Source organism: Anomaloglossus baeobatrachus, chromosome 4 (genome assembly GCF_048569485.1).
Source record: "Anomaloglossus baeobatrachus isolate aAnoBae1 chromosome 4, aAnoBae1.hap1, whole genome shotgun sequence".
Taxonomy (NCBI): Eukaryota; Metazoa; Chordata; class Amphibia; order Anura; family Aromobatidae; genus Anomaloglossus; species Anomaloglossus baeobatrachus.
In genome coordinates, this window is record NC_134356.1 from 705,079,024 (window position 1) to 705,601,523 (window position 522,500).

The following is a 522,500-nucleotide window of genomic DNA, read 5'->3' on the forward strand; positions in this document are numbered from 1 at the left end:
CCCCTAACCCTAACCCTAACCCTAACCCTAACCCTAACCCTAACCCTAACCCTAACCCTAACCCTAACCCTAACCCTAACCCTAACCCTAACCCTAACCCTAACCCTAACCCTAACCCTAACCCTAACCCTAACCCTAACCCTAACCCTAACCCTAACCCTAACCCTAACCCTAACCCTAACCCCTAACCCTAACCCTAACCCTAACCCTAACCCTAACCCTAACCCTAACCCTAACCCTAACCCTAACCCTAACCCTAACCCTAACCCTAACCCTAACCCTAACCCTAACCCTAACCCTAACCCTAACCCTAACCCTAACCCTAACCCTAACCCTAACCCTAACCCTAACCCTAACCCTAACCCTAACCCTAACCCTAACCCTAACCCTAACCCTAACCCTAACCCTAACCCTAACCCTAACCCTAACCCTAACCCTAACCCTAACCCTAACCCTAACCCTAACCCTAACCCTAACCCTAACCCTAACCCTAACCCTAACCCTAACCCTAACCCTAACCCTAACCCTAACCCTAACCCTAACCCTAACCCTAACCCTAACCCTAACCCTAACCCTAACCCTAACCCTAACCCTAACCCTAACCCTAACCCTAACCCTAACCCTAACCCTAACCCTAACCCTAACCCTAACCCTAACCCTAACCCTAACCCTAACCCTAACCCTAACCCTAACCCTAACCCTAACCCTAACCCTAACCCTAACCCTAACCCTAACCCTAACCCTAACCCTAACCCTAACCCTAACCCTAACCCTAACCCTAACCCTAACCCTAACCCTAACCCTAACCCTAACCCTAACCCTAACCCTAACCCTAACCCTAACCCTAACCCTAACCCTAACCCTAACCCTAACCCTAACCCTAACCCTAACCCTAACCCTAACCCTAACCCTAACCCTAACCCTAACCCTAACCCTAACCCTAACCCTAACCCTAACCCTAACCCTAACCCTAACCCTAACCCTAACCCTAACCCTAACCCTAACCCTAACCCTAACCCTAACCCTAACCCTAACCCTAACCCTAACCCTAACCCTAACCCTAACCCTAACCCTAACCCTAACCCTAACCCTAACCCTAACCCTAACCCTAACCCTAACCCTAACCCTAACCCTAACCCTAACCCTAACCCTAACCCTAACCCTAACCCTAACCCTAACCCTAACCCTAACCCTAACCCTAACCCTAACCCTAACCCTAACCCTAACCCTAACCCTAACCCTAACCCTAACCCTAACCCTAACCCTAACCCTAACCCTAACCCTAACCCTAACCCTAACCCTAACCCTAACCCTAACCCTAACCCTAACCCTAACCCTAACCCTAACCCTAACCCTAACCCTAACCCTAACCCTAACCCTAACCCTAACCCTAACCCTAACCCTAACCCTAACCCTAACCCTAACCCTAACCCTAACCCTAACCCTAACCCTAACCCTAACCCTAACCCTAACCCTAACCCTAACCCTAACCCTAACCCTAACCCTAACCCTAACCCTAACCCTAACCCTAACCCTAACCCTAACCCTAACCCTAACCCTAACCCTAACCCTAACCCTAACCCTAACCCTAACCCTAACCCTAACCCTAACCCTAACCCTAACCCTAACCCTAACCCTAACCCTAACCCTAACCCTAACCCTAACCCTAACCCTAACCCTAACCCTAACCCTAACCCTAACCCTAACCCTAACCCTAACCCTAACCCTAACCCTAACCCTAACCCTAACCCTAACCCTAACCCTAACCCTAACCCTAACCCTAACCCTAACCCTAACCCTAACCCTAACCCTAACCCTAACCCTAACCCTAACCCTAACCCTAACCCTAACCCTAACCTAACCCTAACCCTAACCCTAACCCTAACCCTAACCCTAACCCTAACCCTAACCCTAACCCTAACCCTAACCCTAACCCTAACCCTAACCCTAACCCTAACCCTAACCCTAACCCTAACCCTAACCCTAACCCTAACCCTAACCCTAACCCTAACCCTAACCCTAACCCTAACCCTAACCCTAACCCTAACCCTAACCCTAACCCTAACCCTAACCCTAACCCTAACCCTAACCCTAACCCTAACCCTAACCCTAACCCTAACCCTAACCCTAACCCTAACCCTAACCCTAACCCTAACCCTAACCCTAACCCTAACCCTAACCCTAACCCTAACCCTAACCCTAACCCTAACCCTAACCCTAACCCTAACCCTAACCCTAACCCTAACCCTAACCCTAACCCTAACCCTAACCCTAACCCTAACCCTAACCCTAACCCTAACCCTAACCCTAACCCTAACCCTAACCCTAACCCTAACCCTAACCCTAACCCTAACCCTAACCCTAACCCTAACCCTAACCCTAACCCTAACCCTAACCCTAACCCTAACCCTAACCCTAACCCTAACCCTAACCCTAACCCTAACCCTAACCCTAACCCTAACCCTAACCCTAACCCTAACCCTAACCCTAACCCTAACCCTAACCCTAACCCTAACCCTAACCCTAACCCTAACCCTAACCCTAACCCTAACCCTAACCCTAACCCTAACCCTAACCCTAACCCTAACCCTAACCCTAACCCTAACCCTAACCCTAACCCTAACCCTAACCCTAACCCTAACCCTAACCCTAACCCTAACCCTAACCCTAACCCTAACCCTAACCCTAACCCTAACCCTAACCCTAACCCTAACCCTAACCCTAACCCTAACCCTAACCCTAACCCCAACCCCAACCCTAACCCTAACCCTAACCCTAACCCTAACCCTAACCCTAACCCTAACCCTAACCCTCACCCTAACCCCTAACCCCTAACCCCAACCCCAACCCCAACCCCAACCCCAACCCCAACCCCAACCCCAACCCCAACCCCAACCCCAACCCCAACCCCAACCCCAACCCTAACCCTAACCCTAACCCCTAACCCCTAACCTTAATCCTAACCCCTAACCCCAACCCCTAACCCTAACCCTAACCCCTAACCCTAACCCCTAACCTTAACCCTAACCCCTAACCCCAACCCCTAACCCTAACCCTCTAACCCTCTAACCCTCTAACCCTAACCCTAACCCTAACCCTAATGTCCTTCAAGCCCCAAGCCCCAAAATCTTCGTCCATCCTAATAACCCTAACCCTAAACCTAACCTTAACCCTAAACCCTAACCCTAACCCTCACCCTCACCCTAACCCCTAAACCCAACCCTATCCCTAACCCTCACTCTCACCCTAACCCTAACCCTAATCTTCGTCTGTCCTAATAACCCTAACCCTAATCTTCGTCTATCCTAATAACCCTAACCCTAACCATAACTCTAACCCTAACCCTAAACACTAACCCTAACCCTAAGCCTGTAGTTTTCCTAATCTGGCTAAAAGAACATAATTTACAACCCTAACCCTAATGACGTTAGCCAGTTTCCTAGTCTCATCTCACTTTCTGATGTGTATGTCGAAATCTGGCTATGAGAATATTACTTACTACCCGAGCCGTAATCCCTCAAGCCCCAAACCCCAAAATCTTGTCTGTCCTAATAACCATATTCCTAACCCTGTAGTTTTCCTAATCTGGCTAAAAGAACATTATTTACAGAATGTCGTTAGCCAGTTTCCCAGTATCATCTCACTTTCTAATGTGTATCTCCAAATCTGGCTATTGGAATATTACTACCCGAATCAAAATCCCTCAAGCCCCAAACCCCAAAATCTTCGTCTGTCCTAATAACCCCAACCCTAACCCCCTAACCCTAACCCTAACCCTAGCCCTAGCCCTAACCCTAACCCTAACACCCTAACCCTAACCCCTTAACCCTAACTCTAAGCCCCTAACCCTAACCCCCTAACCCTAACCCCCTAACCCTACCCCTACCCCTAACCCCTAACCCTAACCCCTAACCCTCTAACCCTAACCCCCTAACACTAACCCTCTAACCCTAACCCTAACCCTCTAACCCTAACCCTCTAACCCTAACCCTCTAACCCTAACCCTAACCCCCTAACCTGTAATAAATTACATCTCTTCATACTACACCTGTAATAAATTACATTACTATATACTACACCTCTAACAAATTACATCACTATATACTACACCTGTAATAAATTACATTACAATATACTGCACGTGTAATAAATACATCACTATATACTGCACCTGTAATAAATTACATCACTATATACTACTCCTGTAATAAATTACATCACTATATACTACTCCTGTGATAAATTACATCACTGTATACTACACTTATAATAAATTACATCACTATATACTGCACCTGTAATATATTACATAACTATATACTGCACCTGTAATAAATTACATCACTATATAATACACCTGTAATAAATTACAGCACTATATACTACACCTCCAATAATTTACATCACTATATACTACACCTGTAATAAATTACATCTCTATATACTACACCTCAAATAAATTACATTACTATATACTGCACGTGTATTAAATAAATCACTATATACTGCACCTGTAATAAATTACATCACTATTTGCTACTTCTGTAATTAATTACTTCACTATATACTGCACCTGTAATAAATTTCATCACTACATATTGCAACTGTAATAAGTTACATCACTATATACTGCACCTTTAATAAATTTCATCACTATATACTACACCTGTAATAAATTGCATCACAATATACTGCAAATGTAATAAATTGCATCACTATATACTGCACCTGTAATAAATTACATCACTATATATTACACCTGTAATAAATTACATCACTATATACTGCACCTGTAATAAATTACATCACTATATACGACACCTGTAATAAATTACATTACTATAAACTACACCTCTAACAAATTACATCACTATATACTACACCTGTAATACATTACATCACTATATACTGCACGTGTAATAAATACGTCACTATATACTGCACCTGTAATAAATGACATCTCTATATACTACTCCTGTAATAAATTACATCACTATATACTACTCCTGTGATAATTTACATTATTATATACAGCACCTGTAATATATTATATCACTATATACTACTCCTGTAATAAATTACATCACTATATACTACTCCTGTGATAATTTACATTATTATATACAGCACCTGTAATATATTATATCACTATATACTATACCTGTAATAAATTTCATCACTATATACTACACCTCCAATAAATTACATCACTATATACTACACCTGTAATAAATTACATTACTATATACTGCACGTGTAATAAATTACATCACTATATACAACTCCTGTGATAAATTACATCACTGGATACTACAGTTATAATAAATTACATCACTGTATACTGCACCTGTAATAAATTACATCACTACATATTGCAACTGTAATAAATTACATAACTATAAAATTCACCTGTAATAAATTACAACATTCTATACTGCTCCTGTAATAAATTACAACATTATATACTAAACTAGTAATAAATTGCATCACTATATATTACACCTGTAATAAATTACATCACTATATACTTCACCTGTAATAAAATACATCACTATATACTACACCTGTAATACATTACATCACTATATACTGCACGTGTAATAAATACATCACTATATACTGCACCTGTAATAAATGACATCTCTATATACTACTCCTGTAATAAATTACATCACTATATACTACTCCTGTGATAATTTACATTATTATATACAGCACCTGTAATATATTATATCACTATATACTACACCTCCAATAAATTACATCACTATATACTACACCTGTAATAAATTACATCACTATATACTACACCTCCAATAAATTACATCACTATATACTACACCTGTAATAAATTACATTACTATATACTGCACGTGTAATAAATTACATCACTATATACAACTCCTGTGATAAATTACATCACTGGATACTACAGTTATAATAAATTGCATCACTATATACTGCACCTGTAATAAATTACATCACTACATATTGCAACTGTAATAAATTACATAACTATAAAATTCACCTGTAATAAATTACAACATTCTATACTGCTCCTGTAATAAATTACAACATTATATACTAAACTAGTAATAAATTGCATCACTATATACTACACCTGTAATAAATTGCATCACTATATTCTGCACCTGTAATAAATTACATCACTATATGCTAACCCTAACCCTAACCCTCTAACCCTAACCCCCTAACACTAACCCTCTAACCCTAACCCTAACCCTCTAACCCTAACCCTCTAACCCTAACCCTAAGCCTAACCCTCTAACCCTAACCTGTAATAAATTACATCTCTACATACTACACCTGTAATAAATTACATTACTATATACTACACCTCTAACAAATTACATCACTATATACTACACCTGTAATAAATTACATTACAATATACTGCACGTGTAATAAATACATCACTATATACTGCACCTGTAATAAATTACATCACTATATACTACTCCTGTAATAAATTACATCACTATATACTACTCCTGTGATAAATTACATCACTGTATACTACACTTATAATAAATTACATCACTATATACTGCACCTGTAATATATTACATAACTATATACTGCACCTGTAATAAATTACATCACTATATACAGCACCTGTAATAAATTACATCATTATATATTACACCTGTAATAAATTACATCACTATATACTACACCTGTAAAAAATACATCACTTTATACTACACCTGTAATAAATTACTTTACTATATACTGCACCTGTAATAAATTACATCCCTATATACTGCACCTATAATAAACTACGTCTTTATATACTGCACGTGTAAAAAATTACATCACTATATACTGCACCTGTAATAAACTACATCACTATATACTACACCTGTAATAAATTACATCTCTATATACTACACCTGTAGTACATTACATCACTATATACTACACCTGTAATAAACTACATCATTATATTCTGCACCAGTAATAAACTACAACACTATATACTACACCTGTAATAAATTACATCACTATATACTGCACCTGTAATAAGGTACATCACTATATACTACTCCTGTAAAAAATTACATCACTATATACTGTACCTGCAATAAATGACATCACTATATACTGCACCTGTAAAAAATTACATCACTATATACTGCACCTGTAATAAGTTACATCACTATATACTACACCTGTAATAAACTAGATCATTATATACTGCACCTGTAATAAGGTACATCACTATATACTACCCCGGTAATAAATTACATCACTATATACTACACCTGTAATAAACTACATCATTATATTCTGCACCTGTAATAAACTACAACACTATATACTACACCTGTAATAAATTACATCACTATATACTGTACCTGCAATAAATGACATCACTATATACTGCACCTGTAATAAATACATCACTATATACTACACCTGTAATAAGTTACATCACTATATACTACACCTGTAATAAACTACATCATTATATACTGCACATGTAATAAATTACATCACTATATACTGCACCTGTGAAAAATTACATCACTATATTCTGCACCTGTAAAAAATTACATCATTATATACTACACCTGTAATAAGGTACATCACTATATACTACAACGGTAATAAATTACATCACTATATACTACACCTGTAATAAACTACATCATTATATACTGCACATGTAATAAATTACATCACTATATACTGCACCTGTGAAAAATTACATCACTATATTCTGCACCTGTAAAAAATTACATCACTATATACTACACCTGTAATAAGGTGCATCACTATATACTACAACGGTAATAAATTACATCACTATATACTACACCTGTAATAAACTACATCATTATATACTGCACTTGTAATAAATTACATCACTATATACTGCACCTGTAATAAGGTACATCACTATGTTGAGGAGAGCCATAACATGAAATACTTAATTAACCTCTTGACAAGGCATTGTGGGAAATATGTCGATTTGCCTTACATAATTCAGGTTTCAGATCATATACATGACACAGATATAAAGGTGGCTGTCATTGCCTGTTCACCACACCTTGCCTGGAATGCAAGGAATGTCCAGGTGTAAGAAGATACCATATAAGAGAAGACCAACCCAAAGATCAGATGACATTACAGACCAGACCATCCAGCATGGATCCACCAGATGACGTCCCTCCCATCACCATCACCATGGATCCACCAATGATGTCATAGACCCGCCTACAATGATGCCTACCAATCAGCTCATGGACTAATACATTGTTCGACCCACTGACCAATGAACACATCCGGACATGCCCCTTTGCAAGGTTATATCAGAGCAAGCTCAGTTGTAATAAAGCAGAGCATGGGCTGACTTCTGTCGAGGAAAGATGAATATCCGACTGTGTCTGATCTCATTTTTCAAGCATGCACTCGACCCACACCAATTAGACCAGGCAGTAGGCAACTAGTGATCTCTGGTTAAGAGTTCACCTTAACAACTATATACTACACCTGTAATCAATTACATCACTATATACTGCACCTGTAATAAACGACATCACTATATACTACTCCTGCAATAAATGACATCACTATATACTGCACCTGTAAAAAATTACATCACTATATACTACACCTGTAATAAGTTACATCACTGTATACTACAACTGTAATAAATTACATCACTATATACTACACCTGTTATAAATTACATCACTGCATACTACACCTGTAATAAATTACATCGCTATATACTACACCTGTTATAAATTATATCTCTATATACTGCACCTGTAATAAGGTACATCACTATATACTACACCGGTAATAAATTACATCACTGTATACTACTCCTGTAATAAACTACATCATTATATTCTGAACCTGTAATAAACTACAACACTATATACTACACCTGTAATAAATTACATCACTATATACTACACCTGTAATAAATTAAATCACTATATATTACACCTGTAATAAATTACATCACTATATACTATACCTATAATAAATTAAATCACTATATATTACACCTGTAATAAATTACATCACTATATTCTACAACCTGTAATAAATTACATCACTATATACTGCACCTGTAATAAACTACATCATTATATACTGCACCTGTAATAAATTACATCGCTATATACTACACCTGTTATAAATTATATCCCTATATACTGCACCTGTAATAAACTACATCACGATATACTACTCCTGTAATAAATTACATCACTATATACTGCACCTGTAATAAGTTACATCACTATATACTACACCTGTAATAAACTACATCATTATATTCTGCACATGTAATAAATTACATCACTATATACTGCACCTGTAATAAACTACATCACTATATACTACTCCTGTAATAAATTACATCACTATATACTGTACCTGCAATAAATGACATCACTATATACTGCACCTGTAATAAGTTACATCACTATATACTACACCTGTAATAAACATCATTATATTCTGCACATGTAATAAATTACATCACTATATACTGCACCTGTAATAAACTACATCACTATATACTACTCCTGTAATAAATTACATCACTATATACTGTACCTGCAATAAATGACATCACTATATACTACACCTGTAATAAGTTACATCACTATATACTACACCTGTAATAAACATCATTATATACTGCACATGTAATAAATTACATCACTATATACTGCACCTGTAATAAACTACATCATTATATACTGCACATGTAATAAATTACATCACTATATACTGCACCTGTGAAAAATTACATCACTATATTCTGCACCTGTAAAAAATTACATCACTATATACTACACCTGTAATAAGGTACATCACTATATACTACAACGGTAATAAATTACATCACTATATACTACACCTGTAATAGACTACATCATTATATACTGCACCTGTAATAAATTACATCACTATATACTACAACGGTAATAAATTACATCACTATATACTACACCTGTAATAAACTACATTATTATATACTGCACCTGTAATAAGGTACATCACTATATACTACAACGGTAATAAATTACATCACTATATACTACACCTGTAATAAGGTACATCACTATATACTACAACGGTAATAAATTACATCACTATATACTACACCTGTAATAAACTACATCATTATATTCTGCACCTGTAATAAACTACAACACTATATACTACACCTGTAATAAATTACATTACTATATACTACACCTGTAATCAATTACATCACTATATACTGCACCTGTAATAAACAACATCGCTATATACTACTCCTGTAATAAATGACATCACTATATACTGCACCTGTAAAAAATTACATCACTATATACTACACCTGTAATAAGTTACATCACTGTATACTACAACTGTAATAAATTACATTACTATATACTACACCTGTTATAAATTACATCACTGCATACTACACCTGTAATAAATTACATCGCTATATACTACACCTGTTATAAATTATATCTCTATATACTGCACCTGTAATAAGGTACATCACTATATACTACACCGGTAATAAATTACATCACTGTATACTACTCCTGTAATAAACTACATCATTATATTCTGAACCTGTAATAAACTACAACACTATATACTACACCTGTAATAAATTAAATCACTATATATTACACCTGTAATAAATTACATCACTATATACTATACCTATAATAAATTAAATCACTATATATTACACCTGTAATAAATTACATCACTATATTCTACAACCTGTAATAAATTACATCACTATATACTGCACCTGTAATAAACTACATCATTATATACTGCACCTGTAATAAATTACATCGCTATATACTACACCTGTTATAAATTATATCCCTATATACTGCACCTGTAATAAATTACATTACTATACACTGCACCTGTTATAATATACATCACTATATACTATACCTGCAATAAATGACATCACTATATACTGCACCTGTAAAAAATTACATCACTATATACTACACCTGTAATAAGTTACATCACTATATACTACACCTGTAATAAATTACATCGCTATATACTACACCTGTTATAAATTATATCCCTATATACTGCACCTGTAATAAACTACATCACTATATACTACTCCTGTAATAAATTACATCACTATATACTGCACCTGTAATAAATTACATTACTATATACTGCACCTGTTATAAATTACATCAGTATATACTGTACCTGCAATAAATGACATCATTATATACTGTACCTGTAAAAAATTACATCACTATATACTACACCTGTAATAAGTTACATCACTATATACTACACCTGTAATAAACTACATCATTATATTCTGCACATCTAATAAATTACATCACTATATACTACACCTGTAATAAATTAGATCACTATATACTACACCTGTAATAAATTACATCACTATATACTACACCTTTAATAAATTACATCACTATATACTACTCCTGTAATAAATTACATCACAATATACTGCACCTGTAATAAATAACATTATTATGTATTTCACCTGTAATAAACTACATCACTATATACTACACCTGTAATAAATTACATCACTATATACTTCTCCTTTAATAAATTACAACACTATATACTACTCCTGTAATAAATTACATCACTATATACTGCACATGTAATAAACTACATCATCATATACTGCACCCGTAATAAATTACATCACTCTATAGTGCACCTGTAATTAATTACAACATTATATACTACTCCTGTAATAAATTATATTACTATATACTGCACCTATAATAAATTACATCACTATATACTGCACCTGTAATAAATTACATCACTATATACTACTCCTGTAATAAATTATATTACTATATACTGCATCTCTAATAAATTACATCACTTTATACTACTCCTGTAATAAATTATATCACAATATACTGCACCTATAATAAATTATATCAGAATATACTGCACCTATAATAAATTACATCACTATATACTGCACCTATAATAAATTACATCACTTTATACTACTTCTGTAATAAATTACATCTCTATATTGCACCTGTAGTAAATTACATCACTATATACTACTCCTGTGATAAATTACATCAATTCATACTACTCCTGTGATAGATTATATCACTATATACTGCACCTGTAATAAATTTCATTACTATATACTGCACCTGTAATAAATTACATCACTTTATACTACTCCTGTAATAAACTACATCATTATTAGAGATGAGCGAACCAGTCGCGGTTTGGCTCGAGCTTGGTTCGCCAAATGGAGGTCGCGCTCGAGTTCGGTTCGGTGAACTGATTCGGCAAACCGCTCGAACCCCATAGGAATCAATGGGAGGCAATCACAAACACATAAAAACACCTAGAAAACACCCTCAAAGGTGTCCAAAAGGTGACAAACAACTAACCACACAACAGTAACACATGGGAAAGTGACAAGAACAAATTCTCTTGCGAAAACAAAACAGCGTCATGAGGAAAAAGAGGACAAGACACAGATATAGACATGGCCTGCCCTTCTAAATTTATGTAAAACACCGCAAGGTGACTCCAAGCGGAGTCTCCCTTTTTTCCAAAAATTGGGCCACACAAACACCTCTTTCAGTGGCAGCACTTGTGCCCTTGTTGTACACTTCACAGGTAGATTTGCATCAAGCACATTCAAAAATACGCCATCCTTAACCGTCCCCAGGATGGCACCGGGGTAGTTAGCAAAGTCTTTGCTGATCCCAGATCTGTTCATCTTGGATCATTTTTAGAAACACTGCAAGCAAGGGTTACTCCAAGCGGAGTCTCCCTTTTTTCCAAAAATTGGGCCACACAGATATCCCTTCAGTGGCAGCACTTGTGCCCCAGTTGTACACTTCAGAGTTAGATTTGCATCAAGCACATTCAAAAATACAAAAGCATTTACTCTCCCCAGAATGACACCGGGGTAGTAAATTCCTTGCGGATCCATGACTTGTTCATTTTGATGAACGTCAGTCTGTCCACATTGTCACTGGACAGACGCGTGCGCTTATCTGTCAGCACACACCCAGCAGCACTGAAGACACATTCAGAGACAACGCTGGCAGCTGGACACAACAAGATCTCCAAGGCGTAATTGGAGAGCTCTGGCTATTTTTCAAGATTTGAAGCCCAAAATGAGCAAGGCTCCATTTGCAAAGTCATGGCATCGATGTTCATTTGGAGATACTCCTGTATCATCCTCTCCAACTGTTGACTATGTTTCAGACTTGTTGTCTCTGGTGGCCTTGCAAAGGATGGTCTAGAAAAATTATGAAACGATTCAATAAAATTGCTGTTACCAGCACCAGATATGATCTGCTGGTATGGTTAGACTGTTGATGATGACGAGACCGTCCCATGTTTGTCAAGTTACAACTGGGAGATTCACTCCGTGCACCACGGTTGTTTGGTGGAAAAGCCGAGCTAAGATCGAGTAACAGCTTCTGCTGATACTCCTGCATACGTGCGTCCCTTTCTATGGCTGGAATTATGTCACAAAATTTGGACTTGTACCAGGGATTTAATAGTGTCGCAAGCCAGTAGTCATCATCACTTCTAATTTTGACAATACGAGAGTCATGTTGGAGGTAGTGCAGCAAGAAGGCGCTCATGTGTCTTGCGTAGCCATGTGGATCAAGTCCACGCTGTGTTTGTGGCATAGAGGTGCTAACTGTTCTTTCTTCCTGACATCTCCCCCCAACATCTTTCAACTGAAACTTGACCAAGGTCTCCCTCATCCGCTGAGTCTTCCATGTCCATGGACAGTTCGTCCCATGCCTGCCGCCTTGGTGATAATGAACGTCTGGACCTTGGTGATGTTGTTGTCTCTTGCGCATATGAATCCTCCTGTAGTTCCTCTGTCGCAGGCAGAGGAGGGGACGCCGTGCTCTCCCACTGCTCGGGTCCGGCTGCCGCTGCGGCTGCTGCGGCCTGCTGCTGCTGCTCGGTGGCTCGAGCGATGGGCCGGATCCCGGGGACTCGAGCGGCGCTCCTGGCCCGTGAGTGAAAGGGGATTGGGTTTTGGGATAGTTTATTGTCCGTGACGCCACCCACGGTTGTGGTGATTTGTTGACACCACCGCTGCTCTGTATGAGGATCCCGGGAGTGATGGTATGGAGCAGCTAGATGTTAGTCCTCCCCTCCGTGGGTAGGGGGTTGATTGTCCCGGGGCCCAGTGAAGAGAAGGGTGATGCAGGGCTTGGTGGGGTGCAGGGACGTGGGGGCAGCGCTGTGCCGCACGGCACTGTGGTACTCACTCAGCCTGAGACGATGACACAGTTCTCGGTAAAACACACGGCTGGAAAGACAGTTCCCACGGACGGCTGCACTTGCTTTTCCCCAGTAGTTGACGGTGACGGTCCCTTTTCCTGCACCTAAGATGATGGTTTCGATGGGTTCCCACCGGTAACCCGCTCCCCGGCTTGGATATGGGCCGGAGGAGCCCTACTTTGCCCGCAGGTGCTGGCCCTGAGAAACTGGTGCCCTGGCGGTGGCGGTGTCTCTCTGTAACGGTTGGACTGTTGCCTTCAATCGGGACTTGGTTGTTGGGAGACCCAGAGGTCCCCTTCACTAATGGATTTGGCAAATTCACGGCGATTCCTAGCCTTGCCGGGATCCGAAAGGCCCCTGCCACTGGTGCTGACTGTTCTTCGTATACCGCTCCGATACCGCCGGGCCACCACCCGTCCGCGGTCCTTTCGGCAACCTCCAAACAGCCACCCCTGCAGACAGTCACCACCGTCTGCCGACCTTGCTGTCTCAGTCCGGGGCACACACCCGGACCAGCTTCAGGCTTTACAAACTGTTCCTTTGCACTGTCTCTACTCTTACTCCTCCTTTACCACCTCCTTCTACTTCCTCCTCCAAACTCTATCTTGCTTCCTCTCACTTTCACTTCCCTCACTTCACTGCCTGGTTTTCCCACCTCCAGGGCTGTGAACTCCTCGGTAGGCGGAGCCAACCGCCTGGCCCACCCCCTGGTGTGGACATCAGCCCCTGGAGGAAGGCAACAAGGATTTTAGATTAGCCTTGGTGTTCCTAACTGGGGTGTAGGGTGTGGTGGTGTTATGACCTGTGACCCCTGGCTTGCCCAGGGCGTCACATTCCCCCTTAGCAAAATGCAGACCGTCCGCGGGCTGCCCGTCCAACACCGGTTTTATTTTCTGAAAATATATAAAAAAGGTAAATATAATACAACTTATGACATCATCCCACATCGGGAGGTTCAGTTCTTAAACGTTGCAAACGGTAACATTAAAACGGTTGCGGCTGCCGCTCTCTCCCACCCAAGTAACCTGGCCCTGATGCTGCCCCTAAAACCCAGGCAGCACCCCTTGACCCCAGTCCAGCACAAGTTACCCGAGCGGGATCTGTCCTTCCCCTCCAGAGGGTAGCCACCGGTTCCTGTGGTGGCTGGGCCCCAGCCTGCTCTACTGTGAGCCCTCCCTCCAACCTGCCTCTCCGGAGGCGGTTACAGTAGCTGCAGCAACAGATTTATATTTACAAGCCACTTAACGTTTGTGGTTGCCCTGCAAGTTCACGGGCTTGTCCATAGATGTTTCTATGCAAACAACTTTTTGAAGGGTCCCCACGGGGACAACGGTGCCGGCAACGGTCGGGTTCCAATCACGGTAGACAATCAGGTAAATCTTCGGTTATCATTCTCATTTTTTCGCAAAACTTTTTCAAACACACTTTAAACACACATGTTTTCTTCCCCCTCCCTCCCCCTTTTAAAGAACGGTTTCCCTGTACCTAAGTGGGGGCCTACCTAGTTTGGGACGGGTGGACCTCCGGGGTCTGGTGTCAGTGGGGCTAGGCAGTGGGGCAGAGGGAACAATCGGTTCCTCCTCCCTGCTATTGTGTGGGGCAGGCGGAGGCATAGGGGAGCTGGGCACAGGTTCATCCCTGGGCACTGGCACTGGTTCTGGCTCACGGTTGACCGCTTCCCCCACTTCTTCATCCACAGGTTGTGGGAACAGTATCACTGGAAGAATCACCGCGCCGTTCTGTGTAGGCCAGTCTGCTGGGAAGTCACCCATCACAGTGTGGATCACCTCTTTTGCCTTCTCTGCTGGTGGAGGAACTGGTACTTCAGCCGTCGCCCTCAATGCTGGTGGGCACCTTTTCAGATGGTCCCGGGAAACCGTGGCCAAAGTGCCCCCTTGGTCACGACTGATCTGGTAGGCCTTTCCATCTTCCCATCCTGTGGGTTGTATGACATATGGGATTTGTTCCCATTGATCATCCAGCTTGTGGGTCTTCCTCTTCCGCTTTAACACCACATCTCCAGGCTGGAAAGGGCCTGCGGACGCCGTCTGGTTGAAGCGCCGCTCCTGTTGTTCTCGACTCCGACTTAAATTCTTCTCCACATACTCCTGAATCTGTCGGTACTGCACTCTGGGTTTCAGTAAGTGACACTTAGAGGGCTTCAACTTTATCCTGTATTTGGCAAGGGACGCGAACACCTCGGCTAGGTGCTCCAGATGGGCTTCATACGTCTGAGAGTACACAATCACATCATCCAGGTATAACAGGACGGTCTCGAAGTTTAGATGTCCCAGACAGCACTCCATCAGCCGTTGGAAGGTTCCAGGGGCATTGCACAGCCCAAACGGCATAATATTGAATTCACAGAGCCCCATTGGGGTGGTGAAGGCGGTTTTCTCCCGGTCCTCCGGGGCCACTGCCACCTGCCAGTACCCACTGGTGAGGTCAAGGGTAGAGAAGTAATTTGCGGCTCTCAGTGCGGCCAAAGACTCTTCAATACGGGGCAGTGGATAGGCATCTTTATGCGTTATCTGATTAATCTTCCGGTAGTCCACACACATCCGCATGGTACCATCCTTCTTCTTGACCAGTACCAACGGAGCGGCCCAGGGACTACAGCTGTCCCGAATAACCCCTGCCTCTTTCATGTTCCTCAACATATCTTTGGCACACTGGTAATGTGCAGGGGGAATGGGCCTGTACCTCTCTTTGATAGGGGGGTGTTCACCGGTGGGGATGTGGTGTTGGACCCCTTTGATCTGCCCAAAGTCTAGTGGATGTTTGCTGAAAACTTGTTCATACTCCCGCACCACCCTGTATACCCCTGCTTTGTGATGTGTAGGGGTATCATCAGTGCCCACGTGTAGCTGTTGGTGCCACTCATTTACCTCCCCTTGAGGCGGGGGAGTGCTGGTAGTAGGTGGGGAAACTGAGGGAGTGGCCTCGTGGATGGTGTGGGGATCCAGGGCGAGCAGCTTGGCAATGGTGGCATACCGGGGAAGCCTGACCTCCTCCCCACAGTTCAGCACCCTCACGGGCACTCTCCCCTTCTTTACGTCTACCACCCCTCGGGCGGCCATTACAGTGGGCCAGTGCTCGGAGGGTATGGGCTCCATCATGGCAGGGTAGTCACGCCCCTGAGGCCCTACTGCTGCCCTACACCAAATCATCATCTCACTCCTAGGGGGCACAACCAACGGAGCAACATCCATCACTCTCACTCCACCAATCTCTCCTCCCGTGGAGTTTACATGCTGGCGGTACATCAAGACTCGGATCTCACGCTGCACAGCTCTCTGTTGGCTCCCTGCCGCCGTGGCGGCCAGCTGTTGCAGTAGGGCCAACACATCACCCATACAGTGCTCCATCACATTGGTTCCTAGCACTATCTTCGGGTTATGATCACTGGGTTCATTCATGATCACAATCATACCCTGGTGTTGCAGTTCAGCTTGCCCCACTGTCATAGCCACCTGTTTATACCCCACTTGGGTCAATGGGGGTCCATTAGCAGCAATTAGTGTTATACTAGTATCTGGGGGTGCCAACTCGTCTATCCCCCAATACCGCTGGTACAATGTGTATGGTATGGTGGTTACCTGTGATCCAGTGTCCAAGGGAGCCATCACCGGTATGCCGTCCACAGCCACGGGGATGATGGGCCGGGCCCCGATATACCGGTCCCGCCAGTCTGGGGGGCCACGGGGTTCTACTCCTGAGGATTGGCCCGGGGCCCCAGGGGTTGCTCGTTTTACAGGCACTGTCGGAAGTAATGTCCAGGCTTACGGCACTTGTAGCGGGTTGGAGGTCTGCTCCGCGGGTTGTTAGCACTTCTCCGCTGCATCCAGGGAACATCCTCAGGGCTGTCGGCAAGCTGTATCTGTGCTGGAGGCTGGGATCTGGTCAAAGGTTGGAGTGCAGCGAGGATCTTGGCGAGGTCTCCGTACATGCGACGGACCTGGGCTGCCAGCTCCTCCATCGTGCTGCTTGGGGCTGTAGGTATTGGAGAGGTTGGTAGGGCAGGGGCCACCACAACGGGGGCCGTCTCAATGGGCCACGGGGCTGGCTCCAAGATTTCTGAAGCTGGGGGCTGCAGTGCTTTAATGGCCCGTTCCTTTAACACGGCAAAGTCCCCATCAGGGTGTTCTAGGGCCCACAGCCAGAGTTGTTTGCGATCCTCAGGGGACCTCATCCCCTGCACAAATTGCTCTACTAACATCTTGTTGCTGTCCGCCTCATTGATAGAATTCACCCGCTTTAGCGTGCGGAGGGCGGTTTGCAGATGTAAAGCATAGTCCCGAATGCTATCCACAGACCATTGCCGGCACTGGTAAAACTGCATCCTCAGCTCAGCTTCAGTACGGGTCTCAAAGGCAGTCTGTAGCTTCTCAAAGATGGTGGCTACAGAGAACCGGTCCCCCTCGGCCCAGGTCTCTGCCTCCTGCTCAGCCGCGCCGGTTAATTGGCCCAGCACTACCGCTGCACGTTGCTTATCGGTCAGGGGGTACAGTTCTAGCAACGGGTTAAGCTTTTTCCGGAAGACCTGTAAAGCATCAGGTTTCCCGTCATACTGCGGTAGCCAGGTAGCTCCGGGCGCATAGGGCAAGGAGAACGGCATCACCTGAGCGAGCGCAGGGGCCGCGGCACCTCCCGCCAGCGCGGCCGGGACCTGGGCAGGCCCATTCCCATCCACGGGTGCCACTGCGGCTGCGACCACCGCTCCTCCAGCGGCTCCGTCAGATGCAGACATCTTGTTTCCGTCCCCCTTAGCTTCTTTCCGGCCCCTCCTCTATCGGGGAGGGGTTTTGGCCTTCGCGCCTCTACTACTTGAGAAGACGCTCGAGCGGGAACTTTTCGTGCCAAAGATGGCGACTTCTGAAATTTTCCGGCCGGATACCTCTGGCGGTCACAAGGCGCACCTCTACCCAACGGCAGAGCGGTAAGATCCTGGTCGTGACGCCAAGTTGTCGTGGGCGGAGGAGGGGACGCCGCGCTCTCCCACTGCTGCGGCTGCTGCGGCCTGCTGCTGCTGCTCGGTGGCTCGAGCGATGGGCCGGATCCCGGGGACTCGAGCGGTGCTCCTCGCCCATGAGTGAAAGGGGATTGGGTTTTGGGATAGTTTATTGTCCGTGATGCCACCCACAGTTGTGGTGATTTGTTGACACCACCGCTGCTCTGTATGGGGATCCCAGGAGTGATGGTATGGAGCAGCTAGATGTTAGTCCTCCCCTCCGTGGGTAGGGGGTTGGTTGTCCCGGGGCCCAGTGAAGAGGAGGGTGATGCAGGGCTTGGTGGGGTGCAGGGACGCGGGGGCAGCGCTGTGCCGCACGGCACTGTGGTACTCACTCAGCCTGAGATGATGACACAGTTCTCGGTAAAACACACGGCTAGAAAGACGGTTCCCACGGACGGCTGCACTTGCTTTTCCTCAGTAGTTGACGGTGACGGTCCCTTTTCCTGCACCTAAGATGATGGTTTCGATGGGTTCCCACCGGTAACCCGCTCCCCGGCTTGGATATGGGCCGGAGGAGCCCTACTTTGCCCGCAGGCGCTGGCCCTGAGAAACTGGTGCCCTGGCGGTGGCGGTGTCTCTCTGTAACGGTTGGACTGTTGCCTTCAATCGGGACTTGGTTGTTGGGAGACCAAGAGGTCCCATTCACTAACGGATTTGGCAAATTCACGGCGACTCCTAGCCTTGCCGGGGTCCGAAAGGCCCCTGCTACTGGTGCTGACTGTTCTTTGTATACCGCTCCGGTACCGCCGGGCCACCACCCGTCCGCGGTCCTTTCGGCAACCTCCAAACAGCCACCCCTGCAGACAGTCACCGCCATCTGCCGACCTTGCTGTCTCAGTCCGGGGCACACACCCGGACCAGCTTCAGGCTTTACAAACTGTTCCTTTGCACTGTCTCTACTCATACTCCTCCTTTACCACCTCCTTCTACTTCCTCCTCCAAACTCTATCTTGCTTCCTCTCACTTTCACTTCCCTCACTTCACTGCCTGGTTTTCCCGCCTCCAGGGCTGTGAACTCCTCGGTGGGCGGAGCCAACCGCCTGGCCCACCCCCTGGTGTGGACATCAGCCCCTGGAGGAAGGCAACAAGGATTTTAGGTTAGCCTTGGTGTTCCTAACTGGGGTGTAGGGTGTGGTGGTGTTATGACCTGTGACCCCTGGCTTGCCCAGGGCGTCACATTCCCCCTTAGCAAAATGCAGACCGTCCGCGGGCTGCCCGTCCAACACCGGTTTTAATTTCTGAAAATATATAAAAAAGGTAAACATAATACAACTTATGACATCATCCCACATCGGGAGGTTCAGTTCTTAAACGTTGCAAACGGTAACATTAAACCGGTTGCGGCTGCCGCTCTCTCCCACCCAAGTAACCTGGCCCTGATGCTGCCCCTAAAACCCAGGCAGCACCCCTTGACCCCAGTCCAGCACAAGTTACCCGAGCGGGATCTGTCCTTCCCCTCCAGAGGGTAGCCACCGGTTCCTGTGGTGGCTGGACCCCAGCCTGCTCTACTGCGGGCCCTCCCTCCAACCTGCCTCTCCGGAGGCGGTTACAGTAGCTGCAACAACAGATTTATATTTACAAGCCACTTAACGTTTGTGGTTGCCCTGCAAGTTCACGGGCTTGTCCATAGAAGTTTCTCTGCAAACAACTTTTTGAAGGGTCCCCACGGGGACAACGGTGCCGGCAACGGCCGGGTTCCAATCACGGTAGACAATCAGGTAAATCTTCGGTTATCATTCTCATTTTTTCGCAAAACTTTTTCAAACACACTTTAAACACACATGTTTTCTTCCCCCTCCCTCCCCCTTTTAAAGAACGGTTTCCCTGTACCTAAGTGGGGGCCTACCTAGTTTGGGACGGGTGGACCTCCGGGGTCTGGTGTCAGTGGGGCTAGGCAGTGGGGCAGAGGGAACAATCGGTTCCTCATCCCTGCTATCGTGTGGGGCAGGCGGAGGCATAGGGGAGCTGGGCACAGGTTCATCCCTGGGCACTGGCACTGGTTCTGGCTCACGGTTGACCGCTTCCCCCACTTCTTCATCCACAGGTTGTGGGAACAGAATCACTGGAAGAATCACCGCGCCGTTCTGTGTAGGTCAGTCTGCTGGGAAGTCACCCATCACAGTGTGGATCACCTCTTTTGCCTTCTCTGCTGGTGGAGGAACTGGTACTTCAGCCGTCGCCCTCAATGCTGGTGGGCACCTTTTCAGATGGTCCCGGGAAACCGTGGCCAAAGTGCCCCCTTGGTCACGACTGATCTGGTAGGCCTTTCCATCTTCCCATCCTGTGGGTTGTATGACGTATGGGATTTGTTCCCATTGATCATCCAGCTTGTGGGTCTTCCTCTTCCGCTTTAACACCATATCTCCAGGCTGGAAAGGGCCTGCGGATGCCGTCTGGTTGAAGCGCCGCTCCTGTTGTTCTCGACTCCGACTTAAATTCTTCTCCACATACTCCTGAATCTGTCGGTACTGCACTCTGGGTTTCAGCAGGTGACACTTAGAAGTCTTCAACTTTATCCCATATTAGGCAAGGGACGCGAACACCTCGGCTAGGTGCTCCAGATGGGCTTCATACGTCTGAGAGTACACAATCACATCATCCAGGTATAACAGGACGGTCTCGAAGTTTAGATGTCCCAGACAGCACTCCATCAGCCGTTGGAAGGTTCCAGGGGCATTGCACAGCCCAAACGGCATAATATTGAATTCACAGAGCCCCATTGGGGTGGTGAAGGCGGTTTTCTCCCGGTCCTCCGGGGCCACTGCCACTTGCCAGTACCCACTGGTGAGGTCAAGGGTAGAGAAGTAATTTGCGGTTCTCAGTGCGGCCAAATACTCTTCAATACGGGGCAGTGGGTAGGCATCTTTATGCGTTATCTGATTAATCTTCCGGTAGTCCACACACATCCGCATGGTACCATCCTTCTTCTTGACCAGTACCAACGGAGCGGCCCAGGGACTACAGCTGTCCCGAATAACCCCTGCCTCTTTCATGTTCCTCAACATATCTTTGGCACACTGGTAATGTGCAGGGGGAATGGGCCTGTACCTCTCTTTGATAGGGGGGTGTTCACCGGTGGGGATGTGGTGTTGGACCCCTTTGATCTGCCCAAAGTCTAGTGGATGTTTGCTGAAAACTTGTTCATACTCCCGCACCACCCTGTATACCCCTGCTTTGTGATGTGTAGGGGTATCATCAGTGCCCACGTGTAGCTGTTGGTGCCACTCATTTACCTCCCCTTGAGGCGGGGGAGTGCTGGTAGTAGGTGGGGAAACTGAGGGAGTGGCCTCGTGGATGGTGTGGGGATCCAGAGTGAGCAGCTTGGCAATGGTGGCATACCGGGGAAGCCTGACCTCCTCCTCCCCACAGTTCAGCACCCTCACGGGCACTCTCCCCTTCTTTACGTCTACCACCCCTTGGGCGGCCATTACAGTGGGCCAGTGCTCGGAGGGTATGGGCTCCATCATGGCAGGGTAGTCACGCCCCTGAGGCCCTACTGCTGCCCTACACCAAATCATCATCTCACTCCTAGGGGGCACAACCAACGGAGCAACATCCATCACTCTCACTCCACCAATCTCTCCTCCCGTGGAGTTTACTTGCTGGCGGTACATCAAGGCTCGGATCTCACGCTGCACAGCTCTCTGTCGGCTCCCCGCCACCGTGGCGGCCAGCTGTTGCAGTAGGGCCAACACATCACCCATACAGTGCTCCATCACATTGGTTCCTAGCACTATCTTCGGGTTATGATCACTGGGTTCATTCATGATCACAATCATACCCTGGTGTTGCAGTTCAGCTTGCCCCACTGTCATAGCCACCTGTTTATACCCCACTTGGGTCAATGGGAGTCCATTAGCAGCAATTAGTGTTATACTAGTATCTGGGGGTGCCAGCTTGTCTATCCCCCAATACCGCTGGTACAATGTGTATGGTATGGTGGTTACCTGTGATCCAGTGTCCAAGGGAGCCATCACCGGTATGCCATCCACAGCCACGGGGATGATGGGCCGGGCCCCGATATACCGGTCCCGCCAGTCTGGGGGGCCACGGGGTTCTACTCCTGAGGATTGGTCCGGGGCCCCAGGGGTTGCTCGTTTAACAGGCACTGTCGGAAGTAATGTCCAGGCTTACGGCACTTGTAGCAGGTTGGAGGTCTGCTCCGCGGGTTGTTAGCACTTCTCCGCTGCATCCAGGGAACATCCTCAGGGCTGTCGGCAAGCTGTATCTGTGCTGGAGGCTGGGATATGGTCAAAGGTTGGAATGCAGCGAGGATCTTGGCGAGGTCTCCGTCCATGCGACGGACCTGGGCTGCCAGCTCCTCCATCGTGCTACTTGGGGCTGTAGGTATTGGAGAGGTTGGTAGGGCAGGGGCCACCACAACGGGGGCCGTCTCAATGGGCCACGGGGCTGGCTCCAAGATTTCTGAAGCTGGGGGCTGCAGTGCTTTAATGGCCCGTTCCTTTAACACGGCAAAGTCCACATCAGGGTGTTCTAGGGCCCACAGCCGGAGTTGTTTGCGATCCTCAGGGGACCTCATCCCCTGCACAAATTGCTCTACTAACATCTTGTTGCTGTCCGCCTCATTGATAGAATTCACCCGCTTTAGCGTGCGGAGGGCGGTTTGCAGATGTAAAGCATAGTCCCGAATGCTATCCACAGACCGTTGCCGGCACTGGTAAAACTGCATCCTCAGCTCAGCTTCAGTACGGGTCTTAAAGGCAGTCTGTAGCTTCTCAAAGATGGTGGCTACAGAGAACCGGTCCCCCTCGGCCCAGGTCTTCGCCTCCTGCTCAGCCGTGCCGGTTAATTGGCCCAGCACTACCGCTGCACGTTGCTTATCGGTCAGGGGGTACAGTTCTAGCAACGGGTTAAGCTTTTTCCGGAAGACCTGTAAAGCATCAGGTTTCCCGTCATACTGCGGTAGCCAGGTAGCTCCGGGCGCATAGGGCAAGGAGAACGGCATCACCTGAGCGAGTGCGGGGGCCGCGGCACCTCCCGCCAGCGCGGCCGGGACCTGGGCAGGCCCATTCCCATCCACGGGTGCCACTGCGGCTGCGACCACCGCTCCTCCAGCGGCTCCGTCGGGCGCAGACATCTTGTTTCCGTCCCCCTTAGCTTCTTTCCGGCCCCTCCTCTATCGGGGCGGGGTTTTGGCCTTCGTGCCTCTACTACTCGAGAAGACGCTCGAGCGGGAACTTTTCGTGCCAAACATGGCGACTTCTGAAATTTTCCGGCCGGATACCTCCGGCGGTCACAAGGCGCACCTCTACCCAACGGCAGAGCGGTAAGATCCTGTTCGTGATGCCAAGTTGTCGCGGGCGGAGGAGGGGACGCCGCGCTCTCCCACTGCTCGGGTCCGGCTGCCGCTGCGGCTGCTGCGGCCTGCTGCTGCTCGCTGGCTCGAGCGATGGGCCGGATCCCGGGGACTCGAGCGGTGCTCCTCGCCCGTGAGTGAAAGGGGATTGGGTTTTGGGATAGTTTATTGTCCGTGACGCCACCCACGGTTGTGGTGATTTGTTGACACCACCGCTGCTCTGTATGGGGATCCCAGGAGTGATGGTATGGAGCAGCTAGATGTTAGTCCTCCCCTCCGTGGGTAGGGGGTTGGTTGTCCCGGGGCCCAGTGAAGAGGAGGGTGATGCAGGGCTTGGTGGGGTGCAGGGACGTGGGGGCAGCGCTGTGCCGCACGGCACTGTGGTACTCACTCAGCCTGAGACGATGACACAGTTCTCGGTAAAACACACGGCTGGAAAGACGGTTCCCACGGATGGCTGCACTTGCTTTTCCCCAGTAGTTGACGGTGACGGTCCCTTTTCCTGCACCTAAGATGATGATGGTTTCGATGGGTTCCCACCGGTAACAAGCTCCCCGGCTTGGATATGGGCCGGAGGAGCCCTACTTTGCCCGCAGGCGCTGGCCCTGAGAAACTGGTGCCCTGGCGGTGGCGGTGTCTCTCTGTAACGGTTGGACTGTTGCCTTCAATCGGGACTTGGTTGTTGGGAGACCCAGAGGTCCCATTCACTAACGGATTTGGCAAATTCACGGCGACTCCTAGCCTTGCCGGGATCCGAAAGGCCCCTGCCACTGGTGCTGACTGTTCTTCGTATACCGCTCCGGTACCGCCGGGCCACCACCCGTCCGCGGTCCTTTCGGCAACCTCCAAACAGCCACCCCTGCAGACAGTCACCGCCATCTGCCGACCTTGCTGTCTCAGTCCGGGGCACACACCCGAACCAGCTTCAGGCTTTACAAACTGTTCCTTTGCACTGTCTCTACTCTTACTCCTCCTTTACCACCTCCTTCTACTTCCTCCTCCAAACTCTATCTTGCTTCCTCTCACTTTCACTTCCCTCACTTCACTGCCTGGTTTTCCCGCCTCCAGGGCTGTGAACACCTCGGTGGGCAGAGCCAACCGCCTGGCCCACCCCCTGGAGTGGACATCAGCCCCTGGAGGAAGGCAACAAGGATTTTAGGTTAGCCTTGGTGTTCCTAACTGGGGTGTAGGGTGTGGTGGTGTTATGACCTGTGACCCCTGGCTTGCCCAGGGCGTCACACCTCCCCTTCCTGTTGTCCCACCGCCTGACTCCGAATAGTGTTTAGCATGTGCTCCAGTATGTAAATGACTGGAATTGTCATGCTGATAATGGCATTGTCAGCGCTAAACCTATTCATCGCCATGTCGAAACTGTGCAGAAGGGTGCATAGGCCCTTGATCTGAGACCACTCCATCAGGGTGATCTGCCCCACCTTTGCATCTCGTTGGCCCAGGCTATACGTCATGACGTATTGCACCAGGGCTCGGCGGTGCTGCCACAGTCGCTGTAACATGTGGAGAGTCGAATTCCAGTGTGTCGGCACATCGCATTTCAGGCGATGAACCGGCAAGCCGAAAGACTTCTAGAGCGATGCAAGTCGCTCAGCTGCGGCGGTTGAATGGTGGAAGTGAGCAGACAGTTTTCGCGCCCTGTTCAGAAGGCCATCTAGGCCAGGATAGTGTGTTAAAAATTGCTGGACAACAAGGTTCAACACGTGAGCCATACAAGGCACGTGTGTCACCTTGCCCAGGCGAAGGGCCGCACCCAGGTTTGCAGCATTGTTGCACACGGCCTTACCAGGCTTCAGGTTCAGTGGAGACAACCATTTACCAAACTCAGTCTTCAGAGCTGCCCACAACTCAGCCACTGTGTGACTCTTATTTCCAATACATTTCATGATAAAGACCGCCTGATGCCATTGCGCTCTGCTGCCATCATAGTAATGAGGGTTGCGTGATTCCTTCTACGCAGTTACAACGCTGGTGGCCTGACCAGGCAGGCTTGGGGCGGAGGTGGAGGACCCAGACGAGGTTGAGGAGGCAGAAGCAGTGGAGGTACTTGGACAGAGTATTGACTCACAAGTCGTGGGGACGGCAAGACTTGTGCAGCAGACCCTTCACCATCTATCACCATAGTTACCCAGTGCCCAGTCAGCGACATGTAACGTCCCTGTCCATGCTTACTGGTCCAAGTATCGGTGGTGAAATGCACCTGTTCACACACAGAGTTTCTCAAGGAAGCGGTGATATTGTGTGCGACATGCTGGTGTAGCGCAGGCACACCTTTCTTAGAGAAGTAGTGGCGACTGGTCATCTGGTACTGGGGCACAGCGACAGACATAAGGTCTCTAAAATCCTGTGTGTCCACCAGGTGGAAAGGCAGCATTTCGGTAGCCAAGAGCTTACAGAGGGATAAAGTCAACCTCTTAGCTTTGTCATGGGTCGCAGGAAATGGCCTTTTATTTGTTCACATCTGAGGGACAGAGATCTGGCTGCTGTGTGTAGACGGTGGTGAGTAGCGTGTCTCTGGAAAAATCCAGGTTTGTGAGGAAAGTGCAGGTGTAGACATGATGTTGCCTTCATCCAACATTGATGCTATCGATGTCTGACAGAGCTGTACACACACACTTGTTTCCCCTTCCAAACCAACTGACGACCTACCAAGTAAACTGCCTGTTGCAGTTACAGTAGTGGAAGGTGTGCGTGGAAAACCAGGTGTGACAGCTGTCCCCACAGTTCTAGAAGATGAAGAGCACGCGGATGCACTGGAAGGGGCAGGCGGAGGATGGTCCGCTCCGCTAGGCCGCATTGCAGCACGGAGAGCTTGAAATTGATTGGCACCAGTGGGACATTAATGGAGTCCAACAGCCACTTTTAGGATGCTACTAAGTTTCCTCAGTGTTTGCTATTATAATAGCTTAGTATAAATGAGCTTGAGGGTGCAATGCAGAGGTGCTGGAAATTGCTTGGCACCAGTGGGACACTAATGGAGTCCAACAGCCACTTTTTGGATGCCACTAAGTTTCCTCAGTGTTTGCTATTATAATAGCTTAGTAAAAATGAGCTTGAGGGTGTAATGCAGAGGTGCTGGAAATTGCTTGGCACCAGTAGACCACTAATGGAGTCCAACAGCCACTTTTAGGATGCCACTAAGTTTCCTCAGTGTTTGCTATTATAATAGCTTAGTAAAAATGAGCTTTTGGGTGCAAGGCAGAGGTGCTGGAAATTGCTTGGCACCAGTGGGACACTAATGGAGTCCAACAGCCACTTTTAGGATGCCACTTAGTTTCCTCAGTGTTTGCTATTATAATAGCTTAGTAAAAATGAGCTTGAGGGTGCAATGCAGAGGTGCTGGAAATTGCTTGGCACCAGTGGGACACTAATGGAGTCCAACAGCCACTTTTAGGATGCCACTAAGTTTCCTCAGTGTTTGCTTTTATAATAGCTTAGTAAAAATGAGCTTGAGGGTGCAATTCAGAGGTTCTGGAAATTGCTTGGCACCAGTGGGACACTAATGGAGTCCAACAGCCACTTTTTGGATGCCACTAAGTTTCCTCAGTGTTTGCTATTATACTAACTTAGTAAAAATGAGCTTGAGGGTGCAATGCAGAGGTGCTGGAAAGTGCTTGCCACCAGTGGGACACTAATGGAGTCCAACAGCCATTTTTTGGATGCCACTAACTGGCAGCACTCTTCTCAATTAAAATGGCTTTGCAAAAATGTGCAGGAGGGGAGAATGCAGAGGTGGTGTGACTTGCTTGGCACAAGTGGCACAATAATGGAGTATAGCAGCCACTCTTTGGATGGCACTAACTAGCAGCACTCTGCAATTAAAATGGCTTTGCAAAAAAGGGGCAGGAGGGTACAGTGGCTGGGTTGTGGGTCAGTGTAGAGGAAAGGAAGCCTCACTTTCTATCCCTCCTAATGGTGAAATGCAGCAAGGAATTCCCTGAGCTTAGCTACACAGACGCTGTTATCTGAAGCTGTAAAAAGCGTTTCCACGGACCTGACTGTCACCTATGGCTCTGAGCCAGCTGTAATTAGCCTTTAAAAGGGCTGAAATAAACTTCTGTCCCTAATGAGTAGAGCGCTGTGTGTATAGCGTACACAGCAGGACCGGCGACAGGAACTGCGTGAGAGGTGACTGACACCCAGACGCAGAAGGCAGATAATGGCGTGCGGGAGGAAAATGTCCATTTTTATAATGCAAGGACATGTGACATGGACAGCCTATGACAAATGCCCTTGCTTCTCTGGCAAAAAGTCCACTTAGCCATGTGTGTGTCTGGGATTGGCTGACATGCTGGCCCGCCCCACTACACGCGCGCTTAGGGAAGGAAAAAAAAAATGGCGATCGCCAGCAGCAGTGATCTAAACGCGCCGCCCCCGCACACTATACACTGAAATTTCATAATAGTGTGAATCACAGAGTGACTCACACTATTACAGTGAAAAGCCAGCTAGTAATTAGCTAGGCTTTTTGCTGATAGAACCGTTCTCTAACGTAACTCGAGCTAACAAACTTTTAGCAAAAAGCTCGAGTTCTAGTTCGATCTAGAACAGCCCCCAAAATCACTGGAACCGCAAACTGGAGAACCACGAACAACGAACCGAGCTCAACTCTAGTCCTCTCCCCTTGATCGTCAAGCTTATGGCTTCTCCGTTTGCGCTTCAGCACCACATCTTCAGGCCCAAAGGGAACAGCCTGAGCCCACTTGTTGAAGCGCCGCTCCTGCTTTTCTCAACTTTGACGCAGATTCCTTTCCACATATTCTTGGATTCGTCGGTACTGCGTCTGCCGCTTGGCATCCCAATTACCAGTGGGAGGGAGAGTTTCGGGCACTTCTACATCCATTTCCAGATCTACTGGTAGCCGTTCCGGCCGGGCCCTCATCAGGTACGCGGGGGTGCACTTAGTGGAGCTGCAGGGTATGTTATTGTACATGTCCACTAGATCAGGTAGCTTCTCCGGCCACAGATTCCGTTCTTCCAGTAGTAATGTCTTAAAGAGGACCAGATGGTTCATCTTCTCACACATCTAATTGGTTTGGCCATGGTAAGGCGTGGTCCGGATCTTCTTGCACCCGTACAAGTGGCAGACCTCCTGGAACACCTCCGCTTCAAAGGCTGGTCCCAAATCCGTGAGCACCTTTTCGGGATAGCCATGTGGCCGGCAGAAGTAGGCCTGGAAAGTTCTAGCTGCATTGCGGCCTGTCAAGTCCTTAACGGGGACAACCACCATAAATCTGGAGTAGTGGTCGACAATGGTCAGGGCATAAGTGTACCCGTTTCAGCTGGGCGTGAGCTTGACGTGGTCCAAGGCGACCAATTCCAGCAGCTGGCGGGTGACAATCGGTTGTAGCGGAGCCTTCTGACTGGTTTTGTCCCGCCTCCTCAGTGTACAGGGGCCACACTCTCGGCACCAGGCTTCCACGGACTCTTGCATCCCGCTACAGTAAAACCGCTCTTTCAACAGCATTTCCAGCTTCTTCCAGCTGAAGTGTCCTGCGCCATCATGGTAGGCCTGCAGGACCTTGGGTACGCACGCCTGGGGCACCACCAGCTGGCGAACCTTCTCGTGGGTCTTCGGGTTGATCGATCCCCTATAAAGCTTCCCTTGATACAGGTACAGCCGGTCTCTCTCTTTCCACAACCGCTGGGCTTCGGAGGGAGCTGCGGGGTTCATCCGGGAAGAACCCTGGGCAATCATTGTCTTGACTAGTTGAACTGCATGCTCCTGATCCTGGGCTTCCTGCCACCCCTGGCTGGGCAGCGGGTCAAGGTTCGCCTGCTGCTGGTGAACGCAGGGCTTCTCACCTCAGGGCCGATGGAATGCGGGCAGCTCGATTTCCTCCAAGGTATCTTCCTCCATCCCTTCATTAGGTAGGTGGGGCATCCGGGACAGTGCATCCGCGTTCGTGTTTTTGCGGCCAGCCCGGTATTTGATGGTGAAGTCGTAATTGGACATCCGCGCCATCCACCGCTGTTCCAAGGCGCCCAGCTTGGCCGTATCCAGGTGCGTCAACGGGTTGTTGTCCGTATAGGCCGTAAACTTTGCCGCCACGAGTTAGTGTTTAAACCTCTCCGTTATGGCCCACACAAGGGCCAGGAACTCGAGCTTGAAGGAACTGTAATTCTCGGGGTTCCTCTCTGTTAGACGGAGCTTCCGACTGGCGTAGGCGATCACCTTCTCTTTTCCATCCTGTATTTGGGACAGGACCGCACCCAGGCCCACATTGCTGGCGTCGGTATAGAGGACGAACGGTAGGCTGCAGTAAGGATAGGCCAAGCGGGGGCTATTCTTACTGCTGAAAAGATTCTTCGTGTCCCTCACCCCAGACAAACAGGGGTCTGGAGGATCTACCATTCTTGGTCTGTCCCACAAGGAGGTCTTGCATGGGCGCGGCCATCTTTGTGTACCCTTTGATGAAACGGCGGTAGTAGCCCACCAGGCCCAAAAACTGCCTCACCTCTTTCACTGTGGTTGGTCGCGGCCAGCCCTGGACGGCAGTAATCTTCTCAGAATCTGGGGCTACGCCTTCTGCGCTCATCACATGCCCGAGGTACTGCCCCTTGGGCTTCAGCAGATGACACTTAGAGGGTTTCAGCTTCATCCCGTACTTGTCGAGGGCTGCAACCACTTCTGCCAGGTGCTCCAGGTGAGCTTCATTCATCTTGGAGTACACAATCACATCGTCCAAGTACAGCAGCACCGTCTCGAAGTTGAGATGTCTCAAGCAGCACTCCATGAGCCTCTGGAAGGTTCCCGGGGCATTGCATAGCCCGAATGGCATACTGTTAAACTCACAGAGTCTCATGGGGGTAGCAAATGCAGTCTTCTCGCGGTATTCCTGTGCAACCGCCACCTGCCAGTAGCCACTAGTGAGGTCTAGGGTAGAGAAATAATTAGCAGTCTTTAGTGCAGCGAGCGATTCTTCAATATGGGGCAGATGGTATGCATCTTTATGCGTTATCTGGTTGATCTTCTGGTAGTCCACACACATTCTCATGGTACCATCCTTCTTCCTCACCAGCACCAATGGAGCTACCCAGGGACTACAACTATCCCGGATGACCCTTGCCTCCTTCATGTTCCTCAATATGTCTTTGGCGCACTGGTAGTGTGCAGGTGGGATTGGCCTGTACCTTTCTTTAATGGGTGGATTCATACCTGTGGGGATATGATGTTGGACCCCCTTAATTCTCCCAAAATCTAGCGGGTGCTTGCTGAAGACCTGCCCGTACTCCTGCACTACCCTGTATACCCCCTCCTTATGGTGCATGGGGGCAGCCTTGGTGCCGACACGCAATTTTTGGCACCATTCCTCTAAATGCCCGGTGGGAGTTCATTGCCTGAGTGTCGTGTAGTAGCTGCGGGGGTAATGTCATGGATAGCATGTGCGTCTATGGTGAACAACTTGGCTATGGTGGCATAGCAGGGAAGCCTGACCTCTTCCTCTCCACAGTTCAGCACTCTCACAGGCACTCTCCCCTTTTTGACATCAATCACCGCCCTGGCTGCCATTACCGTGGGCCAATGCTCCGAAGGCAAAGGCTCTACCATTGCCGGGTAACCCTGCCCTCGGGATCCTACTGCTGCCCTGCACCACATCATCATTTCACTCCGGGGCGGCACCACTAGGAGTGCGGCATCCATCACCCACACACCACCAATCTCTCCACCTGTCATGTTCACCTGCTGTCGATGCAGGAGGGCCCGGATTTCACGCTGCAAAGCCCTCTGTCGGCCCCATCCCACAGTGGCAGACAACTGTTGCAACAGACTCAACACCTTCCCCATGCAGTGCTCAATCACATTGGTCCCAAGGACCACCTTTGGGTTACGGTCACTAGAGTCATTCAACACCACAATCATCCCTTGACGTCTCAGCTCTGTTCGTCCCACAGTCAGGGTCACCTCCTTGAATCCCACCTGGATCATAGGAAGCCCATTGGCTGGAGGGGTACGTTCACTATCAGCCCAATATCGCTGGTACAATGAATAAGGCATAGTCGTTACCTGTGATCCAGTGTCAAGCAGGGCCATTGTCGGGACACCATCCACCGCCAGGGAGATGATGGGGCGGTCTCCAACGTACCGATCCCGCCAATCAGCTGGGCCTTGGGGGTCTACTCCTGAGGATTGGCCTTTGGCCTCAGGGGTTGCTCGTTTAACGGGCACCGTCGGGAGTAATGGCCGGTCTTGTTACACTTGTAGCAGATGGGCGGTTCATACCGTGGGTAGTTGTTCCTCCTCCGGTGCATCTAAGGTACGTCCTCCGGGCTGTCGGCGAGCTGGATCTTCTTCAAGGGCTTGACTCTCGTCGGTAGCTGGAGAGCGGCAAGGATCCGGATGACGTCCTCATTCAGGCGCCGGACTTGCGATGTCAGTTCTCCCAGCGATCCGGTGGCTGCAGCATGGGCCGGCAGGGCCAACAGGGTGGGCGCTACCGAGACAAGGGCGGTATCCACTGGCCAAGATGGCGGGTCGGGGGTACCGGCTTCTGATGTTTGTAGAGCCTTGATGGCCCGTTCTTTCAGCACAGCAAAGTCTAGGTCAGCATTCTCCAACGACCACAGCCGCAGTTGTTTGCGATCTTCGGCGGACCCCAGCCCCTGCAGGAACTGCTCCACTAGCATCTTATTGCCATCCGCCTCGTTGATGGGATCCACCCGCTTTAGCGTGCGCAGGGCTGTTTCCAGCCGCAAGGCATAGTCTCTTATACTGTCCTTTGGCCGCTGTCGGCAATGGTAAAACTGCATCCACAACTCTGCTTCTGTGCAGGTTTCAAAGGCGACCTGAATCAAAAATGGCGGCTACTGAGGCCAGGTCCGCATCTGCCCGGTTTCCACCTCCTGCTCAGGATCGCCGGTCAGCTGCCCCAGGACTACCGCTGCACGCTGCTTGCCGGTCATAGCATACAAATCTAGGATCATGCATATTTTCTTCCGGAACACCTGCAAAGCATCAGGCTTGCCATCGTACTGGGGTAACCAGACAGCACCGGGCACATAGGGCAAGGAGATTGGCATTACCTGGGCAACTGACGGAACCGTGGCCTCCCCCGCTCCTGCGACTGGAGCGAGCGCCGCCGTATTCCCATCACCGGGCACATCCACAGGCGCCGCCACTCCAGCAGTCGGCGCCCCTCCGCCATCGAGATTGGGCGCGGACATCTTCCCGCTTCCCCCTCTTGGTCTTTCGGGGCACTCCGCTTTTTTTCTGTTCAGCTTCACTTTTCAGCCGCACAAACTTCTGCATCGCTCTGTTCCCAGGGGGCGGGGCTTCCACTCTCACGCTCTTTTCGCGAGTTAGATAGGCCTGGCGGGAAACTTCGCGCCAAGGAATAATGACAAGATGGCGGATTCTGAAATTTTTCAACGTGTCACCGCTGACTTCTGCTTCAAGGCGCACTTCCACCGGTAAGTGGATGGGTTCAATCCCGTTCATGACGCCAGAAGAGTCGATGTGTACCGCCCCGCGCTCGGCCTCAGCCGAGTCGCTCGGATCCGGGCTCGTTTGGTGGGTGGCTAGAGCGCCTCCGGACCCGGGGGTCACGTCACTCTGAAAGGGAGTTGGCGCTACGTGTAGGGATTTCGGTGGGGAATTTTCACGGCCGAGGCCGTGGAATTTAAGGGTGTAAGTTCATGACGCCACCCACGGGTTGTGGTGAATGTGGACACCACCGCTGCCGTTAACTAGGCTCTCGGGGACTGTGTTATGCAGCCTGGTGTTGACCCCTCCGTGGGCAGGGGGGTGATGGTCCCAGGGCCCGGTGGTCGTGAAGTGCGGGTGTGACGCCCTGGACTAGCCAGGTAGTCACATAAATAACAACATACACACCGCTCACCCTAGACAGTTACAACAGTCAGACGAAAACTCTTGTTGCCTCCCTCCAGGATCTGATGTCCACACCAGGTGGGGCGGAGCCAGGTGGTTGGCCCCACCCACCGAGGAGTTCACAGGCCTGGAGGCGGGAAAGATGGTAGATGAGTTTTGGAGGTGAAAGTGAGAGGTCACAAACTGCAAGTGTCTGGGTTGGAGCCCAGGCACTGACAGCAAGGTGGGCAGACTGTGATGGCCGTCTGCAGGAGTTAATTGATCTCTGCGGAACCATAGGACCGGGGTTGGGCGGTGGCCCACCGGTACCGAATCGGGGACCGGAGTGAAGTTCAGCACACAGGCAGGGCCATCGGATCCCGACCAGGCTTGGAGCTGCCGACAATAGTCAAATCCGAGTGTGACAGGAACCCCAGGGGTTTCCTAACAACCAAGTCCCGACAGAATGCAACAGTCCACACCATGAGGATATACAGCTACCGCCACAGGCTAGAGATCCAAGGGCCAGCGCCTGCGGGCAAAACGGGCTCCTATGACACCTATACGCCGGGGAGCGGACTACCGGTGGGCAACCACAGGAGTCAGAACATTCTAACAGGTGCAGGGAAAGACAGCCACCATCAGCCGTCCGGGGAGAGCACAACAACACTGCAGCTGGAACACCAAAAATCAGCCTTGAACAAATCATGAATATTGTGGGAATAAAATCATAAAGTGGACTCCTATCATAAGAGAAAATCCCACCACCCACTATTCATGAAAAATTAAATGGGATTAACTGATCCTCAAAAGCATCAAAACCAAAACACACAAAGGATCAGGAAACAGGAAAATATATACAATATATATCTTTATTGAAAATAATACATATTAAAAAAGGAAGAAAAAATTGATGTAATAACAGGAAAGGTGAACTAGATGGCATACCAAACCAGTGAAAAAGCAGTGCATGTGTTCAGTTATAAGAAAGTTTATGTGTCAAGCCTCATGAATCACAGATTATATCAGAATAAAGCACCGTGCATATAATATAACTCAATAGCATAAAATGCATAGATGAGGCAAAGACATCATGGGTAACACAAGTAATGACACCTACTTAAGAGCTGGAATGGCGCCAAGTCCCATCCTGGACTTATTGAGTTATATTATATGCACGGTGCTTTATTCTGATATAATCTGTGATTCATGAGGCTTGACACATGAACTTTCTTATAACTGAACACATGCACTGCTTTTTCGCTGGTTTGGTATGCCATCTAGTGCACCTTTCCTGTTATTACATCCATTTTTTCTTCCTTTTTTAATATGTATTATTTTCAATAAAGATATATATTGTATATATTTTCCTGTTTCCTGATCCTTTGTGTGTTTTGGTTTTAACACTGCAGCTGGCTGCGGGACCCGTCCATCCGGCCGTTTGGTTTACCAGAGACTCTGTCATTGATTGTCTGAGTGAGTACACCAGTGCCGTCCGGCACCGTGCCGCACTGTCCCTGCAACCCTGCACCCCGGCCATCCAGCCTCCCTGTTACATCACCGGGCCCCGGGAGCACCAACCCCCCTACCCACGGAGGGGACAACATCCTAGCTGCTCCCTACCATCTCTCCCGGGATCCCCGTCACCAGCAGCATGGGTGGCGTCACGAACTCTCTCCCCAAACCAACCATCCCCTTTTCACTCACGGGTGAGGAGCGCTACTCGAGTCCCCGGGTCCGGCCCACCACTCGAGCCACCGAGCAGCAGCAGCAGAAGCCCCGGACCCGAGCGTGGCGAGCGCGTCCCCTCCGCCCGTGACACGGGCAAGATGGTGTGGTGCGGTGCGCAGCCCAAGGACACTGTTGTACTCACTATGACAGATACACCGGAGTCTCTGGTAAACCAAAAAGGATGGTGGTCGGTGCCCGCAGCCGGCTGCGCTTTACCCCTTTCTCAGGTTGGTGGTTGCCGCCTTTCTCCTGCACCTCTTTAGTAGAACTTGACTGCCTATGCTTCAGCAACGGTAGTCCGCTCCCCGGCTTGATGTGTGTCGGGGAACCCGTTTGCCCACAGGCGCAGGCCCGTGGGATCTCTCTGCCTGTGCGATTGCTTTCTATCCCCGGTGGGCTGTTGCCGTCTTTCAGGTCTTGGGACGGGAAAGGACCTAAGGTCCAGACCTCAATCAGTGAATTCGACGTGGTCCAGTGGCTTCTAGACCTTATTCTGGGTCTGAGTACCCCTCCTGGTGCTCCGGTTTCCAGTTGGTTCCCCAGTTCGGTACCGGCAGGCCACTACCCTGTCCCGGTCCCTTACGGTTCCACCAGCCATCTTCCCGGCTCCTGCAGGCGGCAACCACCGTCTGCCTGCTTGCCATGGTACCAGGGCTACGACCCCGGCACCGGTCAGTGTTGTCGCTGCAGACCTGACACCACAGGCCTGCTGCACTTGAACTCCACTCAACTGTACTGAACTCCTCCACTCAACTGACTTAACTGACTGTGTCCTGTCTCAGGCCCTCTGGACTCCTCGGTGGGTGTGGCCAACCACCTGGCTCCACCCCCTAGTGTGACCATTGAACACTGAGAGAGGTGACAAGAGTTTTGTAGGTTGGCTGCTGTCACCTTATTAGGGGCTGGTGTTTGTGCAGGGGGGGTCTACCTGTGACTACCTGGCTAGTCCAGGGCATCACAAGTCTACAGAGGGTACATTCCATGGCCTTCCCAGGGAAACTCATGTCCCAATCCACACAGAACCTTGGTGCGCCAGGTGTCTTCCTGGGCATCCTGTGTCTGCACTGGCTCCGCAAGGGACTGTACCATCTTGTCCAGTGCCCAAACAGCAAAAATCCAGCGTCCATGGAGCACAGGGATATGATGGTGGAATATGGTGTACTGTGTGTCATGTTGTGTAGGTTCATATTTTACACTTCACTGTCCATTATTTGTATTGCTTGTGTGTACATTGTATTGTCTGTAGGTAATCACCCCCTGTAGTGTTCCTGTCCCTATGTGTGGGGGGCGGTGGGCCTGGAATCCACCTAACTTCTTTGCTTACCTGGGGGGATGAGTCTGTGTGTTTGAGAAATTGAAGAGAGAAGGACAAAGGTTTATCCCTGTGCTGAAGCTGCGGCTCCTCAGAGAGACCTGGACATTTATCGCTAACTACATTATATTCGTATTTCTTGACTAATTTTACCCTCTGTGTGGTGGATTATGTTATGGACCATTTGATTTGCTTGGAATAAATGGTTTTTGGATTGTACAGCAATCTCTCGCTCTGTTGATTGTGTGATATGGAAGAAGAACCCCGTCACAAGGGAGTATTAAAAAAGCAGAAATTTTGTATAAACTTTTCTAGTGCCACCATGTCCAGATGCTCTGCCAGCGACTCTCGTCGCTGCACCTTCCGGCTGCCTATCCCCTGCAGTCGCTGTTCACTGACCCGCACCAGGTACTTTAACAATATCTCATCCTCACACGCTGCTCCATTCATGGCCGCTCAGCTCCGGTCCATAGTCTTCATGGACCTGGCGATCTACAGCAACAGATGCTCTGCAGTGTCCAGCAAACTTTATGGACCCAGCTGATCCACAGAAACAACACCTCTGCAGCATCCAGCAAACCCCGCTCTGCAGCTGCTAGATGTGCTTCCTGGATTGCTGCCCGCAGTCTAGCACCATATGTGAGATTGCACCCAGTTCATATGTGGCACCCTGGACAAGCCAGGTCGTCACAGAACTACACCAACACACCCCACACCCCGGCTAGGTACACCGAAGCCAAACACAAAATCCTTGTTGCCTTCCTCCAGGGGCTGATGTCCACACCAGGTGGTGGGCCAGGCGGTTGGTCCCGCCCACCGAGGAGTTCACAATCCTGGAGGCGGGAAAAGGAAGGAGGGCAGATAGAGTTTGAGGTGGAAGTGAGAGGAAGTAGAGTGGTAGAGGAGCAGTTTGAAGGTGGTCCGGGTGTGTGGCCCGGACGGAACAGCAAGGTTGGCAGACGGTGGTGACTGTCTGCAGGAGAGGCTTATTGGAGCAAACCGTAAGGACTGTGGATGGGCGGTGGCCCGGCGGTACCGGATCGGCGAGCAAAGAGAAGCCAGCACCATCCGGCAGGGCTTACGGACCCCGACAAGGCTAGGAGTCGCCACTGAATTTGTCAAATCCGTTAGCGAAGGGAACCTCCGGGGTTTCCCAGCAGTCAAGACCCGATTGAAGGCGACAGCTCAAACCGTAAAGGGAAACACAGTCACCGCCAAGTCTACAGTTCCCAGGGCCAGAGCCTGCGGGCAAAAGGGGCTCCTTCAGCACCCATCCAAGCTGGGGAGCGGGTTACCGGTGGGAACCCATTGGACCGTACACAGTACACAGGTGCAGGGAAAGGCAGTCACCATCAACCTGACCTGTTATCGCTCCCGGGATCCCCGTCCAGAGCAGCGGTGGTGTCACCAATCTCACCACAACCGTGGGTGGCGTCACGGACAATATCTCTAAACCCAAACCACCCCCTTTCACTCACGGGCGAGGAGCGCCGCTCGAGTCCCCGGGATCCGGCCCACCGCTCGAGCCACCACCGAGCAGCAGCAGCCACAGCAGCCTGACCCGAACAGAGGGTGAGCGCAGCGCCCTCCCCGCCCGCGACACATACACCACAACATGGGAGTTTCTACTCGCTTTTGCATTTTGTATCGATGTGAGGTAGTATAGGAGAACACACAGTTCAAATAAAGGCCAGCAGTTTATTAAACAAGACATAAACTGCACTCCGGGTACATAAACAAAAATCTGTTTCTTCAGCTTACTGGCCGTCACACTCATGGTTTTCCTGTCCGTTAATTCAGTGGTTCACCCAGACAGGTTTGGATTCACTTTCCCCAGTGATTTCAAGAGAGGCCTCAATACCTCCGTGCATTGGAGCAGCCTCTCCACACAGGTTGCTTTTCACACACACTCTGCCTCCTGGCAGTCTCTAAGGCTACTTTCACACATCCGTTTTTTTGCTCTGCGGCACAATACGGCGTTCTGCAGAAAAACCGCAAACGTTTTTTTTTTACGCCGGTTGCGGTTTTTTTTGCATAGACTTACATTAGTGCCGTATTGTGCCGCATGGGCTTGCGTTCGGTCCGGTTTTTGCCGCATGCGGCAGATTTAGCCGATGCCGCGGCCGCTGCGGCGCATTTTTCAATGCATACCTATGGAGGCCGGATGCATCGCGATGCGGAAAAAACCGCATACGGTCGCCACATGCGGTTTTTTTCCACTGCGCATGCTCAGTAGCATGCCACAACCGGAAAAAAATGGACAGGCCGCATGTAAAAACTTATGCAAACGATGCGGTGTTTTCGCCGCATCCGTTGCATAGTTTTCACAGCCGGATTGAGCCGCACTGCTCAAACCGGATGTGTGAAAGTAGCCTAAGTCTGGCTCCTGCCAACCTCTCAACACAGGCTGACGTCCCTCAGCTGTGATCCATCCAGAGGCTCCTACCTCTTGGAGATTAGCAACCTCTCTCCTCTCAGAGGCTGCTTCTCCTACAGTGCCTCCTCAGACTTCATCCAATCTGCCATGTGTCAAACAACAGACTCCATTAAAAAATCTTGTGGCCTGTCAGACACATGTCAAACACACCCATGGGCATGGTATGTAGGTGTCCAGAACCACCCATCTTCTGAGCCACCTGTGAACCTTCCCTGAGAATACTTTAGCAGAAACATGTGGCACTACAAGTACCAGCATGGATCTCCAGGTTCGTACCACTTACAGTTAGGTCCAGAAATATTTGGACAGTGACACAAGTTTTGTTATTTTAGCTGTTTACAAAAACATGTTCAGAAATACAATTATATATATATATATATAATATGGGCTGAAAGTGCACACTCCCAGCTGCAATATGAGAGTTTTCACATCCAAATCGGAGAAAGGGTTTAGGAATCATAGCTCTGTAATGCATAGCCTCCTCTTTTTCAAGGGACCAAAAGTAATTGGACAAGGGACTCTAAGGGCTGCAATTAACTCTCAAGGCGTCTCCCTCGTTAACCTGTAATCAATGAAGTAGTTTAAAGGTCTGGGGTTGATTACAGGTGTGTGGTTTTGCATTTGGAAGCTGTTGCTGTGACCAGACAACATGCGGTCTAAGGAACTCTCAATTGAGGTGAAGCAGAACATCCTGAGGCTGAAAAAAAAGAAAAAAATCCATCAGAGAGATAGCAGACATGCTTGGAGTAGCAAAATCAACAGTCGGGTACATTCTGAGAAAAAAGGAATTGACTGGTGAGCTTGGGAACTCAAAAAGGCCTGGGCGTCCACGGATGACAACAGTGGTGGATGATCGCCGCATACTTTCTTTGGTGAAGAAGAACCCGTTCACAACATCAACTGAAGTCCAGAACACTCTCAGTGAAGTAGGTGTATCTGTCTCTAAGTCAACAGTAAAGAGAAGACTCCATGAAAGTAAATACAAAGGGTAAACATCTAGATGCAAACCATTCATCAATTCCAAAAATAGACAGGCCAGAGTTAAATTTGCTGAAAAACACCTCATGAAGCCAGCTCAGTTCTGGAAAAGTATTCTATGGACAGATGAGACAAAGATCAACCTGTACCAGAATGATGGGAAGAAAAAAGTTTGGAGAAGAAAGGGAACGGCACATGATCCAAGGCACACCACATCCTCTGTAAAACATGGTGGAGGCAACGTGATGGCATGGGCATGCATGGCTTTCAATGGCACTGGGTCACTTGTGTTTATTGATGACATAACAGCAGACAAGAGTAGCCGGATGAATTCTGAAGTGTACCGGGATATACTTTCAGCCCAGATTCAGCCAAATGCCGCAAAGTTGATCGGACGGCGCTTCATAGTACAGATGGACAATGACCCCAAGCATACAGCCAAAGCTACCCAGGAGTTCATGAGTGCAAAAAAGTGGAACATTCTGCAATGGCCAAGTCAATCACCAGATCTTAACCCAATTGAGCATGCATTTCACTTGCTCAAATCCAGACTTAAGACGGAAAGACCCACAAACAAGCAAGACCTGAAGGCTGCGGCTGTAAAGGCCTGGCAAAGCATTAAGAAGCAGGAAACCCAGCGTTTGGTGATGTCCATGGGTTCCAGACTTAAGGCAGTGATTGCCTCCAAAGGATTCGCAACAAAATATTGAAAATAAAAAATTTTTTTTGGGTTTGGTTTATTTGTCCAATTACTTTTGACCTCCTAAAATGTAGAGTGTTTGTAAAGAAATGTGCACAATTCCTACAATTTCTATCAGATATTTTTGTTCAAACCTTCAAATTAAACGTTACAATCTGCACTTGAATTCTGTTGTAGAGATTTCATTTCAAATCCAATGTGGTGGCATGCAGAGCCCAACTCGCGAAAATTGTGTCACTGCCCAAATATTTCTGGACCTAACTGTATATGGTACATACTGGCAGGGCCGGGCTGGGACTCGCATTCTGCCCTGGCATTTGGGGGTGCACAGGCCACTTTTCGCGTGGTGAATGTGTAATATCTTTGTGCACTTGTAGATTGTGTAACACGACCATATAACATGTAGTCACGGTTGCGTCCAGTATTACAGCTCAGGCCTATTTATTGCTCTTAGTAGCAGGACCTGGTGAAGCTGCTATTTATTGCTCTTAGTAGCAGGACCTGGTGAAGCCGCTATTTATTGCTCTTAGTAGCAGGACCTGGTGAAGCTGCTATTTTCCTACAGAGCTGGGTCTCACAGATAATGAAGAGGATGCTGCTCTCCATATAATGCTGCGGTCACATAGCTGATGGGCAGGGATACAAAATCACATCCCCCTGAACTAATATTGATGACCTATTCTACAGATAGGGGATCAGGGAAGCTGTCGTTGTCACTGGTGATAATTTTGGACACATACCACTTAGGGAATGTGCAATGACATTTTTGGGGGCAGATCCCACCATGGAAACCACTATGAAGAATCCTGGAATGACCATCTGCATCTCCTCGCTGTGCACAGGTTCAGGATTTTGAGCATCTTTTACCCACTTCAGGTTTCTAAAACTACCAAGTGATTAAAAGAAGTGACCGCTCCATTCTTCTGGTGTTTTCCACTCGGAAAACGCTCTGTATTTTACAATGCAGATCAATGTGAAGGCTCGGAAGATGCCGGAATCTACAACTCCTAGCTTGTCCTTAACAATGGTGAGAAGATGCTGGAAGTTGTTGTTATCAGACTGCGGACCATACAGGAACCACAATACTGATAAGACGCAGGCAATATCACAAATAATCATTTACATCCAGGTACCTTTATACAGTGCCTATAAGTAGTATTCAACCCCCTGCAGATTTAGCAGGTTTACACATTCGGAATTAACTTGGCATTGTGACATTTGGACTGTAGATCAGCCTGGAAGTGTGAAATGCAGCAAAAAAGAATGTTATTTCTTTTTTTATTTTTTTTTTTTTTAAATTGTGAAAAGTTTATTCAGAGGGTCATTTATTATTCAACCCCTCAAACCACAAGAATACTGTTTGGTTCCCCTAAAGTATTAAGAAGTATTTCAGGCACAAAGAACAATGAGCTTCACATGTTTAGATTAATTATCTCTTTTTCCAGCCTTTTCTGACTAATTAAGACCCTCCCCAAACTTGTGAACAGCACTCATACTTGGTCAACATGGGAAAGACAAAGGAGCATTCCAAGGCCATCAGAGACAAGATCGTGGAGGGTCACAAGGCTGGCAAGGGGTACAAAACCCTTTCCAAGGAGTTGGGCCTACCTGTCTCCACTGTTGGGAGCATCATCCGGAAGTGGAAGGCTTATGGAACTGTTAGTGTGTCGCCCTGGGCAAACCAGGGGACACAGGTCATCACACCACCACACCCTACATCCCAGTTAGGAACACCAAAGCTAACCAAAAATCCTTGTTGCCTTCCTCCAGAGGCTGATGATTCACACCAGGGGGTGGGCCAGGCGGTTGGCTCCGCCCACCGAGGAGTTCAGAGCTCTGGAGGCGGGAGAAACCAGGCAGATAGAGTTTGGAGGAGGAAGTGAAAGGAGTAAACAAGTAGTGAAAGTAGAAAGAAGTAAAGTGGTAAAGGAGGAAAGCAAGAGTGGTGACAGAAAGAAAGCCTGAAGTAGTCCAGCTGTGTGCAGGACAGGTCAGCAAGGTCAGCAACGGCGGTGACTATCTGGAGGGGGACCATGTGGAAGTTCCTGGAAGGACCGCGGACGGGTAGTGGCCCGGCGGTCTGGAGCAGTGTACCGAAGGACAGTCAGCACCAGGGCAGGGGCCTCTCGGACCCTGGCAAGGCTAGGAGTCGCCATAATTTGCTAAATCCGTCAGTGAAGGGGACGTAGATCCCCCAACAACCAAGTCCCGATTGAAGGCAACAGCCCAACCAGAGTTGGAGGGACACCGCCACCGCCAAGGCACCAGTCTCTCAGGGCCAGCGCCTGCGGGCAAAGAGTAGAGCTCCTCCGGTCCAGCTTGAAGCCGGGGAGCGGGTTACCGGTGACAATCCATCGCTACCAACACAGAAACAAAGGTGCAAGGAAAAGGGACGTCACCGTCACCTACTGGGAGAGCAAGTGCAGCCGTCCATGGGAACCGTCTTTCCAGCCGTGTGGTTTACCGTAAAACTGTGTCAACGTCTCAGGCTGAGTGAGTACCACAGTGCCGCAAGGCACAGCGCTGCCCCCGCGTCCCTGCGCACACCAGGCCCTGCACCTCCCTCACCATCACCGGGCCCCGGGGTCACCAACCCCTACCCACGGAGGGGCAACACAACACCTGGCTGCTCCGCATCACCATCCCCGGGATCCCCATATTGAGCAGCGGTGGTGAAATCACCACAACCGTGGGTGGCGTCACGGACAATAAACTATTCCCACACCCAACAACCCCCATTTCACTCACGGGCGAGGAGCGCCGCTCGAGAACCCCCGGGATCCGGCCCACAGCTCGAGCCAACACTGAGCAGCAGCCGCCGGACCCGAGCAGAAGGGGTGAGCGTAGTGTGCTGACACCCTCCTCCCCGCCCGCGACAACTTGGCGTCACGAACAGGATCTTACCGCTCTGCCGTTTGGTAGAGGTGCGCCTTGTTACCGCCGGAGGTATCCGGCAGGAAAATTTCAGAAGCCGCCATCTTTGGCGCGAAAAGTTCCCGCTCGAGCGTCTTCTCGAGTAGAAGAGGCGCGAAGGCCGAAACCCCGCCCCGAGAGAGGAGGGGCCGGAAAGAACTAAGGGGGACGGAAACAAGATGTCTGCGCCCGACGGAGCCGCTGGAGGAGCGGTGGTCGCAGCCGCAGCGGCACCCGCGGATGGGAATGGGCCTGCCCAGGTCCCGGCCGTACCGGCGGGAGGTGCCGCGGCCCCTGCGCTCGCTCAGGTCATGCCGTTCTCCTTGTCCTATGCGCCCGGAGCTGCCTGGCTACCGCAGTATGACGGGAAACCGGATGCTCTACAGGCCTTCCGGAAAAAGCTTAACCCGTTGCTAGAGCAACCCTGACCGATAAGCAACGTGCAGCGATAGTGCTAGGCCAGTTAACCGGCGCGGCTGAGCAGGAAGCGGAGACCTGGGCCGAGGGGGACCGGCTCTCTGTAGCCACCATCTTTGAGAAGCTACAGACTGCCTTCGAGACCCGGACTGAAGCTGAGCTGAGGATGCAGTTTTACCAGTGCCGACAACGGGCTGGGGATAGCATTCAGGACTATGCTTTACGTCTGCAAACTGCCCTCCGCACGCTGAAGCGGGTGAACCCTATTAATGAGGCGGATAGCAACAAGATGTTGGTGGAGCAATTTGCGCAGGGGATGAGGTCTCCTGAGGATCGTAAACAACTCCGGCTGTGGGCCCTGGAACACCCTTACATAGTTACATAGTTACTTAGGTTGAAAAAAGACCTAGGTCCATCTAGTTCAACCTTCCTCCACCAGTTCTACATTTAGTCACTAAGTCATTTATAACCAACAATGTTTTGTGTACTGAGGAAATCATCCAGCCCTTTTTTAAAAGCTGTTATAGTATCTGCCATTACTACCTCTTGTGGTAGTGTATTCCACAGTCTGACCGCTCTAACTGTAAAGAACCCTTTCCTATTTAGGTGTCGGAATCGCTTTTCTTCCACTCGCAGTGAGTGCCCCCTGGTCCTTAGTATTGTTTTTGGAAGAAATAAGTCATGTGCCAGTCCTTTATATTGACCACACATGTATTTATACATATAAATGAGATCTCCTCTGAGACGTCTTTTTTCTAAGCTAAACATATCTAACTTTTTCAACCTGCCATCATATGGGAGGCCTTCCATTCCTTGTAATAGTCTAGTTGCCCGCCTTTGAACTGACTCTAACTTCTGAATGTCCTTTTAAAAATGTGGAGCCCAAAACTGGATCCTGTATTCCAGATGTGGTCTTACAAGTGATTTATAGAGGGGTAACAATGCGTTGGGATCACGGGATCTAATCTCTCTTTTTATACACCCTAAAATCTTGTTTGCTTTAGCAGCTGCTGCTTGACATTGAGTGCTGCTGCTCAGCTTATTTGTAATGAGAATACCCAAGTCCTTCTCCTGTTCTGTAGTCCCGAGTTTACTTCCATTTAATGTATACGCAGCTATAGGATTACTCCGTCCTAGGTGCATTACTTTACATTTATCAACATTAAATCTCATTTGCCAAGTATCTGCCCATTCTGACATCTTCTGACATCTCCACCCTGATGTGGACTTTGCTGTGTTAAAGGAACGGGCTATTAAAGCACTACAGCCCCCAGCTGCAGAAGTTCGGGAACCTGCCCCGTGGCCCGTCGAGACGGCCCCCGTTGTGGCGGCCTCTGCCCTACCAACCTCTCCAATACCTACAGCCCCAAGCAGCACCGTGGAAGAACTGGCAGCCCAGGTCCGTCGCATGGACGGAGACCTCGCCAAGATCCTTGCTGCACTACAACCTCTGACCAGATCTCAGCCTCCAGCACAGATACAGCTCGCTGACAGCCCTGAGGATGTTCCCTGGATGCAGCGGAGAAGTGCCAATAACCCGCGGAGCAGACCTCCAATCTGCTACAAGTGCCGTAAGCCTGGTCACTACTTCCGACAGTGCCCGTTAAACGAGCAACCCCTGGGGCCCCGGGCCAATCCTCAGGAGTAGAACATCGTGGCCCCCCGGACTGGCGAGATCGATATATCGGGGCCCGACCCATCATTCCCGTGGCTGTGTACGGTATACCGGTGATGGCTCTCTTGGACACTGGATCACAGGTAACCACCATACCGTACACGTTGTATCAGCAGTATTGGGGAATGGACGAACTGGCACCCCCAGACACTAGTATAACACTGATTGCTGCCAATGGACTTCCATTGACCCAAGTGGGGTATAAACAAGTGGCTATGACTGTGGGGCAAGCTGAACTACAACATCAGGGTATGATTGTGATCATGAATGAACCCAGTGATCATAACCCGAAGATAGTGCTAGGAACCAACGTGATGGAGCACTGTATGACTGATGTGTTGACCCTATTACAACAGCTGGCCGCCACAGCAGCAGGAAGCCGGCAGAGAGCTGTGCAGCGTGAGATCCGGGCTCTGATGTACTGCCAGCATGTCAGCTCAACAGGAGGGGAGATTGGGGGAGTGAGAGTAATGGATGTGGCTCCGTTGACTGTGCCCCCTAGGAGTGAGATGATGATTTGGTGTAGGGCAGCAGTAGGGCCACAGGGGCGTGATTACCCAGCCATGATGGAGCCCATACCCTCTGATCATTGGCCCACTGTAATGGCCGCCCGAGGGGTGGTGGATGTGAAGAAAGGGAGAGTGCCTGTGAGGGTGTTGAACTGTGGAGAGGAAGAAGTCAGGCTTCCCCGGTATGCCACCATTGCCAATCTGCTCACCCTGGACCCTCACACTATCCAGGAAGCCAGTCCATCCACACTCACACCCACCACTAGCACTTCCCCACCCCAGGGGGAGACAAAGGAGTGGCACCAACAGTTACATGTAGGCACCGATGATACCCCTACACACCACAGGGCAGGGGTATACAGGGTGGTGCAGGAGTACGAACAGGTTTTCAGTAAGCACCCCCTAGACTTTGGGCAGATCAAGGGGGTCCAACACCACATCCCCACCGGTGAACACCCCCCTATCAAAGAGAGGTATAGACCTATTCCCCCTGCACATTACCAGTGTGCCAAAGATATGTTGAGGAATATGAAGGAGGCAGGGGTTATTCGGGACAGCTGTAGTCCCTGGGCCGCTCCGTTGGTACTGGTCAAGAAGAAGGATGGTACCATGCGGATGTGCGTGGACTACAGGAAGATCAATCAGATAACCCATAAAGATGCCTATCCATTACCTCGTATCGAAGAGTCTTTAGCTGAACTGAGGACTGCAAACTACTTCTCGACCCTTGATCTCACCAGCGGGTACTGGCAAGTGGCCGTGGCCCCAGAGGACCGGGAGAAGACCGCCTTCACCACCCCGATGGGGCTCTGCAAATTCAATAGCATGCCGTTTGGGCTGTGCAATGCCCCCGGAACCTTCCAACGGCTGATGGAGTGCTGTCTGGGACATCTAAACTTCGAGACCGTCCTGTTGTACTTGGATGATGTGATTGTTTATTCCCAGACGTATGAAGCCCATCTGGAGCACCTGGCCGAGGTGTTCGCGTCCCTTGCCAAGTACGGGATGAAATTGAAGCCCTCTAAGTGTCACCTGCTGAAACCCAGGGTGCAGTACCTAGGGCACGTGGTGAGTGCGGACGGTGTTGCCCCTGACACTGAGAAGATTACTGCCATCCAGAGCTGGCCGAGACCAACTACGGTGAGAGAAGTAAGGCAGTTTCTGGGTCTGGTGGGGTACTACCGGCGCTTTATAAAGGGGTACACGAAGATGGCTGCCCCCATGCAGGACCTCCTCGTGGGACAGACCAAAGGTGGTAGACCCATTGGAGCCCCACTGTCGTGGGAAGACCAGCATGAGGAGTCCTTTTGCCAGTTGAAGGCGGCCTTGACCGGAGAAGAGGTCCTGGCGTATCCTGATTATGGGCGCCCGTTCATCCGCCACACAGACGCCAGTAACGTGGGACTAGGAGCGGTCCTATCCCAGGTCCAGGATGGAAAGGAGAAGGTGATTGCCTATGCCAGCCGAAAACTCCGGCCGACCGAAAGGAACCCTGAGAACTACAGCTCCTTCAAGCTCGAGCTATTGGCGTTGGTATGGGCTATCACGGAGCGGTTCCGCCATTACTTGGCGGCAGCAACATTCACCGCGTTTACGGACAACAATCCACTGACTCACCTGAATACGGCCAAGTTGGGCGAGCTGGAGCAGCGGTGGGTAGCCCGGCTAGCCAACTATGATTTCACCATAAAGTACCGAGCCGGTCGTGTCAACATAAATGCTGATGCACTCTCCCGAATGCCCCATTTGTCAGAAGAGGGGTGCGAGGATGACGACCTCGAGGAGATCGAGTTGCCTGCGTTTCACCAGCCGCCTACTGAGAGGGTACAAGTACATCAGCAACGGGTGGATCTGGACCCACGGCCCAGTCAAGAGTGGCAGGAAGCTCAGAACCAAGCCCTGGCTGTTCGCCTTGTCAAGACTCTGGTGGAACAAGGTGCTATGGGAAAAGACCCTGCCGCTCCAGCCGAAGCCCAACGCTTGTGGAAAGAACGGAAACGGCTTTACCTACACCAAGGGAGGCTGTACCGCGAACTGATCAACGCGAAGACCCATGAGAAAATATGCCAGTTGGTCGTTCCTCAAGCTGACGTGGCTACTGTCCTGCGGGCATACCATGATGGTGCTGGCCACTTCGGGTGGAAGAAGCTGGAGATGCTGTTGAGGGAGCGGTTCTATTGGAGTGGGATGCGTGAATCGGTGGAAGCCTGGTGCCGAGAGTGTGGTCCTTGTACGCTGAGGAGAAAGGACGAGACTAGCCAGAGGGCACCCTTACATCCAATAGTCACCCATCAGCCGCTGGAGCTGGTCGCCCTAGACCATGTCAAGCTCACCCCTAGCCGAAGTGGGTACACCTACGCATTGACCATTGTAGACCACTACTCAAGATTTATGGTGGTAGTCCCCGTTAAGGACCTAACTGGTCGAACTGCTGCTCGAGCGTTCCAGGCTTATTTTTGCCGACCCCATGGGTACCCAGAGAAGGTGCTGACTGACCAAGGTCCGGCCTTTGAAGCAGAGGTGTTCCACGAATTCTGCCAGTTGTACGGCTGCAAGAAGATCCGGACCACTCCTTACCACGCCCAGACCAACGGCATGTGTGAGAAAATGAATCACTTGGTTCTGGGGCTCCTCAAGACGCTACCACTGGAAGAACGGAACCTGTGGCCAGAAAAGTTACCCGACTTGGTCGACATGTACAATAATATTCCGTCTAGCTCGACGAAATGCACCCCAGCGTATCTGATGAGGGCCAGGCCTGGCCACCTGCCGGTGGATCTGGAGATGGGGTTGGAAGCCCCAGAAGCACTCCCTTCGACGGCGGAGTGGGAAAGTCGGAGGAGAGCACAATACCGGCAAATCCAGCGGTATGTGGAGAAAAACCTCAGTCGAAGTCGAGAACAGCAGGAGCACCGGTTCAATCAGAAGGCATCCGCGGGTCCTTTCCAGCCAGGAGATGTAGTGTTGAAACGGAAGAGGAAGGCCCACAAGCTGGATAATCAGTGGGAGCAAGTCCCTTACGTCATACAACCCACAGAATGGGGAGATGGGAAGGCCTACCAGATCAGTCGTGACCAAGGGGGCACCCTGGCCACAGTTTCCCGGGACCATCTAAAAAGGTGCCCACCAGCGTTGAAGGCAGAGGCTGAAGTACCAGTCCCTCCACCAGCAGAGAAGGCAGCAGAGGTAATCCACACTGTAATGGGTGACTTCCCAGCAAACTGGCCTACACAGAACGGAGCGGTGATTCTTCCAGTGATACTGTTCCCACAACCCGTGGATGAAGAAGTAGTGGAAGCGGTTAACCGTGAGCCAGAACCAGTGCCAGGGCCCAGGGATGAACCCGTACCCAGATCCCCTATACCTCCGCCTGCTCCACACTATAGCGGGAAGGAGGAACCGATTGTTCCCTCTACCCCACTGTCTAGCATCACTGACACCGGGCCCCGAAGGTCCACCCGTCCCAACCTAGGTAGACCCCCACTTAGGTACAGGGAGACCGTTCTGTGAGTAAAAGGGGTCAGGGAATGTAAAGAGTAGTTGTTTGTTTGTTTGAAGTTGAAAAGTTTGAAAAAGTTCTACTAATGATGAAAATGATACCGAGTACCTAACATGATTATCTGTGTGATTTGCAACCGGCCGGAGCCGGCACCGTTGTCCCCGTGGGGACCGTTTAAAAAGTAGTTTTGCATGGAGGACTATCCATGGACAAGCCCGTGAACTTGCAGGGCAACCACAAACGTTAAGTGGCTTGTAAATAAGTTGTTTGCCGTTACCGTTTTCCGCAATACCGCCTCCGGAGAGGCAGGTTGGAGGGAGGGCCCTCAGCAGAGCAGGCTGGGGCCCAGCCACCAAAGGAACCGGTGGCTACCCTCTGGAGGGAAAGGACAGATCCCGCTCGGGTAATTTGTGCTGGACTGTGGGTCAAGGGGTGCTGCCTAGGCTTTAGGGAAAAAAAGGGAACCAGCACGATCTGAAATTGGCATGTATCATATAAAAAGTGAAAATTCACAAATTTATTCCAACTGTACTATAATAAAAAAATGAGATTTTTAGCAAATAATTGATCAATTTTTTGAGCCACCCCTGCCAACGTCACGGCAAATCTCAATAGGGGGGTCCTACTCTACATTCTGTATTTCATGTGCCATGCGGCCTCCTAGATAAAGTTAAAAGCAGAACCATAATGGAGCACACATACCTGCAACCTGTATATAGCCGCTTCCATGTTGCAAAAAAGGCACTTGTGGATAGAGACCAGCCCAGGTCCCAGCATGTGGAGCAAGCCCTACACATACCAGGACTATATCAGAACTGATCCTCCCAGTGTCAAAAAGCAACCATTGATAAAGGCGGACCAGATCCAAGAATGGTGCTTAATTAGCATTGCCTGTGGAAAGGGGTGAGGTAACTGAGTCTGAACAGCTACCAACAGGAGGAATATATTGCAAGCCAAAATCAGGCGTGCATGGTATGGTGTTGGTCAGACACCAGATTTGTAGCATAACTACGGTCAAAACAGAGAAAAAAAGGGAACCAGCACGATCTGAAATTGGCATGTATCATATAAAAAGTGAAAATTCACAAATTTATTCCAACTGTACTATAATAAAAAAAATGAGATTTTTAGCAAATAATTGATCAATTTTTTGAGCCACCCCTGCCAACGTCACGGCAAATCTCAATAGGGGGGTCCTACTCTACATTCTGTATTTCATGTGCCATGCGGCCTCCTAGATAAAGTTAAAAGCAGAACCATAATGGAGCACACATACCTGCAACCTGTATATAGCCGCTTCCATGTTGCAAAAAAGGCACTTGTGGATAGAGACCAGCCCAGGTCCCAGCATGTGGAGCAAGCCCTACACATACCAGGACTATATCAGAACTGATCCTCCCAGTGTCAAAAAGCAACCATTGATAAAGGCGGCAGGGGCAGCATCAGGGCCAGGTTGCTTGGGTGGGAGAGAGCGGAAACCGTAACCGTAATCCGTTTGCAACGTTTAAGAAATGTGCCTCCCGTTATGGGAAGATTCATTAAAAATGTAAATATGTTATTTTACCCTGTTATCTTTTACAGAAAAATAAAACCGGTGTTGGACGGCAGCCTGCGGACGGTCTGCATTTTGCTAAGGGGGAATGTGTCGCCCTGGGCAAACCAGGGGACACAGGTCATCACACCACCACACCCTACATCCCAGTTAGGAACACCGAAGCTAACCAAAAATCCTTGTTGCCTTCCTCCAGAGGCTGATGATTCACACCAGGGGGTGGGCCAGGCGGTTGGCTCCGCCCACCGAGGAGTTCACAGCTCTGGAGGCGGGAGAAACCAGGCAGATAGAGTTTGGAGGAGGAAGTGAAAGGAATAAACAAGTAGTGAAAGTAGAAAGAAGTAAAGTGGTAAAGGAGGAAAGCAAGAGTGGTGACAGAAAGAAAGCCTGAAGTAGTCCAGCTGTGTGCAGGACAGGTCAGCAAGGTCAGCAACGGCGGTGACTGTCTGGAGGGGGACCATGTGGAAGTTCCTGGAAGGACCGCGGACAGGTAGTGGCCCGGCGGTCTGGAGCAGTGTACCGAAGGACAGTCAGCACCAGGGCAAGGGCCTCTCGGACCCTGGCAAGGCTAGGAGTCGCCATAATTTGCTAAATCCGTCAGTGAAGGGGACGTAGAGCCCCCAACAACCAAGTCCCGATTGAAGGCAACAGCCCAACCAGAGTAGGAGGGACACCGCCACCGCCAAGGCACCAGTCTCTCAGGGCCAGCGCCTGCGGGCAAAGAGTAGAGCTCCTCCGGTCCAGCTTGAAGCCGGGGAGCGGGTTACCGGTGGGAATCCATCGCTACCAACACAGAAACAAAGGTGCAAGGAAAAGGGACGTCACCGTCACCTACTGGGAGAGCAAGTGCAGCCGTCCGTGGGAACCGTCTTTCCAGCCGTGTGGTTTACCGTAAAACTGTGTCAACGTCTCAGGCTGAGTGAGTACCACAGTGCCGTAAGGCACAGCGCTGCCCCCGCGTCCCTGCGCGCACCAGGCCCTGCACCTCCCTCACCATCACCGGGCCCCGGGGTCACCAACCCCTACCCACAGAGGGGCAACACAACACCTGGCTGCTCCGCATCACCATCCCCGGGATCCCCATATTGAGCAGCGGTGGTGAAATCACCACAACCGTGGGTGGCGTCACGGACAATAAACTATTCCCACACCCAACAACCCCCCTTTCACTCACGGGCGAGGAGCGCCGCTCAAGAACCCCCGGGATCCGGCCCACAGCTCGAGCCACCACTGAGCAGCAGCCGCCGGACCCGAGCAGAAGGGGTGAGCGTAGTGTGCTGACACCCTCCTCCCCGCCCGCGACATTAGCCTTCCACGGCCTGGACAGCCTTTGAAAGTTTCCACCTGTGCCGAGGCCAGGCTTGTCCGAAGAGTCAAGGCTAACCCAAGGACAACAAGGAAGGAGCTCCGGGAAGATCTCATGGCAGTGGGGACATAGGTTTCAGTCAATACCATAAGTAACGTACTCCAACGCAATGGTCTCCATTCCAGACGAGCCCGTAAGGTACCTTTACTTTCAAAGCGTCATGTCAAGGCTCGTCTACAGTTTGCTCATGATCACTTGGAGGACTCTCTGGTCTGATGAGACCAAGATCGAGATCTTTGGTGCCAACCACACAGGTGACGTTTGGAGACTGGATGGCACTGCATACGACCCCAATAATACCATCCCTACAGTCAAGCATGGTGGTGGCAGCATCATGCTGTGGGGCTGTTTCTCAGCCAAGGGGCCTGGCCATCTGGTCCGCATCCATGGGAAGATGGATAGCTCGGCCTACCTGGAGATTTTGGCCAAGAACCTCCGCTCCTCCATCAAGGATCTTAAGATGGGTCGTCATTTCATCTTCCAACAAGACAACAACCCAAAGCACACAGCCAAGAAAACCAAGGCCTGGTTCAAGAGGGTGTCGTGGAAACCCCTTTCCTGGGAGAGCTAATTTAGGGTGAGATGCAAGGGATCTCCAGATCTGCCAATGTTGGTCCAATTAATAGCGATGCATCGGAGACAAACACAAGAACACACAGTCAATGTCCATGTACCAGGCTTTGTCTGAATCTCAGATGCCCAAACAGTAGTTTATTAAAACCACAAAAGAAAAGGGGACGGCTTAGTACATGACCAAAAATGGAATGAAAGTTGAAAATAACAAAATCGTAAATTATGGATCCTGCTGAATTCCTTAAAACCAGATCTGTCCAGTTTTCTGGACCTTCAGTAACAAAGAAACTTTAGACAAAGGCCTCTTTAAAGCGACTACACCCAGTGCTATTGCTTTTATGAATAACACTTATAAAGCTAATACAAAAATACAAAATTATTAAACATATATAAATTGCTTAAATGATAATCAAAACTTAATATAAAATATTAACCATAACAATTCCTCCCTTTTTATTATTTACAGACAATTTATCCATCAGCTATATCCCCATGCTATGACAGCATGGAGGGGCCAACCCCGTTCACCGATAGATATCTTGTTTGTAAATTTCATCATATATATTTACTAAGGGAGCACTGAGGTATTTTTCACATGTTGTAACTGACGGCCTGTGATACTTGATCTTACATGTCTCTGTTCATAGTGTTGTCATTACAAATATACCAATTCTAGCAGCTCCATACACTAATAGATAGTACCAACATTCCCATCTGTAGAATGCCCATCAGCCACCCAGTGATACCTGAGAACCAAATTGTCGGATACATTTGTCTGCAGCTCGGTTATATAAGGAATGTTTGGGTAAAGCACTTATATCTAGAACACCATGAGGAAATATGAAGGTAGCGGCATAAGGCGTGCAGAGGTGTCGATCCCCTCTGCGCCCCGGGGAAGTCATTTATAGGCCTGGTGACCACATACTAGATATAAATCCTTAGGAATTATGCAGTGTATTATGTCAGTGGTTCTCCCAACACAACACATATAAGTCAAACGTCCTTTGCTTCGAAGGTTTGGCACACAAATTTCAGCAGTTTTTGAGACAGACCTCATTCCTTCAGAATGTCTTAGTCTCAAAATGTTAGTTAAATTGGTAAAGTTGTTCACAAGTCTACACAGAATGTGTAAACCACAGTTCACTATTGCTCCAAACATCCATGGTCACTTTTCTGGAAACAACTATCATTACAAATAATCATGAGTAATTGAAGTACTCTCACAGTTTTTCCAGTCCTAAGAGTGTGAGCATCACAGGCGTAACTTATAGTCCTCATATAGGGTCAGGGGATCTGCAAGATATGGCATAGAATTAAAAGATATTGGGCTCGGAGTGCATATCCAACAGTTCTTAGTGCTTTAGAGTCCATATCTTGGAACAGAACTTGGTGATGCTTTATCAGTTTGTTATCACAGTCCTCTTTTAGTGCCTCATTGATAGGACAAGAGGTACAGTTGCCATCAGCATAATCCAAAAGGCAGAGTGGTTATCTTTGTATCTTTGCCTTGGATCTTGACAGAAGTGGCAGTGGTTAGCATCACTTAGAATGGCTCCCTGGATCTAGGCTTCAATGGTCTCCTTATGTGTCTCTTGACCACGACCCAGTCGCCTGGTGCCGGTGTGTGTGTGCCGCTTATAAACTTGGGGTCTGGGATGGAGGAAAGAACACAGTTATGAGTAACAGTCAGATGTTTGTGCAACTCAGGGACATATTCAGTGAGAAAAGCATACGAGGCCTGCAATTTCTGTGGGAAATATAATTCTGTCTCAGGAATACTACCAAACATTAATTCATATGGGGACAGCTTCTTTATACCTCTTCGGGCAGTTCTCACTGAAAGCAATGTGGTGGGCAAGCAATCTACCCAGGACAAGTGTGTTTCCTCCATGCACTTTAATTTAAGAGTACCGTTAAAGCGTTCCACCTTCCCACTACTTTGTGGGTCATAGGGAACGTGGAAAGCATGTTCTATTCCCAAAGTAGCCATGATCTGTTTCATTTAATTCTCCATTGAAGTAAGCACCTCTGTTACTTTCTATAGTTTTGGGAAACCCATATCTGCAAACCACCTTACTTATTACTTTCTTGATGGTAATTGTGGTCTTTGTATTATCTTGCATCACGGTCTAAGCTTCAGAAATACCAGGACATATTCATAAGTACCCACCTTAGGCAGCAGTATGTAGTCCACCTGCAGTCTCTGAAATGAGTAATCTGGTTTTGGTGCTGAATTTCTGCGGAACTCAAATAGGCCTACCGGGGCTGTGTTTTGCACAAACAAGACATACTTTGCAGCCATATTCGGGAACCCTGGGGCACATCAGTTTTGCAGCACTACCGCACACGTCACACCTTTGCACCGGGGAATGTGCCAGGGCAGCCTTCATGGGGAACAGGCAGCGAGGGAGGCAAATCCGGGTGTTTACCTGCCATACCACTGACTCTGACCGTACAGCGCATTGCATTCTGTTCATTTGAGGGGGCCTGGGTCTGGAAGACCTGAAACAGTTCACGATCAACGGCTACTGGGGCCGGTACGGTGCCAGCCTCCTTTGCTGAAAGGTGGCGCCCTGCACTCTCGGTCACTAAGCTCCCTTAGAGGGCTATGTCTGTTATGGCCAGTATTCCTGTCAGAGGTAGTCTTGCTGCTTCTTTAGCCGGCTTGTTGGCCAGTGCATTCCCTACTGCAAGGGGAGTTTGTTCCCGTGCGTGTGCCGATACTTTGACTATGGCTGCCCTTTGGGGAATGGTGAGTGCTGCGAGTAGCTGCTCTACCGCCTGCGCATACTTTATGGGTTTGCCAACAGAGGTCAGGAAATTACGGCTCCGCCAAATGACGCCAAAGTTGTGTGCTACCCCAAAAGCGTATTGTGAGTCAGAAAATACATTACTCTTCTTACCTTTTCCCAGACTGCACATTACAGCGAATGCCTTCAGCTCAACCTCTTGCGCAGAGTAGCTCAAAGGGAATGGTTCTTACTGCCTTACCATTGTGGACTACTGCATACCCGGTGATGAACAGTCCTTGATCATTGTCCAAAGCTATGGAACCATCTATAAAATTCTCAGCAGAGGGGTTAGTGAGTGGTACATCAGTGATATTTGCCAAGTCCTCTGTTTCTGCCTCCACCAATGCCTTTCAGTCATGTGTCATATCAAACTGAACTTCTTCATCTGCTAGTTTGAAAAACAGGGGCAAGTCTTGTCTCACGGTCTCTCCCACAGGGACATGTCTTGTCTCATGGTCCCTCCCTCAGGGGTAGGTCTTGGCTCATGGTCTCTCCCACAGGGACATGTCTTGTCTCATGGTCCCTCCCTCAGGGGCAGGTCTTGGCTCATGGTCCCTCCCACTTCCCCATCCAAATATTCTCCTCCCTTTTCTACAATCCACTGTTAATCATGCAGCTGGATTTAGACCATTACAGTTTGAGAGCATTATGGGGGAATGTAAAGAGGGAAAAGCTTAATATTTGTTCGGCCTTTATACTGAAAGATGGTGGGTCTGAGCCTGTTAGAGTCTTTCAGATACAGCATGAGGAGATTGGAGTGAGGGGGCAGCTTAACACTATGTCCTCTGTCTTTCTAGAGTCCTGAGATAGCTGCCCAGCTCTTACACAAGCAGGGGTCACTGTAATAACTGAATGTAGTATCCCAGAGTAATACTCTGGAGGGTGCTGTCTGCCACCATGTTCTTGGGTGAGGACACCGGCTATATGTCCAACCTGCTTGTGGCGGTAAAGGGTTGAAGGTTTTTCCCACGTCTATCTTGCTTATGTGACCACAACTGTCTGGATTTATTCTCGAGTCAAACAACTAGCTTTGGGAATTGTCAGTCAGGATTCGGAGACTATACAGGGCGCCTTCTTTTAAGGGGGGTGGTCACCTTGGGCCCAATTAGGGTAAATTCTATGCAGGTCCCAATTTTCTGCAACACGTCTGTCCTTAAATTAATAAGTGAATATGAGAAAACTAAAACCTGGGTCACAAAATAGGAACAGTGAATGTAGTCCCCGGGGGATGACAATGGAGTTGTGGGAGACATCTGAATTGTCAGTTTCCTATGGTGGTGGGGGTCACGATAGTAGTTGTTGCCTTTTTGGGACATTTGTCCCCTCAATAAAACAAACAAAAAAACCCTTTTTGCCCACAAGCCCAACCTTTTACATTGCTGTAATCTAAGCCTTTAAAACCTCTAGGGCTGCGACAACCCCAAACCCTGATGAAGGTGACACTAATCACAAAACCACACATTGGTTCTGGACATCAGACACCAACAAGATGTCCGTAGCGAGGTACCATCCTCTCACTGTGACGGGGGTGTACAAGAGAGCAAAGGATGGACGAGGCCGAGGAACGATCCAACAGGTTTATTAACAGGAATACAGGAACAGCACACGATTAGTCCACATAAAACAGATTCGGGGGCCCTTCCCGACAATCCTCGGACCGGATAACAAAGCAATCGTCCTTACAGTAGTCCAAAGAGTTCCACACAATCCCACGGGCCGCCACACAGGCCTAGCTCCGTCCGTGTCCACAGCCACCCAGGCTGGGGCTCCTGCTCTCTTCAAGTTTCAGCTCACTCTGAAGTTACAAAAAGGGAAATGCATTGTCTGGGCTGCTTGACCAGCCCACCATGTTTGTTCAGGGGGTAGGGGTCACACATCCTATCATCAATGGTTTGGTCCATCACAGGGCTCCAATATGTCTGCCAGCCACAGTAGATGAAGGGATCCCCTGCTGTAAAGAACAATGACTATTCCTTCACTGGCCAATGCAATTACAGATTAGATACACAACTCTGGAAAGAAGAGGACAGGCTATTTACATAATCACATTAGATGCCAAGACTACAATTGTATGAGAGAGACACATTGAGACCAGTAGCTCCCCCAAGAAAATACATGAATTACAACTAATACAACCAGGGAAATATACATATCATGACATAGCATCACAGCATATACAGTGAGAGGGTAAATTACATCTTCACACTCACACATTGTGCTATCTTCCTATGCAGCATGGCTGACATACCTTCAGTCTTTTTAGCTGACACATTTACCATTGCTACTGCTTGCACATTTTCTCATTATATTTTGGTGTTTTGTTTTTTTTAGCACCTTACATTTACACCATGTACTTTTGTATGGTTCTTCATACATTGCTGCTGTAATATACTTCACCATCATTCCATTCTGTTCTATAAATGCATTGCATTACATACACACGCAGCATGTTACTTTTTATAACTCATGCTGCTTTTTGTATCATTATAGGTCAATACGGGTCTATTCACATTGCTGCTTGTGGTCATAATTATAAACATTCCTTTATAATACAACATTATAAATATTCCTTTTACATATTTTGATTGTTGTGATGCTGCCCTTTCTTGGTTGTACCCACTGCACCATTTTACTTGTTATCAATAAACATTATTGTGTTATTTCTCCTCTATAATGGTTACATATAGGCTATTTTTTTTCTCCTCACTCTTTTGTGTATTCCTGTAGTTTAGTCTCTTATCTCCTTCTTGTGGTGGATTCCCCCTCTACCCCTCCCTTTTCTTCTACTTGGCTGCAGGGGGGCCAAATTAACGCTTTCCTTTCTAGTTCAGCTCCCCAGGGGATATTTCCCTCAAATACATCCATTTCATATTGCTCCACTTTGGGAGACTGGTACAGCGCCCTGGACTGTAGGTCTATGGGCATTTAGAACACACCGCAGCAATAGTCCATGAATCTTATCATTATGTTCATACCCAAAACTGAGTATGGTCCTATGCTACAATCTGCAACAGATCTTGTCGCTTATTCTGCCTAAAACCAGTGTCTAATCCTCTGTTAAACTCCATTCTCTGGAAAGTTACCAAGATTAGGTTTTCCTATGTGGCCAGATATACCTTCTGAATACCCTGGAGATATGGTCTAAATGTAAGGGTAATTTTACAGGAGATTCAGGATCTAGGTAGCAAGGGCAATATGCCGGGCATAGGGAAACACAGGACATGCAATATTAGCTCCAGAGGGACTGTGTTGGCCACAGTGTCTGCAGGTCTATCCCAATGATCCTGCATATGGCAGGGGTGCTGAAGGGGGAGGCAGCGCAGGGTTTACAGCAGTTATAGAGACTGCAGGGTTCCCTGGGCCTTTATACTATCACAGATTACATATACACCACCATGAATGGTTTAATCTGATTTATGGTCACTCAGTGAGAGACGCTTGGCTACTTTACCACATTCTAAAGTGTTTGTTTTTATCTTTCAAACAGTCTTCACATTTGCAGAAAAACGTCTCCCAAAACAAAAAAAATTCCAATAACATGTTGCATCAATCCATTGCTTCATTCCCTTTTCGTCTTTCTTCTATATCCTTTGTAGGGACATGGGTGGTACCTCTGAGGCTAATTACTTCCTATAGCTGCCAGCCCTCTGACTGCAACTTCAATGCCCGCAGTTAACCGTAGAACTGAAATAGGCCATAGAGTCTTAACCGCAGAAGACTCTACTCTTCTCCCAGCACCAATTTGCTCGCAAGAGAAGGATTTCTACTCCCAGAACCACTGTTCTCACAAGAGAAGAATTTCTAGGAAGCATCAGGTTACCAGCCCTCTGTACCCGTACAATTCTGATACAGAACCAAACAAATAACAATTCATAAACTCTACTACCAACAGTTATTGGGATTATGTTACGCTCACCGAGGAGCGGCGAACGTCCGGAGGTGGACCCACTGGACCGTGCACCGGACTCCCCTGAGAAGACGGCCAGCAGCGAACCCCTATACAGGGACTGTGCGGCGTCTCCCCAGAAGGCCTAAATGCACGGCAGCCAGGGACCGGAGGTAGGAGTCTCTGTACGGCCAGGCGTGACTCGGGTACGATGTCCGCGGCAGGCGGAACACGGAAGTGGCACCGGAGATGTTTCACAGCAGGTGACGTCCACAGCCGGTACGGTACAGATAGTGTCCACGGCAGGTATGGCACGGTGACGTCCACGGTAGGAATGGGTGGTGACGTCCACAGCCGGTACGGTACAGATAGTGTCCACGGCAGGTATGGCACGGTGACGTCCACGGTAGGAATAGGTGGTGACGTCCACAGCCGGTATGGTATAGATGGCACTACGGTGAGACACAGGATTAGAATCAGGTAACAAATGTACGGATCATAAACAATAGCATAGACAGATTAGGACACTGGCAATGCACTAATAGAGGCGTTGCTCGGGCGCCTGCTGCCGGGGGAAGTGAACTTAAATACCTATTAGGCAGCAGGTGACCTCTGAGATCACTTCCAGGATTTGGGGCATGCCACTTTAAGAAAGGGGGCGTGGCCTCGCACGCAGCCTAGAATCACCTACAGCAATTCTGTGTGAGGAGGAAACTGCAGCAGGCCTAGGAGTGGGAGCAACGTCTGCAGAGCCCTGGGGCCGGTAAGTGGAAGGCCTTCTCTGCCTGGGAGTGGGGGCAGGAATGCATGTGGGAGCCATGCTGGGACTGGGCAGATGTGAGGGAGAGCTCCCCCCCGGGGTCTGGTGGGACCAGGCGTTACAGTACCCCCCCCCTGAAGCCCCCTCCTCCTCAGGAAGCTCCGGAGGAGACGAGGAGCATCCACGTCCTCCGCAGGTACCCACATCCTCTCCTCAGGACCGAACCCCTTCCAGTCCACCAGATAATAGGTTTTACCTCGGACCTCCTTAGCCGCAAGGATGGCTTTTACCTCATAGACGTCATCATCACCAACAGGAGGAGGCGAGACCCCAGGATCACCATGGAAACGACTCAGGACCACCGGCTTGAGGAGGGACACATGGAAGGAGTTCGGGATGCGAAGTGTCGACGGCAGCTTCAACTTGTAGGACACCTCATTGATCCGTCGGAGCACTTCAAAGGGACCAATGAAGCGGGGACCCAGCTTGTAAGACGGCTGTTTCAGGCGGACATACTTGGACGAGAGCCAGACTTTATCTCCGGGTCGGAAGAAAGGAACATCCAGACGTTTCTTGTCAGCGTGTTTCTTCATGCGGACAGAGGACCGTTCCAGAGCCGACTTGGTCTCAGCCCAGACGGCGGAGAAGGACCTCACGAGGTCATCAGCTGCAGGGTTGCCTGAGGAACTTGTCACAGGACACGGCACTTTGGGTCGCTGTCCATACACCACCTGGAACGGAGATTTAGCAGAGGACTCACTGTCATGGTTGTTATAGGAGAACTCGGCCCACGGAAGCAGTTTGACCCAGTCGCTGTGGTGTTCGTCCACGAAGTGGCGGAGATAGTTAGTCAGGATTTGGTTAATGCGCTCCACTTGCCCATTGGACTGAGGGTGGTAGGCAGAGGAAAAGTCCAATTCCACATCCATCATCTTGCAGACTGCTCTCCAGAACCGAGCGGTGAACTGGACCCCTCTGTCGGACACGATATGGAGAGGCAAGCCATGAAGCCGGAAGATGTGTTGGATGAAGAGGTCAGCAAGAACCGGAGCGGACGGTAGCCCGGAGAGTGGTGTGAAGTGGGCCATCTTGGAGAACCGGTCCACTACCACCCAGATGACTGTGCAGCCAGACGATTTTGGCAGGTCCGTGATGAAATCCATGCCGATATGTTGCCATGGAGAGGATGGTACAGGTAAAGGAAGCAAAGGGCCCGCCGGAAGGGTCTTCGGGACCTTGTTCCGGGCACAGGAGGAACAGGATGAACAAAAGTCCTGGACGTCTTGACGTAACCCTGGCCACCAGTAATATCGGGATATCAATCGCAGAGATTTCTTTTGACCCACATGACCTGCTATTCTGGAAGAGTGTCCCCACCGGAGTACACGTTCTCTATCGACCTCAGCAACAAACGTCTTACCGGGAGGAAGGTGATGCATGCCGACTGGAGCCGCCATTAGTTTGGAAGGGTCAATGATGTGCCGAGGTTCATCCTCCTGGTCCTCTGACAGGAATGATCGAGACAGCGCATCGGCTTTCAGGTTCTTCTCGGCTGGACGGAAATGCAGAACGAAATCAAAGCGGGCAAAGAATAATGACCATCGGGCCTGTCGGGGGTTTAGCCTGCGGGCTGTCTGAAGATATGCCAGATTCTTGTGGTCAGTATAGATGGTAACTGGATGCAATGACCCTTCCAGCAGGTATCGCCATTCCTCCAGAGCCAGCTTGACTGCCAGCAACTCACGGTCTCCGATTGAGTAGTTTCGTTCTGCTGGGGAGAAAGCCTTAGAAAAGAAGCCGCAGGTTACTGTCTTACCCTCTGACGTTTTCTGTGTAAGGACCGCACCGGCTCCGGATGAGGAGGCGTCTACCTCAAGGATAAACGGCTTGTTTGTGTCAGGTCTGTGTAAGGCTGGAGCAGAAGCAAAGGCACGTTTAAGGGACAGGAACGATTCTTCAGCTTCCGGTGTCCATTTCTTCGGGTTCTCCCCTTTGCGAGTGAGAGAGGATATGGGGCGCACCAGAGATGAGAAATGTGGAATGAATTGCCGGTAATAGTTGGCGAATCCCAGGAATCGCTGGATAGCCTTCAACCCTTCCGGACGGGGCCATTTCAGTACGGCTGAAACCTTGTCAGGATCCATCTTCAGGCCGGTATCCGAGACTATGTGGCCAAGGAAGGGTAACGAGGTCTGCTCAAACAGGCGTTTCTCGAGTTTGGCGTAAAGGCGATTCTCTCTCAATCTCCGCAGGACCAGACGGACATGTCTTCGATGGGTATGCAAGTCCGGAGAGAAGATAAGGATGTCATCTAAATACACAACTACGCAGGTGTAGAGAAGATCACGGAAGACGTCGTTCACAAACTCCTGGAAGACCGCCGGTGCGTTACTGAGCCCGAAGGGCATCACTCGGTATTCATAGTGCCCATCACGAGTGTTGAACGCGGTCTTCCATTCGTCTCCCGACCGAATGCGAACCAGATTGTACGCACCCCGGAGATCTAGTTTGGAAAAGATCTTGGCACCTCAGAAACGGTCAAACAGTTCCGGTATAAGGGGTAGCGGATACCTGTTTTTCACCGTGATCTTATTCAATCCGCGGTAGTCAATGCAGGGCCGTAGACCCCCATCCTTTTTTCCCACAAAGAAGAATCCCGCTCCGGCGGGAGAGGAGGATTTTCGGATGAAGCCTCGTGCTAAATTCTCCTTTATATAGTCAGACATGGCTTGGGTCTCTTCTCGCGACAGTGGGTAGATGCGCCCACGAGGAGGGGTTGTACCTGGGAGCAGGTCGATGGGACAATCGTAGGGTCTGTGTGGTGGCAACGTCTGAGCTTCCTTTTTGTCAAAGACATCGGAAAAGGACCAGTAGGCGGGAGGTAACCCGGGAAGGTTGACCGGTTTGACTGGTGGGTGCGGAGGATGCACTGGTGTCAGGCAGTGATTGTGGCAAGAAGCACCCCATTGCAGGATGTCTCCGGAATCCCAGTCGAGCACAGGCTTGTGTGACCGAAGCCAGGGTATTCCCAGAAGAAGAGCATGTGCCATGCCAGGGAGCACATGGAAGGCGATTGTCTCAGAGTGTAGCAACCCCACTTGCATTGTACAGTTCTCTGTGATGAACCGGATGGGTTCGGAAAGCGGTTTTCCATCCACGGAAGACAGACTGATGGGGGTAGCAAGACATCGGACGGGAATCTGGTGTAGATCCACCACGGACTGCTGGATAAAGTTCCCGGCGGAGCCAGAATCCAGGAACGCATGTACTGACAACCGGATGGAGCCGCAGGACAGGGATATGGGCACCTGGAGAAAAGGAGAGGACTTGGCGTGACCTAGGGTGGCCTCTCCGATGGACCCTAGGCTCTGTAGTTTCCCGGCTTTACTGGACAGTCCTGAATCAGATGTTTGGCACTTCCGCAGTAAAAGCACTCTCCTGCCATTCTTCGATTCCTCTGTCGCAGTCTGGACTCAGTGACGCGGTCGACCTCCATGGGCTCGTGCGGAGCAGTAGGCCTGGTGGAGGGAAGTGACATCGGCCTTTGGAAGGTGGGCGCAAGGCGCGGGGTTCTTCTTGCCCGGGTGACCTCTCTGGCACGCTCTTGGAAGTGGAGATCAATACGGGTAGCCAGAGAGATCAGCTCTTCCAGGGTGGTAGGTACATCCCGGCCGGCCAGTTCATCCTTGATTTTTCCGGATAACCCTTCCCAAAAGGCAGCTACCAAGGCGTCATTGTTCCACTTGAGCTCGGAGGACAGAGTGCGGAACTCGATTGCATACTGTCCCACGGTGAGATTCCCCTGGTGGATTCTCATGAGTGAAGAGGCAGTAGATGAGAGACGGCCTGGCTCATCGAACACCTTACGGAAGGTGGTCAGAAAGACGGACAGGACTTGGACGGTCGGGTCGTTCTTTTCCCAGAGCGGATTCATCCAAGCCAGAGCCTGACCAGTCAGATGAGACATGATAAATGCGATTTTCGAGCGATCGGTCGCTTGCTGCAGCGGCGACAGCTCAAAGTGCAGGGAGCACTGGTTTAGGAAACCGCGACACAAACGGGGATCCCCTCCATACATGGGTGGGGAGGCCAGGCGAGAAGGAGACATGTATGTCGATAATCCTGCAGAGTCGGGAGTTGTAGAGGAGGCCGGATTCTGCAGGGCATTTAGACGGGAATCCACGGCCGCCATATCTTCAGCCATGCGTCTCTGGGCCTCATGTTGGCGGGACAGTTCCTGCAGTAGTTCACTCAACTGGGAGCTGTCGGAGGATACGGAGGTTTGCATGGATGCCAGACGGGATTCCACAGACTTTATGTAAGCCACGAACCTTGCTTGGGTCTCACGTTGGCGGGAGAGCTCCTGTTGCAGGTCATTCAGCGGGTTAACCGTGATCCCGGCGGAGTCCATGGCCCGAGCAAACTGTTACGCTCACCGAGGAGCGGCGAACGTCCGGAGGTGGACCCACTGGACCGTGCACCGGACTCCCCTGAGAAGACGGCCAGCAGCGAACCCCTATACAGGGACTGTGCGGCGTCTCCCCAGAAGGCCTAAATGCACGGCAGCCAGGGACCGGAGGTAGGAGTCTCTGTACGGCCAGGCGTGACTCGGGTACGATGTCCGCGGCAGGCGGAACACGGAAGTGGCACCGGAGATGTTTCACAGCAGGTGACATCCACAGCCGGTACGGTACAGATAGTGTCCACGGCAGGTATGGCACGGTGACGTCCACGGTAGGAATGGGTGGTGACGTCCACAGCCGGTACGGTACAGATAGTGTCCACGGCAGGTATGGCACGGTGACGTCCACGGTAGGAATAGGTGGTGACGTCCACAGCCGGTATGGTATAGATGGCACTACGGTGAGACACAGGATTAGAATCAGGTAACAAATGTACGGATCATAAACAATAGCATAGACAGATTAGGACACTGGCAATGCACTAATAGAGGCGTTGCTCGGGCGCCTGCTGCCGGGGGAAGTGAACTTAAATACCTATTAGGCAGCAGGTGACCTCTGAGATCACTTCCAGGATTTGGGGCATGCCACTTTAAGAAAGGGGGCGTGGCCTCGCACGCAGCCTAGAATCACCTACAGCAATTCTGTGTGAGGAGGAAACTGCAGCAGGCCTAGGAGTGGGAGCAACGTCTGCAGAGCCCTGGGGCCGGTAAGTGGAAGGCCTTCTCTGCCTGGGAGTGGGGGCAGGAATGCATGTGGGAGCCATGCTGGGACTGGGCAGATGTGAGGGAGAGCTCCCCCCCCGGGGTCTGGTGGGACCAGGCGTTACAGATTACTTCTACGTTTCAATATAACATATCATGGGAGAATAAGCTAATTTCCTACAAAATCTCCATCTACCTCTGACTCAAACAGATTACATCAAACACAAAAGAGACAGTGTATCCAGACCAGAGCATATCAGATTTCAACTACTCAAACAAGTTCCCTTTCTTGTCCTGTAGAGGGCGCAGCTCCAAAAATAAAATCTTCAATAAGTTTTCCCTCTCTGGCTATATGTTTCTTTGTCTGGATAAACTGGACGATTAAAAACTACAACTCCTATTAAGCCAATTCCTATCTTAAATGCAAATGCAAGAGAATATAAACACCAGCACAATGGTTTATCAGATTTTTACAATACATCCGTCACTCAAAGATCAATCAGTCCCACATTAAAGGATCCTCATAGCTTAAAATATAATTCCAGACATAACAGTCATATAGAAAACACAGGACAACATATAATCTTTCAACTGCTGAGATGAAATACTCTTCATTCAATTTCCTTCAACAATCATTCGCACATTTAAAACACATTGATACATATAACAGATCACAGATGGAATATCTCTATTATTTCAATCATACACACAAAATCCGAACACTGGCAGAGGTTTGATAAGAATGGTCTTGTTGGACCACTACGTACCCGTCTCGGACCTCCAGAAAGCACTGAAACATTTGTAACACAATGGGTTACTCACCGCGGATTTTGTTCAGTGGTTCCTGGGAAGGTCTTTGTAGTCGGGTCACAGAGAGGTCCAGTAACCATCCTGGGTTTCAGCACCATGTTCTGTTGTGGAAACCCCTTTCCTGGGAGAGCTAATTTAGGGTGAGATGCAAGGGATCTCCAGATCTGCCAATGTTGGTCCAATTAATAGCGATGCATCGGAGACAAACACAAGAACACACAGTCAATGTCCATGTACCAGGCTTTGTCTGAATCTCAGATGCCCAAACAGTAGTTTATTAAAACCACAAAAGAAAAGGGGACGGCTTAGTACATGACCAAAAATGGAATGAAAGTTGAAAATAACAAAATCGTAAATTATGGATCCTGCTGAATTCCTTAAAACCAGATCTGTCAAGTTTTCTGGACCTTCAGTAACAAAGAAACTTTAGACAAAGGCCTCTTTAAAGCGACTACACCCAGTGCTATTGCTTTTATGAATAACACTTATAAAGCTAATACAAAAATACAAAATTATTAAACATATATAAATTGCTTAAATGATAATCAAAACTTAATATAAAATATTAACCATAACAAGGGAAAAAATCAAGGTGTTGCAGTGGCCTAGTCAGTCTTCTGACCTTAACCCAATTGAAAACTTGTGGAAGGAGCTCAAGATTAAAGTCCACATGAGACACCCAAAGAACCTAGATAACTTGGAGAAGATCTGCATGGAGGAGTGGGCCAAGATAACTCCAGAGACCTGTGCCGGCCTGATCAGGTCTTATAAAAGACGATTATTAGCTGTAATTGCAAACAAGGGTTATTCCACAAAATATTAAACCTAGGGGTTGAATAATAATTGACCCACACTTTTATGTTGAAAATGTATTAAAATTTAACTGAGCAACATAACTTGTTGGTTTGTAAGATTTATACATCTGTTAATAAATCCTGCTCTTGTTTGAAGTTTGCAGGCTCTAACTTATTTGCATCTTATCAAACCTGCTAAATCTGCAGGGGGTTGAATACTACTTGTGGGCACTGTAGGTGACATCTAATGAGTCGTGCCCATTGCTCGTCTCTGCAGACCTCCCTCTTTATTCTTCAGCAGCACTTACCCACACAGCACTTTTACCAATAAAACTATCAATATACTGCCCCATAAATATAAATATCTCCCATACTGTGCCCCTGAATAAATAACTGCTGCTTCACAAAATATCCCCCCCACACTGCTCTTATAATAATAATAATAATAATCATTTTTATTTCTATAGCGCCAACATATTCCGCAGCGCTTTACAATTAAGAGGTGACATGTACAGACAATATGAGACAATACAAAATAACAAAATTAAGATCCCAGGAGGAGTGAGGGCCCTGCTCGTAAGCTTACTTTCTATGAGGAAATAGGGGAGACACAAAAGGTGAATGGGGAGGAGAAAAGCTTGTCATATATGGTCCAGCCATCGATTTAATAGGATATTCAAAACCAGCTGCATGAACCCGTCGGTGACAATTTATACAGGTACAGGGGACGAGAACTGGAAGTAAATTTTTTGAAGGGCAGAAAGGGACTAGATTAGATCAGGGCAGTGAGGTGATAGGCTAGTCTAAAGAAATGCATTTTTAGGGCCCGCTTAAAGGTGTGGATGTTGGGAATTAATCTGATTGCTCTTGGTAGTGTGTTCCAGAGCATAGGCACAGCTCGTAAGAAATCTTGAAGACGGGAGTGGGAGGTTCAAATTGTTGAGGATGTCAGTCTTAGGTCATTAGTAGAGTTGAGCGCGGTTCGTGGTTCGTGGTTCTCCAGTTCTAGGCTCGAGTGATTTTGGGGCATGTTCTAGATCGAACTAGAACTCGAGCTTTTTGCAAAAGCTCGATAGTTCTAGAAACGTTCGAGAACGGTTCTAGCAGCCAAAAAACAGCTAAATCTTAGCTTGGTTTCTGCTGTAATAGTGTAAGTCACTCTGTGAATCAAACTATTATCACATTTCAGTGTATAGTGTGCGTGAACAGCGCCTTCAGATCACTGCTGTTTCTATAATGGCGATCGCCATTTTTTTTTTTTTTTTCTTGTCTTCCTTCCCTAAGCGCGCGCGTCTTGTGGGGCTGGCCAGCATGTCAGCCAATCACAGACACACACACACCTAAGTGGACTTTGAGGCAGAGAAGCAACGGCATGTGTGATAGGATCTGCATGTCACATGTCCCTGCATTATAAAACCGGACATTTTCTTCACGATCGCCATTATCTGCCTTCTGCGTCTTTGGTGTCAGACATCACTGTCGCAGTTCCGTCCTTTGTCCTATCGCCGATACAGCTGTATGCGCTGCATACACAGCGTTAGACAGCTTAGGGAGAGCACATTCTAGCAGTCCTTTTAAGGGCTCGTACCGGCAGGGTCAGAGAGCCATAGGTGACAGGTCCTGCAAACAGCAACAGCGTCTGTGTAGCCCAGGTCAGGGATTTCCTCCCTGCATTTCACCATTAGGAGGGAATAGAAAGGCAGGCTTCCATTCCTCTACCCAGAGCACCACAATCCTGCCACTGTACCCTCTTGTCCTCTGCACACTCCAACTCATTCTAACTAAGCCATTATACTAGCAAACACTCAGTGTACCTAGTGGCATCCTATCTGTGGCTATTGGACTTTGCTATAGTCCCACTAGTGCAAAGACATTTGCAGAGCACATCTGCCTGCATTGCACACTCCAAGTTTTTTAAACTCAGCCATTATACTAGCAAACACTCAGTGTACCTAGTGGCATCCTATACGTGGCTATTGGACTTTGCTATAGTCCCACTAGTGCAAAGACATTAGCAGAGCACATCTGCCTGCATTGCACACTCCAAGTTTTTTAAACTCAGCCATTATACTAGCAAACACTCAGTGTACCTAGTGGCATCCTATACGTGGCTATTGGACTTTGCTATAGTCCCACTAGTGCCAAGACATTTGCAGAGCGCATCTGCCTGCGTTGCACACTCCAACTAATTATAACGAAGCCATTATACTAGCAAACACTCAGTGTACCTAGTGGCATCCTATACGTGGCTATTGGACTTTGCTATAGTCCCACTAGTGCCAAGACATTTGCAGAGCGCATCTGCCTGCGTTGCACACTCCAACTAATTATAACGAAGCCATTATACTAGCACACACTCAGTGTACCTAGTGGCATCCTATACGTGGCTATTGGACTTTGCTATAGTCCCTCTAGTGCCAAGACATTTGCAGAGCGCATCTGCCTGCGTTGCACACTCCAACTAATTATAACGAAGCCATTATACTAGCACACACTCAGTGTACCTAGTGGCATCCTATACGTGGCTATTGGACTTTGCTATAGTCCCTCTAGTGCCAAGACATTTGCAGAGCGCATCTGCCTGCGTTGCACACTCCAACTAATTATAACGAAGCCATTATACTAGCACACACTCAGTGTACCTAGTGGCATCCTATACGTGGCTATTGGACTTTGCTATAGTCCCTCTAGTGCCAAGACATTTGCAGAGCGCATCTGCCTGCGTTGCACACTCCAACTAATTATAACGAAGCCATTATACTAGCAAACACTCAGTGTACCTAGTGGCATCCTATACGTGGCTATTGGACTTTGCTATAGTCCCTCTAGTGCCAAGACATTTGCAGAGCGCATCTGCCTGCGTTGCACACTCCAACTAATTATAACGAAGCCATTATACTAGCAAACACTCAGTGTACCTAGTGGCATCCTATACGTGGCTATTGGACTTTGCTATAGTCCCACTAGTGCAAAGACATTAGCAGAGCACATCTGCCTGCATTGCACACTCCAAGTTTTTTAAACTCAGCCATTATACTAGCAAACACACAGTGTACCTAGTGGCATCCTATACGTGGCTATTGGACTTTGCTATAGTCCCACTAGTGCCAAGACATTTGCAGAGCGCATCTGCCTGCGTTGCACACTCCAACTAATTATAACGAAGCCATTATACTAGCACACACTCAGTGTACCTAGTGGCATCCTATACGTGGCTATTGGACTTTGCTATAGTCCCACTAGTGCCAAGACATTTGCAGAGCACATCTGCCTGCATTGCACACTCCAAGTTTTTTAAACTAAGCAATTTTACTAGCAAACACTCAGTGTACCTAGTGGCATCCTATACGTGGCTATTGGACTTTGCTATAGTCCCACTAGTGCAAAGACATTAGCAGAGCACATCTGCCTGCATTGCACACTCCAAGTTTTTTAAACTCAGCCATTATACTAGCAAACACTCAGTGTACCTAGTGGCATCCTATACGTGGCTATTGGACTTTGCTATAGTCCCACTAGTGCCAAGACATTTGCAGAGCGCATCTGCCTGCGTTGCACACTCCAACTAATTATAACGAAGCCATTATACTAGCAAACACTCAGTGTACCTAGTGGCATCCTATACGTGGCTATTGGACTTTGCTATAGTCCCACTAGTGCCAAGACATTTGCAGAGCGCATCTGCCTGCGTTGCACACTCCAACTAATTATAACGAAGCCATTATACTAGCAAACACTCAGTGTACCTAGTGGCATCCTATACGTGGCTATTGGACTTTGCTATAGTCCCACTAGTGCCAAGACATTTGCAGAGCGCATCTGCCTGCGTTGCACACTCCAACTAATTATAACGAAGCCATTATACTAGCACACACTCAGTGTACCTAGTGGCATCCTATACGTGGCTATTGGACTTTGCTATAGTCCCTCTAGTGCCAAGACATTTGCAGAGCGCATCTGCCTGCGTTGCACACTCCAACTAATTATAACGAAGCCATTATACTAGCACACACTCAGTGTACCTAGTGGCATCCTATACGTGGCTATTGGACTTTGCTATAGTCCCTCTAGTGCCAAGACATTTGCAGAGCGCATCTGCCTGCGTTGCACACTCCAACTAATTATAACGAAGCCATTATACTAGCACACACTCAGTGTACCTAGTGGCATCCTATACGTGGCTATTGGACTTTGCTATAGTCCCTCTAGTGCCAAGACATTTGCAGAGCGCATCTGCCTGCGTTGCACACTCCAACTAATTATAACGAAGCCATTATACTAGCAAACACTCAGTGTACCTAGTGGCATCCTATACGTGGCTATTGGACTTTGCTATAGTCCCTCTAGTGCCAAGACATTTGCAGAGCGCATCTGCCTGCGTTGCACACTCCAACTAATTATAACGAAGCCATTATACTAGCAAACACTCAGTGTACCTAGTGGCATCCTATACGTGGCTATTGGACTTTGCTATAGTCCCACTAGTGCAAAGACATTAGCAGAGCACATCTGCCTGCATTGCACACTCCAAGTTTTTTAAACTCAGCCATTATACTAGCAAACACACAGTGTACCTAGTGGCATCCTATACGTGGCTATTGGACTTTGCTATAGTCCCACTAGTGCCAAGACATTTGCAGAGCGCATCTGCCTGCGTTGCACACTCCAACTAATTATAACGAAGCCATTATACTAGCACACACTCAGTGTACCTAGTGGCATCCTATACGTGGCTATTGGACTTTGCTATAGTCCCACTAGTGCCAAGACATTTGCAGAGCACATCTGCCTGCATTGCACACTCCAAGTTTTTTAAACTAAGCAATTTTACTAGCAAACACTCAGTGTACCTAGTGGCATCCTATACGTGGCTATTGGACTTTGCTATAGTCCCACTAGTGCAAAGACATTAGCAGAGCACATCTGCCTGCATTGCACACTCCAAGTTTTTTAAACTCAGCCATTATACTAGCAAACACACAGTGTACCTAGTGGCATCCTATACGTGGCTATTGGACTTTGCTATAGTCCCACTAGTGCCAAGACATTTGCAGAGCGCATCTGCCTGCGTTGCACACTCCAACTAATTATAACGAAGCCATTATACTAGCAAACACTCAGTGTACCTAGTGGCATCCTATACGTGGCTATTGGACTTTGCTATAGTCCCACTAGTGCCAAGACATTTGCAGAGCGCATCTGCCTGCGTTGCACACTCCAACTAATTATAACGAAGCCATTATACTAGCACACACTCAGTGTACCTAGTGGCATCCTATACGTGGCTATTGGACTTTGCTATAGTCCCACTAGTGCCAAGACATTTGCAGAGCGCATCTGCCTGCGTTGCACACTACAACAAATTATAACGAAGCCATTATACTAGCAAACACTCAGTGTACCTAGTGGCATCCTATACGTGGCTATTGGACTTTGCTATAGTCCCACTAGTGCCAAGACATTTGCAGCACGTCTGCCTGCGTTGCACACTCCAACGAATTATAACTAAGTTACATTGTCAGGGATATTTATTCTTTATTATTCTGCTGTTAATAAAGCTAGACCACCACTGCAATCTTCACCACCTCTCAATTTTTACTACCACATTTTCAGTCCACAATCTTGTCGCAATCAACATGAGTGGCAAAATGACAGATGCTGGTGGAAAGGGGAAGAGGCGTGGTGGAAAAGGCAAAAAATGTTTTGTCAGTGGGGAAGGTGGCAAAGCTCCATTATCATCTGCTGAAGATAGACCATCTACTAGCAAAAGTAAGATGTCTACTACTTATTGTGGACAATCCGATGTGCTCCCTTTTTTACGGACACGAACAAGAGGAACAAAGGTAGATGATGGGCAAAAAAGGAAAATGCTTGAATGGATCTCAAGTGGTCCAACAAGTGCCCTCTCAGCCACTTCAAGTACCGCATCCAAAAAACACCATTCCTCTGAGTTGTCATCCCAATCACACTTGATTTCTCCCAGCTCTGAAGTCTCCATCAGCCCTGCACAGTATGGTGGAACTGAGATGGCTGAGTCTGCAGAGCTGTTCAGTCACACTATAGCCTGGGAATCAGAGGTCTGCTCCCAAGCTACAGTGAGTACAGAACAGGAAATGGTCTGCAGTGATGCCCAGAACCTTTGTGACTCAGATTCAGGCCGTGAGGACCAAGTTTCTGAGCATAATGTTGACCCTTTGTCACAAACTGTAACACCTGTGGTTATAGACAATGAGGAACATACTGATGAAGATGAGACGCAGATACCCGATTGGGATGACAACTTAAATATTCGGTCAGGGCAAGAAGAGGCTCGGTCTGAGGGGGAGGGGAGTGCAAACACAACAAGTGATGATGACGTTCTAGATCCCACCTACTGTCAACCCCCAGTCAGGCACTCGAGGAGGTCAACAGAGGCGGTGGAGGAGGATGCAACCGACGACGAAGTTACCTTGCGCCTTCCTGGATAGAGTCGGAGCACTGGTAGCACGTCTACAACTGCATCCTCAGCCACCACTCTGCCTATGAGCATTATTCGGGGTGGATCAACAGGTCGCATGGCCTCTAAGCCTTGCCTAGCCTGGGCCTTTTTTCACATCGAAAAAGATCGCCCAACTCATGTGATATGTAACATTTGTCATGATTCTGTTAGTAGAGGTCAAAACCTCAGCAGTTTGACAACTTCTTCCATGAATCGTCACATGAATAAATATCATAAGTCCCGGTGGGAAGCTCACCGTGCTGCAATGCCGGCTAGCGGAGCGAACCATCCACCGCCCGCCCCTTCCAGTGCATCCGCGCGCTCTTCATCTTCTAGGACTGTGGGGACAGCTGTCACACCTGTTTTTCCACGCAAAACTTCCACCACTGTAACCGCAACAGGCAGTTTGCTTGTAAGGTCGTCAGTTGGTTTGGAAGGGGAAACAAGTGAGTGTGTACAGCTCTCTCAGACATCGATAGCACCAACGTTGGATGAAGGCAACATCATGTCTCCGCCTGCACTTTCCTCACAAACCTGCATTTTTCCAGGGACACCCTACTCAACACCGTCTACACACAGCAGCCAGATCTCTGTCCCTCAGATGTGGTCAAATAAAAGGCCACTTCCTCCAACCCATGACAAAGCTAAGAGGTTGACTCTATCCCTCTGTAAGCTGTTGGCTACCGAAATGCTGCCTTTCCGCCTAGTGGACACACAGGATTTTAGAGACCTTATGTCTGTCGCTGTGCCCCAGTACCAGATGCCTAGTCGCCACTACTTCTCTAAGAAAGGTGTGCCCGCGCTACACCAGCATGTCGCACACAACATCACCGCTTCCTTGAGAAACTCTGTGTGTGAACGGGTGCATTTCACCACCGATACTTGGACCAGTAAGCATGGACAGGGACGTTACATGTCGCTGACTGGGCACTGGGTAACTATGGTGATAGATGGTGAAGGGTCTGCTGCACAAGTCTTGCCGTCCCCACGACTTGTGTGTCAATCCTCTGTCTGTCCAAGTTCCGCCACAGCTTCTGCATCCTCCACCTCATCTGGGTCCTCCACCTCCGCCCCAAGCCTGCCTGGTCAGGCCACCAGCGTTCTCACTGCGCAGAAGGAATCACGCACGCCTCATTACTATGCTGGCAGCCGAGCGCAACGGCATCAGGCGGTCTTTAGCTTGACATGTCTTGGTAATAAGAGTCACACAGCTGAGGAGTTGTGGTCAGCTCTGCGGTCCGAGTTTAATAAATGGTTGTCTCCACTCAACCTGCAGCCTGGTAAGGCCGTGTGCGACAATGCTGCAAACCTGGGTGCGGCCCTTCGCCTGGGCAAGGTGACACACGTACCTTGTATGGCTCACGTGTTGAACCTTGTCGTGCAGCAATTTTTAACACACTATCCCGGCCTAGATGGCCTTCTGAACAGGGCACGAAAACTGTCTGCTCACTTCCGGCGTTCAAGCGCCGCAGCTGAGCGACTTGCATCGCTCCAGAAGTCTTTCGGCCTGCCGGTTCATCGCCTGAAATGCGATGTGGCGACACGCTGGAATTCAACTCTACACATGTTACAGCGACTGTGGCAGCACCGCAGAGCCCTGGTGCAATACGTCATGACGTATAGCCTGGGCCAACGAGATGCAGAGGTGGGGCAGATCACCCTGATGGAGTGGTCTCAGATCAAGGACCTATGCACCCTTCTGCACAGTTTCGACATGGCGACGAATATGTTTAGCTCTGACAATGCCATTATCAGCATGACGATTCCAGTCATTTACATGCTGGAGCACACGCTAAACACTATTCGGAGTCAGGGGGTGGGACAACATGAAGGGGAGGAACTACAGGAGGATTCATATGTGCAAGGGACAACAACATCACCAAGATCCAGACGTTCATCATCACCAACGCAGCAGGCATGGGACCATGGGGAACAGGGATCGACAAGGGCGCATAGTAGCAGGCGAAATGTTGAGCAAGGTGCAGGAGAACATGAAGAAATGGAGGACGAACTGTCCATGGACATGGAAGACTCAGCGGATGAGGGAGACCTTGGTCAAATTTCAGTTGAAAGAGGTTGGGGGGAGATGTCAGAGGAAGAAAGAACGGTTAGCACCTCTATGCCACAAACACAGCGTGGACTTGGTCCGCATGGCTGCGCAAGACACATGAGTGCCTTCTTGTTGCACTACCTCCAACATGACAGTCGTATTGTCAAAATTAGAAGTGATGATGACTACTGGATTGCCACACTATTAGATCCCCGGTACAAGTCCAAATTTTGTGACATAATTCCAGCCATAGAAAGGGACGCACGTATGCAGGAGTATCAGCAGAAGCTGTTACTCGATCTTAGCTCGGCTTTTCCACCAAACAACCGTGCAGGTGCAGGGAGGGAATCTCCCAGTTGTAACTTGACAAACATGGGACGGTCTCGTCATCTTCACCAGTCTACCCGTACCAGTAGGACCGTATCTGGTGCCGGTAACAGCAATTTTATGGAATCTTTTCATAATTTTTTTAGACCCTCTTTTGCAAGGCCACCAGAGACAACAAGTCTGACACATACTCAACGGCTGGAGAGGATGATACAGGAGTATCTCCAAATGAACATCGATGCCATGACTGTGCAACTGGAGCCTTGCTCCTTTTGGGCTTCAAACATAGAAAAATGGCCAGAGCTCTCCAGTTACGCCTTGGAGATTTTGTCGTGTCCAGCTGCCAGCGTTGTCTCTGAACGTGTATTCAGTGCTGCTGGGTGTGTGCTGACAGATAAGCGCACGCGTCTGTCCAGTGACAATGTGGACAGACTGACGTTCATCAAAATGAACAAGTCATGGATCCAGAAGGAATTTACTACCCCTGTGTCATCCTGGGGAGAGTAAATGCTTGTGGATTTGGAATGTGCTTGATGCAAATCAAAACATCCTGTTTGCAACTAGGGCCCAAGTGCTGCCACTGATGGGGTGGGTGTCTGTGTGGCCCAATTTTTGGAAAAAAGGGAGACTCCGCTTGGAGTAACCCTTGCTTGCTGTGTTTTTAAAAGAAGCCAAGATGAACAGAGCTGGGATCAGGAAAGACTTTGCTACCTACCCCGGTGTCATCCTGGGGACGGATAAGAATGGCGTATTTTTGAATGTGCTTGATGCAAATCTAGCTGTGAAGTGTACAACTGGGGCACAACTGCTGCCACTGAAGGGGTGGGTGTGTGTGGGCCCAATTTTTGGAAAAAAGGGAGACTCCGCTTGGAGTAACCCTTGCTTGCTGTGTTTTTAAAAGAAGCCAAGATGAACAGAGCTGGGATCAGGAAAGACTTTGCTACCTACCCCGGTGTCATCCTGGGGACGGATAAGAATGGCGTATTTTTGAATGTGCTTGATGCAAATCAAAACATCCTGTTTGCAACTAGGGCCCAAGTGCTGCCACTGATGGGGTGGGTGTCTGTGTGGCCCAATTTTTGGAAAAAAAGGGAGACTCCGCTTGGAGTAACCCTTGCTTACATTGTTTTTAAAAGAAGCCAAGATGAACAAGTCATGGATCAGCAAAGACTTTATCTACGTACCCCGGTGTCATCCTGGGGACGGATAAGAATGGCGTATTTTTGAATGTGCTTGATGCAAATCAAAACATCCTGTTTGCAACTAGGGCCCAAGTGCTGCCACTGATGGGGTGGGTGTCTGTGTGGCCCAATTTTTGGAAAAAAGGGAGACTCCGCTTGGAGTAACCCTTGCTTGCTGTGTTTTTAAAAGAAGCCAAGATGAACAGAGCTGGGATCAGGAAAGACTTTGCTACCTACCCCGGTGTCATCCTGGGGACGGATAAGAATGGCGTATTTTTGAATGTGCTTGATGCAAATCTAGCTGTGAAGTGTACAACTGGGGCACAACTGCTGCCACTGAAGGGGTGGGTGTGTGTGGGCCCAATTTTTGGAAAAAAGGGAGACTCCGCTTGGAGTAACCCTTGCTTGCTGTGTTTTTAAAAGAAGCCAAGATGAACAGAGCTGGGATCAGGAAAGACTTTGCTACCTACCCCGGTGTCATCCTGGGGACGGATAAGAATGGCGTATTTTTGAATGTGCTTGATGCAAATCAAAACATCCTGTTTGCAACTAGGGCCCAAGTGCTGCCACTGATGGGGTGGGTGTCTGTGTGGCCCAATTTTTGGAAAAAAAGGGAGACTCCGCTTGGAGTAACCCTTGCTTACATTGTTTTTAAAAGAAGCCAAGATGAACAAGTCATGGATCAGCAAAGACTTTATCTACGTACCCCGGTGTCATCCTGGGGACGGATAAGAATGGCGTATTTTTGAATGTGCTTGATGCAAATCAAAACATCCTGTTTGCAACTAGGGCCCAAGTGCTGCCACTGATGGGGTGGGTGTCTGTGTGGCCCAATTTTTGGAAAAAAAGGGAGACTCCGCTTGGAGTAACCCTTGCTTACATTGTTTTTAAAAGAAGCCAAGATGAACAAGTCATGGATCAGCAAAGACTTTATCTACGTACCCCGGTGTCATCCTGGGGACGGATAAGAATGGCGTATTTTTGAATGTGCTTGATGCAAATCAAAACATCCTGTTTGCAACTAGGGCCCAAGTGCTGCCACTGATGGGGTGGGTGTCTGTGTGGCCCAATTTTTGGAAAAAAGGGAGACTCCGCTTGGAGTAACCCTTGCTTGCTGTGTTTTTAAAAGAAGCCAAGATGAACGGAGCTGGGATCAGGAAAGACTTTGCTACCTACCCCGGTGTCATCCTGGGGACGGATAAGAATGGCGTATTTTTGAATGTGCTTGATGCAAATCTAGCTGTGAAGTGTACAACTGGGGCACAACTGCTGCCACTGAAGGGGTGGGTGTGTGTGGGCCCAATTTTTGGAAAAAAGGGAGACTCCGCTTGGAGTAACCCTTGCTTGCTGTGTTTTTAAAAGAAGCCAAGATGAACAGAGCTGGGATCAGGAAAGACTTTGCTACCTACCCCGGTGTCATCCTGGGGACGGATAAGAATGGCGTATTTTTGAATGGGCTTGATGCAAATCAAAACATCCTGTTTGCAACTAGGGCCCAAGTGCTGCCACTGATGGGGTGGGTGTCTGTGTGGCCCAATTTTTGGAAAAAAAGGGAGACTCCGCTTGGAGTAACCCTTGCTTACATTGTTTTTAAAAGAAGCCAAGATGAACAAGTCATGGATCAGCAAAGACTTTATCTACGTACCCCGGTGTCATCCTGGGGACGGATAAGAATGGCGTATTTTTGAATGTGCTTGATGCAAATCAAAACATCCTGTTTGCAACTAGGGCCCAAGTGCTGCCACTGATGGGGTGGGTGTCTGTGTGGCCCAATTTTTGGAAAAAAGGGAGACTCCGCTTGGAGTAACCCTTGCTTGCTATGTTTTTAAAAGAAGCCAAGATGAACAGAGCTGGGATCAGGAAAGACTTTGCTACCTACCCCGGTGTCATCCTGGGGACGGATAAGAATGGCGTATTTTTGAATGTGCTTGATGCAAATGTAGCTGTGAAGTGTACAACTGGGGCACAAGTGCTGCCACTGAAGGGGTGGGTGTGTGTGTGGCCCAATTTTTGGAAAAAAGGGAGACTCCGCTTGGAGTCACCTTGCGGTGTTTTACATGATTTTAGAAGGGCGTGCCATGCCTATATCTGTGTGTCCTCCTCTTTTTCCTTGTCCAGCTGTTTTGTTTTCGCATGAGTATATGTCCTTGTCACTTTCCAATGTGTTTGAGTTGTTTGTCACCTTTAGGACACCTTTGAGGGTGTTTTCTAGGTGTTTTTCTGTGTTTGTGATTGCCTGCCATTGTTTCCTATGCAGTTCGAGTTCGGTTCGTCGAACGTTCGACGAACCGAACTCGAACGGGAGGTCCGTTCGGCGAACCAACCTCGAGCCGAACCGCGACCGGTTCGCTCATCTCTAGTCATTAGCAGAGCGGACGGCATGGGTGGGGTGATAGACAGAGATGAGGGAGGAGATGTAGGGTGGTGTGGAACCGTGGAGAGCTTTGTGAGTGAGAGTGATAAGTTTGTATTGTACTCTGTAGGGGATAGGCAACCAGTGCAATGACTGGCAAAGAGCAGAAGCATCAGTGAAGCGGTTGCAGAGGAAAATGATCCTGGCTGCGGAATTCAGAATGGATTGGAGAGGGGAGAGTTTAGTAACAGGGAAACCAATTAGTAAAGAGTTACAATAATCCAGGCGAGAATGAATGAGAGCGACAGGAAGAGTTTCTACAGAGTCAACGATAAGAAAAGGTCGAATTCTTAAGATGTTTTTGAGGTGGAATTGACAAGAATGAGCAAGTGAACGAATGTGGGGAGTGAAGGAGTGTTCGGAGTCAAATATAACCCCAAGACAGTGGCGTGCTGCTGGGGGTAATGGTAGAGCCACACACAGAAATGGTAATATTGGATTTCGGAAAGTTAGGACAGGGAGGAAACAGGAGAAGTTCAGTTTTTGACAGGTTCAGTTTTAGATAGAGGGAGGACATGATGTTGGAGACAGCGGACAGACAATCGGTAGTATTTTGTAATAGTGCAGGGGTGTTGTCAGGAGATGTGTACAGTTGAGTGTCATCAGCATAGAGATGGTACTGGAAACCAAATCTGCTGATGGCTTGTCCAATAGGGGCTGTTTATAGAGAGAACAGGAGGGGGCCTAGGACTGAACCCTGAGGAACCCCGACCGTAAGGGGAAGAGGAAAGGAAGAGGAGCTGACAAAAGATACAGTGAATGAGCGGTTAGAGAGGTAAGAGGAGAACCAGGAAAGAATGGTGTGCTTGAGCCGGATAGAGTGGAGCATAGGGAGTAGGAGCTGGCGATCCACAGTGTCGAATGCAGCAGAGAGATCCAGGAGCATCAGCAGGGAGTAGTGACCATTAGATTTAGCTGTTAGTAAATCATTAGAGACTTTAGTAAGAGCAGTTTCAGTAGAATGTAAGCAGCGGAAACCGGATTGTAGAGGGTTAAGGAGAGAATTATCTGACAGATAGCGGATTAAACACGAGTGGACGAGACGTTCCAGGAGTTTGGAGATGAATGGGAGATTAGAGACAGGCCTGTAGTTAGCGGCACAATTTTGGTCCAGGGATGGTTTTTTTAAGTAATGGGTATATGCTGACGTGTTTGAAGGAGGAGGGAAAGACACCAGAGGAGAGAGAGAGATTGAATATTTTAGTTAGGTGAGTGGTGACAGCTGGGGTGACAGATTTAGGGAGATGTGAGGGAATAGGGTCACTGGTGCAGGTAGTAGGGCGAGGAGATACGAGGAGCCTGGTGACTTCTTCTGTGACTGGATCAAAGAGTGAAAGTGAGCTAGATGAAGTGTAGGAGGGCAGACAATGTGTGGTGTTATGAGCTTGGGAGGAAATTTCCTAATTTCCTGGCGTATATGGTCAATTTTTTTTCTTTAAAATAATTGGCCAGGTCATCTGCACTGAGGTTGGTGGTTGGGGCCAGAACTCTTCGTCCTAGGAGGGAATGGAAAATATGAAAGAGTCGTTTAGGATTGTTGGCTAGAGAGGTGATAAGGGTGTTAAAATATGCTTGTTTGGAGAGGTGAAGGGCAGCATTGTATGTTTTGAGCATAAACTTATAATGGATGAAATCTTCGGCTAGATTGGATTTTCTCCACAAACGTTCAGCGCACCTGGAACACCGCTGGAAAAAGCGTGTTTGCAACGTGTGCCAGGGCTGCTGACATCTGCGCCGAGTTGATCTGTGTGTAGCAGGTGCAGCTTCATCAAGGGCGCTCTGTAGGGTGTCATTATAATGTTTTACAGCAGAGTCAGGACATGAGAGGGAGGATATTGGGGCCAGTGATGACTGCAACTTCTTCAGAAATTTCTGGTTGTTAATGGCATGTATATTCCTATATGGGAGGTAAGTGGGGGCGTCCTGAGTGGGTTGAAAGCTCTTGACCAAGAATAAAAGAAGGTTGTGGTCAGAGAGTGGGAGAGGGGAGTTAGTGAAGTCATGCACTGAGCAGAGACAGGAGAAGACCAGGTCCAGCATATTCCCACCTTCATTTGTAGGAGAGTTAGTTAGTTGTGAAAGGCCAAGAGAGGAGATTAGAGATAAAAGATGAGTGGCAGCTGGGGAGAGGGGATCATCAATAGGGATGTTAAAGTCCCCCATGACAAAAGTGGGGAGGTCACAGGCTAGGAAATGTGGAAGCCAGGTGGCGAAATGATCCAAGAACTGACTGGTTGGGCCTGGAGGGCGATTTCACAACTGCTACTTACAGGGAGAAGGGTCTGTAAAGCCTGACAGTGTGGACCTCAAAAGAAGGGAAGATAAGGGAGGGAACAGGAGGGAAGACCTGAAAAGTGTAGTTTGGGGAAAGCAGCAGACCAACATATCCACCTGATCTGTTCTCAAGTCTAGGGGTGTAAGAAAATATTCAAAATACCTCCCACACTGCCTCTTTCCATAATGCTCCCATACACAGCTTCTCCACACTGCTCTCTTTATAATATCCCCTATATTGCCTCATTACTATTATTATTATTTATTTATTCCCCCCAAACTGCTCTTATGTAATCCCCACCCCCCCACACACACACACACAATACAATGCACCCTCCATTACCCCTCCCCACACACACGCACAATACAGTGCACACCCATTACCTCCACACACACACACACACAATACAATGCACCCCCCATTACCCCCTCCCCTCCCACACACACAATACAATGCACCCCCCATTACCCCTCCCCCATACACAATACAATCCACCCCTATCACCCCCTACACACACAAATTACACTACCCCATCACTACACACTCCTGCCTCCCCCCTGCCTGTCAAAAAGCTGTGTTCCTTCACAAATGTTCTCCATTATGTGTCCTAGGCACCTCCCCACTCATCCCCATTAATTACACCTGTCTCTTCGGCTCCTCCATGGAGTGCTTACCGCTGCCTGATGCATCCAGCGTGGCGCCCGCAGCACTGTGATGTCAGCAAGGTGCTGATCTCATCACACTGCTGCACGTCGGGGGCGGGGTTTAGTCCTGGCGCATTGTTCAATTGTATTTACGTGTGAAAGACGCAAATACATTTGAATAGGAAGGAGGAAGCTGCGGTCACCGGCACCGCCACGCTCCTCAGCAGTGTGTGCATGCCGGGCACACTGTCACACAGCAGAGCCGGCACAGCACGCTGCCTCCTGGTCCTGCTGCAGCTAGTGTGCCTGGCATGCACACACTGCTGAGGAGCACGGCGGTGACTGCAGATACAGCGGCCCACTACAGGGACCGGCCCATTTGGCATTTGCCAGAATTGCCCTATGGTCAGTCCGGGCCTGCATACCGGCCATTAGCGATGTAGCCAGTCGCCATCTCACAGTACTCTTCCGCTTGCAAACAGACGTTTTGCAAACTTACACTTACACCTGTCAGACACTTGACACAAAAGATAAATTGTTTATTGTTTATTCATTTCACTGTGTAATTTGGAGCAGACACGGAAAAGTGTCAAAAAGACCTTTCTGGCTTGTTCAATAGCAAATTTTCAGCAGGCACTAATCAGAATACCTATAAATGCGTTTCACTGTATAATTTTGAGCAGGCAATTAAAATTACCAAAAACAACTTTTTAGGTAATTGCCTAAAAAATAAACAGCAGTCCAGGTACAGCTAACAAGCCATAACTATACATGTGTTTGTGTAATTTTCAGCGGCAATTAAAATCGACTAGAACCACTATTTACATACTTCCGTAGAAACATTTTTAGGCCACACACGGCTAACTACCAATACCTATAGATGTATTTGCATACTTTTGAGCAGGCAGGAATATGTAGCAATACTTATTTACATGCTCCACTGGTAGCTGTTTAGCAGGCACTACAAGTACCAGTCCCTATTTCTATCATGAAATGCTGATTTGAGGCACGCAGCTTTCCCTACACTGCACGTCCCTATTCTACACTATAGCTCTCCTATCTATCTCATCTACCTATCATTAAACCCCTAGCTAAGCTCACTGTCTAGCAGCAGCACCTTGCCTAACATTTCACATTCACAAAATGGCGCTGACGAAACACGTCCACGATTTATATGTACACGGACATGTGGCTTAGGCAGCCAATCACAGAAGCCCTTCTGACTGAACCTTGTGAATGTTTCCTCTGCCGTGATTCAACAGCAACATTCATAAATAAGGTTAAGAGAAAAAAAAATGGCTCAGCGCACTAAAAGCCTGCTCCCATTCCTCCACTGATTTTACACATTCCATATCAAACAGCACCACAATCCTATCCAAAAGCAGAAAATGCTTTTAAAGGATTTTCGGAAATGTGGCCAGTGTTCAGGGGCAGAAAACAAACATTACCGACTTTTAGGTAAAGTGCTCGTGGTTGCTGAGTCCAAACGAACAAGCTAAGGCTCATACCGAATTTGAAATTTTGGCGAACCTTTATTGAACAGGATCGCTTATCTCTAGAGGTCACCAAGACAGGATAGAAATCCAGTATCAAGATCTGGGAACCAAAAAGTTAATTAGAGCAAGGAAACAGCCCTAACCAGAGCAGACCCCTGGTGACAGAAGCAATTTAGCTAGGGAAGTGGGCAGGCAAGTGCTGGTTATAGAGGAGATTCAAGGGGGATTTTCCAGTCAGCCTGGCTCCAGAGTTAAAATGATAAAAATTAGGTTGTGTGTAGCTCCCACAAATATGGCAGGCATATTTTTGACCCCAGGACGAAAAGACGCACATCACACATTTTGCCTTAATTGTGGGACGTGCGTATGAGCCCATAATTAATAACTAGCCAAGGGAAGACCAGAGACCCATCATCTTTATTAGCTATGAATAGATATCATAAGGAGGAATATGATGGCAATATCTTCTGCGTGGGACACTCAGGGGCAGAGATATGAGGAAAGCTGCAATTGTAACGCCCCGTGCTCGGCGGCAGACGAGCCGCTCGGATCCGGACCTTCTGTGGGTGGCTCGAGGGTCTCCGGACCCGGGGGTCCTGCTGTCGCTCCGACTGAAAAAGGGGAATTTGTGGTATGGGGACGTAGGTGTACGGCCAGAGCCGTGTTTTAAGTTCGTGACGCCACCCACAGGATGTGCTGAAGGTGGACAAAACCGCTGCAGTTACGGGGCACCCGGGGGAGATGGTATGCAGCAAGTTGTTAAACCCTCCGTGGGCAGGGATGATGGCCCTGGGACCCGTTGGGGGGAGTTTTGGCGGTGCAGGGAGATGGGCGGCCGGAGGGCACTGGTGTACTCTATTATAATGAAACACTCGAGTCTCTGGTAAACCAAGATGATGGTAGTCGGTGGCTGCAGTCGGGTTCCCCCACCCGGTTGGTGGTCTCTGCCTTTCTCCTGCACCTGTTTGAAATGTTGGACTACCTGCGCTTGCAGCGTCAGGAGTCCGCTCCCCGGCTTGTGGATGTCGGAAGAGCCCGTTTGCCTGCAGACGTTGGCCCGTGGATCTCTGAGCAGTGGCGGTGGCTGCTTACCCCCCTGGTTGGGCTGTTGTCTTCTATGAGGGACTTTGGGTGGGAAAGGACCTCAAGCTCAGACTGCAATCCGTTAATTAACTCCAGTAGTTTCTAGACCTCGTTTCAGCGTCTGAGTACCCCCTCTTGTGCTCCGGTTTCCGAGTCGGTACCGGCGGGCCACTACCCTGTCCCGGTCCACCACGGTTTCACCGAGCCGTCTTCCTGGCTCCTGCAGGCAGAGGCCTCCGTATGCCTCCTAGCCAGAGGTACCAGGGCTCCTACCCTGGCACCTGTCAGACAGTTGCAGACCTGATACACAGGTCTGCCTCCACTTGACTTCACCTCCACTAACAGACTGACTACTTTTCCTGCCTTAGGCTCTCTGAACTCCTCAGTGGGCATGGCCAACCACCTGGCTCCGCCCCCTGGTGTGTCCATCCAGAACTGAGGGAGGTGACTAGGGTTTTATGTGGTTGGCTGGTGTTACCTAGTGAGGGGCTGGTGTTGTGCGGGGCCTTATCTGTGACTACCTGGCTTGCCCAGGGCGTCACACAATCTTATTTTCTGGAACCTGAAGGTACATCCCATGTGCAGCCCTGTCATAGGTCACCAGGTGGATGGATCATGAGTTCATCAAAACCCAAGTGGACATTTTAGAAGGGGTTCTCCCAGGGAGGTCACTCCCAGTAACATGTGGAGTTCCAAGGAAACCAGTGGCTCCACAGTGCCTCTCTGTGCCGAGCCAGTACCAGGCTTAAATCGTAAAGAATAAAAAGGTAACTGTTAGATATACAGATCTACTTGCAACTCTTGCTAACTCATATCCACATTTCTAACCATAAAATTTGTGAATTCTTCTTGTATATTTTGTATTATCTAGTGTTCCCCTAAGGCGATTAATTATATCATTTAATCGTTGGCTGCTCTTTTTGTCTCAATCCATGAATCCTATGTCTGTGCGCTCAGTTTAGAATTACGTTACAAGGGCTAGTTTCTGGCCCGATATAATCCTGCTAACGGCTTATATCTAAACTGGTCGCAGACTACCGAAGCGACAAATCCTGTTTCACTGGAGCTTAGTAATAAGGGTCTGTTGGTGTTGTGAGAGTGGGTTGTCGCGGCGGAGATTGTGCGACCCACTCTACATCCTGTGACTCATTGTGCCCACAGGGTGTCATTGTAACACTGCGTCTAGTGCACCTTATGTACCCCTTGGGGGCACGGAACGTCACGTGTTGGCACTAGTGACGAGGACGTACAGTGAAGCGCCAACATATTAGACATCGGGGTGGGAGGGAAATTCATCACAGATCGGACAGCGGGTGGGAGTCTGTGTGCTCTCCCATCCGCTAGGTTTGTGACAGACCCGTATTGTGCATGCTATTTTGCATGTACATTGGTTTCCCTTTGCTTTGTGAAGTCTTGTGTCATTTGTGTGCTTGTAACCCATATCCCCCATCCTGTAATAATATCCCCCATCCTGTAATAATGTCCCCCATCCTGTAATAATGTCCCCCATCCTGTAATAATGTCCCCCATCCTGTAATAATATCCCCCATCCTGTAATAATGTCCCTCATTGTGACCTCTTTCTGTAGTGACATTCACCGTCCAGGCTTCCCTCATATGTGGAAGCTGCACAGTCAAACTGATAAGTCAGACCTGAAAAACTTGGCCTGGTCAGAAAGGTGAAAGCCAGCTTCTACTGGAAGGGCTTAAAAGCGTAACCGTCTGTTTAATTATTTCATAACGCAATAGTACACATTACAATAAGCAACTCTGTAATAAATGTTAAAACAAACTTGTTTCATTTTCTGCCAGAATTGGTCACTCAAAATTCTTAATTCTGGAGGTAAAATCTGTTCTAATCTGTGAAGACTTTTTCCATTACTGAGATAGATGGCAGCTACTGATGAGGGAGGGGCGGAGTTCTGCCTCTAGCTCCTCCCTCTTCCTGTCAGCATAGAATCTCATGCGCACCAGCTGCCACCTCCTCTCAGTAATGGGAAAGTCTTCACTGACTACAGATTTTACCTCAGAATGGAGATGACTGATCAGTTCTGGCAGAGAAACAAGCAGATGTGTCTGGTAAGATTATTACTAAGCTGCTCATTTTCATGTGGACTATTTCTGAAATGAACACGAGTGTTACGCGCCAAGGCTTTCCAAACCATGGACATCCCAGGTTACTCTCAGACAGGCACAGTGAACCATTACCTGGGGCATCGCATTACTATCAGCCCAGTCCCAAATATCCCCCAATGTGTGATCAAGAACCAAACCGAGCTTTGGAAGTTTACAACAATTTTTTATTTTTTTTTTATTTACACATACAGAATGTCACTATCTCAAACATTTTAACATTTTCAAAGAAATATAGAGAAAGGGACTGCCGACAAATCCAGCAGCCCGAGAATAATCACAACTAAAACTCTGAAGTCTCTTATACTGAGCTATAAATAATGCGCGGCGGCGATCAGATTATATTGATGAATTCCCAACTTATGAACACAGCGTGGCCTCCTGACATCGCCAACCCTGATCCGCACAAGATGAAAGCGGCAATGCACTTGGAACAGACTGATCGCGGTGAGAATTTCTTACACAAGCGAAGCTCCCAATCACGGAGAGAATCAGAGGAAACTGCCTCAGTTTTCTTCATCACTGTCATCTGGACTAATCGCTGGGCTTGTAAGACTGTAGGTTGGCGATGTGGGACTGTATCCTGGGGATGTAGGAGAATAAGTGGAGCCTTTTGGACTGGTTGGCGAGTAGGTGGGTGAAGTTGGTGAATACTTAGGAGAGGTCGGTGAGTATGTTGGGGACGTAGGCGAGTATTTGGGGGACGTAGGCGTATACACTGGCGATGTGGGAGAATATGTTGGAGATGTAGGCGAGTATTTGGGAGTTGTTGGAGAATAAGTAGGGGATGTAGGCGAGTACTTGGGAGAAGTTGGCGAGTACTTGGGTGAAGTAGGAGAATACTTAGGGGAAGTCGGTGTGTACTCCGGAGAGCTTGGGCTATAGGATGGGCTTGTTGGTGTATATTTGGGGCTTGTTGGGGAATAGCTGGGTGAACTGGGGCTGTAGCTGGGGGAGCTGGGAGTATAGCTCGGAGACTGCGGGGTGTAACGTGGACTTGAAGGAGAGTAACTGGGTGATGTTGGAGAATAACTTGGGCTTGTAGGACTATAGTTAGGAGAGGTGGGGCTGTAACTGGGTGAAGTGGGACTGTAACTGGGAGAGGTGGGTGTATAGTTAGGAGAAGTTGGTGAGTAGTTGGGAGAGGTAGGAGAATAGGAGGGCGATGTTGGGCTATATGATGGGGATGTAGGTGAATAGGATGGTGAAGTTGGGCTGTACGACGGTGATGTAGGAGAATAGCTGGGAGAAGTGGGCGAATAACTGGGACTTGTGGGAGAATAACTGGGGGAAGTAGGGGAGTAACTTGGAGAAGTGGGGGAGTAACTGGGAGAAGTAGGACTGTAGCTGGGAGAAGTAGGACTGTAGCTCGGTGAGGTTGGCGAATAGCTTGGGGATGTAGGACTGTAGCTGGGGCTGGTTGGGCTATAACTCGGAGAGGTTGGCGAGTAGCTCGGACTAGTCGGTGAGTAGCTTGGGGAAGTGGGAGAGTAGCTGGGGGAAGTGGGACTATAGTTCGGGCTTGTGGGAGAATATGAAGGAGAGGTTGGACTGTACGAGGGCGACGTTGGAGAGTAACTTGGACTTTGTGGAGTATAGCCGCCAGGACTCCTTGGTTCATAGGCTGGAGATGTGGGGGAATAGCTGGGAGACATTGCTCCACCTGTAGGGGTGATAGAAAACAAAATAGGTCAACGAAATATGGCTCAGTACTTGTCCAGGCAAAATGGATACTGACTGCAATACATTAACAATCATGTAAGACCTAAAGCTGAGTGTGGGTGAACAAGCTGAAGAAAGCCATTGGGCTGTACCTGCAATAGAGAAGGTAAAGTGGTTGTCTGGCTGTGAGCAAAAACTGCCTGAGCTCCAGACTAATCACGCAACACAGATGCATGGGCACATCACTGCCAGATGTATTCTATGTCATTAGTAAGGAACACATAGAAGTGATGAGACATGCCTCGGAGCATCAATCCAAGTAAAGCCTTGCTTGCTCCGAGAGGTCATCATATTCACACTTTATATCTGGACTCTGGGGAAACCTGGTAACCAGCAAAAAGAGGGCCCTTACCTGGAGAAGGAATGTATGGACTTGAGGGGCCTGGAGAACCAGGAGAACCTGGAGTGGGAGACCAAGCTGGGGAATAGCCAGGACTGAAGCCACTAGCATCCGAGGCTGCGCTGGGAGAGAAGCCGGCCGCGCCAGGAGTCATGCCACTGCCTGTAAAATAAAACAGTTATCACCATTAATGTACAGGACTGCTCCCACTGCTCCCTGCTACATGTGTATGTGGGACCTGAAAACCACATGAAGCCATCCCATCAAGAGAAGCCATTGACATAAGACGAGCAATGTACACTAAGATCTGAAAATTATTACAGATCACATTTTCTTGTGGAACAACTGGTTCCTCGCTAAACTAGAGGGATCGCACACTTCTCACCGATGGATGCAAGCGGAGATGGACAGAATGCTTGAAATGTGATTGGCTTATCGCTACGACAAATCGCAACATGTGCAGGCCGAGAAAAGCACTGATCAACAATGCATGTCCCAGGTGTTGAACAAGAGGCATAAACAATCTGCACGGACAGATCATCAGATTTGAAATATGGCGTACTAAGGCATCAGAGTCTTCAACAAAGCATCTGCAGGCGTCTGCACGAGATTAGACTCAGCCAGACGTTATGAAGGAATCACAAGGTCCTTCATACTCCAGGGATTATGGTGTGGTATAATGGACAAATCCTTAGACCTCGCTAGTCTCCATTCTAGGTGCACTAACAGCTCGGCACCACAATGATTTGGTGGTATAACCAGTGGTTAGGCAATTTCTCCAGAGTTTCTCAGATGATTTTTTTCTTTTTAAACCCGAGAACACTGGGCTACAAATTGCTGGTGCTAATGTGAGCAGCCTGGGTGGCCTAAACGTGCTATAATGGCTGCAGCATCGTCACATTCCTCTCCACATCGGGACGTCTTTGGATGATAATTACACACGAGCCACCCGCGGGGAATATGGAGAATTCACAATCAGGGCAGAACCTTCCTCAGGCTCCTCTCCACATCGGGACGTCTTTGTAAGGTAATTACACACGAGCCGGCTGCAGGGAATATGGAGGATTTACATATGGGGCAGAACCTTCCTCAGGCTCCTCTCCACATCGGGACGTCTTTGTAAGGTAATTACACACGAGCCGGCTGCAGGGAATATGGAGGATTTACATATGGGGCAGAACCTTCCTCAGGCTCCTCTCCACATCGGGACGTCTTTGTAAGGTAATTACACACGAGCCGGCTGCAGGGGATATGGAGGATTTACATATGGGGCAGAACCTTCCTCAGGCTCCTCTCCACATCGGGACGTCTTTGTAAGGTAATTACACACGAGCCGGCTGCAGGGAATATGGAGGATTTACATATGGGGCAGAACCTTCCTCAGGCTCCTCTCCACATCGGGACGTCTTTGGATGATAATTACACACGAGCCGGCTGCAGGGGATATGGAGGATTTACCAATGGGGCAGAACCTTCCTCAGGCTCCTCTCCACATCGGGACGTCTTTGTAAGGTAATTACACACGAGCCGGCTGCAGGGGATATGGAGGATTTACATATGGGGCAGAACCTTCCTCAGGCTCCTCTCCACATCGGGACGTCTTTGTAAGGTAATTACACACGAGCCGCCCACGGGAAATAAGGTCTGCTGTAAACTAAAGACTTGTTTTTTTAAATATCTCTTGGATGGTGATCCAGCACCATCACCACCAACCATACAAGCAGTGCAGGTGACCACATAATACAAGACTTCAGGGCACTGTGGTTTTCCCTCACATACCTAGACTTGGAGACCATGCGCCGTAGGCCGGGGTAGCACCTTGGTTCCACGGAGTCATCGCAGGAGACATTCCGCCCATTGGGCTCGGGGCAGTTCCAAAAAACATTCCAGTTGCTAAATAAAACAGACCAAATATTAGATACATTCATAAGGGGATCAGATGTAATAGTTATATAAATAGACCCCATCGCTACTCACGTCCTGCGGCTCCAAGTCCTGGGATATTTGTAGGAATCTCCATTCCAAATTTACATTTTTCGGCATCCAATAATAAATCAAAACAACCAGTGCCAGCGGGCGCCAACTGCCCCAACATGATGTTCTCAGACACCCCCTTCATGGGATCGGTTTCACCATGCGCTGCCGCCTCCATGAGGACATCCACCTGAAGGAATAAGAGCAGGTAAACCCAAGCCTGTCACCACAAACAGCAGTCAGTCATCTGAGTGGATGAGCAACACCAACCGTTTCTTCAAAGGAACATTTCATGAGAGGTCCCGTGTCCTGTCTGTTAACACCGTGACGAGTGATTGCCATCAAGTGGCCTCTACAGGTCATCGTGTCGCACAGAAGGGCCAAGTGGCGATAGTTCACGTAAGAACCATCAAACGAAATGACGTGATACAATTCTCTCTCCAGCGCTTTTCTGACAGCCTCGATTCCAAGAACCTGGAAGAGCGAGATGTCAAGACGATGCCCAAATTTACAGAAAAAAAAAAAAAAAAAAAAGACAAAACAGACAGGACTCACAGTGAAGATCTCCACAATGTCGTTTGAGGTTGTCCTCACAGGATCCACATCTTTCTCACTCAGAACCCTCATCAGGCTGACGCCGTCCGTCTCCAAGATCCATTCCTGCAGTGCCTTGAACTCTCCATCCTCTGTCAGAATGATCTTTTTTTTGTTGTCTGTCTGTGGTAAGTGCATATAAACCTGAAGAGACAAAAAACAAAAGCTCAGTCAAAAACCCCAACAAGTGAATCTACTACAAAAACGTCCTTAAGAGCCATCAGGACCCGCCTTGACCAAAAAGGATCTAGGCTTGCAGCAGTAGTCCCAACTTCTCTTCACAGCAGACTTCCCAGAACCACCTACCTTACTGATCTGCTCAATCCCCTGCAGAGTCATGTCTGTCAACATATTGGACTCAATGCAACGCAGGAAGACATCGTCGTCCATCTTGTCCACCACCTCTTCTTCCTGGGAGCAGAAAGTAATAAGGTGAGTAACACTCCAGGGTTGCGACTCCTATTGCTTCAGAGGCTTCTTCTCACCTCTTGCATCTTGTTCTCCTCACTGTTCATGATCCGTATCCTCAGAACCAGCTTCTCCGCATTATCGTCATTAAATATACAGTTGAGATCATCGCCAAAGCCTGGAAAGAGAGCACGTGGCATGAGGGGGGAATGAGCACACTGCATGGAGGGGGGGGGGGGGGGTGACAACAATCAAGGCATGAGGGGGCTGGGCTGCCGACGACCACAAGGCATGAGGGGGGAGCGACGAGTACACTGCATGAGGGGGCTGGGGGTGACGAGCACACGGCATGATGGGGGGCGCCGACAATCACAAGGCATGAGGGGGGCTGGGGTGCCGACGAGCACACGGCATGAGATGGGGGGGGGGGGGCGATGACCACAAGGCTTGAGGGGGCGCCAACAATCACAAGGCATGAGGGGGCGACAAGCGCACGGCATGAAAGGAGCGGGGGAGGCGACGACCATACGGCATGAGGTTTGGGGGGGGGGGGGGTGGGCGCACGACCACAAGGCATGTAAGGGGGCGCCAACAATCACAAGGTATGAGGGGGCTGGGGGTGACGAGCACAAGGCATGAAGGGAAAGGGGGGGGGGGCCACGACAATCACAAGGCATGAGGGGGCTGGGGTGCCGACGAGCACGCAGCATGAGGGGGGGGGGCGCGATGAGCACACGGCATGAGGTGGGGGGGGGGGGCGCGATGAGCACACGGCATGAGTTGGGGGCGGGCGCGATGAGCACACGGCATGAGGGGGCTCGGGGTGACAAGCACACGGCAACCCTTGAGAACTCACCAGCATTGATCTTCTCAGCGATCTGCTCCATAGTCAGTTTACGGTCAGTCATGTGTTTGCGGTCCAGTTCCACACGAAGCAGCCATGGGGAAATTCTGTTGACATCAAAGTCTGGCATCTCATAGTAGACATTCACCCACTCCTGGTCTTCTGCCACCACAGTATTTTGTGGGTTTGGATCATAGTAAATGGCAGTATTGGCTGTAACTTTCCGCAGAGTTGTGTGTTCCAAGCGGCACAAAATGTCCTGAATGAAACGACAAGTGTGAGCGTCGCCCGGCAGGAGGTGAACCCCAGAAGATGCCATGCTAGGAGACTAACCTTGGCACGCTCAGCATCTCGAGCAGACTGGCCCAGCAGAAAGACGGTGAGGGAAGGAGTCTTGGGTTTCTTTGAAATATTTATTAACTCTTTCAGACGAGGCACTCCCAGAGTGACATTTTTAGCAGAGACACCAGCATAGTGGAAAGTGTTCAAAGTCATCTGAGTGGCTGGCTCACCTAGAGACTGAGCAGCTAGTGCTCCGACCATCTCTCCCGGATGAGCCTGTAAAAAAAAAAAAAAAAAAAAAAAAAGGGGTCATTAACACTCCAAAGTAATGTGTGCAGTAAGACTAACAGCAGCTGCAAAACACTTACAATGGCCTGGTTGAATTTAGACTCTATTTCTCCCAGCAGCCAGTCGAAGGCCTCACCGCTGAGCCTGAACTCCTCCACCATCCGGCGGCTGCACAGTGTGGAGCGCAGGTGGATGTTGAACAGGAGAGTGGCGTTCTCCTGCGCCTGGCGACTCAAAGGATCATCTCCATTTACAATCACCAGCTTCTTACTCAAGTCTTTCACACCTTACAGGAGAAAGAAAAGCTTAACTATCGAAGGCAAGAGGATTATATTGGCCAGCGACAGATACTGTATGATGCCTACCATCCACCACTTTAATGGGGTGCAGGTCTGAGGGCATGCGGGTGTTTATGTGGAATATCTTTTGGGCGTTCCAGATCATCCTGAGAAGATTACACGGTAGAACCACCTTAAGGAGACAAGACTGTGGTCAACACCAAAGCTGCCACACAATATACAGCGGCCACTACCCGACTGTCACTTACCTTGCTGTCACCAGTAGGAAAAATAACCCGAAGGACCTCTCTGTCTTCCTTCATCTTGTCAAACTCCTTCTCCAGCTCATTCTGAATGTGCGCATTGCTGAGGATATCCTTCACCACGTCTTCCTGCAATGTCCTCCTCAGAGCTCGCTCATTTGTGTAGTCAAACTTAAATCTAAGACGCAAAGGCAGACGTCAACACGAGCCAACCCAGAAGGCACCCAGGCCCACCGCCGGCCCACCCAGGACGAACCCAAGGCCCAGCGCCGGCCCACCCAGGACGAGCCCAAGGCCCAGCGCCGGCCCACCCAGGACGAGCCCAAGGCCCAGCGCCGGCCCACCCAGGACGAGCCCAAGGCCCAGCGCCGGCCCACCCAGGACGAGCCCAAGGCCCAGCGCCGGCCCACCCAGGACGAGCCCAAGGCCCAGCGCCGGCCCACCCAGGACGAGCCCAAGGCCCAGCGCCGGCCCACCCAGGCCATGGACAGACGATCAGTACATACACTTCCCAATTTCCTGTGCTCAGTCCCACAGACAGGCATAAGCACAAGACCCCATCGAGTGATAAACAGGCTGGCATCAGGGAGAGACCCTCAAAGACAGGCGTCAGCACCAGAACCTTACCATTTCCCTCAGCAACACTCCGGCCCCTCCCCTGAGTAACAACGGCACAAACCCCACCCCTGAGCAACACAGGTCAGCATCAGCGTAACCTACATTTATGGCATTGCGCTCCCACCCATATAAAGCCAATACTCACTTTTTCTCAAAGGCTTTGTTAGACGGTTTCAGAGTGGCAAGATTCTGGAACTCCACGCCTTCTCCGGCCAGCCCATCCTCGCCGTACCGCAGCTGTACCACCTGATTGATGGAGTTACGTACTGTAGCATCGTACTTCACCATTACAGACTCCATAGACTTAATCAGACGTCTTTGGATGTAACCTGGTGAGAAGCAGAAGGGAGACTCATCAGCTTTACCCCTCCGGACTGTGGAGGCACATTCAGACATTGATCTGCCCATAATAAACCCTGACAACTACCCTCACCCCTGCACCCTTCTGCCTCCATATACAGCAGAGTGTAGAAAGATGGGGGCTACAATCGCACCTGTTTCTGCAGTCTTCACAGCTGTATCAATTAAACCCTCTCTTCCTCCCATAGCATGGAAAAAAAACTCTGTGGGAGTAAGGCCGGCAAGGTAGGAGTTCTCCACAAAGCCTCTGCTCTCAGGGCCATAATCATCTTTGATGAAGTGAGGCAGCGTCCTATGTTTGAAGCCAAAGGGGATGCGTTTACCCTCCACATTCTGCTGACCGACCACAGCAATGACCTAGAAAAAAAATAAAAACACCACAGGAATCAGGTCCACGCAGCACCCTTCATGCTGATCGCAGTCAGCACCTACTACCAAGCCGTCGCTCACCTGGGAGATGTTGATCTTGGATCCCTTGGCTCCTGACACCACCATGGACTTGAAGTTGTTATATTCTGATAAAGACTTCTGGGCAGACGAGCCAGTCTTATCTCTGGCATCATTGAGTATTCTGTTCACCTGATTCTCAAAGGTCTGACGTAAAGTGTTTCCAGGGGTGGGCTCCAGCTCATTGTTATGGGCCTTCTCGATGACCTGGACAGAAAACGATACTGAGTGCTCAATCACTGAAGGCAGCTCAGGCCTATGAGAACCAAGCTCCACCTGCCTCACCTCTATCACATCTTGCTTCGCTTTTTTGATGGTGTTCTGGATATCCTGGTAAGTCTTAGCATCAGCAATAGAGTCTCCGATCCCAATAGTGTGACCTGCATAAGAAAAAGCTGCAGCCATCAGAAGGGTCCACAGCAATGTACACAATAAATCGTAGCCCCCACTGTCCGTACACCCACCCTCAATGAGCAGCCAGTTATTGATGACAGTCTGGATATTGGAGTAGAAGAGACGAGTGACATCATGTCCCATCTCCAGATACGAGATATGGACCAGCGATCCCGCAGACGTCCCCAGTGACTTCTTGCACAATATCCCCATGATCAGCTCTCCATTCTCTACAATGACCTGAAGATTACAAATGAGATAAAGCGGTAGCTAGATCCAGAGCCGCCAGACTTCAGCCGGATAACACCTTCCATGGCTCACCTTTGTGTCTCCCGGGGAGATGTGTTTATAGGGACCACTATCCTCATCATCTGGGTGGGTGCTGTGAGTCCGGATAACATTGATGTGTCCTGGTACAATCAGAGAGAAAATCTGTTTCCCTGTCCAGAGAGGACGAGGCTTCAGGATGGCCGGCTGAGGAACCTTCCCATCCCATGTGGATAGAAACATCAGCAAATTCATCACCTCTCCCTGAAAGAAAGAAAAAAAAAAAAAAAATAATGAATTATTACAGAGGTCTGGCAAAGCCCAAGCACAACACGCAAGACCAGTGATGTCCAGAGAGGAGTCGCGGACTAAACACAACACACAGGACCAGTGATGTCCAGATATGAGCCCAGCCTAAGCACAACACACAGGACCAGTGATGTCCAGATATGAGCCCAGCCAAAAGCACAACACACAGGACCAGTGATGTCCAGATATGAGCCCAGCCAAAGCACAACACACAGGACCAGTGATGTCCAGATATGAGCCCAGCCAAAGCACAACACACAGGACCAGTGATGTCCAGATAGGAGCCCAGCCTAAGCACAACACACAGGACCAGTGATGTCCAGATATGAGCCCAGCCAAAAGCACAACACACAGGACCAGTGATGTCCAGATATGAGCCCAGCCAAAGCACAACACACAGGACCAGTGATGTCCAGATATGAGCCCAGCCAAAGCACAACACACAGGACCAGTGATGTCCAGATATGAGCCCAGCCAAAGCACAACACACAGGACCAGTGATGTCCAGATAGGAGCCCAGCCTAAGCACAACACACAGGACCAGTGATGTCCAGATATGAGCCCAGCCTAAGCACAACATGCAAGACCAGTGATGTCCAGAGAGGAGTCGCGGACTAAACACAACACACAGGACCAGAGATGTCCAGAGAGGAGTCCAGCCAAAGCACAACACACAGGACCAGAGATGTCCAGATATGAGCCCAGCCAAAGCACAACACACAGGACCAGTGCTGTCCAGAGAGGAGCCCAGCCAAAGCACAACACACAGGACCAGTGATGTCCAGATATGAGCCCAGCCAAAGCACAACACACAGGACCAGTGATGTCCAGAGAGGAGTCGCGGACTAAACACAACACACAGGACCAGAGATGTCCAGAGAGGAGTCCAGCCAAAGCACAACACACAGGACCAGAGATGTCCAGAGAGGAGTCCAGCCAAAGCACAACACACAGGACCAGAGATGTCCAGATATGAGCCCAGCCAAAAGCACAACACACAGGACCAGTGATGTCCAGATATGAGCCCAGCCAAAGCACAACACACAGGACCAGAGATGTCCAGATATGAGCCCAGCCAAAAGCACAACACACAGGACCAGTGATGTCCAGATATGAGCCCAGCCAAAGCACAACACACAGGACCAGTGATGTCCAGATATGAGCCCAGCCTAAGCACAACACACAGGACCAGAGATGTCCAGAGAGGAGTCCAGCCAAAGCACAACACACAGGACCAGAGATGTCCAGATATGAGCCCAGCCAAAGCACAACACAGAACCAGTGCTGTCCAGATATGAGCCCAGCCAAAGCACAACACACAGGACCAGTGATGTCCAGAGAGGAGCCCAGCCAAAGCACAACACAGGACCAGTGATGTCCAGATATGAGCCCAGCCAAAGCACAACACACAGGACCAGTGATGTCCAGATATGAGCCCAGCCTAAGCACAACACACAGGACCAGAGATGTCCAGAGAGGAGTCGCGGACTAAACACAACACGTAGGACCAGTGATGTCCAGAGAGGAGCCCAGCCAAAGCACAACACACAGGACCAGTGATGTCCAGATATGAGCCCAGCCAAAGCACAACACACAGGACCAGTGATGTCCACATATGAGCCCAGCCAAAGCACAACACACAGGACCAGTGATGTCCAGAGAGGAGCCCAGCCAAAGCACAACACACAAGACCAGTGATGTCCAGAGAGGAGCCCAGCCAAAGCACAACACACAGGACCAGTGATGTCCAGAGAGGAGCCCAGCCAAAGCACAACACACAGGACCAGTAACGTCCAGAGACAAGCCAGGGCTAAGAGCATCACACAAGATCAGTGATGATAAGATATGAGCTCGGCCTAAACCTAGTACACATCATACAGGACTAACGATGGTAGGATGAATGAGGCTGGCCTAAGCCCGATATACATCATAAAAGACTAATGATGGCTAGAAGAATGAGGCTGGCCTAACCCTTGTTTACATAACACTAGACTAGGACTAGCGCAGCCCAGTATTAGCCCAGCCTAATATACTGAACAATGTAATGTACTAGAAGACTAGAGATGAACAAAGGAGCCTGGCCTAAGTGCTACAGTAAACAAGGCTAACCATCTCTGCCGACGAGGCTGACCTAAGTGCTATTCGAACCTTTGTTTACACAGCATTTGGGAAATTAGAACCCCATTATCTGGAGCAAGAGTGACAATTATGACCTTCCCTGCAGCCTTTAGCAGCTCACATTTCAGGACACTTTGGAGTTACTCACCCTTTCCAGGAAAACGTCCCTTTTTGTGAATTTCCTAACTGCAGTCAGCGTGTCCTGCACAATTCCCATAACTGGTCGGTTGGACTGAGGAGTGACGATCATACGAGGTACCATGGCAAGCTCTTGGATCTCTGCCCGCGTCTCCAGAGACTGCGGAAGATGCAAATTCATCTCATCCCCATCAAAGTCCGCATTGTACGGAGTGGTGACACTGGAGAAATAAGACATTTTAAGCTCCCGAACTAAAATGGCATAAAGTGCAACATGTCAGACAGAGGACTCACCTGAGGTTCAGCCGGAAGGTGGACCAGGGCAGGATGCGGACTCGGTGCCCCATCATAGACATTTTGTGCAGCGTTGGCTGTCTGTTAAAGATGACTATATCACCATCGCACATATGTCGCTCAACCTGGTAGGAACCACAGAGTAAGAGTAGGTAGGGTGTCTAATGCCGGTGCTTTACCTTACTATGGGAGGCATCACAAAGCCACTCACCTTGTAGCCAATCTGTAAATGCAGGTCACTGGGCTTAGGGTGAAATCTGAGATCAATGCGATCCCCATTATCTCGAATGATGTATTTGGCTCCAGGATACTGACTGTTTCCCCGTCTTACCAGCTCTTGTAGCCTGAGGACAAGCAACAAAAAGCTGATGTTTTAGAGCTGCAGGATAAAGAAAGCCTTAACTACGGTTAGCAAATAGACTCCACTTCACCAATCCGGCTACGGACCCTGGATATAAAGAACAGGGGGGCCAATCCGGCTACGGACCCGGGATATAGAGAACGGGGGGGGCCAATCCAGCAACGAGGGGTGGGGGGGTGGATGGTGGGGGTAATCCAGCTATGGACGAAGGATATAGAGAACGTTGGGGGGGGGGGGGGTGGGGGGGGGGAGGTGGTTGTTGGGGGGGGGGCAATCCGGCAACAGTCCCTGGATATAGAGAACAGGTGGGCCAATCCGGCTACGGACCCGGGATATAGAGAACTTGGGGGGGGGGTGTCAATCCAGCTACGGACGCGGGATATAGAGAACGGGGGGGAGGCAATCCGGCAACAGGCCCTGGATATAGAGAACAGGGGGGGGCCAATCCGGCAACGAGGGGTGGGGGGGGGGGTGTTGGTGGGGGTAATCCAGCTATGGACCCAGGATATAGAGAACGGGGGGGGGGGGGGGGGGGGAAGGTGGTTGTTGGGGGGGGCAATCCGGCAACAGTCCCTGGATATAGAGAACAGGTGGGCCAATCCGGCTGCGGACCTGGGATATAAAGACCAGGTGGGCCATTCCAGCTATGGACCCGGGATATAAAGAACAGGGGGGCCAATCCAGCTATGGACCCGGGATATAAAGAACAGGGGGGCCAATCCAGCAACAGGCCCAGGATATAGAGAAGGGGGGGGGGGGGTCGGGACAATCCGGCAACAGGCCCAGGATATAGAGAACAGGGGGGCCAATCCGGCTACGGACCCGGGATATAGAGAACGGGGGGGGAGGGGGGTGTCAATCCAGCTATGGACCCGGGATATAAAGAACAGGGGGGCCAATCCAGCAACAGGCCCAGGATATAGAGAACAGTGGGGGGGGGGGGGCTAATCCGGCAACAGTCCCGGGATATAGAGAATGGGGAGGGGGGGTGGGGGAGGGCCAATCCGGCAACGGGCCCGGGATATAGAGAACTTGGGGCTCAATCCTGCAACGGGCCCTGGATATAGAGAACAGGTGGGGCCAATCCGGCTACGGACCCGGGATATAGAGAACAGGTGGGGCTCAATCCTGCAACGGGCCCTGGATATAGAGAACGGGGGGAACTTTGCTATGGAGCCAGGATATAGAACAGGGAGGCCACAAAGACAAGACATCTGGGATCTCACCGATCAATGTTGAAGGGAGTAACTATCTCTGGAAAAGTCATATTTGCAGCAATCGATCTCGGGACCCCAACTTGGTCGATGGAGAGGTTTGGATCAGGGGTGATAACTGTTCGAGCAGAAAAATCAACACGTTTTCCCATCAAGTTTCCACGGACTCTTCCTTCCTTTCCCTTCAATCGCTGCTTCACGGACTTCAGAGGACGGCCAGACTTTTGCATAGCCTGAGAATACAGCAGAGCATGTAAAAACACAGCATTCATGTCTGACGCATTTGCATCAATGCTTCAGGTGACAGCCAGGCCCTCAGATCTCCTCACTTACCCTAGGAAGCCCAGGTAGCTCATTGTCTATCATTGTGGCAACATGGAACTGCAGGAGCTTCACGTCATCCGCAATAACATGGGCTGCGGCGCCGTTCTGTTCATTCCGCCTCAGCTGGTTGTTAATTTTCACAATGTCAGCCAGTTTGTGTGTCAGATCATCCTGAGGAAAGAAGGATTAGGGTTTGCACATGCTTGTCACCACTTCCACCATTTCTACACAATAACCGCGACCAACCTGGTTCCTCGCTGACCCTTGCATGACAACTGCAGGCCGCACAGACAGCGGTGGTACTGGCAGAACTGTAACAATCAGCCACTCGGGCCGAGCGTATCGCGGCTCCATTCCCAGGATGAAGCACTCCTCGTCTGTGATGCGCTTGAATATTTCATGGACCCTCTCCGGACTCAGCAGAATCTTCTTCTCCTGCGAGTCCTCATTCACGTGCTTCCACTCTGCGTACAGCTCCAGGCCGGTACGTCTGATTCTCGGCTGGTAACGACCACAGCCACCATGGCCCTGAGAGAAGAATACATGGATACAGTGAGTACAGCAGACCAGGGCGATGTTCTGCCCACCCCAGACACTCGCCTGCCCCTACCTTCTCTTTCTGGATGTCCTCGTCTGCTTCATTCTGATCCATACCAAACTTATTGTCCATCTCCTCGCCTCCCTCACAGATGTTTTTGCCCTTACACAGCTCGTACACATGTGTCAGACGCTTCTTTGGCTGGCCTTTAGATTTTACCAAAATGTCTTTGATTTTTGGGTTGTTCTATAAAAAAAGAAAATAAAAAATAAATATAAAGTCTAAGGAGAGAGAAACTACAGGCGCCCACCATGGACACCCCAGCTTACCGCATCCACGAGTAACTTGGAGCAGAAGAAACAGACGCAGCGTAAAACCTTCATGGTCTTCACCAGAAATCCCACATGAAATACTGGCTTAGCTAGTTCAATGTGTCCAAAGTGGCCCGGACACTCCGTCATATTTCCTGTGAGAAGACCCCCAAAAACGTGCATGAGATGGCAGCAGACGGACAGCTGCTACATCAACAGCCAACTGCTCCAAGTAGCCCCCCCAGACCCCCACAAAGCTTACCTGCACATGTCTGGCAGCGACCAGTGCGCTCAACCACACCCTGCCGAGGGTCCATCAGACCACCTAGCTTAGGGCGACCGCCCTCTGTGGTCTCAGGATACTTAATCCCACCTTCTGTCACCGACATCCGTTTCTAAATACAAGGAAAAGTCATGAGATTAATTATTAAACAGACAAGACGGGAGACGCTTAAATTATTATAGCGCCATTTATTCCATAGCACTTTACATGAAAAAAGGGGTATACATAATAGGGTAAGGGCAATAATCAATACAAGGCACAGACTGGTACAGGGGGAGAGAGGACCCTGCCCGCGAGGGCTCACAGTCTACAGGGGGAGAGAGACGACCCTGCCCGCGAGGGCTCACAGTCTACCATGGGTAGGTGAGGATACAGTAGGTAAGGGTAGAGGTGGTCTTGTGGTGCTATGGAGGACTGAGTGTTACGGCAGGTTGTAGGATTGTCGGACGAGGTGGGTATTTAGTTTCCCTTTGAAGCTTTTCAAGGTAGGCGAGAGTGAGGTGTTGTGGCATGGCAGAGTATGGGGGATATACGGGAGAAGTCTTAAATGCAATTGTGCAAAGAGGAGATTAGAAGGGGGGGGGTAGAGAAGGAGATCTTGTGAGGATTGAAGGTTACATGCGGGTAAGTACCGGGAGACTAGGTCACAGATATAAGGAGACAGGTTGTGGATGGCTTTGTAGGTCACGGTTAGTGTTTTGAACTGGAGTCGTTGGGCAATGGGAAGCCAGTGAAGGGATTGGCAGAGAGGAGAGGTTGGGGAGTAGCGGGAGGACAGGTGGATTAGCCGGGCAGCATAGTTTAGAATAGATTGTAGGGGTGCGAGACTGTTAGAAGGTAGGCCACAGAGCAGGAGGTTGCAGTAGTCCAGGCGGGAGATAAGGGCATGCACTAGTGTTTCTGTAGCTTCATGGGAAGAGAATGTATGGATTCGGGAAATATTTTTGAGTTGGAGGCGGCAAGAGGTGAAGACTATTTGGATGTGTGGCTTGAAGGAGAGAGCAGAGTCTAGAGTTACCCCCAGGCAGCGAGCATGTGGCACTGGGGAAAGTGAGCAGCCATTGACTTTGATGGTTAGGTAGAGGTAGAGTGAGGATGAGGAGGAGGAAAGAGGAGTTCTGTTTCGTCCATGTTCAGTTTTAGAAATCGCGCAGATAAGGATGAAATAGGCAGACATTGTGGGATTCTGGTTAGTTGTCAAGTGATGTTAGGTCCAGAGAAGTAGATCTGTGTATCATCAGCGTAGAGGTGATACTGAAAGCTGTGGGCCTCTATGAGATGTCCCAGGCCGAAGGTGTAGATGGAGAACAGCAGGGGTCCAAGAACTGAACCTTGGAGGACACCATCGGATAGAGGGTGAGATGAGGAAGTGGTGTGAGAGTGGGAGACTCTGAAAGTTCGGTCGGTTAGGTATGACGAGATCCAAGATAGCGCTAAGTCTGTGATGCCCAGAGATGAGAGAATCTGTAGAAGGAGGGAATGGTCCACTGTGTTGAAGGCAGGAAATAGGTCCAGGAGGAGGAGTACACTAGTTGTTGCTTGCCTTTGGCGGTTAATAGGTCATTGGCGACTTCAGTTTCAGTGGAATGATGAGGTCAGAAGCCAGATTGTAACCGGTCAAGAAGGAGCAGGAGGAGAGGTGGGAGGACAGTCAGACCAAATCTCTGACCCTGCAGATGACCTGAAACCTACTGCGGCATGTAACAGGTGTATGTACCTGATATTACACACATGGACTGGGGTCTCCCGGAAAATCTCCGGTTCTGAAGATCCACGACCGGGCAACTTACAACCAAGTCACATGATGGCAGCTCCAACAGGTTCTCGAGAGAGAAAGAAAGAGAAAGAAAGAAAGAGAGAAAGAAAGAAAGAGAGAAGAAAGAAGAAAGAGAGAAAGTAAGAGAGAAAGAAAGAGAGAAAGAAAGAAAGAGAGAAAGAAAGAGAGAAAGTAAGAGAGAAAGAAAGTAAGAGAGAAAGAAAGTAAGAGAGAAAGAAAGTAAGAGAGAAAGAAAGTAAGAGAGAAAGAAAGTAAGAGAAAAAGAAAGAGAAAGAGAGAAAGAGAGAGAATGTGTGTGTGTGTGTGTGTGTGTGTGTGTGTGTGTGTGTGTGTGTGTGTGTGTGTGTGTGTGTGTGTGTGTGTGTGTGTGTGTGTGTGTGTGTATGTGTGTGTGTGTGTGTGTGTGTGTGTGTGTGTGTGTATATATATATATGTGTGTGTGTGTGTGTGTGTGTGTGTGTGTGTGTGTGTGTGTGTGTGTGTGTGTGTGTGTGTGTGTGTGTATATATATGTGTATGTGTGTGTGTGTGTGTGTGTGTGTGTGTGTGTGTGTGTGTGTGTGTGTGTGTGTGTGTGTGTGTGTATATATATGTGTATGTGTGTGTGTATATATATGTGTATGTGTGTGTGTATGTGTGTGTGTGTGTGTGTCTGTGTCTGTGTCTGTGTCTGTGTCTGTGTCTGTGTCTGTGTCTGTGTCTGTGTCTGTGTCTGTGTCTGTGTCTGTGTCTGTGTCTGTGTCTGTGTCTGTGTCTGTGTCTGTGTCTGTCTGTGTCTGTGTCTGTCTCACACACGTACATATATATACACACACACACGTGCATATATACACGTACGTGTGTGTGCGTATATATACACACACGCGCGCGTGTATATACGCGCGCGTGTGTGTATATATACGTACGTACGTGTCTGTCTACATGTACGTGCGACACGCACGTACATGTAGACAGACACGTACGTACGTATATATACACACACGCGCGCGCGTATATACACGCGCGCGTGTGTGTATATATACGCACACACACGTACGTGTATATATGCACGCACGCACGTGTGTGTGTGTGTATATATATGTACGTGTGTGTGAGACAGACAGACACACTTTCTCACTTTCTTTCTCTCTTACTTTCTTTCTCTCTTACTTTCTTTCTCTCTTACTTTCTTTCTCTCTTACTACATGTCTACATGTACGTACGTGCGTGCGTGCGTGTTTCTGTCTACATGTACGTACGTACGTGCGTGTCTGTCTACATGTACGTGCGTGCGTCTACATGTACGTACGTACGTACGTGCGTGTCTGTCTACATGTATGCGATTGTGTGTATACACGCGTGCGTATACACGCGTACGTGCGCGCGTATACACGTGTGCGTGCGCGCGTATACACGCGTGCGCGCGTATACACGCGTGCGCGCGCATACACGCGTGCATACGTGCGTGCGCGCGCATACGTGCGTGCGCGCGCATACGTGCGTGCGCGCGCATACACGCGTGCGCGCACACGCGCACGTATACACGCGTACGTGCGCGCGTGTGTGTGTATACACGTACGTACGTGTGTATATATATATACGTACGTACGTGTATATATATGTATGTATATATGTGTGCGCACGTGTGTGTGTGTGTGTGTGTGTGTGTGTGTGTGTGTGTGTGTGTGTGTGTGTATATATATATATATATATATATATATATATATATATATATATATATATATATATATATATATATATATATATATATATATATATATATATATATATATATATATATATATATATATATATATATATATATATATATATATATATATATATACACACACACACACACACACACACACACATACATACATACACACATATATATACACACACATACATACACATATATATACATATACATACATACATACACACACATACATACATACACATACATACACATATACACATACATACACATATACACATATATACATACACACTCACATTTTTGTTGCATATTATACACAAACATAACCGCGTGGCTTCACACACACACACACACAGCTGACTATAAACATTATATCACACCAAGTTATAGAATCCCTCAATCACGACATTATACTAAAACAATGTAAAGAGCATCTTCATATACAGCGTATGTGTACATATACACATATATATATATACACGATATCGTGTCACGATAGAAGGCCTCGGTCACGACTGTAGTCGCGGGAGCTGCGCACACGCACCACGATCAGCATCAGCCGCCCCGCACTTCCGGGTCTAGCCCCGCCTCCCCCGCTCCCTTTCTCTTACCAGCTCGTCCGGGCCCAACACACCGAACTGAACCCGCTTAATGATCCGCAGCGGGCAGGCGCTGTCACCGGCCGGTGGACCGTGCATGGCGGCGATGTCTGCTGCCCACGGAAAACCAGTCTACTTTACACAGCAAGGGTCCCCGGGACCCACAGCAGCGATTCCCCTCTTTCAGGTCCTTCGCCGCTGGCGCACGGAGCGCATCTGAAAGGCAGAGGCGACCGTCTCCTATTTATATACTCTTGCAGGTTGTGCACGGGTTCGCCTTCCCCACATTCCAGGAGCTCCAGACAGTCTTCTCAAACATGATTGGAGGAAGGCGTCCAACCTGACGAGGATTTTGAGCACATGCGCACTAACACTGGAATTACGTAACACTTTCGGCTATTTACGTAAAAACCGCTGTGAATCATAATATAGTGAGAACAGGAGGGGGCGGGATCAAAATTTGATTGACATCACCCTAACCCACTCCGTGACTGCGTCGCCTTCTGCCAATTGCGCGTGCGCTTCGCCAAAACCTGGGAAATAACACTCGCATTGCGCCGCGGGTTCAGTGAAGTCTCGGCGATGTTTATTATGCAGCGGCTGAGATAGAAAGCGGCACCCGCGGAGGGAAAGCACGGTACCCGGTGCGCGGTGCAGACTAGGCCTCACATCCTCGGACTCAATTTATGAGGGATCCGCTAATATCGTCAGGAACGCGGGCAGCAGCTGAGCTGAGACCGCGGCTTCTGGGAAGGTTCTAGGCCTCACATGGATTTTATCACACAGCAATTCTCCTGGCAAAGCGTAAAAGAGCCGGTAAGAGAGATGTGCAGAGACAGGCAGAGACCCCCGGTGGGAGAGGCAGAGACCCCTGCGACCCCCGGAGAGAGGGAGAGACAGAGACCCCTGCGTCTGCGACCCCCGGAGAGAGGGAGAGGCAGAGACCCCTGCGACCCCCGGAGAGAGGGAGGGGCAGAGACCCCTGCGACCCCCGGAGAGAGGGAGAGGCAGAGACCCCTGCGACCCCCGGAGAGAGGGAGAGGCAGAGACCCCTGCGACCCCCGGAGAGAGGGAGAGGCAGAGACCCCTGCGACCCCCGGAGAGAGGGAGAGGCAGAGACCCCTGCGACCCCCGGAGAGAGGGAGAGGCAGAGACCCCTGCGACCCCCGGAGAGAGGGAGAGGCAGAGACCCCTGCGACCCCCGGAGAGAGGGAGAGGCAGAGACCCCTGCGACCCCCGGAGAGAGGGAGAGGCAGAGACCCCTGCGACCCCCGGAGAGAGGGAGAGGCAGAGACCCCTGCGACCCCCGGAGAGAGGGAGAGGCAGAGACCCCTGCGACCCCCGGAGAGAGGGAGAGGCAGAGACCCCTGCGACCCCCGGAGAGAGGGAGAGGCAGAGACCCCTGCGACCCCCGGAGAGACGGAGACCCCCTCCTCTTTGTTCTGGCGATGGAACCCCTAATACAAACAATTAGAAACTGTGATAGAATTCAAGGGTTTGAGATAGGGGAGACCACTCATAAAACTGCAGCATTTGCTGAAGACCTCTTGATAATCATGTCCCGACCGAGTACAGTAATAAGACCTTTCTCTTATGGCAGAAAAAATTTAACTTTTAATCCTCTAAAATTGTGATCAGTACTCAAACACACAAATTGACAAACACATAAAAGGTTTGGCCCCTCCTGTCTATTCAGAGGATATGTGCAAACCAAAACTATAGTTGGACTTGGTCACATATCCTCTGAATAGACAGGAGGGGCCAAACCTTTTATGTGTTTGTCAGTTTGTGTGTTTGAGTACTAATCACAATTTTAGAGGATCTATTAAAAGTTAAATTTTAAATTTTTTCTGCCATAAGAGAAAGGTTGGTATCTTATTATTTGAAACTTGCCCAGTGGCTATTTGTATCCGACAGAGTACAGGCCTTCCCGCTCTCATGTCCATTCTGGACAAATACATTACTTATTCGGGCTTCAAGATTGGAAGGAATCCGACAGAACCTTTTCAATTTAATTTCAAACCTCTCCTTCCCAAGATTTCTGAATGCACCAGGTCCTGGAGAGCACCATTTCTTGTCATGGATTGGGAGGAAAAACTTGGTAAAGAGAATAATCCTGCCGAAATCAACCTACTTGTTCCAGATGCTTCCCATCTTCGTCCCAAAATCCTTCTTACCCAGGGCTAACTCAGGGAACCTGTCATCAGAAATTTCGCCCAAAAGCTAAAAGATTCCCCCTCTGCAGCTCCTGGGCTGCATTCTAGGAAGGTCCCTGTTATTATTGTGCCCCATGTGAGACCAAAATAAAGCCTTTATAAAGTTCTACCTTTTTGTATGCAGCTTCTGTAAATCCGTCACGGGGGCGGGCTCTCTGCCGTCCGTTATTCTGCCTCCTGGTCCTGTATGCCGCCCCCATCGCTCCTTTCCATATCCGATGCACCGCCCACTGCTCCAGCCATCCCCGCGCATGCCCAGTGCCAGTCTCACAGGGCTGAGCAGTGTGACCGCTGGTGACGTGTGCGCAGGCAAGTGATTATGGACGGGACTGTGACTGTTATCAGCAAGTACCCGGCCATAATCTCTTGAGCGCGCAAACCTCTCCAGCATTCACACTGAGCTCAGTGTAGATGCTAGACTGTATGGGCTGCTTCCAGGGATGACGTCCCTTTGTCATGTGATAGTATTTCGAACACGCCCCTATCACATGACAAAGGGACGTCATCCCTGGAAGCAGCCCATACAGTCTAGCATCTACACTGAGCTCAGTGTGAATGCTGGAGAGGTTTGCGCGCTCAAGAGATTATGGCCGGGTACTTGCTGATAACAGTCACAGTCCCGTCCATAATCACTTGCCTGCGCACACGTCACCAGCGGTCAAACTGCTCAGTCCTGTGAGACTGGCACTGGGCATGCGCGGGGATGGCTGGAGCAGTGGGCGGTGCATCAGATATGGAAAGGAGCGATGGGGGCGGCATACAGGACCAGGAGGCAGAATAACGGACGGCAGAGAGCCCGCCCCCGTGACGGATTTACAGAAGCTGCATACAAAAAGGTAGAACTTTATAAAGGCTTTATTTTGGTCTCACATGGGGCACAATAATAACAGGGACCTTCCTAGAATGCAGCCCAGGAGCTGCAGAGGGGGAATCTTTTAGCTTTTGGGCGAAATTTCTGATGACAGGTTCCCTTTAATCTAGAACTATATTTGGAATAATAATAGGCCACGTATTGTCACACTCTCTACTTAAAAATAAAGAAGCCATGGGCGCTCCGAACCTACACAAATACTACCAGGCTGCCCTTGCTGCCAGAATCCTTGAATGGTTCCGGGAATCCAAAGGAAAGCAGTGGGTTGCCATTGAGGATTATATGGCCCCTACCCCCCTTTGCTCTATAGCATGTTCACCACCTGGCTACGGACCTAAAAGGAAAATAAACAACCACTTAACTAGAGCTGTGGTATCGGGCTGGAGAACTCTACCTATTACACTAGCACCTCCTCTGTTTCATGTCTCGGACATACTCTAATTACGCACTTTGAGCCCTAACACAAGGACCACAGGCCAATTTCCCTAATTTAGATATTACGGTTGACAGCTTGGTAATGGCGGGCTCTTTAATGACTTACCAAGAGATGAGAGAAATTCCCGCTTTCACAAATTTAACTTTCCTACATTATAAGAGGTTAAAAAATTTCATCCTTCACTCTCATTCCGGTGGTAGTCTGCTTATACCATCCACAAAATGAGTCCATGTGCTCTCAGTTGAATTCCCCCAGGAAGGTCCTCTCGCAAATTTACAACTTGCTTCTCACTCAGAATTCTACGGCGAGAAGAGCTTATGTGTCCTGCTGGGAGAAAGACCAAGGTACTACGTTTTCGGACTTCCAAACTAACCTCATATACAATCTTTCACATGGTCCCTTACACTGCATTAGGTTCCAAGAAAATCATACAAAATAATCTCCTGCTAGTACACAACCCCACTTCAATCACACCAATGGCACCCATCCTTCTCTCATGTGTTGGAGATTGTGGAACTGAGCTGGGAACTTATCTCCACTGTTGGTCTACATGCCCTTCCCTACGAAGCTTTTGGCGTGATATCTCATCACTAATCTTGAACCTTACTAATTTTCAAGTCCAGTTAACTCCAGAAGAGGCCCTACGCAACTTCCCCATCTGGCTGGCTAAGAAACCCTATCTAAGTTAGCTGCTTTTATTGTGGCAGCGGGAAAACTGCTGATTCCAACTCATTGGCTAGCGAACATCTCCTAAGTAAAATTGACCTCTTGTATCATACCGAGGAGCTGGCTTCACTTAATCAACACAATTTGACCTCATTTCAGAAGATCTGGAGCCCATGGATAACTTATTGATTGTCAACAGAATATATCTCTGAAATGGCATTAATGCCCGCAACGGATGCCTGTCCTGCTGACCAGTAAACCAAACTTCTGCACACTTACATCTGTTTCGAGCCATCTGAGCCTAACACCCACAATCTAATCCCCCAACCCTTCCCTCCTCTCCTACCTTGTCTCTCCTATGTCTTCCTTGTGTTCTTTGTTTTTTCGAATTGTCTTCAATATTGGTTATTATGCCCTGAGTGCTTTTATAAATCACCTCAGACTGCCGGTGACCTCTCGTCTCGCTTAGTCTTCTTTCCCAAAAGACATTTAATTATAGTTCTACTTTATATCGGCCAGGTTCTGTTAAATGGTTCAATGTAAGCAGTGAGGTTGGGTCACCACGTGGTTGAGGCTAAACTCTTACTTTTTGAGTGACACTGCTGTAGTAGCTACCTGTATTCACGATTTTGTTGTTCGTGGTATATGTTATATTTTGCAAAGTGCTCTAATGGGCTGTATGTTTATATGAAAATTTAAATAAAACATTGAAAAGTGAGACCTCTGGCCTACTGGAGAGAGACTGAGAGACCTCTGCCCACCCTCCTCCATCCCCCCAGAGAAAAAGATCCCTTTCTTCGGCGCTCCATTGGGAGACCCAGACGATTGGGTGTATAGCACTGCCCTCCGGAGGCCACACAAAGCATTACACTAAAAAGTGTAAGGCCCCTCCCCTTCTGGCTATACACCCCCAGTGGGATCACTGGCTCACCAGTTTTCTGCTTTGTGCGAAGGAGGTCAGACATCCACGCATAGCTCCACTGTTTAGTCAGCAGTAGCTGCTGACTATATCGGATGGAAGAAAAGAGAGCCCATATAGGGCCCCCAGCATGCTCCCTTCTCACCCCACTTGCGGTTTGTAAGGTTGAGGTACCCATTGCGGGTACGGAGGCGGGAGCCCACATGCTGTTTTCCTTCCCCATCCCCCGGAGGGGCTCTGAGGAAGTGGGATCTTACCGGCCTCCAAGCCCTGAGGCCGGGCTCCGTCCACAGACCCATTGAACCTGCTGGATAAGGAGCCGGGGGTACCGTTCAGGGACAAGGCCCTGCAACATTCAGGTACTCTGTGTCCCCCTATGGACTGGCCGCGCACACTCCAGACTTGCTGGGTGTGCTAGTGCGCCGGGGACAGTAGCGCTGCGCGCTGGGGTTTGAGTCACTGCAGCTTAGCTGAGTGACTTTATGTGTTGGGAACTACCGCGCCGGCCGCTCTGGGAGCGGCGGCGCGGCTGGGACTTGTAGTGCGCCGGGGACTTAGCGCCGACCGTGCTTTTACGACGGCGGCGCTTATAAATCTAGTCCCCGGCTTTTGCGGCCTAGCTCCGCTTCGTTCCCGCCCCCTCCCTGTCAATCAGGGAAGGGGACAGGCGTTGTGCAATCGTCAGCGCCGAGGGCTGGAGCCTTATTTACATGCTCCAGCCCTCTCACTGAGCACAGTGGGACGCAGGTTTCCCGCTTTTTGTCTGAGCACACCCAGGGCCCGCCCCCCCTCCACAGAGACGCCGGCAGCCATTCCTGCATGCAGTCTGGCTGGGGAACGGACACAGGCTCTGGGAGACCCAGACAAGGGATTTCTGGCGACCACACACCCGCGTTAAGCGGGCGGTAAGCAGCACATTCGTGCTGGCCCCACTAGTGCCACAGTGTTATTTAGTGTACTTTTTCCTGTACCAGATATATCTATATATATTGCACTGTAAAGTCGCTTCTTGGCTGTATACCCCTATTGCTCTGAGGAGACGACAACATGTCATCTGCAAAACGCAAGGGTGCCAAGACACAGGCTGTGAACGCTGCTTGTGCCGCTTGTGGGGCTAATCTACCGGCAGGTTACAATGACCCCCATTGTGTGCAATGTTCGGTCACGGTGCCACTTCGTCAGCCGGAGCCTATGGTGGTAGTGGCCCAGGCAGAGTCGCCGGTGAACCCTGTCCCGGTGACGGGGACAGAGTTTGCTGTTTTTGCTGACAGGATGTCTGTCACTATGACAAAAATCCTAGAGACCTTGCAGGCCAGGCCAGTTACTCAGTCCATGGACACTGCTGCGGCAATGTTCCCCGGTCCCCCTCAGTTGGAGTTAATCAGTGCTTCAAGGGGGTCCCAGGCATCTCAGCCTGACGGCTCTGATTCAGATGACAGTCCCAGGCAGCCTAAGCGTGCTCGCTGGGAGAGACCCCCCACGTCATCACGCGGATCAGGGTCTCAGCGAGAAGAGTCTCTACATGATGAGACAGAGGAGGGTGATCAGGAGTCTAATCCTGAAACCGCTCTCAATCTGGATACTCCTGATGGTGACGCCATGGTAAATGACCTTATAGCGGCCATCAATAGACTGTTGGATATTTCTCCCCCAGCCCCTTCTGCAGAGGAGGCAGCTGCACAGCAGGAGACGTTCCATTTCAGGTATCCCAAGCCTAAACTGAGTACTTTTCTGGACCACGCTGACTTCAGAGAATCAGTCCAGAAACACCATGCCTACCCAGATAAGCGTTTCTCCAAACGTCTTAAGGATACACGTTATCCCTTTCCCCCTGACGTGGTCAAACGCTGGACCCAGTGTCCAAAGGTGGATCCCCCAATCTCCAGGCTTGCAGCTAGATCCATAGTTGCAGTGGAAGATGGGGCTTCACTTAAAGATGCCAATGACAGACAGATGGACCTTTGGTTAAAGTCTGTCTATGAAGCTATTGGCGCGTCGTTTGCTCCAGCATTCGCGGCCGTGTGGGCACTCCAAGCTATTTCAGCTGGCCTGGCACAGGTGGACTCTATCATATGTCCAGCAGTGCCGCGAGTAGCGTTCCTAACCTCGCAAATGTCTGCGTTTGCGACTTACGCTATCAACGCTGTCCTGGACCCTACAAGCCGTACCTCAATTGCGTCTGCCAACTCTGTTGTCTTGCGCAGAGCCTTGTGGTTAAAGGAATGGAAAGCGGATTCTGCTTCCAAAAAATGTTTAACCAGCTTGCCGCTATCTGTAGATAGACTGTTTGGTGAACAATTGGCTGAAATCATTAAGCAATCCAAGGGTAAAGACTCCTCCTTACCCCAGCCCAGATCAAGCAAACCTCAACAGAGGAAGTGGCAGTCGAGGTTTCGGTCCTTTCGAGGCTCCAGCAAGACCCAATTCTCCTCGTCCAAAGGGACTCAGAAGGAGCAAAGGAGCTCAGATTCCTGGCGGGCTCAGTCACGCCCCAAGAAAGCAACCGGAGGAACCGCTTCCAAGGCGGCTGCCTCATGACTTTCGGCCTCATCCCTCCGCATCCTCGGTCGGTGGCAGGCTCTCCCGCTTTTGCGACATTTGGCTGCCACAGGTCAAAGACCGGTGGGTAGCAGACATTTTGTCTCACGGGTACAGGATAGAATTCAGTTCTCGTCCTCCGCCTCGGTTCTTCAGAACCTCCCCACATCCCGACCGAGCAGATGCCCTTCTGCAGGCGGTGTGCTCACTAAAAGCAGAAGGAGTGGTGATCCCTGTTCCTCTGCAGGAACAAGGGCAAGGTTTTTACTCCAATCTCTTCGTGGTTCCAAAAAAGGACGGCTCGTTCCGTCCTGTTCTGGACCTAAAGCTGCTCAACAAGCATGTGAACGCCAGGCGGTTCCGGATGGAATCCCTCCGATCCGTCATTGCCTCAATGTCTCAAGGAGATTTCCTTGCATCAATAGACATCAAAGATGCTTATCTCCACGTGCCGATTGCTACAGAGCACCAACGTTTTCTACGTTTCGTGATAGGAGACGACCATCTCCAGTTCGTAGCTCTGCCATTTGGTCTGGCGACAGCACCACTGGTTTTCACCAAGGTCATGGCGGCAGTGGTAGCAGTCTTGCATTCTCAGGGACACTCGGTGATCCCTTACTTGGACGATCTACTTGTCAAAGCACCCTCTCAAGAGGCATGCCAACACAGCCTGAATGTTGCGCTGGAGACTCTCCAGACTTTCGGGTGGATCATCAACTTTTCAAAGTCAAACCTGGCACCGACTCAATCACTAACGTATCTTGGCATGGAGTTTCATACTCTCTCAGCGATAGTGAAGCTTCCGCTGGACAAGCAGCGGTCTCTACAGACAGGGGTGCAGTCTCTCCTTCAGGGTCAGTCGCACCCCTTAAGGCGCCTCATGCACTTCCTAGGGAAGATGGTGGCAGCAATGGAGGCAGTCCCGTTCGCGCAGTTTCATCTGCGCCCACTTCAATGGGACATTCTCCGCCAATGGGACGGGAAGACGACTTCCCTAGACAGGAAAGTCTCCCTTTCTCAGACGGCCAAGGACTCTCTGCAATGGTGGCTTCTCCCCACCTCATTATCACAGGGAAGATCGTTCCTGCCCCCATCCTGGGCAGTGGTCACGACAGACGCGAGTCTGTCAGGGTGGGGAGCAGTTTTTCTCCACCACAGGGCTCAAGGGACGTGGACTCAGCAGGAGTCCACACTTCAGATCAATGTTCTGGAAATCAGGGCAGTGTATCTTGCCCTATTGGCCTTCCAGCAGTGGCTGGAAGGAAAGCAAATCCGAATTCAGTCGGACAACTCCACAGCGGTGGCATACATCAACCACCAAGGAGGGACACGCAGTCGGCAAGCCTTCCAGGAAGTCCGGCGGATTCTGATGTGGGTGGAGGAAAGAGCATCCACCATATCAGCAGTTCACATCCCGGGCGTAGAAAACTGGGAAGCAGACTTCCTCAGTCGCCAGGGCATGGACGCAGGGGAATGGTCCCTTCACCCGGACGTGTTTCAGGAAATCTGCCGCCGCTGGGGGGTGCCGGACGTCGACCTAATGGCGTCTCGGCACAACAACAAGGTCCCGACCTTCATAGCGCGGTCTCGCGATCAAAGAGCTCTGGCGGCAGACGCCTTAGGGCAAGATTGGTCGCAGTTCCGGCTCCCTTATGTGTTTCCACCTCTGGCACTCCTGCCCAGAGTGTTACGCAAGATCAGATCCGATTGCGGCCGCGTCATACTCGTCGCCCCAGACTGGCCGAGGAGGTCGTGGTACCCGGATCTGTGGCATCTCACGGTAGGCCAACCGTGGGCACTACCAGACCGTCCAGACTTACTGTCCCAAGGGCCGTTTTTCCATCGGAATTCTGCGGCCCTGAACCTGACTGTGTGGCCATTGAGTCCTGGATCCTAGCGTCTTCAGGATTACCCCAAGGGGTCGTGGCCACCATGAGACAGGCTAGGAAGTCCACTTCTGCTAAGATCTACCACAGAACGTGGAAGATTTTCTTATCCTGGTGCTCTGCACAAGGAGTATCCCCCTGGCCATTCGCGTTACCTGTCTTTCTTTCCTTCCTGCAATCTGGGTTGGAAAAGGGCTTGTCGCTCGGCTCCCTTAAAGGGCAAGTTTCAGCACTATCCGTGTTTTTTCAGAAGCGTCTAGCGCGACTTTCTAAGGTGCGCACGTTCTTGCAGGGGGTGTGTCATATCGTACCTCCGTACAGGCGGCCGTTAGATCCGTGGGATCTAAACAAGGTCCTTGTTGCTCTCCAGAAGCCGCCTTTCGAGCCCCTGAGGGATGTGTCACTTTCTCGACTCTCACAGAAAGTGGTTTTTCTGGTAGCGGTCACGTCTCTTCGGAGAGTGTCTGAACTAGCAGCGCTGTCATGCAAAGCTCCTTTCCTGGTGTTCCACCAGGACAAGGTCGTGCTTCGCCCCATTCAGGAGTTTCTCCCTAAGGTGGTATCCTCTTTTCACCTTAATCAGGATATCTCCTTGCCTTCCTTTTATCCGCATGCAGTTCATCGGTATGAAAAGGATCTACATTTGTTGGATCTGGTGAGAGCACTCAGAATCTACATTTCCCGCACAGCGCCCCTGCGCCGCTCGGATGCACTCTTTGTCCTTGTCGCTGGTAAGCGCAAAGGGTCGCAGGCTTCCAAGGCCACCCTGGCTCGATGGATCAAAGAACCAATTCTTGAAGCCTACCGTTCTGCTAGGCTTCCGGTTCCATCAGGGCTGAAAGCCCATTCTACCAGAGCCGTGGGTGCGTCCTGGGCATTACGACACCAGGCTACGGCTCAACAGGTGTGCCAGGCAGCTACCTGGTCGAGTCTGCACACTTTCACCAAACATTATCAGGTGCATACCTATGCTTCGGCGGACGCCAGCCTAGGTAGAAGAGTCCTGCAGGCGGCAGTTGCCTCCCCGTAGGGGAGGGCTGTCTTTGCAGCTCTAACATGAGGTATTTCTTTACCCACCCAGGGACAGCTTTTGGACGTCCCAATCGTCTGGGTCTCCCAATGGAGCGCCGAAGAAGGGAATTTTGTTACTTACCGTAAATTCCTTTTCTTCTAGCTCCTATTGGGAGACCCAGCACCCGCCCTGTTGTCCTTCGGGATTTTTGGTTGTTTTTCGGGTACACATGTTGTTCATGTTGAACGGTTTTCAGTTCTCCGACGTTACTTCGGAGTGAATTTGTTTAAACCAGTTATTGGCTTTCCTCCTTCTTGCTTTTGCACTAAAACTGGTGAGCCAGTGATCCCACTGGGGGTGTATAGCCAGAAGGGGAGGGGCCTTACACTTTTTAGTGTAATGCTTTGTGTGGCCTCCGGAGGGCAGTGCTATACACCCAATCGTCTGGGTCTCCCAATAGGAGCTAGAAGAAAAGGAATTTACGGTAAGTAACAAAATTCCCTTCTTCCCTTTTTTTTCACCCCCCCCCCCTCCCATGGAGAAATTGAGAGCGAGACCTCTTTCACTTCCCCCAGATATAGAGATTTCTTCCACTCCCACCCGGAGAGAGAGACCTCTTCCACCCCTCTCCCACCATGGATATTTGAGAGAGAGATTTTCCCCATCTGGGAGATACCTCTGCCCTGAAGATATATATTTTTTATGTCAGAACACTGGGTGTGAAGACTTTTTATCTACTGTTATGTATTGTATTAAATAACAGCATCTGAAGTCCAAGTCTCTGCTTCCTTAGAGATATATATTTGTTTAATAAATCAAATGCTTTTAAGAGTTTGTCTTTGTGTGAATTTATTCCTTAGCATTGTTTGAAAAGATTTGTGGGCTCTTCCCTAATGCGTGCTAAGGCCCCCTTCACACGTATACGTACTAAAATCACAGACATATGCGGACCCATTAAAATCAATGGGTCTGCGCAGATATCAGTGATTTTTCACTGACTGTCTCCATGCAGCGTGTCCGTAATTTCCACACGGAGACATAGCTGTTTTTTCCTTGCATCACCCACGGAATACACAGTGGTGTGATCCGTGAAACACTTGCTAGAAAAACACGTGCATTTACAATAAAAAGCTTTCTAAACTCACCCGTCTCCAGCGACGCTGTGTTCAGCAGCTGCTGCCTCCTGCTTCCAGGCCGGCTAATTATGCTCATACATATGCAGTTATGCACTGCACAGCTGACCCAGAAGTAGCAGCAGCAGGGAGACTTCAGCACCATGGACAGTGGGAGAGGGGACAGGTGAGTTTAGAGTGCCTGATCTCCATGTGCTATCACTGATCATGGATAGCACATAAAGAACACGTGTGCCGTGAAATAACGTCACATGGAGGGACATGTGGTTTTTAACTCATCTGTGAAAAACGCCTGTGTGATGGGGTCCTTCTCCCATATCGCACAATCAACAGAGCGAGAGATGAGTGAGCAATCCAAGAATATTTATTCTAAGCAAATGAAACGGTCTATAACATAATCCATTACACGGAGGGTAAAAATAGTCCAGAAATACAAATATAGTCCTGCAAGCGCATAAATGTCCCAAGGATCAGTCACAATCCTCCAGCAGTCCTTTTCCAGGGAAATCAGGGTTTCTCACAGTCTCTCTGGGGTGCTGGCCGCAGCCGAAGCGTCTTCCTCAGAGGTTCAATCTTGCTTCTGCTCTTTTGTAAGTCTCACCCAGAATGACAATCCCCCAGGTAAGCAGAGAGTTCAGGTGGATCCCAGGCCCCCTCCCCCAGACCTAGGGACAGAAACACTACAGGGGGTGATTACCTACAGACAATACAATGTACACACAAGGAATACAAATAATGGACAGTGAACCACACCTAAAATACAAACCTCCAAAACCTGATACACAACCCCCCATATTCCACCACCACAACCTCTCCCTCCTTCTTAATAAGGGAGTACGCCATGAGGTCTACACAGACCTCTGGCCACCTTACTTAAGACCATGTTGTTGAGCTGTGGATAGTTCCTTGTACATCGGTAGTGTTGTAAGGACAAGCTTCCCTTTATGTCCTCCTTTACTCAAAATGTGTTTCCTGCACCCACAAATTGGCATTGTAGATCTCCCACATAATTTCCAAGGAGAATATCTGCAGGTAGGCCGCTCATCACCCCAACCACACATTGCTTGACCCCAAAGCCAAAGTCCAGATCTACAGTCGCCTATGGGATATTCCTCCTTTGTCCTCCAGCCAATTCAATAACAATCCCTGGTCCATGATGTATCGCCTCTGGCCGAACCACCCTGGGATCAGCTATTGTGAGAAATGCCCCAGAGTTCCAAAATCCAATGACTCTCTGTCCATGCAGCACAACCTCCTGTAAGTGCTTACTTTGATGGTGAGAGGAACTTGGGGTTGTGGCTCGCACCCCATAAACCCCTAGTGGCCGGCTACGAGTGTCTGAGTCCTTAGCAAGTCAACTTCAAGGGGTGAGAACTCTTTTCCCCCCCTTGTATTTGGCTGTAGAGGAAGAACAAGTCGATTTGGTGCAAGATCATTCCTCAATCGACCAGCAGGGAAAGTGTTTTGTAAATGCCCAGGCTGCCCACATCGATAACATTTCTGCGTCGTACTCCTTTCAATGGGCATGCTGGAAAAGGCAGTAGGAGAACCTGGTGACAAAGGCCGGAGGCCATACACTCCAACAGGGGCATCTATGGTGCAGAGGTCAGCAGTACATTCCAGTGGAGGTGGTGGTAACTCTTCTTCAGGCAGTATGGAATGCACAAAATGCTTTGGACAAGATTGAGGAGTGTGAGGGTCCCTCCAAGTCCTTTCAGGACAACTGGATTGCAAGTTGCCGGAAACCCATAACATCTCTCTTGTGATTCTCACAGGGCGTGGTCAGAACTGTTGGGGCCCAGGATTGTGTTCTGTGGTTGTTATCGGCCTGCGGCTGGTTGGAGGGGCAGATATAACTGGAGAGGGCCGCGGCGGAGGAGCAGGCTGTGGTTTATTGTCCAGAAGGCTCCTCCATTGCAGTCAGATAGTAAGGGCCTCATCAGCCAGGTCTGCAGCTCTATCCAAGGTGTCCCTTTCCCGTATTTGTGAGGGACACTTATAAAGAAATTGTTCTATAAGAAATAACTGTATAACGTCTTCCACAATGAAGGCGTCTTCTGTTTCCAGCCATCTCCGACATGCCTGGGACATCTTATGGGCAAACATGCTAAACGATCCCCCCGTTATGCATGTTAGGTCTTGGAACTGTGCCCTATGTGAGTCTGGGGTGATGGCATGGTAATCCAGGATAGTACGCTTTACAATGTTGTAATCCCAGTTCTGTTGTGAGTCAGTGGTGCGATAAGTCTCTGCCAGGCTTCCGTTCAGGAGTCTCACTAACACATGCCAGAAAGGGGCACCTCCATCATGGCACACGGCTGCTCAAAATCCTTGAAGAATCCTTTCACATCTCCGAAAACCTCATCAAATGGCTTGAAGTCTGCCTGGGTGATCCGTACAGGCTCCCAGATGGCTGGGTTTACACTCCGACTCATATTACTCCCTCTGCCGGACTCCATTGCTTCTTGTCTCAGCGAGCAGCCTCCTCCTTGTACTCCTGATATACACCTGAGCCCAGAACCACCAGCTCTTCTTCAAACCACACCTACTGGCTTTTTGTGGCAAGGATCCTGGTCTCCAGTGCTTGTCCGCCATACATCTGGGAGTAGGTGGACTGGCTCGCACCCACCAGTAGGTCAATTAAAGGGAACCTGTCATCAGAAATTTAGCTATAAAGCTAAAAGTTCCCCCCTCTGCAGCTCCTGGGCTGCATTCTAGGAAGCTTCCTATAGTTTTTGTGGCACCTTTTATCCCAAAATAAACACTTTGTAAACTGGTACCTTTTCGTATGTAAATTTCTTAAATTTTCCATGTGGGCGGGCTGCCTGGGGTCCGTTGGTGTTCCTCCAGCATATTTATGCCGCCCCCGAACGCTGATTTTGAAAGCTCATGACACCGCCCCTGGGTGCCCGTGGTCCCGCGCATGCGCTGTTACACTGTAGCGGTGCCGTGCACTGTGTGCACGTGTGACCGCTGTGACGCTTTGCGCGGGCACGAGGTTATGGGCGGCGCTGTTAGTGTCATCAGTAAGTGCCGCCCATAACCTCGTGACCGCACTTTGCCCTATTCCTCCAGCGTTATGTGCAAGCGCTCGCTGGCCTGATGCCCGGACGTCCCCTCCTTCCCTTCCGGAGGGGACGTCCGGGCATCAGGCCAGCGAGCGCTTGCGCATAACGCTGGAGGAATAGGGCAAAGTGCGGTCACGAGGTTATGGGCGGCACTTACTGATGACACTAACAGCGCCGCCCACAACCTCGTGCCCGCGCAAAGCGTCACAGCGGTCACACGTGCACACAGTGCACGGCACCGCTACAGTGTAACAGCGCATGCGCGGGACCACGGGCACCCAGGGGCGGTGTCATGAGCTTTCAAAATCAGCGTTCGGGGGCGGCATAAATATGCTGGAGGAACAGCAACGGACCCCAGGCAGCCCGCCCACATGGAAAATTTAAGAAATTTACATACGAAAAGGTACCAGTTTACAAAGTGTTTATTTTGGGATAAAAGGTGCCACAAAAACTATAGGAAGCTTCCTAGAATGCAGCCCAGGAGCTGCAGAGGGTGGAACTTTTAGCTTTATAGCTAAATTTCTGATGACAGGTTCTCTTTAAGGCCTCTTTAGTCAGTCCCTGGTAGTTCAGGCCCAGATCTCTGGCTCTCTCCTGTAGCCTGGATGCGGTCCAGTTTCTGTACTCACTCTGTGGGTGGATATCCATTGGGCTGCTCTCTGTTGATCCCATTGCTGCTACCAATTGTGACGGGGTCTTTCTCCCATATCACACAATCAACAAAGCGAGAGATGAGTGAGCAATCCAAGAATATTTATTCCAAGCAAATCAAACGGTCCATACCATAATCCATCACATGGAGGGTAAAAATAGTCCAGAAACATGTTTTATAGTCCAGCAAGCGCATAAATGTCCCAAGGATTAGTCACAATCTTCCAGCAGTCCTTTTCCAGGGAAATCAGGGTTTTCTCACAGTCTGTCTGGGGTGTTGGCTGCAGCCTCAGCTTCTTCCTCTGAGGTTCAATCTTCTTCCTTGCCTCTTGAAGTTCTCCCACAGACTGACAAACCCCCAGGTAAGCAGAGAGTTAGGTGGATCCCAGGCCCCCCCTCCCCCCAGACCTAGGGACAGAAACACTACAGAACATTATAATGTACACACAAGGAATACAAATAATGGACAGTAAACCACGCCTAAAATACGCACCTACAAAACATGATACACAACCCCCCATATTGCACCATCACAGCCTCTGTTTTTCACTGACGTGTGAAAGAGGCCTAAAGTAGATGGGACATAAACAACCCTGACTTTCTCGGAGTCCTCCCTTTGGTGCCATCAGTCACAGCAGCCCTCCTTTTGTTGTACATATGACATTGTGCTTAGAGGTCGCCTCATATATTTTACAGCAGGATAAAAATACTCCTGATAATATTTGCCAAGAGTATTTAATGGGAACCTGTCGTCCTCAAACATTATAAACCTGCAGGTATTTCAAAGCGGGGAAATGGCGTTTAGTGCTGCTGGCAGCCTCCAGTTTTAGCCATAGAGGTGCGGCTGGAGCAGCTGCAGTCACCGCGCCCCGGTCCATTGACCGCTGTCGCTGCGGTGTGTGCTGAGCGGAGACTGAAGCCGCACCAAAACACCTTCATGGCTAAAAGCCAGAAGGAATAAAGTTCATTTCCTTGCTGTTGTCATAAAATTCATATTATAACGCAGCTTGCAGATTCACACCACATCTGAATGTTAATGGATGTGAAAATTCCGGGCTCCTAATGGCTGATATTTTTAGGCTGGGGGGCCCCCAATAACGTGGGTCTCCCCAACCTGAGTATACCACCCCTCAGCTGGGAGGCTTTATCTTGGCTGGGTACCCAAATTGGGGGGACCGGACATCATTTTTTTAAAATTATTTTACTGTACGATATAGACCCACCGGCTGCTGTGATTGGTTGCAGTTCGATAACTCACTCAGCGTGGGGGCAGATCTGACTGCTACCAACCAATCACGGCCACCGGTGTGCAGGAGAAGCGGTGAATATGTATGAGCCTAATGAACGGATGCAGTGAATATGTAATGAGGCTAATGAGTGGGTAGGGAAAAAGATGAGAGGCAGTGGGACAGCCACGCCGTGATCGATGAATATGAAGCACTTGGAGAGAGATGCTGGCATTCTAATGTGCCAAAATGGCTGCGGCCAGCCAATGACAGTAATGCCACAACCAAGATGGCTGCGGCATTAGTGTGTTTGGTTAAGAATCTCGTCATGTTTAGTGGCTGCAAATCAGACGCCAAACATGCTGGGTGAGACATCCTAATGTAGCGAGGGGAATACACCATTATTCGCTATATAACAAATAGCCCGAATACCGTACTATTCTGCGAATAGTAACGAATACATTCGCTCATCACTAGCCAAGATCCTTTTAGCTAGTTCATTAGCAAATTTACAGGAGGCAGTACTAACTAACAATACTTAGAAATGTGTTTGACTGTGGAATTTTAGAATTAAAATGAAAATCATGAAAACCGCAAAAAAGCAGGAAAGGGCATTATTATGCCCTTTCCTGCTTTTTTGCGGTTTTCATGATTTTAATACTCATGTTTCAATAAATTTTTGATTTATATTTATATTTTTTTATATATTTATATATATAATATATATATATATATATAGATATATAATATTATTTATTTATTTTTTTTGTTGGTGCTGGATTCCATCTCCCCTTCCTCTATTGACTCACCGTTGATTACAGATTTGGCTGCTCTGGAGGATCCGTGCACCTTTCATCCATCCGGGGACCTTATATCCTGGTAAGCTGAAAACGTTTTCGCTTTGTAATGCACAGTGTCTGAACAGTGACCTATAAATGACGCCAGAAACCCAGGTCAGGCGGGCTAATCAGCACTATACAGGTGTATCTCACACTGATAAGCGAGATGCACAGTGTCTGAATTGTGGCCTATAAATGACGCACACTAGGCCAGGCGGGTCAGTTAGCACTATATACATGCATCACACATGACAGGCTCACCAATATACAATTCTAAAACATTAATTTTCTTGAGACTATATGTGTTTTTGACTGATAGGGAGGGTTTGGCATCAATCATATGCATTCGCTACATGGTCATTGCTTACCATTCTAAAACATTAATTTTCTTCACCAATATACCACCTAGAATCAAAAGGTCCATACACATCCTGCAAAAATGGATTAAATGTGCCATACCTCAATTGTGATATTAGTTGATATTTTTGTCCAAAATATGGAAGCCCGCAATCCTCGTCACGGATTCTCACACTTGTGGGTCCCTACACTAATTTATCAAGAAAAAATACCATAGAACTGCATCAAAAAAGAAAAACCTACCAAAGATGCCAGACCAGATGATGTATGCACTAACAGAATGTGCTAGACCTTCCTCTTGAAGGCGGCTGCAGCCAATACTTCACTAGCAAATTGACAGCAGGCAGTACTAACAATACCTATAAATGTGATTGACTGTGCAATTTTGAGCAGCTGATGAAAACTACCAAGACCTTTTTACTAGTGTTGAGCCAGTAGTTGACTATTCATACACGCTATGCTGTTAGCGAGTACTTCCGCTACTCGTTACGAATAGCGGGCTCAATGTAAGTCAATGGGAAATACTTGCTAAGTAGTGTTGTAGCTGTTCTGTTTTGTCACAAGTCAGCTTATGGGATCACCAGTGAGGTTCTCTTGAGTTAGGCCTCTTCAGACCTAATCAAGATCGAGCGCTCGGAGAGAAAAGACCAGCATCCATGTGGGCATGATCAATTTCTTCTGTTTATTTCATCAAAGTACAGTTTATTTATACCATTTACAGATCAATGTGATATTGCAAAAGAAAAAGAAAAAAACTTCGAGCTGAACTTTACTAATTGTTCATATGACCTTTAAGTTTTAGCAAAACAAAAATGTAGAGTCATGCATATGAGATAAGAAGAACATTTAGAAACCATAATAATCCTTGAGTCTGTCTCTTATTCCGTAGGCTCCATAATGACTATGAACTACCATCAGATATACTTACTAATAACAATAAATCTTTAATAAAGAAAAAGAGAAACTATTAACCCTTCTATATCAATTTCCCCCTTTTGTAAATGGTATAACCTTCACTACACGGTCAGTAGGCGTCCAAACAGGAGCTGCTGGCTCATGGGCCTAGTACCCATGAGGGGTCTTCCTACCACTTCACCCATCCACCCTCAGTGTGGACACCTACTCCCGGTCAGCAGAGGCCATTTGGGGTCCGTAGTAAACTACAGAGGGTTCAATGCTGGGACTCTTAGAACATACATTATTCAATAGTTTAGGTAATGCATATATCAATGTTTTTACAGCTATATAAAGCAGTAGACAGAACAACAATATTTGCATACAGGTTTGTATAATGCCAGAAACCCAACCTGCTATGCCTTTAAACCAATTGGCTGGATTCATAAAAGAAAATGTATTTCCCCACCAGGAGTCCTTGTTGGCATCGTGCTCTTTTAACCATTTATCCCTAAGTTCACTTGTTTTCTGTATATCTGCTCTAACCTGGAGGTTGCCTGCAGGGTCAATGTAATGGCAACAGGCAGGACCAATTATTTGACACATTCCGCCGTCTTTTGCTGTCACAAAGTCTAGCACTATAGTATGCTGGTTAGTGACTACAATTAATTGTTTTTGTATAGCATTGGTAGCATTTAGAATCTCAAGAACCCGAAAAATTTGATCATCCAGGTAGTCAGTGGACTCTACTAGCTTGTCCCACATTTGCATTAAGAAAGGGTGTATGAAAATAGCACTAAATACCTTATTTGCTTTTCCCAATTCTACTACATGAGTCCTACCATTTGGCCGGGGTTTATTATCTGCTGCTCGTTTATACAAGGTATGAATTGGGACAGCTGCTACATCTACTTCACTATGAGGAACTATGAAAGTGGCTGGTGTAAGTCTGGCAAGTGTGCAAACCCCTCTCATGTCAGGGCTCACCCACTTGTGAGCACGATTCCCACAAACCAAAAACACTCCCTCTGGGAAAATACAAAAGTGAGTTTGACTTTGTACACAATAAAAAAGATTCAGAAGCCCCTTCATGACTTTATGAGCACACCACGTATTGTTCATTTGTTTTCCGGTCATACCCGAGATACAGCTACCCCGCTCCCTCCTAAAAGTCCGTCTAATAAATGATGATGTACAGCCCTCAATACCCTTCTGATATACTGTCTCATTGTCCTTGGTTGAGTCATGTGTATGTATATAGAAACAGTTATTGTCTTCTCCACAATTTCCAACACCATTGTATTGAAGACTGAACCATAATCCATCATGGGGAATGGGGCCCGAATGAGGAATCTTAGTCTTTATTTTGGCAATTATGCCCATGTCTGAATCGTATTCCATCCACCACGAGTATCCATCGGGTCGAGTGATATTTAGCTGGAACCAGGGTTTAGTGACCCATCCAACTATAGTCAATGTAGCAGATACATCACGAGGTACATCTTCTCCCAAAAATCTAGATTGAGTCCAGGTTTCATTGTGTATACAGTCTGGTACCAATACCTCCTGTGGTTCCAGAGGTAAGGCTAAATAAGGCATAGTCTTTGAAGAAATAGGACTGTGTGTGCAGATCCAACAGTCTTTTGGCTTTTCTCCCTCCATGTCCTCAGTAAGAGAAATATGGTGGCGAATGAGTTTATTATCCCAGTCCGTATTAAAAAGTTCGCTCAGTGTCTTTGTTTGTTGCAGCAACCCTGCTACACCTAGCAGGATAATTAGCAAGACTGTCATTCTGCCGGTGGAGTGACCTTTTTACAGTGACTGGCGTGGATCCAGGTGGGTTTTCCCTCAAGTTTCACTGAGGTGGATGTGGTCAGCTGGACTTGGAATGGGCCATCAAAGCGTGGATCTAGGCTCCTTCTCACGTGTCTGCGCACGACCACCCAATCACCTGGATTCAGCTGATGCACATCTGCACTTGCATTGGGATCTGGAATGGATGAAAAGACATGTTTATGCACCACATTAAGTCTTTCCTGTAAGGCCTGGACGTAGGCTGTCATAGTGCCGTGTTGCATCTGTAACACTTGTGGAAAGTAGAGACCTGTTTTTGGGGCACTACCAAAAAGGACTTCAAAAGGAGACAAGCCTGTCTTCCTATTTGGAGTGTGTCTGACTGAAAAGAGTGCCAGGGATAAGCACTCTACCCAATTCTTTCCTGTCTCTGCCATGGCCTTTTGAATTTTTAGTTTAAGTGTCCCGTTTAATCTCTCTACTTTTCCACTGCTCTGTGGATGATAAGGGGTATGGAATGCCTGCTCTATTCCCAGGGCCTGCATAATGTCCCTCATTATTTCTCCAGTGAAGTGTGTACCCCTGTCACTTTCTATGGCTTCTGGGATGCCATACCGACAGACTAGTTCCTTCATCAGTTTTTCTGCAGTTGTTTTAGCATTTGCACATTTTACTGGATAGGCCTCAACCCATCCTGAGAAGAGATCTACACATACCAGGACGTATTCATACACTCCTACCTTGGGTAGTTGTATGTAGTCTATCTGCAGTCGTTGAAACGGATAGAGCGGTTTGGGTGTTGCTTTCTTAGGGACTTTTACTGTTTTACCTGGGTTGTGTTGTGCGCAGATAATGCAGGATTGTACGTGTTTGGAGGCTACGTAACTGAAGCCAGGAGCGATCCAGAAGGCATTCACCTGGTTACACATGTGACTTTTTGAGGCGTGAGTGGGGCCATGTGTTGCTTGTGCCATCATAGGGAACAGGGACCTTGGTAAACACAACCTGTCCTTACTTTCCCATACTCCATTCGAGTTCAGCCCAGCTCCCATTTTCCCCCAGTGTTCCTTCTCTGTTTGGGCAGCCTGATGCTGGAGGGATTTCAGGACATCCAGACTCACTGTGGCTGGGACTTGCTGGCTCCCTGCCACTATCCTCTGATCCCTAGGCCTCTTTGCCGCTGCTTTCGCAGCCGCATCCGCCCTTCTATTGCCCGCTACCTCCAGTGAATCACCTTTTGTGTGTGCTTTCACCTTAATGATGCCAACCTGGACTGGTAACATTAGTGCCTCCATTAACTGTTTTACCAATTCTGCATTTTTAATAGGCTTACCAGCTGACGTAAGAAAAGCTCTACTTCTCCAGATAGGGCCAAAATCATGACAGATCCCAAATCCATACTTTGAGTCTGAATAAACATTAATTTTCCTACCTGACCCCGCTCTACACGCCTCAATGAGCGCTGTTAGCTCCGCCTCCTGCACGGACATGTGCGGCGGGAGTGGTTCAGCTCGGATTACCTCATGCGAGGATACTACTGCATATCCAGTGTAGAATCTCCCATCCAGGTGGTATCTGGAGCCATCTACAAAAAACTCAAAATCTGCATTAGTAATAGGTGTATCATAGACATGTGGAAAACCTGCTGTCTCCTGACTCATCAGCTCTATGCAGTCATGCTCGTGCGTCATGTCAAAGTATTCATCCTCACTTGCTACCATTGTCACCAATTCCCCCTTTTCTGAATCTACTGGCAAAAGGGTGGCTGGATTCAGAACATTACACCTCTTGAGGGTGACATACTCAGGAATCAGAAGGGCACATTCAAGTCTGAGCTGTCTGGCCATAGACAGGTGTTTTGGTTGGACTTGCACAAGTATAGCATGAATGTCATGCGGGGAGTAAATTGTTAAGGGAAATGTCAATGTGATCTCGCAAGCTTTCCCTAGCAGTACTGCAGCAGCCGCTACAGCACGGACACACGTGGGTGACCCTCTGACAACTGGGTCCAATCGCGCTGAGTAGTAAGCTATTGGTCTTTGTTTGTCACCATGTTGCTGTGTGAGGACGGCTGTCGCATGCCCTCCCTGTTCTGTGCAAAACAAGAAAAATGGTTGATCGTAATTTGGAATACCCAGGGCCGGGGCCGATACAATGAGTAGTTTAAGGGAATGAAAGGAATCAATAGCTTCCTGAGTGAGGTCAAAGGGGTCAGATGACAGACAATCATAGAGGGGTTGCATCATTTGCGAGGCAGACCTTATCCAAGGCCTGCAGTATGACACTAAGCCCAAAAAGGTGCGCAGTTGCCGGTGGGACCTGGGTAAGGAGAGATTTTGGACTGCTTGTTTTCTCTCCTCAGTCAGGTGTCTCGTACCTTCAGAGATACAGTGACCCAAAAATGTTACCTTTTGCTTACAGTACTGTAATTTTTCACGTGAAACTTTGCAACCATTCTCTGCCAGAAAACACAACAAAGAAATTGTGGCTTCCTTGCAGGACGTCTGGTCTGGACAGCAGAGCAAAAGGTCATCCACGTACTGCAATAGCGTAACCTGTGGATGAGGCGGTTGCCACTGCTCCAGAATTCCTGCCATAGCTGTAGAATAAATGGTAGGTGAATTCATTCCTCCTTGCGGGAGGACTGTCCACATGTACTGTTTCCCCTCATGTGTGAAGGCAAAAAGATACTGACAGTCAGGGTGTAGAGGCACTGAGAAAAAGGCATTTGCCAAATCAATTACTGTAAAACATTTGGAGGTCCCTGGGATTTGTGACAGTAAGGTATGTGGGTTTGGAACAATTGGTGTTACACTCTCAGTGACAGCATTGACAGCTCTCAAATCATGCACCATTCTGTACGTGTCAGGGGAACCTTTGGGCCCTTTTTTCTTGATTGGATACAAGGGAGTGTTACAGGGGGAGGACCTTTGTACTAGAGCCCCTGCTTCCACATATTCTCTTATATCTCTGGTCAGGGCCATTGATTTGGCTGGACTTAAGGGATACTGTTTTAAACAAGGAGGAGTGGAGCCTTCTTTTAATTTTATCATGACTGGGGGAATAGGAAGCCGACCAACATCAGTTTTTCCCTTTGCCCATACAATGTCTGGAACTTGTTGCATTGCTATGTCTTCACTAGTTCTGGTATCGGACACTCTCGCAGATTTGGACATGTACACCATTGCTGCAATCTTGCACAAGTGTTTGTCAGAGAGGGGACTTGTGACTGTAATACCTTCTGGGGTGTATTGTATGGTAGCCTGGATAGCACTTAACACATCAGCCCCCAGCAAATTCATAGGAGTGTTTTCACTAACAATAAGCTTTGTGAGAATTTCCTGGCTATCTTGTAATCTCAGCTTCATCTGTTTTGATATCAAGGTCGTTTCTTGCACTGTACCCCATGTCTGTCCACTTCAGCTGTAACCTCCCAAAGTACGTCTCTATACTCTCCCCTTTTTGCTGTGTCACGTCAGTCATCAGTACAGACTGCTCTGTTTGTTTCTTTGTAGCCCATCCTTTCAATGCCTCACAGTACGTCATTCCAGACCTCTCAGACTCAACGTCCATGACCCATGATTGCTCCTTCATCATATCAGTATGCGTCTTAATTATGTGTCCCAGCACGTCACCTGCTTTTGCAGTCACCAAACTCTCGAGGTCTGCCCAAGTGCATTTATAAGTCACCTGTATTGTCTGTATTTGCCTGTAAAATGGGAAAGGTTGGTTTTCAGGGTCAGGTAACTGTTTCAACATAGCTAGCTGGTCAGAGGGGCTCCAGGGGTAATATTCCTGTGTCTGTCTGATTCTTGTGACCTTCCTCGGTCGGGATGTATCTGATTTTTTTGTACTGGTCCCAGCGCGTTCTTTCCTTTCCTCACCGTCAGCTTCCTCCGCAAAACTCAATTCCTTCACTACCTCTGTCTCAGTGTCAGCGTCCTCTGTCATCACATGTGACCTGGTTCGAACAGGATTTAGTGCAATCCGCTTAGGGCGAGTAACATTACATGTAGCACAAGTACCTCTCCAGTCTGGGTTTTTCTGACTACAATGTTTACAAGTCCATTCATCTGGTCTGGGTTTCTGCTTATGAGAAGGGGGGGCGGTAGCAGTCACAATTCCTGCTTTTGGTGCATTAAAACATTCATAATACACCTTATCTCCCGCTGTGGTCTCTTTATATCCACAATGCTGCACCTCTTCAGCCACACGACACCATTTATTTACTTGTTGCTCTACCCTCTTGTCTTTTATCCAACCTCTCTTTTCTTCCCTGAATCTGTGCCATTTCTCAACATCCAAACATCCGTACTCTGGCATGTCTGCCTTTTTGAGTATCGGTCTGACATTTTTCACTGCTTCTTTGCCTTCTCTTTCTTGCACTATCTGTTTGGCTGTTTTGGATCCTGCTGGAGCCCCACGCTGCACACTGAACAAGTTGCCCATGGCTTCAACTTATTCCCACACAGCCCACCTTTCTGCAAATGCCCTCTCAGTGTCCCTGAACCTTGTTAACAGGCCACACGTCTCCTGGCAAGTCAGAATGGGCTCTCAAGTGGTAGCAAGAAGGCTCAATCAGCATTCACTCTCACCTGCTACACTTGTAGGGCGTATTGGGAAGGGTTAAAAAACACCTCTCACCCAATAGACCAGATGACTAAAGCAGGAAGGACCAGGTGTGATAGTCCTCTCACCTGCTAGACCACCTCCATGTAAGTGGGAAGGCCACACGGCTCTCTAACCCACTTGACCTGATGTGTGCAGTTTGGCTACTCCATGCTGGTCCTTTACAAAGTATTTCAGCAACAAACGTAAGAGTTAAACCAAAACAATTAACAGAGCTGACTTCTCACAGAGGGCAGAAAATCGCGCAGCTGTTCACTTGACCCCTCCCAAAAGAATGTCAGCCAGCGCACAGTTTGTTTAGCAAGAGTCTTATCTCGTTCAGATTCAGCTTCCAAAACACAATCCTAATACCCACTGGTATAATACACAATCCCTGCAGAAAATTGAGACCACTTATATACCTTCACAGCACTAATATTCTACTTTACTATAAAACCTTCATCCCCATTTTGAGGGGAAGAAACACACAATATCTCACTATAAGGACAGATCCCAGGACCACTTGTCTTACTCATTCATTGATTCCAGAAGCATAGGTAACAATACACCTTCCAAGGATCAGTTAACCTCACATGCAAATAAAATTATCTAAACCGCTCTTGATACTGATGGGAAAAAATACATATGTCAGGTATCCACTCAAATACTCTATATGGCTATGCCCTGTGACATTTCACAACCGGAACATCTTTTCACAGTCCACAGTATGACCTATAACCATTAGACTTATACATACATATTATTTCACCAAGTCTCTTATCACAATTACTTGTCACTTTGTTATTCAGAGGCTTCTCATCAATATACAACAACCTATTGCCTCCCTACTTTATCTAGGCATTAATATGAAACCACTTATGAACACATATCCCTAGACCAGAGTATTGCCACAAAAACACAAAACACAGCAACACAGCAAATGCAATTATACAGAGACTGTCCCAAATTCCGTGCTATGCACTCTATGCAATCAGTTAATGGACGGACAACAGATTATCTTATTACTCTATATTTCAACTCTCATTCAGACATGCATGAAAAAAACAATACTCACTGGTGATGCCAGAGTTCTTGAACCGTGTGTACAGCCTTACCCAGAATATTCGGGAAATCAGAGAGAGTGAAATGAAGTGTAAGAATAAAGCTTCTCACCTTGCTGCAGCTGAAATTTCACTGTCTCAAGAGTCCCCAAAACTTCTTCCGAATAGGCCGGTTGGCCACGGCTCCACGTTGGGCACCAAACTGTTGTAGCTGTTCTGTTTTGTCACAAGTCAGCTTATGGGATCACCAGTGAGGTTCTCTTGAGTTAGGCCTCTTCAGACCTAATCAAGATCGAGCGCTCGGAGAGAAAAGACCAGCATCCATGTGGGCATGATCAATTTCTTCTGTTTATTTCATCAAAGTACAGTTTATTTATACCATTTACAGATCAATGTGATATTGCAAAAGAAAAAGAAAAAAACTTCGAGCTGAACTTTACTAATTGTTCATATGACCTTTAAGTTTTAGCAAAACAAAAATGTAGAGTCATGCATATGAGATAAGAAGAACATTTAGAAACCATAATAATCCTTGAGTCTGTCTCTTATTCCGTAGGCTCCATAATGACTATGAACTACCATCAGATATACTTACTAATAACAATAAATCTTTAATAAAGAAAAAGAGAAACTATTAACCCTTCTATATCAGTAGCAAGTAACCCGAAAGCCGTACTTTTCATGCGAATAGTCAACTACCTGCTCACCACTACATTTTACCTAGTTCACTAGCAAATTTACAGCAGGCACTACCAACTAACAATACCTAGAAATTTCTCACGAAAAATGTAATACAAGGAGAGCTCAAAACTGGTTCACAGACTAAAACCTCCTTAATATAAAAAATATCAATTTTATTAACAAAAGCATTTAAAAACACTTCCACATTATATAGAAAATATTAATTGGTGCCATACAAAGATTCCAACATATATCCCCCTTATTATTCTAGTCCTATGTGTTACCCCAATTAAGGAGCAAGAACAAATGTCAGTAAGGCGCAGTATACAAGTATATCCCTAAACAGTCCAATAGTCAAGGGTCCTACAGTCAAGATCCCTAAAAGCAGCACTTTTTTTACCCTAAATTAGTCGGTTCTGCACTGAGATATAATTCTGTATATACTGCCACTTCCTATATTAGTGAGGAGGCTGTCAACCTTCTACCCCTAATCGACCCGACACGTTTCCCCTTCAAATAGAAGGTTCTTCTACAGAGAATTCCCGTTATAGAAATATTTTTCAAAGAATTTTGTGTCCCAAACAGTTCATATTTTCAGATGTAATTACCATCAGGAATCTCACAGTCAATAATCATGGCAGAAGGAGCCAATTGCAACCTGAGGGGTATGTTTTGACTTTGGAGATGTATGCAGCACCATATGGGGTGTTGCATAGACACTTGGTGATTGTATTGCTTTTTCCATAGGACTCTAGTCCATTTATCTACACGGACACTGAAAAGGAAAAAGCTTGCTGAAGGGGAATTATGAATGGGCATGTTTTTAATAGGTATTTTTGATTATATGGGCACATAGGTGTTTCTGGCTTTGAGGTGATGGACCTCTATGTGTTATTCTCCTCTTATACACCCTCTGGAGATCTGTATCTCCTTCTGCCATGATTATTGACTGTGAGATTCCTGATGGTAATTACATCTGAAAATATGAACTGTTTGGGACACAAAATTCTTTTAATTTTTCAGGTGACATCATCATTCACCTTGAAAATACAGCCTTGTCCCGAATGAGATGACAAAAATTTGAAAAATATTTCTATAACGGGAATTCTCTGTTTGGTAATATCCACGCTAATATTTTGTGGAACTCTGTGTTACCTGGCAATTCTTGGAGACTAAAGATACGACAGCACCAGAGGAGACTATAATAGTCATTTGTACAATCTGAAGATCATTTGTTTGATGTACTCTGTTTGGGGAGATTACAAAAACTATGTCTGTATTCACTGTATGATTGGAGGATAATGTATAAATTAATTGTATTTCTCTATACTACTTTTTGATGACCCCTGAAGAACCTTCTATTTGAAGGGGAAACGCGTCGGGTCGATTAGGGGTAGAAGGTTGACAGCCTCCTCACTAATATAGGAAGTGGCAGTATATACAGAATTATATCTCAGTGCAGAACCGACTAATTTAGGGTAAAAAAAGTGCTGCTTTTAGGGATCTTGACTGTAGGACCCTTGACTATTGGACTGTTTAGGGATATACTTGTATACTGCGCCTTACTGACATTTGTTCTTGCTCCTTAATTGGGGTAACACATAGGACTAGAATAATAAGGGGGATATATGTTGGAATCTTTGTATGGCACCAATTAATATTTTCTATATAATGTGGAAGTGTTTTTAAATGCTTTTGTTAATAAAATTGATATTTTTTATATTAAGGAGTTTTTAGTTTGTGAACCAATACCTAGAAATGTAATTGACTGCATAATTTTGTCGAGACAAAGAAAACTGCCAAGACCTTCTTACCTAATTCACTCGAAAATTTACAGTAGCCAGTACTATCTACCAATACCTAGAAATGTGATTGACTGTCTAATTGGGAGCAGGCTGATATAATTAGCAACAGCTATTTAGATCCTTCCCTGGCAACTCTACCAGTCACTGACAAGTACCTATCCCTATTTCTATTATTAAATGCCGATTTGAGGCACGCAGCTTTCCCTACACTGAACGTCCCTATTCTACACTTTGGCTCTCCTATCTATCTCATCTACCTATCATTAAACCTCTCGATAAGCTCACTGTCTAGCAGCAGTGGCAGCACTTTCCCTAATGTTTAACATTCACAAAATGGCGTCAACGCCACATGTCCACAATTTATATGAAGATGGACATGTGACTTAGGCAGCCAATTACACAAGCTCTTGTGTCTCAACCTTGTGGATGTTTGCTGCTCCGTGATTGGCTGCAGGAACATCTACAAATAAAGTTAAGGAGAAAGAAAATGGGGCCTCCCGTCTGGCTTCTCCCGAGTCCCCACCCCTTCCCCTCATTACACACATCCTCAGTTCAAAGGGGAGGGAAAGAGTATACCATACAGGGATCACCACCACTCAAATGTTTGAAATTCAGACAAGACCTTTATTGCAAAGGGAAAAAAACACATGTCTCCATAGCAACTATGGAGACGTGTTTTTTTCACTTTGCAATAAAGGTCTTGTCTGAATTTCAAACATTTGAGTGGTGGTGATCCCTGTATGGTATACTCTTTCCCTCCCCTTTAAATTGTGTTTAACTGTATACCAGGAGATCCCACAGGGTGGTGCCTTTCCCTTATATGTGTTGACACATCCTCCGTTCATCATACAGAATCACAATCCTATCCAAAAGCATAAGATGCTATTAGAAAAGCATTTTTTTAAAACGCGGTCAGTGTCGACCAAAACCGAACATCTTTTGGGGAAAGTGCTGGAGCAAGCTAAGGCTCACCGAATTTGAAATTGGCAAACCTTTCACTCATCTCTATTTTCACCCTGTTACGAATCGGCGCTGCCATAGCCTCAAGCAGCCTGCTGCGGTCTCTGTTGCGCCGGCTGCCGTTTTTGGCCGTGCCTTTGGTCGTCCAGGTAGTTGCTTCTTCCTTTACATCTAAGTGTGGAGAGGCGGCTAGTGCGCATGCGTGCGTCGATTTACCCCAGCCAGAGCCTAAGTCCGGTGTTTCGCCTAGTGAGCATGCTCAGCCTGATTGTGCCATTTCTGAGGCTAAGTCAGGCTACTGAGCATGCTCCTACACTTAGTGCGAAAATCCTCTTTGCACAGGTACTTGGACATCGTGCCGTGTCTAAGTCCTGTGTTGTGCCTTCTGAGCATGCTCAGGCAGATAGTCTGATTTCTGAGACTGTTGTTCAGGCTACTGAGCATGCTCAGGCACTTAGTGCATCAGAGGCTAGGTCTGGTAAGGACCTCATTGGACATGTCCATGAGGTGGCAGGCTCTGATAGGCCGACACATATCAGGTGTCCTGATGATGTGGCCACTCCGGATTGGCTCGCAGAGGCTCACCCCTCTGACACGGCACCTCACCATTGGTCATCAGACGACTAGTGAAGTGTTTGGGGCGTGGCTGCCATGAGGTCATCAATGACGTGGCGGTTCCGGATAGGCCGCTGGTGACGTCGCTGATGACATGGCACTCTGCTATTGGACCTTGGTGGTTCCACCCTTGGTTTGGGGCGTATAAAAAGGGTATAAAAGGGGCTGGAGACAACATGGAGGTGCGCAGTCTTCACATTTGCTCAGACAGAGCACACCTCCATTTAGAGCCTCATTGCGGCATAAGCCTTTGTTTGGAAGCGGTAGGTAGGGTTAGGCGTCCGGTGCTTGTCACGCCAAGACACCCGTGGCTCAGCACGTTAGGGTCAGGCGCCGGGCTTCCACCTACCGTCCAGTCCTGCTTGTGCAGCCCAGTGGAGTTAACTGGGCTGCGGCGCCTCCTGTCCGATTGTGCCCCCTACACACACGGACAGCATATCCCAGGACCCCTGTGGCGTTAACAGGGTGTTCCTGGATTGGGTGTGTGAACCCTATTTCCCTCCTCGGCTTCCCAGTCAAATGCTACTGGTGTGGCTACCTGGTGTGACGTGTCCTTCACACATGTGGCTAGTCGAGTGGTGACCAGAAACGCTAATCGGAGGACCGCTCGGCCTAACGTGTCTTACACACGTGGCCGACAGGGCGCTGTTGCAGCGGTCTTCTCTGTCAACGCTAACTGGTTACCATCCGGTCTGACGTGTTCCCTACAAACGTGGTCGGATTAGCGCCCGCTCCACCGAAACGCTAAATGGGTTGTCGTCTGGTTTGACGTGTCCCTACACACGTGACCGGTTCCCAGGTCTCCTGGGTTATCTCTGAGTCATCAGCTCTATAGTCTCCGCCTAACCCACAGGGGGCCAGCAGCTCCATTGCCATCTGGAGCACGATGGGCCCCAACTGGAGATTGGGATATATACCCCCTGGTCCTAATCTGCCGGTCCCCCGTAACACACCCTTTCATGTCTCTTCAGACTCTCTCTACAAAGTCTTTGCTGTCTTCTTGACCTCTGATATCTCATCACCCTCTCTTTGCCATCTTCTCACTGTCTTCTAGACCTCCAATATCTCATCACCCTCTCTTTGCCATCTTCTCATCTTTGCCATCTTCTCATCTTTGCCATCTTCTCATCTTTGCCATCTTCTCACTGTCTTCTATACCTCCGATATCTCATCACCCTCTCTTTGCCATCTTCTCACTGTCTTCTAGACCTCCGATATGTCATCACCCTCTTTTTGCCATCTTCTCACCATCTTCTAGATCTCCGATATCTCACAACCCTCTCTTTGCCATCTTCTCACTGTCTTCTAGACCTCCGATATGTCATCACCCTCTCTTTGCCATCTTCTCACTATTTTCTAGACCTCTGATATCTCATCACCCTCTCTTTGCCATCTTCTCATCTTTGCCATCTTCTCACTGTCTTCTATACCTCCGATATCTCATCACCCTCTCTTTGCCATCTTCTCACTGTCTTCTAGACCTCCGATATGTCATCACCCTCTTTTTGCCATCTTCTCACCATCTTCTAGATCTCCGATATCTCACAACCCTCTCTTTGCCATCTTCTCACTGTCTTCTAGACCTCTAATATGTCATCACCCTCTTTTTGCCATCTTCTCACCATCTTCTAGATCTCCGATATCTCTGCATCCTCTCTTTGCCATCCCCTCGATGTCTTTTCACTCTTTAATGTCTCTTCAGGCTCTCTCTACAATGTCCTTGCTGCCTTCTCGATCTCTGATGTCTGATCATCCTCTTTATGCTTTTTTAGTCCTGCCATGTGAGAACACAAGGATTTCTCCTAAGAGTCTGGAACATGTTTCTAGACTTCACAGTGCAATCTCCTTATCTTAAACACACTGGGGAAAGTTTCATAGAAGGCCAATAGCCCGATCATGATGCTATTAGAAAACCAGGGGAACATGGTGGAAGCCCCACGAAGACAGAGAGAACATACAAACTCCAGTGATAGCATGTTCTTATGTAGACAAACATGACATCAGAACCTTTAGGACCTTAGGACACCAGGGATGCTGTACAATGACCTCACAGAGCTGGGACTAGTTTTACAGGAGGTCATTACAGGAACTTATTCAGACATCAGTGATTTCTCTCACTGTTGTGTATATAGGTCAATATGGTGGCTCAATGGTTAGCACTGTACTACATATAGGGCAATATGCTGGCTCAAAGGGCATCAGGGTGGCTCAGTGGTTAGAAGTGTTCTAGTGATAGGGCAGCGAAGGGCTCAGTGGTTAGCACTGTACTATACATATGACATCTTTCTTTAAAAAAAAAAATATAAAGACCTATTTGTATACAAAAAAAAATATTTTTATTAGGAATCTAAAACAATAGATTAAACATGCACATTATAAATAATAGTGGTTGGTAGATGGTGAGGACACAAAATGAGACAACACCAAGGACAAAGGGATATAAATATATATTCGACAAGCGTGTGGGCAGCAATACATAAGACTACAAGTGTTTAAAAAATTGTTAATCTATGTATAACTCATGACACTACAATCATAAAAATGGGTTTCGTTTTAAACACAAATGGGTAGTAGTATATAATGACCACTAGGTGGCACCGCATGTACATCAAATTTCTGTAATTCTCACATGGCCAGAAATCACTGTGTGCCAATGTAACGAAGCTATAAATGATTAGTGGAGGTTAACGTGAAATCCAGAAATGAAAAAGAAATTACCATATTTCCAATGAAAGTGACGAGGGCGCTACACATATACGAGGGGCTGCTGATAAGTCTTTGGCTTTGGGATCTTTTTTGTTTCTGTGGTAACGAATGTTACATCACATGAAAGCCTGAAGTGTCTAATATATGTTTTCAAAATGTTGCATTTGTTGCTTATGGCAACAGTGTTCTACACATGTGGGAAAACAAAATGGCGGAGTCTAATGCGAAATTCACAGCAACTGAGAGTACAAGAGTGATAAAATTCATGTTTCGGCAAGGAAAGTCCGTGGCGGATATTCATGGTGATATGTCGCAGACATTGGGGGATCAATGCCCTTCATATTCCACAGGTAAGAACTGGGTTGCCAAATGTAAAACAGGCCACTCCAGCTCCAATGATGAGGAACGTCCTGGACGACCGAGAGGGGTTATTGTTCCGGAGAACGTCGATGCTGTGCACAACCTCATACTGGAGAATCCACGAATTGCAGTGCCTTGCGAAAGTATTCAGCCCCTTTAAATTTTTCAACCTTTTCCCACATTTCAGGCTTCAAACATAAAGATAAGAAATATTAATGTTCTGGTGAAGAATCAACAAGAGGGACACAATTGTGAAGTTGAACGATATTTATTGCTTATTTTAAACTTTTATAAAAAATAATAAACTGCAAATTGGGGTGTGCAATATTATCTAAGTAAGTTAATACTTTGTAGCGCCCCCTTTTGCTGCGATTACAGCACAAGTCTCTTGGGGTCTGTGTCTATCAGTTTTGCACATGGAGAGGCTGAAATTCTCGCCCATTCTTCCTTTGTAAACAGCTGGAGCTGAGTGAGGTTGGATGGAGGCGTTTGTGAACAAAAGTTTTCAGCTCTTTCCACAGATTCTCCATTGGGTTCAGGTCTGGACTGTGACTTGGCCATTCTAACACCTGGAAACGTTTATTTGTGAACCATTCCATTGTAGATTTTGCTTTATGTTTGGGATCATTGTCTTGTTGGAAGACAAATCTCCGTCCCAGTCTCAGGTCTTTTGCAGACTCCAACAGGTTTTTTTTCAAGAATGGTCCTGTATTTGGCTCCATCCATCTTCCCATCAATTTTAACCATCTTCCCTGTCCCTGCTGAAGAAACGTAGGCCCAAACCATGATGCTGCCACCACCATGTTTGATAGTGGGGATGGTGTGTTCAGGGTGATAAACTGTGTTGCTTATCGTTTGGCATTGTGCACAAATAGTGTGATTTTGGTTTCATCTGTGCAGAGCACCTTCTTCCACATGTTTGGTGTCTCCAGGCGGCTTGTGGCAAACTTTAAACCACACTTTTTATGGATATCTTTGAGAAATGGCTTTCTTCTTGCCACTCTTCCATAAATGCCAGATTTATGCAATGTACGGCTGATTGTTGTGCTATGGACAGACTCTCCAACCTCAGCTGTAGATCTCTGCAGTTCATCCAGAGGGATCATGGGCCTCTTGGCTGCATCTCTGATCAGTCTTCTCCTTGTTTGAGATGACAGTTTGGATGGACGGCTGGGTCTTGGTAGATTTGCAGTGGTATAATGCTCCTATTTCAATATGATCGCTTGCACAGGGCTCCTTGGGATGTTTAAGGTTGTGGAAATCTTTTTGCAACCAAATCCTGCTTTAAACTTCTCCACAACAGTATCCTGGACCTGCCTGTTGTGTTCCTTGGTCTTCATGATGCTCTCTGCGCTTTACACAGGACAGTGAGACTATCACAAAGCAGGGACATTTATACGGAGATTTGATTACACACAGGTGGATTATATTTATCATCATCAGTCATTTATGACAACATTGGATCATTCAGAGATCCTCAATGAACTCCTGGAGTGAGTTTGCTGCACTGAACGTAAAGGGGATGAATAATATTGCACGCTCCAATTTTTAGTTTATTCTTTAAAAAGGTTTAAAATAAGCAATACATTTTGTTCATCTTCACAATTGTGTCCACTTGTTGTTGATTCTTCACCAGAACATTAACATTTTTATCTTTAAGTTTGAAGCCTGAAATGTGAAAAGGTTGAAAAAATCAAGAAGGCTGAATACTTTCGCAAGGCACTGTAAAGCAATAGCAGACATCATGGGGATTTCCCGTGAACGTGTTTGTGTCATTATCCATGAACATTTGGACATGAGGAAGCTATCTGCAAAGTGGGTCTCCAAATGTTTGACAACAGATCAGAGAAGCATGCGAGTGACAACTTCCCGCTCCATTTGTCAGCGTTTCCGGACTGATAAGAACTTCCTGGATCAACTGGTCACTACGGATGAGACCTGGATAACTTTGTCTGACCCTGAAAACAAGGAGCTGTCAAAAGAGTGGAGGCACAGTGGTTCTCATCCAAGGAAGTTCAGGGTGCAAATATCAGCCACTAAAGTGATGGTATCTGTGTTCTGGGATAAGGAGGGCATGCTGCTAGTGAACTACCTTCAAAAGGGTTCCACCATCAATGCAAGGTATTATATTGAACTTTTGGACCAATTGAAGGCAACTCTGAAGGCCAAAAGGCGCAGCAAGCTGTCCAAAGGAATCTTGTTCCTGCAAGACAACGCCTCTGCTCACACTGCACAAGCGACCACGGCAAAATTGGCAGAGCTGGGCTTCCAGCTGGTGACCACCCACCTTATTCACCAGATCTAACTCCCTCCAACTATCATGTGTTTCCAAACCTGAAAAAACACCTCAAGGGTACCAAATTTCATACCATTTCTGATGCCATGGCTACTACGGATGCCTGGTTTGAGGCACAACCAAAATCCTTTTTTTTGCTAGGTTTACAGAACTTGGAATACCGATGTAAGTGTGGGGACATCAGTGGAGAGAATGTGGAAGAAATGTAAAGTTTCATCATCCTATCTCGTTTCTTTCTGAGTAAAGCCAAAGACTTAGCAGCAGCCCCTCGTAATGCTGTGTCCCTGTGTGTGGTTGACATGACCTTTCTCGGGGGACTGTGTGTGCATATGTGGAATAGCATCATATAAATGTATTTCCCATCAGGTGTGGGGAATTAAAGGACTAACACCGCGCCAAATGGGTGCATGAGAGATGGAGCTCCGGCAGCGTGTGCATTACATCCCGCAATCCTGGTGACAGTGTGGGTCAAGAAAAAAGTTCCTGTGAAGTCACAAATCCGCACTTCCCCGTGTGGATGCCTTAGGGGAAAAAGCAAACAGGAGAACCAGCTAGCATACGTAACCCGTGTTGGCCATATTAGAATTTGGAACAAGTGTGGGCAAAACATAATAATGTGAATAAGTGAGAAAAGAAAAAGAAAAAAGGATGAAGGCAGACAGAAGAGGAAAAAAGAAGAGAAGAGTGTTATATAAGGACTGTGTCAAAAATCATAATGAAACAGTTAATAAATGAATAATAGAAAAAAACTGAAGGAAATATATTAAAATTAAGAACCAGTAAGAGCCTCAATTAAGAAACAAAAAAGAAATGAATACCAAGGAAAGATGGTTTGTCCCTATAGATTGTAAGCAGCTCGCCGGGCCCTCATTTCTACTGTAGATGGTTTGTCCTTATAGACTGTAAGCAGCGGGCTATCCCTCATTCCTACTGTAGATTGTTTGTTCCCATAGAATGTAAGCAGCGGGCCGGGCCCTCATTTCTACTGTAGATGGTTTGTCCCTATAGATTGTAAGCAGCAGGCCGGGCCCTCATTTCTACTGTAGATGGTTTGTCCCTATAGAATGTAAGCAGCGGGCCGGGCCCTCATTTCTACTGTAGATGGTTTGTCCCTATAGAATGTAAGCAGCGGGCTGGGCCCTCATTGCTACTGTAGATTGTTCCCATAGATTGTAAGCAGCAGGCCGGGCCCTCATTGCTACTGTAGGTTGTTTGTTCCCATAGATTGTAAGCAATGGGCCGGGCCCTCATTCCTACTGTAGATAGTTTGTTCCTATAGATTGTAAGCAGTGGGCCGGGCCCTCATTCCTCCTGTAGATGGTTTGTCCCTATAGACTGTAAGCAGTGGACCGGGCCCTCATTCCTCCTGTAGATGGTTTGTCCCTATAGACTGTAAGCAGCGGGCTGTCCCTCATTCCTACTGTAGATGGTTTGTTCCCATAGATTGTAAGCAGCGGGCTGGGCCCTCATTCCTACTGTAGATGGTTTGTCCCTATAGATTGTAAGCAGCGGGCCAGGCCCTCATTGCTACTGTAGATGGTTTGTTCCCATAGATTGTAAGCAGCGGGCTGGGCCCTCATTGCTACTGTAGATGGTTTGTTCCCATAGATTGTAAGCAGCGGGCCGAGCCCTCATTCCTACTGTAGATGGTTTGTCCCTATAGATTGTAAGCAGCGGGCTGTGCCCTCATTCCTACTGTAGATGGTTTGTCCCTATAGATTGTAAGCAGCGGGCCGGGCCCTCATTGCTACTGTAGATGGTTTGTTCCCATAGATTGTAAGCAGCGGGCCGGGCCCTCATTCCTACTGTAGATGGTTTGTCCCTATAGATTGTAAGCAGCGGGCCAGGCCCTCATTGCTACTGTAGATGGTTTGTTCCCATAGATTGTAAGCAGCGGGCTGGGCCCTCATTGCTACTGTAGATGGTTTGTTCCCATAGATTGTAAGCAGCGGGCCGAGCCCTCATTCCTACTGTAGATGGTTTGTCCCTATAGATTGTAAGCAGCGGGCTGTGCCCTCATTCCTACTGTAGATGGTTTGTCCCTATAGATTGTAAGCAGCGGGCCGGGCCCTCATTGCTACTGTAGATGGTTTGTTCCCATAGATTGTAAGCAGCGGGCTGGGCCCTCATTGCTACTGTAGATGGTTTGTTCCCATAGATTGTAAGCAGCGGGCTGGACCCTCATTGCTACTGTAGATGGTTTGTTCCCATAGATTGTAAGCAGCGGGCCGGGCCCTCATTCCTACTGTAGATGGTTTGTTCCCATAGATTGTAAGCAGTGGGCCGGGCCCTCATTCCTACTGTAGATGGTTTGTTCCCATAGATTGTAAGCAGCAGGCCGGGCCCTCATTCCTACTGTAGATGGTTTATCCCTATAGATTGTAAGCAGCAGGCCGGGCCCTCATTCCTACTGTAGATGGTTTGTTCCCATAGATTGTAAGCAGCAGGCCGGGCCCTCATTGCTACTGTAAATGGTTTGTTCCCATAGATTGTAAGCAGCAGGTCGGGCCCTCATTGCTACTGTAGATGGTTTGTTCCCATAGATTGTAAGCAGTGGGCCGGGCCCTCATTGCTACTGTAGATTGTTTGTTCCCATAGATTGTAAGCAGCGGGCCGGGCCCTCATTGCTACTGTAGATGGTTTGTTCCCATAGATTGTAAGCAGCGGGCTGGGTCCTCATTGCTACTGTAGATTGTTCCCATAGATTGTAAGCAGCAGGCCGGGCCCTCATTGCTACTGTAGATTGTTCCCATAGATTGTAAGCAGCAGGCCGGGCCCTCATTGCTACTGTAGGTTGTTTGTTCCCATAGATTGTAAGCAATGGGCTGGGCCCTCATTCCTACTGTAGATGGTTTGTCCCTATAGATTGTAATCAGCGGGCCGGGCCCTCATTCCTACTGTAGATGGTTTGTCCCCATAGATTGTAAGCAGCGGGCCGGGCCCTCATTGCTCCTGTAGATGGTTTGTCCCTATAGACTGTAAGCAGCGGGCCGGGCCCTCATTCCTACTGTAGATAGTTTGTTCCTATAGATTGTAAGCAGCGGGCCGGGCCCTCATTGCTACTGTAGATGGTTTGTTCCCATAGATTGTAAGCAGCGGGCTGGGCCCTCATTGCTACTGTAGATGGTTTGTTCCCATAGATTGTAAGCAGCGGGCCGGGCCCTCATTCCTACTGTAGATGGTTTTTGTGACGGGGTATGCGACAGACAGTAAGGGACGCCAGGCCAAGGAACAATCCAAGAAGATTTAATGACGCAGGGAGCATAAAACATGCAATATGAAAATGGTTCTTTAGAGTCCACACAAAGGAAATAGGTCCGGGGGCGCCAAGGAGAATGCAAAAGTCCTCAAAGTCCAATCGTCCATGTACAGGCGATAAGGAGCTGGCCTTAGCACAGGTCCTCACCCTTCACTCAACAAAGCATAACTAAAAAACTAAAACATGGGGCTGAATCTCCCACCCCTCCTTAGATCCACCCCCTTAACATTTGCTACTTGTAGCTAGAAAAGGGTTCTTAGACACAGCCTCCAGAGATTGTGTACTAGGCAAGCCCCTTGCAGAGGAGAACAATATATATGCAACCCCCACCCCCCACCCCCAAATCAAGGACAATAGCTACGGCTGAAGCCTGATTGCAATATGATACAGGCTGGGGGGATATAATGTTACAACCCCTTCCCCCCTCAATTGGTGTACGGACTAGTGACCTCAACAGGTCGCTTGTCAAGTACACGTAAACATGGTGGACCTGACTCAGGGCTCTTCTTGCCTGGACAATCCGTCTGCATTTTGGTGTTGGCTGCCCCTTCTATATTGTATGGTAAAGTTATAGGGTTGAAGAGCCAGGCTCCATCGTAGTAATCGTCCATTGTCCACAGAGACTCTGTTCAGCCAGGAGAGGGGATTGTGATTAGTAACCACAGTGAATTCTCGTCCATACAGATACGGCCGTAGTTTCCTAAGGGCCCACACTACAGCCAGACATTCTTTTTCAACAGTTGCATAGGCCACTTCTCGGTCCAGCAGTTTCCTGCTGAGATAGGCGATGGGGTGCTCCTCCCCGGCTGCATTCACCTGGCTGAGGACAGCTCCCAGTCCATAAGAAGAGGCATCCGTCTGCACAATGAATCTCCTCTTGTAGTCTGGAGCAGCCAGAACAGGGTCGCAGACCAAGGCGTCCTTCAGCCGGTTAAAAGCCTCATCACAGGCTAGAGTCCAGATCACCATCCAGGGCATCGTTTTCTTCGTGAGGTCTGTAAGGGGCTTGGTCACACTGCTGAAATGAGAAACAAATTTTCGGTAATAACTGGCAGTGCCCAAAAAAGCCATAACTTGTTTCTTGGTTTGGGGTACAGGCCAGTCTCTAATAGCCTGGATTTTGGCAGGTTCAGGACGTAACTTCCCCCCTCCTACTCGATGCCCTAGATATTGGACTTCACCCATCCCCAATTGGCATTTATCAGGTCGAATAGTTAGGCCTGCTGTGAGAATCCGGTCAAGAACAACAGCTACTTGATTCAGATGTTCCTCCCATGTGTGGCTGAAGATGGCGATATCATCCAGGTAGGCACAAGCGAAGTCGCCACATCCCCGGAGGATCTGGTCCACCATTCTCTGAAAGGTTGCAGGGGCGTTTTTCATTCCGAAAGGCATGTTTAGAAATTCATACAGACCAAAGGGGGTTATAAAAGCCGACTTTTCTCTACCTTCCTCCGTCAGGGGAATTTGCCAGTATCCCTTACTGAGATCCAAGGTGGTGATGTATCGTGCCCCAGCTAGCCGGTCTAGAAGTTCATCAATGCGGGGCATTGGATAAGCATCACTGATGGTATGGTCATTTAGTCGTCTGTAGTCCACACAAAATCGAGTACTCCCATCTTTCTTGGGTACTAACACAACAGGAGAGGCCCAAGGACTATGGGAGGCCTGAATCACCCCAAGCTGTAACATCTCCTCCAGCTCATGCTGCATGGTGTTTCTAACTGATTCTGGTACCCGGTAGGGAGCCTGTTGTATGGGACGGATGCCCTGAGTGTCCACATGATGTTGGGTTACTGTGGTTCGACCTGGTCGGGATGAGAAAGCAGCCTGTCTCTGATGGTGCACTCCCAGCATTTGTTTTTTCTGTAAGGAATCTAAGTGATCTCTCAGAGGAACCTGTTCCACAGTGGATGGGGCTCTGGCTGCTTCAACAAGATCAGGTAATGGGTCCTCATCCTCCTGACCATCATCTGAAGCCAGCCGACAGCTTGCTATAATAGGTAATGTCCGGTCATGGTACTCCTTAATCATATTCACATGGACAGTCCTTTGTCTTAGTCCCTGATCATCTAGAGCAAGAAGGTATTTGGTGTCGTTTAGTTTTCTGAGAACCCGGAAGGGACCCTCCCATGTTGTCTGGAGTTTATTTTGCCGATGGGGAACAATCATTAAGACTTCTTGTCCCTCTACAAATTCTCGATAGCGTGCTTTGCGGTCATACCATGTCTTCTGTCTGGTTTGAGCCATCCGTACATGATCCTGAGCCAAACTAGCAAGTTGAGCCAGGGTTTCCCGAAGCTTGAGGACATATGGAACAACAGGGGTTCCTGTATCTTCAACTTGCCCCTCCCAGTATTCCTTGAGCAGGGTTAAGGGTCCTCGGACCTTTCTTCCATAGAGTAGTTCAAAGGGGGAAAACCCAGTGGACTCCTGGGGAACTTCCCGGTAGGCGAACAGGAGATGGGGTAGGTACTTCTCCCAGTCGGAATCACTGTCAGTGAAGGCCCTTAGCATATTTTTCAGTGTTTGATTAAACCGTTCACAAAGTCCATTGGTTTGAGGATGGTATGCTGTAGTTCGAATTGCCCGTACTCCACAGGTGCGCCACAGACACTGTACCAACTCTGACATAAACTGGGAGCCTTGGTCCGATAAGATTTCACTGGGGAATCCTACTCGGGTGAAAATGGTAACAAGGGCCTCAGCCACCTTGGCTGCAGAAATACTTGACAAGGCCACGGCTTCTGGATATCGGGTGGCATAGTCCACAACGGTGAGAATGTACTGCTTTCCAGATTTACTTGGTTTAGCCAGTGGTCCAATGAGATCGACAGCTACTCTTTGAAAAGGTTCTTCTATTATAGGGAGTGGTTGCAAGGGTGCCTTTGGGTGATCTCCGGGTTGCCCTCTACGCTGACATATGTCGCAGGTTCGGCAGAAATGCGCCACTGCTTGAGAAATTCCAGGCCAATAGAAAATTTGAGTCAATTGTCTCTCGGTGTGGGTTTTCCCTTGATGGCCAGCAGTAGGAATGTCATGAGCAAGGTGTAATAGGGAAATTCTGTATTTCTGAGGAACAATCAGCTGTTTGCTATAAGTCCAGGGCTTATCTAAGGAGTCAGCGTTGGTAACTCGATATAGGAGTCCATTTTCTCTGATAATTTTTTCCCCATTTTCTCCTAACTGCCCTACTTCAGCCCGAGCTCTAAAGCTAGCCAGGGTGGGGTCAGTCTCTACCTCTTGTCTAAACTGAACTTTATCCCAAGTGACATTCATATGAGACCCACAAGAAGAATCACTCACCGGCTGTGAAGGCAGTTTGGGTGGCCTCAGTTCCATTGATGGGTTGAACACGTCCACATCTGCTGCTCTCTTTGCTTGACTTCTGGTTATCGCACCGACAAAGTGGCATTGAAGATTCCCCACATCATTCCCTAGAAGAATGTCTGCAGGAAGGCCGCTCATCACACCAATCGTGCATTGTTTTGCTCCAAAGCCATAATCCAGGGTCACACTCGCTCTTGGAATATATCTCTGAGTACCTCCAGCCAATTCAATAGCAATTCCTGGTCCCTTTTGCATTGCTTCTGGTTGAATTACTGGGGGATCTGCGATGGTGAGAAAAGCCCCAGTGTCACGAAAGCCAACAACTTTTTGGCCATCCAGCACAACCTCCTGTAGATGTTTATGCTGAAGATCAGAAGAATGGGCGGCTGTGGCTCGCACCCCATAGACTCCTGGTAGGGAAGTCAACATATCAGAGTCACTTGGCAAATCATCAGGGAATGAATCCAGCTCTTTTCCTGTTGAGGGTGTCTGTAGATAATGAACAGGCAAAGGGGGTCTGTAACTGTTTTGCCTCTGAGCACCTGGACAGTGAGCTTGCAGATGACCAGGCTGCCCACATCCATAACATCTGCGTTCTATGAGTCTTTCTCCACGTCGTACTCCCAAAGAGGAGGCAGGAGTAGTAGGAGGCACATTCACACGGGGTCCGCCATGTGTTGGTAGTCTATTGGGACGGTGAACATTGGAGGCCAAAGGACAAGGGACCACTGGTGTTGGGGAGCTGGTAGTTTTTTTGTCACCGACTAGTAGCCTTTTCCATTGAGGCTTGATGGTGAGCACCTCATCAACTAGAGCGGCAGCTTATTCCACAGTTGACGGCTTTCTCTCACGCACCCATTCTCTGATTTCCGCAGGGCACCTGGCATAGAACTGCTCTTTCAGGATGACCTGGAGGAAGGTCTCCCAAGTTAAGGTTCCCTCTCCCTCCAGCCAGCGATGGCATACTTGTTTCAGTCTGTGGGCAAACATCTTGAAAGACACTTCTCCATCACAGGCTAATGTACGGAACTTAGTCCTATAAGTATCTGGGGTCACGGCATAATGTTCCAGAATGGTCTGTTTTATCTCCCCATACTCACTATTCCACTGAGGGTCCATAGCTCTATAGGCGTCGGCAGCTCCACCCTCCAAGAGGCCCACCAGGTGTCTGACTCGCTCTCTTTCTGGGACTTCCATTAATCGGCACTGATGCTCAAAGTCCTGAAAGAAGCCCTCAATGTCACCTGCAGCTTCATTAAATGGCTTAAAGTCCTTGCGGGACACTCTGGAGAATTCCCTCATAGTTGGTGCTGTGGTTAAAGTTTGTCTGGAGCCTCTAGCTGCTTCCACAGCAAATCTCCTCTCCAGCAATGCCCTCTCCTTAGCTCCGCGAATAGCCTTCCTCTTATCTTCTATGGTGGCCTCATCTCCAAGTAGTGCCATCTCCTCCTCATACCACACAATCCATTGACTTTTTTGGGTATTTACCTCCAGCTCCCGTCTTTCCTCCCTTTGCTGTGGAAATTGTTCCTCGGTGCCATCTTGCAGGCAAGCGTTTTCCAATGCCTCAATTAGTTGCTCCTTAGAGAGTCCTTTGTAACCGACTCCTAATTCACGGGCCATTGTTTGTAGGCTCACCACAGTCCAGTTCTTGTACTCTGAGGTTCTGATTCCAGATGTTAATGGGCCGTTATCCTCCATTCTTTCTGCTCTGATCCCGCCGCTGCCACCAGTTTGTGACGGGGTATGCGACAGAGCAGTAAGGGACGCCAGGCCAAGGAACAATCCAAGAAGATTTAATGAGGCAGGGAGCATAAAACATGCAATATTAAAATGGTTCTTTAGAGTCCACACAAAGGAAATAGGTCCGGGGGCGCCAAGGGGAATGCAAAAGTCCTCAAAGTCCAATCGTCCATGTACGGGCGATAAGGAGCTGGCCTTAGCACAGGTCCTCACCCTTCACTCAACAAAGCATAACTAAAAAACTAAAACATGGGGCTGAATCTCCCACCCCTCCTTAGATCTACCCCCTTAACATTTGCTACTTGTAGCTAGAAAAGGGTTCCTAGACACAGCCTCCTGAGATTGTGTACTAGGCAAGCCCCCTGCAGAGGAGAGCAATATATATGCAACCCCCCCCCAAATCAAGGACAAGAGCTACGGCTGAAGCCTGATTGCAATATGATACAGGCTGGGGGGATATAATGTTACAACCCCTTCCCCCCTCAATTGGTGTACGGACTAGTGACCTCAACAGGTCGCTTGTCAAGTACACGTAAACATGGTGGACCTGACTCAGGGCTCTTCTTGCCTGGACAATCTGTCCCTATAGATTGTAAGCAGCTGACTGGGCCCTCATTGCTACTGTAGATGGTTTGTTCCCATAGATTGTAAGCAGTGGGCCGGGCCCTCATTCCTACTGTAGATGGTTTGTCCCTATAGATTGTAAGCAGCGGGCCGAGCCCTCATTGCTACTGTAGATGGTTAGTTCCCATAGATTGTAAGCAGCGGGCCGGGCCCTCATTCCTACTGTAGATGGTTTGTTCCCATAGGTTGTTAGCAGCGAGCCGTGTCCTCATTGCTACTGTAGATGGTTTGTCCCTATAGACTGTAAGCATCGGGCCGGGCCCTCATTCCTACTGTAGATGGTTTGTCTCCATAGATTGTAAGCAGCGGGCTGGGCCCTCATTCCTACTGTAGATGGTTTGTCCCTATAGATTGTAAGCAGCGGGCGGAGCCTTCATTGCTACTGTAGATGGTTAGTTCCCATAGATTGTAAGCAGCGGGCCGGGCCCTCATTCCTACTGTAGATGGTTTGTTCCCATAGATTGTAAGCAGCGGGCTGGGCCCTCATTCCTACTGTAGATGGTTTGTTCCCATAGGTTGTTAGCAGCGGGCCGTGCCCTCATTTCTACTGTAGATGGTTTGTCCCTATAGACTGTAAGCATCGGGCCGGGCCCTCATTCTTACTGTAGATGGTTTGTCCCCATAGATTGTAAGCAGCGGGCCGGGCCCTCATTCCTACTGTAGATGGTTTGTCTCCATAGATTGTAAGCAGCGGGCCGGGCCCTCATTCCTACTGTAGATGGTTTGTCCCTTTAGGTTGTAAGCAGCGGGCTGGGCCCTCATTCCTACTGTAGATGGTTTGTTCCCATAGATTGTAAGCAGCGGGCCGGGCCCTCATTCCTACTGTAGATGGTTTGTTCCCATAGATTGTAAGCAGCGGGCTGGGCCCTCATTCCTACTGTAGATGGTTTGTCCCCATAGACTGTAAGCAGCAGGCCGGGCCCTCATTCCTACTGTAGATGGTTTGTCCCCATAGATTGCAAGCAGCGGGCCGAGCCCTCATTCCTACTGTAGATGGTTTGTCCCCATAGATTGTAAGCAGCGGGCTGGGCCCTCATTCCTACTGTAGATGGTTTGTTCCCATAGATTGTAACCAGCAGGCTGAGCCCTCATTGCTACTGTAGATGGTTTGTTCCCATAGATTGTAAGCAGCGGGCCGGGCCCTCATTGCTACTGTAGATGGTTTGTCTCCATAGATTGTAAGCAGCGGGCCGGGCCCTCATTCCTACTGTAGATGGTTTGTCCCCATAGACTGTAAGCAGCAGGCCGGGCCCTCATTCCTACTGTAGATGGTTTGTCCACATAGATTTTAAGCAGCCGGCTGGGCCCTCACTCCTACTGTAGATGGTTTGTCCCTATAGATTGTAAGCAGCGGGCTGGGCCCTCATTCCTACTGTAGATGGTTTGTCCCTATAGATTGTAAGCAGCAGGCCGGGCCCTCATTCCTACTGTAGATGGTTTGTCTCCATAGATTGTAAGCAGCGGGCTGGGCCCTCATTCCTACTGTAGATGGTTTGTCCCTATAGATTGTAAGCAGCGGGCTGGGCCCTCATTCCTACTGTAGATGGTTTGTCCCTATAGATTGTAAGCAGCGGGCCGGGCCCTCATTCCTACTGTAGATGGTTTGTCACCATAGATTGTAAGCAGCGGGCCGGGCCCTCATTCCTACTGTAGATGGTTTGTTCCCATAGATTGTAAGCAGCGGGCCGGGCCCTCATTCCTACTGTAGATGGTTTGTCCCTATAGACTGTAAGCAGCGGGCCGGGCCCTCATTCCTACTGTAGATGGTTTGTCCCCATAGATTGTAAGCAGTGGGCCGGGCCCTCATTCCTACTGTAATGGTTTGTCTCCATAGATTGTAAGCAGCGGGCCGGGCCCTCATTCCTACTGTAGATGGTTTGTCCCTATAGATTGTAAGCAGCGGGCCGGGCCCTCATTCCTACTGTAGATAGTTTGTTCCCATAGATTGTAAGCAGCGGGCTGGGCCCTCATTCCTACTGTAGATGGTTTGTTCCCATAGGTTGTTAGCAGCGGGCCGTGCCCTCATTCCTACTGTAGATGGTTTGTCCCTATAGACTGTAAGCATCAGGCCGGGCCCTCATTCTTACTGTAGATGGTTTGTCCCCATAGATTGTAAGTGTGGCGCCCCTGACCTGGTCAGGCACCACTGAGTACTGCACCCATGCTGGGGACAGTACAAAACAGGTAATCCAGAAGGCTGACCGAGGTGTGACTACACAGGCGCATAGTGATCAGGTCTCACACATGTACCTTTGGGAGGACCCCTGGGGATCCCAGGAGGGGGCGAGGCCTCCATCTCCACTCAAGGGGTGTGGTAGAGAGCCTGGTTGCTAGGTGACGTAGGCAAGAACAGGAGAGGAGGGAACAGTGAGCCAGGCAGTTGAGTGGTGGAGTGTGGGGAGGGCAGAAGCAGACCCTGCAGCTCTACACAATTCTGACAACGTACGCGCAGTGACTACTGACGGGGGAGAACGGTCACCTAGTGGTGCCGTCTGAAATCCACACAAGGCTAAAGAGAGAGCAACGGAGTGGAGAGTAAGAGGACTGCCAGGGAGGTACCAGGCCCGAAGGGGTAACAGGTCCCAGTGCAGAGATAGATCCAGCTTTCTTCTGCCAAACCTGCTTGAGGGGGCACTTCAAACCCCCAAGACAACACCACAGAGTCCGCAGCCACGTAGCAAAGTGAGGGCCCATAGTTCACAGGAGGCAAGCAGCCGGAGTGACCTGGTCCAGGCTACAAGCAAACGGGCCGAAACGAGGGGAGCAGCAACTTCCCTGGGTGACCCCCATAGGGACTACAAGTCGGGGTTACCACAAACAACAGAAGGGCTAAGGAAGGCGAGTCAGTAGCCACCCTCATAAGTCAGCCTGAAGGACGCCTGGTTCCAGCCTGGTTCATCCCAGCTACGCCCGGGTTACTCACCCTGCCATCAACAGTGAGTAAAACCCCTGAAAGACATTCTGCTTGTGTTGAGTTATTCTGCGCCTTGTGGTTCCACACACCTACACAGGGCCCTGGGGCTTGCCTCACTCTCAGGAGGCTATTACAACTGACTGCACCCACCATCAGCCCCAGGCCTCCCTTAATCTGCAGTGGCGGTCTCCACTGACCGCAATTCTGAGAGTGGCGTCACGACAATCCTAAAAGAAGGTTTCCTACCTGTGACCAGACTGTTCCATCCACGTGGAGTCCCTGAAGGTAATGCACCGACACAACACTTGTGGGGCTACACATCTGGCGTCACGAACAGGATAAGGACTAGACCTGTTCAGACAGGTGACCATGTGCCTGGGTGGTCCGCTTGAAAAATTGGAAGCGCCGCCATATTGCCACCATGAAAAGCGCGCTGAAAAACAACAGCAGCCCGCGCTGGGAGAAGTTACCGCCCACGAAGAGGTGTGGCTACCCAGAGATCCCCTGCAGAGTTCTGGTCTCGCAAGTGATGAGAGCGGAAGCGTTCAGAGACGTCGGGAAAGAAAGAGAGCCAGAAGCCTGCTACTAGGAGAAGGAGACGCAGAGGAAATGGCGTCTGAACGCAGAGACCCAGAGCCAGGCTCCGCTGCCTGGTGGTATCGGGAACTTGCCCAGTTTTGCGACCGACTGGAGGCCAGGGTCGTATGGCAGATCAGCGAGGGACGCACGGAGCTTCTGGAGATGGCTGCAGCGGTTCAGGCCTATGAGAGGGGAACCGCACGACGAGTGCCAGACCGAGCGGCGACGACTCAGACCCCGATGATGTTACCGATGGGTGAGTCCTGTGTTGCCACTGCCAGCGCGAGTGCCCCGACCCCTGCTTCCACGCCCGCGGCCCCTGGAGAGATGCCTGGCGCGGCGACGCTGAACCAGGCCGCAGCCACGCCAGGTGCGGCCCGCCAAGCCCAGGCCGCCGCAGCGATGCCCTGCCCGGCCCGCAAAGATCCGGCTGCCACCGCGACCCTCCTCCACGCCGCAGGTGTGACGCTGACCCAGGCCGCCGCAGCGATGCCCTGCCCGGCCCGCCAAGACCAGGCCGCAGCCACGCCAGGCTCGGCCCGCCAAGACAAGACTGTACCATTATTTACCCCGGCCTGCAAGGCCAGAGCAGACACCGCTCCCCAGCCCAAGGAAGTCCCTGCTAGGAAGTCCCTGCTGGGGGAGGACCCCGAATACTGGAAGCTGAAGGCTGATCTAGAGGCCCACTTCCCAAAGGAGATGGTGGACCGGTATCTGCTCCCCCCGCATACCCACAGGAAGACTCCTGCAACATCCACGCCAAAGAGTCCACCGCCCTGGCCTGCTGATGAACATCCATCCCTATCGCTGCCACAAGAGGAGTGCTCAGAAGAACTAAGGGGGAGGGGAGGCCAGGAAGCTGAGAAGCTGACCCCAGAGCCATCAGCAGTGGATGCAGCACCCGTCCAAGAGCCAGAGATGCTGCCGTACTCCCGCTGGGATGAAGAGGGCCCGACATCCTCCGCTGAGGAAGATCTGTCCAGATACATCACCTGGGAGCCTGCAAGCGGTGAGATAGCAGCCAAGCAGGACCCAGCCCGCAGGACACGGCGCCGCAGCAGGACAAGGGATCCACCTGCACAGCAGTCTCCCGAGAAGAAGGACGAGGTCACGGCCAGAGACTTAGAGGAAAAGCGGTTCTTGAGAAGAGCCAAATCCCAGGTCAGAGGCCCACTTTGTCGAGGAGTAGTAGAAGACTTCAGTTTGAAATCAGGGTATGGCTTCATAGTAGCACCTGGTGTAAAGGAGGGCATCTTTGTGAACAGAAGGGATGTTAGAGCCCATTTGCCCAGAGGACACCCAGGAAGAAACCTACAGATAGGAGACTCAGTAGAATTTACAAAGCACCAAGGAGAACGCGGATGGTACGCATTAGATGTTACACCATGCCCCAGAAATCCCTACAGTAAACCTGCTGTCTCAATACTACAAGATAAAGATACAGAAAAAGAAACAGACAAAGAAGAAGAGGAAAGAAAAGACAAAGAACCCATTGATGAGACCACTACAGATGATGACAGAGATGGAGAAAGCAACAGGTGCCGCAGCCCTACAGGCCCAAGCCCTGGTGAGGAGGAATCTGTGTAAAGTAAAGTAAAGTACAGAAGTTACCAGTTTTGACAAGTTTTGCAACGTTTACATGTTCAAGAAATGTGCCCACATGAACTAATGTGAGAAACCTCTTTTTGCACTTTGAAAATTGAACCTTAAGGCTATGAACTGGCTATAGCCACAAACTCTCGCAGTGTAAATAGTTACCCCAGAGGTACCACCACCAGAGCCAGCCTGTTTAGGGGTCTGGCTCGCCTGCAACCAGGGAGCACGCCTGTTTATGGGGCCTGGCTCGCCTGCAACCAGGGAGCACGCCTGTTTATGGGGCCTGGCTCTCCACCACAAAGAGGGTACCTGGTCAGCACCAACTGTGGAGGCCGCCTCTGCATCCTGCCAGAAGAGGCTGAAGGCGCGGCTCCACCAGGCCAGGTATACCCTGAAACCACCCGACCATGAAAGCCGCCTCTACATCCTGCCAGAAGTGGCTGAAGGCGCGGCCAACGGGAGAGGCAGATTGGAGGAAAGGTCTGGGGAAACGGATGGCCCAGACCTGGTTACCAAAAGAAACCGGTGACCTGCCTCCTGAGAGGGTTTAGGGTGGGTTAACGGACTTGTGGGTGGAGGGTGGTGATGTATGGTACCTGGTGGTTTTAAAATGTTTTACCATGTTTTACTGTTTTACGCATTTTAAAATGTTGTCTTGCAGCCCGAGGACGTGCTGGTGATAACTAAGGGGGAATGTGGCGCCCCTGACCTGGTCAGGCACCACTGAGTACTGCACCCATGCTGGGGACAGTACAAAACAGGTAATCCAGAAGGCTGACCGAGGTGTGACTACACAGGCGCATAGTGATCAGGTCTCACACATGTACCTTTGGGAGGACCCCTGGGGATCCCAGGAGGGGACGAGGCCTCCATCTCCACTCAAGGGGTGTGGTAGAGAGCCTGGTTGCTAGGTGACGTAGGCAAGAACAGGAGAGGAGGGAACAGTGAGCCAGGCAGTTGAGTGGTGGAGTGCGGGGAGGGCAGAAGCAGACCCTGCAGCTCTACACAATTCTGACAACGTACGCGCAGTGACTACTGACGGGGGAGAACGGTCACCTAGTGGTGCCGTCTGAAATCCACACAAGGCTAAAGAGAGAGCAACGGAGTGGAGAGTAAGAGGACTGCCAGGGAGGTACCAGGCCCGAAGGGGTAACAGGTCCCAGTGCAGAGATAGATCCAGCTTTCTTCTGCCAAACCTGCTTGAGGGGGCACTTCAAACCCCCAAGACAACACCACAGAGTCCGCAGCCACGTAGCAAAGTGAGGGCCCATAGTTCACAGGAGGCAAGCAGCCGGAGTGACCTGGTCCAGGCTACAAGCAAACGGGCCGAAACGAGGGGAGCAGCAACTTCCCTGGGTGACCCCCATAGGGACTACAAGTCGGGGTTACCACAAACAACAGAAGGGCTAAGGAAGGCGAGTCAGTAGCCACCCTCATAAGTCAGCCTGAAGGACGCCTGGTTCCAGCCTGGTTCATCCCAGCTACGCCCGGGTTACTCACCCTGCCATCAACAGTGAGTAAAACCCCTGAAAGACATTCTGCTTGTGTTGAGTTATTCTGCGCCTTGTGGTTCCACACACCTACACAGGGCCCTGGGGCTTGCCTCACTCTCAGGAGGCTATTACAACTGACTGCACCCACCATCAGCCCCAGGCCTCCCTTAATCTGCAGTGGCGGTCTCCACTGACCGCAATTCTGAGAGTGGCGTCACGACAATCCTAAAAGAAGGTTTCCTACCTGTGACCAGACTGTTCCATCCACGTGGAGTCCCTGAAGGTAATGCACCGACACAACACTTGTGGGGCTACACATAAGCAGCGGGCCGGGCCCTCATTCCTACTGTAGATGGTTTGTCCCTATAGATTGTAAGCAGCGGGCCGGGCCCTCATTCCTACTGTAGATGGTTTGTTCCCATAGATTGTAAGCAGCGGGCTGGGCCCTCATTCCTACTGTAGATGGTTTGTCCCTATAGATTGTAAGCAGCGGGCCGGGCCCTCATTCCTACTGTAGATGGTTTGTCCCTATAGATTGTAAGCAGCGGGCTGGGCCCTCATTCCTACTGTAGATGGTTTGTCCCTATAGATTGTAAGCAGCGGGCTGGGCCCTCATTCCTACTGTAGATGGTTTGTCCCTATAAATTGTAAGCAGCGGGCCGGGCCCTCATTCCTACTGTAGATGGTTTGTCACCATAGATTGTAAGCAGCGGGCCGGGCCCTCATTCCTACTGTAGATGGTTTGTTCCCATAGATTGTAAGCAGCGGGCCGTGCCCTCATTCCTACTGTAGATGGTTTGTCCCTATAGACTGTAAGCAGCGGGCCGGGCCCTCATTCCTACTGTAGATGGTTTGTCCCCATAGATTGTAAGCAGTGGGCCGGGCCCTCATTCCTACTGTAATGGTTTGTCTCCATAGATTGTAAGCAGCGGGCCGGGCCCTCATTCCTACTGTAGATGGTTTGTCCCTATAGATTGTAAGCAGCGGGCCGGGCCCTCATTCCTACTGTAGATGGTTTGTTCCCATAGATTGTAAGCAGCGGGCTGGGCCCTCATTCCTACTGTAGATGGTTTGTTCCCATAGGTTGTTAGCAGCGGGCCGTGCCCTCATTCCTACTGTAGATGGTTTGCCCCTGTAGACTGTAAGCATCAGGCCGGGCCCTCATTCTTACTGTAGATGGTTTGTCCCTATAGATTGTAAGCAGCGGGCCGGGCCCTCATTCCTACCGTAGATGGTTTGTCCCTATAGATTGTAAGCAGCGGGCCGGGCCCTCATTGCTACTGTAGATGGTTTGTTCCCATAGGTTGTAAGCAGCGGGCCTGGCCCTCATTCCTACTGTAGATGGTTTGTCCTCATAGATTGTAAGCAGCGGGCCGGGCCCTCATTACTACTGTAGATGGTTTGTCCCTATAGATTGTAAGCAGCGGGCCGGGCCCTCATTCCTACCATAGATGGTTTGTCCCTATAGATTGTAAGCAGCGGGCCGGGCCCTCATTGCTACTGTAGATGGTTTGTTCCCATAGGTTGTAAGCAGCGGGCCTGGCCCTCATTCCTACTGTAGATGGTTTGTCCTCATAGACTGTAAGCATCAGGCCGGGCCCTCATTCTTACTGTAGATGGTTTGTCCCTATAGATTGTAAGCAGCGGGCCGGGCCCTCATTCCTACCGTAGATGGTTTGTCCCTATAGATTGTAAGCAGCGGGCCGGGCCCTCATTGCTACTGTAGATGGTTTGTTCCCATAGGTTGTAAGCAGCGGGCCTGGCCCTCATTCCTACTGTAGATGGTTTGTCCTCATAGATTGTAAGCAGCGGGCCGGGCCCTCATTACTACTGTAGATGGTTTGTTCCCATAGATTGTAAGCAGCGGGCCGGGCCCTCTTCCTACTGTAGATGGTTTGTTCCCATAGATTGTAAGCAGCGGGCCGGGCCCTCATTCCTAGTGTCTCCCACGCTGGATTTTCTGGCTAGATTCAGTCAACCCTAGCAGTCTGAATGAACAGTTGGTCTTCTCTAGTTTCATTTAGCCAGCCCCCAAACCCCCCCCCCTCTCCTTCTTCCCCCCCTTCCCATTTGGTCCCTGGTCCTGGATCTTCCGATTCTGGACTGAGCCTTATAATATTTGGGGTATTTTTCCCTGAGTTGAGCCGGTTTTGGCTCGTTAATGATCTTGTTACGAGCATTTATATATCTGTGATCTAATATTCACGGATTTTGATATGGGTTAATGGACTAGTTAGTCTAACCCTAACCCTAAATATATTTTTGGTTACTTAGACAATGTCCCCAAACCTCAGTAACCATATTTACTCTGATTCGTCCTGATCCGTTTAATGGTGTTAATGTGAAGTTGCAATACTATATAAGGATGGCTATCCATTATGCTATCAGGTTCGTTTGGTCATTTTACAAGTTTATCTATGGATAATAAATACTGTACTTTCTAGGGATGCAAAGGGGGATATTCAGTTATATGTAAATTTGTTGCTGATAGATACAGTGCCTACAAGTAGTATTCAACCCCCTGCAGATTTAGCAGGTTTACACATTCGGAATTGACTTAGCATTGTGACATTTGGACTGTAGATCAGCCTGGAAGTGTGAAATGCACTTTTTTATTTTTTTTTTTTTTAAATTGAGAAAAGTTTATTCAGAGGGTCATTTATTATTCAACCCCTCAAACCACCAGAATTCTGTTTGGTTCCCCTAAAGTATTAAGAAGTATTTCAGGCACAAAGAACAATGAGCTTCACATGTTTGGATTAATTATCTCTTTTTCCAGCCTTTTCTGACTAATTAAGACCCTCCCCAAACTTTTGAACAGCACTCATACTTGGTCAACATGGGAAAGACAAAGGAGCATTCCAATGCCATCAGAGACAAGATCGTGGAGGGTCACAAGGCTGGCAAGGGGTACAAAACCCTTTCCAAGGAGTTGGGCCTACCTGTCTCCACTGTTGGGAGCATCATCCGGAAGTGGAAGGCTTATGGAACTACTGTTAGCCTTCCACGGCCTGGACAGCCTTTGAAAGTTTCCTCCCGTGCCGAGGCCAGGCCTGTCCGAAGAGTCAAGGCTAATCCAAGGACAACAAGGAAGGAGCTCCGGGAAGATTTCATGGCAGTGGGGACATTGGTTTCAGTCAATACCATAAGTAACGTACTCCACCGCAATGGTCTCTGTTCCAGACAAGCCCGTAAGGTACCTTTACTTTCAAAGCATCATGTCAAGGCTCGTCTACAGTTTGCTCATGATCACTTGGAGGACTCTGAGACAGACTGGTTCAAGGTTCTCTGGTCTGATGAGACCAAGATTGAGATCTTTGGTGCCAACCACACACGTGACGTTTGGAGACTGGATGGCACTGCATACGACCCCAAGAATACCATTCCTAAATCTGCAGGGGGATGAATACTACTTGTAGGCACTGTATACCTCTTAGAGTACAATTTATTTGAGTGTTGCTATAGTTAATCGGAACGTATCATCGGCGTTATCTGTTCTGAGGGGGATGTTTACCATCTTAGCACACTGTCTTTGTTCCGCATATTACTTCCGGTTATTTAGTTTTGGAACGCACACTGCGTTCCACAATATGCGGCAAAAAGGCTGTGCTTTATCATCCCTCATCATAATATCGGCACTGTATGTCTGGATGGTGTAATGTATTCACCCAGTACACCATCTCCTTCAGCTCCGTTGACCATATCCGGCGGATTCTCTGTGGAACGTCACTTTCTATGACGGTGGGGGTGTAACTTCACATCCGGGATCCCTGATGATGGGTGGCGCCTGGCGCCATTTTTAAACACTGACGCCCTGCACAGATCCTGGAACGACGGTGACGGATACCAAGCTATACACCTGGCTGATTGCAGCCAGTGCTTTTCACCCTAATAGGGAGCCCCTGATGAACCCCGATGTGACTCTCGATCGGGGGGAAACGCGTTGGGCAAGGTTCTGAGGTGTCAATTTGGACCCTGGTTTATTTACACCATTCATAGGACTTCAAGGATAAGCTAAGTACTATGTCTATGTTTGAAGAATTTTTAGTATGGTTACCTGGACCTAATTAACTCCAGCTGTGTTCCACTGCATGTACATTCTTTTGTGAAGCCTATATACTATTCTGCCTTCTGTGAAAATGTATTAAATGTCCTGCCTTCTGTGAAGTGCGTACCTTCTCAATCACAAAATATATTGGTGATCAGTCCCCAATAATATATCTGATAGGACTGCTTTGTGACCATTTTGCCTTTTGGTGACCTCACGCTTTTTTGCTAGTAAGCATGGTTACTTTTTCCATCCTTTGATTCTATGTTGGTACACAGAAGGGATATGTATATTGTTTTGATCCATTATAACATATACTAATGAGGCATTGTTGCACATCACTGTACTTATATACAGTGCCTACAAGTAGTATTCAACCCCCTGCAGATTTAGCAGGTTTACACATTCGGAATTAACTTGGCATTGTGACATTTGGACTGTAGATCAGCCTGGAAGTGTGAAATGCACTGCAGCAAAAAAGAATGTTATTTCTTTTTTTATTTTTTTTTTTAAATTGTGAAAAGTTTATTCAGAGGGTCATTTATTATTCAACCCCTCAAACCACAAGAATTCTGTTTGGTTCCCCTAAAGTATTAAGAAGTATTTCAGGCACAAAAAACAATGAGCTTCACATGTTTGGATTAATTATCTCTTTTTTCCAGCCTTTTCTGACTAATTAAGACCCTCCCCAAACTTGTGAACAGCACTCATACTTGGTCAACATGGGAAAGACAAAGGAGCATTCCAAGGCCATCAGAGACAAGATCGTGGAGGGTCACAAGGCTGGCAAGGGGTACAAAACCCTTTCCAAGGAGTTGGGCTTACCTGTCTCCACTGTTGGGAGCATCATCCGGAAGTGGAAGGCTTATGGAACTACTGTTAGCCTTCCACGGCCTGGACAGCCTTTGAACGTTTCCACCCGTGCCGAGGCCAGGCTTGTCCGAAGAGTCAAGGCTAACCCAAGGACAACAAGGAAGGAGCTCCGGGAAGATCTCATGGCAGTGGGGACATTGGTTTCAGTCAATACCATAAGTAATGTACTCCACCGCAATGGTCTCCGTTCCAGACGAGCCCGTAAGGTACCTTTACTTTCAAAGCATCATGTCAAGGCTCGTCTACAGTTTGCTCATGATCACTTGGAGGACTCTGAGACAGACTGGTTCAAGGTTCTCTGGTCTGATGAGACCAAGATTGAGATCTTTGGTGCCAACCACACATGTGACGTTTGGAGACTGGATGGCACTGCATATGACCCCAAGAATACCATTCCTACAGTCAAGCATGGTGGTGGCAGCATCATGCTGTGGGGCTGTTTCTCAGCCAAGGGGCCTGGCCATCTGGTCTGCATCCATGGGAAGATGGATAGCACGGCCTACCTGGAGATTTTGGCCAAGAACCTCCGCTCCTCCATCAAGGATCTTAAGATGGGTCGTCATTTCATCTTCCAACAAGGCAACGACCCAAAGCACACAGCCAAGAAAACCAAGGCCTGGTTCAAGAGGGAAAAAATCAAGGTGTTGCAGTGGCCTAGTCAGTCACCTGACCTTAACCCAATTGAAAACTTGTGGAGGGAGCTCAAGATTAAAGTCCACATGAGACACCCAAAGAACCTAGATAACTTGGAGAAGATCTGCATGGAGGAGTGGGCCAAGATAACTCCAGAGACTTGTGCCGGCCTGATCAGGTCATATCAAAGACGATTATTAGCTGTAATTGCAAACAAGGGTTATTCCACAAAATATTAAACCTAGGGGTTGAATAATAATTGACCCACACTTTTATGTTGAAAATTTATTAAAATTTAACTGAGCAACATAACTTGTTGGTTTGTAAGATTTATGCATCTATTAATAAATCCTGCTCTTGTTTGAAGTTTGCAGGCTCTAAGGCTACTTTCACACTTGCGTTGAACGGTATCCGTTGCATTGCGTTGTGTAACGGATGCAACGGATGTGTTGCATATAGTGACACAACGGATGCAACGGATGCTGCAAAACAACGCAATTCGTTTTGATTTTTTTTTTTTTTTCCCGGTTTTACCAGCGGCAGACTATAGTGAACGATCAGCTGATCGTTCCCTGCAGCCGGCCGCTGGGTGATCAGCTGATTGCTCCCAGTAGCCGGCCGCCGGGTGATCAGCTGATCGCTCCCGCCCGCCGGGTGATCAGCTGATCGCTCCCGGCTGCCGGGTGATCAGCTGATCGCTCCCTGCAGCCGGCTGCCGGGTGATCAGCTGATCGCTCCCGGCCGCCGGGTGATCAGCTGATCGCTCCCTGCAGCCGGCTGCCGGGTGATCAGCTGATCGCTCCCGGCCGCCGGGTGATCAGCTGATCGCTCCCTGCAGCCGGCCGCCGGGTGATCAGCTGATCGCTGTCACTTGCCGGCGCCCGGGCATGCCGGCGGGCGGGCGCTCAGCTGAGCGCTGTGACTTGCCGGCGGCCGGGCATGCTGGTGGCCGGTCATTCAGCTGAGCGCTGTCGCTTGCCGACGGCCGGGCGCTCAGCTGAACGTTCGGCCACCGCGAGCCAAAATAAAGTTTGATTTAAAAAAAAAAAAAAAAAAAAAAAAAGAGCATGCGCAGTGAAATCCAGAGGATTCCGCTGCTCAAAATAACGTTACATGCTGCGTTCCTCCCGCTGGGCGGAAGCAACGGAGCGTCGCCCAGCGGAAGCAACGCAGCTCCTTTTGGTACAATCCGTCAACCATACAAGTCTATGGGAAACAGCGGAATCCGTTAACGGATTCCGCTGTTTCCCAAAAGGGCGGATTGTAACGGAAGGAAAATAACGCAAGTGTGAAAGTACCCTTACTTATTTGCATCTTATCAAACCTGCTAAATCTGCAGGGGGTTTAATACTACTTGTAGGCACTGTATCTAATTAGAATTCTGTTAGGCATTTATAACTTGATGCAAGTGGAATTACTAAGCACCTAATATTCAACTTTGGTGCTGTATTTCTGAAAGTGATCCAGTTTTGTTGATATGGTCCACTTTAACACTCTAAAAAACTGAACGTTCACTGTATCTTTGATATGTGTGTTTGAGATTCATTGACTGAGTAATTTATATAGTGCAACCTCCCCACACTCCCCCCTGTCCCAGATCAGCTGCACATTAGATCAGCAGAGGGAAAGAAGGGTGAGTCATCGCTGAGCGGGGGCGCCACAGCGTCCAGGTCTAGGGTGCCAACCTCCGCGGTTAGGCAGGGACACTATAGGGAATTTTTTGGCCACACCCTGGTTGCACTATTATTATCTGCTCTGCCACTCCTTCACAACATTGGACTGATCAATGTACAGTATTAACTATTTTTTTTTTTAAACAATAAATTTTTATTGATTTTTAGATTGATCATCCATAGACAGGAAAAGAAAAGAAAAGCATTAAAGAACAAGTAATGGTCCAATTACAGTTATTGACAGGTCAACCATCATGGGTATAACCAAAAACTAAGAAACGTTCATTTGAGATGTCCTAAGGGGGGAAAACGCATATAGGGAAAAGAAAGAAAGGGAGCTGGCTTTCAAGTAAGGACGAGGATAGAAAAGAGAAGATATGTGGAATTGCACTTCACTTCAGGATCTGTCGGTACAAGGGTGACGATAAAAACGCTTCCCAGTGGAACCAGGTCTTAGCAACCACCTCTCCTTCCTGGCGGGAGCAAGCTACCAGGGATTCCATCCGGTGTGTCAAGTTCACTTCTGCAAACCATTCTTCCAAGGACGGGGGATCTATCTATCTCCAGTGTCTGGGGATTACCGTTTTTGCGGCCTGCAGCAGGTGTCTGAGCAGTGATTTTTTTATACCTTGATTTAGACATAGGGAACATATAAAGCAAGATTGCTTCAGGAGATTGTGGGACTGAGATTCCTGTCACCTCAGTATTAACTATTTTATTCAATAGGGACATTTCTATTTCCCCCCCTCTTTTTGCCTACTCTGACCTGTCAGGTCTATAGAAGGGTCCTACCGGACGTTGGCAAATTTGGGATTATTTGTCCTCTTTATGTGTGTTTGTCTGGGGATTGTTTTAATTGGAATAAATAAAATTGCATTTTTAAGGGGTTTTTTTCTCTTTTGGTCTAAATATTGTGATTACCCCCTATATTAAGTTTCTATGGTCTTGTGGGAAATCCCCTATAGAGTCAGTATGTGGAGGTGTGCAGCATTACCCTCCATACACTCTTCCTTGTGGAGACTGGAGAATTCTCTTCTCTCTCCACCCTCACACATTACATCATTATCAGGCAATGATCGGCCCCCAGTGTCTGTACTGGATGTGACCAGTCATTCTGTGGGGACAGAGGCCTAGAAAATCCGCACTATGGTTTCCACATTAGTTTTACATGTTGGATAAACCCTTTACTAGTCCTGTGTATTCTGACAATACTGCTCTATAGGCAGATCATGTATTTTTTTTTTACATATACAGTATTTATACTGAGGCCCCGTGAAGAGTAATTACATATAGCCTAAGATACTGACACCGGGGGTACAGGATAATGACACTAACACTGGGGGTACAGGATAATGACACTTGGGGTACCAGATAATGACACTGACACTCGGGGTACAGGATAATGACACTTGGGGTACAGGATAATGACAATGACACTTGGGGTACAGGATAATGACAATGACACTGGGGGCACAGGATAATGACAATGACACTGGGGTTACAGGATAATGACAATGACACGGGGTACAGGATAATGACAATAACACTGGGGGTACAGGATAATGACGCTTGATTACTCTGTTCTTTTACTCAGGACCCAGCTTTTCTATGTTCTGATCACTATCTTGTCCTCAGCACCCAGCTTTCCCATGATATCAGAGAATGGGAAAGCTGGGAACTGGGGAGCTGAGGACAAGATGGATATCAGAACATAGGAAAGCTGGGTGATGAGAAAAAGAGCCTCTTTCTCTCAGCTAAGCACCCAGCTTTCCCAATACCATCCCATGCTCTGACTGCTGCTATCCCTCTTTCCCTAATTCCTACTGATATATGGTTACTGTGTGGACTTCACGCACGTCACACAGCAGGGACTGGTGCACAAACCCTGCATCCCCAAATCACACACACCCTGCATCCCCAAATCTCACACACGCAGCACCCCCAAATCACACACACAGCACCCCCAAATCACACACACCCTGCACCCCCAAATCACACACACCCTGAATCCCCAAATCACACACACCCAGCACCACCCAAATCACACACACCCAGCACCCCCAAATCACATCCAGCACCCCCCAAATAACACACACCCTGCATCCCCAAATCACACCCACCCAGCAACCCCAAATCACTCACCCTACACCCCGAAATCACACACACCCTGCACCCCCAAATCACACACACTCAGCACCCTCATGCCCTGCATATCTCACACAGCCTGGCTGTACTCCAAATTACCCCTCTCTCAAACAAACTGAAACCCCATTTCCCACACACCCTGTATCACTTAACAACCCTCTGTCACAGTGAGGACCCCCCGATATGCCACTCACCCTGCACACACTCCCCCAAGCTCCCCACATCCTCATTACCACATCTTCCTCGGTCTGCTCGGCATCTCCGGCCCGGCTCCTCCCACACGGCCACATGGGCATGAGTCATCACAGGTCCTAGCACTAGATGCAGTTTCTTCTTCTGGGAAGCAGCTTCTGCTCTGCCCCTGCCGCGCTGCAGCTCATAAGCTCCAGTGCTCCCCTCCAGGTCAGGACTGCCCCCTCTGCCCCCCGTGTAGCTACTGGCGCTGTCATAATCTGACGGCTGCCTGCAGTGCATACAGTGTCATCACCTGCGGTGGCGGCCCGACGGTCAAAAGAGCCGCGGCCGCAGGTCATTGTAATACACCTGGCGGGGGCCCCTGCAGGCTGCCGGGGACAGCTTAGTGTGGAGTCAAGGTCAGGGCTTACCGGGGGCTTCCCCGCTACCCCAGCATTGCAGACCGACGCTGGATGTATGCTCATAAGATGTCCCAGGCATGTTGGAGATGGCTGGAAGCGGAAGACGCCTTCACTGTTGAAGACATTATACAGGAATTTCTTATAGAACAATTTCTTTATAAGTGTCCCTCAGAAATACGGGAATGGGTCACAGAGCGCACGCCGTGCACCTTGGATAGAGCTGCACCCCTGGCTGATGAAGCCCTTACTATCCGACCGCAATGGAGGGGGCTTCTGGACAAATTTAGACACAGCTCCCCGGCCCTCTCCAGTTATATCTGTCCCTCCAACCAGCCACAGGCCGATGACAACCACGACTCACAATCCTGGGCCCCAACAGTTCCGACCACGCCCTGGGGGATTCACAGAGAGGAGCTGTTATGGGTGCAGACAACCTGGGCACCTGTAATCCAAGTGTCCCGCAAGGACTCGGAGGGACCCCTTCACACCTCCATCTTGTCTGGTGCATTTTGGGCATTCCATCCTGCCTGAGGAAGAGGTACCACCACCTCCACCGAAGTGTACTGCTGACCCCTGCACCATAGATGCCCTTGTTGGAGTATATGGGCTACAGCCTTTGTCACCAGGTTCTCCTATTTCCTTCTCCAGAATGCACCTTGGAAGGGGTACGACGCAGATGAGATGTTATTGATGTTGGCAGCCTGGGCATCTGCAAAACACTTGACCTGCTGGTCAATTGAGGAATGACTTTGCATCCTATCGACCTGTTTGTTCTCTGCAGCCAAATACAATGGGGGAAGAGGTGTCACCCCTTCAAGTTGACTTGCCTAATGACTCAGACACTCGTGGTCGACCACTAGGGGTTTATGGGGTGCGAGCCACAGCCCCGAGTTCCTCTTACCATCAAAGTAAGCACTTACAGGAGGTTGTGCTGGATGGACAGAGAGTCATTGGATTTTGTGACTCCGGGGCATTTCTCACAATAGCTGATCCCCGAGTGGTTCAGCCAGAGGCGATAAATCATGGACCAGGGATTGTTATTGAATTGGCTGGAGGACGAAGGAGGAATATCCCAAAGGCGACTGAAGATCTGGACTTTGCGTTTGGGGTCAAGCAATGTGTGGTTGGGGTGATGAGCGGCTTGCCTGCAGATATTCTCCTGGGAAATGATGTGGGATATCTACAATGTTGATTTGTGGGTGCAGGAAACACAGTTTGGGTGGAGGAGGACATAAAGGGAAGCTTGTACTTCCAACCCTACTGCTGTACAAGGGACTATCCACAGCTGAGCAACATGGACCTAAGTGAGATGGCCAGAGGTCTGTGTACTGTAGACCTCATAGCATACTCACTTATTCAGAAAGGAGAGGTTGTGATGGTAGGATATGGGTTATATCTTGCTGTACAGAGTCCTATTTTAAGCTTGGTTCACTGTCCATTATTTGTACTGCTTCTGTGTACATTGTATTGTTTGTAAGTAATCACCCCCTATAGTGCAAGGTTATAGCCTCTTGAGGCGCTTCCATGCCTGGGTGTGGGAGGAGGTGGGGCTAGAGTCCACCTACTGTAAACTCTCTGCTTACCTGGGAGATTCAGGCAGTCTGTTTGGAGAACTTGAAGTGAGAAGGATTGAACCTCTGGGAGAAGCTGGTACTTCTCAGAGAGAGACCTGGACATTTATCACTTAGTGGACTATATTTGTGTTACTGGACTAATTTTACCCTCTGTTTTGTGGATTATGTTATGGACCATTTGACTTGCTTGGAATAAATGCTCTTTGTATTGTACAGCCATATCTCACTCTGTTGATCATGTCATATGGGAGAAGGACCCCGTGACTAGAGTTGAGCGATGTTCGAGGTTCACCAATTTCATGTTCGAGTGATTTTGGGGGGTGCTCGAGATCGAACTCTAACACGAGCTTTTTGCTAAAAGCTTGACAGCTCGAGTTATGTTCGAAAACGGTTCGATCAGCAAAAAGCCTAGCTAGTTACTATCTGGCTTTTCACTGTAATAATGTGAGTCACTCAGTGATTCACACTATTATCAAATTTCAGCGTATAGTGTGTGTGGGGGGGCGCGTTTAGATCAGTGCTGCTGGGATAATGGCGATCGCCATTTTTTTTTTTCCCTAAGCGCGCGTGCAGTGGGGCGGGCCAGCATGTCAGCCAATCCCAGACACACACACACACAGCTAAGTGGACTTTTTTGCCAGACAAGCAAGGGCATGTGGCATAGGCTGTGAATGTCACATGTCCTTGCACTATAAATACGGCCATTTTCCCTCACGGCACCATTATCTGCCTTCTGCGTGTAGGTGACAGTCACCGCTCACGCAGCTCCTGTCGCCATTCCTGCTGTGTACACTATACACACAGCGCTCTACAGATTAGGGATAGAAGTTTATTTCAGCCCTTTTCAGGGCTGATTTCCTGGGGATCAGAGCCATAGGTGACAGGCAGGTCCGTGGAAACGCTGTATACAGCTTCAGATAACAGCATCTGTGTACCTAAGCTCAGGGAATTCCTTGCTGCATTTCACCATTAGGAGGGATAGAAAGTGAGGCTTCCTTTCCTGTCCACTGACCCAGAGAACCCGGCCACTGTACCCACCTGCCCACTTTTACCACGCTATTTTTATAGCAAACAGTGCTGAAACTTAGTGGCATCCAAAAAGTGGCTGCTATACTCCATTGTTGTCCCACTGGTGCCAAGCAATTTCCAGCACCTCTGCATTCTACCCTCCTGCCCATGTTTGCTACGCTATTTTTATAGCAAACAGTGCTGAAAATTAGTGGCATCCACAAAGTGTCTGCTATACTAATTTAGTGTCCCACTTTTGCCACGCAAGTCCTACCACCTCTGCATTCAACCCTCATGCACATTTTGTTACGCTATTTTTATAGCAAACAGTGCTGAAAATTACTGCCACCCACAAAGTGTCTGCTATACTAATTTAGTTCCCACTTTTGCCAAGCAAGTCCCACCACCTCTGCATTCTACCCTCATGCGCATTTTGCTACGCTATTCTTATACCAAACAGTGCTGAACATAAGTGGCATCCAAAAAGTGTCTGCTATACTAATTTTGTGTCCCACTTGTGCCAAGCAAGTCCCACCACCTCTGCATTCAACCCTCATGCACATTTTGCTATGCTATTTTTATAGCAAACAGTGCTGAAAATTAGTGGCATCCACGAAGTGTCTGCTATACTAATTTAGTGTCCCACTTGTGCCAAGCAAGTCCCACCACCTCTGCATTCAACCCTCATGCACATTTTGCTACGCTATTCTTATAGCAAACAGTGCTGAAAATTAGTGGCATCCACAAAGTGTCTGCTATACTAATTTAGTGTCCCACTTGTGCCAAGCAAGTCCCACCACCTCTGCATTCTACCCTCATGCATATTTTGGTACGCTATTTTTATAGCAAACAGTGCTGAAACTTAGTGGCATCCAAAAAGTGGCTGCTATACTCCATTGTTGTCCCACTGGTGCCAAGCAATTTCCAGCACCTCTGCATTCTACCCTCCTGCCCATGTTTGCTACGCTATTTTTATAGCAAACAGTGCTGAAAATTAGTGGCATCCACAAAGTGTCTGCTATACTAATTTAGTGTCCCACTTTTGCCAAGCAAGTCCTACCACCTCTGCATTCTACCCTCATGCACATTTTGCTACGCTATTTTTATAGCAAAAAGTGCTGAAAATTAGTGGCATCCACAAAGTGTCTGTTATACTAATTTAGTGTCCCACTTGTGCCAAGCAAGTCCCACCACCTCTGCATTCTACACTCATGCATATTTTGGTACGCTATTTTTATAGCAAACAGTGCTGAAAATTAGTGGCATCCACAAAGTGTCTGCTATACTAATTTAGTGTCCCACTTTTGCCAAGCAAGTCCTACCACCTCTGCATTCTACCCTCATGCACATTTTGCTACGCTATTTTTATAGCAAACAGTGCTGAAAATTACTGCCACCCACAAAGTGTCTGCTATACTAATTTAGTTCCCACTTGTGCCAAGCAAGTCCCACCACCTCTGCATTCAACCCTCATGCACATTTTGCTACGCTATTTTTATAGCAAACAGTGCTGAAAATTAGTGGCATCCACAAAGTGTCTGCTATACTAATTTAGTGTCCCACTTGTGCCAAGCAAGTTCCAGCACCTCTGCATTTTACCCTCATGCACATTTTGCTACGCTATTTTTATAGCAAAAAGTGCTGCCAGTTTTAGGGCCATAGTTGCATTGTCAGGGATAGTCAGTGTTGGTTCTTCAGCTGTCAATAAAGCTAGACCACCTCTGCAGTCTACACCACCTCTCAATTTTTGCTAACACATTTTAAGTGACTAATCTTGTCGCTAACAAAATGAGTGGCAAAAGGACAGATGGTGGTGGAAAGGGGAACAGGCATGTTGGAAAAGGAAAAAAAGTTTGTGTCCGTGGGGAAGGTGGCAAAGCTACATTAACATCTGCTGAAGATAAGCCATCTTCCAGCAACAGTAAGATGTCTACTACTTTCCGTGAACAATCTGATGTGCTGCCTTTTTTACGGACCCAAACAACTGTGTGAAAGGTAGATGATGCACAAAAAAAGAACATGCTTGAATGGATCTCAAGTGCTCCAACAAGTGCCCCCTCCTCCACCTCCACTACCACATAAAAAAAACCAGTCCTCTGAGTTGTCATCCCAATCACACTTGCTTTCTCCCAGCTCTCAAGTCTCCACCTGCCCTGCACAGTATGGTGTAACAGAAATGGCTGAGTCTGCAGAGCTGTTCAGTCACACTATAGCCTTGGAATCAGAGGTCTGATCCCAAGCTATAGTGAGTACAGACTAGGAAATGGTCTGCAGTGATGCCCAGAAGCTTTGTGACTCAGATTCAGGCCCTGATGACCAAGTTTCTGAGCATAATGTAGACCCTCATTCACAAACTGTAACACCTGTTGGTGGAGACAATGAGGAACATACTGATGACGATGAGACACAGATACCAGATTGGGATGACAACTTAAATATTCGGTTAGGGACTCACTTTCATGGTTGTTATAGGAGAACTCGGCCCATGGAAGCAGTTTGACCCAGTTGCTGTGGTGTTCGTCCACGAAGTGGCGGAGATAGTTAGTCAAGACTTGGTTGATGTGCTCCACTTGCCCATTGGACTGAGGGTGGTAGGCAGAAGAAAAGTCCAATTGAACATCCATCATTTTGCAGACTGCTCTCCAAAACCGAGCGGTGAACTGGACCCCTCTATCGGACACGATATGGAGAGGCAAGCCGTGAAGCCGGAAGATATGTTGAATGAATAATTCAGCAAGAACTGGAGCGGACGGTAGCCCGGAGAGTGGTGTGAAGTGGGCCATCTTAGAGAACCGGTCCACCACCACCCAGATGACTGTGCAGCCAGACGATTTTGGCAGGTCCGTGATGAAATCCATGCCGATATGTTGCCATGGAGCGGATGGTATGGGTAAAGGAAGCAAAGGGCCCGCCGGAAGAGTCTTCGGGACCTTGTTCCGGGCACATGAGGAACAGGATGAAACAAAGTCCTGGACGTCTCGATGTAGCCCTGGCCACCAGTAATATCGGGATATCAATTGCAGAGATTTCTTTTGACCCACGTAACCTGCTATTCGGGAAGAGTGTGCCCACCGGAGTACACGTTCTCTATCGACCTCAGCAACAAACGTCTTACCGGGAGGAAGGTGGTGCATGTCAACTGGTGCCGCCATTAGCTTGGAAGGTTCAATGATGTGCCGAGGTTCATCTTCCTGATCCTCTAACAGGAATGATCAAGACAGCGCATCGGCCTTCAGGTTCTTCTCGGCTGGACGGAAATGCAGAACAAAATCAAAGCGGGCGAAGAATAATGACCATCGGGCCTGTCGGGGGTTTAGCCTGTGGGCTGTCTGGAGATATGCCAGATTCTTGTGGTCAGTATAGATGGTAACTGGATGCAATGACCCTTTCAGCAGGTATCGCCACTCTTCCAGGGCCAGCTTGATTGCCAGCAACTCACGGTCTCCGATGGAGTAGTTTCGTTCTGCTGGGGAGAAAGCCTTAGAAAAGAAGCCACAGGTTACTGTCTTACCCTCTGACGTTTTCTGTGTAAGAACCGCACCAGCTCCAGATGAGGAGGCATCTACCTCAAGGATAAACGGCTTGTTAGTGTCGGGTCTGTGTAAGGCTGGAGCAGAAGCGAAGGCTCGTTTAAGGGACAGGAATGATTCTTCAGCTTCCAGGGTCCATTTCTTTGGGTTCTCCCCTTTGCGAGTGAGAGAGGATATGGGACGCACCAGAGACGAGAAGTGTGGAATGAATTGCCGGTAATAGTTGGCGAATCCCAGGAATCGCTGGATAGCCTTCAACCCTTCCGGACGGGACCAATTCAGTACGGCTGATACCTTTATCGGGGTCCATCTTCAGGCTGGTATCAGAGACTATGTGGCCAAGGAAGGGTAGCGAGGTCTGCTCAAACAGGCATATCTCGAGTTTGGCGTAAAGGCGATTCTCTCTCAATCTCCGCAGGACAAGACGGACATGTCTTCGATGGGTATGCAAGTCCGGAGAGAAGATAAGGATGTCGTCTAAATACACAACCACACAGGTGTACAGAAGATCACGGAAGACATCGTTAACGAACTCCTGGAAGACCGCCAGAGCGTTACTGAGCCCGAAGGGCATCACTCGATATTCATAGTGTCCATCCCGAGTGTTGAACGCAGTCTTCCATTCGTCCCCCGACCGAATGCGGACCAGATTGTACACACCCCAGAGATCTAATTTGGAGAAGATCTTGGCACCTTTATAGCGGTCAAACAGTTCCGGTATCAGGGGTAGCGGGTATCTGTTCTTCACCGTGATCTTATTCAATCCGCGGTAGTCAATGCAAGGCCGTAGACCCCCGTCCTTTTTCCCCACAAAGAAGAAGCCCGCCCCGGCAGGAGAGGAGGATTTTTGGATGAAGCCTCGTGCTAGATTCTCCTTTATGTAGTCAGACATGGCTTGGGTCTCTTCTCGGGACAGAGGGTAGATGCGCCCACGCGGAGGGATTGCCCCGGGGAGCAGGTCGATGGGACAATCGTAGGGTCTGTGTGGCGGCAACGTCTCAGCCTCCTTCTTGTCGGAGACATCGGCATAGGCCCAATAGGCAGGGGGTAACCCGGGAAGGGTGACCGGTTCAACGGGTCAGTGCGGAGGATGCACTGGTCTCAGGCAGTTGCTGTGGCAAGACGCACCCCATTGCAGGATGTCTCCAGAATCCCAGTCCAGTACTGGCTTGTGTGACCGAAGCCAGGGTATTCCCAGTAGTAGGGCATGCGTCATGCCAGGGAGTACGTGGAAGGCAATTGTCTCAGAGTGTAGCAACCCCACTTGCATTGTACAGTTCTCCGTGATGTACCGGATGGGTTCGGAAAGCGGTTTTCCATCCACGGAAGACAGACTGATGGGGGTAGCAAGACATCGGACGGGAATCTGGTGTAGGTCCACCAGAGATTGTTGGATAAAGTTCCCGGCAGAGCCTGAATCCAGGAACACATGCTCTGACAACCGGATGGAACCGCAGGACAGGGATACGGGTACATGGAGAAAAGGAGAGGACTTGGCATGACCTAGGATGGCCTCTCCAATGGACCCTAGGCTCTGTAGTTTCCCGGCTTTACTGGACAGTCCTGAGTCAGATGTTTGGCACTTCCGCAGTAGAAGCACTCTCCTGCCATTCTCCGATTCCTCTGTCGCAGTCTGGACTCAGTGACGCGATCGACCTCCATGGGCTCGTGCGGCGCAGTAGGCCTGGTGGAGGGAGGTGACATCGGCCTTTGGAAGGTGGGCGCAAGGCGCGGGGTTCTTCTCGCCCGGGTGACTTCTCTGGCACGCTCTTGGAAGCGGAGATCAATACGGGTAGCCAGAGAGATCAGCTCTTCCAGGGTGGTAGGTACATCCCGGCCGGCCAGTTCATCCTTGATTTTTCCGGATAACCCTTCCCAGAAGGCAGCTACCAAGGCGTCATTGTTCCACTTGAGTTTGGAGGACAGAGTGCGGAACTCGATTGCATACTGTCCCACGGTGAGATTCCCCTGGTGGATTCTCATGAGCGAAGAGGCAGTAGACGAGAGACGGCCTGGCTCATCAAACACCTTACGGAAGGTGGTCAGAAAGACGGACAGGACTTGAACGGTCGGGTCATTCCTCTCCCAGAGCGGATTCATCCAAGCCAGAGCCTGACCAGTCAGATGAGACATGATAAATGCGATTTTCGAGCGATCAGTCGCTCGCTGCAGCGGCGACAGCTCAAAGTGCAGGGAGCACTGGTTTAAGAAACCGCGACACAAACGGGGATCCCCTCCATACATGGGTGGGGAGGCCAAACGGAAAGGAGACATGCATGTCGATAATCCCGCAGAGTCGGGAGTTGTTGAGGAGGCCGGATTCTGCAGGGCGTATAGACGGGAATCCACGGACGCCATATAGTCGGCCATGCGTCTCTGGGCCTCATGCTGGCGGGACAGTTCCTTCTGTAGTTCAATTAATTGGGAGCCGTCAGAGGATCCGAAGGTTTGCATGGATGCCAGACGGGATTCCACAGACTTCATGTGAGCCACTAATCTTGCTTGGGTCTCGCGTTGGCGGGAGAGCTCCTGTTGCAGGTCAGTCAGCGGGTTAACCTTGATCCCGGCGGAGTCCATGGCCCGAGCCAACTGTTACGCTCACCGAGGAGCGGCGAGCGTCCGGAGGTGGACCCACTGGACCATGCACCGGACGCCCCTGAGAAGGCGACCAGCAGCGAACCCCTATACAGGGACTGTGCAGCGCCTCCCCAGAAGGCCAAAATGCACGGCAGCCAGGAACTGGTAGTAGGAGTCTCTGTAGGGCCAGGTGTAGCAAGGTTGTGACGTCCACAGCCGGCAGAACACGGAAACGGCACCGGAGATGTTCACAGCAGGTGACGTCCACAGCAGGTACGGCACAGAATGTCCACGGCAGGTAGGGCACAGTGACGTCCACTGTCGGTATGAGCGGTGACGTCCACAGCAGGTACGGCACAGATAATGTCCACGGCAGGTAGGGCACGGTGACGTCCACTGTCGGTATGAGCGGTGACGTCCACAGCCGGAATGATACGGATGGCACTACTGTGAGACAAGGAATTAGAACCAGGTAACAAATACACAGAAAACAGATAACAGCACAAGGGGGGTCTGGACACTGGCAAGGCTCTAATGGAAGCGTTGCTCGGGCGCCTGCTGCTGGGGGAGGTGAACCTAAATACCCATTAGGTAACAGGTGACCTCTGAGGTCACTTCCAGAAAACGGGGCATACCGCTTTAAGAAAGGGGGCGTGGCCTCGCGCGCAGCCTAGAGTCACTTTCTGCAGCTCTGTGTAAGGACGGGAGACAGGAAGAGGCTGCAGCATGCCTGGGAGCAGGACGTACATCAGGACCCGGAGCAGGGGCAGCGCCTGCAGAGCCATGGGACCGGTAAGAGGAAGGCCGTCGCTGCCTGGGGCTATGACTGGGAGTGCAAGTGGGAGCTCTGCTGGGACTGGGCAATTGTGAGGGAGCGCGCCCCCCACGGGGTCTGGTGGGACCAGGCGCTACACAGATCTCTGTCCCTCAGATGTGGACAAATAAAAGGCCATTTCCTCCGACCCATGACAAAGCTAAGAGGTTGACTTTATCCCTCTTTAAGCTCTTGGCTACTGTACCGAAATGCTGCCTTTCCTCCTGGTGGACACACAGGATTTTTGAGACCTTATGTCCGTCGCTGTGCCCCAGTACCAGATGCCCAGTCGCCACTACTTCTCTAAGAAAGGTGTGCCTGCGCTACACCAGCATGTCTCACACAACATCACCGCTTCCTTGACAAACTCTGTGTGTGAACGGGTGCATTTCACCACCGATACTTGGACCAGTAAGCATGGACAGGAGCGTTCCATGTTGCTGACTGGGCACTGGGTAACTATGGTGATAGATGGAGAAGGGTCTGCTGAACAAGTCTTGCCGTTCCCACGACTTGTGTGTCAATCCTTTGTATGTATAAGTTACCTCCAACGCTTCTGCCTCCTCAGCCTCGTCTGGGTCCTCCACCTCCGCCCCAATCTTGCCTGGTCAGGCCACCAGCGTTGTAACTGCGCACAAGGAATCATACACACCTCCTTACTATACTGGCAGCAGAGCGCAACGGCATCAGGCGGTCTTTAGCTTGAAATGTCTTGGAAATAAGAGTCACATAGCGGCTGAGTTGTGGGCAGCTCTGCGGTCCGAGTTTCGTAAATGGTTGTCCCCACTCAACCTACAGCCAGGTAAGGCCGTGTGTGACAATGCTGCAAACCTGGGTGCGGCCCTTCGCCTGGGCAAGGTGACACACGTGCCTTGTATGGCTCACGTGTTGAACCTTGTTGTCCAGCAATTTTTAACACACTATCTCGGCCTCGATGGCACAGGGCAAGAAAACTGTCTGCTCACTTCCGTCGTTCAACCGCCGCAGCTGAGCAACTTGCATTGCTCCAGAAGTCTTTCGGCCTGCCGGTTCATCACCTGAAATGCGATGTGCCGACACGCTGGAATTCGACTCTCCACATGTTACAGCGATTGTGGCAGCACCGCCGAGCACTGGTGCAATACGTCATGACGTATAGCCTGGGCCAACGAGATGCAGAGGTAGGGCAGATCACCCTGATGGAGTGGTCTCAGATCAAGGACCTATGCACCCTTCTGCACAGTTTCGACATGGCGACGAATATGTTTAGCGCTGACAATGCCATTATCAGCATGACAATTCCAGTCATTTTCATGCTGGAGCACACGCTAAACACTATTCGGAGTCAGGGGGTGGTTCAACAGGAAGGGGAGGAAGTACAGGAGGATTCTTATGTGCAAGGGATAACAACATCACCAAGGTCCAGGCGTTCATCATCACCAAGGCGGCAGGCATGGGACGATGGGGGAGAGTGATTAACAAGGGCGCATGGTAGCAGGAAAAATGTTGAGGAAGGTGCAGGAGAACATGAAGAAATGGAGGACGAACTGTCCATGGACATGGAAGACTCAGCAGATGAGGGAGACCTTGGTCAAATTTCAGTTGAAAGAGGTTGGGGGGAGATGTCAGTGGAGGAAAGAACGGTTAGCACCTCTATGCCACAAACACAGCAAGGACTTGGTCCGCATGGCTGCGCAAGACACATGAGCGCCTTCTTGCTGCACTACCTACAACATGACCCTCGGATTGTCAAAATTAGAAGTGATGATGACTAGTGGGTTGCCACACTATTAGATCCCCGGTACAAGTCCAAATTTTGTGAAATAATTCCAGCCATAGAAAGGGCCGCACGTATGCAGGAGTATCAGCAGAAGCTGTTACTCAATCTTAGCTCGGCTTTTCCACCAAACACCAGTGGTGCACGGAGTGAATCTCCCAGTTGTAACTTGACAAACATGGGACGGTCTCGTCATCAACAGTATAACCGTACTAGCAGCACCGTATCTGTTGCTGGTAACAGCAATTTTATTGAATCGTTTTATAATTTTTTTAGACCCTCCTTTGCAAGGCCAACAGAGACAAGAAGCCTGACACATAGTCAACGGCTGGAGAGGATGATACAGAAGTATCTCCAAATGACCATCGATGCCATGACTTTGCAACTGGAGCCTTGCTCATTTTGGGCTTCAAATCTTGAAAAATGGCCTGAGCTCTCCACTTGCGCCTTGGAGATCTTGTCGTGTCCAGCTGCCAGCGTAGTCTCAGAACGTGTCTTCAGTGCTGCTGGGTGTGTGCTGACAGATAAGCGCACACGTCTGTCCAGTGACAATGTGGACAGACTAACGTTCATCAAGATGAACAGGTCATGGATCCGCAAGGACTTTACTACCCCTGTGTCATCCTGGGGAGAGTAAAGACTTGTAAATTTGGAATGTGCTTCATGCAAATGTACCTGTCAAGTTTGCAACTGAGGCACAAGTGATGCCACTGAAGTGGTGTCTGTGGGGCCCAATTTTTGTAAAAAAGGGAGACTCTGCTTGGAGTCCCCTTGCGGTGTTTTTAAAAACGAGCCAAGATGAACAAGTCATGGTACAGCAAAGACTTTGCTACCTACCCCGGTGTCATCCTGGGGAGAGTAAAGGCTTGTGGATTTGGAATGTGCTTGATGCAAATCTACCTGTGAAGTGTACAACAGGGGCACAAGTGATGCCACTGAAGTGGTGTCTGTGGAGCCCAATTTTTGGAAAAAAGGGCGACTCTGCTTGGAGTTCCCCTGCTGTGTTTTTAAAAACGAGCCAAGATGAACAAGTCATGGTTCAGCAAAGACTTTGCTACCTAGGCCGGTGTCATCCTGGGGACAGCTAAGGCTGGCGTATTTTGGAATGTGCTTGATGCAAATCAACATGTCAAGTTTGCCAATGGGGCACAAGAGATGCCACTGAAGGGGTGTCTGTGTGGCCCAATTTTTGGAAAAAAGGGAGACTCTGCTTGGAGTAACCCTTGCTGTGTTTTTAAAAATGATCCAAGATGAACAGATCTGGGATCAGCAAAGACTTTGCTAACTACCCCGGTGTAATCCGGGCGACAGTTAAGGCTGGCGTATTTTGGAATGTGCTTGATGCAAATATACCTGTGAAGTGTACAACAGGGGCACAAGTGCTGCCACTGAAGGGGTATCTGTGTGGCCCAATTTTTTGAATAAAAAGGGAGACTCTGCTTGGAGTCCCCTTGCTGTGTTTTTAAAAATGAGCCAATATGAACTAGTCATGGTTCAGCAAAGACTTTGCTAGACCTACCCCGGTGTCATCCTGGGGACAGTTAAGGCTGGCATATTTTGGAATGTGCTTGATGCAAATCAAAACATCCAGTTTGCAACTAGGGCACAAGTGATGCCACTGAAGTGGTGTCTGTGGGGCCCAATTTTTGGAAAAAAGGGAGACTCTGCTTGGAGTCTCCTTGCTTTATTTTACATGACTTTAGAAGGGCATGCCATGCCTATATCTGTGTCTCCTCCTCTTTTTCCTTGTCCAGCTGTTTAGTTTAGTTCAACGAACCGAACTCGAACTCTAGCGGGGTGGCTCATCTCTAGCCGTGACACTTCTCTAGCAACCTATTTAGGCCAGGGACTAATAAGTATCACTACCTATAACTGTGTTTGCAGAATTTTGAGTAGGCAATTAAAATTTCCAAGAAACACTTTTTACATACTTCTCTAGCAACATTTTAGGTCACGCACTAACAAGTAACAATACCTATAACTGTGTTTGATGAATTTTGAGCAAGCAATTAAAATTGCCAAGAAACACTTTTTACATACTTCCCTAGCAATTTTTTTTAAGAGTCACTAATAATTAACAGTACTTATAACTATGTTTGCAGAATTTTAAAAAGGTAATTAAAATTTCTCAGAACAACTTTTTAGCTTGTTGCCTACAAAATATACAGCAGACCAGGCATTACAACCTAACAATACCTATAACTGTGTTGGACTGCATAATTTGAAGCATGCAGCAATATTTAGCAACACAGCACCGGCAGCAGCACCTTTGCTAACAAGTACCATTCACAAAATGGCGCAGACACAAAATATTCACAATTTATATGCACACAGGCCCAGCCTGTGACTAAGGCAACCAATCACAGAAGCCCTTCTGTCTGAACCTTGTGGATATTTGCTGTGCCGTGATTGGCTGCAGAAACATCCAGAAATAAAGTTAAGAAAAAGAAAAATGGCACTGCACGCTACAGTTTTCTCTTGGTCCAGAGTCCCTGCATCCTCCACTGATTTTACACATCCCCACATCAGACAGCACTACAATCCTATACAAAAGCAGAAAATGCTATTACAAAAGCATTTTTGGAAATACAGTCAGTGTTCGGGAGCAGAAACTGCACAAAACAGAATATTGCTGACTTTTGGGGAAAGTGCTTGGGGTTACCGAGCCCGAACGAACATGCTAAGGCTCATACCGAATTTCAAATTGGCAAACCTCCACCAAACAGGTTCACTCATTTCTAGTCATAGCCAATAGGCACGAGTGCTGTGCCCTTGGGATATCAGGCAGGTGAGTGGTGGCCATCTGTCTTCTAGAGTCAATGAGGATGTAGGGGAGTGTTTCTACCATGTGCAGAGCTGTGTCTCCTTCCTCCACATGTGGCTATATATATATATATATATATATATATATATATATATATATATATAAATCTATACTTAAGCATGCTATTAATAAGTCTTCACACCCATCGAACATGATACAATCAGTCGTATCCGCATCCATCGTGAGAGATGTAATTAAGTAGTTAAATCAGAGCATAATAACTATTATAGAAGCAGCAGGATCATTACCATACAAGTGATATGATAGTGTAGACCCTCCTATCACAGGGCTGACATTGCTTTACAATGGTGTCTGCCCCTTTAGGGTAATTATATGCCCTGATAAATACACAGGTGGCAGCTCTCACCACATTCAGGACACAATGAGGCCTGGCATGTGGCCATGACAAGCTTCCACCCATGGTTACAAGTACACAGTGTACCTGACCTCATGTCACCCGGATTATGCCAGTGCCAGGCAGAAGCTGCAAGCAAAGATTATATATGGTGTCAAAGCAGGAAATGGATCATCCGATGTCTGCAGGAGTAATATCAGGAGCTCGAGACAACCGTATATGTGTGTGGACTGCGGGGTATACAGCAGGTGAAATAAGTATTGAACACGTCACCAATTTTCTAAGTAAATCTAATATATAAAGCTGAGTGTATGTATGTGTGTGTGTATGTATGTCTGCTAAAGGAATCCGCACCGTCGCATTTACAATCACGAAATTTTGCACAGTAATTCCATGTGACTCAGGGAACGTCATAGACTATGTTTGGGTGGGAAAATTTAACCCCACGCTTTACAGTTACTCTCCAAAAATCCTGCCTCCATTAAACTGAATAGAGATGGGAGCTACAGGCTCCCTACAGGGAGCAACTGTCAGTGGTTGCTATAGGAACAAAATAAAGTGTTAGTATAGGAAGCTTATGTGTGAGGTAATATGATGTCGGTGGGGAGACGGATAGAGAGAGACAGACAGAAAGAGACAGACAGAGACACAGACAGAGACAGACTGGGAAAGAGACAAAGAGATAGAGACACACAGAGACAAACGGGCAAAGAGACTGATGGGCAAACAGGCAGCCCTGGAAAGAGACAGACGGGCAAAGAGACAGACGGGCAAAGAGACAGGCCTGGAAAGAGACAGGCCTGGAAAGAGACAGGCCTGGAAAGAGACAGACGGGCAAAGAGACAGACGGGCAAAGAGACAGACGGGCAAAGAGACAGACGGGCAAAGAGACAGACGGGCAAAGAGACAGAGCGGGAAAAAGACAGCCGGGCAAAGAGACCGACGAGCAAAGCGACAGACCTTGAAAGAGACAGACCTGGAAAGAGACAGATGGGCAAAGAGACAGACGGGCAAAGACACAGACGGGCAAAGACACAGACGGGCAAAGACACAGACGGGCAAAGACACAGACGGGCAAAGAGACAGACCAGGAAAGAGACAGACCGTGAAAAAGACAGCCGGGCAAAGAGACCGACGAGCAAAGCAACAGACCTTGAAAGAGACAGACCTGGAAAGAGACAGACCTGGAAAGAGACAGCTGGGCAAAAAGACAGCTGGGCAAAGAGACAGCCGGGCAAAGAGACAGCCCTGGAAAGAGACAGATGGACAAAGAGACAGATGGGCAAAGAGACAGATGGGCAAAGGGACAGATGGGCAAAGGGACAGACGGGCAAAGGGACAGACGGGCAAAGGGACAGACGGGCAAAGGGACAGACGGGCAAAGGGACAGACTGGCAAAGAGAGAGACAGAAAGACACACACAGAGATAGAGAGAGACAGACAGATACAGAGATGGAGACAGACTGATAAAAATACAGACAGAGATAGAAACAGACAGACAGAGACATACACACAGACAGACAAGGAAAGAGACAGACAGAGAGACAGACAGACAGCGACACACAGACAGAAACTGGGAGAGAGACAGAGAGACAGTTACTATCCCAGGCACTGCCCGGGTGCTACAGCTAGTATAATTTTAAAGCTGTTATTGACATGAATTTCACACCAGATGTTGGTAACAACCCATCTAATCCACACAGGCAAAGAAATCAAACCATAGATGTCTATAGATTATGTGTAATAATGAGAAATGGCGCAGGGAAAAGTATTAAACACGTTACTGAAATGTATTTATTACTTGGTACATTGTCCTTTGTTGGTGATGAAGCCTCTAGACACTTCTTGTATGGAGACACTAGTTGCCTCCATTGCTCAGGTGTATTTCGACCCATTCTACCACATAAACACTCTTCACACCGTGCAGGACCTCCTTCTATGAACTCTGAGCTTTATTTCCTTCCATCTCGTGGTATCCCACAAAGTTGCCATCTCCATGTGATACTAGAAGTATAGAGTGTTTCACACAAATGTAGTATATTGTAAAAACCTGCTGACAGGCAGCACTCAGAGGGTTAAGCTTCCCCTGTGCAGTTGGAGCACCCCACAGGGTCTTGAGAAATACTCGTCACCGGGCCAGTGAGGGTCAGGGGATGTAACGGGTGGCCCTGCCCATTTTCGTGACCCCGAGGTGTCCACGAAGGGATGACGGATGGTGGAATGATGAGGGTGAAGGGGTTGAGGATGTTGGGGGTAGTGATGGATGTTGGGATGATGAGGGTGAAGGGGTTGAGGATGTTGGGGGTAGTTGTCTCGTGACGCCACCTGTGGTGTGCGGCCAGGGATTAGGGTTAGCCACTGTGTGTCCAGTCCTCTGTGGCGGATGGTGTCGCAGCTTGGATAGTTCGGCTCCCCACGTGTAGAGCCAGGCCTTAGGGGAGAATGATGGTGGTGGTGGTAGTGGCCGTTGGCGCCGAAGCGTGAGGCACCAGCAAGGACAATCCCCTAATGGGGATAGGGGAAAATATGTGTAACTGGGTTAAAAACTGGCTCAGTGATAGGAAACAAAGGGTGGTTATTAATGGTACGTACTCGGACTGGGTCTCAGTTCATAGTGGGGTACCACAGGGGTCAGTATTGGGCCCGCTTCTTTTCAACATATTTATAAATGACCTTGTTGGGGGCATGCGGAGTAGAATTTCAATATTTGCAGATGATACTAAACTCTGCAGGGTAATCAATACAGAGGAGGATAATTTTATATTACAGGGAGATTTATGTAAATTGGAGGATTGGGCTGAGAAGTGGCAATTGAAGTTTAATGTAGATAAATGTAAGGTCATGCACTTGGGTAGAGGAAATAACATTTATGATTATGTACTGTGAGACTGTGACCGGGGTTATCTATGACGGCCGGTATGTCTCGCCCCGGTTGTGCTCACTCCATGATAGAAAGTAAATCCACTCTAGGGTTAATGCTGTTTCCCTACAGGCTGAAGGAAGGGTTAAATGGAAACAGGAACAAGGGCAGGTGTGCCGGGTGTGAGGGAGTGAACAGAACTCCCTGAGCTCTCTGCTGGAGAGGCACATGTATATTGTTGTGGACTTTTTGGACATTAAACCGTGTGCTGTGAACCTTAATGCCTGGATCCCGTGTCTTCTGCTGCGCAGCCGACCGTGCTACCTCACATAGGGTGGAGAATGCGGGCATGCCAGCCGGTGAGGTGTAGCATCCATCCCTGGTGACCCAGTAGCACATGTCCTGGATTCGAGCGGCTATACTACAGCCCAAACCCGGCGACGCCATGGAGGACATACTAAAGCAGCTGGCTCAGACTAATGCACAGCAACAACAGGCTAATGCACAGCAACAACAGGCTAATGCACAGCTACAAGAGGCCAATGCACAGCAGCAACAGACCAATGCACACCTGCTCCGGGCGTTGGAACGTCAGCAGCAATCCTTGCAAGTGCAGGACAAAAGGCACCAAGAACAGCTGGTTCAGGCCAATGCACGTCAGCAGCAAGCCTTGCAATTGCAGGAACAAAGACATCAAGAACAGATGGTTCTCCTGGCCAAGTCGATCCGTGCCGGACCGGCAGCAACAACCCCGGGACCGGGTGACGACGGCAGCGTCCGGAAAGCGGTGAGACAAGCATTGCAAAAGATGACCCCGGGCGATGATGTGGAAGCGTTCCTGGCAGTGTTTGAGCGGGTGGCCGAGCGGGAAAAGCTGCCGACCCCCCAGTGGGCTGAGGTATTGTCGCCCTATCTGACGGGGGAACCCCAAAAAGCGTACCTGGACCTCTGTACCGAGGACGCCATTGACTATGTGACCCTGAAAGCCGAAATACTGGCTCGGTTGGGGGTGAATACCTATGTACGGGCTCAGCGGGTAAATCAGTGGTTCTATGAGGAAGCCAAACCCGTACGCTCCCAGGCCTATGACTTATTGCATCTTGTAAAAAAGTGGTTGCAGCCTGACACTCTGAGCCCGGCGCAAATGGTGGAAAGGGTAGTAGTGGATCGTTTTGTGCGCACTTTACCCGTCACCGTTCAACGGTGGGTAGGACAGGGTGACCCGAGTACCCTGGACCAATTAGTGTCCCTGGTAGAGCGGCATGTGGCTACGCAGGACTTGATACGGGACACTGAGACTTTGCGTACCGCCCGTCGGTCCAGCCCCTCCAAGCCTAGGGCCAAGGACCCACCGCTGACAACGGTGCAGGAATCCCCTACCGTCCCGTCAGAGGCCGCGCCCGCCATTCCTGAGGTCCGGAAGGTTCTGTACCCTAAACGACAACCCGTCAAGGGGGTTTCCGTCCCCATTAGATGTTGGTGATGCCAGCGGGTGGGACATATGGAAGCCCAGTGTCCACTCACCACGGAGCCCATGGATTGTGGGGTTACCCGGCGGGGTTCAATGTATGCTCAGGTGGTGTGTACCGCTGACCTGGTCTCCCCAAAGACGGAGCCCCACTTGTGCCAAATACAGGTGAATGGATGTCTGGTTACAGGATTGTTGGATTCCGGGAGCTTAGTGACCCTTGTGCGATCCACCTTGAGGGCTAAAGTAAAGGCCACAGGACGTACCGTGGGGGTGGTTTGCATACATGGGGACCGCCGAGACTATCCCACGGGGATTGTCACCATCACAGCACCTTGCGGTCAGGTGCAACATGAGGTGGGACTTCTTAACACTCTTCCTTATGACGTGATCCTAGGAAGGGATCTGCCCTATTTTTGGACTTTATGGAGGGGACCCCCTAAGTCCCCTCAGATATTGGTCAGTCCGGGACCTGAGCCCTACAATACTGAATCCGGGACGCCTGCCGTAGGGGTCACCATGATAGGGACAGAGTGTGAACCCGATAGGTCACCCCTAGAGGTATTGGCAGGAGAGGCTGAAATGGTCGAGCCCATCCCGGAGTTGGAGGCGTCCCCGGATACGTTTGGGACAGCCCAACTCCAGGACCCTACGTTAATACATGCCCGGAGTCGGGTGACAGTAGTTGACGGGGTGGCACAGCTGCCCGGTGCCCAGGTAAGGTACCCCCATTTCGCTCTTAAGCAAGATTTACTCTACCGGGTAGATGAAATACGGGGCGTGGGGGTAGAGCAGTTGGTGGTGCCCCAGCCGTATCGCCGGCGGGTCCTCGACTTGGCTCATAAACACCTGATGAGTGGCCACCTAGGGGTCAAGAAAACGCAGGAGCGAATATTGCAAAGGTTCTATTGGCCCGGGGTTTTTGGGGAGGTAAAACGGTTCTGCGAAACCTGCCCGGAGTGTCAGCTTACCGCACCCCTGACCCATTTTCGCAGTCCGTTGGTACTGTTACCCATTATAGAAGTCCCTTTTGAACGGATAGGGATGGATCTGATGGGGCCCCTCGTAAAGTCCGCTCGAGGGCACCAACACATCCTAGTGATCGTTGACTATGCCACCCGGTATCCCGAGGCGATACCTCTCAGACATACTGCAGCAAAGCTTATAGCTCGGGAGTTGTTTGCTGTGTTCTGCCGGGTGGGGTTGCCCAAGGAGATCCTTACGGATCAGGGGACCCCATTCATGTCTAAAGTGACCAAAGAGCTATGCCGGCTACTCCAGATCAAGCAGTTGCGTACGTCTGTGTATCATCCTCAAACGGACGGTTTAGTCGAGCGTTTCAATAAAACCCTGAAAACCATGCTCAAAAGGGTGATTTACAAAGACGGGAAAGACTGGGATATGATGCTTCCCTATTTGATGTTTGCCATACGAGAGGTGCCACAGGCATCCACGGGGTTTTCGCCTTTTGAGTTGTTATACGGGCGACATCCCCGGGGATTGTTGGACCTGGCAAAGGAAACATGGGAGCAAGAGCCCACCCCCCATAAAAGTGTGATTGAACACATTTTGGGTATGCAGAACCGCATAAGCGCGGTCATGCCAATTGTGAAGGAGCATTTACAGGAGGCTCAGGCCGCGCAAAGCGGCCGCTACAATAGACAAGCCACCATGCGGACCTTTAAACCCGGGGATCGGGTGTTGGTATTAATCCCCACGGCGGAGAGTAAATTCCTGGCTCAGTGGCAAGGCCCCTACGAGATAAAGGAAAGAGTCGGGGTGGTCAACTATAAAGTATTGCAGCCCGGTAGGCGGAAACCTGAACAAATATACCATGTCAACCTATTAAAACCTTGGCAGGAACGGGAAAGCCTGATGGCTGTTTTTTCCCCATCTCCCTCCTCTTCGAGTCGTTCACCTCCGGCTCCAGCGACCTCCGGAGAGGACGAACCGGAAGTAAGGATTGGAGAAGCCCTCACCAAGACTCAGAGGCGAGAGGCTAGACGGTTGGTTCAGCAGAACCCCGATGTCTTCTCCGAGCTGCCCGGTAGGACCAGTCTGATACAACATGACATTGTCACCGAGCCTCACCTGAAGGTACGCCTGAAGTCATACCGGGTACCGGAGGCTCGACGACAAGCCATATCGGAGGAAGTAAAGACAATGTTACGCCTGGGGGTCATCGAGAAATCCCGGAGTGAATGGGCTAGTCCCATTGTCCTAATACCAAAACCCGATGGCTCCTTAAGGTTCTGCAATGACTTTAGGAGATTGAACGAAATATCCAAGTTCGATCTCTACCCCATGCCCCGGGTGGATGAGCTGATTGATAGGCTGGGACAGGCGCGATACTTCACCACGCTCGACCTGACCAAGGGGTATTGGCAGGTGCCACTGACGGAGTCCGCCAAGGAGAAAACCGCTTTTGTTACGCCAGAGGGTCTCTTCCACTATGTTGTCTTGCCTTTTGGGTTGCATGGCGCTCCGGCCACGTTCCAGAGGTTGATGGACTTAGTGCTGGAACCCCACCAGGCGTATGCATCAGCGTACCTTGATGACATCATTATTTACAGCTCCGATTGGCAGACCCACTTGGAACAGGTACAAGCGGTGGTGGACGCGCTTCGAACAGCCGGATTGACAGCCAATCCCAAGAAATGTGCGTTGGGACTCACGGAAGCCCACTACTTGGGCTACGTGATAGGCCAAGGAGTGATTAAGCCCCAAATTAACAAGGTTGAGGCGATCCAGAAGTGGCCTAGACCCCTGACCACGAAGCAGGTTAGGGCCTTCCTGGGTATCGTGGGGTACTACAGGAGGTTTGTAAAGGATTTTGCGGGACTATCAGCCCCCTTGACGGACCTTCTCAAAGGCAAGAAGTCCGTCATGGTGCGCTGGACTCCGCAGGCCGAGGACTCCTTCCGGGCCCTGAAGGGGGTCCTGTGCGGACAGCCCGTTCTTGTACACCCTGATTTCCGGAAGGAATTCATAGTACAGACTGACGCCTCAGAGGTCGGCCTGGGGGCAGTGCTGTCTCAGGTGGTTCAGGGGGAGGAACACCCCGTCACCTTCTTAAGTAGGAAGCTCACCCCTCCCGAGCGGAATTATAGCGTAGTGGAGAAGGAGTGCCTGGCGATCAAGTGGGCCTTGGAGTCCCTACGCTATTACCTGCTGGGACGGCAGTTTCGCTTGGTGACGGATCACTCTCCACTGGTCTGGATGAGGTCCGCCAAGGAACGGAATGCCCGGGTTACCCGGTGGTTCCTTTCTCTGCAGAACTTCCGGTTTACGGTTGAACATAGGGCCGGTGGGTTGCAGGGCAACGCCGGTGCCTTGTCCCGCGGCCCGTGTTTGATGGCGGGAGTTCAACCCCGCACGCTTGAACTGAGGGGGGGGGTATGTGAGACTGTGACCGGGGTTATCTATGACGGCCGGTATGTCTCGCCCCGGTTGTGCTCACTCCATGATAGAAAGTAAATCCACTCTAGGGTTAATGCTGTTTCCCTACAGGCTGAAGGAAGGGTTAAATGGAAACAGGAACAAGGGCAGGTGTGCCGGGTGTGAGGGAGTGAACAGAACTCCCTGAGCTCTCTGCTGGAGAGGCACATGTATATTGTTGTGGACTTTTTGGACATTAAACCGTGTGCTGTGAACCTTAATGCCTGGATCCCGTGTCTTCTGCTGCGCAGCCGACCGTGCTACCTCACAGTACTTAATTGTAGAACATTGGGTAAAACAGACACAGAAAAAGACTTGGGTGTATGGGTGAATGGTAAACTTCACTTTAGTGGACAGTGTCAGGCAGCTGCTGCCAGGGCTAATAAAATAATGGGATGTATTAAAAGAGGTATAAGTGTTCATGAAAAAAATATAGTTCTACCTCTGTACAAGTCACTAGTGCGACCGCACTTAGAATACTGTGTACAATTCTGGTCACCGATATATAAGAAGGACATAGCTGAACTGGAGAGGGTGCAGAGAAGAGCCACCAAGATTATTAGAGGAATGGGTGGGCTGCAATACCAAGACAGGTTATTAAACTTGGGGTTATTTAGTTTGGAAAAACGAAGGCTTAGGGGGGATCTAATCACAATGTATAAATATATGAGGGGACAGTACAGAGACCTTTCCAAAGATCTTTTTACACCTAGGCCTGCGACTGGAACACGGGGGCATCCGCTACGTCTTGAGGAAAGAAGGTTTAATCATAATCACAGACGAGGATTCTTTACTGTACGAGCAGTGAGACTATGGAACTCTCTGCCGCATTATGTTGTAATGAGTGATTCACTACTAACATTTAAGCAGAGCCTGGATGCCTTTCTTGAAAAATTTAATATTACCAGTTATGTATATTAGATTTTATGACAGGGTATTGATCCAGGGAACTAGTCTGATTGCCGGATGTGGAGTCAGGAAGGAAATTTTTTCCCCATTGGAACTTGTTTGCCACATTGGGGTTTTTTTGCCTTCCTCTGTATCAACATGTTAGGCTACGGGTTGAACTAGATGGACTTAGGCGGGCTTTGCACGTTGCAACATCGGTAACAATGTGTTACCGATGCTGCAGCGATAGTCCCGCCCCCGTCGCACGTTCGATATATAGTGAAAGCTGCCGTAGCGATTATTATCGCTACGGCAGCTTTACACGCACATACCTGCCGTGCGACGTCCCTCTGGCCGGCGACCCGCCTCCTTCCTTAGGGGGCGGGTCGTGCGGCGTCACAGTGACATCACACGGCAGGCGGCCAATTGAAGTGGAGGGGCGGAGATGAGCAGGATGTAAACATCCCGCCCACCTCCGTCCTTCTCATTGCAGCTGGGAGGCAGGTAAGGTGATGTTCCTCGCTCCTGCGGCTTCACACACAGCGATGTGTGCGGCCGCAGGAACGAGGAACTACATCGTACCTGTCGCACCCCCGGCATTATGGAAATGTCGGAGGCTGCAGCGATGATACGATAACGACGCTTTTGCGCTCGTTCATCGTATCATCTAGAATTTACACACTACGACATCGCAAGTGACGCCGGATGTGCGTCACTTTCGATTTGACCCCACCGACATCGCACCTGCGATGTCGTAGTGTGCAAAGCCGCCCTTAGAGTCTCCCTTCAACCTTAAAAACTATGATACTATGATACAAGCTGACACAGTGATTGCAGTTCAAAGTCTTTACTCACTGTCCGATAGCCGTCCACAGAGTGCCTAGATACCTAGATATAATGTAACAAACAGATACCGTGGTATCTCACATGTTGTTCTTTCTCTCCCTTAATTTTATGTAAGATCTAATCTCATATGATTATGTACTAAATAACGATTTTATGTTTATAACAGTTCGGTGTTATATACATCTCTCATATATTGTCTATCCATGCGCTCTGTTATTCCTATACTGATATATATTTCTCTCTTCTTTGCAGAAACGCTAGTTATATTGGATAGCGAGCACTAATCAATACCTCCATGGATAATTGCACCGCTCCGTATAACCTATAAGGCACCTTGGATAGATCACCCTGACTCCTACTCACAATCACGCACGTATACGGAGCTATTGTTTATTTTCCCTAACGCTGGTCTCTCACTGTCACATGATTCCAGCCCTATGACGCTCTGCCAGTGAGTCGGGCCTGGAACGCGCAGTGCGCAAGCGCGGTGTGCGCTCCACACACCCGACTTCCTGCGTTCCACACACATGAAGTGACGCCCATGTACCCGCCTACACTTCCCATTTAACCTCCCCACGCTGGACACAGCTCACTGTGCAGGACCCCTCACACGGAATACACGTCCAGCGGTGGTTAGGTGAGTTATGGTAACCGACCTCCCTGTCTGTCCCTTATCTTCATATCCTAAGTGTTTTAGAACTGCTCTATTTCTCTTCTCTCCCTCACTTATTAAGGCCACGATCATATCTTCCCTCCGGTTATACCGGCTCCACTCCTTCATTGGGCCTGATAAATAGGTAATATGACATTCTGCTGCATTTTTAGTTTACTTTTATCCTGTAGTTAACTTGTCCCAAAATAAACTCTAGCCTTCATTATAGAGGTGTCCTCAATCTTCCAACACATGCTGGTGTGCTTTACAGCTGACACAGTCCACAGCCTTTACCACTTTCCTGCAGGTAATAGCCATCTTTGGTACAGTATTGTGTGATGGTTTCATACCATAAATTGATTTATTATGTAGTCCTCTTACTCCCTTGTCTAACTGTTGGACGTACATTTTTTTCTCTCTCCATATGTGGAATCTGGATCTATCAACAGCACCATTATGTGGTTATATCATATTCAGTAAAGTGATCCAATATACGCTGTCTTATTGTTGGCATCATATTCATAGGTATCCCCTTTAAATTTTACCATGATATTATGTATATTTTTACTGTATTTTTAGGGTAACCTCTAACATAAGATATATGATTTTCTTCATTGATGTTCTTGGACCCCCCCTTTTTTCACTACTGCATATAGTCCTAGTACCTGCATCAGTGCTCCAGCTGCAGTGTGCATCTATCACCTGATAGTACCAAAGAAGTTACAGGTATTTAGTATTCCACATACCTTTCTCTCTTTCGCATGTACTCACTAATGTACACATCACGCTGATACAAAGCAGGCTCCGCTAACATATGTGTTTTCCATTATAGTGAAGGTCATATGAGAGACTCCCTACAGTATCTTATTGCCGGCTTATCAGCCAAGTGTTTCTATTTTACCTATAATTACGTGGTGCGTGACTTATTTGGTTGTCCTGGGCTTTGATGCCCTTACTTTCCTCCTGCTCTTCATTTTCTCCTTCTGCCCCCTTACCCTTTAATCTTTTCCTCCTCTTTTTGTCTTTTCTTTTACCTCTTTATCTTTTTCACCGTTATCTTCATTTTATTTCATTCTTTTCTTGACACTCTACATGGTCAGTCTTCCATTGACTCAGCCGCTCGCACGTCATCACTCCTAGTGGGAATTTTTCATTTAATTTTTCATTTAATTTTTCAATTTTTTATTTTCATCTATTTTCCCAAATCTCTGACTTGCATTACCTCTTTGGATTATGATATCCTTATCCTGGAATGTACTTTTGTAACCGGACACATGGTATCTCTACCTTCTTATGATATCCTTGTCGACTGATAATAGTGATGTTGGATGCTGTTTTGCATTGTCATGAAATGTATATTTGATATTGATTTTTGTTGTCTTTATTACTATCAGATAAAAGTCCATGCTGACGAAGGCCTGTGGCCGAAACGTCAATTGTTTTTGGACCAAGCACATGAATGTAATGAATACTGAACAAACCTGATCAATAAAAAGAAATTTGCATACTAATTACCGTACATTTGCTTTTCTGGGAGTTGTAGTGTGCCAGGGTTATCTCTCCTCTATATGTTTTTTACCCCTGAGCACCTATATTTCAGTGACGCAGAGCTTCTCCTCCATGGGTACTGAACCCTGGCATCACCAAAGTGCACACTGATATCCGGCTTTCACAGATTTTAGTCCATGTTACTTGGGCCATCATTAAGAAGAAATCTCATGGCAGAGAAAGCTTACCGCCCTTTATCCACAGACCTTCCTCAGTCAGCTGGCTGCCTGCGTCTTGCACTCCACTCCTTGTTGGTTCGCTTGTTCCTGTAGGGATTTAAGAACACAAGGAGTGACAGAAGTCACTGACGTGACAGGTGTCACCGAGATATGGTCTATATGCATGGTAAAGGATTCCTCAACTCTAGGCCCGTTCACTGCTTCTTGGTCAGCTGCACCTGTGTGGGGATCTCCATCCGATTCCATCAGCTCAGATCTAGACTTTATCTTCAGCATACCTAGCTCATTTGACAACGGGAAAGATCTACATCCTACATACACATTTTGACTCTTACCTACTACTGCTCCACCCACTTAGAGAGACATTTACGTCACTTCCTCCTGTACCGATAGGAGGGGAGGGAGTGGTTCAAATATAGACTACCTCATGTTGTGCAAACTGTAGCATATCCAGTGCAGAATTGACCACCATCTTGTTCCATCTATAAAAACAAAAACTAAAAGAAATATGCATTAGATCATTCTTATAACAGACATATTTCATAGCAGTCCAATAAACATGACATAACTATTGCAAAAGAAAGGCCAGCTTTAAAGCCTATCCAATATGTCTGCTGAACCTTCTACTGCTGGAAAAATATAATAGATATCTACTTCCCCCTTTTTATTTTTGTTTTTATATACTACTTTGGCAAAATTTATAATTTTATAACAGCAGATAATATGATGATCCAACCGATGAATAATACTTATACATTGCTGGGGAATTTTGAAATTTTACAATGGACAACACGGTTCGTATATATTTTGTATCTACAAAAGAAAGGAAACTAATTAATATTGGCAGTTTGTATGCAAAAATACAAAACAAAAACATAACCATAAAAACAAAAAAACTAATTTGTATATTTTAAGAAATATAATTTTCCCTGCAAAATTAATTCAATTATTTAGGTATTAGCAGAATACTATTGATAATCTCCTGTAAAATTTTGAACTCTAAAGATTAAACAAAATTTACCCCACCAGCTGGAAAAAGCACTCGTTAATACATAAGACACAAACAGCGTTGTAAATCTACTGAAACCAATTTTTTTTTTTCCTTCTCTTTACAACTTGTGATAAGTACACCTTCCCACACATCCCTGCGGGCTCATGGCCCCCACCTGTCCTTTAGGGTGCGCGATGTTAGAATGGCTGGTGGGAAAAACAGATATAAGAGGGGCCATGGGCAGAACTTTCATTACAGAAATATGTAAAATATATCTCTGTACTGTATTAACCAGTAGAGATAAAACCTCTACAAAAACATATATTACAGAAGCTTAAGATTGATGGGGTGGAATGGAAAGCATCATTAGAATGGGTGGCTTGGGACTGTAAATCACTGCAGCAAAAGGGCAAGCAGTCCGGGCTCCCCTTTGTGTCATTAGGGAAGGTTGGGGCAGACTCGTGAGTGCAGCCCAGACTGTGGGCGGTATTTTGAGAGATTTTCTTGGGCTGATTTAAAGGGATACTATGGGAAAAGGCACACCAGGCTTCAGGTGGATCATTACTGGATCTACAGGGAACACCTTTATTGTGGATTTATATGCTGCAGGTTTTGGTTACGGTTTTGAGGGTACCTAACCACAAATTGGGATTGTGGGGTACGACACTCTTTCCGATAGTGACCGGGCTGGCCATAACGCCAACAGGTTAGATATTGGCTTCGTTGGGTTTGTTGATAGTTGCCACAACGCTTATTAGATCTATTATTGGACTGGTGCGGATTCACAACAGGGTTTGGTTACTGTTGGATACGCTGTGGCTTTAAGGGCCAAAAACTGTCTCCCGCTTTTACCTTGGTGAGATTAACAAGGTCCTTCAGAGCAGCTAAATAAAACTGGTGGGCCTGTAGCATTTTTCTATAAAATTGCATAGGGTTAATTTTGGGATCTGGCAGGCAGTGTATTAATGCCGCTGACTGGGTGGTGTTGAAGGGGACATATTTGAATGAGGGCTGTTCTTCGTCAGGTTTGGGGTAAGGCTCACTATGTGTCGTAGGGGAAGGAGGGGGATCCAGGGGGAGGGGATTGGTGACTGCGGAGCGTGATGTCAGACTGGCCTGTGGGGGGAGAGACGGCATTGCAGGTACAGGAGAGGCCAGGGGTATGGGTGTGGATAACAGCTCCTGAGTCTGCTCGGTTGCTCTCTGATATAGGGGAGGCACATAGTAACCTCCTCCCGGAGTTAAAACAGGGAGAATTGGGACAGGCTTATGGCCGTGACTTAGATATGGGCGGTGAGCTGCAAAATTACAACCATCTCTCCAGTCTGTGTTTTGGTAGCCACACTGGTAACATGTGCAGCTGGATGGATCTTATGGGGACGGTTTCTCAATTGGTTCGTCTGGATAGATAGAGGCAGGAGTGGGCAGGGTCAATGTGAGAGTTGTGGGGGATGCCTCTCCTAACTGTGAGGTGGATACTGGTACAGAGGGAACTAAGGCTGGTGTGGGCAGTACAGAAAGAGTTAAGGGATTTTGGCCAGTGGGTGGGGCTGCAGCATCTGTGAATAACTCCGGAGCTTGTCCAGAATCAGGCTGCGAAGTAGCAACAAAACAACCTTCCTGAGTGCCCCCAAAACCATCCTCAGACTTGGGTAACATATAGGAAAACACATCTCCTCGCTCATCTTTATCTTTGACCTCAATATATCCTTTTGATAGCAATATCTGCGTTATTCTTCTAAACAATTCAGCATCAATTAACAAGTAATACTCTGAAAATCTCCGGGGCATGATGCACAGCTGAACTGTCTCCAGCATGTGCCCCTCCCTAAGGAATGTTTACTAAATCCATTCTGTGAATCCTCAGGTTTCTCAACCTTGTCTTCTCCGTTCTAAACATTTTTGCTATCTTGGTGGTGTCTGGATTACACTAATTTATGACTATGTGGTGTGCGTTACAGCCCGGCTGGAACTTAAGGCCACACCTCTATACTAGCTGGAAACCCCTCAGCTATATAGTAATAAGAGTATCCCATGTCACGGAGGAGGGGTACAAAATGTGTTCCCTCCGGACTTGATCAGCTGTACCAATATTTTTTATTGTCCTAACTCACTATCTTCGGTCACGTGAAAAGAAAATTTTCCATGTCACGGAGGAGGTCGTACAAGAATGAATATGCACATACAAAAAAGTCCCGGCCTCCGGACTTGGTCAGCTGTACCAATATTTAAACGTCCTAACTAGTCTATCCCAGTGGTCTGTACCAATTCTTAAGTATGGTCTGTCCCAGTGGTCTGTGCCAACTCTTCCCAGTTGGTCTGTCCCACCGGTCTGTACCAGTCCTAATCCCTACCTTCGGTCACGGGAACCCCCCGCGTCTTTAATTACAGACCGGGTTAGTCTAACTAGCTATATCAGGCCACCACTGTCTTTCCTGCCCTAACAACCGTCCTCTGGATCCCGTGTGACACTTGATCCACACCTCAGGGCTGGGATCATGCTACTGAGCCCCAGCGGGCATCACCCCTGAGTCACAATCATGTACCTTTTAACATCGATAAGGACACACATCCCGTCACTCCCTCCTCTCCAAACCAACCACAACGGTAGTGAACACACAGTATGCAACACTTACCCATGTGATGGAGATGATCAGTCTAATTGGAGCGGAGGGAGATCTCAGTCCGTGACATCCAAACCATCAGTATTTCGAGGTCGGCAATGCGTCTGTGGAAGGGCTCCACGCTGGTGCGCCAAACTGTCAAGTGAGGAATTTTGGGTGAAGACTGCTAATGGTATCTTCATACAGGGAATCCAGAGACGGTGCCGTATTAGCTGTATATCAGTGCCATCAATGTATCAGACAATGAACACACAGACATGTTCTCTCCTTCAGCCAGCATCATCAACTGAGCTCGTGTATTTGAAGAAACCCAATTATACAGTTTGCATCATTAACCTTGAAAATACAACACAGAGTTTAAGGGAGTGTTTCACTCCTCAATTTCTCCCAGCATGCTGTAAAACACATCTTTGTTCCTAGTACATTCTTTCAGTGTGAACACTACTGATAAGACTTTTACTCATCATTAAAAGACTTCCATTGTTTATACATCTGTTCACTTATTCTTGGTAACCCCTTCATGACTATACAGCTTTGAATTATATTATAGGTCTGTGCAATTGCTACATAGACAGACAGATAATTATGCTACTACATCTATATTTTGATTATTTACATACACAGATATTCTTATTACGTTAAAAACAAACAAGCTGTAGCTCAGACCACCTTCACACTCTACTATCCCACCATCAGACTCTACTGTCTCCGCCATCGGACTCTACTGTGCACCACATGAGGTTACACAATTTTTGGCGTCACGAGCAGGATGTTACCTTTGTGCCTTATATTCACTGAAGGGAGTGGTTATATATATTATTATATAATAATATAGTGAAGGAAATTGCTGAGAAAATTACCTCAGAAAGTGTCAGTCTTTACTGCCTTAAAGAATTGCTACTGCGCCACAGCTGTTGTTGCAAAAAGAGACTGTACACAAACCAGTGGCTGCTTTATTGGAAAAAGTGACTCCTAAGCTAAATTTTCCTCCGATGCACCCGGACAAAGAAGGGAGAGGTGGCAGCAGCCAGGAAGGAAAGAGGGACTACTGCATCACACATACAGTGCTGTAAGGAGATCGAAGTGACGAGCTGCAGTCCATCGATTTCTGTGGCTCAAGCAATGCCATTAACAATGCCATGATACTTTGGGGCACCCCGGCTCCCCAGTTATAATGGAGAACCCCACACATTAACTGATTTTAAACAGAAAATGCAGGCAATGTTCAGATTGTACACAGTCAGCCCGGAACAAAAACTTGAGTTATTGATTGGTCAGCTAGGGGGTGCTGCACTAAGGGAAGTGAAATCTTGGCCTTGTAGTGTAGGAAAGAATGCAGAGCAAATACTGGACAGGTGAGTTATATCTGAGACAAGAACCCTGCCAGAATTAAAGATGCGGTTCTTTGGAAAAAAGTAGTAGTCTCATGAATCTTTAAACGACTTTCCTTACTTTGCAGGAAGCTTGGCGCATCCTTAAGCTGGCTGATCCCTCTGAAGCTATTAATTCTGACCAAATTTTAAAAGAATAATTTATTGAGGGTGTAATGTCTAACCCTACCAAGTTGAGAATGCTGGCACTACAACATCCTGATAGTGATATTTTGGATTTTAAAGAGACTGCCATAAAAGTATTAACTCCAAAGGATGCATATGTAACACCCCTTTAATCTGCCGCTGGGGCAGGGTGTTCGGTAGTTCTCACCTTGATATGACACAGTGCCTCCACCCGAAACTTGCTAGGAGCTCTAGGGGAATGCAGAAGGTTCTTTGTCTTCTGCTAGGGGTCAACTCAGGAAACCCCTGCCCACGCTCCGTACACACTCACAATAACTGAGGTTAGAAAATGTTAACAGGTTTATTTGCAGGAGGATGAAAAATGGCAATTGCAGGGTAAAAGCAAATAACAGTGAACAACAAGATATGTTATGCAGTATTCTACAAAAATGCAGGAGGGGCTCTTTGTATAAGACCTGAAGGTTAGGGGTAATACTTCCTCTTTACACAGTCGCTAACAGCTAATGCTAATATATCTTCAGCCCTTACAAGGACTATTTTGGATTCTGCAGCAGGAACACTATCTCATAGAACGAACTGCACTGCCCCTATACCTGTTTCTAGGATTTACACAGTCACTAATATCTAAATAGTTTCAGCCCTTAGAAGGACTAGTATTAGTTAGCTGGAAAAATGCTGTACCGCACACAGTAGAGTCTAGCTACACCAGCCGCTCCGGAACACACTATGGCGGCAGCCTTATATAGCCCCTATGACGCTGTGTAGCCAGGCCAATCACAGTAACACCACAACAAAGATGGCTGTGGCATTACTGTGAGGGCAAGCAACATCAGATGTGTTCATTGGCTGGAAAAAGGCGCCAGGAAGTCCAGAAATGAAAATGAAAGTATCGGAGCGAATACCATATTAGCCATCGGATACCGAATACCTCGCATACCCCATTTGTCATGATGTATTTTACCTTCTCACTGTATTTGCTGTAATACTATGTCAGGATGTGATGTCACTTTCCTTTGGTTGTACTTACTGAACACTTTGAAATGTCTTGGGATGTAAGTAACCATACCTTCCCCCCATCTCCTGTGTCTCTGGGCCCATAATGCAATTATCTCTTGTCCACACAGCCAGGGGAACTTCTCATTGTTTCGTAAGCAGTGGATAACGCCAACTATACAAACCTGTAGACATCTCGGAGCCAACCTTCTAGAATCTTCTAGTGGGCCCAACCATTGCATAGACCCCTACCCTTGAGGGGCGGCCCACGAGCTCAAACAATTCACTCCTGTTTCTAAATGCAGTTGGGAGTTGAGTTTTTGAAGAGGAAGGGAGCGAGATCTGAATCTGCGGACAGACCTCGCCGTCCAGTGGATTGTGTGGGATTTCTGGGACTCTGAAAAGGACTATTACGTTGTGATCTGGCACTTTGGATTATCGGGAGGTGCCCCCGAATCTGTTTTATTTGGACTTGTCGTGTGCTGTTCCTGTATTCCTGTTAGTAAACCTGTTGGATCATCCTCGGCCTGTTGTCTCTCTTTGCTCTGATGTACACCCCGTCACAAACTGGTGGCAGCAGCGGGATCAGAGCAGAAGAAATGGAGGACAACAGCCAATCGACGTCTGAAACCAGAACCTCAGGATACAGGAACTGGACTGTGGCGAGTCTACAAACAAAGGCCCGTGAATTAGGTGTCGACTACAAAGGACTCTCTAAGGAGCAACTAATTGAGGCATTGGAACACGCTTGCCTGCAAGATGGCACCGAGGAACAATTTCCACAGCAAGGGGAGCAAAGACGGGAGTCGGAGGTGAATACCCAAAAAAGTCAATGGGTTGTGTGGTACAAGGAAAAGATGGCACTGCTTGGAGATGAGGCCACCATAGAAGATAAGAGGGAGGCCATGCGTGGAGCTGAAGAGAAGGAGCGCAGGATGGAGGAGATGGCATTGCTGGATAAGCAGCTCGCTGTGGAAGCCGCGAGAGGTTCCAGACAGACTGTAACCCCAGCACCCATCATGAGGGAACTTCCCAGAGTGTCCCGCAAAGACTTCAAGCAGTTTAATGAGGCTGCTGGTGACATTGAGGGCTTCTTCCAGGACTTTGAGCATCAGTGTCGATTAATGGAAGTCCCAGAAAGGGAGCGCGTCCGGCATCTGGTTGGGCTCTTAGAGGGTGGAGCTGCTGCAGCCTATAGAGCTATGGACCCTCGGTGGAACTGTGAGTATGCGGATATTAAACAGACTATTCTAGAACATTATGCTGTAACGCCAGACACTTACAGGACTCAGTTCCGTACTCTAGCATGTGATGAGGAAGTGTCCTTCAAGATGTATGCCCACAAACTCAAACATCTGTGGCATCGTTGGTTGGAGGCAGAGGAGGCCTTAACCTTGGAGACCGTCCTCCAGGTCCTCCTAAAAGAGCAGTTTTACTTCAAGTGCCCCGCTGAGATCCGGGAATGGGTGCGTGAAAGGAGACCAGCCACTGTGGAGGAAGCTGCAGCTCTAGCTGATGAGGCTCTCACCATCAAGCCTCAGTGGAAAAAACTACTACCCAGTGAGAAAAAAAACACCAACCCCCCAACGCTGGTGGCCCCTGGTCCTTCTGGCCCCAATGTTCACCATCACCCTAGACCGTCAACTCATGGGGACCTTCGTGTGACTGTGCCTCGCATTACTCATGCTCCACCTTTGGGAATACGACGCGGAGGAAGAATCCCAGAGCGCAGATGTTATGGATGTGGGCAGCCTGGGCACATGCAATTCCAATGTCCAGGTGTTCGTAGACAGAACAGCTACAGACCGCCTTTGCCTGTTCATTACCTACAGACACCTTCACCAGGAGAAGAGCTGGATTCTGTGCCTGATGACTTGCCAAGTGACTCAGATATCCTGGCTCCCCTACCCGGAGTCTATGGGGTGCGAGCTCCAGCCACCTGTTCTTCTGATCTTCAGGACAAACATCTACAGGAGGTCGTGCTGGATGGCCAAAAAGTTGTTGGCTTCCGTGACACTGGGGCTTTCCTCACCATAGCCGATCCCCGAGTAATTCAACCACAAGCAATTCAAAAGGGACCAGGAATTGCCATTGAACTGGCAGGAGGTACCCAGAGATATATTCCAAGAGCGAGTGTGACCCTGGATTATGGCTTTGGGGCAAAACAATGTGTGGTCGGTGTGATGAGCGGCCTCCCTGCAGACGTTCTTCTAGGAAATGATGTGGGGAATCTTCATTGCCACTTTGTCGGTGCGGTAACCAGAAGTCAAGCCAAGAGAGCAGCCCATGTGGACGTGTACAACCCATCCATGGAACTGAGGCCACCAGAACTGCCATTACAGCCGGTGAGTGATTCTTCTTGTGGGGATAATATGAATGTTACTTGGGATAAAGTTCAGTTTAGACAAGAAGTAGAGACTGACCCCACCCTTGCTAGTTTTAGAACTCGGGCTGAAATAGGGCAGCTAGGGGAAAACGGAGAAAGAATTATCAGAGAAAATGGACTTCTGTATCGGGTTGCCAATGCCGACTCCCTAGATAAGCCCTGGACTTATAGCAAACAGCTGATTGTTCCTCAGAAGTACAGAATTCCCCTATTACACCTGGCTCATGACATTCCTACGGCTGGCCATCAAGGCAAAACCCGCACCGAGAGACGATTGACTCAAACTTTTTATTGGCCGGGGATTTCCCAAGCAGTGGCGCATTTCTGCCGAACTTGTGACATATGTCAGCGTAGAGGGCGACCCGGAGATCACCCAAAGGCACCCCTGCAACCGCTCCCTATAATAGAAGAACCCTTTCAAAGAGTAGCTGTTGATATCATTGGACCTCTGGCTAAACCAAGTAAATCTGGAAAGCAGTACATTCTCACTGTTGTGGACTACGCCACCCGATATCCAGAAGCCGTGGCCTTGTCAAGTATCTCTGCAGCCAAGGTGGCCGAGGCCTTGGTTATTATTTTTACCAGAGTAGGATTCCCCAGTGAGATCTTGTCGGACCAAGGCTCCCAGTTTATGTCAGAGTTGGTCCAGTGTCTGTGGCGCACCTGTGGAGTACGAGCGATCCGAACGACCCCGTATCATCCCCAAACAAATGGACTTTGTGAACGATTCAACGGCACTCTGAAGAATATGCTGAGGGCCTTCACGGACCGAGATTCAGACTGGGAGAAGTACCTACCCCATCTCTTGTTTGCCTATCGGGAAGTTCCCCAGGAGTCCACTGGGTTCTCCCCCTTTGAACTACTCTATGGAAGAAAGGTCCGAGGACCCTTAACCCTGCTCAAGGAATACTGGGAGGGGCAAGTTGAAGATACAGGAACCCCTGTTGTCCCTTATGTCCTAAAGCTGCGAGAAACCTTGGCCCAACTTGCTAGTTTTGCACAGAGTCATTTGCGTATGGCTCAAACCAGACAGAAGACATGGTATGACCGTAACGCACGCTATCGGGAGTTTGTAGAAGGACAACAAGTCTTAATGATTGTTCCCCATCGGCAGAATAAACTGCAGACCACATGGGAGGGTCCCTTCCGGGTTCTCAGAAAACTGAATGATACCAATTACCTTCTTGCTTTAGATGATCAGGGGCTAAGGCAAAAGACTGTCCATGTGAATATGATTAAGGAGTACCATGACCGGAACATTCCAATGATAGCAAGCTGTCGGTTGGCTTCAGAAGATGGTCAAGAGGATGAGGACTCTCTACCTGATCTCGTGGAAGCAGCGAGAGCCCCATCCACTGTGGAACAGGTTCCCCTGGGAGATTACCTGGACTCCTTACAGAAAATCCAGATGCTGGAAGTGCTTCAACAGAGACGGGCTGCTTTCTCATCCCAACCAGGTCGAACCACCGTCACCCAACATCATGTGGACACTCAGGGCATCCGTCCCATACAACTGGCTCCTTACCGGGTACCTGAATCAGTTCGAAACACCATGCAGCACGAACTGGAGGAGATGTTACAGCTTGGGGTAATCCAGGCCTCCCATAGCCCTTGGGCCTCCCCTGTGGTGTTAGTACCCAAGAAGGATGGGAGTACTCGATTTTGTGTGGACTATCGGCGACTAAACGACCATACCGTCAGCGATCCTTACCCAATGCCTCGTATTGACGAACTTCTAGACCGACTGGCTGGGTCCCGATATGTCACTACCTTGGATCTCAGTAAGGGATACTGGCAGATCCCTCTAACGGATGAAGGGAGAGAACGGTCCGCTTTTATAACCCCCTTTGGTCTGTATGAATTTCTAAGCATGCCTTTTGGAATGAAAAATGCCCCGGCCACCTTCCAGAGAATGGTGGATCAGATCCTCCGGGGATGTGATGACTTTGCTTGTGCCTACTTGGATGATATCGCCGTCTTCAGCCACACATGGGAGGAACATCTGAATCAAGTAGCCATTATTTTGGACCTGATTCTTGCAGCCGGCCTAACTATTCGACCCGATAAATGCCAATTGGGGATGGGGGAAGTCCAGTACCTAGGACATAGAGGGGGAGGAGGGAAGCTCCGACCTGAGCCTGCCAAAATCCAGGCTATTAGAGACTGGCCTGTACCCCAAACTAAGAAACAAGTTATGGCTTTTCTGGGCACTGCCAGTTATTACCGAAAATTTGTTTCTCATTTCAGTACTGTGGCCAAGCCTCTTACCGACCTGACCAAGAAAACAATGCCCCGGCTGGTGATCTGGACTCCAGCCTGTGATGAGGCTTTTAACCGGCTGAAGGATGCTTTGATCTGCGATCCTGTCCTGGCTGCTCCAGACTACAAGAGGAGATTCATTGTGCAAACGGATGCCTCTGCTTATGGACTGGGAGTTGTCCTCAGCCAGGTGAATGCAGCTGGGGACGAGCACCCCATCGCCTATCTCAGCCGGAAACTGCTGGACCGAGAAGTGGCCTATGCAACTGTTGAGAAGGAATGTCTGGCTGTAGTGTGGGCCCTTAAGAAACTACGGCCGTATCTGTATGGACGGGAATTCACTGTGGTTACTGATCACAATCCCCTCACCTGGCTGAACAGAGTCTCTGGGGACAATGGACGCTTACTGCGATGGAGCCTGGCTCTGCAGCCCTATAACTTTACCATACAATATAGAAGGGGCAGCCAACACCAAAATGCAGATGGACTGTCCAGGCAAGAGGAGCCTTGAGTCCTGTCAGCCATGCCTGTGTGTACTTAACCAGCGACCTGTAGAGGTCCCTAGTACGTACACAAGTTGGGAGGGGAAGGAATTGTCATGATGTATTTTACCTTCTCACTGTATTTGCTGTAATACTATGTCAGGATGTGATGTCACTTTCCTTTGGTTGTACTTACTGAACACTTTGAAATGTCTTGGGATGTAAGTAACCATACCTTCCCCCCATCTCCTGTGTCTCTGGGCCCATAATGCAATTATCTCTTGTCCACACAGCCAGGGGAACTTCTCATTGTTTCGTAAGCAGTGGATAACGCCAACTACACAAACCTGTAGACATCTCGGAGCCAACCTTCTAGAATCTTCTAGTGGGCCCAACCATTGCATAGACCCCTACCCTTGAGGGGCGGGCCCACGAGCTCAAACAATTCACTCCTGTTTCTAAATGCAGTTGGGAGTTGAGTTTTTGAAGAGGAAGGGAGCGAGATCTGAATCTGCGGACAGACCTCGCCGTCCAGTGGATTGTGTGGGATTTCTGGGACTCTGAAAAGGACTATTACGTTGTGATCTGGCACTTTGGATTATCGGGAGGTGCCCCCGAATCTGTTTTATTTGGACTTGTCGTGTGCTGTTCCTGTATTCCTGTTAGTAAACCTGTTGGATCATCCTCGGCCTGTTGTCTCTCTTTGCTCTGATGTACACCCCGTCACACCATTATCCGCCGGATACCGAATAGTGGCGAATACATTCGCTCATCCCTAATAATGACCTCTCTGTTTTGTCTATTTCTGCTCAGACACATGATGTACCTGAATTTTTGTCTGCTTGTCTAATTTCATTGATGTGTTTAATGAGACTAAATCTGATTTTTTTAAAACCCCATAGGGAATGTGATTGTGCTATTGAATTATTGGCGGGATCCAAATTTCCTAAAGGAAGGATTTTCAATTTGCCAGTGCCTGAACATGATGCAATGAGGAATTATATTAAGGAGTCATTGGAGAAAGGTCATATTAGACCGTCATCTTCCCCCCTTGGTGCAGGCTTTTTCTTTGTGGCCAGGAAGGATGGATCATTGAGACCCTGTATTGATTATCGCCTGCTTAATAAAATAACTGTGAAATATCAGTATCCATTGCCTCTGATGTCACCTCAGACTTGTTCTCTAGAGTAAATGGTGCTAAATGGTTTACCAAACTTGACCTTGATACTACTGAGGGGCATTTTGAATACTTAGTGATGCCTTTTTGGCTCACTAATGCCCCCTCCGTCTTCCAGTCATTCATGAATGATACTTTGCGGGAGTTTATTGGTAAATTTCTGGTTGTATATTTGGATGATATTTTGATTTTTTTCTGATTGGAAGTCTCATGTTAAACAGGTTTGTACTCTTTCAGGTACTCAGGGACAATGCATTGTATGTTAAGGGGTCTAAATGTCTCTCTGATGTACAAAGTATTTCATTTTGGCATTTATTTTGTCCCCTTTTTCTATTGGCATGGATCAGGTCAAGGTTCAGGCCATTTATGAGTGGGTTCAGCCGACTTCTTTGAAGTCCCTTCAGAAATTTTTGGGTTTTGCTAATTTCTATCGTAGATTTATAAACATTTTTTCTAGTATTGTTAAGTCTTTGACTGATTTGACTAAGAAGGGGGCAGATGTTGAGAATTGGACTCTGGAGGCTATTAAGGCCTTTCAAGAGCTTAAAGATAGGTTTACCTTTGCTCCAGTCCTGAGGCAACCGGATACAGTACTTCTCTTCCATTTCAAGTGGAGGTTGATGCCTCAGAGATTGGAGCTGGAACTGTTTTGTCTTAGAGAGATCCTGTAACTTCTAAGATGAAACCTTGTGCGTGCTTTTCTAGGAAATTCTCTCCATCTGAACAAAACTATGATGTGGGTAATCGTGAATTATTGACCATGAAGTGGGCTTTTGAGGAATGGAGACATTGGTTGGAGGGAACGAGACATCAAATTGTGATGCACACCAATCAAAACAATCTGACTTATTTTGAATCAGCCAAGAGACTGAATCCTAGGCAGGCTAGGTGGGCCTTATTTTTTACTCGCTTTGATTTTGTGGTCTCTTTTCTTCCGGGTACCAAGAATGTTAAAGCTTATGCCGTCTCTAGAAGTTTTTTGGCTGATTCACTTGATGTTGGTGAGCCACCTGCCATCTTGAATGATGGGGTGGTTCTCTCTGCTATTTCACCAGATTTAAGGTTAGAACTTGAAAAGTTTCAGAGGAAGAAACCTGAGAAATGTCCTGTAGGTAAATTGTATGTCCCCATCAGTGGAGGAGTAGAGTTATGTTCAAGGTTCATTGCTCGGTCTTGGCTGGTCGTCCAGTGATTTTTGGTACTAGGGATTTGGTGAGCAGGTCTTTTTGGTGGCCTTCTTTATCTAAGGATGTTAGGGATTTTGTTCAATCTTGTGGGATTTGCTCAAGATCCAAGTCTTGTTGCTCACGTTCTAGTGGGTTGTTGTCACCATTGCCTGTACCCAGGAGACCTTGGACTCATATTGCTATGGATTTTATTTCGGATCTTCTGGTTTCTCTTCAGAGTTGGTTCCTTTGTTTTTTTCAACATGTGGTTCGTCTCCATGGGATTCCTGAAAACATTGTGTCGGATAGAGGGGTTTAGTTTGTGTCTAGGTTTTGGAGAGAATTTTGTTCCAAATTGGGAATTGAGTTGTCCTTCTCTTCTGCTTTTGATCCTCAGACCAATGGTCAGATTGAGAGAGCAAAGCAGACTTTGGAAACTTATTTGCGGTGTTTTGTATCTGCAGATCAGTATGACTGGGTTTACTTTTTTGCCATTGGCAGAGTTTGCTCTTAATAATAGTAGTAGCTCTGCTACTTTGATGTCTCCTTTTTTCTCTAATTTTGTGTTTCACCATAGGTTCTCTTCCAGGCAGGTTGAGGCTTCAGCCTGTCCGGGAGTTGATACTGTGGTTAACATAATGAAACAGATTTGGGATCAAGTAATGGTCAAATTGTTTTTGTCACAGGAGCATGCTCATAGGTTGCCAACTGGCGAAGGACTGTTGGTCCCCGGTTTAAAGTGGGGGACATGGTTTGGCTTTCCTCTAAAAATATTCCTATGAGAGTTCCTTCCCCTAAATTCAAGCCAAGATTTATTGGCCCTTACAAGATTTTGGAAATCCTTAACCCTCTATCTTTTTGTTTGTCTCTTCCCGAATCTTTTAAGATTCATAACGTTTTTCACAAGTCTTTGTTGAAGAGACATATTTAACCTTTAGTTCCTACTGCTGCACCTCCTGACCCTGTGTTGGTAGAGGGGGATCTGGAGTATGAAGTAGAAAGAAATTTGGATTCCCGTCTTAATAGACGGAGGCTTCAGTACCTTGTCAATTGGAAAGGTTACGGCCAGGAGGACAATTCTTGAGTATTCGATTCGAACATTCATGCTGTCAGATTGATTTGTGCCTTCCATCATGCCCATCCTGAAAGGCCTAGTGGCTCTGGTGAGGGTTCAGTGACCCCCTCCTCAAGGGGGGGGTACTGTTGTGAATATCATCAGACATGGTGCTGTTCCCGGGAGTGTTTCTGGAGTCCCTCTGGTGGCTAGTGTTGGTAGTGAGTCTGATTCTGCATCTGTCGCTCAGACAGGTGTAGGTGATGATTGCTGCTTCAGGGAGCCTATGGAGTCCAGCCTGGGAGGATATAGGAAGGCAGTTTTTGTCTAACCTTTGCCGGTGATAATTGTTTCTGCTCCATGTGAAGATTAAGGCTTTTTGCCTTTCCCTGTAGGTTCTGGTTTTGCTTTTTTCTTCTCCTTTTTGGATTCTCCAGGAATGATTTCTACAGCAGCTTTTTTGTTCCTTTTGCATCGGTTTTGTCTCATGTCATTCTGAGTCTGCAGCTATGTCTGATAAGTATTTTGCTGTCTTAGGGTGGCATCACACGCTATGATATATCGGGCGATATGTCGTCGTGGTCACGGATTCCGTGACGCGCATCCGGCATCGTTTGACATATTGTAGCGCATGACAGCTACGAGCGACTGTTAACGAGCAAAAATACTCACCTTATTGTTGCTCGTTGACACATCGCTCATTTTCATAAAATCGTTCCTCCTTCTGCGCGCCGGTTGTTCATCGTTCCCAAGGCAGCACACGTCGCTCCGTGTGACACCTCTGGAACGACGAACTGCAGCTTAACTGCGGCCACCGGCAATGCGGAAGGAAAGAGGTGGGCGGGATGTTACGTCCCGCTCATCTCCGCCCCTCCGCTTCTATTGGGCGGCCGCTGTGTGACGTCGCTATGATGCCGAACGTCCCTCCCCCTTCAGGAAGAGGATGTTCGCCGCCCACAGCGAGGTCGTTTGGGAGGTAAGTACGTGTGACGGGGGTTAACGACTTTGTGCGACACGGGCAACAAATAGGGTCTTTTTCTAAATTAATGTTTGAGAATATTCCCTTTTTGTTTCTTGCAAGTGAATAAATACTCTTTATGCACTATTTTGAGAGGCCAATTCATTCCTAGTAAGAAAGGGAGTTATTACTCCCTGTTTTGTTCAGGAGTTTTTGTATTTTTGTATCTCCTGTGTTTTTGTAGTTAAGATCTTTCCCATTATATTTGCTTTTTCTATTTAAATGTATTTACACAAGAGTTCCTGATATAGTGAGTGGAAGATCGTGTGGTCTTTAAGGGAATTTTTTGATTATCAGGTGTTGGCATTTTTTCAGGGTTTTTACTGGCTGCAACCAGCAATCTATCCTATCCTTTGTATCTAGCTAGCAGGGCCTCTCTTTGCTTAATTCTATATCTACCATCTGTGTGCTGTTTTTTCTTACATCACCATCGTTATATGTTGGGGGCTTTTGACTTTCCTTTGGGGCTGCTCTGAGGCAAGTCAGGATTCCTCATTTCATCTTTGAGGTTAGTTAGTTCGAGGCATCTAGGTTTGTTAGGAACGCTCCACCGCTACTTCTAGTTGTGTTTGTGTAGTCAGTGGATTGCAGCCAGCTAAGTTTCCAATTACTCTTGTGAATTATCTTTTAGAATTTTTCATGGGATTTTTGCAAGATCTTTTGTGGGCTCTTGACCATAACACCCACCACTTATAACACCACGTCCACGTCCCTGTACCTTAACAAATGCCTTTTTTGTCTTTTTTGGTTTTGCTGACCTATTTGCAGATGTTGGTAGTCCAAGCCATGTCAACTTTTACCCCAAAAATATTGTGGCGAAAGTACCAGTGAGTACTTTGTACCAGGCAGCACAAAATGGTAGAGTCCTTATTTACAAAAGCCACTAGCAACGTATGAATGTGGCTAATGTGAACAGACGGCACAATCAGGCTGTAAAACCCTGATTATTGTGGAAACCAGAACGGTGCTTTATTGTATAAGGCAGAACTGATTGCTAGAGTCCTGGTTTGTAATTATTTGCAAATGCCACTAGCAGGTCCCGATTTCCTGAAAAGGGCTTTTTGTGTTATTTAAGAGGCCTACACTCTCCCTAGCAGCTGCATGCTCTATCCCTATGCTGATACCAAGCAGAGTATGGGCGCAATGTGCGCAAAATGGCAGCGGAAGGTCTTTTATAAACCCTATGATGCTGAGCGCCCAGCCAATCACAGTAATGCCACAACTAAGATGGCTGCGGCATTATTGGGATTGGTTAAAAAACCCAGCATGTTTATTGGATGCAAATCAGGTGCCAAAACGGCTGGGCGGGACATCCAAATATAGGAAAACGAATACACCATTACTCGCAATATAACGAATAGCTCGAGTACCGTACTATTCGTGCGAGTAGCAAATAGCAACGAATACACTCGCTCATCACTAGCCATATGGCTTTTTTAAATGTTTTTAACCGTGAGTTAGGCATTTGTGTTAATATATTTTTTAAAAAATTTGTGGATCTCTTTTCCGATTTCACCAAATGTAATGCACCTGCTCCCCATTCACACCGGAAACCTTGTAAGACTAATGAGTCACATGGGGGGAGGGGGGTAAATGGATCATTAGCCACAATGTGGCCATTTTAACTTAGGGGTGTACTCAATTTTGTTGCCAGCGGTTTAGATATTAATGGCTGTGTGCTGAGTTATTTACAATGTTGTACAAGCTGCACACTGATACTACACATTGTATCAAAGGGTCAGATCTGCAGTGTTGTCCCAGGAAAATATCATAAAATTTACAAAAATGTGAGGGGTGTACTGACTATTGTGAAATACTGTTGAAATACTGTACATGAGAGTATGCGAACGTTACAGACGAGGACAAGATGTTGATTGTTGAGTTAGTATTTTGAGTATTTTCTGCAGACTCTTTGCTATGTCCTGCTTTCTGTTGTTAGGCAGTGTGGTCTCTGTGCCACCATGGGCCGTCCTGTTACTTTCCTCTCTCTTTTCATTATGACCTTCGTATTTCACCTCTACTTCATTTCTTTTTGTTTTTCATCGCTTGGCAATCTGTCAGTATTAATATTGTACAGTGTGAACATTGTTGCCAGATCTCAATATAGTTAGGACATATTTTATGTGTATTTTGTGACTGGAGGCATCAAATATCCAAGAAAGCGGTCAATAGACAATTGGCCAGAAACATATAGTGACAAAAAATGAAGGACGACTGGGAAGGAAAAGTTTCATACTTGGCGTGGGCTAAGGATTCCTACATATTAAATGTTTGGGTGCTCGTTACAGGAGATGATCAATGTCTAATGCTTGGGTGCTCGTTACTGGAGCCGAGCAATGTCTAATGCTCGGGTGCTCGTTACTTGAGATGAGCAATGTCTAATGCTCGGGTGCTCGTTACTGGAACCGAGCAATGTCTAATGCTTGGGTGCTCGAATCCGCAGGAAACAATTGACATGCTGCGGTCTGGAAAGATGCACCACAGGTCAGTATTTGCTGTGGAAAAAACAAGCACAGTGGAACTTTGTGTGTACTGTACAACGCAGCATTCTGGACACAGCTGAAGCATGCTGCGTCCAAAACGCTGCAAACACTGAGTGTGGGCACGCATCCTAATTCTCCGTGCTCATTACTGGAGCTGAACAAAGTCTAATGCTCGTTACTCGACCCGAACAATGTCTAATGGTTGGGTGCTCGTTACTGGAGACAAGCAATTTCTAATGTTCCAGTGCTCGTTACTGGAGATGAGCAATGTCTAATGCTTGGATGCTCATTACTGGAGCAATATCTATGTGGCCCCCCTGATGCTTCAGTCGCCACAGGGTACTGCACCTCAATTAAGGTGCAGTGCTCATCCCGGGTAAAGAAGAGGTTAATCGCTGGTGTGTCTCACATTCACAACCACACACAGTTAGGTGCTTTCCCACCGGGGGATGGCCTGGGGTAGATAGGTGGGTGGCCATCACGAGGCAAGGGACTTTCCCGGTCACTAGGACAACCACCTGGGGGGCGGGCACAACTTGGGGAAAAGGAAGGTGCATATTGACATATAATGAGTTAGCCCCAGGCACAGCTTGGAGTCAGGAGCACAGTTGGGACTTCAGTCCAGGCTACCTTCACATTTCTGGGAGCACCACAGGACCTGCGGCTTGTAGCAGGCAACTCAGCCCGGGTTCTCTACAGCTATCGGGGATTCCAGGGACTGCAGGAACCACCCACAGCCCGTTCCATATTTCATATACGAGATTGGAGGGACCCTGACTAGAAAAGACACACAGTGGGAACACCGGCGGTGACCTCAGAATTATCCGGGATCAGCTGGTGCACATCACGGCGGAGACTGGTACCCTGAGGCTGCACTTGAACTGTGAGTAAAAAGACCTGGACCCACAGCAGTTGCATCCCCTCATCATCCTCCCCGGGGCCCACTCTACCTGTGGGGAACAGAACCACTCTTGTTGTGACATCATCAGCCCCAAAGGACACCCGCAGCGACGGCTAATCCCTGGCCAGGTACCACAGGTGGCGTCACGTGACAAACAACAACTTCCAACATCCTCATCCCATCCTTAATCCCCTTTTATTGTACACCTCGGGGCCACGAAGCTGGGCAGGGTCACCTGTGACATCCGCAGACCCGACATCACCGGCCCGGCGATGAGTAAAGTTAACCCTTTGCCCCATGGGTGCTACAACTTGGCATCACAAACAGGATTCCGTGCCCGCAACAACGGGTACTGTGCTCCTTACAGAACTGTGTTAAACCATATTTCTTGAAAAGGACAGTCGCCATTGATCGTTCCAAGAGAAGGAGAGTGCAATTAAGGACGAGACCTGAAAAGAGTGCAAAAGCGTGGTAGGAGACCAGAAAGAGCGCGAAGGAGATCCCCACTGCCGGAAACCAGCAGGAAACCCTGTGCCTGCAAGTACATGTCCACTGAGGCACCGCAGTGCCATGCTTCAGTAATCGAAGTTGATGCCAGCTACACCGGTGATGGTGGAAGCCAAGGAACAAACCTTGGGTAAGGACTCCATCAATCAACTGCAGCTCCAGGTTCTAGAACTGACCAGAGGTATGACTGATGATCAAAGCGATGCAATCCAAGCAGGGGACTCAGCAACCCGTGACCATTGAACTGGACTCCAGTGCTGATGACCTACCCTGGCGGCGGTGAGGAGGGAACCCACTACCTCCAGTCCCTGACCATTAGGATGCCAACGGGCAGACGATCTGCCAGCATTGTGACAAAGATGAACATTTCACCTAGGGATGTCCCTTGAGTATCCAAAACCAGGGGGCTGGGACCAGCCCTCTGGTACCACCAGTAGCCAAGAAAGAGTAAATGTTGTTTTATGCAAATATTGATTTTTTATTTTTTTTTTGAACCGGTAAATGTTTAACCCCTTCACGACCTTGGACGGATCTATCCGTCCAGGATCGCGTCCCGTTAAGCCCCGCCGCCTGCCGCGGGCAGGCGGCGTGGATCGGCACACATATCAGCTGTTTTCAACAGCTGACATGTGTGCCTGCTAGCCGCGGGTGGAATCGCTTCCACCCGCGGCCATTAACCCCTTAAATCTTGCTGCCAAAGTCTGGCAGCAAGATTTAAATGCGTGCGGCCATGTTTTTTACTTACCGCCGCCCCCACCGGATGTCACGTGTGTTATCACGTGACTATCGGTGGTTGCCATAGTAGCACAGGGTCATGTGATGACGCCTGCTGCTATGATGTTTCACTTTCGTTTTCCCTCGGCCAAGAGCAGAGGGAAAAACAAAGTGACTGAATCTGCTGTTTACAGCTGTATTGCTGTGATCAGCAGATAGATAATAGCGATCGGATTGCTGATCACTATAGCCCCCTAGGGGGACTAGTAAAATAAAAAAAAAGTAAAAAAAAAGTTTTAAAAAATAAAAAAAAAAAAAACACCTAAAAGTTCAAATCACCGCCCTTTCCCCCCATTGAAAATTAAAGGGTTAAAAAATAAATAAATATACACATATTTGGTATCGCCGCGTTCAGAAATGCCCGATCTATCAAAATATAAAATCAATTAATCTGATTGGTAAACGGCGTAGTGGCAAAAAAATTCCAAACGCCAAAATTACGTTTTTTGGTCGCCGCAAGTTTTACGCAAAATGCAATAACAGGCGATCAAAACATAGCATCTGCGCAAATGGCACCATTATAAACGTCAGCCCGAGACGCAAAAAATAAGCCATCACTGAGCCATAGATCCCAAAAAATAAGAACGCTAGGTGTTTCGGAAAATGGCGCAAAACGTGCGCCACTTTTATTGGACAAACTTGTGACTTTTTTTTAGCCCTTAGATACAAGTAAACCTATACATGTTTGGTGTCTACAAACTCACACCGACCTGAGGCATCACATAGATACATCAGTTTTATCATATAGTGAACACGGTGAATAAAACATCCCAAAAACTATTGTGCGATCACACTTTTTTTGCAGTTTTTCCACACTTGGAATTTTTTTGCTGTTTTTCCAGTACAATATATGGTAAAACCTATGGATTCATTTAAAAGTACAACTCGTCCCGCAAAAAACAAGCCCTCATATGGTAAGATTGACGGAATAATAAAAAAGTTACGGCTCTCGGAAGAAAAGGAGCAAAAAACAAAAACGCAAAAACGGAAAGTGCCCGGGGGCTGAAGGGGTTAATGTTTGAAACTGTTGATTGATGATGCCTCCCATAAGGGAAGATTGTTCAGTTGTTTATATGCATAACAAAAATTGCGGTGTAATAACTTTGTTTAGTTGCAGCCCAGGAGTGCTGCCATTTGCCATGGGGGAATGTGGTGCCCCTGAGGCTTCAGTCACCACAGGGTACTGCACCTCACTTAAGGTGCAGTGCTCTTCCCGGGTAAGGAAGAGATTAATCGCTGGTCTGTCTCACATTCACAACCACACACAGTTAGGTGTTTTCCCACCAGGGGTTGGTATTGGGGTAGATAGGGGGGTGGCAATCATGAGGCATGGGACTTTCCTGGTCACTAGGACAACCAACTGGGGGGCGGGCACAACTTTGGGAAAAGGAAGGAGCATCTTGACACATAATGAGTTAGCCCCGGGCAAAGCTTGGGTTGAGGAGCACAGTGGGGGACTTCTGTTGGGAATGTCATCCAAGTGGGTGCTTGTGTGGAACTCCCTCTGGTGGCCAGGAATGATAATGAAGCTGAGTCTGAATCTGTGACTCAGACAGGTGTTGGAGTTAGTTGGGTGTCCAGAAAGTCCTATTGTAGATCAGCAGAGTGTATTTAGGGGAGCAGTTTCTGCCTGGCGGCCGCTGATGGTTCATCTTTTCCTGATGCTTTTGAAGATGGCTGGGAATTTTCCCTTCAGTTTCTCCCATTTATTCTATGCCTGAATCTACTCCAGATAAGTTTGCTAGTTTCTGTGCTTAATTACTGAAATTGCACTTAAGGGTGTTTCTGCTTATTCCATCTGGTTCTGTGTTTGGTTTCTTGTATGTGAGAATCTGTCTCTCTGCTTTTGTGAGCAGGGCAATTCCTCCAGCAAGAAAGGGAGCTTGCTCCCTGTTCATGTTTGGATTATTTGCACTTTACACTGTGTGCAGAATTATTAGGCAAATGAGTATTTTCATCACATGATCATTTTTATACATGTTGTCCTACTCCAAGCTGTATAGGCTTGAGAGCCAACTACCAATTAAGTAAATCAGGTGATGTGCATCTCTGTAATGAGGAGGGTGTGGTGTAATGCCATCAACACCCTATACAAGGTGTGCTTAATTATTAGGCAACTTCATTTCCTTTGGCAAAATGAAATGGGTCAGAAGAGAGATTTGACGGGCTCTGAAAAGTCCAAAATTGTGAGATGTCTTGCATAGGGATGCAGCAGTCTTGAAATTGCCAAACTTTTGAAGCTTGATCACTGAACAATCAAGCGTTTCATGGCAAATAACAAACTGGGTCACAAGAAGCATGTTAGGCAAAAGGCTCAAAATAACTGCCGATGAATTGAGGAAAATCAAGCGTGAGACTGCCGAGATGCCATTTGCCACCAGTTTGGCCATATTTCAGAGCTGCAACGTTACTGGAGTATCAAAAAGCACAAGGTGTGCCATACTCAGGGACATGGCCAAGATAAGGAAGGCTGAAAAACTACCACCTCTGAACAAGAAACATAAGATAAAACGTCAAGACTGGGCCAAAAAATATCTTAAGACTGATTTTTCAAAGGTTTTATGGACTGATGAAATGAGAGTGACTCTTGATGGGCCAGATGGATGGGCCAAAGGCTGGATCAGTAAAGGGCAGAGAGCTCCACTCCAACTCAGACGCCAGCAAGGTGGAGGTGGGTACTGGTATGGGCTGGTATCATCAAAGATCAACTTGTGGGACCTTTACGGGTTGAGGATAGAGTGAAGCTCAACTCCCAGACCTACTGCCAGTTTCTGCAAGACAACTTCTTCAAGCAGTGGTACAGGAAGAAGTCGGTATCGTTCAAGAAAAAAGATGATTTTGATGCAGGATAATACTCCATCACATGCATCCAACTAATCCACAGCGTGGCTGGCCAGTAAAGGTCTAAAAGATGAAAAAATAATGACATGGCCTCCTTGTTCACCTGATCTGAACCCCATAGAGAACCTGTGGTCCCTCATAAAGTGTAAGATCTACAGGGAGGGAAAACAGTACACCTCTCGGAACACTGTCCCGAGGCTGTGGTGGCTGCTGCACGCAATGTTGATCGTAAACAGATCAAGCAACTGACAGAATCTATGGATGGTAGGCTGTTGAGTGTCATCATAAAGAAAGGTGGCTATATTGGTCACTAATTTTTTTGGGTTTTGTTTTTGCATGTCAGAAATGTTTATTTCTAAATTTTGTGCTGTTATATTGGTTTACCTGGTGAAAATAAACAAGTGAGATGGGAATATATTTGGTTTTTATTAAGTTGCCTAATAATTCTGCACACTAATAGTTACCTGCACAAACAGATATCCTCCTAAAATAGCCAAATCTAAAAAAAAAAACACTCCAACTTCCAAAAATATTAAGCTTTGATATATATATGAGTCTTTTGGGTTGATTGAGAACATAGTTGTTGATCAATAAAAAAAAATCCTCTAAAATACAACTTGCCAAATAATTCTGCACACAGTGTAGAATATTGTTTGTCCTGTGATTTTGTTTCTTCCCATTATATCTGCAGTTCACTTTAAAGTGTCTGGCTCAAGAGTACCTGATATAGTGGGGGAAGACCCAGTGGTCAAAGTATTTTTTTCCCATCAGGAGTTTAGTATTTTTTGCAGGTTTTTTTGCTGTCCGCAATCCATTATCTGTCCTGTCCTGTTGTATCTAGTAAGTCGGACCTCACCTTTGCTAATCTATATTTTCTATCTGTGTATTGTGTTTTCTTGCATCACCGTCGTTGCATATTGGAGGCTTGCTATTTCTTTGGGGACTGCTCCGAGGCAAGTTAGGATTCCTTATTTCTATCTTTGAGGCGTAGCAAGTTTCTCCGGCAGTGACGAGGTTTCTAGGTGTGTTAGGAACATCCCACTGCTACTTCTAGTGTTGTCTGCTAGATAGGGGATTGCATGTATAAGGTAACCCATTAGTCTTCCATATAATGCAGTCCCATAGTTCATGTAAAAGACAACCCATTAGTCCTCCAAATAATGCAGCCCCATGGTCCATGTATAAAGTAAGCCCATTAGTCTTCCATATATTGCAGCCCCATAATCAATGTATAATGTAACCCCATTAGTCCTCCATATAATGCAGCCACATAATTCTTCATATTTTATTATGCAGCTGTGGCACCCCAGTGGTCTAGTTGCCACAGTAACATTGCCCTCCTCACAGGGGGTCACGTTATACCTGGAAGCAAGAGGTGGGCGTCTTCCATGCTACAATCAAAGAAGGCAACAAGCCATCATTGCATATGAGGAGGAAGGTTGAATAAAACTATGACATTTTTATTGAATCCGGTAAAAAGATGAGCACACATAGGGGAACACAGGGACATGGGAAGGTGAACATGGGGACTATCCTACGTGTTTCAACCTTGTGGTCTTATTCATGGATTGTATGATATCTCCAAAGTGAGTGAGTTTTATTCAACCTTCCTCCTCATACGCGATGCTGGATTTTTTCCTTCCTTGATTGTGCCATTTCCCGACCGTGCCAGGGCGTTTCCGTGCATCGGTGGTGGAGTCTGGAGTGAAGAGGGGTGAGCTGAATACATTTTTTTTCTGCTTCTATATACACGTGGTCTCTTTTCGTGCTCCCCCTAATACCATAGTGTGCAAAAACCTATGTACAGTGGTTTCCATTTTTAAAGTTCCACTCCATAATGGCTCCACTTAGTAATAGGAGATCCAAGTTTGATTCTATTTTCAACACAGACTCATCAGCAAGCAAGGGATACACATACACAGGTGAATAAGGATTTTCTACAACTTCACAAACTACTTAAAAAGATCAAAACAAAAGAAACTAAATTATAGTGGGATTCTACCTCTTTACACTCTTATATCGAAAAAAATATGACTCCTCATTGGTTGAGAATTTTAAAAACTCCCACTTTCTCTTCCTACACCGAAGAATTTTTAAATAGTTGGAACCAATCCTATCTAACTGCTCAATTAAATTAATGGAGCTGCTAGTAAAACATGAGGAATCTGAACTAGATAACATTAAAAAACAAATTATGGAAACAGAAAGAGCATTGGAAAAATTTAAAGATTATAAAGATTTTAAAATGATGCAAGAAACTCTACACAAACGTCTCATTACCCTGGAAGACATCATTGACAGGAAAAGAAATAATTATGAAAGAGACACTGGATTATAAAACGAACAAACTCTATACATGGCGGACTTCATATCAAACTTCCACAATTTTGAAGAATAATAGCTATAAAAAGAAGTTCTTAAAAAAAAAATCGCAACAGAAGGGTTAGCTTTGGAGAAACAAGTGCCTCCTCAGTATCTACCAGTTATACAGTGGATGATTCCTCTGATTCATCATCAGAAGAACTGGATGAAGCAAGAAAAAATAATAAAAAAACAAAAAACTTCACAACAAAAAACATTTACAAAGAGGAGGAAGAAAATATAGGATACACCAGATATCCGGACCGTTGCAAGAAGAAGAAGAAAGAAGAAGTGCTAACATGTCTAGTTTGCAATTTGTCGGCTCAAATTATCTCCAAACATCAGATCTCGATCTTATCCAAAGGACTTACTTTTTGTCGCACAAATAAATGTGATATTTTCAAAACGTTATTAGACATTAACAAATTTGCAAGAAACTTAACTCTTAAATGCCATTTTGCTATTGATACTACACTAAATAAAAATATTGATCTCTTACCTAGTGATGACACTGTTGAGACTAATATTGTTCCAGAATTCAAGGAGTTAATGAAACTCACGGATTTGAGACTTCTTGAATCAGAATCCAGAATTTATGACCAACTACCACAACAAAAATTCAGGACTTCCAATCCATTTTTTTATCCTTTACAGTCCAAGCCTTCCATCTTAGATATTTTTCAGGAAAAAATTGAAGCAAATCTTATTCATCTAGATAGTGCCGATAACGAGGGACACAACAATCTTAGTCCTCAAGAGAAGACAGCTCTAAAGAATCTCAAATCCAATACCAATTTGGTTATTAGAAAGGCTGATAAGGGGGGGATTGTGATTTTGGATTCTTCACTATACTTCAAAATGAATAAAGAAATCCCACCAACCTCTTGAAACAGAAAATTGATAAACTTCTGGAGGAAGGTGTGACGACATGGACTCTCATGGGTTAACGCTAGACAGCATGATAGATTGTCTATAGATGGGGGAGAAGTCCCTCATTGTTTTTACAAGACTCTTGTTGACTCAATGTAATTGTGTTGGCCACTGAAAGCTAGACTATTGTTCTCCAGACATTTCCAGTAACCATTGTATTGTAGTTGTGTATTGATAATGTAATTACCTTAGTAGCCATTGTCTAGTCAGTGGCTCCCAGTTTACATGTACACCCTCAGCCTTTCTAAGCACATCATTTAAATGAACATTATCCATGCAGCTTGAAATTCCTCCAATGGGAGAAGCAATCTTGTCCAACCAATCGATGAGGACGCAGTGTATCCAAGGGGAAGGTTGTGGCTATAAAAAGGACTTCTTTAAGTCACCAGTGGTTGTTGTTGGTTGATGGATTCAGTCTAAGCTCTTTGGAGCTGACTGGAGGATCAGGACATCTTATGGCTTCAATCTAGGGACTCCGGATCCGGTTGGAGACCATATCCACAGCCTAGGGATTTCGACTCCGGCTGCCAGGATTGTAACATCATATCAGGACTACCTAAGGAGGACACTCAGGTTGGGACAATCCGGTCACCTGGCTACAGACTTTACAGACCTCACACAGCTTCCTAAATCTGGCGCTATTCCTATCTCGGTGGGTGCCCGCCGAAAGCGGGGTGCTGCTGGATTGGAATAAGCGGCCCTGGAAGCTAGGAGGCCCGGACATTCTAATCCCTGGTGAGCCAGCGGAAGGGTGAGACTCTGTTGCCTGTTACATTTGTGTTTTGCTGGTTATGTGTTATGTGCCGTTAATTGTTTGGGGATCCAATAAAGTCTAATTATTGTGGTTCCCTCACCCTGTGTTGTCTGAGTAGTGTTACGCCCACGGTTAGGGAGGCCGGCGTTCAGTTGGGATGAGCCCTGAGCCACGCTGTCTTTCTAAAGGCGGCGGGTTTTAGTAGACGAGAGCGCCCACTGAGCCCCGTGTCTCCACAATTGGTGGCAGCAGTGGGATACTACTCAGCCTGGTTTACCCAGGGGAGCTGCAGTGGACTGGTGTTTTCGGACACCGTCCAGGGCTCAACAACCAGGGAGGCACATAAGCATACCCAGCAGGCCATAGGGGAGGCATTCAGGTTTCGGACGCTGCCATGTCCAACCCCACCAGCTCAGCCATGGGACAAGGACCAGAGAGGAGTTACGACCGCAGCAGTAAATGGATGCTACAGGATCTGTGCCAGATGCGAAAGATTGACTACAGGAACACTGACACTCGGTCAGACTTGATCCGGAAATTAGTCTGTTGGGATGCCCAGAATGATGCAGAGGATGATGAGGACACTGCCGTTGTGGTATCAGAGGAGGTAAACCCTGTATCTCATCCTAGATCCAGTGACAGTCTGGAAACAAACCAAACCCAAGCAGACCGAGTCAAGGAATTGTTTACTGCATTGGGGCCTGAAGCTTCAAGGGAAGAGAGGGCTGGTGTTCTGCAATTTGTGTTTGGATTTCCAATTTCCTCACCATCAGCACCTACCTCCAGGATAGACCACCACCAAGGAAGTCATCTTTGCTACAGGGATGTGCCAGTGTTTAATGATTCCAGCACTGAGATAGATGAACACTTGCAAAACTTTGAGATGCTAATGCGTATGCACCAGGTGCCCACAGATGAGTGGTCCAAATACCTGTGGACAAGCTTGCCGGTCCGGGCCCAGGAGGCTGTCCGATCACTTGGGCCTCAGGACTGCTTGGACTACGGAATTATTAAGGACACTTTGTTGGCCCTTTTTACCATAACACCCGAGAGACATCGCACTAAGTTCCGGACTATGTCTCGCCAGGGTGTCTCGTACGTCGAATTTGGCAGTCAACTCCGACGACACTGTAATCGCTGGCTCGATGGACGGGCTGCCCACTCCGCTGCTGCCCTCCGTGATGTGATAGTGCTTGAACAGCTGCTGGTGCAGATGGACCCGGAAATCCGAGAATGGGTAGCTGACAGGAAGCCCGACACCCCAGAGCAAGCAGCGCGATTGGCTGACGAATTTACAGCCAACCGACCCAGCTGGAGGCCCAATAGGTCCCTCAACCATGGATCCAAGCGACCCCCAGACTCCGTGTCTCCACAATTGGTGGCAGCAGTGGGATAAGATTCATCCTCACCCTGGTAGACTTTGCCACCCGTTACCCAGAAGCCGTTGCCTTAACCTCCATAGATGCAGAGCACGTGGCTCAAGCTCTACTGGACATCTTTAGCCGGGTAGGGTTTCCACAGGAAGTATTGACTGACCAGGGGGCACAGTTCCAAAGTGAACTGATTCACACCCTGTGGGAAAAACATGGAGTCCGCCCCATGCGCACAACCCCCTACCATCCTGAAACAAATGGATTGTGTGAGCGCTTCAACAAAACGCTCAAACAGCTCATTAGCCGATATGTGGAGTCCGAGGGGGGGGACTGGGAGAAAAACTTGCAGCAGCTCCTTTTTGCTTACCGGGAGGTGCCGCAGGACTCCACTGGGTTCTCTCCCTTTGAATTGCTGTACGGCCGAAAAGTACGAGGGCCCCTAGAGCTGGTACGAGAGAGTTGGGAGGGCACCTTCCCCACAGAAGAGGTTCCCATACTGGACTATGTTCAAAAGTTTAGGGAAAGGATGAGGCACCTCATGGCGTTAGCCCATGGGAATTTAGAAGTGGCTCAGGAAAGGCAAAAACGATGTTATGACCGCACTGCCCGGCCCCGAGAATTTGCCTGTGGACAGAAGGTCCTAGTACTAGTACCGGTGCGGAAAAACAAGCTGCAAGCCATGTGGGCGGGTCCATTCACCATTACCAAGAAATGTGGCAATACTGACTACACCGTGGCCCTGGATCGAGCAGGTGTTCGTGAGCGTACCTACCACATCAATAGGCTAAAAGCTTATGAGGAACGAGAAGTCACCAATTTAGCAGTTTGCTGTCCAGAGTTAGATGATCCAGAGTTGGACCAGATCCCAGACCTATTAGTGGACTCCAAAAGGGAAATGGGGGTAAAAGATGTATCACTAGGGGAGCAGCTTTGTCCATCACAGAAGCGACAGATATCAGACATACTCGGAACATATGAAACCCTGTTCACAAGTCAGCCTGGTAGAACCCCCCTGGTCCAGCATCATGTCAATACAGGGGCAGCCACCCCACTAAGACAACCCGCCTACCGGGTGACCCCTCCTGTGTTGGCAATGATGAAGGCCGAGGTGGATGACATGTTCAATATGGGAGTCATAGTCCCCTCCCATAGCCCATGGGCTGCCAGTGTGGTATTGGTGCCAAAAAAGGACAAGAGTACTCGTTTCTGTGTTGACTATAGACGGCTCAATGAGGTCACGATTACAGATGCTTACCCCATGCCCCGGGTGGATGAACTACTAGATAGGTTAGGGGGGTCTCGGTTTATATCTACCCTCGATTTGAGCAAGGGATACTGGCAGATCCCACTCACAAAAAACGCTCAAGAGAAATCGGCCTTCATAACCCCTTTTGGCCTCTTTGAGTTTACCAGCATGCCTTTTGGGATGAAAAACGCCCCAGCCACCTTCCAGAGGATGGTAGACCATTTACTAGAGGGATGTCAGGGGTATGCCCAGGCCTATTTGGATGACATCGCTATCTTCAGCGACACTTGGGAAGAGCATCTTCAGCATGTGTCCCAGGTGCTGCAGAGGGTAGCCAAAGCCCAGCTCACCATCCGACCTGACAAATGCCAAATGGGGATGGCCGAAGTGCTATACCTGGGACATCGGGTGGGAAGTGGGTGCATTCGTCCCGAACCTGCAAAAGTAGAAGCGATTATCCAGTGGCCACGCCCGGTCAATCAAAAACAGGTCCGTGCATTTCTAGGAACCGCAAACTACTATCGAAAGTTTATCCCCAATTACAGTACCATAGCAAAACCGCTCACTGACCTCACAACCAAAAGATATGCCCGTAACCTTATCTGGACCCCAGAATGTGAAACTGCGTTCCTCCAATTGAAAGACCGGCTAGCCCAAAGCCCAGTCTTGACTGCTCCTGACTTCCGTCGCAGATTCATTGTCCAAACAGACGCATCGGACACAGGACTAGGAGCTGTACTTAGCCAAGTGGGGGACAACGGTGAGGAACATCCGATAGCGTACCTCTCCCGGAAACTGTTGGACCGAGAGAGGGCTTATGCCACCATAGAAAAAGAATGCCTGGCCATAGTCTGGGCCCTAAAAAAATTGCAGCCCTACCTCTATGGCAATGAGTTCACAGTCCTCACTGACCACAATCCATTGAGTTGGCTAAATCACACTGCCGGGGACAACGGACGCTTGCTCAGGTGGAGTCTGGCATTACAATCTTACAATTTTTCCATCTCCCATAAACAGGGCAAGAACCATGGAAATGCGGATGGGCTTTCCCGACAAGAGGAGAAGGATGATCGGAAGCCTATCATGTCTGGCTAATATTAAGAAGGGGGAGGAATGTGACGACATGGACTCTCATGGGTTAACGTTTCTTAAAATCCAGCCAGACAGCATGATAGATTGTCTATAGATGGGGGAGAAGTCCCTCATTGTTTTTACAAGACTCTTGTTGACTCAATGTAATTGTGTTGGCCACTGAAAGCTAGACTATTGTTCTCCAGACATTTCCAGTAACCATTGTATTGTAGTTGTGTATTGATAATGTAATTACCTTAGTAGCCATTGTCTAGTCAGTGGCTCCCAGTTTACATGTACACCCTCAGCCTTTCTAAGCACATCATTTAAATGAACATTATCCATGCAGCTTGAAATTCCTCCAATGGGAGAAGCAATCTTGTCCAACCAATCGATGAGGACGCAGTGTATCCAAGGGGAAGGTTGTGGCTATAAAAAGGACTTCTTTAAGCCACCAGTGGTTGTTGTTGGTTGATGGATTCAGTCTAAGCTCTTTGGAGCTGACTGGAGGATCAGGACATCTTATGGCTTCAATCTAGGGACTCCGGATCCGGTTGGAGACCATATCCACAGCCTAGGGATTTCGACTCCGGCTGCCAGGATTGTAACATCATATCAGGACTACCTAAGGAGGACACTCAGGTTGGGACAATCCGGTCACCTGGCTACAGACTTTACAGACCTCACACAGCTTCCTAAATCTGGCGCTATTCCTATCTCGGTGGGTGCCCGCCGAAAGCGGGGTGCTGCTGGATTGGAATAAGCGGCCCTGGAAGCTAGGAGGCCCGGACATTCTAATCCCTGGTGAGCCAGCGGAAGGGTGAGACTCTGTTGCCTGTTACATTTGTGTTTTGCTGGTTATGTGTTATGTGCCTGTGAGGTAAATCCTGGGATATGAAGAGGAATTATGACTAGAAGTCATAATTGCTCTCATCACTCCCTGGCAGTGCCCCCCTCCCTTCTTGTGCTCAAATGTCCAGCATCTGTGAAGGTGTCACATCCCACTTACACCTCCAACAGCCATCTCCTCTGATATGGAGATGAGATGTTGTGCGGACAATGGACACAGGATGGCTCCCTGCCGTCACCCTGTAACAAGAGTTGTATCTCATTAGCAAGGCTTGGAAGTAGCCAGACAGAACGACTCCAGTAAAAAATGGTTCATATCTCGCAAGCCATATCTCCGATAAATATGGCAACCATAAAAATGGTGTTTGCGCAGGCGGACGATGCTGGCACACCTTTTTTATGGAAGGGGGAGCTTGGGAAATACCCCAGGCGTGATATCAGCCATATGGGAACTCGTAGACAGGTCATGAGTCCCCTCGTTCTGTAGCTAAATTCATAACTGTCACAATGAGAGCATTGGCGTCCGCCTACGACGCTCCCAGGCAAAGTTATGGCCCATATTCCATGTTGTGAATTTGTCCATAACTCCAGCCAGGGGTGGAGCAGTGCTCCCTGTGAGGTCACTAAGGTAGGAGGGGACCTGGATTTGCCCAGGTTGATAACCCTACTTCGGCCATTTTCCAGTGTTCTTCTGCTCGGGGGCCTGGTTGGGAAAGACCTGTGAGGAAGAATCCTAGAAACCTGGTCTACAGCGCCCCCCTGTGGCCAGACACACAAGGTAACTGATGTAATTGTATACCTGTTTGTAACCCATGCTTTATCTGTAACTGTACTCTGACATAACTGTATATTCTGTAGATTCCCTATTGTATATATTGTAGTTTCTAGTGTGCTTTAGGCGATTAAATTATATAATTAATCTTGGGCTGTTCTGTTATCTCGATCTTGAATCCCACGTCTGTGTGTTCGGCTAATAGTTACCGTAAAAAATCGGTTGGTGGCAGCGAGTTGTGCCAAGGATTATTGTGGGGAGGCCAGTGAGATTCGGGGAGAGTTTATATATTCCGCCCGCGGAGGTCGGGGGAATATATACCCTTCTCTCGCCGGGGGCCCTTCAATAATCGGCATAAGTAGTATAGCGGCCTCCTTGCTTATGGTCGGGCAATTCCATAATTGGCCTGACTATAAGAGGGGCGCTAGAGAGCGCGTCACGTGCTCTGTCTGTCGGTCGGGAGGTATAAAGGAGGGGGACGCCCCCTTGCTACCCCCCGATTGTGACGTACTGGTAGCCAGCGCGGGGGATTTCTGAGTGACCCCCCGGTGGTTTGTGACATATTGGTGGCAAGCGGTGGGATCGAGATAATAGTGTGTGTGAGTGTGAGACCCATACTCCCAGACACTAAAGACTGCCTGCAGCAGCTGTGGCTGCTGGGGTCTTCAGACTAGCTCAACACTAGAGTGTCAGAGTGCAGATACTGTAAGGTGTGTGGAGGCATCAGGTGTCAGTTCTGTGTCAGTGACCAAAAGTCTGCAAGAATGGCTGAGAGCACCAGGAGCAAAGCCAAAGGAATGGCCGATGCTCAGGCCAGAGACGATGAGGAGGTTGTCCACGAGTCCTCCAGGAGCTCGACGCCAGAAAACAGCTCTGCAGAGGACATTGCACAACCGGGCACTGCTGGACAAGATGAGGAGCAGCTCGCCCAAGGGTCCTCAACGAGCCAGACGCCAGCCCTCCGCTCTGCAATGGACAGTGAAGCACCAGGCTCCGCAGCGGGCCGCAGATCACCACGTGCCATTCCACCGAGCCTGGGAGGCTCGGATAGCCTTCTTCAAATGGCTATGGCCCTACGCCAGGCTGGAGACCGGGAGGGCTACAAGGAACTCATGGCCGAGCGTGAGCGGCAAGCAGCGCGTGAAGAGCGCCAGGCAGAGCGTAACTACCAGCTGCAGCTAGCTCAGCTCCGGCCCTCATCAGCCACCCGTGACCTTCCAGACACCAAACTTCCAAAGGTCCGTGTTGAGGACTTCCCAGTGCTGGAGAAGGATGGAGACTTGGACTCTTTCTTGACTGCTTTTGAACGGACTTGCTTGCAGCATCATCTGAACAAGGACCAGTGGGCCAAATACCTGACCCCCCGTTTAAGGGGTAAGGCCCTGGATATCCTTGGGGACTTGCCTGCTGAGGCGGATCAGGGCTACGACACCATCAAGCGGGCCCTGATCCAACAGTACAACCTCACCCCGGAGTCCTACCGCAAGAAGTTCCGGACGCTGCAGAAGGGACCAAAGGACTCCTGGGCTGACCACCGGCGGGCACTTGCCCGAGCTGCCGACCACTGGACCCAAGGCCTGCAGCTTTCCACCGGACCGGAGATCCTGGACTTGTTCATCACGGAGCAACTCTTGTGGAACTGCCCTGAGGATCTCCGCCAGTTCATCCGAGACCAGAAGCCAAAGGGGTCCACGGCTACAGCTGCCCTGGCCGATGACTACACCAACAATCGGGCTCCTGAAGCCAGGAGAGCAGCCACCAGCAGCACCTGGAGAGGGGGTAAGATGAACTCTGCGACTGCCCCACCTGCCCCTAGACTGCAGGGGGTGTCCCCCTCAACTCCCCTCTCCAGGCCCGTGGCAGAGCCAAGACGGTGCCACCAGTGCAACCTACCTGGACACTTCAAGGCCATGTGCCCTCAGCGTCCCAAGGCCCCGGCTCCGTCCCCGTCCCAAGGGCCGCCCAAGGTGTATTGTGTGGGTGGGGGTGGTGGTAGGTCCCTGGACAGCTTCCAACCTGTCACCGTCGGCCAGTCGGTGACCATAGGACTGCGAGACAGCGCCTCGGAGGTGACTCTGGTGCGGCCTGAGATGGTGTCCCCCCAAGACTTGATCCCTGGAAAAACCCTCGCTGTCTCCGGGATTGGAGGCACTGACCCGGCGCTGCCTGTTGCTGACATTTATGTGGACTGGGGCGCAGGGCGAGGGGTGAGGGAGGTGGGGGTAACTGATCGGATCCCTGCAAACGTGCTACTTGGGACAGATTTGGGGCAAATAACCTCCCAGTTTGGCCCCACCCCAAAGGCTGAACCTTCAGCCAGTGCTGACATGACTCCTGACAATGTTAATGTGTTATCTATGAATGATGTAAGGGAGGAGGGAGTGAACTCTGATATTTCTGCTTGCACAGACACCATAGACACACACACAGCTGCAGCTGTGACAGGAGGGGAGGGGGTCAGAGAAAGGTGTGACAATGCCTCTACAAGTAACCAGCCTGTGAGCTGGGATCTGCTGCCCTCTGCAGGGATAAGCAGAGAGCAGGGTGCTGCAGGGGGAGGACCAGTGTGTGGGGTGGGGGCTACCACAGCAAATGTGGGGTCCCCAGAGATTTCACAGCGGGGTTCTGTTGCTGCAGGGGGGGAACAGGCAGGTGAGATTGGGGCCGGTCCAGGAGCGGAAGTGCTCCCAGGTAAGATCTCGGTGCAGGGTTCCCCCACAACCGGGGTGTCAGGAAGCCAGGTAGGTCTGCCTGAACCGGCGACTTGGTCAGGAACGGAGGAGGAGCAGGCACGACCCACGGTCGCAGCGGCTGTGGCCGCTGTCACCCGCAGTGGGAGTGCTGGAAGCCAAGGGGCCTCCCGGAGGTCCGATAGCTCTTCCCCTTCTGACCAAGTGGCAGCCGAGTCAGGTGGAGGCCAGGACACAGGTCCCGGGGTACTGACCGAAGATGTGACAGTCTCGTCGATTCTGGCCACATCTGGTCAGGGGTTTCAGGCAGCGTTAGAAGCTGACGACAGCCTGAAAGCTCTAAAGGAGCAGGCGGCACAGCCTCCCTCGGACTCGGACCCGGAGCGAGTGGTCTGGGACCAAGGACGGCTGTACCGGGCCACGGTCCAGCAGGGTTCACCGGAGGCGTGGCCCAGGGACCGACAGTTGGTGGTACCCTATCCGTTCCGGACGGAGTTGTTGCGGATCGCACATGAGATTCCGATGGCCGGACACCTAGGGATCGCTAAGACCAAGGCCAGGTTAAACCAGCATTTCTACTGGCCAAAAATGGGGGCCGATGTGGCTGCCTACTGCCGTTCGTGTGAAACCTGTCAGAGAGTGGGGAAGGCGGGGCCACGCCCCAAAGCCCCACTAGTATCTCTGCCCATCATCGATGAGCCTTTCAGGAGGGTGGCTGTGGATCTGGTCGGCCCGCTGGCCATCCCCAGCAGCTCCGGGAAACGCTTCATACTGACGGTAGTGGACTATGCCACCCGGTACCCAGAAGCAGTGGCCTTGTCGTCCATTCGGGCTGACAAGGTGGCCACCGCATTGCTGGAGACTTTCTCCCGAGTGGGTTTTCCCCAGGAAATGCTCACTGACCGGGGGACCCAATTCATGTCCCAGCTGATGGAGACCCTCTGTAAGCAAGTCCAGGTGCGACATCTGGTGGCCAGCCCGTACCATCCACAGACTAATGGCCTGTGCGAGCGGTTCAATGGCACCTTAAAGCAGATGCTTAAGATGTTGGTCGACTCCCATGGGCGTGACTGGGAGCGGTATCTCCCACACCTGTTATTTGCTTACCGGGAGGTTCCACAGGCCTCAACAGGATTCTCACCGTTTGAGCTCCTGTACGGGCGACGTGTGCGGGGCCCCCTGGCTCTGGTGAAAGAGGCTTGGGAAGGGGATTTGGCCACCCCTGGAGTGTCGGTTATCGAGTATGTCATGCGCTTCCGGGACAAAATGCAGGCCTTGACGCAACTGGTACACGACAATATGGCTCAAGCCCAGGCCGATCAGAAGCGTTGGTACGACCAGAACGCTTGTGAGAGGACCTACCAAGTGGGTCAAGAGGTGTGGGTACTGGTCCCCGTACCACAGGACAAGCTTCAGGCAGCCTGGGAAGGCCCATACCTCGTGTACCAGCAGCTCAACCCTGTGACGTACCTGGTCACCCTGGACCCTGCCCGTGGAAGGCGGAAGCCCTTCCATGTGAACATGATGAAGGCACATCATGAGCGGGAGGCATGTGCACTCCCTGTGTGCAACCTGCCCGAGGAGGGAGAAGCGGAAACCCTCTTGGATATGCTAGCCCAGGTTAGGGCAGGCGGATCCATTGAGGATGTGGAGGTTGGCCACCAGCTCTTGGAGGACCAACGGTCCCAGCTGTGGGCCACCCTACACCCCTTCCGGGGGTTGTTTACCAACCAGCCCGGAAGGACTGACTTGGCTGTCCATCACGTGGACACTGGGGATCATCCCCCGATCCGGCGTTCAGCATATCGGGTCTCCCTGGAGGTGCAGCAACACATGCGCCAGGAGATTGACGAGATGCTGGAGCTGGGGGTGATCCAGGCATCCAACAGCGCTTGGGCCTCGCCTGTAGTCCTCGTCCCTAAGAAGGACCGAACCACTCGGTTCTGCGTGGACTACAGGGGGCTCAATGCGGTCACGGTCGCCGATGCGTACCCAATGCCACGCATCGATGACCTGCTCGATCAGTTGGCCGGGGCTCAGTACCTGACCATCATGGATCTGAGCCGGGGATATTGGCAGATCCCCCTGACTCGCAAGGCCAGGGAACGCTCTGCCTTTATTACCCCATTTGGACTGTACGAGTCCACGGTGATGCCATTCGGGATGAGGAATGCCCCTGCCACTTTCCAGCGGATGGTCAACACCCTGCTCAAGGGACTTGAAGGGTACGCGGCCGCGTACCTGGATGACATTGCCGTCTTCAGTCCCACCTGGGAGGACCACCTAGAGCATCTAGCACAGGTGCTCAGGCGGATCCACCGGGCAGGTTTGACCATCAAGCCGGGAAAGTGTCAGCTGGCCATGAGCGAGGTCCAGTACCTCGGTCACCGGGTAGGTGGGAGAACACTGAAGCCCGAGCCTGAGAAAGTGGAAGCCATCGCATCCTGGCCCACCCCCAGGACCAAGAAGCAGGTGATGTCCTTCTTGGGGACCGCTGGGTACTATAGGAGGTTTGTTCCATGCTATAGTAGCCTGGCAAAGCCCTTGACGGACCTCACCAAGAAGAAGCTGCCCTCTGCAGTCGATTGGACAATGGACTGCGAGACAGCCTTCCGGGCCCTAACGGACGCCCTGTCCAGCCCGCCCGTGCTACAGGCAGCCGACTTCACGCGGCCGTTTGTAGTACAGACCGACGCCAGTGACTTCGGCCTCGGTGCGGTGCTCAGCCAGGTGGACTCTGCGAGCCAAGAGCACCCAGTCTTGTACCTGAGCAGGAAGCTGTTACCAAGGGAAGTGGCCTATTCCACAATGGAGAAGGAGTGCCTGGCCATAGTGTGGGCCCTGCAGCGTCTGCAACCCTATCTATACGGGCGCCACTTCATCGTGGAGACGGACCACAATCCCCTCAGCTGGTTGCACACCGTCTCTGGGACGAATGGGCGATTGTTGCGATGGAGCCTTGCGCTCCAGCAATACGACTTCACCATTCGCCACAAAAGGGGCCGTGACCACGGTAACGCAGACGGGCTGTCCCGACAAGGAGAGGTCGCGGACGGGCGCATGGGGGAACACCGGAGTGTGCTGCCCCCTAGCGCCCTCAAAAGGGGGGAGGTGTGAGGTAAATCCTGGGATATGAAGAGGAATTATGACTAGAAGTCATAATTGCTCTCATCACTCCCTGGCAGTGCCCCCCTCCCTTCTTGTGCTCAAATGTCCAGCATCTGTGAAGGTGTCACATCCCACTTACACCTCCAACAGCCATCTCCTCTGATATGGAGATGAGATGTTGTGCGGACAATGGACACAGGATGGCTCCCTGCCGTCACCCTGTAACAAGAGTTGTATCTCATTAGCAAGGCTTGGAAGTAGCCAGACAGAACGACTCCAGTAAAAAATGGTTCATATCTCGCAAGCCATATCTCCGATAAATATGGCAACCATAAAAATGGTGTTTGCGCAGGCGGACGATGCTGGCACACCTTTTTTATGGAAGGGGGAGCTTGGGAAATACCCCAGGCGTGATATCAGCCATATGGGAACTCGTAGACAGGTCATGAGTCCCCTCGTTCTGTAGCTAAATTCATAACTGTCACAATGAGAGCATTGGCGTCCGCCTACGACGCTCCCAGGCAAAGTTATGGCCCATATTCCATGTTGTGAATTTGTCCATAACTCCAGCCAGGGGTGGAGCAGTGCTCCCTGTGAGGTCACTAAGGTAGGAGGGGACCTGGATTTGCCCAAGTTGATAACCCTACTTCGGCCATTTTCCAGTGTTCTTCTGCTCGGGGGCCTGGTTGGGAAAGACCTGTGAGGAAGAATCCTAGAAACCTGGTCTACAGCGCCCCCCTGTGGCCAGACACACAAGGTAACTGATGTAATTGTATACCTGTTTGTAACCCATGCTTTATCTGTAACTGTACTCTGACATAACTGTATATTCTGTAGATTCCCTATTGTATATATTGTAGTTTCTAGTGTGCTTTAGGCGATTAAATTATATAATTAATCTTGGGCTGTTCTGTTATCTCGATCTTGAATCCCACGTCTGTGTGTTCGGCTAATAGTTACCGTAAATCGGTTGGTGGCAGCGAGTTGTGCCAAGGATTATTGTGGGGAGGCCAGTGAGATTCGGGGAGAGTTTATATATTCCGCCCGCGGAGGTCGGGGGAATATATACCCTTCTCTCGCCGGGGGCCCTTCAATAATCGGCATAAGTAGTATAGCGGCCTCCTTGCTTATGGTCGGGCAATTCCATACTTGGCCTGACTATAAGAGGGGCGCTAGAGAGCGCGTCACGTGCTCTGTCTGTCGGTCGGGAGGTATAAAGGAGGGGGACGCCCCCTTGCTACCCCCCGATTGTGACGTACTGGTAGCCAGCGCGGGGGATTTCTGAGTGACCCCCCGGTGGTTTGTGACAGTGCCGTTAATTGTTTGGGGATCCAATAAAGTCTAATTATTGTGGTTCCCTCACCCTGTGTTGTCTGAGTAGTGTTACGCCCACGGTTAGGGAGGCCGGCGTTCAGTTGGGATGAGCCCTGAGCCACGCTGTCTTTCTAAAGGCGGCGGGTTTTAGTGGACGAGAGCGCCCACTGAGCCCCGTGTCTCCACAGAAGGTCTTACAAAAGAAGTATTCACACAAAAAATATATGAATACTTGATGATTGATCATCTAGTAATCCCTGTATATCATGCCCTCCTCAAAATCCATAAACCAATCATCTCAGGTATCGGGTCCCTAGGTGAAAAATTTGGGGCTTGGATAGATTTTTTTTTACAGCCTCTAGTCAAAGAGCTTCCACAATTTTTGAGAGATACCAAAGCACTTATTCAAAACTTAGATTCCATCACCTGGCAATCCGATTATGCAGTATATGGATAACGTGTGATATTGTCAGTCTCTACTCCTCAATACCGCACTATGTGGCCATTGACTGCATACAACAATTCCTCATGAGACACAGTTGTTATCCGATAAATACTCAAGAATTCATTATTTCTGCTGTAAACTTTTCACTTACACATACAGTGCTGGCCAAAAGTATTGGCACCCCTGCAATTCTGTCAGATAATACTCAGTTTCTATTTGAAAATGATTGCAATCACAAATTCTTTGATATTATTAACTTCATTTAATTTGTCTTCAATGAAAAAAAAAAATGTCATAAAGCCAAATTGGATATAATTCCACACCAAACATAAAAAAGGGGGTGGACAAACGTATTGGCACTGTTTGAATAATCCTGTGATTCTTCTGTAATTTGTGTAATAACAGCGCCTGTAACTTACCTGTGGCACCTAACAGGTGTTGGCAATGACTAAATCATACTTGCAGCCAGTTGACATGGATTAAAGTTGACTCAACCTCTGTCCTGTGTCCTTGTGTGTACCACATTGAGCATGGAGAAAAGAAAGAAGACCAAAGAACTGTCTGAGGACTTGAGAATCCAAATTGTGAGGAAGCATGAGCAATCTCAAGGCTAAAAGTCCATCTCCAAAGACCTGAAAATTCCTGTGTCTACGGTGCGCAGTGTCATCAAGAAGTTTAAAGCCCATAGCACTGTGGCTAACCTCCCTAGATGTGGAAGGAAAAGAAAAATTGACGAGAGATTTCAACGCAAGATTGTGCGGATGGTGGATAAAGAACCTCGACTAACATCCAAACAAGTCCAAGCTGCCCTGCAGTCCAAGGGTACAACCGTGTCAACCCGTACTTTACGTCAGCATCTGAATGAAAAGGGACTGTATGGTAGGATACCCAGGAAGACCCCACTTCTTACCCCGAGACATAAAAAGCCAGGCTGGAGTTTGCCAAAACTTACCTGAGAAAGCCTAAAACGTTTTGGAAGAATGTTCGCTGGTCAGATGAGACAAAAGTAGAGCTTTTTGGGAAAAGCCATCAACATAAAGTTTACAGGGAAAAAAAGAGGCATTCAAAGAAAAGAACACGGTCCCTACAGTCAAACATGGTGGAGGTTCCCTGATGTTTGGGGTTGCTTTGCTGCCTCTGGCACTGGACTGCTTGACCGTGTGCATGGCATTATGAAGTCTGAAGACTACAAAAAAAATGTCAGCATAATGTAGGGCCCAGTGTGAGAAAGCTGGGTCTCCCTCAGAGGTCATAGGTCTTCCAGCAGGACAATGACTTAAAATACACTTCAAAAAGCACTAGAAAATGGTTTGAGAGAAAGCACTGGAGACTACTAAAGTGGCCAGCAATGAGTCCAGACCTGGATCCCATAGTACACCTGTGGAGAGATCTCAAAATGGCAGTTTGGAGAAGGCCCCTTACAAATCTCAGGGACCTGGAGCAGTTTGCCAAAGAAGAATGGTCTAAAATTCCAGCAGAGCATTGTAAGAAACTCATTGATGGTTTCCGGAAGCGGTTGTTCGCAGTTATTTTGGCTAAAGGTTGTGCAACCAAGTATTAGGCTAAGGGTGTCAGTACTTTTGTCTGGCCCATTTTTGGAGTTTTGTGTGAAATGATCAATGAATTGATTTTTGTTTCATTCTCTTTTGTGTTTTTTCATTGCAAGCAAAATAAATGAAGATAATACCAAAGAATGTGTGATTGCAATCATTTTCAAGAAGAAACTGAGTATTATCTGACCGAATTGCAGGGGTGCCAATACTTTTGGCCAGCACTGTAACTATTTTTTCTTTTGACAGAGATTTTTTTCTATAAAGATGTGGCGTTAGTATGGGGGGGTATTTTTCCCCCTCTTTAGCTAATTTTGTGGTAGCTATCTTTGAGGAGCTCAATAGTTACAATATTTTTTTGGATCATATTGTATTCTACACAAAGTACATCGATGACTTACTCCTAATATGGAAATGTAGTTCTGAACAAGTGCAACATTTTGTTGACTATCATAATCCAAATTCCCTCAACCTTAAATTTACTTTTTCCACTCATTGTAATAAAATTAATTATTTAGATGTTACCGTGATAGGCAATTCCAATATCATAGAGATTTATCCTTACAAAAAAGAAACAGATTGTAACTCCATTTTGCAAGCTAATTCCTGCCATCCCCCACACACCATGAAAAATATCACTTTAGGAGGATGAATCAGAGTCAAACGAAATTGTTCTAGATTGGATATATCCCCCCTCGAATCAATCAAAACCCTAACTAAGTTGAAACACAGAGGTTATCCAGATTGGTGTCTTCATAGAGCACAAACAATAGTTAATGGTATTGACAGAGCAGATTTATTTAAATGTAGGAACAACCGGAGAAATCAGATTCACAATAGAGCTACATTTAGTACAACTTTTTCTCTGCTATATAATGAAATAATTAGGATTATTAAAAAGTATCTGCCTTTACTTTATCAGGATAAAAATCTCAATACAATTCTCAACAAGTACCAAATTAATTTTGTAGCCAAGCGGGCAATGAGCCTCGCTAACATACTTTCACCCAGTGTGATCACTAGTCAGAAATCTAAAGGGACTTGGCTTTCATGCACAGGTTTCTTTGGTTGCGGACATAGCCAGTGTATTTCTTGCAGTCATGTTAATAAAAGTAAAACTTTTGTTTCCACATACACAGGCATATCTTACAATATAAAAAGTTATATCAATTGTAATACAACGTGATTTATCTTATTGAATGTACGATCTGCAGGATCCAATACGTTGGATGTACAGGAGGTCCCCTTAAAAAACGAATCAGGCGTCATATGTCGGATACATTAAAACCTTCTGCGGTTAATATATCAGCGTTCTCCAAACATTTTGTTGTAGTCCACAACAGGTGTCTTAGCTCCCTGATCTTCACGGGTATAGAAAAAGTATTTAAGCCAGTTAGAGGAGCTGACCATAGAAGAAAGATCTTAAATAGTGAATCTTTCTGGATTTTTAAATTAGGCACCATGGTATGAATACCCGTCAAGACCTTATTATCCAATACATGTAATACAATAAAATCATTATATGGGCTGTCTATGCCTGTTTTGTATCTGATAATAATTTCTGGGACCTTTTCTATAATATTGATGTTTCTGCACAACCAGTATATCAATTAGGCCGGGGCCACACGGGGCACTAATGCGATGCTCGCATAACACTCGGCTCGCGCTGGCAGCACAGCAGGAGTCGAGTGTCATGCGAGTGTCCCTGCTACTGAAGTCCGACTGTGCGAGCGGACCTCAGCTGCGGGGGGCGGGCCGGCGCTGCGGAAGGGCGGGCCAGCTCTGCGGAGGGGCGGGCCGGCACGGAGGAGGGGAGGGAGGGATTTCTCTCCCTCTCTCCTCCATAGTCGGCCATTGCGATTCTCGCTTTGCACGCGCGGTACACCAGTGTACCGTGAGTGCAGTGCGATTTTTCTCTCGCCCCATTCACTTGAATAGGTGCGAGAGAAAGAGTCTCGCATTACAATCGCAGCATGCTGTGATTGTTTTCTCGGTCCGATTAGGGCTGAGAAAATAATCGCTCATGTGCACTGGCTAGAATTGGTCCGAGTGGAATGCGATGTTTTATCGCACTCCACTCGCACCGATTTTCTCGCCGTGTGGCTTAGGCCTTATATCTAAAATATAATAATTAAATCTGCCATTTATCATTTACACATCAATCGATATATATTAATTATCTCTAGGATATGCTATTCATTCTCTTTTCGATTTTTTTCATATTCATGAATATATCCGGAAATTCCTGTGTATTTATATTTATTATAAAATTTGAAAACAATTGTTTTATAATCTATAATCTGTGACTCCCACCAAATTCGTTTACCTGCTCAATAATAATTTTATGGACAATTTATTTCCAAAATTGTGAAATCATTTTTACAATTTTTATCTGTTTGTGCTGTTTTTTAGTCACATATCTCTGTTTTTATTTCACAATTGATTATTTCTTGTGCCATTTTTGTAAAACTCTGAATGGGTGTATACCTTGTATTTAATTAACGCTAATTAGCACAAATTTCCCTATGACGTTTAGTTATATATGTCTTAAATAACCTCACTTTGGAGATATCATACAATCCATGAATAAAGCCTGCTTTACATGTTATGATTCTGCATACGATACCGTATGCGATCGTAACCGCCCCCATCGTATGTGCGGCACATTCAATTTTGTTGAATGTGCCGCACAAACGATTAACCCCCGTCACACGTACTTACCCGTCCATACGACCTCGATGTGGCCAGCAAACGTCCACTTCCTGGAGTGGGAGGGACGTTCGGCGTCACATCGACGTCACGCGGCATCCGGCCAATAGAAGTGGAGGGGCGGAGATGAGCGGGACGTAAACATCCCGCCCACCTTCTTCCTTCCGCATTGCTGGCCGGGAGCCGCAGGACGCAGGTAAGATCTGTTCAGCGTTCCCGGGGTGTCACACACTGCGATGTGTGCTACCCCGGGTACGATGAACAACCCGACGTTCAATTCATGAGGAATGAACGACGTGCGTACGATGAACGTTTTACCGTTCATTCGCAATCGCATGTAGCTGTTACACACTACAATGTACCTTACGATGCCGGATGTGCGTCACGACGTGACCCCGCCGACACATCGTAAGATATATTGTAGTGTGTAAAGCCTGCTTTAGACCGCAAGGTTGAAACACGTAGGATAGTCCCCACGTTCACCGTCCTGTGTCCCTGTGTTCCCCGATGTGTGTTCATATTTTCACCGGATTCAATAAAAATTTCATAGTTTTATTCAACCTTCCTCCTCATATGCGATGCTGGATTTTTTTCTTTCTTTGATTGTGCCATTTCCTGCCAGGCCAGGACGTTTCCATGCATCGGTGGTGGATCCTGGAGTGAAGAGGGGTGACTTAATACATTTTTTTCCTGCGTCTCCCATGCTAGGTGCATGAGCACTTAACACTTCCTTACTCCAGACCAGAAAGGGGGCGCTCAAGAACCCGGTTTGGGGGGAGCTTCCCTATGCATTCTGGCCTGGAGGAGGGCTGAGTACACACACACACACAAACACACACATACACAGAAGTGAAACTGAAAGAGCAGAACAAGTCAGGAGTAGAGAGAAGACAGTCGCTGAGAAGTGAGCTGCGCCAGAGCTTCCTCAGGGCCGAGCACAAGGGATCGGACACCGGAGTATGAGGTTGCATGGTTTCTGAAGTCCCTGTACCTGAATCCGAAGGGCGCAAGAGACAGCATGACTTCTCTTCCACAGAGCACCCGAGGCAAAGCAGCATAGTAGAGCCAGGAGCCATGATCAGCGAAGCAGCACCAGTAAAAGGCTCATGCTGCCTGCCATATGGGTGAGATCCAGAACCGACACAAGGAAGAGGGTTACAGCGTAGCTTCAAGCCGCAGGGACCCACACATCAGCGCAAGAAGGTAGGCCTCTGAACCCACCTGGCTAGGTGTATCCTCTCAATTGCTTCCAGGATGACGAGACCTTCGTTACTAGCTGGACCAGTCTCCCAGGCTTGTATCATCTAGTATTGCATAAAACAGGGGTGGGGAACCTCCGGCCCCCGGGACTCTGCCGGCAGCCGCGTCTTGCCGGCCCTTTAAATCCCCATGCGCGCTATGAGGACGCGCATTCATGACTGAAATAGCATATATTCAACACCAATAGGTATCAGAATGGAACTCTTACATGTGTGATTAATGTGAAAATAGCAACATGTGACATTTAAAACTTAGCTTTTAATTGGGTTGTATTAAGAAATATAGCAATAGGTGCAAACAGTGATCCACACACCAATTTAAAACCTGAAAATGATGAGGCCAATCAAGGAATATAGCGCCATCACTTTCATGCTGTAACACAGGTAAGAAAGAGGGTAGAATACCCTGTATATAAATAACCCGTCCAATATCATCAGCTGTAAGGATACTGGGTGAATGTGGCCTACAATATTATGAGAGGCTTTAAAACAACCCAGAATTATAAACGGCAATGATGATATTGAGCAAAAAGTGAATAGCTGCCTAGCTGTAGAATCACAAACTGTACATTATCAGACAAAGGGACACTTCAATAGGTGTATACGATATAAAATGGGGTATCCAATAGATGGTGACTCTGGGTGGATCCAGTATAAGCAGAAAAGAACCCTGTCTGTAGATAGGCAATAGGCAACAATTACTATATAGTGTTATAGACACAAAAAAAGGAGTGATCTCACCCAATTCCTATGTCCTGTTCAGGGGTCAAATTTCTCTTGTGTTACCGAAATCCATGGGTCAGGGTGACGGGAGAAGTGACTTGGTCGCTGGCCCTGTCAGGGATAAAGCTGACCCTTTTTCACAATAAACTCCCGCCCTGACAAGGGCAGTCCACAGCTGGCCCTGTTGTGGCTAGCCCTAGTATCCAGACCAAGTGCCTCCCGACGCGTTTCACATCGTATCATATGCTCATCAGGGGAGGTATATGGCACTTGAAAATGGCGGTAATGGCTCAATGCAGAGCTCAACCCTGTGTGGCCTGGTATCAATGAGGATGTACGAAACAATGGGGCTATAAAAAGGGGGCCTTCACCCCACCCCCCCCAGGTGATTCGCCTCTTCAAATTATGCGGATAATGTGGCGGTGAGAGAGAAAACCCGGATACTCAACGATTACACCAGGATTGGTGAAAAGGAGCGGTTTATTAGAAATTGACTCAGTCATGACATATATAGGTGTACCACAATAATAGTGTTCATACCGGATAGTTCAATGGAACGTATGTTTCTAACGCCGATCCGTCAGTGGAGGGATGTATTTCCTGGTTACAAGGTCACATGACCGATCACGCAGTCAGTGACGATTGGAGGCGTGTCAAGAACAAAGGGAGTGAGTATCACGTCCCGATATATGACTCCGATCCGTCAGTGGAGGATGTATTTCTTGGGTCACATGACCGATCACGCGGTCAGTGACGATTGGAGGCGTGTTAAAAACAAAGGGAGTGTGTATCACCTCCCAATATATGACGCCGATCCATCAGTAGAGGGATGTATTTCCTGGGTCACATGACCGATCACGCGGTCAGTGACGATTGGAGGCGTGTCAAAAACAAAGGGAGTGTGTATCGCGTCCCAATATATGACGCATGCGTCATCCGTCGGTGACCAGTCAGTGGAAGGCATAGTCTCCTGGTTCACCGATCACGTGATTGCGCAGTCAAATGACGTTTGAGGGTGTGTCAATAGGATGAAGGTGTATACACCATCCTAGGACGCTATGCGCATATCAACCATAATTGAACAACCAATGGAGCGATCGGTTACCTAGTTCGTCAGTTACGTGAAGAATAACGTGACTCATGACGAACGTAAACAAAACATGATTTAAGTACACTAGATATATGTCACAGAGTCATAACCGCAGTTATGGTGCTGAATGGATAGGTGACGACCAAAGAAAGGGGCATGCTCTGAATTATTCATACGGCACGTCACGATCTCGTCATAGCGAACATAAGCTTCTTCCTCATCACAAAGGGAAGGGACATGTGTAAAGACAGCAATGGCTCCCTCTATGTTATAGAAGGAGTGATTCAGGTAGTCCATACAACTTATATACGCCATGCAGCACCAAAAAACGGTGTGTTAAACCGCATAATGAAAGCTACTGATCATGTAGATGTTTAAATAGTGCATATAAGGAACAAAATTGCACAATGGGTACTTTCCGTGTGCATTATCCATGTATGCGTGACACATAAAGAGGGCGGGGGAGGGGAAGAACCAGGGATCACCAACCTCATATAAAGAGGAAAATTGATATATAATGGCTTGTATATATAATCAACATTAGTATCCCAATTAAATATCAGGGCAATGTATGTCCCGATAAAGGAGTTCAGGTGACATTAACAAAGTTGACAAAAAGGAGATCCAAAAATCCGATCAGAGGGAAGGATGATGGCAAGGATATATATGAGAGACCAATAATTATATGAAGCATCCGTAGTTGAGTTGTTCGTTAAGACCAGAGGGGGAGACCGTATTTAGCCGGAAAATCCATCTTGCCTCCCTTTGCAAAATCAGCCGGTCCCACTCACCACCTCTGATAGGTTTATCTATTTTCTCAATGCCGATAAATCTGATGGCGTCTTTTCTTCCACCATGGGAGACATTGACATGACGTGCCAGGGAGGTGTCTCTGTCATGTTCGATGTCTCCCATGTGGTCCCCAATTCGTCTGCGGAACTCCCTCCTTGTCTTACCGACATATTCAAGTCCGCATATACAGGTTGCTTTGTATACGACGCCTTTTGTGCGACAATTAATGAAATCCTGAATGACAAATGATTCCCGAGTGACATTTGCCATAAAGGTCCTGCCAGGAAAAATAGACGAACATGACACGCAGTCACCACATTTGTGGCATCCTTTCAAGTTGGATCTGAGCCAAGTTTCCTGTTTTGGTGCCACAAAATGACTGTGGACTAACCTATCACCCAGGGATCTGCCTCTTTGGAAGGTAACCTGGGGATATGGGCCCACTGATGTCCCGATGTCGTTATCCATTGTAAGGATCGACCAGTATTTTTTAAGGGTGTTTCTAACAAGATTGGCACCATTAGAAAAGGTGGTGACAAATCTTGTGATGGAGTCATCTACTTCCTTCTTAGAAGGTTTTAAGAGGTCAACTCTGTTCTTGGATTTTGCCTCTTTGAAGGCATGACTCAAAACTTTACTGGGATAGCCACGATCGAGAAAACGTTTCTTAAGGTCATCTGCTTGTGTCATGAATGAGGCATCATCAGAGCAGTTTCGACGAATCCTGTAATATTGGCCCTTGGGGATACCTCTCCTGAGGGGGCCCGGATGACTGCTATCCCACCTCAGGAGGGAATTGGTGGAGGTTGGTTTTCTATACGTGGAGGTGCTCAAGACACCATTTTCCGTTTTTCTGATGAGGACGTCCAAAAATGGCAACGTAGCGGGATCCGCCTCATAGGTGAATCGAAGGCCTATCTCGTTGTCATTCAAACGGTTGACAAAATTGTCCAGATCGACCCGGGTGCCCCGCCATATGACGAATATATCGTCAATACAGCGAGCCCATAGGTCGATCTGGTCAAGTATTCGTCCATCATCACCCTCCTCGGAGAAGACAATAGTCTCCTCCCACCAGCCCAGGAGCAAGTTGGCGTAAGAGGGAGCACAGGGGCTCCCCATTGCCGTGCCCCTGAGCTGGTGAAAAAACCTACCATTAAAGGTAAAGACGTTATTCATTAGACAAAATTCCAAAGCTTGTAGCACAAATTCGTTGTGAAGATGATATTGGCAGCCTCTCATAGAGAGGTACTGTTTAGCCGCCTTCAGCCCCATGTGGTGCGGGATTGAGGAATAAAGTGCCTCAACATCAATGCTGAATAATATACCATCTTCTCCCACTGAAACGTCGTCAAGTTTTGAAAGGAGGTCGGTAGTGTCCCTCGTATAGGAGGGTAGTGATTCCACAAAGGGTCTCAAGACCACATCCACGTATGACCCAAGATTTTGACATATTCCCCCGATGCCAGAGACGATAGGCCTACCCTTCAATAGACTAAGTCCTTTATGGACCTTGGGTAGGCCATAGAATGTTGCCATAATAGGATGATCCGGCAACAGAAATTCGTACTCTATCTTGTCTATCACTTTATCAGCAAGACCCTTGTCTAAGAGTTTCTTCAGATTAGACATCAGGGAAACCGTAGGGTTTTCTTTCAGAATGGCATACCCTTCCTTATTCAGAAGGAGGTCATGGCACATTGCAATGTAATGTGTCTGGTCCAGGACAACCACGTTGCCACCTTTATCAGATGGTTTGATGACAACGTGGCGGTCCTGCTCCAAGGTACGAATGGCCATGATCTCTTCTCTGGTGCAATTATAATGTGTGAAGATGTTCTGTTCACTCATCTTCTTCAATTCACCAGATACAAGGTTAACGAAAATGTCTATCGTCGACATATCACTCTGCACCGGTGGCATTTTAGTACTTTTCTTTTTGAACATAGAAAAGGGACCTTGTCCAGACAGGTTAGGGTCCATGTTGGAAAGACCTTCCAACAGTCTAACGTCTGGCAACATATCAGATGGAATACCCAATTCCTCACTAAGTTTATTATCCTTAGCATGGAAAAATTTCCTCCATTTTAACTTGCGTGCGAATAGATTTAGATCTTTTATACAAGAGAAAAGATCAAAATCCGTCGTGGGTACAAAGGAGAGTTCCTTTTCAAGGACCGCCAGCTCGGTGCCGCTGAGGAGTCGAGATGACAGGTTTATAACTTTAGGGCCTACGTCTGGTCTTGGCCCCTCGTTACACCTATTCGGTTCCTCAGGGGATAAACGTTGTCTAAAAAAGTGGAACCGTGGTTAGATTGAGATCTGCCTCTCCCTCTCTGACCACGGCCTCTACCTCTGTTCTTGTTTTTACCACGGTAGTTAAAACCCCCACCTCCTAGTTCACCATCAGATACCTCTGTATCAGTGGAGGAGATTTCAGTATGTTGCTGAGGTTGTAACATTTTATTTGTCAAGAAAAGGTACGCCTTGTTGTCCCGGAAGTCCTGAATATCTCTCATATACTGTTTATGTTTGCGGTCTTTGATCAAATACTGGAAATGCTCAATAGTGTTTTGAAGATTGGTCTCTTTCTTAGAGAAGTCAACCTCACCAGAGTATTTTTTTACCAAGGTGATTTGCTCTCTCAGATTGTCATTCAGACCTAATAGGCTTTGTTTCTCCTCTTCTAGAAGAAGCCTCATCAGTCTGAGAGAGCAATCAGTTGCCTCTCTTTCCCATTTCTTTATAAAGTCGGGGGCTCTAAATCTGTTACCCGGATTCAGGGTAATCCGTAAACCTCTAGGTACTATTCCTTCTTTAATATAATTTTCGAGACTCTGTACCTCCCACCAAGATATTATTTGGTCTTTATATACTTTGGTAAGGTCCTGAAAAGCGCCATTTAAAGTAGGTGTATATTTCTTAGGAATTGTACCTTTGTCCGAAAAGACCCCCTTTGCATCCTCAAGCCACTGATCGGTGTTGAATTCCCCAGAAAGGAAACTGGCCATGTCACAATATACCGTAACAATACTGAAATAGCATATATTCAACACCAATAGGTATCAGAATGGAACTCTTACATGTGTGATTAATGTGAAAATAGCAACATGTGACATTTAAAACTTAGCTTTTAATTGGGTTGTATTAAGAAATATAGCAATAGGTGCAAACAGTGATCCACACACCAATTTAAAACCTGAAAATGATGAGGCCAATCAAGGAATATAGCGCCATCACTTTCATGCTGTAACACAGGTAAGAAAGAGGGTAGAATACCCTGTATATAAATAACCCGTCCAATATCATCAGCTGTAAGGATACTGGGTGAATGTGGCCTACAATATTATGAGGCTTTAAAACAACCCAGAATTATAAACGGCAATGATGATATTGAGCAAAAAAATGAATAGCTGCCTATCTGTAGAATCACAAACTGTACATTATCAGACAAAGGGACACCTCAATAGGTGTATACGATATAAAATGGGGTATCCAATAAATGGTGACTCTGGGTGGATCCAGTATAATCAGAAAAGAACCCTGTCTGTAGATAGGCAATAGGCAACAATTACTATATAGTGTTATAGACACAAAAAAAGGAGTGATCTCACCCAATTCCTATGTCCTGTTCAGGGGTCAAATTTCTCCTGTGTTACCGAATTCCATGGGTCAGGGTAACGGGAGAAGTGACTTGGTCGCTGGCCCTGTCAGGGATAAAGCTGACCCTTTTTCACAATAAACTCCCGCCCTGACAAGGGCAGTCCACAGCTGGCCCTGTTGTGGCTAGCCCTAGTATCCAGACCAAGTGCCTCCCGACGCGTTTCACATCGTATGATATGCTCATCAGGGGAGGTATATGGCACTTGAAAATGGCGGTAATGGCTCAATGCAGAGCTCAACCCTGTGTGGCCTGGTATCAATGAGGATGTATTGAATGCTGGTCAGTGCGTGTGTGCTCAGGACTTATTTTGTGGGCAGGGTTAACACTTTCGCCCTGTCCCACAGAAGCCCAGCAGCGGTTTGACGGCTTCAACTAGTAGGTGAGCGCTCCCCCCCCTGCTGCGTGCCAGCTCTTCCGTGCGCGCTCCCCCGTGCTGCGTGCCAGATAACACGTGCTTGCTCCCCTGTGCCCGGTCCTCCGTGCCAGCTCCCCCGTGCGCGCTCCCCCGTGCCCGCTTCTCCGTTACAGCTCCCCCATGCGCGCTCCCCCATGCCCGCTTCTCCGTTACAACTCCCCCGTATACGCTCCCCCGTGCCCGCTCCTCCGTGCTCGCTCCTTTGTGCCAGCTCCCCCGTGCTCGCTCCCCCGTGTGCGCTTCCACTGTGCTGTGTGCCCGTTCCCACTGTGCTGCTATGTGCTCATTTCCCAGCTGCCGTGTGCCCGCTCCCTCTGTGTCCGCTCCACCAGGGTTGTGTGCTTCTTCCCCAGGGTTGTGTGCTTCTTCCCCAGGGTTGTGTGGCCCCCAGGTTTGTGTGGCCCCCAGGGCTGTGCCCCCCCTCCCCTAGGTCTGTGTGTCCCCCCTCTCCACTAGGTCTGTGTGTCCCCCCCTCCCCTACGTCTGTGTGCCCCCCCTCCCCTAGGTCTGTGTACCCCCCCCACCCCCCAGTGCTGTGCCCCCAGTGATGTCCATGCTCCTCCATGCTGTCTGCGCCCCCGTTGCAATGTCTGGGCTCTGCATGTGTTGTCAGTTTCCCCCGTGCCCCCTATTGCTGTCCGTGCCCCCCTATTGCTGTCCGTGCCCCTCTATTGCTGTCCTTCCCCCCCATTTGCTGTCTGTGCCCCCCTATTGCTGTCCGTGCCCCCCTATTGCTGTGCGTGCCCCCCCAGTGCTGTCTGTGCCCCCCCAGTGTTGTCCATGCCCCCCCAGTGCTGTCTGCGCTCTAAAGCCATATCTATGCCTCCCAGTGATGTATATGTCCTCAGCCTTTTTTGTGACGTATATATTCTCCCAGCCCCACCTGTTATGTATATGCCCCATTCTCTTCTGTAATGTATATATTACAGGTGGGGCTGGAGCATGCACATCACAGGAGACACTGGGGGCATATACATCACAGGAGGGGCTGGTGGCATATACATAGTTTCATAGTTTCATAGTTTTTAAGGTTGAAGGGAGACTCTAAGTCCATCTAGTTCAACCTGTAGCCTAACATGTTGATCCAGAGGAAGGCAAAAAAACCCCAATGTGTCAAACAGCTCCAATAGGGAAAAAAATTCCTTCCTGACTCCACATACGGCAATCAGACTAGTTCCCTGGATCAACACCCTGTCATAAAATCTAATATACATAACTGGTAATATTATATTTTTCAAGAAAGGCATCCAGGCTCTGCTTAATGTTAGTAGTGAATCACTCATTACAACACCATGCGGCAGAGAGTTCCAGAGCCTCACTGCTCTTACCGTGAAGAACCCTCTTCTATGCTGATGTAGGAATTTTCTTTCCTCCAATCGAAGAGAATGCCCCCTTGTTCTTGTCATAGTCCTTGGTACAAACAGATCATGGGAGAGATCTCTATATGGCCCTCTGATATATTTGTACATATTTATTAGGTCTCCCCTAAGTCTTCTCTTTTCTAGAGTAAATAGACCTAATTTTGATAACCTTTCTGTGTATTGTAATGCACCCACTCCATTTATTATTTTAGTAGCCCGCCTCTGAACCCTTTCAAGTTCAGTAAAGTCTTTCTTGAGCACCGGTGCCCAAAATTGCACACAATACTCCAAGTGTGGTCTGACGAGTGATTTGTACAGAGGGAGAATGATGTTTTCATCTCGTGCCCCCAGACCTCTTCTAATGCATCCCATCACCCTATTTGCTTTAGTGGCTGCTGCCTGACACTGGGCACTCCAATTTAGATTCTTATTGACTAAGATGCCTAAGTCTTTTTCAATGTCTGATTTCCCCAGCGGTTTCCCATTTAGTAAGTAATCGTAGCATCTGTTTCTCCTTCCCACGTGCATAACCTTACACTTATCTGTGTTAAACCTCATTTGCCATTTTTCAGCCCAATTCTCCAATTTACTCAAATCCATCTGTAGTTGCAAACTGTCCTCCTTTGTGTTAACTACCTTACATAGTTTTGTATCCTCTGCAAATACTGATATTTTACTTTGTAAACCATCCACCAGATCATTAATAAATATATTAAATAGTAGGGGGCCCAATACAGACCCCTGTGGCACCCCACTAGTAACCCTGGCCCAATCTGAGTATGCGCCATTAATAACCACTCTTTGTTTTCGACCACTAAGCCAGCTACCTACCCATCTACACACATTTTCCCCGACATTGGAGATGCTGGGGCATATACATCACAGGAGGGGCTGGGGCATCTCCTTTAATATATATATACAGCTGTCCCAGCGTCTCATATGTCATGTATATACAGTAGTTCCAGCGTCTCCTATGTGATATATATGCCCACAGCCCCTACTGTGATGTATATATATACAGCAGTCCCAGTGTCAGTTGTGATATATATGATTTACCAATCTTATTATCACAAAGAGTTGACTGCTCCAGACCGAGACAATCCTAGAAAAGCAGCTGTGAGAAGCAACATGATCAATATCACCGAAAATTAACCGCTGCGCCAAAGAGAAGCATCTCTGGCCACCACAATAGGGGTGAGTTAATTAATTGCTTGACCAAATGTAGCCGGGTAATTTTCACATTGATAATTTTGTGCGGCCCCCGATGGTTCGTAGAAATTTCCAGATGGCCCCCGGCAGTAAAAAGGTTCCCCACGTGGCGTAAAAGGTAAAGGAAACTACGGCCCTTGTGTTGTTCAGTTATTGCCGGCGTCCTCAGTCCTGCACCCCAATGTTAAGTCCCTCTATTATTTGCAAAGACTACTACTCCCAACAGCCCTGGGGCCCAGCTCTACCTGTGGAGAGCTATACTAGCTGCATTACCACCGACCCCAAGGGAACTGAATAGCAGCGGCGGTACATATCTGGCAGCATGCCACAGGTGGCGTCACGACGTATCCCATATAAATATCCCCATCGCCATTTATTAAAACGACACCGCTTGGGTCACGGAACCGGGCCCTGTCGCCGTGACATCCTCCGAGCAGCACAGAGCCAACCCGGTAACGTGTCACAGCCCCATAGACCTCTGTATGTATAATGCATCCCTGTAGGCCACTGTGTACTCATTAAAAAAAAAAAAAAAGTACTCCCCTTTCCTCATTCCCCCACTGCTCCGGTGAGACATCGAGAGCCAGCACAGGGAGAGAATGAGAAAGGATGGAGTTGTCACACTTGTTCTCCGTCGTTACCGCCTGCGCCCTCTGCCTGCAGGTCCCAGCGTCGCACCTTGCTCCCAGCTCGGGCTCCTGCATCCCTGCACTCTGCTTCCTCTACTGTGTCTCTTGCTCAGGCATCCAGGTCTAGTGCATATGCGCGCGCTCTAACTTTTTCTTAAAGGGCCAGCATCACTTAACCCAGATCTTGCTCTGCTAACCTCTGACAGGTACTGGGTACTTAAGGCTTCTTTTCCCATTGGGTGGTGCTTGTTCAACGTGCCCCTGTAGCCTTGTCTCTCATGCTAGTTGTTCACGTCCCTCTGTGCTTTGTACTCTGATTCTGTTAATCTGTTACTGCCTGCAGATCCTGAGTGCCAGTCTGAGAACGTCCGTCCTTCCATCTCTCAAAGTCCCCTTTGCTTGCCTGGTACCTCCCGTGACAGCCAGCTGTGCTCTCCACCTGATCCCATCAGCCTGCACCTGTCTTCAGCTCTGGTCTTCATCTGATCCCGCCAGCCTGCACCTATCTTGTACCAGTTATTGCCTCATCCGTAGACCCGAACAGGACACCATCCAGTCTACTCTGCTAATCCTGGCTGCCGTGCATTTAGGCCCTCTGGGGTTGCGACCGACAGTCCCTGTATAGCGGTTAGCTCGTGGTTGCTCCCTCAGGGGAGTCCGGTGCACAGTGGGTCCTGTGGGTCCCCTCCTGGATTGTTTCAGGAGTGGAGCGCTCTGCTCCATCCTTCTTCATCATTGCTGTGTGCAATGACTGGAGAGGGCTTGCGAGTGAGGGCGGGACCCGATGCCACTGCTGGCACTGGGCCCTATTGACTCACAGGCTCCATACTGAGTCAGGGGGGTCTGCCAATGAACAGCGCAGCTCCTCTCCGCTGCCGTCACTGGGCCCCCCTGACTTACAGGCTCCATAGTGAGCCAGGGGGGTCTGCCAATGAACATAACATCTCCTATCTCACTGAGAGGAGTGAGCTGCTTCTCTGCAGGGCCAGGTCGCAGTCGCGATCTCTGTGACCGCGATCATTAATTCCCTGACCTGCTGAGTATGCCTAACTGCCTCCCTGGTTGTTGAGCACTTGGATGTTGTTTATTAACATCAGTCCCCTGCAGCTCCCCCTGATCAGTCTTCAGAAAGACCACACGGACCAGGGCTCATCCCACTGAACATTCACTCTCCTTTCCCCAGGGCAGACCACTACTCAGACAACAGAGGGTGAGGGAATCACACATTGGAAATATTTTATTGGTTCACCAACAAACAAAAAATATAAATTCCAAAGCATGAACACAGGATGGTACAAGTGACAGTGTCACCCTTCCACTGGCCCACCAGGCATTAGAATCTTCCTAACTTTGGGGCTTCCAGAGCCAACTGTCCCAGCCAGCAGCACCCTGCTTTTGGCGTGCACCTAATAAGAGTAGACAGTGGCAAGCTTAAGAAGCTGACTGAGCATAGCAAGACATGTAGCAAGGTGATTGAGGTGTTCCAACCCTGGTTCTCCAAGCAAATTTGTGGGCTCAGTGTTGAGCAGTGAAGCAGTTCTGTGGTCCTCCAACTTGAACCGTGGATCCAAGGCTAAAATCTTGTAGAATGAATTTTGAAGCAGTTCTGCGATACTTCAGCTGGAACCATAGCTCCTAGGCTGAAGTCATGTAAAATATCCAAAGGAAAACAGTTTTGTCATCCTCCAGCTGCTAGGCTGAAGTGATTTAGAATAGTCACCTGGTAACAGAAGCTAGGCCCTTCTATACTCCACACAATTGAGATTCAGGGTATTGGATTTTACATGATTGGTGGAGATAGCGGTTCTCTCATACAACTGCACAATTTTCTTATGAATTATGTAGTCAGAAGGGCAGAAGAAATACACATTTAACAGACAATCTGCATGTAAGAGTCAATAGGGCTCCAATCAGTCTGACATGACACAATACTAATATAAAAGATTGCCGAATACATCCACTAGATGTGAAGAGGTGCATACTGAAACTTCAACAAAGTTAGAAAAATATGAACAGCAGTACTCTGAAAAGCTCAAATATGCAAACATTCAATATAGGAAATTTGGCACTGCATTACTACTATTGGAAAAAGTGAGACAGATGGATTGCAAACTTGCCAATTCGTGTACGCCTGACAGCAAACAACAAGGCATATCTCTCTTTGTCAGGACCCTATCCAAATATGTCCATCACTAATTATATGAAATCTTTTCAATGTAGGAGGTCTGTCTCCTGGTACAATGTATGAGGTCTGTCTCCTGGTACAATGTATGAGGTCTGTCTCCTGGTACAATGTATGAGGTCTGTCTCCTGGTACAATGTATGAGGTCTGTCTCCTGGTACAGTGTATGAGGTCTGTCTCCGGTACAGTGTATGAGGTCTGTCTCCGGTACAATGTATGAGGTCTGTCTCCGGTACAGTGTATGAGGTCTGTCTCCGGTACAATGTATGAGGTCTGTTTCCTGGTACAGTGTATGAAGCCTGTCTCCTGGTACAGAGTATGACGTCTGTCTCCTAGTACAGTGTATGAGGTCTGTCTCCGGTACAATGTATGAGGTCTGTTTCCTGGTACAATGTATGAAGCCTGTCTCCTGGTACATTGTATGAGGTCTGTCTCCTAGTACAGTGTATGAGGTCTGTCTCCTAGTACAGTGTATGAGGTCTGTCTCCTAGTACAATGTATGAGGTCTGTCTCCTAGTACAGTGTATGAGGTCTGTCTCCTAGTACAGTGTATGAGGTCTGTCTCCTAGTACAGAGTATGAGGTCTGTCTCCTAGTACAGTGTATGAGGTCTGTCTCCTAGTACAGTGTATGAGGTCTGTCTCCTAGTACAGTGTATGAGGTCTGTCTCCTAGTACAGTGTATGAGGTCTGTCTCCTAGTACAGAGTATGAGGTCTGTCTCCTAGTACAATGTATGAGGTCTGTCTGCTAGTACAATGTATGAAGCCTGTCTCCTGGTACAGTGTATGAGGTCTGTCTCCTAGTACAGTGTATGAGGTCTGTCTCCTAGTACAGTGTATGAGGTCTGTCTCCTAGTACAGTGTATGAGGTCTGTCTCCTAGTACAATGTATGAGGTCTGTCTCCTAGTACAGTGTATGAGGTCTGTCTCCTAGTACAGTGTATGAGGTCTGTCTCCTAGTACAGTGTATGAGGTCTGTCTCCTAGTACAGAGTATGAGGTCTGTCTCCTAGTACAATGTATGAGGTCTGTCTGCTAGTACAATGTATGAAGCCTGTCTCCTGGTACAGTGTATGAGGTCTGTCTCCTAGTACAGTGTATGAGGTCTGTCTCCTAGTACAGTGTATGAGGTCTGTCTCCTAGTACAGTGTATGAGGTCTGTCTCCTAGTACAGAGTATGAGGTCTGTCTCCTAGTACAGTGTATGAGGTCTGTCTGCTAGTACAATGTATGAGGTCTGTATGCTAGTACAATGTATGAGGTCTGTCTGCTAGTACAATGTATGAGGTCTGTCTGCTAGTACAATGTATGAGGTCTGTCTGTCTGCTAGTACAATGTATCAGGTCTGTCTGCTAGTACAATGTATGAGGTCTGTCTGCTAGTACAATGTATGAGGTCTGTCTGCTAGTACAATGTATGAGGTCTGTCTGCTAGTACAATGTAAGAGTTCTGTCTCCTGGTACAATGTATGAGGTCTGTCTCCTGGTACAATGTATGAGGTCTGTCTCCTGGTACAACGTATGAGGTCTGTCTCCTGGTACAATGTATGAGGTCTGTCTCCTGGTACAATGTATGAGGTCTGTCTCCTGGTACAATGTATGAGGTCTGTCTCCTGGTACAATGTATGAGGTCTGTCTCCTGGTACAATGTATGAGGTCTGTCTGCTAGTACATTGTATGAGGTCTGTCTTCTAGTACAATGTATGAGGTCTGTCTGCTAGTACAATGTATGAGGTCTGTCTGCTAGTACAATGTATGAGGTCTGTCTCCTGGTACAATGTATGAGGTCTGTCTCCTAGTACAATGTATGAGGTCTGTCTCCTGGTACAATGTAAGAGTTCTGTCTCCTGGTACAATGTATGAGGTTTGTCTCCTGGTACAATGTATGAGGTCTGTCTCCTGGTACAATGTATGAGGTCTGTCTTCTAGTACAATGTATGAGGTCTGTCTGCTAGTACAATGTATGAGGTCTGTCTGCTAGTACAATGTATGAGGTCTGTCTCCTGGTACAATGTATGAGGTCTGTCTCCTGGTACAATGTATGAGGTCTGTCTCCTGGTACAATGTATGAGGTATGTCTCCTGGTACAATGTATGAGGTCTGTCTCCTGGTACAATGTATGAGGTCTGTCTCCTGGTACAATGTATGAGGTCTGTCTCCTGGTACAATGTATGAGGTCTGTCTTCTAGTACAATGTATGAGGTCTGTCTGCTAGTACAATGTATGAGGTCTGTCTCCTGGTACAATGTATGAGGTCTGTCTCCTAGTCAGGGCTGTATTTTGCCTTCGTGCTGCCCTAGGCACTTTAAGTGGTCGCGCCCCTTATTGACAACGTAAAACTGAGTTTTCGCACACGACCTCTGTTTAAGGCAGATCTACTCTGTAAAACACTTGAAAAAGTATCAATGAGAAACGAAGGGCACTAACCCCCCCCCCCACCAATGGGGATCACCACAGGCACATCAAAACATAGCATGAGTATAAAATATTCCCACCGTCCCCACTTATATACTGTGACTGTCACACTTCCCCTAATAAACTACACACTGCCCTCCCTTATAAATTATATCCACCACACCTTCCTCAATTATGAAATATGATCTGCACACTGTCCTCACATCATGCTGCCCCCTCCTCACAGTGTCCCATGCATGCTGCCCCCTCCTCACAGTGTCCCATGCATGCTGCCCCCTCCTCACAGTGTCCCATGCATGCTGCCCCCTCCTCACAGTGTCCCATGCATGCTGCCCCCTCCTCACAGTGTCCCATGCATGCTGCCCCCTCCTCACAGTGTCCCATGCATGCTGCCCCCTCCTCACAGTGTCCCATGCATGCTGCCCCCTCCTGACAGTGTCCCATGCATGCTGCCCCCTCCTGACAGTGTCCCATGCATGCTGTCCCCTCCTCACAGTGTCCCATGCATGCTGCCCCCTCCTCACAGTGCCCCATGCATGCTGCCCCCTCCTCACAGTGTCCCATGCATGCTGCCCCCTCCTCACAGTGTCCCATGCATGCTGCCCCCTCTTCACAGTGTCCCATGCATGCTGCCCCCTCCTCACAGTGTCCCATGCATGCTGCCCCCTCCTCACAGTGTCCCATGCATGCTGCCCCCTCCTCAGTGTCCCGTGCATGCTGCCCCTCTCCATGAGCTCCTAATGCTGCCTTCCTCTTTTCCATAATGTCACCTCCATGCTGCCCCATTCATCCTAAGACCACCATACTAACGCTTATGCTGAGACCCCCCCCACACACACTACCCCACTCTTGATATTGACTCCCCTACATTGTTCCACTCCATACTGAGCCCAGACATGCTGCCCCTTCTCCATAATGAGCTCCCAATGCTGGCCCCCTCTTATTCTGAGCCCTTACACTCCCCCCCATCGATATTGTCATTGCTCTATCCCTCAACCCTTGTCCTCTGTCTCTAGCATTGGCCCCTCTCTCCCATTCCCCCAGCAGCAGCCGCTCTCTCCCGCCTTCACCAGCAGCCTCTCCCCCAGCATCAGCCTCTCTCTCCCCAGCCTCCCCCAGCTTCAGCCTCTCTCCCCCAGCTTCCCCCAGCATCAGCCTCTCTCCTCCCAGCCTCCCCCAGCATGAGCCTCCTCCAGCATCAGCCTCTCTCCTCCCAGTCTCCCCCAGCATGAGCCTCCTCCAGCATCAGCCTCTCTCCTCCCAGCCTCCCCCAGCATGAGCCTCCTCCAGCATCAGCCTCTCTCCTCCCAGCCTCCCCCAGCATCAGCCTCCTCCAGCATCAGCCTCTCTCCTCCCAGCCTCCCCCAGCATCAGCCTCCTCCAGCATCAGCCTCTCTCCTCCCAGCCTCCCCCAGCATCAGCCTCCTCCAGCATCAGCCTCTCTCCTCCCAGCCTCCCCCAGCATCAGCCTCCTCCAGCATCAGCCTCTCTCCTCCCAGCCTCCCCCAGCATCAGCCTCCTCCAGCATCAGCCTCTCTCCTCCCAGCCTCCCCCAGCATCAGCCTCCTCCAGCATCAGCCTCTCTCCTCCCAGCCTCCCCCAGCATCAGCCTCCCTGCTCCCAGCATCAGCCTCCCTCCTCCGAGCCTCCCCCAGCATCAGCCTCCCTCCTCCCAGCCTCACCTTCCCCCTCCCAGCCTCAACCTCCCTCCTCCCAGCCTCCCCCAGCCTCAGCCTCCCTCCTCCCAGCCTCCCCCAGCCTCAGCCTCCGCCTCCCTCCTCCCAAGCCTTCCCCAGCTTCAGCCTCCCTCCTCCCAGCCTCCCCTAGCCTCAGCCTCCCTCCTCCCAACCTCCCCAAGCATCAGCCTCCCTCCTCCCAGCCTCCCCCAGCATCAGCCTCCCTCCTCCCAGCCTCCCCCAGCATCAGCCTCCCTCCTCCCAGCCTCCCCCAGCATCAGCCTTCCTCCTCCCAGCCTCCCCCAGCATCAGCCTTCCTCCTCCCAGCCTCCCCCAGCATCAGCCTTCCTCCTCCCAGCCTCCCCCAGCATCAGCCTCCCTCCTCCAAGCCTCACCTTCCCCCTCCCAGCATCAGCCTCTCTCCTCCCAGCCTCCCTCCTCCCAGCCTCCCCCAGCCTCAGCCTCCCTCCTCCCAACCTCCCCAAGCATCAGCCTCCCTCCTCCCAGCCTCCACCAGCATCAGCCTCCCTCCTCCCAGCCTCCCCCAGTATCAGCCTCCCTCCTCCCAGCCTCCCCCAATATCAGCCTCCCTCCTCCCAGCCTCCCCCAGCATCAGCCTTCCTCCTCCCAGCCTCCCCCAGCATCAGCCTTCCTCCTCCCAGCCTCCCCCAGCATCAGCCTCCCTCCTCCAAGCCTCACCTTCCCCCTCCCAGCCTCCCCCAGCATCAGCCTCTCTCCTCCCAGCCTCCCCCAGCATCAGCCTCCCCCAGCCTCAGCCTCCCTCCTCCCAGCCTCCCCCAGCCTCAGCCTCCCTCCTCCCTCCCTCCTCCAAGTCTCCCTCAGCATCAGCTTCCCTCCTCCAAGCCTCCCCCTCCCCCTCCCAGCCTCCCTCAGCATCAGCCTCCCTCAGCATCAGCCTCCCCCTCCCAGACTCCCCCAGAATCAGCCTCTCTCCTCCCAGCCTCCCCCAGCATCAGCCTCCCTGCTCCCAGCATCAGCCTCCCTCCTCCCAGCATCAGCCTCCCTCCTCCCAGCCTCCCCCAGCATCAGCCTCCCTCCTCCAAGCCTCACCTTCCCCCTCCCAGCCTCCCTCCTCCCAGCCTCCCTCCTCCCAGCCTCCCTCCTCCCAGCCTCCCCCAGCCTCAGCCTCCCCCAGCCTCAGCCTCCCTCCTCCCAGCCTTCCGCAGCTTCAGCCTCCCTCCTCCCAGCCTCCCCTAGCCTCAGCCTCCTTCCTCCCAACCTCCCCCAGCATCAGCCTCCCTCCTCCCAGCCTCCCCCAGCATCAGCCTCCCTCCTCCCAGCATCAGCCTCCCTCCTCCCTCCCTCCTCCAAGTCTCCCTCAGCATCAGCTTCCCTCCTCCAAGCCTCACCCTCCCCCTCCCAGCCTCCCTCAGCATCAGCCTCCCTCAGCATCAGCCTCCCCCTCCCAGACTCCCCCAGAATCAGCCTCTCTCCTCCCAGCCTCCCCCAGCATCAGCCTCCCTGCTCCCAGCATCAGCCTCCCTCCTACCAGCCTCCCACAGCATCAGCATCCCTCCTCCAAGCCTCACCTTCCCCCTCCCAGCCTCCCTCCTCCCAGCCTCCCTCCTCCCAGCCTCAGCCTCCCAGCCTCCCCCAGCCTCAGCCTCCCCCAGCCTCAGCCTCCCTTCTCCCAGCCTTCCCCAGCTTCAGCCTCCCTCCTCCCAGCCTCCCCTAGCCTCAGCCTCCCTCCTCCCAACCTCCCCCAGCATCAGCCTCCCTCCTCCCAGCCTCCCCTAGCCTCAGCCTCCCTCCTCCCCCAGCATCAGCCTCCCTCCTCCCAGCCTCCCCCAGCATCAGCCTCCCTCCTGCCAGCCTCCCCCAGCATCAGCCTCCCTCCTCCCTTCCTCCTCCAAGTCTCCCTCAGCATCAGCTTCCCTCCTCCAAGCCTCACCCTCCCCGCCTCCCTCAGCATCAGCCTCCCTCAGCATCAGCCTCCCCCTCCCAGACTCCCCCAGAATCAGCCTCTCTTCTCCCAGCCTCCCCCCCAGCTTCAGCCTCTCTCTCCCCCCAGCCTCAGCCTCTCTCTCCCCCCAGCCTCTCTCCCCCCAGCCTTAGCCTCTCTCTCCCCCCAGCCTCCCCCCCAGCCTCAGCCTCTCTCCCCCCAGCCTCAGCCTCTCTTCCCAGCCTCAGCCTCTCTCTCTCTTCCCAGACTCCCCCCAGCCTCAGCCTCTTTCTCTTCCCAGCCTCTCTCTCTTCCCAGCCTCCCCCAGCCTCAGCCTCTCTCTCTTCCCAGCCTCCCCTCAGCCTCTCTCTTCCCAGCCTCTCTCTCTTCCCAGCCTCAGCCTCTCTCTCTTCCCAGCCTCCCCCCAGCCTCTCTCTCTTCCCAGCCTCACCCCAGCCTCTCTCTCTTCCCAGCCTCCCCCCAGCCTCTCTCTCTTCCCAGCCTCCCTCTCTTCCCAGCCTCCCCCAGCCTCAGCCTCTCTCCCCCCAGCCTCCCCTTGCATGATTACAGTGGACAAAAAGAGGCATCGCAATTTGCAACGATCATCAACTAACCTGTAAGGAGCCCATACATTCTAGGCTCTGCCTCTGCCTTACACCTGCTCCGGTGCCCGCCGCCCTGCTCTGGCTGGCTCCTGCTTCAGACGCGTCCTCCTCCACGGCGTGTGTCATCTGCAGCATTGGACGCTGCAGCACGGGGCAGTCAGCTGATTGTCGCGCCCGCGCGCCTCTGACCCCTTAGTGCAGGCCATGGAACTTCCGGGGTTAGTCAGCTCACTATGCCTGGCGCCCACCATGTATTGAAATAGACAGCAGAAGTGCGCCCCCCCCCCCCCCCCCGGAACACAGCCGAGTGTAACGGAGGGAGGGACGGGGGGTGGGGATGTAAAAAAAAAAAAAAAAAAAATTATAACATTTTTTTTTTTTTTTTTTTTTTTTTGCTGCCAGAAAGTGCCGCCCCCTGCAACGTTCCGCCCTAGGCACGGGACCACGGGTGCCTAGTGGCAAATACGGCCCTGCTCCTAGTACAATGTATGAGGTCTGTCTCCTGGTACAATGTAAGAGTTCTGTCTCCTGGTACAATGTATGAGGTTTGTCTCCTGGTACAATGTATGAGGTCTGTCTCCTGGTACAATGTATGAGGTCTGTCTCTTAGTACAATGTATGAGGTCTGTCTCCTGGTACAATGTATGAGGCCTGTCTCTTAGTACAGTGTATGAGGTCTGTCTCCTGGTACAATGTATGAGGTCTGTCTCCTGGTACAATGTATGAGGTCTGTCTCCTGGTACAGTGTATGAGGTCTGTCTCTTAGTACAATGTATGAGTTCTGTCTTCTAGTACAATGTATGAGGTCTATCTCCTAGTACAATGTATGAGGTCTGTCTCCTGGTACAATGTATGAGGTCTGTCTCCTGGTACAATGTATGAGGTCTGTCTCCTGGTACAATGTATGAGGTCTGTCTCCTGGTACAATGTATGAGGTCTGTCTCCTGGTACAATGTATGAGGTCTGTCTCCTGGTACAATGTATGAGTTCTGTCTTCTAGTACAATGTATGAGGTCTATCTCCTGGTACAATGTATGAGGTCTGTCTGCTAGTACAATGTATGAGGTCTGTCTCCTGGTACAATGTATGAGGTCTGTCTCCTGGTACAGTGTATGAGGTTTGTCTCCTGGTACAATGTATGAGGTCTGTCTGCTAGTACAATGTATGAGGTCTGTCTCCTGGTACAATGTATGAGGTCTGTCTCCTGGTACAGTGTATGAGGTCTGTCTCTTAGTACAATGTATGAGTTCTGTCTTCTAGTACAATGTATGAGGTCTATCTCCTGGTACAATGTATGAGGTCTGTCTCTTAGTACAATGTATGAGGTCTGTCTTCTAGTACAATGTATGAGGTCTGTCTCCTGGTACAGTGTATGAGGTCTGTCTCCTGGTACAATGTATGAGGTCTGTCTGCTAGTACAATGTATGAGGTCTGTCTCCTGGTACAATGTATGAGGTCTGTCTCCTGGTACAGTGTATGAGGTCTGTCTCTTAGTACAATGTATGAGTTCTGTCTTCTAGTACAATGTATGAGGTCTATCTCCTGGTACAATGTATGAGGTCTGTCTCCTGGTACAATGTATGAGGTCTGTCTCCTGGTACAGTGTATGAGGTTTGTCTCCTGGTACAATGTATGAGGTCTGTCTGCTAGTACAATGTATGAGGTCTGTCTCCTGGTACAATGTATGAGGTCTGTCTCCTGGTACAATGTATGAGGTCTGTCTCCTGGTACAATGTATGAGGTCTGTCTCTTAGTACAATGTATGAGTTCTGTCTTCTAGTACAATGTATGAGGTCTATCTCCTAGTACAATGTATGAGGTCTGTCTGCTAGTACAATGTATGAGGTCTGTCTCCTGGTACAATGTATGAGGTCTGTCTCCTGGTACAGTGTATGAGGTTTGTCTCCTAATACAATGTATGAGGTCTGTCTCCTGGTACAATGTATGAGGTCTGTCTCCTGGTACAATGTATGAGGTCTGTCTCTTAGTACAATGTATGAGGTCTGTCTTCTAGTACAATGTATGAGGTCTATCTCCTAGTACAGTGTATGAGGTCTGTCTGCTAGTACCAGGGCCGGACTGGGACTTGTGTGACGCCCTGGTCTATGAGGTCGTCACAGGGTATTGTGCAATCTGCCCTACTGCACAGTATCCACCCTCCTTGGTTAATGGATCCCAGTCCTCTGGTGTTGTTAACAACTAGTCCAATTAAAATCCTAGGAATAGAGTTGAGCGCGGTTCGCAGTTCGTGGTTCTCCAGTTCGCGGTTCGAGTGATTTTGGGGGCTGTTCTAGATCGAACTAGAACTCGAGCTTTTTGCTAAAGCTCGATAGTTCTAGTTACGTTCGAGAACGGTTCAAGGAGCAAAAAGCCGAGCTAATTACTACCTGGCTTTCCACTGTAATAGTGTAAGTCACTCTATTATGAAATTTCAGCGTATAGTGTGCGGGAACAGCGCATTCAGATCACTGCTGTTGGGATAATGGCGATCGCCATTTTTTTTTTTTCCCTTGTCTTCCTTCCCTAAGCGCGCGCGTGTAGTGGGATGGGCCAGCATGTCAGCCAATCACAGACAAACACACAGCTAAGTGGACTTTTAGCCAGTGAAACAACAGCATGTGTGATAGGATGTCCATGTCACATGCCCTTGCATTATAAAAACGGACATTTTCCTCTAGCACGCCATTATCTGCCTTCTGCGTCTTGGTGTCAGTCACCGCTGGCGTAGCTCCTGTCTCCGATACTGCTGTGTACGCTCTATACACAGCGCTATACAGAATAGGGATAGAAGTTTCTTTCAGCCCTTGTAAGGGCTAATTACAGCAGGGTCAGAGCCATAGGTGACAGTCAGGTCCGTGAAAACAGATTTTTACAGCTACACAAGATGACAGCGTCTGTGTAGCTAAGGTCAGGGATTTCCTCGCTGCATTTCCCCATTAGGAGGGATAGAAAGTGAGGCTTCCTTTCCTCTATCCAGACCCACAACCCTGCCACTGAATCCTCCTGCCCTTTGCACACTCAAGCTCATTGTTACTAAGGGTACCTTCACACTTTAGCGATGCAGCAGCGATCCGACCAGCGATCTGACCTGGTCAGGATCGCTGCTGCATCGCTACATGGTCGCTGGTGAGCTGTCAAACAGGCAGATCTCACCAGCGACCAGTGACCAGCCCCCAGCCAGCAGCGACGTGCAAGCGACGCTGCGCTTGCACGGAGCCAGCGTCTGGAAGCTGCGGACACTGGTAACTAAGGTAAACATCGGGTATGGTTACCCGATGTTTACATTAGTTACCAGCGCACACCGCTTAGCTTAGCGCTGGCTCCTTGCTCTCCTAGCTACAGTACACATCAGGTTAATTAACCCGATGTGTAATGCAGCTACATGTGCAGAGAGCAGGGAGCCGCGCACACTGCTTAGCGCTGGCTCCTTGCTCTCCTAGCTACAGTACACATCAGGTTAATTAACCCGATGTGTACAGCAGCTACATGTGCAGAGAGCCGGAGCCGGCAGCACAGACAGCGTGAAAGCTGCGGAGGCTGGTAACTAAGGTAAATATCGGGTAATCACCTTGGTTACCCGATGTTTATCTTGGTTACAGGTTACCGCAGCTGCCAGATGCCGGCTCCTGCTCCCTGCTCGCTTCATTTCGTCGCTCTCTCGCTGTCACACACAGCGATCTGTGTGTCACAGTGGGAGAGCGCCTTTGAAGAAAACGAACCAGGGCTGTGTGTAACGAGCAGCGATCTCGCAGCAGGGGCCAGATCGCTGCTCAGTGTCACACACAGCGAGATCGCTAATGAGGTCACTGCTGCGTCACAAAAAGCGTGACTCAGCAGCGATCTCGGCAGCGAGCTCGCTGTGTGTGAAGCACCCCTAAGCCATTATACTAGCAAACACTGAGGAAACTTAGTGGCATCCTAAAAGTGGCTGTTGGACTTCCATTAGTGTCCCACTGGTGCAAATCTATTTGCAGCACCTCTGCATTGCACACTCAAACTCATTGTTACTAAGCCATTATACTAGCAAACACTGAGGAAACTTAGTGGCATCCTAAAAGTGGCTGTTAGACTTCCATTTGTGCCCCACTGGTGCCAAGCTATTTCTAGCACCTCTGCATTACACCCTCCTGCTCTGTTTTTAATATGCTATAATAATAGCAAAAAATGCTGCCATTTAGTGGCATACAAAAAGTGTCTGTTGTACTCCATTTGTGCCCCAATGGTGCCAAGCTATTTCTAGCACCTCTGCATGACACCCTCCTGCTCTGTTTTTAATAAGCTATAGTAATAGCAAAAAATGCTGCTATTTAGTGGCATCCTAAAAGTGGCTGTTGTACTCCATTTGTGCCCCAATGTTGCCAAGCTATTTCTAGCACCTCTGCATGACACCCTCATGCACATTTTGCAACGCTATTTTTATAGCAAACTCAGGGAATTCCTTACTGCATTTCATCATTAGGAGGGATAGAAAGTGATGCTTTCTTTACTGTCCTGGTACACACAGAACACGGCCACAAGATATTGTTCCTTTGCTGCCAAGCAAGGTGCAACACCTGTGCATTCTACACTCCTTTCCATTTCTGGAACGCAATAATTAACTGCAGGTAGTCCAGCCAATCTTTCACGAAGGTGCAGGCGTGGATATAATGTTTCCTTCATCCAATGGTGGTTCTCTCGATGTCTGACAGCTCAACAATACCATCTGTTTGCACGTAAAAAACAAGTGACGACCTGCCAATCACACTCCCGCTTACGGGTAACGGGGTGGAAGTTCAGTGTGAAAAAGCATGTGTGACTGCTGTCCCCACAGTCACAGAGGATGAAGAGCACACAGATGCACGTGATGGGGCAGGCGGTGGTTGTGACTCGCCCACCCCAGGGCTATGGGACACCCGGTGCCGGGCCGGACTAGTCCGGGGGAATAGTCAGTGGTGGCGGGGCCCAACTCCGTGGCCCTGGTGGGTGTCAGTTAAATATGGCTGGTGACTTGGGGTTTGTGTTCGTGACGCCACCTGTGGTATGCGGCTATTAAGCCGCCGCTGCTGTGTAAGGCCTCCGGGGTGATGATATGGCAGCAATGGTGGTACTGCTCCCCACAGGTGGAGCAGTGCCCCGGGGACACTGTTGGTGCTCGTGAGAGTCTATGGTGTTGTGTGGATAACACGGTGCAGGGCCGACAGGCAATGAAAGAAACAGGCACAAACAACAGTCTCTTTACCTTCTCCTCTTTTACTTCAGAAACAGTTAGTCCTGGGAGACCGTTACAGGTGGTAGAGGGCTCCGGCCGGCCTGAAAGTAACGGAGATGTCGTTTTGGCCAGCTGAGTATGAGGCCTACATCTGTTCCTTTCCTTACTGTGCTAGGACCCTGCTCTCTGGATTTAGCAATGGCCCTCTTTCTGCTGGGACCGGTGGTACGTCCCTTTCCCTCTGTGGTAGGCTGCACAGACCCTCTCTGGTGCTTCTCTGCTGGATTCCACACCGGGCCCTGATGATGCAGCTGTACATTCGGGCTGTTTATGGGCCAGGTGCTTGCAGCCCTCCTGCCCTTCGGATTCGGCTACCAGGGAGTATTTTAGGCCCTGGTGGCCACAGACTCCGATGTCCGAGTCTCTTCTGTGCCTCTCTGCTCCTCCTGCCTCACTGGGCCAAGCTGCTCCAGCTCTAGGCCCCAGTTCCACAGGACAGCACTACTCTGCGTCTGCTTGCTATCACTTCTCTCTACAGACTGAACACTAACTCCTCCCTCAGGCCAGACTTTAGGAATGCTCCCTGGAACTCCAGGTTCAGAGCTCCCCCTGCTGGTCTGAGGGAGAACTGCGTTGGATGTTAAACTTACTGGCCAATAGACCTCCCAATTACCTCCAGGCTCAGCATTAACCCTTTGGAGGGGCAATGCTGTTGTGGCGACCAGGTCCTGGGGCGCCACACTCCCCCTTAGTTAAACTCAGTACTCCCGGACTGAAGAAAACAAAACAAGACATAACATGTTACAACCTTAAACAACTATAAGAGTCCAGTGTGGCTCCCTGCCGGGTGTCCATTACACTGCTCCATGGGGGACCCGCCGCGATAAAACCCCCAACGTAGGCTCTGGGCGTGCGTCAGAGCATTGATGACCCCACTCTATGCACGCCGGACGGGTTTTTCTTCAGGGGTGCTGAGCACACTGGTGCTAACTATGTATAATTAGAGTGTTGGCCACCCATAGTCCAGTGGCCCAATTGTCCATTTACTTAATCACGTAAGACAAAAAACATTTTATACAAGACATTTCAACTAACTATATACATTCTGTTAGGTATGTTACTTTCTATGTTCTATACCTTGGAGGGGGCTGTCCCCGAGTGCTACGTTGGGACCGGCGTAGCTCTGGGGTTTGTCCCTGACTACTTGGAGTGTCTGCCCCCTCCGTGTTACTGGCCTAACCCTAACAGGTATGCGTGTTGGTTGCCTACGGAGTCTCAGATTCGCCAAGGGTACGACAGGTTCACCACTGGCAGGGGGTTGAATCTCCTGTTCTACTGCTGGCGTGTCATCTTGTGTTGGGGCGGACAGTTCCTTAGATGGATCTGGAACCTCTTCTGTCTCTGGCTCGACCAACTGCGGGAACGTCAAGACTGGTACCACTATGGCATTATTTATTCGGGTCCAAGTTTTGGGGAATTTGCCGAGGATGGTTTGTATCATCTCTTCCTCTTTTTCTCGAATTTCTTCCACTTCTTTTTGGATTTTGCACCGCTCAGGGCACGCTTTCAGGCGGTCTCTGGAAACTGTTTGATAGGTCTTGCCTTCATCCTTGCTTATGAGGCATACCTTACTATTGTCAAAGTTGGAGGGAATAATGGTGTAGGGTTCATTCTCCAACTGATCATCTAATTTATGCGCCCTCCACTTTTTCTTAAGGACCTGTTCTCCAGGTGCTAAGGGAGTTGCTGGGGCCGTTTGATTGTAGTTCTGTTCTTGTCTCGTTCTTGCTTGGGACAGGCTCTTTTCTACGCATTCCTAAACTCTGCGGTACTGCTGTTGTCGCTCTGTATCCCAATCTTCTATCTCTTGAACTGCTTCAGGTGACACAGTTCCCATCTCCAAGTCTACAGGTAACTTACCAGGTCTTGCTCGCATCAGGTAAGCAGGGCTGCAGTTGGTCGAATTTACTGGGATTTGGTTGTACAGGTCTACCAGATCTGGTAACTTCTCTGGCCATTGGTTTCTTTCTTCCAGCGGTAGAGTCTTGAGCATATCAATGACCACATGGTTCATCTTCTCGCACAATCCATTGGTCTGGGGGTGGTACGGTGTTGTTCTGATTTTCTTACAACCGTACATGTTACAGAACTCTTGGAACACTTCTGCCTCGAATGCAGGACCTTGATCAGTCAGTACCCTTTCAGGGTAACCGTGAGGTCGACAAAAGTATGCCTGAAACGCTCTAGCTGCTGTTCTGGCTGTCTGGTCTTTCACAGGCACTACTACCAGGAAACGAGAGTAATGGTCCACAATGGTGAGGGCGTAAACATAGCCTGACCGGCTCAGTGTTAACTTCACGTGGTCCAGGGCCACCAACTCTAGGGGCTGTTTCGTGACAATTGGCTGTAGGGGAGACCTCTGGCTGGCACCATCTTTCCGCCTCAGGTTACACGGACCACAGTCTCAGCACCATTTCTCGACTGTCTTTCTCATGTGCACCCAGTAGAACCGATCACGGAGTAGGGTCTCCAACTTCTTCCACCCGAAGTGTCCCGCTTTATCATGGTAAACTGCTAGGACTATTGGAGCATCCCTCTGTGGGACCACTATCTGCCAGACGAGTTCATTCGTTCGCCAGTTGACATATCTCTTGTATAGCTTGCCTTGGTAGGTGAACAGTCGTCCCCTCTCCTTCCACAGCTGCTGGGCTTCTTCTGGAGCATCTGGGCCAAGATGGGTCTCAGCTTGTGCTAGCTTTTCTTTGACCAATCGCACAGCCGGGTCACCGTTCTGTGTCTCTTCCCAATTATGGTGGAGTAATGGGTTGACCGAGACCTCGTGCTGGCTCGAACGCTTCTCTCCTACAGCATGCTCACACTAGGAAACACCTTGGTGGTGGAAAGCCGGTAACTCTATCTCTTCGAGTTCATCCAGGTCTTCTCCAGACTCGGGTAAGTGAGGCATTCTGGACAGCGCATCAGCATTGTTATTCTTCTTGCCAGCCCGGTACTTGATGGTAAAGTCAAAGTTAGACAGCCGGGCCATCCATCGCTGCTCCAACGCACCTAGCTTGGCTGTTGCCAGATGTGTCAACGGATTGTTGTCCGTGAAGATGGTGAACTTGGCCGACGCCAGATAGTGCTTGAAGCGTTCAGTCACTGCCCAAACAATAGCGAGGAACTCCAGCTTGAAGGAACTGTAGTTTTCTGGATTCCTTTCTGTGGGACGAAGCTTCCTACTGGCGTAAGCTATCACCTTCTCTCTGCCTCCCTGCACCTGGGACAGAACTGCTCCCAGGCCCACGTTGCTGGCGTCTGTGTACAGTACAAACGGCTGGCTGTAGTCAGGGTAGGCCAGAATTTCTTCTCCCGTGAGAGCCCCTTTCAGCCGGACAAAAGACGTTTCTATTTGGCTGTTCCATTCAAATGGAGGGCTTTGCTTCTTAGCCTTCTTTGGCTGGCCCACCAGGAGATCTTGAAGAGGCGCCGCTATCTTGGTGAAACCATCAATGAACCTTCGGTAGTAACCCACAAGCCCAAGGAACTGCCGCACCTCCTTTACCGTGGTGGGTCTCGGCCAGTCCTTGATTACTGTGACTTTCTCTGGATCAGGTGCCACACCTTCTGCGCTGACCACATGACCCAAGTACTGTACCTTTGGCTTCAAGAGGTGACATTTGGACGGCTTTATCTTCAGGCCATACTCCGACAGGGACTCGAACACTTCTGCCAAGTGCCTCAGGTGGTCTTCATAAGTCCTGGAGTAGACTATGACGTCATCCAGGTACAACAGCACGGTTTCAAAGTTGTGATGGCCCAAGCAGAACTCCATCAACCTTTGGAATGTCCCTGGGGTGTTGCAGAGCCCGAATGGCATACAGTTGAACTCGCAGAGGCCCATTGGTGTCGTGAATGCAGTCTTCTCCTTGTCCGCCTCTGCCACGGGAACCTGCCACTACCCACTGGTGAGATCCAAGGTGGAGAAATAGTTAGCTGACTTTAAGGCTGTTAGTGACTCCTCTATTCTGGGTAGTGGATAAGCATCTTTATGTGTAATGCGGTTAATTTGTCTGTAATCTACGCACATTCTCATTGTACCATCTTTTTTCTTTACGAGCACTAGTGGAGCTGCCCAGGGGCTACAACTATCTCTGATAACCCCAGCCTCCTTCATTTCCCGTAACATTTCTTTGGCACGCTGATACTGCGCTGGGGGTACAGGGCGGTATCTCTCTTTAATGGGATGATGATCACCCGTGGGGATTTGATGTTTGACCCCTTTTACCTGCCCAAAATCTAGGGGGTGTTTGCTGAAGACCCGCTCGTAGTCCTGTACCACCCGGTAAACCCCATGCTTTTGGTGTGAGGGGGTGGAGTCGGTGCGCACATGTAATTTTTGGCACCAGTCTTCCAGCTGTCCCTTGGAGCCATTGTCTTCCACCTGGTCGGACGGGATCAAGGGTCCCACTGCTTTGATGGTATTGTTACTGACAGTGTACAGTTTTGCTACAGTGGCGTACCGGGGCAATTTGGCTTCCTCCTCCCCACAATTCAGGACGCGGACGGGCACTCTTCCCTTGCGGACGTCTGCTACCCCTCTGGCTATCAGGACACCAGGCCTACTTTCTGAATACACAGGTTCCACCAGGGCCTGGTAATCTTGACCCTTGAGGCCTATTGCTGCCCGACACCATATCAACATTTCACTTTTGGGGGGAATTGCAATGGGGAGAGGGTCACTTACCCTTACACTGCCAATTTCTCCTCTGGCCAGCTCTACCTGCTGCCTCCTCATCAGGGCTCTGATCTCCCTCTGTAGGGCATGCTGCTGCCCGGAGCTGGCACCTTCAGACGCCTGCTGCAACAAAACTATCACTTCGGCAAGACAATTTTCCATCACATTTGTACCAATGGTTAGCAGTGGGTTAGATTCTTTGCGATCAATATCTACAATTATCATACCCTGACATGGCAATTCTACCCGCCCCACTTTAATGGTTACTTCCTTATACCCAATTTGAGGCAAGGGCTGACCATTACTGGCCACAATTGTTAAATCATCATCTGGGCCATGGTCAATGTCTGAATCAGCCCAATATCTTTTGTACAATTTATAAGGGATGGTTGTTACCTGGGACCCCGTATCCAGGAGGGCATTCAACGGGATCCCATCCAGCACAATAGGAAGGACCGGTCGTCCTCCCACATACTTGCTGCGGCTGGGGGTTGAGCCGGGCTTCCTTATGTCACGCTCCCCGGCTCCCCTGCCATGCTCCCCGGCTCCCCTGCCACGCTCCGCCGCTCCCGTGCCATGCTTCCCGGGCCCCCGCTCCACAGCCTCCATGCTTCCTCACCTGCGTCCTCCAGGCAACCCGGCCCCCGCTCCCGGCGCCCGTCGGCACTGCTGAGCCAGCCCGGCACTCCTGCCTCCTGTGCACCGCTCCCTGCTCTGGCTTCTGGCACCCGGGCCTCGCGCATGCGCATTAGGGCGCGCGCGCGGTCATTGACCCTCTCTTAAAGGGCCAGCGTCCTCCAACAGGATATTGAAGAATCAGGTACAGGGTATATAGGGGGATCCTTTCCAAGTGGGAGGGGCCTGTTCTTCGTGTTTGCTAAGCTAGGAGTCAGGTCTCCCTGTGCCTTGTTCCATACTTACCTATCTCTCTTGTAGAGTCGCTCCTGTCTCGCCAACCGGTCCTGACGATTCCCGAACCCCGAACGGTGACGGTCCGCCATCTCGTCAGTCCCTACCATCTCCGATCCCTGGATCCGTGTGGTGACCCACCTCCTCGCTCCGTTGGTTCCGGATTCTGCCTGACATCATCTCGGCCTCCGAACCTGAGCTCCGTCACCTGGACTACCTTCAGAGACTCCGTGGTCCCAGGGACTTCTTCACTCCACTCCTCTGAACGGACTGTCCTGCTACCCGTAGTGCTCCGGCTACCGGGCACCTTGCCCTCGGTGAGGTGTTCAGCCCAGTGGATCCACCTCCTGGGCCTACCCGTCCTCCTGGTCCTAACAGTAAGAACAGGCCATGGATCCCGCCGAAGCACTAGCGGCCCAGCTGGGCAACTTGCAGCAGGAACTCGGACGACAGCGCGAGACCCAGTCCCGCATGCTGGCCTTCATGTCCTCGGTGGATACCCGCCTGAACACGCTGCAAGCAACTGCCACGTTCCTGGCATCTCAGGCTTCAACCGCACAGTCCACGGCCGCAGTTCCCGTGGCGGCTTCCTTGGAAGCCTCTAAACTCCGCTTGGCCTCTCCACCCTGATATGCCGGAGATCCTAAGACCTGCAGAGGATTCCTGAATCAGTGCTCCCTCCACTTTAAGCTGCTTCCGCACCTGTTTGCCTCCGACCAAGCCAAGGTGGCGTTTGTGATGTCCCATCTAGAGGGTGAGGCACTGGCCTGGATGAACCCCTTGTGGGAGAGGGAGGACCCTGTAACTGCTAACATCCAGGACTTCCTGCAGGCGTTTAGAACCACCTTTGACGAACCCGGAAATGCCGCCGCGTCCGCCTCATCACTCCTCAGGCTACGTCAGGGGACCTTGACGGTGGGCCAATATGCCATCCGCTTTCGCACCTTGGCCTCAGAATTGGGGTGGAACAATGAGGCCCTCACCGCCGCCTTCTGGGAAGGACTCTCCAGTCGTATTAAGGACGAGCTGGCAGGCCGCGATGTTCCTTCCACTCTGGATGCCCTGATTGCACTAGCCACCCGCGTTGACCTCCGTTTTCAGGAACGATCCAAAGAGGTGTCCCGCGAGAGACGTCCGATACGGCATTCCTCCCCTCCGCAGAAGCCCGTCGTACCTCAGTCGGCATCGTCTGGCGTCTCTGTCCACGAACCCATGCAGATTGATCGTTTGCGGCAGTCCGAACAACGCCGAGCAGAACGGCTCGCCAAGGGTCTCTGCTTCTACTGCGGAGAGGGCACACACCTGCTACGTTCCTGTCCAGAGAGGCTGGGAAACTCCAAAGCCTAGGGTTGGTAGGAGAGGCCACCCTAGGTGCTGGGACTCTCTCAGACCCGGTTACGTGGACTGTTCAAGTGACAACGGGAGAGACGCGGTTCACGGCCAAGGCGTACCTCGATTCCGGGGCAGCAGGCAATTTCATCCAGCAGGCCACGGTGGACAAGTACCAGGTGCCAGTTACTCCACTCGACAAACCCCTCGTGATTGCCTCTGTAGATGGGAGACCCCTCTCTGACACCATCTCGTGGATCACCAAGCCAGTAGAACTACGTATCGGTGCCCTGCACACCGAGAACATCACTCTCTACGTCCTCCCACACGTCTCATCAAATCCTGCTGGGACTCCCCTGGTTACGGACACACGAACCGTCGGTCAGCTGGCGTACTGGTGAAATTACCCGATGGGGCTCCTCTTGCCACGAGAACTGCCTGAAGTACATACAGCCCATCCGACGACCTCCGGTTCCGGAGTCCCTACCAGGACTGCCTTCGGCCTATTGGTCCTTCGCGGACGTCTTTGATAAAAAGGAGTCAGAGGTACTGCCGCCACATCGTCCTTACGACTGTGCCATCGACCTACTCCCGGGAACTACACCACCTCGAGGACGGATATATCCTTTGTCCCCTGCTGAAACAAGAGCCATGTCTGCCTACATCACTGAGAACCTGGCAAAGGGATTCATCCGGAGATCCTCCTCTCCTGCTGGAGCAGGCTTTTTCTTCGTTAAGAAGAAAGAGGGCGACCTGCGCCCATGCATTGACTACCGGGGATTGAACCAAATCACCGTAAAGAATAAATGCCCCCTGCCGCTCATCCCCGAATTGTTTGATCGGCTTAGAGGAGCTTGTGTGTTTACCAAGTTGGATCTTCGGGGTGCCTGCAACCTGGTCCGCATCCGCTCTGGGGACGAATGGAAGACCGCATTTAACACTCGCGATGGGCACTACGAGTATTGTGTGATGCCCTTTGGCCTGTGTAACGCACCGGCAGTCTTTCAAGAATTAGTGAACGACGTGTTCCGGGACCTTCTCTACGTCTGTGTGGTGGTATATCTGGATGACATCCTGGTCTTCTCTCCGGACCTCCAGACCCACAGAGAGAACGTGCAGCTGGTACTACAAAGACTGAGAGAGCATCGTCTGTACGCCAAGTACGAGAAGTGTGTCTTCGAGCAGTCTTCTCTTCCCTTCCTGGGTTACGTAATCTCCGATACCGGCCTGCAGATGGACCCAGAGAAGGTCTCTTCCATTCTCAACTGGCCTCCTCCTTCCGGACTGAAGGCAATTCAACGGTTTCTTGGTTTTGCTAACTATTACCGTCAGTTCATCCCTCACTTCTCTGCCCTGACTGCGCCTCTCTCTGCCTTGACCAAGAAGGGGGCTAATCCAAAGGACTGGTCACCTGCGGCCGACGCCGTGTTTGGCTCCCTGAAACGGGCATTTGCCTCCTCTCCTGTGCTCCACCGTCCTGAGTTAAACCGACAGTTCACCTTGGAGGTGGATGCCTCCTCCTCTGGAGCCGGAGCAGTGCTCATGCAGAAGTCCTCCTCCGGGAAGATGGTTACTTGCGGTTTCTTCTCCAAGAGCTTCTCAGCGCCTGAACGCAACTACACCATCGGTGACCGAGAGCTATTAGCAGTCAAACTGGCTCTGGAAGAATGGCGCTACCTTCTGGAGGGAGCAGTGTACCCCGTGATCATTTACACGGACCACAAGAACTTGGAATATCTGCGGTCTGCTCAGCGACTGAACCCACGACAAGCCAGGTGGTCCTTGTTCTTTGCCAGGTTCGATTTTCAGCTCCATTTTCGGTCCGCGGATAAGAATGTGCGAGCAGATGCCTTGTCCAGGTCATTCGTGCCCATGGAACAGGAAGAGGAGACATCCCAGCCCATCATCTGCCCAAGTAAAATCATTCCGGTGGCTCCCGTCACTCTGGCCCAGATACCGCCCGGGAAGACCTATGTCTCTGAAACTGACAGACAAAAAGTGTTGCATTGGGGCCATGCCTCGAAAATAGCCGGCCATGCTGGTCAGAAGAGAACATGGAGTACAATTGTACGTCACTACTGGTGGCCATCCCTTCGCACGGACGTCGCGTCTTTTGTCTCAGCCTGCTCCTCTTGTGCCCGGAACAAGACGCCCAAACACCTGCCATATGGTCGCCTTCTGCCGCTGCCAATTCCCTCCGTTCCGTGGCAACACATTGCAATGGACTTTATTACAGACTTGCCCTTGTCCGCCGGACACACAGTCATATGGGTCGTGGTGGATCGGTTCTCCAAAATGGCTCATTTCGTCCCTATGACTGGACTCCCCTCTGTCCAGGAACTCGCTGACGCCTATATACAGCACATCTTCCGCTTGCATGGCTTTCCCTCACACATTGTGTCCGACAGAGGAACTCAGTTTACTTCCCGCTTCTGGAGGGCTCTCTGCAAACATCTGGGAGTGGCTCTGGACTTTTCTTCAGCCTACCATCCTCAGTCGAATGGCCAAGTGGAACGAGTCAATCAGATCCTGACCTCCTTCTTGCGTCACTACGTTAACACTCACCACGACGACTGGTCCACGCTCCTTCCTTGGGCAGAATTTTCCCATAACCATCACATCAGTGAGTCCTCCTCCAGCTCTCCCTTGCATGTCGTTTACGGACTTCAGCCTTCCGTCCCGTTGCCTGTATCTTCTTCCTCGGATGTCCCTGCTGCTGATACCGTAGTCCGTGACTTTTCAACAATTTGGGACTCTGTCAAGACGTCCCTTGGACATGCTTCCCTGCGGATGAAGAGACACGCGGACAAAAGGCGTCTGGGGTCTCCGTGTTTCTGTCCAGGAGATCTGGTCTGGCTTGCTTCCAAATATGTCCGCTTGAAGCTACCATCATACAAGCTGGGTCCTCGCTACATCGGGCCGTTTAAAGTCGTCAGCAAGATCAATGAGGTCTCCTACAAGCTGCAACTCCCGGCCACGATGAGGATACCCAACTCCTTTCACGTCTCCCTGCTCAAGCCGGTTGTCCTTGGTCCCTTCTCCGCTGCTTCCAGTTCTGCTCCTCCTCCTATTGCTGACGATGACATCTATGGGGTAAGGGATATCGTGGCCATGAAGACCGTGCGGGGCCGACAGTTCTTCCTGGTGGACTGGGCTGGGTATGGTCCTAAGGATAGGTCCTGGGAACCCCGGGAGAATGTGGGTACTCCCCTAATACGTGCCTTCCTGTCCCAGTTGCGGGGAGGGGGGCGTGGGGGAGGGGGTACTGTCACGCTCCCCGGCTCCCCTGCCATGCTCCCCGGCTCCCCTGCCATGCTCCCCGGCTCCCCTGCCACACTCCGCCGCTCCCATGCCATGCTTCCCGGTCCCCCGCTCCACAGCCTCCATGCTTCCTCACCTGCGTCCTCCAGGCAACCCGACCCCCGCTCCCGGCGCCCGTCGGCACTGCTGAGCCAGCCCGGCACTCCTGCCTCCTGTGCACCGCTCCCTGCTCTGGCTTCTGGCACCCGGGCCTCGCGCATGCGCATTAGGGCGCGCGCGCGGTCATTGACCCTCTCTTAAAGGGCCAGCATCCTCCAACAGGATATTGAAGAATCAGGTACAGGGTATATAGGGGGATCCTTTCCAAGTGGGCGGGGCTTGTTCTTCGTGTTTGCTAAGCTAGGAGTCAGGTCTCCCTGTGCCTTGTTCCATACTTACCTATCTCTCTTGTAGAGTCGCTCCTGTCTCGCCAACCGGTCCTGACGATTCCCGAACCCCGAACGGTGACGGTCCGCCATCTCGTCAGTCCCTACCATCTCCGATCCCTGGATCCGTGTGGTGACCCACCTCCTCGCTCCGTTGGTTCCGGATTCTGCCTGACATCATCTCGGCCTCTGAACCTGAGCTCCGTCACCCGGACTACCTTCAGAGACTCCGTGGTCCCAGGGACTTCTTCACTCCACTCCTCTGAACGGACTGTCCTGCTACCCGTAGTGCTCCGGCTACCGGGCACCTTGCCCTCGGTGAGGTGTTCAGCCCAGTGGATCCACCTCCTGGGCCTACCCGTCCTCCTGGTCCTAACACCTTACACCTGGGGGTTGGCTCCTGGCCCCAGGCTCGGCCCATTGAAAGGACAGTGTCTTGCAATGTGGCCCGCCTGGCTGCAGCGGCGGCAGATCGGTTGTCCAGTTGAATCATACCGGTCTGTGTCTTTTCCTCGGGTCGGCGGTATACTCCTCTGTCGCATCCATGGGACGTCATCTGGGCTGGAGGCCAACTCGATTCTTGCAGGCGATGGGGTCACTTGTAGAGACTGCACAGTCTTGGCAAGGGCAGCTACAGTCTTGGTCAGCTCCTGGACCTGCTGTCTGAGCTCTGCAGCGGGATCTTTATCCAGGGACTGCGCCTCAGCCCCTGCGGCGGCTCGTGTTGCAGGCACCACCCCTGGGTACGTGATAGCAAGAGGCCGGAGGGGTACTGGGTCATTCGGTGTAGATTCTCTCAGTACCCGGATGGCCTGGTCCTTAAACTTTGCAAAGTCCAGAGCAGGGTTCTGCAGGACCATGATACGCAGCTGGGTCCTGTGGGCATCTGACAGGAGCCCCTCTATGAACTGCTCAGTTAGGAGTTTGTCTTCTTCACGTACACTCTCTGGGTCCACCTGTTTAATTGCTCTCAGGGCCTCGTGCAAGTTTAAGGCATAGTCCCTTATGCTGTTTGTGGCCCGTTCTTTGCACCCAAAGAATCTCATCTTTATTTCTGCTGCGGTGCGGGTGTCAAAAATACTCTTTAACTTGGCCAGTATCTGGGTTGCTGTCCCTTTATCTGTATCAGGCCAGGACTTCACTTCACGCTGGGCCGCGCCGGCTAGCTGCCCCATTAATATGCCCACCTTCTGGCTCTCAGTCAGCGGATACACTATGAACAAGCTGTGCAGCCTTTCTCTGAAGTCGCTCAGGGTATGGGACTCCCCGGAGTACTGCGGCAGCCATTCTGCTCCCGGGATGTACGGCATGGTGATCGGCATTACCGGTGCTACAGCGGGGGCTGGGGCGACGGCGACTGGGATTACATCGGCCGGTGCTGCTGCGTCTTGAGCTACCACAGCCACCTGCTCTCCCTCTGTGTCGGACATCTTCCTCCCCCTTAGTGAACCTCACCAGGCTCCGTTCACTTTTCAAAATCTCTTTCGGGTAGCGCGGGGTTAACGACCCTCCGCTCTGATGGCGCGCTGCCTTCGCGCTCTTTTTCGGGCACGCCCTCCTTCTTCCTGCGCTCAGCGAGGCTAATGGCGGCGCCAGTTTTCAAACAATAACACAGTCTTTTAGGCACAGTTTCTGCAGGCGCACAGTACCCGGTGGGACCGGGCACGAAATCCTGTTCGTGACGCCAAAGTTGACTCACCCACCCCAGGGCTATGGGACACCCGGTGCCGGGCCGGACTTGTCCCGGGGAATAGTCAGTGGTGGCGGGGCCCAACTCCGTGGCCCTGGAGGGTGTCAGTTAAATATGGCTGGTGACTTGGGGTTTGTGTTCGTGACGCCACCTGTGGTATGCGGCTATTAAGCCGCCGCTGCTGTGTAAGGCCTCCGGGGTGATGATATGGCAGCAATGGTGGTACTGCTCCCCACAGGTGGAGCGGTGCCCCGGGGACACTGTTGGTGCTCGTGAGAGTCTATGGTGTTGTGTGGATAACACGGTGCAGGGCCGACAGGCAATCAAAGAAACAGGCACAAACAACAGTCTCTATACCTTCTCCTCTTTTACTTCAGAAACGGTTAGTCCTGGGAGACCGTTACAGGTGGTAGAGGGCTCCGGCCGGCCTGAAAGTAACGGAGATGTCGTTTTGGCCAGCTGAGTATGAGGCCTACTCCTGTTCCTTTCCTTACTGTGCTAGGACCCTGCTCTCTGGATTTAGCAATGGCCCTCTTTCTGCTGGGACCGGTGGTACATCCCTTTCCCTCTGTGGTAGGCTGCACAGACCCTCTCTGGTGCTTCTCTGCTGGATTCCACACCGGGCCCTGATGATGCAGCTGTACCTTTGGGCTGTTTATGGGCCAGGTGCTTGCAGCCCTCCTGCCCTTCGGATTCGGCTACCAGGGAGTATTTTAGGCCCTGGTGGCCACAGACTCCGATGTCCGAGTCTCTTCTGTGCCTCTCTGCTCCTCCTGCCTCACTGGGCCAAGCTGCTCCAGCTCTAGGCCCCAGTTCCACAGGACAGCACTACTCTGCGTCTGCTTGCTATCACTTCTCTCTACAGACTGAACACTAACTCCTCCCTCAGGCCAGACTTAAGGAATGCTCCCTGGAACTCCAGGTTCAGAACTCCCCCTGCTGGTCTGAGGGAGAACTACGTTGGATGTTAAACTTACTGGCCAATAGACCTCCCAATTACCTCCAGGCTCAGCATTAACCCTTTGGAGGGGCAATGCTGTTGTGGCAACCAGGTCCTGGGGCGCCACACTTGCACAGCCCCGCTAGGCCGCATTGTAGCACAGTGAAATTCCCTTTGCGACTTATGCTTCATTTTAAGTCTTGTATTTGGTGGGATCCACAGTATGCAGCAAAACCATGCAACATGAAAAGCACTGTTTGCAGTTGGGTTCATAAATGATTCTTTCACTTTCCTAAAACAAACAATAAGAACCATGCATTAAATTGAAATAATAGAACAATCTATTCAGTTGCCTACTGCTTGCTAAGCCCTCTGCGTAGCAGCAGTAATTGTGTGTTTGTGTGTGTTTGTGTGTGTTTGTGTGTGTGTGTGTGCGAAGACAACTTACTAGTGGCGCATCACAAGAGCTTCCCAGTTATCTACCTAAACATAGACAAAACACATCACCCACCCTGAATACCCTTGTTAGCTGAAGCCTCACAGATAAGGCAGATGATAACAGTGTGAATGCAAACCACACAGCTTTGCAACACAGTCATGTAAATATTGAAAAGCAACGTTCAATGCAAACATGTGTCGCTGTACCTCTATGATTTAAACTGTACATTACAATTTGACAGTGCAGAGGCAGCAAGTCTGATTGTCTATATAGTCGTCCTACCCAGAACAGATATGTGTTTTCATAATAAAACAAAGTGTTGCGTGCACGCATTACTGTCTGGGTATAGCCTACCGTACCCGGGTAATGTGATGTCCAGATGCCATAAATACAGACTTTACGCTCCTATAATGGTTAACAGTATAGACAGCACCGGAAGAATGTTGGTCTGTGGCACAGGATGCTGCTCACTGGCGTTACGGTACTCCTGACCAAACTCCAAAATGACTCCCCTCACAATTGAACAAAGTGTTTCCGCAGTTGCTCCTTCCTGTGTGCCGATTTACCCCAGCTGCAGCCTAACTCCAGTGTTTCGCCAACTGAGCATGCTCTGGCTGACTGTGTCATTCCTGAGGCAAAGTCTTAATTTTGGGCTACAGCGCATGCTCGTTTGGACTGTGCCTGAGTCATTCTGCGACTTGTGGCTCAACGCACTTACACAGGCCCTGGTGCTTGACTCACTCTCGGGAGGCCACTAAAACTAACTGCACCCAACATCAGCCCCAGGTGTCCCCTTACACTGCAGTGGTGGTCCCCACTGACCGCAATACTGAGAGTGGCATCACGAAAATACATATAAAGAAGCAACCTAAGTGTGACCAGACTCTTCCTCCACGTGGAGTCCCTGAAGGTAATGCACCAACACAACACCTGTGGGGCTTCACACTGACTGAGAAAAGCCTCTTTGCACAGGTACTTGCACTCCGTGCTGGGTCTAAGTCCTGTGTTGTGCCTAGACAGCATGCTGAAGCAGATAGTCTTTTTTTCAGAAACTGTATTTCATGCTACTGAGCATGCTCAGGCACTTACTGCATCAGAGGCTAGGTCGGGTAATGAACTCTTTGGCCCTGCCCCTGATGTGGGGAGCCCATATAGACCACAGGGAATCAGGTGTCCTGACAATTTGGCCAGGCTATTCCCAACAGGCTTGCAGAGGGCCGCCCCTATGACTTGTCACCTCATTGTTGTTGGTCAGACGATGACTGTTGAGGTGTTTTGGTTGTGGCAGCCATGAGGTCATCATTCAAGTGGCAGTTCAAAATAGTACGCTAGTTATGCCACTCATGACGTGTCACTCTGCTTTTGTCTCCAGGAGGTGCATTGTGGTCCACCCTGGTTTGGGACGGACCCAGGTTATAAAAGGGGCTGGAGCCAAGAAGAAGGTGCGCAGTCTTCTATTATGCTCCGAAAGAGCACACCTCCATGTGTTGAACCCATTGCGGCTTTAGGCCAGAGGTAGGCAGGGATAGGTCATCAATGCAGGCCGCCACCACAGTTGGTAACGCAGAACGTTTAAGAACAGCTCCTGTCCTACCAGTCCTGCTAGTGCAGCCCAGTGGCATAAACAGGCCTGCTGCTGCTGATGCGCCTGCTGTCCACAGGTGTGTCCCCTACGCACACGGACTGCATAACCAATGGCCCCTGTGTTGTTAACAGGGAGTTCCGGGGCTGGGTGGTCGTGTGGACCCTGTCATGCTAACAGGGCTCCAAGTCTCCAGATCCGAGTTGCATCTAACTCGGTTCAGGCTACTATTTGTTTGAGAGTCAACCTGCTCTGTATCCTCCACCTAACCTTCCAGTTGCCAACCTCTCCTTTTCCATCTATGAGCACGGTGGACACCGAATGGCGATTGGGATATCTACCTTTCTCTTTCTTTTCTTCTTAATATTTTTGATATAGCGGTAACATAGTATATACCACCTTATCCAAATCTGCCAGTCCCACCATACCAGATGTTGTTTCTTCAGCAAATGTTAATGTTGCTTAACCACCAAACCCACGGACACAAACTTTTTTACCCTTTACAACACACCTGTTCCCCTTTCCACCAGCATCTGTCCTTTTTCAACTCAGTTTGTATATGACCAAAAATGCAACTCTGCAGAGACACCGTACTCAACGCCGTCTCAGTACAGCAGCCAACCCTCGGTCACTCAGATGTGGACAAGTAAGACCATTTCCTCCTATCCATGACAAAGCGTTGAGATTCACTCTGTGCACCACTGGTGTTTAGTGGAAAAGCAGATGTAAGATTGCGTACCACATTCTGCAGATACTCCTGCATACGTGCGTCCCTTTCTATGGCAGGAGTTATTTCGCAAAATTTTGTGTTGTACCGGGGATCTAACAGTGTGGTAACCCAGTAGTCAGCATGACTTGTAATTCGTACAATCCGAGGGTCATGTTGTAGGTAGTGTAGCAAGAAGGCGCTCATGTGTCTTGAGCATCCAGGAGGACAATGTCCTTGGTGTGTTGGTGGCGGAGAGGTTAGAATCGTGCCTCCTTCCTCTGCCCTCTCCCCACAACCTCGCACAACCAAAATGTGAGCAAGCTCTTACTAATCTGCTGAGTCTTCCATGCCCATCGCCAGTTCGTCCTCCATTTCTTCCTGGGCTCCTGCACCTTCCTCAACTGTTTTGCTGATACTATGCTCCCTTGATAATCCCTCTCCCCCACCGTACCATGACTGCCGCCAAGGTGCCGCTCACCGTCTGGACCTTGTAGATCTTGTTATCCCTTCCGCATATGACTCCTCCAGTACTTCCTCCCTTCCTCTTGGACCAACACCTGACTCCGAATAATACTTACAGTACAGTACAGAACAATACATCATGTAGATGACCAAAATTGTCACACTGAGAATGGCATCGCCAGTGTTAAACATCTGCGTCGACATTTGTAAACTGTGTAGAACGGTGCATATGTCCTTGATCTGACACCACTCCAGCAGCGTGATCTGCACCACCTCTGGATCACGTTAGCCTAGGGTATACATCATACCGTATTTCAGCAGGGCTCTGCGGTGCTGCCACAGACGCTGCAACATGTGCAGATTAAAATTCCTGCATGTCGGAACATCGCATTTCTGATGTTTAACCGCTAGACCCTAAGACTTCAGGAGTGATGAAAGTTGTTGAGCTACTGGGTGCGAACGATGGAAGTGAGCACATAGCAGCGTGCCCGCTGTACAAGGCCATGTAGGCCAGGATGTTGTTTTAAAAATTGCTGGAGAATCAGATTAAACACGTGAGCCATACAAGTCACGTGTGTCACATGGGCCTGACGAAGGCACGCTGCCATGTTTACATCATTGCCGCACACAACTGTTAAGTCACCACCGTAGTCCGCTACGTCAATTTGTACTCCTGTCGCCAGGTGACAACGTGTTCCTTTCGTGCATAGTGCTGATGATGGGAGAGGAATCGACGCCAGCGGCGCAGGTGGACGCAGGTTATGCTCACCCACTCGGATGCGTTACCTTGGCAGATGCAGAACCACAGGCTGAATGCAGGTGGTGGGTATCTCACAGATGAAGTACCATCATTCAGCTAAAACCAATGGGAAGACACAACACCCTTTTTTAGGCCCCTCCTGTCTGAAGACCACTGCCAGACATAGCTATGAACCTCTGGTTACTGTTACCCCCAGTTTAGTTTTATGAGTTTGTGTGCTTGTTACCTGACTACTTTTCTTGCTTGCTGTTTATGTACCTCGTTGGCCGATTTGCATTTCACCTCTGCTTGTTTTCTGATTAAGTCCTGTCCCTCCCATTCTGTTCCTCTTCCTCAATTAATGTTTTGACCCTGCATGACTACTATTCTCTGGAACTGCAGCCTTCCACAGGTATTGATCAGCTTGGGCCCTGTGTCATTCAACATCACTGTATAGGGATTAAAGGGTTTCAGGGTTCTGGGGGTCCAGCTTGGTGAGTGGGTTCCCTCTAGCCTACCCTTTACAGCCCGTCTGAGTGTGTCAATCCAGGCAGGCGTTACACCGTGCCCTCGACAGAAGGACATGTAGGCCGGGATAGTGTTTTAAAAATTGCTGGAGATTCGGATTCAACACATGAGCCATACAAGGCACATGTGTCACATTGCCCTGAAGAAGGGCCGCAGACTGTTTAGCATCATTGTCGCACCTGGCATTCCCTGGCTGCTGGTTGAGTGGAGACAACCATTGATGAAACTCAGTCTCACTCTACAGAGCTAACCATCCACAATTCCTCAGCGGTGTCTCACATTTCCCCTACATTTCAAAGTAAACATTTGACCGCCTGATGGCCTTGAGCTCTGCTGCCAGCATAGTAAGGAGGTGTGTGGGATTCCTTGGGCGCAGTTACAAGGAAGGGTGGCCTGACCACACAGGGTTTGGGCTGAGGTGCAGGAACAACACGAGGTTGATGAGGCAGAAGCAGTGGAGGAACTTGTACATACAGAGGAAGGATTTAAACACACAACTCGTGGGGACGGAAAGACTTGTACAACAGACACTTATCCATCTATCACCATAGTTACCCAGTGCCCAGTCAGCGACATGTAACGCCCCTGTCCATGCTTACTGTTCCAAGTATCTGTGGTGAAATGCACCCTGTCACACACAGAGTTTCTCAAGGAAGCGGTGATGTTGTGTGCGACCTGCTGTGTTAGCGCGGGCACCCCTTTCTTGGAGAAGGAGTGGCAAATGGTCATCGGCTCTTGGGGCACTGCAATGGGCATAAGGTCTCGAAAATTCTCGGTGACAAAAGGGTGTAAAGGCAGCCTTTCTGTAGCTAACAAGTTTGAGATGCCGAAACTAAACCTCTTAGGCATGTCATGCACTTCAAAAATCATGTAAAAAACAGCGAGGGGACTCCAACCACAGTCTCCCTCGTTGCCACTAATTGGGCCACACACACCCCACTTGACTGGCATCAGTTGATCCCCCTTTTCAAAATGAAGAAGATGCTTTGCATGAAGCACTCTCAAAAATACGTGTGCCTTTCGCGTCCCCTGGCTGACCCAGGGGAAGAAAAGTCCTCTGAGAGCCATGACTTGTTCATCTTGGTTTTTTTTAGAAACACAGCGAGGGGACTCCAACCACAGTCTCCCTTGTTTCCACTAATTGGGCCACACACACCCCACTTGACTGGCATCAGTTGATCCCCCTTTTCAAAATGAAAAAGATGCTTTGCATGAAGCACTCTCAAAAATACGTGTGCCTTTCGCGTCCCCTGGCTGACCCAGGGGAAGAAAAGTCCTCTGAGAGCCATGACTTGTTCATCTTGTTTTTTTTAGAAACACAGCGAGGGGACTCCAACCACAGTCTCCCTCGTTTCCACTAATTGGGCCACACACACCCCACTTGACTGGCATCAGTTGATCCCACTTTTCAAAATGAAAAAGATGCTTTGCATGAAGCACTCTCAAAAGTATGCGTGCCTTTCGCCTCCCCTGGATGACCCAGGGGAAGAAAAGTCCTCTGAGAGCCATGTCCACATTGTCAGTGGACAGACGCGTGTGCTTATCTGCCAGCAGACCCCCAGCAGCACTGAAGACAGGTTCCGAGAGAACGCTGGCTGCAGGACACGACAAGATCCCCAAGGCGTACGTGGCAAGCTCAGGCAATTTATCTAGATTGGAAGCCTAAAATGAGCAGGGCTCAAGTTGCACAGTAATGGCATCGATGTTTCCTTGCATATACTCATATATCTGTGTCTCCTCCTCTTTTTCCTTGTCCTTGGCTCTTTTGTTTTCGCATGAGTATATGTCCTTGTCACTTTCCCATGTGTTTGTGTTGTGTTGTGAGTTGTTTGTCACCTTTTGGACACCTTTGAGGGTGTTTTCTAGGTGTTTTCATGTGTTTGTGATTGCCTCCCATTGTTTCCTATGCGGTTCGAGTGGTTCGCCGAACCGAACTCGAACGAGACCTCCGTTTGGCGAACCGAACTCGAGCCGAACCGCGACCGGTTCCCTCATCTCTACCTAGGAACACTTCCCACTTGAACCTACCAGACACACTATTGGGGTTGCCTGAAGGGAATAGGGCCGCCCACTTGGGGGGTTGGTGAGGAGAAAGTGAGGACAGTGAGAGTTGAGAGTCGAGAGTGAAGGAGAGAGGAGGTGAAGTGGCTCTCATCAGGAGAGGCCACGGAGGAGAGCTCCTGTATCCTAGGTGGCAGACATTGGTCTGGGCCTGGTAGGAGCTGGAACCCGGTCGCAGGGGACAGGACTATCAAGGGGCACGGACTGCCGAGGAGGGCAGCCTGGGGCCTTGAGCTATCACCGGGCAGGAGCCAGGGCACGACAGGGTACGTGGACCTCAGGCCGGAAAGTAGCTTCACGCGTTTCCGGTAATTTACCTGACGGGGGTGAAGACTTCAAGTGTCATCCCCAACCCGCTCCAAAATCGGGGTACTAGCGCACCGATGGGATAGGACTTTCCCACTACAGTCCAAAGAAATCCTACGCGTGAACCCTGAGAGCAAGCTCACTCCGTTAGCCATACGGGTGAGCGGGACCTGGAGAGTTTCATACCAATGGGTCCAATCGAGACTAAGGTGCCAGGGATACGGCCACAGACCAACAACAACACCAGGGGCACGGATCCAGGCATACTCCCTGCAGACTACGGTGGTGCTCAGAACTTTGGTTTACAAGCTGTCGGTGTGGTTATTCTGAGACTGAGTACATTGGAAACCCCCTGCACCTATCCCCCAACAGCACCCAAACACCATCCAATACCAACGGGCCTCGGGACAAAAACCCCCTACCCACGGAGGGGTTAAAACATCAGGCTGCCGCACCATCGTCACCGGGCTCCCCAATGGCAGTGCTGGTCTCTCACATTACCACGCACCGTGGGTGGCGTCACAAACTTTCCAAAATCCCCCTGCACATATCTCCCCCCTTCTTTTAATCGAGTGGCCGCGCGACCCCTGGGTCCGGAGACCCCTCGAGCCACCGCGGATCCCAATGCGAGCGGTGGCAGCAGCCCGGCTGCTCACACGGCGGGGCGGTACACTTGCATTCAGCCCTGGCATTTGGGGGTGCACAGGCTACTTTTCACGTGGTGAATGTGTAAAGCTTTGTGCACTTCTAGATTGTGTAACACGACCATATAACATGTAGTCACGACTGCGTCCAGTATTACAGCTCAGGCCTATTTATTGCTTTTAGTAGCAGGACCTGGTGAAGCCGCTATTTATTGCTCTAGGTAGCAGGACCTGGTGAAGCCGCTATTTATTGCTCTTAGTAGCAGGACCTGGTGAAGCCGCTATTTTCCCTACAGAGCTGGGTCTCGCAGATAATGAAGAGGATGCTGCTCTCCATATAAAGCTGCGTCGTCGTCATATAGCTGATGGGCATGGATACAAAATCACATTCCCCTGAACTAATATTGATGACCTATTCTACAGATAGGGGATCAGGGAAGCTGTCGTTGTCACTGGTGATAATTTTGGACACATACCACTTAGGGAATGTGCAATGACATTTTTGGGGTCAGATCCCACCATGGAAACCACTATGAAGAATCCTGGAATGACCATCTGCATCTCCTCGCTGTGCACAGGGTCAGGATTTTGAGCATCTTTTACCCACTTCAGGTTTCCAAAACTACCAAGTGATTAAAAGAAGTGACCGCTCCATTCTTCTGGTGTTTTCCACTCAGAACACGCTCTGTATTTTACAATGCAGATCAATGGGCAGACTCGGAAGATGCCGGAATCCACAACTCCTAGCTTGTCCTTAACAATGGTGAGAAGATGCTGGAAGTTGTTGTTATCAGACTGCGGACCATACAGGAACCACAATACTGATAAGACGCAGGCAATATCACAAATAATCATTTACATCCAGGTACCTTTATAGGTGACATCTTCTGAGTCGTTCCCGTCCTTTTTGTCTCCACGCAGAACAGACGCCATGATGAGGTTACGTGCCCATTGCTCGTCTCTAAAGACCTCCCTCTTTATTCTTCAGCAGCAGTTCCCCCTCGCAGCACCTTTACAAATAAAAGTATCATTATACTGCCCCATCAATATAAATTTCTCCCATACTGTGCCCCTGAATAAATAACTGCTGTGCTTCCTTCACAAAATATCCCCCCTCACTGCCCTTATCCAAAATACCTCCCACACTGCCTCTCTCCTTAATATACCCCCACGCTGCCTCTTTTCATAATGTCCCCATACACAGCTTCTCTCCATAATGTCCCCTCCACACTGCTCTCTTTATAATGTACCCCAACACTGCCTCTCTCCATAATATCCCCCCATATTGGCCCCTTTTTTATTATTATTATTATTATTATTATTATTATTATTTATCTATTCCCCCCTAACTGCTCTTTTATAATCCGCCCACACACACACACACACAATACAATGCACCCTCCATTACCTCTTCCTACACACACACACACACACACACACACACACACACACACACACACACACAATACAATGCACCCTTCATTACCCCTCCTCCCACAAAACAATACAATGCACCCTCCATTACCCCTCCCCACACACACAATACAATGCACCCTCCATTACCCCTCACCACACACACACACAATACAATGCACCCTCCATTACCTCTCCCCACACACACATACAATACAATGCACCCCCCATCACCCCCTACACACACACACACACACACGATACAATGCACCCTCCATTACCCCTCCCCACACACACACTCACACACACACACAATACAATGCACCCTCCATTACCCCTCTCCCCACACACACACAATACAATGCACCCTCCATTACCTCTCCCCACACACACACATACAATACAATGCACCCCCCATCACCCCCTACACACACACACACACACACACACACACGATACAATGCACCCTCCTTTACCCCTCCCCACACACACACCCACCCACACACAATACAATGCACCCCCATCACCCCCTACACACGCACACACACAATACAATGCACCCTCCATTACCCCTCTCCCCACACACACACAATACAATGCACCCTCTTTTACCCCTCCCCACACACACACAATACAATGCACCTCCCATCACCCCTCCCCACCCCCCCACACACACACACAATGCACCCTCCATTACCCCTCCCCACACACAATACAATGCACCCTCCATTACCCCACCCCCCCACACACACACAATACAATGCACCCTCCATTACCGCTCCCCCCACACACACAATACAATGCATGCCCATTACCCCTACATACACAGACACACACACACACTCACAATGCACCCTACATTACCCCTCCTGCCCACACACACAATACAATGCACCCTACATTACCCCTTCCCCCACACACAATACAATGCACCCTCCATTACCCCTCCCCCCCTACACACACACAATGCAATGCACCCTCCATTACCCCTCCCCCCACACACACACAATACAATGCACCCCCTCATCACCCCTCCCCACACACACACACACACAATACAATGCACCCTTCATTACGCCTCCCCCCACACACACACACACACACACACACACACTACAATGCACCCTCCATTTTCCCTCCTCCACACACATACACAATACAATGCACCCTTCATTACGCCTCCCCACACACATACACACACACACACAAACACACAATACAATGCACCCTTCATTACCCCTCCCCACACACACAATACAATGCACCCCCTCATCACCCCTCCCCCCACACACAGACAATACAATGCACCCTTCATTACCCCTCCCCACACATACACACACACAATACACTTCACTCTCCATTACTGCTCCCCACACACAAACACACACAATACAATGCACCCTCCATTACCCCTCCCCACGCACACACACACACACGCACAATACAATGCACCCCCTCATCACCCCTCCCCACACACATATACACACACACACAATACAATGCACCCTCCATTTCCCTCCCCCCACACACAATACAATGCACCCTCCATTACCCCTCCCCCCCACAGACACAATACAATGCACCCTCCATTACCCCTCCCCCCCACACACACACACACACAATACAATGCACTCTTCATTACCCCTCCACCCATACACACAATACAATGCACCCCCATTACCCCTACACACACACACACACACACACACACACTACATGCACCCCCATTACCACTCCCCCACACACAATACACACTCTATTACCCCTCCCTCCACACACACACAATAAAATGCACCCACCATTACCCCTACACACACACAATACAATGCAGCCTCCATTACCCCTCCCCACACACACACAATACAATGCACCCTTCATTAACCCTCCCCACACACACACACAATACACTTCACCCTCCATTACTGCTCCCCACACACAAACACACACAATACAATGCACCCTCCATTACCCTCCCCACGCACACACACACACACACACACACACACACAATACAATGCACCCCCTCATCACCCCTCCCCACACACATACACACAATACAATGCACCCTCCATTACCCCTCCCCCCCACACACACACACACACACAATACAATGCACTCTTCATTACCCCTCCACCCATACACACAATACAATGCACCCCCATTACCCCTACACACACACACACACACACACTACATGCACCCCCATTACCACTCCCCCACACACAATACACACTCTATTACCCCTCCCCCCACACACACACAATAAAATGCACCCACCATTACCCCTACACACACACACAATACAATGCACCCCCTCATCACCCCTCCCCACACACACAATACAATGCACCCTTCATTAACCCTCCCCACACACACACACACAATACACTTCACCCTCCATTACTGCTCCCCACACACAAACACACACAATACAATGCACCCTCCATTACCCTCCCCACGCACACACACACACACACACACACACACTACAATGCACCCCCTCATCACCCCTCCCCACACACATACACACAATACAATGCACCCTCCATTACCCTCCCCCCCCCCACAATACAATGCACCCTCCATTACCCCTCCCCCCCACACACACAATACAATGCACCCTCCATTACCCCTCCCCCCCCACACACACACACACAATACAATGCACTCTCCATTACCCCTCCACCCACACACACACAATACAATGCACCCCCATTACCCCTACACACACACACACACTACATGCACCCCCATTACCACTCCCCCCCACACAATACACACTCTGTTACCCCTCCCCCCACACACACACAATAAAATGCACCCACCATTACCCCTACACACACACACACACAATACAATGCAGCCTCCATTACCCCTACCCACACACACACACGCACAATACAATGCACCCCCTCATCACCCCTCCCCACACACACACACACAATACAATGCACCCTTCATTAACCCTCCCCACACACACACACAATACACTGCACCCTCCATTACCCCTCCCCCCCACACAATACAATGCACTCTCCATTACCCCTCCACCCACACACACAATACAATGCACCCCCATTACCCCTACACACACACACACACTACATGCACCCCCATTACCACTCCCCCCCACACAATACACACTCTGTTACCCCTCCCCCCCACACACACACAATAAAATGCACCCACCATTACCCCTACACACACACACACAATACAATGCAGCCTCCATTACCGCTACCCACACACACACACGCACAATACAATGCACCCCCTCATCACCCCTCCCCACACACACACACAATACAATGCACCCTTCATTAACCCTCCCCACACACACACACAATACACTGCACCCTCCATTACCCCTCCCCCCCACACAATACAATGCACTCTCCATTACCCCGCCACCCACACACACAATACAATGCACCCCCATTACCCCTACACACACACACACACACACACACACACACATAATACATGCACCCCCATTACCACTCCCCCACACACACACACAATACACCCTCCATTACCCTCCCCCCCCACACACACACACACAATAAAATGCACCCACCATTACCCCTACACACACACAATACATCCACCCCCATTACCACTCCCCCACACACAATACACCCTCCATTACCCCTCCCCCACACACTCAAAAAAATGCACCCACCATTACCCCTACACACACACACACACACTACAATGCACCCTCCATTACCGCTCCCCACACACACACACAAACAATACAATTCACCCCCTACACACACACACAATGCACCCTCCATTACACCTCCCCACACACAAACACACACACAAACAATATAATGCACCCCCATCACCCCCTACACACACACACACACACACACACACACACACACACACAATACAATGCACCCACCATTACCCCTACACACACACACAAAATACAATGCACTCTCCATTACCCTTCCCCACACACACACACAATACAATGCACCCTCTATTACCCCTCCCGACACACACACACACACAATACAGCAGCCCACTACAGGGATCGGCCCATCTGGTATTTGCCAGGATTGCTCTATGGTCAGTCCGGGCCTGCCTAGTACAGTGTATGAGGTCTATCTCCTAGTACAATGTATGTGGTGTGTCTTCTAGTACAACAAACCAGGGTTATCCAGTCTTCTTAATCTTGTCCTTTTATCAGGTGTTCATTAGATACCATCACTGCATGTATACCATTGACTGTGTTCAAGAGCAGACTCTTGCTATCTTCTCATAACAGCAGGTCATTTCCTGATAGCATATGTAATGCCCTGGCAAAACCAGGTAGTCACAAAAGTGTCCATCCGCCTTGATACCACCAAAAACCCACACCCAGGTACAACAAACAGCCATTAAAGGCTAGCCAACCCCTCGTGATAATAAGGGCACAGCAGTAGGCGGGATCAGGCGGATGAGAACGCCCACCTAGGGGTCCTGAGGTGTCAGGGGTGGGAACACAAGAGATCAGTTTGAACAGTAGTGAAGCACTGACAGATGAAGTAGACAGTTCAAGTTTGGAGTTGTAGTGGAGTGGAAGTGAAGTGCAGACTGAGAAGTGTAGTCAGGGGTAGGGGCCCTTGGACTACCCGACTAGGTGGAAGACAGTGAACAGGGCCACAGGCGATGGAGACCTGGTCGCGGAAGACCTTAAGTGGACCGGGGCAGGGTTGTAGCCCGCCGGTGCCGACAGCGGGAATCCGGTCCGGAGGCCGTGCACAGACGGGGTGCCTGGACCCTAGGACGAGGAAGATTGCATGCCCCTTGTTAATCAACCAGCAAAGGATGAGGTTTCAGGCCTTGTTCTCCAGAAGCCCAGAGAGCGAAACGGAAGCCCAACGCGGGGGATAGGGTGTCCGTCAGAACCCACAGAAATCCCAATGGTCAGATTTCACGGGCACAGCTCCCAAACATACATAATACCGGGAGTGGACTTCTCTGTTCCATGCGGAGTTGTCCCACAGAAGAGACAAGCAAAGACTGCAGGAGGAAGGAACACCTGTTTGCTACACCGGGGGTGTGGGACCCGAATACACCCCCCAACGGCGACCGGTCCCTGGCAACTTGGTTTACAACTGGACTTGTGTGTGATTACTGAACTGTGAGTACACCATTGATCCCTGGTCCAACCCGGCACGCCACCTCCAGCAGCCATTACTTCTGTGTACCGACAACGGGCCCCGGGACTACACCTCCCCTACCCGTGGAGGGGATCCCATCTTGCTGCCCCACTCCATCAGCCCCGGGCGCCCCATCACCAGGCAGCGGCGGTGTCACCATCCCTCACCGTAACCCATGGGTGACGTCACAAAGACATCAAAATCCCTGTAAATATCCCCGCTTCCCACGGTTGTGAGTACGGACGGCTGTGCGAGCCCGGGTCCAGTCACCACTCGAGCCGCAGCAGCGAACCCGGATCCAAGCAGCCCCAAAAGCGACAGCGGCCACCGCCCTCAACAACCCGAACCTGGCATCACGAACAAGATTCCTACCCCATATATAGACTTGGATGACGTGCGTCTTCTTTTGAATCGTAGACCGTGAACCGTTGCCAAATTTTGAATCGCCGCCATCTTGCCCGCCATCTTTGGCGCCAAGAACAACATCATCATCTTCTTCCCCGAAAAAGGCACGAAGTTGAAGCCCCGCCCCCTAAGGACGCGGGCGTAACCCGGTGACTCCCAAAGCAGGAAGTTGAAAAGGACAGTGAGTCCCGCGAGACTACTGTTGAAAACCAAGGAGGATGTCGGCACCTGATGGCGATGGTGGAGCGGTGGCTCCCGCGGCGGTGTAGGATGATGGAGAATCGGCAGGCCCCGCTCCGGTCGCACGAGCGGTGGAGCCTGCGGTCCCGGCGGTTACACAAATTATGCCGATCACCTTACCTTACATGCCCGGCACTGCCTGGCTACCCCAGTATGATGGTCGACCCGATGCCCTGCAGGTATTCATTAAGAAAATATGCACTGTTCTTGATATGTATGCCATGACTGGCAAGCAGCAAGCATCAGTGGTGCTCGGACAGCTGACCGGCGCCGCCGAGCAGGAGGTAGAAACTTGGACTGACGAGGACTGGGCCTCGGTAGCCGCCATCTTTGACAAGTTGCAAGTAGCCTTTGAGACCCGCACGGTGGCGGGATTAAGGATGCAGTTTTATAATTGCCGGCAGCATCCACAGGACAGCATTAGAGACTACGCCTTGAGGCTACAAACCGCTTTGCGCACTCTGAGGCAGGTAGACTCTATCAACAAGCCAGAGAGTACCAAAATGCTGGTGGAGCAGTACCTGCAGAGGCTGGGGTCAGCGGAGGACCGTAAGCAGCTGCGGTTGGGGGCCCTGGAACATCCGAACTTAAACTTCGCAGTCCTAAAGGGCCAGGCCATCAAGGCATTACAAACCCCGGAAGCTAGTGACTCTGTACCATCGCCCTGGCCAGCTGACATTTCTCATTTATTGGTGAAGCCTCCTCTATTAGCCCTACCAGCACCTGCAGTGCCAGTCACAACTCCTGGAACCCCCGGTGACCTGTCATCCCAAGTTCAGCAGCTGAGCAAGGACGTCGCCAGGATCCTCGAGGCCATGCAGCTCCAGCCAAAGACCAAGCCGGCGGAGAAGATCCAGCTCGTCGACAGCCCTGAGGACGTCCCCTAAATGCAGAGAAGGAGCAACAACCAGTATGGACAGCCCGTTTGTTACAGGTGAAACAAGACCGGCCACTACTCCCGTCGGTGTCCTTTAAACAAGCAACCCCTGAGACCAAGGACCAATCCTCAGGAGTAGATCCACAAGGCCCAGCTGATTGGCATGAGCGGTATGTCGGAGGCCGTCCCATCATCTCCCTCACCGTAGACGGGATCCCGACGTTGGCACTCCTGGACAGTGGCTCACAGGTAACGACTATACCCTATGTACTGTATAAGCGTTACTGGTCTGATGATGATCTCACCATACCAGCCTCTGGCCTTACTATTATTGCGGCCAATAGACTCCCAATGACCCAAGTGGGGTTTAAGAAGGTGACTCTTAAGGTGGCGCGAGTGGAGCTAAAGCATCAAGGACTTATAGTGGTGCAGAATGACCCTAGTGACCGTAACCCGAAAATGGTCCTAGGAACTAATGTTATTGAAAATTGTATGGGGGAAGTATTGCACCTATTGCAACAGCTGTCTGTCACGGCAGGAGTGGGCTGGCAGAGGGCTCTGCAACGTGAGATTCTGGCCCTCCTGCAGCGGCAACAGGTGAATCTGTCTGGTGGAGAGATTGGTGGTGTGCGAGTAATGGATGTAGCACCCCTTGTAGTGCCTCTGCGAAGTGAGATGATGATTTGGTGTAGGGCAGCAGTAGGTACCCGTAGACAGGATTATCAGGCAGTCGTGGAGCCCCTGCCTTCAGAACACTGGACCACAGTTTTGGCAGCCAGAGGAGTAATTGATGTCCGAAAGGGGAGAGTGCCCTTGAGAGTGATGAATTGCGGAGAAGAGTAGGTTAAACTACCCAGATATGCCACCATTGCTAAGCTTTTCACCGTAGATGCACATGCAATTCAAGCCTCTACATCTGCCATCACTGCTTCTCAACCAGCCAGTGACAGTTCATCAAGTCAGCCAGAGGGATGGTGTCAAGAATTACACGTAGGCACTGACTCCACACCTTCACATCATAAGGAGGGAGTTTACAGGGTAGTGCAAGAGTACGCGCAAGTCTTCAGTAAACACCTGACTTAGACTTTGGGAGGATCAAAGGGGTCCAACACTACATCCCCACAGGTGCGCACCCACCCATCAAAGAGAGGTATAGGCCAATACTGCCTGCACATTACCAGTGTGCCAAAGACATGTTGAGGAACAAGAGGGAGGCGGGGGTTATCCGTGATAGTTGTAGCCCCTGGGCAGCTCCGTTGTTCCTGGTAAAGAAAAAAGAAGGCACTATGAGGATGTGTGTGGATTACCGTAAGATTAATCAGATCACCCATAAGGATGCATACCATCTTCCCCGTATTGAGGAATCGTTGGCTGCATTGAGAACTGCAAATTACTTTTCCACTCTTGATCTCACTAGTGGCGACTGGCAGGTGTCCGTTGCAGAAGAAGAACGGGAGAAGACCGCCTTCGCTACCCCGATGGGCCTCTGCGAGTTCAACAGCATGCCCTGTGGGTTGTGCAATGCGCCATTGAGCATCCAGAGATTGATAGAGTGCTGCTTGGGACATCACAACTTTGAAATGGTCCTGCTATACTTGGAAGATGTCATTGTCTATTCGAAGACGTATGAAGAGCATTTGGAACATCTTACTGAAGTCTTTGAAGCCTTCTCAAAGTAAGGGATGAAGTTGAAACTGTCCAAGTGGCACCTGCTGAAGCCCAAGGTCCAGTACCTCGGCCATGTGGTAAGCGCACAAGGTGTAGCTCCGGAGAAGATAACCGCCATCCAGAACTGGCCAACCCCCACGACCATCAAGGAGGTACAGCAATTCCTGGGCCTGATGGGCTATTACTGTCGCTTCGTGAAGGGTTACACTAAGATGGCAGCCCCTATGCAAGACCTCCTTGTTGGACAAATCAAACATGGTAAAGTCCCCGGTCTTCCATTTGCTTGGGGTAAGGAGCAGGAGGATTTCTTCCAGCAGATGAAGTCAGCCCTGACCGAAGAAGAGATCTTGGCGTATCCCGATTACAGCCTCCCATTCATACTCTGTACGGATGCCAGTAACGTGAGATTGGGAGCTGTCCTGTCCCAGATGCAAAATGGCAAGGAAAACGTAATAGCTTACGGAGTAGGAAGCTCCGCCCAACAGAGAGGAACCCTGAAAATTACAGTTCTTTCAAGCTGCAGGCACTCGTCTGGGCGGTGACGGAAAGATTTAAGCACTACCTGGCTTCTGCAAAGTTCACTGCGTATACGGACAACAACCCTTTGACCCATCTGGACACAGCAAAGCTTGGGGCCTTGGAACAGCGCTGAGTAGCCCGGTTGGCAAACTATGACTTCACCATAAAGTACAGAGCCGATCGGAAGAATACCAACGCTGATATGTTGTCCAGAATGCCACATCTGCCTGATGGTGGGGTAGATGAAGATGAGTTGGAAGAAATTGAACTGCCTGCATTCCATCAACCTGCCGGTTTGGAGAATACCAGACCTTACAGCAGTCAGCAGGAGGAAGCATTCAACCCTCTACCCCATCATGGTTGGCAGGAAGCCCAAGATAGAGATCCTGCAGTCCGACTGATCAAGACGCTGATTTCCCAGGCTGATTCTGTACCGCCCCGTGCTCGGCTGCAGCCGAGCCATTCGGATCCGGGCTCGTTGGTGGGTGGCTTGAACGCCTCCAGACCCGGGGTCACTTTGCTCTGAAAGGGTGCTGGCACTACTTAGGGGGGTGGTAGGTAGGTGTACGGCCGGAGCCGTGTTTAAGTTCGTGACACCACCCACAGGATGTGGTGAAGGTAGACACTGCCTGTGCGGTGGCTTTCTATCCCCTTCGGTGGGCTGTTGTCTTCAGTCGGGACTTGGGTGGGAAAGGACCTAAAGTCCAGACTGCAATCAGTCAATTAACTTACTCCAGTGGATTCTGGACCTCATTTCAGGGTCTGAATACCCCCCTGTGTGCTCCGGTTTCCGAGTCGGTTCCCCGGGTCGGTAGCGGCGGGCCACTACCCTGTCCCGGTCCACCTCGGTTCCACCGAGCCGTCTTCCCGGCTCCTGCAGGCTAGGCCACCGTGTGCCTCCTAGCCAAGGTACCAGGGCTCCGACTCTGGCACCTGTCAGACTGTCAGACTGCTGCAGACCTGCTACACAGGCCTGCTTCACTTCTCAAAACTCAAACTCAACTCCAATCTGTACTGAACTGTGTGTGTGACGCCCTGGACTAGCCAGGTAGTCACAGGTAGGCCCTTGCACAGCGGGGTGGTACATGTGTTTCCTGCCTCAGGCCCTCTGAACTCCTCAGTAGGCGTGCCAACCGCCTGCCTCTGCCCCCTGGTGTGTCCATCAAGCTCTGAGGGAGGTGACTAGGTTTTATGGTTTGGCTGGTGTTTTCTTATTGGGGGACAGGTGTTGTGCGGGGGTCTATCTGTGACTACCTGGCTAGTCCAGGGCGTCACAATTCCAGGATGGAGCCTACTGCACCGGCAGAGGCACAGAGGCTGTGGAAATAGAGGGGCCAGTTATATTCGCAGAGAGGCAAGCTGTGCAGGGGACTGATTAATCCCAAGAGGCATGAGAGGATCTGCCACATCGTAGTACCTCAGGCATACGTACCGGTGGTCCTGGAGGCTTATCATGATGGAGCTGTACACTTTGGCTGGAAGAAATTGGAGATGCTGCTACAGGAAAGCTTCTACTGGGCTAGAATGAGAGAATCCATCGAAGCATGGTGTCGGGATTGTGGTCCCTGTGTGCTAAGAAGAAAGGATGGTACCAGAGTCAGAGGGCCCCGTTGCAGCCGATCGTTACCAACCAGCCGTTGGAACTTGTCGCTCTGGACCACGTCAAGTTCACACCAAGTAGAAGCGGGTATATGTATGCTCTCACAATACTACTTCAAACTACTCGAGATTCATGGTCGTGGTACCCGTCAACGATCTAACAGCTTGCACTGCAGCAAGGGTTTTCCAGGCGCATTTCTGCCGACCGCATGGCTACCCAGAGAAGGTACTTACAGACCAAGGCCCTGCTTTGCAAGCGGAGATCTTCAAGGAGTTCTGCAGTCTATATGGATGTAGGAAGATCCGTACTACCCCATACCACGCACAAATCAATGGGATGTGTGAGAAGATGAACCATTTGGTTTTCAACCTGCTCAAGACTCTGCCCCTTGAGGAGCGGAACCAGTGGCCTGAGAGACTGCCCGATCTAGTGGATATGTATAACAATATCCCTGTCAGTTCTACTAAGTGTACGCCTGCTTATCTTATGAGGGCGAGGCCTGGGAGATTGCCGGTGGACCTGGACATGGATATTGAGGTGCCCGAGACCATCTCTCCAACTATGGACTGGAATTCCAAACGCCAGATGCAGTACAGACAAATCCAGGAATATATGGAAAAGAACTTGAACCGGAGCAGGGAAGAGCAAGAGCAGCACTTTAACAAACAGGCAAAGGCTGCCCCCTTTGCACCAGGAGACGTGGCGCTGAAGAGAAAAAGAAGGCTGCATAAATTGGACGACCAGTGGGAGAAGGCCCCCTATGTTATCCAACCCTCTGACTTGGGTAATCAGAAAACGTACCTTGTCAAGGGAACACCACAGCTACCGTCTCCAGAGACCACTTGAAGAAGTGTCCGGAACCCCTGAAAATCATGAAGTTCCCACTCTAGCCCCGGGTGTGGAAAGAAGAAAAGAGGTGATCCACATCATCCTAGGTGACTTCCCAGCGGATTGGCCTATGCAAAATGGAACAGTAATTGTTCCCGTTCTAACGTTCCCACAACCTGTGGAAGATCCAAAACCAGAGAGGCCCATTGACATTCCACCAGCACATACACCTAGGGATACACCTGCACCTATATCACGCCTCCGTAGGTCTCTACCTACAGTACCCGTCACTAGGAGTGAGGAACCCGTAGATCACTCTACCCCACCGAGCCTATGAGAAAATGTAGGGTTGAGAATGTCCACACGCCATAACCTACCGTATTTTTCGGACCATAAGACGCACTTTTTTTCCCCCAAATGTTGGGGGAAAGTTGGGGGTGCGTCTTATGGTCTGACTATAGGGCTGCGGCCGGGAACGAGGGTGCTGCGGTGGAGCGGGTCATCGGGGGCACGAGCAGGCAGCAGCAGCGCCTGCCATGACCACGTGGGCCCGCTCATTACATATGCACGCCCATCCTCCCGCCCATCTCTCAGCGCTGAAGCCGGCACTGACAGGTGGGCAGGAGGATGAGCGGGGACGCGCGCATAGTAAAGAGCCGGTCCGCATGATCACCCCTGGCAATTACAGCCTGGAGTGATCATGTGCGGCTGTATTCACTGCCCCCCCCGCGCGTCATCATCAGCGCGGGGTGCAGTGAATCAGTACACTCACCCGTCCCCGTGTGTGGAGCCGTCCCCCTGCTGCACGCGATGTCTTCCTGTCTGTGCCGGTCAGCTGATCTGTGCTGATCAGCTGATCGGCACAGACAGGAAGACATCGCGTGTGTCGCGGGCGGGGAGGAGGGTGTCAGCACTGCGCTCACCCCACTGCTCGGGTCCGGCGGCTGCTGCTCTGTGGTGGCTCGAGTGGTGGGCTGGATCCCGGGGGTCTCGAGCGGCGCTCCTCGCCCGTGAGTGAAAGGGGATTGGGTTTTGGGATATAGTCTATTGTCCGTGATGCCACCCATGGTTGTGGTGATTTGTTGACACCACCGCTGCTCTGTATGGGGATCCCGGGAATGATGGTATGGAGCAGCAAGTTGTTGTGTTGCCCCTCCGTGGTTAGGGGTTGGACTGTTGCCTTCAATCAGGACTTGGTTGTTTGGAGACAGTCGTCCCCTTCACTGACGGATTTGGCAAATTATGGCGACTCCTAGCCTTGCCGGGATCCGAAAGGCCCCTGCCCTGGTGCTGACTGTTCCTTGTACACTGCTCCAGACCGCCGGGTCACCACCCGTCCGCGGTCCTTCCAGTAACCTCCGAGCAGTCACCCCTGCGGACAATCACCGCCGTCTGCTGACCTTGCTGTCTCTCAGCCCGGGGCACACACCCGGACCAACTTCAGGCTTTACTACTGTCACTTTTCACTTTACTTCAGCTTCTCTCCTTAGCTCCACTACTACTTCACTTCCTTCTACTTTCACTTCCTTCACTTGACTACTTGTTTACTCCTTCACCTCCTAAACTGAACTGCCTGGTTCTTCCCGCCTCCAGAGCTGTGAACTCCTCGGTGGGCGGAGCCAACCGCCTGGCCCACCCCCTGGTGTGGACACCAGCTCCTGGAGGAAGGCAACAAGGATTTTGGGTTAGCTTTGGTGTTCCTAACTGGGGTGTAGGGTGTGGTGGTGTAATGACCTGTGACCCCTGGCTTGCCCAGGGCGTCCCATTCCCCCTTAGCAAAATGCAGACCGTCCGCGGGCTGCCCGTCCAACACCGGTTTTATTTTCTGAAAATATATAAAAGTAAAACGGTAACATATTTACATTTTATCAATTCATCCCAAATCAGGAGGTACATTTCTTAAACGTTGCAAAACGGTTTACGGTTACGGTTTCCGCTCTCTCCCACCCAAGTAACCTGGCCCTGATGCTGCCCCTAAAACCCAGGCAGCACCCCTTGTCCCAAGTCCAGCACACGTTACCCGAGCAGGATCTGTCCTTCCCCTCCAGAGGGTAGCCACCGGTTCCTGTGGTGGCTGGGCCCCAGCCGGCTCTACTGCGGGCCCTCCCTCCAACCTGCCTCTCCGGAGGCGGTAACTGCGGAAACGGTAACGGTAAACAACTTATTTACATTCCACTAACGTTTGTGGTTGCCCTGCAAGTTCACGGGCTTGTCCATAAGGAGTCCCTTATGCAACTTTTTAAACGGTCCCCACGGGGACAACGGTGCCGGCATCGGCCGGTTTTCACAATCACGGTAAATCAGGTGAAGCTTCGGTAATCATTTTACTTATCATTTTTGCAAACTTTCAAACAAACTCAGTGGTGGTCCCAATGGGGACTGGACAACGGTGCTCCGCTGCCCTACTCAGAGTCCTCAGCTAAGGCGGCTCCATCCCCCTCCACCAGCATATCAAACATGCACTGACAGGCCTGCTGGGACAGGGGTCCCCGGTACCCATTTCCACCGGTACGCGGGGTATGGAAGACCACAGAGCCTCCTACATAGCGAGAACGCTCACTTGCCTCTTCAAACTCAGCAGCGGGGCTGGGGCCGGAGTCATCATCTTTCATCCCTGCGTCAGGCGGGTTACCGCCAGCTGCCGCAGCCTCCTGGCCTCCAGCATCCAACACTTCAGACCCTTCTGCGGTAGCGCGGAGCAGCAGATTAGGCGAGCTTACACTGAGGCGCTCCATAAGTAACGGCAAGGGTGATGCATAGGCCGAAACTAGGCCGGGCCCCTCAGCCGCAGCGGCCAGTCCAGGAAGGACATAGGGACGTGGGTCACCAGTCGACTCTGCTACATCCATTTCCCCTCCGTACATCGGGGCAGTCGTAATCAGCTCCTCCACCTCGTTGGTCCACTGCTCCATCATCCGGAAGATCTGATCCTGCTGACGCTGGTGGAATTGCATCACCCGTGCCTTCATCCAGGCCACGGTTCCAGGCTCAGGGTCTGGCACAGTCAATGCTGGGACTTCTGGCGCCATGCTGTTAAGGGGCCGCGGTCCTCGCGGTTCCCCCTGGTGCACTTCAGGGCCGTCCTGGACGTCTGCAGCCGGCTGGTCCGCCGGAGCGGCTGGGCAGGGTATCGCTACCGGTTGGGCAGGTAGCGAGCCTAATGGCGGGGCGGCAGCAGCTATCACGGGTAGCGGGGAGAGAGGCAGGGTGAGCGGAAGCCGGCCGGGCCCCTCAGCTCCAACGGCCGATCCCTCAGGAATACAGGGGCGTGGGTCGCTTACCCGCTCCTCCAACTCCTCTTCAACCTCGCGTCTCCACATAGCAGCCACCACGTCCGCCATGTCGGTCTCCCACTCCTCCAGGAGGAGTTGCATATGGGCCTGCAGATGATTACTCAGCGGGACGGTCCGGTCCCTCAACCACGTCGCCGTGCCGGGCGCGGGGGCTTCCTCGTTGAGAGTTGGGTTGTACATCTTGGCAATCGTGCCTTCCAGGAACCCAGTATTGCTGCAGAGTCCTGGCGTCCCTGCTTTTATAGCTGCGCTCACATGCAGCCAGCCGCCATCGCGTCCCCCTTAGCTTCTTTCCGGCCCTTCCTCTATTGGGGCGGGGTTTTGGCCTTCGCGCCTCTGCTACTCGAGAAGACGCTCGAGCGGGAACTTTTCGCGCCAAAGATGGCGACTTCTGAAATTTTTCAGCCGGATACCTCCGGCGGTCACAAGGCGCACCTCTACCCAACGGCAGAGCGGTAAGATCCTGTTCGTGACTCCAAGTTGTCGCGGGCGGGGAGGAGGGTGTCAGCACTGCACTCACCCCACTGCTCGGGTCCGGCGGCTGCTGCTCTGTGGTGGCTCGAGCGGTGGGCCGGATCCCGGGGGTCTCGAGCGGTGCTCCTCGCCCGTGAGTGAAAGGGGATTGGGTTTTGGGATATAGTCTATTGTCCGTGACGCCACCCACGGTTGTGGTGATTTGTTGACACCACCGCTGCTCTGTATGGGGATCCCGGGAATGATGGTATGGAGCAGCAAGTTGTTGTGTTGCCCCTCCATGGGTAGGGGTTGGACTGTTGCCTTCAATCGGGACTTGGTTGTTTGGAGACAGTCGTCCCCTTCACTGACGGATTTGGCAAATTATGGCGACTCCTAGCCTTGCCGGGATCCGAAAGGCCCCTGCCCTGGTGCTGACTGTTCCTTGTACACTGCTCCAGACCGCCGGGTCACCACCCGTCCGCGGTCCTTCCAGTAACCTCCGAGCAGTCACCCCTGCGGACAATCACCGCCGTCTGCTGACCTTGCTGTCTCTCAGCCCGGGGCACACACCCGGACCAACTTCAGGCTTTACTACTGTCACTTTTCACTTTACTTCAGCTTCTCTCCTTAGCTCCACTACTACTTCACTTCCTTCTACTTTCACTTCCTTCACTTGACTACTTGTTTACTCCTTCACCTCCTAAACTGAACTGCCTGGTTCTTCCCGCCTCCAGAGCTGTGAACTCCTCGGTGGGCGGAGCCAACCGCCTGGCCCACCCCCTGGTGTGGACACCAGCTCCTGGAGGAAGGCAATAAAGATTTTGGGTTAGCTTTGGTGTTCCTAACTGGGGTGTAGGGTGTGGTGGTGTAATGACCTGTGACCCCTGGCTTGCCCAGGGCGTCACACGTGCTACAGGGGAACGGCTCCACACACACAGGTCATTGCCGCTGAGAGGAAGATGATCGGTGCTGGAGGGAGTGAGGACAAGGTGAGTATAAACGTTTATTTTTTTTTTCTCTGTGCTATAGGATACAGGCCATATACCAGGATGGTATATGAGCACGATGTGGACATATAGCAGGATGGGAGTATATGAGTAGGATGGATGGGGGGTATATGAACAGGATGGGGGTATATGAACAGGATGGGGGTATATGAACAGGATGGGGGTATATGAACAGGATGGGGGTATATGAACAGGATGGGAGTATATGAACACGATGGGGGCATATAGCAGGATGGGAGTATATGAGCAGGATGGATGGGGGTATATGAACAGGATGGGGGTATATGAACAGGATGGGAGTATATGAGCAGGATGGGAGTATATGAGCACGATGGGGGCATATAGCAGGATGGGGGTATATGAGCAGGATGGATGGGGGTATATGAACAGGATGGGAGTATATTAACAGGATGGGGGTATATGAACAGGATGGGAGTATATGAGCACGATGGGGGCATATAGCAGGATGGGAGTATATGAGTAGGATGGATGAGGGGTATATGAACAGGATGGGGGGTATATGAACAGGATGGGAGTATATGAGCAGGATGGGGGTATATGAACAGGATGGGAGTATATGAGCACGATGGGGGCATATAGCAGGATGGGAGTATATGAGTAGGATGGATGGGGGTATATGAACAGGATGGGGGTATATGAACAGGATGGGAGTATATGAGCAGGATGGGAGTATATGAGCAGGATGGGAGTATATGAGTAGGATGGGAGTATATGAGCAGGATGGGAGTATATGAGCAGGATGGGAGTATATGAGCAGGATGGATGGGGGAAATATCAATAGGATGGATGGGGGTATATGAACAGGATGAGGGAATATGAGCAGGATGCTGGTATATGAGCAGGATGGGGGTTTATAGCAGGATCATATACAAGGCAGGAGGATCATTACCAGGATGGGGTATCTTAGTAGAGAATTTGGGGACATTACCCCCATAACAGTGTCAGCAGCAGATCCTCGCCCCATAACAGTATGTCATGACCACATTTTTTTGCTTAAAGTTTTATTTTCCTATTTTCCTCCTATAAAACCAGGGTGCGTCTTATAGTCCGATGCGTCTTATAGTCCGAAAAATACGGTAGGTCAGCCACCGCTCAGATATAGGGAGTGAGTGGTGCCTGCATGTTCTTGTATATAGCAATGTATGTATATAAGTAAATGCTAATTAACGGTGTACTTTACTTGATTTGTTTAAAGAGAATGGAGAAGGTAGCAGATTCTGGCTACCCTTAAACAGTTAACATGTTTTCCCCCGTTTAAAGTTGACAATGGACCATGGCTTCAGGACTGGCGCAGCCACCCAAAAACTTTCTTGGGCCTTGTAAATAACCCCCATGTACCTTCTTGTTACCCCACCAAAAGGTGGGTTGGAGGAAGGACCTGCGGTGGAGTCGGCCGAGGCCCAGTCACCAGCAAAACCGGTGGCTAACCTCCAGGCCAAGGGTTCCGGATCGTGGAACTCTTGGGGTGGACTGGCGGGCAAGGGACTTTTAACCGGACATTCTGGACACCCACAGGAACTCGGGACTGTGTGACACCTGTGACTAGCTGTGGCACCGAGGGTGGGTTCAGGTGTTTTGGGTGGCGGGTGAAAGGGAAGAAGGAGATGATGTTGATTGTTTTCTTGCAACGTTTAAGTAATGTGCCTCCTGTAAGGGACGAAAAGTTTTAAAATGTTTTTTCAATGTTTATGTTTGTTACCTTTTCTAATTTCACTCACAGCAAGTTGGGCTGCAGTGTGTACATCACCCAGGCCAAAAGCTAATGCTCTACCAGGATACAGCTAAACCCCCACTAATGTGGAAGCATCACAGGTGCAGGAGAAGCAGATCACACACACACCTCCATGGAATGGAGGAGGGCGAATGCTAGATAAAACTGCACACTAGTGGCTTGCATAGAGCGCTGTTCACATGCAGATGGCACAGTCACAAACCCGCAGCCTATTAGGTGACGCCCTTCTATTAGATCAGGCGGGCTGCCAAGCCGTACCCCACTGTGTATCATGCACGGACAGACACTCTACAATGCAAGGCCCAACAGAAAGGGGCCTGGCTGTATCCTGTACAAACAAAAAAATATGAGGTTTTTGTTGGTATTTATGGCCATAAAACGTAAGCCTACACCCTCGTCACGGGACCTCATGTCTGTAGGTCCCTACACTAAATATAAAAATAGCAACAAAAAGAGGACAATGTCCTCCAAAAATTAAGTATTACTCATAGCAAGTTGGGCTGCAGTGTGTACATCGCCCAGGCCAAAAGCTAAGGCTGCAGGTTTGTGACTGTGCCATCTGCATGTGAACAGCGCTCTATGCAAGCCACTAGTGTGCAGTTTTATCATCTAGCATTCGCCTCCCCTCCATTCCATGGAGGTGTGTGTGTGATCTGCTTCTACTGCACCTGTGATGCTTCCACATTAGTGGGGGTTTAGCTGTATCCTGGTAGAGCATTAGCTTTTGGCCTGGGCGATGTACACACTGCAGCCCAACTTGCTGTGAGTAATACTTAATTTTTGGAGGACATTGTCCTCTTTTTGTTGCTATTTTTACTTTTCTAATTTCAGTAGCAGAAAAAAATAAACGTCAGTGGCCGGACAGCCCGAGGATGGGCTGTATTCAACCAAGGGGGAGTGTGACGCCTTGGCAAAACCAGGTAGTCACAAAAGTGTCCATCCTCCTTGATACAAACAAAAACCCCCACCCAGGTACAACACACAGCCATTAAAGCCTAGCCACCCACCTCCACCAGTGGGCGGGGTCAGGCGGATGAAAATGCCCACCTAGGGGTCCTGAGGTGACAGGGGTGGGAACACAAGAGATCAGTTTGAACAGTAGTGATGCACTGACAGTTGAAGTAGACAGTTCAAGTTTGGAGTTGTAGTGGAGTGGAAGTGAAGTGCAGATTGAGAAGTGTAGTCAGGGGTAGGGGCCCTTGGACTACCCGGCTAGGTTGCAGACAGTGAACAGGGCCACAGGCGAAGGAGATCCAGTCGCGGGAGACCTTAAGTGGACCAGGGCAGGGTTGTAGCCCGCCGGTGCCGACAGCAGGAATCTGGTCTGGAGGCTGTGCACAGACGGGGTGCCTGGAGCCTAGGACGAGGAAGGTTGCATGCCCCTTGTTAATCAACCAGCAGAGGACGAGGTTTCAGGCCTTGTTCTCCAGAAGCCCAGAGAGCGAAACGAAGCCCAACGCGGGGGATAAGGTGTCCGTCAGAACCTACAGAAATCCCAATGGTCAGATTTTACGGGCCACAGCTCCCAAACATACACAGTACCGGGAGTGGACTTCCCCGTTCCATGTGGAGTTGTCCCACAGAAGAGACAAACACAGAGTGCAGGAGGAAGGAACACCTGTTTGCTACACCCGGGTGTGGGACCCGAATACACCCCCCAACAGCGACCGGTCACTGGCAACTTGATTTACCACTGGACTTGTGTGTGATTACTGAACTGTGAGTACACCATTGATCCCTGGTCCAACCCGGCACGCCACCTCCAGCAGCCATTACTCCCGTGTACCGATAACGGGCCCTCGGGACTACACCTCCCCTATCCGTGGAGGGGATCCCATCTTGCTGCCCCACTCCATCAGCCCCGGGCGTCCCATATTCAGGCAGTGGCGGTGTCACCATCCCTCACCGCAACCACAAATGGCGTCACAGACACATCAAAACTCCTGTAAATATCCCCCCTTCCGACGGTTGTGAAGACGGACGGCTGTGCGAGCCCGGGTCCGGTCACCACTCGAACCGCAGCAGTGAACCCGGATCCGAGCGGCCCCAGAAGCGGCAGCGGCCCCCTCCCGCAACACATTTACTTTATATCACCATTGCATGAATCTAATCGACTGGGTTCAAGAGCAGACTCTGGCTATCCTTCTTATAACAGGTCATTTCCTGAGAGCATATATACCACCACTGCTGGAATATTACTGGCTGGGTTCAAGAGCAGACTCTGGCTATCCTTCTTATAACAGGAGGTCATTTCCTGAGAGCATATATACCACGACTGCTGGAATATTACTGGCTGGGTTCAAGAGCATACTCTTACTATCTTTCTCATAACAGCAGATCATTTCCTGACAGCATATATATCACTACTGCATGAATATCATTCGTTGTGGTCAAGAGCAGACTCTGGCTATTTCTCTCATAACAGATGCCTTTTAGAACATTATTTCCTCCCTTGGCAACATATATAGCACGGTCTTATTACATGTGACCGCTATTCAATTTTCTTCTATCCTGGGTTTCAGACCACGGAATTGTCAAACTGATGATGAGGTTTTCATGCATATTTTTTGATTATATCCTGTATACATAGATAGTTTATTGAGAAAGGTTATTGTATTAGCTGAAACGTCAAACAACTGTTTTTTCTTTTTCCATATGAAGAGCCATTAATAAAAGCAATCTTTTCCAAAAGAAACACATTTTCCATTGTTTCCTTTTTAGTGCTGAAGTTCTTTCTCTCTCTTGGTTATATTTTTGACTTCTGAGCACCAATTATCACGGTTGAGCCAGATTCTCTATTTTTCTGTGGTACACGGTCAGGGATGGGCCGCCGCTGCGGGGGCTGCTCTCCGGGGTGGATGGTGAAGGTCGCAGCCGGGATGGTGTCACTCCCCACAGGCAGAGCGGGGTTACCCCGGGGAGGATGATGGAGGACGGACGGGGGGGTGGTGGTAGTCCCCGTTGACACCGCAGCCTGGGCGACAGCACCGGCAAAGGAGAGGCAGATATAGGGGCTGTGGTTCCAGGTCATTTACTCACTGATAGTTCAAGCGCTGCCCCAGAGTACCGATCTCTGCCACGATGGGCTCCAGCCGATCCTGGATCCGTGAAAGATCAAGTCCGGTGTGTGTCAGCCTATGGGCCCTTCCTCCTTTGATGCGCTAAGTATCAGACCTCCATGGTGTGAAGTGCTTGGGGATCCCGGTGTCAGTAAAGTGTCCCATTTTGTATGCTGATAGTGCGGTTCCGATGTGGGGCTGGTCGGAGACCTCAGCCCCGGCTCCTATATGCTATTTGGCTCCAGACTCAGTGGGACAGGTCCAGTAACTTTTTTAGCCATTCCCATGACCCTTGCAGAGTTGGTAGACAACGTGAAGTATGCCTGCCCTAGAGTTCTGTACCCTGACCGTGCCGGTCCTGTGGAAGCAGCCGCCTGCTTCTCCCCTGCGACCCTGTTGAACGCCCTGGCCCACAGAGCTGCCTCGCGGCATGTTCGCTCTGCTCTGTGTCTGTAGCTGTTCTCTTGTAGTTGTGTTGTGTGTTTCAAGCTGTTGCCCCCAGCCGCTGCCACTCTCACTAGGTCAACCTGCTCTTCCCACTGTGTGCTCCTGACTCCCCCTGGTGGTTGCTTCTTCCTGACATGGAGTTCAAGTTCCAGTGGATCGGGGAGCCTCTGGTGTGATGCCGTCCTGTAAACCTGACAGCTGTAGTGACCCCCTTCTGTGACCCGACCCTGGCCCGGTCCCCACTGGGGAGGGCAACCCACAGTAACTATGAGTGTATGTTGGTGGAACTGATACCGACCTTCTTTGGACCCAGGATAAGTACTACATCCTAATGGAGGTGCAGTACCCTGTGGTGCCTGAAGCCTCGGGGGCGCCACATTTTTCCTTGTGTTGGAGCAGTAATTATAGTTTAATGTCTGCAGTCTGTCGTTTAGTGGACCTGGTCAAGTCCATGAGGAGGTTAAGGTTAGGTTATGGCCTGGCCTTGTTCCATAATGGAGGTTAGGGTTGGGTTATGGCCTGTCCTTTTTCCATAATGGAGATTAGGGTTAGATTATGGCCTGTCCTTGTTCCATAATGGAGGTTAGGGTTAGGTTATGGCCTGTCCTTGTTCCTTAATGGAAGTTAGGGTTAGGTTATTGTCTGTCATTCCATAATGGAGATTAGGGTTAGGTTATGGCCTGTCCTTGTTCCATAATGGAGGTTAGGGTTAGGTTATGGCCTGTCCTATTTCCATAATGGAGATTAGGGTTAGGTTATGGCCTGTCCTTTTTCCATAATGGAGGTTAGGGTTAGGTTATGGCCTGTCCTTTTTCCATAATGGAGGTTAGGGTTAGGTTATGGCCTGTCCTTGTTCCATAATGGAGGTTAGGGTTAGGTTATGGCCTGTCCTTGTTCCTTAATGGAAGTTAGGGTTAGGTTATTGTCTGTCATTCCATAATGGAGATTAGGGTTAGGTTATGGCCTGTCCTTGTTCCATAATGGAGGTTAGGGTTAGGTTATGGCCTGTCCTATTTCCATAATGGAGATTAGGGTTAGGTTATGGCCTGTCCTTTTTCCATAATGGAGGTTAGGGTTAGGTTATGGCCTGTCCTTTTTCCATAATGGAGGTTAGGGTTAGGTTATGGCCTGTCCTTGTTCCATAATGGAGGTTAGGGTTAGGTTATGGCCTGTCCTTGTTCCTTAATGGAAGTTAGGGTTAGGTTATTGTCTGTCATTCCATAATGGAGATTAGGGTTAGGTTATGGCCTGTCCTTGTTCCATAATGGAGGTTAGGGTTAGGTTATGGCCTGTCCTATTTCCATAATGGAGATTAGGGTTAGGTTATGGCCTGTCCTTTTTCCATAATGGAGGTTAGGGTTAGGTTATGGCCTGTCCTTGTTCCATAAGATGGTGTTTTTCAGCTTTTTGCTCCTAGATTTCCTCGGATTTCTGTTTCTTTTTTAATTGTTCCTGTCCATGTGATACACTGAGATTTGCCTCCATGATTCTTTTCTGATGCTCGTGTCTGCCTTTCTTAGGAGAGAGCCCATTGTACCCTCCACATACATGTGGGAAGGTTTTCAGCCTCCTCATGTTCTCCCAGCCCCAGCTTTCTAGGCAGTTCTAGATGCAGAAATTAGACAATTTTTCACCATGTTGCTAGTAACTGGAGCCATTAATCTGTCCGGTTCAGTTAATCTTCTGTGAGCTCTTAATCCCTTCTTCTCCCACTAATCTCAGTCTGTTGTGGGTGTCCTTCTCTATGATCTCTCCGCACTGTGTGTCCTTTCAGATCTGTATACATATTCACTGATGGCTGATGTGGCTATGCCATATTAGCCCGGCCGAGGATGGACTGAACGAGCATTCATAGGAATATTCCATCATTGTTTGTCATGTATGCCAGCAGCTGACAAACGAGCTGCTGAGATCTAGGGAACTATCATCCCACCCATAGAGTATGCAGGTGATTGCCACATGCACAGGAGCGTCATCTTGCTATATCATGGTTCGGTTGTGGGTAGAGCAGGCGTGACTGGACCCTTACACTACATAGATTAATGCTGAAGATAGACTGTTATGACCCTGTGGTAGATGCATGCGACCTGCCCACCCCTCTCATGCCTTGAGGTATCTCACGTTCAGGAACCTTTTGTCTTAGTGGAATGTGTTTATTTTCTACATCACACAGTTCATCCATCTACCAGCATCTTCCATTCGCAATGTCTTCTCAATTCTCGCCAGTCACCTCCAGTTTTAGAGACTATTCCTGTGAGACTGGTCCGTCTACATGGTTCTACACGGCCCCGAGGACAGGAGAATAACAAAGTGAACTAGAGCAAACCAGAGCTTGCTAGCATGGACTAACTCTTTTATTCTATAGAACATCTTGAATCTTCCTTGTATCTTATGTTATTTATAAAGAGGATTCCTGGATGTCCTGGACCATAGTAATTTCAAGAAATTAGCCTCATGCCTACAGCACAGTCAGAAAACAGAGATTGTGTGGAGTCACCATATATCTATGTGCTAGGATGACGTCATGAAAGGCTTGAGGGTTCTGTGAGCAGAATAGAGAAGATGCAAGGACTATGGTCACCGTCAGGATATGGACCAGACACAACGGAGTAGCATAGTGTTAATACATATGTACCTCCATCAGTATGGTCGGGACATCTGCTATGATAGCCAGTGGTAGGAGGCTTCTCTGTTACCAGACATTAAACCTGGAGATGACAAACCTGTGGCTTTACAATGACCAACCTAAAGACTAGGTGCAAAGGTACATAGAAAAATATGAGTTCCACATGTCCCAGATGTGATGGAAAGAATCATTGGGCATATTCCATATACATTTACATTAAAGCCACCATACAAATTAGATAGTGGTCAGACGACTATAGATGAGTGAAAATTTCAATTCTCGGTTCACCGTGCCTAACCGAACAAATAGTATGCTCACCAAACCAAATTCCAAACCTTATCAAACCCCATTGGATTCAATGGGAGGCCAAATGTAATTCAGAGAAAACACCTTTAGGGAGGTCAAAAAGCTTCCAAAACAGCAAAAATATATTTTACAGTGCAGCACCACTGATATGGCATAGCCATTAGCTTCCAAGACTGTTAACGTAAGATATATAGTGGTAGATGTGAGACAGGATTAGGCCTCTTGCTCCCACACCCTGGGCCAGTACAGACAAGACACAACTTGGAGACCCATCTTGGAGTCTAGATATTTAAAAACATTGCAGGCAGCAGGACGGTGGCATCACTTGCCCCCCATTTCCCCATAGTGTGTTTGCACACCAGAGAGGTATGCTCCATGCAACACAAAGGATGTGGGCTGGCATTTCCATTTTAAAAAGTGAGCACACAGTGACTGTGTGGCGCCCTGGACAAGCCAGGTCGTCACAGGTACTGCAACAACACACCCCACACCCCGAGATAGGCACATCAGTCACACACAAATCCTTGTTGCCTCCCTCCAGGGGCTGATGTCCACACCAGGTGGGGTGGAGCCAGGCGGTTGGCCCCACCCACTGAGGAGTTCACAGTCCTGGAGGCGGGAAAAGGAAGCAGAACAGTTAGGGAGAGTGGAAAGTAGAGGAGTGAAGTGGCAAGTGAGGAGCAAACTGGCCGTGTCCGGGTACGTGGCCCGGGCACATACAGCAAGGTTGGCAGATGGTGGTGGCCGTCTGCAGGAGAGGCCAATCGACGCGGAACCGTAGGACCGGGGTCAGGCGGTGGCCAGCCGGTACCGAACCGCGGAGCGAAGAGAAGCCAGCACAAAACCGGCAGGGCCTGCAGACCCCGACCAGGCTTGGAGTCGCCGTTAAACCGGTCAAATCCGTTAGCGACGGGAACCTCCGGAGTTTCCCAGCAGCAAAGACCCGATAGAAGGCAACCGTCCAAACCGAGAAGGGAAATACAGCTACCGCAAAGGCTAAAATTCCCAGGGCCAGAGCCTGCGGGCAAAAGGGGCTCCTCCAGCCCATATCTAAGCTGGGGAGCGGGTTACTGGTGGGAAGCCATCGGGACTGAAGATACACAACAGGTGCAGGGAAAGGCAGCCACCACCACCCGTCCGGGAGTAACCACCGCAGCCGGCTGCGGGACCCGTCCATCCAGCCGTTTGTTTTACCGGAAACTCCGTATACGTTATTGGCTGAGTGAGTACCTCCGTGCCGTCCGGCACCACGCTGCCCCCGCGACCCGGCACCTCACCTACCCTGCCTCTCCAGCTCATCCTCGGGCCCCGGGACCACCGACCCCCTACCCACGGAGGGGGAAAACAACATCCCAGCTGCTCCCTACCATCGCTCCCGGGATCCCCGTCACCAGCAGCAGTGGTGTCCCAACCTCACCACAAACCGTGGGTGGCGTCATGGACCAACTTCCCAAACCCAAACTCCATCCCCCCTTTCACTCATGGGCGAGGAGCGCCGTTCAAGTCCCCGGATCCGGCCCACCGCTCGAGCCACCGAGCAGCCATCGCAGCAGCGCCGGATCCAAGCGTTGGCGAGAGCGCAGCGGCGGCGGCCTCCTCCCCGCCCGCGACAACTGTGCCTTCTACAACAGCGCATCCAGGCCGGAATAGTGCCCTAGAAATTTCTGTTCAAGCAGGCTGATCCATGAAGTACACATGTGATGTTGCCCAGGCATTGTGCCACCACCAGATTTGCACCTTTATTGCACACAGCCTTCCCTGGTTCCAGGTTCACTGGAGACAGTCATGGATCAAACTGGGCCTGAATAGTAGTCCACAACTCTGCAGCTGTGTGACTGTGTTCTCCAATGCATATTATTTTAAGCACTGCCTGATTTTGTTGACTTACACACAGGATTTGGCTTGGTATTTTAACTTTAAAAGTAAAAAGATGCATGATTGACAGGCGAAGGTGTCTTGCTCCCACTACCTGGGCACTACAGACATGAAAAAACTTGGAGATCCGCATTGGAGTCTTGATATTTAAAAACCTTGCAGGCAGGCAGACAGACAGCGGGACAGCACGACAGCAGCATCAATCCCCCCATTACCCATAGTGTGTTTGCACACCAGGGAAGTATGCTCCATGCAACACACATGGCATTTTCATATTAAAAAAAAATCAAGACATGCATAAGTGACAGCCGTAGGCCTCTTGATCACAGAACACTGGCACTACAGACCAAATAAGGTATGGAGAGCCTACTTGGAGTCTCGACTTTCCAAAAATAAAGGTTAGGCAACAGGAAAAGTGGCAACAATTGTCAAAGACTAAAAATAGTCCAACAAAGCAACATGGCTGCTTGGAACCGGCCCTGGAACAAGGCCTGAACCAACATTTCTACCTTCACCGGAGACAGCAAGATCACAGACAGGTGTAGACCTCTTTCTCCCAGACCCCTGGCAATACAGACAACGGACAATTTGGTAATCCTCCTGGGAGTCTTGAGATTAAAAACCTTTCAGGCAGAGACCAGGACAGTGGCATTAATTTTCCTCCCGCCCTCCCATTTTCCCATAGTGTGTCTGCATGCCACAGGATGTGGGCTGGCATTTTCATTTTAAAAAATCAAGAGATGATGAGTGACAGGCATAGGCCTTTTGCTGACAGAACTCTGACACTACAGACAAGGCACAACTTGGAGACCCATATTGGAGTCTTGATATTTAAAAACATTACAGGCAGACAATAGGATAACATAATCAATTCCCCCCTTTCCCCATAGTGTCTTTGCACACCAGAGAAGTTAGCTACATGCAACACACACGATGTAGGCTGGCGTTTTAAAAAAAATCAAAAGATGAATTAGTGACAGGCATATGCCTCTTGCTCACAAAACCCTGGCACTACAGATAAGACACAATTTGGAAACCCATACTGGAGTCTTGATATTTAAAAACCTTTCAGGCAGACAGCAGGACAGCGACATCAATTGTCTACCCCCATTTCCTCATGGAGTGTTTGCACAGCAGGGAGCTATGGTCCATGCAACACACAGGATGTGTCATTGGTGTCTTAGGGGTGCTTCACACACAGCGAGCTCGCTGCCGAGATCGCTGCTGAGTCACGCTTTTTGTGACGCAGCAGTGACCTCATTAGCGATCTCGCTGTGTGTGACACTGAGCAGCGATCTGGCCCCTGCTGTGAGATCGCTGCTCGTTACACACAGCCCTGGTTCGTTTTCTTCAAAGCCGCTCTCCTGCTGTGACACACAGATCGCTGTGTGTGACAGCGAGAGAGCGACAAATGAAGCGAGCAGAGAGCAGGAGCCGGCGTCTGATAGCTGAGGTAAGCTGTATCCAAGATAAACATCGGGTAACCAAGGTGGTTACCCGATATTTACCTTAGTTACCAGCCTCTGCAGCTCTCACGCTGCCTGTGCTGCCGGCTCCGGCTCTCTGCACATGTAGCTGCTGTACACATCGGGTTAATTAACCCGATGTGTACAGCAGCTAGGAGAGCAAGGAGCCAGCGCTAAGCAGTGTGCGCGGCTCCCTGCTCTCTGCACATGTAACTGCATTACACATCGGGTTAATTAACCCGATGTGTACTGTAGCTAGGAGAGCAAGGAGCCAGCGCTCAGTGTGCGCGGCTCCCTGCTCCCTGGTAACTAATGTAAACATCGGGTAACCATACCCGATGTTTACCTTAGTTACCAGTCTCCGCAGCTTCCAGACGGCGGCTCCGTGCAATCGCAGCGTCGCTTGCACGTCGCTGCTGGCTGGGGGCTGTTCACTGGTCGCTGGTGAGATCTGCCTGTTTGACAGCTCACCAGCGACCATGTAGCGATGCAGCAGCGATCCTGACCAGGTCAGATCGCTGGTCGGATCGCTGCTGCATCGCTAAGTGTGAAGGTACCCTTACATGGGTCAAAAACACCAGGCATAGTCATTTCCATAACAACTGTCCAGCTCTCACTCACACCTAGTGTAGCGGGTAAACAAGTGGACGTCATGCAGTCGGAGACCTGTGTGAGAATAGCATTGACTTTGATGCAGGAGGAGGAATAAGCAGCAGACGTGGTTGACTTGGAGGCCAGTGGTTGGGAAGGCCCAGTAGTACGCATTTTAGCACAGTAAGATTCCCACAGTAGGTCATGTTTCTTGTGCATTTGACGGTTCATGCATATAGTACTCAAATTATTTGAATTTTGCCTCTACTGAGTCTTTGTTTACGTTGGCAGATAACAAAAGTTGGGTCATCCTTTTGTGGTTTCAAAAAAGCCCCAGGCTAGACAACCCTTCTTGCAAACGTCAGACCCACAATCGCTACTGGCCACAGTTGTGACTGAGGATGCAGTGCTTTTCATGGTTGCATTACTATGTGTTTTTATGGGGATTGCTAACTTAACCTCCTTGGCTTCCTCCTTATCTGCTGAGCTACACAGATGGGTGCCTCTGGTTCACACCAAATGAGTCTACAACTTCATCGTCAGGCTCTATGTGGCTGAGGATGCAGTGCTCATTGTTGCATCACTACGTGTTTGTGCAGCAATCGCCACTATAACATCCTCGGCTTCCTCCTCTTCCTCGTCATCTGCTGAGCTACTCAGCTGCGTGCCTCTTTGTTCACACCAAGTGGGATATACAACTTCGTCATCATGCTTTGTTTTCCCACTCCTCCTTTTCCTGACATCACATAACCGTATGCCTGCACCTCAGGTATCTGACTCTCATCATCATCATCACCTTCACCTCTGGGGGTTAATGTTAATGTCAGTTTACGAGGGTGGGGATCCTGCTCGGACCCTACTTCTTCAAGGCTAGGCTCCAACTGGCATCGGTGCAGATAATTACCTCCTCTTCAGTCTGGGAACCTTTGGCGCAGAACCCTGATGCCCATGGGATAGAATGTGTGAACAGCTCTGCAGACTCGTCTATGGGTGGATCCGCACACTCAGTTTGAAATATGTGATGAGGGGGGAAATAACTGTAATTGTGATGGCACCTCTGAGGAATGAACTTTATGTGATGTTGATGTGCAGGAAGAGGAGGAAAGGACACTTGATGCAGCGCTTGCCATCCACTCCAGCACCTGCTATTTATCAGCCTAATTTGGACATTGAAACGATGTGCAGCTGCCAAATAAATCTAGTGGAGTAGGCTATCCAGTAATGGAAGTTGTTCTCATTTCTCTTGGGATAGGATGAGTCGGTGTTTACTCTATTGAGTTTTGACTAACAGAACATCCCACACATACACCAACAAAACCCCATCTATTCCCCCTTCCAAAACAACATCATCATGATTTACGCCTCATGGTTTATTTACCCTTCCCCTTTCAAAACAGATGTTTCGCTACCCTACACCCACACCTGTCAGACACATGACACAAAAGATAAATTATTTATTTCCTGCCTGAGTTGGCAATATTGTGAAGGCACTAAAATGTACCAATAACTAGAAATGTGGTTCACTGCATAATTTTAAGTAGACACTGAGAAGTGGCAGTACCGTACTAACTAACAATACATACAAATTTGATTAATTGCGTAATTTTGAGCAGGCAATGAAAAGTGCCAAGACTTTTTTACGTAGTTCACTAGCAAATTTACAGCAGGCAGTACTAAATAATAATTATACATAGAACCCCTTTTACTTAAGTAGTAGGCATAATGGATAAGTTTGAAACACATCCACATGGTTTAAATTTTTAACCCCATTTGTTCTTTCCCTATTAACATTTTACATGTCTAAATTTTAGGTTTTTGCTTTGCAGGGTTTTTCATTTTTTATTTTTTTGTGGGCGAATTTCATTTTATTTTATTTTCTGTGTCATTATTTAGCAGTGTTTGCATATCTTATACATGCCATTTTTGAGTTGAGCTGGCTCTTTTGTTTTTTCTTCATTGAATTGGTCGGTGGCTGACCCCCACCTTGCCGTGCACCTCCAATTTGGTTTGTTTTTCCACCTGTCTAGATTTTGGCAATTAGTGGCTGTTCGCATTCAGTCATCAAGCCCTGTCCGCAGACTATTTATTTCATGCAGCATTTGCTTGGGCCTGTCCTGCCCACAGCCATGATTCAGTCCTCTGGGTTTGAGGCATCTACGTTGTTAGGCATGCTGCCCGGCTACTTCTAGTGTGGTGTTAAGTTCAGCGCTTGCGGTCGGTACTTTATTACCTACGACTCTGGTGAATTGTGTTCATGGTAGTCATTGAACATCGGATCATAACACCCCCCACTGAGTGACAGCTGTCTTACTGCAACGAATCACAGCCGCCGGTGGGCAGGTCTATGTAGTGCAGTAAAATAAATAATTAAAAAAAAACTGGTGATACCAGCCAAGGTCAAGCCACACGGCTGAAGGCTGGTATTCTCAGGATGGGGAGCCCCACATTATGGGGAGCTCGTCCGGGTCCCATTCCCTGCAGCACTGCCTGGTGGTCCATGGCCTGTCTCTGGGCACAGTAATTTTAGAGTGTCCGAGTGGCCCGTCATCTTGGAGCTTACCGGGCCCTGCTCCCTACTAGGAGTAGCAAAGGAGCTTGCTCTCAGGAGCTCACGCTTAGGATTTCAGTGGGCTGCTTTGCTTGGAAAGCCCTATCCCCCTCGTTGCGCTAGTGCCACGATCTCTGAGCTTCGTGGGAACAGTCCATATAAGCCCTGTCCTCCGTAAGTTAATTGCCGGGTTGTTTGAAGCCTCTCCCCGACCTTAGGGTCCATGTACCCCGACATGCTTTCGGCCCCAGCCCGGCTATTGGACCGCGGCTGCTGGCTGTCCTCTAAGACTAGCCAGGCACCCAGTCCCAATCTCCCGCGACCAGGTCTCCGACTGCTCCAGGTCCAGACCACTGTCTGCAACCCAATCTTCTCCTCCCCGGGAGCCACACACTCCCCTAGCTCCTCACTGCTTGAGGGCTACTTCTGCTCTGCCTGTCAGCTCTGCTCTGTTCTCCACTTCCTCCCTCGCTGACTTCCCCCTTCCCACCAATCTGTCTGACCCCTAGGTGGACTGACCTATTCCAGCTCCAGCTCAGCAGCCTACTGGTGTGCCTCACAGGGTGTGGTGTGAGGTGTGATTTTTAGATGCTGGTGGAGGCAGTGCTGCAAGTTAGGAACCCAGAACCATGGGGGGTTGAATCCTGCACTGAGAGTAAAGAGCGTGCAGTACGCTGTGACGACCTGACTAGTCCAGGGGTGTCACAAAACCAGCATACTTACTATTGTTAGATGGCCTCACCAAGTGCAGGCTGGGTGGGAGCGGAGCATTGTATGGGTAACCAGAATACTTACTATTGTTAGATGGCCTCATCGAGTACGGGCTGGGTGGCAGCGGAGCATTATACGGGTAACTGGCATACTTACTATTGTTAGATGGCCTAACCGAGTGCGGATTGGAGGGGAGAGAAGTTTGGAGCTTTGTTTGTTTGTTTTTTTGTTTTTTTCTCTTTGACATTTGATTGATTTTAATATTGATTAGGTTTTTTCATTCCACTTAATATTTTGGAGTTGACCACTAGAATCGCCTTCTTCAACCCACTTTATAGTTTGGGGTTGAATACTACATTAGAAATTTTTAACCCATTTTATACTTTAGAGTTGACCACTAGATTATGCTTCTTCACACCTTTTTGTACTTTGAGGTTGACCACCAAATTAGATTTCTTTACCCCCCTTTATTATTTGGGACTGAAAACTAAAGGGTACTTTACACGCTGCGATCTCGCTAGCGAGATCGCAAGCGATTGTACCCACCTCCATCGGTTGTGCGACATGGGCAAATCGCTGCCCGTGGCGCACAACCTCGTTAGTCACTGTCACACGGACTTACCTGCCCTGCGACATCGCTCTGGCCGGCGAACCACCTCCTTTCTAAGGGGGTGGTTCGTGCGGCGTTACAGCGACGTCACACGGCAGCCGTTCAATAGAAGAGGAGGGGTGGAGATGAGCGGGACGTAACATCCCGCCCACCTTCTTCCTTCCTCATTGCCGGTGGATGCAGGTAAGGAGATGTTCGTCGGTCCTGCGGTGTCAAACACAGCGATGTGTGGTGCTGCAGGAACGAGGAACAACATCACTAATAAGCAAACAACGATTTTTGGTTTCAGGACGACCTCTCCGCTGCAAATAATTTTGACTTATTTTGCGATCGTTTAAGGTCGCTTGTACGTATCACACACTGCGATCTCGTTAATGAAGCCGGATGTGCGTCACTAACACCGTGACTTCGACAATAATTCACTAACGATATCGCAGCGTTTAAAGCCCCCTTATGTTAGGCTTCTGCACCACATTTTATTCTTTGTAGTTGGCCAGTATTTTCTTCACCATAATTTAGACTTTTGGGTTGACCACTAGATTAGGTTGCTTAACCTCACTTTATATTTTGAGGTTGACCACTAGGTTAGGTTTCTTTACCCCACTTTGTAATTTGGGGTTTATCACCAAACTAGATTTCTTCACCTCAATTTATACCTTGTGGTTGACCAGTAGATTCGCTTTTGTCACCACATTTCATATTTGGCTGTTCACCACTTGATTAGGTTTTATCCCCCTTTATATTTTTTAGTTGACCACTGGATTTGGTTTCTTCATCCAAGGGTATTGTGAGGTAAATCCGGAGATATGACGATAAATCATGATATTCAAGTATGTCAGGAAGCCCTCTCCTGGTATCACCCCCCCTTTCCTTCACACAACTGGTTTAGCATCTGTGAAGGCTCCATGGCCATGTCCTGTGATATGGAAATTAGGTGGCTTTAGGACAATGGACACAGGATGACTCCCTGCCGTGACTCTGTAGTGGGGGCTGCTAGCTAGTTAGCAAGGCTATGGAAATAGCCAGACAGAACGACTCCAGTAAAAAATGGTTCATATCTCGCAAGCCATATTTCCGATAAATATGGCAACCATAAAAATGGTGTCTCCGCATGTGGACGATGCCGGCACCCCCTTTTTATGGGAGCAGGACATTGGGAAATGCCCCAGGCGTGATATCAGCCATATGGGAACTCGTAGACAGGTCATGAGTCCCCTCGTTCTGTAGCTAAATTCATAACTGTCACAATGAGAGCATTGGCGTCCGCCTACGACGCTCCCAGGCAAAGTTATGGCCAATATCCCCTTGGCTGGATAATTCTGATCCATGCAGGGGGAGTGGCAGTGCTTCCCTGTGAGGTCACTAAGGTAGGAGGGGACCTGGATCTGCCCAGGTTGATAACCCTACTTCGGCCATTTTCCAGCGTTCTTCTGCTCGGGGGCCTGGTTGGGAAAGACCTGTGAGGAAGAATCCTAGAAACCTGGTCTACAGCGCCCCCCTGTGGCCAGACACACAAGGTAACTGATGTAATTGTATACCTGTTTGTAACCCATGCTTTATCTGTAACTGTACTCTGACATAACTGTATATTCTGTAGATTCCCTATTGTATATATTGTAGTTTCTAGTGTGCTTTAGGCGATTAAATTATATAATTAATCTTGGGCTGTTCTGTTATCTCGATCTTGAATCCCACGTCTGTGTGTTCGGCTAATAGTTACCGTAAATCGGTTGGTGGCAGCGAGTTGTGCCAAGGATTATTGTGGGGAGGCCAGTGAGATTCGGGAAGATATTATATATTCCGCCCGCGGAGGTCGGGGGAATATATACCTTACTCTCACCGGGGACCCTTCCATAATCGGCATAAGTAGTATAGCGGCCTCCTTGCTTATTGTCGGGCAATTCCATAATTGGCCTGACTATAAGAGGGGCGCTAGAGAGCGCGTCACGTGCTCTGTCTGTCGGTCGGGAGGTATAAAGTAGGGGTGACCCCCACTTGTTACCCCCCGATTGTGACGTACTGGTAGCCAGCGCGGGGGATTTCTGAGTGACCCCCCCGGTGGTTTGTGACATATTGGTGGCATAGCGGTGGGATCGAGATAATAGTGTGTGTGAGTGTGAGACCCATACTCCCAGACACTAAAGACTGCCTGCAGCAGCTGTGGCTGCTGGGGTCTTCAGACTAGCTCAACACTAGAGTGTCAGAGTGCAGATACTGTAAGGTGTGTGGAGGCATCAGGTGTCAGTTCTGTGTCAGTGACCAAAAGTCTGCAAGAATGGCTGATGGCACCAGGAGCAGAGCTATGCAACTGGCCAATGCTAAGGCAGGAGCCGAAGAGAGGGAGGACGGTGCTGTGGACAGCAATGAGGAGGTTGCCCACGAGTCCTCCAGGAGCTCGACGCCAGAAAACAGCTCTGCAGAGGACATTGCACAACCGGGCACTGCTGGACAAGATGAGGAGCAGCTCGCCCAAGGGTCCTCAACGAGCCAGATGCCAGCCCTCCGCTCTGCAATGGACAGTGAATCACCAGGCTCCGCAGCGGGCCGCAGAGCACCACGTGCCCTTCCACCGAGCCTGGGAGGCTCGGATAGCCTTCTTCAAATGGCTATGGCCCTACGCCAGGCTGGAGACCGGGAGGGCTACAAGGAACTCATGGCCGAGCGTGAGCGGCAAGCAGCGCGTGAAGAGCGCCAGGCAGAGCGTAACTACCAGCTGCAGCTAGCTCAGCTCCGGCCCTCATCAGCCACCCGTGACCTTCCAGACACCAAACTTCCAAAGGTCCGTGTTGAGGACTTCCCAGTGCTGGAGAAGGATGGAGACTTGGACTCTTTCTTGACTGCTTTTGAACGGACTTGCTTGCAGCATCATCTGAACAAGGACCAGTGGGCCAAATACCTGACCCCCCGTTTAAGGGGTAAGGCCCTGGATATCCTTGGGGACTTGCCTGCTGAGGCGGATCAGGGCTACGACACCATCAAGCGGGCCCTGATCCAACAGTACAACCTCACCCCGGAGTCCTACCGCAAGAAGTTCCGGACGCTGCAGAAGGGACCAAAGGACTCCTGGGCTGACCACCGGCGGGCACTTGCCCGAGCTGCCGACCACTGGACCCAAGGCCTGCAGCTTTCCACCGGACCGGAGATCCTGGACTTGTTCATCACGGAGCAACTCTTGTGGAACTGCCCTGAGGATCTCCGCCAGTTCATCCGAGACCAGAAGCCAAAGGGATCCACGGCTACAGCTGCCCTGGCAGATGACTACACCAACAATCGGGCTCCTGAAGCCAGGAGAGCAGCCACCAGCAGCACCTGGAGAGGGGGTAAGATGAACTCTGCGACTGCCCCACCTGCCCCTAGACTGCAGGGGGTGTCCCCCTCAACTCCCCTCTCCAGGCCCGTGGCAGAACCAAGACGGTGCCACCAGTGCAACCTACCTGGACACTTCAAGGCCATGTGCCCTCAGCGTCCCAAGGCCCCGGCTCCGTCCCCGTCCCAAGGGCCGCCCAAGGTGTATTGTGTGGGTGGGGGTGGTGGTAGGTCCCTGGACAGCTTCCAACCTGTCACCGTCGGCCAGTCTGTGACCATAGGACTGCGAGACAGCGCCTCGGAGGTGACTCTGGTGCGGCCTGAGATGGTGTCCCCCCAAGACTTGATCCCTGGAAAAACCCTCGCTGTCTCCGGGATTGGAGGCATTGACCCGGCGCTGCCTGTTGCTGACATTTATGTGGACTGGGGCGCAGGGCGAGGGGTGAGAGAGGTGGGGGTAACTGATCGGATCCCTGCAAACGTGCTACTTGGGACAGATTTGGGGCAAATAACCTCCCAGTTTGGCCCCGCCCCAAAGGCTGAACCTTCAGCCAGTGCTGACGTGCCTCCGGACAATGTTAATGTGTTATCTATGAATGATGTAAGGGAGGAGGGAGTGAACTCTGATATTTCTGCTTGCACAGACACCATAGACACACACACAGCTGCCGCTGTGACAGGGGAGGGGGTCAGAGAAAGGTGTGACAATGCCTCTACAAGTAATCAGCCTGTGAGCTGGGATCTGTTGCCCTCTGCAGGGATAAGCAGAGAGCAGGGTGCTGCAGGGGGAGGACCAGTGTGTGGGGTGGGGGCTACCACAGCAAATGTGGGGTCCCCAGAGATTTCACAGCGGGGTTCTGTTGCTGCAGGAGGGGAACAGGCAGGTGAGATTGGGGCCGGTCCAGGAGCGGAAGTGCTCCCAGGTAAGATCTCGGTGCATGGTTCCCCCACAACCGGGGTGTCAGGAAGCCAGGTAGGTCTGCCTGAACCGGCGACTTGGTCAGGAACGGAGGAGGAGCAGGCACGACCCACGGTCGCAGCGGCTGTGGCCGCTGTCACCCGCAGTGGGAGTGCTGGAAGCCAAGGGGCCTCCCGGAGGTCCGATAGCTCTTCCCCTTCTGACCAAGTGGCAGCCGAGTCAGGTGGAGGCCAGGACACAGGTCCCGGGGTACTGACTGAAGATGTGACAGTCTCGTCGATTCTGGCCACATCTAGTCAGGAGTTTCAGGCAGCGTTAGAAGCTGACGACAGCCTGAAAGCTCTTAAGGAGCAGGCGGCACAGCCTCCCTCGGACTCGGACCCGGAGCGAGTGGTCTGGGACCAAGGACGGCTGTACCGGGCCACGGTCCAGCAGGGTTCACCGGAGGCGTGGCCCAGGGACCGACAGTTGGTGGTACCCTATCCGTTCCGGACGGAGTTGTTGCGGATCGCACATGAGATTCCGATGGCCGGACACCTAGGGATCGCTAAGACCAAGGCCAGGTTAAACCAGCATTTCTACTGGCCAAAAATGGGGGCCGATGTGGCTGCCTACTGCCGTTCGTGTGAAACCTGTCAGAGAGTGGGGAAGGCGGGGCCACACCCCAAAGCCCCACTGGTATCTCTGCCAATCATCGATGAGCCTTTCAGGAGGGTGGCTGTGGATCTGGTCGGCCCGCTGGCCATCCCCAGCAGCTCCGGGAAACGCTTCATACTGACGGTAGTGGACTATGCCACCCGGTACCCAGAAGCAGTGGCCTTGTCGTCCATTCGGGCTGACAAGGTGGCCACCGCATTGCTGGAGATTTTCTCCCGAGTGGGTTTTCCCCAGGAAATGCTCACTGACCGGGGGACCCAATTCATGTCCCAGCTGATGGAGGCCCTCTGTAAGCAAGTCCAGGTGCGACATCTGGTGGCCAGCCCGTACCATCCACAGACTAATGGCCTGTGCGAGCGGTTCAATGGCACCTTAAAGCAGATGCTTAAGATGTTGGTCGACTCCCACGGGCGTGACTGGGAGCGGTATCTCCCACACCTGTTATTTGCTTGCCGGGAGGTTCCACAGGCCTCAACAGGATTCTCACCGTTTGAGCTCCTGTACGGGCGACGTGTGCGGGGCCCCCTGGCTCTGGTGAAAGAGGCTTGGGAAGGGGATTTGGCCACCCCTGGAGTGTCGGTTATCGAGTATGTCATGCGCTTCCGGGACAAAATGCAGGCCTTGACGCAACTGGTACACGACAATATGGCTCAAGCCCAGGCCGATCAGAAGCGTTGGTACGACCAGAACGCTTGTGAGAGGACCTACCAAGTGGGTCAAGAGGTGTGGGTACTGGTCCCCGTACCACAGGACAAGCTTCAGGCAGCCTGGGAAGGCCCATACCTCGTGTACCAGCAGCTCAACCCTGTGACGTACCTGGTCACCCTGGACCCTGCCCGTGGAAGGCGGAAGCCCTTCCATGTGAACATGATGAAGGCACATCATGAGCGGGAGGCATGTGCACTCCCTGTGTGCAACCTGCCCGAGGAGGGAGAAGCGGAAACCCTCTTGGATATGCTAGCCCAGGTTAGGGCAGGCGGATCCATTGAGGATGTGGAGGTTGGCCACCAGCTCTTGGAGGACCAACGGTCCCAGCTGTGGGCCACCCTACACCCCTTCCGGGGGTTGTTTACCAACCAGCCCGGAAGGACTGACTTGGCTGTCCATCACGTGGACACTGGGGATCATCCCCCGATCCGGCGTTCAGCATATCGGGTCTCCCTGGAGGTGCAGCAACACATGCGCCAGGAGATTGACGAGATGCTGAACCTGGGGGTGATCCAGGCATCCAACAGCGCTTGGGCCTCGCCTGTAGTCCTCGTCCCTAAGAAGGACCGAACCACTCGGTTCTGCGTGGACTACAGGGGGCTCAATGCGGTCACGGTCGCCGATGCGTACCCAATGCCACGCATCGATGACCTGCTCGATCAGTTGGCCGGGGCTCAGTACCTGACCATCATGGATCTGAGCCGGGGATATTGGCAGATCCCCCTGACTCGCAAGGCCAGGGAACGCTCTGCCTTTATTACCCCATTTGGACTGTACGAGTCCACGGTGATGCCATTCGGGATGAGGAATGCCCCTGCCACTTTCCAGCGGATGGTCAACACCCTGCTCAAGGGACTTGAAGGGTACGCGGCCGCGTACCTGGATGACATTGCCGTCTTCAGTCCCACCTGGGAGGACCACCTAGAGCATCTAGCACAGGTGCTCAGGCGGATCCACCGGGCAGGTTTGACCATCAAGCCGGGAAAGTGTCAGCTGGCCATGAGCGAGGTCCAGTACCTCGGTCACCGGGTAGGTGGGGGAACGCTGAAGCCCGAGCCTGAGAAAGTGGAGGCCATCGCATCCTGGCCCACCCCCAGGACCAAGAAGCAGGTGATGTCCTTCTTGGGGACCGCTGGGTACTATAGGAGGTTTGTTCCATGCTATAGTAGCCTGGCAAAGCCCTTGACGGACCTCACCAAGAAGAAGCTGCCCTCTGCAGTCGATTGGACAATGGACTGCGAGACAGCCTTCCGGGCCCTAAAGGACGCCCTGTCCAGCCCGCCCGTGCTACAGGCAGCCGACTTCACGCGGCCGTTTGTAGTACAGACCGACGCCAGTGACTTCGGCCTCGGTGCGGTGCTCAGCCAGGTGGACTCTGCGAGCCAAGAGCACCCAGTCTTGTACCTGAGCAGGAAGCTGTTACCAAGGGAAGTGGCCTATTCTACAATGGAGAAGGAGTGCCTGGCCATAGTGTGGGCCCTGCAGCGTCTGCAACCCTATCTATACGGGCGCCACTTCATCGTGGAGACGGACCACAATCCCCTCAGCTGGTTGCACACCGTCTCTGGGACGAATGGGCGATTGTTGCGATGGAGCCTTGCGCTCCAGCAATACAACTTCACCATTCGCCACAAAAGGGGCCGTGACCACGGTAACGCAGACGGGCTGTCCCGACAAGGAGAGGTCGCGGACGGGCGCACGGGGGAACACCGGAGTGTGCTGCCCCCTAGCGCCCTCAAAAGGGGGGAGGTGTGAGGTAAATCCGGAGATATGACGATAAATCATGATATTCAAGTATGTCAGGAAGCCCTCTCCTGGTATCACCCCCCCTTTCCTTCACACAACTGGTTTAGCATCTGTGAAGGCTCCATGGCCATGTCCTGTGATATGGAAATTAGGTGGCTTTAGGACAATGGACACAGGATGACTCCCTGCCGTGACTCTGTAGTGGGGGCTGCTAGCTAGTTAGCAAGGCTATGGAAATAGCCAGACAGAACGACTCCAGTAAAAAATGGTTCATATCTCGCAAGCCATATTTCCGATAAATATGGCAACCATAAAAATGGTGTCTCCGCATGTGGACGATGCCGGCACCCCCTTTTTATGGGAGCAGGACATTGGGAAATGCCCCAGGCGTGATATCAGCCATATGGGAACTCGTAGACAGGTCATGAGTCCCCTCGTTCTGTAGCTAAATTCATAACTGTCACAATGAGAGCATTGGCGTCCGCCTACGACGCTCCCAGGCAAAGTTATGGCCAATATCCCCTTGGCTGGATAATTCTGATCCATGCAGGGGGAGTGGCAGTGCTTCCCTGTGAGGTCACTAAGGTAGGAGGGGACCTGGATCTGCCCAGGTTGATAACCCTACTTCGGCCATTTTCCAGCGTTCTTCTGCTCGGGGGCCTGGTTGGGAAAGACCTGTGAGGAAGAATCCTAGAAACCTGGTCTACAGCGCCCCCCTGTGGCCAGACACACAAGGTAACTGATGTAATTGTATACCTGTTTGTAACCCATGCTTTATCTGTAACTGTACTCTGACATAACTGTATATTCTGTAGATTCCCTATTGTATATATTGTAGTTTCTAGTGTGCTTTAGGCGATTAAATTATATAATTAATCTTGGGCTGTTCTGTTATCTCGATCTTGAATCCCACGTCTGTGTGTTCGGCTAATAGTTACCGTAAATCGGTTGGTGGCAGCGAGTTGTGCCAAGGATTATTGTGGGGAGGCCAGTGAGATTCGGGAAGATATTATATATTCCGCCCGCGGAGGTCGGGGGAATATATACCTTACTCTCACCGGGGACCCTTCCATAATCGGCATAAGTAGTATAGCGGCCTCCTTGCTTATTGTCGGGCAATTCCATAATTGGCCTGACTATAAGAGGGGCGCTAGAGAGCGCGTCACGTGCTCTGTCTGTCGGTCGGGAGGTATAAAGTAGGGGTGACCCCCACTTGTTACCCCCCGATTGTGACGTACTGGTAGCCAGCGCGGGGGATTTCTGAGTGACCCCCCCGGTGGTTTGTGACAGGTATACTTTGGATTTGAGGACTAGGATAGGTTTCTTCGCTAGACTTTATACTTGAAGTTGACCAGAAGATTAGGTTTATTCCCCTCACTTTGTACTTTGGAGTTGACCATTAGATTAGGTTTCTTCACCTAAGTTTATATTTTTAAGTTCACCACTATTATAATTTTTTTTACCTCACTTTATGCTTTGGGTTGATCACTAGATTAGGTTTCTTCACCCCACTTTATACGCTGAAGTTGATCCCTAAATCAAGTTTCTCTACATCAATTTATAATTTGGATTTGATGGCTACGTTAGGTTTCTTAACCCCAATTTGTATTTTGGATTTGATGTCTACAATACATTTCTTCACCCCACTTTATATTTTAGAGTTGACCACTACATTAAATTTCATCACCCCACTTTATATTTTGGAATTTAACATTAGATAAGTTTTCTTTACCCCACATTATGCTTTAGGGTTGACCACTAGATTAGGTTTCTTCACACCACTTAATATATTGAAGTTGGCAACTGGAATAGCTTTCTTCACAATTCATATTTTGGGATTGATCACGAGCTAGATTTCTTTACCCTACTTTATACTTTGGAGTTCATTACTAGATTAGAAATCTTCAACCCACTTTGTACTTTGGGGTTGACCACTATATTTGGTTTCTTCACCACATTTTTCACTTTGCGGTTGACCACTAAATTAGGCTACGTCACCACATTTTATATTTTGAAGTTCACCACTAGAATAGTTCTTTTAACCACATTTTATGTTTAGTTTTGGGTTGGCCACTAACTTAAGGCCACTTTACACGCAGCGACATCGCTAGCGATGTTGCTGCCGATCGCACCCGCCCCCGTCGTTTGTGTGTCACGGGCAAATCACTGCCCGTGGCTCACAATATCGCTAGTACCCATCACACGGACTTACCCTCCCAGCGACATCGTTGTGGCCGGTGAACAGCCTCTTTTCTAAGGGGGCGGTTCGTGCGGGGTCACAGCGACGTCATACGGCAGGCGTTCAATAGAAGCGGAAGGGCGGAGAGCAGCCGCATGAAAGACACGCCCACTTCGTTGCCAGAGGACGCAGGTACGGTGCTGTTCGTCGTTCCTGGGGTGTCACACATAGCGATGTGTGCTGCCTCAGGAACGACGAACAACCTGCGTCCAAAAGCAGCAACGACATTTGGGAAATGGACGGCGTGTCAACAATCAAAGATTTGGTGAGCATTTTACATCGTTAGCGGTCGCTCATACGTGTCACACGCAACGACATTGCTAACGAGACCGGATGTGCGTCACGAATTCCATGACCCCCAACAACATCTCGTTAGCGATGTCGATGCGTGTAAAGCCCCCTTTAGGTTACTTCATACTTCTTTAAACTATGGAGTTTACCACTAAACTAAGTTTCTTTGGACCACTGCTTATTTTGGGGTTGATCACTGGATTAGGTTTCTTCACCCCAATTTATATTTTAGGGTTGTCTACTTGATTAGATTTCTTAATTACATATACTTTGAGATTGACCACTAAAATAGATTTTTTTTCATCCTATTTTATACTTTGGGCTTGACTACTAGATTAGGTTTATTCTCCACATTTTATATTTTGAGGTTGAACACTAGATTGGGTTAATTGACCCTATTTTATAATTGATGGGTGTATTAGGTTTCTTAGCCCCAATTTATATTTTTGAATTTACCACTACATTAGATTTCTTCACCACACTTTATATTTTGGGGTTGACCACTAGATTCAGTTTCTTCATCCCACTTTATATTTTGGCGTTGACCACTGGATTAGCTTTCTTTCTACTTTTTTTGGGGAGGGGGGTTAGCAATAGCTTAGATTTCTTCACCCCACTTTTTACTTTGCGGTTGACCACTATATTACATTTCCTCATTAAATTTTACGCATTGAGGATGACTATTCGATTAGGTTTTTTCATCCCTGATATTTTGCAGTTCATCACTATATTAAGTTTCTTCACCCTTCATATTTTGGAGGTAACCAACTTTCTTTCCTTCACTTCATATTTTGAGGTTGGTCACTTGATTATGTTTCATCACCCCTCATATACTGGATTTGACCACATTCTTTACCGTACGTTATAATTTGAAGATGACCACTAGATTAGAGTTTTTCTCCCCAATTTAAGCACACTAGACTAAGTTTCTTCACCACATTTTATATATTGGGTTTGACCACTAGATTTGGTTTCTTCACACCACTTTATACTTTGGTTTTGTCCACCAGATTTGGCCTCCTGAAGTTGACATCACTATTCTCCATGGCTTCATACAGTGGACTGCCTCATAGTTGTTTAGTGTTCAGTCCCGATGAGTGTCAGCTCCTGGAGGGGGATGATATGTGGGTCAGAGTCTGTGATACACATCAGCTGAGTTATTTTAATAAGGATGTGAGGACAGAGTGATCCAGTCTGTACCTGACATAGCAAGAAGTGGCCCAACAGGTTAGAGGGAGTCGAGGGCCGGGTGTGGCTGTCACTCTGCACACAATGTCTCCTGCCGCTCTTTATACCAGTCTCTGGGGGTGACTGGGGGCTGCGGGAAAGAAACTGCCCCAAGTGTGTTACCCCCTGAAGAACAGCAATCTTATTTACCATAAGAATCTGCTATTATCACACCCAAACTGGACTGACCACCCCCTGCCTGCAAGTCAGACCGCAGCCGCTAACCTAACCTGCAAGGGGCGCTGACTCCACGTGTATCCAAGCCCATCACTGCTCTCATCATATTTCTGAGAAACTGAATCTAAGCCATGAGTGATACTGTCTGCGCAGCTGTGTATCTGATCCTCTTCTGTGTGATACTGTCTACTGAGCTGTGTATCGGATCCTCTTCTGCGTGATACTGTCTGCTGAGCTGTGTATCTAATCCTATCCTGTGTGATACTAGCTGCTGAGCCGTGTATCTAATCCTATCGTGTGTGATACTAGCTGCTGAGCCGTGTATCTATTCATATCCAGTGTGATACTGTCTGCTGAGCTGTGTATCTGATCCTCTTCTGTGTGATACTGTCTGCTAAGCAGTGTATCTAATCCTCTCCTGTGTGATACTGCTGAGCTGTGTATCTAATCCTCTCCTGTGTGATACTGTCTGCTGAGCTGTGTATCTGATCCTCTTCTGTGTGATACTGTCTGCTAAGCAGTGTATCTAATCTTATCCAGTGTGATACTGTCTGCTGAGCTGTGCATCTAATCCTCTCCTGTGTTATACTGTCTGCTGAGCTGTGTATCTAATCCTCTCCTGTGTGATACTGTCTGCTGAGCTGTGTAGTCCTCTCCTGTGTTATACTGTCTGCTGAGCTGTGTATCTAATCCTATCCAAAGTGATACTGTCTGATGAGTCGTGTATCTAATCCTATCCTGTGTGATACTGTCTGCTGAGCCGTGTATCTAATCCTATCCTGCGTGATACTGTCTGCTGAGCTGTGTATCTAATCCTCTCCTGTGTAATACTGTCTGCTGAGCTGTGTATCTAATCTTCTCCTGTGTGATACTGTCTGCTGAGCTGTGTATCTAATCCTCTCCTGTGTGATACTGTCTGATGAGCTGTGTATCTAATACTATTCTGTGTGATACATTCTGCAGAGCTCTGTATCTAATTCTATCCTGTGTGATACTGTCTGCTGAGCCGTGTATCTAATCCTCTCCTGTGTAATACTGTCTGCTGAGCTGTGTATCTAATCTTCTCCTGTGTGATACTGTCTGCTGAGCTGTGTATCTAATCCTCTCCTGTGTGATACTGTCTGATAAGCTGTGTATCTAATCTTCTCCTGTGTGATACTGTCTGCTGAGCTGTGTATCTAATCTTCTCCTGTGTGATACTGTCTGATGAGCTGTGTATCTAATACTATTCTGTGTGATACATTCTGCAGAGCTCTGTATCTAATTCTATCCTGTGTGATACTGTCTGCTGAGCCGTGTATCTAATCCTCTCCTGTGTGATACTGTCTACTGAGCTGTGTATCTAATTCTCTCTTGTGTGATACTGGCTGCTGAGCCGTGTATCTAATCCTATCTTGTGTGATACTGTCTGCTGAGCTGTGTATCTAATCTTATCCTGTGTGTTACTGTCTGCTGAGCCATGTATCTAATCCTCTCCTGTGTGATACTGTCTGCTGAGCCGTGTATCTAATCCTATCCTGTGTGATACTGTCTGCTGAGCTGTGTATCTAATGCTATCCTGTGTGATACTGTCTGCTGAGCTGTATATCTCATCCTATCCTGTGTGATACTGTCTTCTGAGCTGTGTATCTAATTCTATCCTGTGTGATACCATCTGCTGAGCCGTGTATCTAATCCTATCCTGTGTGATACTGTCTGCTGAGCTGTGTATCTAATCCTATCCTGTGTGATACTGTCTGCTGAGCTGTGTATCTAATCCTCTCCTGTGTGATACTGTCTACTGAGCTGTGTATCTAATCCTATCCTGTGTGATACCATCTGCTGAGCTGTGTATCTAATCCTCTCCTGTGTGATACTGTCTGCTGAGCTGTGTATCTAATACTATTCTGTGTGATACATTCTGCAGAGCTCTGTATCTAATTCTATCCTGTGTGATACTGTCTGCTGAGCTGTGTATCTAATCCTGTCCTATGTGATACTGTCTGCTGAGCCGTGTATCTAATCCTCTCCTGTGTGATACTGTCTGCTGAGTCGTGTATCTAATCCTATCCTGTGTGATACTGTCTGCTGAGCTGTGTATCTAATCCTCTCCTGTGTGATACTGTCTGCTGAGCTGTGTATCTAATCCTATCCTGTGTGATACTGTCTGCTGAGCTGTGTATCTAATCCTCTCCTGTGTGATACATTCTGCAGAGCTCTGTATCTAATTCTATCCTGTGTGATACTGTCTGCTGAGCTGTGTATCTAATCCTGTCCTATGTGATACTGTCTGCTGAGCTGTGTATCTAATCCTCTCCTGTGTGATATATTCTGCTGAGTTGTCTATCTAATCCTCTCCTGTGTGATACATTCTGCTGAGTTGTGTATCTACTCCTCTCCTGTGTGATACATTTTGCGAAACCATGTATTTAATCTTCTCCAGTGTGATACTGTCTGTGGACCCGTGTATCTAATCCTATCCTGTGTGATACTGTCTGCTGAGCCGTGTATCTAATCCTCTCCTGTGTAATACTGTCTGCTGAGCCGTGCATCTAATCCTATCCTGTGTGATAGTCTGCTGAGCCGTGTATCTAATCCTATCTTGTGTGATACTGTCTGCTGAGCTGTGTATCTAATCTTATACTGTGCGATACTGTCTTCTGAGCCATGTATCTATCTAATCCTATCCTGTGTGATACTGTCTGCTGAGCCGTGTATCTAATCCTATCCTGTGTGATACTGTCTGCTGAGCTGTGTATCTAATGCTATCCTGTGTGATACTGTCTGCTGAGCTGTATATCTCATCCTATCCTGTGTGATATTGTCTTCTGAGCTGTGTATCTAATCCTATCCTGTGTGATACCATCTGCTGAGCCGTGTATCTAATCCTGTCCTTTGTGATACTGTCTGCTGAGCTGTGTATCTAATCCTCTCCTGTGTGATACTGTCTTCTGAGCTGTGTATCTAATCCTATCCTGTGTGATACCATCTGCTGAGCTGTGTATCTAATCCTCTCCTGTGTGATACTGTCTGCTGAGCTGTGTATCTAATACTATTCTGTGTGATACATTCTGCAGAGCTCTGTATCTAATTCTATTCTGTGTGATACTGTCTGCTGAGCTGTGTATCTAATCCTGTCCTATGTGATACTGTCTGCTGAGCCGTGTATCTAATTCTATACTGTGTGATACTGTCTGCTGAGCTGTGTATCTAATCCTGTCTATGTGATACTGTCTGCTGAGCTGTGTATCTAATTCTGTCCTGTGTGATACTGTATGCTGAGCCGTGTATCTATCCTATCCAATGTCATAAATTCTGCTGAAGTGTGTATCTAATCCTCTCCTGTGTGATACATTCTGCTGAGTTGTGTATCTACTCCTCTCCTGTGTGATACATTATGCTGAGCCGTGTATCTAATCCTCTCCTGTGTGATATATTTTGCGAAACCATGTATTTAATCTTCTCCTGTGTGATACTGTCTGTGGACCCGTGTATCTAATCTTCTCCTGTGTGATACTGTCTGTGGACCCGTGTATCTAATCTTATCCTGTGTGATACTGTCTGCTGAGCCGTGTATCTAATCCTCTCCTGTGTGATACTGTATGCAGAGCCATGTATCTAATCCTATCCTGTGCGATACTGTCTGCTGAGCCGTGTATCTAATCCTCTCCTGTGTGATACAGTCTGCTGAGCTGTGTATCTAATCCTCTCCTGTGTGATACAGTCTGCTGAGCTGTGTATCTAATCCTCTCCTGTGTCATCCTTTGATCTGGTTACATTATTACCCTGTGGGCAGGGTAATTATTATTCATGAGGGGGCGGGGCTGTGAGGGGATATATAAGCTGCTGCTCCAGTTCTGGGGATTAGTCTTATGTGTCTTCGGAAAATACGAACATCAGCACCATGGCTGCTCTCACACAGAAGAAGACCTGCGGCCAACTGATGGATGAGTGGAAGGAATTCATGTGGAACCCAAGGACCCGAGAGTTTATGGGCCGGACAGCAAGCAGCTGGGGTAAGGAAGAGGTGCTGGGCCGAGGAGAAGTAGTGCTGGGGTGAGGAGAAGAGGTGCAGGGGTGAGGAGAAGTGGTGCAGGGGTGAGGAGAAGTGGTGCTGGGGTGAGGAGAAGAGGTGCTGGGGTGAGGAGAAGAGGTGCAGGGGTGAGGAGAAGAGGTCCTGGGGTGAGGAGAAGAGGTGCTGGGGTGAGGAGAAGTGGTGCTGGGGTGAGGAGAAGAGGTCCTGGGGTGAGGAGAAGAGGTGCTGGGTTGAAGAGGTGCTGGGGTGAGGAGAAGTGGTGCTGGGGTGAGGAGAAGAGGTGCTGGGGTGAGGAAAAGAGGTGCTGGGGTGAGGAGAAGAGGTGCTGGGGTGAAGAGGTGCTGGGGTGAGGAGAAGAGGTGCTGGGGTGAAGAGGTGCTGGGCTAAGGAGAAGAGGTGCTGGGGTGAGGAGAAGAGGTGCTGGGGTGAAGAGGTGCTGGGGTGAAGAGGTGCTGGGGTGAGGAGAAGTAGTGCTGGGGTGAGGAGAAGAGGTGCTGGGTGAGGAGAAGAGGTGCTGGGGTGAGGAGAAGAGGTGCTGGGGTGAAGAGGTGCTGGGCTAAGGAGAAGAGGTGCTGGGGTGAGGAGAAGAGGTGCTGGGGTGAAGAGGTGCTGGGCTAAGGAGAAGAGGTGCTGGGGTGAGGAGAAGAGGTGCTGGGGTGAAGAGGTGCTGGGGTGAAGAGGTGCTGGGGTGAGGAGAAGTAGTGCTGGGGTGAGGAGAAGAGGTGCAGGGGTGAGGAGAAGTGGTGCTGGAGTGAAGAGGTGCTGGGGTAAGGAAGAGGTGCTGGGGTGAGGAGAAGTAGTGCTGGGGTGAGTAGAAGAGGTGCTGGGGTGAGGAGAAGAGGTGCAGGGGTGAGGAGAAGTGGTGCTGGGGTGAGGAGAAGAGGTGCTGGGGTGAGGAGAAGTGGTGCTGGGGTGAAGAGGTGCTGGGGTGAAGAGGTGCTGGGGTGAGGAGAAGAGGTGCTGGGGTGAGGAGAAGAGGTGCAGGGGTGAGGAGAAGTGGTGCTGGGGTGAAGAGGTGCTGGGGTGAGGAAAAGAGGTGCTGGGGTGAGGAGAAGAGGTGCTGGGGTGAAGAGGTGCTGGGCTAAGGAGAAGAGGTTCTGGGGTGAGGAGAAGAGGTGCTGGGGTGAAGAGGTGCTGGGCTAAGGAGAAGAGGTGCTGGGGTGAGGAGAAGAGGTGCTGGGGTGAAGAGGTGCTGGGGTAAGGAGAAGAGGTGCTGGGGTGAGGAGAAGAGGTGCTGCGGTGAGGAGAAGAGGTGCTGGAATGATGAGAAGAGGTGCTGGAGTGAGGAGAAGAGCTGCTGGGGTGAGGAGAAGAGGTGCTGGGGTGAGGAGAAGAGGTGCTGGGGTGAGGAGAAGAGCTGCTGGGGTGAGGAGAAGAGGTGCAGGGGTGAGGAGAAGAGGTGCTGGGGTGAGGAGAAGAGGTGCAGGGGTGAGGAGAAGAGGTGCAGGGGTGAGGAGAAGAGGTGCTGGGGTGAGGAGAAGAGGGGCTGGGGTGAGGAGGAGAAGAGGTGCTGGGGTGAGGAGGAGAAGAGGTGCTGGAATGAGGAGAAGAGGTGCTGGAATGAGGAGAAGAGCTGCTGGGGTGAGTAGAAGAGGTGCTGGGATAAGGAGAAGAGGTGCTGGGGTGAGGAGAAGAGGTGCAGGGGTGAGGAGAAGAGGTGCAGGGGTGAGGAGAAGAGGTGCTGGAGTGAAGAGAAGAGGTGCTGGGGTGAGGAGAAGAGGTGCTGGAGTGAGGAGAAGAGGTGCAGGGGTGAGGAGAAGAGGTGCCGGGGTGAGGAGAAGAGGTGCTGGGGTGAGGAGAAGAGGTGCTGGGGTGAAGAGAAGAGGTGCTGGGGTGAGGAGAAGAGGTGCTGGGGTGAGGAAAAGAGGTGCTGGAGTGAGGAGAAGAGGTGCTGGGGTGAGGAGAAGAGCTGCTGGGGTGAGGAGAAGAAGAGGTGCTGGAGTGAAGAGAAGAGGTGCTGGGGTGAGGTGAAGAGGTGCAGGGGTGAGGTGAAGAGGTGCTGAGGTGAGGAGAAGAGGTGCTGGAGTGAAGAGAAGAGGTGCTGGGGTGAGGAGAAGAGGTGCTGGGGTGAGAAGAAGAGGTGCTGGAGTGAAGAGAAGAGGTGCAGGGGTGAGGAGAAGAGGTGCAGGGGTGAGAAGAGGTGCTGGAGTGAGGAGAAGAGGTGCTGGGGTGAGGAGAAGAGGTGCAGGGGTGAAGAGGTGCTGGGGTGAGGAGAAGAGGTGCTGGAGTGAGGAGAAGAGGTGCTGGGGTGAGGAGAAGAGGTGCTGGAGTGAGGAGAAGAGGTGCTGGGGTGAGGAGAAGAGGTGCAGGGGTGAGGAGAAGAGGTGCAGGGGTGAGAAGAGGTGCTGGAGTGAGGAGAAGAGGTGCTGGGGTGAGGAGAAGTGGTGCTGGGGTGAAGAGGTGCTGGGGTGAGGAAAAGAGGTGCTGGGAAGATGGGTATGATGGGGTGTAGTGCTTTAATGATGGGTACGGAGAGATATAGTGCTCTAATGATGGGTATGGTGGGGTATACTACTCCTAATGATGGGTACGGTGGGGTGTAGTGCTCTAATGAGGGGTACGGAGAGATATAGTGCTCTAATGATGGGTACGGTGGGGTATAGTACTTTAATGATGGGTACGGTGGGGTGTAGTGCTCTAATGATGGGTATGGTGGGGTATAGTACTCTAACGATGGGTATGAAGGGGTATACTACTCCTAATGATGGGTACGGTGGGGTATACTACTCCTAATGATGGGTACGGTGGGGTATACTACTCCTAATGATGGGTACGATGGGGTATACTACTCCTAATGATGGGTTCGGAGCGATATACTATTCTAATGATGGGTATGATGGGCTATACTGCTCTAATGATGGGTACGGAGGTATATAGTGCTTTAATGATAGGTACGGTTGGGTGTACTATTTCTAATGATGGATACGGTGGGGTGTACTACTCCTAATGATGGGTTTGGAGGGGTATACTGCTTTAATGATGGGTACGGTGGGGTATACTACTCCTAATGATGGGTACGGTGGGGTATACTGCTCTAATGATGGGTACGGTGGGGTATACTACTCCTAATGATGGGTACGGTGGGGTATACTACTCCTAATGATGGGTACAGTGGGGTATACTACTCCTAATGATGGGTACGGTGGGGTGTACTACTCCTAATTATGGGTGCGGTGGGGTATACTACTCCTAATGATGGGTACGGTGGGGTATACTACTCCTAATGATGGGTATGGTGGGGTATACTACTCCTAATGATGGGTAAGGTGGGGTATACTGCTCTAATGATGGGTAAGGTGGGGTATACTGCTCTAATAATGGGTAAGGTGGGGTATACTGCTCTAATGATGGGTAAGGTGGGGTATACTGCTCTAATGATGGGTACGGTGGGGTATACTGCTCTAATGATGGGTACGGTGGGGTATACTACTCCTAATGATGGGTACGGTGGGGTAAACTGCTCTAATGATGGGTACGGTGGGGTATACTGCTCTAATGATGGGTACGGTGGGGTATACTACTTCTAATGATGGGTACGGTGGGGTATACTGCTCTAATGATGGGTATGGTGGGGTGTACTTCTCCTAATGATGGGTTTGGAGGGGTATAGTGCTCTAATGATGGGTACGGCGGGGTGTACTCCTCCTAATGATGGGTACGGTGGGGTATACTGCTCTAATGATGGGTACGGTGGGGTATACTACTCCTAATAATGGGTACGGTGGGGTATACTACTCCTAATGATGGGTACGGTGGGGTATACTGCTCTAATGATGGGTACGGTGGGGTGTACTACTCCTAATGATGGGTACGGTGGGGTATACTGCTCTAATGATGGGTACGGTCGGGTATACTACTCCTAATAATGGGTACGGTGGGGTATACTACTCCTAATGATGGGTATGGTGGGGTATACTGCTCTAATGATGGCTACCGTGGGGTATACTACTCCTAATGATGGGTACGGTGGGGTGTAGTGCTCTAATGATGGGTAAAGTGGGGTATACTACTCCTAATGATGGGTACGGTGGGGTGTACTACTCCTAATGATGGGTATGGTGGGGTATACTGCTCTAATGATGGGTATGGCGGGGTATACTGCTCTAATGATGGGTATGGTGGGGTGTACTACTCCTAATGCTGGGTATGGTGGGGTATACTGCTCTAATGATGGGTATGGTGGGGTGTACTACTTCTAATGATCGGTTTGGACTGATATACTGCTCTAATGATGGGTACGGTGGGGTATACTACTCCTAATGATGGGTACGGTGGGGTGTAGTGCTCTAAGGATGGGTAAGGTGGGGTGTACTACTCCTAATGATGGGTACGGTGGGGTGTACTACTCCTAATGATGGGTATGGTGGGGTGTACTACTCCTAATGCTGGGTACGGTGGGGTGTAGTGCTCTAATGATGGGTAAGGTGGGGTGTACTACTCCTAATGATGGGTACAGTGGGGTGTACTACTCCTAATGATGGGTACGGTGGGGTGTACTACTCCTAATGATGGGTTTGGAGGGGTATACTGCTCTAATGATGGGTAAGGTGGGGTATACTACTCCTAATGATGGGTATGGTGGGGTATACTACTCCTAATGATGTGTACAATGGGGTATACTACTCCTAATGATGAGTATGGTGGGGTATACTGCTCTAATGATGGGTACGGTGGGGTATACTGCTCTAATGATGGGTACGGTGGGGTTTACTACTCATAATGATGGCTACGGTGGGGTATACTACTCCTAATGATGGGTACGGTGGGGTGTAGTGCTCTAATGATGGGTAAGGTGGGGTATACTACTCCTAATAATGGGTACGGTGGGGTATACTACTCCTAATGATGGGTATGGTGGGGTATACTACTCCTAATGATGGGTACGGTGGGGTGTAGTGCTCTAATGATGGGTATGGTGGGGTATACTACTCCTAATAATGGGTACGGTGGGGTATACTACTCCTAATGATGGGTAAGGTGGGGTATACTGCTCTAATGATGGGTAAGGTGGGGTAAACTACTCCTAATGATGGGTACGGTGGGGTATACTACTCCTAATGATGGGTACGGTGGGGTGTAGTGCTCTTAGGATGGGTAAGGTGGGGTGTACTACTCCTAATGATGGGTACGGTGGGGTGTACTACTCCTAATGATGGGTATGGTGGGGTGTACTACTCCTAATGCTGGGTACGGTGGGGTGTAGTGCTCTAATGATGGGTAAGGTGGGGTGTACTACTCCTAATGATGGGTACAGTAGGGTGTACTACTCCTAATGATGGGTACGGTGGGGTGTACTACTCCTAATGATGGGTTTGGAGGGGTATACTGCTCTAATGATGGGTAAGGTGGGGTATACTACTCCTAATGATGGGTATGGTGGGGTATACTACTCCTAATGATGTGTACAATGGGGTATACTACTCCTAATGATGAGTATGGTGGGGTATACTGCTCTAATGATGGGTACGGTGGGGTATACTGCTCTAATGATGGGTACGGTGGGGTTTACTACTCATAATGATGGCTACGGTGGGGTATACTACTCCTAATGATGGGTACGGTGGGGTGTAGTGCTCTAATGATGGGTAAGGTGGGGTATACTACTCCTAATAATGGGTACGGTGGGGTATACTACTCCTAATGATGGGTATGGTGGGGTATACTACTCCTAATGATGGGTACGGTGGGGTGTAGTGCTCTAATGATGGGTAAGGTGGGGTATACTACTCCTAATAATGGGTACGGTGGGGTATACTACTCCTAATGATGGGTATGGTGGGGTATACTACTCCTAATGATGGGTACGGTGGGGTGTAGTGCTCTAATGATGGGTATGGTGGGGTATACTACTCCTAATAATGGGTACGGTGGGGTATACTACTCCTAATGATGGGTAAGGTGGGGTATACTGCTCTAATGATGGGTAAGGTGGGGTAAACTACTCCTAATGATGGGTACGGTGGGGTATACTACTCCTAATGATGGGTATGGTGGGGTATTGTGGCTAATGATGGGTATGGTGGGGTATACTACTCCTAATGATGGGTATGGTGGGGTATACTACTCCTAATGATGGGTACGGTGGGGTGTACTACTCCTAATGATGGGTATGGTGGGGTATACTGCTCTAATGATGGGTACGGTGGGGTATACTGCTCTAATGATGGGTACGGTGGGGTTTACTACTCATAATGATGGCTACGGTGGGGTATACTACTCCTAATGATGGGTACGGTGGGGTGTAGTGCTCTAATGATGGGTAAGGTGGGGTATACTACTCCTAATAATGGGTACGGTGGGGTATACTACTCCTAATGATGGGTATGGTGGGGTATACTACTCCTAATGATGGGTACGGTGGGGTGTAGTGCTCTAATGATGGGTATGGTGGGGTATACTACTCCTAATAATGGGTACGGTGGGGTATACTACTCCTAATGATGGGTAAGGTGGGGTATACTGCTCTAATGATGGGTAAGGTGGGGTATACTACTCCTAATGATGGGTACGGTGGGGTATACTACTCCTAATGATGGGTATGGTGGGGTCTACTGTTCTAATGATGGGTATGGTGGGGTATTGTGGCTAATGATGGGTATGGTGGGGTATACTATTCCTAATGATGGGTATGGTGGGGTATACTACTCCTAATGATGGGTACGGTGGGGTGTACTACTCCTAATGATGGGTATGGTGGGGTATACTGCTCTAATGATGGGTACGGTGGGGTGCACTACTCCTAATGCTGGGTTTGGAGGGGTATCATAGTATCATAGTTTTTAAGGTTGAAGGGAGACTCGAAGTCCATCTAGTTCAACCCGTAGCCTAACATGTTGATCCAGAGGAAGGCAAAAAAACCCAATGTGGCAAACAAGTTCCAATGGGGGAAAAATTTCCTTCCTTCGTCCACATCCGGCAATCAGACTAGTTCCCTGGATCAATACCCTGTCATAAAATCTAATATACATAACTGCTAATATTACATTTTTCAGGAAAGGTGTCCAGGCTGTGCTTAAATGTTAGTAGTGAATCACTCATTACAACATCATGCGGCAGAGAGTTCCATAGTCTCACTGCTCGTACAGTAAAGAATCCTCGTCTGTGATTATGATTAAACCTACTTTCCTCAAGACGTAGCGGATGCCCTCGTCTTCCAGTCGCAGGCCTAGGTGTAAAAAGATCTTTGGAAAGGTCTCTGTACTGTCCCCTCATATATTTTTACATTGTGATTAGATCCCCCTAAGCCTTCGTTTTTCCTGTCTTGTTATTGCAGCCCCCCCATTCCTCTAATAATCTTGGTGGCTCTTCTCTGCACCCTCTCCAGTTCAGCTATGTCCTTCTTATATATCGGTGACCAGAATTGTACACAGTATATAAGTGCGGTCGCACTAGTGACTTATACAGAGGTAGAACTATATTTTTTTCATGAACACTTATACCTCTTTTAATACATCCCATTATTTTATTAGCCCTGGCAGCAGCTGCCTGACACTGTCCACTAAAGTGAAGTTTACCATCCACCCATACACCCAAGTCTTTTTCTGTGTCTGTTTTACCCAGTGTTCTACAATTAAGTACATAATCATAAATGTTATTTCCTCTACCCAAGTGCATGACCTTACATTTATCTACATTAAACTTCAATTGCCACTTCTCAGCCCAATCCTCCAATTTACATAAATCTCCCTGTAATATAAAATTATCCTCCTCTGTATTGATTACCCTGCAGAGTTTAGTATCATCTGCAAATATTGAAATTCTACTCCGCATGCCCCCAACAAGGTCATTTATAAATATGTTGAAAAGAAGCGGGCCCAATACTGACCCCTGTGGTACCCCACTATGAACTGAGACCCAGTCCGAGTACGTACCATTAATAACCACCCTTTGTTTCCTATCACTGAGCCAGTTTTTAACCCAGTTACACATATTTTCCCCTATCCCCATTATTCTCATTTTATGTACCAACCTTTTGTGTGGCACCGTATCAAAAGCTTTTGAAAAGTCCATATACACAACATCCACTGCATTTCCCTGCTCCAGGCTTGAACTTACCTCTTCATAGAAGCTGATCAGTGTGACAGGATCGATCCCTCATAAACCCATGTTGATACTCTGTCATAAGGTTATTTTTCTTGAGATACTCCAGTATAGCATCTCTCAAGAAACCCTCAAGGATTTTACCAACCGTAGAGGTTAAACTTACCGGCCTATAATTTCCCGGCTCAGTTTTTGTCCCCTTTTTGAATATTGGCACCACATTTGCTATGCGCCAGTCCTGCGGTACCGACCCTGTTATTAAGGAATCTGAGAAGATTAAAAATAATGGTCTATCTATCACAGAACTCAATTCCTGTAGTACTCTGGGGTGTAGCCATCCGGGCCCGGAGATTTGTCACCCTTAGTGATTTCGAGGCGGCGGCGTACTTCCTGCTGGGTTAAGCAGGTAATATTCAAGGGTGAATTTATGGTATCACTGGTCATGTCATCTGCCATGGCATTTTCTTGTATAAAAACCGTAGAAAAAAAGTCATTCAGCAGGTTGGCTTTACCCTCATCCCCTTCCACCATTTCACCAAGACTATTTTTAAGGGGGCCAACACTATCGCTTTTCAGTTTTTTACTGTTTATGTAGTTAAAGAATATTTTAGGATTATTTTTACTTTCTCTCGCAATGAGTCTCTCTGTCTCAAACTTAGCTAACTTAATTTGCTTTTTACATATTTTATTTAATTTTCTATAATTATATAATGCCTCATCACTACCTACCCTCTTTAATTCTTTTAAGGCTTTCTGTTTTTCTTTTATTGCTTCCCTTACAGCTCTATTTAGCCATAGGGGTTTCCTCCTATTTCTAGCATGTTTGTTCCCATAGGGTATATTTTCTGCACAAGCCCTATTCAGGATGCTCATAAAAGTCTCCCATTTGCTTTGTGTACTTTTATTACTTAGTACATCATCCCAGTTTATTGCACTAAGATCATCTCTCAACCGTTTAAAATTTGCTTTCCTGAAGTTTAGTGTCCTTGTAGCCCCTCTACTAGACATCTTACTAAAGAATACATGAAAACTTATTATTTTGTGATCACTATTCCCCAGTAACCCCCAACTTGTATATTTGATATGTGGTCTGGCCTATTGGTTAGTACAAGGTCTAGTAGTGCTCCCCCTCTTGTGGGGTCCTGTACCATTTGTGAAAGGTAATTATCTTTCATTGTTATCAAAAATCTATTTCCTTTGCTGGAACTGCAAGTTTCTGTTCCCCAATTTATATCAGGATAGTTAAAGTCCCCCATAATAATTACCTCTCCGAGACTCGTTGCTTTATATACTGCTCTAATGATGGGTACGGTGGGGTGTACTACTCCTAATGATGGGTACGGTGGGGTGTACTACTCCTAATGATGGGTATGGTGGGGTATACTACTCCTAATGATGGGTACGGTGGGGTGTACTACTCCTAATGATGGGTATGGTAGGGTATACTACTCCTAATGATGGGTATGGTGGGGTGTACTACTCCTAATGATGGGTATGGTAGGGTATACTACTCCTAATGATGGGTATGGTGGGGTGTACTACTCCTAATGATGGGTATGGTGGGGTGTACTACTCCTAATGCTGGGTTTGGAGGGGTATTGTGGCTAATGATGGGATGTTGGTGCCCTCACTACTGCATCTCCAGGGCCATTTGTAATCTGTGGAATGAATGAAGTTTGAGTTTAGTGAGATTGAGGTGATGACATGAGACAACAGATGTCTCACTTCTCGAACGTCTCCACATGGCGGCCATCATTCCTTCTGATGCTGGCTATAGCGATGGCATTGAGGATGGCACTGGGGTTGGGGCACTTCTCACATGGAACTTTGTATTATAAAGAAGATTTGGGCTCTTCATCATCTCTGCAGAGTTCTCCCTCGTTGTGTAGAAGTATTGGGGCTGGACACAAGGAATGAATATGATATTACTCCAAGTCTCCTCCACCTTCACACAGAGCGCCTTTACTACAGTGAAGCTTTAGGTTTGCAGAGGCTTTTGTTTGTTGCATTAGTAACTGATGATGCCAGTGGTGACTCCTGTCCTTGGAGTGGAGTGACCATCAGTAAACCGTGTGAAGCACCTGACATCTTCTACAAGTCGGCAAACTGGCAAAAAAATTGCCATATTCTCTAAAGTGCTGCAGAATATGTTGGCGCCATATAATTAAAATTATAAAATCCTCTGGGAGAGGGGATCATAGGGGACATCATGGGGGGAACTAAACATAGCCACTAAATCCTCAGAGAGTGGGGATCATAGGGGGCATCATGGGGGGAACTAAACATAGCCACTAAATCCTCAGAGAGTGGGGATCATAGGGGGCATCATGGGGGGAATAAACATATCCACTAAATCCTCAGAGAGTGGGGATCATAGGGGGCGACATAGGGGAAACTAAACATATCCATTAAATCCTCAGAGAGTGGGAATCATAGGGGGCAACATATGGGGAACTAAACATATCCACTAAATCCTCAGAGTGTGGGGATCATAGGAGGCGACATAGGGGGAACTAAACATATCCATTAAATCCTCTGGGATAGGGGGCATCATGGGGGGAACTAAACATATCCACTAAATCCTCAGAGAGTGGGGATCATAGGGGGCGACCTAGGGGAAACTAAACATATCCACTAAATCCTCTGGGATAGGGGACATCATGGGGGGGACTAAACATATCCACTAAATCCTCAGAGAGTGGGGATCATAGGGGGCGACATAGGGGGAACTAAACATATCCACTAAATCCTCAGAGAGTGGGGATCATAGGGGGCGACATAGGGGGAACTAAACATATCCACTAAATCCTCTGGGATAGGGGACATCATGGGGGGAACTAAACATATCCACTAAATCCTCAGAGAGTGGGGATCATAGGGGGCGACATAGGGGGAACTAAACATATCCACTAAATCGTCAGAGAGTAGGGATCATAAGGGGCGACATAGGAGGAACTAAACATATCCACTAAATTCTCTGGGGGAGGGGATCATAGAGGGCATCATGGGGGGAACTAAACATATCCACTAAATCCTCTGGGGGAGGGGATCATAGGGGGCATCATGGGGGGAACTAAACATATCCACTAAATCCTCAGAAAGTGGGGATCATAGGGGGCATCATGGGGGGAACTAAACATATCCACTAAATCCTCAGAGAGTGGGGATCATAGGGGGCATCATGGGGGAAACAAAACATATCCACTAAATCCTCAGAGAGTGGGGATCATAGGGGGCATTATGACGGGAACTAAACATATCCACTAAATCCTCTGGGAGAAGGGATCATAGGGGGCATCATGGGTGGAACTAAACATATCCACTAAATCCTCAGAAAGTGGGGATTATAGGGGCATCATGGGGGGAACTAAAAATATCCACTAAATCCTCAGAGACAGGGGATCATAGGGGGCATCATGGGGGAACTAAACATATCCACTAAATCCTCAGAGAGTGGGGATCATAGGGGGCATCATAAGGGGAACTAAACATATCCACTAAATCCTCTGGGAGAGGGGAACATAGGGGGTATCATGGGGCGAACTAAATATATCCACTAAATCCTCTGGGGGAGGGGATCATAGGGGGCATCATGGGGGGAACAAAACATATCCACTAAATCCTCAGGGAGTCGGGATTATAGGGGGCATTATGAGGGGAACTAAACATATCCACTAAATCCTCTGGGAGAAGGGATCATAGGGGGCATCATGGGGTGAACTAAACATATCCACTAAATCCTCAGAGAGTGGGGATCATAGGGGGCATCATGGGGGGAACTAAACATATCCACTAAATCCTCAGAAGGGGGGGATCATAGGGGGCATCATGGGTGGAACTAAACATATCCACTAAATCCTCAGAAAGTGGGGATCATAGGGGGCATCATGGGGGGAACTAAATATATCCACTAAATCCTCAGAGACAGGGGATCATAGGGGACATCATGGGGGAACTAAACATATCCACTAAATCCTCAGAGAGTGGGGATCATAGGGGGCATCATGAGGGGAACTAAACATATCCACTAAATCCTCGGGGGGAGGGGATCATAGGGGGCATCATGAGAAGAACTATACATATCCACTAAATCCTCAGAGAGTGGGGTTCATAGGAGGCATCATGGGGGGAACTAAACATATCCACTAAATCCTCAGAAAGTGGGGATCATAGGGGGCATCATGGGGGGAACTAAACATATCCACTAAATCCTCAGAAAGTAGGGATCATAGGGGGCATCATGGGGGGAACTAAACATATCCACTAAATCCTCAGAGAGTGGGGATCATAGGGGGCATCATGGGGGGAACAAAACATATCCACTAAATCCTCAGAGAGTGGGGATCATAGATCATAGGGGGCATTATGACGGGAACTAAACATATCCACTAAATCCTCTGGGAGAAGGGATCATAGGGGGCATCATGGGTGGAACTAAACATATCCACTAAATCCTCAGAAAGTGGAGATCATAGGGGCATCATGGGGGGGAACTAAAAATATCCACTAAATCCTCAGAGACAGGGGATCATAGGGGCATCATGAGGGGAACTAAACATATCCACTAAATCCTCTGGGAGAGGGGATCATAGGGGGTATCATGGGGCGAACTAAACATATCCACTAAATCCTCTGGGGGAGGGGATCATAGGGGGCATCATGAGAAGAACTAAATATATCCACTAAATCCTCTGGGGGAGGGGAACATAGGTGGCAACATGGGGGGAACTAAACATATCCAGTAAATCCTCAGAGAGTGGGGATTATAGGGGGCATCATGGGGCAAACTAAACATATCCACTAAATCCTCAGAGAGTGGGGATCATAGGGGACATCATGGGGGAAACTAAACATATCCAGTAAATCCTCTGGGGGAGAGGATCATAGGGTGCATCATGAGGGGAACTAAACATATCCACTAAATCCTCAGAGAGTGGGGATCATAGGGGGCATCATGGGGCAAACTAAACATATCCACTAAATCCTCAGAGAGTGGGGATCATAGGGGACATCATGGGGGAAACTAAACATATCCACTAAATCCTCTGGGGAAGAGGATCATAGGGGGCATCATGAGAGGACTAAACATATCCACTAAATCCTCTGGGAGAGGGGATCATAGAGGGCATCATAGGGGGACTAATCATCCACTAAATCCTACATGCGGTGCCAATCCCCTTGGTCCTCTCTGATGGTGGGAGCAGCATGCAACACCGAGCCCCTGCATCCTTTCTGATAGGGTGGGAGCAGCATGCGATGTAGAGCCCCTGGGTCCTTTCTGCTGGTGGGAGCAGCATGCGATGCAGAGCCCCTGGATCTTCTCTGATAGAGTGGGAACAGCTTGCGTTTCCGAGCCCCTGGGTCCTCTCTGATGAGATGGGAGCAGCATGCGATGCCGAAATCCTGGGTCTTCCCTGATGGTAGAAGCAGCATGCAGCGCCGAACCCCTGGGTCCTCTCTGATGGGGTGAGAGCAGCATGCTGCGCCGAGTCCCTGTGTCCTCTCTGATGGGGTGGGAGCAGCATAGGATGTTGAGCTCCTGGGTCCTCCTTGATGGTGGGAGCAACACGTGGTGCCGATCCCCTGGGTCCTCTCTGATGGGGTGGGAGCAGCATGCGATGTCGAGCCCCTGGGTCGTCTCTGATGGTAGGAGCAGCATGCTGCGCCGAGTCCCTGTGTCCTCTCTGATGGGGCATGAGCAGCATATCATGTTGAGCCCCTGGGTCCTCTCTGATGGGGTGGGAGCAGCATGCTGCGCCGAGTCCCTGTGTCCTCTCTGATGGGGTGGGAGCAGCATAGGATGTTGAGCTCCTGGGTCCTCCTTGATGGTGGGAGCAGCATGTGGTGCTGATCCCCTGGGTCCTCTCTGATGGGGTGAGAGCAGCATGCAACACCAAGTCCCTGGGTCCTCTCTGATCGTGGGAGCAGCATGTGATGCCGAGCCCCTGGATCTTCTCTGATAGGGTGGGAGCAGCAAGCCCTGGGTCCTTTCTGATGGTGGGAGCAGCATGCCATACAGAGCCCCTGGGTCTTTTCTTATGGTGGGAGTGTCGCGGGCGGAGAGGGGTTTTTGGGAACGCCGCGCTCGCCTGGGGGAACTTTCTGGCGCTCGGGTCCAGTGCTTCTGCTCCTCGGTGACTCGAGCACGGGGCCGGACCCGGGGACTCGAGCAGCGCCTCCTCGCCCACGAGTGAAAAGGGGGAGGTTTGGTGGTGGGATGTCGGTTGTGACGCCACCCACGGGGTTGTGGTGATGGTGGGCACCACCACTGCTGGTGACGGGGGTTCCCGGGAGCGATGGCGGGGAGCAGCTGAGGTGTTGGCCCCTCCGTGGGTACGTCCCGGGGCCCCGGTTGGAGGGGGCGTGCTGCAGGGCGCAGTGCTGCGGTGCGGTGCCTGATGGCACTGTTGTACTCACAATTGAACCACACAGAGTCACTGGTAAACTAGAAACTGCCGGAGTCCGCAGCCTTCAGTACGGAGGATGTTTAAGTCGCACACACGGTGCAGCAGACCCCTGTTCTTTCCCTGCAGTCAGGTGCCTCTTTCTCCACTCTTTCTCTTCCTTTCCTCCTCGGCCGGGAACGTGGAGTCCACTCCCCTGCAGTGATCCGGGATCTCTTTCGATACCGGCGGGCCACTACCCTGCCCCGGTCACCTCAAGTCCCTTCATCACTAACAGCCTGTCCCGGCCCTCTCGGAGCACGCTTCTGTAGCAGCCCGGGAGCTACAACTCCGGACTCCTCTCCTCTCCCTCTCCCCACACACTCTGCTCCCGCTCCTCCCCTGCCACTCTGTTTTGCTCTTACACTGGGGGGGGGGTGTCTGTCCTGCTGCACTGGTGTGGGATCAGGTTACCAAGGAGGAGAGTGGCCTGCACTTTGCTGGATTACTGCAGGCTCTGTGACACCCTGGTTTTGCCAGGGCATCACAGGAGCAGCATGCAATACAGAGCCCCTGGGTCCTCTCTGACGGCGTGGGAGCAGCATGCGATACAGAGCCCCTGGGTCCTCTCTAATGGGGTGGGAGCAGCATGCGATACAGAGCCCCTGGGTCCTCTCTAATGGGGTGGGAGCAGCATGCGGCGCCGAGCCCCTGGGTCCTCTCTGATGGGGTGGGAGCAGCATGCGGCGCCGAGCCCCTGGGTCCTCGCTGATTGGGTGGGAGCAGCATGCGGTGCCGAGCCCCTGGGTCCTCTCTGATGGGGGGAGCAGCATGCGGCGCCGAGCACCTGGGTCTTCTCTAATGGGGTGGGAGCAGCATGCGGCGCCGAGCCCCTGGGTCCTCTCTGATGGGTTGGGAGCAGCATGCGGTGCCGAGCCCCTGGGTCCTCTCTGATGGGGTGGGAGCAGCATGCGATACAGAGGCCCTGGGTCCTCTCTGATGGGGTGGGAGAAGCATGCGGTGCCGAGCACCTGCGTCTTCTCTAATGGGGTGGGTGCAGCATGCGGCGCCGAGCCCCTGGGTCCTCTCTAATGGGGTGGGAGCAGCATGCAGTGCCGAGCCCCTGGGTCCTCTCTGATGGGGGGGAGCAGCATGCGGCGCCGAGCACCTGCGTCTTCTCTAATGGGGTGGGTGCAGCATGCGGCGCCGAGCCCCTGGGTCCTCTCTGATGGGGTGGGAGCAGCATGCGGCGCCGAGCACCTGCGTCTTCTCTGATGGGGTGGGTGCAGCATGCGGCGCCGAGCACCTGGGTCCTCTGATGGGGGGAGCAGCATGCGGCACCGAGCCCCTGGGTCCTCTCTGATGGGGTGGGAGCAGCATGCGGCGCCGAGCACCTGCGTCTTCTCTGATGGGGTGGGTGCAGCATGCGGCACCGAGCACCTGGGTCCTCTCTGATGGGGTGGGAGCAGCATGCGGCGCCGAGCACCTGCGTCTTCTCTAATGGGGTGGGAGCAGCATGCGGCGCCGAGCCCCTGGGTCCTCTCTGATGGGGGGAGCAGCATGCGGCGCCGAGCACCTGCGTCTTCTCTAATGGGGTGGGTGCAGCATGCGATACAGAGCCCCTGGGTCCTCTCTGATGGGGTGGGAGCAGCATGCGGTGCTGATCCCCTGGGTCCTCTCTGATGGGGGGAGCAGCATGCGGTGCCGAGCCCCTGGGTCCTCTCTGATGGGGGGAGCAGCATGCGGCGCTGATTCCCTGGGTCCTCTCTGATGGGGGGAGCAGCATGCGGCGCCGAGCCCCTGGGTCCTCTCTGATGGGGTGGGTGCAGCATGCGGCACCGAGCCCCTGGGTCCTCTCTGATGGGGTGGGAGCAGCATGCGGCGCCGAGCCACCCGGGTTCCTCTCTGATGGGGGGAGCAGCATGCGGTGCCGAGCACCTGGGTCTTCTCTAATGGGGTGGGAGCAGCATGCGGCGCCGAGCCCCTGGGTCCTCTCTGATGGGGGGAGCAGCATGCGGCGCCGAGCCCCTGGGTCCTCTCTGATGGGGGGAGCAGCATGCGGTGCCGAGCACCTGGGTCTTCTCTAATGGGGTGGGAGCAGCATGCGGCGCCGAGCCCCTGGGTCCTCTCTGATGGGGGGAGCAGCATGCGGCGCCGATCCCCTGGGTCCTCTCTGATGGGGTGGGAGCAGGATGCGGTGCCGAGCCCCTGGGTCCTCTCTGATGGGGGGAGCAGCATGCGGCGCCGATCCCCTGGGTCCTCTCTGATGGGGGGAGCAGGATGCGGTGCCGAGCCCCTGGGTCCTCTCTGATGGGGGGAGCAGGATGCGGTGCCGAGCCCCTGGGTCCTCTCTGATGGGGGGTGCAGCATGCGGCGCCGAGCTCCTGGGTCCTCTCTGATGGTGGGAGCAGCATGCGGCGCCGATCCCCTGGGTCCTCTCTGATGGTGGGTGCAGCATGCGGCGCCGATCCCCTGGGTCCTCTCTGATGGTGGGTGCAGCATGCGGCGCCGATCCCCTGGGTCCTCTCTGATGGGGGGAGCAGCATGTGGCGCCGATCCCCTGGGTCCTCTCTGATGGTGGGTGCAGCATGCGGCGCCGATCCCCTGGGTCCTCTCTGATGGGGGGAGCAGGATGCGGTGCCGAGCCCCTGGGTCCTCTCTGATGGTGGGTGCAGCATGCGGCGCCGATCCCCTGGGTCCTCTCTGATGGAGGGAGCAGCATGTGGTGCTGATCCCCTGGGTCCTCCCTAATGGGGTGGGTGCAGCATGCGGCGCCGAGCACCTGGGTCTTCTCTAATGGGGTGGGAGCAGCATGCGGCGCCGATCCCCTGGGTCCTCTCTGATGGTGGGAGCAGCATGCGGCGCCGAGCCCCTGGGTCCTCTCTGATGGGGGGAGCAGCATGCGGCGCCGAGCACCTGTGTCTTCTCTAATGGGGTGGGTGCAGCATGCGATACAGAGCCCCTGGGTCCTCTCTGATGGGGTGGGAGCAGCATGCGGTGCTGATCCCCTGGGTCCTCTCTGATGGGGGGAGCAGCATGCGGTGCCGAGCCCCTGGGTCCTCTCTGATGGGGGGAGCAGCATGCGGCGCTGATTCCCTGGGTCCTCTCTGATGGGGGGAGCAGCATGCGGCGCCGAGCCCCTGGGTCCTCTCTAATGGGGTGGGAGCAGCATGCGGCGCCGAGCCCCTGGGTCCTCTCTAATGGGGTGGGAGCAGCATGCGGCGCCGAGCCCCTGGGTCCTCTCTGATGGGGTGGGTGCAGCATGCGGCACCGAGCCCCTGGGTCCTCTCTGATGGGGTGGGAGCAGCATGCGGCGCCGAGCCACCCGGGTTCCTCTCTGATGGGGGGAGCAGCATGCGGTGCCGAGCACCTGGGTCTTCTCTAATGGGGTGGGAGCAGCATGCGGCGCCGAGCCCCTGGGTCCTCTCTGATGGGGGGAGCAGCATGCGGCGCCGAGCCCCTGGGTCCTCTCTGATGGGGGGAGCAGCATGCGGTGCCGAGCACCTGGGTCTTCTCTAATGGGGTGGGAGCAGCATGCGGCGCCGAGCCCCTGGGTCCTCTCTGATGGGGGGAGCAGCATGCGGCGCCGATCCCCTGGGTCCTCTCTGATGGGGTGGGAGCAGGATGCGGTGCCGAGCCCCTGGGTCCTCTCTGATGGGGGGAGCAGCATGCGGCGCCGATCCCCTGGGTCCTCTCTGATGGGGGGAGCAGGATGCGGTGCCGAGCCCCTGGGTCCTCTCTGATGGGGGGAGCAGGATGCGGTGCCGAGCCCCTGGGTCCTCTCTGATGGGGGGTGCAGCATGCGGCGCCGAGCTCCTGGGTCCTCTCTGATGGTGGGAGCAGCATGCGGCGCCGATCCCCTGGGTCCTCTCTGATGGTGGGTGCAGCATGCGGCGCCGATCCCCTGGGTCCTCTCTGATGGTGGGTGCAGCATGCGGCGCCGATCCCCTGGGTCCTCTCTGATGGGGGGAGAAGCATGTGGCGCCGATCCCCTGGGTCCTCTCTGATGGTGGGTGCAGCATGCGGCGCCGATCCCCTGGGTCCTCTCTGATGGGGGGAGCAGGATGCGGTGCCGAGCCCCTGGGTCCTCTCTGATGGTGGGTGCAGCATGCGGCGCCGATCCCCTGGGTCCTCTCTGATGGGGGGAGCAGCATGTGGTGCTGATCCCCTGGGTCCTACCTAATGGGGTGGGTGCAGCATGCGGCGCCGAGCACCTGGGTCTTCTCTAATGGGGTGGGAGCAGCATGCGGCGCCGATCCCCTGGGTCCTCTCTGATGGGGGGAGCAGCATGTGGCGCCGATCCCCTGGGTCCTCTCTGATGGGGGGAGCAGGATGCGGTGCCGAGCCCCTGGGTCCTCTCTGATGGGGGGAGCAGCATGCGGCGCCGATCCCCTGGGTCCTCTCTGATGGGGGGAGCAGCATGCGGTGCTGATCCCCTGGGTCCTCCCTAATGGGGTGGGTGCAGCATGTGGCGCCGAGCTCCTGGGTCCTCTATGATGGGGGGAGCAGGATGCGGCGCTGATCCCCTGGGTCCTCTCTGATGGTGGGTGCAGCATGTGGCGCCGATCCCCTGGGTCCTCTCTGATGGGGGGAGCAGCATGCGGTGCTGATCCCCTGGGTCCTCCCTAATGGGGTGGGTGCAGCATGCGGCGCCGATCCCCTGGGTCCTCTCTGATGGGGGGAGCAGCATGCGGCGCCGATCCCCTGGGTCCTCTCTGATGGTGGGTGCAGCATGTGGTGCCGATCCCCTGGGTCCTCTCTGATGGGGGGAGCAGCATGCGGTGCTGATCCCCTGGGTCCTCCCTAATGGGGTGGGTGCAGCATGCGGCGCCGATCCCCTGGGTCCTCTCTGATGGGGGGAGCAGCATGCGGCGCCGATCCCCTGGGTCCTCTCTGATGGTGGGTGCAGCATGTGGTGCCGATCCCCTGGGTCCTCTCTGATGGGGGGAGCAGCATGCGGTGCTGATCCCCTGGGTCCTCTCTGATGGGGGGAGCAGCATGCGGTGCTGATCCCCTGGGTCCTCTCTGATGGTGGGAGCAGCATGCGGCGCCGATCCCCTGGGTCCTCTCTGATGGGGGGAGCAGCATGCGGTGCTGATCCCCTGGGTCCTCTCTGATGGGGGGAGCAGCATGCGGCGCCGATCCCCTGGGTCCTCTCTGATGGGGGGAGCAGCATGCGGCGCCGAGCTCCTGGGTCCTCTCTGATGGGGGGAGCAGCATGCGGCGCCGATCCCCTGGGTCCTCTCTGATGGGGGGAGCAGCATGCGGCGCCGATCCCCTGGGTCCTCTCTGATGGTGGGTGCAGCATGTGGTGCCGATCCCCTGGGTCCTCTCTGATGGGGGGAGCAGCATGCGGTGCTGATCCCCTGGGTCCTCTCTGATGGGGGGAGCAGCATGCGGTGCTGATCCCCTGGGTCCTCTCTGATGGGGGGAGCAGCATGCGGCGCCGATCCCCTGGGTCCTCTCTGATGGGGGGAGCAGCATGCGGCGCCGAGCTCCTGGGTCCTCTCTGATGGGGGGAGCAGCATGCGGCGCCGATCCCCTGGGTCCTCTCTGATGGGGGGAGCAGCATGCGGTGCTGATCCCCTGGGTCCTCTCTGATGGTGGGTGCAGCATGTGGTGCCGATCCCCTGGGTCCTCTCTGATGGGGGGAGCAGCATGCGGTGCTGATCCCCTGGGTCCTCTCTGATGGGGGGAGCAGCATGCGGTGCTGATCCCCTGGGTCCTCCCTAATGGGGTGGGTGCAGCATGCGGCGCCGAGCTCCTGGGTCCTCTCTGATGGTGGGAGCAGCATGCGGCGCCGATCCCCTGGGTCCTCTCTGATGGTGGGTGCAGCATGCGGCGCCGATCCCCTGGGTCCTCTCTGATGGTGGGTGCAGCATGCGGCGCCGATCCCCTGGGTCCTCTCTGATGGGGGGAGCAGCATGTGGCGCCGATCCCCTGGGTCCTCTCTGATGGTGGGTGCAGCATGCGGCGCCGATCCCCTGGGTCCTCTCTGATGGGGGGAGCAGGATGCGGTGCCGAGCCCCTGGGTCCTCTCTGATGGTGGGTGCAGCATGCGGCGCCGATCCCCTGGGTCCTCTCTGATGGGGGGAGCAGCATGCGGTGCTGATCCCCTGGGTCCTCTCTGATGGGGGGAGCAGCATGCGGCGCCGATCCCCTGGGTCCTCTCTGATGGGGGGAGCAGCATGTGGCGCCGATCCCCTGGGTCCTCTCTGATGGGGGGAGCAGCATGCGGCGCCGAGCTCCTGGGTCCTCTCTGATTCTCAGCTCTGTAAGGCCCTGCTTACTCATGTTCAGTGTTGTCCCTTCTATTGCACCTGCTTTTACTTCACTATTCAATATGGAGCTTTCGATTCTACCCTTACGTAGCAGTTTATTGCGGGTCTATCCTATTATAGGGTTATATCTATCATCTCTAATGCATGTATTGTATACTGCTGTATATTATCTTACCATTATACCAGCAGTTGTGTCCTCTACACTCTGTAATGCCCATTCTTTCGGCTCTAAGCGCACCTTGTGTACTTATTTTTTTACTTTTTCTATTTCATTGTTGTATATGACTTCATGTCGTTGTTTTTAGTGTCTCTCTTCCCAATGACTATACTGATTTCATTAACCCTTTCTTTCCTGCAGCGCTGATTGTGTTGTTCTACGTGGTGTTTTACGCCTTCCTCACAGCCGTCTTCTCGCTCAGCATGTGGGTGATGCTGCAGACCATTGATGAGTATAACCCAAAGTATTCAGATCGACTCACTAATCCAGGTAAGTCACTAATTTGCAGAGGTTGGGGGGCACATACTTTTCAAGGGAAGGGGGCCCTGCATCTTCCTTCCAGCCTTCATCAAGAACAGTTGTTTTTCTGGTGGGAATGACGAGGATGGAGCTAACAGGCATGTGTCCTGGGTGAACACTGCCCTGCCTCTGGGGTGAAATGTTGCTCACAGTCTACATCGTATCAGGACAGAGCAACACAAGACCCAAGGGATTGTCACGAGGTGACTGTTAGGATAGTGAGGAACAGAGGCTGCTATGCTGTCCCTCATACTAGGGGACCCTAGGCTATTCCTAACTTCAGGGTTACTCCTGATGGTGGAAATGTCTGAGTCCCGCTCCTAGCTATGGTTTTGATTAGTACTACTCTGATACTTCCCTCCCACTAGACAAGGGAGAACCAAAAATCTAATACATTGCACATGCACACAGGAATAAACACTGAGAGGCTGAGGAGTAATGCAAGAGCAGGAAGGTAACAACAAAAAGGCAACATGGGTTACCTCCAAAGCCGCACTCAGGAACAAGTACTACAATCACCAGATAGTCTAGATCACAATACCTCACCAGACCAGCTAAGATAAACTATAGGTGGAAGGATCTAGCCAGCATAGATAGGAGGGGAGCAGATGCGATTGGCTTCTTCACAACATGTGATCAAAGGAGAATAACAAGAAGACTAGAAGAGATTAACTCCTGCTAGCCTGCCTATGAATTACCACTGTGCAGGTCAACGCCCGGGTCTGCTAGCGTTGATCTGACACCAGAGAAGTTATAGGGCAAAGTGTCACAATCTGTAGTCTGAACAGAACCCACCGCATCACAAATGGCAAAGTTTGTAAAAAATCTCCGTGTGACAGTGATCTAGCCTCACAATCAGACCAACATTAGAAAACAGATCTGATGTCGTCCATCCATTAAGCGTTACAAAGCATATAGAAAGTTCTGCAGTGGAATTAAGTTTATTGCTGCATTTTCTATCACCAGATGGCTGATGTTCTATCTACTTTTTACAGGAGGTGGAAATGCTTCATCCACATCATTTAAGGTCCTTTATACAACAGTAGATATTAAATGATCAAGTGGTCACACAAGAGATGTCCCCACCCTAGTAAAAACTGGAAGGTAGAAGGAGAGCCTCAATCGCTATGTGCCATGAGGAGGCCCATAGCTGCCTGCCCTAATGTGCACCAGCTCAGGGCGGAGGTCTGTCCGGAGTTAACTCATGCTGGAGGCCAGGCTTGCAATGGTATCTTTGTAGGATTAAAGGGTTATTGCCATAATCGCTTTATTTCTCACAAATCACAGTAAATTAATACATATTGTCATATACAGACTAAGCTAAACATAAGATTTCATTCTTGTACCTTTGTGTTCATTTATCTCTTTCTACCCCTTTGTGCATCCATCTTCACATAGCTGAATAGACAGGGCTATCCTTACTTTCTAAACCTTCATTTTCCAGCATCACCTGCTTCTCCTCAGTGCTGCAGGCCCCTTGCCTCTCCCCTCCCCTTCTCCTGACAAGCCCCAACTCTCTGAGTTATCATCGAGCCTAACTGTAGAACTCACCCTATGCTCTGTGCACTCTGATCCTGTTTAGTACCTTGCCTGACCGATCGTATCTTTTGTCATCTATATGAGTATGGCTGCCTGTGTGGTTTCACATCATTGTTAGCTGGTTTCTAGCAGAGCTTAAAGCGGGCTTTACACGCTACGATATATCTAACGAGATGTCGTTGGGGTCACGTCGTAAGTGACGCACATCCAGCATCGTTAGTGATATCGTAGCGTGTGACAGCTATGAACGAGCAGAAATACTCACCTTCTCGTTCATCGCTGACACGTCGCTCATTTTCTAAAAATTGCACGTCCTGTTGTTCATCGTACCCGAGGCAGCACACATCGCTCCGTGTAACACCCCGGGAACGATGAACACAGCTTACCTGCATCCCGCCGGCAATGCTGAAGGAAGGAGGTGGGCGGGATGTTTACATCCCGCTCATCTCCACCCCTTCGCTTCTATTGGCCGGCCGCTGTGTGAAGTCGCTGTGACGCCGAACGTCCCATCCCCTTCAGGAAGTGGATGTTCGCCCCCCACAGCGAGGTTGTTTGGAAGGTAAGTACATGTGACGGGGGGTTACAGCATTGTGCGACACGGGCAACAAATTGCCCATGCCACACAAACGATGGGGGCGGGTGCGATCGCACAACTAATCGACACGTGTAAAGCAGGCTTAACTCTCCTGCTCTCCTCCAAAATAGAACCTGTAATAACCATACAGTCCAGATCTGCTGAACTTTGCTGTGTTCAATGCTTGCTGCTGACAGATCTAGAATTCAAATCTGCAAATGCCACTCTGGTCACACATATGTCAGAGGATTATCCTCTGCTATATGCAACTACAAAGTAGCATTTGCAGTTTTGCATGACATCAGTGTTACAAGCTCCATTGTGGAAGAGTGATGGAGAGTGGAGTATTGCTAGAAACCAGCTAACAATGATATAAACCAAGAATCACCTATACTGATGTAGATGGCAGAAGATAAAATGAGCAAGGTACTATACGAGCAAGGTACTATACAGGAACCGACAGTGCACAGAGGCATAGAGCGGAATGCATGGGTAGACGTCCCTATGTAAGCGGTGGAGGGAGAGCAGAGCTGTGCAAGAAGTCAGCGGAGAGCGACTACACAGCGCATGATTGACTAGCAACACTGGAGCTACAGCAGGACAGATGAAAGGCGTCTCCAGGCTAAATACAGCCTGAAGGGGGCATCCTTTTGGGGGATGAAATGTGTTTGATAGGGCAGATCTAAAAATGAGTTATATTGGCACAACTGCATAGATAGATTCATTATAATAATGTACATATCAGAAATGTTTTTCTATGATTCTTTGCTCTCACATTTTCATCAGGGCTCATGATCCGCCCAAAGCTGGACACCCTGGAGGTGGTGTATAGCCTGACGTCACAGAACAGCAGCTGGGAGAAGTATAAGGAAGGCCTCCGGAGCCTGCTGGAAGGTAAGGGGAACATTTCACTGCACAATTGTGGACTTGTCATGGAAGTTAACCACCCCACCTACTTCCATGCTCCCTGGCTACGGCACCACCGTGAAATGGCGAATAATAAGCTTCACTTTTCACTCTTTCGAAGACTATAACAGTACCGCGCAGGAGGAGAGAGGCATCAACTGCACCAGCGGGGTGTACAACAATCAGGAAGACACCGGAGACGTGAGAAATTACCCAAAGAAAGCTTGCTGGTTTCTACGCCAAAAACTGGAAAACTGTTCTGGGATTGATGACCCGACATTCGGATATAGAGATGGTGCGCCATGTGTGCTCATAAAGATGAACAGGGTGAGCCTCTAATATCATATCAAATATGTGTCTCCTCCCATCAGTGCACACATCCCCTCTCTTCCCCTCCTATCGGTCTACATATCCCCTCTCTTCCCCTCCTATCGGTCAACACATCCCCTCTCTTCCCCTCCTATCGGTCCACACATCCACTCTCTTCCCCTCCTTTCGGTCCACACATCCCCTCTCTTCCCCTCCTATCGGTCCACACATCCCCTCTCTTCCCCTCCTATCGGTCCACACATCCCCTCTCTTCCCCTCCTATCGGTCCACACATCCCCTCTCCTCCCCTCCTATTGGTCCACACATTCTCTCTCTTCCCCTGCTATTGGTCCACACATCCCCTCTCTTCCCCTCCTATCGGTCCACACATCCCCTCTCTTCCCCTCCTATCGGTCCACACATCCCCTCTCTTCCCCTCCTATTGGTCCACACATCCTCTCTACTCCCCTCCTATTGGTCCACACATCCCTCTCTTCCCCTCCTATCGGTCCACACATCCCCTCTCTTGCCCTCCTATAGGTCCACACATCCCCTCTCTTCCCCTCCTATCGGTCCACACATCCCCTCTCTTCCCCACCTATAGGTCCACACATCCCCTCTCTTCCCCTCCTATCGGTCCACACATCCCCTGTCTTCCCCTCCTGTCGGTCCACACATCCCCTGTCTTCCCCTCCTGTCGGTCCACACATCCCCTCTCCTCCCCTCCTATTGGTCCACACATTCTCTCTCTTCCCCTGCTATTGGTCCACACATCCCCTCTCTTCCCCTCCTATCGATCTACACATCCCCTCTCTTCCCCTCCTATCGGTCCACACATCCCCTGTCTTCCCCTCCTATCGGTCTACACATTCCCTCTCCTCCCCTCCTATCGGTCTACACATCTTCTCTCTTCCCCTCCTATTAGTCCACACATTCTCGCTCTTCCCGTCCTATAGGTCCACACATCCCCTCTCTTCCCCTCCTATCGGTCCACATATTCTCTCTTTTCCCCTCCTATCGGTCCACACATTCCCTCTCTTCCCCTCCTGTTGGTCCACACATCCCCTCTCCTCCCCTCCTATCGATCTACACATTCCCTCTCTTCCCCTCCTATCGGTCTACACATCCTCTCTCCTCCCCTTCTATCGGTCCACACATTCTCTTCCCTTCCTATCGGTCCACACATTGTCTCTCTTCCCCTCCTATTGGTCCACACATTCTCTCTCTTCCCCTCCTATCGGTCCACACATCCCCTGTCTTCCTCTCCTATCGGTCTACACATCCCCTCTCCTCCCCTCCTATCGGTCTACACATCCTCTCTCCTCCCCTCCCATCGGTCCACACATTGTCTCTCTTCCCCTCCTATTGATCCACACATTGTCTCTCTTCCCCTCCTATTAGTCCACACATTCTCGCTCTTCCCCTCCTATAGGTCCACACATCCCCTCTCTTCCCCTCCTATCGGCCCACATATTCTCTCTTTTCCCCTCCTGTCGGTCCACACATCCCCTCTCCTCCCCTCCTATCGATCTACACATTCCCTCTCTTCCCCTCCTATCGGTCTACACATCCCTCTCCTCCCCTCCTATCGGTCTACACATCCTCTCTCCTCCCCTCCTATCGGTCCACACATTCTCTTCCCTTCCTATCGGTCCACATATTGTCTCTCTTCCCCTCCTATTGGTCCACACATTCTCTTCCCTTCCTATTGGTCCACACATTGTCTCTCTTCCCCTCCTATCGGTCCACACATCCCCTCCCCTCCTATCGATCTACACATTCCCTCTCTTCCCCTCCTATCGATCTACACATTCCCTCTCTTCCCCTCCTATCGGTCTACACATCCCCTCTCCTCCCCTCCTATCGGTCTACACATCCTCTCTCCTCCCCTCCTATCGGTCCACACATTCTCTCTCTTCCCTTCCTATCGGTCCACACATTGTCTCTCTTCCTCTCCTATTGGTCCACACATTCTCTCTCTTCCCCTCCTATAGGTCCACACATTCTCTCTCTTCCCTTCCTATCGGTCCACACATCCCCTTTCTTCATCCCAGTCCACATGTCTCCTTTCTTGCCCTCCCTTCCCTTACATGTCTCTCCCTTTATCTACCGGTCCACATGTCCCCTCTCTTTCTCTCCTACTGATCAACAGCTCCCCTTTTTTCACCTCCCACACATCCCCTCCCTTCCCCTCCATTCCACGCGTCCCCTCCCTTCCCCTCTCACCAGTCCATGTGTTCCCTCCTTTCCCTTCCCTGCTGATCCAAGTGTTCCCTCCTTTCCCTTCCCTGCTGATCCATGTGTCCCTTCTCTTTCCCTTCCCTGCTGATCCATGTGTCCCCTCTTTCCCTTCCCTGCTGATCCATGTGTCCCTTCTCTTTCCCTTCCCTGCTGATCCATGTGTCCCTTCTCTTTCCCCTCCCTGCTGATCCGTGTGTCCCTTCTCTTTCCCTCCCTGCCGTTCCACTCCCAATCCTCAATTCTTCATGATGGTAATTTCTGGTTGCATGTCTGTTCACAGGTAATACATTTCTTACCAAAACCTATTCCGGAGATATCTCTAACTTCTATCACCGTGAACTGTTCCGGGAAGGTGAGTCTCAGACGTCTCCGGTGGACGCTCAATTCTATCTCCTTTCTATGAAGTCTCAGACTCTTTTCTCTTTATTGTCTTCAGAAGCTAAAAAGTGTGGTAAATGAGACGGTAAGAGGCAGAGCTTTGAGGAGTCCCTATACAGCTGATTCCCTGCATAGCTGATTCCCCGCATAGCCGAGTCCCCGCATAGCCGAGTCCCCGCATAGCCGAGTCCCCGCATAGCCGAGTCCCCGCATAGCCGAGTCCCCGCATAGCCAAGTCCCCACATAGCCAAGTCCCCGCATAGCCGAGTCCCCGCATAGCCGAGTCCCCGCATAGCCGAGTCCCCGCATAGCCGAGTCCCTGCATAGCTGAGTCCCTATATAAATGGGTCCCCACATAGCTGAGTCTCTATATAGCTGATTCCCCGCATAGCTGATTCCCTGCATAGCTGATTCCCTGCATAGCTGATTCCCTGCATAGCTGATTCCCTGCATAGCTGATTCCCCGCATAGCCGAGTCCCCGCATAGCCGAGTCCCCGCATAGCCGAGTCCCCGCACAGCCGAGTCCCCGCACAGCCGAGTCCCCGCACAGCCGAGTCCCCGCATAGCTGAGTCCCCGCATAGCCGAGTCCCTGCATAGCTGAGTCCCTATATAAATGGGTCCCCACATAGCTGAGTCCCTATATAGCTGATTCCCTGCATAGCCGAGTCCCCGCATAGCCGAGTCCCCGCATAGCCGAGTCCCCGCATAACCAAGTCCCTGCATAGCTGAGTCCCTATATAAATGAGTCCCCGCATAGCTGATTCCCTGCATAGCTGATTCCCCGCATAGCCGAGTCCCCGCATAGCCGAGTCCCCGCATAGCCGAGTCCCCGCATAGCCGAGTCCCCGCATAGCCGAGTCCCCGCATAGCCGAGTCCCCGCATAGCTGAGTCCCTATATAAATGAGTCCCCACATAGCTGAGTCTCTATATAGCTGATTCCCTGCATAGTGGAGTCCCCGCATAGCTGAGTCCCTATATAAATGAGTCCCCACATAGCTGATTCCCTGCATAGCTGATTCCCCGCATAGCTGAGTCCCCGCATAGCCAAGTCCCTGCATAGCTGAGTCCCCGCATAGCCAAGTCCCTGCATAGCTGAGTCCCTATATAAATGAGTCCCCGCATAGCTGATTCCCTGCATAGCTGATTCCCCGCATAGCCAAGTCCCCGCATAGCCAAGTCCCCGCATAGCCGAGTCCCCGCATAGCTGAGTCCCTATATAAATGAGTCCCCACATAGCTGAGTCTCTATATAGCTGATTCCCTGCATAGTGGATTCCCCGCATAGCTGAGTCCCTATATAAATAAGTCCCCACATAGCTGAGTCCCTATATAAATGAGTCCCCGTATAGCTAAGTCCCTATATAAATTAGTCCCAACATAGCTGAATCCCTATATAAATGAGTCCCCGCGTAGCTAAGTCCTTGTGTAGCTGAGTCCATATATAAATTAGTCTCAACGTAGCTGAGTCCCTATATAAATGAGTCCCTATATAAATGAGTCCCCGCATAGCTGAGTCTTTATTTAGCCGATTCCCTGCATAGCTGAGTCCCCGCATAGCCGAGTCCCCGCATATCTAAGTCCCCGCATAGCCGAGTCCTCGCATAGCTGAGTCCCTATATAAATGAGTCCCCACATAGCTGAGTCTCTATATAGCTGATTTCCTGCATAGTGGAGTCCCTGCATAGCTGAGTCCCTATATAAATGAGTCCCCGTATAGCTAAGTCCCTATATAAATTAGTCCCAACATAGCTGAATCCCTATATAAATGAGTCCCCGCATAGCTAACTCCCCGCGTAGCTAAGTCCTTGTGTAGCTGAGTCCATATATAAATTAGTCTCAACGTAGCTGAGTCCCTATATAAATGAGTCCCCGCATAGCTGAGTCTTTATTTAGCTGATTCCCTGCATAGCTGAGTCCCTATATAAATGAGTCCCCGCATAGATGAGTCCCTATATAAATGAGTCCCTATATAAATGAGTCCCCGCGTAGCTGAGACTTTATTTAGCTGATTTCCTGCATAGCTGAGTCCCTATATAAATGAGTCCCCGCATAGATGAGTCCCCGCATAGATGAGTCCCCGCATAGATGAGTCCCCGCGTAGCTGAGGCTCTATATAGCTGATTCCCTGCATAGTGGAGTCCCCGCATAGCTCAGTCCCTATATAAATGAGTCCCCGTATAGCTAAGTCCCTATATAAATTAGTCCCAACATAGCTGAATCCCTATATAAATGAGTCCCCGCATAGCTAACTCCCCGCGTAGCTAAGTCCTTGTGTAGCTGAGTCCCTATATAAATGAGTCCCTATATAAATGAGTCCCCGCATAGCTGAGTCTTTATTTAGCTGATTCCCTGCATAGCTGAGTCCCTATATGAATGAGTCCCCGCATAGATGAGTCCCTATATAAATGAGTCCCCACATAGCTGAGTCTCTATATAGCTGATTCCCTGCATAGTGGAGTCCCTGCATAGCTGAGTCCCTATATAAATGAGTCCCGACATAGCTGAGTCCCTATATAAATGAGTCCCCGTATAGCTAAGTCCCTATATAAATTAGTCCCAACATAGCTGAATCCCTATATAAATGAGTCCCCGCATAGCTAACTCCCCGCGTAGCTAAGTCCTTGTGTAGCTGAGTCCCTATATAAATGAGTCCCTATATAAATGAGTCCCCGCATAGCTGAGTCTTTATTTAGCTGATTCCCTGCATATCTAAGTCCTCGCATAGCTGAGTCCTCGCATAGCTGAGTCCCTATATAAATGAGTCCCCACATAGCTGAGTCTCTATATAGCTGATTCCCTGCATAGTGGAGTCCCTGCATAGCTGAGTCCCTATATAAATGAGTCCCCGTATAGCTAAGTCCCTATATAAATTAGTCCCAACATAGCTGAATCCCTATATAAATGAGTCCCCGCATAGCTAACTCCCCGCGTAGCTAAGTCCTTGTGTAGCTGAGTCCCTATATAAATGAGTCCCTATATAAATGAGTCCCCGCATAGCTGAGTCTTTATTTAGCTGATTCCCTGCATAGCTGAGTCCCTATATAAATGAGTCCCCGCATAGATGAGTCCCTATATAAATGAGTCCCTATATAAATGAGTCCCCGCGTAGCTGAGACTTTATTTAGCTGATTCCCTGCATAGCTGAGTCCCTATATAAATGAGTCCCTGCATAGATGAGTCCCTATATAAATGAGTCCCTATATAAATGAGTCCCCGCGTAGCTGAGACTTTATTTAGCTGATTCCCTGCATAGCTGAGTCCCTATATAAATGAGTCCCCGCATAGATGAGTCCCCGCATAGATGAGTCCCCGCATAGATGAGTCCCCGCATAGATGAGTCCCCGCATAGATGAGTCCCCGCATAGATGAGTCCCCGCATAGATGAGTCCCCGCGTAGCTGAGACTTTATTTAGCTGATTCCCTGCATAGCTGAGTCCCTATATAAATGAGTCCCTATATAAATGAGTCCCTGCATAGATGAGTCCCCGCATAGATGAGTCCCCGCGTAGCTGAGCCTTTATTTAGCTGATTCCCTGCATAGCTGAGTCCCTATATAATTGAGTCCCCGCATAGATGAGTCCCCGCGTAGCTGAGCCTTTATTTAGCTGATTCCCTGCATAGCTGAGTCCCTATATAAATGAGTCCCCGCATAGATGAGTCCCCGCATAGATGAGTCCCCGCGTAGCTGAGACTTTATTTAGCTGATTCTCTGCATAGCTGAGTCCCTATATAAATGAGTCCCCGCATAGATGAGTCCCTATATAAATGAGTCCCCGCGTAGCTAAATCCCTATAGGTGAGTCTGTGATGGTTAGATGATAAAGCTTCACTCACCCCCACATAACACGACTTCCCTATACAGTCCTTCTAAATGTTGCACAAACACCGTATTAGATCTGCTGCTTGCACTTTTCTTTAAAAGAAATAGTAGGATGTGAGTCCCTTATATAAAGTGTAGGTGTTGTCATGTCTGTGTCATTAAGTAATGTACAGGTGACATATTATATAATATACAGATGTCTGATCTGTACGGCATTATATAATATATACAGTGCCTTAAAGTATTCATACCCATGCACTTTTCCACATATTTCATGTAAACCCACAAATTTAAATGTATGTTATTGGTATTTATGTGATAGGAGCACTATGTAGGTGATGATCCACGTGACTCGTCGCCCCCAGTGGTCACATTTCCTTCATCTGGTTGTGATTTTTTTTCTCAGTTTAGCTACAGCTGTTCTGTGAAGGCCTCAGAGTTTTTTGTGAGAACATCAGGGATCAACAATCATCATGAAAACCAAGAAACCCACCAGACAGGTCAGAGATAAAGTTGAGGAGAAGAGGAAAGCAGGGTTAGGTTATAAAAAAAAAACAGCCCAAGCTCTGAACATCTTACAGAGCACTGCTCAATCCATCTACCAAAAATGGAAGAACAGTCCATCTGCAGCCCTACAAGACATGGCGGCCCTGCGAGACTGACATACCAAGAAGAAGAACACTGATGAGCAGAGAGGCCCAAAGTGACTGGAGGAGACGCAAAGATCACAGCTCAGGAGGAGAATGTGTCCACAGGACGAGTAGAGATCACAGCTCAGGGGGAGAATGTGTCCACAGGACGAGCAGAGATCACAGCTCAGGAGGAGAATGTGTCCACAGGACGAGTAGAGATCACAGCTCAGGGGGAGAATGTGTCCACAGAACGACTATTGGTCATGGACTCCAAAAATCTGCCCTTTATGGAAGAGTGGCAAGAAGAAGTCATGTAGGGGACCCAGCGAGCAGTGGAAGAAGGGACTCCAGTCAGATGAGATCAAAGCAGAAGTTTTTGGGCTAAATATAAAATACTGTGTGTGGCGGAAAACTAATAATGCACCTTGAAAACCTCATCCCCACCATCACACATGGTGGAGGCTGCATCCTGCTGTGGGGAGGCTTTTCTTCACCAGGGGCAGGGAAGCTGGTCAGAGCTGATGGGAAGATGGATGGAGCTAAATACAGGTAATTCTGGAGGAACACCTTTGAGTGGCAGCAGAAAACATGAGATCAGGGTGTAGGTTCACCTTCCAGCAGGACAACAACCCTCAACATCCTGCAGATTTACAATGGAGGGTTCAGATCAGAGGTCTGAACACAAACACAAGACTGAAGAAGGTGGTCCTACAAAGTACTGACTCCGGGATTGAACACTAATGCAAGACAGAGAAAAGTGGTCCTATAAAGTGCTGAGTCCGGGGGCTGAATACAAATGCAAGTCAGAGAAAAGTGGTCCTACAAAGTGTGATTATGAGACCTGAATACAAACGCAAGACAGAGGAATGCGGTCCTATAAACTGCTGACTCCAAGGGCTGAATACTAATCCAAGACAGAAAGGAAGGGGGTCCTACAAAGTGCTGACAACGAGGTCTGAATACAAATGCAAGACAGAGGAAAAAGTCTTACAAAATGCTGACTCTGGGGGCTGAATACTAATGCAAGACAAAGCAAGGTGGTCCTACAAAGTGCTGACTCTGGGGGCTGAATACTAATGCAAGACAAAGCAAGGTGGTCCTACAAAGTGCTGACTCTGGGGGCTGAATACTAATGCAAGACAAAGCAAGATGGTCCTACAAAGCGCTGACTCTGGGGGCTGAATACAATGTTCAGATTTCTATGTATAAAATATTTAGAAAACCAGGAATCATTTCCTTTACACATCACAGATTCTTGCGCTTAGTGTTGGTATCACAGAAAATCCCAATAAAATTGTGGGTGTAAGGTGAGATAATGTGGAAATGTTCATGGGGTGTGAAGACTTGTGGGATCAGGTGTGTGACATTATATACGGTAGAGGTGATATTTCTAATACAATGTATAGGTGTAAGGTATATAATTGTATAGAGATGTCAACCAGGCAATATCATATAATGTACAGGTGGCAGGTATTATACAATTTATTGTGGTCACCTGTGTGGTAATGTATGTGATGGCTGCTATTTATGATATAGGTGTCCGCTGTGCATAGATGATAAGTGCTATATGCTGCTGTGACTGCAGTCGTTCTATAGACGATCTCCAGCTCCAGGCCTGCGCTGTGTGCTGAGCTGAGCTGTCACTCCTCCTCTTCTTTGGGATAATCTGTTTTCATAAATTCTTCTTCCCCAGAATTTTGAGAATGACAATCTCCTGGGCAGTCGGCTCTACTATCCGGGTCTGATGAATAACACTCTGGGGAGCATTGACCTGATGTATTTCCCGTATTATGGGAACAGAGCTCAGGTGAGTGTCCTACCTGCTCCCTCCTTCATAGGTCGTGGCTCCCCCGTCACAATGCAGAGCTCCCTCCATCATAAGGTGGCGCTCCCTCCATCATAAGGTGGCACTCCCTCCATCATAAGGTGGCGCTCCCTCCATCATAAGGTGGCGCTCCCTCCATCATAAGGTGGCGCTCCCTCCATAAGGTGGCGCTCCCTCCATCACAAGGTGGTGCTCCTTCTGTCATAAGGTGGCGCTCCTTCTGTCATAAGGTGGCGCTCCCTCCATCATAAGGTGGCGCTCCTTCCATCATAAGGTGGTGCTCCCTCCATCATAAGGTGGTGCTCCCTCCATCATAAGGTGGCGCTCCCTCCATCATAAGGTGGTGCTCCCTCCATCATAAGGTGGTGCTCCCTCCATCATAAGGTGGCGCTCCCTCCATCATAAGGTGGCGCTCCCTCCATCATAAGGTGGTGCTCCCTCCATCATAAGGTGGCGCTCCCTCCATCATAAGGTGGCGCTCCCTCCATCATAAGGTGGCACTCTCTCCATAAGGTGGTGCTCCCTCCATCACAAGGTGGTGCTAAGGTGGCGCTCCTTCTGTCATAAAGTGGTACTCCCTCCATCATAAGGTGGCGCTCCCTCCATCATAAGGTGGCACCCCCTCCATCATAAGGCGGCGCTCCCTCCATCATAAGGTGGTGCTCCCTTTATCATAAGGTGGTGCTCCCTCCATCATAAGGTGGCGCTCCCTCCATAAGGTGGCGCTCCCTCCATCACAAGGTGGTGCTCCTTCTGTCATAAGGTAGCGCTCCTTCTGTCATAAGGTGGCGCTCCTTCTGTCATAAGGTGGCGCTCCCTCCATCATAAGGTGGCGCTCCCTCCATCATAAGGTGACGCTCCCTCCATCATAAGGTGGCGCTCCCTCCATCACAAGGTGGTGCTCCCTCCATGATAAGGTGGTGCTCCCTCCATAATAAGGTGGTGCTCCCTCCATCATAAGGTGGCGCTCCCTCCTTCATAGGTCGTGGCTCCCCCGTCACAATGCAGAGCTCCCTCAATCATAAGGCGGCGCTCCCTCCATCATAAGGCGGCGATCCCTCCATCATAAGGTGGCGCTCCCTCCATCATAAGGTGGCGCTCCCTCCATCATAAGGTGGCGCTCCCTCCATCATAAGGTGGCGCTCCCTCCATCACAAGGTGGTGCTCCCTCTATCATAAGGTGGTGCTCCCTCCATCATAAGGTGGTGCTCCCTCCATCATAAGGTGGCGCTCCCTCCATCACAAGGTGGTGCTCCCTCCATCATAAGGTGGCGCTCCCTCCATCATAAGGTGGCACCCCCTCCATCACAAGGTGGTGCTCCCTCCATCATAAGGTGGCGCTCCTTCTGTCATAAAGTGGTGCTCCCTCCATAAGGTGGCGCTCCTTCTGTCATAAAGTGGTACTCCCTCCATCATAAGGTGGCGCTCCCTCCATCATAAGGTGGCACCCCCTCCATCATAAGGCGGCGCTCCCTCCATCATAAGGTGGTGCTCCCTTTATCATAAGGTGGCGCTCCCTCCATCATAAGGTGGCGCTCCCTCCATAAGGTGGCGCTCCCTCCATCACAAGGTGGTGCTCCTTCTGTCATAAGGTAGCGCTCCTTCTGTCATAAGGTGGCGCTCCTTCTGTCATAAGGTGGCGCTCCCTCCATCATAAGGTGGCGCTCCCTCCATCATAAAGTGACGCTCCCTCCATCATAAGGTGGCGCTCCCTCCATCACAAGGTGGTGCTCCCTCCATGATAAGGTGGTGCTCCCTCCATAATAAGGTGGTGCTCCCTCCATCATAAGGTGGCGCTCCCTCCTTCATAGGTCGTGGCTCCCCCGTCACAATGCAGAGCTCCCTCAATCATAAGGCGGCGCTCCCTCCATCATAAGGCGGCGCTCCCTCCATCATAAGGTGGCGCTCCCTCCATCATAAGGTGGCGCTCCCTCCATCATAAGGTGGCGCTCCCTCCATCATAAGGTGGCGCTCCCTCCATCACAAGGTGGTGCTCCCTCTATCATAAGGTGGTGCTCCCTCCATCATAAGGTGGTGCTCCCTCCATCATAAGGTGGCGCTCCCTCCATCACAAGGTGGTGCTCCCTCCATCATAAGGTGGCGCTCCCTCCATCACAAGGTGGTGCTCCCTCCATCATAAGGTGGCGCTCCTTCTGTCATAAAGTGGCGCTCCCTCCATCATAAGGTGGCGCTCCCTCCATCATAAGGTGGCACCCCCTCCATCATAAGGCGGCGCTCCCTCCATCATAAGGTGGTGCTCCCTCCATCATAAGGTGGCGCTCCCTCCATCATAAGGTGGCGCTCCCTCCATCATAAGGTGGCTCTCCTTCTGTCATAAGGCAGCGCTCCCTCCGTCACAAGGCGGCGCTCCCTCCGTCACAAGGCGGCGCTCCCTCCATCATAAGGTGGTGCTCCCTCCATCATAAGGTGGCGCTCCTTCTGTCATAAGGCAGCGCTCCCTCCGTCACAAGGCGGCGCTCCCTCCGTCACAAGGTGGCGCTCCCTCCGTCATAAGGTGGCGCTCCCTCCATCATAAGGTGGCGCTCCTTCTGTCATAAGGCAGCGCTCCCTCCGTCACAAGGCGGCGCTCCCTCCGTCACAAGGCGGCGCTCCCTCCATCATAAGGTGGTGCTCCCTCCATCATAAGGTGGCGCTCCTTCTGTCATAAGGCAGCGCTCCCTCCGTCATAAGGCGGCGCTCCCTCCATCATAAGGTGGTGCTCCCTCCATCATAAGGTGGCGCTCCTTCTGTCATAAGGCAGCGCTCCCTCCGTCACAAGGCGGCGCTCCCTCCATCATAAGGCGGCGCTCCTTCCATCATAAGGCGGTGCTCCCTCCATCATAAAGTGGCGCTCCCTCCATCATAAGGTGGCGCTCCCTCCATCATAAGGTGGTGCTCCCTCCATCATAAGGTGGTGCTCCCTCCGTCACAAGGTGGCGCTCCCTCCATCATAAGGTGGTGCTCCCTCCGTCATAAGGTGGCGCTCCCTCCGTCACAAGGCGGCGCTCCCTCCGTCACAAGGTGGCGCTCCCTCTGTTATTCTGTCATAAGATACTACTCTCTCTGTCACAAGGCAATTACTACGTGGCCTCAAAGGTGGGAACTCAGGCACTGTTAATGTAAATGCGTCACTACAGTAAGAGCAGTCGCACTATGGAAAGCTGGTCACCAAGACACAGGTGTGCAGATACTATACCAGCAATCCAAGGCACAACATAGGGAAAGCTTCTGTGGAAGGACTCCGAGAGGTGGTAATGATAGATCGCATGGCAACATCTATGAGAGGTGACCTCTGAGCACAGACGTACGTCCAAGTTGTTTGGTCCTCTCCGTTTAACATAAACCAAAACTTCATTTTCTGACTCGACTGACGAATATTCTTTTCTCCACACAGAAGAACTACACACAACCATTTGTGGCTGTGAAGTTCCTGAATGTGAGTCGTGACATGGACCACACGGTGGAGTGTCGTGTCAACGCAGCCAACATCAACAACCAGGATGAGCGGGACAAGTTCCAGGGGAGAGTGATCTTCACACTGAGGATCAACTCATAGACGGGTGTCCCCTCCACATAGCATCACTGCCAGAACCACCACCCCATGACTCCTACCACGGGTGTCCCCTCCATATAGCATCACTGCCAGAACCACCACCCCATGACTCCTACCACGGGTGTCCCCTCCATATAGCATCACTGCCAGAACCACCACCCCATGACTCCTACCACGGGTGTCCCCTCCATATAGCATCACTGCCAGAACCACCCCACCACCCCATGACTCCTACCACGGGTGTGCCCTCCATATAACATCACTGGCAGAACCACCACCCCATGACTCCTACCACGGGTGTGCCCTCCATATAACATCACTGGCAGAACCACCACCCCATGACTCCTACCACGGGTGTCCCCTCCATATAGCATCACTGGCAGAACCACCACCCTATGACTCCTACCACGGGTGTCCCCTCCATATAGCATCACTGCCAGAACCACCACCCCATGACTCCTACCACGGGTGTCCCCTCCATTTAGCATCACTGCCAGAACCACCACCCCATGACTCCTACCACGGGTGTCCCCTCCATATAGCATCACTGCCAGAACCACCACCCCATGACTCCTACCACGGGTGTCCCCTCCATATAGCATCACTGCCAGAACCACCACCCCATGACTCCTACCACGGGTGTGCCCTCCATATAACATCACTGGCAGAACCACCACCCCATGACTCCTACCACGGGTGTCCCCTCCATATAGCATCACTGCCAGAACCATCACCCCATGACTTCTACCACGGGTGTCCCCTCCACATAGCATCACTGCCAGAACCACCACCCATGACTCCTACCACAGGTGTCCCCTCCATATAGCATCACTGCCAGAACCACCACCCCATGACTCCTACCACGGGTGTCCCCTCCACATAGCATCACTGCCAGAACCACCACCCCATGACTCCTACCACGGGTGTCCCCTCCATATAGCATCACTGGCAGAACCACCACCCCATGACTCCTACACAGGTGTCCCCTCCATATAGCATCACTGCCAGAACCACCACCCCATGACTCCTACCACGGGTGTGCCCTCCATATAACATCACTGGCAGAACCACCACCCCATGACTCCTACCACAGGTGTCCCCTCCATATATCATCACTGGCAGAACCACCACCCCATGACTCCTACCACGGGTGTCCCCTCCATATAGCATCACTGGCAGAACCACCACCCCATGACTCCTACACAGGTGTCCCCTCCATATAGCATCACTGCCAGAACCACCACCCCATGACTCCTACCACGGGTGTCCCCTCCATATAGCATCACTGCCAGAACCACCACCCCATGACTCCTACCACGGGTGTCCCCTCCATATAGCATCACTGCCAGAACCACCACCCCATGACTCCTACCACGGGTGTGCCCTCCATATAACATCACTGGCAGAACCACCACCCCATGACTCCTACCACGGGTGTCCCCTCCATATAGCATCACTGCCAGAACCACCACCCCATGACTTCTACCACGGGTGTCCCCTCCACATAGCATCACTGCCAGAACCACCACCCATGACTCCTACCACAGGTGTCCCCTCCATATAGCATCACTGCCAGAACCACCACCCCATGACTCCTACCACGGGTGTCCCCTCCACATAGCATCACTGCCAGAACCACCACCCCATGACTCCTACCACGGGTGTCCCCTCCATATAGCATCACTGGCAGAACCACCACCCCATGACTCCTACACAGGTGTCCCCTCCATATAGCATCACTGCCAGAACCACCACCCCATGACTCCTACCACGGGTGTGCCCTCCATATAACATCACTGGCAGAACCACCACCCCATGACTCCTACCACAGGTGTCCCCTCCATATAGCATCACTGGCAGAACCACCACCCCATGACTCCTACCACGGGTGTCCCCTCCATATAGCATCACTGGCAGAACCACCACCCCATGACTCCTACACAGGTGTCCCCTCCATATAGCATCACTGCCAGAACCACCACCCCATGACTCCTACCACGGGTGTGCCCTCCATATAACATCACTGGCAGAACCACCACCCCATGACTCCTACCACAGGTGTCCCCTCCATATAGCATCACTGCCAGAACCACCACCCCATGACTCCTACCACAGGTGTCCCCTCCATATAGCATCACTGCCAGAACCACCACCCCATGACTCCTACCACAGGTGTCCCCTCCATATAGCATCACTGCCAGAACCACCACCCCATGACTCCTACCACGGGTGTGCCCTCCATATAACATCACTGGCAGAACCACCACCCCATGACTCCTACCACGGGTGTCCCCTCCATATAGCATCACTGCCAGAACCACCACCCCATGACTCCTACCACGGGTGTGCCCTCCATATAACATCACTGGCAGAACCACCACCCCATGACTCCTACCACGGGTGTCCCCTCCATATAGCATCACTGCCAGAACCACCACCCCATGACTCCTACCACGGGTGTCCCCTCCACATAGCATCACTGCCAGAACCACCACCCCATGACTCCTACCACAGGTGCCCCCTCCATATAACATCACTGCCAGAACCGCCACCCCATGAATCCTACCCCACGGGTGTCCCCTCCACATAGCATCACTGCCAGAACCACTACCCCATGACTCCTACCACGGGTGTCCCCTCCACATAGCATCACTGCCAGAACCACCACCCCATGACTCCTACCACAGGTGCCCCCTCCATATAACATCACTGCCAGAACCGCCACCCCATGAATCCTACCCCACGGGTGTCCCCTCCACATAGCATCACTGCCAGAACCACTACCCCATGACTCCTACCACGGGTGTGCCCTCCATATAACATCACTGGCTTAACCACCACCCCATGACTCCTACCACGGGTGTGCCCTCCATATAACATCACTGCCAGAACCGCCACCCCATGACTCCTACCACGGGTGTCCCCCACATAGATGCTGTCTTGGCACTGAGGACTGTTGCTAAAGTGGTCACTTTCAAATCAATCCTAGTCGCCTGCTGCTGTTTTATCAGTGGATGACCTTTTGTCCAAATTTTACTTTTTCCATGAACCTGCCCTCTCCCCACACCCGTATACTGACCCTACCCTGTATATATATATATGTGTGTATATAATATATTTAATGTGCATCCACCAGACACGTCCGCTGTGTACTTGTATCATTAAAGAACATTTATGGTTTTCTACTCTTTGTCTCCATCTCTGTTTATTATCAGCGGCTGCTGCTGTAAAAGGGTCTACAGGAAAGCACCAGAACTCAACTCCCCACATCCTACCTTATTGGATGCCGCAAACAGGTGGAATCATCCCAATGATGGAGGGCCCCCCCCCAAGAATTGGGTTTCCAACCATCCATAAATTTAAAATTTTCTTAAAAGGCATCATGGGGTGTGATGGTATAACCGGGACCAGGGCTCCTAAACTGGCCCTCAGGCAAGGGGACCCCTAGCTGTCCCTAATCCCAGAGATACGTCTAGTGGTGACGATGTCTGGGCCGCCTTCTTTGCCCTGCTCCTGTACAGCCCTGATCTGATACCTCAGGAGAGGGCTGGGACAGTAATGGTAGAATCCACAGATCAGGACAAACAGAGGAAACCAAAACTCTATCACACAACACACTCACACAGAGGTATTCGACAACAAGTGATAAGGAGGAAAATAAGAGCAGGGAGGAAACAACAAGATGACGAGAGAACTCCACAACAACTCCACTCACAAAGCAATGTAATCACCTGCAGGACTGGGATACAACAGTACACGCACCAGTGTAAGTAAAGTTATAGTCGGCATGGGTAGACAGGCAACTTCATCTTTAAAAGGTAGGAGGTGACTGTGATAAGTCTCCTATAACATGTGAGGAGAGGTATCCAGCAGGCTAGCAGAAATTAACTCCTGCAAGTCCGATTACTAATGAGAACACAGCTGGTCGATGACCGAGCCTGTCTGTGTAACTCAGAAGTACCAAAGAAGGCATAGTGTGGAGTGTCAGACACTACAGTTTGAACAGTGTCAAATGCCGCCATGACAATTGGTGAGTTTAGAGCCAATCACCATGTGACAGTACCCCTCCCTCTTTGAGGGGCCTCTGGACTCTCAGGACCAGGTCTCTCTGGATGATGGTGATGGAATGCCCTAATCATCCATTGTCATGCTAGGTATGGAGGTATGTGTAAGGACCAAGCAAAAGGGAAGAGAAACCCTCTGTCTAGGGAAGAGGAGATGGTGACCCCTGACCAAACCTACCGCTGGTCACTGGCTTCCCTCACCACCTTAGACAGGTTCTGCACCTATGGGCCGTGCCAAATATCTAATGCTGGCTGACCCTTAAGTAGGCCCTAGGTAGGGAACGGATAGGATGAGCACTTAGTGAACCCCACTAAGCTCTAAAGATCACACAGAGAATGTTATCTTCAGATTACCAAAGGAGAAGAACTGCAACATCAACAGTTTCTCCAGATGAATATGTGGCTGCAGTCGCCACATGGTACTGCACCTCACTTAAGGTGCGGTACTCATCCTGGGTCTGGAGGAGGTCAGTACCGGTTTCACAACCCACCAATTCACAAACACAGTAGGTTGCCCTCCTTTACCGTGGACTGGGCTAGGTTTGGGTTAAAAGGGGTCACCAACGTGGTTGGGTCTTTAGAATACCACTATACCTGGGATCACCAATCCACTAGTGGTGGGAACTTGGGATGGGTGGAGCAGCCACCAGGGGGAGTTAGGAGCAACACAACAGTTAGGGAGTTCTCCAGCAGGAGAGGAAGAGAGCAGTCAGATTTCACCATTTGCTCTGGTGGGACGCAGGAGACAATTCTGCTGCCGAGGGGAGAGCTTCATTGCTTACTCGGGACTGGTGCAGTGCAGGGTGCAGAATCCTAGGGTGGATTATACTTCAAGATGTCCATCAAAATCTGCAGGCCAGAGGGATTGCATGTCCCTCCGGCCCCCACAGTTCCCGGAGCACAGTGCCAGATAGGATCCGGGGTCGTGTTCCATGGCAGGCCCCACAACGGACTCGCCTGCATACGGGACGGGAGTAAACATTTTCTAAAGAACCGGGGTTCTTTAACCCCAAGAAGCTTCAAGTGTCAGGGATCAACTTTTACAAGCGCAAAGAGGAAAAGCCTACCGTCCACTGTACCGGTTCTGACCTCCAACGGATTTGGGATTGGTCGGGGCCCATCACGGAGGTGTTCGGCATCTTACGGGTGAAACCAGGACTGTGAGTAAAGAGACCTTGAACCCGCAGGGACTGTGTCCGCCTCTCATTGCCGGCACCCCTCGCTTCGGTGCCTGACATTACTACTCTCCTCATCATCCTCCCCGGGGCCCACTCCACCTGTGGGGAGCAGAAACATCTTAACTGCTACTACCATCAGCTCCGGAGGACGGCGACAGCAGCGGGGGGCTATTTACTGGCCGCGTACCGCAGGTGGCATCATGACATAAATCCTCCACTATCATCATCCCCAACCCCCTTCTTTTATTATACACCTAGGGGCCATGAAACCGGGCAGGAAGGACCACCCGTGACATCCCCAGACCCGACATCATCGAGCCCAGCGACGAGTAGCTAACCCCTTGCCCCATGGGTTCTGCAAATACAAGCCGGCTACTTGCACTAAAGACTTGAAAAGGCCGCTTTACACGCTGCGACATCGCTCAAGCGATTTCGTTGGGGTCACGGAATTTGTGATGCACATTTGGTCGCTTTAGCGATGCCGTTGCGTGTGACACCTTTGAGCGATTTTGCATCGTTGCAAAAATGTGCAAAATCGCTCATCGGTGACATGGGGGTCCATTCTCGAATATCGTTGCTGCAGCAGTAACGATGTTGTTCGTCGCTCCTGCGGCAGCAGACAAGGAGGAACGAGGAACCTCTCCTTACCTGCCTCCCGCCCGCAATGCGGAAGGAAGGAGGTGGGCGGGATGTTCGTCCCGCTCATCTCCGCCCCCTCCGCTTCTATTGGGCGGCGGTCCAGTGACGCAGCTGTGACGTCGCTGTGACGCTGAACGAACCGCCCTCTTAGAAAGGAGGCAGTTTGCCAGTCACAGCGACGTTGCAGGGCAGGTAAGTAGTGTGACGGGTCTGGGCGATGTTGTGCGCCACGGGCAGCGATTTGCCCATGTCGCACAACCGATGGGGGCGGGTACCCACGCTAGCGATATCGGTCACGATATCGCAGCTTGTAAAGCGGCCTTTAAAGGTATTAGATCTGTCACCAGCACAGAATAAGCGGAAGTGAGGGTATTTAAAGACACAAAGGGAAGTGATGAAGATTAACAGCTGAAAAGGTGAGGAACTCTGCGGGGTCCTGAAGAGAAAGGGATAAACCCCAAGCAAGAAAAAAGGGAAAGCCAGAGAAGCAGCTTGTGTAGCCAAATGCTGCGAAATTCTACAGCTGGAAACTACAGGAATAGCTGTCAAGCGTGACACACCCATGACAATACCCCTCTTCTACAAGTGGTCTCCAGATACTCAAGTCCAGGTTTATCCAAATGGGAAGCATGAAATGAACGAACTAACTTAGTGGCGTTCACATCCAATGCTGGAACCTACATGCTTTCTTCTGGACCATAACCCCTCCAGTGCACCAAGTATTGAAGGGAACAACGTAAAAAATGAGACTAAACAATCTTAGCTATTTGAAACTCTAAATTAACACCAACCATGACTGGGGTTGGCGACAAGGGGGATGGCTCCAAAGGTACCACATACTTTTTGAGCAGTGACCTGTGGAACACATTGTGGATCCCAAGAGCCTGAGGTAACTCCTGAAGAAATGTGTCACATTTTACAAAGGGTTGGTAAGATGTAGTACAGTGTATTCCCCACTAGGTGGCAGCAGAGTAGTGAAGGAGAGACAAAGTAAGCAACACACATCCGTGTTTCTGGTACATGTTTGGTACGTTTTTGCACGTACCGGAGACACGGAGACCAATGTTACTCAATGGTTGATGGCACACACACGTAAAATCACATGGAACGTGTGTCCGTGTCGTAAGTACGTGTGTGTGGTTTTCTACACGGACGACATGTCCGTTTTTGGCCTGCAGCACGCAGGCACGGACCCGCTTTAGTCTATGGGGTCGTGCCTGCACGGACCACACATGGAGTATGTCCGTATTCAGCACGTATCGGCTGTGTCCGCTTTTAATCAAAAAATCTGAAACACTTGTCACCAATCTATTAGGTCAATTGTAGGCCATTAATTCTGGCGCCCAACATACATTTCCTGTCTCATTTGCACGCCAGACAGCAGCTGGGCACCTGTCCTCTCACTGCAGGGGAACTTTGAGCTCAGAGAGCACCACAGGTACTGAGCATGGCGCCCAGGATCGAGACAGAGAGGCTGATTGGGGAAGTAGAGAGGCATCCAGAGCTGTGGGACACACGCGATGATGGATACCATGACAGGTTAATGGTGGAACGAGCATGGATGGCGGTGGCTGAAATAGTCTACCCCAGGAATGGATGGTCTCTATGCACCCCTGGAAGGAGAAATAGATCTGGTGAGTCCAGATATTGTCATTACTTCTGTCTTTACCTACATGTGCACGTCCTGTAGGCAGAATCTAGCCATATTTGTATACTTTGTTTGGCATGTATTAATGGGCCTGACTCATTTTGAGCTACACTGGAGACTCACTAACAGGATACTGTTGTTTCTTGGGCTTTTTATCAAATCCTTGTTGTTTTGTAGTAATGTCATCCTGTGTATATGGGCTGCAAAGCACTTCATGCATGTACAAAAGGCATTTCAGGCTGCTAAAGCATCATTCAAACATGGTTTTTTTGTTTGTTTTTTTTTTAAAGGGAACCTGTCATCAGGAATTTGGCTTTCAACCTAAACGTTTCCCCCTCTGCAGCTCGTGGGCTGCATTCTAGGAAGGTTTTTGTACTTTTTGTGCCCCTTTTTAAACCAAAATAAACACTTTATAAACTTGTACCTTTCTGTTTGAAAATCTTGTTAATTTTCCATGGGGGCGGGCCGTGTGGCGTCCGTTGCTGTAGCTTACGCCGTCCCCCATGCTCCAAATCATGCCTCATAACACCGCCCACTGCGCCGAGGTCCCGTGCACGCCGGGACACCTAGTGACGTGGTCGCAGGCACGAGAGTATGGGCGGCGCTGTGATTGCATCGCAAGTGCCCGCCCATACTCTCGTGCCCGCCCTTTCCCCACTGCCTCCAGCGTTCTGCGCCGGCCCAACGTCGCCTCCTTCCCATCGTACCCTGCAGCAGGAAATAGATGGGAGGAGCGGAGCACAGGAGAAGCAGAGGATCTGAGCGACGTACAGAGGGGAGAGCGCGCACACGAGAGTATGGGCGTGCACTTGCGATGCAATCACAGCACCGCCCATACTCTCGTGCATGCGATCACGTCACTAGGTGTCCCGGCGTGCACGGGACCTCGGCGCAGTGGGCGGCGTTATGAGGCATGATTTGGAGCATGGGGGACGGCGTAAGCTACAGCAACGGACGCCACACGGCCCGCCCCCATGGAAAATTAACAAGATTTTTAAACAGAAAGGTACAAGTTTATAAAGTGTTTATTTTGGTTTAAAAAGGGGCACAAAAAGTACAAAAACCTTCCTAGAATGCAGCCCACGAGCTGCAGAGGGGGAAACGTTTAGGTTGAAAGCCAAATTTCTGATGACAGGTTCCCTTTAAAGGCTTTTTCAAATGTGCTGTTTAGTGTCTATCCATTAATCTTTTTTTGGGTTTTTTCCATGCATTACCCTTGTTGCCACCATTTCTGTAATGGTAACAGTAAATTGTAGTTTGTAATGTACTAGATTTGCGTAACATATGGCACTTCATGGGTTTGTAGACATTTAGGCTCTCATGGCTTACTGATGGCATTTTATTTTTTATTTTTTTTTACCAAGTTTAAAGTGATAAATGATTATACATTGGTTTAATCTGTGTAACGGTGAAGTGGTTTACATCTTCGGGTTAATTGTGTTATTATCACTATATGATTGTCATGGATTGCATTATTAACCCACATGAATGTGTTAACCTAATTATTGAATAGTTTGGTAGACAAGATCAATGTGCCTTTTTTCATGGAAAATAATGTGTTCACGATGTTGATATATTCTGTTCTTTTTGGAAACAGTGGATCTTGTGAAACGCCGTTGGCGGTCTGCACGTGACCAGTTCAGAAGAGAATATAACCCAGTGCCAACCACAGCTGCCGCATCCAAAAAGAAAAAATATGTCCATTATGCTTCCTCATGCCCATTATGGAAGTCCAAAAGTAAGTTTAAACCATCATATCACATGGCGGTCTTTATTAAATGCACACAGTAATTTTTTTTTTTTTATTTACACAAAAGTACAGAGGATAATCTAGAAGACAGTGAGGAGGCCCAGTCAGCAGTCTTAACAACTACAGCTACCTCTGCTTCCGAGATGGAGCCAACCGCCTACCAACCACCCACAATCCCCAACGCCAGCCAGACGCAGAAGAAATGTCCTCTGATTTGGGTTTGGGAACAAATCAATCCACTACTGTAATTCCAGGCCAGTCTACAGGTCAACAATGTGGTCCTTCACCAGTTCTTGCACAGAGTAGTCCACAGCAACATGCAGGCACACAGCCAAGAATAACAACTAATACCATGCGCACAATAGCCCAATCTATCCGTGGTCGCAGACATAGGCGTTTTGAAGATTTACGGTCCCTGCCTGAGATCATTGACACCAGAATAATACACATGATGAACTCACTGATACCAGAGAGTGATGGAGAGAGATTTTGCCGCTCTCTTTCTCCCTCTCTTGCATTGGTCCCAGCTGATAGGCAGGACAGGTTAAGGGCATCCTTAATAACACTAATATCTGCTACCCAGCGTGAGCCCGAACCCATATATTGTTTTGAAGTGATTGAGCAATGGAGAGCTAATCCACATGGCCCACACACAAACACAATCCTACAAACTGTGGAAACCCAAACAGATGAACATTACTCAAATTCACAACTAAATCCTGTAGTGCAACAAACACATATACAGTGGCCTTCTTCTTCTATGGGAAGTGATGTACAAATTAGGCCAACAATTGTCCCACACCAAACTGGTACATTAATGATACAAAGGCCATCTCAACAGCCGTCATTTAACCCACAAGGCCCACAACAGACACCAATACAATCCTCTTTTAGCTATCCAAGTAATGTAAGTAATGTTCATAGACTACCTCAACTGATTCAACAACCAACATCCTACCATGTTCCTAATAATCTACAACAGTACTTTCAACATCAGCCTTACCCACCTAACTACACATACACACATACTCAGCCTCTTCAAACACATCAATATGTACCACCTACACTTGGTCTCCCATCTGCTCAAACAACTGCATCAATATTTGTCCCAAGTACAACAACTGTTACTAGTGGAAACACTGATCAGTCACTTACTACATCATCTAGTGTTGGGCAGCAAACATATTCAGTAGGTGTCAATGCAAAGGAGACTACACAGGAAAGCATCACTAGCCTAGAGGATTTAGTTGACTCATAATGTGATTAAGTATGCATTGTTCAACATTTTGTTATGTTTTCAGGGTTATAGATGGTCTCAAAACATTTCAAAATGTTAAACATTAATTAGTGTATATGCATGTGGAAATATTTGTCATTATGTTTCCAAAATTTAAACAGAAAGTTAATCTATCACTTCCTAAACATTACCGGCCTGTAAGAATGTTGCCTTGCTCTGGACATGGTGTTTAGTCAATCCATTAGACAAAACTGTGTTTATAGCAAAAATGCACGCACATAAACTACTACACTAACATTCAAACACCTTTATTACTAAAAATCCAGCCATTATGCAGTATCTGCATATGGTCTGGTCCCATACTTGTATTCCAACAGTGTCAAACAAATCATGTTTGTGTGACATTATTGCATAATACAGGATGGTGTTTTGTATGGGATTATGTCACTGACAAAATTCTTTAAAATTAATAATAGAATACAGTGTGTTTTGCAAAAGAAAAAAGACATACATAGGTACAATAAACAATCTGGACTAATATTTTTGAAATGATATTGCAATTTTTTTATTAGTCAGCTACATTCAGTAGTAATGTCACTGACAAAACAATATTTACTAAGTTTTTTCCAAAAAAAACAAAAAAAAACAACTTATTGGTAGCTCAAACACAACAAAACAACAAAGTACACCAAACAATATACCTATGTATGGTGATTTTCTCTTTTGTATTACATATGTGTTTGTAATTATGTAACCGAGAGCTAAAAATATATAACAATGTCAAATTTATACATGACTATGGAGATTTAAACTAAAATAATCTTTAAACTGATTCCTCACTTGTAGACCAGAAGAGGACAAATTGGTTCTACTAGTACCATTATTTACAAATGGGGCATTTAAAACAGGCGACTCTTCCATGTCTTTGTCATTGCTTTCATGTAATCTACAGTAATTATGTAACACTACTGTAGCTTTCATGACAGCCTTGACGGTGGATGGTTGGAGTTGGATGGTGATTTGATAAATGCACCATCTTGAGGCCAAAATGCCAAAGGCATGTTCAACATAGCAACGTGCTCTTGCCAAGTGGCTATTAAATTGGGCTTTTGATCTGTCCAGCCCCCTTCTGGGATATGAACGCATCAAATGCCTAGACAAGGCAAACCCCTGATCTGCAACCATGACAAAAGGTATAATAGGCCCATTAGTACCAGGCAATGGTCTAGGTGCAGGCAAACGTAAACTATCAGACATTAATCGTCTTGCTAAACGTGAGCTTCTGAAAATGCGTGCATCTGAGGCACTGCCGTAGGCCCCAATATCAGCAAAAACAAAGCAGTAGTTTGTATCTACCATTGCCAATATAACTACAGAAAAAAACTTGTGAAAATTATAATATCTTGATGCAGAGTTAGGTGGTTTCTTCACTCTAATGTGCTTTCCATCAATGGCGCCAATACAATTAGGGAAAAATGTTTTCTCCAAAAATTCATCCGAAATGTGCATCCAATCCTGTGTTGTTGGCTGCTGCATGACATGATGCCTAAGGGTCTCCCATAGCACAGTGCAGGTGTGCAGGATAATCTTGCCTATTGTAGACCTTCCCAATAAGAATTGGAAATGTAGACTGCTGATGGATTGCCCAGTTGCTAGGTAGCTGAAATAGAATAAAAACATGACATTACTTTGTGTAATCATTACAGTTCAAAACAAACATTTGTGTCATGCAATGGCTGGCAACATACTCTGTATGACTATTATTTTATTGTTTTTGTGGTTACAACATATTTGTTGATATTTATTTTCCATATTGGAAAAATAACACTGATCTGTTTAATAAACAAGATAGTTTGATGTTTGTCTCTTGTGTGTTAAATCTGTTTAGCCATAGAATGGTATGTGTAAGCACTCAGACCATTATCATTGTTTACAATGAGGTTATGTGGTCTATATGAATTTTCTGCACACATAGAACTTACAATAAAAAATGCATAGTTTAGCTAAATGCATGCCTTTAATTTGTTATGTGTTTGGTAAAACTGTTAGAAAATTTATAACAAATTAAAGGCATGCATTTAGCTAAACTATGCATTTTTTATTGTAAGTTCTATGTGTGCAGAAAATAACATAACATAACAAAACCTACCGTAAAGTAACCAACAGTCGTTCCTCAGGGGAGATGCTGAGGTGCATAGAGGGGTCCTGATGCTTCAAACGATTAGACACAAGGCCAAGGATGTTGTCAAATGAATTAATGGCGAGATGGCAGTAGGCTTGGAATTTGGCAGGAAATTTCCGCATTTCGGCATACAGAATATTAAAATGCCCATGTGTTTTCCTGAGCTTCACAAGGGGGTGAATCCACATCCTTTTCTCCTGTGTTGGCTCTTCTTCAATCGTATGTCGCCTAACCCCAAATCTCCTAGATATCAAGAACAGCAAATACATGGTTGCTTCATTGGAGAGAGACATGTTGGAGTGTGTATGAAGTTATAAAGAGCCCAAAAGCCTTGTTTTTACAGGGTTTTTAAACAAAAAAACAAAATTGGGAAGTTAATTGTCCAATTAAACACAACTGGAGCACATCATAATGGGTTAACAAGGTTATTAGTGGTAAAATACGGTTCTTAGAAAACGGACCGCACACGGACAGCACACGTGCGTATTTAATGGCAATACGGACATCCCACACGTACACACAGCTCGCATACGCCAACACACGGATGCCATACGTACCGGAGAAACGCCCCTAGAATACGGAACACGGACACGAAAAATGGAACGTGAGACACGTACGTTTTTTAAGCGGAAGTGTGTTTTAGGCCTAAAAGAAAGTCAGCTGAAGTACAGCAGAGTAACTTCAGCAGGCAGTTAACAGGCGAACCACCAGGGAGCAATAGAGTAGTCAGTCAGAGTCTTAAGCCAGGAAAGTCAAGTCACTGCAAAGGGAGGATCAAAACCAAGTTAGAAAACAAAACCGAGTCGGAAGCCGGGAGATCAGGTATGCAGAGGGAAACACAAACAACAGAAAGGAATGGGAAGTCAGGGACTGGGATAGACAGACGAACGGGGGAGAGTACAGGGCAAGGCACGGTAACAAGGAGTCACATCAAACAGGAATGCTCACCAGAGCCAGTCACAGGCTGCAGAGCAAAACTATAACCAGCACTGGAATGCAGGTTCAGAGACCAGATATATTGTCTCCTGAAACCAGAATGAGGCTGATAAGAGTTAACCCTGACATGACCAGGTCTGGGAAACTCTGGATCGGAGAATTCCGGTCCTGGATCATGACAAAATGCTATTGTGTTAATAACGGCCGTTACTTTATAGGGACCAATAAACCTAGTTCCCAGTTTCCTGGAAGGAATCTTCAACTTAGCATTCCTGGTAGACAACCACACATAGTCATTCACACTTTGTTCCGGACCTGGCAAGCATTTTTTTGTCAGCCATACGTTTGTACTTGCCTCTCGTCAGCTTCATAGTATCATAGTATCATAGTTTTTAAGGTTGAAGGGAGACTCTAAGTCCATCTAGTTCAACCCGTAGCCTAACATGTTGATCCAGAGGAAGGCAAAAAACCCCAATGTGGCAAACAAGTTCCAATAGGGAAAAAAAATTCCTTCCTGACTCCACATCCGGCAATTAGACTAGTTCCCTGGATCAACACCCTGTGATAAAATCTAATATACATAACTGCTAATATTACATTTTTCAAGAAAGGCATCCAGGCTCTGCTTAAATGTTAGTAGTGAATCACTCATTACAACATCATGCGGCAGAGAGTTCCATAGTCTCACTGCTCGTACAGTAAAGAATCCTCCTCTGTGATTATGATTAAACCTTCTTTCCTCAAGACATAGCGGATGCCCCCGTGTTCCAGTCGCAGGCCTAGGTGTAAAAATATCTTTGGAAAGGTCTCTGTACTGTCCCCTCATATATTTATACATTGTGATTAGATCCCCCCTAAGCCTTCGTTTTTCCTGTCTCGGTATTGCAGCCCCCCCATTCCTCTAATAATCTTGGTGGCTCTTCTCTGCACCCTCTCCAGTTCAGCTATGTCCTTCTTATATATCGGTGACCAGAATTGTACACAGTATATAAGTGCGGTCGCACTAGTGACTTGTACAGAGGTAGAACTATATTTTTTTCATGAACACTTCTACCTCTTTTAATACATCCCATTATTTTATTAGCCCTGGCAGCAGCTGCCTGACACTGGCCACTAAAGTGAAGTTTACCATCCACCCATACACCCAAGTCTTTTTCTGTGCCTGTTTTACCCAGTGTTCTACAATTAAGTACATAATCATAATGCTGCCCCTGCAGCAGCTTGTGTTGCAGGCACCACCCCGGGGTACGTGATAGCCAGAGGCCGGAGGGATACTGGGTCATTCGGTGTAGATTCTCTCAGTACCCGGATGGCCTGGTCCTTAAACTTTGCAAAGTCCAAAGCAGGGTTCTGCAGGACCACGATACGCAGCTGGGTCCTGTGGGCATCTGACAGGAGCCCCTCTATGAACTGCTCAGTTAGGAGTTTGTGCTCTTCACGTACACTCTCTGGGTCATAGTTACATAGTTACATAGTTACATAGTTACTTAGGTTGAAAAAAGACCTAGGTCCATCCAGTTCAACCTTCCTCCACCAGTTCTACATTTAGTCACTAAGTCATTTATAACCAACAATGTTTTGTGTACTGAGGAAATCATCCAGCCCTTTTTTAAAAGCTGTTATAGTATCTGCCATTACTACCTCTTGTGGTAGTGTATTCCACAGTCTGACCGCTCTAACTGTAAAGAACCCTTTCCTATTTAGGTTTCGGAATCGCTTTTCTTCCACTCGCAGTGAGTGCCCCCTAGTCCTTAGTACTGTCTTTGGAAGAAATAAGTCATGTGCCAGTCCTTTATATTGACCACACATGTATTTATACATATAAATGAGATCTCCTCTGAGACGTCTTTTTTCTAAGCTAAACATATCTAACTTTTTCAACCTGCCATCATATGGGAGGCCTTCCATTCCTTGTAATAGTCTAGTTGCCCGCCTTTGAACTGACTCTAACTTCTGAATGTCCTTTTTAAAATGTGGAGCCCAAAACTGGATCCTGTATTCCAGATGTGGTCTTACAAGTGATTTATAGAGGGGTAACAATGCGTTGGGATCACGGGATCTAATCTCTCTTTTTATACACCCTAAAATCTTGTTTGCTTTAGCAGCTGCTGCTTGACATTGAGTGCTGCTGCTCAGCTTATTTGTAATGAGAATACCCAAGTCCTTCTCCTGTTCTGTAGTCCCGAGTTTACTTCCATTTAATGTATACGCAGCTATAGGATTACTCCGTCCTAGGTGCATTACTTTACATTTATCAACATTAAATCTCATTTGCCAAGTATCTGCCCATTCTGACATCTTATCCAGATCTTTTTGTAATATTGTACTATCCAGGTCAGTTTTTAATATCCTACATAGTTTGGTGTCATCGGCAAAGACTGACACTGTACTATCAATCCCATCCACAAGGTCATTAATAAAGAGAGTAAAAAGAATCGGTCCAAGCACCGATCCCTGCGGCCCCCCACTGCTGACTATAGCCCATTTAGAGAATGTACCATTTATGACTACTCTTTGTTTCCTATCTTTTAGCCAATTCCTTACCCAGTTGCATATTGTGTCCCCTAGTCCTTGCTTCTGGAGCTTTAGTATAAGGCTATTATGTGGTACAGTATCAAATGCCTTTGCAAAGTCCAAATAAATCACATCAGCTGCATTACCAATATCCAGGTTTGAACTTACCCCCTCATAGAACCCCAACAGGTTGGTTAGACACGACTTATCTTTCATGAATCCATGCTGTTTGTCAGTTATCATATTATTTTCTGCAATATATTTTTTCATGTCATCCCTTAAAATGCCCTCAAAAACTTTGCATACTACTGATGTCAGGCTTACTGGACGGTAGTTGCCTGGATCTACCCTCTTACCTTTCTTAAATATCGGTACCACATCAGCAATCCTCCAATCCTGAGGCACCAACCCTGTTACAAGTGAGTCTAAAAAGATGAGATACAGCGGTCTGTCGATTACGGAGCTCAATTCCCTCAATATTCGTGGATGAATGCCATCTGGCCCTGGGGATTTGTCAATGTTTAATTTACTCAGACGTAGGCGTACTTCATCTTGTGTTAAATTAATTATATCGGGTGGTGGACTTTGATTTTTCACTTGTTGAATGATCCCTGGTACAGTCAGTTCCTTGGTGAATACAGATGAGAAATGCCTATTTAATATCTCAGTCTTTTGTTTGTCCTCTATAACTAACTTGTTATTATATTTTAAGGGGCCGATACTATCCTTTGTTTTCCTTTTGGCATTAATGTATTTATAAAAGATTTTGGGATTTATTTTAATGTCATTGGCGATTTTTGTTTCAGTAGCTAATTTTGCTTGTTTGATTTCTTTTTTACATTTCCTATTGATATCTTTATACTCCTGCAGTGCTATTTCTGTATTCTCAGCCTTTAAGATTTTAAATGCCCTTTGTTTTTGTTTTATTATACTTTGTACAGTCTTATTTATCCATAGTGGTTTCTTTTTATTCCTGGACATTTTATTACCACTGGGTATACGTTTTTTACAGGACTCTAGTAGTATATCCTTAAACTTACCCCATTTATGTTCGGTATCCCCAGTTACCATGACTTTGTCCCAATCTACACATTTAAGCTCTTCCCTTAATTTGTTGAAATCAGCTTTCCTAAAATTCCAGGTTTTAGCATTCCCCCTTTGAAATGTTCTATTGAATATTATGTTGAAGCTTACCATATTATGATCGCTGGTGCCCAAGTGCTCCCGGACCTGTAGATCTGAAATTGTATCCGGTCTATTTGACAGGACCAGATCTAGCAAATTATCTCCCCTGGTCGGTTCACCTACCATCTGAGAGAGGAAATGGTCTTGAATGGTAGATAAGAACTTACAGCTTTTAGCAGAACCAGAAGATTCTATGTCCCACTGTATGTCTGGATAGTTGAAATCCCCCATAATAAGAACCCGATTATTATTATTAGCTGCCTTTTCCATGTGTTCCAGCATTTCACCCTCTATTTGTTCAGGTATGTTAGGAGGCTTATAGCAAACTCCAATTAGCATTTTTCCATTATTCCCCTCCCCATGTACATTTACCCATACTGACTCTACATTGTTGCTGTTCCCCTCAATGTCATCATACAACACAGGTTTTAGGTTAGATTTAATAAATATACACACCCCACCACCTTTTTGGCCTTTCCTGTCCCTCCTGAATGTACTATAACCCTGTATGTTTGTCACCCAGTCATGGCTTTCATCCAGCCAGGTTTCCGTAATGCCCACCACATCATAATCCATGGTTAACATAAGAGTCTCCAATTCATTCATTTTGTTTGCAAGACTTCTTGCATTTGCCAGTAGAAATTTAATCCTATTAACACCTTTATTACTCCTAGCCTCCCTACGTTCCTTGTATGTCCCATCCCCCCCTAATCCTTCATTGACCCCTACCGTCTCCCTGTCTCTATCTGCTCTATCTATCCCCTTATTTGCTCCACTAACCTCCCTCCCCCCCTATCCTAGTTTAAAAGCTCCTCCATCCGTCTGACCATTTTCTCCCCCAGCACAGCTGCACCTTCCCCATTGAGGTGCAGCCCGTCCCTACCGTAGAGCCTGTAGCCGACTGAGAAGTCGGCCCAGTTCTCCATGAACCCGAACCCTTCCTTCCTGCACCAATTTCTAAGCCACATATTTATCTCCCTAAGCTCCCGCTGTCTTTCTAGTGACGCTCGTGGCACCGGTAGTATTTCTGAAAACACCACCTTGGAGGTCCTGGACTTCAGCTTCTCTCCTAGTTCCCTGTAATCATTTTTAAGGACCTTCCACCTGCCTCTAACTTTGTCATTAGTACCAATGTGCACCATGACCGCTGGGTTTTCCCCAGCCATACCCAGCAATCTGTCTATCCGATCCACAATATGCCGAACCCGAGCACCCGGCAGACAACACACTGTTCGGCATTCACGGTCTCGGCGACAGATGAAACTGTCTGTCCGCCTAATTATAGAGTCCCCTACCACCAACAGGGTCCACCTGTTTAACTGCTTCCAGGGCCTCCTGCAAGTTTAAGGCATAGTCCCTGATGCTGTCTGTGGCCCGTTGTTTGCACCCAAAGAATCTCATCTTTATTTCTGCTGCGGTGCGGGTGTCAAAAGTACTCTTCAGCTTGGCCAGTATCTGGGTTGCTGTCCCTTTATCTGTATCAGGCCAGGACTTCACTTCACGCTGGGCTGCGCCGGCTAGCTGCCCCATTAATATGCCCACCTTCTGGCTCTCAGTCAGAGGATACACCCGGAACAAGCTGTGCAGGCTTTCTCTGAAGTCGCTCAAGGTATGGGACTCCCCGGAGTACTGCGGCAACCACTCCGCTCCCGGGATGTACGGCATTGTGATCGGCATTACCGGCGCTACAGCGGGGGCTGGGGCGACGGCGACTGGGATTGCTTCGGCCGGTGCTGCGGCGCCTCGGGCTATGGCAGCCACCTGCTCTCCCTCTGAGTCGGACATCTTCCTCCCCCTTAGTGAACCTTACCAGGCTCCGTTCACTTTTCAAATTCCCTTCTGGGTCGCGCGGGGTTAACAGCGCTCTGCTCTGATGGCGCGCTCCCTTCGCGCTCTTTGTCAGGCACGCCCCCCTTCTTCCTGCGCTCAGCGGGGCTAATGGCGGCGGCAGTTTGCAAACAGTAACACAGTCTTTTAAGCACAGTTTCTGCAGGCGCACAGTACCCGGTGGGACCGGGCACGAAATCCTGTTCGTGACGCCAAAGTTGACTCGCCCACCCCAGGGCTATGGGACACCCGGTGCCGGGCCGGACTAGTCCGGTGGTAGTCAGTGGTGGCTGGGCCCGGCTCCGTGGTTCTGGTGGGTGTCAGTTGAATATGTGGCTTAGTGAATAACGTTTGTGTTCGTGACGCCACCTGTGGTATGCGGCTATTAAGCCGCCGCTGCTGTGTGAGGCCACCGGGATGATGTTATGGCAGCAATGGTGGTACTGCTCCCCACAGGTGGAGCAATGCCCGGTAACACAGTTGGTGCTTGTGAAAGTATATGGTGTTGTGTGGATAACACGATGCAGGGCCGACAGGCAATGAAAGAACCAGGCACAAACAACAGTCTCTTTACCTTTTCCTCTTTTACTTTGGAAACAGTCCAGTCCTGGGAGACCGTTACAGGTGGTGATGGGGATCCGGTCGGCCTGGAAGTACTTGGGGTGATCTTTCTGGCCAGCTGAGTATGAGGCCTACTCCTGTACTTTTCTTTGTTATCATAGGACCCTGCTTCTCTGAATCCAGCAATGGCCCTCTTTGCTGCTGGGACTGATGGTACGTCCCTTTCCCTCTGTAGCAGGCTGCGCAGGCCCTCTCTCTGGTGCTTCTCTGCTGGAGTCCACACCGGGCCTTGATGCTGCAGCTGTACCTTTGGGATGTTTTTGGGCCAGGTGCTTGCAGCTCTCCTGCCCTTCGGATTCGGCTACCAGGAATATGCTTAATCCCTGGTGGCCACAGACTCCGATGTCCGAGTCTCTCCGCTGCCTCTCAGCTACTCCTGCTTCTCTGGGCCAAGCTACTCTAGCTCTAGGCCCCAGATCCACAGGACAGCTCACTCGGCGTCTGTTCACTCCTACTGCTCTCTACAGACTGACTACTACTTCCTCCCCCAGATCAGACTTAAGGGATGCTCCCTGGAATCCCAGGTTCAGAGCTCCCCCTGCTGGCCGGAGGGAGAACTGCGTTGGATGTTAAACTTGCTGGCCAATGGACCTCCCAATTACCTCCAGGCTCAGCATTAACCCTTTGGGAGGGCAATGCTGTTGTGGCGACCAGGTCCTGGGGCGCCACATTAGCCTTCCACGACCTGGACAGCCTTTGAAAGTTTCCACCCGTGCCGAGGCCAGGCTTGTCCGAAGAGTCAAGGCTTACCCAAGGACAACAAGGAAGGAGCTCCGGGAAGATCTCATGGCAGTGGGGACATTGGTTTCAGTCAATACCATAAGTAACGTACTCCACCGCAATGGTCTCCGTTCCAGACGAGCCCGTAAGGTACCTTTACTTTCAAAGCGTCATGTCAAGGCTCGTCTACAGTTTGCTCATGATCACTTGGAAGACTCTGAGACAGACTGGTTCAAGGTTCTCTGGTCTGATGAGACCAAGATCGAGATCTTTGGTGCCAACCACACACGTGACGTTTGGAGACTGGATGGCACTGCATACGACCCCAAGAATACCATCCCTACAGTCAAGCATGGTGGTGGCAGCATCATGCTGTGGGGCTGTTTCTCAGCCAAGGGGCCTGGCCATCTGGTCCGCATCCATGGGAAGATGGATAGCACGGCCTACCTGGAGATTTTGGCCAAGAACCTGCGCTCCTCCATCAAGGATCTTAAGATGGGTCGTCATTTCATCTTCCAACAAGACAACGACCCAAAGCACACAGCCAAGAAAACCAAGGCCTGGTTCAAGAGGGAAAAAATCAAGGTGTTGCAGTGGCCTAGTCAGTCTCCTGACCTTAACCCAATTGAAAACTTGTGGAAGGAGCTCAAGAGTAAAGTCCACATGAGACACCCAAAGAACCTAGATAACTTGGAGAAGATCTGCATGGAGGAGTGGGCCAAGATAACTCCAGAGACCTGTGCCGGCCTGATCAGGTCATATCAAAGACAATTATTAGCTGTAATTGCAAACAAGGGTTATTCCACAAAATATTAAACCTAGGGGTTGAATAATAATTGACCCACACTTTTATGTTGAAAATGTATTAAAATTTAACTGAGCAACAAAACTTGTTGGTTTGTAAGATTTATGCATCTGTTAATAAATCCTGCTCTTGTTTGAAGTTTGCAGGCTCTAACTTATTTGCATCTTATCAAACCTGCTAAATCTGCAGGGGGTTGAAGACTACTTGTAGGCACTGTATGTGATGATAGCACAGGAGGGGGCTTCAGCATAAATACTGTATATGTAAAAAATAAATAAATACATGATCTGCCTATAGAGTAGTGTTGTCAGAATACACAAGACTAATAAAGGGTTTATCCAACATGTAAAACTAATGTGGAAACCATAGTGCGGCTTTTCTAGGCCTCTGTCCCCACAGAATGACTGGTCACATCCAGTACAGACACTGGGGGCCGATCATTACCTGATAATGATGTAATGTGTGAGGGTGGAGTGAGAAGAGAATTCACCAGTCTCCACAAGGAAGAGTGTATGCAGGGTAATGCTGCACACCTCCACATACTGACTCTATAGGGGATTTCTCATTTCAGTTAGGGCAGACCCTATATGGGGGGAATAGATGGAGGCAGAGGTGGATTAATTTTAGTCATCTTTTCCATATGAAGATGCTGGATAACATTCTGCTTCTCTCTGAATATTATTTGACTGATGGATTCGGTGGTTTTTCTAGGACAAGAAATGTCCGTGTGTAAGAAAAACTGTAAATAACAGATTCCATTATTAACCACATAAGAGGCTACAAGAAATCCTGTGCTATATGCAGGTGTGGCGCCCTGGACTAGCCAGGTCGTCACAGGTAACACACACACACCCCCACTAGACAGTAACATTAGCCAAACTCAAAACCCTTGTTGCCTCCCTCCAGGGTCTGATGTCCACACCAGGTAGGGCGGAGCCAAGCGGTTGGCCCCGCCCACCGAGGAGTTCACAGGCCTGGAGGCGTGAAAAGGAGGGAGTTTAGTTGAGGAGGTTGAAGTGAGAGGAGTGAAGTGGAGAGTGTCTGGGTTGGTGGCCCAGGCACTGACAACAAGGTTGGCAGATGGTGGTGGCCGTCTGCAGGAGTGGTGAATCAACGCGGAACCGTAGGACCGGGGTCGGGCGGTGGCCCGCCGGTACCGACCGGGGAGCGGCGTGAAGCCAGCGCACACAGGCAGGGCCATCGGACCCCGACTAGGCTTGGAGTCGCCGTCAACAGTCAAATCCGAGTGTGACAGGAACCCCAGGGGTTTCCTAACAGCCAAAGACCCGTTAGAAGGCAACCTTCCACACCGTGAGGGTATACAGCTACCGCCAAAGGCTAGAGACCCAAGGGCCAGCGCCTGCGGGCAAACGGGCTCCTCCGGTATCCATACACCGGGGAGCGGACTACCGTTGGGAACCCATCGTAGTCAAGACACTACACAAAGGTGCAGGGAAAGACAGCCGCCATCACCTGTCCGGGGAGAGACACTGGAGCCGGCTGCGGGACCCGTCCATCCAGCCGTTTGGTTTACCGGAGACTTTGTGCATCTCTTGCTGAGTGAGTACACCCGTGCCATCCGGCACTGCGCTGCGCTGTCCCTGCAACCCTGCACCTCACCTACCCTGCCTCTCCGTCTCACCACCAGGCCCCGGGACCACCAACCCCTACCCAAGGAGGCGGAAAACAACATCCCAGCTGCTCCCTACCATCGCTCCCTGGATTCCCGTCACCAGCAGCGGTGGTGCCCATCTTCACCACGACCCGTGGGTGGCGACACGGACTAAATCCCCCAAACCAACCACCCTTTTCACTCACGGGCGAGGAGTGCCGCTCGAGTCCCCTGATCCGGCCCACCGCTCGAGCCACCGAGCAGCAGACGCAGCAGCGCCAGACCCGAGCGTTAGCGAGCGCAGCTCTCCGCCGCCCGTGACACAGGCACAGGACAGGTCTCTTCTGTGCACTGTAGAGTTTGCTAAAGGGCGCATGTTATACCGAGAGAAGCCGAAAATGATCAAGTAATAAAAACGTTTATGGCAGCCATAGTGTGGGCCCCTAAAGGCAATTTCCCTGGCACCCCAGTCTGACCCTGGCCATTACTATAGTACCCCATACCTCTCTGTTGTAATAGAGTTCATGGTCTTACCTTTACTTTCCTCCCTGTGGGGGACTCTGACATTTAGTAGCATTTTCCTAGTTGCAGTTCAGGCACCTATCTACCAGCAGCAGCCATAACATCTCTGCACGGTGGACCCTGACTTCTGATAGGCATATTTCTCCATCTATTAGTCTATCAGATAGCCATACCGTAACAGATGAAAAGTACTATCTTAATGAACCTATCCACAACTACTAAAACCAGTCTTCTCCAAAAACAAAAGTAGGTCAGTAATGAAATCCATGGATAAATGGTCTATTACTAATAGCCAATGAAATCTTCAAGCAGAAGCTGGATAAACATATAGCTGGGGTATGATTCTATGATCGGAGAGACCTCGACTGACGACTATGCGTTACCTTGGAACGTACTCAAATACTGCAAGCAGATATGTGATGCCCTGGCAAAACCAGGTTGTCACAGAGCCTGCATAAATCCATCAAGGTGCAGGCCATTCTCCTCCTTGGCACCAACACAGTCAGGGAACAAAATGTTTTTGAAATGGTTTATTTGTTATTTTTTTCAATTGCAGAAGCAGAAAAATAAACGTCGGTGGCCGGACAGCCCGCGGACGGGCTGTATTCAACCAAGGCAGACTGTGACGCCCTGGCAAAACCGTTCCTGGACACAAGAGTGGCAAGATGTCACAGCAGGCTGCAACCCCGGTGACATCTCCCCCGACATGGCCGCAACGATGATGACTTCAGCTCCGGCAGTCCGCCCAGCCGCAACAGTGATGATGTCAGCTCCGGCAGTCCGCCCGGCCGCAACGGTGATGACTGCGGCTCCGGTGGTCCACCCGGCCACAACTGAGGTGGCACCCATCCGGACGTCTGCCCCAGATGCGGCGCCAGCCACTCCCAGGTACCCCGTCCCGGCTGTGGAGCAGCCGGAGTGAACTTGCAGAGAGGAGGAGCAGGCCACTGAGCGATGGGGTCCACGGCAGTATGAGAGGCCGGTCGTAGCCGGCAACGACGGCATCCGAGTGGGCCTGGCTCCTGAGCAGGTGGCGGAGCACGAAACCTGTGCCCCGTACTAGGAGCGGCAGCAGCAGCAGCGGTAGCGGAACATGGACGGCTACCCGCAAGTTGAAAGTTTAAAGAATGACTGTTTAAGGACTGCACCCTTGTTGAACGTCCTCGTGTTCTGTGAGGAGGCCATCTGGACCCCCCAGGTGGAGGGTGACAGGACAGTTTTGTAACGTTAAAAAAAAATGTTTTTTTTTTATATGTGCCTTCCCTCCGGGGAACAAAATGTTTTTGAAATGGTTTATTTGTTATCTTTTTCAATTGAAGAAGCAGAAAAATAAATGTCGGTGGCTGGACAGCCTGCGGACGGGCTGTATTCAACCAAGGGAGAATGTGACACCCTGCCAAAACCAGGTTGTCGCAGAGCCTGCATAAATCCATCAAAGTTCAGGCTATTCTCCTCTTTGGCACCAACACAGTCCCCACACAGATATACACCAGCCAATCAGGCCCTACTCACCCCCTCCCCAGGGAAATGGGAGTGGTCGAGGAGAGCTTGAGAAGTGACAAAGCCGAGTTGAGTTTCAGTTGAGATGTAGACAGTGAAGAGCTGACAGGAGGGATTTGGAGCTCCCTAGAGAAGGTGGTAGTCGGGGTTGGAGCCCTGGACTACCGGACTAGGTGGCATTGAGGGCCACAGGCACCGAGATCCGGTCGTGGGGAACCTGAGGCCGACCGGGACAGGGTTGTAGCCCACCGGTGCCGAGAGAGGGGACCCGGTCCGGAGGCCATTCAAACGGACTAGTCCATGCAAGAAAGAGACAGACAGAGAGCATGGAAGAAAGGGCCCCTGGCTGTATATCTGGGTGTGGGACTCGAAGACACCCGCCAAAGGTGACCGGCCATTGGCAATTTGGTTTACAATACAGACTGTGTGTGGTTACTGACCATCCACATCATCAGCAGCTCATCCAGCCCCACGACAACCGAACTGTGCGTTTCCTGCTCCCTTCAATCCCTCACCATTCTCTGGGCACCGGGACTACACCTGCCCTACCCGTGGAGGGGATCCCATCTTGTTGCCCTGCTCCATCAGCCCCGGGCGCCCCATCACCAGTCAGCGGCGGTGTCACCATCCCTCACTGCAACCCATGGGTGGCGTCACTGACAAAGACTCTGTCCTCTGTAAATAACCCCTTTTCACTCGTGGACGGCTGCCACTTGAGCCACAGCCACTGCCCGGATCCGAGTGCCTCGAGAGACTCCCCGGTTGTGATCTGTCCCCCACCCGCGACAGATACATAGTCAACCACATGCTGATTAGAGATGAGCGGACCTTTCGAAGTTCTTTGGCGAACTTCCCGTTATTCGCCGAACGAGTGGTCAAACTTTTTCGAACCCCATTGAATTTAATGGGAGGCCAAACTTAAGTCAGAAAAACACCAAAAATACATTTTACAGTAAAGCCCCACTGTTGTGGCACAACCATTAGATTCCTAGACTATTGGCATAAGTAATAATGTGATGCCCTGAACTATTCAGGTCGTCACAGGGCTCTGCACAATCTTTCTCTCCCCATGCAGGGCTCAACCATCCATGGTTTTAGGAACCTAACCTGCAGTACTGCTTCCACCAGCATTCACAAATCCTAGTTACACCTCGCACCACACCTGTCAGGCACACCAGTGGGTTGCTTAAGCTGGAATAGTGCCGCCCACCTAGGGGCCAGAGGAGGGAAGTCAGCGAGGGAGGAAGTGCAGAGCAGAGCCGAAAGGCAGAACAGAAGTAGCTCTCAATGAGTGAGGAGCTGGGAGTAGCAGCTCCCTAGAGTTGAGTGGTAGCCCTCGAGCTGTGAGGAGCTTAGAGGAAGCTGAGAGTTATAGCTCCCAGGGGAGAAACAGACTAGGTCGCAGACGGTGGTCTGGACCTAGAGGAGTCGGACCCCCAGTCGCAGGGGATTGAGGCTAGGTGCCTGGGACCTGTCTTAAAGGACCGTCGGCAGCCTGGGCCTAATCACCGCACGTTGGGGTACACGGACCCTAGGTCGGGGAGAAGCTTCAGGCGACCTGGCAATTAACCTGCGGAGGACAGAGCCTTTATAGACTGTTCCCACGAAGCTCAGAGATTGGGGCACTAGCGCAACGAGGGGTATAGGGCTTTCTAAACAAGCGGCCCACTGAAATCCCAAGTGTGGATTCCTGAGAGCACACTCCTTCCCTTAGCCATAGTGGGGAGCAGGGCCCGGAAAGCTCCGAGCTGACGGGCCACAAAGGACACTCTCAATTTGTGTCAGAAAGCAGGTCACGGACCACCAGGCAGTGCTGCAGGGGACGGGACCCGGATGAGCTCCCCTCTGGAGACAACGGCAGTCAGAGACTTGGTTTACCTTGTTGTCAGCGTCTGCTTTATTGCTGAGTGAGTACCCGACTGACCCATGCAACCAGTGAGCCTGCGCTCCCCCCCTGCATCCCATAGCACCATCCAGAGTCCCGGGGCCTTCCCCTACCCGTGGAGGGTAACGTCATCTTGCTGCCCTCACTCCATCGCTCCGAGTACTCCCAACGGCAGCGGCGGTACTCCCCATTACCGTACACCATGGGTGGCGTCACAAACTATATATCTCCCCTGTAAATACTACCTCTTCATTTGAGTGTGGCCCCTAGCCCCGGGTCCGGAGACCCTCGAGCCACGAGTAATCGTCACCCACGGATCCGAGCGGTTCGATCCGCTGCAGGGGCGTCACAAACAGGATACGGACAGGGCCCACTAACCTGGTTGATGTGTGCCTTAAAAAGTGAAGCTGCGGTGTCAAAATCCCGTTCCCGCCATTTTCCGCCATCTTTGGTGCCAAAACGCCATCTACCAGACCAAAAGCGTGCAGAGCCAAAGCCCCGCCCTTCGCCCTGAGAGTTTGGCCGGAATTAGAAGTTTCCAAGTGCCCCAGCGCATAAGTGAGTGGCTGGCGAAAACCAATGGGGCGTGACGGCATATAGCAGCGGAATTGAAGCAGGGACCCCAGGCCTCTGCCATAACATTCCTGGGCACCGCAGAGGCAAGATGGCGGCATCACGAGACTGGTCACCTGGGACCGCGACCTGGATTGAGCAGGAGACTGAACAACTCTGCGGGAGGATGCGGACGCAATTCCTCTGTGATGCCCTGGCAAAACCAGGTTGTCACAGAGACTGCACAAATCTTCCAAGTGCAGGCCTCCATCCTCTTTGGCATACCAACACAACATCACACACAGGTAACATCAGCCACAAAAGCCTAGTCACCCCCCCGGGAATATAGGGACACACCAGTGGGCGGGACCAGGTGGATGGAGACGCCCACCTAGGGGTCCTGAGGTGTCAGGGGAGGGAACACGTGAGTAGAGTGAAGTCTAGAGAGTGGAAGTGAGAGGAGTGTAGAGTGACAGGGTAGTCAGGGGTTGGAGCCCCTGGACTACCGGACTACCTGAGCTGACTGGGTGGCAGACGGTAGAGCAGGGCCGCAGGCGACGGAGATCCGCTCACGGGAGTCCTTAAGTGGACCAGGGCAGGGTTGTAGCCCGCCGGTGCCGACAGCGGGGATCCAGTCCGGAGGCCGTGCACAGTCGGGGTACCTGGACCCAAAGGCAAGGACCGCTTCAAGCACCTTACCGATTAGCCAGCAGGGGACAAGGTTCCAGATTTTGTCCCACGAGTAGCCCAGAGAGCGTAACGGAAGCCCAACGAGGGGGATAGGGCATCCGCCAGAGCCCACAGAGATCCCAGGGGTCAGTTTTCGCGGGCAATAGCTCCCAACACACAGAATCTCAGGGAGCGGACTTCTCCCGTTTTATGCGGATTAAGTCAACACACAAGAAACCACAAAAGCAGGAGGAAGGGCCCCTGCCCTGTCAGCCCATGTGCGGGACGAAGCACCCCCTCCAGAGGCTCCCGGCATCCGGCCTTAGTTTATAATACGGACTTTGTGTGTTTTATTACCACAGTGAGTACACCGGTACCATCCAGTTCCTTCCTAAAGACTGCTCCTTGCACCCTCACTATCTTCAGGGCCCCGGGACTACACCTCCCCTACCCATGGAGGGGACTCCACCTCGCTGCCCCACTCCATCAGCCCCGGGCACCCCCATACCAAGTCAGCTGTGGTGTCACCAACTATCACCGCAAACCACGGGTGGTGTCACTGACAAATTCTTCCTCTGTAAATACCCCCTTTTTATTGTTGTGGGCGACGGGCCGCTGCACAAGCCCCGGATCCGGCTGCCACTCGAGCCCCAGCCACGATCCTGGATCCGAGCGCCTCAGGTAGCCTCCCCGTGGTCAGTCACCCCCTGCCCGCGACAACTTCTGGCGTCACGAACAGGATACTTACCCCATCCACTAACCTGGGTGAAGTGTGCCTTTCCTGGACTGTTAACCCGTGAAACACTAAAATTTTTGGACTGCCGCCATCTTGCCCGCCATTTTTGGCGCCAAAAACAACAACCTCACCATCTTCTTCCCCGAAAAGAGCGCGAGTCCTAATCCCCGCCCCCTAAGAACGCGGGCGGAATCCGGTGATCCCCAGAGCAGAAAGACTGCTGCGGAAAACCAAGGGGGAGGGCCGAAAAAGCGGCATGTGACCAGAGAAGATAAAGTGCAGGGACACCAGGACTCTGCAGAAACCCATTACTGGAAACCAACGCGGCAAGATGCCACAGCAGCAGCCTGGCAAACAGCGCTCAGAGAGCCCCGTTCCTTGAACTGCAGATTGGATTGAGGAACAGACAGAGAGGATGTGCCGGAAGATCCAGGCCCAAGCCCACTTCATATTGGCAAAGTGGATGACGGCGATGAAGGGCCTGGCTGCAGCGGTCCGGATGCGCGAGATGGAGAAGGCCTCGGCGGAGCGGGTAAGCAGTGACCCACGCCCCTATGTTCCCCAGGAACCGGCCGGCATGGCTAAGGGGTCCGTCCTGCCCCCATCCGCCATGTCGCCTCCCTCGTTGCCCGTGTCCACGGCCAACGCCCAGACCGACCCGTTACCTCGACCTGTGGCAGCGGAACCCGTGCAGTCTGCAAGAGACGACCCAGTTCCGGGGTCCTCGGGCCTTGCACTCACCACCGCCTCGGCACCTGTCCCGGCCCTGAGCCAGGCCGCAACCCCGATGACATCTCATCCTGCCCTGAGCCAGGCCACAACCCCAATGACATCTCATCCAGCCCCGAGCCAGGACGCAACCCCGATGACATCTCATCCGACCCTGAGCCAGGCCGCAACACCGACGACATCTCATCCGGCCCCGAGCCAGGCCGCAACACTGACGACATCTCATCCGGCCCCAAGCACGGCCGCACCGGTGATGACGTCAGCTCTGAGTATCCGCCCGGCCGCAACAGAGGCAGCACTCAACCTTAAATCTACCCCGGCTGCCGCGCCAGCCACTCCCAAGCATCCCGTCCCGGCTGAGGAGCAGCCGGAGTGTACCTGCAGGGAAATGGAGCAGGCCACTGATCGGTGGGGCCCATGGCAGTATGTGAGGCCGGTTGTAGCCGACGCAGAGGGCATCTGAGTGGGCCTGGCTCCTGAGCAGGAGACGGAGCACGGAACCCGTGCCCCGTACTGGCAGTGGCAGCAGCAGCTACAAAGAGAAATAGCTGCCAGGGAGAAATGCAAGGCTAATGTGCTTGCCCACACTTACAAAGAGAGAGACTGCCTGCGGCAAGCTACTTTCCGGGTCCAGGGTCCGACCTACCGAGGGCAAGTCCACCATTTTGATTCCCAAAAAGGGTGGGGATTCATATACGAGCTAGGACTGGAAGCAGAAATCTTCGCCTACCACCGTCACCTTTATGAGCAAAAGAGTAAAAGGTAGCGGATCCCGGCTACCCCCTTTCCCAGTTTAAACCCAGCTTTTCCCCTGTTTGTTTGATGGACCACGGCCTCTGGACTGGTAGAGGTTATCCAAAAACTCTCTTGGGTCTTTGTATATACCCCCACCTACCTTGTTGTTACCTCACCACCAGAACTGCAACACCCGCTGGAGAGGACTGGTTGGAGGAAGAGTCTGCGGCAGATTTGGCCGAGGCCCAGTTACCAGCAAAATCGGTGGTTAACCTCCAGGCCAGGGGGTTCTGGAACTTTGGGACCCTTTGGGGTGGACTGGTGGGTAAGGAACTTCCGCCCAGCCATCAAGGACACCAACAGGAACTCGAGGCAGTGTGACACCAGAGTTGACGATGGCACCGGGGGTTCAGGTGTTTTGGGTGGCGGGTTGAAGGGAGAAGGAGATGTTGTTTTTGCAACGTTTAAGGAATGTGCTTCCCTATTAGGGAAGAAATGTTCATGTTATATTGTGTTATGTATTTTACTGTTTTTTAAATTCTTTTAGATGCAGTTACAATAAATACCGGTGCCGGACAAACCGAGGACGGGCTGTGTTTTACCAAAGGGGAGTGTGACGCCCTGGTAAAACCAGGTTGTCACAGAGACTGCACAAATCTTCCAGGTGCAGGCCTCCATCCTCCTTGGCATACCAACATTACACCACACATAGGTAACATCAGCCACAAAAGCCTAGTCACTACCCCTGGGACAATAGGGACACATCAGTGGGCGGGACCAGGCGGATGGAGACGCCCACCTAGGGGTCCTGAGGTGTCAGGGGAGGGAACACGTGAGTAGAGTGAAGTCTAGAGAGTGGAAGTGAGAGGAGTGTAGAGTGACAGGGTAGTCAGGGGTTTGAGCCCCTGGACTACCGGACTACCTGAGCTGACTAGGCGGCAGAGCAGGGCCGCAGGTAACAGAGATCCAGACGCAGGAGACCTTAAGTGGACCAGGGCAGGGCTGTAGCCCGCCGGTGCCGACAGCAGGGATCCGATCCGGAGGCCGTGCACAGTCGGGGTACCTGGACCCAAGGGTAAGGACCACTTCAAGCACCTTACCGATTAGCCAGCAGGGGACAAGGTTCCAGATTTTGTCCCACGAGTAGCCCAGAGAGCGAAACGGAAGCCCAACGAGGGGGATAGGGCGTCCGCTAGAGCCCACAGAGATCCCACGGGTCAGTTTTTGCGGGCAAGAGCTCCCAACACACAGAATCACAGGGAGCGGACTCCTCCCGTTTTATGCGGATTAAGTCAACACACAAGAAACTACAAGTGTAGGAGGAAGGGCCCCTGCCCTGTCAGCCCATGTGCGGGACCAAGCACCCCCTCCAGAGGCTCCCGGCATCTGGCCTTAGTTTACAATACGGACTTTGTGTGTTTTATTACCACAGTGAGTACACCGGTACCATCCGGTCCCTTCCTAAAGACTGCTCCTTGAACCCTCACTATCTTCAGGGCCCTGGGACTACACCTCCCCTACCTGTGGAGGGGACTCCACCTTGCTGCCCCGCTCCATCAGCCCTGGGCATCCCCACACCAAGGCAGCGGCAGTGTTACCAACCATGACCGCAAACCATGGGTGGCGTCACTGACAAACTCTTCCTCTGTAAATACCCCCTTTTTATTGTTGTGGGCGACGGGCCGCTGCACTAGCCCCAGATCCGGCTGCCACTTGAGCCCCAGCCATGATCCCAGATCCGAGCGCCTCAGGTAGCCTCCCCTGACGTGGTCAGTCCCCCCCTGCCCGCGACACCTCTTAATCCTGGACCATTGGAGGAAAGAGATGAGGAGCCTGGCAATGGTGGTGCAAGCCCGTGAGATTGAAGTCCCACGCGAGGAGCGTGTAAGCAGCTACCCAGCCCCAGTTGACCCGGCCTATACGGCTGTGGGGTCTGGTCTGTCCCTATCCGCTGCAAGCACTCCGCCACCATCACCCACGTCCTTGGCGGATGCCGAGCTGCCAACCCCAACACCGGCAGCAGAACCTCCAGTCCCCATTTGCAAAGAGTGCGCTGCAGAGCCTCAGACCTTGCCACCCGACCAGGCCACGACAGCGGTTACCCCAACACCGGCCCGACCAGACTCGGCCGCATCACTGGGCCCGTACCCTGATACGATATGGACTCTGTATCCCCGGCTGCGGAGCAGTCGGTTCCTTTGTTCACCAAGGCAGAGGCAGAGCCTGTGTAGATACCAGCTCAGCCACCGCGCGGCATCCCAGTGGCTGCTGGGGCTGCGGGAGTCCACCTACGAGAGATACCAGTGAGGCTGGCGAGGCCGAATGCTGACGCCAATTACTGGGAAAGAGAACGGCAACTGCAGAAACTGCATCTGGAAGTGATGATCCGAGATCAGCGACGACGAGAGATTGCTTTCCGCACCCAATCAGAAAAAGAGCACTTGAGAAAAGCTACCTTCCGAGTCAGAGGGCCGCGGCACGGGGGCCATGTGAGGCGCTTTGACCCCAATAAAGGGTTGGGGTTCATCATGGAAGCGGGCCTCACGGATGAGGTGTTTGTGTCCTGAACAGATGTAGAGGAGCATCTCCCGAGGGGTCACCCGGGCCGTAACCTGGAACTGAGAAAGGTGGTTTCGTACACCCGGCATTGGGGAGAGCGGGGCTGGTATGCCCTGGATGTGAAAAGGCTTGTCATGATTGATGAGCAGTTCATGCCAGCCTCCGCCCTAGATTATAAGCATTAATGGTAGCGGTGCAAGGCTATCTGAAGTTGATATGTTAATTCTGTGTTTTCTTTTATTATTTTTCTTTGTTTGTTATTTTCCTGAAAAAAATGATAAGTGATGTTTTTATGCAAAATGATGAATACCAGGTTTTATACAACTGAGTACCTCACCTGATTGAAGAAGTTTGTGTAATGTTTGCACGGGGTGCATGGACTCCGTATTTTGGTAATAAAAATGGACCATGGCTGCAAGACTGGTTGCGGCCAGCACGAACTTGTGCTATTGTAAATAAGTTGCACTTCCTGTGCCTACCTGAGTCGTCCTTTTAAATCTGGGACTTTAGCCCTGTCACGGACCCCAAGTAGGAATGCAGCGGGTGAGGTTTGCTTGGGTGGCGGGTTAATGGGATCCGGGACGTTGGAAGTGGACTGTCGCAGGAAGGGGCTGCAACGGAGCAGGTTGAGCCCCCGCTATAAATACAACCGGTAGCGTTCCACAGTTTTTATAAAAGATGAACTCTAAGGGGTACTTTGCACGCTGCGATGTAAGAGAGTGAACTATGACAATACAGGGCGAGCATTAGGACCCTGCAGAGTCTGCCTGTCTGTCTGAGCGATAAACAGGAAGTAGTTGTGGAGATCCAGGAAATGCGGAGTGGGAGTGTGGTGTCCATGGCAACGGGTTTGTCAACTGCGCAGGTGAAGCAATATGGGCCTTAAAAAAAGTTGGTTGTAAGCCCCGGTTGGTGATCAAGAGACTTGTTGGTGAACAGAGCCAGTGACAGCATCTTAGGAGAGTGAAGGGAAACAGAAATTGCGGAGACAATACTACATCACTGTGTGATAAGCGATCCAGTTGTGCGGACCTGGGTCCAACTGAAAGAGCATCTGAGGAGAAGCTGAGGAGATGTTCCCCCCCCTGACAGAGCAAGTGATTGATGTCCAGTAAGGCCGTGAGTGACTGCGACAAGAGAGACGGCGTCCGGTGCCATCCCCATTGGAAGGATTCTGACAAGCCCTGGAAAGGAGTGATCCCCAGACTGCGTCCTGAGGCTACAGAATTAAAGTGCTGGACCGGTGACTCTGGCATTGGCTGATAGCTGCCAAACTTTGTTTTCTTTTTGCAATAAGTACTTATTTTTGGCGCCAAAGTTTTATTTTTATTTTTATTTTTCTGGACTTGCTGCAGCCCACGCAGAGACACACCGGTGTAAAGTTACATTGGAGTTCAATGGTACCATAGGTTGTGAGATACCCGGGTATCCCTGTGATAAGTGTATAGTCATCATTAATTTAGTGTATTGTATTATTATCTGTGATAAGTTATACTCAGTGCGCCATCTCAGAGGTTCCATCCGACCACCCTCACCTAATTTACATCGTCTTTCCAGTTTGATAAGTTTAACGTGTAGGTAAATTTGTTCCGGGTCCTAAATGTGATTTACATATACTGGGATCTCTGAGATCGGTGCATTGATTTTCGGCTAACGCTTAGTGTGTGAAATTATTAATGGTAATGTTTTTAAGGGGATTTTGAGCTTATTATATTCTACATTTCACCGTAATTTGATCCCCATTTCAGTAAAATATTGTTGTTCATTTCTGCCTCAGTCTCGGTCTGTGACTCACTGGATCTTAATAGGACCTCTGGTCATTACATTTTTGGCGTAGTCGGCAGGATCCAGTGTTTGTCATGGACGGAGGCGGCGAGGGAAGAAATGATCCCACCGCATCAGCAGCCCCGCTGCTGGGTGCGGGTCTTTTGGCAGCCGCGGCGAATGTGGGAGGGCATGTACCGGTAGGAGCTTTACTCCAGCACATGCCGAAATACGACGGGCGTAATATGGCGTTGCAGGATTGGGCGGAGAGGGTCCAGAGTATTCTGCGGATGTGTAATCTGACTCCCGCATTACGAGCAGAACTGGCATTGAACGCACTAGAAGGCGACGCTAGGCGGACGGTGATGGTACGACCTGAGGCTGAGAGAAGTACGTTAGAGAAAATTTTGGTACTGTTAGAGGGGAGTTCTGGAGGCCGGGCCCGTGTGACCCAGCTTCGATCATTTTTCTTTAACCGCCCTCAAAAGGAAAGTGAGTCTCTGATGCAGTACTCTAATACGCTACAGGAAACATTGAATGAAGTGCAGCGACTAGACCCAGGGGCCCTGGGAGCGTTCCGGGAGGTAGACCACTTGCTCCGGGACCAATTCATCACAGGGTTAGCTAACAGGCTCCTTCGGGATAAACTGTATGAGGTGGCCCGGGCTACCCCAGAAATATCTTTCTGGCAGATTTACCAGGCCGCGGTGGAAAGGGAGGCAGAGTCCACTCTGGTAGTTCAAGGGGCTGTGGACAGTACACGGCTGGAGGGAGGCGGAATGCAATTGTCAGGAGCGGAAGGACTGGTAGATGTTGTACAAGCTCTGCGTGCTGAGTTGAAGGAGCTAAAGCTGGAAGTGTCTAAAATCAGAGCTGGGTCATCCCCTACTCCCCTGGAGAGGCCACCAGCTACACCCTCTGGGATGGTGATTCCACTGACAGCCGGACCGCCCTCTTTGAATGACTCAAGCCCCCGTCCCCGGGGAGCAGTCACCTGCTGGAGGTGCGGGCGCCGGGGACACATCTCACGATACTGCCGGATGTCCACAGTCCCCGAGACTCCTCCGCCGACGTTAAACTCCCAGCCGCTGCCTTGAGGGGGCAATTTGCAGCGCCCCCCCCCCCCTCACAAAGCCCCCAACGGAATGAGCAAGATTTGTTTGCATGGAGTCCAGTTTTAGAAGCAGAATTTGAAGGACGGAAGATGAATTGCTTGGTTGATACGGGATCTGAATGTACCATTATGCCTCTAGAAGTTTTCGAGAAATACTTCAGTCAACTAGTGGTTCCCGAAGATGGTCGAATGATAAGACTTACTGCCGCTAACAATGGCCAGCTGACGGTGAAAGGGATCGTGTGGATGAGACTGAAAATGTTTGGTCAAGAGCTGGGTCAGAAAGGGGTAGTGCTGGTGGACCACCCCCCTAGAAGAGGGATGGAAGTGACACTGGGAATGAACATTCTGCGAGATCTAAATCATCAGATGTATGCCCGTGAGGGACCCCGTTACTGGACTCGTGCTACAGGTCACCGACCGACACAGAGAATGTTACACCGCCTAGTGCTGAACTGTGATCTGCTGAAAAGTGCAGTCCCTGGGGGCCGGGTGGGCCTTGTCCGAGTGCCATCACGGACCACGATTTCACTGGCGCCCCGACAGGAGGAACTCTTGATGTTGCCAGTGAGGGCGGCGCAGAGGCTGAATGGACTTGAGGTATTACTTGAGCCAGCCCCAGAGAAGTCCTCTTGTGCCAAGGTGCATGTGGCCCGGTCTCTGACGATTGTGAAGAATGGACGGGTGCCAGTCAGATGCATTAACGTGTTGGAGGAGGCTATTACCATTCCTGCTGGGACCATCCTAGCTGAACTGTTCGTGCCAGAGGGGAAGATGCCTGACAAAGCGGTGTTTGAATTGCGGCCAGACCCACAGTCATCCTGGACATATGCGGTCGAAGTAGCAGGGGCTGAATCTCCTACCAAAGAATGGAATGGTCGTGTGATCATGGATCAGATGGGAGTAGATCGGGAGGAACTGACTTCCGTGCAACTAGAACAGTTGGAGAGGGTCATGTGGGAACATGAAGAGACCTTCTCGCGACATGCAGAAGACTTCGGGTGCTCACCGACGATTGAGCATGAGATTCCCACGGGGGACACCCCTCCCATTAGAGAACGTTATCGTCAGATTCCCCCGACACTTTATCAAGAGGTGAAGGGCATGGTCGCCAGTATGCTCGACAATCAAGTAATACGAGAGAGCCAAAGTCCCTGGGCTGCCCCCGTTGTCCTTGTCCGAAAGAAGGATGGGACCCTCCGATTTTGTGTGGATTATCGGACATTAAACGCGCACACTGTGCGAGACGCATACCCGTTACCTCGGATTGAGGAGTTCCTGTCTGCATTAGGACGGGCCAAATACTTTTCAACGTTGGACTTGGCGAGTGGATATTGGCAGGTACCAATGGCTGAGAAAGATCGGGCAAAGACAGCATTTGTTCTGCCAATGGGGCTCTATGAATTCAACCGGATGCCGTTCGGACTCAGTAATGCCCCGGGGACCTTTCAACGCCTTATGGAACACTGTTTAGGCGACCTGAATTTTGAATCGGTATTGATATATCTAGATGACATCGTGGTGTTCGGAACGTCATTTGAAGACCATCTTGAGAAGTTGCGCCAAGTGCTCCAACGTTTCAGTCGCCATGGCTTAAAGATAAAACCAAAGAAATGTCAACTGTTCAAGAGTCGCATAGAGTATCCAGGCCATGTGGTGACTCCCGACGGGGTGTTACCCTCAGTCAGTAAGATCTTAGCGGTACAGGGGTGGGCACCTCCTCAGACTCTACGGGAGGTGCGGGCTTTCTTGGGATTGGCAGGGTACTATCGACGATTTGTGCCCAGGTTTTCACAAGTAGTGGGTCCCCTGAATGAACTTTTAAGAGGGATGGCGCTGGGTCCTCGCAACCGCCCTATCCAATGGGGGCCTCAGCAGCAAAAGGCATTTGACGAGGTGAAAGCCGCCCTAACGAGTGCCCCTTTGTTGGCATATGCCAGGTTTGATATCCCTTTCCTGTTGTACACTGACGGTAGTCTTCACGGGTTGGGGGCGGTACTGGCCCAAATTCAGGATGGCCGGGAGCGGGTCATTGCCTATGGCAGCAGGTCTTTAAGGGACACTGAGCGCAATCCGGCTAATTATAGTTCGTTTCGCCTAGAGCTGTTAGCCCTGGTGTGGGCAATGACGGAGCGCTTTGCTGAGTATCTAACGGGAGCTGAGGTGTTGGTCATGACCGATAATAACCCTCTTGCTCACTTAGAGAATGCGAAACTGGGAGCGTTGGAGCAGCGATGGGTCGCTCGCCTTGCTAAGTTTAATTATCAGATTAAGTTTCGCTCGGGGCGAGAAAACGGTAATGCGGACGCATTGTCGAGGGTACCCCTTGGATTTAGGGGAGAAAGCATTGATGACCAGCTCGAGGACACAGACCCCTGACTTGGGGCAGGTACCTATCTTCCGCAGTGTGGTACATTCAAGTGGGGTGGCATCAGGGATGCCGTGTGTCCTGGGAAAAACGCCATCAGATTGGGCAAAAGATCAGAACGAGTGTCCAGACATCTCGCGAGTGCGAACCTGGGTACAAAATGGGATTTGGTCGAGTGCAGAGGACAAGGCCCAACTATCCGCAGAAGGAATTAAACTATTGCGACAGTGGGATAAGTTGTGTGTGGAACAGGATTTTTTGTATCGTAAGGTGTATCTGCCATCTGAGCTGCAACACCGGTACCAACTGGTAATTCCTGTAGGGATGGGTCCGGTGGTTGCCCGCGAGGCACATGAGAAAGGAGCCCACTTTGGTAGTGAAAAGACACTCCAGTGGTTACAGCGAATCCTCTATTGCCCTGACTTGGGAGGGATGGTAGCGGAGGCATGTCGGCAATGTCGGGTCTGTGGGCTCAGTAAGAGTCCTGAGCAGCGGGCCCCTACTCAAACCATTAAAACGTCTGCCCCCTTGGAATTGCTCATGATTGATTATGTCCTGATAGGATACTCAACGTCTGGGTGCTCCTATTGCTTGGTAATGACAGACCACTTCACTAAATATGCTGTGGCAGTGCCGACAAGAGATCAGACAGCGGAGTCGGCGGCTAAGGCTGTGTGTCGTCATTTTCTCCAAGTGTTTGGGTGTCCGCAAAGGATACACTCAGACCAGGGGGCATGTTTCCAGGGGACACTAATGAAAGAGCTGCGCCGGCTGTATGGCATAGCACATTCAAGAACGACACCTTACCATCCCCAAGGAAATGGGGCCTGTGAGCGTTTCAATCGTACCTTGATACAGATGATGAGAACATTAGAGGAAGGGCAGCAGGGCCACTGGCCTGAGTACCTCCCTGAACTAATGTGGGCCTACAACAATCGATTGCACAGCACTACGGGCTATTCACCACACATGTTGATGTTTGGGAGACCCGGGAGGGATATTGAAGATTTGAACATGCCAGATCCCTCCTCTGATTCCCCTCGGACTGCATCTGAATGGGTTCGGGAACACCAGCGGCAACTGAGAGTGGTGCATCAGGTGGTGGGTAATAGACTCAATCAGGTGTCTCATAGGGACACGAGGCCTGTGCAGACGGAACCTTTCTCCCCAGGGGATAGAGTGTTGGTGAGGGTCAAACGACCGACAGGGAAACTGGCCGATCGATGGGAGGCGACCCCATACCTGATAAAGAGACGAGTGAACCCTGAGATTCCAGTCTATGAGGTCGAGCCCGTGGGGGCAGGGGGGCTCACTCGTAATCTTCACCGTAACATGCTACAACGGTGCTGGTTTGAGGACGTGGCTCCCGTTTCTACGGAACCAGAGGCTGTGTCCCAAGGGTCAGGTACTCCTGAGGTTTTTGAGTTTGATGATGAGCCCTCCTCTGCGCCTGTTAATCTGCCCCCTGTGAATGATCTGCACCTGTGTGGAAAGAGTGTTGAGCCGGTGGTATGTCCTTCCGAGGGTGAGGGCTTGAGTCAGCCACCTGACATGAATAATGGGTCACGGGGTGTCGCACTTCAAGAGGGGGCAGCGTCACGCCTTTCCTCTGATGACACTTCTGAAGGGACTCCTGCCCCTTCGGGGACAGAATCCGTTGGGAAGGACCTTCGAAGAACCACTCGACCTACGGCAGGAATACCCCCTCAGCGCTACGCACAGGATGATTTTGAGTGGGGAGGTATGTCGAGGACGCCAACCTCTAGTGGGGTGGCATGTAAGAGAGTGAACTATGACAATACAGGGCGAGCATTAGGACCCTGCAGAGTCTGCCTGTCTGTCTGAGCGATAAACAGGAAGTAGTTGTGGAGATCCAGGAAATGCGGAGAGGGAGTGTGGTGTCCATGGCAACGGGTTTGTCAACAGAGCAGGTGAAGCAATATGGGCCTTAAAAAAGGTTGGTTGTAAGCCCCGGTTGGTGACCAAGAGACTTGTTGGTGAACAGAGTCAGTGACAGCATCTGAGGAGAGTGAAGGGAAACAGAAATTGCGGAGACAATACCACATCACTGTGTGATAGGCGATCCAGTTGTGCGGACCTGGGTCCAACTGAAAGAGCATCTGAGGAGAAGCTGAGGAGATGTTTCCCCCCCTGACAGAGCAAGTGATTGATGTCCAGTAAGGCCGTGAGTGACTGCGACAAGAGAGACGGCGTCCGGTGCCATCCCCATTGGAAGGATTCTGACAAGCCCTGGAAAGGAGTGATCCCCAGACTGCATCCTGAGGCTACAGAATTAAAGTGCTGGACAGGTGACTCTGGCATTGGCTGATAGCTGCCAAACTTTGTTTTCTTTTTGCAATAAGTACTTATTTTTGGCGCCAAAGTTTTATTTTTATTTTTATTTTTCTGGACTTGCTGCAGCCCACGCGGAAACACACCGGTGTAAAGTTACATTGGGGTTTAATGGTACCATAGGTTGTGAGATACCCGGGTATCCCTGTGATAAGTGTATAGTCATCATTAATTTAGTGTATTGTATTATTATCTGTGATAAGTTATACTCAGTGCGCCTTCTCAGAGGTTCCATCCGACCACCCTCATCTGATTTACATCGTCTTTCCAGTTTGATAAGTTTAACGTGTAGGTAAATTTGTTCCGGGTCCTAAATGTGATTTACATATCCTGGGATCTCTGAGATCGGTGCATTGACTTTCGGCTAACGCTTAGTGTGTGAAATTGTTAATGGTAATATTTTTAAGGGGATTTTGAGCTCATTATATTCTACATTTCACCGTAATTTGATCCCCATTTCAGTAAAATATTGTTGTTCATTTCTGCCTCAGTCTCGGTCTGTGACTCACTGGATCTTAATAGGACCTCTGGTCATTACAGCGACATCGCAGGCCAATGCTGCGATGCCGAGCGCGATAGTCCCCACCCCCGTCGCAGCTGCGATATCCTTGTGATAGCTGCCGTAGCGAACATTATCGCTACGGCAGCTTCACATGGTCTCACCTGTTCAGCGACGTCGCTCTGGCCGGCAACCCGCCTCCTTATTAAGGGGGCGGGTCGTGTGGCGTCACTGCGACGTCACACGGCAGGAGGCCAATAGGAGCGGATAGGCGGAGATGAGCGGGATGTAAGCATCCCACCCACCTCCTTCCTTCCGCATATCCTACGGGAGCCGCGGTGACGCCGGTAGGAGATGTTCCTCGCTCCTGCGACTTCACACACAGCGATGTGTGCTGCCGCAGGAGCGAGGAACAACATCGGACCGTCGCGTCAGCGTAATTATGGATTACGCCGACGCTGCACCGATGATACGATTACGGCGCTTTTGCGCTCGTTAATCGTATCATCTAGGCTTTACACACTACGATGTCGCCTGCGATGCCGGAAGTGCGTTACTTTCAATTTGACCCCACCGACATCGCACCAGAAAGCCATGGACCCCATAGGGGGGAGGGGCGACATGACCAGAGGGAAGGAAGGGAGTGAGGGGGTTAATAAAGTTGAAATAGGGCATTATGGGAGGATATAAGGGGATTGGTGGAAAAGGGTCCCTATAGGGGAGGGGGGGGGAAGTATATAAGTAATGGGGAGGGGTCTTACCTCCCCTTTTTGACTCCGGACGGCGACAGATTCCCAGGACCAGGACGTCGGCAGCGTGGACGTGGCGGACCTTCAGAAGTTGGACCGGATGATACGATCGGCGATGGCGGTGCACGGGGCCCAGGCAGTGCAGTCCCACGTCAGGGCTGCCTGGGTTTCCCCGTCGGCACCTGCCCCTCGCTCCCCCTCTAGCCGCGGGCGGCGTTCCAGGCCCCCGTTCAGGTACTCTCTGGGCGCAGGGGGGGCGAGGAGGCCCAGCGAGAGCCCCCCTCGGGACCCTCCGCGGCGGGGCGGGCGGCAGCAGCTCCCAGCGTCTGCCCCGGCCGCCAGGAGGAATCTCCAGTGAGGCCGCGGCGGCCGAAAAAGGGGCGTGGCCAGCCCGGGGCCTTCTTCGGATGTCAGGCCTCGGGCTGGAGTGCAGAGCCCAGCGGCGTCTCCCGGTCGGGAGCGAGCCCGGCGATGGACTGAGGCCAGCGGTGGCCTGGATGGAGGCGGGCCCGGCCTGGGGCCTACTTCCGGTCCCAGGCCTCGGGCTAGATTTGGCAGGCCAGCGGCAGCCCGGGATCCGGGCCGTGCCCAGCGTGGATCGGAGGCACGGAGAGGGGGCGTGTCCGGCCTGGGGCCTGCTGTGGATGCCGGGCCCCCGGCGGTGGGGCACGTCCCGGCGGCTGCTCCTACACAGGTGCGGGCCCAGCGGATGATGGAGGCCAGCTGTACCCCCCCCCCCCCGAGGACGGTGGGGGGGCCGGGCGCAGGCAGCCAGCAGGGGGATCGGTGTGGGCAGGCGCCACCCGGATACCTGCGAGGCTGCGGAGAGAAGGAGGGACGGCGGGAGCCCTGCTGCGACTGCCTGGTCCCTCAGGTCAGCAGCACTGCGTCCGGCGGCCGCGGTCTCCCTCGGGCGGGGGAGGACCCAGCGGGAGGTCCCGGTCGGAGGCCCTGGAGGGCAGGAAACGACGGTGGGGAGCCCCCCAAGCCCGGGGAGAGGCTCCTCCAGGAAGAGGATGCGGTCGGCGGCGGCCCAGGGGACAGGACGGTCTTGTGGGCTGTCGCCGCACAGTGCCCACGCGGCGGCCCAGGAGGGCGGCCGTGGTGGAGGGGACGCATCGGCTGCGTCCTCTGGGGCTGGGACGGTGGAGGATGACTACAGGGAGGAAGAAGAAAGAGCCCTCAGGTCGGGGGACGAACCAGAGGAGCAGATGGCAGAGGACGTCACAGTATCGATTTCCATCTCTGCGTCACGGTCGGGTGAGCTAGCCGTGGATTCGGCATTGCTTGCGGCGCGGGGTGCTGGTGTTGGGGAGGTGGCTGCGGGCACGGCAGCGCCAGAGGGGTCAGCTTTACTCAGTCAGTTGCTGGGGTTTTTTGCAGGGTTTAGCACGAGCGCCGGTGGCGGCGGCCTGGACGGGGTCAGCGGCGGATGGCGCAGCAGCGGCCAACAGCGAGAAGGCGCCGGTGGGGGCGGGTGCAGTTAGCGGAGTAGTGGAGTCCATGGGCGACAAAAAAGGTGAAGGAAAAGGAGGATGAGGTGGTGTGGCTGGATGATAGGACGAAGAGCGAGGTGTATGTGTGCTTTGAGGGACCGCTAGGGGCGCACCTCAAAAAACAGGTGAGGGAAAAAATTTGGAAAGGAGAGTATGTGGAGATATTTTCCCTACTACCCCTGGAGAAATTTAACCTAGACAAGGTGAAGCCGAGCGATTCCAAGAAGGAAAAGGAGGAGGAAGAAAAACGCCGTTATAGGCTCATTCCTCGTTCCTTTTCCAATTGGTTGCAGGCGTTCGCAATTTTGGCCAGCGTGATAGGGGAAAAGGAGCTGGAGCATTGCTCGGCTCTGTTCGGCTATACGGATGCAATCGGGGAGGCGTATCGCACGTATGGGGGCTTGGCATGGCTGCGGTATGATGAGCAGTTTAGGCAGCGGAAGGCGTTGCGGCCCGGCTTGCGGTGGGACCATAAGGACATTTCCTTATGGATGCGTTTAATGGCGGCCCTGAGCCAGCCCTTTCGTGGGGGCGCCGGGGGAACGGGAGCCGGGCCCTCGGGTATCCAGAAAAAGGGATTGTGCTGGCAATTTAACGAAGGCCAGTACAAATTTGGTGCAGCGTGTAGGTTAAAGCATGAGTGCTCCGGCTGCGGGGGGGGGGGGGGGGGACATAGTTTGTCCAAATGTTTTAAGAAAGGGAGAGGCAAGGCCGGGGACGGGTCTGGTAAAAGGGAGGACGCCGGTGAAAATAGAGGTGATGGCGCCGTTTTTAAGTAGGTATCCGGACGGGGCAGCGGCGTCGCTTTTGCGGTTTTGTTTTTGTACGGTTTTCAGATTCCGTCGGCGAATGAGGCATTGCCTCTGGTTTGTCGTAACTTACGGTCGGCAAGGGCCACCCTATGGTTGTGGGTGAGAAGTTGGGTAAAGAGGTTGAGCTGGGCAGGATGGGGGGCCCATTTGAGAGCCCGCCGTGCAGTAATCTGGTGGTGTCCCCGCTGGGGGTGGTGCCAAAGAAGGAGCCGAACAAATTTCGGCTCATTCATCATCTTTCATTTCCGGAGGGGTCATCGGTGAATGATGGCATCGCGCCGGAGTTGTCGGCGGTGTACTACGTTTAATTTGACAAAGCGCTGGATTTGGTACGGGCGGCGGGACGTGGTGCATTGATTGCAAAGGCGGATGTAGAATCGGCGTTTCGTTTATTGCCGGTGCATCCGGAGAGTCAGCACCTTCTGGGTTGCTGGTGGGGTGGAAAGTTTATGTTGATCGTTGTTTGCCTATGGGCTGTTCAATTTCTTGTTCGTATTTTGAGGTGTTTAGCTCCTTTGTTGAGTGGGTGGTGCGGGACGTGTCCGGCTTGTCCTCCATTATCCACTATTTGGATGATTTTCTGTGTGTTGGTCCGGCGGGTTCCATGGTGTGCGCTGGTTTGTTGTTCGCCTTGTAGAGAGTGGCGGATCGTTTTGGGATCCCTTTGGCGCAAGAAAAAAACGGAGGGGCCGGCGCCGGTTATGCGGTTCCTGGGGATTGAAATTGACTCTCTGGCTATGGAATGTAGGTTGCCGGAGGACAAGATTGTGGATTGGCGGAGCGCAGTTGCGGCGATGCTGGCAGCGAAAAAAGTGCGGCTTAAGGTGGTACAGTCTTTGCTCGGGAAGCTGCATTTTGCATGCAGGATTATGCCAATGGGGCGTGTTTGCGCCAGGAGGTTGGCGACAGCTATGGCAGGCGTGCGGTCCTAGGGGCATTTTGTGCGGGTCACGCGGGAGATCAAGGAAGATTTGTTGGTTTGGGATGTCTTCTTGAGGTGTTTTAACGGTCGAGCTTTGTGGTTGGAGAAGGTGGTGCCTAATGGTGCGCTGGAGCTGTATACGGATGCGGCCGGGTCGGCGGGTTTCGGCGCTATTTTTCAGGGACATTGGTGCGTTGGGAGGTGGCCTGAGGAATGGCGGCAGAGTGGCCTGGTAAAAAATCTGGCCCTGCTGGAGTTGTTTCCAATCGTGGTGGCGGTGGAGTTGTGGGGGGTCGCAATTTTCGGGACGTAAAGTGTGCTTTCATTGTGATAATCAGGCGATTGTGCATGCAATAAACAGCTTGTCAGCGAAGTTTGGACTGGTAGTGGCATATCTGCGGCATTTGGTGCTCAAGTGTTTACTGTGGAATATTCATGTGGTTGCAAAACATGTGCCGGGGGTGGATAACGGGGTGGCTGACGCTTTATCTCGTTTTCAGTTCCACAGGTTTCGGGACTTAAGGCCGGGGGCGGACGAGATCGGAGTGGTGTGTCCAGAGGACTTGTGGAGCCTGGTGAGGAAGTGATTGCGGGTTTGATTAGAAATTCTGTAACCGAGGTGTCTTGGTGCCGTTATGCAAAAGTGTGGGTTGAGTGGCAGGCAGTGCTGGGAGCGATGTTTGGCAACGGGCGAGTGGATTATTTATTGGCGCTCTTGGCATTGGTGAGTGAGGATTTTAAGGCTGGGAGGTCAGCATCGACTGTGGCACTTAGGGTGGCGGCAGTGGCCTTCTGGTTAAAGGTTAGGGGTGAGCAAGACGTTTCGCGGTATTTCCGCGTGCGGCAGGCCTTGAAGGGTTTTCGGAAAGGGGTAAAGGTGCGGGACACTAGGTGTCCCATTTCATTGGACTTGTTACGGCGATTGGTGGATGGTTTGCGGGTTCTTTGTGTCTTAGCATATGAGACGGTGCTGTTTGAAACCGCTTTTGTGTTAGCTTTTTTCGGGGCTTTTCGGATTGGGAAGTTGGTGAGCCCGTCTAGGGTTAATGGGGGCGGTTTGCTATCCGAGGGTGTGTCGGTAGTGGGACAGAGAGTGGAGTGTCGGCTCCGGCGGTCCAAAACGGACCAGATGGGTCGAGGCAGATTGGTAGTGTTGTATGCGGTGCGAGGGGATGAGTTGTGCCCGGTGCAGGTGGTGAGTAAGTTTTGTGGATTGCGGGGCGGTCTTCCGGGCCCGCTGTTACGTCACGAAGACTGGGCTTGGTTGTCTCGTTACCAGTTTGTAGCAGTGCTGAGGAGTTGTCTGCACTGGGCGGGGGAGCGCCCAGAGGATTACGGGTCTCATTCCTTCAGGATCGGGGCAGCGACGGAAGCTTCTCGTTGGGGCCTTGGAGATGACGTGGTGAGATGGATTGGTCGGTGGGAGTCCTCTCGTTTTCGGGGTTATGTGCTCCCACAGTTGTTATCTCATTGAGGTTTTGGGTTGGAGTTTTTTGTTTGTGTTGCTGTTGGGGTTGTTGTTCCTTGGTGCACTTTGGAATGGTGCTGTTGTTTGTTAAAGTTGTTTCTTTTATCATAGGAGTGTGTCTGATCTGGATTCTGGGGCACTCTGTCGTTTTCTGGGGGGCCCGTCGGGCTGACGCTCGTCCAAATGGTCGGCAGTTGGGTGTGGACAGATCGCTGGCGTCGGTCAAGTGGATTGGAGTGCGTGGCATGGAATGGAGCAGGGTCGTGCCGGAGTTCGAATATTATTGCAGGATGGACAGACCTCCGAACGTGTTCGTTTTACACGTGGGGGGGAATGACCTGGGTTCGCGGGCGTCGCGCGATCTGATCAGGGACATTAAGATGGACCTCTTGCGTTTATGGACAAGGTATCCGGGCTTGATAGTGGTGGGGTCGGATATTGTGGCCAGATTATGGTGGAGGGGGGCTCGGTCGGTGGAAAAGCTTAATCGCGCCCGGGCTCAAGTGAACAGGGTGGTTGCGCGTTTTGTGCGGAGAAATGGCGGTGTTGTGGTGAGGCACGTGGACCTGGAGTCGCCGAAGTGGCAGTTTAGGAGGAGTGATGGGGTTCACCTTAATGATATTGGTTCCGATTTATGGGCCCTGGGTTTGCATGATGGCGTGTCCTGTCCTGTGGCGGGGGTAGGTCTGGTCCAGAAGCGGTTGTAAGGGATTGGTAGCTGGACCGAGAGGCACTGTCTGGGTATGGTGTCTCCGGGTTCCGGTAAATTGCAGGCACGGGGTTCTGCAAAGTTTGGGGGTATTAATCCGTGGGGTGATTAATACCTCATCTCTGGGTCGGAGTGTTGCGGCCAGGGATATTGGCGTAGGAATTGGTTTCTGGATCGGGCCTACATAAGGTTTTCATGTTTTGTTTATTATGTGTTACCTATTATTGTGTGTTTGGGGTCGCCCGTTGGACGGCGCCCCCTTGTGTTAGTATGTTAATAATAGGTAATAAAGGCTGCTGTGGCCAATTTGTTGAACCAAGTCGCATGCAGTCGGTGTGTTATTTTTAGGTTAAGTTGGGTATACTAACCATCACGACCGGAGAATCCTTCCTCAGTGGTCAAGAAAGCCATGGACCCCATAGGGGGGAGGGGCGACATGACCAGAGGGAAGGAAGGGAGTGAGGGGGTTAATAAAGTTGAAATAGGGCATTATGGGAGGATATAAGGGGATTGGTGGAAAAGGGTCCCTATAGGGGAGGGGGGGGGGGGGAAGTATATAAGTAATGGGGAGGGGTCTTACCTCCCCTTTTTGACTCCGGACGGCGACAGATTCCCGCCCACCCTCCCTTCGTGGTTTGTGAATTCGTTTTGTTTTTTAGCTATGTTCAAAAAAAAAAAGAGAAAAGTAATATTAAAAAAAAAAAAAAAAGAATGTTGAAAGGGATGTATGTTTGTCGCAGCAGCGGGGGTAGGTCTGGTCCAGAAGCGGTTGTAAGGGATTGGTAGCTGGACCGAGAGGCACTGTCTGGGTATGGTGTCTCCGGGTTCCGGTAAATTGCAGGCACGGGGTTCTGCAAAGTTTGGGGGTATTAATCCGTGGGGTGATTAATACCTCATCCCTGGGTCGGAGTGTTGCGGCCAGGGATATTGGCGTAGGAATTGGTTTCTGGATCGGGCCTACATAAGGTTTTCATGTTTTGTTTATTATGTGTTACCTATTATTGTGTGTTTGGGGTCGCCCGTTGGACGGCGCCCCCTTGTGTTAGTATGTTAATAATAGGTAATAAAGGCTGCTGTGGCCAATTTGTTTAACCAAGTCGCATGCAGTCGGTGTGTTATTTTTAGGTTAAGTTGGGTATACTAACCATCACGACCGGAGAATCCTTCCTCAGTGGTCATGCAATGTCGTAGTGTGCAAAGCCCGCCTAAGAGTTTAATGAAACGTTTAAGTAATGTGCCTCCCCTGTGAGGGATGGAAAGTGTTAATAAAAATGTTATTCTTTTTCTTTTCAGTTACAAAATAAACCTCTGGATGTCCTGTAGCTGTCCTCCTCGACAGTTCTGTGTCCCTTGCCACGATCCCCTGTGACCGGGGGTCCAGCTCCTTCTAGGCCCAGACCACCGTCTGCAACCTAGTTGCTTCCAAGGAGCCCAGCTCCTGACCTCCTCTCTCCCTCACTTCCTACATTTCACTTCACTACTCCTCAAACTCCTGGCCTCCCCTGAACCAACCCCCTAAGTGGGCGACCCTATTCCACTCAGGTCGTCCACTGATGTGTCTGGTGGGTGTGGTACTGTTAGGGCCAGGTGGACGGGCAGACCCAGGAGGTGGATCCACTGGGCTGAACACCTCACCGAGGGCAAGGTGCCCGTTAGCCGGGGCACTAGCAGGACAGTCCGTTTAGCGGAGTAGAGTAAAGAAGTCCCTGGGACCACGGGGTCTCTGATGGTAGTCCGGGTGACGGAGCTCAGGTTCGGAGGCCGAGATGTCGTCAGGCAGAGTCCGGAACCAATGGAGCGAGAAGACGGGTCACCACAGGGATCGGAGATGGCAGGAGCTGACGGGATGGCAGGCCGTCACCGTTCGGGGTTCGGGTATCGTCAGGACCGGTTGGCGCGGCAGGATCGGCTCTACGAGAGAGATAGGTAAATATATCACAGACACAAGGAGACCTGACTCCTAGCTTGGAAAACACGAAGAACAGGCCCCGCCCACTTGGACATTAAACCCCTTTATACCCGGTACCTGTGTGTTCAATATCCTGTCAGTGGACGCTGGCCCTTTAAGAGAGGGTCAATGACCGTGCGCGCGCCCTAATGCGCATGCGCGAGGCCCGGGTGCCAGAAGCCAGGGCAGGGAGCGGTGAGCAGGAGGCAGAAGAGCCGGGCTGGAGCAGGGATGCCGACGGGCGCCGGGAGTGGGGACCGGGCTGCCTGGGGACCGCAGGTGCTGGAGCATGGAGGCTGTGGAGCGGGGGACGCCTGGCAGAGGAGCCGGGGAGCGAGGCAGGTGACCGGGGAGCGTGGCAGGGGAGCCGGGGAGCGTGGCAGGGGAGCCGGGAAGCGTGGCAGGGGAGCCGGGAAGCGTGGCAGGTGCAGAGTGTACCTAGGATTTTATTAGCTGTTGTAGGCAACACCATGTAGTTGGGGACCCATAACTAAGGAGGAGGTGGATATTGCACAGAAGGGCAGATTTCACAATACCCTGTGACGACGTGATAGTCCAGGGCGTCACATAATCACTCCCTGTAGTGTTTGTCCCTAGATGTGGTGGGGGGGGGCCTGGCATCCACCCAACATCTTTGCTTACCTGGGAGGATGAGTCAGTCTATTTGAGAACTTGAAGAGAGAAGGACGAAGATTGATCCTCTGGGATGGAAAGCTGAGGCTGCAGCCAGCATGCCAGAGAGACTGTGAGAAACCCCCATTTGCATGGAGAAGGACTGCTGGAGGATTGTGACTCATCCGCGGGACATTTATGCCATTACTGGACAATTTTACCCTCTGTGTGGTAGATTATTTGATGGACATTCTGGATTGCATGGAATATATATGCTTTGGATTGTTCACTCATCGCTTGCTCTGTTGATTGTGTGACATGGGAGAAGGACCCCATCACAGGGGGACATATATATAAGGATGGAGGACATATTTACCAGAAAGGAGCCCAGGATGGGGGATATTAGAACAGGATGCGAGACATTACTACATATACATACATTTGACAAACATAAGGGGACCCAGGTCCAAATTTTCCCATGTAACAGCATATAAATGCAATGCTGAAAGCGATTGCAAAGCTGAGATCAGTCAGCGAAGATATTAAAGACAGCCATGTAGCAGCCATGATGTTATGCAGTTTACCAGATTCATGTGCTGCACTAATAAATGCAATGGAGACAAGACCTGAGGTCGACCTAACAGTAGAGTTTCTAAACAACAGACTAATAGGTGAATATCAGAGAAGAAAGGAACTTGTGCAAGACTCTTCAGAGAAGAACAGTGAAAAAATTCTTACATTTATAAATAACAGGCCCTACAGTACAGAGACAAGAACATTCCAGATGTAAGAAGCAGGGACATTTAAAGAAAGACTGTATATTATGGAAAGCAGAATAACAGAGGTTTGCTCTGAAAGGGAGAAAAGAAAAGGTGAAAAGCACAATCCCTGAGCCATGTGCATATGGAGAGCAGAACACCAGAGGTTTGCTCTGAAAGGGAGAAAAGAAAAGGTGAAAAGCACAATCCATGAGCCATGTGCATATGGAGAGCAGAACACCAGAGGATTGCTCTGAAAGGGACAAAAGAAAAGGTGAAATGCACAATCCCTGAGCCATGTGCATATGGAGAGCAGAACACCAGAAGTTGGCTCTGAAAGGGAGAAAAGAAAAGGTGAAAAGCACAATCTCTGAGCCATGTGCATATAGAGAGCAGAACACCAGAGGTTTGCTCTGAAAGGGACAAAAGAAAAGGTGAAATGCACAATCCCTGAGCCATGTGCATATGGAGAGCAGAACACCAGAAGTTGGCTCTGAAAGGGAGAAAAGAAAAGGTGAAAAGCACAATCTCTGAGCCATGTGCATATGGAGAGCAGAACACCAGAGGTTTGCTCTGAAAGGTTTAATCATAATCACAGACGAGGATTCTTTACTGTACGAGCAGTGAGACTATGGAACTCTCTGCCGCATGATGTTGTAATGAGTGATTCACTACTAACATTTAAGCAGAGCCTGGATGCCTTTCTTGAAAAATTTAATATTACCAGTTATGTATATTAGATTTTATGACAGGGTATTGATCCAGGGAACTAGTCTGATTGCCGGATGTGGAGTCAGGAAGGAAATTATTTCCCCATTGGAATTTGTTTGCCACATTGGGTTTTTTTTGCCTTCCTCTGGATCAACATGTTAGGCTACGGGTTGAACTAGATGGACTTAGAGTCTCCCTTCAACCTTAAAAACTATGATACTATGATACTATGAAAGGGAGAAAAGAAAAGGTGAAAAGCACAATCCCTGAGCCATGTGCATATGGAGAGCAGAACACCAGAGGTTTGCTCTGAAAGGGACAAAAGAAAAGGTGAAATGCACAATCCCTGAGCCATGTGCATATGGAGAGCAGAACACCAGAAGTTGGCTCTGAAAGGGAGAAAAGAAAAGGTGAAAAGCACAATCTCTGAGCCATGTGCATATGGAGAGCAGAACACCAGAGGTTTGCTCTGAAAGGGACAAAAGAAAAGGTGAAATGCACAATCCCTGAGCCATGTGCATATGGAGAGCAGAACACCAGAAGTTGGCTCTGAAAGGGAGAAAAGAAAAGGTGAAAAGCACAATCCCTGAGCCATGTGCATATGGAGAGCAGAACACCAGAGATTTGCTCTGAAAGGGAGAAAAGAAAAAGTGAAAAGCACAATCTCTGAGCCATGTGCATATGGAGGGCAGAACACCAGAGGTTTGCTCTGAAAGGGAGAAAAGAAAAGGTGAAATGCACAATCTCTGAGCCATGTGCATATGGAGGGCAGAACACCAGAGGTTTGCTCTGAAAGGGAGAAAAGAAAAGGTGAAAAGCACAATCTCTGAGCCATGTGCATATGGAGAGCAGAACACCAGAGGTTTGCTCTGAAAGGGAGAAAAGAAAAGGTGAAAAGCACAATCTCTGAGCCATGTGCATACGGAGGGCAGAACACCAGAGGTTTGGTCTGAAAGGGAGAAAAGAAAAGGTGAAAAGCACAATCTCTGAGCCATGTGCATATAGAGAGCAGAACACCAGAGGTTTGCTCTGAAAGGGAGAAAAGAAAAGGTGAAAAGCACAATCTCTGAGCCATGTGCATATGGAGGGCAGAACACCAGACGTTTTCTCTGAAAGGGAGAAAAGAAAAGGTGAAAAGCACAATCTCTGAGCCATGTGCATATAGAGAGCAGAACACCAGAGGTTTGCTCTGAAAGGGAGAAAAGAAAAGGTGAAAAGCACAATCTCTGAGCCATGTGCATATAGAGAGCAGAACACCAGAGGTTTGCTCTGAAAGGGAGAAAAGAAAAGGTGAAAAGCACAATCTCTGAGCCATGTGCAGGTCATTGAAAAGCTTTGATTAAAGTAACAATCTCTCAATGCAGGGCTGGTGCATTGACTCAGGAGCTACAAGTCCCATGACTAGTGATAAAAGTTTTTTCACAGAAATTGATTTAAACAACAAGGAAACAATTTCCCTTGCAGACGGAAGAAAAGTAAATGCAGAAGGAATTGGACATGGAATCCTAGTCTGTCCTGATAAAAATGGGCAAAACTTTGGCATACTAGTAAAGAAGTTTTGTATGTTACCGATATAGAAGGAGGATTGCTATCCGTAAAATGCATGACATCTAAAGGACTCACTGTAACATTTAGTGATGATGAATGTATTATCCTGGATAGAAACAAAGTAATATCCAATGGAAAATGACAGAGTATTATGACACAATGACTGTATACCCATGTGGCATAGGCGCTTAGGCCATTGTCACCCAGAAAGTTAAGGTAACTGCTAACCGAAATCTAACATTGGACCTAAACAACCACATAATGACAACACTTGAATATTTAAAGGAGAAAACCGAAGAACGAAAAGATTGCGGCAACACTCAATGAGCAAATGGTTTAAATTACGGCAAATCTAAATACACAAGGTGAGCAAATACTATGGCACACAGATACAGAACCAAGACGTTCAATGAGAGACAACAAAAAAGTCAGCACAACTAGAGTACATGAACCCACATCATGGGAGGATATAGCTCGAATCTCAGGAAGCAAATGGATAAAGGCAGCAGAAACCAAAATGAAATCAATGCAGCCAGAAAGGCTATAGGATGTAAATGGACTATTAAAGTCAAATGCAATACTGATGGCACAGTTAAAAGATACAAGGCAAGGTTAGTAGAGAAAGGATAGTCACAGAAATATGCAGAAGACTGTGATGAGACATTTGCTCCAGTGGTCAAACATATAACAATCAGGACTTTACTCACAATGGCATCTACTAAGCAAATGCAAGTGAAACATTTAGATGTGCAGACTGAATTTCTGAATGGTGAATTAACAGAAGACATTTACATGGAGCAACCCCCAGGAGTCAATGATGAACACACACCAAACATAGTATACAAACTACAGAAAAGCATATATGGTCTAAAGCAGCTGCTAGAGCATGGAATGTAAAAGTGAATGAAGTGCTGACCCTTGTCTATATACTAAGAAGAGAACAGACATGGATCTTTAGCCCCAAAGGGAGAAAAGAAATGGTGGCACTCACCCTTAGCAGAAATTTTCTTTTATTTCCTCAAAAAATTAAAAACACATACAGGAGGGAGATGCAGGATACGTCTAAAACCCAAGGTACGCCAAGACGACGGCGACCGTTTCGCGCACCTAGGCACTTTGTTGTGTCTGTGTTTGGAATCGGTACCAGACCTTCATCTCTCTTTTAGATGGATCTTTATACTCATTTATGTGGATGATATTTTATTCTGTTTTGAGCGAGAAAGGGATGAAACAGAAATACTGAAAATTCTAAATCAGCATTTTGAGACCAAAGATCTTGGAAACGTAAACCATTACTTAGGTATGAAGATTGAAAGAGAGGATGATGGCAGTTTCCTTCTCAATCAATACCACAAAATACAAAAGATAGCTGAAATGTTTGGATTGAAACATGCAAAACCAGTAAAGTCTCCAATAGAAACTAACTGCCTGAAGGAAATGAACAACCAACAGAATATGCTATCAAATAATGAACGGTAAAGACAAGAAATAGCAAAATTGTTATATCTTGCTACTGTCACAAGACCAGATATTGCAGCAGCAGTGGAAATCATATGCAGAAAGGTATCAATGCCAACTCAGATAGATTGGAAATGCTGTAAAGAGGATTATACGCTACCTAAAAGGAACCTCTAATCTTTAACTGCAAGTGAATAATACAATCTGACTGAATATGTTGATGTTGACTGGGCTGGCGACCCTTCTGACAGAAAATCCATCAGTGGATATTTCTTTTTACTAGTCATTAGTTGGGTTAATAGAAAGCAATCTACTGTCATCAACAGAAGCAGAATGTTATGATCCGGAACCATGAAAGACCACCACAAATCATTGGCAAAAGGGGACAAGAGCATTGGCAACTAATCTGGCCGCCATCCCCTTACTAACTATCACAACTAGAAGTAGCCGAGGGGTGAACTAACATCCTGTGCACCGCGAACCCAGCCGGAGAACTAACTATCCTAAAGGTAGGAAAGATGAATAACTCTCTGCCTCAGAAAATAGACAAGAATAGCAAGCCCCCCACATTCAAAGACTGCGGTGATATAGGAAAAACACAATACACAGGTAGATGACAGGATTAGCAAAAGGTGAGGCCCCTGCTGACTAAAATAGGAAAGGACAGGAAAGGGACTGATGGTGACCAGAGAAAAACCCTGCAAAATACCAACTTCCTGATAGTACAAAAAGGTCCTCAGATCGCTCGATCTGAACTCCGTCCTATACCAGGTACCCTTGTCATACCAATGAACAGAAAACAAGAATTATAACAAATTCAACAAGCCACAAACACATGGACCCAAAGGAGCTATACTCCACACAGAACTGCAGGGAGTTCCTCAACAATCCACTGAGGGGGAAAATCCCTGGAAGGAAATAAACTGAAACCAACCACAACAAATGACAAACCCAGATAAGCAAAAGAACCAGACAATAAATAAAGAGCAAGCACTTATCTGGAGTAGATGTGGTGTAAAGCAGGATTAAGCAGGCTGGAGATACAAAGAACAACTGACATCCGGCAACAGCCTGCAATCAGACCAGGACTTAAATAAGCAGAGAGTTAGCAAAGGAAACACCCACTGCACAACACACCTGGTCCAAGTCCAAACCATTCCTGGCCACCAGAGGGAGCCTCCCAGCAGCCAAAACATAACTAACATTCACAACAGTACCCCCCCCTTGAGGAGGGGTCACCGAACCCTCACCCACGCAACCGGGTCGCTCGGGATGAGCATGATGGAAGGCGCGAACCAACCTGTCCGCATGAATGTCAGAAGCCACAACCCAAGAGTTATCCTCCTGCCCATAACCCTTCCATTTCACAAGGTACTGAAGCTGACGCCTACTGCGACGGGAATCCAGAATTTTTTCAACCTCATACTCCAGATCCCCTTGTACCAAAACAGGGTCAGGAGGCGCTGCTGCAGGAACTGCTGGCTCCACATGTTTCTTCAACAAGGACTTATGGAAGACATTGTGAATCTTAAATGACGCAGGCAGAGTCAAACGGAAAGATACAGGGTTAATAATCTCCGAAATCTTATAAGGTCCAATAAATCTGGGCTTAAATTTAGGAGATGGAACTCTCATAGGAATATTTTTAGAGGACAACCACACCATGTCCCCTACTTTAAACCGGGAACCAACAGTCCGACGCCGGTTGGCAAACTTTTGGGCAGTTTCTTGGGACTGAAACAATTTATCCACTACCTGCCCCCAAATCTGCTGCATTCTATTGACCACCGAATCCACCCCAGGACAGTCAGACGCCTCAAGCTGCCCTGAGAGGAACCTAGGGTGATACCCAAAATTGCAGAAAAAGGGGGACACCAATGTGGTATAGCTAGCTCTATTGTTAAGGGCAAATTCAGCCAAAGGCAAAAACGAAACCCCAGTCATCCTGATCCGCAGATACAAAACACCGTAAATAGGTCTCTAGGGTCTGATTAGCCCTTTCAGTCTGACCGTTGGTCTGAGGATGAAACGCCGAGGAGAAAGACAGCTGAACACTCAATTTAGAGCAAAAAATCCTCCAAAACCTGGATACAAACTGCACTCCTCTGTCAGAAACAATGCTTTCGGGAATACCATGCAAACGAACAACATGTTGGAAAAACAAAGGCACCAACTCTGATGAAGACGGCATCTTAGATAGGGGAACCAAGTGGACCACCTTGGAGAATCTGTCACAGATCACCCAAATCACAGTCATTTTCTGAGAGACGGGAAGCTCTGAAATAAAATCCATAGAGATGTGCGTCCAAGGTTTCTTAGGTACAGGCAAAGGCAATAATAGCCCACTAGAACGTGAACAACAGGGCTTGGACCTAGAACAAACTCCACACGACTGCACAAAACGACGGACATCTCGGGACAGGGAAGGCCACCAAAAAGAGCGTCTCACAAGATCCCGAGTACCAAAAATGTCAGGATGACTCGCCAAAACAGAGCAATAAACTTCAGAGACAACTCGGTCTCTGCATTGGTCTGGGACAAACAGTTTCCCTGTAGGACATCTCTCAGGTTTATCCCCCTGAAATTCCGCCAGTGCCAACCGCAGATCAGGCGAAATAGCCGAGAAAACTACACCATCATTCACGATAGTAGACGGTTCGACAACCTCCAAAGAGTCAGCGCAGAATCTCCTGGAAAGGGCATCAGCCTTAACATTCTTGGTGCCCGGCAAAAAAGAGACCACAAAATTAAACCGGGTAAAAAACAAAGCCCACCTGGCCTGCCGAGGATTCAACCTCTTGGCCGATTCCAGATAGATGAGATTCTTGTGGTCCGTAAGCACCACAACTTGATGCCTAGCCCCCTCCAACCAATGCCTCCACTCTTCAAATGCCCACTTCATAGCCAATAATTCCCGGTTCACCACATCATAATTCCGTTCAGAAGGAGCAAACTTCCGAGAGAAAAAGGCACAGGGCTTAAGTTTACCCGAAGTAGCGTCTCGTTGAGACAGAACAGCACCTGCTCCGATCTCTGAGGCATCGATCTCAACTTGAAATGGGCGAGACACATCAGGTTGCTGCAGAACTGGGGCAGAAGTGAATCGCCTTTTAAGCTCCTGGAAGGCCACAATAGCCTCAGGGGTCCAATGCTCCGCATCAGCTCCCTTCTTTGTCAAATCCGTCAGAGGTTTGACAATGGCAGAAAAATTGGCTATAAATTTACGGTAAAAATTAGCAAACCCCAAAAACCGCTGCAGGGATTTTAGAGAAGTCGGTTGCACCCAGTCGTAAATAGCCTGAACCTTAACCGGGTCCATTTCGATAGCGGAGGGAGACAGGATGAAGCCCAAAAAGGAAATCCTTTGCACCCCAAAGAGGCACTTTGACCCCTTAACGTACAGTGCATTATCCTTAAGTATCTGAAAATCATCCCGTACTTGCCCAACATGAGAGTCCCAATCATCAGAAAAAATCAAGATGTCATCCAAATACACAATCAAAAATTTACCAATAAGGTCCCGAAAAATATCATTCACGAAGGCCTGGAAGATGGAGGGTGCATTAGTGAGCCCAAATGGCATCACTAGGTACTCAAAATGCCCCTCAGGAGTATTAAAAGCCGTCTTCCATTCATCACCCTCCTTAATACGGATGAGATTACACGCACCCTTGAGATCCAGTTTCGTAAACCATTTGGCACTCTTCACTCTAGAGAACAGATCAGACATCAGAGGCAAAGGGTACTGATATTTAACCGTAATTTTATTAAGAAGACGGTAATCAATACAAGGCCTCAACAAACCATCTTTCTTAGCAACAAAGAAGAAGCTGGCACCCAAAGGAGAAGATGAGGGCCGAATGTGCCCCTTCTCCAATGATTCTCTGATGTATGTGTGGTGCCCCTGAGGCTTCCGTCGCCACAGGAACATTGCACTCCATCCAGCGGTGTGATGTCCCATTCTGGGTAAGGAAAGGACTGAACGCCGGTACTCAGGCAAATCTACACTACACCCATTGTTAGGTACACACTGGGACCAGGGACAGTGGCAGCAACCCTCCCATGCTGCATGCTGGGAGGGGCCGTAAGACCCATCCCTGCTCCTATAGGGTACAGCTTAGCAACTGGGGAGGTGGGAGGAGCCACCCGAGAGCAGACAGAGAAAGGAAGGTCAGAGTGTAGTGAGATAGAGGTTGAAGTAGGAGAGGGAGGAAGGAGGAGGAGGTCTGCGGGAGGCAGACGAGAAGGATAAGCAGAAAGAAAGCTCTAGTCAGACAGGAGCTAAGAGAAGAAAGTGACGCTTCCTGGTGAAGAACCTGGGACTCAGAGGGTCCAGGTGACACCAAGTAGAGAGAAGAAGGGATTCCAGGGCCACAGATAGCTTTTGAGCTGGTGGCCTGTTCCACAGGAACATCGGTGGAGGGATCAAGCTGCAACAGGGGACGGTCCCTAGAAACCGGAGGAGTGAAAAATCATCTCCAACGGTAAAAAACCGAGGCCCAGGGAAAGTTGCAAACTCCCCGGGCCACAGCCCACAGCAGAACCTCTAGAAAGGGGGTAAAACATCCGACAGGTGAGCCCCCGGCCCAGAGGCTGTAGTGGAGGCCAAGCCAGGTTCATCCAACAAGGGCAAGGCTTAAGGAGACAGCTGAAGACAGAGACACTTTAGAAGAGGGTACCGGCTTCCATTCCAGGATCTACCCAGGATTGGCGGAGGTCCCTGACAGTGGGTTCCAGCCGCCCAAAGGCACCAGTGTGCTGCAGCCCAGGAAATGTGAGTAAAGACCTTGGAATTGCACCCTCTGGTGTTGTCTCAGTTATTGTCGCCTGCATAGACTTCCATCACACCATAGACTCTTACAAACACCAACTGTGCCCGGGGTACCGCTCCACCTGTGGGGAGCAGGACCATCCAAGCTGCCATTCCATCAGCCCTGGAGGCCCCATACAGCAGCGGCGGCTTAATAGCCGCAAACCACAGGTGGCGTCACGACAAATATACACTTTAATTACCCCTACGTCACCAGCCATATTAATTGACCCCACCAAGGCCATGGAGCCGGGCCCCGCCACCACTGACGACCCCCGGACTAGTCCGGTCCGGCACCGGGTGTCCCATAGCCCTGGGGTGGGTGAGTTAAATTTGGCGTCACGAACAGGATAACGTGCCCGGTCCCACCGGGTACTGTGTGCCTTAAAGAACCGTGAAATAGCCTGTGTTTTACTGTGAGAAACTGCCGCCATTGAAGCCACTGAGCGCAGGAAGAAGGGGGGCGTACCTGCAGAAAGAGCGCGAAAAGAAGCCCCGCCCCCTTGTCTAAGAAAAGAGCGCGAAGCAGTGCCCGCTATGGAGAGTGGAAGAAGGAGACATGGCGTCTAGAAAAGCTGGCTGGCTGGCAGAACGAGTCTAAATGCCAGACCAGACAAGTGCAAGAATGTACCTGATAGTAAGCGGAGCGATGCCGGCCGTGATGGGCTGGGCGCCAGTCTGGCGCCAGATGCTGGTGCAGCCTCCGGTCCTGCCTCCAAGAGGGGAAAGGGTGCAGCCGAGTGGCGTGGTCGAGCACCCGAGCAGTGTAGCAGCGAACGTTCCCCAGGTCAGCAGCATGGCGGAGGAGCTGCAGAAGTGCACACCAGGGACCCGGGAAATGGATCCCGAGCTGGACCTGCTCCGGGAGGAAATGAAGATCCTGGCCCGGAGGCTGAGCACCATGCAGACAGAGGTGGACCGGCGGAGAGAGAACCGGATGGCGCCTGAGGACGTGGGCCACTGGATGGAGGCCGCCGAGCAGCGCCCGGGTGAGCGATATACTACCCTGACCCGTCCGGACCCACGGCCCTACCGAGCGCCATCGCCCAGTCCCTCCACAGTCCCGCTAGTCTCCCCCGCCAGCCCCGCTGACGCCCTGTGGGGCACCGGAGGCCTGCCGGAGGCCTCCGAAGATGGCGCCTGGGGTGGGGTGGACCCCGAACAGTTAGTGGGCCCCCTTCCAAGTCCCCCTGTTAACTTCCTGGGAGCAACATCACCAGGGGTGAATTGGGACGCTGCGCCCATTGACAGTGGGAGACTGCAGCAGCCGCTGCGCCCCAAAGAGACTGAGATGGCCACTGAAGTGGCCTGCCAGAGGATGCTGGAGGAATACCAGCGAGAGCGGGAGAGCCGGGAGGAGAGACGCCGTGCAGAGGAGGCGTCCAACCTGGCTGCTAAGGCTCGAACCCGACGGAGCCGCAAGGAACACCAGGGCCCAGTGCGGAGGGGCCAGGTGCTTGAATTCAAACTGAAGGAAGGCTGGGGGTTCATCAGGGAGCCCGGCCTAGGAAAGGACGTCTTTATTGCACGCCGCGACATAGAGGAGCACCTCACTAAAGGTCACCCAGGGCGTGATGTGAAGCCGGGTGATGTGTCAGAGTACACTAGGCTGATGGGGAGCCGTGGCTGGTATGCCTTGAGCGCCCATATCGTGCGGGAAGAAACATCACTGGAGGGGCCAGAGTGGCGCCGTACCACCGGTAACCCCTTACAAGCCAGCAGCCCCGCGCCGGCCAGTAACCCTCGGCAGACCAGCAGCCCCACTTCGGCGAGCAGCTCCACTCCAACACAGGCTGCAGCGCCCCGCAGCAGGCTGGCCACCAGCACCCAGGAGACTCAGACTATGATCTCCTCGGCCTACTTGTTGCCTGGGGCAATGCCGGAGTGGGACCCCCGCATCTATCCCCGCAAGTTAAAGTGAAGAGAAAGAAGACCTGAACTGTATATAGCCCCTGTCTGCCCCTCATCCCTTTGTGAAGACATCCCCTTTGTGTTGCCCTTACGTTCTTTTTGAAGATGACACCCTTTCATGCCTTACTGCCCCTTGTGCTTTTTGAAGATGTCACCCTCCCCTTGTTTAGATGTTACCGGGCCACCGGACTGGAATGTGGTCCCCGGTGAATGTATATGTGTCCTGTGTTACCAGGCCACTGGACTTAGTGGCTGGTTTTGTCTTTGCCTTTTCCCCCCATTAATGTTGAAAAGACGTTTTGGGCTACTGGACTATGTGTGGTCAGAAGATCGAAATGTAAATAGTTGCATCTGTTGTGCCCCCTACCAGAATTATGGTGGAAGTGCCAAACCGTGCAATGGACTGGAAGTGCGCTCTTAGAGTTTTTTCTTTATAAGAATGTTTGCAACGTTAAAGTATTTGTGCCTCCCATAAAGGGAAGAAAAGTTCTACAGTTTTACAGTTATGCATAACAAAAATTTTGCAATTCCTTCCACAATTTTCTGTTGTTTTTCAGCCCGAGGATGTGCTGGGATTCGCTATGGGGGAGTGTGGCGCCCCTGAGGCTTCCGTCGCCACAGGAACATTGCACCCCATCCAGCGGTGTGATGTCCCATTCTGAGTAAGGAAAGGAGTGAACGCTGGTACTCAGGCAAATCTACACTACACCCATTGTTAGGTACACACTGGGACCAGGGACAGTGGCAGCAACCCTCCCATGCTGCATGCTGGGAGGGGCCGTAAGACCCATCCCTGCTCCTATAGGGTACAGCTTAGCAACTGGGGAGGTGGGAGGAGCCACCCGAGAGCAGACAGAGAAAGGAAGGTCAGAGTGTAGTGAGATAGAGGTTGAAGTAGGAGAGGGAGGAAGGAGGAGGAGGTCTGCGGGAGGTAGACGAGAAGGATAAGCAGAAAGAAAGCTCTAGTCAGACAGGAGCTAAGAGAAGAAAGTGACGCTTCCTGGTGAAGAACCTGGGACTCAGAGGGTCCAGGTGACACCAAGTAGAGAGAAGAAGGGATTCCAGGGCCACAGATAGCTTTTGAGCTGGTGGCCTGTTCCACAGGAACATCGGTGGAGGGATCAAGCTGCAACAGGGGACGGTCCCTAGAAACCGGAGGAGTGAAAAATCATCTCCAACGGTAAAAAACCGAGGCCAGGGAAAGTTGCAAACTCCCCGGGCCACAGCCCACAGCAGAACCTCTAGAAAGGGGGTAAAACATCCGACAGGTGAGCCCCCGGCCCAGAGGCTGTAGCGGAGGCCAAGCCAGGTTCATCCAACAAGGGCAAGGCTTAAGGAGACAGCTGAAGACAGAGACACTTTAGAAGAGGGTACCGGCTTTCATTCCAGGATCTACCCAGAAGGTCCCTGACAGTGGGTTACAGCTGCCCAAAGGCACCAGTGTGCTGCAGCCCAGGAAATGTGAGTAAAGACCTTGGAATTGCACCCTCTGGTGTTGTCTCAGTTATTGTCGCCTGCATAGACTTCCATCACACCATAGACTCTTACAAACACCAACTGTGCCCCGGGGTACCGCTCCACCTGTGGGGAGCAGGACCATCCAAGCTGCCATTCTGCAGCAGCGGCTTAATAGCCGCAAACCACAGGTGGCGTCACGACAAATATACACTTTAATTACCCCTACGTCACCAGCCATATTAATTGACCCCACCAAGGCCACGGAGCCAGGCCCCGCCACCACTGACGACCCCCGGACTAGTCCGGTCCGGCACCGGGTGTCCCATAGCCCTGGGGTGGGCGAGTTATATGACCGCATGGCATCATGTTCGGGCACAGACAAGTTGAAAATCCGCCCCTTGGGAAATTTACAACCCGGCACCAGCTCAATGGCACAGTCACAGTCCCGGTGTGGGGCAGAGAATCAGATTCCTGGTCATTAAATACATCACGGAAATCAGACAGGAAGGCCGGAACATCAACTGCCTGAGCAGACGTGGATGACATGGAAAGGTCCTGATGCACACCTTGACAACCCCAACTAGCTACCGACAAGGATCTCCAGTCAAGAACCGGATTATGGGTCTGCAACCACGGAAATCCCAGTGCCAAGGTATCCTGTAGATTATGCAATACTAAAAATGTACAAGTTTCCTGATGCACTGGTGCAACTCTCATAGGCACCTGGGTCCAAAATTGGGGTTTATTTTCTGCCAAAGGGGTAGCATCAATGCCCCTTAAAGGAATAGGAGTTTGCAAAGGAACCATGGGGAAACCACAATCCCTAGCAAACCCAAAATCCATCAAATTGAGCGCTGCCCCTGAGTCCACAAAGGCAAATGCAGAAAAAGAAGCCAATGAGCAAATCAATGTGACAGACAAAAGAAACTTTGGTTGCAAAGAACCCACAGTAACAGAAGTAGCCAATCTCCTTTCACATTTAGGGCAGACAGAGATGTTATGAGAAGCGTCTCCACAATAGAAGCACAGTCTATTCTTCCGTCTGAACCCCTGCCGACCAGTATTAGAAAGGACCCTATCACCCTCCATAGGCTCCAAAGGCTGTTCCACAGGCACAAAACCAGCAGGTATCTTCCTGCTCTCACGTAAACGCCTATCAATCTGAATGGCCAAGGTCATAGAGGCATCAAGACCAGAAGGGACGGGAAATCCTACCATTACATCCTTCACAGCATCCGCAATACCCTTGCGAAAAAGAGCCGCCAGCGCATCATCATTCCATTTATTAAGGACCACCCACTTACGAAATTTCTGACAAAACGTTTCTGCAGAATCCAAACCCTGAGTTAAGGACAACAAGACCTTTTCTGCTTGGTCCACAATATTGAGTTCATCATATAATAATCCCAAGGCCTGAAAAAAGGAGTCCACATCATTGAGAATCGGATCATCAGACGCTAAAGAGAAGGCCCAGTCCTGAGGGTCACCACGCAGCAAGGAGATAACAATCTTAACCTGCTGTACGGGATTCCCTGAGGACTTAGGACGCAGGTCAAAAAATAATTTACAATTATTTTTGAAGCTCAAAAACCTCGACCTATCTCCCGAAAAAAATTCAGGAACAGGAATCTTAGGCTCTGCAAGGGGAGTCTGTGCAAGATAAGACTCTATATGACGAACCTTAGCATCAAGATGAGCAACACGCTCACCCAATTCATCCATGCTAGAAAAAGAAATCTTCCATAGAACCCAAAGAAGAAGAGGAAAAACACCAAAAAAAAAAATATATATTTTCTCAGCAGCTTTTTTTTTTTTTCTTCTTAAGAGTACCCTTTAAATTTGTTGGCCGGATGTACTGTTATGATCCGGAACCATGGAAGACCACCACAAATCATTGGCAAAAGGTGACAAGAGCATTGGCAGCTAATCTGGCCGTCATCCCCTTACTAACCATCACAACTACAAGTAGCCGAGGGGTGAACTAACATCCTGTGCACCGCGAACCCAGCCGGAGAACTAACTATCCTACAGGTAGGAAAGATGAATAAAGGGGGCTTTACACGCTGCGACATCGCTAATGCGGAGTCGTTGGGGTCACGGAATTTGTGACGCACATCCGGCCGCATTAGCGATGTTGCTGCGTGTGACATCGATGAGCGATTTTGCATCGTTGCAAAAACGTGCAAAATCGCTCATCGGTGACATGGGGGTCCATTCTCGATTATCATTACTGCAGCAGTAACGATGTAGTTCGTCGCTCCTGCGGCAGCACACATCGCTATGTGTGACGCCGCTGGAACGAGGAAGCTCTCCTTACCTGCCTCCCGGCCGCTATGAGGAAGGAAGGAGGTGGGCGGGATGTTATGTTCACTCATCTCCGCCCCTCCGCTTCTATTGGGCGGCCGCTCAGTGACGTCGCTGTGACGCCGCACGGACCACCCCCTTAGAAAGGAGGCGGTTCGCCGGTCACAGCGACGTCGCCGGGCAGGTAAGTATGTGTGACGGGTCTGGGCGATGTTGTGCGGCACGGGCAGCGATTTGCCCGTGTCGCGCAACAGATGGGGGAGGGTACCCACACTAGCGATAGCGGGACCGATATCGCAGTGTGTAAAGTAGCCTTAACTCTCTGCCTCAGAAAATAGACAAGAATAGCAAGCCCCCACATTCAAAGACTGCGGTGATGTAGGAAAAACACAATACACAGGTAGATGACAGGATTAGCAAAAGGTGAGGCCCCCGATGACTAAAATAGGAAAGGACAGGAAAGGGACTGATGGTGACCAGAGAAAAACCCTGCAAAATACCAACTTCCTGATAGTACAAAAAGGCCCTCAGATCGCTCGATCTGAACTCCGTCCTATACCAGGTGCCCTTGTCATACCAATGAACAGAAAACAAGAATTATAACAACTTCAACAAGCCACAAACACATGGACCCAAAGGAGCTATACTCCACACAGAACTGCAGGGAGTTCCTCAACAATCCACTGAGGGGGAAAATCCCTGGAAGGAAATAAACTGAAACCAACCACAACAAATGACAAACCCAGATAAGCAAAAGAACCAGACAATAAATAAAGAGCAAGCACTTATCTGGAGTAGATGTGGTGTAAAGCAGGATTAAGCAGGCTGGAGATACAAAGAACAACTGACATCCGGCAACAGCCTGCAATCAGACCAGGACTTAAATAAGCAGAGAGTTAGCAAAGGAAACACCCACTGCACAACACACCTGGTCCAAGTCCAAACCATTCCTGGCCACCAGAGGGAGCCTCCCAGCAGCCAAAACATAACTAACATTCACAACAGCAGAATATGTGGCTGCAGCACAGGCAAGTCAAGATGTCATATGACTGAGACAACTATTGACAGATCTTGGTCAACAACAGTTAGAAACTACAAAGAAATTTGAAGACAATCATAGATGTATTGCACTAGCTCAGATGGAAAGAGCTAACCCAAGAACGAAGCATATTGATGTTATATTTCACTTTCTGAATGATCATCAAGAGCAAGAACTTCTGAATTTGGAGTACTGTTCAACTGATGTCATGACCGCAGATATATTTACAAAGGCACGAGCTGCTGAAAGGCATCAAAGCCTCCAGGTCATAACAGGAAATTACTTCATAATGCAGGGGTCCTACCCTCAGTCTTGTATCATGTAAAATCTGTGTCAGGAATCTCTGAGCAATGGCGCTGAGTCGATGGCATAGATGGAGATGGGATTAGTTAACATACAACATGTAACATGTATAACATACAACATGTAAACCCATGCGTCCTTACAAACTGAACATCCACCATGCTGACTCCTGCTCCACTGTCTATAAACACAGAAATATTCTCATCCATGCTATTACGCGGGAGGACGGTTAGAGCAAAACTAATAACAGCTCAACCGTCTCCCAGGGTCCTCTGGGCAGATGACACAGCCACATATGACAAGCGGCCGGGCGGCACAACTTCAGAGGAATGTGAAAATAAAAAACACAATTAGTGGTGTTAGCAGCACACCCACCGAGTACCAGACCTCCCATGTTAATGGTACAGGGAGTTCTGCGGGAAACAGCCCAGTTAGCTTCATTGAGCTGCTACAGTATGACTGGAAGGGTAGGGCAGAAGCGAGATTACTGGCCCTGGCTGTGCCTTGCCGTTTAATCTTGGCACGATGGGCACCGAATGCCTAACCTTGCCTACCACTTCCAGAATCCCACAGCACTGACACACACTATAGTGCTGCAATGACGCTGAGGCTGCACTATGGCTGCACTACTCTACAGAAGCCACAAAGCCAATATAACGCATGTGCAGCCATGGGCATCGTCCAGTGTCTTTTATAGACTAAGCCCTGCCCCAAGCCAGCACCAGATGGCAATGGCGCTGGCCGTGGCCACTCAGGGACCACTCAGGGTCACCAATGACGTCATCGATGATGAATCAGCGGGCGCCGTGTCACCGCTGATGTCATCGACGGCCAATCAGCAGTCGCCTCGTCATCGGTGACATCAGCAATAGCCAATCAGGAGCCGCCGCATCACTGGTGATGTCACGCGTATGCGCAGTAGCGGGAATCCCGCATTTAGAGCCAGTAGAGCGGTAGAGCAAAATAGGGTTTAGCCTCAGAACGAACAAAATCCCTGGACATCTGATGCCTAGCAGCCAAGTGCCTGGAGCGGTGGACAGGTGGTGCAGGAGAGTAGCTGACACCACCGCAGGGGATGAAGACGGGGCAGGAGAAGTTAGAGGCTCAGGAGAACCCCGAACCATGCACCACATCTTCTGTCAGGACAAACCAAGAATTACATGTAGAAGACAAACACACACCTCGATTGCCTACCTCCACACCACTATGGGACAGCTGCATTCCAGATGTTCCTTTTTGTTTAGGAACTGAGGGGCAGACTTCAATAAAATGACCTTTTTTACTACAAAAAACAAACAAACCCCTTTTTTGTTTGCAGGTCTCAGCGGAAACATGCGAAGTAGTGGCTTTCACTAGCTGCATCGGCTCCTCCAAACCCATGACTGATGGATGAGTGTTGGTTCACCCTAAGATCACCTCCTTGGAAGGGGGTGAGAAAAGGTCTCCAGGGAAAGCGGTCTAACCATTCTATCTCAGAGGTATCCATCCTCACAGATGGCTAAAGCACATGGCAGCCTCCAAGGACTCAGGACTCTCATAAATCACCAAAGCATTCTTCATTCTTTTTGACAGGTCCTGACAAAATTGGCTTCTAAGAACTGGGTCATTCCATCTGGTGTTGGTGGCCCACCTGGGAAATTCAAAACAATACATCTCTGCTAGTGATGAGCGAGCATGCTTGTCACTACTCGGTACTCGCACGAGTATCACTGTACTCGGGCTGCTCGGCGGGGACCGAGTAATCTCGCGATACTCGTGCTTTACTCGTGGTCTTCATTTCTGCATGTTGGCGCTCTTTTGAGAGCCAGCCCTCATGCAGGGATTGGCTGGCAGACCACTGCAATGCCACAGCCCTGTTAGTTGTGGAATTGCAGTGATTGGCCGGCCTGCACAGCGTCACCGAGCCTTTATATCGGCCGGCGCGCTGTGCTCTGCTCACAGCTATTCTGACAGTGAGTGTAGGGAGAGTGTCGCTGATTCAGGGAAAGCTTTGCGGCCCTTTATAGCTTTTTCAGTTGCAGGGCTGCAAACAGTGTGACCAAAAGTCCTTCTCAGGACTATTCTAGTTGTATACAGGCAGGCAGGGTATAGCCAGGTCGGCGTACAGTAGCAGAGTCCTTCTCAGGACTATTGTTGCTATATACAGGCAGGGTATAGCCAGGTCTGAATACAGGCTAGTGACCAAAAGAGTCCTTGTCAGGACTATTGTAGCAGTATACAGGCAGGCAGGCAGGCAGGGTAGTGGTGACCGTATACCAGCCTTCATATCTGGGGCTGGTGTACACAGTGTAAAACAGTCCAGATAGTGTCTGACTTGTCTGTACTGTAATTGTCGCTCCCCAAAAAAACCTGTGTTAGGTTATTATTGCGTCCGTGCTTGGTTTTTAAAACCGCACGTGTGTGCCTGTTGGTGGCAGCGTACAGGTGCACTGGTGTGCGTTTACCAAACTATTATATAACGCACAAGTGTAGTGTATAATACACGTCAGTCAGCAGTGGCTGATAGTGTCAGAGTTCTTAATTTTTGCTCCTAAAACCTGTGTTAGGTTATTATTGCGTCCGTGCTTGGTTTTTAAAACCGCACGTGTGTGCCTGTTGGTGGCAGCGTACAGGTGCACTGGTGTGCGTTTACCAAACTATTATATAACGCACAAGTGTAGTGTATAATACACGTCAGTCAGCAGTGGCTGATAGTGTCAGAGTTCTTAATTTTTGCTCCTAAAACCTGTGTTAGGTTATTATTGCGTCCGTGCTTGGTTTTTAAAACCGCACGTGTGTGCCTGTTGGTGGCAGCGTACAGGTGCACTGGTGTGCGTTTACCAAACTATTATATAACGCACAAGTGTAGTGTATAATACACGTCAGTCAGCAGTGGCTGATAGTGTCAGAGTTCTTAATTTTTGCTCCTAAAACCTGTGTTAGGTTATTATTGCGTCCGTGCTTGGTTTTTAAAACCGCACGTGTGTGCCTGTTGGTGGCAGCGTACAGGTGCACTGGTGTGCGTTTACCAAACTATTATATAACGCACAAGTGTAGTGTATAATACACGTCAGTCAGCAGTGGCTGATAGTGTCAGAGTTCTTAATTTTTGCTCCTAAAACCTGTGTTAGGTTATTATTGCGTCCGTGCTTGGTTTTTAAAACCGCACGTGTGTGCCTGTTGGTGGCAGCGTACAGGTGCACTGGTGTGCGTTTACCAAACTATTATATAACGCACAAGTGTAGTGTATAATACACGTCAGTCAGCAGTGGCTGATAGTGTCAGAGTTCTTAATTTTTGCTCCTAAAACCTGTGTTAGGTTATTATTGCGTCCGTGCTTGGTTTTTAAAACCGCACGTGTGTGCCTGTTGGTGGCAGCGTACAGGTGCACTGGTGTGCGTTTACCAAACTATTATATAACGCACAAGTGTAGTGTATAATACACGTCAGTCAGCAGTGGCTGATAGTGTCAGAGTTCTTAATTTTTGCTCCTAAAACCTGTGTTAGGTTATTATTGCGTCCGTGCTTGGTTTTTAAAACCGCACGTGTGTGCCTGTTGGTGGCAGCGTACAGGTGCACTGGTGTGCGTTTACCAAACTATTATATAACGCACAAGTGTAGTGTATAATACACGTCAGTCAGCAGTGGCTGATAGTGTCAGAGTTCTTAATTTTTGCTCCTAAAACCTGTGTTAGGTTATTATTGCGTCCGTGCTTGGTTTTTAAAACCGCACGTGTGTGCCTGTTGGTGGCAGCGTACAGGTGCACTGGTGTGCGTTTACCAAACTATTATATAACGCACAAGTGTAGTGTATAATACACGTCAGTCAGCAGTGGCTGATAGTGTCAGAGTTCTTAATTTTTGCTCCTAAAACCTGTGTTAGGTTATTATTGCGTCCGTGCTTGGTTTTTAAAACCGCACGTGTGTGCCTGTTGGTGGCAGCGTACAGGTGCACTGGTGTGCGTTTACCAAACTATTATATAACGCACAAGTGTAGTGTATAATACACGTCAGTCAGCAGTGGCTGATAGTGTCAGAGTTCTTAATTTTTGCTCCTAAAACCTGTGTTAGGTTATTATTGCGTCCGTGCTTGCATTTAAAAACCGCACGTGTGTGCCTGTCGGTGGCAGCGTACAGGTGCACTTGTGTGCAATTTCCAGAAACTTTGATATAACGCACAAGTAGTGAATATACACGTCAGCAGTGCACAGCATTGCAAAATGCGCAAGGGCATTGGCAAGGAACAAGGAAGTGGACGTGATGGTGGTGCAGGCAGAGGCCGAGGTCGTGGGCAAGCTCTAATTTCGCCACAACAAAGGGCCACATCTAGTCGCTCGCACGTCCTGTCCCAAATTCTTGGGGACCGCAGCAGTACACCGCTCTTGAACCAAGACCAGTGTCAACAGGTTGTTAGTTGGATAGCGGATAATGCTTCCAGTCAGATTGGCACCACCACAAACACTCTGTCTTCCACACGGTCAAGTGTCAGTAGCCGTGATACTGCACCGCACATTTCTGAACCTGATCCTCCTTCCTACCACCAGGCTGAGTACACGTCCTCCTCGGACATTAATGATCCCACACTTGGACACTCGGAAGAGCTGTTCACGTTTCCATTCACACATTCTGGCCTCTCGCCAGCTCATATTGAAGTGGGTCATGAGGAGATCGTCTGTACAGATGGCCAAATATTTGAGCAGCCACGTTCTCACGAAGTTGGCAACGTGTCTCAACAAGTGGTGGACGATGATGAGACACAATTGTCAGCAAGTCAGGAGGAGGAGCAGGGTGCGGAAGAGGAAGACGACGTGGTGGATGATCCAGTAACTGACCCAACCTGGCAGGAGGATATGCAGAGCGAGGACAGCAGTGCACAGGGGGAGGGAGGCGTAGCATCACAACAGGCAGTAAGAAGCAGGGTGGTGGCCCCAGGCAGAAGTCAGGCAACCGTTCCCCGGAACAACACGACGACACAAGGTGCCTGTACAAATGTTAGGTCTTCACGAGTCTGGCAGTTTTTTAAGTTGGATCCAGATGATTCAAAAAAGGCCATTTGCAACACCTGCCGTGCCAGCATCAGCAGGGGTACCAAAACTAGCAGCCTGACCACCACCAGCATGATCAGGCACATGTCAGCCAAGCACCCGACTTTGTGGGAAGTACAACAGAGTCGAGGAGCAGTGCTTGCTGATGTCACTGCTACGTCTTCGCTGGTTGTGCATGCGAGCCAATCCTCTGTCCATGCTGCTTGCGAACAAGCCTCCTCCACTCCTGCACCTGCAGTTGCCTACGCCGAAAGAACACCATCATCAAGCACGTCCTTGTCCCAGCGCAGCGTTCAGTTATCCATTCAGCAAACCTTTGAACGCAGGCGCAAATACACTGCCAACACCCCACATGCCACAGTTCTAAATGCTAACATTTCGCGACTGCTTGCGCTGGAAATGTTGCCTTTTAGGCTGGTGGAGACAGAAGCATTCCGTGACCTGATGGCGGCAGCTGTCCCACGTTACTCGGTCCCCAGCCGCCACTATTTCTCCCGGTGTGCCGTCCCCGCGTTGCATAACCACGTGTCACAAAACATCACACGTGCCCTGAACAACGCTGTTTCACCCAAGGTCCACCTAACCACAGACACGTGGACAAGTGCTTGTGGGCAAGGCCGCTACATCTCGTTGACGGCACACTGGGTTAATATTGTGGAAGCTGGGACCCAGTCTGAGCGAGGGACGCAACACGTCCTTCCCACACCAAGGTTTGCAGGCCCTACCTCAGTCAGTGTTTCACCCACACTCTACAGCTCCGGAATGTCATGCTCTTCAGCCTCCTCCTCCTCCTGCGCATCCTCATCCACTGTGCCCTCCACACCAGTCACAAGCTGGAAGCACTGCAGCACTGCCTCGGCGAAGCGGCAACAGGCTGTGCTGAAGCTAATCTGCATAGGTGACAAACCCCACAATGCAGAAGAGCTGTGGACAGCTCTGAAACAGCAGGCAGATCACTGGCTCACACCTCTGAACCTAAAGCCAGGAAAGGTCGTTTGTGACAATGGCCGGAACCTGGTGGCGGCTTTGAGGCGAGGCCAGCTGACACATGTTCCATGCGTGGCCCATGTGCTCAACCTCGTGGTTCAGCGGTTTATAAAGTCATACCCAGAGCTGTCTGATCTGCTGGTAAAAGTTCGCCGCCTGTCTGCACATTTTCGAAAGTCACCTACTGCTTCAGCCGGCCTTGCCGGCTTTCAGCGCCGTTTGCATCTTCCGGCTCACAGACTGGTGTGTGATGTCCCCACGCGTTGGAATTCAACTCTGCACATGTTGGTCAGGATATGTGAGCAGAAGAGGGCAGTTGTTGAGTACCTGCATCACCTAAGCCGTCGGGAAATGGGTCAAACTCCACACATAACACCTGAGGAGTGGAGATGGATGTCAGACCTATGTACCATCCTCCAAAACTTTGAGGACTCCACCAAGATGGTGAGTGGTGATGACGCCATTATTAGCGTCACCATACCGCTACTCTGCCTTCTAAAACGGTCCCTGCTGAAAAACAAACATGATGCATTGCAGGCGGAGCGCGATGAGTTGCAGCAAGAAACAGTAGTGGGTGTGGGTGATAACACACAGCCCAGCCTCGTCTCATCACAACGTGCAGTGGAGGACTATGACGAGGAGGAGGATGAAGACATGGAGCAACTCTCCGGCCAAATTGAGGATATGACATGCACACCAGTCATATCCTCGATTCAGCGTGGCTGGCCAGAGGACAGGGTAGATGAGGAGGAGGAGGAGGAGGAGGAGGAGGAGGAGGAGGACAGCATGTTCAGTCATCTTGTTGGTCAGGCTACTGAAGTCCTGGCTGTTAAGAGTCTGGCGCACATGGCTGACTTTATGGTAAGCTGCCTGTCTCGTGACCCTCGCGTTAAGAACATCTTGGCCGACAATCATTACTGGTTGGTAACACTGTTAGACCCACGCTACAAGGAGAACTTTTTGTCTCTTATTCCCGTGGAGGAGAGGTCAACCAAAATGCAGCAGTTTCGGAAGGCCATACTCACGGAAGTAGGCAAAGCATTCCCCTCACAAAACGCTAGCGGCATAGGTCAGGAATCAGTGGACAACCGAGGCGTACAGCCGAGAGAGGCACAAGTCCAATCCGCCAGAGGTAGGGGAACAGTCTTTAAGATGTGGGACAGTTTTCTCAGCCCCTCACGTACCACAGCCCCTGAGGTGCGGGGTAGTGCCACAAGAAATCCTAAGTTTGCCCAGATGCTGAAGGAGTACCTTGCAGATCGAACAACTGTACTCCGACATTCCTCTGTGCCTTACAATTATTGGGTATCCAAGCTGGACACGTGGCATGAATTGGCTCTCTACGCCTTGGAAGTCCTGGCCTGCCCTGCTGCTAGCGTTTTGTCAGAGCGTGTTTTTAGTGCCGCAGGTGGAATCATTACAGATAAACGCACCCGCCTGTCAACTGAAAATGCTGACAGGCTGACTCTGATAAAGATGAACAAGGGTTGGATTGGGCCAGACTTCACCACACCACCAGCAAATGAGAGCGGAGTGTAAAGTTTGCCATGTACCTCCACTCACCCATGGGTACACTTCTCGACTTTGGATAATCGCTGGACTGCTCCTCCTTCTCCTCATGCGCCATCATGATGACCGTTACAATAGTTAGGTCTTTGTTTCAGGTATACCCCCAGTGGTAAATTTTTTCGCCCATTCTTTGCAGAATGGACATTACAACGACAGGAGACCCGCTCCTTTGCAATGGGAACAATGTTTTGAGGCCCTCATGCACGTCTCTACCCAGGGATAACGTGGAGCCTCCCAATTTTTGGCTGCCCTGGCAAAGGGCTATACTGAAATAGACCCACTTCCTTACAATGGGCACTTCAGGTTTACAGGCCATCATGCACGTCTCTATCCAGGGACAATGTGGAGCCTCCCAATTTTTGGCTGCCCTGGCAAAGGGCTATACTAAAATAGACCCACTTCCTTACAATGGGCACTTCAGGTTTACAGGCCATCATGCACGTCTCTATCCAGGGACAATGTGGAGCCTCCCAATTTTTGGCTGCCCTGGCAAAGGGCTATACTAAAATAGACCCACTTCCTTACAATGGGCACTTCAGGTTTACAGGCCATCATGCACGTCTCTATCCAGGGACAATGTGGAGCCTCCCAATTTTTGGCTGCCCTGGCAAAGGGCTATACTAAAATAGACCCACTTCCTTACAATGGGCACTTCAGGTTTACAGGCCATCATGCACGTCTCTATCCAGGGACAATGTGGAGCCTCCCAATTTTTGGCTGCCCTGGCAAAGGGCTATACTGAAATAGACCCACTTCCTTACAATGGGCACTTCAGGTTTACAGGCCATCATGCACGTCTCTATCCAGGGACAATGTGGAGCCTCCCAATTTTTGGCTGCCCTGGCAAAGGGCTATACTAAAATAGACCCACTTCCTTACAATGGGCACTTCAGGTTTACAGGCCATCATGCACGTCTCTATCCAGGGACAATGTGGAGCCTCCCAATTTTTGGCTGCCCTGGCAAAGGGCTATACTAAAATAGACCCACTTCCTTACAATGGGCACTTCAGGTTTACAGGCCATCATGCACGTCTCTATCCAGGGACAATGTGGAGCCTCCCAATTTTTGGCTGCCCTGGCAAAGGGCTATACTGAAATAGACCCACTTCCTTACAATGGGCACTTCAGGTTTACAGGCCATCATGCACGTCTCTATCCAGGGACAATGTGGAGCCTCCCAATTTTTGGCTGCCCTGGCAAAGGGCTATACTAAAATAGACCCACTTCCTTACAATGGGCACTTCAGGTTTACAGGCCATCATGCACGTCTCTATCCAGGGACAATGTGGAGCCTCCCAATTTTTGGCTGCCCTGGCAAAGGGCTATACTAAAATAGACCCACTTCCTTACAATGGGCACTTCAGGTTTACAGGCCATCATGCACGTCTCTATCCAGGGACAATGTGGAGCCTCCCAATTTTTGGCTGCCCTGGCAAAGGGCTATACTAAAATAGACCCACTTCCTTACAATGGGCACTTCAGGTTTACAGGCCATCATGCACGTCTCTATCCAGGGACATTGGTGAACCTCACAATTTTGGACTGCCCTGGCAAAGGAAAATACTACAAAGACTCACTTCCTCAAAATGGGCACATTAGACTCAAGAGGCCTTCATGTACGTCTCTTCTCAGGGACATCGGAGTGCCACACAATGTTTTCACGTAAAATCTTTCATGTATTAATCTCAAAAAGTAACATACACCAGCTCTATCTCACTATTGGGTATGTGCCCTTAACATTTCCGCCATGAAAAATCATTTTGGGGTCATTTTGGAAGGTTTTCTGGTGAGTCCGTAAAAATGGCGTAAAACGCGGACAAAATTGTTCACAGCTGTGACTTTTGAGTGATAAATGCTTCAAGGGGTCTTCCCCATGCTGTTGCCATGTCATTTGAGCACTCTTCTGAGACTTTTGTGCCATTTTTAGGGTTTCTCCATGCTGCCGGGAGGTCATTTCACAAAAATACTCGGGTCTCCCATAGGATAACATTGGGCTCGTTGCTCGGGCCGAGTACACGAGTATCTTGGGAGGCTCGGCCCGAGCTTCGAGCACCCGAGCTTTTTAGTACTCGCTCATCACTAATCTCTGCTAATCGGTCCCCTGATGGAGGAGATGCAACCTGGACCCAGCCAAGGAGACTTGGTCAGGATCATCATAGAAAAGACCTAAGGTCTCAAAATAATCCATCCACCAACTGGAGGTAACCAGATCCATGTTGCAAAGAGAAAGCCCAGGATTAAAGATCAACCTGCAACAGCAAGATCACAATTAGAGATAAGCAAACCTTTCAAAGTTTCGTTCACCAAACCTTACCGAACAAACGCTATGTTCGCCAAACCGAACGTCGAACATTTTCGAACCCGATTAGATTTAATGGGAGGCCAAACAGGCAGAGAAAACACCTTTAAGGGGGCTTTACACGCAACGACATCACTAACGAGATGTCGTTTTGGTCACGGAGTTCGTGACGCACATCCGGCCTCGTTAGCAACGTCGTTGTGTGTGAAACGTACGAACGACTGCTAACGATCAAAATTACTCACCTATTCATTGATCGTTGACACGTCGTTCTAATCCCAAATATCGTTGCTGTTGCAGGACACTGGTTGTTCGTTGTTCCTGAGGCAGCACACATCGCTACGTGTGACACCCCAGGAACGAGGAACAACACCTTACCTGCGTCCTCCAGCAATGAAGTGGGCATAAGTTTCTTTCGGTTGCTCTCTGCCCCTCCGCTTTAATTGGACGGCTGCCGTGTGATGTCACACGAACCGCCCCCTTAGAAAGGAGGTGATTCGCCGGCCACAGCGACATTGCTGGGAAGGTAAGTCCGTGTGACAGGTCCTAGCGATGTTGTGCGCCACAGGCAACAATTTGCCCGTGACGCACAACCGACGGGGGCGGGTGCTTTTAACAGCGACATTGCTAGCTATGTCGCTGCGTGTAAAGCAGCCTTTAGGAGGGACAAAAAGCTTCCAAAACCGCAAAAATACATTTCACAGTGCAGCACCACTGTGTTGGCAAAGCCATTCCTAGAATATTGACATAAGAATTATAGAGGTGACTGAGAGACATGTATAGGGCTGGTGCCCCCATACTCATGAAAGTACAGACAAGACACAACTTGGAATCTTGACATTTAAAAACCATTCAGGCAGACAGCAGGACGGTGGCATCAATTGCCTCCATCCCTTAATTTCCACCATAGTGTTTTTGCACAGCATGGAATTATGGTTCACGCAACACACAGGATGTGGGCTGGCATTTTAATTTTAAGAAGTGAGCACACAGTGACCATGTCTTCTGCAGCAGTGCATCTGTGATGCCCTGGTCGGGCCAGGTAGTCACAAATAGGACCCCGCATTACACCTGTCCCTCATAGGTAACATACAGCCAAACATTTAAACCCTAGTCACCCCCATCAGGGCTTGATGGACACACCAGGGGGCGGAACCAGGCGGTTGGAAGACGCCCACCGAGGAGTTCAGAGAGCCTGAGGAGGGAAAGTAAACAGTTCAGTTTCAGAGTTCAAGTTGGAGAGGTGTGTGGGCTGGAGCTGTGTGCAGCTCCAGTATAGGAGAGAACCCAATTTGAGCAGGTGCCAGGGTATAAGCCCTGGTACCTCTGGCTAGGAGGCAGATGGTGGTCTCCGTCTGCAGGAGTCAGGAACACGGCTCGGTGGAACTGAGGTGGACCGGGACAGGGTTGTAGCCCGCCGGTACTGACCCGGGAACCGACTCGAAAACCAAAGTGCAAAGGGGGGTACTCAGACCCTGAAGCTAGGTCCAGAAGGGGCTAGCTAACTAACTGATTGCGGCCAGGACTAGAGGTCCTGTCCCACCCAAAGTCCTGACTGAAGGCAACAGCCCAACGAGGGGGATAAGCAGCCACCGCCACGGCTCAGAGATCCCACGGGCCAGTGTCTGCGCGCCAAGGGCTCCTTAGGCAACCACAAGCCGGGAGCAGACTCCTGAAGTTGCAAGCACAGGCAGTCCACCATCCAACACAGGTGCGGGAGAAAGACAGAGACCACCAGCCGGGTGGGGGACCAGACTGCAGCCGGCTGCGGGCACCGACCACCATCACCTTGGTTTACCAGAGACTTGTGTGTTTACTAATAGTGAGTACAACACCACCCTCCGGTCGCCCATCTCCCTGCACCGCCAAACACCCCCAACGGGTCCTGGGGCCACCATCCCTGCCCACGGAGGGGTTAACAGCTTGCTGCCAAACATCTCCCCCGGGTACCCCGTAACTGCAGCGGTGGTGTCCACCTTCACCACATCCCGTGGGTGGCGTCACGAACTTAACACGGCTCCGGCCGTACATCTATATCCCCAAACCACAACCCCCCTTTCAGTTGAAGTGACCGCGAGACCCCCGGGTCCGGAGACCCTCGAGCCACCCACTGAAGGTCCGGATCCGAGCAGCTCGGCTGCCGAGCACTGGGCGGTACACCTCAATTTCTGGCGTCACGAACAGGATGCTTACCCATCCACTTACCTTGTGGAAGTGCACCTTGTATTGAAGCCAGCGGTGATCCGTTGCAAAATTTTCAGAATCCGCCATCTTGTCACCATCTTGTTGGCGTGAAAGTTCCCACCCAAGGTCTCCTTCCACGAGAAAGGGCACGAAGCTTAAGCCCCGCCCCTGGGAACACGGCCGTAAAGAAAAGTCGGAAGTCGAAAAACGAAACTTACCGGCCGGCTAGTGGAGTGCCGCGAAAAGAGCGAGGGGGAGCAGATGGAGGATGTCTGCTCCTAGACCCGATGCCGGCCCCGCACCGACCGCTGGAGCGGCAGCGCCCGCAGGGAAAGCAGCTGGTGAGGAATCTGCAGCTCCCGCTCCGGTCGCAGGAGTGGCGGACCACGAGGTTCCGGTGGTGACTCCCCATACAGCAGCTGACGGTGACCCGCCTGCCGCGGGAAGGATGTCGGCTCCGGCAGTCCACCCGGCTGTGACGGGAGTGGTGCCCGACTAAGATGACATCTTAGCTACCAGCCCGGAATTTGATGAGACGGATGGCAGCGGCTCGGAGGGAGATACGGAGTCCATCTTGGACGATGAGGCCCCAATAGTCGTCGGGGATATGATGATAGCAGTCTGCAGGTACTGTAGGCAGCTGGGGCACTTTGCAGATATGTGCCCTGAGAATGGCTGGCCTTGAAGGGGCCGGAGACTGCCGCAAGTTTTAAAGTTGACGTTCCCGTTTTAAAGTTAAATAGAGACAAGGCCGAGAACTTGCAGGCCATCCAAAAAACTATTGGGCCTTGTAAATAGTCCCTGGACCACCCTTTTCACCGTCCTGCAGTCTCCGGAGAGGCTGGTTGGAGGAATGGCCTGCAGGAAATTGTAGGCCGAGGTCCTGTCACTATTGAGACCGGTGGGGGTCCCCTGAACGTTGGGCCTCTGACAGAGACTGCCGGGTAAGGAACTTATTACCCGGCCTATGTGGGCAACACCCGGACCCGAACTCATTTCCTGAACTGGGAAAAAGAGGTGCTGACCTGGTTTTTAGAGGCAGCATCAGGGCTAAGTTTGCTTGGGTGGGCAAAAGTGAAAAGGACCCGGTCCCGTCCCATTCCCGGTTAATAAAAATGTTTTATTATGTAACGTTTAAGCAAACTGCCTCCCTTCACAGGGATGAAACAAACCCTTCATGAATGTAAATATGCTAGTATAATTGTACATGTGTTTTATCTTTTTCAGTTCAAAAGCAAAATAAACCGGTGGTGGTCGGACAGCCCGCTGACGGTCTGTGGTTAACCAAGCGGGAGTGTGATGCCCTGGCCGGGCCAGGTAGTCACAAATAGGGCCCCGCATTACATCTGTCCCTCATAGGTAACACACAGCCAAACACTTAAACCCTAGTCCCCCCCCTCAGGGCTTGATGAACACACCAGTGGCGGAACCAGGCGGTTGGAAGACGCCCACCGAGGAGTTCAGAGAGCCTGAGGCGGGAAAGTAAACAGTTCAGTTTCAGAGTTCAAGTTGGAGAGGTGTGTGGGCTGGAGCTGTGTGCAGCTTCAGCATAGGAGAGAACCCAATTTGAGCAGGTGCCGGGGTAGGAGCCCTGGTACCTCTGGCTACGAGGCAGACGGCGGTCTCCGTCTGCAGGAGCCGGGAAGACGGCTCGGTGGAACCGAGGTGGACCGGGACAGGGTTGTAGACCGCCGGTACCGACCCGGGGAACCGACTCGGAAACCGGAGCACAAAGGGGGGTACTCAGACCCTGAAGCTAGGTCCAGAAGCTACTGGGGGCTAGCTAATTAACTGATTGAGGCCAGGACTAGAGGTCCTGTTCCACCCAAAGTCCCGACTGAAGGCAACAGCCCAATGAGGGGGATAAGCAGCCACCGCCACGGCCCACAGATCCCACGGGCCAGCGTCTGTGGGCAAAGGGCTCCTTAGGCAACCACAAGCCGGGAGCAGATTCCTGAAGTTGCAAGCACAGGCAGTCCACCATCCAACACAGGTGCGGGAGAAAGACAGAGACCACCAGCCGGGTGGGGGACCAGACTGCAGGCGGCTGCGGGCACCAACCACTATCACCTTGGTTTACCAGAGACTCGTGTGTTTACTAATAGTGAGTACAACAACACCCTCCGGTCGCCCATCTCCCTGCACCGCCAAACACCCCCAACGGGTCCTGGGGCCACCATCCCTGCCCACGGAGGGGTTAACAGCTCGTTGCCAAACATCTCCCCCGGGTGCCCTGTAACTGCAGCGGTGGTGTCCACCGTCACCACATCCCGTGGGTGGCGTCACGAACTTAACACGGCTCTGGCCGTACATATACGTCCCCAAACCACGACACCCCTTTCAGTTGAAGTGACCGCGAGACCCCCGGGTCTGGAGATCCTCGAGCCACCCACTGAAGGTCCGGATCCGAGCGGCTCGGCTGCCGAGCACGGGGCGATACACATCCAGGCTGGAAAAGTGTCCTAGAAATTTTGGTACAACCAGGTTGATTCATGCAATGCATTTGTGATGTCGCCCAGGCGTAGTGCTGCCACCAGGTTTGCACCGTTATCGCACACAGCCTTCCCTGGCTCAAGGTTCATGTAGACACCTATTGCTCAACCTGGGCATGGATAGTGGTCTATAACTCTGCAGCTGTGTGACTGCATTCTCCAATGCATATTAATTTAAGCACCACCTGATTGTGTTGACTTAAACACAGGATGTGGCCTGGCAGTTTAATTTTAAAAATCAAGAGATCAATGAGTGACAGGTGTAGGCCTCTTGCTCCCAGAACCCTGGCACAACAGACAAAACACAACTTGGAGACCCATATTGGAGTCTTAATATTTAAAAATATTGCAAGCAGACATCAGGACAGTGGTATGATTCCCCAACCCCCATTTTCCTCATAGTGTGTTTTGCACAGCAGCAAATTATGGTCCATGGAACACACAGGATGTGTGCTTGCATTTTCATTTTAACAAATGAAGAGATGCATGAGTGATAGGCGTAGGCCTCTTGCTCCCAGAATCCTGGCACTACAGACAAGATGGAGCTTGGAGACCCATATTGGAGTCTTGATATTTAAAAACATTGCAGGCAGACAGCAGGACAGTGGCATCATTCCCCTAAACCCAATTCCACATAGAGTGTTTGCACACCAGGGAAGTATGGGTAATGCAACACACAGGATTTGAGCTGGCATTTTCGTTTTAAAAAAATCAAGAGATGCTGAATGACAGGTGTAGGCCTCATGCTCCCAGAACCATGGCAACACTGACAAAAGACAATTTGGAGACTCATCCTGGAGTCTTGAGATTAAAAACCTTTCAAGCAGACAGCAGGACAGTGGAATCAATTCCCCCCACCATTTCCCCATAGTGTGTTTGCACAGCAGTGAATTATGGTCCATGCAACACAGAGGATGTGGGGGGGGGGGGTGCAATGCTAGTCCGCCTCCACGTGGTGTACCCTGGGTAACACTAAAGGACTAACAATCTTGATGACCAAACAATCAAATTATATCTAGATTTCCTGGTCAGTATATCTTACATCATACCTGATAATCAACAGAGGAACAAAGGAACAACTTTGACAATGCCTAAAAAATATAATGGTATTGTCACAAATGTCACTCCTCAAATGAAAGATCTTGGACCCATGGTGAATATCTGCCAAATTAATATTGAAGGTATCAGCTGCCTAAAATGTGTTTTCCTCCACAAGTTCCTCACTGATAACAAAATAGATGTACTTGTTCTTCAAGAAACGCATGTTGAAAATGAAGATCAACTCCTAGTTCGTGGCTCCATCTATGGCTTTGATCTAATTGGTGCTACATATGACTCTCATTACGGTGTAGCCACATATGTGAAAAGTAACATTGAAAACGCAATGCTTGTATCTACATCTGTTGAAAATGACATCCATGAAGTTGTGAGCAAAGTTGGCGATACCACAATTGTTAATATTTACAAGCCTCCTGCAGTACAATGGCCCACAGAAGTCATTCATGTTCACCCACACCCTACTGTATACAAAGGAGATTTTAATAGCCACCACGAGCTTTGACAATATGCTAGCAACGATGAGAATGGCGAGTATCTGGTAAACTGGTCTGAAGCGCATAATATATTCCTCGTTTTTGATGCAAAGGACTTTCCAACTTTGCAGTCAGCAGCCTGGCAGAGAGGATACAATCCTGACTTATGTTTTGTCTCACGCAATAGAAACAATCAACCTTTGTCTACATCTTGATGTGTTGTCAAACATTTCCCTCATAGCCAGCATTGCCCTGTCATCATCACCATTGGAGTATCAATTCCTCTTGTAACGTCGTATCCGCGTCCTCGATGGAACCTTGCCAAAGCCAACTGGAAGAAGTTTGCAGATCACCTGGATAAGTGTATCGGCTGGATACCTCCAATCAGTAAAAACTATGAACGGTTTTGTAAGGCAGTTATTACAGCTGCAAAGAAATCAATACCACGTGGCTTTCGCAAAGAATATATCCCAGGATGGTCTGATGAATGTGAACAACTGTACAGACAATTTCTTGAGAGTGAAGATGGTGAAATTGGTGAGGAATTGTTGAACAAACTGAATGCAGCACGTAGTATTAAATGGATGGAAACAGTTGAGAATTTGGACTTTAAAAGGTCCAGTAGAAAAGCATGGTCTCTTTTAAGAAAACTAGAAGGAAATCGTAAAGTAAAGCACAAAACGAATTCTATAACTTCAAATGAAATTGCAGCACATATTGTGAACATATCAAGAAGCCCAAAAGACTGAGCTCACACCATAGAAGTTAAAAGTAAGTTTAAGCTACTAAAATCATCAGTGGCGCCATCTGAAGAATACTCACGTGCTTTTACAACCTGTGACATTGAAATTGCCCTTGCTGAAACTAAAATTAACAAAGCTCCCGGCTCTGATGGGATCCATCCTGAATTTCTCAAAAACTGTGGACCTTATGCGAAAAAATGGATGGCAAAGTTCTTCTCAGATATTATGGAGAATGCTCAAGTCCCTAGTAAATTAAAACATGCCAAAATAATTGCATTGTTAAAATCTGGGAAGCCTGAAGATAATCCATCAAGCTATAGACCCATTGCCTTGTTGAGTTGCTTATATAAGCTCTTAGAACGCTTAATATATAACAAGATCAGTCGAAAGATTTTTGACTCAATACCTATAGAGCAAGCCGGCTTCAGACCTGCTCGAAACTGTAGTGACCAAGTCTTAGCTTTGACAACTCTCATTGAAGCTGAATTCCAGAAGAACAAGAAAGTTTCAGTGGCGTTTATCGATCTCTCCGCCGCATATGATACTGTGTGGAGGGAAGGACTTTTATATAAATTTCTGAAGGTGATTCCATGTAAGAAAATGATGTACCTCTTGAACAATATGATTGCAAATCGAACTTTTCATCTTATTATGGGCGATTCAACCAGTTGTAAGAAATCTTTAAACAACGGACTAGCCCAGGGATCAGTGCTGGCACCTCTCCTGTTTGCCCTGTACCTAGCTGATATTCCTAAAACAGTGTCACGGAAATTTGGATATGCCGATGACTGGGCACTTGCTATGGTAAGCAAAACAATGGAGGAAGCAGAGGATGTTCTTACAAAAGATCTTAGTGTAATGGGAAAGTACTTCCAACAATGGAGATTAAAACCTAATCCATCAAAAACGGAAGTTTGTTGCTTTCATTTATACAATGCAAGTGCCAAGACTGAACTTAAAGTACAATTTGAAGGCCAATCTGTTAAACACAATTTCAATCCTAAGTACTTAGGTGTAACCCTTGATAGAAGTCTAACTTTTAAATCCCATCTGGATAAATTGGCACAGAAACTGAAAGCACGTAATAATGTTATTCAGAAACTTTGTGGATCCTCCTGGGGCTCGGCAACATCCGTTTTGACAACATCTACTCTTGCCCTGGTGTCCTCTGCTGCAGAATACTGGGCTCCAGCATGGTTAAATAGCTGTCATGTAAACTTAATTGACACTCAGCTGAACAACTCCTTGCGTATAATATCTGGTGCTATTAGACCTACACCTGTTCACTGGTTACCTGTGCTGGGTCATATCGCACCCGCAAATCTAAGAAGACAAAAGCTCCTACTTAAAGAATACACTAAAGTAGGGAATAATGAAAAACTTCCAATACACCAAAATATCAGAGATGTTACAATACAACGATTGAAATCAAGACACCCACCCATCCGAACTGCAATCACCTTGCATGAACAAAACTTCAATTTAGAGGAGAAATGGCGAGAAATTTGGGTCAATGTAGTAGATGGTGATCCCCAAATGTTCCCTAATTTACAAAACCCTCCACCAGGCTTCAATCTACCAAGGAAAACATGGGTTACTCTAAATCGTATCAGAACAAACTTTGGTGTCTGTGCAGATTTTATGTACAAGTGGGGAAAATATGACTCTCCGACCTGTGACTGTGGAGCAGATCGTCAAACTATCCAGCACATTGTTGAGGAGTGCCCCCTGAGATCCTATCATGGTAACAAGAAGGATTTCTATATTGTAAATGATAACGCTATTGCATATATAGAAAATCTTGATATTCAAATTAGATTTTTATCCTTTTGATATTTTTCAATCACTGTCTATTGTCTGGTGTTTATTTTTATATGATGGTAAGATATACGTTCATACGATTAAAATAAAGAGGATGTGGGATTGCATTTTCCTTTTTCAAAAATCAAGAGATGCTTGAGTGACAAGCGTAGGCATCTTGCCCCCAGAACCTTGATATACAGACAAAAGACAATTTGGAGACCCATCTTGGAGTCTTCAGATTAAAAACCTTACAAGCAGACAGCAGGACAGTGGAATCAATTCTCTCCACCATTTCCCCATAGTGTGTTTGCACAGCAGTGAATTATGGTCCATGCAACACACAGGATGTGGGCTGGCATTTTCATTTAAAAAAAAAACAAGGGATGCATGAGTGACAGGCATAGGCTTCTTGCTCCCAGAACCTTGGCATACAAACAGGACACAATTTGGAGACCCATATTGGAGTCTTGATATTAAAAACCTTTCAAGCAAGACAGTGGAATTAATTCCACCCCCCCACCCCATCATTTCCCCATAGTGTGTTTGCACACCTGGGAAGTATGGTTCATGCAATATACAGAATGTGGGCTTGCATTTTCCTTTTTCAAAAATCAAGAGATGCATGAGTGACAAGCGTAGGCCTCTTTCTCCCAGAATCTTGATATACAGACAAAACACAATATTGTGACCCATATTGGAGCCTTGATATTTAAAGACCTTTCCAGCAAAACAATGGAATTAGTTTCCCCCTTCCCATCATTTCCCCATAGTGCGTTTGCACACCAGGGAAGTATGGTTCACGCAATATACAGGATGTGGGCTGCCATTTCAAGAGATGTACGAGCGACAGGTGTAGGCCTCTTTCTCCCAGAACCCAGGTACTATAGAAAAGACACAACTTGGAGACCCATATTGGAGTCTTGATAATTAAAATATTGGAGGCAGACAACAGGACAGTGATATCATTCCCCAATCTCCATTTCCCCATAGTGTGTTTGCACAGCAGCGAATTAGGATACATGCAACACACAGGATGTGGTTTGGCATTTTCATTTTACAAAATGATGAGATGCATGAGTGATGGGCGTAGGCCTCTTGGTTTCAGAACCCTGGCACTACAGACCAGATAAAATTGGAGACCCATATTGGAGACCTGATATTACAAGAAATGCACCCCTGGTGACATGTCCAGACCACCTAGTGTGAGGCATTGACAGGTGTCATATATGAAGGTCACTATGTTTCCCTCAGAATATGCTTGGAGACCTTGTGTAACCTACTGGAGTGTGTTGTATTCACAGTGACCGTTGGGAGTGCAACGCAAAATAAGAGTGTGAACTTGGTCAATCTATTTGACCAAGTATTTTGATATAGTAAACCTGTTAGGGGTTTTATTTTTGGAAAGATCTATTGGTCTGGCAGTGGGATGGATCTCTTCCTCCAGTGCGGGTCTTGCAACAGGCTCATGTGCAGGGAATTACATTTAATCTGACAGTGCACTGCAAGGTGGGGAAGCAGGTGCTGAATGAGATGGCTGTGTGGAGTAATGGAGCACCCCACGGGGTCTCATGAATACTCGTCACCGGGCCGGTGAGGGTCAGGGGATGTCACGGGTGACCCTGCCCGATTTCGTGACCCCGAGGTGTCCACAAAAGGGGAATGGATGATGAGGATGATGGGTTGATGAGGTTAGGAGTAGTAGTTGTCTTGTGATGCCACCTGCGGTATGCGGACAGGGATTAGCCACCGCTGCTGATGCTGTCCTCTGGGGTGCATGGTGTCACAGCTAGGATAGTTCAGCTTCCCGCAGGTGAAGCTAGGCCCCAGGGAGGATGATGGAGGTGGGTAACGGCGCCAGCAATGAAGGGCTGACTCATTAGTTGCTGTTCAAGCTTTTTACCCACTGTCCAGTTGTCACCCTTAGAGTGGTGGTCTCTGCTATGATGGGCCCCAGCCGATCCCGGATAATTCGGAGGTCACCGCCGGTGTTCCCACTGGGTGTCCTTTCTGGTCGGGGTCCCTCCAATCCCATGGATGGAATGTGGAACGGGCTCCGGGTATTGCCTGCACTCACCGCAGACCCTGGAATCACCTGTTTCTGTGTAGATCCCAGGCTGAGCTACCTTCTCCAAGCCGCGGGTCTTGCAGTGCTCTCAGAATTGTAAGGAGATGCCTGGACCGAGATCCCGACTGTCCTCCTCACCACAAGCTGTGCCCGGGGCTAACTAACGAAGTGTGAAGATGTGTGGTGCCCTGGACAAGCCAGGGGCCACAGAGCACAACACCCACACACCCCACACTCCCAGCAGGCACACCAAAGCCAGAACACAAAACCCTTGTTGCCTTCCTCCAGGGGCTGATGATCACACCAGGGGGTGGGAAGGCAGTTGGTCCCGCCCACCAAGGAGTTCACAGTCCTGGAGGCGGGAAAAGTAAACAGATTGAGTTTGGTAGTGAAAGTGAGCAGAAGGAAGTAGTAGTTGAGCAGCCTGAAGTTGGTCCGGGTGTGTGGCCCGGACGGTACAGCAAGGTTGGCAGACGGTGGTGACCGTCTGCAGGAGTGGCTGATTGGAGTCTACCATAAGGACCGTGGACGGGCGGTGGCCCGGCGGTACCGGACCGGTACGCAAAGAGAAGCCAGCACCATCTGGCAGGGGCTTACGGACCCCGGCAAGGCTAGGAGTCGCCGTGAATTTGCCGAATTCATTAGTGAAGGGAACCTCCTGGGTTTCCCAACAGCCAAGTCCCGACAGAAGGCAACAGTCCAACCAACAGAGGGAGACACCGCCACCGCCAAGGCAACCGTTTCTCAGGGCCAGAGCCTGCGGGCAAAAGGGGCTCCTCCAGCCCATATCCAAGCTGGGGAGCGGGTTACCGGTGGGAACCCATTGGAACCATCTACCGTACATAGGTGCAGGGAAAGGCAGTCACCACCAACCTGCCGGGAGAAACAACACCACAGCCGCCTGTGGGACCCGTCCATCCAGCTGAGTGTTTTATCGAGAACTGTGTCCTCATCATTGGCTGAGTGAGTACCACCGTGCCGTGCGGCACAGCGCTGCCCCCGCAACCCTGCACCTCACCAGTCCCCGTAACCCGCCTGCCATCCATCCCAACCCCATCACCGGGCCCCGGGACAACCAACCCCGTACCCACGGAGGGGAGAACTAACAACAAAGCTGCTCCCTGTCAACGCTCCCGGGATCCCCGTCTAGAGCAGCGGTGGTGTCACCAATATCACCACAACCGTGGGTGGCGTCACGGACAATAATCAAAACCCCCACCATCAAAATCCCCTTTTCACTCACGGGCGAGGAACGCCACTCGAGTCCCCGGGATCCGGCCCACCGCTCGAGCCACCACCGAGCAGCAGAAGCAGCAGCAGCCGGACCCGAGCAGTGGGAGAGCGCAGCGTCCCCTCCTCCGCCCGCGACAACTTGGCATCACGAACAGGATCCTACCGTTCTACCGATTGGTGGAAGTGCGCCTTGTGTGACCGCCGGAGGTGTCCGGACGGAAAATTTGAAAAGCCGCCATCTTGGGCGCGAAGAGTTCCCGCTCGAGCGTCTCCTCGAGTAGTGGAGGCGCAAAGGCCTAAACCCTGCCCCGATAGAGGAGGAGCCGGAAAGAGGCTAAGGGGGACGAAATGGCGTCTGGCCGCATGTAGCTCGTGGCTGTACAGATAGGGACGCCGGAACCCCACGATGCGCTGAGCCTTGCAAAGAATGTCCGCTCCACCTAGCTATGCGGAGGCTACCGAGCCGGTGCCCGGGACAGCGGCATGGCTGAGGGCCCGAACGGCAGGGATCTGCCGACACTACCGGAGCCAGATCTGTAGGCTGATGGAGCAGTGGACCGCGGAGGTGGAGGAGGTAGCTGCAGTCGCACGGGTGTTTGGAATGTAGGCCATGATGGAGGAGCTGGTGAGTGACCCACGCCCCTGTGTCCCTGAGGGACCGGCCATTGCGGCTGAGGGACCCGGTCTGCCCCTGGCCCTCATGCCGCCTCCGTCCTCCTTGCCCGTGCACCGCGCTACGTCTGGCCCGTCGGGCGTACACCCCTTCGTAACAGTGGCCGAGAGAGTGGCGAGCCTGGAAGCTGCGGCAGCTGGCGGCAACCAGCCTAGTGCAGGGACGGACGATAGTGATTCCGGGCCTGACACCGAGCCCGTTTCGGAAGAAGATGAGGGAGTCGTCGCTCTGCATGACATGGAGGCCACTTACATCCCCTGGAGTGGAAATAACGGGTATCGGGCGGCCCTTCCTCGCCGCGCCTGCTATGCGCTGGAGGGGCTGGTGAACGTGTTCTTCCACCCAGAGCCGGGTGGGGAGGACGAAGGTGCACCATAAGGGCAGCGGAATGCCGTTGTCACCGTCCCCGTTGGGACCATGTGTGTTTTAAAGATTGAAAATGATAAGTGAATGAAACAGAAGAAAGTTACTGATTGTCAACTGTGATTTGGAACCGGTCGTAGCCGGCAGCTGGTCCCCGTTGGGACCCCCTTCACCACCTTACATAAGAAACTACTTATGAACAGGCCCGAGAACTAGCAGGGCAACCACAAACTTGTGGCATGTAAATAAAAATGTTTGTTACAGCTCCCACCGTTACCGCCTCCAGAGAGGCAGATTGGAGGAAGGACCCGCAGTGGAGTAGGCTGAGGCCCAGCCACCACCGGAACCAGTGGCAATCCTCTGGGGGTTTCAGGGGTTCCCCATGGACGTGGGTCCCCTAAAAAGGACAGAACCCGCTCGGGCAACTTGTGCAGGACTGGGGTCAAGGGGTGCTGCCTGTTTGCTTAGGGGCAGCATCAGGGCCAGGTTGCTTGGGTGGGAGAGAGCGGAAGCCGTAACCGTTTGCAACCGTTAGTAACGTTTAAGTACGAGTACCTCCCGATGTGGGAAGAAGTTATTATAATTGTATGTCTGTTACCGTTTTCTATCTTTTTCAGTTGGTGAAAATAAAACCGGTGATGGTCTGCATTTTTACTAAGGGGGAATGTGGCGCCCTGGACAAGCCAGGGGCCACAGAGCACAACACCCACACACCCCACACTCCCAGCAGGCACACTAAAGCCAGAACACAAAACCCTTGTTGCCTTCCTCCAGGGGCTGATGATCACACCAGGGGGTGGGCCAGGCGGTTGGTCCCGCCCACCGAGGAGTTCACAGTCCTGGAGGCGGGAAAAGTAAACAGATTGAGTTTGGTAGTGAAAGTGAGCAGAAGGAAGTAGTAGTTGATCAGCCTGAAGTTGGTCCGGGTGCGTGGCCCGGACGGTACAGCAAGGTTGGCAGACGGTGGTGACCGTCTGCAGGAGTGGCTGATTGGAGTCTACCGTAAGGACCGTGGACGGGCGGTTGGCCGGCGGTACCGGACCGGTACGCAAAGAGAAGCCAGCACCATCTGACAGGGGCTTACAGACCCTGGCAAGGCTAGGAGTCGCCGTGAATTTGCCGAATTCGTTAGTGAAGGGAACCTCCTGGGTTTCCCAACAGCCATGTCCCGACAGAAGGCAACAGTCCAACCAAGAGAGGGAGACACTGCCACCGCCAAGGCAACCGTTTCTCAGGGCCAGAGCCTGCGGGCAAAAGGGGCTCCTCCAGCCCATATCCAAGCTGGGGAGCGGGTTACCAGTGGGAACCCATTGGAACCATCTACCGTACATAGGTGCAGGGAAAGGCAGTCACCACCAACCTGCCGGGAGAAACAACACCACAGCCGCCTGTGGGACCCGTCCATCCAGCTGAGTGTTTTACCGAGAACTGTGTCCTCATCATTGGCTGAGTGAGTACCACCGTGCCGTGCGGCACAGCGCTGCCCCCGCGACCCTGCACCTCACAAGGCCCCGTAACCCGCCTGCCATCCATCACTACCCCATCACCGGGCCCCGGGACAACCAACCCCCTACCCACGGAGGGGAGAACTAACAACAAAGCTGCTCCCTGTCAACGCTCCCGGGATCCCCGTCTAGAGCAGCGGTGGTGTCACCAATATCACCACAACCGTGGGTGGCGTCACGGACAATAATCAAAACCCCCACCATCAAAATCCCCTTTTCACTCACGGGCGAGGAACGCCGCTCGAGTCCCCGGGATCCGGCCCACCGCTCGAGCCACCACCGAGCAGCAGCAGCCGGACCCGAGCAGTGGGAGAGCGCAGCGTCCCCTCCTCCGCCCGCGACAGATGCTCCTTCCTTTTCCCAAAGTGGTGTTCGCCTCCCAGGTGGTTGTCCTAGGGACCGGTAACGTCCCAGGCCTCGTGATGGCCACCCCCTGTGTACCCTAGGCCAACCCCAGTGGGAAAGCACCTAACTGTGTGTGGTTTGTGAATGTGAGAAACACCAGCAATTAACCTCTTCCTTTCTCGAGATGACTACTGCACCTTAAAGGGAACCTGTCAGCAGAAATTTCGCAATAAAACTAAAAGATTCCCCTTGTCCAGCTCCTGGGCTGCATTCTAGAAAGGTTCCTGTTGCTATTGTGCCCACTTTGAGACCTAAATAAATACTTTATAAATTCTTACCTTTTTGTATGCAAATGTTTTTTTATGGTCACGGGGACAGGCTGTCTTGCGTCCATTAGTCGACCTCCTGACGCTGTACGCCGTCCCCCATTGCTCATTTCCATACATGAGGACGCCCTCCTCATGTAACTGTCCTCCCGAGGTCTCGCGCATGCCCAGTGCCACTCTCGCGGGACTGAGCATAAAAAAACATTTGCATACAAAAAGGTAAGAATTTATAAAGTATTTATTTAGGTCTCAAAGGGGGCACAATAGCAACAGGAACCTTTCTAGAATGCAGTCCAGGAGCTGCAGAAGGGGAATCTTTTAGTTTTATTGCGAAATTTCTGCTGACAGGTTCCCTTTAAGTGAGATGCACTACCCTGTGGCGACTGAAGCCTCAGGGGCGCCACAGTAACATAGGCCAGTACTGACCTGGACACTGTAAGCGGACCCCTGCACTCAATATTCCTAGAGCAGTGCAGGAGTCAAACAGACACCTGAAGAAAGACCCTGCATCCGAGATTCCTACAGTGGTGAAGATGTCGGACCAGAACATTGATAAGACTGTACCTAAAAGAATTGGCTGTGGTCCGGAGAGACATTCCAGGACTGTGGAAAAGTGTGCTATTTGTTTTTGGTCAATAAAAGACTGGTGTGAACAAGCTCCTGGGTCACTGCCTCATTTTCCTGGCTAAAGAAAGCCGCTGCCTCACAATGGAAAATACACTACAAGTCTCTGCTGTAAATCATGCTTTTGGGCCAATTTAGGCTTCTGTAATGTAATCTTTCTTTCCTCTGTGAGACTACTGTCTAGTGACAGATCTGTAGTTTGTTCTCTGCTGGAAAATAGAAAAGGAAAATAGATGATTCCTAACATAAGATGTGATCAAGACAGAACACCATAAAGTATCCACATACTTTAAACTAAGGCCACTTTCACACTTGTGTTCAGTGTAATTTGCTGCTATAGAGAATAGCGCAGTCCGTTAATGCACTGCACTATTCTCCATAGACTTGTATTGACAACGCACTGTAACACAAGTGTCTGCGTTGCATTCGCTGGACGACGCTGCGTCGTTATTTTGACGCAGCGTCGAGCGGAGGGAACGCTACATGTAGCGTTTTTTGGGTCGTTCAAATAACGCACATTGACAGATTCTGTTGGAATCCGCCAAGGTGTCTAATGATTGTCTATGGTGGCGGATTCCACTAGCTATGCACTAAGCGGCGGAATCCGCTGATGGATTCCATCACGTTCTACTGCGCATGCTCAGCATGTCCAGCAGAATGGTCGAAATCATTTAAAATCACTCCCGGTCTCTCTCCCCACTCTCCCCCCCCTCTCTCATACTCACTGATCACCGGCGCGGCGCTGCACGGCTGTCACAAAGCTCCGGCAGCTTTTCCTCTTGAAAATGCTGGCCGCTCATTATTCCTTCTAGTATTCACTGCTTTCCCAGCCCACCGGTGCCTATGATTGGTTGCAGTCAGACCTGCCCCCACGCTGAGTGACAGCTGTCTCACTGCAACCAATTACAGCCGCCGGTGGGCAGGTCTATATTGTGCAGTAAAATAAATAATTAAAAAAAAACTGCGTGTGGTCCCCCCCAATTTTGATACCAGCCAAGGTAAAGTCACACGGCTGAAGGCTGGTATTCTCAGGATGGGGAGCCCCACGTTATGGGCAGCTCCCCAGCCTAAAAATACCAGCCAGCAGCCGCCCGGAATTGCCGCATCCATTAGATGCGACAGTCCCGGGACTCTACCCGGCTCATCCCGAATTGCCCTGGTGCGGTGGCAATCGAGGTCATAAGGAGTTAATGGCAGCAACCCATAGCTGCCACTAAGTCCTAGGTTAACCATGGCAGGCGTCTATGAGACACCCACAATGATTAACCTGTAAGTGAAAGTAAATAAACACATACACCCGGCAAAATACTTAATTTGGAATAAAAGATAAAAAAACCACCCTCTTTCACCACTTTATTAAAGTCCCCAAATACCCCTCCAGGTCCGGCGTAATCCACACGAGGTCCTGCGACGCTTTCAGCTCTGCTACATGAAGCTGACAGGAGTGGCTGAAGAACACCGCTGCTCCTGTGAGCTCCACGCAGAAAGTGAAGGGAGTCACGCTGTTGTTGAGGATAAGAATTGAGTATCCAAAAATACTTAATTCAGCCATTTCATAGACTAAGGTATATAGTTTAGTAGATGTAAACTAACACACATATTTATGAATGCTTTTGTTTCTTACTAACACGTATATATGTATATTGCATATTTAGTGATTTTCCTTAAACACAGTATATACCAGTATATGTAACTTGAAGATGGCTGCCACATTCTGGACAACTCCCAAGATGATGAACAAAAGAAATTCCTAGAGCTTGGACTGAACCAATCAAGAAGAGGATATGCAGATTTCTATACGTCTTGAAGCCCCGACCTACGATACTTGATTTGGACTAAAACTTTTGTTCACACCCCTTTTCTTCTCGGTTTAGGGGCTTAGTCTAAGAATATAGTTCAGTTACCTCAGGGTCTGTCATGGAGAAGTTCCATAACCGATATAGTGTCCATTATCGTTCATTCTCGTGTGCACACATGACAATATAATTTGAATTTCATTTTCCCCATTGGAGCTTGTTTGCCACATTGTTTTTTTTTTTTTTTTCACTTCCTCTGGATCAACATGTTAGGCTACGGGTTGAACTAGATGGACTTAGAGTCTCCCTTCAACCTTAAAAACTATGATGATACTATGATACTATGAAACAGCAGTCGGATCCTGAGTGACCGGTTGAGTCACGTCCTTAACACTGTCAGCGGGAACGTCACTGAGGTAATGCCTGTATGTGTGCGATGATGATGGCTGCAATAGTGCTGAGATGTGTGTGATAATGATGGGTGCGGTAGTGCAGGGTGTGCGGTGATGATGATGGCTGCTGTAGTGCCGGGATGTGTGTGTGATGATGAGTGCGGTAGTGCCTGCATGTGGTGATGATAGGCTCTCACGTCTAGAAAACTTAACGCAACGCGTTATTTCCCTGGAATCTGTTGCCTTTATATCACACTATTTGCAAGGCATCCGTTACATGTGTCACACAACGCAATGCAATGGATGCCGTTCAACGCAAGTGTGAAAGTAGCCTAAAGCAACAAAACCTCCAGATATGGTGAAGTCCATTTTTGCAAAATTGAGGACACTTGAGCAAAAAAATATACATTGCATGTGAATTGTGGGCACCTTACAAAAATACTGTCCATGTATAGTATAAAAACTTAATGTCCATAAAGAGAGGAAAAAAAAACCCCAAAAAATAACAAATAAATTCTGGCAGTCTGGGAGCAGAGGCATGGAATAAAAATGAATTTTCCAAATAAATCACCATAAAATTCTTTGACGATTTCCTGAAGAAAATCACTATTTGCATACACAACAGACTTCTCTGTTTCAGTAGCTATTAAACAATTTAAACATGTCCAAAATTAATTTATTCATTGGGGTAGGATCAGTAAAATAAAAAAACCTAATTACTTTTTGTTAATTACTTTTTCTAATATCCTAAGGTGAGGAAAAATAATTTACAATGAATTATTAAATGTAAGGAAAACTAAAATCCACACCCTCTGAGAGATTACCGCACCTGCGGCCAAAAACCGCAGCAAACCACACCCGAAATCCACATGCGTTTTACCGCAGTTTGCTGCAGATTTGCTGTGGATTTTCTGCCGTATGTCCCTGCGTTATTTTGATAGCACAGGCAGATACCTGTCCCCGCTTCTTCTGTCTGTGGTGCTGAAGTCTCCTGTGATGCTGTGTCCTGTGCGGCTGTCTCCAGCACTCTACTACTTACGGGTCGGCTGTGCAGTGAGTAACTGCATATGCTTGAGCCAGCCTGGAAGCAGGAGACCAGTGTCCGAAGGCAGCCTCACTGGAGAAGGTGAGTATAAGATCAGCGGTGACTTCAGTCAGCTGATGTGCAGTGACAGCTGATGTCCTCCACCTGTCGCTGCAAAGCACATGAGTGAAGTCACCGCTGATCCCACGCGGCTCACTTCGCTTGTGACCTGACCCTCACAGTGAGCAGTCATGGTCTATGGCGCTCGCTGTGAGTGTCAGGTGTAGCAGAGCTTGAAGCCGTGTGGGACCTCATGTGGATTATGTCAGACCTGGAGGGCTGTTATTGGTGGGGTTAATAAAGTGGTAAAAGAGGGGGCTTTTTTGTTTTTTATTTCAAATAAAGAATTTTTGGGGTGTTTGTGTTTATTTACTTTCACTTACAGTTTAGTGATGAGGGGGTGTCTCATAGACGCCTGCCATCACTAAACTAGGATTTAGTGTCAGCTATGGGCTGCTATCATTAACTCCTTATTACCTCGATTGCCACCGCATCACGGCAACGGGAAGAGCCGGGAAAAGTCCCGGGACTGTCGCATCTAATGGATGCGGCAATTCCGGGAGGCTGCTGGCTGATATTTTTAGGCTGGGGGGCTAAAGGGAGGATTTCAAATTGTCTATTTCCAATTTCTGGGAAATCAATATGTCCTTTTCTTCCCTGATAATAATCTTCATGAGCTTGATGGAGCATTCAGATAGGTTGTCATTCCATTCCAGCAAAAAATTATCCAAAAAAATGTACGTAGGCACATTTTTTGAAACAAAGTCCTCTTGGAATATTCCTTTCAACATAAGTGTTTAGAGTATTTCTGGACCGCCAAGTACGGAGCTCTTAATCAGACTCCTTATCCAATTCTAATTCCACAATTGTGGTAATATCAACCATAGCATTACCAAAAACCTCAGTCAATTTATTATGTTGTCTTTGGATAACGTGGTCAGAGCAGCACACAGCGTTTATGTAGTCGCCAGAACAGCTCTGAAACCAAAGCAAAAGAGGGGAAATTGCTAAGAAACAGTTTCTAGTGCCTAATCACTGTAATAAAACGTCAAATCAAGCCCCGACCTCCAAAAAAAAACCACTTTAGCATATGTTCACATGTTTCCTTTTTTACATTTTTCCTTCTTTTTCAATTAGAAAGGGCTGTAACTTATGCATTATATTGGTGTCTGTTTCCCACCTCCATTTTTGGGACAAATTTGACAGCACTTTAAAAGGTCAGCTACAATGTGCCCATTGGGATGTTGACCTTGCCCTCCTCCACCATCACCACCGGCTCCAGTGGCCCTCTACTCAAATGTAGGAAGGGACACTGGCTGTTCACAAATCTCAGACTTCTTAGGGCTCTCAGATGGGCCCTGTAACATACATTGGGGAGGGATGGCAGTCATTTGTAGTTTTCTGCGTCCCCTATATCATTAGTGTGAAAGTTGGAATACGTACTCCATAACACTTTACAGTGCTATTGCCAATGTGGCCATTTGGGTGTTGGCCTTGCCCTCCTCCTCCTCCTCCTCCTCCACCAACACCACCAAACCAGTGGCCCTCTATTCAAATTCTATTCAAATGATTCAGAAATGTATGTTTTATGGACAAACGAACGCCACGCTGGGACATCGAAGCTGATGTCGTTGATGATGATTGCATCTGACGAAAAGCAGGTTGGGAGCAGGAGGCATCATCGCCTGCTTCCTAGACCGCAGTTTGTGAAGCATGCAGCACCGTGGAAGTGGCAGTTGTTTCACTCTGGAGCCCAGGTTTTATTCCACTAGCTAACACCAAGGATTTTAAAAAATTCAGTTTCCACAGAGGGGAATGGTTCAAACACCATGGAGCACAGCATCACAAGGTACTCCCAATAGCTCATTTTAAAAAACATGGTAGGATAAGCAACAGGGCATAACATGCCAAGAAGTTTAATACATTCAGTTCCCCTAGGGTGTAGTGGTTCAGACACCATGTAGCTAAGCCTCACAAGGTACTCCCAACAGCTCCCAACAGCTTATTTTAAAAAAAATTGTTAGGATAAGTGTCGCGGGCGGGGAGGAGGGTGTCAGCACACTACGCTCACCCCTTCTGCTCGGGTCCGGCGGCTGCTGCTCAGTGGTGGCTCGAGCGGTGGGCCGGATCCCGGGGGTTTCTCGAGCGGCACTCCTTGCCCGTGAGTGAAAGGGGGTTGTTGGGTGAGGGGATTGTTTATTGTCCGTGACGCCACCCACGGTTGTGGTGATTTCACCACCGCTGCTCGGTGTGGGGATCCCGGGGATGGTGATGTGGAGCAGCCAGGTGTTGTGTTGCCCCTCCATGGGTAGGGGTTGGTGATCCCGGGGCCCGGTGATGGCTTGGGAGGTGCAGGGCCTGGTGGGCGCAGGGACGCGGGGGCAGCGCTGTGCCTTGCGGCACTGTGGTACTCACTCAGCCTGAGACGTTGACACAGTTTTTACGATAAACCAAACGGCTGGTAAGACGGTCCCACGGACGGCTGCGCTTGCTCTCCCAGTAGGTGACGGTGATGTCCCTCTTCCTTGCACGTTTGTGTACTTGTTGGTTGCGATGGGTCCCCACCGGTAACCCGCTCCCCGGCTTCAAGCTGGACCGGAGGAGCTCTACTCTTTGCCCGCAGGCGCTGGCCCTGAGAAACTGGTGCCCTGGCGGTGGCGGTGTCTCTCCTACACTGGTTGGGCTGTTGCCTTCAATCGGGACTTGGTTGTTGGGGGATCTACGTCCCCTTCACTGACGGATTTGGCAAATTCTGGCGACTCCTAGCCTTGCCGGGGTCCGAGAGGCCCCTGCCCTGGTGCTGACTGTCCTTCGGAACACTGCTCCAGACCGCCGGGCACACAGCCTCCGGGGTACTTCCAGGAACTTCCAAACGGTCCCCCTCCAGACAGTCACCGCCGTTGCTGACCTTGCTGACCTGTCCTGCACACAGCTGGACTACTTCAGGCTTTTCTCTCTGTCACCACTCTTGCTTTCCTCCTTTACCACTTTACTTCCTTCACTTTCACTTAGTTGTTTACTCCTTTCTAGCCCTCAGCTAGACTTCACTCTTGCCCTGCCTGGGCTCCACTCCTCCACTCTCTCTCTCTATCTACTCACTGCCTGGTTCTTCCCGCCTCCAGAGCTGTGATCTCCTCGGTGGGCGGAGCCAACCGCCTGGCCTACCCCCTGGTGTGAATCATCAGCCTCTGGAGGAAGGCAACAAGGATTTTTGGTTAGCTTTGGTGTTCCTAACTGGGATGTAGGGTGTGATGGTGTGTGACCTGTGTCCCCTGGCTTGCCCAGGGCGACACATTCCCCCTTAGCAAAATGCAGACCGTCCGCGAGCTGCCGTCCAACACCGGTTTTATTTTTCTGCAAAAGATAACATGGTAAATCAAACAAAAATACATTTTTAATAACTCTTCCCTTACGGGAGGCACATTTCTTTAACGCTGCATAACGGTTTACGGTTACGGTTTCCGCTCTCTCCCACCCAAGTAACCTGGCCCTGATGCTGCCCCTAAAGCCCAGGCAGCACCCCTTGACCCACAGTCCAGCACACGGTACCCGAGCGGGATCTGTCCTTGCCCTCCAGAGGGTAGCCACCGGTTCCTTTGGTGGATGGGCCCCAGCCTGCTCTGCTCAGGGCCCTCCCTCCAACCTGCCTCTCCGGAGGCGGCCTGCGGAAAACGGTAACGGTAAACAACATATTTACAAGCCACTAACGTCTGTGGTTGCCCTGCAATTTCACGGGCTTGTCCATGGATAGTTCCCATGCAAAAATAACTTTTTAAACGGTCCCCACGGGGACAACGGTGCCGGCTCCGGCCGGTTACAAATCACAAGGCAAATCAGGTGAACTTCGGATCATTTCTTCTTATCATTCAAACTTTTCAGCAAACAACAAAATGGTGGTCCCAACGGGGACTGGACAACGGTGCTCCGCTGCCCTACTCCAGGCCTTCAGCTTCATCCGAGGGAGGGGGTGCCGAGCTCACTCTGCTCTCCTGGCTGCCCCGTAGTTTCACATCCAGGGCAAACCACCCCCTCTCTCCGCAGTGTCGGGTGTACCGCACAAGGTCTCCCGGCATTAGGTTGCGGCCAGGATGCTCCTCGGGCAGGTGGGCATTCACATCCCGCCGGGCTACAAACACTTCGGCCTCCAGGCCCGGCTCGTAGATGAACCCGTAGCCCCGGCGGACATCAAACCGCCTCACCTGTCCCTCGTACAGCGGTCCCCGGACACGGAACGTGGCCTGGCGGAGACTTTCTTTTTCTCGGATAGCTCGGGCCACCAGCTCGGCCTTCTTCCGCTCCCTCTCGGCGATCTCCAGACCCAGCGGTACCGGCTCCCTATCCCAATACGGCGCTGCTGCCAGCGCCGGCGCACGGGTCGGGCCCCGCGGGACATCCTGGACGTTGCCCACTGTCAGGAATCTGGGCGGCATGTCCCGCGGTGTCTTGGCCTTGGGCGCTGCCTTGCAGCAGCAACCCGGCGCTACCTCAGTCGAGGTGTGGGGGATGGGCATAGGGGCTTTCCGCTGCTGGGCCTTCGGCTCGGAGCGGGTCATCGGCTCCGGCTCGGGGGATTTTTCAGGGGATGCCTCCGGTTCTACTTTCGGAATCTTCCACGGTAACACCTCCGGTGTACTGCGGACTCCGGCTACAGGTTGACCCGCCTGGGCGGGGACGCTGGGTTCGGCTACCGGTTGCGGTGGTAGCAGGCCTAGTGGCGGGGTCACGGCCTCCGGGACGGGTGGCGAGGGAGGCAACGGGGGGGGAGAGGGCTTGGACCGGGCCCCAGAGCCGCGATGACCGGCCCTTCAAGGGCATCGGGACGTGGGTCACTCACCCTCCCTTTCTCCGCCGCCTCCTCGCGTCTCCGCACGGTGGCTACAACGTCCGCCATGTCGGCCTCCCACTCCTCCATGAGGAGCTGCATCCTGACCTGCAGCCTTTGGTAGAGCTGCGCAGTTCGGATTTCCACCCACGCCGCGGTTCCAGGCGCGGGGGCTACGGTGTCGCGGGACGGCATCCACATGATGGCTTCTTTTCCAGGAACGGTATGTCTGCAGAGTCCTGGCGTCCCTGCTTTTATAGCTGCAGCTACATGCGTCCAGCCGCCATCGCGTCCCCCTTAGCTCTTTCCGGCCCCTCCTTTTTCGGGGCGGGGTTTTGGCCTTCGCGCCTCTACTACTCGAGAAGACGCTCGAGCGGGAACTTTTCGCGCCAAAGATGGCGGCTTCTGAAATTTTCCTGCCGGATACCTCCGGCGGTAACAAGGCGCACCTCTACCTGACGGCAGAGCGGTAAGATCCTGTTTGTGACGCCAAGTTGTCGCGGGCGGGGAGGAGGGTGTCAGCACACTACGCTCACCCCTTCTGCTCGGGTCCGGCGGCTGCTGCTCAGTGGTGGCTCGAGCGGTGGGCCGGATCCCGGGGGTTTCTCGAGCGGCACTCCTTGCCCGTGAGTGAAAGGGGGTTGTTGGGTGAGGGGATTGTTTATTGTCCGTGACGCCACCCACGGTTGTGGTGATTTCACCACCGCTGCTCGGTGTGGGGATCCCGGGGATGGTGATGCGTAGCAGCCAGGTGTTGTGTTGCCCCTCCGTGGGTAGGGGTTGGTGATCCCGGGGCCCAGTGATGGCTTGGGAGGTGCAGGGCCTGGTGGGCGCAGGGACGCGGGGGCAGCGCTGTGCCTTGCGGCACTGTGGTACTCACTCAGCCTGAGACGTTGACACAGTTTTTACGGTAAACCAAACGGCTGGTAAGACGGTCCCACGGACGGCTGCGCTTGCTCTCCCAGTAGGTGACGGTGATGTCCCTCTTCCTTGCACCTTTGTGTACTTGTTGGTTGCGATGGGTCCCCACCGGTAACCCGCTCCCCGGCTTCAAGCTGGACCGGAGGAGCTCTACTCTTTGCCCGCAGGCGCTGGCCCTGAGAAACTGGTGCCCTGGCGGTGGCGGTGTCTCTCCTACACTGGTTGGGCTGTTGCCTTCAATCGGGACTTGGTTGTTGGGGGATCTACGTCCCCTTCACTGACGGATTTGGCAAATTCTGGCGACTCCTAGCCTTGCCGGGGTCCGAGAGGCCCCTGCCCTGGTGCTGACTGTCCTTCGGAACACTGCTCCAGACCGCCGGGCACACAGCCTCCGGGGTCCTTCCAGGAACTTCCAAACGGTCCCCCTCCAGACAGTCACCGCCGTTGCTGACCTTGCTGACCTGTCCTGCACACAGCTGGACTACTTCAGGCTTTTCTCTCCGTCACCACTCTTGCTTTCCTCCTTTACCACTTTACTTCCTTCACTTTCACTTAGTTGTTTACTCCTTTCTAGCCCTCAGCTAGACTTCACTCTTGCCCTGTCTGGGCTCCACTCCTCCACTCTCTCTCTCTCTATCTACTCACTGCCTGGTTCTTCCCGCCTCCAGAGCTGTGAACTCCTTGGTGGGCGGAGCCAACCGCCTGGCCCACCCCCTGGTGTGAAGCATCAGCCTCTGGAGGAAGGCAACAAGGATTTTTGGTTAGCTTTGGTGTTCCTAACTGGGATGTAGGGTGTGGTGGTGTGTGACCTGTGTCCCCTGGCTTGCCCAGGGCGACACATAAGCAACAGGGCATAACATGCCAAGAAGTTTAATACATTCATTTTCTCACACTGCCAAAATGTCGCAGAAAGCCTCTGTTCCCACAAGCCGATACGACAAAATCTCAAGGGCTATCAATCGTAATGTGTGCAGTTATAGTTTCTGCCCTTGGGTGCGTAACAGGGTATTTTCGCTTCTTTTTGAAGGTCTGTGGTATGGACAACTGAACGGAATGCTGGGACATCGAAGTCGATGTGGTCGTTGATGATTGAGTTTGGCCAACATCAGGTTGGGAGAAGGAGGCATCAGATTCAGCGTCACCTTCTTGCACACCAGTTTGGAAAGCAGGAGTCTGGAACTCAGGCTTTATTCCACTAGCTAACACTGAGGATTTAAAAAAATCAGTTTCCCCAAAGGATAATGGTTCAGACACTATGGAGCACTGCATCAGTAGGTACTCCCAACATCTTTTTATTAAAAAATGGAAGCTTAAGCAACAGGGCATAACATGCCAAGGAGTTTAATACATTCAGTCTCCCCAGGGGATAAGGGTTCAGACACTATGGAGCACTGCATCAGTAGGTACTCCCAACAGCTCCCAAGAGCTTATTTTAAAAAAAATTGGTAGAATAAGCAACAGGGCATAACATGCCAAGAAGTTTAATACATTCAGTTTCTTCAGAGGATAATGGTTCAGACACCATGTAGCTAAGCATCACAAGGTACTCCCAACAGCTTGTTTTAAAAAAAAAAAAAATTGGTAGGATAAGCAACAGGGCAAAACAAGCCAAGAAGCTAAAAAAAATTCTGGTTTTGCAGGGGGCCATGTGCGACACACCATGGAGCACAGCATCAATAAAGAACACAAATAGAGACTGCCTGACCAATTATTCTAGACAGTGGAGCCTCAACAGTGCTTGTGCCAGTGCATAATGTACAAAGGATTGAAAAATATTGCCCTGGGTGATTGGGTGCACTGTCAACATTTTTTCTGCATGCTGTAGGTTTTTGTATGGAGATATTGTACATGCTTCACGTTTTAATGAACAGCAATAAACAAGTTGGATATTTATCCTGAGTGGTGGCTGATACACTCCACAGTGCCGGAATTTCCTTTTCTTCCTATGATTGCTACAGGTGACGGTACCTGCCTTTCCGACTAGCAGGAGGACTCATTATACATTCAAAAGGGTGAGCTGAACTTTGATTGTCCTTTTGTAGTTTTGGCACATTAGTCCCCCGCCTGTGTTGCTCCTACTATGCGTAGCCCTCTCTTGTAATCCTGTTGCGTGAGATGACACGCTACCTCTGACGCCAGCATGATCTGAGGGTAATCAACTGCTCCACTACAGCCCTCTTGAATGTTTCCATAGTAAAATCCTTATTTGCCTCCACAAGTAGCGAAGCAAATTTGACTTTGTAGCGTGGGTCAAGGAAGATACATAACCAGTATTTGCTGTCTGCCAAAATGTGGACTAGCCGACAGTCATGAGAAAGGCAGTGTGACAACTATGAGGATGTGCATGGACTATAGCATACCTCCCAACCGTCCCGGATACAGCGGGACTGTACCGGATTTCAGCGGGTGTCCCGGTGTCACGATCGTGAGGCTTTTGTCCCGTGGCTCCGCCCACCCGCTCTCTCCCTGTCTGACTTTCTCCCCCTCCTAATGCACATGAGCAGAGCCGAGCGCTGCTTCATTGCTCTGGCTCTGTGCTGCCGCTGTTATGGGTGGGCGGCAGCAGCATTTTCCTGGCTGCCGGCGCTTTAAATCGGCACCTGCAGCTCAGCGTGCACTCACTGCTCTCAGCTGAGCTGCTTGTTTACGGAAGTTCATCTGTGGGCGGAGCTACCGAGCAGCATGCTGAGCTCTGCCCACAGATGAAAAGACTGGAGGGAAGGGAGCTGCAACACCAAGGAACGCTGTATGTGACCCCCCACCTACCCAGAGCTGTATGCCCCAGCCCCCTCAACACCAGAGCTATATGCCTACAGCCACCCCCCTCACCACATCTGTATGGCCCCCTCACCAAATTTGTATGCCCCCCCACCAGATCTATATGCCCCCCAGCACCCCCCCAGCTCTGTATGCCTCCAGCCCCCTCCCACCAGATATGTATCCCCCAGCCCCCCCTCACAAGATCTGTATGCCCCCCCAGCCCTTTCCTCAGCAGAGCTATATGCCTCCAGCCACCCCCCCTCACTAGATCTGTATGCCCCCCCCAGCCCCCACACCAGATTTGTATACCCCCCAGCCCCCACACCAGATTTGTATGTCCCCAGCCCCCACACCAGATTTGTATGCCCTTAGCCCCCACACCAGATTTGTATGCCCCCCACCAGATCTACATGCCCCCCAGCACCCCCCAGCTCTGTATGCTTCCAGCCCCCTCCCACCAGATATGTATCCCAGCCCCCCCTCACCAGATCTGTATGCCCCAGCAGCCCTCTCCTCACCAAAACTATATGCCTCCCAGCCACCCCCCCCTCACCAGATCTGTGTGCCCCCCAGCCCCCACACCAGATTTGTATGCCCCCATCCCCCCCATCGGTGCTGTATGTGCCCCCAGAGCTGTATAAGCCCCAACACCAGAACTATATGCCCCTTAGTAATATCTGTGCTACCAGTAATTTGTATGCCCCACTGTAAAGTTTATTTCCCACAGTAATGTGTATACCCCTTAGTAACATGTATGCCCCTCAGTGAAAAACTCAGACATTCTTCACTGACGTGTTAAACATGCATATGTCCCTTCATACTTCGTGATTCACTGCACACAGTGGTTGTCCATGTGCAATCCATGATACGTGATCCGTACTCCGTGATTGCACATGGACATATACTCATCTGCCCCCGCTCCTGCTCTCCGTGGTGCTGAAGAGTCCCGCAATTCAGCATCCAGCCACCGCTCTCTCACCTCTGCAGCTGCTTCCAGGTCGGCTCTGGCTGCATAAATGAATATGCATGCCATAATGTGCCGGTCAGGAAGAAGCAGAGAGCAGCTGCGGAACTCAGCGTCGCTGGAGAAGGTGAGTTGAAAAAGCTTTTTATTTTAAATGTCCGTGTTTTTCTGGTACGTGTTTCACGGATCACACCATAGTGTGGTCTGTGGGACATCAGTGATGCCAGAAAAAAAACGGACATGTTTCTGTGCGGCAATCACGGATATGCATGTACGCCGCACGGAGACACAGTCAGTGAAAAATCACTGATGTGTGTGCAGACCCATTGATTATAATGTGTCTGCATAGGTCAGTGATTCTGGTACATAGAAAAACTAGCACATAAATACCAGAATCACTGACATCTGAAACAGGCCTAATAAGTATGCCCCCTCAACTACTGTCTATGCCCCAAGACCCTCCTGTGATGTATATACTGTAACCCCAGCCCCTCATGTGCTGTATATACTGTAACCCCAGCCCCTCCTGTGATGTATATACTGTAGCCCCCAGCCCCTCCTGTGATGTATATACTGTAGCCCCCAGCCCCTCCTGTGATGTATATACAGTAGCGTCCAGCCCCTCCTGTGATGTATATACTGTAGCCCCCAGCCCCTCCTGTGATGTATATACTGTAGCCCCCAGCCCCTCCTGTGATGTATATACTGTAGCCCCCAGCCTCAACTGTGATATATACTATATATATAATATATAAAACCCCCATCCTCCCTTGTGATACATACACAGCGGTGTCAGTGTGCACTGTGCGTGGCTAGGTCTGTTAAAGTGATGCCAAGTGATCACATGCCGAGGAGGAGGTGGAAAGAGACAAGCGGGGTAGGTGAGTGCGGCTGCTGCCGGCTTCCACATATTATTACCTCCAATGTGTGTATATGTATGATGTATATATCTATGTATGTCAGTGTAGATGACTGTGTGTAGATTTGTCTGTTTATATGTATTTTAGGGAATTTGTCCTCAAATATGTACCGTATATGTGCCTATGCCTGTGCCCACGATCAGGACTCACTGTGTCCTGGAGGCAGCGGGTCCTGACCTGCGGGGCTGCACGTCTCCTTCGCAGGAGAACGCAGCTGCCTGTGCCCACAATCAGGGTTCAGTGCGCTGCAGTCTCCTGCTGTGTTCTCCCTACGGAGGACGCATGCAACTGCAGCAAACAATTGATATGCTGCAGTCTGGAAAGACGCTCCGCAGGTCAGTGTTTGCTGCAGAAAAAACAAGCACAGTGGGCACGAGATTTCTAGAAATCCCTCCACTGTGCTTGTACTATACAATGCAGCATTTTAGACACAGCAAAACCACGCTACATCCAAAATGCTGCAAATACTGATCGTGGGCACGCAGCCTTAAACAATGTGATCAGCAGTGCTGAAAAGGATTGGATATGGGCGTGACAGATTGCAAAATGGGTGTGGTTAGGGGCGTGGCTAAAAATTGCCACCGCATACTTTGTCCCTCTTTCTCATCTTTAAATGTTGGGAGGTATGCTATAGGCAGACCAATAAAATCACTCACAAGGATGCCTAACGCTGCACTAAAAGCTGCAAATTATTTCTCTACCCTTGATCTTACCAGTGGCTATTGGCAAGTCTCCATTGCTGAAAAAGATCAGGAGAAAACTGCCTTTGCCACCCCGTTTGGACTGTGCAACGTGCCAGAGACGTTCCAGAGACTTATGGAATGCTGCCTATGTGCCGCCCCTGCAGCGGTCAAACCGCTCGGATTCGGGGGTGATTACTCATGGCTTGAGGGTCTCCGGACCCGAGGGCTTGGGGCCACTCTTAAATGTAAAAAGGGGGGTTATTTACAGGGGGAGTTAGATAGCTTGTGTCGCCACCCGTGGTGTGCGGTAATAGGGAGCACCGCCGCTTCTGTTGGGAGTACCCGGGGTGATGGAGTGGGGCAGCCAGATAATATTACCCTCCACGGGTAGGGGAAGGCCCCGGGACTCTGGATGGTGAAATGGGGTGCAGGGGGGGCGCAGGGTAGCTGGTTGCAGGGGTTAATCAGGTTCTCAGTCAGCACAGAATTAGACGCTGACAACAGGGTAAACCTAGTCTCTGGATGCCGCTGCCCTCTTGGGGGGAGCTCGTCCGGGTCCTGTCCCCTGCAGCACTGCCTGGTGGTCTGTGTCCTGCCTCCTGGCACAAAATGTTAGAGTGTTCAGGTGGCCCGTCAGCTTGGAGCTTTCCGGGACCCGTTCCCTACTGGGAGTAGCAAAGGAGCTTGCCCTCAGGAGCTCACGCTTGGGATTTCAGGGGGCTGCTTTGCTTGGAAAACCCTATCCCCCTCGTTGCGCCAGTGCCCCGACCTCTGAGCTTCATGGGAACAGTCCATATAGGCCCTGTCCTCCGCAGGTTAATTGTCGGGTTGCTTGAAGCTTCTCCCCGACCTAGGGTCCATGTACCCCGATGTGCCTTCGGTCCCAGCCCGGCTATTGAACTGCGGCTGCTGGCTGTCCTCCAAGACTAGCCAAGCACCCAGTCCCAATCTCCCGTGACTTGGTCTCCGACTCCTCCGGGTCCAGACCACCATCTGTGACCTAGTCTGTTTCACCCCTGGGAGCTCCAACTCCCAGCTTCCTTGAACTCATCACTGGTCGAGGGCTACCACTGTTCGGACTTGTCACCTCCCACCTCCCTGCCTGACCCCTAGGTGGGCGGCCCTATTCCAGCTTACCAGCCCACTGGTGTGCTTGACAGGGTGTGAGGTGTCACTAGGATTTGTAGATGCTGGTGGAGGCAGTCCTGCACTGGGAGATAAAGAGCGTGCAGTACCCTGTGACGACCTGACTTGTCCAGGGGCGTCACATTCCCCCTTGATTAAACGTAGCTCGTCCCCGAGCTACAGAACATCCAGAGGTTTATTTTATTAACTAGAAAAAGAGAAAGATAACAAGTTTAATAAACAATTTCTCTTCCCTCACAGGGGAGGCACATTACTTAAACGTTATATTTAAAACTCTTAAGAGTTCATTTTTATTAAAGAACCATGGGAACGCTACCGGTTGTGGCGGTCGTCGGTGGCTCAGCCTACTCCACTGTAGCACCTTCCTTCGACAGTCCATTCCCAATGTCCCTCTCCCTTCAACCTGCCACCCAAACAACCTGAAGCCCGCCACTTCCTACTTGGTTCCGTGACAGGGTTGAAGTCCTTGAATGCATAAAAGATGACCCTGGTGGGCGCACTGGGCGCAGCTATATACAAAAAGCACAAGTTCATGCTGGCCACTGACAGTCCCACAGCTATGGTCCATATTTAACTTTAAATAATTTGGCAGAAAATCAGGTGACTTTCCCGGATGATCAACCTTTTCATTCAACATTAGCAGCATTTTCAAAACTTTACTTATTATTTTTCAGGAAAATAACAAACTAAGAAAAACAATAAAAGAAAACACAGAATGAACACATTAGATAGCCGGGTACCGCTACCATCACTCCCTATATCTCAGTGGGCGCTGACCAAAGTTAACCCGGGTTGACCTCCTCAACCCCTGACCCTATTCTTGCCCTTGTGACGTGGCAATGACCCCTTCAGGTCCCTCACCTTCAGTTGCAAGTGTAGCGTGTAGGACTCTACGTGTACGTGGCAAGGGCACAGGCTCTACTCTAGGTGTTGAGGGGAGTGCAGTGTCAGTAAGCCTCTCCTGTTCTGGTTCCTCCACGGGTTGTGGGAATGTTAGCACTGGGACTATCACTGCTCCATTTTGCATGGGCCAGTCTTCTGGGAAATCATCTAGAATGGTACAGCTCATTCTCTTCTTTCTTTTCACTGCTTGAGGTTGGGGCTGGGGTCCATCTGCAACTCTTAAGGGGTCTGGACACTTCTTTAAGTGATCCCGGGAGATAGTAGACGTGGTTCTTCCTTGATCCTTGCTGATGAGGCAAGTCTTCTGGTTGTCAAAGTTAGATGGTTGCACCACGTAAGGTTCCTTCTCCCATTGGTCATCCAATTTGTGCAACTTTCTCTTCCTCTTCTGTATCATCTTGCCTGGTGAGAAAGGGGTAGCTCTTGCCTGCTTGTTGAAGTTCCTTTCTTGTCTCTCTCTACTCTGATTCAAATTCTCTTCAACATACTCTTTAATCTGTTTATACTGGATCTGGCGATGCGAGTCCCAATCCGCATCAGGCGAGTAAGCTTCAGGCAGTTTGACCTCCATCTCTAAGTCCACTGCGAGTCTCCCAGGTCTGGCTCTCATCAGGTAAGCGGGTGCCCATTTGGTGGAGCCCACAGGAATGTTATTGTAGATGTCAACGAGCCACTGGTTCTGCTCCTGCTCCTCAAGTGAAAGAGTCTTCAACAGGTTGATTACTAGGTGGTTCATCTTTTCGCACATCCCATTGGTTTGGGCATGGTAGGGTGTAGTACGTATCTTCTTACACCCATATAGGCTACAGAATTCCTTGAAGATTTCAGCCTCGAACGCTGGACCTTGATCGGTGAGGACTTGATCGGGATACCCATGCGGCCTGCAAAAGTGTGCTTGGAACGCCTTCGCCGCTGTGCTGGCGGTTAAATCTTTAACAGGTACCACCACTAGGAATCGGGAATAGTGGTCCACCATCGTGAATGCATAGGTGTAGCCATTTCTGCTGGGGGTGAGTTTGACGTGATCCTAGCTACAATCTCCAAGGGCTGTTTGGTGACTATTGGTTGGAGTGGTGCTCGCTGACTAGTGCTATCTTTCCTCCTCAAGGCGCAAGGACCACAGTTCCTGCACCAGGCTTCTATGGTGTCTCTCATCCCAATCCAGTAGAAGCGACTTCTCAGCAACATCTCCTACTTCTTCCATCCAAAGTGCCCTGCTCTGTTGTGGTACGCTTCCAGGACCACCGGGACAAACGCTTTAGGTATCACTATCTGTCATATTCTTTCATGTGTCTTAGGATTGGTGAGACTTCTGCACAACTTGCCTCGATGGAGATACAGTCGACTCCTGTCCTGCCACAGCTTCACAGCTTCTTCTGGTGCACTAGGTTCAAGACGGGAGCCAGCTTGGGCTACCAGTGCTTTGAGTCGGATTTCAGGATCATCATCCTGGGCTTCCTGCCAACCGTGATGGGGTAATGGATTGAAGATTGCCTCCTGTTGACTACTATGGGACCGGGGCTGTTCTATACTATCAGGCCGATGGAAGGCAGGCAATTCAATCTCCTCCAGGTCATCTTCATTCTCTCCATCATTAGGTAAATGGGGCATTCTGGATAGCGCATCTGTATTGGTGTTCTTGCGGCCAGCCCTGTATTTTATAGTGAAATCATAGTTCGCCAGTCTTGCAACCCAACGCTGTTCCAGCCCTCCAAGCTTCGCCGTGTCCAGGTGGGTCAACTGATTATTATCCGTGTACACGGTAAATTTTGTGGAGGCCAGGTAGTGCTTAAATCTCTCGGTAACGGCCCATACGAGTGCCAAGAACTCCAACTTGAAAGAACTATAGTTCTCAGGGCTTCTTTCTGTAGGCCGCAGCTTCCTGTTGGCATAAGCAATCACCTTCTCCTTGCCCTTCTGCACCAAGGACACCTAATCTCACGTTGCTCCCGTCCGTGTATAGTACAAATGGGAGACCGTAGTCGGGATATGCGAGGATCTCATCCCCCATCAGAGCTGACTTCATCCACTTGAAGGAATCTACTTGTGCCTCACCCTACTTGAATGGAGGGCCAGAGGTCTTGCCATGCTTTGATTGCCCCACCAGGAGATCTTGTAAGGGAGCCGCCATCTTGGTGTAGCCTTTTACGAACCTACGGTAGTACCCCATCAAGTCCAGGAACTGCCGCACTTCTCTGACAGTATTGGGCAGGTGGTATGGGCCTATATCTCTCCTTGATGGGTGGATGAGCGCCCGTGGGTATGTGCTGTTGTACCCCTTTTTTCCGCCCAAAATCTAGTGGATGCTTGCTAAAGACCTGCTCTTACTCCTGCACAACCCTTGTAGACCCTTTGTTTGTGATGTGGAGGTGTAGAGTCAGTGCCCACATGTAGCTCTTGGCACCACTTCTCTAACTTTCCCTGGGAACTGTCACTGGAGGACTGATCTGATGGGTTTCGGGAATTCACTGTATGGATGGAATCTGTGTTTACTGTGAACAGTTTGGCAATTGTGGCATACCTGGGCAATGTAACCTCCTCTTCCCCACAATTCAACACTCCACAGGCATCCTCCCCTTCCGGACATTGACTACCCCCTGGCCGTTAATACTGTGGACCAATGCTCTGAGGGCAGGGGCTCTACCACTGCCTGGTAATCTTGTCCACGGGAGCCTACAGCTGCCCTGCACCATATCATGATCTCACTCCACGGGGGCACTATAAGAGGGGCTACATCCATTACCCGTACACCGCCAATTTCCCCCCAGACAGATTTACCTGTTGCCGCTGCAGGAGGGCTCGGATCTCTCGCTGCAGAACCCTCTGTCGCCCTGCTCCTGCAGTCTCAGATAGCTGATGGAGTAAAAACAACACTTCCCCCATACAGTTCTCAATAACATTTGTTCCCAAAATGATCTTAGGGTTCCGATCACTAGGGTCATTCTGCATGACTATGAGTCCTTGTTGCGCCAATTCTACCCGGCCCACCTTAATGGTCACCTCCTTGAACCCAATTTGAGTTACTGGTAACCCGTTGACGGCGTAGATGGTAATGCTGTCATCTGGCGGGGTGAACTCATCATCTAACCAGAACTTTTTATACAGTACATAGGGAATAGTTGTTATCTGGGAGCCAGTATCAAGGACTACAGAGGTCAGGATCCCATCCAGGATGATGGAAACGATGGGCCGTCCCCCGACATACCGTTCTCGCCAGTCTGCTGGGCCTTGGGAGTTTAATCCTGGGGATTGGCCCTTGGCCCCAGGGGTTGCCCGTTTAAAGGACAGATACGGGCATAATGACCAGTCTTATTACACTTATAACAGACAAGCTGTCCATACCGGTCGCTGTTCCATCCTCTGTACGTCGAGGTCCTCCCTCTCATCCAGGGGACGTCCTCCGGGCAGTCGGCTAGCTGAATCTTTCCTGCTGGCATGGTCTTTGGCTTGAGCTGCATCGCCTCTAGGATCCTTGCGTTTTCACTGCTCAGCTGCTGCACCTGTGAAGATAAATCACTGACTCCGCCCACGGGCGCTACCGAAGATGTTGGTTCTTACAATGCCAAGACAGGAGGCTTTATTTGTAGAGGAGAGGTGCCGGACTGCCAGGATTGGAGGGGAGAGTCAGTAGCCTCCGGGGGCTGCAGGGCTTTGATTGCCTGTTCTTTCAAGACAGCAAAGTCTAATGTAGGATGCTTCAGGGCCCACAACCGTAGCTGCTTACGATCTTTCACGGATCCCAGGCCCTCTAGGAACTGCTCCACAAGCATCTTGTTCCCCTCCTGTTCACTGATGTAGTTGATCAGTTTCAGAGTCCATAGTGCCGCTTGCAGTCTCAGGGTGTGCCGCCCTGGCAAAACCAGGGTGTCACAGAGGTCTACATCCATCTTTCGGGTGCGGATCTCACTCTCCCTTGGGGAGTTTCTAACACAGTGACACACAACACCAGTGGGCGGAGCAGAGAGGTCTGAAGTGTCTGGGAGGGAACTATATAGGGAGTTTCCAGTTTGCAGTGGGCAGTCAGTCTGCAGGAAGCATAGAGTCTGGAAGGAGCTCCGGTGTGGAGCTTAGGAAGAGGGGCAGTAAGGTCCTCAAGAATAGGCCAGCCGCTTGTGGGGACCGGGACAGGGTAGTGGCCCCCCAGTGCCAACTGTCGGGACCCGGTCCGGAACTGTGCACGGAGCAGACACAGACCTCAGGCAGGAGAAGAGCACCCGTATTACACCCCTGGGTGAGGGGCCCGCCCTCACAGCAGCCGAGGGCTTTAGACTCGTTCTCAGACATATTTTTTACAGGTGGTATATACCTAAGGGTTTCCAGGTCTCTCATTACTAGTTCCTGGAATAAGTCCACACTATTACCTGGGGTCAATGGAGGGAAAAACGTAGATTTTAGACCTTTTTTAAAAGGGGTAGGTACAGTATAGTCAGGATTAATTCCTCCTGCTGAATCGGTCGAGGTAGTACCTGAGCTATCTAAACTGAGGAGTAAACGTACATCCTCTTCCAAAGAGGGTGTGCTCCCCTGGCCTCCAAAGAAGCCAAGGGGGCCAACCCTGCATTGCTGCTCACCTATCACTCCTGACTGAATGCTTTTCTTCTGAGTGCTGTAGTACTTTTTTAGATGTAATTTTCTGCAACTGTGACGCCCTGGGCAAGCCAGGGGTCACAGGTCATCACACCACCACACCCTACACCCCAGTAAGGCACACATCAGCTAACCCAAAATCCTTGTTGCCTTCCTCCAGGAGCTGGTGTTCACACCAGGGGGTGGGCCAGGTGGTTGGCTCCGCCCACCGAGGAGTTCACAGCTCTGGAGGCGGGAAAAACCAGGCAGTTTTAGCTCAGGGAGAGCTTGAGTAAACAGTGAAGTGGAAGTTGAGTTCAGGAGGTGAAAGTGAAAGGAAAGAAGTGAAGTGGTAAAGAAGGAAAGCAAGAGTAGTGACAGTTTGGAAAGCCTGAAGTTGGTCCGGCTGTGTGCCCGGACCGTGACAGCAAGGTCAGCAGACGGCGGTGATTGTCCGCAGGGGTGACTGCTCGGAGGTTGCTGGAAGGACCGCGGACGGGTGGTGACCCGGCGGTCTGGAGCAGTGTACAAGGAACAGTCAGCACCAGGGCAGGGGCCTTTCGGATCCCGGCAAGGCTAGGAGTCGCCATAATTTGCCAAATCCGTCAGTGAAAGGGACGACTGTCTCCCAACAACCAAGTCCCGATTGAAGGCAACAGTCCAACCGTAGCAGAGAGACGCCGCCACCGCCAGGGCACCAGTTTCTCAGGGCCAGCGCCTGCGGGCAAAGTAGGGCTCCTCTGGCCCATATCCAAGCCGGGGAGCGGGTTACCGGTGGGAACCCATCGCAACCAACATCAACATAGGTGCAGGACAGAGGGACCGTCACCGTCACCTTCTGGGGAAAGCAAATGCAGCCGTCCGTGGGAACCGTCTTTCCAGCCGTGTGGTTTACCGAGAACTGTGTCATCGTCTCAGGCTGAGTGAGTACCACAGTGCCGCAAGGCACAGCGCTGCCCCCGCGTCCCTGCGCCCACCAAGCCCTGCATCTCCCACCACATCACTGGGCCCCGGGATCACCAACCCCTACCCACGGAGGGGCAACACAACAACTTGCTGCTCCACGCCATCACTCCCGGGATCCCCATACAGAGCAGCGGTGGTGCCAACAAATCACCACAACCGTGGGTGGCGTCACGGACAATAGACTATATTTCCCAAAACCCAATCTCCTTTCACTCACGGGCGAGGAGCGCCGCTCGAGAACCCCCGGGATCCAGCCCACCGCTCGAGCCACCACTGAGCAGCAGCTGGACCCGAGCAGAGGGGTGAGCGCAGTGCTGACACCCTCCTCCCCGCCCGCGACAACTTGGCGTAACGAACAGGATCTTACCGCTCTGCCGTTGGGTAGGAGGTGCGCCTTGTGACCGCCGGAGGTATCCGGCTGAAAAATTTCAGAAGCCGCCATCTTTGGCGCGAAAAGTCCCCGCTCGAGCGTCTTCTCGAGTAGCAGAGGCGCGAAGGCCAAAACCCCGCCCCGATAGAGGAGTGGCTGAAGAGAAGCTAAGGGGGACGCGATGGCGGCTGGCTGCATGTGAGAGCAGCTATAAAAGCAGGGACGCCAGGACTCTGCGGACATCTTGTTCCTGGGAAAGGCCGCCAGCGACATGTGGATGCCGTCCCGCGACACCGTAGCCCCCGCGCCTGGAACCGCGGCGTGGGTGGAGATCCGGACCGCGCAGCTCTACCAACGGCTGCAGGTCAGGATGCAGCTCCTCATGGAGGAGTGGGAGACCGACATGGTGGACGTTATAGCAGCCGTGCGGAGACGCGAGGAGGAGGCGGAGGAAGGGAGGGTGAGTGACCCACGCCCCGATGCCCTGGAAGGGCCGGTCATCGCGGCTGCGGGACCCGGTCCAAGCCCTCTTCCCCCGCTGCCTCCCTCGCCACCCGTCCCGGAGGCCGTGACCCCGCCATTAGGCCTGCTACCACCGCAACCGGTAGCAATACCCAGCGTCCCCTGTAGCCGGAGCCCGTAGTCGACCGGAGGTGTTGCCATGGAAGGCCCCAAAGACTGTGTCAGGTTTCCGGGTTTTCCAGTCCTCTTTTGAAAAAGCTTGCCCTCAGTTAACATGGAGTTTTGTGTTCTGTTGCCCTACTTCCTGTCCAGCTGCTTAAAAGGCCGCCTCTAAGCTTAGTCCAGTGCCTGAGTATACTGCTTGCTGTGTGCTCCTGCTTTGCTGCTGCTGCTACTTGATTACCTTTGGATCCTCCTGGAAATCTACCGACCGACTCTGGACCATACCCGGTTTCTTCAAACTGTGCCCGGACTCCGTCTGCCGTCTTTTGTCAGCACGTCTGCCCGGTTTTCTTCCGGTTCATAACCATTCTGGACTTTCATTCCGTACGGACACTTCTGGACTTTACCGCTTGCCCCTTGTGTCCCGGCTGCACCGCATTTAGGCCTTCCGGGGTTGATTGCCGGACAGTCCCTGTATAGGGGTTCGCTCTGGTGGTCTCCCTGGGGGAGTCCGGTGCGTGGCCCCGGGAATCCCCTTCGCTCCGTTTCAGAAAGGTATTTTTTGTGTTTGTTATACTGTGTATTTCCGTTGTGTATCTACCGTGGTTACATATCATAAAAACATCTTGTACCACAAACTCGTCTCTGGCTGTCATTGCCCTAACGCTATCGAAATCCTGAAACATACAATAGTATTACATTATACTCAGGCCCTAAGAGGATTTCGCTGGGGCAATGACTGAGACACGAGTAGATCAGCTCTTTTCTATGATTAACTCCTTGCAGCAGGAGATGGAGGTGGTGCAGACTAAACTTAGAGATGTGGAGACACAGCTGGGCCATGATCACCAGGTACTGGGTCCGGCTATACAGGATTTGCAAGTCAGAGTGGAGGCTCAGGAAGCCGGCCCCACTACGTCCGTATCAGCTGCCGGTATGCCTAGGTTACCCCCATTCCGTTTCAATGGTGACCGTAGTCAGTTTCGTGGATTTGTGAACCAATGTATACTGTTTTTTGATGTACATGCTGATTATTACCGTTCTGACCGGTCCAAAGTGTTATGTATAATTATGTTATTAACCTCACGAGCACTGGCTTGGGCTAATCCTATGATAGAGAACCGGGACATCCGTTTAAATCACCTAGAGGACTTTCTGACCGCAATGGCGCAGATGTTTGATGATCCGAATCGCCGTGCTACCGCTGAATCGGCTCTCCTTTCCTTACGTCAGGGAAAGCGTTCTGTCGTTGAATACGCCACTGAATTTAAGAGGTTAGTGGTAGACACCGACTGGGGAAACAATGCATTATTGTCTGTTTTCAGAAAGGGTTTGTCCGGTACCATCAAAGACGAGTTAGCTCGTTCCGAATCTCCAGGGGAGTTTGAACAGTTTCTCCAGCACTGTGTGCGTATTGATACCCGCTTGACCGAACGTAGACAGGAAAAATGGGCAGCTGTAAACCGTGTAAACAACTTTGCCTTTCCTTCCAGAGAACCCGCTCTCAGGACGCCACGGGAGGCCGAGGACGTTCCTATGCAAGTGGACTCTCTGCAAAAGCGAGAGACCAATGAACGTCGCGAACACCGGCTCCGTGAGCGTTTGTGTTTCTATTGCGGTCAATCGGACCATTTCTTGATCGACTGCCCGAAACGTCCGAATCGCCCAAATAAGGTATTGGCAGCCATGGCAGAGTGTGACAACACGGACGCAGAGTCCGATATCTCTGAGGCAAGTGGACACCTGGATGCGGTATTTCCCTTGACTGTAATGTCAACCTCACCGAAGGACTCGGAAGGGAAATATACCCATTGCTCGCTCCCCATTCAGATCCGGTGGGAGGGACAGCTAATACCTACCTCTGCAATGATAGATTCTGGGGCAGGGGGAAATTTCATGGACTCCTCTTTTGCCAGGAAACACGGTATCCGGACTCAGCAAAGATCCTCACCGGTTACCATGGAGACGGTTGACGGATCTCCGTTAATCTCTGGACCAGTTGATCGGGAAACCGTACCGCTAGAATGCGTCATGAAGCCAGGTCAGCAGGAGACCCTTGTTTTCATGTTAATTTCTTCTCCTCATTTTCCGATTATTCTAGGTATTCCGTGGCTACGGTCTACAAATCCGGTCATCGATTGGGAAACTAAGGAAATATCCTTCCCACCGCAGAGTATTCCGACCATTAGTCCAACTGTTCCGGTTCCAGTAACACCGAATGCGGAGGGCACTGTACAGGTACCTGTTCTACCCCCGGTGTATAATGACTTTGCGGATATATGCGACAAAAGAAAAGCCGATCGGCTTCCCCCGCATAGACCGTATGATTGCCCCATAGACTTACTCCCAGGGGCGGAGATCCCGTTTGGTCATGTCTACCCGTTGGCGGCACCTGAGCTAGAAGCACTAAAAGAATACATTGATGAAAGTCTAGCTAAGGGATTCATTCGTCCGTCTACCTCACCAGCAGGGGCACCCATCTTTTTCGTGAAAAAGAAAGAGGGGACTCTGAGACCCTGTATTGACTACCGGGAACTGAATAAAATAACTATCCGGAACCGGTATCCGTTACCGTTGATTCCTGAGCTATTGGAGAGGGTCCAACAGGCAAAAATATTCACCAAATTGGATCTCCGTGGGGCATACAATCTACTCCGTATACGTCCCGGAGACGAGTGGAAGACCGCGTTCCGATGTCGGTATGGACATTTTGAGTACCTAGTGATGCCTTTTGGACTTTGTAACGCTCCCGCGACTTTCCAACATCTAGTTAACGATATTTTTAGGGATATCATGGACCAATTCATGGTGATTTATCTGGACGATATCCTAATCTTTTCTGATTCCCTACAGGAACACCAGGAACACGTCAAGACCGTACTTACCCGGCTGAGGGAAAACCACCTGTACATCAAACTGGAGAAATGCGAGTTCCACTGCTCACAAATACAATTCTTAGGTTATGTCATCTCTCCTCAGGGACTGAACATGGAGTCTGGCAAGATACAAGCAATTCTAGACTGGCCGGAACCGGGGAACATCAAGGAGGTACAACGCTTTGTCGGTTTTGCCAACTTTTACCGACGTTTTATCCGTAATTTTTCAGAGATCGTTCGTCCCATCACTCTGTTAACCAAGAAAGGACAGAAGTTTGTGTGGTCCGCCCAGGCCCAGGAAGCTTTCCATCGTCTCAAGGTTTGTTTTACCTCAGCGCCTATATTGGTACATCCGAATCCCGCACTTCCCTTTATCGTGGAAGTCGACGCTTCCGACTACGCATTAGGGGCCATCCTTTCACAAAGGACTGGGGACAAGAGTCTCTTACATCCGTGTGCTTTCTTTTCCCGCCGGTTGTCCCCTGCAGAAAGGAACTATGACATTGCGGACAAGGAATTGTTAGCGATTATTTCCGCTTTCAAGGAATGGAGACACCACTTACAGGGAGCCGCGCAGCAAGTGATAGTACTCACAGATCATCGTAATCTGGAATCTCTTAAGTCTGCCAGGTGCCTGTCTCCACGGCAAGCCCGTTGGAGCCTATTCCTTAACCAGTTCAATTTTGTCGTTACATACCGTCCAGGTTCACGTAATGGGAAAGCCGATGCCTTGTCCCGAATCCACGCCGTGGACTCCGTGCCTGGAACCCCGTCTCAGACCGTGTTATCGGATGCCAATTTCGTTGGAGTAATCCAGGACTTGTGGAAGGACATCAAGCTGGCCTATGATGGTGACGTATTTCTTGCTGCCCCCCCGAATGATGTAACTCTTGTTCTTCGGAATGGTGTGTGGTTGAGAGAGCGACGCATTTATGTCCCGGAGGCCGTAAGACTTCGGGTTCTCAAGTTGGTCCATGACTCCGTGTTGGCTGGTCATAGGGGGGTACAGAAGACGCAGGAATTTCTGAACCGTTTTTTCTGGTGGCCTACCTGTTTAAAGGACGTAAAGGACTATGTCCACTCATGTGTGGTTTGTGCCCGGTGCAAGGTCCCTCGTGTGGCTCCTACAGGACTCCTCCAACCGTTACCCGTGCCATCTCGCCCTTGGGGGTCTATCTCAATGGATTTTATTGTGGAGTTGCCCGTCTCAGACGGTCACAATACCATTTTAGTGGTGGTGGATCGGTTGACTAAAGCTGCTCACTTTATTCCGTGTGCCGGTCTTCCCTCAGCCGCAGAGACAGTGGATCTGGTTATCCAGAACGTATTCCGATTGCATGGGGTACCAGACGAGATCATCTCTGACCGGGGCGTGCAGTTCACGTCTAGGTTCTGGAAGGGGTTTTGTATGGCACTCCAGATTGATGTCTGTTTGTCTTCTGCATACCATCCTCAGACAAATGGGCAAACCGAACGGACCAATCAAACACTGGAACAATACCTTCGCTGTTATGTCAGCCATCTGCAGGACGATTGGTTGAAGATGCTTCCGTTGGCGGAGTTCTCGTATAACAACACTCAGAGCAGCTCCACTAAGGTAACGCCCTTCTTTGCTAACTTGGGTTACCATCCGACTATTTTGCCTAGGTCACCGGTTGCGGTCTCAGTGCCTGCGGTGGAGGACAGATTAACAGAGCTACGACAAAATCTGGAGGTTCTGAAGGACACTGTGGCTACAGCTCAGGAGCGTTACAAGAGGTCGGCAGACGCTCACCGGAGACCGGCACCCATGTATAAGGTAGGGGACTCTGTATGGTTGTCCACCAAGAACCTGAGATTGGGTGTTCCTTCGCAGAAACTGGGACAAAAATTCATCGGTCCGTTCAAGATCACCGGGATCGTGAGCCCTGTGGCCTGTCGGCTGCGGTTACCGCACCATCTAAAGGTACACCCGGTCTTTCATGTTTCTCTCCTCAAACCCGTCTCTCCCAATACGTTTCATGGTCGTGTCGTGCCTCCTCCTCCGCCTGTGATGGTCGACGGCGAGGAGCAGTTCGTGGTTGAGGACATTATTGACTCCCGGCTTCATCGTCGTCGGCTTCAGTATCTGGTACGTTGGCAGGGGTACGCCCCCGAGGACGATTCCTGGGAACCGGTGGGTAACATTCGAGCACCACGGAAGATCGCTCAGTTTCATCGACGGTACCCGGACAAGCCGGGCCCTGACCCGTCCTGAGGCCGTTTCTGGGGGGGGGAGTAATGTCAGGTTTCCGGGTTTTCCAGTCCTCTTTTGAAAAAGCTTGCCCTCAGTTAACATGGAGTTTTGTGTTCTGTTGCCCTACTTCCTGTCCAGCTGCTTAAAAGGCCGCCTCTAAGCTTAGTCCAGTGCCTGAGTATACTGCTTGCTGTGTGCTCCTGCTTTGCTGCTGCTGCTACTTGATTACCTTTGGATCCTCCTGGAAATCTACCGACCGACTCTGGACCATACCCGGTTTCTTCAAACTGTGCCCGGACTCCGTCTGCCGTCTTTTGTCAGCACGTCTGCCCGGTTTTCTTCCGGTTCATAACCATTCTGGACTTTCATTCCGTACGGACACTTCTGGACTTTACCGCTTGCCCCTTGTGTCCCGGCTGCACCGCATTTAGGCCTTCCGGGGTTGATTGCCGGACAGTCCCTGTATAGGGGTTCGCTCTGGTGGTCTCCCTGGGGGAGTCCGGTGCGTGGCCCCGGGAATCCCCTTCGCTCCGTTTCAGAAAGGTATTTTTTGTGTTTGTTATACTGTGTATTTCCGTTGTGTATCTACCGTGGTTACATATCATAAAAACATCTTGTACCACAAACTCGTCTCTGGCTGTCATTGCCCTAACGCTATCGAAATCCTGAAACATACAATAGTATTACAGACTGAACCGGAGGCATCCCCTGAAAAATCCCCCGAGCCGGAGCTGATGACCCGCTCTGAGCCGAAGGCCCAGCAGCGGAAAGCCCCTGTGCCCATTCCCCACACCTCGGCTGAGGTGGCGCCGGGTTGTAGCTGTAAGGCAGCGCCAAAGACCAAGACACCGCGGGACCTGCCGCCCAGATTCCTGACAGTGGGCAACGTCCAGGATGTCCCGCGGGGCCCGCCCCGTGCGCCGGAGCTCGCAGCAGCGCCATATTGGGATAGCGAGCCGGTACCGCTGGGCCTGGAGATCGGTGAACGGGAGAGGAAGGAGGCCGAGCTGGTGGCCCGAGCGATAAGGGAGAAGGAGAATCTCCGCCAGGCCACGTTCCGTGTCCGGGGCCCGCTGTACGTGGGGCAGGTGAGGCGGTTTGATGTCCGTCGGGGCTATGGGTTTATATTTGAACCGGGCCTGGAGGCCGAAGTGTTTGTAGCCCGGCGGGATGTGAATGCCCACCTGCCTGAAGAGCATCCCGGCCGTAACCTAATGCCGGGCGACATTGTGCAGTACACCCGGCACTGTGGGGAGAGGGGGTGGTTTGCACTGGACGCTAAGCTAAGGGGCAGCCAGGAGTCCCGAGTGAGCGCCGCGCCCCCTCCCTCGGATGAAGCCGACTACCAGCAGTAAGGGCAGCGGAGCACCGTTGCACCGTCCCCGTTGGGACCACCACTGAGTTTTTAGTTTGCAAAATGATAAGTGATCAACTGATGGAGTAACCTGATTGTCTACACCGTGATTGGGAAAACCGGCCATTGCCGGCACCGTTGTCCCCGTAGGGACCGTTTAAAAAGTTTGCATGTGAACTGCTCATGGACAAGCCCGTGAACTTGCAGGGCAACCACAAACGTTAAGTGGCATGTAAATAGTTGTTTACCGTTACCGTTTTCCGCAGTGCCGCCTCCGGAGAGGCAGGTTGGAGGGAGAGCCCGCAGTAGAGCCGGCTGGGGCCCAGCCACCACAGGAACCGGTGGCTACCCTCTGGAGGGGAAGGACAGATCCCGCTCGGGTAACTTGTGCTGGACTTGGGTCAAGGGGTGCTGCCTGGGCTTTAGGGGCAGCATCAGGGCCAGGTTACTTGGGTGGGAGAGCGCGGAAACCGTAACCGTGAACCGTTTTGCAACGTTTAAGTAAAGTGCCTCCCGTTATGGGAAGAAGTTTTAAAAATGTAAATATGTTACCGTTTTACACTGTTTATATATTTTGCAGAAAAATAAAACCGGTGTTGGACGGGCAGCCCGCGGACGGTCTGCATTTTGCTAAGGTTTAATGTGACGCCCTGGGCAAGCCAGGGGTCACAGGTCATCACACCACCACACCCTACACCCCAGTAAGGCACACATCAGCTAACCCAAAATCCTTGTTGCCTTCCTCCAGGAGCTGGTGTTCACACCAGGGGGTGGGCCAGGCGGTTGGCTCCGTCCACCGAGGAGTTCACAGCTCTGGAGGCGGGAAAAACCAGGCAGTTTTAGCTCAGGGAGAGCTTGAGTAAACAGTGAAGTGGAAGTTGAGTTCAGGAGGTGAAAGTGAAAGGAAAGAAGTGAAGTGGTAAAGAAGGAAACCAAGAGTAGTGACAGTTTGGAAAGCCTGAAGTTGGTCCGGCTGTGTGCCCGGACCGTGACAGCAAGGTCAGCAGACGGCGGTGATTGTCCGCAGGGGTGACTGCTCGGAGGTTGCTGGAAGGACCGCGGACGGGTGGTGACCCGGCGGTCTGGAGCAGTGTACAAGGAACAGTCAGCACCAGGGCAGGGGCCTTTCGGATCCCGGCAAGGCTAGGAGTCACCATAATTTGCCAAATCCGTCAGTGAAGGGGACGACTGTCTCCCAACAACCAAGTCCCGATTGAAAGCAACAGTCCAACCGTAGCAGAGAGACGCCGCCACCGCCAGGGCACCAGTTTCTCAGGGCCAGCGCCTGCGGGCAAAGTAGGGCTCCTCCGGCCCATATCCAAGCCGGGGAGCGGGTTACCGGTGGGAACCCATCGCAACCAACATCAACATAGGTGCAGGACAGAGGGACCGTCACCGTCACCTTCTGGGGAAAGCAAGTGCAGCCGTCCGTGGGAACTGTCTTTCCAGCTGTGTGGTTTACCGAGAACTGTGTCATCGTCTCAGGCTGAGTGAGTACCACAGTGCCGCAAGACACAGCGCTGCCCCCGCGTCCCTGCGCCCACCAGGCCCTGCATCTCCCACCACATCACTGGGCCCCGGGATCACCAACCCCTACCCACAGAGGGGCAACACAACAACTTGCTGCTCCATGCCATCACTCCCGGGATCCCCATACAGAGCAGCGGTGGTGCCAACAAATCACCACAACCGTGGGTGGCGTCACGGACAATAGACTATATTTCCCAAAACCCAATCCCCTTTCACTCACGGGCGAGGAGCGCCGCTCGAGAACCCCCGGGATCCGGCCCACCGCTCGAGCCACCACTGAGCAGCAGCAGCTGGACCCGAGCAGAGGGGTGAGCGCAGTGCTGACACCCTCCTCCCCGCCCGCGACACAACCCTTATATAGATCTATACGAAAATCTGTGAGATTAAACTTTTCAGGAAGGCAAAAATTCGAGCCTTTCCTGAGTACAGAATACATATCAGCTGTGAGGGGAAATGAAGTCAAATTAAACACTGTATTTCTGACTACATTAATATTCTTATCACATGGAGATAGATCCGGCAAAGCGTTCATCTCATCAGTTAACCCATAAGCATCCGTTAAGCCCTCCAAGAGAGCTGTTTTCGCTTCCCGGGATTGGGAATGCCCTCTCCGTCCTCGTCTGCTGCCCCTCCTAATCCGCCTCCCAAAGGGGACGAGGACGGAGCCCAAGAAGTAGCCGCAGGTGATGGTTTTTTATGCCTGACCACGAGCTCCTCCCCCCACTGGAGTCGGAGTCCGTGGTCCAAGCATTCTTTTTTCTATTGACATTTTTATTTGGGTATTTATAGAAAGATTTTTTTAAATTATGGGTTAAAGATCGAGATTTATTCCAAGAAAAAACTTGCTGGTTGTCATAGTCCATTTTATCTCTTATGTATTTCTCTCTCTTCCTTTCTTTTATTTGCGCCCGAAGTGGTATTAATTTTTTATCCAGTTTAGTCAGGAAGGACCTCCAAGCCTCCTCAGTAATGCGATTCTCCAGTTCTTTTCTCAAATCCAGCAGCTCGGTGGTGACCTTATCATGCTCTTCCTCATTTTTTGCCAACACAATCTGCAGGAATCATAGAGCACTTCTGCAGTACTTTGTCCCATTCTTTTTTAAAAATAACATCATCTTGATAGAAAGAGATCTGTTTTACGATTCTAAGACCTCGTGGTACTCGTTCACAGTCCTTGTAAGACTTAATGATTGCACAGTCCAAAAGAGATTAATTTCTTTTTCCGCAAGGGATGTAATACGTGTTTCAAGACTTTTGTTACCCAAGACTTCTAAATTCTAATACTTTCAGTATTCACCTGTTTTCTGCGGTAACTAATTGTATACCTGCATTTGCATTGTAAATCACTCTGCTAATGCAGCACCCGCACCATTTGTGTTAAAAGGGCGGTGCTGCATAGCAGTTTGCACTGGACCCGTGGAAGCTAAGTTCTAGCGTAACGGCACGCCGTCGTCCGGCGTTGTATGGCTTGTCTCACCCTCCCCACTGCCTGTACCTTCATGTTTCTTCTGAAATAAAGACGGAGTGATACGGTGATCATCTTGGAGTGCGACTCTCTCCTTTGGAATAATTGTGGCTTACACCGTGAGTCTGCACCAGGATCCCCTCCATGGCTTATTGGGGCTTAAACAGCTGAACACACAGCAATACGCGGAGAAGGCGGTGCACCGGGACTCTTACTTCTACTACTTAAAAGGACTTGTGCTATACCTACGTATTTCCGCATTTGTATAAAGTGTACTGTTCGATATTCTGCTGTTTTTTGTAATCCCGGCCGTTTTTTGAAACATGGCAGAAGCCGCTATGGACACTACTGAGAGCGGCATTACTGCGGGGAGGGAAGACGCCTCAACGTTTTTTAGTTGCTGTAATGACAGATTGAATTTAGAAGTCTTGGGCAACAAAAGTCTTGAAACACGTATTACATTCCCAATCCCGGGAAGCGAAAACAGGTCTCTTGGAGGGCTTAATGGATGCTTATGGGTTAACTGATGAGATGAACGCTTTGCCGGATCTATCTCCATGTGATAAGAATATTAATGTAGTGAGAAATACAGTGTTTAATTTGACTTCATTTCCCCTCACAGCTGATATGTATTCTGTTCTCAGGAAAGGCTCGAATGTTTGCCTTCCTGAAAAGTTTAATCTCACAGATTTTCGTATAGATCTATATAAGGGTTGCAGAAAATTCCATCTACAAAAGTACTACAGCACTCAGAAGAAAAGCATTCAGTCAGGAGTGATAGGTGAGCAGCAATGCAGGGTTGGCCCCCTTGGCGGCTTTGGAGGCCAGGGGAGCACACCCTCTTTGGAAGAGGATGTACGTTTACTCCTCAGTTTAGATAGCTCAGGTACTACCTCGACCGATTCAGCAGGAGGAATTAATCCTGACTATACTGTACCTACCCCTTTTAAAAAAGGTCTAAAACCTACGTTTTTCCCTCCATTGACCCCAGGTAATAGTGTGGACTTATTCCAGGAACTAGTAATGAGAGACCTGGAAGCCCTTAGGTATATACCACCTGTAAAAAATATGTCTGAGAACGAGTCTAAAGCCCTCAGGCTTTTGCAGAACAATCGGGACATAATAATTAGAAGGGCTGACAAGGGGGGTGCGGTAGTCCTGCTGACCAAAAAAGCCTATCAAGCGGAGTCTGAAAGACAGCTCAATAATGCCAATGTGTATAGGAAATTACCCAATGATCCTACTTGGACATATGTGAAGCAATTAAGAAGCTTCTTATTTAAATGGGTGAATAATAATATCTTAACAAAGAGTACTGCTGAAAAGCTATTACCTGTTTTTCCACAAAAAGCACATTGGTATTATTTACCTAAAATACACAAGGGCTTGTCTTCCCCCCCGGCCGCCCCATAGTCTCGGACATAGGATCCGTAACTGAACCCCTTTCCCAATACCTCGAGTGGTTGCTGAAGCCTGTGTCTAAAATGATTCCCTCCTACATAAGGGATACGGGTAATTTCATGGATATGCTGAATGAATTCCAATGGCAGGACGGGTTCCAGCTGGTCTCGCTGGACATTGAGAGCCTGTACACCCGGATCCCTCAAGATCTGGGTGTGCAGACTGTCAAAAAAGTCCTGATGAAATTTGGGCAGGATCCCTCCCTGGTGGCATTTGTGGCAGAGGCATTTGACTTTGTACTCAGTCATAATGCCTTTACCTTTGGAGAGCAATGGTATTTGCAATGCGGGGGTACTGCAATGGGTACCCCCGCAGCTTGCATTTTTGCAAATCTCTATCTAGCGGCTTTAGAGGATGAACTGATCTATGGATTTGGTAACCCGTTCCTTAAACATATAAAGATGTACGCAAGATATGTGGATGATGTATTTCTGGTATGGGATGGCACTAAACAAGAGTTTGAGCATTTTGTTACTTATTTAAATACCACCAATATTTTTAATATGCTATTCACTAGTCAGTTTGGCGGCCAGGAACTTATTTTCCTGGACGTCAAACTGACTGTGAATGACGGGACTATCCTTAGGGAGGTCCATAGGAAACCTACAGCCGTTAACAATCTGCTACATTTCAGTAGCGCTCATCCTTCCCATACCAGGACTTCTCTCCCATACAGTCAGTTCTTACGTTTAAAACGAATTAATAATGATTCTTTGAAATTTGAAGAACAAGCCTCTGATTTGAAGGCACGCTTACTTGAACGAGGTTACCCTTCTAGGATCATAGAAGCCGCGTTAGATAGGACCGCAACTGCGATCACTGGTCATGCCAGATCTCGCAAAAAAACTTCTAAAAAAATACCAAGGCTAATGCCGAACGATGCCACCGGGGATAGATGCGCCTTTAATTTTAAATATAATTCTATGTTTGATATCGTGAGATCCAGCATAAAAAAACACTGGCACCTGTTAAAGAATGACAAGGATCTTAGAGATCTTGTTAAGGAGGGTCCCTTGGTATCTTACAGAAGATGCCATAATTTAGGTGACATCCTAGTAAAAAATAGATTCATGCCCGTAAAGGAAAAGACGTGGTTAGACAGGAAAAAAATGAATGGCAATTTTAGATGTAAGAATTGTCCCTTTTGCTCTGCCCATAAAACGGGAGATGTCGTAAAAGTGGGGTGCGAGTACCTTAGGGTTAATGATTTTATATCATCCAAGTCCACCTATATAGTGTATGAAATATTCTGCCCTTGTAACCATTATTACATCGGAAAAACAATTCGGCCCCTTTATCTTCGTTTTAGGGAACATTGTAAATCTATAACATCAGGGGTAGGTTCAGCAAGACTTATTAAACATATGCAGGAGTGCCATAGCAGTAACTCTAACTTACTGTCCTTTGCGGGCCTGTTTAAGGCTAACCCCAGCAGCAGAGGTGGTGATACGCACCGCATGCTATTGCAAAAAGAATCCAGATTGATCTTAGATTTAAACGCAATGGGACCGCTAGGTCTGAATGACAGGAACGATTTATCTGTCTTTCTTTAAATACCATCCTTTTACATGATACGCTGATTATGCGACACACTGACTGCGGTACCCTTCCCTATGGCACTATCTGATCATGACTTTGATAAATAGCTACTGTTTTATATTGTTATATACTATACTTCTGAAAAGAAAATTTATATATTAAATTATAGTATCTTGAGAAATGTGCTCGCTATAACGTATGATCAGATTCTGTCTTATTCTGGAAAGGATGGTGAACTCGTTTACCCTGTGATATATTTTCATTTAAAGAGATCTGCGTGTTAGACTGTGATATGTCAATACCCCTGAAAGTCTTCACCTGTTTTCTGCGGTAACTAATTGTATACCTGCATTTGCATTGTAAATCACTCTGCTAATGCAGTACCCGCACCATTTGTGTTAAAAGGGCGGTGCTGCATAGCAGTTTACACTGGACCCGTGGAAGCTAAGTTCTAGCGTAACAGCACGCCGTCGTCCGGCGTTGTATGGCTCGTCTCACCCTCCCCACTGCCTGTACCTTCATGTTTCCTCTGAAATAATGACGGAGTGATACGGTGATCATCTTGGAGTGCGACTCTCTTTCTCCTTTGGAATATATATATATATATATATATTAACTGTATATATTACAGCTCCAGAGATCAAACGCTCATCAAGAAACTGCAGCAACGTCATGTCTTACTTTACACAACCGTAATAAGCCATCAGCGCCATTTATAAGAATTCCACACAAAAGGAGATATCAAATATAACGAAATAAAAAAGATAAATGACAAAAGAAAAATGCTAAATGTGAATCACGCCCAAAGTTTTCCTTTTGGATCATTTGATATATGACGCCCTGGACCCCAGGGGTCACAGGCCACTACATAACACCATACATCCCCTTCCCTGGACAGGTTACACCAGTCAAACATTAAATCCTTGTTGCCACCCTCCAGGGTTGATGTCCACAGTAGGTGGGGAGGAGCCAGGCAGTTGGCCCCGTGCACCGAGGAGCTCACAGGCTGGAGGCGGGAAAAACACAGTAGTTAGTCAGGAGTCAGTCCAGTGGTGGTCAAAGAGTCCAGTCCTGGGCAGGAGAGAGTGAGGAGTAAAAACTGTGTGTGTCTGGGTCAGAGCCCAGGCACTTCCAGCAAGGTCGGCAGACGGTGGTGGCCGTCTGCAGGAGTTGGCGAAGGTCAGCAGAACCGTAGGACTGGGGTCGGGCGGTGGCCCGCCGGTACCGAACCGGGAAGCCGATTGGAGCCAAGCACCAAGCAGGGTACTGAGACCCCGACTAGGCTTAAAGCCAACCTCTAGTCAAATTCTCTGATTGCGGTCTGGACCTCAGGGGTTCATTCCCAACCAAGTCCCGCTTGAAGGCAACAGCCCAACCGTTCCGGATAAGTGCCACCGCCAAGGGCCAGAGTTCCAAAGGGCCAGCGTCTGCGGGCAAAGGGGCTCCTCCGGCACCTATACGTCGGGGAGTGGACCGGTGCCCAGGCATTGGAGTCAACATACAAACACAGGTGCAGGGGAACGACAGCCACCATCAACCCATCCAGGGAAACACTGCAGCCGGCTGCGGGCACCGTCCATCCAGCCGTTTGGTTTACCAGAGACTCTGTTCATCTGTGTCTGAGTGAGTACACCAGTGCCAACCGGCACCGCGCCGCACCGCAATCCTGCACCCTGCGAGCCCCATCCTACGGGAATCCAACCCGTCACTAGGCCCCGGGACCAACAGCCCCTACCCACGGAGGGATCAACACCTAGATGCTCCCCGCCATTGCTCCTGGGAATCCCGTCACCAGCAGCGGTGGTGCCCACCATCACCACAACCCGTGGGTGGCATCACGAACTCTATCCATCCCAGAAACCAAGCCCAAATCCCCCATTTCACTCGTGGCCGAGGAGCGCTACTCGAGCTCCGGGTCTTGCCCCGCTCGAGCCACCGTGGAGAAGGCACCGGATCTGAGCGTGATCTCCCCGAGCAGCCCCCGCGACGGGGAACTGGCCCCCGCCCTCAACAACTTAGCGTCACGAACAGGATTGAACCAGTCTACTTACCGGTAGACGTGCGCCTTGTGATCCCCGTCAGCGGCGTCCCGCTGAAAAATCTGAAGATCTGCCATTTTGGGTGCGAAGATTTCCCGCTCGAGTCGTCTTCCCGAGCAGTGAAGGTGAAGTGAAAAGTGAAGCCCCGCTCCCGATAAGGTGAAGTGCTGTAGAAAGACCAAGGGGGAGCAGGTGAAGAATGGCGGCATGTAACTAGCACTGCAGAGTGCAGGGACACCAGGACTCTGCCGAAACCCGTTCCTGGACCCAGCAGCAAGATGTGCCAGGAGCTACAGGCCACAGTCCACTCCATGATGGCGGAGTGGATGTCGGAGATGAAGGGCCTGGTTGCAACCGTGCGGGCATATGAAGTGGAGGTGGTCTCCGAGGAGCGGGTAAGCGACCCACGTCCCTATGTCCCCGAGGGAACGGCCGCTGTGGCTGAGGGGCCCGGCTGTTGTGAATGTTAGTTATATTTTGGCTGCTGGGAGGCTCCCTCTGGTGGTCAGGAATGGTTTGGACTTGGACCAGGTGTGTTGTGCAATGGGCGTTTCCTTTGCTAACTCTCTGCTTATTTAAATCCTGGTCTGATAGCTGGCTATGCCGGATGTCAGTTGTTCTTTGTATCACCAGCCTGCTTCATTCTGCTCCACACCACATCTACCCCAGATAAGTGCTTGCTCTTTATTTATTGTTTGGTTCTTTTGCTCTTATCTGGGTTTGTCATTTGCTGTGGTTGTTTTCAGTTTATTTGCATGCAGGGTTTTTCCCCTCAGTCGCTTGGCTGGGGAACTGCCTGCACTTCTGTTTGGAGTATAGCTCCTTTGGGTCCATGTGTTTGTGGCTTGTTGAATTTGTTATGATTCTTGTTTTCTGTTCATTGGTATAACAAGAGCACCTGGTATAGGACGGAGTTCAGATCGTGCGATCTGAGGGCCTTTTTGTACTATCAGGAATTTGGAATTTTGCAGGGTTTTACTCTGGCCACCATCAGTCCCTTTCCTGTCCTTTCCTATTTTAGTCAGTGGGGGCCTCATGTTTTGCTAATCCTGTCATCTATCTGTGTATTGTGTTTTTCCTATATCACCGCAGTCTTTGAATGTGGGGGGCTTGCTATTCTTGTCTATTTTCTGAGGCAGAGAGTTATTCATCTTTCCTTCCTTTAGGATAGTTAGTTCTCCGGCTGGGTTCGCGGTGCACAGGATGTTAGTTCACCCCTCGGCTACTTCTAGTTGTGATGGTTAGTAAGGGGATGGCGGCCAGATTAGTTGCCAATGCTCTTGTCACCTTTTACCAATGATTTGTGGTGGTCTTCCATGGTTCCGGATCATAACACCCGGCCTGCTGCCATCTACCATGCCACCTTCCTCACTGCCCATGCCTGCGGCCACCGCCCCGACCGACCCGTTACCCCTGTCACCGGTAGCAGAGCCCGCTGCGTCTGAGGGAGAGGGCCCAGACCTGGGGGCCCCGGGCCTTACCTTTGTCACTGCCCTGGCACCCGTCCTGGCTTCCATCCCGGCTGCGACGGAGATCATGACGACCCCGGCAGTCCACCCAGCCGCAACGGAGGCGATCTTCGACCCGAAGCCAGCACCGCAAGTCCCGATGCCTGCTCCCAGACACCCGGCCTCGGCTGAGGCATGGCGGGGATGTAGCTGCCAAGCGTCAGAACAGGCCACGTCACAGAGGGGTCCCTCGTTACCGAAGGGGCCGGTCGTAGCCGGCATGGAGGGATTCCAGCTGGGCCCGTCCCCCACACAAGCTGACCCGGAGCAGGTTGAAGATGCTCCATACTGGGAGCGACAGCTACGGTAGCTGCGCCATGGGATCGCTGTTTAAAGTGTTGAAAGGCAGCGGGTTCCCGTTGCTAAAGTACTGTCCCCGTTGGGACCCTACAGCAAGTCCCCGTTGGGACCTACAGTTGTTTTATGGCAGCGCTGAGCTGTTGAAGCTCCCGTTGCCCCTGTTGTCCCCACTCCCAAAGAACACGGCCGAGAACTTGCAGGCCACCCAAAAACTATTGGGTTTGTAAATATTCTGCCCCACTTGCCCTTCCCTCAACTGCCAGTCTCCGGAGAGGCTGGTTGGAGGAAGGACCCGCAGCAGAGCAGGCTGGGGTCCGGTCACCACCAGGACCGGTGACCATCCTCCGGGTCAGGGGTCCCCTTGGACACGGAGCCCCTGAATGACTGCCGGGTGCGAGACACCGTACCCGTTCCCGCTTGGGTAGCCTGGGCCAGGTTACTGTTTCCGGACTGGGGAAAAGGGGTGCTGTCCATTTCTTAGGGGCAGCATCAAGGTCTAGGTTGCTTGGGTGGGAAAGCGGAAGGACATGAACCCGTTCCCTGTTATTAATAAAAATGTTCCGTTAGTAACAGTTCAAGAATGTGCCTCCCGTAAGGGAAGAAATGAAGTAATGCTTAATGTTTACATGTTTTGTTCCCGTTGTTTTCATATCTTTTCAGAAAAATAAAACCGGTGGTGGACGGGCAGCCCGCGGACGGTCTGCATTAAACCAAGGGGGAATGTGACGCCCTGGACCCCAGGGTTCACAGGTCACTACATAACACCATACATCCCCTTCCCGGGAAGCCGATTGGAGCCAAGCACCAAGCAGGGTACTCAGACCCCGACTAGGCTCAGGGGTTCATTCCCAACCAAGTCCCGATTGAAGGCAACAGCCCAACCGTTCCGGATAAGTGCCACCGCCAAGGGCCAGAGATCCAAAGGGCCAGCGTCTGTGGGCAAAGGGGCTCCTCCGGCACCTATACGTCGGGGAGCAGACTACCAGTGCCCAGGCATTGGAGTCAATATACAAACACAGGTGCAGGGGAACGACAGCCACCATCAACCCATCCAGGGAAACACTGCACCCGGCTGCGGGCCTCGTCCATCCAGCCGTTTAGTTTACCAGAGACTCTGTTCATCTGTGTCTGAGTGAGTACACCAGTGCCATCCGGCACTGCGCCGCGCTGCACCGCAACCCTGCACCCTGCGAGCCCCATCCTACGGGAATCCAACCCGTCACCGGGCCCCGGGACCAACAGCCCCTACCCACGGAGGGGTCAACACCTAGCTGCTCCCCGCCATCGGTCCCGGGAATCCCGTCACCAGCAGCGGTGGTGCCCACCATCACCACAACCCGTGGGTGGCGTCACGAACTCTATCTATCCCAGAAACCAAGCCCAAATCCCCATTTTCCCTCGTGGGCGAGGAGAGCTGCTCGAGCTCCGGGTCCGACCCCGCTCGAGCCACCGAGGAGAAGGCACCGGATCCGAGCGTGATCTCCCCGAGCAGCCCCCGCGACGGGGAACTGGCCCCCGCCCTCAACAACTTGGCGTCACAAACAGGATTGAACCAGTCTACTTACCGGTAGACGTGCGCCTTGTGATCCCCATCAGCGGCGTCCCGCTGAAAAATCTGAAGATCTGCCATTTTGGGCGCGAAGATTTCCCGCTCGAGTCGTCTTCCCGAGCAGTGAAGGTGAAGTGAAAAGTGAAGCCCTGCTCCCGAGAAGGTGAAGTGCTGTAGAAAGACCAAGGGGGAGCAGGTGAAGAATGGCGGCATGTAACTAGCGCTGCAGAGTGCAGGGACAACAGGACTCTGCCGAAACCCGTTCCTGGACCCAGCAGCAAGATGTGCCAGGAGCTACAGGCCACAGTCCACTCCATGATGGCGGAGTGGATGTCGGAGATGAAGGGCCTGGTTGCAACCGTGCGGACAGATGAAGTGGAGGTGGTCTCCGAGGAGCGGGTAAGCGACCCACGTCCCTATGTCCCCGAGGGAACGGCCGAGTGGCTGAGGGGCCCGGCTGTTGTGAATGTTAGTTATATTTTGGCTGCTGGGAGGCTCCCTCTGGTGGTCAGGAATGGTTTGGACTTGGACCAGGTGTGTTGTGCAATGGGCGTTTCCTTTGCTAACTCTCTGCTTATTTAAATCCTGGTCTGATAGCTGGCTATGCCGGATGTCAGTTGTTCTTTGTATCACCAGCCTGCTTCATTCTGCTCCACACCACATCTACCCCAGATAAGTGCTTGCTCTTTATTTATTGTTTGGTTCTTTTGTTCTTATCTGGGTTTGTCATTTGCTGTGGTTGTTTTCAGTTTATTTGCATGCAGGGTTTTTCCCCTCAGTCGCTTGGCTGGGGAACTGCCTGCACTTCTGTTTGGAGTATAGCTCCTTTGGGTCCATGTGTTTGTGGCTTGTTGAATTTGTTATGATTCTTGTTTTCTGTTCATTGGTATGACAAGAGCACCTTGTATAGGACGGAGTTCAGATCGTGCGATCTGAGGGCCTTTTGTACTATCAGGAATTTGGAATTTTGCAGGGTTTTACTCTGGCCACCATCAGTCCCTTTCCTGTCCTTTCCTATTTTAGTCAGTGGGGGCCTCATGTTTTGCTAATCCTGTCATCTATCTGTGTATTGTGTTTTTCCTATATCACCGCAGTCTTTGAATGTGGGGGGCTTGCTATTCTTGTCTATTTTCTGAGGCAGAGAGTTATTCATCTTTCCTTCCTTTAGGATAGTTAGTTCTCCGGCTGGGTTCGCGGTGCACAGGATGTTAGTTCACCCCTCAGCTACTTCTAGTTGTGATGGTTAGTAAGGGGATGGCGGCCAGATTAGTTGCCAATGCTCTTGTCACCTTTTACCAATGATTTGTGGTGGTCTTCCATGGTTCCGGATCATAACACCCGGCCTGCTGCCATCCACCATGCCACCTTCCTCACTGCCCATGCCTGCGGCCACCGCCCCGACCGACCCGTTACCCCTGTCACCGGTAGCAGAGCCCGCTGCGTCTGAGGGAGAGGGCCCAGACCTGGGGCCCCCGGGCCTTACCTTTGTCACTGCCCTGGCACCCGTCCCGGCTTCCATCCCGGCTGCGACGGAGATGATGACGACCCCGGCAGTCCGCCCAGCCGCAACGGAGGCGATCTTCGACCCGAAGCCAGCACCGCAAGTCCCGATGCCCGCTCCCAGACACCCGGCCTCGGCTGAGGCATGGCGGGGATGTAGCTGCCAAGCGTCAGAACAGGCCACGTCACAGAGGGGTCCCTCGTTACCGAAGGGGCCGGTCGTAGCCGGCATGGAGGGATTCCAGCTGGGCTCGTCCCCCACACAAGCTGACCCGGAGCAGGTTGAAGATGCTCCATACTGGGAGCGACAGCTACGGTAGCTGCGCCATGGGATCGCTGTTTAAAGTGTTGAAAGGCAGCGGGTTCCCGTTGCTAAAGTACTGTCCCCGTTGGGACCCTACAGCAAGTCCCCGTTAGGACCTACAGTTGTTTTATGGCAGCGCTGAGCTGTTGAAGCGCCCGTTGCCCCTGTTGTCCCCACTCCCAAAGAACACGGCCGAGAACTTGCAGGCCACCCAAAAACTATTGGGTTTGTAAATATTCTGCCCCACTTGCCCTTCCCTCAACTGACAGTCTCCGGAGAGGCTGGTTGGAGGAAGGACCCGCAGCAGAGCAGGCTGGGGTCCGGTCACCACCAGGACCGGTGACCATCCTCTGGGTCAGGGGTCCCCTTGGACGCGGAGCCCCTGAATGACTGCCGGGTGCAAGACACCGTACCCGTTCCCGCTTGGGTAGCCTGGGCCAAGTTACTGTTTCCGGACTGGGGAAAAAGGGTGCTGTCCGTTTCTTAGGGGCAGCATCAAGGTCTAGGTTGCTTGGGTGGGAAAGCGGAAGGACATGGACCCGTTCCCTGTTATTAATAAAAATGTTCCGTTAGTAACAGTTCAAGAATGTGCCTCCCGTAAGGGAAGAAATTAAGTAATGCTTAATGTTTACATGTTTTGTTCCCGTTGTTTTCATATCTTTTCAGAAAAATAAAACCGGTGGTGGACGGGCAGCCCGCGGACGGTCTGCATTAAACCAAGGGGGAATGTGACGCCCTGGACCCCAGGGTTCACAGGTCACTACATAACACCATACATCCCTTTCCCGGGAAGCCGATTGGAGCCAAGCACCAAGCAGGGTACTCAGACCCCGACTAGGCTCAGGGGTTCATTCCCAACCAAGTCCCGATTGAAGGCAACAGCCCAACCGTTCCGGATAAGTGCCACCGCCAAGGGCCAGAGATCCAAAGGGCCAGCGTCTGTGGGCAAAGGGGCTCCTCCGGCACCTATACGTCGGGGAGCAGACTACCAGTGCCCAGGCATTGGAGTCAACATACAAACACAGGTGCAGGGGAACGACAGCCACCATCAACCCATCCAGGGAAACACTGCACCCGGCTGCGGGCCTCGTCCATCCAGCCATTTAGTTTACCAGAGACTCTGTTCATCTGTGTCTGAGTGAGTACACCAGTGCCATCCGGCACCGCGCCGCGCTGCACCGCAACCCTGCACCCTGCGAGCCCCATCCTACGGGAATCCAACCCGTCACCGGGCCCCGGGACCAACAGCCCCTACCCACGGAGGGGTCAACACCTAGCTGCTCCCCGCCATCGGTCCCGGGAATCCCGTCACCAGCAGCGGTGGTGCCCACCATCACCACAACCCGTGGGTGGCGTCACGAACTCTATCCATCCCAGAAACCAAGCCCAAATCCCCATTTTCCCTTGTGGGCGAGGAGAGCTGCTCGAGCTCCGGGTCCGACCCTACTTGAGCCACCGAGGAGAAGGCACCGGATCCGAGCGTGATCTCCCCGAGCAGCCCCCGCGACGGGGAACTGGCCCCCGCCCTCGACAGATATGTGAGTGGCAGAGAACAGTGACTCCAAAACCCTGAATTCAAGCTCTGTCACGCAGTCTCTGAACAAGGAGGAAGGGGTTAATCCACAGAACTAATGGCGCTGCAAAAGGTTATGAGATTACCATGCAAGATTAAGCCGGGATTAGTGTCACTGTTCATCAGCTCCTGCTGATTACTCTAAGCATAAGGCGGAAAGGGAGGAAAGACACAAATCAGGGGTCACATTTATACATGATTGTACCAAGCAATGTTCCATCTATAATACAGTGACGAAAAACCCAGTTCCCTTCAGAGACCTACAGATCCCTCCATCCAGGGACAGAAGCTGGGGATCATCCTACAGATCTCTCCATCCAGGGACAGGAGCGGGGGTTCATCCTACAGATCCCTCCATCCAGGGACAGGAAGCTGGGGTTCACCTACAGATCCCTCCATCCAGGGACAGAAGCTGGGGTTCAACCTACAGATTTCTCCATCCAGGGACAGGAGCTGAGATTCATCCTACAGATCCCTCCATCCAGTGACAGGAGCTACGATTCATCCTACAGATCCCTCCATCCAGGGACAGGAGCTGGGGTTCATCCTACAGATCCCTCCATCCAGGGACAGAAGCTGGGGATCATCCTACAGATCCCTCCACCCAGACACAGGAGCTGGGGATCATCCTACAGATTCCTCCATCCAGGGACATTAGATGGGGTTCATCCTACAGATCCCTCCATCCAGGTACAGGAGTTGGAGATCATCCTACAGATTCCTCCATCCAGGGACAGAAGCTGGGGTTCATCCTACAGATTCCTTCATCCAGGGACAGAAGCCGGGGTTCATCCTACAGATCCCTCCATTCAGAGACAGAAGATGGGGTTCATCCTACAGATCCCTCCATCCAGGGACAGAAGCTGGGGATCATCCTACAGATCTCTCCATCCAGGGACAGGAGCGGGGGTTCATCCTACAGATCCCTCCATCCAGGGACAGGAGGCTGGGGTTCATCCTACAGATCCCTCCATCCAGGTACAGGAGTTAGAGATCATCCTACAGATTCCTCCATCCAGGGACAGAAGCTGGGGTTCATCCTACAGATTCCTTCATCCAGGGACAGGAGCTACGATTCATCCTACAGATCCCTCCATCCAGGGACAGGAGCTGGGGTTCATCCTACAGATCCCTCCATCCAGGCACAGAAGCTGGGGATCATCCTACAGATCCCTCCACCCAGACACAGGAGCTGGGGATCATCCTACAGATTCCTCCATCCAGGGACATTAGATGGGGTTCACCCTACAGATCCCTCCATCCAGGTACAGGAGTTAGAGATCATCCTACAGATTCCTCCATCCAGGGACAGAAGCTGGGGTTCATCCTACAGATTCCTTCATCCAGGGACAGAAGCCAGGGTTCATCCTACAGATCCCTCCATTCAGAGACAGAAGATGGGGTTCATCCTACAGATCCCTCCATCCAGGGACAGAAGCTGGGGTTCATCCTACAGATCCCTCCATCCAGGAACAGGAGCTGAGATTCAGAATTCATGAAAGGTCTGGCTCCACTACCTATTAAACGATGCTCTACAGTGAATACTACACTGTGTGCAGAAATATTAGGCAAATGAGTATTTTGATCACATGATACTTTTTATACATGTCGTCCTACTCCAAGCTGTATAGGCTGAGAGCCAACTACCAATTAAGTAAATCAGGTGATGTGCATCTCTGTAATGAGGAGGGGTGTGGTGTAATGACATCAACACCCTATATAAGGTGTGCTTAATTATTAGGAAACTGCCTTTCCTTTGGCAAAATTGTCAAAATCGGTCAGAAGAGAGATTTGACGGGCTCTGAAAAGTCCAAAATTGTGAGATGTCTTACAGAGGGATACAGCAGTCTTGAAATTGCCAAACTTTTGTAGCGTGATCACCGAACAATCAAGCGTTTCGTGGCAAATACCTAACAGAGTCGTAAGAAGCGTGTTGGGCAAAAAAGGCGCAAAATAACTACCCATGAATTGAGGAAAATCAAGCGTGAAGCTGCCAAGATGTCATTTGCCACCAGTTTGGCCATATTTCAGAGCTGCAACGTTACTGGAGTATCAAAAAGCACAAGGTGTGCCATACTCAGGGACATGGCCAAGGTAAGGAAGGCTGAAAAACGACCACTTTTGAACAAGAAACATAAGATAAAACGTCAAGACTGGGCCCAGAAATATCTTAAGACTGATTTTTCAAAGGTTTTATGGACTGATGAAATGAGAGTGACTCTTGATGGGCCAGATGGATGGGCCAGAGGCTGGATCAGTAAAGGGCAGAGAGCTCCACTCCGATTCAGACGCCAGCAAGGTGGAGGTGGGGTACTGGTATGTGCTGGTATCATCAAAGATGAACTTGTGGGACCTGTTCGGGTTGAGGATAGAGTGAAGCTCAACAAACAGACCTACTGCCAGTTTCTAGAAGACAACTTCTTCAAGCAGTGGTACAGGAAGAAGTCGGTATCGTTCAAGAAAAACATGATTTTCATGCAGGACAATGCTCCATCACATGCATCCAACTACTCCACAGCGTGGCTGGCCAGTAAAGGTCTAAAAGATGAAAAAATAATGACATGGCCTCCTTGTTCACCTGATCTGAACCCCATAGAGAACCTGTGGTCCCTCATAAAATGTGAGATCTACAGGGAGGGAAAACTGTACACCTCTCGGAACAGTGTCTGGAGGCTGTGGTGGCTGCTGCATGCAATGTTGATCGTAAACAGATCAAGCAACTGACAGACTCTGGATGGTAGGCTGCTGAGTGTCATCAGAAAGAAAGGTGGCTATATTGGTCACTCACTTTTTTGGGTTTTGTTTTTGCATGTCAGAAATGTTTATTTCTAAATTGTGTGCAGTTATATTGGTTTACTTGGTGAAAATAAACAAGTGAGATGGGAATATATTTAGTTTTTATTAAGTTGCCTAATAATTCTGCACAGTAATAGTTACCTGCACAAACAGATCTTCTCCTAAGAAGCCAAATCTAAAAAACCCCTCCAACTGCCAAAAATATTAAGCTTTGATATTTATGAGTCTTTTGGGTGATTGAGAACATAGTTGTTGATCAATAATAAAAAAAAAATCCTCAAAAATACAACTTGCCAAATAATTCTGCACACAGTGTATATAGTAAACTCTGACACACAAGGATATTAAGAAAAATAGGGGAGTACGCAAACTGCTTGTGTGACGCCCTGGCCTATCAGATCGTCACAGGGTATTGTGCAATCTGCCCTTCTGCACAGTATCCAACCCTCCTTGGTTACGGGTCCTAGTCCTTTGGTGTTGCTAACAGCTTAGCCAGTCAAAATCCTAGGAACACTTTTCACCATACCCACCAGACACACCATTGGGGGGCCTGAAGGGAATAGGGCTGCCCATATGGGGGTTGGTAGGTGAAAGTGACAAGGTGAAAGGGAGTAGTGTGGTGACTCTCAAGAGGAGAGGTCACAGATTAGGAGCTGGGCTCCTTGACTATTAGGTGGCAGACGTTGGTCTGGGCCTGGTAGGAGCTGGAACCCTGGTCGCAGGGGATCGTGTTAAGGGGCATGGATTGCCTAGGAGGGCAACCAGCGGCCTTGAGCCATCTCCGGGCAGGGGCCAGGGCGCCACAGGGTACGCGAACCCTAGGCCGGGAAGTAGCTTCAAGCGTCCTGGCAATTTACCCGACGGGGGTGAAGCCTTCAAGATTCATCCCTCACCCGCTCCAAAATCGGGGTAATAGCACACAAATGGGATAGGACTTTCCCTGACACAGTCCACAAAAATCCCGAGTGTTAACCCTGAGAGCAAGCTCACTCCATTAGTCATACAGGTGAGCGGGACCCAACTAGTTCCACACTACAGGGTCCAAACAGAGAACAGGTGCCACGGAAAAGGCCACAGGCTAACAAGCAACATCAAGGACACGGACCCAAGCGTGCTCCCTCCTTGCTGCAACATTGCTCAGAATTCTGGATTACAAGCTGTCGGTGTCAGTATTCTTGGACTGAGTGAGTACGCAGAAAACCCCCATTCCTGCACCACCAACACCGGGCCCCGGGGCACAAACCTTCTACCCACAGAGGGATTAAACACCTTGCTGCCATACCATCGCCACTGGGCTCTCCCTCTACCCAACCGCAGCGGTGGTATCTCACCTTACCACGCACCGTGGGTGGCGTCACAAACTTCTAACTCCACTGTACATACTCCCCTTTTCAAACTCGAGTGCCCGCACGAACCCCCGGGTCCAGAGACCCCTCGAGCCACCGCGGCTCCGGATCCGAGCGGCTCGGCCGCTGGTACAGGGGCGGTACACTTGCAGTGAAATGTTTTAATAAATGTGTACTAAATGGCAACAAACAGATGAATTCCTTCTAACGTTTCAGCCTTAATCTAGGCCATTGTCAAGGACAAGTTATCTATAAGGATACTAAGGGAGTAATCCCGAGGAAGATGAAGGAAATCTGTAGTAGCCTCTAGAGTGGAAAGTTCATATGTCCATGGGGTGTTTTATGTGGACATCAATATGTCAGACCGATTTGTAATGCCTCTGCCTATCTCAATGGAACTCCACAATATAACATGTCCCCGTGGTGGGTCGACAATCAGCTCTATGTGTTAGGAGTTTAAATAATGTCTGCTTGCAATCTTATACTATACGTATTATAGTCACCAATGGTATGTAACTGTGATACCAATGTGATATGACTGAAGAATGAGAGTGATTAGATAGGAATCCTAATCAAAAGATAGTGATCACAGGTCTTATTAATCCATCCAAACTCAGTATCAGAGAGGTGTCCTCTGGTTGACACAATTTCACCATGATGAAGAGTACGTGTTAGTAGGTCTTGAACAAACCACTATTATGAGGAAGGAACGCTTACAGTTCAACATATGCAGGAAACCAGTGGTTAGTTAGCAACATGTGTAGGAAGCTACTGGTGCCCACAGCAGCGTGTGGTCAGGTTACATAACCATGACTCAGCAATCACATGCTGGTCACCAATTGCAATACTCAGTGCACACAACGACCACAAAGTACAAAGTTTGGTATAAAAATACAGGGCTCGCTCAGTGAGATAGGGACATTACCAGGATGCTCAAGTGGACGCACTGCGCCTGTGATGCAGAGGCCGGGTTGTCTTCCTTCTCACTAATCGAGTCCCTCCGATGAGGAAGGAGTGCTACAACATACGGTAATGTTGATGCAGATTTCTGTTATTGTATAAGATTCTATGACTATAAAGTAGTGCTAATGCCTATGTACCATTGATTATTCATGTGCTATTAAAATAAATAATATCTTGCTATGAAGAATTTTAGTATTCGTGCCTGATTAGGATATCAGTGAGCGCTTCGTAAGTATGAGCTTTCAGCCCCTTTTTAGGAGAATTTAGCAAGACATAAATTGGCATAGTCGGCAGGATTTTTTGTAATTTAGAAATTAAAAACAAATATTTGGCAAATTTCCAGATTTTTTTTCAATCTTTTTGCATAGTGTCAAAATGTTCAGAAAATGTAAGGATAATGTTAAGGAGGTTGTTGTAGAGATTCCCGGCTGGACTAAGGCTCCCTACATTCTTATAGCACATGAATTGGTCAATTGTGGATTGGCAGAACAATGGCAGGATAAGCTCAAGGGTAGTGAACCTACTGATGTTGTGAATGTACTCAGTAGTGTCCCTGTGAAAGCAGGTGATGTAGTGTCTTTAGGACGGCGCATCTGGATTTTGGCAAGTGCATATCGCGCGATGCATGAGCGTAATCTAGAGATGCAGAAGAAATGTTCCCAGATGGAACAAAAGATGATAGAATTAGGTGGCCAGAAAACAGTTCTGGAATGTAATACCCGAATGTTGAAGGATAAATTGGAACATTATCAGAATGGGGCAGAAAAAGCTGCCGTAAAAATTTGCTCAAAATAAGTACAAAAAAAGAAGAGGAAAGGTAAATAAAACCAAGGTACATAAAAGTATCGCCTCAGCTTCTGTAAACTGGGATCCCGATACTTGGACTATTGACTATTGACATCACCGGGGATTTCCCTGATCCGCGGCATCACTCTGAGACCGGAAGTGATGCGCTCCGGGTGTCCGCTCGTGCTGCGCATGCGCCACATATGTTTGTGATCTCGCGGTTATGTCAGGGCTTTAAATAGCCCGACACACACAATCAAGGCATGGCCCCCCGAGGAAGCCCTACGCAAAACGCAGCGTCGGGGCCTTCAGGACAGCATTTACCGCAGTTTTATAATATGGGTGAGCACTTTGATTACAATTACTAATGTTATTGGTGTTTGCAGTTTGGCCTTAGCGTTCAGTGAGCTAGAATGTCTCCTACCTATGCACGCTTGACTCTGTATGCCTGGGTTGTCTACATATTGTAAACTTCTTCCACCTTTCGGTGCTGGGTCTCCCTCTGCCCCCGCATATTGGACACATGGATGCATGATACTAATGCTTTAGGGGATGTTTGATACATATTGACATCCCCACACTCATGGTCACTACTTATGCGGAGGTGGTGTGTTGATCCTCCAACTGACCGGTGTGTGGTACACTTATGTGGACGGGTCTGACTGACCCAGGCATTGGTAACATCAGGCTAGCACCTTGTCTACATGAAGTAGGACATGGTTGGCGCCTGTAAACTATAAATTTGGTATGCCTCATACTCCATGCCCTTTAAATAACATCTGTGCTCAGAAACTACTGTATCTGTGGTAATTTTGCTGTTCTGTATCTCTGCACTTTACCTTTCTTCCCCCTCTTTTTGTATTGTGATTGATTTTAACAAAAACTTTGTATTCAATAAAATTGTACTTTTATATGGAATTTTGGAAAATGACTCCGTTTCTCTTGATTTATGCTATTGTTGGGAGTTTCCACATTTGAACTTTAACAATGTATCGGATGTATTTGATCATATATTATACAAGACACAAGTTTGTGTTGGTCACCCCAGTCCTGTGACCGCGGTCCATTTTTTACTTACAGTATATATAAAAACGTGAACGAAGTCCATGTACCGGTTGTATACTTTTCAACAATTCACTTGCAAATCAGGTAACTTTCACTCTTTTCATTAAAACTGGTTGATTAGGCACTTATTCACTAATATTTTCTATATGGAAAATAACAAAGGAAAGCACTGATACCTAACAATTCTATGGCATCGCAACTGCTGGTACTGTAACATTTTTCACTTAGCTCCGCTCACTGGGAGGCAGGCAATCAACGGCGGCGGCTGATACTACTCGCTCATCGCCCATAGCGAGCCGCTTCACATCTAAGGCGTACCAGCCCCGTTCACCTCAATGCCGGGTGTAGCTGACCACTTCCCCAGCCTCCAGGTTGCGACCTGGGTGGACACTGGGGAGATATTGCTCGACATCTCGGCGCGTGACAAACACTTCTTCGGAGAGATCTGCTTCCCATAGGAAACCCCATCCCTTCTCGGGGTTAAACCACCTGACATACCCTATGTGCTGCGGCCCACGGACTCGGAAGGTGGCTTTCTTTAGGTACTCTTTTTCCTTCCAGGTTCGGGCAAGCTTCTCCTGTTGTTGTCGCACTTGCAGGGTCACTACTGATGTCATCTGTCGCCGGTGTGGTTGTCGTTCATCAGCGTCCAGCCTTAGCTCCCTATCTGGCTGTGTTAGTTGAACTCTGGCGGCCCCAACAGCCGTCGGGATGCCGCGCGGTTGCGGACCGGGTGGACATCTTGGTTCCGCTCCTGCTGGTGTGAACTGATGAACCAACTACCCCGCAGCTGGAGTTGCAGGGTTCGGGTACTCCGCCTCTGAGGATGGGCCCGGTGATGCGGCGGGGTGTGGTCTGGCTGGTGTCTGGATGACCGCTGCCATGACTGGAATGAGGGTGATGGTTTGGTTCTCTGCAGCTGGAGCTTCTGATAGGTGCATTAAAGGTTCCGCTGCCGGGGTTGGTGTGGGCAGCTCGGCGTCCGCTGAGGACAGGGTAGTTGATGGTGGAGCGCTCACCGCGAGCGGGGACGGTCCAGATCCCTCAGCTGCTGTGGCCGGATTTGAGCAATCAATAGGGACTGGGTAACTGCTTACCCTCTCTTCATATGGGATTTCAATCTCATGGGCTCGCACCGCCACCGCCAGGCTCCTCATCTCTTCCCTACAGTGATTCAGAATGAAAAGGAACTTCATCCGAATTCTCCTGCACAGCTGTTCCATTTCCTCCTCTATCCATGTCGTGGTCCCAGGGACAGGACGTTCTGGGGACCAGTCTCGTTCCGCCATCTTGCCACTGCGTCTTCCAGGAACGTTGTCGCAGAGTCCTGGCGTCCCTGCTCCACGTCCGCTACTGACACATTCTGGCCCGCCCCCTCAGTCTTTTCGCAGCACTCTCTCGCTGACCGTGGCCCTCTGGGAACTTCCGGTTCCGGCCTCACAAGGAAGACAAGGGGCGGGGCTTCGGCTTTGCGCGCTTTTTCGATGAAGACAGCTTTTTGGCGCGAAAAGATGGCGGGCAATGGCGGAATTGGCGGGAAAAGGACTTTGGACCTGTAGTCTTCGGCTTTCAAGGCGCAAGTCACCCAGGTAAGTGGGTCCTGCTCGTATCCTGTTCGTGACGCCAGGATTTGAGGTGTGCCGCCCCCATGCCAGCAGCTGGGCTGCTCGAATCTGGATCCGCGGTGGCTCGTGGCTTATTTATTTACAGGGGGATTGAAAGTTTGTGACGCCACCCACAGTGCGTGGTAATGTGGGAGACCACCGCTGCTGTTGGGGAGCCCGGTGGCAATGGTGTAGCAGCAGGTTGTTTAACCCCTCTGTGGGTAGGGGGTTTGTGCCCAGGGGCCTGTTGGGTGATGGCATTTGAGGTGCCATTGGGTAGTGAAAAAGGGGCTGTTCAGTGTACTCACTCAGTCCAGGAATAATGACACCGACAGCTTGTAAACCAGAGATCTGAGCACCACTGCAGCCTGGAGGGAGCACGCTGGGATCCGTGCCCTTGGTGTTGCTGTTAGCTTGTGGCCTTTTCCGTGGCACCTTCTCACTAGTTGGACCCTCAAGCTTGAAACTTTTTGGGTCCTGCTCATCCGTATGGCTAACGGAGTGAGCTTGCTCTCAGGGTTCACGCGTAGGATTTCTTTGGACTGTATTTGGAAAAGTCCTATCCCATCGGTGCGCTAGTACCCCGATTTTGGAGTGGGTTGGGGATGAATCTTGAAGTCTCCACCCCCGTCGGGTAAATTACCGGGATGCGTGAAGCTACTTCCCGGCCTGGGGTCCACGTACCCCGTCTTGTCCTAGCCCCTGCCCGGTGATGGCTCAAGGCCGCCGGCTGCCTTCCTCGACAGTCCGTGCCCCTTGACGCGTTCCCCTGAGACCGAGGTTCCAGCTCCTACCAGGCCCAGAGCAACGTCTGCCACCTAGTAAACTCCAGCAGCCCTGCTCCGGACCGGTGACCTCTCTCTCCCAGAGAGTCACTGTCCACCTCCTACTCCTTTCACTCCTGTTTCACTTCTCTCTCACTTTCTTCACTTTCCCCTACCAACCCCCCATGTGGGCGGCCCTATTCCCTTCAGGCCCCCCAATGGTGTGTCTGGTGGGTTCGGTGCAAAGTGTTTCTAGGATTTTGACTGGCTAAGCTGCTAGCAAGACCAAAGGACCAGGATCCATAACCAAGGAGGAGTAGATACTGTGCAGAAGGGCAGATTGCACAATACCCTATGACGACTTGATAGGCCAGGGCGTCACATACCCGTGGACAGGATTATCAGGCAGTGGTGGAGCCCCTGCTTTCAGAGCACTAGCCCACAGTTTTGGCAGCCAGAGGAGTAATTGATGTCCGAAAGGGGAGAGTGCCCGTGAGAGTGATGAATTACGGAGAGGAGGAGGTTAAGCTACCCAGATATGCCACCATTGCTAAGCTCTTCACTGTAGATGCACATGCCATTCAACCCACTGCACCCACAAGCATTGCACCTCAACCAGCCAGTGACAGTTCATCAAGTCAGCCGGAGGAGCGGTGTCTAGAACTACACGTAATCTATTTACAATTTTCCATAGGCAACTAGAGCCCTAAACTAAAGACTGATCTGGTAAATTAATATATAACTTTTATTTCATTATTTAAGATCTAGGGACATACTGATTAAAAACACTGAACATAGTGGTCTGTCTCTAAATGATATAGATAATCATTTATTCATGAGAGATTTCTAATTCAGACTAATTCCAATGGGATGTGTGAGAAGATGAACCACTTGGTTATCAACCTGCTTAAAGCCTGCTTTACACGTTGCAATTAGTTGTACAATCGCATTTGCGATGTGACACGCCCGGGTCACATACGGGATCTTATGAGATTGCACGTAGGTCGTTCATTTGCTGTCACACGAGCGTTAGTAGTCTATGTTAAATTGATCAATTTTGTGTGCGATCCTTTAGATCATGTGTTCTGTGATGTATGCATTGGGCAAACTTTTTTTTTTTTTTATTGACTTGCCAAGCGTGTGTAATGTGTAGGGATGCGTTTTTACTATGTCATCTGCCATTCAGCTCTGCTACATGGCCGCTGACAGCAGACACAGACAGCCATGTAGCAGAGCTGAATAGCAGATGACAGCAGACACAGACAGCCATGTAGCAGAGCTGAATGGCAGATGACAGCAGACACAGACAGAGCCATGTAGCAGAGCTGAATGGCAGATGACAGCAGACACAGACAGCCATGTAGCAGAGCTGAATGGCCGATGACAGCAGATACAGAAAGAGCCGCACTGTCAGAATGAACTCGGGAGAACTTCACCCGACTTCATTGTCATGCTGCGGCTCTGTCTGTGTCGCGTCCTGATTAGCGGTCACCAGTGAAGGACTCACCGGTGACCACTAAACTCCTGAGTAACTGAATTGAGCAGCCCTCTCTCATACTCACCGTTCCTCGATCCCCGGCGCTGCACGGCGTTCACACTGCTCCGGCGGCTTTTACTATTTTGAAAAAGCCGGCCGCCCATTAAACAATCTCGTATTCCCTGCTTTCCCCGCCCACCGGCGCCTATGATTGGTTGCAGAGAGACACGCCCCCACGCTGGGTGACAGGTGTCACACTGCACCCAATCACAGAAGCCGGTGGGCGTGTCTATACTGTGCAGTGAAATAAATAATTAAATAATTAAAAAAAACGGCGTGCGGTCCCCCCAATTTTAATACCAGCCAGATAAAGCCATACAGCTGAAGGCTGGTATTCTCAGGATGGGGAGCTCCACGTTATGGGGAGCCCCCCAGCCTAACAATATCAGCCAACAGCCGCCCAGAATTGCCGCATACATTATATGCGACAGTTCTGGGACTGTACCCGGCTCTTCCCGATTTGCCCTGGTGCGTTGGCAAATCGGGGTAATAAGGAGTTATTGGCAGCCCATAGCTGCCAATAAGTCCTAGATTAAACATGTCAGGCGTCTCCCCGAGATACCTTCCATGATTAATCTGTAAATTACAGTAAATAAGCACACACACACGAAAAAATCCTTTAGTAGAAATAAAAAACACAAACATATACCCTGGTTAACCACTTTAATCAGCCCAAAAAAGCCCTCCATGTCCGCCGGAATCCAGGATGATCCACCGTCGCTTCCAGCGCTGCTGCATGGAGGTGACCGGATCTGCAGAAGACACCGCCGCTCCTGTCACCTCCACACAGCTAATGAAGGGAATAGCGAGATCAGCTGAGCTGTCACTGAGGTTACCCGCTGTCACTGGATACAGCGGTGGCCGCGGGTGACCTCAGTGACAGCTCAGCTGATCACGCGGCTGTCTACAGTTGCTGTGTGGAGGTGACAGGAGCGGCTGAGTCTTCTGCAGCTCCGGTCACCTCCATGCAGCAGCGCTGGAAGCGACGGTGGATCATCTTGGATTACGCCGGACATGGAGGGCTTTTTGGGGCTGATTAAAGTGGTTAACCAGGGTATATGTTTGTGTTTTTATTTCTAATAAATGATTTTTCGGGTGTGTGTGTTTATTTACTGTAATTTACAGATTAATCATGGAGAGAATCTCAGGGAGACGCCTGACATGTTTAATCTAGGACTTATTGGCAGCTATGGGCTGCCAATAACTCCTTATTACCCCGATTTGCCAACGCACCAGGGCAAATCGGGAAGAGCCGGGTACAGTCCCAGAACTGTCGCATATAATGTATGCGGCAATTCTGGGCGGCTGTTGGCTGATATTGTTAGGCTGGGGGGCTCCCCATAATGTGGAGCTCCCCATCCTGAGAATACCAGCCTTCAGCCGTATGGCTTTATCTGGCTGGTATTAAAATTGGGGGGACCGCACGCCGTTTTTTTTAATTATTTAATTATTTATTTCACTGCACAGTATAGACACGCCCACCGGCTGCTGTGATTCGGTGCAGTGTGACACCTGTCACTCAGTGTGGAGGCGTGTCTCACTGTAACCAATCATAGGCGACGGTGGGCGGGGAAAGCAGGGAATACGAGATTGTTTAATGGGTGGCCGGCTTTTTCAAAACAGTAAAAGCCGCCGGAGCAGTGTGAACGCCGTGCAGTGCCGCGCCGGAGATCGGGGATCGTTGAGTATGAGAGAGGGGGATAGACTGACATGGACAGAGAGAGAGGGACAGAGATAGTGACCGACTGACAGAGATTACTGAATGACAGACATTGTGAGGCGCTTCAGAACGCAGCTTTTCAGCTGCGCTCTGAAGCGGACCTTTTTTAAGCTGCGGTGCAGAGCGCACACCTGCGCACATAGCATCAGACACCAAAATTGTATGAGGGATGTCACACGTTTCAATTGACTAGGTTCGTGCAACAAATTACTCAATTCTAGACAAAGATACGATGTGTTTGCGATCAACGGTTTTGCGTTCAATCCTGATCGCACGTAGATGTCACACGCAGATACCTCACAAACGATGCCGGATGTGCGTCACTTACAACTTGACCCCGACGACGGATTGTGAGATATATTGAAGCATGTGTTGGGGGCTTAAGACTCTGCCCCTTGAAGAGCGGAACCAATGGCCTGAGAGACGGCCCGATCTAGTGGATATGTATAATAACATCCCTGTCAGTTCTACTAAGTGTACGCCTGCTTATCTTATGAGGGCGAGGCCTGGAAGATTGCTGGTGGACATGGATATTGAGGTGCCCGAGACCATCTCGCCAACTACAGACTGGAATTCCAAAGGCCAGATGCAGTACCGACAGATCCAGGAATATGTGGAGAGGAATCTGAACCGGAGCAGGGAAAAGCAAGAGCAGCACTTTAACAAACGGGCGAAGGCTACTCCCTTTGCACCAGGAGACGTGTTGCTAAAGAGAAAAAGAAGACTTCATAAATTGGACGACCAGTGGGAGAGGGCCCCCTATGTCATCCAACCCTCTGACTTGAGTAATCAGAAAACATACCTTGTCAGCAGGGATCAGGGGTAAACCACAGCCACCGTTTCCAGGGACCACTTGAAGAAGTGTCCGGAGCCCCTGAAGATCGTGGAAGAAGTTCCCACTCCAGCTCCGGGCGTGGAAAGACAAAAAGAGGTGATCCACACCATTATGGGTAATTTCCCAGCTGATTGGCCTATGCAGAATGGAGCAGTGATTGTTCCGGTTATAATGTTCCCACAACCCATGGAAGATGCAGAACTAGAGGTCTATTAGCACTACACCGGCACATACACCCAGGGATGCACCTACACTTATATCACGTCCCCGTAGGTCCTTACGTACTGTACCTGTCACTAGGAGGGAGGAATCCATAGATAATTCTACCCCACCGAGCCTAGGAGAGAATGTAGGGTTGAGGAGGTCCACCCGCCCTAACCTAGGTCAGCCACCGCTCAGATATAGGGAGTGAGTGGTGCCTGAATGTTCCTGTATCTAGCAATGCATGTATATAAGTAAATGCCAATTAACCATGTACTTTACCTGATTTGTTTATATGAAAATAAGGAGTAGGTAGCAGATTCCGGCTGATGTTTTCCCCTGTTTAAAGTTAAAAATGGACCATGGCTTCAGGACTGGTGAAGCCAACCAAAAACTTTCTTGGGCCTTGTAAATAACCCCCATCTACCTTCTTGTTACCTCACCACCAGCTCTGGAGAGGTTGGTTGGAGGAAGGGTCTGCGGTAGAGTCGGCCGAGGCCCAGTCACTAACAAAACCGGTGGCTAACCTCCAGGCCAAGGGTTCCCGGACCATGGAACCCTTGGGGTGGACTGGCGGGTAAGGGACTTTTACCTGGACACTTTGCACACCCACAGGTCCTGGGACGGTGTGCACTTGTGAGTAGCGGTGGCACCGAGGGTGGGTTCGGGTGTTTTGGGTGGCGGGTGAAAGTGGGAGAAGGAGATGTTGTTTTGTTTATTGCAACGTTCAAGTAATGTGCTTCCCGTAAGGGATGAAAGTTTTATAATGTTTTTTACATATTCTTGTTACTGTTTCTACTTTCAGTTGCTGCAAAAATAAACGTCAGTGGCTTGACAGCCCGCGGACGGGCTGTATTCCACCAAGGAGGAGTGTGACGCCCTGCCAAAACCAGGTAGTCATAAAAGTTGTAGATCCTCCTTGTTACCACCAGAAACCCACATTCAGGCATAACACACAGCCATTAAACCCTAGCCACCCCCTCATGATAATAAGGACACACCAGTGGGCGGGATCAGGTGGATGAGAATGCCCACCTAGGGGTCCTGAGGTGTCAGAGGCGGGAACACAACAACCTGGTTTACACAGTTCAAGGGTGGAGATGAGTTTTGACAGTAGTCAAGTGTAGACCGTTGACAGCAGTGGAGTCAGGGGTAGGTGCCCCTGGACTACCTGGCTAGGTGGAAGACAGTGAACAGGGCCACAGGTGACGGAGATCTGGTCGCAGGAGACCTTAAGTGGACGGGGCAAGGTCATAGCCCGCCGGTGCCGACATCGGGAATCCGGTCCGGAGGCCGTGCACAGACGGGGTGCCTGGACCCTGGGATGAGGAAGGTTGCATGCCCCCTTATTAATTCACCAGCAGAGGACGAGGTTTCAGGCCTTGTTCTCCCGAAGCCTAGAGAGCGAAACGGAAGCCCAACGCGGGAGATAGTGTGTCCGTCAAAACCCACAGAAATCCCAAGGGTCAGATTTCGCGGGCCACAGCTTCCAAATACATACAAAACCGGGAGTGGACTTCTCCGTTCCATGCGAAGTCGTCCAACAGAAGAGACAAACATAACGTGCAGGAGGAAGGGACACCTGTTCACTAACCAGGGTGTGGGACCCGAATAGACCCTCCAACAGCAGCCGGTCACTGGCAACTTGGTTTACCACTGGACTTGTGTGAATTTACTGAACTGTGAGTACACCATTGACCCTCGGTCCAATCCAGCGCGCCACCTCCAGCAGCCATCAATCCCGTGTACCGACACAGGGATCCCTACCCGTGGAGGGGATCCCTTCTGGCTGCCCCATTCCACCAGCCCTGGGCACCCCATCTCCAGGCGCCCAGGGCAGTGTCACCATCCCTCGCCGCAACCCACGGGTGGCGTCACCGACACAAATTCCCTGTAAATATCCCCCTTTACAACGGTTGTGAGGACGGACGGCCGTGCGAGCCCAGGTCCGGTCATCACTTGAGCCGCAGCAGCGAACCCGGATCCGAGCGGGCCCCAGGGAACCGGCAGCGGCCCCTGCCCGCAACAGTAGCGGTTGTTGCTCCTCCCTCTGGACGATGGAATTCTCCTTCCTCGCATCCACGGTACATCCTCAGGGCAGTCGGCTAGCAGGATCTTCTCCGCTGGCGTGGATTCAGGCTTGATTTGCATCACTTTCAGGATCGTGGCAACGTCCTTGCTCAGCTGCTGTACCTGGGAACACAAGTCAGTTGGAGCACCAGGGGTCGCAGCCTG

At 49.9% G+C, this 522,500-nt stretch overlaps 2 protein-coding genes across 5 annotated transcripts; one reads left to right on the top strand and one right to left on the bottom strand.

Annotated features, from left to right (window-relative positions):
• The first annotated feature begins 66,717 nt into the window (after window positions 1–66,717).
• On the top strand, window positions 66,718–374,017 carry LOC142304428 (sodium/potassium-transporting ATPase subunit beta-2-like). 4 transcript variants are annotated; one of them, XM_075346773.1, is made up of 9 exons: window positions 66,718–66,739; window positions 124,906–124,963; window positions 192,757–193,141; window positions 354,896–355,024; window positions 357,954–358,061; window positions 358,195–358,400; window positions 360,904–360,975; window positions 367,148–367,261; window positions 370,674–374,017. In XM_075346773.1, exons 4-9 carry the CDS (start codon window positions 354,958–354,960, stop codon window positions 370,833–370,835), a joined length of 729 nt encoding a protein of 242 aa, XP_075202888.1. In that variant the 5' UTR covers window positions 66,718–66,739; window positions 124,906–124,963; window positions 192,757–193,141; window positions 354,896–354,957; the 3' UTR covers window positions 370,836–374,017. The 4 variants fall into 4 exon arrangements, 3 of the variants coding, with proteins under 3 accessions (XP_075202888.1, XP_075202887.1, XP_075202885.1); XM_075346772.1 differs by lacking the exon at window positions 66,718–66,739 and adding an exon at window positions 107,993–108,278; XR_012753095.1 differs by lacking the exons at window positions 66,718–66,739; window positions 124,906–124,963; window positions 192,757–193,141 and adding an exon at window positions 333,683–333,813 and having other exon boundaries at window positions 370,674–372,720; window positions 372,777–374,017.
• On the bottom strand, window positions 88,569–107,683 carry POLR2A (RNA polymerase II subunit A). Its single transcript, XM_075346769.1, has 29 exons — window positions 107,475–107,683; window positions 103,365–103,497; window positions 103,121–103,257; window positions 102,864–103,037; window positions 102,500–102,781; window positions 102,263–102,424; window positions 101,942–102,162; window positions 100,566–100,698; window positions 100,355–100,479; window positions 100,071–100,281; window positions 97,550–97,759; window positions 97,300–97,468; window positions 97,121–97,215; window positions 96,839–97,042; window positions 96,523–96,745; window positions 96,174–96,357; window positions 95,417–95,588; window positions 95,235–95,340; window positions 94,950–95,155; window positions 94,633–94,857; window positions 94,312–94,558; window positions 93,533–93,633; window positions 93,354–93,458; window positions 93,009–93,191; window positions 92,724–92,927; window positions 92,457–92,643; window positions 92,259–92,372; window positions 90,492–90,641; window positions 88,569–90,080 (listed from the first exon to the last, which is right to left on the bottom strand). Exons 1-29 carry the CDS (start codon window positions 107,559–107,561, stop codon window positions 88,924–88,926), a joined length of 5,907 nt encoding a protein of 1,968 aa, XP_075202884.1. The 5' UTR covers window positions 107,562–107,683; the 3' UTR covers window positions 88,569–88,923.
• Window positions 374,018–522,500: the final 148,483 nt, after the last annotated feature.

What these genes read in the sequence shown, in the direction of transcription:
- POLR2A (XM_075346769.1), bottom strand. Translation starts at nt 107,561, where the DNA reads ATGCACGGTCCACCGGCCGGTGACAGCGCCTGCCCGCTGCGGATCATT. An exon ending in TTCCTACTGGTGACAGCAAG is followed by an intron (nt 95,341 to 95,416) that starts GTAAGTGACAGT and finishes TGTCTCCTTAAG; the next exon opens with GTGGTTCTACCGTGTAATCT. An exon ending in GGATTGAGCAGATCAGTAAG is followed by an intron (nt 93,192 to 93,353) that starts GTAGGTGGTTCT and finishes TTGTCTCTTCAG; the next exon opens with GTTTATATGCACTTACCACA.
- LOC142304428 (XM_075346770.1), top strand. Translation starts at nt 333,702, where the DNA reads ATGGCTGCTCTCACACAGAAGAAGACCTGCGGCCAACTGATGGATGAG. An exon ending in AGATCGACTCACTAATCCAG is followed by an intron (nt 355,025 to 357,953) that starts GTAAGTCACTAA and finishes CATTTTCATCAG; the next exon opens with GGCTCATGATCCGCCCAAAG. An exon ending in ATTATGGGAACAGAGCTCAG is followed by an intron (nt 367,262 to 370,673) that starts GTGAGTGTCCTA and finishes TTCTCCACACAG; the next exon opens with AAGAACTACACACAACCATT.